This window comes from Rhinoderma darwinii, chromosome 1, assembly GCF_050947455.1.
Source record: "Rhinoderma darwinii isolate aRhiDar2 chromosome 1, aRhiDar2.hap1, whole genome shotgun sequence".
In the NCBI taxonomy this organism is placed as follows: domain Eukaryota; kingdom Metazoa; phylum Chordata; class Amphibia; order Anura; family Rhinodermatidae; genus Rhinoderma; species Rhinoderma darwinii.
This window is the reverse complement of record NC_134687.1, coordinates 224,912,329-225,489,044: the sequence shown is the minus strand read 5'-3', so window position 1 is coordinate 225,489,044 and position 576,716 is coordinate 224,912,329. Positions and strand designations below refer to the sequence as shown.

General features: G+C 40.9%; 1 protein-coding gene across 3 annotated transcripts; it reads left to right on the top strand.

Moving 5' to 3' along the window:
* The first annotated feature begins 136,206 nt into the window (after positions 1-136,206).
* EPHA5 (EPH receptor A5) lies at positions 136,207-486,625 on the top strand. 3 transcript variants are annotated; one of them, XM_075861931.1, is made up of 17 exons: positions 136,207-137,056; positions 166,791-166,855; positions 241,587-242,250; positions 368,120-368,275; positions 376,246-376,581; positions 422,246-422,370; positions 425,664-425,823; positions 427,196-427,301; positions 439,800-439,867; positions 440,375-440,500; positions 446,795-446,980; positions 452,931-452,992; positions 454,384-454,593; positions 463,863-464,012; positions 470,180-470,373; positions 474,734-474,889; positions 477,502-486,625. In XM_075861931.1, the coding sequence occupies exons 1-17, from the start codon at positions 136,903-136,905 to the stop codon at positions 477,605-477,607; spliced, it is 3,024 nt and encodes a 1,007-aa protein (XP_075718046.1). In that variant the 5' UTR covers positions 136,207-136,902; the 3' UTR covers positions 477,608-486,625. The 3 variants fall into 3 exon arrangements, with proteins under 3 accessions (XP_075718046.1, XP_075718036.1, XP_075718054.1); XM_075861921.1 differs by having other exon boundaries at positions 440,357-440,500; XM_075861939.1 differs by lacking the exon at positions 474,734-474,889 and having other exon boundaries at positions 440,357-440,500.
* Positions 486,626-576,716: the final 90,091 nt, after the last annotated feature.

Genomic DNA, 576,716 nt, shown 5'->3' with positions numbered 1-576,716 from the left:
ATTTAAGATGCGAAAATTTCAGGTTTTTTCTACCCCCCCAAAAAAAGTTAATAAAAGTGAATCAATAAATAATATGTCCCCCAAAATGGTGTTATTAAAAAATACAACTTGTCCCGCAAAAAACAAGACCTTATACAGCTATGTCGACACAAAAATAAAAAGGTTATAGCTCTTGGAATGCGACGATGGAAAAACGTAAAAAATGGCTTGGTCATTAAGGTTTAAAATAGGCTGGTCATTAAGGGGTTAAAGGGAATCTGTCAGCAGATTTGAGGCCTCAAAGCTGCTGACAAACCGATACAGGGGAGGGGGAGAGCACTGTAAACATACCCTTTGTCTCAGTCATGCTAGATGCATGACCGAGAAAACATTGCAAGTGCCACTACGGCGGGCACTTCAAGTGCAAGTGCTCAGGCACTGCATATTGCCAGCCCCGCCCCTCTGCTATAAGTGATGGCTTTATCGATCCCCGGACTGACTGCTAGAGCCATCACTCAGAGCAGAGAGTAGCACTTGCGACCGCCGGGCTAGTGGAATCAAACGTCGGTTTTCAACTAGCATGACCAAGACAAGAGGTATGTTTTCAATGCCCTTCTCCTCACCTGTATCGCTATGTCGGCAGTTTTGAGGCCTTAAAAGATAATAATTGGGGGGGAGACTAAGAAATAAGAAAAATCACCTTAAGGCTGGGTTCACACACCCTATTTACGGACGTAATGAGGGTGTTTTAACTTTGAATTACGTCCGAAAATACGGCTCCAAAGCATCAGCACACATCTGCCCATTCATTTGTTGATGTTCTGTGCCGATGTAAAAAAGACGCTCGCGTCAAAGAAGTGCCTGTCACTTCTTGAGATGTAAATGGAGCCGTTTTCCATTGACACCATGGAAAAACAGCTCCAATTACGTCCATAATGGAGGCTGAGAAAAGCGCCTGCACTTGCCATTACGTCTGAAATGCCGGAGCTGTTTTCTCCTGAAAACAGCTCCGTAATTTCAGCCGTAACGGACGCTGCCGTGTGAACATACCCTTAGAATGTAGCATTCCAAAAGGTAACATGTCTATATATATATGTGGTTAATTTTTTTTTGCTTGTGGAGGGCAGCAATAGAGAATCCCACACAGGGCGCCATCTAACCTAAGGCCGGCCCTGTATATATATTTATATATATATATATAAACCCATGGGAGACGCAGACAGTTTTCGGGATTTCATTTTAGTTTTTTCCTCCCCGCCTTCCAAAAGTCAAATTGTTTTCAAATTTTCCAGTGAAATAGCCATATTAGGGCTTGTTTTTTGCAGGACAGGTTGTAGTTTTTCACGGCATTATTTGTTGTACCACTTTGTGGGGTGAAAGGGCCAAAAAACAGCTATTCCATCTTTCTAGGGGACTAGTCTTTCTAGGGGACTAGAACTAGCATTATATTGCAGTATATTGTGACCCCCACGTGCTTCGGTAGGGCTTAATAGTAGTAGAAGGATGGCAGACCTGGGGGCCTTCATTAGGCCTCCAGGCTGCCATGACAACCATCGGTATCCTGCAATCGCGTCACGGGAGGATTCATGGGCAGTCGGAGTGTACCGTCTCCTTATCCTAATGGTTTAGATGCATCAGTCGCTTTTGACCGCAGGATCTAAGTGGATAAACGGGCGGAATCAAAGATCACTTGTGCATTGGGGTGTTGACCGTAACATACAGCCGACACCCGCTCAGTATTGCTCAACCCATGAGTGTGATGGTTAGAAGACTGGGTCAGAGCATCCCCAAAACACTAACCATTTTAGTGAAGGGGCCTCTGTGCTCTGAAAGCTTGCATATAGAACTTTTATGGTTAGCCAATAAAGGTATCATACCTATTATACTTTTGTCTTTTTTGACACAAAAGTATTTAACATTTCATAGTTTCTAAGATACTAATTCAATATTTCGAACCAATATGGCTGTGTTTACTGCTGTTATTTTTTAAAATATAAATTAAATATAAATTATCTCTGTATATAAAAGAAACATAATTACACAACTTTGGCTATTGCTCCAATTTCTGACTTCCTAATAATTGAACCATTTTATATTTCCAATGAAAATTCTCTATCTGTTTTTATCTGTATTTGAGTCATTTCGAGTGTTATTTATTTAGCATTGATACAGCTGAAAGTATTATTAACATTGCTAGTAAACTCTTTTATATGAAGTGCCTTACAATATTCACAATCTCCAATATCTGCCTCCTTTAGTTTTCTTCAAAATCATGTATTACAGACTCTAACATGATGGGCTACAGGAATTATGGAAGTTAAAGAATACAAAGACAATTACAATAGTAAAACATAGTTAAAAGATATTTAATCAAAGGTAATTTGCCAGCCTATTTGAACTATAAACACCACTAAATAGGTGCTGGTAAAATAAGTCCAAATATTCCTGTTTGCTATCACAAACCAAGTATACTGGAGAAAATGATCTTTTATTCACTCAAGCACCGTATGCTAATAAATCATTACGTGTCCGCTGGGCGTTTTTTTATCTGCGAAGTGTCCTGCATTAATCGGCGACAACTCCTCCCAACCACTCTTGATTGACATCTCCTGGAAAGGACATCAGATGAGCCAGGGGATGTAAATCACCAGGGGGAATGGTTTTAATGAAAGGTCTTTTGTTTGGGTGCAGAGGATTGTACCTTCGGCACCTTTGCTGTCTGCTCCTTGACTGATGGCTTCACCTTGGTATGTAGCTAGGGGTTATTGTGCCCTGATGAATTACCTACAGTTCACCATTTCCTCACTTCGTGCCTAAGGGAAGTTTGGACATCTAAAGAGAAGACTTTCACTTAATACTGGTACTCACAACTAAGGATACAACCCATTGAAGGGAAGATAGACCGGATTAGTTTCCCCATCTCGTAGCACTAAAAATATACTACCCTGTCCGCATGCCACTATCCTTCCTGTGACAATCTTTTTAGTCTCCTCACTGGCTACAGGTCTGATTTTCGCCTTGCTACCTTGTTCCAGAACAATTTGGTCAGTGACCCAATCTCTCACTACCTTAGATACATAAAAAATTGGATTCCTTAATCAAATTCAAGCAAAGCTAAGAGTGAAAAGATTTGTATCTCCAAACTGACATCTGTGGGACTCTAAAATTCAGTTATAAAACCTAGTACTTAGTTTCCCTGGTATTGGTAAATTTACTTGATTGTCTGGGTCCATACCATTTCCATATATCCTGGGACTTAATGAGACCTTCTTCATGTTTTTAAATCCGACAGGTTTTTAATATATTTTTAGGAGAAAGAGCACTACAACCCATTGCTGATCCCAACATTCTCTCCAATGGTGTGGTATGTTATCTGACCTGTGTATTTAACACCTTTAATGTCTCAGTGAGAACTTTGTCCCATCCCCCCAGTGTATGTGTAGGTGTAAGTATGTGGATTTTCTCTTTCAACAACCCATTCATGTGCTCAGTCCAACAACTTGAGGATGGTGAGGAAATCTTAATTTGTTCCCTGTGTATTGCTACAGAGAACCAGAATTTTGTCTCATAATGTGAGACCAGCTGAGATTAAGCCTGCATACACACCCATCCCACACATGTAGCTACGTTCTATTCTACTGGCAAAATGTACAAAAGGTCAAAATGTTGTTGATCCCTGTAGGGATCAACAAGATGCTTTCCTGTCACATACTTATTACATTCCAGTGCTATACGGGTCCAGGGTCCGGAATTAGACACCCACCCAGAGAGTGTCCGGGACTCATTTTGACTTTCTCCCGCCTTACTGAACCATCTTCTCAGGATACCCATGCTTCCTTACTGTCTATTTAACTACTGTAATCGTACTTCTGATAGCAAGTCTAACGCAACGGGCTACTGGAATTGCAGAAGTTAAAGGACATACACACACACACATTTATAATAGTAAAATTTATTTAAAAATATTAACATTTATTTTATTAAAGTAAACATATGGTACTTAGCCTGGAACGCTTCAGGTCAATACATAAACATCAGTGGAGTTCTGCATTGGAATTATTAATGCCCGCTTTGGTTGAGAGTCTGTGGCAATCTGAGTACCTTTGCTGGAGCTCTGTCAGATATGGTTCTAAGAACAATATATACAGTTGTATGCTGGTGTAACAATGGTATAGAGGTATATGGATCAATCAACACTATACATGTATCCTAGATCTATGACTTACATTATGCTGTGTCTACAGGAGACAACCTTGGACTACAACGGTAAAATCGTAAAAATAAACAAACATGTTGTAGCAAAAGTTGAAGAAGAAACAAATCAACAAAGCAAGTGAAACATTACTTACAGATTTGGAAAGGCTGCTCACTTCTATTTAGGCTTTTTTGGCGCCCAGGCACTAGGATCCCAACCAACTTTTGTATTGCAATCATAACACTAAGAGAAACAGATGGGAATACAAGGAAGAAGCCAAGGCGTCATGACAGTGTGTCATATATGTGGGTGATTCTTTATATTTTATGCCAAAACTGTATCAACTTTGAGGCTGAATCACTTTCTATCAAATAATACAGGTTTTAAAGCTAGATTCTTTTTTTAAGGGTTTAACCCTTTACCTGCCGATTATGCATCACAACACTACTCTTATATTAAAGTCATCTAGCATTATTCTCCAAATACAGCGAAACCTTTATGAAACCTCTTTGAAATTGCACAAAAATGGTCTTTAATGAGGGTGGGCCTCTCAAAAGAAAATAAGAATAAGGGGGGATTCACACGAACGTGTATTGGGTCCGTGCGGGCCGCGTGGTTTTCACGCGCCACGCACAGACCAATACAAGTCTATGGGGCAGTACAGACAGTCCGTGCTTTTTGCGCAGCAAATGTCCGCTGCGCAAAAAGCACGACATGCTCAATATCTCCGCGTATTTCGCGCATCACGCACCCATTGAAGTCAATGGGTGCGTGAAAACCACGCAGGTCGCATGGAAGCACTTCCGTGCGAACCGACTGAAACAGCGCACCAGTTGTTAAAAGGATGAATGTAAACAGAAAAGCACCAAACATCCAAACGGAGTGTCTTTGAGATGAGCGAACCCGGACAACCGAACCGAACTTCACCGGGTTCGGCCGAACTCGTTTTGGCCGAACCCGGCAAAAAAAATTCCGGTACGCGACGTCAGGAGATAGTCACTGTCCAGGGTGCTGAAAGAGTTAAACTGTTTCAGCACCCTGGACAGTGACTTCCAATATACATGAACGTGTAAAAAAAAAAAGTTCTGACTTACCGATAACTCCCGGCTTCCTTCTCCAGTCTGACCTCCCGGGATGACAATTCAGTCCAAGTGACAGCTCCAGCCAATCACAGGCCAAGCACAGGCTGCAGCGGTCACATGGACTGCGGCGTCATCCAGGGAGGTGGGGCCCGATGTCAAGAGAGGCGCGTCACCAAGGACGCGTCACCAAGGCAACGGCCGGGAGGGAAGTTCTTGGTAAGTACCAACTTTTTCTTTTTTTTTAACAGGTTTCTCGATATTGTGATCGGCATTCACTGTCGAGGGTGCTGAAAGAGTTACTGCCGATCAGTTAACTCTTTCAGCACCCTGGACAGTGACTGACGTCGACTAGACTCATCTCTATGATGGCGGCTGCGCGAAAATCAAGCAGCCGCGCATCATACACGGATGACACACGCAGCTGTCAAGTGGTTTTTGCGCGCGCAAAACGCCGCGTTTTTTGCGCGCGCAAAAACGCAACGTTCATCTGAATCAGCCCTAAGTATGCTTTTTAAAATGTTTACTCCAGTCAACAATAATGTACATTACATGAATAAACAAACAAAATAATAAAACATCTAAAAATCATCTCATTAATGATGCAGTTTATATACAACATCCAGTACTGTATTATGACAAGTCCCTATACCTGGGAAGTTTTGTCCTGCCCTGTACCTAGTCATGTGTAACATGTAAACTCAATATCTAAACAGTATACTGCAGTGGTCTTCTACCTGTGGCTTCCCAGTTTACTCTACCAGAGACTTGTAGCGCATAATGGGAGTTTTATTTTCACAGCTAACAAGCCACAGGTCATAGAGCACTGTAATACAGCAATATTAATTTGCTCCAGGACAACCATTATAACTTGAAATGACTGTAACTTAAGACCATAACTCTATGGAAAACTGGTAATTGGTTTCAAACACCTAAAAAAGAAGCCTAAAATAAGAAAATATGAAGATACTGATAAAGCAAGTCCCTACTTATAAAAGTCAGAAAGAGCTGCTGGAAGCTAATGAATTAATTCTATCTTAAAGACAGGAGCTTCTTCAGAGTCCTGTCTACAGTAAAAGGTGTAGCTCACCCTGACATATGTAGAGAACAGTCCATATAGCACTTTACTGTACTGCAGAGAGGCGCAACTAGACAACCAATCAGCATGGCCGGCCTTAGCTACGTGCGACAAGTGCAGTCGCACAGGGCTCCGGCCGCCATGCTGTAAGTGGGGCGCCAGCGGGTGAATTTCTCCCGCTCTGCGGCTACCGCTCGAGGCGCCAGCGGGTCAGGTGTCACTCACTGACCTCACTCCTGGCTTCCCCGCGCCGCGACTACTGCTCCCCCTCCTCGTTTTACATCCTGAGTGATGATCAGGCGTGATGACATCACTCAGGACGCAAGACAGGGAGGAGACTATCTTACCATGCGACCCTGCTCTGGCTATTTACCCAGGGCTCCGTTCCAGCAGCATCAGCGGACGCAGTGCACTAAGAAACCCAGCAGGTCAGTCAGACTGTGGGCTTTGGTTGTATAGGGGCACTGATGAGGGTCTAAAAATGGCAAATGGGCAGAGGATTCAGTGCCACCTTGGTGCCCATTTGCCACCTATTGCCCCTTTAGTGTCCTGTTCAGTGCCCCTTCGATGCCAATTTGCCATATATTGCCCATTTATTGTTCTGTGACAGAGGGTGCTAAAGGGGCAGTAAATGGCAAATATGCATGAAGGAGGCACTGAACATAAGGACACTAAAGGGTCAATAAGTGGAAAATGGGCACCAAGGTGTCACTGAACGAAACTGTTAATAAATGGCAGATGGGCACTTTGTTCAGTTGCTCCATAGTGCACATTTACCACTTGTTGCCTTTTTAGGCCCTGTACACATTACATTATAGACGTTGAAAATAAATTCGGTTGAAGAAGTATAGGAGAAGTTAAAATAAAAAATAACTTATACTTACTTCTCTCCTCCCAAATGTTCCTGCGCTGGGGGCTCCCGTCACCTCTGTTCACTGTTTGTATACAGAGCAGCTGCAGCGGTGATGTACTGTCGACGTGATGTCACCTCTGCAGCCGCTCTCTATACAAACCGAGAACAGAGGTGACGGGAGCCCCCAAAGCAGGAACGTCTGGGAAGAGAGAGGTAAGCATGGGCTGTTTTTCACTACCTGCCTTCCTACAGCCATAACTTTTTTTTTATTTTTCCGTCAATAGGATGGTGGTTATTTTTTTGCGGCATGAGTTGTAGTTTCTATTGGTAGCATTTAAAGTACCATATAGTGTACTGGGTAAATTAAAAAAAAATCTTTGTGGGCTGAAATTAGAAAAAAACTGTGATTCCTAGTTTTTTGGGTTTCGATTTTACGTCTTTCATCGTGCGGTAAAAACGACAACTTAACTTTATTCTGCGGCCCAATACGATTATGGTGATACCAAATTTATATCGTTTTTTTATATATTTGACTACTTTTACAAAAATGATTTTATGATTTTTTTTTAGAGCTAATGTGAACAAAAAACAGCGACTTTGGCTATTTACTTTTATTTTTTACGGCCTTTACAGTGAGTTAAATTAGAAGTAATAAAAAGTACCAACATTGCCCACGTGGACAGCCGTTTTAATATTTTTTTCTGTTATAGAAAAGATAGCCTTTGAGTAAATGGAGTAAGGGCCAGTTCACACGTTGCGTAAATACTGTGGATTTTCCGTAACGGAATTTGTTGCAGAAAATCTGCAGCAAATACAGTAGCAGCAAAGTGGATGAGATAAAACAAATCTCATCCACACGCTGCGTAAATACTGAGCGGAAAAAACTGACCTGTGGTGCAGAGTTTTATTCTGCAGCATGTCAATTGTATTTGCGTAAACGCGCCTTATTTCTTGCGGGTTTTCCCCATTGTATTCAATAGGGAGGTAAATTCCGCAACAAATAGCAGTTGTTGTGTTTTTGCTGCGGGTTCGCAGCGATCCCGCCGCAAAAAACACCACTCAGAAAGCAAACAATATATTATACTTACCTAGGAATCTGTGTTTTATCCTCCTGGGATGACGCTTCATCTCATGTGACCTCCGCTGCAGCCAATCACAGGCTGTAGCGGCGGTCACATGGATGAAACGTCATATCAGGAGGCCGGCCTGGATGATGTCAGAGGGCCGGCCTCCTGGGATGACGCTTCATCCCATGTGACCGCTGCTGCAGCGGTCTCCTGGGATGAGAGGTCGTCCCAGGAGGTCGGCCTGCAAGCAGGCTGGCTAAGTGCTGCAGTTTTTTGCAGCAGACATTCCAGGCGAGAAACTGCCCCACAGTTTGGTGCGGTTTTATGCCACAAATTCCCTGCGGGTGGGACTGTGCTATTTTATGCAGTGGCGTCCAGTAAAAAAAAAATGATACTGCATGTTTTTTGTGTCCATTTAATGTATGCACCAGGAGCTTTTCCGCCGCATATGATAAATGGACAGGCAGGACGTAATGTGAAAACAGCCTTACCAAAACATAGGCCTTGTTCCCACTGTGCTAAAAACGGCTGAAAAATAGGAAGCAGAACGCCTCCAAACATCTGCCGATTGGGAAAACGGCATCATGTTCCGACGAGGCGTTTTTTACACGGCCGTTTTAAAAAATGTCAGCGGAAAAATACGGCCACGAAAAAGAAAAGCATGTCAAATCTTCAGCCGTTTTTGGGGCCGTTTTTCATAGACTCATAGAAAAACAGCTCTAAAAACGCAGCGAAAAACGCGACTTTGAATAAAAAACGGCTGAAAATCAGGAGCTGTTTTCCCTTGAAAACAGCTCCGTATTTTGAGACGTTTTTTACTTTGTGCGTGCACATACCCTTAAAAATACTAGTGTTTTTGTAAAGTTCTTTTTAAACTACAGGCGCTTTTGACGCGTGGTGTTTTTTGCCGCTCAATCAGAACTCCCATTGACTATAGAAATTAGGTGCGATTTTGGCGCATTTTCGGCACGTTTCACATGCCAAAGTATTGACCTGACACTACTTTTTTTACGCGACACATTTTTAAACAAAACGTGTCGTATGCACTAACGGCGCGCTATACCATTGATGTCAATGGGACGCTTAAACCAAGCATTTTTTACGCGTTTTTCGGCGTGACAAAAGCACAAACAAAAGCACCAAATGCCGACAATACATAACAATGATAAATGGAGTGGGGGGCACCAAAGGGAAATTCCGCACAGGGCACCCTGTAGCTTAAGGCTGGCCCTGCCAATCAGGGCATGGACATAAGTAATACAGCTTCCATTGATTGACTTTACTTTCCCCCAATTTGATGCTCTAATTCACTGGCATTTTACCAGTGAAATGCCCACACATATTATGTTTTCCAGCCTATTTCATGCACCGCAGATTAGCACCGTATGAAGCATCGTTTGTTGAATGTGATTTCAAGTTATGAAAGACTATTTTCTGTTAAAAATGTTGTAACCTGAGGTCATGCCGCAGCATGAGTCCCTCTCCTCAATCACTAGCATAGTCTCCCCTTTTAATACTCATTGTACCCTAACTTGTTTTCCTCTAAACGATAGCTCCTTCCTCAACAGGTAGTAGCAGACTGTGCTGCCGCTTATTCCATGGTCTGAGCTCTACTCGCGTACAGCATGACGTCAGCTTAATATAAAGCCTGGCAACTCCCCTTCTGTGCTTACTTCCTATCCTCCAGTAAGCAGTGCTTTCAATTAGAAACATTAATGCTGGGAAGAAGAAAGTAGCTGAAGAGCTTGAAAGCTTGGCAGCTCGCTTACCTCCTCCCACCTTCCTCCTCCTGTATGTAAACACTGTGCTCTCTCCTCCTGTATGTATGACCAGATTTGTGTAACACAATGTCTAGTCTTGAGCCCAAAAGGAACAAAGCATATCTATCTGGACAGGTGAAATGCACCTAACTGTTCTCTTTTCATTTTAACATGTGTATCACACAATCAGGGCCGATTTTAGCTTTTCTGCTGTCTGAGGCGAAAATTGAAGTGGCACCCCCCAGATCTTAGTTGACATTCTCCTCTCTGTTCTACGGATGTAGGCATCTTTATCTTCACTCTGATAACTTGCTGCAGCGTGATATCACACAACAAAAGCTATTGAAAAGTCATTGAAAAAGTCAAGATAAAGGATCTTGCAACTGTGTATTTAATGCGTTAAAAGTCAAGCTAAAGAGGGCTACATCTGTACATCACTACCAGCCTCCTCTAACCCTTGTAGATGCGCCGTTTCCTTGTACTCCCCTGACATGATCAGTGCAGCGATGAAGTCGGGCAGAGTACACCTCGCTGCACAATGTATACCCATGGTGTACAATGCAATGGCACTGTTAAGGATCTGCAAGGCACAGTTTCTGTATCCACGCCCATAGGTAATCAGTCTGCACCTGCTTCCATGTCTGTGAGACTGACTCCATCTTCCACCACTCAGGATGGCAGGCTTAGGAGTGGGAGAGCCTATCACAGCCTGGCCAGACGGAGCTAGCTCCAGCCCTCTGTCTATTTATACCTGCCTTTCCTGTTCCTCCTTGCTTGTGATTCTTCTCTGTTGGTTTCCTGGCCCTGCTGCAGCTTCTTGAACTACTTGTCCCTGCTTCATATTGACCCTGGCTTACTGACTACTCTTCTGCTCTGCGTTTGGTACCTCGTACACTCCTGGTTTGACTCGGCTTGTTCACTACTCTCCTGCTCTGCGTTTGGCACCTCGTACTCTCCTGGTTTGACTCGGCTCGTTTACTACTCTTGTTGCTCACGGTGTTGCCGTGGGCAACTGCCCCGTTTCCCTTTGTTCTGTGTTTCCTTGTCTGGTTGTCTGTCGTGCACTTATTGAGTGTAGGGACCGTCGCCCAGTTGTACCCCGTCGCCTAGGGCGGGTCGTTGCAAGTTGTCAGGGACTGAGTGGCGGGTAGTTTAGGGCGCACTTGTCTGTTTCCCTATCCCTGTCATTACAGGCACATCCGAGAAAGTTGGAGGAGACTGGTAGTGATATAGAACAGCCAGGGGGATGTCAATCAAGCATGGAAAGGTGGGTTTGGAGCCAGGACTGTGTGACTCTTCAGGACAGCGGAACATTCCCATGACCCATTAAAGAGTAATTAGCATATAGTGTGCACCATTTTAAAAGTTGATTTTATAGACTTTGCTGCATCTGAAAAAAACATACAGGGTAATGATTGGAAATATTGTGAGGTTATGTATTACCGCATGGTGGCGGTTCAAGGGGCTACATGGTGGTGGTACAATGAATTGCAAAAATTCCATTTGTCCTGCAATTTTGTTATTGTAAATATATCCTATTTAATTACAGTACCAGAACAAAGCTTAGTACATAAATACAGCACCAGAACAAAGTTCAATACATATGTACAACACTAAAACCAAGCTCAGTCCATAAATACAGCACCAGAACAAAGCTCATACATATATACAGCACCAGAACCAATCTCAATACATATATACAGCACCAGAACAAAGCTCAGTACATATATATGCAACACCAGAACCAAGCTCAGTACATAAAAACAGTGCCAGCACAAATACAGCTCAGTACAGAGACCATTTGCAAATTCAGTATAACCCCCGCCATATAGTTTGTACAGCGTAAAACTACAACTCCCAGCATGGCCCGAATAATGGTAAGGATATGCTGAGAGTTGCTGTTTCCCAAAAAAAATCATACCACCCATCAAGTCGCTGCAGAGCATACAGTGACTACAGTACTGATTAGAGGCAGAATAAACATTTACATTGAGTGACTCACAGGTGACATCTTACAGATCTTACATAGTCATACTTTTTCTCTTTTTTTCTCCATCCGGTCCATACCTCTATGATAATTTCTTCTGGCCACGGCCCATTTCTGCAGTTTGCTGCTCAGATGTCTGGAGATAAAATTATCATGGTGCAACACACTACGCCCCTAAATATAATAGCGCCATACACTGCACCTCTAATTATAATAGCACCATACACTGTGTCCCTGATTATAATGCACCATACACTGTGTCCCACACACACACATTGCCCCCTGTAGATAGTGCCCCCATAGAGCTCCCTGTAGATAGTGCCCCTCATAGAGCTCCCTGTAGACAGTGCCCCCCATAGAGCCCCCTGTAGATAGTGCCCCCCATAATTAGTGCCCTCTATAGAGCCTCCTGTAGATAGTGTCCCCCATGGAGCTTCCTGTAGATACTGCTTCCATAGAAACCCATGTAGATAGTCCCCCATAGAGCCCCCAGTAAATAGTGCATCCCATAGATCCTCCCTGGAGATAGTGCCCCTGTAGATAGTGCCCCACAAACATTTGCCTGTAGATAGTGTCCCTTGTAGATAGTGGCCCCCATAGATCGCCCCGTAGATTGTCCCCTCTGTAGATAGTTTCCCTGTAGATAGTGCCCCACAAACAGCCTCCTGTGAATAGTGCCCCCATAGAGCCTTCTGGAGATCCTGCCCCGAGTCCCCTGTAGATACAGCCCCCATGGCCCCCTGCAGATAGTGCCACCCATAGAGCGCCCTGTAGATAGTGCTCCCTTGTAGATAGAGCCCCCTGTGGATAATGGCACTCACACTGTTAACTGAAAAGAAACTTGACATACTTACTTGATCCAGTTTACGTGCCGTCCTATAGCAACGCAGGCCTGGTCTCTTCTGACCAGGTCTTCTAGAGCTGAACGACGCAAGTGGCGCAATTACATCATCGCACCACTTGAGTGTTTGATAAGCGCTGAATGGCATGGCCTTGCCCTGCCAGCGCTAGTGATACAATTATAATGCAGTAGGGGGTTGACACCGGTTGGTTTCAGTGGTGCCGCCGCGCCCTCAGAGAGGAAGCAGGCTGCCATCTGAAGCAATAGGCTCACTTCACCTCATGGACTGTGTGGCCCTGCAAACAATATGCAGTCCGTCCTCTGGAGCCAGCAGCGCAATATCTTTTACTCACAGTGGTGCTACTTCTATAGTTGTAGTTTATGTCCCTACCACTGTCACTTCTCTGACTGATTGGTCCTTCCGTCTATTTCGCAGCTCTCTCCTGCATTCTGGATAGTCAGATGGACAAATGAGACAATCAAAGAGATGAGGCAGCTTAAAAGTCTTGTGTTCATTCTCAACTGCCTTTGCCCATAACAACCAATCACAGTGCAATCTTTAATTTTACACAGCAGTTTAAGAAAAGAAAGCCGAGCTTTGATTGGTTACTATGGGCAACAATGTAAGGTTTTCACTTAACCGCAGTTTTGATAAATTAGGCCAATTTTTTTTAATAATACAATTTAAAGTTAAGAATAGAGAGAAAATAAATTGTTTTAATAAAATGCTGGTTCTTGGTTTATTGGTTAGTGGTTTTAATAAATTGTTATTGTTATTGTTAGGGAATGTGCACACGATAACGACAATTGCGGCTGAAATTACGGAGCTGTTTTCAGGAGAAAACAGCTCCTGCATTTCAGACGTAATTGCTCGTACTCGCGTTTTGCGAGGCGTCAATTACGGCCGTAATTTGGAGCTGTTCTTCATTGAAGTCAATGAAAAACGGCTCAAATTACGTCCCAAGAAGTGTCCTGCACTTCTTTGACGACGCTGTTATTTTATGCGCCGTCTTTTGACAGTGACGCGTAAAATTACAGGTCGTCGGCACAGTACGTCGGCAAACCCATTGAAATGAATGGGCAGATGTTTGCCGACATATTTGAGCCGTGTTTTCAGGCGTAATTCAAGGCGTAAAACGCCTCGTTTACGCCTGAAAATAGGTCGTGTGTACCCAGCCTAATACTGGTTATTGGTTTTAATAAATTACTGGTTGACCTAGGCAGGTCAGTGATTATCAGGCAAGCAAGGCCGCCATCAGGGCAGTACTGCTGTTACTCCCGCCAGGGTCTCACACACCCGCCTGCATGTACTGCCACCGCTGCCGCCACTACCCGAAGTTAGTTTGGAGAAAGGAACGGGCCCTATTATTTTGCAGTAACTAACACTGGGCTCTTCGTCACAAGACTGACGATAGGTAGCATCGTTATGTAAGATTGTGCATATAATGTCCTGACACTGGTGTCATGACGTATGAGCCGCCACACACAACATCCTGACGTTAGCATAAGTTTTGCAAAGAAAAGCCGAGCTCAATACTTTGAAGAAGGGAACCGTCCCGCAATATAATAGGGACCGTTCCTTTCTGTAAAGTACATTTTGGCAGCATTGGCGGCGGTGGACAGTGCCGACAGGCGTGCACCTGTACTTCCTTTTTTTGTCCGGGCTTGTGTAGCAGAGCCCCAGTACCCGAGGAGAAGAGGTGCCCGGGAAAAAGAGGCTCAAGAATAGAAGAGGAGCCCAGATGAAAGTGGAGGAAAGATAACTCGGGAGCGGTGATTACATAGGAGTCTGAATTCTTTGGGGGGTTTGGGGTGTAAATTAATTTAGGGCTCTGATTGGGGGTGTAAATTAAACTAAGGAGTCTAGTTGGGATTTTGAATTAATTCAGAGGTCTCGTCTGGGGCTTGATTTAATGTAGGGGTCTGATTGGGGGTGTAAATTAGGGGTCTGGTCTGGGGTCTAAATTAAGATAGTAGTTTGGTCTGGGGTCTAAATTTATTTAGTGGTCTGGTCTGGGTTGTAAATTAATTTAGGGGTCAGGTAGGGGGTCTGAAATAATTTAGGGATCGGAATCAGTTTAGGAATCTGGCTGGGTCTGAATTCATTTAAGGGTCTGGTCAGGGGTATGAATTAATTTTGTATCTGGTGTCTAATTAGGTGTGTGGCATGTGAGGACGAGGTGAAGACTTCATCCAAGCGTGTCGCGGCGGTGGAAGATCTTAGAATATGCAGAAGCGAGGCGCAGCAGCCCGCACTGCAAATTGGTGAGTGATTCTGCTGTGTAAAAGCAACAGCTTCAGTGCAATGATTTTATTTATGTCGCCGCCCTGCACACCTACTGTCTCCCCCTTAGCCTCCCATAGAGCCCCTGTCCACCTATCTCTCCACTGCCCCTCCATAGATCCCCTGTCATGGTGCATATCCCCAGGCCCCTCTCCAGCCCCTGTCACTTTTTGCTCTCTTAGCCATCTCCCCCCACGTTGCCCCTGCCACCTAGCCTCTCCTCCTTGTTCCCTGACAGAGCCCCGGCCTACCTACTGTCACCGCCCTGCCCCTTCACAGAGCCACTGCCAGTTCGCATCTCACCCCAGTCCCCCTCCCGCCAATATCCGTTGACACCCTCCCAATTGGTAATTGTGGGGGGCCCGATGCTTTGACTGTATGGGAGAACTACTGTGGTACGGGCACCATCAAATATCAATCACAAGCTGGGGTGCTACAAATTTGCCAAAAAAGCCCAGGCTGCATTGGATTTTGAGAAACACATCATGAACAAGAGCACACCCAAAATTAAATACAATATTTATTTATTAATATGGTACAAAAAAGAAGAAAAAAGTATATCTAAAAATTAAATCAATTAAAACCAAACAAGGGTCTGGTCTGTGTGCAATATAACACAGGGCCTATTGCAGCAAAAAAAAAAAAAAACCTCATAATAAGGTATACAATATAAGTACAAGTAAACGGGTCAGGTATATAGTGTACTTTGCACTAGTATTTAAGTAGCACTATAAACGTATAGCCCAATAATGGCAATGAAGAGTAAATACCAGTGCAAAACACCATATAATATACTAACAATAAGCTGGAAATCTCACAGTAGTACTAGAGTTTGTATGTCCTAACCAGTGCTAGCGGTGTAAAAATACCAAAAATATAAGTGTACATAAAATAAAAAGTGTACATGCAATATAAACCCATTATAATGGGAATGGAGTGTATTTATACATACAATGTGACTTCAAAGTGTCATGAAATGTGAAAGAACCAGCAAAAGGTAAATAGTATGCATGACCCAGTAGAGGCTGCAGTATATGGATCCTCCTGACTGTATGGGTCCCAGAAATTTCTGATGGCGGCCCTGTAGGTATGTATTTATTATTATATTTATTATTATTATTATTATTATTATTATTATTAATAATAATAATAATAATAATAATATAATACACATGCTACTACACTTAGCTCAATGGCAAAACGTTAATTTGTGTCTTCCAGTAGGTCTTCTGCCGCTGCAATAAAACCTCACAATGCATGCAGTTTAATTAATTGTTCATTGATGACATATGATAAACAAGTTATTCCATTGATATGATGGTAATGTCAGTCTTCAGGTCTGAGTGATATTTTTAAAGTTTGTGGTTTTAGTAATTTGTGTGGCTCAGATATAATAAAAAGAAAGGAATGAATTATTTTTACCTAATGCCTTTTCAGAAGGAATTAATCATTTCACATAAGAAAACATGGAGAAAGTCAGAAGCATAGAAATGCTTATGATTGTGTAATAGCTAGGTGTACCCCGTGAGAGACACCTTGAGCTCGTGCTCGTGCTAGGTCCCGTGCCGGTAAAAACACAGCTGAGAAAGATTTTAAAGAATTGAAACTGACATTTAATGCAGCCTACAAGATTGCATGTGAAGAGTTACCGTTTACATAATGTGCCTCTCAAATCTTGATTATGAAGAAAGAATGGGTGATCCAAGACATATGACAACAACACTGCATGTGCTGACATCAATGTGAACGTCTGCTACAGGTATATTTCGTCTGGTGTATTAGCAAACAATCTAGTTGGATTGGATGAGCTTCAGAATTGTCATACTCAGAGAATACTGTACTTCAAGCAATCAAATGTATATTTACAGGGTGCAGACCAGAATAATCCGAATTAGCGGCATGATAAGATCAGTGCATTTGGTGCAGATGGAGCTCGTGTCAATATGGGAGTATCAAGTGGTGTATGGATATAGCCATCTTTTTCTGGTCTGTTTTTTTTTTTTTTTTTATCACATTTGTTTTTATTGAGTTTTTCAAATCGAACATACAAGTAAGCAGGAACTAAGCTTACTTACAAAACTTAACATAGTAAAAATAGAAATAAATTTACATAACTTAACATAACAAAGGTATCAGTACAATATCATAGCTTTGTGTACAATAAATCATTATGAACAATAAAACAATATGTAAGGGAATACATCAGGGAGTCTCAATGGTATTTTTGCACAATAATATATGGTTTGTATGTGTGAATATCCATAAATCTAGTGTATCGCATTACAATACTGGCTGGAGGTCCAAACATCCCACATGTTATCAAATGAGCTTTTTTTATTTAAGGAAGAGGCGATCATAGATTCAAACCAGCAGTTGTTGTTTATTCCCTGAATAATTTCTGACAAGGATGGGATTTTATTGGTTTTCCAGTATTTTGCTATTTTGAATCTAGTCACTATAATAGTGTGTAGGATAACTGCTCTGTGAGTGCGATCATACTTGTCGGCACCAATTGCCAACAAGCATAATGGGGCATCTAGGATAATTGGGTAACCACATATATTTGACAGAAAACGACCCATTTTTCTCCACACTTCCAGGATATGTGGACACTTCCACCAGATGTGCAACATAGTGCCTGTATTACTACATCTCCAACACTCTTTTGATTCTTCGTAAAATTTATGAAGTTTCTCCGGGGTGAGGTACCATCTATACAAGAGTTTTCTGGCTGTTTCAATATGATTAGTACATCTGGAGATCGATGAGACAGCATAGAAGGCCGAGTTCCATTGATCTTCAGATATAGTGACCTCAAGATCATGTTCCCACTTTTGTTTGTATATATGCAAGTCATTTGGGAAGGAGTTTAGTAAAAATTTATAACATTGGGAGATATTACCTCTGGAGGATGAGTTATTTGCTAACCATTTGCTTAATTTGGATTCTGATGTTGGGAGAGGTTTGGGTATGGATGTCAGTGCATGCCTAATTTGTAGATATTTATAAAAGTCATGTTTCTGAATATTGTACATTTGGGCCAGAGTTTGGAAGGGTATCAGGATGTCATTTTCCCATAAATCAGACATGAGGAGTAATCCATTAGCCATCCAAGTAGAGATGTCAAGATCTGGAATGAGAGCCATCAGTAGTGCAATACTAGATTTCTCATAATCCGTAGAATACAGGCTATGTTTAATAACTAGGTGGTGCCATAACTCCGTGATTGCCCTTATTGTAGGATGTGTGGACCTCATATGGTTCCCAAATAAAGAGGAAGCAGATAGGGATATTGCTAATGAGTGCCTTCCCAATACAGATGATTCAATGGAAACCCAATGTTTAGAGGCATCCTGTGACCATAACGATTTAAATTGGTCGAATATAGCGGCTCTATAGTATTGTAATAGAGTGGGGCATCCCAATCCCCCCTCACGCATGGGTCTGTAAAGAATATCTGCTTTAACTCTTGATTTGGTTTTCCCCCATACGAATCTCATTAAGATGGATTGCAGTTTATTTATGAAAGCGTTTGTCACAAATATGGGAACATTCCTAAAAGTGTATAGAATCTTAGGAAGAGTTAACATTTTGATGGCAGCTATTCTACCTAACCAAGAAACACCGTGGTGTTTATAGTTATGTAGGTCCTCAATGATTTTCTTGTGGAGAGGAATATAATTTTGGTCAAACAATTTTGAGACTGGAAATGTTAGATTAACCCCTAGATAAGGCAGGGCGTCTTCCACCCATTTGAAGGGGAATGATGCTTTAAGTTGTGCTACCATTTTCTGGGAAAGCCCCATATTCAGAATTTGTGACTTAGAAGTGTTTATTTTGTAGTAAGACGCATTACTAAATTCTGATAAAACTTTACTTATTTCTGGAAGGGACGTGGTTGGGGAAGAGCATATTATTATTACATCATCCGCGAACAGACCTATACGGTGTTCCTTTTTCCCTATTGTGATTCCAGAAATTGAACTAGAAGACCTTATTTTCTCAGCCAGAGGTTCCATTAAAAGCGCAAAAATTAAAGGGGACATGGGACATCCCTGTCTAGTTCCATTTGTAATGTCAAAGCGTGAGGATAAAAATCCGGCTGAGTATACGGAGGCGGAAGGACCGGAGTATAGAGCTAAAATGGCTTTCCCAAACGGGCCCACTATTCCTATTTTATCCAGAACCGACTCTAGATAACCCCAATGGATCCTATCAAAGGCCTTCTCTGCATCTAATGATAGGAGCAGAGAAGGGGTGTTATGCGTTTCTGCATAGTGAAGGATGTTGATTAGTCTTCTAGTTCCATCTACCGTTTGTCTATTTTTAATAAATCCTACTTGATCAATATTGATTAGAGAAGGAAGGATATCGACCAGCCTGTTGGCCAACACTTTTGAATATATTTTCAAATCGCAATTTAGCAAAGAAATTGGTCTAAAATTTTCGGGTCTGTCAGGAGATTTACCTGGTTTCGGGAGGGTAATTATTAGTGCTTGTAGCATTTCTTTAGGAAAACGACCTGAAATAGTGGCCTGATTGAACATTGATACTAGGTGAGGGGCTATAATCTGAGAGAACTGTTTATAATATTCGTTTGTTAGACCGTCTGGTCCGGGAGATTTATTAATCTTGAGTTGTTTAATGACATTTTGTACCTCTGATAATGTGAATTGTGCATTAAGGAGTGTCATTTGATCACTCGGGATCGACGGTAAATTGACCGAATCTAGAAAGCCATCTATAAGTTGCTGCGTAGGTTGTTTGGTGAGAGGATCTTTGTTTAAATTGTATAAATGACCATAATATTCAGCAAAGGCTTCAGCTATCCCCTGTGGGTTTAAGATTTTATCCCCAGATGGTTTAAAAATATAGGGTATTTTAGCCTTCAATGTTTTGTTTTTAAATTTGTTAGCTAACATCTTCCCAGCCTTATTACCCTGCCAGTAATAGATCATTCTGCTCCTTCTCAGGGCGTATTCACACTTGTGATATAACAATTGGTGAAGTTGTGTTCTTAATTGTTTTAATTCGATTGTTAGACCTCTCGTGGTTCTCTTTTTATTAAGATCTTCTAATTTCTTAATTTTAAGCAACAATTCTTCTGTTTTAGCTAATCTTATTTTCTTTGCTGTTGCCGCAATTTTGATAAGGTGACCTCTGATTACTGCTTTGTGTGCACACCAGTTGTTAAAGGTGGACGTGTCTCTGGTCTGTTTTAATTGCTGCAGCGTGATATCACACAAAAAAAGCCATTGAAATGTCATTTAAAAACTCAAGATAAAGGATCTTGCCACTGTGTATTTAATACATTAAAAGTCAAGGTAAAGACGGCTACATCTGTACTGTAGGTGCACTGACAAAAGAAGAGATAGGAGAGCATATACTCTAATTTCACTGCTTCGCACACAAGCTTGAATTGGCCCTGTTTTGTGTGCAAATGTGTCTTCCTATACTCCAAAAAAATATATGACCTTCTGGACCTTGTTTTGAAGATTTACAACTTTAAGGCCCTTTTAAACAAGCCACTGATCGAGTAAACAAGTGCTCATATGAACGCTCGTTCCCGATCATTGCCCTGTGTAAACATAGCAGTGATCAGCCGACGAATGAGCAAACGCACGTTTGTCGGCTGATGACATCTTATTTGCTACTATAAAAGAGTGCCGATTTACATGTTTTTTTTTTCATTGATTGCTGCTCGTTACCGAGCAGGTGCAAAACCACCCTTAGGCCTTATTCACACGACAGTGAAAAACGGCCATGTGATGGCCGTCCTTTTAACGGCTTTCACATGGCCGTTTTCAGAACAATGATGTTCTATGGGTGCATTCACACGGCCGTTTTTTTAACGGCCCGTGAATAATGGCCGTCAAAAAATAGGACATGTCCTATTTTTGGCCGTTTTAACGGCCTGACGGCCCCCATAGAAGTCAATGGATCCGTTTTTAACGGCTGTCAATACATGTAACAACCGTTAAAAACGGATCTGTTACATGGGGACTGGCAAGGGAACTACTAGTTCCCTTGCTGGCTATCGTTGGCATACTCACGTTTGCGGCGCTTCTTCACGTGTGGTCACTCGTCTTCATGGGTTTGAAGGCGCCTCGATGACGTCATCGCCCCGTCGCGCTGCCTTGCCAGATCCCGTGCAGACGAGTGACCACAAGTGAAGAAGAGGAGAGACGGCGCTGCTCTCGTGAGTATGTGGCACAATCTACAGGGAGGCTGGTGTGGCATCTACAGGGAGGCTGGTGTGGCATCTACAGGCAGGCTGGTGTGGCATCTACAGGGAGGCTGGTGTGGCATCTACAGGGAGGCTGGTGTGGCATCTACAGGGAGGCTGGTGTGGCATCTACAGGCAGGCTGGTGTGGCATCTACAGGGAGGCTGGTGTGGCATCTACAGGGAGGCTGGTGTGGCATCTACAGGGAGGCTGGTATGGCATCTACAGGGAGGCTGGTGTGGCATCATCTACAGGGAGGCTGGTGTGGCATCATCTACAGGGAGGCAGGTGTGGCATCATCTACAGGGAGGCAGGTGTAGCATCATCTACAGGGAGGCAGGTGTGGCATCATATACAGGGAGGCGTGTGGCATATACAAGAAGGCTGTGTGGCATCATGTACAGGCAGGCTGGTGTGGCATCATGTACAGGGAGGCTGGTGTGGCATCATGTACAGGGAGGCTGGTGTGGCATCATCTACAGGGAGGCAGGTGTAGCATCATCTACAGGGAGGCAGGTGTGGCATCATATACAGGGAGGCGTGTGGCATATACAAGAAGGCTGTGTGGCATCATATACAGGGAGGTGTGTGGCATCATATACAGGGAGGTGTGTGGCATCATATACAGGGAGGTGTGTGGCATCATATACAGGGAGGTGTGTGGCATCATATACAGGGAGGTGTGTGGCATCATATACAGGGAGGTGTGCGGCATCATATACAGGGAGGTGTGCGGCATCATATACAGGGAGGTGTGCGGCATCATATACAGGGAGGTGTGCGGCATCATATACAGGGAGGTGTGCGGCATCATATACAGGGAGGTGTGTGGCATCATATACAGGGAGGTGTGTGGCTTCATATACATGGAGGTGTGTGGCATCATATACAGGGAGGTGTGCGGCATCATATACAGGGAGGTGTGTGGCATCACATACAGGGAGGTGTGTGGCATCATATACAGGGAGGTGTGTGGCATCATATACAGGGAGGTGTGTGGCATCATATACAGGGAGGTGTGTGGCATCATATACAGGGAGGTGTGTGGCATCATATACAGGGAGGTGTGTGGCATCATATACAGGGAGGTGTGTGGCATCATATACAGGGAGGTGTGTGGCATGATATACAGGAGGTGTGTGGCATCATCTACAGGGAGGATGTAAATATTGTCTAGGTGAACATGTGACCTTCCTTTGGTTGTTTTCAGGGGGCTGGGACAAAAAAAAGCCTGACCAATGAAATTCATCAGTTTTTTTAACGGCCATGAAAAACTGATGCAAAATGGATGTCAAACGGCCATTAAAAACGGACAGATGGACTTGAAACGGATGAAAATTTAGAGACACACTGATGCAAAATGCCCATGAAAAACTGACAGTTGATCAGTTTTAAATGGACATTTTTTTTCACTGTCGTGTGAATAAGGCCTTAGTCCCATAAGTAAATGGGAGCAATTAGTGCAGAGCATGGCTACATTCCCACAACAGTAAAATCAACTGTCAGTTTTTAATGGCCATTTGTCATCCGTTTGCCATCCGTTTTTCATGGCAGTGTAATAACTGATGGATTTCATTTGTCAGGATTTTTTTTGTCCAAACCCCCTAAAAACACCACTGTGACCATGTAGATAGTACCGCAATGCCCCTGTAGATAGTGCCAGTGCCCACATAGTGCTACAGCACCCACATAGTGCCACAATGCCCACTGTAGATAGTGCCACAGTGCCCACATATAAAGTGCCATAATGCCCACATATAAAAAAACAGTGCTCACAAAGATAGTGCCACAGTGCCCATGAAGATAGTGCCACACACAGTACCCATGTTGATAGCGCCAGTGCTTGCCGACAGACGCCATTTTGCCTCGATTCGTGCGCAATGAACCCCAAAAGTTTCAGATTTTGTGGAATCCGAAGCTTTCAGAAAGAATCAGCTTTAATATACAGCTGACACCCCGCTCTATATGGAGCATGCTTAGCTTGTGAGCCCGCTCCATACTCCTCCTTCTCCCGACTATGATGCAATGTACATGTATGTCAAATGTCCTGAGGGTGTAAGCAAAAAGGCAGGAATCAGAGAGAAACATGGGGCACAGCACACAGTAAGTCTATCTTTATTACAATATTAATTATATACTGTATGTAATTAGATATGGTGACTAAAAATATTATTTGATGATTAAATTGTTCAATTTAGAAGCCAAAAGGTGCCAAAGTATTTTTTTTAGTCTGGAGCACTGGGTAGGATATTTTTAATCAAGACTATTTGTACATATAATTTTTAACTCTATATGCTTTGGATATAATAAACATTTTGCGAAGATGTACATACCTTTAAAGGCTATGTACACCTTTGAACTCATTTTTTAATATAAAACAATGTCAGATCAGCTGGACTGGCGGTTGATCTGAAAGCTGGTCCTGCATTTTTATGATACGTAGAATCCAGTTGATAACGTTGACATCTAAATTCATGTACATACCCTTTAAGTTTGCATAGCATGCCCTAAGTCCACATAGATTTAATTTATAGCGTAGGAATGAGTCTTTAAAAAAAACTCTATTCACTTGTATTGTAAAGAAATTGTTAGTGAAAGCATCTGTGCACAAGTGTCGCAATTTATATTTAGTCTAAATCTTAATGTCACCATGCATAGTACAAGTCATCATCTCTTAATTTTGAGAAGATGTCACTGGATACCGTCAGTCTCCTGGGATTCTTATAAATCTATATTCTTAAAAGAATAGCTTGTTGTGTTAAAAATAATCCCTGTAGTTAATGTGGTTGTGTGCCCTACTTACATTAACTACAGTTCAAATTGGATTATCTCAATCTAATGATCTATAGCACTTGAGGAGGATTAAAACAGGATGCTTTTAATTCTTTGTAGCTTGTACAGAGTTCATGACTTATGGATGAATTATAGAACACAGGCAAATATTACTAAAATATATGCAAAGTTATATTGAGATAGGGCTTTGATGCAGTGTTAATATTCATCAACAGTATTGGTTGATAAAGAAAAGTTCAACTCTGCTCTGCAGAACTTTATCTGTTGTTTTTTTGTTTTTGTTTTTTAAAATTGTATCATTTTTAGAGAAAAAAAAAAAATATAACATGCAGTTTTATAAATTCCAACAAAATATAAGCAGACCTATCCCCCCCCCCCCCCCCACCAATAGGCTGCAAGATGGGGAAAAAAAAGAAAAGAAAAAAAAGGAAAATAACATCAATCAATCTGCTTAACTTGGGCAGTTTATAATGTCTATCCCCTTCGAGGTGCCCATGCCCATCTCTGTTTTATTTAACCGGATACATGAGCGGAAATCGATTTATCCCATATTTGATTAAATTTGACCAGTTGGTTCCTCGATTGATAAATATTCTTTCCAATCCCTATATTACCAGATGCCCGATTCTCCCAACAAGGAATGAGAGGGATTTGCGGAGACATCCAATATTGCATTAATACCACTCTAGCTATCATTAGCAAATTAGGAGCTGCTAATTAGCTATCCCTCTTCTGACTCCCTAGACCAGGTTATGGCTTTAGCGGTACGACTTGACCGACGTCTCAGGGAACGACAACGTGAACGTTTATGTGTTTTCTCCTCCGACTCCCCCATGATGCCTCCCGAAGTTCCGTTGCTTCGTTCCTCCCCAAAAGACTCAGAGATACCTATGCAACTCGGGGCCTCCGTGTCCCCCCAACAACGTAGAGAATTCCGCAGGAAGAATGGTCTCTGCTTCTACTGTGGGGATGACAAGCATCAAGTGAACATGTAATGGCAGGAAGGAGGTGAAGGGAAAGTGAGCCCTAATCTACCCACCGCCCTGTCCCTGCCTACTTGCAACGACCCGCCCTAGGCGACGAGGTACAACTGGGCGGCGGTCCCTATGCTGTCTAAGTGCACAGGAAAACAAACAGGGAACACGCAAGGGAAGGTGCAGTAGCCACGGAACGCCACGAGGAAACGGAGCGGCGAACGAACAGTCAGGACCAGGACGAAGTGAGTACACCCAAGCGGGCACGGAGACAGAAGCAAGCCAGGGGCAAAGCAAAGCAGGTCAAGCAGAACTGCAGCAAGGCAGAAGCACGGCAGAAGCAGGCTGGAGCAAGCAGCAGTGGGGCCAGGAATCCAAAAGAATTACAAGCGCTGAGGGAGAGAACAGGGCAGGTAATAAAGGACAGGGGGCGGAGCTAACTCCGACAGACCAGGCCGCGATAGGCTCTCCCACTCCTGAGCCTGCCACCCTGGTTGGTGGGAGATGGTGTCAGTCGAACAGGTCTGGCCTCAGGTGTGGATTGATTAATCCCAGGAGTATACCTAGATGAAGTACCTGGCAGATCCCTAACAGTACTCCCCCTTTTATGAGGGGCCACCGGACCCTTACTAAGGGGACCCGGTTTAGTGGGGAAGAGAAGGTGGAACCTCCTGATCAATACCCCAGCGTGAACATCACGGGCAGGTACCCAAGTCCTCTCCTCCGGCCCGTATCCTCTCCAATGGACCAGGTACTGGAGGGAGCCCTGGACCATCCTACTGTCCATAATCTTGGCCACCTCGAATTCCACCCCCTCAGGGGTGAGAACGGGAACAGGAGGTATCCTCGAGGGGGACCAGGACGGGGAGCAGCGTTTAAGGAGGGAGGCATGGAAGACGTCATGTATGCGAAAGGATGGGGGGAGCTCCAGACGGAAGGATACAGGGTTGAGGACTTCAATGATCTTATAAGGTCCAATAAATCGGGGAGCAAACTTCCTGGACGGGACCTTAAGGCGCAAGTTCCTGGACGACAACCAGACCAAATCCCCGACGACAAACCGGGGGTTAGCAGAACGTCTACTATCCGCCTGAATCTTTTGTGCGCTCTGGGACGCCTCTAGGTTCTTCTGAACCTGGGCCCAGACAGTGCACAGTTCCCGATGAACATCCTCTACCTCAGGATTATTGGAACAACCAGGGGAGACGGAGGAGAACCTTGGGTTAAACCCGAAATTACAGAAGAACGGGGAGACCCCTGACGAGTTACTGACCCGGTTATTCAGGGAAAATTCAGCAAGGGGAAGGAATGAGACCCAATCGAATTGACAGTCAGAGATGAAACACCTTAAATATTGTTCCAGGGATTGGTTGGTCCTTTCCGTTTGGCCATTAGTTTCGGGATGGAAGGCGGAGGAGAAGGACAGATCAATCTCCAACTTTTTACAAAAAGCTCTCCAAAATAAGGAAACAAATTGTACCCCTCTGTCAGAAACGATATTGACTGGGGCCCCATGGAGACGCAGGATGTGTTTCACAAACAAAGAAGCTAACGTCTTGGCGTTAGGTAGCTTCTTAAGGGGCACAAAGTGGCACATCTTGCTGAAGCGGTCGACTACCACCCACACCACCGACTTGCCCTGAGATGGAGGCAAATCGGTGATAAAATCCATGGAGATATGGGTCCAAGGTCTCTGGGGAATGGGCAAGGAACGTAGTAGGCCCGCAGGTCGGGACCTAGGGGTTTTGGACCTAGCGCAAACCTCACAAGCGGCGACGTAAGCCCTAACGTCTTTAGGCAACCCAGGCCACCAATAGTTTCTGGTAATGAGGTGTTTGGTGCCCAAGATGCCAGGATGACCAGATAGAGCGGAGTCATGGTTTTCCCTGAGTACCCTCAGCCGCTATTGCAGGGGAACAAACAGTTTGTCCCCAGGGACGTTCCCGGGAGCTGAACCCTGATCAGCCGCGATATCAGAAGCTAAATCAGAATCCGTGGCAGAGACGATTATACCAGGGGGTAAAATACAAGCAGGATCCTTCTCGGAAGGAGGATTGGCCATGAAACTACGTGACAGAGCATCAGCCTTAATATTCTTGGACCCAGCCCTATAGGTAACCAAGAAATTAAATCTGGTAAAGAATAGTGCCCACCGAGCTTGTCTAGGATTAAGCCTCCGGGCCGATTCTAGGAAAACCAGATTCTTGTGATCCGTAAGGACCGTTACCTGGTGTCTGGCCCCCTCCAGGAAGTGCCGCCACTCCTCAAAAGCCCATTTAATGGCTAGAAGTTCGCGGTTGCCAATATCATAGTTACTCTCCGTGGGCGAAAACTTCCTAGAGAAGTAAGCACAGGGGCGGAGATGGGTGAGGGAGCTGGTACCCTGGGACAAGACGGCCCCCACTCCCACCTCGGAAGCGTCAACCTCCACAATAAATGGCTCCACTTGGTTGGGCTGAATCAGCACGGGGGCCGAGATAAAGCACTTCTTGAGAGTCTCAAAGGCCTGGACGGCCTCAGGGGGCCAAAGGAGGACATCAGCACCCTTGCGGGTAAGGTCCGTAAGAGGCTTAGCGACCGACAGACCAGGCCGCGATAGGCTCTCCCACTCCTGAGCCTGCCACCCTGGTTGGTGGGAGATGGTGTCAGTCGAACAGGTCTGGCCTCAGGTGTGGATTGATTAATCCCAGGAGTATACCTAGATGAAGTACCTGGCAGATCCCTAACAGAACAACTGTCCTAAGCGTAAGAATGCAGCCAGAGAACTTCCGCGCCTAAGTGATCATCGGGGAGGTCACTTGGGCGCACAGGTATTTCCCGTAAATAGGAAACGTACTAAGATCTTGCTTCCCTTTCAGGTCTCTTTTGGTGGTAGGTCTGCTACCGGCAGTGCCTTCGTGGATTCAGGGTCCTCTACTAATATCATGTCTGTGGAATTTGCTATGTCTCTTGCTATGCCTCTGATTGATTTGCCTAAACCTGTCCCGGTAGTGGGTATCGACTCCACTCCTCTTGCTAATGGTTATTTTACACAGCATACCCCTGTTTTTGAACTCCTTGTTGGCTCCATGCATTTGGAGCAGTGCTCTGTACTGTTGATGCAGTGATTATCGTACGATTTGGTTCTAGGCCTTCCCTGGTTGCAGTTGCATAATCCAACGTTTGACTGGAATACTGGGGAGCTAACCAAATGGGGTAATGAATGTTTTACGTCACGTTTTTCTGTTAATTCTATTTCTCCCCCTGAGGAGGCGAACACGCTACCCGAGTTTGTTCAGGACTTCGCTGATGTTTTCTCTAAGGAGGCCTCCGAAGTGTTACCTCCTCATAGAGAATACGATTGCGCTATCGAATTGGTACCAGGAGCTAAGCTTCCTAAGGGTAGGATATTTAATCTTTCTTGTCCCGAACGTGAAGCCATGAGAGAGTATATCCAGGAATGCCTGGCCAAGGTTTACATTCGTCCCTCTACTTCTCCGGTAGGTGCTGGCTTCTTCTTCGTAGGGAAGAAGGATGGTGGTCTTAGGCCATGCATTGACTACCGTAGCCTGAATAAGGTCACGGTAAGGAACCAGTATCCCCTTCCTTTCATTCCTGATCTCTTCAATCAGGTTCATGGGGCCCAATGGTTCTCTAAGTTGGATCTACGGGGGGCGTATAACCTTATCCGCATCAAAGAGGGGGATGAGTGGAAGACTGCATTTAACACGCCCGAAGGCCATTTCGAAATACCTTCTCATGCCCTTTGGGTTGTGTAATGCCCCTGCGGTCTTCCAGAATTTCATAAATGAGATTTTGAGAAATTACCTGGGGATATTTCTTGTAGTGTACCTTGATGACATACTGGTGTTTTCCAAGGACTGGTCCTCCCACATTGAGCATGTCAGGAAGGTGCTCCAGGTCCTTCGGGAAAACAAATTGTTTGCCAAAACCGAAAAATGTGTGTTTGGGGTACAGGAAATACCATTTTTGGGTCAAATCCTCACTCCTCATGAATTCCGCATGGACCCCGCCAAGGTTTAGGCTGTGGCGGAATGGGTCCAACCTGCCTCCCTGAAGGCGTTACAGTGTTTTTTGGGGTTAGCTAATTATTACAGGAGATTTATTGCTAACTACTCGGTCATCGCTAAGCCTCTTACGGACCTCAATCGCAAAGGAGCTGATCTCCTCCACTGGCCTCCTGAGGCTGTCCAGGCTTTTGAGGTCCTTAAGAGGTGCTTTATCTCGGCCCCGGTGCTGGTTCAGCCCAACCAAATGGAGCCATTTATCGTGGAAGTTGACGCATCTGAGGTGGGAGTGGGGGCTGTCTTGTCCCAGGGTACCAGGTCCCTCACCCATCTCCGCCCCTGTGCCTACTTCTCCAGGAAGTTTTCGCCAACTGAGAGTAACTATGATATTGGCAACCGCGAACTCTTAGCCATTAAATTGGCATTTGAAGAGTGGCGCCACTTCCTGGAGGGGGCTAGGCACCAGGTAACGGTCCTTACCGACCACAAGAATCTGGTTTTCCTAGAATCTGCCCGGAGGCTAAACCCGAGACAAGCTCGATGGGCGTTATTTTTTACCAGATTCAATTTTTTGGTTACCTATAGGGCTGGGTCTAAAAATATTAAGGCTGATGCACTGTCGCGTAGCTTCATGGCCAGCCCTCCTTCGGAGGAAGATCCTGCTTGTATTTTGCCTCCAGGTATAATCATTTCCTCGATCGATTCTGATTTAGTCTCTGAAATTGCTGCTGATCAATGTTCAGCTCCCGGGAACCTTCCTGAGAACAAGCTGTTTGTTCCCCTGCAATTCCGGCTAAGGGTACTTAGGGAAAATCATGACTCCGCACTATCTGGTCATCCAGGCATCCTGGGTACCAAACACCTCATTACTAGAAACTATTGGTGGCCTGGGTTGCCTAAAGACGTTAAGGCCTACGTCGCCGCTTGTGAGGTTTGTGCTAGGTCCAAGACTCCCAGGTCCCGACCAGCGGGCTTACTGCGTTTGTTACCCATTCCCCAGAGACCTTGGACACATATCTCCATGGATTTTATCACCGATTTGCCTCCATCCCAAGGCAAGTCGGTGGTGTGGGTGGTAGTAGACCGCTTCTGTAAGATGTGCCACTTTGTGCCCCTCAAGAAACTACCCAACGCCAAGACGTTGGCTACCTTGTTTGTCAAACACATCCTGCGTCTCCATGGGGTCCCTGTCAATATTGTTTCGGACAGAGGGGTACAATTTGTTTCATTGTTTTGGAGAGCCTTCTGTATGAAGTTGGAGATTGATCTGTCCTTCTCCTCTGCCTTTCATCCTGAAACCAATGGCCAAACTGAGAGGACTAATCTATCTCTAGAACAATATTTAAGGTGTTTTGTCTCTGACTGTCAATATGATTGGGTCTCATTCATTCCCCTCGCCGAATTTTCCCTTAATAACCGGGTCAGTAACTCGTCAGGGGTCTCCCCATTTTTCTGTAATTTTGGGTTTAATCCACGGTTCTCCTCCGTTTCACCTGGTAGTTCCAACAATCCCGAGGTAGAGGTCATTCATCGGGAACTGTGCACAGTCTGGGCCCAGGTTCAGAAGAACCTAGAGGCTTCCCAGAGCGTACAAAAAACTCAGGCTGATAGAAAACGTTCTGCTAACCCCCTGTTTATGGTCGGGGATCTGGTGTGGTTGTCGTCTAGGAACTTGCGTCTCAAGGTTCCGTCCAAGAAGTTTGCTCCCCGGTTTATTGGGCCGTATAAGGTCATTGAGGTCCTCAATCCTGTCTCCTTCCGGCTGGAGTTACCCCCGTCTTTTCGTATACACGACGTGTTTCATGCCTCCCTCCTTAAACGCTGCTCCCCGTCTTTGGCTCCCTCGAGGAGACCTCCTGTTTCCGTCCTCACCCCTGAGGGGGTGGAATTCAAGGTGGCCAAGATTGTGGACAGCAAGATGGTCCAAGGCTCCCTCCAGTACCTGGTCCATTGGAGAGGATACGGGCCCGAGGAGAGGACTTGGGTACCCGCCCGGGATGTTCACGCTGGGGTATTGGTCAGGAGGTTCCACCTGCGTTTCCCCAGTAAGCCAGTTAGAAAGGGTCCGTTGGCCCCTCATAAAAGGGGGGGTACTGTAAAGGATCTGCCAGGCACAGCTTCGGGGTTAACTCCCATAATTAATCAGTCAGCACCTGAATCTACATCCCTGAGACTGACTCCAGCTTCCACCACTCAGGCTGGCAGGCTTAGGAGTGGGAGAGCCTATCGCAACCTGGCCATACTCAGCTAGCTCCCGCCCTCGGTCTATTTAAGCCTGCCCTTCCTGTCCCTCGGTGCTTGTGATTCTTTTCGTGTGGTTTCCTGGCCCAGCTACAGCTCCTTCTATTTTGATCCTGCTCCATACAGACCCTGGCTTACTGACTACTCTTCTGCTCTTCGTTTGGTACCTCGCACACTCCTGGCTTGACTCGGCTCGTTCACCACTCTGGTTGCTCACGGTGTTGCTGTGGGCAACTGCCCCTTTCCCTTGCTTGTATTCCCTTGTATGTTTGTCGTGTTTGTCGTGCACTTACTGAGCGCAGGGACCGCCGCCCAGTTGTACCCCGTCGCCTAGGGCGGGTCGCTGCAAGTAGGCAGGGACAGAGTGGCGGGTAGACTAGGGCTCACTTGTCCGTTCCCTACCCCCCGTCATTACACCTATAGTCCTTAATTTACCCATTAGATGTCTATGAGGGACATCAAATGCCTTTGCAAAGTCCAAAAACACCATATCCACAGTGGCCCCTCTGTCTAGGCTTTTGCTCACCTCTTTATAAAAACAAATCAGGTTGGTTTGACAGCTTCTGTCCTTAGTGAAACCGTGCTGGTTGTCACTTGTAATACTATTTTTTTTGTCACATAATCCTGTATATAGTCCCTCAATAGCCCCTCAAACATTTTCCCCATGATGGATGTTAAGCTTACTGGTCTATAATTACCCGGGGAAGACCTAGAGCCCTTTTTGAAAATAGGCACCATATTTGCCCTGCGCCAGTCCCTTGGCACTATACCAGTCACTAGAGAATCTCTAAATATTATGAAGAGGGGGACAGAAATAACTGAACTAAGCTCTTTAAGAACTCTAGGGTGTAACCCATCTGGTCCCGGGGCCTTGTGTACATTTATTTTATTTAACTTAGCTTGGACCATATCTACATTCAGCCAATTCAGTATATCAACTGATATATTAACAGCAGTGGCGCTGGCTACATCTGCTGCTCTTTCTTCTGTTGTATATACAGAGCTAAAGAACCCATTTAGTAACTCTGCCTTCTCTTGATCCCCTGTGACCAACACCCCATTACCACTATTTAGGGGTCCTACATGTTCAGACCTTGGCTTTTTTGCATTTACATACTTGAAGAATTTTTTGGGATATGTTTTACTATCCTTAGCCACCTGCCTTTCGTTTTTGTATTTTTGCTGATTTTATTACCTTTTTACAGATTTTATTACCCCTTCCCGACCACCCCACGAAGATTAACGGGCTGCAGCACTGGTCTTTGTGCCTGCAACCCGCTAATCTACGTGTGCTCCTAACAGAGCACACAGGAGTTCCCCGCAGCCCGGCATTTCCCAGTACAGGCTGCTACTAGCAGTCTTAGTACTGGGGGAAAATATTGTGTCGGATCACAGCCCTTAAATGCGGTGATCAATAGCGCCCGCCGCATTTAAGTTGTTATAACAACATCGGCACGACGCGGCATGAATGCTGGGGATTGATTGTTGCTATGGCAGCAGGAAGCCTAACAAATGCTTCCGGTCTGCCATCTATCGAAGGCGATTAGATCCTGCTAGAGGCAGGACCTAATATGCCTCCTATCAGTGTGAAACTGACAGGTATAATACCCTGCAATACATAAGTACTGCAGGGTATTATAAAAACGATCCAACAGTTTGATCTTCAAGTCCCGAGTGGGACTAAAACAAATTTTTTTTTAAAAAGTGACAAAAAAATGTACAAAAGTAAAAAAGTAAAATTTAAAAATAATCAAATTTAAAAAACACCCTTTTACCCTTATAAAGTCCTTTATTATTATAAAAATAAAAATAAACTATGCATAATTGGTATCGCCACGTCTGTTACGGCCTGAACTATAAAAATATAATGTCATTTATTCTGCACAGTGACCGCCATAAAAACAAATAATAAAAAAACTATACCGGAATCGCTATTTTTAGTCACTTCAGCTCCCAAAAAATTGCATAAATAGGGATCAAGAAGTCGCATGTACCCAAAAAGGGTACCAATAAAAACTACAGTTTGTTCCGCTAAAAACAAGTCCTCACATAGCTTTCTTGATGGAAAAATTAAAAAGTTTTGGCTTTTAGAATATGGCGACACAAAAACGAAATAATTTTTTTAAAACCGTTATTTTATCGTGCAAACACTGTAAAACATAGAAAACCTATATCCATATGGTATCGCCTTAATCGCATCAACCCACATAATAAATTAAATATGTCATTTATAGCGCACGGTGAACACCGTAAAAAAAAAAGAATAAAAACAATAGAAGTTTTGACGGCCTAATTACACTAAATTTAGAAGAAAACCTATGGGATCAAAATGCTCACTATACCCCTAAATTATTTTTAGGGCTGTAATTTCCCAAATGGGGTCACTTCTGGGGGGTGTGATCAACTTGTTTGAGACTGAGTGTTTGTTTTACATCCCTGTCATCACAATCATCTTCATCATTTTCTACTTCGGACCATAAATTTCCAACCATGCCTGTTTTTAAATTTTTTCCCAATGCATCATTGAGTTGAGATACCACAGATGGTTTATCATTTTAGACAGTGCCTTGTCTGCATCCTCTTTATCAATTTTCCTGTATTTAACTAAAGATTTCAATAATTGTAGGTCTTAGTTGGGGGCCAAAGTGGGTTTGGGGTGTTGAACCACGCTTTTACATAAATATTGATTATAAATAAACAAATATCTTCAATACCTTTTTTCTCTAAATCAGTTAATGAAAATTGATCCCTTAAAATATATATTTTGAGAGAATAAATGGCCTTTGCAATCCATCTGGCGTGATGAATTGCGCCACATACTCTAAAAGAAATGTCTTTTGGAGGAAGACATCCTAAAAGAATTACGCAAAGTTGAATGAATTCTTTATAATCATCCCCGGGATGTTGGTTTTTTAATTGTTCAAAAAGATACATTTAAATTTGGTCCTGATTTTGTCTTGTCTAGCTTAGACCACCCAGTCTTGAATTTTCCAAAAAATATCTGGCTGAGGACCAGTAGATGTGCCCATTGTGCAATGAAAAACTGCTTTTAGAATAACTTCAAAAAAATGGTGGCGACATGCTAAATACAGCAGAACGCAGATTCCCCTAAGACGAACAGTATTTACTGCCATGGTATCAAAACACATTGCCTGGATTTTCCCAACTGCCCCCAATGTTCAACTGCTGATAATACAGCTTTTTGCCTGTGTGATCCCCATACTATTTTCAAGCTGAGGAACACCTATCAACTGTCATTCATCCCCACAACTAATCAAAATCGCTACCCTCTCTACAATTTCTTTACTGAACATATCTGGAAGCAGTTTCCCATCCCATTGTACAACAGCTCCCTCTAAATCGTAATTCCTGAATCTATTTTTGATGAGGTCCGTTCTTTGTTGTCGGAATTGCTGTCTGCGGAGTCGTATGACACTTCTACTTAAAATAAAATTCTGTGGGTCATGACCTAACGCCTCTGCTGTAGCTGCTATTATTCGCAATGCGTCTCTATCAGAAATACTACACCTATCTAACAATAAAGAAAATTTTTCAGTTATCATCTCTTCGGTACCTCAACACTACCTCCTCTTCTTTATTTCTGGTCCTGCTTCCTCTGGGTGTGGAAAATTATACTTTATAAAATTGTATCTTCTTGCATCGGCTCCTCTACCTCTGATGTGCTGCTAGTGCTTGGTACAGATTCCAGTTCTACATCTTCTTCACCTTCTAAAAATAAAATATAAGTTTTAGTTAATGTGAATTGTCAAACTATCTGCCTAAGTAGTACTAAATTTCATGAAAAAAATGAGTGTAAAACTCAAACTCAACTACATTTTTTCTTGATTTTTCTAATCTTGCCATCTCAGTTGCTCGCCTCTTTTCTCTTCGTTCTTCTGCTTTCACAAATTTCATGTCAACGCCTCCCATGCAGCCTGGACGTCCTTTTTCTCTCTGGAGTAACAAAAACTGCCTGTCTTCTTCAGTGGTGTTTGTAAGTGCATCCTGAAGAGCAACGTAAAATAGGTCGCAAAGGGTTGACTTAAAAGCTTCTACTCTTCGATTTTGAGCGGCGCTTGCAGATCCGGATGTCAGACATGCATCGATCATATAGTGATGACCTATCTGGTGGATATGTCATCAGTTTTCAGAAAGTGGACAACCCATTTAAACTGAATTTGCAAATGATCTCATTAGAGCTCTGTATTTCTACTGGTGCTGTATATATACTAAGCTTTGTTCTGGTGCTGTATTTATGCACTGAGATTATTGACTGATATTGCCCTCCCGGAGGAATGCTACTCGGGGCCTTAATTTTTGTCTTAAAGGGGTTGGCCCGAAAAAAAATATTTTCAAAAAAGTGTCCCCCAGCCTTGGTTTGTCTTCCCTAAAACCCCCTACATACTTTCTAACCAGTTTCTGTTTGATCACAATCATCACTGCTGCTCTTTCAGTTTGTTTACATCCCTTGCTTCTGTTCCTGGCTGTTTCCTGTCTTGTAACACACCATAGCCATGATCCCTTGCTGCATCTGAGGAGACAGCTTACATTTCCCCCCTTCCTCCACAGCATCTCAGCTATTTGCATACTGCCACGTCACTCTATGGGGTCAGGCTCCATGCACACGACTGTAAAAATTGTCCTTAATTGCGGACCGTAATACGGTCCACAATTACGGAAACATTCAGTTCTATTGGCTGCAGTTACCTTTCCGCATTGCTACGGATGGGTGTCCATGCCGTAGAAATGTTCAGAAAATTATGTAACGTCCGTTCTTTTGCATTTTACGGGCCGTGCTTCCATACTTTGTATGGGAGCACGGCCTGAAAATGCAGGCAGCCGTTCACATATATACAGCACCAGAGCAAAGCTCATTACATATATAAAGCACCAGAATCAAGCTAATATATATATATACAGCACCAGAACAAAGCTTAGTACATAAATACAGCACCAGAACAAAGCTCAGTACATATATACAGCCCCAGAACAAAGCTCAATAAAAATGTACAGCCCCAGAACCAAGCTCAATACATATATATAGCACCAGAACCAAGCTCAGTACATATATATAGCATCAGAAATAAGCTCAGTACAAATATACAGCCCCAGAACCAAGCTTAGTGAACGAAGCTCAGTACATATATACAGCACCAGAACAAAGCTCATCACATATATACAGCACCAGAAACAAGCCCATTACAATTATACAGACCCAGAACACAGCTCATTACATATATACAACACCAGAACAAAGCTCATTACATATATACAGCACCAGAACAAAGCTCATTACATATAAACAGCACCATAACTAAGCTCAGTACATATATACAGCACCAGAACGAAGCTCAGTACATATATGCAGCCCCAGAACCAAGCTCAGTACATAAATACAGCACCAGAACAAACCTATTACATATATACAGCACCAGAACCAAGCTCATTACATATATACAACACCAGAACAAAGCTCATTACATGTATACAGCACCAGAACAAAGCTCATCACATACATGCAACACCAGAACCAAGCCCATTACATATATACAGCCCAAGAACAAAGCACATTACATATATACAACACCCTAACCAAGATGAGTACATATATACAGTGCCAGAACTAAGCTCAGTACATATATATACCGTGCCAGAACAAAGCTCAGTGCAAATATACAGTGCCAGAACCAAGATCAGTACGTATATACAGCTCCAGAACCAAGCTCAATACATATATGCAGTACCAAAACAAAGCTCAGTACATAAATATAGCACCAGAACCTAGCTCAATACTTATGTACAGTGCCAGAACCAAGCTCAGTACATATATACAGCACCAGAATCAAGCTCAGTACATAAATACAACACCAGCACAAATACAGCTCAATTTAGTGCAACCCCTGCCATATAGGTTTGCATTAAATTGTATACAGCTCCCAGCATGGCCCAAATAATGGTAAGGAGTTGCTGTTTCAAAAAAAAAAAAATCATACCACCCATCATCTCGCTGCAGATCATACAGTGACTACATTACCCAATTAGAGGCAGAATAAACATTTACATTAAGTGACTCACAGGTGATGTCAGATTCTAGTTGTCTCTTTTCTTCTCCATCCGGTCGAGACCTCTATGACGACTTCTCCTGGCCACAGCCCATTTCTGCAGTTTGCAACTCAGATGTCTTCAGCTTCTCACTTTTAAAACATTTCTGCACCTATAAACAAAGGTAAAGTTCTCATGGTGCCGGACACTGTGCCCCTAAATATAATAGCACCATACACTGCACCTCTAATTATAATGGCAACATACACTGTGTCCTACACAAACACACCGTGCCCCCTGTAGATAGTGCCCCCCATAGAGTCCCCTGCAGATAGTGCCCTACATAGATCCCCCTGTAGATAGTTACCCCCATAGAGCCCCTGTAGATAGTGCCCCACATACAGCCCCCATGTAGATAGTGTCCCACATATAGCCACCCCTTTAGATAATGCCCACATATAGCCTCCCCTGTAGATAGTATCCTATATATAGCCCCCTGTATATAGTGCTCCACATATAGCCCACCCCTGTATATAGTGCATCGCGTATAGCTCCCCCTATAGTGCTCCACATATAGCCCACCCCTGTATATAGCCCACCCCCTGCAGATAGAGCCGACCCCTGTAGAAAGAGCCACCCTGTACATAATGTCACTCATTTTTATTAGGATAAAAAAAATATATAACTTTACATACTCACCTCAATCCCGTTCCTGCGCTGTCGGGTGGCAATGCAGAACTGCCCTCTTCTGAGCAGGTCTGCTGGGATTGAACGACGAAAGCGGGTCGATGACGTCATCGCGCCGCTTGCATCGTTGAAAGGTGCTGATTGACAGGGCAAGTCATTCTGCCCTGCCAATCAACACCTTTCATAGACACAAGTGGCGCAATGACGTAATCGCGCCGCTTGCATCGTTGAAAGGCGCTGATTGACATGGCAAGTCATTCTGCCCTGCTAATCAGCGACTTTCATAGACGCAAGCGGTGCAATGACGTCATCGCGCTGCTTGCGTCTATGAAAGGCGCTGATTGGCAGGACACTATGACTTGCCCTGTCAATCAGCGCCTTTCAACGGTGCAAAGAAGTGATTGTGCTGCTAGCGTCGTTGAAAGTCGCTGAATGGCCGGGCATGGAACGTACCCAGCCATTCATCTCTTATCCCTAGGAGGGGGTGAAGGCGGCTGGTGTCAGTGGCGCCCCCTCCCCCTCAGAGAGGCAGTGGCACTGGCGCCCCCCCACCTTCCATCTTAGTTGCGCCCAGGGAACATGCCCCGCCTGCCCCGCCCTTGCTACGCCCCTGTATAACCCCCATCATCCTTGTGTATAACCGCCATTATTCCTGTATATAAACGCCATCATCCCTGTGTATAACCCCCATCATCCACGTGTATAGCCGCCATCATTCCTGTATATAACCGCAATCATCCCTGTGTATAATCGCCATCATCCCTGTATATAACCCCCATCATCCCCATATATAACCCTGATCATCCCTGTGTATAACCCCCATCATCCCTGTATATAACCCCGATCATCTCTGTGTATAACCTCCATCATCCCTGTATATAACCCCGATCATCCCTATATATAACCCTGATCATCCCTGTGTATAGCCGCCATCATTCCTGTGTATAACTGCCATCATCCCTGTATATAACCACCATAACCCCTGCATATAACCCCCATCATCCGTGTATATATCCCCCCATCTTCTTTGTATATAACCCACATCATCCCTGTGTATAACCACCATCATTACTGTATATAACCGCCATTATCCCTGTGTATAATCGCCATCATCCCTGTATGTAACCGCCACTATCCCTGTATATAACCCCCATCATCCATGTATATAACGTCGATCATCCCTGTGTATAACGCCCATCATCCCTGCGTATTGCCCCCAACATCCCTGTGTATTGATTATGGGGGTTATATACAGTGATGATGACTCTCATCATTCCTGTTTATAACCCCATCATCCCTGTGTTTATATGACCCCATTACCTATGTATTTATATAACCCCAATCTGCCCTGTATTTATGTAACTCGCGTAATCACTTTATATAGGTAACCATCAGGGCGTATGGGGATTGAGGCATAACTTGAACAAACCCCCCTCCTCCTTCTACACCAGAGAGTAGAAGGAGTAGGGGACGTGTACTATGAGAGACGATGTTCCGTGTCTTTTCTCAGCCAGAACTTCCAGCTTGTAAAGGCACGGCGCGTCATCAACTACATTTACAGGCATTGAGACCAGAGGAGCCCTGAAGAGTTCAAGAAACATCCGCCTATAAACCTACTTTATGACACGCCGTGCCGCTGCTCAGCCGAAAGTGCTGGCTGAGCAAAGACATGGAACGTCAGAGGAAGTGAAAAGTTTACTCTGGGTCCGGTCACGTGACTGCAAGTCAAAACATAGTAATGCTGCCACATATAAACATACATTATAATAGAAAGTTAATTATATATGTCACATTAAGTCAAAATATAAATAAAATGTATTCCTGGACAACCCCTTTAAGGACGACTTTAAGTTTAGTGAGTTTGAGATTGACCTATATAGAGCTGTTACAAAAATTTATTTACACAGGATATTTTCAGATAGTAATAGAAAAATCACACAGAAGTGCATTGGAGAAAAACAGCTAAATATAGGCTGTGGCAAGTTCATGATTAATGCAAATTTGTCTGAAGAGGATGGTAAATGTTTAACTACACTCCTTGATGTTCCGGAGGGAACATGTGATACACTAGAAACGTCCATTTCAGATGAGAGATTCATGGGTGGTGTGCCGACCACTTGGTCCCCTCCCTTGCCTGCTGGTTCACCCTTGGATATTTTCTCTACACAAGTTTTGAGGGATGTCCGGGCTTTGATTTTCATGAAATCAAATTCTAACCTCACACAATGTGAATCCAGGGCTCTTAAATGGTTGAGTAACCAAAGGGATATTGTGGTGAAGCCACCAGACAAGGGAGGGAATATTGTTCTATTGTCTAAAGAATACTATATTACTGAATCCATGTGTCAACTGGAGGATAGGGATGTATATGAGACATTATTTAAAGATCCTACTTTGCCAAATCAAAACGTACTGAAATTTTTACTAAGACAGGGGGTGGATAACGGTATCATTACCGACAAATTTGCTGAAATGTTATGTTTTAAATTCCCCAAAAAAACGTACTGGTTTTTCCTGCCAAAGATCCATAAGTCTATGTCTAACCCTCCAGGTCGCCCTATTATAGCTGGGATTGGCTCAGTTACTGAACCGCTTTCGAGCTATCTTGATTGGCTTTTGAGACCTATTTTGAAAACGGTCCCCTCATTAATAGGTGACAATACTCACTTTTTAATTATATTGTATGATTTTGGATAGCAAGAAAGCTTCAGTTTGGCCTTAGTTGATGTCAAGAGCTTATACATCCGCATCCCTCAGGATGCGGGTGTACAGGTTATAAGATATCAGCTGTCGCAATTTCGGAAAGATGTTAGTTTTGTCAATTTCATTTGCAAAGCACTTAAATTTTTGCTTAATCACAATTCTTTCCAGTACGATGCGGTTTGGCTTCGGAAGAGGTCGGGTACGGTCATGGGTACCCCTGTCACCCCAACCTTTGCCAATGTCTTCCTTGCGGAATTCGAACAAAATAAAATCTATAACGTTTGTAAACCCTATCTTAAATTTCTACAACTATATCTGCGCTATATTGATGACATTTTCATCATTTGATCTGATGCCTCGCAGAAATACATGGGCTTTGTAGAGTATATTAATGGCAATCAGGTGAACTTGAAATTTACCAGTAAATTTGGTGGCCACTCCTTGGAATTTCTGGACATTTTAGTCACAGCAATAGGGAGCAAACTCATAACTAATTGTTATCATAAATCTACTGCCACTAACTCCATACATCATTCATTTCATGTCAAAAGAGATTTGCGCCAAGGACATTTTTTGAGACTTAGGAGAATTAATAGTGATGAACTCCAATCTGAAGAACTTTTTGAGAAACTTAAAGTTAGAGGATACCCGGATTCTATTCTTTACACTGCCTGGGATTAAGCAAGAAATAAAAACAGGGAGGAACTATTGGCAATAAATAAAGATACTAGAAATAAAAATAGGAGTAGGAACAATAAGAGACAGAAAAGTTTTGTCTTTTTCATTCGGACATGGCCCCACGGGAAACATTATAAATGCAGCCATTAGAAAAAAAAATTGGTATATGATCCAAAGGCATCCCCTACTTTCTGAAGTCGCTGCCAGAGAACCCATCATTTCTTTTCGAAGATGTACTAATTTGAGGGACATTTTGGTGAAGGGCGGTTTTGTCAATAATCACATAGCTTTGTGAAGAAGAAAAGAAGAAATGATCCGTCTTGGGACTGCGTCTCCCTTCAATTTTATTTCAATACCCCAATAAAGGTGGGAATACTGCTTCCTTTTTAAATCCAAAGTACGACTCAGCGCTGGATCATTTCTTCTTTTCTTCTATTTGCATACCGCAAGCCGTAGCGGGGATCCGAGAGTCTGGAGACGCATCAAACTGGTGAGCTGGAGGTTTCCTCCCTTTTTTATAGCTTAGTGAAGCTCGAAAGGGAATTATAGATGTGGGCACTGTAGGTTTTAAAGTCAGATCATACGATCGAGGTGTCACGGTCTGTGGGTATGTGGACCCACTAGGCCGCATCGCTGTAGTGGGGAGGCAGCTGGCCAAACAACAGTGCGCCCAAGCAATACAAAGTCCCGCACTAGGGTACCTGAATAGTCCAGACAGTGGCCGGGGCTTTAGCACAGATGGAGGTTGGTGCAGCAGGATAAACCAGACGTGGTGGATGACAGCAGGGGCAGCAGGTTGCGCCAGACGTGGCGGATAACACTGGACGTGGCAGATAACGCTGGACAAGGCAGAAGACACTGGACATGGCAGATGACACTGGACGTGGCAGATGACAGCAGGTGCAGTAGGACACGTCTCCAACACTAACAGGCTCAGGAACAAGAACACAGAGGGATACAGGATAGAGGTAACAGGGCATGGGTAACAACAGGAACAGGATAACACTAAGGGACCATTTGCAAGACTGACCTGGGAATACTAACAATGCTTAGGCAATGAGCAAAGGGGCAGGGCCCTTCTTATAGTCCAGGGGAATCATGAGCTAATTGATGATGATGATTCTCATATGCGCGCGCTGGCCCATACGGTGTGCGCGCACGCTCGTGCCCGACCTTAAAGGGCCAGCGCGCGCACACCCTATGTAACACAGCGGATCGGAGCGGAAGTGAGCGTTGGCGTCTCCTGGGAAGGAGATGCGAGCCAGCGTGTTTACAGATCCATGGCTGCGGCCGCCGGGGGATAAGTAATCTCGAAGGTCCGCGACCATGAGGTACCTAAAATTGGGGGGCTTGACCGCGTCGGTCCACAGTGTTATCACAAGCAGAACTAATGTCGTTAAGTGCCCCTGTGGTCTCTTCTATGTCAGGAAGACTATCCGCCCGGTGTTCAAGAGAATCGGGGAGCACATGCAATCTATTATTACGGGGGAGGGCTCTCCACGCCTGAATAATCATATTTTGAATTATGGTAACGGAAATTCTGAAATTATGTCCTTAGCAGGCCTTAAAGAGGCTCTGTCACCAGATTTTCAAACCTCTATCTCTTATTGCAGTAGATCGGCGCTGCAATGTAGATTGCAGTAACGTTTTTTTTTTTCAAAAACGAGCATTTTTGGCCAAGTTATGAGCATTTTTATATTTATGCAAATTAGCCTTTTTTAAGTACAACTGGGCGTGTTTAAAGTTAAGTACAAGTGGGCGAGTATTGTGTGTGTACATCTGGGCGTTTTTACTTGTTTTACTAGCTGGGCGTTGTGAATAGAAGTGTATGATGCTGACGAATCAGCATCATCCACTTCTCTTCGTTAACACCCAGCTTCTGGCAGTGCACAGACACACAGCGTGTTCTCGAGAGATCACGCTGTGACGTCACTTCCTGCCCCAGGTCCTGCATCGTGTCGGACGAGCGAGGACACATCGGCACCAGGCGACAGAGGCTACAGTTGATTCTGCAGCAGCATCAGCGTTTGCAGGTAAGTCGATGTCGCCTGGTGCCGATGTGTCCTCGCTCGTCCGACACGATGCAGGACCTGGGGCAGGAAGTGACGTCACAGCGTGATCTCTCGAGAACACGCTGTGTGTCTGTGCACTGCCAGAAGCTGGGTGTTAACGAAGAGAAGTGGATGATGCTGATTCGTCAGCATCATACACTTCTATTCACAACGCCCAGCTAGTAAAAGAAGTAAAAACGCCCAGATGTACACACACAATACACGCCCACTTGTACTTAACTTTAAACACGCCCAGTTGTACTTAAGAAAGGCTCATTTGCATAAATATAAAAATGGTCATAACTTGGCCAAAAATGCTCGTTTTTGAAAAAAAAAAATGTTACTGTTATCTACATTGCAGCGCCGATCTGCTGCAATACGAGATAGGGGTTTGAAAATCTGGGTAAAAAGCACTCGCTCTAGTGAGCTCTGAGAATCCCCCCTCCTTTATCCTGGCTAGTGCCGGGATAAACGAGGGGATTGAACGGTCTAACCTCCTACACTGTGTGTCGCCATTTTTTGAGCTAACACACAGTGTATTAGGTTTACATACAGTAGTAAACACACACAAACACGAACATACATAGAAATCTCTTACCTGCTCCTGCCGCCGCGGCTCCCTCCGGCCCGTCCGCTCCGTCTGCTGCCGCTGGTCCAAGTGCACAAGTCCGGAAGCCGCGACCGGAAGTAGTAATCTTACTGTCCGGCCGCGACTTCCGGTCCACAGGAAAATGGCGCCGGACGGCGCGCATTTCAAATTGGACTGTGTGGGAGCGGCGAATGCGCAGTTCCCACACAGACGGCGTACACAGAAGTGGATGGGACGGGACCCGTTCGCAGTCCCTATGGGACTGTGGCTGCCGTATTCCATGTCTGTATGTGTCGTTACAGAAATGGAAAAAAAAATGGCAGCCCCCATAGGGAAGAAAAAGTGTAAAAATAAGAAAAAGTAACACACAAACACACAAATTAATCCAAACGTTTTTAATAAAGCACTAACATCTTTAACATATTAAAAAAAAATTTGTGGTAACACTGTTCCTTTAAACAAAGCTCTTGTGGAGGGAACCAACACAATATGTTGCTCCAGACAGAAGCTGAATTGATTTTACAAACAGAGGCTCTTGGTCCACTTGGTCTTACTGACCGTAATGATTTAAGCTCTTTTCTTATTTAAAAGAATTAATAATAATAATATATGTCCTTATAAATATGGAATGTAAAAGTTCAGCTAAATTGCTATCATATCTGTTTCTCGTAGACCATAACTTGAAACAATGTACGTAATGCATCAGTCTGCCCTGAATGAACATATTGTTTTCTCTCATTCAGCAAGTGTAAGACCGATAGAGGACTTTAGAACCACTTGGCCCGATTTGACTGCTATGTTTGTTTTGCACATAGTATCCATGTACTATTATGTTGCGATTATTACAACATTGTCACTCTACTGTACTGGATACAGACCAGATATAGTCATTTTAATCCTGTTTTTACTATTGTTTAAAATTTTGTATGTAACACTAAAGTTTCCTTATGTGTATATAAAGGGGTGTGGTCTGTGATAATGCCGAGGCCTTGACAAAGTGTGGGGATACGTGAAACAGCCATAGGCTTGAGCTCCAAACTATTCAACTGAATGGTGAGTGCCGTGGTTTTTCTCTACCAATATTGTTGTACCACTGAGCACCACCTGATGTGGATTTAATTGAATCTGTTTAGACACATGCTTCTGTCTATTACTGGGATTCATAGTTCTTCAAGAGCCAAAGCAGTGCAGTTCTTTTTCCGATCTTCTGGACAATTTATGTACCGAGCTTTGTTCTGGTGCAGTATATATGTACTGAGCTTGGTTGTGGTGCTGTATATATGTACTGAGCTTGGGTATGGTGGTGTATATATGTACTGAGCTTGGTTCTGATGCTGTATATATGTACTGTGCTTGGTTCTGGTGCTGTATTTATGTACTGAGCTTTGTTATGGTGCTGTAATTATGTACTGAGCTTTGCTCTGGTGCTGTATTTATGTACTGAGATTGTTTCTGGTGCTGTATTTATGTACTGAGCTTGGTTCTGAATATAGGTACTGTGCTTGGTTATCGTGCTGTGTATATATATATATATATATATATATATATATATATATATTTATATATATATATATACACACACACACACACACACATATATATATATATATATGTACTGTGCTTTGTTCTGGTGCTGTATATGGATGTAGCCATCTTTAACTTGATTCTGATAACTTGCTGCAGCGCGATATCACACAACAAAAGCCATTGAAAAGTCATTAAAAAAGTCAAGATAAGGGATCTAGCCATTGTTTATTTAATGCGCTAAAAGTCAAGGTAAAGACGGCTACATCTGTATATGTACTGTTCTTTGTTCTGGCACTATATTTATGTACTGAGCTTGGTTCTGGCACTGTATTTATGTACTGGGATTGTTCTGGCACTGCATTAATGTACCGAGCTTGGTCCCAGTGCTGTGTATATGTACTGAGCTTGGTTCTGGTACTATGTGTATTACTGTGCTTCTTCTAGTGCACATAGAGAATATTCATGCCTATGATGATGAATGTGCACAAATAGTACTATAATTAATAAGAGTAATATAGTGAGTGCAGGTAGATAGGTATGTCATTTATCTGCATGTATACACTGCAGATATTATGCAGCATGCGATCAGGATTTTTATATATCCTATATACTTGTATTAAATAGATTTTCATAACATGTGAACATAAAAATGATGTTGTTGTTTTTTCTTTGCTATCCGTCGGTGCCGGTGCACGGATCAGATATACAATGCAAACATCAGTGACCTGCCACGGTAATGCTGCTGCCTTTGTCCTGTCCTCTCTTCCCTTCTGCCTTTTGGACAGAAGGCGGAGGCAGAGCCAACGGTGGTAGAGGAGACTGTGAGGAGAGGACTTTTGCCTCCTACTTATGCTGGACCCATCTACACTGGAGCCTCAGCCCACTACTAAACTGGACTACAATTGCACAGTAAGAAGAAATATTTCTTAGTTACATTTCTTAGTTACATTTACTTTTTTAAAGAAACACATTAAAATGATTGTCTAGGATTAGAAACACCACCACTCTTGCCTTTGAGCTATGTATATGTTTTCATTCTATCTTTTATACACAGGTGCTTGCTCTGCTCTTACTATTAATGACTTGCATATATACAGTGAAGGAAATAAGTATTTGATCCCTTGCTGATTTTGTAAGTTTGCCCACTGTCAAAGACATGAACAGTCTAGAATTTTTAGGCTAGGTTAATTTTACCAGTGAGAGATAGATTATATATAAAAAAAAAATAAAAAAAATCACATTGTCAAAATTATATATATTTATTTTTATTGTGCACAGAGAAATAAGTATTTTATCCCTTTGGCAAAAAAAACTTAATACTTGGTGGCAAAACCCTTGTTGGCAAGCACAACAGTCAGACAGTTTTTGTAGTTGATGATGAGGTTTGCACACATGTTAGATGGAATTTTGGACCACTCCTCTTTGCAGATCATCTGTAAATCATTAAGATTTCGAGGCTGTCGCTTGGCAACTCGGTTCTTCAGCTCCCTCCATAAATTTTCGATGGGATTAAGGTCTGGAGACTGGCTAGGCCTCTCCATGACCTTAATGTGCTTCTTTTTGAGCCACTCCTTTGTTGCCTTGGCTGTATGTTTCGGGTCATTGTCGTGCTGGAAGACCCAGCCACGAGCCATTTTTAATGTCCTGGTGGAGGGAAGGAGGTTGTCACTCAGGATTTGACGGTACATGGCTCCATCCATTCTCCCATTGATGCGGTGAAGTAGTCCTGTGCCCTTAGCAGAGAAACACCCCCAAAACATAATGTTTCCACCTCCATGCTTGACAGTGGGGACGGTGTTCTTTGGGTCATAGGCAGCATTTCTCTTCCTCCAAACACGGCGAGTTTAGTTAATGCGAAAGAGCTCAATTTTAGTCTCATCTGACCACAGCACCTTCTCCCAATCACTCTCAGAATCATCCAGATGTTCATTTGCAAACTTTAGACGGGCCTGTACATGTGCCTTCTTGAGCAGGGGGACCTTGCGGGCACTGCAGGATTTTAATACATTACGGCGTAATGTGTTACCAATGGTTTTCTTGGTGACTGTGGTCCCAGCTGCCTTGAGATGATTAACAAGTTCCCCCCCGTGTAGTTTTCGGCTGAGCTCTCACCTTCCTCAGGATAAAGGATACCCCACGAGGTGAGATTTTGCAGGGAGCCCCAGATCGATGTCGATTGACAGTCATTTTGTATGTCTTCCATTTTCTTGCTATTGCACCAACAGTTGTCTCCTTCTCACCCAGCGTCTTACTTATGGGTTTGTAGCCCATTCCAGCCTTGTGCAGGTCTATGATCTTGTCCCTGACATCCTTAGAAAGCTCTTTGGTCTTGCCCATGTTGTAGAGGTTAGAGTCAGACTGATTAATTGAGTCTGTGGACAGGAGTCTTTTATACAGGTGACCATTTAAGACAGCTGTCTTTAATGCAGGCACCAAGTTGATTTGGAGCGTGTAACTGGTCTGGAGGAGGCTGAACTCTTAGTGGTTGGTAGGGGATCAAATACTTATTTCTCTGTGCACAATGCAAATAAATATATATAATTTTGACTATGTGATTTTTTTATTTTTTTTTAATATAATCTATCTCTCACTGGTAAAATTAAACTAGCCTAAAAATTCTAGACTGTTCATGACTTTGACAGTGGGCAAACTTACAAAATCAGCAAGGGATCAAATACTTATTTCCTTCACTGTATATAAAATTTAACTGATACCTTTTTTCTAATCTCAGACAACAGCTAAAGAACATTGAATATTTGTTTGCGCTACAATATACAAATTTAGTTGGACTACCTACTTTATCGACCAATTACATATGATTTGACTCTATTCATTATTTGCTAGCCCAACTATATATCTTGTCTTTATGGTTCCTTTTCTATACATAGTTAAAGGCATTTTCCATGTTAAAAAAAAAGTTACAGTGCCGACGGTACTGTGATCCTCCATTGGTGTCAGTTTACCACTGCAACCAATCACTGGCTACAATGGTGATGCCAGTATGTACAGCTTGTGACAGTTGTGGCCAGTAATTGGCTGCAGTCACATACTGGCATGACATCATCACTGCAGAAATGAAGACAGGCAGGGGACCACAGAACCTTTAGCGCTGGAGTGGGGGGTATTTAAAAGATGAGTATGGTATTATTTGTTGTTTTAGACCATATGTTACTGCCTTGTAAAGTCTGCTGGACAATCATTTTAGTTTTTAGGAGTTGTCTGTGAGAATACTTATTTAATTAGTCATATTATTAGTGTGGTCGAGTTCCTGTGTGTCAGTATGTGACACAGCCGCAGCTTGTTGTTTCGTACATTGCACAGGCTGTTTACATGCAGTGGCATTCAGGTCTGTGAAAACTATTTTTTCAAAAGACATTAAATTTAAATGCCATTTTATACTTAATAAATTAAAGGTTAACTAAATGCATTATTCCAGAAAAGGCAACTTGAGCTAATATTCTTTTACTGGCACTATACACTGTAATATGACTATTTCTTCACCCATTAGTAATTGCATTAAGAGTAATGGCAGTCTCATCATAACACATCTATAAAAAGCTTCATGTCAATACACTTCACCAGAGGTACTAATTTTGTCACATGTATGATTTCACAGTTTACCTTGATGTGCAAATTAATTGTGAGTCGGCTTTAACAAAGGAGAATTTTCTTACACCTACTGTGACTCAGTGGGCTGTGTCAAATGAATGTACAATATGGAAATTAAATGATGACTCTCTCTCGCACCCTCTCTTAAATATAAACACATAAACATATACCACTTTCTTAATCCAAAGTTTCAAAGTTTCCAAGTTGGTAGACTTTTTACATTTAAACTTTATTAGACTTTGTGCATTGGAGGCTCCGATTACTCGGAACGGCTCATGATTCAAAGCACACCACATCCTCTGTAAAACATGGTGGAGGCATTGTGATGGCATGGGCATACATGGCTGCAAAAGGCACTGGGTCACTAGTGTTTATTGATAATGTGACTGAAGACAGAAAGCAGCCGGATGAATTCTGAAGTGTTCAGGGATATACTTTCTGCTCATATTCAACCAAATGCAGCAAGGTTGATTCAACATCGCTTCACAGTACAAATGGACAATGACCCAAAACATATGGTAAAAGCAACCCAGGAGTTTTTTAAGGTAAAGAAGTGGAATATTCTGCAATGGCCAAGTCAATCACCAGATCTCAACCCGATCGAGCATACATTTCACTTGCTTGAGACAAAACTTAAGTCAGAAAGATCCATAAACAAGCAACAACTGAAGAAGCCTAGCAAAGCATCACAAAGGAGGAAACCCATTGTTTGGTGATGTCCATGGGTTCCAGACTTCAGGCAATTGGTTGCAATTCCTAAACGTTTCACAGGATATTTTTGTTCAACCCTTTTAATTAAACCTGAAAGTCTACACTTCAATTGCATCTCAATTGTTTTATTTCAAATCCAATGTGGTGACATGCAGAGCCCAAATCATGAAGATTGTGTCACTGTCCAAATAATCCTGGACCTAACTGTGTGTACTTGGGACGAGGAAACAAATTTTACAATTATGCATTAAATGGTAAAACACTGGGTAAAACTGCTACAGATAAAGATTTGGGGATATTGGTGGACAGTACATTTACCTATAGCAACCAGTGCCAGGCAGCTGCTGCTAAGGCAAATAAAATCATGGGATGCATCAAAAGAGGCATAGATGCTCATGACAAAAACATAGTTTTGCCTTTATACAAATCACTAGTCAGACCACACATGGAAAATTGTGTACAATTTTGGGCACCTTTGTATAAGAAGGTCATGGCTGAATTAGAATGGGTGCAAAGAAGGGCAACCAAGGTAATTAAGGGGATGGGTGGATTGCAGAACCGAGAAAGGTTATCAAACTTGGGGCTATTAGTTTAGAAAAAAGAAGGCTTAGAGGCGATCCAATTACAATATACAAATATATAATTGGACAGTACAGAGATCTTTCTAATGATCTTTTTACACCTAGGCCTGTAACAAGGACAAAGGACCATTCTCTACGTCTAGAGGAAACAAAATTTCACCATCATCAAAGACGGGTATTACTTACATTGAGAGCAGTGAGATTATGGTACTCTCTGCCACAGGATATTGTGATTGTTGATTCTTGGATCAAGTTTAAGAAGGGCCTTGATGCTTTTCTTGAAAAATACAATATTACAAGTTATTGGCATCAACCTCATGGGGGTTTTGCCTTCCTCTGGATTAACACTATAGGACTATAGGTTGGACTTGATAGACCTGTGCCTTTTTTCAACCTTATCAACTATGTAACTACGTAACTTCATTACAATATCACAACGGTATGAAGTGGCGGATTGAGTAGACCATGGGCCCTTGGCTGTTACCCAAACTTGGGCCCCTCTTCCGCCCCGCTGCCCTGCCGCACCGTAACTATTTTTAACACTATCTTTTTGGGCAAGCATTAACAAATGGGTGTTATGATTCCCCTTGTCACAGGGCTGTGTCTCTACATACTGACAGTATCACACTGTGCAGGGACACGTCCTCCTGACAAGGGGAATTGTCTATCAGTCCTGGACTGCAGAAAGACTTTTTGTGAAATACAAGGATTTCCTATAATAAACATGTCAGGAGAGGTGACAGATTCTCTATAAATCTAGTGACTCACAGGTGACGACGTCTCAGATTCTAGTAGTTTTTTTCCTCTTTTCTTCTCCATCCGGTCCAGAGCTCATGATGACTTCTCCCGGTCATGACTCATTTCTGCAGAATTTGCCACTCAGATGTCTTCGGCCCCTCACTTTTCCAACATTTCCACACCTATAAACGAAAATAAAGTTATCATGGTGCCACATACTGTGCCCCTAAATATAATAGCACCAAACACTGCGCGCCTGAATATAATAATACCACACACTGTAAAACACCACATACACACAGCCCCCTGTACATAGTGCCACACACAGCCCCCTGTACATAGTGCCACACACAGCCCTGTAGATATTACACACTCCCATAGATAGCGCCACACACAGCCCCCTGTAGATATCACACATCCCCTCCGTAGTGAGCGTTACACACAGCCCCCTGTACATAGTGCCACACACAGCCCCTGTAGATATTACACACCCCCATAGATAGCGCCACACACAGCCCCCTGTAGATATCACACATCCCCTCCGTAGTGAGCGTTACACACAGCCCCCTGTACATAGTGCCACACACAGCCCCTGTAGATATTACACACCCCCATAGATAGCGCCACACACAGCCCCTGCAGATATCACACATCCCCCCCGTAGAGAGCGTTACACACAGCTCCCTATAGATAGTGCCATACAGCCCCCTGAAGAGAGCGCCACACAGCCCTCCCCCTCTTGTAAATAGCACCAAAAAGCCCACCCTATAAAGAGCGCCACACACATACCGCTGTGGATAGCACTACACAGACCCCCCTTGTATATAGTGCTAAACAGCCCTCCCCTTTGTACATAGTGTCACACAGCACTCCCCTCCCTGTAAATAGTGTCACACAGCGCTCCCTCTTTGTATATGGTGTCACACAGCGCTCCTGCTTTGTATATAGAGCCACACAGCGCTCCCCCTTGCATATAAGGCCACATAGCAGCCCCCCTTGTATATAGTGACACAGAGCACTCCCCCCCTTTGTATACAGGCCCACACATCGCTACCCTCCCCCTTGTATATAGGCCACCCAGCACTCCCCCTTGTTTATAGTTTAACGGAGCAATCCCCCTCCTTGAATATATACACAGCGATAGTCCCCACCTAAAAAAATATATACAGTTTACTTACCTTACCCCGTGGCGGCCGCTCCAGCTGGATGCGTGTGAATCCTCCAGACTAGACGCATGCGCAGACCGGTGTGATGCAGTACCTCATCACGCCGGCCTGCGCAGGGAGTCTTCCCAGCGCCTTATAGGCTGCAAGCCGAGCTTGACCGGCTGCAGCCTATAGTATTCATTTGTATCTAAGTGCTGAGCATTCACTGTTTTCTGTGATATTGAAATTGTGCTCCCACAAAATATCAAAAGGTTAGAATTCACTGAAGTAATTAATGAGTTAAATTTTTAATTTTTATTAGATAACTCTCTAAAAACAGGGGTACAGTCACCACTGTGAATAAAGCCCCACCGTGTTTGTTTAAAATTGTATTAAATTGTAAATAACAATCTCCAGTTCATTTGTGAACCCTCCTCTGATTGTACTTGAAAGATTTAGATTGGATCAGCGTTTAACATTGGTGTGTCAGTGTATGGGAACCTGCAAAAGCACTGGAGCCTGCTGTTACCGCTCCTAAATCCCCCAGTGCTGGGGTTACCCAATGATACCACTGTCACCTACACTATAATCCCTTCTCCACTGACCCTACGCGTTTCTGTATACTAATTCATCAGGGGTCTATATTTATCAAAGTCTGGCCAAAGCGCCAGTGATGTAGAACTGTAACAGATATTCTGTTACACACACGGAAGCGTGCTCGCATGGATATCAGCGGCACGCTTCACTACGGACTCGGAGTTTATATAATTAATACTCCTCCCCTTTAGCAGAGACAAAGCCTCGAAAACGGCCAATCACTGTCATCCACGTCAGCCGCAATGTGCGGTCATGTGACTCCCGGCACGTCAGCTGACATACCCGGAAGCCCAGCACCAAACATCGCGTCCGACGCGCAAGCGCAGAGAGAGGCAGAGGAGTGCATCTCATTAATGCCTAGGAGACGGAGCTAACGATACTTGCATGGGAATGAAGATTACTGTCCAACTCACAAACAGCAACCTGGCAGCCATACGTCTAATAGACACTCTGTTAACACATTAGTGTAGATGAACAGACATAGTATTTTAGTATATGAGCGGTATTTCAAATATAATACATGAATAAACGAACAGATATATCAAACATCTAAGAATAGGCTAAGATGATTTTGAACATGATGGAAGCAAAGATTATTTTACTGCTTCTAATGGCACTCTCAGATAATGCAGGTATAGTTTGTCTGCTCATTTAGACCCATCGGCTGTGTACATGCCAGTCTGTAGATCCACTGTGCCTCCTTCCTAAGGATAAGATTGTCCCAATCTCCTCCACGTTTTGGAGGTCGCACCAGTTCAATCGCCTGAAATCTCAAGCATTATGCTCTACCATGGTGTTTAGCATGTACATGCTTGGATACAGGGGTGTCTCTCATATTTGTCACATCTCCTACATGTTCCCTAATTTGACGCCGAAATTGTCGAATCGTTTTACCCACATAGTTTAGTGGGCATGGACATGTGATGAGGTATACCACTCCTGCTGTTTTGCAATTCACAAAATCTCGTATATCATACTCGATTCCGGTGGTAACACATTTAAATTTTCTCCCATTCTGGATAAAATTACATGCTCTGCAACTACCGCATTTATATGTGCCTGGAACCTTCCTATCCAGTCATGTTCCTTCGTGTGGTATAGGAACAAAGCAACTTTGCATTACCCTGTCCCTGATGTTTTTACCCCTACGAAACGTAACTGATGGCTGGTGAGTGATCTGATCCACCAGGTCCATATCTGCACTGAGGATACACCAGTACCTTTTCAGGTCATGTGCGGTCACGTGGACGACAATGATTGGCTGTTTTCGAGGCTTTGCCTCTGCCCAAGGGGAGGAGTATTAATTATATAAACTCTGAGTCCGTAGTGAAGTGTGCCGCTGATATCCATGCGAGCACACTTCCGTGTGTGTAACAGAATATCTGTTACAGTTCTACATCACTGGCGCTTTGGCCAGACTTTGACAAATATAGACCCCTGATGAATTAGTATACAGAAACGCGTAGGGTCAGTGGAGAAGGGATTATAACGTAGGTGACAGTGGTATCGTTGGGTAACCCCAGCACTGGGGGATTTAGGAGCGGTAACAGCAGGCTCCAGTGCTTTTGCAGGTTCCCATACACTGACACACCAATGTTAAACGCTGATCCAATCTAAATCTTTCAAGTACAATCAGAGGAGGGTTCACAAATGAACTGGAGATTGTTATTTACAATTTAATACAATTTTAAATAAACACGGTGGGGCTTTATTCACAGTGGTGACTGTACCCCTGTTTTTAGAGAGTTATCTAATAAAAATTAAACATTTTACTCTCTAATTAATTCAGTGAATTCTATCTAAGTCCTGAGGACTCAGATACAAATGAATGTGGCTGCCACTTGCACCAGGGCCCCCTCCGGTGCTAGCGACGCAACCGGGCATGAGGTGGCCCATGCGTTCATGTGCGGTTCGGCCAGCCATGGGCCCCCCTGGGAGCTTTGGGCCCCGGGCGGCCGCCCGAGCCGCCCTAATGATAATCCGCCACTGACGGTATGCACACATATTGTGGGGTACATGTATGACAAGCTGTAGCATACACGGGGTAGATTGAAGGGTCAACACAGCTCCAGTGATACATTATACAGTATGTCCTCAATTCAGTGGGATAGTTCAAAATAGCAACTGTGCCACTATTTAGTGACACCATGCTTTGTCCTGGCTTAAGTAATCATTTTGATTCTGTTTCTTTTGAACCGATCTCTTCTTCTGCATCCTCTGTGTCCGGCTTTGATACCATTACGCGATCAGGTGAGTCTTGAATGTTAGCCACTGTAATGGGCCTCTGAAATGGACAGAAAAGTAGACACATCTACTGATCCAAGAATAAAGGGGAACTGGCAGGACCTTACCTCCCATACGACTTATTTAATAATGTGGCAACTTCATCCATGACCACTTATATTAAATGGATAACCTGGCCAAAAATCACGGACATGCAAAATTCTTTTGGACAAACTGTAAAACAAAAAATTAATGGCAAAGATTCTAAGTAATATCTGTGTAGGTCAGAAACTATTATGAACATTTAAAGAATTTACTGTGAGCTGTAAAATAATCACATTTCCAATAACATGGATAAGCTCCTCCAGACATAGGCCAAAATTCTACTATTTTTACAGACTGTCCATGAATTTATGGATAATTGGTGACTTTGCTTAAATATTAAAATGTTTTTATTCTGAGTGGCCAAACTAATAAATCCACTGAAATGGAATATCTATATTGTTCCAATAAATAGAACAAGATGTCATATTTAAAATCACACCTATGATTTTCTCTCAAATCTAGACACCTAGATCTGCAAATACCCAACATGAAAAATTGTTTGTAACTGGCATTGTGACCTAGCACAATTTTAACAACCATTACAAAACTTGTTAAAGAGGATAAAGTAAACTTTCAATGTCCAGGGAACCATGAAAACCTTAAAAGTTACTTACACTTGAAGATGATTTTGCTGGCTATGCCCTCAGAAGCTGAATATTTCACTGTACATTAAATGCAAGGTACACAAACACAAATAATGGTATAGGAAGACTTTCCAAAAAGCATTTTTGCAAGGGCGCAAAATATATTTTTCTTACAGTCCAATTAAAGAAATTGCAGAGTTGGATCCGAAGGAAAGCCATGACCTCTCACTTAAGCCTGTGTCAGTTACCTACAGAAGATGTATAGCTGTGGACATAAGTCAAAGTACTAAGGGAAATAAAGCAAAAAGCAATCTGCAAATTTTAATGAAACAAATAAGTGTAGGTGCATAGAAAGTCCTGAGTGTATACTTGGAAATGATGGTGAAAGCCTGAAGCAAAACAAGAGACTTAATCAAAAGATGCATTCTAAAGTTACTTCCAAAACAACTGAACAAGCAGAAGACAAGTTTTGGACCAGGGAATAATTTGATGTTGTTTGAAATGTTAATACATGGTAAATTAGCCGGGCTGGAATTGACTGTACAGTTTCCTCCCTTTAAGAGAACAATCGTTTTCTGCCGAGATGTAAGCCGCTACTTGGAAATGTTGTCTGCAAATTAGCAAATATAAATAACTAATAGTCATTGCTTCTGTAATTCATGATGCTAATTGGATGTGTATAGTTCCAATCTATTTAGATTTTCTGGTAAACTCATTACAGAAAACATTCAGTTTATCTACAATTACAAAATATTATGTAAAAGGATCATAAATAAATAAATAAGGTTAATCTATGGCTATAAATATTTTTTTTTTTCCAGAAGCCCCTCTGCCACAGAAGACACTAGTATTATAAATGGCACATGGTAGGTGGGGGGCCCTGTTACAGATTTGACATTAGGACCTAGGAGCTTCATATTACGCCTCTGCGGTCATTCATATAGCACACAACCACCAGCTCACGTGGTACTAGTTCCCAGTACTGGACATATGCAAATAGCACGAAAGCTACTAGTTAACATGGTGCTAGTACCAGGTGCTAGAGATGAGAATTTGAGAACTTTTTAGCTATTTATCAAAACTGGGGCAAAGGTAAAGTGGAGGAGATGCCCATAGCAACCAATCAGATTGCTTATTTTCTTTTCAAAAGGACCTCTGAAAAATTAGAGCTGAAGTTCTGATTGGTTGCTATGGACAAGTGCTTTTCTTCTCCTTTGCCCCAGTTTTGATATATCTCCCGAATGTGTCCCTGAATTTTGTTTTTGCTTTGACCACTTACTGATGCTAGCTAGGCTATAAATCTATTGCCCTCTTTAATAAGTATAGGTCAATTCTTCAAAAAGTATGGTTATTTTTTAAAAAGTTCAGATGCATTGTTAGACCAAATGAATACTTTTCCATTCAACAGAATATAATTTTTTGGTCGCCGTAAACATACAGAGCATTGCAAGCTCTCATTATTGTCACGATCAGGTCTCAGGATAGGAGCATAGACCCATTGTGTCACTATAACATTTGGCTAGTGCTAAATTGGGGAGTAAGAGTCTAAGCGATTTTTAAATCTGCAACAAAAAATGCCCCTCACGGGGGTATGGGTGTTGTGCAGAGAATCACAATGTCACATCCTGGAGTAGTTTCAATAGCAACCGCTGACAGCTTACAGATGGTATTTTCAAAGAAAGGTACCAGAATTGATAAACAGAAGTGTAGTCAGCTCATGAAACATAATAATAAAGATGCAGGACAGGGCAAGCAGTGATCCAAAGGCAACAAATACCTTCACAAATGGACAGGATACCAAAAAACTTATTGCAGCAGTTTTGAGTGGGTTTAAAGGCTCAGAGCTGACATGGACAGGGCGGCGGAGGCGGCTACAGTGAAACAAGAAGAGGGATGTCAGCTGCACAGGTAGGCGCAGTGGATAGCATCCCTTTTATAATCACTTTGGCCAAATTATAGTGCACTTATAGCCACCTCAATCAAATTCATGATACAGTGGCTTTGCACATTATATGCCATCTTTTCTTGTGTAATTGTATGTATACGTTGTATTTTAAGAAATGTTATGAGAAATTTCAGAACATATAAACGTCAAAGATGGTTCCCAATTGAGCACCCCACTCCAAAAAGAAATATTCGGCAGACTTGGCACTATAGTGTATTACATGATCTATTACTTATTTGAAAGGATGCCATGTAAAACTACATTTCTCATAGGAGAAGGGGTTGTCCAGTTGAGACAACCCTTTAACCCCTTAGTGACCAGCCCATTTTAGGCCCTGATGACCAAGCTATTTTATTCGTTTTTCTATAGTCGCATTCAAAGAGCTATAACTTTTTTATTTTTTCGTCTACATAGCTGTATGAGGACTTGTTTTTTTGTGGGATTAGTTGTACTTTTTAATAGCTCCATTTTAGGGTACATATAATTTTTTTATTCACTTTTATTCACTTTTTTTGGGGGGATTATAAAAAAAACCTGAAATTCCACCATTGTTCTATGCGTTTTCAAATTGACGCCGTTCACTGTGCGGCATAAATAACATGTTACCTTTATTCTCTGGGTCGGTACGATTACGGCGATACCACATATGTAGAGGTTTTTTATGTTTTACGACTTTTGCACAATAAAAACACTTTTGAACTAAGATTATTTGTTTTTGCATCGTCGCTTTCCAAGAGCCGTAAGTTTTTTATTTTTCCATCAATGTAGTGATTTTTTGGGCTTGTTTTCTGTGGGACAAGACGTAGTTTTGATTGGTACTGTTTTTAGTGTGCATGGGACTTATTGATTCATTTTTATTATGACTTTTTTGGGGGGCAATGGAAAGAAAATGCAATTTCGCCATTGTTTTTTGCGTTTTTTTTTTACGGTGTTCACCTTGCGATTTAAATTACATATTAACTTTATTAATTGAGTCATTACAGTCGCGGCAATACCATATATGTGTACTTTTATTTCTTTTTAACCCTTTTACTAAATAAAACCACTTTTTATGGAAAAAAATGGTTTTATTTATTTTTTTACTGTAATTTTTATTATTAATCTTTATTTCACATTTATTACTTATTTCATTAGTCCCACTAGGGGACTTTACAGTGCGATCTTCAGATCGCTGCTATAATGCTTTGGTATACTTCCTATACCAGAGCATTATTGCCTGTCAGTGTAAATCCGGCGCGTCCTAACAGGCATATGTCCAGGGCAGACCTGGGTGCTTTTATCAAGCCCCCGGCTGCCATGACACCCCATCGGAGACCCACGATTGCATTTGTGGGCCGCCGGTGGGTGACAGAGGGAGCTCACTCCCTCTGTAAACAAGTTAAATGCCGCGGTCGCTATTGACGGCGGCATTTAACAGGTTAAACGGCCGCGATCTAAGTAAACTTCGATCGCGGGTGGTGGAGCAGGAGCCCAGCTGTCATCAGATAGCAGAGCCCCGGCTCCAGCCTCCACGGGACACCCATGCAGGACTTAGACTAGGCTAACGTGAAAAGGCGTCAGCCTAGCCTAAGGCCCCTTAGTGACCAACGTGAAAAGGCGTATTGGTGGTCACTAAGGGGTTAATCAGTCAGGGGGTATAGCTATAGGGGGTGCAAAGGCAGCAGTTGCAAAGGCATCTTTTCCACATATGAAGATACCAGTATTATGAATGGCACACGGTTAAGTGGGGGTCTTGCTATAGATTTTGCATTGGGGCCCAAAAATTTCAAGTTACTCCTTTCAATACCTACAAGGATTCTCATTGACAGGAGAGTGAAAGAAAGACATACACTTTTTACTCATGGTACTATGAGAAGGACATATGTTTCTTTTAGTTTTTTCTTCCTTCTCTGGATCCATTCTCACTTTTACTTTATTTAAAAATTGCAGGTGCAAATTTCAGCTAACAACACCACTTCTTTCAGATCCCTAAATGTATTCGATTTTCACAGTGATTTTCTGGTGGCTCTGATTTATGCATTGAATGGACTGATGTTCTTTAATATACAAGTACATTTAAAATAGTCTTACGAGACTATAAAGTTATGATTTTAATAAGGCAGTTTATGTGATACTGTCATTACACTCATTAGATGCACTGACTACGGTAATGAGTCTATGAGCCTAAAATGGTGAAGTAAACACAGTGGTAATCTGCTCATAGAATGAAAAGTAATTACAAAATACATTCTAAAACTACCCTCATACATATAACTTAAGCGAACATGTCACTAGACCAAGTTGCTGTAGCTCAGGGCATCTTTGAGATGCCTTTTAAGTCCTAATGAACACAAAAGTGTATTTGCGTCCGCAATTCATCCGCAAACATAGAGATAAATTGCGAACCCATTCATTTCTATGGGCCCATGCACATTACCGTCGTTTACGCGGACCAAAACTTGGCGAAGTGTGAGTCCAAATGGATCTGGACTCTGGGAACAATGCGCCCCATGGGACTCAATGAAAACCTAAATTTCGCTCCGTTTCTCTGACCGTTGACCTCCAGCGGGTCATTTTAAGTATGTTTTACTTACTCTTTCTATTTTGTATGTTTATCTAATTATTTCCCCCTTTTTCTGATCATAGAATTAATCGACTAGTTTATAGTTGGAGAAAATTGAGACATGAGAATTATTATGAAAAAACTGAAGAAAACTGTTTTTTCGAGAAATGCTATATATTACTGTATAATCTTTTATCTTTTGTATATTTTTTATACTTTACTATACCTATATATATTTAAAAATTTCTATATATTTCTTATATTTATATATTTTATCACTTTCACTACATTTGAGTGTTTATTTGATGCATTATTTCACATTAGGTATGTAAATGCACATTGTATAGCATCACATTTTATATTCTATTGATTGCTGAATATATCTGCTCATTTAATATATATATATATAAATCAACTTCCCAAATTTTAGCACTTTACACACATTTATTCTCACACCATATATGTATATATATATATATATATATATACTTTTTCTCATTTGCACTTGTACCTATATTATGAATTCTTAATATTATTAATGTCTATGTATTTGATATTATTTGTAAATATGTATCACTTTCACTTTTATCTAATTAAATTATTACATTTTAGTCACTTTTTTCTTTGTGTTTTGCACTGTATACATTGATGCGTTTTCTACATCAAAGCAATATATATAGGAATATGATTATTTTATTTTGTTGTTTATTGTTTTTTTATTTAAAGATCGATGTTTATTGTATAATTTATATAATATTTATCGCAAATAGCTTCTTTATATGACCATGTTTACATATACATCGGCTTAGATCTCCCTTTGGGAATGTAACAAACTAATAGTGTTTCAGCACACAATGTGTTAATGTTGTCTCAATATCCCCCGATAACCTGTCCACTCGTGTACTTTACTTACACATTCATTTTCTTCATACTGGAGTCTGTTCTGTGCGCTTACGTCAGGGGGAGGGGCTTTGCTTCCTTCCGATTGGTGCGTCTGCATCGGAGTGGGCGCTGCTCTCCGGCGTCAGACGCCGTCGACCCGCTCCCGCTCTGATGACGCATTATCGGAAGTACACTAGCGGCCATCTCCACACCTGGCGCATGACGCCGATTTCAAAATTCCATTGATTCATATGACTTGTCTTCTAAATGCACATGATTGGACGGAGGATCTTTTAAAAGGGTGACCTCAGCTGGAGAGACGCCACCCCCGGACGAAGGCATCCCGCCGAAACGCGCGTCGGGTCTGACGGTCTCTCTTTGCAGAGATATCATTATGGGTATGTTACTGATTTCATTCCTCCTATGCTGCTCTTTTCAATAATACTCATTTAGAGTGATACCTACCTGCATTTTTCTGCTCTTAAAGCGGCATTCATAGGATGATGGTCGGCAACAGACTGCCGGTGTCTGTATTATTATAGACTTCTTTTACCAATCTAGTACTATTATACATATTGCTATATAGTACTATTATACATATTGCTATATCTTACATGTCATCATTTGTACCACTACTTTGATTATACAACTAATCAGTCTGTTTGCCCTAGTACATTAACTATACACTGTTCCCATTTTTTGTACATGTATCTCTTGCAATTGTTGAACGTTTTTATTCATGCTTTGCATGACTCATCTTTTAATATTTGTGAAATATGTCAATAAAGTTTGTGATTTTTTCTGCCATACATGTTGTGTTAATTGTACCCTACACTTTATAGGCTTTACATTAGATGTTGAGGGTCAATGCACCAAGGAATACTTGGTTTTATTAAAGATCTTGTCCTTAATTTAGCACACGATATGCTTCTTCGTTACATTTACTAGCAAGATCGCTTCCTGTCTGTACCAATAGGTTTTCGTTTTTTACGCGGACCATGTAGGGGCCGCAATTGAGGACCGCAAAAACACAGGACAAGTCATTTTACGGTCCAATGAAATAAATGCACATCTTCTGTGTGCTTGGCCCGTGATTGCGTATGGGCCGCAGAAGAGATGCCTCCGGCGTCCATGCCGTAATCACGGAGCGTGCACACGGCTACGGCCGTGTGCATGAGGACTAAGATTATCACAATTGATGATCAAAGAGCCACAACACAATGCATCTGCCAATGTGTATACATAGAGTCCTACTAAAGGCCCTATTACACTGGCCGATTTTGGCCGGTGCAGAGAACGACGATCAACGAGACAGCTCGTTGATAATCGCTCGGTTGCTCCTGTCACAAGGAGCTATGGATGGGGACGAGCGGTCGTTACTTCGATCGCTCATCCTTATACATTATTATCATGTTGGAAGCGCGTCGGCAGGGAGATGTGCTGCCGACAACGATAATATTTTACTTTTACTAAAACGATACGATCAGCAGATGAACGAGCTGTTGCTTGTTCATTTGCTAATCGCTGCCCAGTTTACACAGGCCAGTTATAGGCAACGAGCGTTTTATGAACGCTTGTCTGCCCGATAACCATTAGCACTCTCTCTATTACTCTTACAAGAGATAACCTAAACCAGACCACACGTTTAATTTCTGGTATGGTTTTTAAATTCTAAATTTATTTTATTTAAAGGATGGAGGTGCTGTTACAGTAATGTCTGCAGCAAATATACAACCAATTGAATTTGTAATTTTACTATTTATTTTTGGTGCACTGTGATAACTACTGATTTTAAGGTAATGTATTACGTTTATTTTCGTTTTTTTACCCAAGCAATTGTTTCATTATACATAGTTGACTATGCTTTTCAATGCAGTTAAAAAAATATGCAGGCTAAACAGACATGCTTTTGAGATATGTTTAGATATACAGTTAGGTCCAGAATTATTTAGACAGTGACACAAGCTTTGGCATTTTAGCTGTTTACTAAAACATATTGAATATACAGTTATATAATCAATATGGGCTTAAAGTGCAGAATCTCAGCTTTAATTTGAGGGTATTCAAATCCTAATTTGAGGAAGGGTTTAGGAATTACAGCTCTTTAATATGTATCTGCTTGTTTCTCAAGGGACCAAGTGTAATTGGACAAGTATCTCAAAAGCTATTTAATTGGCTGCATGGGCTATTCCATCATCAATTAAGCAGGTAAAAGGTCTGGAGTTGATTCCAGGTGTAGCATTTGCATTTGGAAGCTGTTGCTGTGAACCCACAACATGAGGTCAAAGGGGCTCCCCATGGAAGTGAAACAGACCATCGTTAGGGAGAAAAAAAATGAAGAAACCCATCAGAGAGATAGCAGAAATGTTAGGAGTGGCCAAATCAACAGTTTGGTTCATTCTTGAAAAAAAAGAGCGCACAGGTGATCTCGTGAACTCCAAAAGGCCTGGACGTCCACGGAAGACAGGAGTGGTAAATGTTTGCAGAATCCTTTCCATGGTGAAGAAAAACCCCTTCACAACATCTACCCAAGTGAAGAACACTCTCCTGGAAGTAGGTGTATCAGTGTCACGACGCGGGGGTGGACCCACTGGGCCATACCGTGTAGCGGGATAGCAGCTGGCCAAACAGGTATAGTACAAAATCTATAGTCCAGAAAGGGTACCTGAGGTAATGCAGACAGTAGCCGTGATTCAGCTGAAGATAAGGCTCCGGCAGTAGACGGACACCTGGCGGGATGTGACGCAGTAGATGCAGCGGAAGACTCCGACTCTAGACGGCACAGAGGCACGGTAGCACGGTAGCACAGGATACAGGGTACAGGCAGCAGGAACGGGCAACACTGGGAACTGGAAAACACTAGGAGACCATTTGCAAGACAAACTTTAGGTACACAACAACTCTCAGGCACAGAGCCCTTTTTATAGTCCAGCAACATTCTGGACTGATTGCAGACCTCCTGCAATTGTGCACGCACTGGCCCTTTAAGGCCATGCACGCGCGGGCGCATGCGCCCTGTAGGAGACAGTCTCAGATCCAGGAAGTGAGTGCCGGCGTCTCACAGGAGGAGGACGCTGCAGGGAACTCACGTGTCCATGGCCGCGGTCGTCAGATGGTAAGTCAGAACGACGCACGGCCATAGACGTTATAATCAGTATCCAAGTATACCATAAAGAGAAGACTTCTTAAAAGCAAATACAGAGGGTAATCAGCCTCAAAAATAGAAAGGCCAGATTAGACTTTTGACAAACATTATCTAAAGAAGCCAGCCCAGTTCTGGAACAGAATTCTTTGGACAGATGAAACTAAGATCAACCTGTACCAGAATGATAGGAGGAAGAAAGTATTGAGAAGGCTTGGAACGGCTCATTATCCAAAGCACACCACATCCTTTGTAAAACATGGTGGAGGCAGTGTGATGGCACGGGCATGCATGGCTGCCAAAGGCACTTAGTCACTAGCAGGGGCGCAACTAGGAAAGACTGGGCCCCATAGCAAACTTTTGACTGGGGCCCCCCTCTGCTGGGTATCACACAACCCCCCCTTGTAGATAGTGCCTCCCTATAGATTTCACCACACAGCGCCCCCTATAGATAGCACCATACAAAGCCCCCTGTAGATAGTGCCATAGACAGCCCCCTGTAGATAACGCCTTACAGCCCCCTGTAGATAATGTCTTACAGCCCCATATCCCCCTGTAGATAACGCCATACAGCCCCGCTGTAGATAACGCCATACAGCCCCCCCTTTAGATAACGCCATACAGCCCCCTGTAGATAATGCCATACAGCCCCCTGTAGATAACATCTTACAGCCCCAAATCCCCCCTGTAGATAACGCCATACAGCCCCCTATAGATAACGCCATACAGCCCCCCCTGTAGATAACGCCATACAGACCCCCCTGTAGATAATGCCATACAGAGTCCCCCCTGTAGATAACGCCATACAGAGTCCCCCTGTATATAACGCCATACAGACCCCCCTGTAGATAACGCCATACAGACCCCCCTGTAGATAATGCCATACAGAGTCCCCCTGTAGATAACGCCATACAGAGTCCCCCTGTATATAACGCCATACAGACCCCCCTGTAGATAACGCCATACAGAGTCCCCCCTGTAGATAACGCCATACAGAGTCCCCCCTGTATATAACGCCATACAGACCCCCCTGTAGATAATGCCATACAGATTTTGGACATTTGGTCTGGGATCTGAGGAACTTAGAGTTTTTTCTGGGGTCTGTGGAATTCGGGGATCTGGTATGAGGAATTAAGGTGGTCTGATCTGCTTATTAGGGCATTTAGGGGTCTGGTCTGGAGTCTAAGGAATTTTTGGGTCTGAGGAATTTAGGGGTCTGGTCTGGGGTCTGAGGAATTGAGGGGTCTGGTCTGGGGACTTATGAGCTTAGGGGTTTGGTCTGGGGTCTGCGGAACTTAGGGGTCTGGTCTGGGGTCTGTGGAATTTAGTGGTCTGGGGTTTGAATTAATTTAAGTGTCTTCAGTATAGTAAGGGTCTGAAGTCTAAAATCATTATGGGTAAAGGTCTGGGGTCTAAATAAATTTTGGAGATCTGGTCAGGGGTCTAAAATTAACTTAATGGTTTAGTTTTGGGTCTGAATTAATTTAGGGGTCTGGAGTCGTAATTAATTAAGAAGTCTTGTCTGGGGTCTTAATTCATTTGGGGTCTGGTCTATAAATTGTATTTAATTAGGGGTTTGGTTATATGGATATTGGAGCGGAGCTGAGCATCACTCACCGGTCGGGGACAGCAGCAGCTGACATCTAACTGTCGACACCTACCACTGGTGTTGTACCTAGACTGTACAACCTAACAAGTGTTGTACCTGACTGTACAACCATACAACTAATGCTCCCGCACGTCTAATTCTAATTGTATTTACTGCGCAACGTGGCTCACTATGTCTCTTTTTCGTCCTAAATATCACTTTGGGATGATTTTATGTTCCTGTCTGATTGGCGTCTACAACAGGAGATTTTTCCTGGTAGATACACCGTGTAACAATACATGGTGTGAATTGAGCCTTAATGTTGTGTTTGTGCCATGTTGGAACTGTATATCTCTAATGTACTATTAGTACTGTAGTACTCAGACCTTGTTCTCTCATTAGAAAACAGGAAAAACTGCAGGTCTATAACCACTGCTATTAGCTGGGAAACAAACCAATTATAAAGAAATCAAAGCAGATTTCTAAATCCTCATTATTCTCATGAATTTACCGAAGAGAGCCAACATTAAGAGGAAGTGTTTTTTCCCATCTCCATTACTTGTCATCAAGCCAAATGCTTTAATCCAAGTCTCAATTAATACGCTATTCCAGGTATTAGGGGTTGTTTTGAGTCATCACTGCAGCCATAATGGTGACCTTTGGCCTTATTACAAAGTTATGACAGGCATTCTTCTTGCAATTAGGTTTCTATAGCTAATAGTAGGACATGTAATTAGAGCAAGTGTAGGCTATGGCGCTAAGTGATGACTACTGGGGGTCTATATGTGGGTGAAACAGAGTAGAAACCTAGAATGTGAATGAACTCTTATTGTCACAAAATAAAAGAAAAAAAAGGGACAGATTTACCTGAGGAAAAACATTTTTGTAGCCCTGGTCACAATATCTCAAATATGAAGATACAAACTCATGACAATATTTAACACCCACAGAACAGGAATGAATGTGTTGCATGGATTTATAACAAATGAGATAAAAAACGCTCCGAAGTGTCATATGTATAAACAATAACAATAATCCTCAGCAAAGAGGGAGCCGCACTCTCCAGACCGAGTTGTGCAACGAAGAGGCACAGCTCTGGGACACACGTAAGATATTGGGCCGGTCCTCCAAATTGGCATGGTTGCTGCTCCACCTACAGACCTCATTTATGAGACCACGAGCGATCATCTAACGAAAAACAGAGAAAAAAGGCACAAACTGATGGGTCCCACCAGTGGGATAGAAGAAGCAGAGAGATCATAAGATCATAAAAAACATTGATTTAGGCAAGGTACAATGTGTTTAAAAGTCGTTCTGACCTCTTCATCGGGTACATATAGGTGTTCTTACAATACCAGAATTTAAACACTAATCCAACCCACTTTCCTGTTGGAACAACGGAAGTGACGTGACGTCGTCATGTAAAAAATAAAAAGGAAAACTTGAAACATCATGTAACTGAAAACACAAAAAAAATCCCATGTTTATCAGGACTCTAAAAATACCTTTTATACAGAGCCTTTCTTATAAGGTAGTAGCTCAATTTTGCATTAAAAAAACGATATATATCATATTTAAATATCTGAATCGTTCATTATCCCCCCCACCACACAGTGTGGGATATGTATAAATTCAAATGTATAAATTCAAATTTCCTATATTATTAAATAATATAGGTGAAAAAACATAAATTAAAGTGTATATCAATTTGCTAGTTTTGGCCTTGTATGTCAGTATTTACTTTGAGATCATCATGGTGTGTCCATGTGCTTGTGTGCCTATACAGGCGCTTTTCCACATCTCTGGCATGGGTACATGCATGTACATTTTCCTTACCTGCTTGACATGTGCCACTTTTGCATGTTGTACATGTACATAGCTACATTATTTTTCACTATTATATATTTTCTTAGCATTATTTTTGGGATTTACCTGTATAAAAAACAATAAAAATCTAGTTATTAAATGTTCTCTTTTTTTTAATTAATTCTTTGATCATCACTTGTATGCGTACAAGCTATTTCTGCATGTTCTGAATATGCAGGTCCATCATTTTTCTATTTGCTTTCTTTATACATTTTTAATTGTAATTTTTTTTTATCAATTCACTTCTATAAAATATAGTCACTATACTTTTTCTTTCAACTAACCATTCGATCATTATTTACAATTTTATCAGCCATTTATTTATGACATTGAGCAGAAATATCTGAATTACCGTATTTTTTGGACTATAAGACGCAGTTTTATTCTTAGAATCTGAGCGGTAATCTCCTGTTGCGTCTTATCTCCTGAAGGCAAACAGCTGCAGACACCCAGACTGAGCTCCGAGCTTCAAAGGTCCTTGCAGTGCAGTGTAATGGCAGCAGCATATCCTGTGCTATGTGTAAAAGATCTCTGTGTTATCTGCTCACTCAATAGTCACAGCTTACACACAGAATTCTGTCAAATCTGACTGTTCAGTGAGCAAATATCAGACATTTGTACACACAGCACAGTAAATCTGAGCAGGTACTGATCTGCAAGGTCCTTCTAGCCACGCCCCCTCCTATGTACAGAGCACTCCACACCTCTTTTGTCCGGTGAGTTCAGGGGAGGGTGAGAGCACTATAGCTGCCAATAACTTGTATTTCTGTGTCTGACATTGTTATCAGACACTGTGGCTGGCATTGTTATGGCGCAATGGCTGACATTGTTATGGGGCACTGACTGGCATTGTTATGGGGCACTGGCTGGCATTATGGGTCACTGGCTGGCATTATGGGGCACTGGCTGGCATTGTTATGGGACACTGTGGTTGGCATTATGTGGCACTGTGGCTGGCATTGTTATGGGGCACTGTGGCTGGCATTGAATTGGGGTACTGTGGTAACCTATTGTTTCAATATTACCCAGGAAATGTACAGTTAAAGACGAAACCTTTTTTTTTTCTCCTCTTTTATGCTACAATTTATGGGTGTATCCTATGGTCCAGTGTGTCCTATAGTCCAAAAAATACGGTAGCTATGTATTGTATCTGGATAATTATCATTGTTTATATACCTATGAGGGGATAATAAGCGATTCAGGTGTTTCAATTATTATCATATATATATAATTTTTTTTTAATTTAGAACTGACTGAGCCAACAGGAAAATTAGTTGGATTACATTTTGGTATTGTAAGAACACCTATATGTACAACTTGAAATGTGTTGTACGTTGTCTAAATAAATGTTTTATATGAACTAATGATCCCCCTGCTCTGTCTAACCCAGTGGTGGCACCCTTCGGATCCTGCCTTTTTTGTTGAATGATCGCATGGATATATGTCTTTCTACATCACTAGAGAAATTTGCCCCTCAGACTTTATCAGGGTGTCACAACTGTTTAGTCCCCAATCCAATTATTGGTTCTGCTTTACATAACTTGTCTTTTACCGCACTAGTTTTATGTCCCTTTGAGTGTAAATATGTGACTCTTTCATTTACACAAGTGATAGATAGATTGAGCATCTGTGGGACCACCTTGATCATCTTGTTCGCTCTATGAATCCTCTCCCCCACACCCTCCAGCATATGTGGGACCACCTCGATCATCTTGTTTTCTCTATGGATCCTCCCACACATACCCCCAGCAAATGTGGGATGCACTACAGTCAGCATGGTTCCAGATACCTGAGATAACCTACCAGCCAGCACCTTACTGAGTCACTCCTAGCCAGTCTAGCTGCTGTCCATGCTGCACACAGCAGTTACTCTGGATATTAGCCAGTGGTCATAATAATGTGACTCGACTGTGTATATATACTAGTATATATATATATATATATATATATATATATATATAGTAAAAATGTATACAAAGACTATATATATACATATATATATATATATATATATATATATATATATATATATATATATATTCACAGTATATATACTGTATAAATTAGTTTTCAGGTTTAGTTTTAAAAAGGGGTTGTCTCTATGAGACAACCACCTTTTTAAAATGGAGCGAACATGATGATCAGGTTTAGTTTCTGTAACCCGTGTTATTCGCGGAGCAAGGCATGTCTTTCTGCGTATTTCCCTTGCAGAGTTACATATCTGCCATTCAGATGAGCAGGCCAGGTCATGGCAAAGCATGGGTCAGGTCCCCAGGAGTGGGAGCCTCTCTCATCAAGAGTGACTTTCCATTTTGGCTCAATTTCTTGGCTTCCTGTATAAGCCTGACCTTTGTACTTTCTCCTTGCCAGACTATTTAGCTTCCTGCTTCTGCCTTCCTGCCTCTAGTCTAGTTCATTGCTGCTCTACGAACTGTTGCTGCTTATCCTTATCTGTGTACCAAACATGGATTGTTTCCTGACCATGTCTCTCCCTTACACTACAAACTTTTGCCGATGATCTGTGTACCAAACCTGTTACTTTGCTACTCTTGCTTTACCCTGTTACTTGGCTACTCTTGCTTTACCCTGTTACTTGGCTACTCTTGCTTTACCTTCTGCCCAGTTCGTTTCAGCCCCTAGATCATTCTGCTTCCAGACCTTGATACCTCTTTCACATACACAGACTCTATTAGGAGTTAAATGTGCCAAAGTACAAACTATTAAAAAAAACTTATAGTTAGATTTCTTTAAAGGGGTGGACCAGGATTAAAAACACATAGCTGCTTTCTTCTAAAAACAGCACCACACCTGTCCATAGGTTGTGAGTGATATTGCAGCTCAGCCCTATTCACTTCAATGAAGCTGTACTGCAATACCAGACACAACCCATAGACAGGTGTGGAGCAGCTTTTGGAACAAAGCAGCTATGTTTTTTCAATCCTGCATTCACACTAAAATTAAATATTTAAATGGGTTTTCAATTTGTAATCAGGGTGGACTAAGGCTGGGTTCACACGACCTATTTTCAGACGTAAACGAGGCGTATTATGCCTCATTTTACGTCTGAAAATAGGGCTACAATACGTCGGCAAACATCTGCCCATTCATTTGAATGGGTTTGCCGACGTACTGTGCAGACGACCTGTAATTTGCGCATGGTCGTTTGACAGCTGTCAAACGACGACGCGTAAATTGACTGCCTCGGCAAAGAAGTGCAGGGCACTTCTTTGCCACGTAATTTGAGCTGTTCTTCATTGAACTCAATGAAGCACAGCTCAAGATTTACGAGCGTCTCAGAGCGTCTCAGACGCCTCGTAAATTACGAGGAGGAGCATTTACGTGTGAAACGAGGCAGCTGTTAACAGTCTGTCTTTTCACACATAAATGCCTCTCATCGTGTGAACATACCCTAAGTCCATTAACTGTGTGTGGTTTTTCACTTTCTTGACATTGATGTTTATATGTTTCTCCATAATATGACTCCAGGATACCAATAAACTTGAAACATTTTGATAGCACTTATCAAGTCACTTTTCTGCATGTAAATAGAACCTTTAGATATGATTGTGGCCAACCTGCTCTTATCAAGCCCTCCAACTTAGCTCTAAGCTTACTATTCCATGAAACCTTTCTCTAAATAGTAGAAACTAAGGAATCAAAGGTTGAGGTTATGGCAAAGGGCCTCCAGATGTCCTCTTGTGGCTACCTGTTGTGCTTTGATGGCAAATTAACTGTCTCTAAACAAAATTTCTTTATCTTTAGAAAGAACAGGAAAAAACGACAGTTTAACAACTATTTTCCTAATTAAAAGGTTTGCTTTCTAGCTTTTGCAACAAGTCAACAGATCCTAGAAGTACTGTAAAATGACTTTAATTGTCATCAACAAAACACCAATATCATTATTACTGTAAAATGAATTGTTAATAATTAGCAGTGCCAGAATTCATACAGTAAAAGCTAAACAGCCATTTAGTTTAATAGCAAATATCATTAGGGCTATTTAATGCTCTAATATTCTATCTGCTTGTAAAATGGATTCAAAGTGATAGCCGGGAAGCAAGCCCTTAAGGTTGAGATAGAGTTAAGGGCACCTTGAATGATAGCTTGCTCTCTTGCCCCAAGGCATTTAGCTTCACCACGACATGAACATTAGTTTAGGTTAATTATCATATCTTTATTTTACATTCACACTGTGAAGGCAAAAATTATGAAAATTCAGGCTTAGCTCTTGGTATTTGTAAATGTGCACATAAATCTACACATACCTTCCACACTAACATCTTATATTTATGTTTATGAACACAACAAGCTTGTGCATCCAGATCCTGAAATGAATATAAATGCTTTGAAAAAGTGTGGAGATCACAGATACCAGGCAAGACGTATAGATCTATGAGCTTCTATGGAAGATGCCCTTTAAATCACATGCAGACTTATGAAGATGTATACTTTCAGGAACTGTACACTTTATAGCATCTTGTTTAGGGTTTGGTATCTTTATCACTGGTGGTGACTGAACAGCGGTGTTTTTTTTTGTAAATCCTAAATGTCAGGTGCTTTTTATACATCTGTTATAAAAAAGCTACGGGAACATCATCTTATTTAATATGTATTAACATGTTTACACAGACAGGTATGAGAACAAACATTGCGGAACACAAAGTGTGTCTTTGATATTTTTGCTATAAATAGTTATAAGTTTTGTTAGTGATCTCTATGTGTCCCCCGAGGTGACCTATACATCAAAGAAAAACATAATAAATGAAATTCTTTCATGAGAAGGGGAGCTTACATTAAAGTCATGTAATTGCACACAGATTATTATAAATATATTCCACGTTCCTAGCATCCAAAATCCCAGTCGATCTGTCAGACTTTAGAAGCTGTATAAAATAAGTCCTTAGGCCTCATGCCCACTTCAGTTTTTTTCTTCAGGGTTCTATCCTTTTTATTTAACTGATAGCACCCTGACCCACTTATTTCAATGGGGCCTTGCACACTTCCATTGTTTTAAAGGAACCGTGTGGCCGTTCCGTGAAAAATAGGACAGGTCATACTCCCGTCCGTTTTTGATGGAAAAGTCTCAGCCTTTTCATTGATTTGGTCCGTGAAACAACGGACTGCACACGGAAGCCATCCATGTGCGGTCCATGTTTCACGGATCGGTCATTAACGGCTGTACGACGGAAGTGTGCATGAGGCCTTACTGTTCTATAAAACCCAAATTAAGCACACAAAATTCCAATAAGAGGGTTAAAGAGGTATATCGATTTTGGCAAATCATTTTTATTCTTTGTATAATGAAAAGTTATAAAATCTTTCAATATACTTTTTGCATCAATTTCTCTAGTTTTTAAAATCTCTGCTGTCATTCAGTAGGAACATTCATTGTTTACTCCTAGGGGATAGTAAAAAATTGTGTAGTACCGTGTTAGCCAGAAACAATATGCAATGTTAAATACTTTTGTGACAAAAGTATCGTAGGTAGTTAACAAATTATCCACAGCACTCACTGGATCGGAAAATCTCCACTCAATTTCAAACGGATGAAATTTCCATGTCCAGAGATCCCTTCCGGACAGGCGATTAGCATAAAAAACTTGAGGACAGCATCCGTATGGCAAAGATGTAAAAGTGTTTTATTAACACATCCCAAATATAAAGAGCTATGTTTCGACTCCGCAGGAGTCTTTATCAAGACTTATTGGGATGTGTTAATGAAACAAAAGTATAGTAGGTCTGATACCTTTATTGGCTAACCATAAAAGTTCTATATGCAAGCTTTCAGAGCACACAGGCTCCTTCTTCAGGCGGTTTACAAATGAATGACTTAGAAAAAAGCACAACATTTAGATGTTACACAAAGACAATTAGTACATGAGGTGATATATCATTAAGATAAGCAATAATACTGAGGTTATAGGGGTGATGACTTAGGAGTTAAGGCATCTGGAGTCAGTCTGATGGAGGATGTGATGTGTGTCCATGTAGTGGCTGATATGAGGTGGGTGGGGGACATGCACTAATTGTCTTTATGTAGCTTCTAGGGGATAGATATATGTCCATGGTCATGTGATGGACACACGGTTGCTGGACTGATTAGAGTTACAGTTACAGAATGTGTATCAGAATTCTGTCTTCTAACGAGCTGTGCACCTGTGTAATCATCACATGACCATGGACAGATCTTTATTCCTTGGGAGTGAACATTGAAGATTCTGTTTAGATGATAGCAAGCAGGGATCTTGAAAACAATTGGGATTTGATACAGTCAGTATATTGGAAAACTGTATAACTTTTCAGTATACAAATAAATAACATTAATTTTATTAAACTGGAATACTCCTTCAGCCCCTTCCTGACATCCACCGTATATATATACACGTCGGAGGTCGGGTGGGGGATATATCCACAGGGGAGAAAAGAATACCCGGACCGAACATCCACTTGCTATACTTGATCTATTGTGGCTCAGCAAAACAAAATGTACAAACATGAGGTCCTTAGTAAGCATTTTGATCAAACTGTATAAGCTCACTTGTCACCTCATGGCGATCTCTTTAAAGTTTCAGGGCAATGAGCGGGATCCCACATATTTAACCCCTTAGATGCCGCAGTCAAAAGCGACAGTGATATGTAAGCCGTTAAAAACAGGGGGGCACCCCCCACAGTTGTGCCATTGCCCCACCCTCCTCTATGTGATTGCAGGGTGCTGATGGCTGGCATGGCAGCCCAGAGGCCTAATAAAGGCCCCCAGGTCTGCTATCTTTGTACTCCTACGAAGCCCTGGCTTCATAGGAGACTGTCAGTATAGTGATATACTGCAATATATTAGTATTGCAGTATATAGTGTGAGCGATCCAATGATTGATTGTTCAAGTCCCCTAGGGGGACTAGTAAAATACAGTTAAAGTTTTAATAAAGTTATTTTAATATACTGTATATAAAAAAATATATTAATATTTTAAATTTTCTGAAACTGGAATTTAAATTATAAACTTTACAGCATGCAGTTGCCTTCCTCCTAGCAGTATATTCACGTGCAGCATTTCCCCACTTTTTTCGGTATTCTTTGGTAAAAATGGAAGCCAAATATATTAATATAAGCAATGTTCACAAAAAAAAAACCACACAAAAAATGTGTGTGTCAAAAACCATGAAGATTATTCCGCGTGGGTACATTAGTGGCACTGGCAGCAATATTGGTGTATAGTAAACTAGGGGAATGAAAGAAGTTGAAGCATAAGGGGGCCCACTGTGACTCATAAACTTGAAGCCATACCTTCTACAATCTAGGCACCACAGAATATGACTACTTCCCGTACCTCGCTAGACTTTAGGAACTATAATTTCTCTCCCTTACTTTACCTCTTGCCAGGGAATATAGGCTACCCCTCACCAAATGCCCGGCGATATAATGTAAATTCTACTACTGATGGAATCCAGGGAACATATCCCTTCCCAATCCACACTAAATACAATGGAATTTTTCCCTACTAGACACTAAGGAATATAAATTCCCTCTCCCGCAAAATATATAATATTACCTACCTTTTTCCTAGTAGGTTTTCTCTGCTCAATCTCCTGACTTTGGTTTTTAAGAGTATCATGCAGTTCTGGCTGTAAATTGAATTAGAATTTCTGCATTATTGGTTACTAGATTAAATTAATTTAATAAATAACATAAATAAACGCTAAATTGAACTTAATAAAAAATATAATTAATGTATACTTATCTAAATAAATCAACGAATCTACAAATTGCTACATATTTTGGATGGAATCTTCACTTTAACTGGATATACAGCTAACAAATCTAAACTCTTTAATTAGAAAATCCTGAAAGAATTCTTGAGTTATTTATTACATTTTGCAATGTTAATTTTGGTAGTATATCCTTGTCAATGAGTAATAACAAACAAAATAATTAATATTCAACTGAGCAGAATGAAATTGGAAATGTGCAATTGTAAATCACGGACAAACACAGAAGACATACAGTGATAAACATTCAGGAACAAATAGCAGCCCAAGAAAATCATGTCACATTTTCAAACAGCAAGGAAAAATATGATACATATTACATGACAGTAGCTAAATTTAATTTCATTGAGGAAATTGACCAACTAGAAGTGACTATGTTAGTCTCATAGGCTGTATAAGGTCCCAACCTTCTGTGAAAGGTGCAATGACCTGGCTACTAAAACTATCATGATGCCATGACCTTTTAGGGCTGGGTCCATATATCAGACTGTTATTAAAATGCAACATCTGAACCCAGCCTACGGTCTAGGGTTTCATAATGCATTAAGTTTACATATAATATGATTACTATGTTATAGATAATATTTCTACTTAGAAAGTGACAGGTCCAACCTGGCATTATTTTAAGTCTACTCCATGTTCATCAAGAGAACGTACGTCTTGTTGATTAATCTGGCACAGGATGCTTTGGTAGAGATACTGGTGCACTGCTCACATGGTGCACCAGTATTAATATATTTCTCTCATTGGATCTCCTTCCATCTAGTTTAATTTATTTTCCAGCACTGTTGATCCAGGGAAGGCAAAAACCCCCCACGAGTCAGAAGCCAATTTTATTTATGTTAGAAGAAAAATTCCTTCCATACTCCAAACGTTAGAATAAATCCCTTAAAGAGGCTCTGTCACCAGATTATCAAATCGCTATCTCCTATTGCATGTGATCGGCGCTGCAATGTAGATAACAGTAAAAAAAATGTTTTAAACGATCATTTTTGGCCAAGTTATGAGCAATTTTATATTTATGCAAATGAGTCTTTCTAATGGACAACTGGGCATGTTTTCTCTTATTTACAACTGGGCGTGTATTGTGTTTTTAGCAACTGGGCGTATTTACTTCTTTCACTGCACAATCACACTGTGGATCATGCTGGGCTGGAACAATGAGAAGTGCAGGACACTGATTAGTCACTGATTGGTCAGCGTCATACACTCCTCTGTATAACACCCAGTTGGTAAAAAGTAAAAACACGCCCAGTTGTCCATTGAGAAACTCATTAGCATAAATCTAAACTAGCTCATAACTTGCTCAAAAATGATAGTTTTTCAAAATAAAAACCACTGCTGTTATCTACATTACAGCGCCAATCAGATTATGTAGGAGATAGAGCACTTATAATCTGGTGACTGAGCCTCTTTAATCAATGACTCATCTCAGTACCTAGTAATCTAGTACATATAAATGTTTTGAGAAAAAAAAATTGCAACAACACTCTGCAAACGCTAAGACTACCTAATAAACTACATATATATATATATATATATATATATATATATATATATATATTTTTTTTTTTTGCATTACTGCTACATTTACCTACGAACGTGAGGTTCTTAGCGCACATTTTGATCAAATTGTGTGAGCCCACCTGCCACGATAAGGCAACTTCTTTTAAGTGGGTCCCTAACCTAAAAATACACCTCTGTTCTGGGTCTAAGTTTGCAGAATATACTTTGGGTAGGTAGGAACCAGCTTTACTCTAATTAAAATCACCATTGGGAAGAATGAGAGGAATGCACGACCAAAAATGGAGACCACCCCCATATGTACAACATGAAATAGAGTAAAGGTTGGTCAGCACATCCTAGCAAAATTAAAAATGTACAAGTGCAAGTACGCTGTGACTGCAAACAATACATTTAAAGAAAAAAACATTGCAACAGCACTCTGCAAATGCTAAGACTACCTAAAACACTATGTATAGATAAATTTGCACACAAAATGTGATCAAAATGTGCGCTAGGAACCTCACTTTTGTAGGTAATCGTAGGGGTATGCAATTTTTTTAATATACAGTGTATTAGGTAGTCTTAGCGTTTACAGTGTGCTGTTCCAATGTTTTTTTTATTTACATGTATTGTTTGCAGTCACAGCGTACTTGCACCCGTACATTTTTCATTTTGCTAGGGTGTGCTGACTAACCTTTTTTTTTTGTGTGTTTGTTTCATATTACTGTTGAGAAAAACAGCCTGGCCCCTTTTAAACTCTTTCAATGAAATTACCATGAAAACTTCCTCAAGCAGAACGTTTCATAGTCTCATCGCTCTAACAGTAAAAAAAAATCCCAGCCATGTAGATGAATGAATCTTCTTTCCTCTAGATGTAGTGGATGCCTCCTTGTTATAGTCACAGTCCTGGGTAAATCACAAGACAGATCTCTGTTTTGGCCTAAACAGTTATTAGGTCACCCCTTTTTTTTTTCCATAAACTAAATAACCCCAATTTTGGTAAGCCTAAGTTGCACCATTGTTTTGGCGCAAATTGTTTAAGACAAAGTCATTAATAAAATTTGCCAAAAAGAACAAATGTTTATGACTCACTCGACAAGGGGGTATGGCTTAGCGGAAAAGGGGGCATGTCTCAAGATGCACCCAATTGCGCCAAAATGTTAGCGCTAAAAAAGTGGACTAAATAAGCAAACCAAGAGGTGGTATAAAGTTAGACGAAAGTGTTTAACGGTGAGCCAAATTTATCATCCAGCATGAAGCACTGTGAAAAATTTGCTGCATCTAGTCTAATTCTAAGCTGTCTGAATTTAAAAAAAGGATTAGTAAATAGTCTATGTGTGGTGTGACTAGTGCTATATGATGGGGTTTCAGAGTTGGCCCGGGTTCATGTGATCCAATATCCTGGTATATGCTGGTTTTGCATTATGCACTTATTGCTAAATGTCCTCCATTGTCTCAGGACTCTTACTTGGCCATTCACAAATCTTCTTTTTCAACCATTCTTTAGTTGATTTACTTGTGTGCCTTGGATATTTGTCTTGTTGCATCACCACCCAACATCTCTTCAGCATGAGGTCATGGACTGTGGTCCTTACATGCTCCTGTAAAATGTTTTGATACACCTTTGAATTTTTTTTTTTCCCTCAATGATCACAAAGTATCAAGGCCCTAAGGCAGTAAAGCAGCCCCAAACCATGTTGCTCCCACCACCATGCTTTACAGTTGGGATGAGGTTTTGATGTTGGTGTGCAGTGCTCTTTTTCCTCCAAACAAAATATTGTCCATTTGTGCTAAAACATTTCACTTTCGTCTAATTTGTCCATAGAGAATTTTCCCAGAAGCATTGTGGAAAATCCAGGTGGTCTTGGGAAAACTTGAGACGGGCCGCAATGTTTTTGTTTTTTTTACAGCAGGGGCTTCTATCGTGGTATCCTTCTTTGCACATCATTCTTGTTAAGTGTTTTTCTAATAGTGGACATATGAATAGAGGTTTTTGCAGTTTGTAGAGCCTTCAGTAGGTCTTTTGCTGTTGCCCTAGGGTTCTTTCTCACTACTTTCAGTATAGGCCGTTGTGCTCTTGTAGTAGTCTTAACAGGATGCCCACTCTTAGGGAGAGTAGAATCAGTCATGAATTTTCTCGATCTGTAGACAATTTATCTAACCCTGGATTGATATACATCCAGGTCTTTAGCAATGCTTTAGTCCCCTTTTCAAGCTTCATGCATCTCTATAACATGTCCTCTGAGGACTTCTGAAAGTTGCTTGGTGCTAGGCATTGTTTCACACTAACCAATCTTTCTTGAGAAGAACAAATTTTTCAGTAATCAGACTAAGCACCTGTGAAACCCACACTTCCATCTCATCTCCTCAATTGAAACATATTTTCCCAATTATCTCTTGGAGATGTTATTAACACAGAGGTTTGCTTACATTTTCTCCTTGCACTGGGGGTATTTGCTCAATAAAAAACAAGAACTGTACAACTGTTTGTGTTTTTTAGTTTAGTTAGATTGTGGCTGTCTATAATTTTTACTTAGATAACAATGAGAACATATTTTATTGGTAATCAATGCAGAAATCCAAGTAACTCAAAAGGGGTTACTTACTTTTTCTTGCAACTGTATACCCCTTTTGATGCATCATCTTATTTGCCTTGGCAGCAGCTGTCTGACACTGGTTACTACAGTTAAGTTTACTCTCCCTAAGTCTATTTCTAATAAAAAAAAAAAAAGTGTTCTGAAGTATTCAAAGTGTTAACATGGTTTTCAGAATAACAAAGCAAAAAGGGAATCGAAAAAGGAACATATTTAAAGTTGTCTCATATTTTTTCAAGATGAAATCACAAAGGTGTTTTCTGTAATTCTGCACTTTGTAACATCTACACAAATGAGTTTCGCTTGAACTGTTGAGAGGTGTCATAGCCATTCCAGTAAGAAAACCCTGTCAAATTATATGTTAGTAGAATACTTTAAAAAAGTATGGAAAAAGTTAGGAAAGTAGCTTAGAAATTTGGTTCATGTCACATAATTAGAATATTCTGAATATTGGCATGATCTATTCAGATTAGCTTAAACTATCAGGAATGGTAACACCAAGCATGTTGAATACTAGTTTATTTTTAAGCTAGACCTAACTTTTCTGTAATTGTACTTTAACACTTGTACTATAAAATTATACTTTACTTTCATTTTACTCTAATATAGGTCAAGTTTACCTTTATATAGTCTAATTACACCTCAGTATCAACAGTTGACTTCTACATAGATTTGCCATGCCTTCACATAGAACACTTGTAGCCACATACAGTATAAAGTCTGTCACTGGCATTACGTGTACGATTCTCAGCAATAGTCTGGTAATTGTGTCGCGGCGCGGAATGTGGACCCACTGGGCCGTACTGCGTGGCGGGATAGTAGCTGGCCAAACAGGTACAGTACAAAGTCTATAGTCCAAAAAGGGTACCTGAGGCAATGTAGACAGTAGCGGTGATTCAGGCTGAAGATAAGGCTCCGGCAGTAGACAGACACCCGGCGGGGTGTGACACAGTATATTCAGCGGAAGACACAACTCGACTTCAACTCTAGACGGCACAGAGGCACGGTAGCATTGGATACAGGGTACAGGCAGCAGGAACGGTAACACTGGGTACTGGAAAACACTAGGAGACCATTTGCTAGACAAACTTTAAGTGCACAACAATGCTCAGGCAATGATCAAGAGGACAGAGCCCCTTTTATAGTCCAGCAGTATTCTGGACTGATTGCAGATCTCCTGCAATTGTGCTCGCACTGGCCCTTTAAGGCCGTGCACGCGCGGGCGCGTTCGTCCTGTGGGAGACAGTCTTAGATCCAGGAAGTGAGTGCTGGCATCTCACAGGAGGGAGACGCCGCAGAGAACACACGTGTCCATGGCCGCAGCCGTCAGAGGGTAAGTCAGAAGGACGGGCCGCAGCCATAGATGTAACATTAAGAAGACGTTACTTTATGTCATTGTTGGCTAAGGCCATCATTAGAAATTAAAAAAAGTAAAACAAACAAAGACACTAACAAGGATACACAATGTAACATAGAAATGGGACTATCATTTGGCATTTAACAATGAAAATTGTTGAGTGATATTCTGTGTCTCATAACAAGGTTTTTGATGGACTTGTATATGTAGGATGAGTCGAAAGCTAATTATATCACTTTTTTCTTAGCAGAAGGAAAATACAGTGAAGGAAATAAGTATTTGATCCCTTGCTGATTTTGTACGTTTGCCCACTGTCAAAGACATGAACAGTCTAGAATTTTTAGGCTAGGTTAATTTTACCAGTGAGAGATGGATTATATAAAAAAAATTAAAAAAAATAATATTGTCAAAATTATATATATTTATTTGCATTGTGCACAGAGAAATAAGTATTTGATCCCTTTGGCAAACAAGACTTAATACTTGGTGGCAAAACCCTTGTTGGCAAGTACAGCAGTCAGACGTTTTTTGTAGTTGATGATGAGGTTTGCACACATGTTAGATGGCATATTGGCCCACTCCTCTTTGCAGATCATCTGTAAATCATTAAGATTTCGAGGCTGTCGCTTGGCAACTCGGATCTTCAGCTCCCTCCATAAGTTTTCGATGGGATTAAGGTCTGGAGACTGGCTAGGCCACTCCATGACCTTAATGTGCTTCTTTTTGAGCCACTCCTTTGTTGCCTTGGCTGTATGTTTCGGGTCATTGTCGTGCTGGAAGACCCAGCCACGAGCCATTTTTAATGTCCTGGTGGAGGGAAGGAGGTTGTCACTCAGGATTTGACGGTACATGGCTCCATCCATTCTCCCATTGATGCGGTGAAGTAGTCCTGTGTCCTTAGCAGAGAAACACCCCCAAAAACATAATGTTTCCACCTCCATGCTTGACAGTGGGGACGGTGTTCTTTGGGTCATAGGCAGCATTTCTCTTCCTCCAAAAACGGTGAGTTGAGTTAATGCCAAAGAGCTCAATTTTAGTCTCATCTGACCACAGCACCTTCTCCCAATCACTCTCAGAATCATCCAGATGTTCATTTGCAAACTTCAGACGGGCCTGTACATGTGCCTTCTTGAGCAGGGGGACCTTGCGGGCACTGCAGGATTTTAATCCATTACGGCGTAATGTGTTACCAATGGTTTTCTTGGTGACTGTGGTCCCAGCTGCCTTGAGATCATTAACAAGTTCCCCCCGTGTAGTTTTCGGCTGAGCTCTCACCTTCCTCAGTATCAAGGATACCCCACGAGGTGAGATTTTGCATGGAGCCCCAGATCGATGTCGATTGACAGTCATTTTATATGTCTTCCATTTTCTTACTATTGCACCAACAGTTGTCTCCTTCTCACCCAGCGTCTTACTTATGGTTTTGTAGCCCATTCCAGCCTTGTGCAGGTCTATGATCTTGTCCCTGACATCCTTAGAAAGCTCTTTGGTCTTGCCCATGTTGTAGAGGTTAGAGTCAGACTGATTAATTGAGTCTGTGGACAGGAGTCTTTTATACAGGTGACCATGTAAGACAGCTGTCTTTAATGCAGACACCAAGTTGATTTGGAGCGTGTAACTGGTCTGGAGGAGGCTGAACTCTTAATGGTTGGTAGGGGATCAAATACTTATTTCTCTGTGCACAATGCAAATAAATATATATAATTTTGACAAGGTGATTTTCTTTTTTTTTATATATATATAATGTATCTCTCACTGGTAAAATTAACCTAGCCTAAAAATTCTAGACTGTTCATGACTTTGACAGTGGGCAAACTTACAAAATCAGCAAGGGATTAAATACTTATTTCCTCCACTGTATATAAGTTCCAATCTTGCCTTTTCTCAAAAATGTTAGTTTGTCACACTAATAAATTCAAAAATGGTGATCTTTTTAACATTGGAAATACTTATTGTGTGTTACTTGTTTGCTTTAAACTTCAATGTTTTTAAACTAGATCATCCCTTCAAAGAATATTGTTGCATTAAGTATAAAGGTCTATGTATTCAGTAAGTGTTATGGAACTTAAGCATAAATAGGAACTTGCCAGAACCAAGGACAGAACCAGCAGCTTGCTGAGGTTGGCCCCTATGCCTTTCCCCATGGGTGGTATGAACCTTTCTAGGGTAGAGCAATCTCTGCAAAAAATGGAGGTGAGAGCATCTAAATGGTTATGCCACCATGAGAAGGTGGAGGTGAACAAGCACAAGGCACATCTATCCCGCGGAACGGTGGTGGTAAATTCCAGCACCAAGAAGTGGGCCTCATTTGGACTTTTTCTGTGAGGTCTTCGGTCTACCATGCACTCTCCTGGTTAGAACTAAGTTCCTGAGTGTTGAATGTGGTAAAAATTGTATTATACATTACAGAATAGGAATACAAGTTTTTTCACTGTATGTTGTGCTTCTATTACTTTGTACTAGTGGTACAATATTCATGAAGAATAGTTTTTAAGAGCCACATTATAATTTTCACATTGCAGTGACTAGTCAAAATGGATAAAAATGGTTTCCAAAGACTCTTGTCACTTTAATATATTTTTATAATGCATTCTAATCAATAAACACATTTTCAGCTAATGTTTACTACTGAAGATGACTATATTTATAAGCTAGAGCAATGTGCCTTTCTCTTAATTTCCCCTATTATGTGCTCTGTTCCAGATAAACATCAATGCTTTTTAGTTCTGAATACAGCAATTTAATTACTGCCATTAAAAGATAAGCATATGTTTGAAAGTGTATTTCATGCCACCGCTTAACAACCGGGATTTCTGTTCACCTTCACTGGAAGCCTTCAATGTTATTGGGTTTAATGTCACTAGCCACTATAATCAGATGGACATCTGGAACCTAATACATATTACATAATATAATACGCAATTGTTTAGATACTGGATATAAAGATATTGAGACATTCGGCACTAGTATGCTGGTGTATGACACTTTTGTGAGAGTTTGTGCTTCTAAATAAAGTGATAACTGTGAGTGAGTACCCCTGTCCCAGGTCCGCAGGTGAAGTGATACACAGCAAGAAATACCAAGTGTGAGAAGCATGCTAAAAAAATTTACATTTTGTAAAAAATGTGTGAGAAAAGGGAGGGGGGTGTAGAGGACGAGAGAGAAGAGGGAGAGAGGGATATATGGAGATTTCGTTTGCTCAACAAAATATATATATATATATATATATATATGTGTGTGTGTGTGTGTGTGTGTGTGTGTGTGTGTGTGTGTATACAGATGTAGCCATCTTTATCTTGACTTTCAACGCATTAAATACACAGTAGCAAGAAACTTTACCCTCCCTTTTTCAATGACTTTTCCATGGCTTTTGTTGTGTGACATCACGCTGCAGTAAATTATCAGAGTCAAGATAAACTTGGCTACATCTGTACATCACCTTTATATTTATATAGGGTTTGAATATCAAATGTTGATATGTGTATATACGGTATGTTAACAAGAACCTTTACATGAAATGTCTTTTGATGCGATTTTTTCATATGACTGTAGTAGAATGGCTAGAAACTAGTTTTAAATACCTTAGCAGCACAATCACAGGCTGGAATGAGTTATTTACCAGTCATCTATGGTACTTGGCAAGCAAGGTATGCTACTGTTTTAAGAAATTGAAGAAGTAAATGCAACTATAAGCAGCATTGAAAAAAAAAAAAATCTATTCATCCAACCATGACCAACAGTATCACCAAACCATTGAGGCATTGAGCAAGATCAATACTTGCACTTACTCTGTAATATGTTATTTTCTGTGTTGAGGATTTGTAATTCTAGGCTTTGGTGTGGTTAGACTTCTATCAAGTTGCTCTTGTCGTGTGATGTTAAGTAATATCTTAAGTCTGAGTATTATTTACAGCTGATCTGAACAGTCCAGTAAAGTACAATGGAAAAGTCCTTCTTTAGCTACGGTATTGTAAAATGACAGGGACAATGTCCACTAGTCCCATTTATACTTAATCTGACTATTACAAATAAATACACCACATACATTAATAGGTGCAAAGAAAGGACACAAAAATTTGACAAATACAAACATATAAAACCATAAACGAAGGACATAGTTACATCTTGTTTTAGGTACCTGTATTTTTGTTAGGTGGCCATTTTTATAGAAGCGGTTCAGGAAATGTGTGTACAATGTTTGTTTTTACAGGCAGGCTTTTTGAAATTTCCCCACAAAACTCCATGGGGTTAAAAGGGTTTAGCTAAAATTAGTGTGAATGTTTGATAACTAGAAGCTGTGAAAACTTAGACCCTCTGATGCCTAGAACAAAGGGGTTTGTGTCACTGGTTAAAGCACAGTGGCACTTTTGACTTTTTTTCCCCCAAAATTTACATTGGCCTTATGACAAAATCCACAGGAATCACCTGCTTCAGCGCTGACACCCTGTTCGCTACTGCTCCGGTTCTGGAAGATTTTGCAGCGTTCACGTGCCGTTCAAACCGTGCCGGTCGCGTGCTGCTGCAGCCAATCATTGGCGTCAGCGGTCATAAGCCATTTATAGCAGCTTTACCACTGAGGCCAGTCATTGGCTGCAGCGGCACATGACCAATAAACAGCATGTGAACGCTGCAGGATCTTCCAGAACCGGAGCGGCAGCAGCTGTAGTAGGGGTCATTTTATTGGGTGTGAATCTGTTAGTTTATTATTTTATGCACTGCCCTACCCTCCTGCAAATTGTAAAGCTCTCAGATAATCTCTTTAATGTGTCTGTTAACAGGAATAAAGTAATTTTAATTCACTAGAATGTAAAATATGGCCACTGCAATAACAAATACAGTGAACAGCTGTACTCAAAATGTAAACAGGTTGTATGTTTTTTTGGGGGGTTATCGTCATTCTCCATGAGTGGGGTGAGCCTAAAAAAAAAAAACATTCTGTAAATGAAATTTAACCTGATGCAAACACCAAAACTAACTATATTCAAAATTAAGTAGGAAATGGATGGAAGCTTCACCATTCCACTGAAGAAGGTTCTTTCAATAGAAATGTGCCAACCTTTTCCTTGCACTAGTCCCAAAGGGCATCCCTTCATATTCCTGGACCTATCAAGCCCATTGACTCAACATGGCTTGGCTTTGGGGTTTAAATTACTATTTACACGTGCATAGTCCGCTCTACCATTCAGAATGTAACCTTTTCCTGCCTTATTCTTCTCCTGCTCTGCTTAAACTTAATGGAACATGCTCATTATCATGATTTAACAGGATATTCCCTCTGTGTCTACACAAATGAATGAGGTACAAATGATCATTTAATATCTGTAGTATATGTAGACATGCAGTGGATTTCATCCTGCATAAATGTGCTAAATTGTATGTTGAGATCTAGTTTAATGCCCCTCTTGAGACTGGCACAATTATTCCACTACTGGTAGTACACATGTCACTATTATTAATTGCCACAGACTTGGCACAATGGCATTCTTACACTTGGCATAATACACTACAGCTAAATCTATTTTACCTAGATGTTAACAAATATGAATCGAAATGGTATAGTGGAATTTCTATCACTTATGGGTTTATTTTTTATTTTATCTTATAGCTCTATTTGCTAATTGTTCTTTTGCTACTATTTACCTTATTTCTTGATATTGTACTGAGCACATCACAAATAAATAAATGATGGCTAAAAAGCGATTTTATAATAATATGTACATATACATAATAACAATTATTACTACTTCACTGTCATTCGGCTGTTGCCACATTCACACATAATTTATGTTCCACCAGCATCCTGATGATCTTTAAAGGGGTTATCCGGGGAGAAAAAAAAAAAAAAACACCAACTTTCTCAACCAAGTGTATATCTTTATTCAACTACTCTCAATTAAAGAAAAATACACTTACTGATTCCCGTTGTAACGCTGCAGCCGAGGTCACACTTCCGGGTATTAGTAGGGACTTTTGGTTTCGGTGCGCTTATTAAACTACAAGTCCCATCATGCACTGCTTCCCTCCTCTTGCCATGTGTCCCTGCTTCCACCCAAGCACACCCCACTAATTGCATAGGTCTGCTAGCGTGACTCAATCTGCTACCACTCAGGCTGGTAGGCTGAGGAGTGGGAGAGCCTATCGCAGCCTGGCCAGACGGTGCTAGCTCCCGCCCTTGGTCCACTTATACCTTCATTTGCTGCTTGTCCTTTGCCTGTGATTCTCCTGTTTCCTGGCTTTGGTGTTCCTGCTGGTACCATTGACCTCTGCTTCATATTGACCCTGGCTTGACTGACTATTCTCCTGCTCTGCATTTGTTACCACGTACACTCCTGGTTTTACTCAGCTTGTCCACTACTCTGTTGCTCACGATCTTGCCGTGGGCATCTGCCCCACATTCCTTTGCTTTTGTGTTCCCTTGTCTTGTTTGTCTGTCGTGCACATATTGAGCGTAGGGACTGTCGCCCAGTTGTACGCCGTCACCTAGCACGGGCTGTGCAAGTAGGCAGGGACTGAGTGGCGGGTAGATTAGGGCTCACCTGTCTGTCTCTCTATCCTGACATTACAGTAATCCCTGTGCTCTCCCGCAGTGTCTCCAGTCCACAATCCCCTTTCAGCTCTTGTACACCACACATCGTTATGGAAATGTGCATGCCCCGGGATTGGATGCTGTGGAAAAGGACTAGCTTACTACTGCCGGAACGTCATAGCGCCAGCCCCCTAGGGGGTCACATGACGCGCTGACGACATGGAGAGAGAGCTCAAGTAACCCAATGACACCATGACTCTGCTACAGTTAGCGTTCATGTGACTTCATGATGCTCCGACATCATTGAAGGAGGAGAATGCTATCAATTACGTGGTCATGTGTTGGAGCGTCATCATTATGAAACAAACTACAGAACTTCCGGCGTCAGTGGTGGCTTATGAAAATTAGTGAAACGGAGCCAGACTGGCTACATAAGTATATAGGCAAGTAGGGTCAATTTCTAGTTTTAATCAAATAGGCAATGATTTTTTTGTGCCCGGATAACCCCTTTAATGGTCAGAATAGTGTAGCATGTTGCTTTATTCTATTCCATAAAAATAAAAAATAAATATATATATATATATATATATATATATATATATATAATAGATCCAAAGATAGGAGCAGCACTGTGTCGATAGCCAGAAACGGTTGGTGCTAGCTTCAATTATCAAGGAGTGACGTGCTCCTCATGCATATATCCAAGAAAAGAGACTGGAAGCAGCACTCGGCAAAAAAATGTGAATTTATTCACCCAACACAGCAACGTTTCACTTCCTCCATGGAAGCTTGAAAATGCTTCCATGGAGGAAGTGAAACGTTGCTGTGTTGGGTGAATAAATTCACATTTTTTTGCCGAGTGCTGCTTCCAGTCTCTTTTCTTGGATATATATATATATATATATATATATATATATATATATATATATTGTTTAGACATTCTTATCTGCTGGTTCTGAGATTTGTGTTATGAAGTATGCAGCATCTGAGACAATTGGGCACATTTATTAGGAATGTTTTTTTATATGTCTTAAAGGGTTTATGTGGGGATCAAAAAGTATCAGCAGTGTACTCAGTGCAGTTTGTATGTGCACTCACCAATATACATTCCAATCCCCCGTCGCGCTGATTATGAGATTTTAATAGATTTTTATAGCGATGGTGGGGCCAGTCACATGACGAAGAGTCGTGTCATCATGAAGGAAGACTGTGCCACTAGACTTCCAGTCCCCCACCATCGCTATAAAAATCTATTAAAATCTGATAATCAGCCCGACGGTGGACTGGGATGTATATTTGCAAGTGTACTCACATACTGCACTGAGTACACTGCAGATACTTTTCAATCCCCACATAACCCCTTTAATTTAAAGGGCACTGGAGGAAAATGCGCCTAATTTATGAAGAGGCACTTATCTCTTAATAAATTAGGCGTATCTCTGGTGGTCTGTGAGCCAGAAAAGGAAATCTACATCAGCTATAACCTGGAGTAGATTTTCGCTCTATTTCATGCCAGTTTCTGACGTAAATTATAATAAATTTGTCGGGCCGCGGGTAGTCTTGTCCCTACAACTAAGCCCCACCTACTCTTTTAAAAAATTATTGAGGTGGCGTAAAAATGTTAAAGTCGCAACATTTTTGCACACAAACTGTATTTTTGCGCAAAAACTAATTGCAATTTTTTTTTTTTAACAATAAAGTCCCCTTATTGTGCCTATAATGCACAACCAAGTTGGACTATTTTGAGAAAAGAATGGAAATCTTCGTGTTAATTGAAGGGGTATTACAGTGTCACCAAATACATGTTACTTTTTGTATAATGGAAAGCTCTACAATTTTCCATAATGCTTTATGTATCAGTTCTTTAGAGTTTTCAAGATCTCTGCTTGTTGTTATTCAGTAGGAATATTCATTCTTTCCTTCCAGTGGATAACAATCTGTCATGGTCATGTGATGTACACACAGGTGATTGGCTCGTTACAAGGCACATCTCTGATAACTGTAATGTAACTGTAATCAGTCCTGCTTTATTCAGTGCTGCCCGCCCAGTGAGTATTCTACATGGCAAGAAAGTACCTGTGGTTATCACTTATGGGGGTCTGTGGTTACATTGCATATAGCAGCATTTGTCAGGCACTGCATATGGGGTTGTGGAAGGCTCTGTATATGGGGCCTGAGACAAGCATTTTGTATGGTGAGGCATTCGGCTTGCACTTTGTATGGTGGGGCATGAAACTGGAACTTTGTATGGTGGGAAATGTGATTGCACTGTATATGAGGGGCATGTGGATTCATTGTATATGGTATTTGGTTGGCATATATGGAGGCGTGAGGCAGGCACCTTGTATGGTGAGGCATGTGGCTTGAACTTTAAAGAGTAGAACATGTATCTGGCACTATATTTGGGAGTCCTGTGACTATCACTGCATAAGGGAGCTTTTGGGATCCACTGTATGAGGAATGTGGCTATCACTTTATGTTCACCCTGTAGCTGACATACTTAAAGCGTAACTAAACTTTTAAAAAACTTTTAACATGTCATAGTGACATGTCAGAAGTTTTTGATTGGCGGGGGTCCGAGCACTGATATTCCCATGGATGGCTAAAACGAAGGGATCGAGTGAGCGCTGGGAATGAATGGCGAGGTAGCTGGGCATGTGCGTGGGAGTTACGGAAACAACTAAGCAATTGGTTCATAATGATAAGACCACTGTTTTAAGATATTGAAATGCATCTACAATACAAATTTTTCTTACTCTACCTAAACATGTAATATCCATTTTTTTATAGGCAATGGAAAAGCATTTAAAAGATGTAACCATGTACTCATAGCTAGCTGTATTTATTTGTAACCAGGTGCACTGGCAAGCATTAAAGCATGTTCAGTATTGGACCATGCCTATAAGTGACATATTTTGTAGTCATATTTATTAGCATACATTTTTATGGTATAGCGTATAGCGGGAATAAGAAAGTAAACATAAAGTGTGATAATATGTTAAATAATTGAATGTTTCATATGAGACTAGACAGAACCAGTTCTTCACAAATTAGAGGAGCTCTGCCCTAGCAATCTTTTCTGTGGAACCAAACACCTGCATTTATAATATGCAGATTTAGCATCAGCCATTTCCTTTGGTAATTATCTTAACTAATATTTGCCATTAATGTATGCTGGATAATCAGAACCATCTGTAGTGTCCTCTGTTTCTTGTTTTCTTTTAGTATTGCAGACTAGTAGCCTTCTTTTTTGTTCCTAGTGAATCTTATGCAGAATATGTTAAATATTGTCATGGTTTGGCTGAATATTTCTTGCTAGACATTTCACTTGGTGGATATGTGTGCAGTATTGCATTTGGAAGTATATAGAGAAAAATATATGCAGTCACTCACTAGTTACAATAGCACAAATTCTCCCTTTAGCCATAAGAGCTGTGGCCCACATTTATTAATGTATATGCTCCTTTTTTTTGGTGCATTTTGCTTCAATATTATGTCTTAACAGCTTTGCAACATATTTATTAACTATTTTCTCCAGAATTTAGTGTCATTTGAGCCATGTATGTCAGTTTGTAAAAGTGGAGTGTGAAGTGTGCGTAGTTTACCACTTCGCTAGGATTTAGACACATTTATGATAAAGAAAACTCTACTCCAGACCCTGGTGTAGAAGAAAAGCTGTAATTTTGGCCAGTGTGAAAGTCAAAGTTAGTTATCAAAGATTATGGAACATACAGAAAAGTACCTATTATCCTGCCCAACTCTGTGCAATACTGTTCATTTTGATGCTGGCAGGGCTTTCTGTGGGCGGGATCACCATGTAAAGGACTACAGTTATGTATGTGAAACTGCCTTACAGAGGCATTTCAGCTACAGACAGTATATTAGCAAATTACTAATCTTACTGCAGTTAAAAAATCTGTACCCAATTTTTTAAAGCTGGATACCACACACAGTCATAAATTTGTTGTAACATGTCAATAAATGAGTATAGCTTTAACTTGGATATTGGCTAAAATGACACTACTTTGATAAATGTGGGCCTATATGTTACTAAAATGCCTTTCAAAATTACCTGCTTGCAAAGACTGCAGATGATTATTGCAAGTTTGTATATTACAAATAACCACGCTCTGCAGATATAATGCTCATAAACATTATAACAATTAAAATAATAATAATAAGCTTAGAAAGCTTCATGTGCTATTCCTGGCACCGTGGGCCACTTTGGGAGCATGGGAGTGGTATGGGGCTCTTTACATCTACATTAGAGGCTCCATTAGGGGCTTCCACCACAGATTCCATTGTTTTCACTGGACAAAATAGTGCAGCATGAAGGAGACCCAATGAAACCCATTAAGGACAATAGATTCAGTTAGGCGCCGTTGGTTTTCATCATGCAACAGATCCCAAGCTTTCTGTATTCTTATTGTTCTGCTCCTATGACGGAGCGGAACAATGCAACCTGGAACATAGATGTGAACAAGCTCTGAGTTTTCTACATACAGGGCAAAGATATAGTTCACTTCCATAGCCCTGTATGTATATACCATAGCCAAGGCAGAAAGACTTGTTAGCAACACCCCATGCACCCAGAATGCCTGACATCTACATCTACAAGCTTCCTCTACTGCTACAGTGGATATAAAAAGTCTACACACCACTGTTAAAATGCCAGGTTTTTGTCATGTTACAAAATCAATCCGAGGTGAATCATTTTAGAACTTTTTCCACCTATGATCTGTACAATTATATTAAAAAACAAACTGAAATCATTTAGAGGGGAACAATTAAAATAACAAGACTACAATAATTTGGTTGCATACATGTGAACACCCTCTTATAATTGGGGAAGTGGTTGTGTTCAGAATTAGCCCAAAACATTTAAACTTATGTTAAATAGTAGTCAGTACACAGCTGCCATTATTTAAAGTGATTCTGAGTAACCCCGTATAAAGTTCAGCTAATCTATTAGGATTTTCCTGACATTTTCTTTGTTGCATGTGACATCAAAAGCCATGGTCTGTAAAGAGCTTACAACACATCAAAGGGATCTGATTGTTGAAAGGCATCAGTCAGGAGAAGGGTACCAAAGAATTAGGCATTAGATATACCATGGAACACAGTGAAGACGGTCATCAAGAAGTGGGTTCACATTTGGCACAAGAGTGACATCACCAAGAACTGGACCTCCCTAAAAACTAGATGAAAAGACAAGACAAAAATTGGAGGCTACCAAGAGGCCTACAACAACATTAAAGGAGTTGCAGGACTTTCTGACAGATACTGGTTGTGTAGTGCATGTGACAACAATCTCCCATATTCTTCATATGTCTGGGCTGTGGGGTAGGATGGCAAGAGGGAAGCCTTTCTAACAAAGAAAGACATCCAAGGCTATGTTTTGCAAATACCTACATCAAGTCTGCCAAAAGCATGTGGGAAAACGTGTTAAGGTGTATTGGTTGAACTTTTTGGCCATAATTCCAAAAGGTATGTTTGGCGCAAAGCCAACACTGCACATCACCAAAAGAACACCATACCCACAGTGAAGCATGGTGGAGGCAGCATTATACTTTGGCTCTATTTCTGCAGCTGTAACTGGGGCTTTAGTCAAGGTGGAGGGAACAGTTCCAAATATCAGTTAATATTGGCACAAAACCTGCAGGCCTCTGATAAAAAGCTGAAGATGAAGAAGAATTTCACATTTCAGCACGACAACGACCCAAAGCATACCACCAAATCAACAAAAGAATGGCTTCACCAGAAGAAGATCAAAGTTTTGGAATGGCCCAGCCAGAGCCCAGACCTGAATCCCATAGAACATTGGTGGGGTGACCTGAAGAGGGCTGTACACAGGAGATGCCCTTGCAATCTGACAGATTTGGAGCACTTTTGCAAGGAAGAGTGGGCAACAATTGGCAAGTGAAGAAGTGCCATGCTGATAGACTTCTACCCAAAAAGACTGAATGCTGTCATAAATTCAAATGGTAATTCAACAAAGTATTAGTTTAAGGGTGTGCATATTTATGCAACCACATTATTTGTGTTCTTTATTTTTATTTTTCCACCCTAAAAGATTTCAGTTTGTTTTTCAATATAATTGTACAAATTATAGGTGACATTAAAGGTGGAAAATTTTCTGAAATTATTCATCTTGGACTGATTTTGTAACATGACAAAAACCTGGTATTTTAGAAGGGGTGTGTAAATTTTTATATCCACTGTATGCTACTGTTGTGGTGAAACTTAAAGGGATGATGTAGTTACCACTTGTGGAGCACTGTGGCTGGTACTATGGCTGGCTTTGGCTGTTTCTGTTATATTAACACTGTGGTTGGCTCTGTTATTGAGCACTATGGCTTGCTACCTTGGGTGGGTTTGTACCTATTTCTTCTTTCATTCTCCAACATTCTATTCTAACTATAAAGATGGGGGTAGGGAAACGGACAAGTGAGCCCTAATCTACCCGCCACTCTGTCCCTGCCTACTTGCAACGACCCGCCCTAGGCGACGGGGTACAACTGGGCGGCGGTCCCTACGCTCAGTAAGTGCACGAGACAAACAGACAAGGGTACACAAAGCTAAGGGAAAAGGGGCAGTTGACCACGGCAACACCGTGAGCAACAAGAGTGGTGAACGAGCCGAGTCAAACCAGGAGAGAACGAGGTACCAAACGCAGAGCAGGAGAGTAGTCAGTAAGCCAGGGTCAGTACGGAGCAGGATCAAATAGTTAGACCCTGTAGCTGGGCCAGGAAACCACACGAGAAGAATCACAAGCAAAGGAGGAATAGGAAAGGCAGGTATAAATAGACAGAGTGCGGGAGCTAGCTCCGTCTGGCCAGGCTGCGATAGGCTCTCCCACTCCTAAGCCTGCCATCCTGAGTGGAGGAAGATGGAGTCAGTCTCAGAGACATAGACTCAGGTGCAGACTGATTACCTATGGGCGTATACACAGAAGTTGTGCCTCGCAGATCCTTTACAGTACCCCCCCTTTTATAAGGGGCCACCGGACCCTTTCTAAGTGGACCTCGTTTATTGGGGAAACGAAGGTGGAACCTTCTGACCAATACCCCAACGTGAACATCCCGGGCGGGTACCCAAGTCCTCTCCTCAGGCCCGTATCCTCTCCAATGGACCAGGTACTGGAGGGAGCCTTGGACCATCTTGCTGTCCACAATCTTGGCCACATCGAATTCCACCCCCTCAGGGGTGAGAACGGGAACAGGAGGTTTCCTCGAGGGAGCCAAGGACGGGGAGCAGCGTTTAAGGAGGGAGGCATGAAACACGTCGTGTATTCGAAAAGATGGGGGCAACTCCAGTCGGAAGGAGACAGGATTGAGGACTTCAATGACCTTATACGGCCCAATAAACCGGGGAGCAAACTTCTTGGACGGGACCTTAAGGCGCAAGTTCCTAGACGATAACCACACCAGATCCCCGACCATAAACAAGGGGTTAGCAGAACGTCTTCTATCAGCCTGAGTTTTTTGTACGCTCTGGGACGCCTCTAGGTTCTTCTGAACCTGGGCCCAGACTGTGCACAGTTCCCGATGAACGACCTCTACCTCGGGATTGTTGGAACTACCAGGTGAAGCGGAGGAGAACCGTGGATTAAACCAAAAATTACAGAAAAAGGGGGAGACCCCTGACAAATTACTGACCCGGTTATTAAGGGAAAATTTGGCGAGGGGAATGAATGAGACCCAATCATATTGACAGTCAGAGATAAAACACCTTAAATATTGTTCTAGAGATTGATTAGTCCTCTCCGTTTGGCCATTAGTTTCAGGATGGAAGGCAGAGGAGAAGGACAGATCAATCTCCAACTTGTTACAGAAGGCTCTCCAAAACAATGAAACAAATTGTACCCCTCTGTCCGAAACAATATTGACAGGGACCCCACGGAGACGCAGGATGTGTTTGACGAACAAGGTAGCTAACGTCTTGGCATTGGGTAGTTTCTTGAGGTGGACAAAGTGGCACATCTTACTGAAGCGGTCTACTACAACCCACACCACCGACTTGCCTTGAGATGGAGGCAAATCGGTGATAAAATCCATGGAGATATGGGTCCAAGGTCTCTGGGGAATGGGCAAAGAACGTAGTAAGCCCGCTGGTCGGGACCTGGGAGTCTTGGACCTAGCACAAACCTCACAAGCGGCGACGTAGGCCTTAACGTCTTTAGGCAACCCAGGCCACCAATAGTTTCTGGCAATGAGGTGTTTGGTACCCAGGACGCCTGGATGACCAGATAGTGCGGAGTCATGACTTTGCCTAAGTACCCTTAGCCGGAATTGCAGGGGAACAAACAGCTTGTCCTCAGGAAGGTTCCCGGGAGCTGAACCTTGATCAGCCGCAATTTCAGAGACTAAATCAGAATCAATAGAAGAAATGATTATACCAGGAGGCAAAATACAAGCAGGATCTTCCTCCGAAGGAGGGCTGGCCATGAAGCTACGCGACAGTGCATCGGCCTTAATATTTTTAGACCCAGCCCTATAGGTAACCAAAAAGTTGAATCTGGTAAAAAATAGCGCCCATCGAGCTTGTCTCGGGTTTAGCCTCCGGGCAGATTCTAGGAAAACCAGATTCTTGTGGTCGGTAAGGACCGTTACCTGGTGCCTAGTCCCCTCCAGGAAGTGGCGCCACTCTTCAAATGCGCATTTAATGGCTAAGAGTTCGCGGTTGCCAATATCATAGTTACTCTCAGTGGGCGAAAACTTCCTGGAGTAGTAGGCACAGGGGCGGAGATGGGTGAGGGACCTGGTACCCTGGGATAAGACAGCCCCCACTCCCACCTCGGATGCATCAACTTCCACGATAAATGGCTCCATTTGGTTGGTGTTGAACCAGCACCGGGGCCGAGATAAAACACTTCTTAAGGACCTCAAAAGCCTGGACAGCCTCAGGAGGCCAGTGGAGGAGATCAGCACCTTTGCGAGTGAGGTCTGTAAGAGGCTTAGCGATGACCGAGAAGTTAGCAATAAATCTCCTGTAATAATTAGCGAACCCCAAGAAACACTGTAACGCCTTCAGGGAGGCAGGTTGGACCCATTCCGCCACAGCCTGGACCTTGGCGGGGTCCATGCGGAATTCATGAGGAGTGAGGATTTGACCCAAAAATTGTATCTCCTGTACCCCAAACACACATTTTTCGGTTTTAGCAAACAGTTTGTTTTCCCGAAGGACCTGGAGCACCTTCCTGACATGCTCAATGTGGGAGGACCAGTCCTTGGAAAACACCAGTATGTCTTTAAGGTACACTACAAGAAATACCCCCAGGTAATCTCTTAAAATCTCATTTATGAAATTCTGGAAGACCGCAGGAGCATTACACAACCCAAATGGCATGACGAGGTATTTGAAGTGACCTTCGGGCGTGTTAAACGCAGTCTACCACTCATCCCCCTCTTTGATGCGGATAAGGTTATACGCCCCCCGTAGATCGAACTTAGAGAACCATTGGGCCCCCTGAACCTGATTAAAGAGATCAGGAATCAAAGAAAGGGGATACTGGTTCCTTACAGTGACCTTATTCAAGTTACGGTAGTCAATGCATGGCCTAAGACCACCATCCTTCTTCCCTACGATGAAGAAGCCAGCACCTACCTGAGAAGTAGAGGGGCGAATGTAACCCTTGGCCAGGCATTCCTGGATATACTCTCTCATGGCTTCACGTTCAGGACAAGAAAGATTAAACATCCTACCCTTAGGGAGCTTAGCTCCTGGTACCAATTCGATAGCGCAATCGTATTCTCTATGAAGAGGTAACACTTCGGAGGCCTCCTTAGAGAAAACATCAGCGAAGTCCTGAACAAACTCAGGTAGCGTGTTCACCTCCTCAGGGGGAGAAATAGAATTAACAGAAAAACATGACGTCAAGCATTCATTACCCCATTTGGTAAGCTCCCCAGTATTCCAGTCAAACGTGGGATTATGCAACTGCAACCAGGGAAGGCCTAAAACCAAATCGGACGATAATTCCTGCATCAAGAGTACAGAGCACTGCTCCAAATGCATGGAGCCAACAAGGAGTTCAAAAACAGGGGTATGCTGTGTAAAATAACCATTAGCAAGAGGAGTGGAGTCGATACCCACTACCGGGACAGGTTTAGGCAAATCAATCAAAGGCATGGCTAGAGACATAGCAAATTCCACAGACATGATATTAGCAGAAGACCCTGAATCCACGAAGGCACTGCCGGTAGCAGACCTACCACCAAAAGAGACCTGAAAAGGAAGCAAGATTTTATTACGTTTCATATTTACGGGAAATACCTGTGCGCCCAAGTGACCTCCCCGATGATCACTTAGGCGCGGAAGTTTTCCGGCTGCTTATTCTTACGCCTAGGACAGGTGTTCATTTGATGTTTGTCATCCCCACAATAGAAGCAGAGACCATTCTTCCTGCGGAACTCTCTACGTTGTCGGGGGACACGGAGGCCCCGAGTTGCATAGGTACCTCCGAGTCTTCCGTGGAATAGCGAAGCAACGGGACCTTGGGAGGCATCATGGGGGAGTCAGAGGGGAAAACACAAAACCGTTCAAGTTGTCATTCTCTGAGACGTCGGTCAAGTCGTACCGCTAAAGCCATAACCTGGTCTAAGGAGTCAGAACAGGGATAGCTAACTAGCAGGTCTTTCAGGGTGTTCGACAGACCCAACCTAAACTGGCACCTTAAGGCAGGGTCATTCCACCGAGAAGCTACACACCACTTCCTAAAGTCAGAGCAATACTCCTCCACAGGTCTCTTACCCTGACGTAAGGTCATCAGCTGACTCTCGGCAAAGGCAGTCCTGTCAGTCTCGTCATAAATGAGTCCGAGAGCAGAAAAGAAACGGTCAACGGAGGAAAGTTCAGGGGCGTCAGGAGCCAGGGAGAAGGCCCATTCTTGGCTCTCAGAACCTGAAGAGTGGGGCTTTAAGCGAAAGTAGAGCTTACAACTCTCCCGAAAGGAGAGAAAAGTCCTCCGGTCCCCTGAGAACTGGTCAGGCAACTTGAGGTGGGGTTCAAGAGGTGAGGTGAGGGGTACTACCATGGCAGCGTCAGGCTGGTTGACCCTCTGAGCCAGGGCCTGGACCTGTAGGGAGAGACCCTGCATTTGCTGGGCCAGGGTCTCAAGGGGGTCCATAGTAGTGTCAGGGACAAGGGTAGACTAGGTATATGGGCTTGTGATTATGTAAAGATGGGGGTAGGGAAACGGACAAGTGAGCCCTAATCTACCCGCCACTCTGTCCCTGCCTACTTGCAACGACCCGCCCTAGGCGACGGGGTACAACTGGGCGGCGGTCCCTATGCTCAGTAAGTGCACGAGACAAACAGACAAGAGTACACAAAGCTAAGGGAAAAGGGGCAGTTGCCCACGGCAACACCGTGAGCAACAAGAGTGGTGAACGAGCCGAGTCAAACCAGGAGAGAACGAGGTACCAAACGCAGAGCAGGAGAGTAGTCAGTAAGCCAGGGTCAGTACGGAGCAGGATCAAATAGTTAGACGCTGTAGCTGGGCCAGGAAACCACACGAGAAGAATCACAAGCAAAGGAGGAACAGGAAAGGCAGGTATAAATAGACAGAGGGCGGGAGCTAGCTCCGTCTGGCCAGGCTGTGATAGGCTCTCCCACTCCTAAGCCTGCCATCCTGAGTGGAGGAAGATGGAGTCAGTCTCAGAGACATAGACTCAGGTGCAGACTGATTACCTATGGGCGTATACACAGAAGTTGTGCCTGGCAGATCCTTTACAACAACATTATATTCCACCATGTAGAAGTTTGGAGAATAAGGTATGGTATGTTACTAAGCTTGGTTTAAAGGCTTGCTTTACATTAATTACAAGAGACTATACTAGTACTCTCAACAACAGTTTCCTAGGGCCTTTATTCAGATGAAATGTGGGAGCCTTTTTCTTTCTGATATAAAGGTACATATAAAGGATGGTCTGCCATGGTCTGATGATGTGGGAATAACTCTGATTCAGTGACCTTATTATCTAAGTGGACCACAATTAGCAGGTACTGTAATATGTTTTGCGTCCTTGAATATTTAAAGAGGACCTGTTATCTCTCCTGACAAGTCTGTTTTAGTGAATACTTGTATTCCGCATAAAATCACAATTCTGGATCATCTTTCCTTAGAATTCTGTGTTGTGCTGCTCCTCTGTTATTCCTCCTAGAAATGTACTGTATGAATGAATTGACAACTGGACAATACCATTCTGTTATAAGCGCATACAGGCCCTGTAGGGTGGCACATGAAGTCCCTGAGGGTCTGAACTACGGACCTGAATGCACTTAGTATGCCACTGTATGGTGCCTCTGTGAGGCACTATATTCTCCCCAGAAAGCAAGGCTTCTAATACAGACTACATCAATAATATGGCAAACTATGGAGCATGCCACATTTTTTAATAACACTGTGATAGTCGATTCTTTGAGCAAGTCAAAGAAGAGCCTTGGTGCTGTTCTTGAAAAATATAATATTACAGGTTATAAATACTAGATTCTGGAGATAGAATGTTAATCTAGGAATTTATTCTGCTTTCCATATTTGGAGTCGGGGAAGAATTTTCCCCTAATGAGGCAACTGGCATCCAGCTCATGGGGATTTTTGCCTTCCTCAGGATCAACACAGTAGAATTATAGGTTGGACTTGATGAACCTGGCTCTTATTTGAACCTTATGAACTATGTAACTATGTAACTATGTAACACTTATTCACTATTTCCATTAGAAAAGATCTCCATGTGCCTCTATACAGTATGGGACCATTGCAACCTATGGGTACTGTATTACATATCCATGCAATAAGGATATATTATATTGTCATGTACAGGAGCCCTAAGTGTAATTGATTTTTCTAATTACATATTTTCCATTTTTTCCAAAAAAATAAACAAAACTACCCATTGGTGTGATAGCGTGCATTGGATCTCTCATCACCTATAGGTGAGCCCTAAGTGTCATTGATTTCTTAATTTTTCAAATTAAATCTTTTAAATTTTTAATAAAGACTTGAAAAGACTCTGAAAACCCCCCTAAACTACAATAATCAGTGTATTGCCTAAAAGACGTTGATTCCGAATCTGTAATTTTTAATGTTACTACTCACTTGCATTCCCCCACTATAAGCCCATAAACGGGCTATGTACTACATGCTGATGCATAGAGAGAACTTCTAAGCTCGGAGATATAATGGAGAGGACTCCTAAAAATCGTCATCAGAATTCAGCACATGGCCCATTTGCAGGCTTTATAGCAGGGGAATGCAAGTGAGTATAATGACAAAACTTATAGATTTGGAATCAGAGTCTTTTAAAGAGGCTCTGTCACCAGATTTTGCAACCCCTATCTCCTATTGCAACAGATAGGCGCTGCAATGTAGATTACAGTAACGTTTTTATTTTTAAAAAACGAGCATTTTTGGCCAAGTTATCACCATTTTCGTATTTATGCAAATGAGGCTTGCAAAAGTACAACTGGGCGTGTTGAATAGTAAAAGTACAACTGGGCGTGTATTATGTGTGTACACCGGGGCGTGTTTACTACTTTTACTAGCTGGGCGCTCTGATGAGAAGTATAATCGACTTCTCTTCAGAACGCCCAGCTTCTGGCAGTGCAGATCTGTGACGTCACTCACAGGTCCTGCATCGTGTCGGCACCAGAGGCTACAGTTGATTCTGCAGCAGCATCAGCATTTGCAGGTAAGTAGCTACATCGACTTACCTGCAAACGCTGATGCTGCTGCAGAATCATCTGTAGCCTCTGGTGCTGGTGTCCTCGCTCGTCTGACACGATGCAGGACCTGTGAGTGACGACACAGCGTGATCTCTGGAGAACACGGCTGTGTCTGCACTGCCAGAAGCTGGGCGTTCTGAAGAGAAGTGGATGATACTTCTATACACAACGCCCAGCTAGTAAAAGTAGTAAACACGCCGCGATGTACGCACATAATACACGCCCAGTTGTACTTTTACTTTTCAACACGCCCAGTTGTACTTTTGCAAGCCTCATTTGCATAAATACGAAAATGGTCATAACTTGGCCAAAAATGCTCGTTTTTTAAAAATAAAAACATTACTGTAATCTACATTGCAGCGCCTATCTGCTGCAATAGCAGATAGGGGTTGCAAAATCTGGTGACATAGCCTCTTTAAGCTATTAACTAATTATTACAGTTTACGTTGGTTTTCGGAGTTGACAGAGTCCCTTTAATTCCATGCCTGTACCTAATGTGCCTGTAGGTACAGGCTGGTTTTTAGCGGTGATGCTGCCATGAACAGCACATGACCATTGAGGCCCGCGGTAGGCTCTACCAGCATATAACCGTTAAATGGCACGTGACCGCAGCTGGAGCTTCTGGGACCAGAGCGGCTGTGATTCGATTTTTGGGCTAATTCTTCACGTATTTTTGCCTTGGTCCATTGGTGTTACCAAATTCAAAGCGAATTTGCAAAGAATTTGGGCTCTCAAACCTTATTAGAGAATAACTACAGTCGAATTTCAGGGAGAAAAAGCTAAATTTTAAAAGAAAAGCATGATGTGGCTATAGCAACAAATCACATACTACCATCTTCCTTGTGCAGGTACACAACAACAATGCCACTATTTTTCATTCATGATTTATACATATGTACCCTAAATTCCTCAGTTCATACATAATGGTAATGATTCTATAGAGAATGATTTGATTCTAGCAGTCATCACTTAGCACAAAACTCACATTTTTTTGCATTACCATTTTGATTAGCCCCCAACATTCATGAGAGTAAGCCCCATCAGTACCTAAGCTTCAGATGGGTTTAGACTTTATATATAAAGCTATACTGAAATAGCTGATATATAGCTAAATTGAAGTAGAAAACAAAAAACCCTAAGGCCCTGTTCACACAGAGTTTTTTTTTGACAAATTTTTGGATGCGGAAACCGCGCCGCAAAACTCCTCAAAAACCGCCCGAAAATGCCTCCCATTAATTCCGCCCAGTGATTTTTACCGCGAGTAAAAAAAACGCGTCGCAGTAAAAAGAAGCGTCATGAAAAATCTTGAGGTGGTTTCCGCCTCCAAAACCCCATTTCAATCAGTCAGAAAGAGGAAAAAACCGCCTCGACTAGTGTTTTGACGATTTTTTGTCAAACCACTGTGCAAAAACCGTCTGGAGCAGTTTTTGCAGGAGGAATTTTCCGCCTGCAAAAAACTCTGTATGAACATAGCCTTAAAGACAAGGATTAAAGTGGGCGTTTGTGAGCTTTTTTTAATGTAAAAAAACATCAGGGGCTAAATATTAGCTGCAGGGAACCATGCAGCAATAGATAGTGAAACATTTATTTTAGATATCCTTATTGGCACCTCTAAATAATTGGTCCCCATCATAGGCACTTGGATCTACTGATTAGAAGTTGAATTTATTTATTTTACCTAGTAAAATAATACCACCATACAGTGAAAAATAATGCCACTATACTATGACTGAATAATACCAACAAACTGTGTTGACAAAAAAAAATATTTCACCATATAGTAACCAAATGCAATATGTTGAACAAATAATACTGCTATACAGTGATAAAAACAGCACCATACGGTGATAAGTTATCAATGGTAAGATAACTATTGTGAAGGCATCTTCTAGCTATAGTGAATTCTGCATGGATATCATTGCATTCTCTCTTCTGCAGCACATTTCTTCATCTCTCTGGCAACTCAAAACTCTACTGTAAATAATTAATTAAATACATAAAATCCATGCTGCCTTCATATAAAAGCCTTTCTGCTGCCACCAATAGCAGCTGCGCTAAAAACCTTAAAGACCAAGCCAATTTTCTCGTTAAGGAAAGCAGAATTGTTTTCTTTTTTCCTTTCCTGCATCCTCTCCGCCATAACTTGTTTATTTTAATACACACTACATTGTTCCTCCCTCTACCTGAGAGTGAGCCCTATGTAAAGCAATCAGCGGTCTCGCATATCCACCAGCGTTTATCCCTTCCATATCCTCCGATACCTTGAGCGTGGTTAGTGTCTGGCTGAAGCAGCTGTGATGTTTGCGGCCTACTCTGCCTCTGAAGCTGTGACCTGGATTCCAGGCCGGGTGTCCTCGTGACATGTCACTCTTCTCAGGTACAGCTAGGGAACACTTAACATTGGTTTCCATACCATAGATACCTGTGGAAAACTATTTTGAATTGGGCATTGCTCTTTTGGCTTTTTTTTACCTTACTACTGATGGGGAGCATTGCTCCAATTTTTCTTGGATCACAAACATTGCTGCTTTCTACAACTCTCAAATAATTAGATTTTTGGCCATACTCTGACCACAGAAATAACAACCTGTGTCCACTGTACAGTGTGTGCATATATTCGGGGTAAATTTTTGTTGGACTAATTGCTCAATGTTCCTACCCTGAACACCTGGAAGAAGATTCTACTTAGCCTACTTAACACCTGACAAGTGCATTACTACTGTGCTCTATTGGAACTCTTCTAATATTATTGGTCAGATATGCTGTAATATCTATCATGGGGAACCCCCAAACAACAGAAAATAATCACAATCTGTCATAGATAAATATCTCAGACATAGACCCCCCCCCCTCTAAACGGGACTGTAATAAAAGTGCGACCACTCCTACTCAGTTGCCTGAAGCTATGAAATCTTCTGGCAAGAATTCTGCTGAAGACGACACGAAAGGTGCCACCTCTTCTATTCACCTGTCACAAAAATAAATGCAAAAGATCATTGAAAATGCTCTTAAGCCTGTCATGAAGGAGTTAATTAATATCACACAATAACTGCGGCAGGTCAGTGGCAGGGTCGAACAACTTGAAGAAAATCAAGCCTTACTGCTGAACTTTGGAGAATCTGCAACAACAGCTTTTGATACTTGTCAACTTCATCTGAATATCCTGTTGACGTATATTGAAGATCAGGACAACCGAGGGAGGAGAAACAATCACCGTCTGCGACAGTGTCCCAGAGACAGTGACTACTCCAAAAGTTCTGGAGACAACGTATGCTATCCTAAAGCCGCTTCAGAACTCTGACCATGCAACCTCTTTGACAGCGGAAAGAGCCCATCAGGCACCGAGGCCAAAAGAGAGGGATCCACCCCATGACATCATCTGTCGACTTCTGAATTCCACACACCGTGATACGGCGCATAAAAAAAAAAAAAAGATATTCGAGATCAAACCTTTGATGACTATCGTGTCTCTATCTATTAGGACATATCGCCCTTTACCCTGAACAAATGCAGGAAACTTAAACCTTTACCTGATGTGCCAAGGGCTATTACATACCGCTGGTTATTTCTGTTTACTACCCCCTGGTGGCCACCGCGCCAATGTTGCCATATACCGTTAAAATATTCACAAAGCAAAACAAAGACAAATGGGTATGTACAGGGCAAAAAACTATAAAGTCGCTGTGTTCTACACAAAAATATATTTTATTAGAATTAAATTCACTACATATACAAACATTTAAAATAGCACAAACATGCTAGACACAGTCTCTTGAGGGTTGCCACCCTGATAAGTGGTCACAAAATAGCCCCCACAAAACCCCCAAATCCTCTCAACATGCGTTGCTAATGCACGAGCATAAATTAAATGAATCGAAAATGTTGTATCAAATCGTTTGTATGTCTATAGCGTAGTTGTCAAGGAGAGGAAAAGGGGACTGGATGCCCAACGTTTATCACCACATTGTGCTAGGAGTCCCTGCCTCGCTGCCGGACAACTGTCCCGTACTATAATCATGTTTTCAGTACGGGACAGTAGTTCCACGGAGATGCAGGGACTCCTAGCATCGTACATAAGTATGATGCTAGGAGCCCAGCTCCCTGCAGTGTGTTCGGTCCGGGACTTGTGGCCGAAATACGTTCCGTCCATTACGGACGTAATGTGCTCGTGTGAATCCAGCCAAATACTGAATGTGTGACGTCCGTTGTTTTAATGCGCGTAACACGGACGTATTCATAGGTTGAAAAAAGCAAAGGTCCATCAAGTCCAAACTACAATCCTACCGTGTTAATCCAGCGGAAGGCAAAGCCCCCATAAAGGTCGATGCCAACCTTTGTTGCACATTTTGAAAAGTTTTATAACCTTTCCCCTTGTTCCTTTCTTTTATCAGGAATAGTTTTGATATTGACTTACAAAACTTTGAATCTATTTGATCTATTGTATCTTATTTTGTGCACTTGATACGGGTTACACTTGTTATCTATGTCTACTGTGCACATCACCACGTGGAATGTAAAAGGGATTAATTCACCTAGAAAAACTGTCTAGACTCTTCCAAATCCTGAGGTTTCAACATGCTGAAATAACCATCCTACAGGAGACACAATTTGTTTCTAGGAAATCTTCTACACTACCCACCTCATATTTTTTAAGTGGTACCATTCACAACAATATCATTCAGGGAGTTACCATTGCTATTAAAAAATCTGTTCCTTTCACTTTTATATCCCAATTAGGAGATTCAGGGGACATGCTTTTCTTTGTAAAAGGATTAATCACAAACACGCCAGTTAATATGACAAGTATATGTGCCCCCAATACTCAATAGACTCCTTGGTTGGTTGATACTCTGAAACAACTGAAAATATTCCAATCAGGCATTTCTGTTATAGGGGGGAGATTTTAACGTCACTTTAGAGCCCACCTTAGATTCTTCTAATGGCTTTTTTAAGGTCTTGCGTAGAACTCTCTCAGATATGTATTTTCGAGATGTGTGGAGAACTTTCTCTCCAACTAGTAGAGATTACACATACTATTCTATTCCCCAAGGTTCTTGCCAGGGGCTTCACTATTTTCATGTCTTCATACCTGCCTTTGGTTACTAATGTAAACATAGGTCAGATTGCGATCTCTGATCACGCACCAGTCTCCATGAAAATAAACATTTCATCCCTCTCTAAAGGGCCATATACCTGGATATAAACACTGAATCTCAACTACCGAATTTTAATGGTTATATTCCAATGTCGGTTATTTGGTAAACACATAAGAGAGTGGTGAGGGGGTGAATTCGCCTCTTTAGGCTCCCACGTTAAGAAATTACAGAGAAAGGAAATTGGTGACATCTTAGCCAAGATTTACAGCTTGAAGGGAACAGCAGCAATCATTGGCAATTAGAGTGCAACATGAATTAGTTGCGCAAGGGAACAATTGTTACAATTGAAACAATTGTTAAATTGTGGAGCTTCTAAAGCATACTCATACAACCAACACAACATGTATGTTCATGGCAAGATGAGATCTTAATCGCTCTGATGGCTAAAAAGAAACAAGAACAGTCGTATATTAAATCTATCCTGTCAGATACGGGCTCAGTCTTTAAAGACACAGCCAGGGGCGTAACTAGGAAAGACTGGGCCCCATAGCAAACTTTTGACTGGGGCCCCCCCTCCCCTGGGTGTCACACAACCCCCCCCCCCTTGTAGATAGTGCCATTTTTACAGCCCCCGCTGTAGATGACGCCATACAGCCCCCCTGTAGGGAACACCATACAGCCCCCCCTGCAGGGAACGCCATACAGCCACCCCCCCCTGTAGGGAACGCCATACAGCCACCCCCCCTGTAGGGAACGCCATACAGCCACCCCCCCTGTAGGGAACGCCATACAGCCACCCCCCCCCCCCCCCCGTAGGGAACGCCATACAGCGTCCCCCCTCCCAACAAAAATGTGACCTACAGTGTGTCCTACAAAATACATGTATCCCCTCTCCACAGGATCTCCACAGGACAGGGGATACATGAGTGATCGCTGTCAGCGATAGGGAGAACGGGGGACTGAAAGTCCCCTGAACTTCTCCATGACTAACCTCTGACTTCCGGCGTCTGCGCAGCTCAATAAAAATGAAAGGAGCGCTGGTCACGCATGCGCACAAGCACGACCGGCGCTCCATTCATTTCTACGGAGCTGCCGACACAGACCCCGGAAGTCCGAGGTTTGTGATGGAGAACTTCAGGGGACTTTCAGTCCCCCGTTCTCCCTATCCCTGCCAGCGATCCCACATGTATCCCCTGTCCTGTGGATGTCCTGTGGAGAGGGGATACATGTCCTGTGGAGATCCTGTGGAGAGGGGATACATGTCCTGTGGAGAGGGGATACATGTCCTGTGGAGATCCTGTGGAGAGGGGATACATGTCCTGTGGAGAGGGGGGGGGGGATACATGTCCTGTGGAGAGGGGGGGGGATACATGTCTTTTGCTCTATTTTGCGCCTTCAGGACCAAACACCGTTTAGCCATTTTTAGCACGTTAGTTAAATGGCTATAACGTTTTTATTTGTTGGGCTAACGACGTGATTTTTACGACGTTTTTTTCCGTAGACAATGCAGGTTTCTTTTTTTATCGTTTTTATACACACCTTTTTTGCTATTTTAGAATTTTTATTCATAAAGTTTCAAAATAATAGTAAAAAAATAAGCTTTTTTACGTTTGAGCTATTTGTTTTTGGTAATAACATAGTTTTACCCTAAAATAGACCTTTTATTTGTGATCGTCATTGTCTACCGTAAATTTTTATATATTACATGTCTATATTAGCGTAATTGGGTCAGTGCTAGCGTTACAACAATGATTGGCGGGGGGAAAGTTTTTTTTGGGGTGGGTATTTTATGTGTATTTATTATTTACATTTTTTTTGCACTTTATTATTTTTTTATTACTATGGTCTGTTCCTCAAAGGTCAAAAAAGACCTTTGGGGAACTTTATATATTTTTTTTTCTTTCTTTTACACCATGTTTTTCCACTGTAACTGGAGCTGCACAGCAGCCCCAGTTACAGGTGAAATCAGCCCTCTCATAGTGACGATTGTCACTAATAGGGCTGTGCTGGGTCTAGTAAGACCCAGCAGCAGTCTGCCACTAACGGTACCCGGTTCATGTGACCAGTCACATGATCACCGGGAGGAATAGAGACAGCGCCGCTGCTGCTGTCTCTATTCCTGTACACAGCGCGCATTCAGCGCTGTGTACAAGTCATCAGAGAAGACAGAAGCAGCGAAAGCTGCTTCTATCCTCTCCTCAGGGTCCCCGGCAGTCACTGACAGCCGGAGACCCGACATTCAGCTGCCCGATCGCGCGGGCAGCAAGTTAAAACCCGAGCCGTAGAAAGTCTATGGCTCGGGTTTTAAGGACCCGTCCCTGACCGCTGGCCGTAAAAATACAGCCAGCGGTCGGGAACCAGTTAGTGGCAGAGCGGGGAGATACCTCCCCGCTCTGCCGTAGTGATCAGTGGCGTCCCGCTGTAGCAGCCATAGCGGCTGCTAGCGGAGCCTCCGGCCATGGTGGGGGCCCGTGCTGGCGGGCGACACGGGCCCCCTCATGCCGCGGGCCCCGTAGCAGCCGCTACTGCTGCTACGGCGGTAGTTACGCCACTGGACACAGCCGATATTGCAAACCAATTTAAAAATTACTATGAAACCCTTTATAATCTTAGGAACCAAGAGTCTGATGAGGCCTCTGCTCACAGGAAATTACGAATTGATCATTTTTGACGAGATCTCTATTTTCCTTCTCTTACGTTCCCCCAACAGGAGTCTCTCTCCCAACCATTTACATTGACAGAATTAGATACAGCTCTGAAAGAGACACACCTGAGGAAAAGCCCTGGTCCAAGTGGCCTACCGCTATCTATTATAGAACTTTTAAAGATGGTCTCCTGCCTCATATGCTTCATACGTTTAATTCACTTCCTCACTCTGCAGGATTCCCTCGGCAAACCCTAGAGGCACAAGTTTCTATCTTCCCTAAAGAGGGTAAAGATACTACACTCTCAGTGTTGTCCCATTTCTGGAAAGAAGTGTGGAGAATAACCTCCTCTTTTTCTGACCACATCATATCTTTTACTCCAGCCCTTTTCCTGCTCCATCTCACTGACATTCCTTTGCCATCGTACAAAAGGTCGCTTCTTCGACACAGTGCACGAGCTTGTATACCTATTTTATGGAAAAGCACGGAACCCCCTCTCTCCGACTCTGGTTTCTTAAGATAGAGGAAATTAAACGCATGGAGGACCTCACTTCTCAGTTGACTGATCGACATGATATTTTCTCCAAAACATGGCACCACTGGATTGTCTATCAAGACACACCAGACTATAGGACCATCATGTGAACAGAGATTTAAGACATTCTGAGTTGTGATGTAGATCATCTGCCTACAATAACCCCACCCTCCTTCCCCTCCATAATTTATTTATTTATTTATTTTTTCGTTTTGTTTTTCTATTTTCTCTTCTTTTCTTTCCCCTCCTTTCTGTTTCTTTGATGCTGATTGCGATTATGTCCGTTGTTTGATGTAATATCTTGGACCTGCGTGTCCTTTACTTGGCATATGTTATTATTATTTTTATCCCCACCCCCCCCCCCCCGTTTTTCTTTTTGTACCCCTGATTAACCCCTTTCCAACATTTGCTGTATGGGTATGCCATGGAAAGCCATGACTTCCAGCAAATTGGCGTATCCATACGCCAAATGTTTGGCACCGGCTCAGAAGCTGAGCCAGTGCCATCATCGCCGGATTTCAGCGGTATCTTACAGCTGACATCCGGCTGTAATGGCGGGGACCAAAATTAGCTTTGATCCCCGCCATTAACCCCTTAAGTGCAGCGACCAAACACAATCGCTGCACCTACGGTGTTTGCAGCTCATCGGAACCCCAGCAATTAATTTGCCGAGGTTCTGATGGCTGCAATGGCAACCGGAGGCCTAATACTGGCCTCCTGGTCTGCCTAGCATGGAAGGCGTTCAGGACCCGCCCGGCGGCGGAGCCTGATCGGCTTCCGTAGCCGCCGGCAAGATGGCACCGGCTCAGGAGCTGATCCGGCGTCATCAGCGGTGGAAGTCAGCTGTATGTTACAGCTGACACCCACCTGTAACGGCAGGAACCAGAGCTAGCTCCGATCCCTGCCATTAACCCCTTCGATGCAGCATTCGAAAGCGATTGCTGCATCTTAGCGGTTGCTAGCAGATCGCCAGCCCTGACAGGCAATCAGGACTGGCGACAGCTGCTATGGCAATAGGAGACATAATGGCCTCCTGCTCTGCCATTACGGAAGCCGATTAGGCTCCGCCAGGAGGCGAAGCCTAATCGGCTTACTGTCAGTGAATAACTGACAGATCTAATACATTGCACTACGTAGGTAGTGCAATGTATTAGAAAAAAAACATCAGACAGTTGGACCTTCAAGTCCCCTAGTGGGACTTGAAAAAAATTGTAAAAAAAGTATAAAAAAAGTGAAAAAAATAAAAGTTGGAAAACATAATAAAAGTTTCAAGTAATAAAATAAAACACAATCGCCCTTTTTCCCTTATCAAGTCCTTTATTATTGAAAAAATAATAATAAACCATACGTATTTGGTATCACCGCGACCGTAACAACCTGAGGTATAAAAATATTATATTATTTATTGCACGCGGTGAACAGCGTAAAAAAAACCCTGTAAAAAACTATACCAGAGTTTCTGTTTTTTGGTCACTTTGCCCTACAAATATTGAAATAAAAAGTGATCAAAAAGTCGCACATATCCAAAAATGGTACCTATAAAAACTATAGCGCGTCTCGCAAAAAACAAGCCCTCATACAGCTCCGTCGACAAAAAAGTTAAACAGTTATGGTTCTCACAACTTGGCGACAGAAAAAATACATTCTTTTTTGAAAATGTAATTTTATTGTGCAAAACGTTGTAAAACATAAAAAAGTTACATAAATTAGGTATCGCCGGAATCGTACTGACCCGCAGAATAAAGTTAACAAGTAATCTATAACGCGTGGTGAACGCTGTATAAAAAAACCTTAAAAAACTGTGCCAGAATTGCGTTTTTTTTGGTTACCTGGCCTCCCAAAAAATAGAATAAAAAGTGATCAAAAAGTCGCATGTACCCCAAAACGGTACCAATAATAACTACAGCTCATCCTGCAAAAAAAAAACAGCCCTCATACCACTACGTCTATGAAAAAATAAAATTAGTTAAGGCTCCAATAAGTCAGGAAATAAAAAATTTGCAGTTGTGCAGCCCGAGGGGAACATTTCTTCTGTTTCACGAGGCGATTTATCAAGGCCCTAAAATTAGGGAACCAGGAAGGGGAGGGCCCAAACATATCTGCTGGAAGCGAGGGCGCCCATATTATACCAGGACAACACTTCCAAGCAAAATTCCCCAAACTGCAAAGGTACGGAGTGTGGACCAAAAGGGGCATAAGAAAGGACTCCATATATCAGTGCGACACTGGCCTGTGCAGAAAAGATTGCTTCACAGCGTAACACACATCTATGGATAATTTTTTTTTTTTTTACCCCATTATTATACCACCTGACTATGCCCCTGATATACTCCGCCCGGCTTACTTGTACCCCCACATTATAAATGGAAACACCAGCAATACTCAAACAAATCTACTACCAAGCAAAATCCGCTCTCCAAAAGCCAAATGGCGCTCCCTCCGCTCTGAACCCTATAGTTTGCCCAAACAGCAGTTTACTTCCACATATATGGCATCACCATACCCGGGAGAACCCTTTTAACAATTTTTGGGGTGTGTGTCCCCAGTGGCATTAGCTGGGAACAACATATTTGCCACTGAAATGGCATATCTAGGGAAATATATTAATTTTTAATTTGCACCATCCGCAGCGCATTCATTTATGGAAAAGACCTGTGGGGTGAAAATGCTCACTAGACCCCTTAATAAATGCCTTGAGGGGTGTAGTTTCCAAAATGGGGTCACTTTCTTTTTACTATTTCACATCTGGGCCTCTGCAATTGTGAACCAATACTTTGTAAATCGCCAAATTAGGCCTCAATTTACATGTTACTCTTTCACTCCTGAGCCTGGTCGAATGTCCAGGCAAAAGATTAGGGCCACATGTAGGGTGTTTCTAAAACCGGGAAACCCCGCAAAATAATTAGAGAGCTTGTCTTGTTATGGTGGCACAAGCTGGGTACCACATATTGGCATATCTATGGAAAAAGTCCCATTTTTACTCTGCAACATGGAGTGCACACTAATTTCTACAAAACACCTGCAGAGTTAACAGGCTCACTACACCCCTAGGTGAGTGAATTGAGTGGTGTAGTTTCCAAAATGTGGTCACTTCTGGGTGGTTTCCACTGTTTTGGTCCCACAAGCGCCCAGAAACCAATCCAGCAAAATCTGCACTCCAAATGGCGCTCCTTCCCTTCTGAGCCCTGCCGTGTGCCCAAACAGCCGTTTATGACCACAAATGGGGTATTGCCGTACTCGGGAGAAATAGCTTTACAAATGTTGGGTTCTTTTTTTCTTTTATTTGTTGAGAAAATTAAAATTTTTGAGCTAAAGCTACATCTTATTGAAGAAAAGGGATTGTTTTTATCTTCACTGCCCAATTGTAATAAACTCTATGAAACATGTGTGGGGTCAAAACGCTCACTATACCCCTAGATAATTTCCTCAATGGGTGTAGTTTCCAAAATAGAGTCACTTGTGGGGGGTTTCCGCTGTTTTGTCCCCTCAGGGGCTTTGTAAATGTGACATGGCCTCCGCCATCCATTCCTGCTAAATGTGAACTCCAAAAGCCAAATGGCGCTCCATCACTTCTAAGCCCTGCCGTATGTCCAAACAGCCATTTATGACCACATGTGGGGTATTGTTTTACTCAGGAGAAAGAGCTTTACAAATTTGACGGTGCTTTTTCTCCTTCAGTCCTTGTAGAAATTAGAAAAAATTAGCTAAACCTACATTTTCTTTGAAAAAATTTAGATTGTCCTTTTCAGGGCCTACTTCCAATAATTTCTGCAGAAACCCTGTGGGGTCAAAACGCTCACTATACCCCTACATAATTTCCTCAATGGGTGTAGTTTCCAAAATAGGGTCACTTGTGGGGGGTTTCCACTGTTTTGTCCCCTCATGGGCTTTGTAAATGTGACATGGCCTCCGCAAACCATTCCTGCTAAATGTGAACTCCAAAAGCCAAATGGCGCTCCATCACTTCTAAGCCCTGCCGTATGTTCAAACAGCTATTTATGACCACATGTGGGGTATTGTTTTACTCAGGAGAAAGAGCTTTACAAATTTGACGGTGCTTTTTCTCCTTCAGTCCTTGTAGAAATTAGAAAAAATTAGCTAAACCTACATTTTCTTTGAAAAAATTTAGATTGTCCTTTTCAGGGCCTACTTCCAATAATTTCTGCAGAAACCCTGTGGGGTCAAAACGCTCACTATACCCCTAGATAATTTCCTCAATGGGTGTAGTTTCCAAAATAGGGTCACTTGTGGGGGGTTTCCACTGTTTTGTCCCCTCATGGGCTTTGTAAATGTGACATGGCCTCCGCAAACCATTCCTGCTAAATGTGAACTCCAAAAGCCAAATGGCGCTCCATCACTTCTAAGCCCTGCCGTATGTTCAAACAGCTATTTATGACCACATGTGGGGTATTGTTTTACTCAGGAGAAAGAGCTTTACAAATTTGACGGTGCTTTTTCTCCTTCAGTCCTTATAGAAATTAGAAAAAATTAGCTAAACCTACATTTTCTTTGAAAAAATTTAGATTGTCCTTTTCAGGGCCTACTTCCAATAATTTCTGCAAAAAACCTGTGGGGTCAAAACGCTCATTATACCCCTAGATAATTTCCTCAATGGGTGTAGTTTCCAAAATAGTGTCACTTATGGGGGGTTTCCACTGTTTTGTCCCCTCATGGGCTTTGCAAATGTGACATGGCCTCCGCAAACCATTCCTGCTAAATGTGAACTCCAAAAGCCAAATGGCGCTCAATCCCTTCTAAGCCCTGCCGTGTGTTCAAACAGCCATTTATGACCACATGTGGGGTATTGTTTTACTCAGGAGAAAGAGCTTTACAAATTTGACGGTGCTTTTTCTCCTTCAGTCCTTGTAGAAATTAGAAAAAATTAGCTAAACCTACATTTTCTTTGGAAAACTTTAGATTGTCTTTTTCAGGGACTACTTCCAATAATTTCTGCAAATAACCTGTGGGGTCAAAACGCTCACTATTTCCCTAGAAAATTTCCTCAATGGGTGTAGTTTCCAAAATGGGGTCACTTGTGGGGGGTTTCCACTGTTTTGTCCCCTCATGGGCTTTGTAAATGTGACATGGCCTAAGCAAACCATTCCTGCTAAATTTGAGCTCCAAAAGCCAAATAGCGCTCTTTCACTTCTAAGCCCTGCCGTGTGTCTAAACAGTCGTTTATGATCACATGTGGGGTAGTGTTTTACTCGGGAGAAATTGCTTTACATATTTTGCAGTGCTTTTCTCCTTTAGTCTTTGTGGAAATGAGAAAAAAAATCACTAAACCTACATTTTCTTTGAAAAAATGTATATATTAATTTTCACGGCCTACATCCAATAATTTTTGTAAAAAACCTGTGCGGTCAAAATGCTCACTACACCCTTAGATCATTTCTTTGAGGTGTGTAGTTTCCCAAATGGGGACACTTTTGGGGGATTTCCACTGATTTGGTACCGCAAGAGCCCTTCAAACCTGACATGGTGCCTAAAATATATTCTAATAAAAATAAGGCCCCAAAATCCACTAGGTGCTCTTTTGGTTGTGAGGCATGTGCTTCAGTCCAGTAGCACACTAGGGTCACATGTGGGATATTTCTAAAACCTGCAGAACCTGGGCAATAAATATTGAGTTGTATTTTTCTGGTAAAACTTTCTGTGTTACAAAAAAAATAGATTAAAAATGAATTTCTGCAAAAAAAACGAAATTTGTAAATTTCACCTCTACATTGCTTTAATTCCTGTGAAACGTCTAAATGGTTAAGAAACTTTCTGAATGCTGTTTTCAATACTTTGAGTGGTGAAGTTTTTAAAATGGGGTGACTTATTCGGGGTTTCTAATATATAAGGCCCTCAAAGCCACTTCACAAATGAACTGGCCCCTGCAAAATAGCCTTTTGAAATTTTCTTCAAAATGTGAGAATGGGTGTAGTTTCCAAAATAGGGTCACTTGTGGGGGGTTTCCACTGTTTTGTCCCCTCATGGGCTTTGTAAATGTGACATGGCCTCCGCAAACCATTCCTGCTAAATGTGAACTCCAAAAGCCAAATGGCGCTCCATCACTTCTAAGCCCTGCCGTATGTTCAAACAGCTATTTATGACCACATGTGGGGTATTGTTTTACTCAGGAGAAAGAGCTTTACAAATTTGACGGTGCTTTTTCTCCTTCAGTCCTTGTAGAAATTAGAAAAAATTAGCTAAACCTACATTTTCTTTGAAAAAATTTAGATTGTCCTTTTCAGGGCCTACTTCCAATAATTTCTGCAAAAAACCTGTGGGGTCAAAACGCTCACTATTCCCCTAGAAAATTTCCTCAATGGGTGTAGTTTCCAAAATGGGGTCACTTGTGGGGGGTTTCCACTGTTTTGTCCCCTCATGGGCTTTGTAAATGTGACATTGCCTAAGCAAACCATTCCTGCTAAATTTGAGCTCCAAAAGCCAAATAGCGCTCTTTCACTTCTAAGCCCTGCCGTGTGTCTAAACAGTCGTTTATGATCACATGTGGGGTAGTGTTTTACTCGGGAGAAATTGCTTTACATATTTTGCAGTGCTTTTCTCCTTTAGTCTTTGTGGAAATGAGAAAAAAAATCACTAAACCTACATTTTCTTTGAAAAAATGTATATATTAATTTTCACGGCCTACATCCAATAATTTTTGTAAAAAACCTGTGCGGTCAAAATGCTCACTACACCCTTAGATCATTTCTTTGAGGTGTGTAGTTTCCCAAATGGGGACACTTTTGGGGGATTTCCACTGATTTGGTACCGCAAGAGCCCTTCAAACCTGACATGGTGCCTAAAATATATTCTAATAAAAATAAGGCCCCAAAATCCACTAGGTGCTCTTTTGGTTGTGAGGCATGTGCTTCAGTCCAGTAGCACACTAGGGTCACATGTGGGATATTTCTAAAACCTGCAGAACCTGGGCAATAAATATTGAGTTGTATTTTTCTGGTAAAACTTTCTGTGTTACAAAAAAAATTGATTAAAAATGAATTTCTGCAAAAAAAACGAAATTTGTAAATTTCACCTCTACATTGCTTTAATTCCTGTGAAACGTCTAAAGGGTTAAGAAACTTTCTGAATGCTGTTTTCAATACTTTGAGTGGTGAAGTTTTTAAAATGGGGTGACTTATTCTGGGTTTCTAATATATAAGGCCCTCAAAGCCACTTCACAAATGAACTGGCCCCTGCAAAATAGCCTTTTGAAATTTTCTTCAAAATGTGAGAAAGTGCTGCTAAAGTTCTAAGCCTTGTAACGGCCTAGAAAAATAAGAGGATGTTCAAAAAACGATGCCAAACTAAAGTAAACATATGGGGGATGTTAATTAGCAACAATTTTGTGTGGTATAACTGCCTGTCTTACAAGCAGATACATTTAAATTGAGAAAAATACACATTTTTGCATTATTTCTATAAAATGTGGTGTTTTTCACAATTAAATACTGAACATATCGAGCATATTTTGCCAGTAACATAAAGTCCAATGTGTCACGAGAAAACAATCTCAGAATCGCTTGGATAGGTGAAAGCATTCCGACGTTATTACCACATAAAGTGAAACATGTCAGATTTTAAAAATGAGACTCTGTCAGGAAGGTCAAAAGTGGCTAAAGAGGGAAGGGGTTAATATGTTCCTTGTTTGAATATAGTAAATAAAGAATTTACACACAAAAAAAAGATACTACACTCTGTAGTAGTTACCATCCAATACCACTATTGAATGTGGATGTGAATCTTTAATGCTAAATTGCTAGCCAATAGACGGAAGCTCCTTCTTCTTGACCTAATCCAGAACAAGTGGCATGTGTCGCCCGGCAGGAGGGTAGAGATAATTCCTTAAGAGTTCTTCATTTGATCCCATTTGTCCGATTGAGAAAAGTACCGTTAGCATTTTTATTCACTGACTGTAATGATGTGGTAGGGAGACAGACAGGTGAGCCCTAATCTACCCGCCACTCAGTCCCTGCCTACTTGCAACGACCCGCCCTAGGCGACGGGGTACAACTGGGCGACGGTCCCTACACTCAATAGGTGCACGACAGACAAGGGTACAAAGAAGCCGGGGAAATGGGGAAGTTGCCCACGGGAACACCATGAGCAACAAGTGAGGTGAACGAGCCGAGTCAAACCAGGAGATGAGCGAGGTACAAAACCCAGAGCAGAAGAGTGGTCAGTAAAGCCAAGGTCAATAACAAGCAGAGGGTCAGTAGTTCAAGAAGCTGCAGCAGGTCCAGGAAACCAGCAGAGAAGAATCACAAGCAAAGGAGGAACAGGAAAGGCAGGTATAAATAGACAGAGGGCGGGAGCTAGCTCCGTCTGGCCAGGCTGTGATAGGCTCTCCCACTCCTAATCCTGCCATCCTGAGTGGTGGAAGATGGAGTCAGTCTCACAGACATAGAAGCAAGTGCAGACTGATTACCAATGGGCGTTGAATCAGAAGCTGTGTCTGGCAGATCCTTTACAGTACCCCCCCTTTTATGAGGGGCCACTGGACCCTTTCTAGGTGGACCTGGCTTATTGGGGAAACGAAGGTGGAACCTCCTGACCAATACCCCAGCGTGAACATACCGGGCGGGTACCCAAGTCCTCTCCTCAGGCCCGTATCCTCTCCAATGGACCAGGTACTGGAGGGAGCCTTGGACCATCCTGCTGTCCACAATCTTGGCCACCTCGAATTCTACCCCCTCAGGGGTGAGAATAGGGACCGGAGGTTTCGTCGAGGGAGCCAAGGACGGGGAGCAGCGTTTAAGGAGGGAGGCATGAAACACGTCGTGTACTCGAAAAGACGGGGGCAACTCCAGTCGGAAGGAGACAGGGTTGAGGACTTCAATGACCTTGTACGGCCCTATAAACCGGGGCGCAAACTTCTTGGACGGGACTTTAAGGCGCAAATTTTTGGACGATAGCCACACTAGATCCCCGACCACAAACAAGGGGTTAGCAGAACGTCTTCTATCTGCCTGAGTCTTTTGTATGCTCTGGGATGCCTCTAGGTTCTTCTGAACCTGGGCCCAGACTGTGCACAGTTCCCGATGAACGACCTCTACCTCGGGATTGTTGGAACTACCAGGTGAAACGGAGGAGAACCGTGGATTAAACCCAAAATGACAGAAAAAGGGGGAGACCCCTGACGATTTACTGACCCGGTTATTAAGGGAAAATTTGGCGAGGGGAATGAATGAGACCCAATCATATTGACAGTCAGAGATAAAACACCTTAAATATCGTTCTAGAGACTGATTAGTCCTCTCAGTTTGGCCATTAGTTTCAGGATGGAAGGCAGAGGAGAAGGACAGATCAATCTCCAACTTTTTACAGAAGGCTCTCCAAAACAATGAAACAAATTGTACCCCTCTGTCAGAAACAATATTGACAGGGACCCCATGGAGACGCAGGATGTGTTTGACAAACAAGGTAGCTAACGTCTTAGCATTGGGTAGTTTCTTGAGGGGCACAAAGTGGCACATGTTACTGAAGCGGTCTACTACAACCCACACCACCGACTTGCCTTGAGATGGAGGCAAATCGGTGATAAAATCCATGGAGATATGGGTCCAAGGTCTCTGGGGAATGGGCAAAGAACATAGTAAGCCCGCTGGTCGGGACCTGGGAGTCTTGGACCTAGCACAAACTTCACAAGCGGCGACGTAGGCCTTAACGTCTTTAGGCAACCCAGGCCACCAATAGTTTCTGGCAATGAGGTGCTTCGTACCAAGGGTGCCTGGATGACCAGATAATGCGGAGTCATGATTTTCCCTAAGTACCCTTAGCCGGAATTGCAGGGGAACAAACAACTTGTTCTCAGGAAGGTTCCCGGGAGCTGAACCTTGATCAGCCGCAATTTCAGAGACTAAATCAGAATCAATAGAGGAAATGATTATACCTGGAGGCAAAACACAAGCAGGATCTACCTCCAAAGGAGGGCTGGCCATGAAGCTACGCGACAGTGCATCAGCCTTAATATTTTTAGACCCAGCCCTACCCTTAGGGAGCTTAGCTCCTGGTACCAAATCAATTGCGCAATCGTATTCTCTCTGAGGAGGTAACACTTCGGAGGCCTCTTTAGAGAAAACATTAGCGAAGTCCTGAACAAACTCAGGTAGAGTGTTCACCTCCTCAGGGGGAGAAATAGAATTAACAGAAAAACATGACATCATGCATTCATTACCCCATTTGGTAAGATCCCCAGTATTCCAGTCAAACGTTGGATTATGCAACTGCAACCAGAGAAGGCCTAAAACCAAATCGGACGATAATCCCTGCCTCACCAGTACAGAGCACTGCTCCAAATGCATGGAGCCAACAAGGAGTTCAAAAGCAGGGGTATGCTGAGTAAAATAACCATTAGCAAGAGGAGTGGAGTCGATACCCACTACCGGGACAGGTTTAGGCAAATTAATCAATGGCATAGCTAGAGACATAGCAAATTCCACAGACATAATATAGCAGAAGACCCTGAATCCACGAAGGCACTGCCGGTAGCAGAACTACCACCAAAAGAGACCTGAAAGGGAAGCAAGATTTTATTACATTTCATATTTACGGGAAATACCTGTGCGCCCAAGTGACCTCCCCGATGGTCACTTAGGCACGGAAGTTCCTCCGACTGGTTATTCTTACTCCTAGGACATTTGTTCACTTGATGCTTGTCATCCCCACAGTAGAAGCAGAGACCATTCTTCCTGCGGAACTCTCTACGTTGTTGGGGGGACACGGAGGCCCCAAGTTGCATAGGTACCTCCGAGTCTTCCGTGGAAGAACGAAGCAACGGAACCTCGGGAGGCATCATGGGGGAGTCAGAGGAGAAAACACAAAAATGTTCAAGTCGTCGTTCCCTGAGACGTCGGTCAAGTCGTACCGCTAAAGCCATAACCTGATCTAGGGAGTCAGAAGAGGGATAGCTATCTAGCAGGTCTTTCAGGGAGTTCGACAGACCCAATCTAAACTGGCACCTTAAGGCAGGGACATTCCACGAGAAGCTACACACCACTTCCTAAAGTCAGAACAATACTCCTCAACAGGTCTCTCACCCTGACGTAAGGTCACCAGCTGAAGGCAGTCAAAGGCAGTCTTGTCAGTCTCGTCATAAATGAGCCCGAGAGCAGAAAAGAAAAGATCAACGGAGGAAAGTTCAGGGGCGTCAGAAGCCAAGGAGAAGGCCCATTCTTGGGGCCCGTCCTGGAGCCGGGACATAATTATACCCACCCGCTGGCTCTCAGAACCAAAGTAGTGGGGCTTTAAGCGAAAATAGAGCCTACAACTCTCCCGAAAGGAGAAAAAAGTCTTCCGGTCCCCTGAGAACCGGTCAGGCAACTTGAGGTGGGTTTCAAGAGGGGAGGTGAGGGGCACTATCAGGGTAACATCAGGCTGGTTGTCCCTCTGAGCCAGGGTCCTGGACCTGTAGGGAGAGGCCCTGCATTTGCTGAGCCAGGGACTCAAGGGGGTCCATAGAGTGTCAGGGACCAGGGTAGACTAGGTATATGGGCTTGTGATTATGTAATGATGTGGTAGGGAGACAGACAGGTGAGCCCTAATCTATCCGCCACTCAGTCCCTGCCTTCTTGCAACGACCCGCCCTAGGCGACGGGGTACAACTGGGCTACGGTCCCTACACTCAATAGGTGCAGGACAGACAAGGGTACAAAGAAGCCGGGGAAATGGGGAAGTTGCCCACGGGAACACCGTGAGCAACAAGCGAGGTGAACGAGCCGAGTCAAACCAGGAGATGAGCGAGGTACAAAACGCAGAGCAGAAGAGTGGTCAGTAAAGCCAAGGTCAATAACAAGCAGAGGGTCAGTAGTTCAAGAAGCTGCAGCAGGGCCAGGAAACCAGCAGAGAAGAATCACAAGCAAAGGAGGAACAGGAAAGGCAGGTATAAATAGACAGAGGGCGGGAGCTAGCTCCGTCTGGCAAGGCTGTGATAGGCTCTCCCACTCCTAAGCCTGCCATCCTGAGTGGTGGCAGATGGAGTCAGTCTCACAGACATAGAAGCAGGTGCAGACTGATTACCTATGGGCGTTGACACAGAAGCTGTGTCTGGCAGATCCTTTACACTGACGCTGAAAAAAAACATTTGATTGGATGTACATGAAGGGGGTTCTGTAGAAGTTTGGAATTGTAGAGACCACCATAGCACAGATTATGGCTTTGTATACCTTCCACCGGCTCGGGTCCGAGTTAATGGAACTTTATCTCCCCACTTTCATATCTCAAATGGGACTAGGCAGAGTTGTTCCTTATCCCCCCCCCTCTTTGTTCTCATCATTGAGACATTGATGCAATGCATTCGACAACATCCCAAAATAGACGGTATTCAGATAAACGATCACATACATCAAAGAGCTGCTTTTGCAGATGATCTACTTATAATAACTCTGAATCCTGATAAATCTTTCCCAATCCTTTCAAATATCTCTGACCAATTCCGAGGTGATTTAAACTTTAAAATCAACCCATCTAAAGCTAAAGCACTTAACATAACATGCCCTAGGAAAATTATTTTAGCAGCTCAAGCTGCATCTCAGTTTCCTTGCTCTTCTGGTTATATAATCTGTGATTGTGGATATCCCACTCGCCAGACTCTTGGTTCTCCCTCAATTATACCCCTTTGGTCTCTATTATTGAAACAACCATGAAATCTTGGAAAATTCCTTATATTTCTTGGATAGGGAGAAATCATTTACTTAAGATGTTACTAATACCTAAATTGACATATCTGTTGCAAACCATGGCCATTTACCTTCCTCAATTTTTTTTCCAAAGTTACGTAGCAAGTTGCTAAATAATGTTTGGAAAAATTATTTGCACTGTCTTGCTTTCAACACTTTAATCCGCCCTAAGCATTTGGGGGGGGGGGCGGGGGGATCAACTTCACAGATACTAGAGCCTATTACCAGGCCATTCACTTGGGAAGAATCATAGACTGGCATAAACATTCGCAATCTAAATTATATTTACCTATTGAAGTGGATATGTGTGAGTTATCTTTAACACAAACTCTGTTACAGCCTAATACTTTTTGTTCCTATAAATCATTTACATTACAGACAAATATACTCCAATTGGAAAAGTTTGCTGGAACAAGGTCCCATTGATAGACCTGTAATGTGGTTTGAGAGCCTGTTGTTTACCTCACAACCTCGCAACTCGTCACACCATGTTTTTATGGACCCAGCTTTGTGCACAGGGGCACAGTCATGTTGGAACAGAAAAGTACCTTCCCCAAACTCTTGCCACAGGGTTGAAAGCATACAATTGTTTACAATTTCTGTATGCTGTAACATTTACATTTCCCTTTACTGAAAATAACCCTGTTCAAACCCTGAAAACAGCCATAGACTATAAGGCTGGGTTCACACGACCTATTTTCAGACGTAAACGAGGCGTATTATGCCTCGTTTTACGTCTGAAAATAAGGCTACAATACGTCGGCAAAAACATCTGCCCATTCATTTGAATGGGTTTGCCGACGTACTGTGCAGACAACCTGTCATTTACGCATCGTCGTTTGACAGCTGTCAAACGACGACGCGTAAAAATACAGCCTCGTCAAAACGTAATTTGAGCCGTTCTTCATTGAACTCAATGAAGCACAGCTCAAAATTTACGGCTGTCAGAGAAGCCTCGCAAAATGCGAGGAGGAGCATTTACGTCTGAAACGAGGCAGCTGTTTTCTCCTGAAAACAGTCTGTCTTTTCAGACGTAAAAGCCTGCTACCGTGTGCACATACCCTTATGCCTCCTCCACCAAATTTTACAATAAGCACTTTGCATTCTAGTAGGTAGCGTTCTCCTGGTATCTGCCAAACTCAGATTCCTCTATCAGATTGCCAGATAGTAAAATGTGATTCATCACTCCAGGGAACACGTTTCCACTGTTCTAGAGTCATGCTTTACATCACTCCAGCTGACGTTTGGCATTGTGCATGGTGATCTTAGACTTGTATGCAGTTGCTCTACCATGAAAATCCATTTCATGAAGCTCCCAATGTACAGTTCTAGTCCAGGGGCATAACAATTTAGAGTTGGGCACCGTTTTGGCCCCCATGCTGGGCCCAATTCCCACCTAATCAGACTCCCTTCCAGATCGAACATAAAAAAAATATAATCAGCAATCCTTTGCTCCTCAGGGGGCCCACCTACATCAGGCCCCGGCAAAGGTCTGAGTAGTGGCGCATAGAAGGTCTTTATATGCCACACAGCCCGCAACGTCCTGGTGCTGGACATTGTGTGCTGCGTAGCGTACAACGTCCTGAATCTTTTCAGCTACAGGACCTTGTATGCGCCGCAGTGTAGACCTTTGTCAGGGCCTGGTGTGGCAACCTGAGGGCCCTCCTTCCTCTCCAGTGGTGGCACCCCTTGCGACCACGATCATTATGCCACTGTTCTTGTCCTGAAATGCCTTCCAGAGGCAGTTTGGAACTCTGCACTGAGTGATGGAATAGAAGAATGGCAAATGTTATGTGCAGCGTGCTCCTGCACTCTGAGTTTGCATGGTCTACTGCTTCGTGGCTCAGCTGTAATTACTCCTAGACACTTCCACTTCACTATATCAGCACTTACAGCAGATTTAGAAAATCAGAAATTTCATAAACTGATTTGTGGCAAAGGTGGAATCATATAACAGTACCATGTTTAAAATCACTAAGCTCTACAGTGCGTCCCATACTACTAGGCACTTTCAATGCCTTTTGTTGTATGATATCACACTGCAGCAAGTTATCAGAGTCAAGATAAACTGTGCTACGTCTGTATTAATAGTGCCTTCTAGACTGCACGCATATAGAGTGCCTACTAGAGAGTGCCCCTTTATACAATGCCTGTGGGAGAATTGACCTACCAGAGATTGTTTCCATTAATTGTACCTGCCATGGAATACCCCCTTTAAAAGTACAAAACAGAGAGTGCCCCATATAATTGTATGCGCCCCATATAATTGTACCTGCCATAGAGTACCCCTTTTAACAGTACCAAACAGAGAGTGCCCCATAAACAGTGCCAACTAGGAAGTGCCCCCTAAACAGTGTCTGCTAGAGATTTCTCCCAACAGAGTGCCAGCCATAGAGTGCCGTATAGACAGTACCTTCCAGAGAGTGCACCCTATATACTGTAGTGCCTTTCATAGAGTGCCCTATATATAGTGCATTCCAATGAGTGTCCATCATATACACTGTCTGTCAGAGACTGGTCCCCTTTACAGTTCCTGCCATAGAGTATCCCCTTTAACAGTGCCAGCCAGAATATGCCCACATACTTAGGGGGGAATTTATCAATAGATTTGCACCAGCACTTTGGCAAAGAAAAGTCGCAAATTATGGTGCATAATATGGAATATTTGCACTATAAATTGCAACTTTTCTCTCCCACATTTGAAAATTGCTCAAAAAGTAGTGTAAGGCTGGGTTCACACGACCTATTTTCAGACGTAATGGAGGCATTTTACGCCTCGAATTACGTCTGAAAAAACGCCTCCAATACGTTGGCAAACATCTGCCCATTACTTTCAATGGGCTTTACGATGTACTGTGCCGACGAACTGTCATTTTACGCGTTGCTGTCAAAAGACGGCTCGTAAAATTACAGCCTCGTCAAAAGAAGTGCAGGAGACTTTTTGGGACGTTTTTGGAGCCGTTTTCTCATAGACTCCAATGAAAACAGCTCCAAAAACGACCATAAAAAACGCTGCGAAAACGCCACGAAAAACACCGTAAAAAACGCGAGTTACTCAAAAAACGTCTGAAAATCAGAGGCTGTTTTCCCTTGAAAATAGCTCTGTATTTTCAGACATTTTTTGTTAAGCGTGTGAACATACCCTTGATCTACGTCTGCACATAGTAGGTATAGGTTTTATTTTCTAGCTTTAGCAGATCCGAAGATGTGCCAAATTTATTAAGAGGTGTGCGCCATACTCACTTCAGATTAATATTGAGACCGGCGTATGAACACCAGTTTTAATAAATATCCCGCTTAGGGTATGTGCACACGACCTCTTTTCAGACGTAATGGAGGCGTTTTACGCCTCGAATGACGCCTGAAAAAACGCCCCTAATACGCCTACAAACATCTGCCCATTGCTTTCAATGGAAATTACGATGTTCTGTTCTCACATTCCTTTATTTTACGCTTCGCTGTCAAAAGACGCTCCGTAAAAAGAAGTAGCATGTCACTTCTTGAGGCGTTTTTTGGAGCTGATTTTCCATTGAACACTATGAAAAACGCCTCAAAAAACGCCTCGGCAAACATCTTCCCATTACTTTCAATGGGTCTTACGATGTACTGTGCCGACGACCTGTCATTTTACGCGTCACTGTCAAAAGACGGCACGTAAAATAACAGCGTCGTCAAAGAAGTGCAGGACACTTCTTGGGACGTAATTGGAGCCGTTTTTCATTGACTTCAATGAAGAACAGCTCCAAATTCCGTCCGTAAAAGACGCGGCGAAAAACGCTCCACGCTAGACCTGCGTGGGGCTTACAACCTAATCCGAATTCGCCGGAGTACCGAATGAAAGACGGCATTTAACACCCGTGACGGACACTATGAATATCTAGTAATGCCCTTCGGTCTGTGTAATGCTCCCGCGGTCTTTCAAGAGTTTGTTAATGACATCTTCCATGACCTCCTCTGTTTGTGTTGTGGTCTATCTTGATGACATCTTGATTTTTTCTCCAGATCCAATGACTCATCGGAGACATGTCCATCAAGTTGTTCTACGGTTAAGGGAGAATCGTCTGTACGCCAAGTTGGAGAAGTGCGTGTTTGAGAAAGATGCTCTACCTTTCCTTTGCTACATCATCTCGAATCAAGGTCTCAAGATGGATCCTGAAATGGTAAAGGCCGTCCTGGAATGGCCACGCCCTCAAGGCTTGAGGGCCGTACAGCGCTTCATGGGGTTCGGCAATTTCTACAGACAGTTCATTCCAAACTTTTCCTCACTGACATCTCCTATCTCTAACCTCACAAAGAAAGGCATGAACGCCAAGGTGTGGACTCCAGAAGCGGAAGCCGCATTTAATAGCCTGAAGACTGCATTCACGTTAGCCTCTATCCTCCATCATATAGATGTTTCTCGACAGTTCTCGTTGGAGGTGGACGCCTCCTCTGTCGGTGCTGGTGCACTCCTGTTCCAGAGAGGTTCCAAGGGCAAGTCAATGGTATGTGGCTATTACTCCAAGCTCTTCTCTTCCGCAGAACGCAACTACTTGATTGGGGATCGGGAGTTACTGGCCATCAAATTGGCTCTGGAGAAGGGGAGATATCTATTAGAGGGCGCAGTTCATTCTATCTTGATATTCACGGACCACAAGAACCTCACTTATCTCCAGACGGCCCAACGACTGAATCCCCTTCACGCCAGGTGGTCGCTGTTCTTTACCCGGTTCCAGTTTGAGCTCCACTACCGTCCGGCCGACAAGAATATGAGGGCCGATGCCTTGTCCATGTCGTTCGAGACAGAGGACACTATGGAGTCTCCACAGAGTATCATTAATCAGTCCTGCATCATCCCTGTCAATCCTCTGCAAGTTAGAGACATTCCCCCTGAGAGGACTTTTGTGCGTCTGGCAGACAGAAGAAGAATCCTCCTCTGGGGACACAGTTCAAAACTGGCAGGTCACGCTGGTGTCCATAAGACCCGAGACTTGATTGCTCGTCAGTTCTGGAGCCCCATGCTGCCCAAAGACATCACGGACTTCGTCTACTCCTGCACGGTGTGCGCAGCAAATAAAGTTGCCCACTCCAAGCCGGCGGGCCTGCTCCAGCCGCTGCCTTTGCCTGATGCCCCCTGGCAACATATTGCTATGGACTTTGTCACGTACCTGCCTCTCTAGGCTGACTGCAGTACGGTCTGAGTGGTGGTGGACCGATTTTCCGAGATGGCGAATTTCGTTCCACTGACCAGTCTACCGCCCGCTTCCCGACTGGCCAATCTCTTCGTCCAACACATCTTCCGTCTGCACGGCTTGCCTCTGCATATTGTGTTAGATCGGGGGGTTCAGTTCACCTCAAAGTTCTGGAGAGCCCTCTGCGTACTCCTCGGTGTGAAGTTGGACTTTTCCTCTGCCTACCATCCCCAGTCAAATGGTCAAGTCGAGAGAATAAATCAGATTATGGAGAACTATCTATGACACTTTATCTCCAGGCAGCATTATGACTGGGTGTAACTGCTTCCTTGGGCTGAGTTTTCCAACAACAACCACACTAGTGAGTCCACCGCTAAGAGTCAATTCTTCATTGTCTATGGCCAGCAGCTTCGAATACCTCTCCCTGCTTCCACTACGTCCCAGATGCCTGCAGTTGACTCTGCATTCAGGAACATTCTACAAATCCGGCAGCATACCCGATCTTCTATTCTGCTGGCGGTCAAAGGCATGAAAAGAAAGGCAGACACAAGAAGATGAGTATCTTCCAGATACTAAGGTCTGGCTGTCCTTTAGGAATATCCGGCTGAGGGTGCCATCGTACAAGTTTGCTCCTAGGTTTCTTCGACCCTTTGAGATTTTGCAATGAATTAACCCTGTCTCCTAGCTTCAGCTGCCTCCTACCCTCAAGATCCCCAACTCCTTCCATGTCTCCCTGCTGAAGCCGGTGATCTTGAACTGCTATTTCAAGACTTCCACTCCTGCAGTGGCTCCCAGCGGTTCATCAGAGACTTTTGAGGCTAAGGAGAACCTGGACACCAAGAGAGTGGGTGGAAGAACCTTTTATTTTGTGGATTGAAGGGGGTTTGGTCCTGAAGAGAGGTCCAGAAGAGAACCTCAATACCCCTACCCTCCTGAAGAAATTTCTCTCTCGTTCTGGCCCCAAGAGGAGGGGGAGTAAGAGGGGGATATTGTCATGCCAATGTCCGCGGGCCGCCAGGCTCACTCACCTCCTGACGCCCGCAGCCATGGATCTGTGAGCGCTGGTTCCCGTCTCCTCCTCAGGAGACGCCAGCGCTCACTTCCGCTTCTCCCAGCCCTTAAAGGGCCAGCGCGCACCTGAATTCAAGTACTAAATTAGCCCATGAGCACCCTGGACTATAAGAGGGGCCCAACCCCTTCCTGCCTTGCCTGAGCCTTGCTGTCGTTATCCTAGTATGTATATGCAAATGGTCTCCTAAGTGTTTTCCAGTTCCCAATGTTCCCCGTTCAAGGCGGTACGGCCCAGGGCAGGGCCGGCGTCAGCACCCGGCGAACCCATTACCCTTGGAGGGGCCACTTGGCTGCCGGGTGCTGACGCTGCAGTCATGGCTCCTCCAGGAGTGGAATCCCTGGCCAGAGCGTTGCCGACTGTCCCCAGTGGCATAGCTGAAACCGGCGCAGTAGCACTACAATAAATGAATCCAATACATTGCTGGGCAGGCCCGCCCACTGTGCCGTCCAGCCAATCAGCCCGCGTCTAGCTGTTTCCCTCTTCCTCGTAACCTAGAGGGAAAGGAATGGCTACAGCGAGAAGTCACCATGTGCATGTCTGCTCCTCCCCGGCAGTACGAGCAGCAGTGTCCCGCGGTTGCTGAGTTCAGGAATTCTACTCCTTCTGCTCCCTGACCCCTACACCAGCTGTATGTAAGTAGCTACCAGTAATGCAGCTATTAACCCCTTCATTGTGTATGTCTGTCATGCTGAGAAGTCACCCCAGAGATGTCTGTTTAGCAAAACAGAAAAAGTCTAAATAAATATCTATCTATATCTCTCATATCTATCTATCTATCTATCTATCTGTCTATCTATCTATCTATCTATCTATCTATCTATCTATCTATCTATCTATCTATCTATCTATCTATCTATCTATCTATCTATCTATCTATCTATCTAGAAATATACCAAGTCCAGCAGCACCGGCAGCGTGTGGGTGCAGGCTCTGAGGGACAGACCAAGTCCCAGATACACAGAAGTCAAAAAATGAGCAGCAACTCCAATAGTAAGGGTGAAAAAAGTGGGTACTTTTATTGCCCGTGCAACGTTTAAGCTCCGTTCACTGGAGCCTTTCTCAAGCAAATGACACAGTGTAGGATCACACAATATAACAGGAGGCTAATCAAGCAGTGTTACAACATAATCAGTGAAACAGTGAATCAGTCATACAGAGAAATCGATATATGACATCGCATATAACATTGGTGTGTGGTAGAGAAACACAACAGTATATAAAATAACTGTATTAATAAATACTGACAAGTGTATGTACAGAAATACATAAATAGTGTATGTGCAAACAGGTGTGGCGTGGGTTAAAATGATTACATCACCTCTCATTATCTCACAAGTGTTGATCGCCGAAAACGGCGTCCGGGCAGCGCAACTGCATGTCCGGAAGTAAGTCTAGTTGGGAGTAACAGGATATAGACGGCGCATGTACTGTAAATTCATTCACAAGGGATCTCACTTGACACACCCTACTACTAACAAAACATACTACATACGACATACGACATTTCCTTACCTGTGACAGTGACCACGTCATTTACGCTCTCCAATGCCCTTGTAAATTGCTCTATGTGGGTGAGACAACACTTGATCTCAAGACTAGACTTAACCAACACAGATACACCATTAGAAAAAAAGAGGTTGGACCTACCCGTATCTAAACATTTCACTGACATGGGACACCAAGAAAACCATTTGAGGTTTTGGATCCTGGACCATATCCCTCCTCTAAGAAGAGGGGGTAATAGGTCAAAAGCACTTAAGATCCGTGAACTCCAATGGATCAGTAGACTTAATTCTCTCAAACCTCATGGGCTCAATCTAGACTTTGCTCTAGGTGGTTTGGTCTGAGTCCACTTCCCCTGTGATGCCTTCTGGACCCTGCTTTTGACATTTGCCTTCAGTTTTATGATTTTATGACTTCCTTTTTTCCCATTTTCTCCCCTTGTTATAATATGTTACAATGTTGACATTTATTAACACTTGTTTCTTTATTTTCAGATGAACCACATCTGTACTTTCGTCACCTCTACGATGTCTCATCGGTGTTCTTTTATTATCCTCCTTGTATCTACTTTAGAGTAACTTGATGTATTTACTGTTATGTATACCTCTCTGATAAACTGGTCTCCCGATTGGAAACTCTACTGGATGCCCATCTATCTATCTATCTATCTATCTATCTATCTATCTATCTATCTATCTATCTATCTATCTATCTATCTATCTATCTATCTATCTATCTATCTATCTATCTATCTATCTATCTATCTATCTATCTATCTATCTATCTCACATATCTATCTATCTATCTATCTATCTATCTATCTATCTATCTATCTATCTATCTATCTATCTATCTATCTATCTATCTATCTATCTATCTATCTATCTATCTAAGGGTTTTCTCTCTAGCCATATTATTATTTGTTTATAGTACGTTCTAAAAGCCAGTATTAATTGAATGGTGTTTATTATGCATGTACACAAACCTCTGCAAAAACATCCATAGTCAACTATCATCAATAAAATCATATACTATATGCAGTCATTTGATATATGGTTCTACAAGTAATATTGGCAAATAGTTATGATTTAATTGTCAATTTCAAGCATCTATACAGAAAATATATGATATTATTGTTATTAGCATTATTATTATTATTATTATTATTATTATTATTATTATTGTACACATATACTCTATATATACTAAAAAATAATATTTTTTTTTCGTAATGAACAAACAAGTATTTCCTGAAGAGTTTTAACAAGCCACCTTCACATGCTAAGAATTTGTAGGTCACTTCTAATCTTACAAAAGGATAATAATGGCTTTTCACCCAGTGTAAGAGTTCCTATTGTTATGTGGTCTGATACAGAGGTAAACTTATCCCATTCTGCTATTGTTACTTGTCAGTCGTCTTCCTGTTCTAAAAAACATTCAAGACCGGACATGAATGAAAACTTCCAGCACCTGAACACGGTTCATTTCAGTGTAGAAATGGGAAGCAGCCTGTGTCCCAGAAGAAGGAATTCCTCACCTTGAATCTATAGATTGTAAATCAGATATTGCGTTGTATTTTACATCGTGTGGAGTAGATCTGTGTTTTATACTTTTGGAATTAAGATCTGCTAAAGATTGCAAATGAATATCTTGTCTAGGCCTAAAGCCTTCACAAATAGAGTACAGATTTATGTAATTTATGTAATGTAACAACAACCCATGCAAATGCTAAGGACGACTATTTATGATGCTAAGTGCGCTATGGATATCTATCTCATATCTATCTATCTATCTATCTATCTATCTATCTATCTATCTATCTATCTATCTATCTATCTATCTATCTATCTATCTATCTATCTATCTATCTATCTATCTATCTATCTATCTATCTATCATCTATCTACATATCTATCTATCTATCTATCTATCTATCTATCTATCTATCTATCTATCTATCTATCTATCTATCTATCTATCTATCTATCTATCTATCTATCTATCTATCTATCTATCTCATATCTATCTATCTATCTATCTATCTATCTATCTATCTATCTATCTATCTATCTATCTATCTATCTATCTATCTATCTATCTATCTATCTATCTATCTATCTCATATCTATCTATCTAAGGTCGCCTTGTTGTGGCAGGTGGGGAAACACTTTTTGATCAACCTCCCTTTTGTAAGTAGATTTAGCATGTAATGAAACTTTTGTTGTGTTTATGTGATCCATATATGTGGGGTTAGTGACTTTCTCTATTTTTGTTCTTGCACGCCTCCCTTTCTGCCCTGGGTGATTTTAATTAGTTTAATGCTGGATCCTACCATCCCCAGATATATATGTAGGCTTAGTCCCAGTTCTGGGTGTATGTGCAGAGTAGGTCCCCACATTATAGAGGTCGCCTTGTCGTGGCAGGTGGGCAAACACTTTTTGCTCAAAATGTGCACCAAGAACCTCCCTTTTGTAAGTAGATTCCGCAAGTAATGCATATTTATTTATATTTAGCGGTTTAGGTTACATTAGTGTTCACAGTGTGCTGTCTGTGGACAACTGTATAGAAAAACCACAACAAACTATGCATTCCTATATAGTGAAGTCAGTGGTACCTCCTGGCGCTGAATTCCCAGCCAGAGCTTTGCCGACGCTCTGGCGGGGGATTCTGCTCCTTAAGAAGCCCCTGACATCACTACGCATACATGGACAGCGATGTCGGGCTCCTCCTGGAGAGGAATCCCCAGCCAGAGCATCGGCAAAGCTTTGGCTGGGAATTCAGCGCCAGGAGGTGCCACTGACTTCACTATATAGGAATGCATAGTTTGTTGTGGCATTCCACTCCTAGAGAGAGCTCAAATGGAGCTATCTACAAGTAGGACGGGGTTGGTGTAGTACCTACAGGGAGGGGGCTGTGTGGCACTACAAGTGAGGGGGGCTGTGTAGCATTATCTGGGAGGGGTGCTTTGTGGCACTAGGGGGGATGTGTGGTACTACCTGGGAGGGGGACTGTGTGGCACTACCTAGGTGGGGGGCTGTGTGGCACAATCTACAGGGGGCACTGTGGCACTATCTAAATGGGCGTGCAGAATGGGGGCCTAACTTCTATATGGGGGCATAAAAAGGGCCTAACTTCTATATGGGGGCACAATGTTTTCTGCCATTGTACTGTTGCCGCAAGTTCCCCTGCAATGGGGCCCACTAAGTCTGTGTCGCCCAAGGGCCCACATAAACCTGGAGCCGGCCCTGACCCAGTGGGTCCATATACCCAATGTGACATAGACCAAGATGCCTCTGTCCGCACAGTGCACCTTACCATAGTTTCTCTGCATAATCTGTATTGATATGTAATTCAATATAGTTGTACAGAGCTGTAAAATGGAAGTAATGTTATCCAATGGAGGTTCCTGCCTCCATAGAGTGTACGTACCGCTGTATAAAAGAAGTGCCATGAACCATGCACAGGTGCCGAAGTCACTGAAAAATCGCAATAATGCGTACGGAACCGTAAAAAGCCTTTCGCATACAATAGGTATCATGTGAAAACTGATTGTCTCCCCAAAACTGCTTGCAAGAATTACTGCTTTTGAAGCAGACAATACATTGGAAATGATTTAACACGGAACACCATATGGAACTTGTACAGAAGTGTGAATTTAGCAGGCCGACTGAAGCAGTTCAGGGTACTGTACTACAGTCAATCACAATTCCTGCTAGTTTAACTCTTTAGGGGCATCATGTAGATGTCGCTATTTAAACAGAACCGGTCTCATAAGAGGTGGAACTTTAAACAAAATCTCGGGTTTCCTGGGCAACAAAATCTATTTTACACATACCATTATCTTAAGCAGAAAAACAGAACAATCTCGAAATGTCATCCAAAAAGGAAATATTTAATTAGACTTTTCTTTCTTCCCAATACTACATTTTTATTAATGCATCATTCATGTCTGCGGCTAATGGTGTTGATGGCAACTTACCCTGTTGTATTTCTACAAGTATTCAGAAGCACAGTAAATATAAGGAAGAGAAAAGGAAAATGATCAAACATGTTTTTCCAGTAGCTCAAAGGACAAGAGACGTTATTCTTTGGAGTACAAGTGGATCCATTTCTGCTTTTTACCAAGATATCTGTTACAAATGAAAGACATCTCTCCCTGGGGTGTGATAAGGGACATGATTTATTTTATAAATTGTACTGGCCACTTCTATTAGTTCTGCTAACATTTCGCTGCCTATGAATGCATAACCTATATTATCCCTATGCTATGGAGAACACATTATACAATGATATGTTATGACAATGCTGGAGAACCATTGCTATATACAGATACTGTATGAGAGGAGACAGGATACACAGAATAATAGGAATGGGAATACAATATGTTGTTCTGACATTACTATGATGATCTCTACGCACGTTGGTGAAATAATAGATTTTGTTCCAAATTAGGAGTCAATCTGGTATCTTGGAGAATTTATGGGGAAGAAAACTAATGAGAGTACCTATTTTTAGTTTTTTATTAAATGAATGGATTTCAGTTCACAATAAATGATTTGTTAAAGTGTAGGACAACTCCTTTCCATATGCCTTAATAGGGAATACGGTTGTGATAGAGGGGAGTCCCTTCCATTAGCCAACATGGAGGGCCACTAACAAAGAGCCAGTCTTAGGCCCCATGCACACGAACGTGTTTTTGCGTGCGCAATTCCCCCGCAAATCCACGGGAGAATTGCGGACCCATTCATTTCTATGGGCCCATACACACTATCCGTGTTTTCACGGGTCTCCGCATGTCCGCAAATCCGTGCCGCAGAAACTCAGGACATGTCTTATTACGGCCCACAAATTCGATGCGGACATGCCCATAGAAGTCAATGGGCCCGTGGAAAATGCGGGTACACCTCCGTGTGTCAACCGCAGTTTGCGGATTTGCGGAAGTGTTGCTAGGCGACGACCGGGAATGAGTTCTGTCGTCATCCTGTTTTACCTAGGCTTTTTTTTTTTATCCGCATTTTGCGGATTACATACGGATGAGCTGCGGATTACATACGGATGAACTGCGGAGGACATTTCACGGAACACGGTCCTGGAATTTGCGGACCAGAAATACACTACGGTCGTGTGCATGAGGCCTTACTCTGGTGGACCTGGCACATCTATGTATTACATGGATGGCCATTCAGTTGAAATATATCGCTGGCTGCATTTTTCCCTGACGGTAACAGCTGATCGCCGTGGGTTTCTGAAGCCAGACCTATGACGATCACACGATCACCTATATAAGCAGAAAAACAGTTGTCTTCATGAGACAAGCCCTTCAATACATTGTTATACGGGTCGGAGTTCAGTCTCCCTAATATAGCGCTCTCAATCCCGTGATTCAATTTTCAATTGATAAAATAGAACCCAAATGTTAGCAGTGAGTATATAAGAAACGACAAATTTTGTAAAGTGTGTGTTTTAGGCGATTTTATAGTATTTTGGCTTGAGTACCCCTATTGTGGATAGAGAAGCCACTCTTTTATTTATTTATTTTACTTTACATAAATGAGTTTCTTTATTTTAGATAGAAGATTACCCTTATTTTTAATATAAGAGAATCCCTATTTTAGATGGTTAAGTATTCCTCTTTTAATATGGGAGTAGCCTTATTTTGCATAGTGTGGAATCCTTATTTTTTTTACATAGGGATAAAGCAGTGCCCCTAAATCTAGAAGTACCCCTACTATAAATACACAGGACTATTACTGTTAATACAGCAGTATCCCCATTTTCAATATAGCAGTTTTCCTTTATAAGGAGAATCCTGACATGATGCTCCTACTAGTTAATATTGCACCAGTGCATTTGCTGGGATGATACACTGCAGAGTGCTAAGGATCAGATATCACCAGCTGAAAGGGAAATCTTATATTTCATTTAGCCTGACAACCAAGATTTATAATGCAGATCCTGGTAGTGTCAGGCTGTGCATACATTGTAGTGAATATTGTATTTCCTTTAGGCAATAGTAGACTTGTGTGTGTCTAGCAGAGAATCCAGCTGTAGTGCTCAGCAGTAGGAGCTGTGTGTGCCCTGCTGGCAGCAGACACTCGGGCATCAGAGGCAGGATGGCATTCCCATCCATCGTGTGATTGTGCTGTGGACAGATCTTCCTCCTGAACTTCACACTGACTCCATGCCTTTCTCCCCTACTGAGCAGGATGTCTACACAGTGTCCTTGGCAGCAGAACTGAGGGAAGTGTGGAGGTCCTGGCACTGAGCTATCTGCTGGATGTTTACTTCTTGTCATCCATTCCTCTCCTGTGCTCCATCTCCCTCCACATCTAGCTCTACAAGTCTGCCCTCACTCACTATCTCCCATTCTGACAGCCTTAATGTGGACATCATTGCTATTTGCAACTCCCCAGCCCTGTAAGATCTGCTTCTCCCTCCCATTCATCTCAACCCCTCTTCCCATTCCTGCCCATCCTAATACCGTCTGACTTTTGGTGGGGAGAAGAAAAGTGTGTGGGGGCTGCTCTTGTCACATCCCTCATCCACCACCCCCATCATCCGGCTCCTGTGAGCCCTCATCATCATCATCACACACGCGTCCACATCAAAGTGGAGAAGAGGAGGAGAGAAGAAGGAGGCACATCAGGGTTATTTGTAGGAGAGGAGGAGAAAGGAGAGAAAGCCTTACACCTGATCACATCCCAGGAAGAGACCAGCACTAAGGGGAAGGGACCAGCACTAAGGGGAAGGGTCCAGCACTAAGGGGAAGGGACAAGTTCTTCATCAGCTCCTGGATTGTGTGACTGGACATCTAGGGAAGAGGTCCTCTGCTGTGGGAGAAGATGCTGCGTGCCAGGTCTGCTGCTGGACTGCCCTGCTCTAACGCTGGATGCTCTCGGGCTTTTAATACTGGATTTGGCTCACATTTAACCCTTTGGATCTGGTTTATTACCTGCTGCTGCATCTCGGGGACCTTCGCTAGCCCAAGTAATGAAGGTAAATAAAGCATCATCTTCATTTTACTTACAACGTCACAGTACAAGCTTTATCTCATTATATTAACGCCACAGACAAGCAAAGCGTGCGACATCCCTGACATTTGTCGCATCCATCACTCAGTTACAGGGATGCTAGGGCATAGGCAGGTATGACGATAGTGCTGTTTAGAACTAATAAAATATAATGTACTCAATTTATATGGCAAGGATCAGTGAATATTTGTTAGTATTTGGATGTTTATGATGTGTAGAAGAAGACATGCGATGGGACTATACATCACCTGCAAGGAACTTACTTTTTTATGTGATGTGCTAGTACTTGATGCTGAGTAGAGAGAGCTGTACCTGAATGTTATATATATATATATATATATATATATATATATATATATATATATATATATATATATATGTGTGTGTGTGTGGTGTGTGTGTGTGTGTGTGTGTATATATATATATTTATATATAACACTGAATTACTAATGCTGAAAATTATGTTTCCATTTTGTTGTACAAACTTGGTAGATATTTCTTATATGCATCTCCTTCAAAGAAGTGAAATAAATGTCTGAGACTTTGGAAGGACATGTTTAGTAGTCTACCTTATTGAGTATGGTGTGTATCCATCCAGACTTCACATATATTTATGATTTCTTCTCTTGCTTAATCTAATACAGAAGTTAGAAACTTTTCATAATTTCCTTGTTTTGTTTTCACAATACCGCATTTGTTATGGTTATTATTGTTGCTTTTTTGAACATCATAATGTTCACCTACTTGTGACATTCAGCTCAAACTGGGCATCTGCAGATATAATGCAACATGTTAATTCAAGATCTTTGTAAGTCGAAATATCTATCTATCTATCTATCTATCTATCTATCTATCTATCTATCTATCTATCTATCTATCTATCTATCTATCTATCTATCTATCTATCTATCATCTATCTATCTATCTATCTATCTATCTATCTATCATCTATCTATCTATCTATCTATCTATCTATCTATCTATCTATCTATCTATCTATCTATCTATCTATCTATCTATCTATCTCATATAATCTATCTATCTATCTATCTATCTATCTATCTATCTATCTATCTATCTATCTATCTATCTATCTATCTATCTATCTATCTATCTATCTATCTATCTATCTATCTCTCTCTATCTATCTCATATAATCTATCTATCTATCTATCTATCTATCTATCTATCTATCTATCTATCTATCTATCTATCTATCTATCTATCTATCCCATATCTATCTATCTATCTATCTATCTATCTATCTATCTATCTATCTATCTATCTATCTATCTATCTATCTATCTATCCCATATCTATCTATCTATCTATCTATCTATCTATCTATCTATCTATCTATCTATCTATCTATCTATCTATCTATCTATCTATCTATCTATCTATCTATCTATCTCACCGATCTGGTCCACTCTTCACCCATTATCACTCACTTCACACATCATTCACTTATTATATATACATATATATATATATATATATATATATATATATATATATATACGTATACATATATTTTTATTTTTTTTCTTAAAGAAACCCACTATATCCAGTCTTGCTGGTACAGTCACTGTCAGTAGTCATGAAGACCAAAGCAATATCATGCTGTGCAGTCCTGATAATATTGTGGAGGAGATGAGAATAGAGTTGACTCTTGGGTCACAGCAGTGCTGCAGGGTTTATGCTGATGTCTTGTTAGGAAGTTGTTCCTTGAACATTGAAAATGAGTCAAGAGCTATGGAAGTCCATGACATTATTAGATTACTATTGCTAGGGTACAGGATACTACATTCATTTGATTTTGACATCGCACATAGCAGTGTTTTGGTCATTTAAACGTGATCACAATAGTATTTTGGTCATGGACTACTGAATAAGGAATTCATGTACTAAATTTTGCAATGTACATTAGTACTCATATAATGTACATATGAAAATTACTGAACGGTTCTGTGCATATCTTTATACAGTATTCAACACCCCTAGGCCTAGAGCATGTCTAAAATATGGTTAAAATAGTCATAATGGTTACCAGGAACGCTAGTTATACTAAGAGACTTCTCTTCTCAAAATGATGAAATACTGATATATACAGTAGTTCCCTGCCATTTAAACTTCTGGTGAACTCACATAGAAAAAAGTAAGAGGGAAGCTATAGCGGCTAATGTGGTATAACCAATGTAGATGGAGTTCCAGGGTATAATATAGTATATTATAGTACTGTTATACTGTAGTATTTGCTACATTGGTACTGTTTATTATACATACTGTTTCTTTTGTCATTGTTACATTTGCTTCTAGCCTGACAACATGAGTTCCCTTTAGTTTATTCCCGGCTGATACCGAATTCCATATATGTGACCTTTACTATTCTCCGTAATAAAAAATACAACTTCATGTCAATATCTGATTCAAAACTTTTTTAAATTTTTATAAAAAACATGCTCGCAAAGTTAAAAATAAGTGTTTTTTCTTTGTATATAGGCCATACAAGTGTCCATGCCTGACATAAAAATTCATAAAATATTTCATTTTTATACATTTTGTAAACACTATTTATAATACTACCATTCTATTTAAGACATATTTTGAGAAGAAGATTCATCTTGATCGGGAGTGTCATAGTTCATTGGAAACCAATAGATATCACAATGCTTCACTGTGTGTATTAATTGACAACGTCCTATAAGTATTTTTATACTGACTAATGGCTTTTCAGAACTGTTTACTACTTTAAGTCTTAGTATTAGTAGTAGGAGCAGTAGTAGTAATAATGCCAAAATACAAGATCTTTGTAACACACTGGGAAAGATGATAGATAGATAGATAGATAGATAGATAGATAGATAGATAGATAGATAGATAGATAGATAGATAGATAGATAGATAGATAGATAGATAGATAGATAGATATGAGATAGATAGATAGTTATGAGATAGATAGATAGATAGATAGATAGATAGATAGATAGATAGATAGATAGATAGATAGATAGATAGATAGATAGATAGATAGATAGATAGATAGATATGAGATAGATAGATAGATAGATAGATAGATAGATAGATAGATAGATAGATAGTTATGAGATAGATAGATAGTTATGAGATAGATAGATAGATAGATAGATAGATAGATAGATAGATAGATAGATAGATAGATAGATAGATAGATAGATAGATAGATAGATAGGAAGAGTTACTATATTAATATATAAATTCAGTGGTTTCTAGAATTTTTATTTAAGTAGGATTGATAGTTTAGTACTTTGTGAACATATTTAATATTGCAATTTGTAACCATTTGAATAAAAAATTGGATTCTAAAAAAAAAATCTGATCATTATTCCGTTTAATATTATAATATTGCGTTTGTGGCTTGAGATAAATTCCCACTATATATATATATATATATATATATATACACACACACACACACACACACATATATATATACATGCAGGCAGGATTGCTGTGGTGTGACTTGTACTGAGAGATCATTTGCCACCCTAGACTAGTGAAATTACTGTCTTCTGTTCAGTTCAGAAAAAAGTAATTGTTTTGATAGAAAAGTTTCCTTGCTTATATAACTATGGTATAGACTAGCCTTAGTAGCAATGTCCTCAGGTTAGTGAAGGATATATTAATATATATATATATATATATATATATATATATATATATATATATATTATTTTTTTTTTGCTATATTTAGCTATTGTGAAGAGTCATAGTATTGGAGAATACCCTTGACTTATCCATCATATATGAAAAAGCATTTTAGTTACTGTATATTTTAAGCACCAAAAAGGGAACTGTAATAGGTAAGTGTACAGTCAATGACTCTGGGAAGAAGATAGATACTACTAGTAGCTTAGAGAACAAGAGACATATGTCGGTGGAATTATCTACCAAATCAGAAATACATATATATATATATATATATATATATATATATATATATATATATATATATATACACTACCGTTCAAACGTTTAGGGTCACTTAGAAATTTCCTTATTTTTTAAAAAAAATCACAGTTTTTTTCAATGAAGATAACATTAAATTAATCAGAAATACACTCTATACATTGTTAATGTGCTAAATGACTATTCTAGCTGCAAACGTCTGGTTTTTAATGCAATATCTACATAGGTGTATAGAGGCCCATTTCCAGCAACCATCACTCCAGTGTTCTAATGGTACATTGTGTTTGCTAACTGTGTTAGAAGGCTAATGGATGATTAGAAAACACTTGAAAACCCTTGTGCACCTTGTGCAATTATGTTAGCACCGCTGTAAACAGTTTTGCTGTTTAGAGGAGCTATAAAACTGACCTTCCTTTGAGCTAGTTGAGAATCTGGAGCATTACATTTGTGGGTTCGATTAAATTCTCAAAATGGCTAGAAAAAGAGAGCTTTCATGTGAAACTCGACAGTCTATTCTTGTTCTTAGAAATGAAGGCTATTCCATGCGAGGAATTGCCAAGAAACTAAAGATTTCCTACAACAGTGTGTACTACTCCCTTCAGAGGACAGCACACACAGGCTCTATCCAGAGTAGAAAGAGAAGTGGGAGGCCCCGCTGCACAACTGAGCAACAAGACAAGTACATTAGAGTCTCTAGTTTGAGAAATAGACGCCTCACATGTCCTCAACTGGCAGCTTCATTAAATAGTACCCGCAAAACGCCAGTGTCAACGTCTACAGTGAAGAGGCAACTCCGGGATGCTGGCCTTCAGGGCAGAGTGGCAAAGAAAAAGCCATATCTGAGACTGGCTAATAAAAGGAAAAGATTAATATGGGCAAAAGCACACAGACATTGGACAGAGGAAGATTGTAAAAAAGTGTTATGGACAGACGAATCGAAGTTTGAGGTGTTTGGATCACACAGAACAACATTTGTGAGACGCAGAACAACTGAAAAGATGCTGGAAGAGTGCCTGACACCATCTGTCAAGCATGGTGGAGGTAATGTGATGGTCTGGGGTTGCTTTGGTGCTGGTAAAGTGGGAGATTTGTACAAGGTAAAAGGGATTTTGAATAAGGAAGGTTATCACTCAATTTTGCAACGCCATGCCATACCCTGTGGACAGCGCTTGATTGGAGCCAATTTCATCCTACAACAGGACAATGACCCAAAGCACACCTCCAAATTATGCAAGAACTATTTAGGGAAGAAGCAGGCAGCTGTTATTCTATCTGTAATGGAGTGGCCAGCGCAGTCACCAGATCTCAACCCCATAGAGCTGTTGTGGGAGCAGCTTGACCGTATGGTACGCAAGAAGTGCCCATCAAGCCAATCCAACTTGTGGGAGGGCCTTCTGGAAGCATGGGGTGAAATTTCTCCCGATTACCTTAGCAAATTAACAGCTAGAATGCCAAAGGCCTGCAATGCTGTAATTGCTGCAAATGGAGCATTCTTTGACGAAAGCAAAGTTTGAAGGAGAAAATTATTATTTCAAATAAAAATCATTATTTCTAACCTTGTCAATGTCTTGACTATATTTTCTAGTCAATTTGCAACTCATTTGATAAATATAAGTGTGAGTTTTCATGGAAAACACAAAATTGTCTGGGTGACCCCAAACTTTTGAACGGTAGTGTATATATATATATATAGTGTTATCACTTAGCATCATAAATAGTCGTCCTTAGCATTTGCATGGGTTGTTGTGGTTCATTACATAAATCTGTACTCTATTTGTAAAGGCTTTAGGCCTAGACAAGATATTCATTTGCAATCTTTAGCAGATCTTAATTCCAAAGGTATAAAACACAGATCTACTCCACACGATGTAAAATACAACGCAATATCTGATTTACAATCTATAGATACAAGGTGAGGAATTCCTTCTTCTGGGACACAGGCTGCTTCCCATTTCTACACTGAAATGAACCGTGTTCAGGTGCTGGAAGTTTTCATTCATGTCCGGTCTTGAATGTTTTTTAGAACAGGAAGACGACTGACAAGTAACAATAGCAGAATGGGATAAGTTTACCTCTGTATCAGACCACATAACAATAGGAACTCTTACACTGGGTGAAAAGCCATTATTATCCTTTTGTAAGATTAGAAGTGACCTACAAATTCTTAGCACGTGAAGGTGGCTTGTTAAAACTCTTCAGGAAATACTTGTTTGTTCATTACGAGAAAAATTGCAATTTTTTTAGTGTATATAGAGTATATGTGTACAATAATAATAATAATAATAATAATAATAATAATAATAATAATAAAATTAACTCATAACTATATATCAAATGACTGCATATAGTATATGATTGTATTGATGATAGTTGACTATGGATGTTTTTGTAGAGGTTTGTGTACATGCATAATAAACACCATTCAACTAATAATGGCTTTTAGAACGTACTATAAACAAATAATAATATGGCTAGAGAGAAAACTCTTACATAGATAGATAGATAAATAGATAGATAGATAGATAGATAGATAGATAGATATGAGATAGATAGATAGATAGATAGATAGATAGATAGATAGATAGATAGATAGATAGATAGATAGATAGAGATAGATATGTGATAGATAGATAGATATAGATAGATAGATAGATAGATAGATAGATAGATAGATAGATAGATAGATAGATAGATAGATAGATAGATAGATAGATAGAGATAGATATGTGATAGATAGATAGATAGATAGAGATAGATATGTGATAGATAGATAGATAGATAGATAGATAGATATAGATAGATAGATAGATAGAGATAGATATGTGATAGATAGATAGATAGATAGATAGATAGATAGATAGATAGATAGATAGATAGATAGATAGATAGATAGATAGATAGATAGATAGATAGATAGATGGATGGATGGATGGATGGATGGATGGATGGATGGATAGATAGATAGATAGATAGATAGATAGATAGATAGATAGATAGATAGATAGATAGATAGATAGATAGATAGATATGAGATAGATAGATAGATAGATAGATATGAGATAGATAGATAGATAGATAGATAGATAGATAGATAGATAGATAGATAGATAGATATGAGATAGATAGATAGATAGATATGAGATAGATAGATAGATAGATATAAGATAGATAGATAGATAGATAGATAGATAGATAGATAGATAGATAGATAGATAGATAGATAGATAGATAGATAGATAGATAGATAGATAGATAGATAGATAGATAGATATGAGATAGATAGATAGATAGATATGAGATAGATAGATAGATAGATAGATAGATAGATAGATAGATAGATAGATAGATAGATAGATAGATAGATAGATAGATAGATAGATATGAGATAGATAGATAGATAGATATGAGATAGATAGATAGATATAAGATAGATAGATAGATAGATAGATAGATAGATAGATAGATAGATAGATAGATAGATAGATAGATAGATAGATAGATAGATAGATAGATAGATAGATAGATAGATAGATAGATAGATGATAGATATTTAAGAAGAAGTATTTATTTGCATGGTGATAGTTATGTTCTAGAGTAATAGTATATACGGTCTAGTAAACTTTTAAGTACTCTGTTAGCTTTTTATCTGGCTATTATAAAAAAGAAAACATTTTTGACACATGAAAGTTTTTTTTGAGAACAGATTAAGCATGAAAACAATAATGAAAGTCATATGGTGAATATAGACATGCAATACTCCCTACAGATAATGTCACTTGTGATCTTTTTTTTCACGGGCAGATGGCAAAGGTAAATCCTGTAGGCTACATGCAGGTATTAATGCTGCAAACTAAACCAGGCCTTGTTTTTATCGGCATCACTTTGATGAGCTACCTTAGAAGGCTGTTTGACAAGATTCAGACAAACAATGGGATGATAGACTAGAAGTAACAACATATGTGTGAATTGGAGGAAGAGGAGCAGTATAGAATTACTGGGTGGAACTGCATTTCAGGTTTCTTCGTCAGTAAATGTGCTGCTAGAGTGCACATAAAGAAACATCCCGAGATGGTCTTCTGATATGTAGCCAGTTATTTTGTAATATTAGCCAGTATTTACTATAGAAAGAACTGTCACTGTATTGCGGCCCATCTGGAACTAATGAGGTTAAGTAAAATCCCTATGTTACAAAACTCCCCTCTAAGCCTATTCTTTCTTCCCTAAACCACAGAACACAAAGGCTGTCCTTTTTACTGCCAACGTCTCTGCCCTCTCTGACCTTTTCCTGCTAAAATCAGGGGAACATCACAAAGAGAAGAGGGTGGGCACATGAGGCCAGAAATTTCAGATATTGTTTGAGGTTTTCCAGCTGTTTTTAAGAATGAGTATGTGAACGCTTTGTGATGGTAAATAGATCATACATACTAATAAAAGAAATAGGCCTGCTATCATTTGACAACTTCCTCTGCAATAGAGTCAGTAATAATAAAATAAATGGATTTCCTTCTCTATGTGAGTTGTATTGTCAGTGTTGTATTAAACCTACCAAATAAGCGTGTGTGTGTGTGTGTGTTTATATATGTGTGTGTGTATGTGTGTTTATATATGTGTGTGTTTATATATATGTGTGTGTGTGTTTATATATGTGTGTGTTTATATATATGTGTGTGTGTCTGTGTGTTTATATATGTGTCTGTATATATATATATATATATATATATATATATGTGTGTGTGTGTGTTTATATATGTGTGTGTGTATGTATGTTTATATATGTGTCTGTATATATATATATATATATATATATATATATGTGTGTGTGTGTGTTTATATATGTGTGTGTGTGTTTATATATATATGTGTGTGTGTGTGTGTGTGTGCGTGTGTGTATGTTTATATAATGTGTGTGTTTATATATCTATAGGTGTGCGTATGTGTTTATATATATATATATATATATATGTGTGTGTGTGTGTGTGTGTGTGTGTGTGTATATATGTGTGTGTGTGTGTGTTTGTGTTTATATATGTGTGTGTGTATGTGTGTTTATATATGTGTGTCTGTATATATACACATGTGTGTGTGTGTGTTTATATATGTGTGTGTGTTTATATATATGTGTGGTGTGTGTGTATGTTTATATAATGTGTGTGTTTATATATCTATAGGTGTGCGTATGTGTTTTTATATATATATATATATATATATATATATTCATATGTGTGTGTGTGTATATATGTGTGTGTGTGTTTATATATATATATATATATGTGTGAGTGTGTGTATGTGTTTATATATGTGTGTGTATGTGTGTATGTGTGTGTATGTGTGTGCTTATATATATGTGTGTGTGTGTGTGTGTGTGTGTGTGTGTGTGTCTGTGTGTATGTGTGTGTATATGTGTGTATGTGTGTATATATGTATTTGTGTGTGTGTTTATGTGTGTGTTTATGTGTGTATGTGTGCATGTGTGTTTATGTGTGTGTGTGTGTGTGTGTGTGTGTGTGTATGTGTGTGTGTGTGTGTGTGTGTGTGTGTGTGAGTGCGTGAGTATGTGTGTGTGAGTGCGTGAGTATGTGTGTGTGTGTGTGTGTGTGAGTGCGTGAGTATGTGTGTGTGTGTGTGTGTGTGTATGTGTGTGTGAGTATGTGTGAGTATGTGTGTGTGTGAGTCTGTGTGTGTGTGAGTATGTGTGTTGCCAAACCTCCATATATGGAACTATATAAACAGAGGTATGTGATTGTAAGAGCTGCTTTGGTAGTTGGAAAGTGTCTATTTGAACATTTTTTTTTAGCATCATATTTTATATTATTAAAAATAACGGAGAACAAGAACCCTTAAAAACGGGATTACACTCTAGGAAAATATAAATAAATATATTTTTATTTATTTACTCTTTATCGTGAGGTAATTGAGTGCTGGAGAGTAGTATTCAACTTGTTTTGGGCACATTTGTAAGTGAATAAATGATACAATTTATGCGAATCAGATATATATAGATATATAGATATATATTAACACTGAAATAAAAATATCCACTATAGGAGCACATTTTTCATATTTTATGAAGAATATACCGATTTTGCAGTACTGTCATTTTCCTGACAATGGAGTTTCTCTGTGGAGAATACCTATATTCCTTTGGAATTGTATTATCACAGCAGATAACACCAATTAAACAGTATGGCATGTCTAGTAGATGAGATACTGCATGTGTGTCCTCTGTTGCATCATATATCAAAAAAGTTTTGGAGGAACTGCTGTCTGTAGATCATCACGTAAAGATCGTCATTAAAATACTTGTTTTTTGGTTTGCGTTTAGTATACAGTATATTTTTTTCACATTACAACATCTCATGAAGCTGCAATATAGCTGCATATGTGTTTTTTGTTGTTATCTATTGATTTGTTACTAGTATGTGATTTTTCCACCAACACTATAAAAGCTCCTTATACTAAAAATGATAATTGTCGCAAATGCCGCAATTTGCATTAAAAATTCCGACTTTTGCCCATTTTATGCCACCCTCGCCACTGTAAATAAGGGGTGTGACTTAAACACAGAGGTGGTGCCACTGCGGTTCGACAAATTAATTATAATTTACGCCGGAAAACTGGTGTAAATGATAGAGTAAAGCTAAGCTAGCTCCCAGGTGGCGTAGATTTCTATCTGTGGAGCATATTAAGGTAGAGGCCCGTGCCGGGCCTTGTGCTTTGCCCTTCCTGATCAGACTACCCACCCCCTCTCCCCCTTCCCATCAGCCACATAAATATGTATGCTCACCTCACCGGTCCTCTTTGCTTCTCCCTTCCGAGTCCCCTCAGGCTCCTTCAGCATGCAGCAGCTCATACAAGGTCCTGACGTCGCCAGCGTCAGGTCGTTGTATGTGATGCAGCACTCAGGACGTTGAGTGCCGCGTCGCATATAAGGCCCTGACTCTGCTCGGCTTTCATGCTGATGAAGCCTAAGGTGACCTGGAGGGGATAAACGAAAAGGAGCAGTGAATTTCGTATACATTTATTTATTTTAGGTCCAATTGTGCGAATGGGGGGCGCATGGATGCGGTCGTTACGCCACAATTGTGGCACAGAGCCAGGGGAAATTTTCAACACATTTATTAAGAGGTATGCGTCTCTTAATAAATCTGTCAAATCTTATTCCAGCAGATCAGAAAACTAAGACTAGCGTATGAATCACCAGGCTTAGTAAATCTGCCCCATAGTATATTATTGTTATCATTATTATTACTACTACTATAGCATAATACTATGCTAAAACATATATAGTAAAATTCCTATACTTCTGCATCAATGTGACCTGAGAGGTGTCGTATTATCAGACGGGTAAGAAAAACTCTCTTGTAGAGAACATTCATTGAAATCAAATGTTAATATAAAATATGCTACTATACCTTTGTTTTTTGAAGGCATCTTATACAGTAGTTGGTTCTCTCTGCTCAGACTTCTACTTTTAGGTTTGTGGGATTTCACATTATCAATAAATACATCAATACTGCTCCTATGTACTTGAAATGTATATGGTTTATTACATATATTTATAAAATAATTAACATTTAACACATTTTAGAGGTGGGTTATAGGGAAGACTTAAGTGTTAACTGTGACGGAAGAGAGGAGCAATTACATCAAAGAGATTTCCAGGGTTTAAACTCCGTAGATTTTCACCCTGGACACTCTGGGCCTATATCGTGGGGTTGAACTTTTTGGGTCCCAATAACAAGAGGTGAATAGAGCTGATATGAGGGGATAGGTCGAGAGTGGGGCCTTGTTTCTGGCACCTAAAGCTATCCCCTCTCTTTCTTCTATACCCCTTCTATACTTCTAGTGTATCCCTATAATAGCCTACAACTCTGTAACAATGTTTTTTGGTATGTATTATCTATAAATAAGAATACATATGTACTGGTACTATTATCCCTAGCGGGAAAAAGAGTTATACTTTGTGAAAAGAAAGAGAAATAAAAATAATAAAAGTAAAATAGAAAAATAACCCTACATAAAGAAATGAATGTAATCGGTAATAAAGACTAAACAGATAAAATCTGTTTTAAGCACAAGCATGTATAACAGCCATATGCATGTTCCCTTAGAGTGCATTCTCACTTGCCCCATTGAGCCAATTTTTTTGTGATGAACATGTTCATAACTGTTTTTACATCAGTTGTCCAACCTGTACTCCATTGACCTCAATTTGAAAAAAGTAGGGAAAAGCATGTTTTTTCCTTCCGTTGTCCATGATATTAAAACACATGAAGTCACAATATTTCTTAGCAAGAAATTGTAGTAGTTCTGAAAAATTGTTTTTGCAGAAATTTCTGTTATTTTATGCAATTTTCCCCATTCCTATACGAAGCTTCTTTCAAAACTCTGTTGGTTGCCCACGGAAACAGACAGCTGTTTACCTTCACTATACTGTCAGTCATGTGACCTAACGGCTTAGTTCTTACGATGTAGCTGTCCTTCCACAATGTCGATGACAACCTGCCTTTATGTTTGTTAGCAAACTCAATGAAGCTGCTGCTGACTTAACAGACGCTGCATTGGAAAAGGTCTGAAGATCCAATTCTCTAGACCAAGTCTTTTACCCCAGCAGGTCACAGTAAGACATCTCAAATCATAACTGGTATACCTGTACTTCTTTAATAAATGTGTTCCACCATCTCAGATTCCCTACAAATCCTTTGTATAATTGGTGGAGTGATTCTAAACCCGTGAGTTTCTGCAACCCTGACTTTGTGTGCATCACGTCCCATGAGGACACTAGTGTGAAGGGTAACACTTTTAATAGGACTGCAGAAAAAATTTCAGTTCAAAATTAACCTATTTATTTTATTTCCAAAGTTCATATGTGGAAATGTCATTGTGATTGGTTAGTGGTCCCTGCTGCCTGCTTTGAACTAGCTCCTAAATGCTGTGTGGGCAAGCAGTATATGTGGGAAGGGAATAGTTTTGTTACGCAGGTTTAGAAATAAAATGTATCTTACCTCCCATGTTGCAGAAAATAGTCCAGGCTGCGAAGTGGCAATTTATATAATCCTTAACTATAACCCATTATATATATTTTGCTTTACCTGTATATACTGTAGGATATATATATATCTTGTGTGGCAGCTTATTCACTGGGTACTGATATATGCATGCGACGTATGGCTTAAATTGGGGCGCTTTGTGAGTTTATGTTTTATGAAATTTCACTCTATTCACCTATATTTTATTACTGTTATTCCAAGATCTGTAACACTTTTCCACGTTGAATCTTTTCTATGACTTATGCCGCAGAATTGTGACACCTTCTGCAGTTGCCGACCCTTTTGCCCCCTAAAAAATGATTGCCTTTGTATCCGTTAGAGGTGAAAAATAAAACCTGTCAACTCTGTGCCATGACATATGCAGATGGTGATCCATTTCTGTTTTTACTAATTCTGTCTATGAATCATTGCTTCTGGGAAATAAAACTTCAGAGCAGCTGAGAGTATATTGAGATACTGAATGTGTAACACCAATACTGTTGGGAATGCATTGACATTCATGTTCTGTGAGATCTCATATTGGCTGCAGGTAAAAGATAAGTTTGATACAATGAATGGGGAGCGAGTTTCCTTGGTTACATACCATATCTTGGTAATAAGGAACATTTGTTAAGCATTTGGAAGAGTCTGATTGACTTGACTGTAAAACAATTAGAATAACCTGCAGGGCAAGTGCAAACTTTGTTAATTTCTATGACAACAAAAACAAGTAATAAAGGCTTCCAAAGCACTAGTACAGATGTAGCCATCTTTAACTTGATTCTGATAACTTGCTGCAGCGTGATATCACACAACAAAAGCCATTAAAAAGTCATTGAAAAAGTCAAGATAAGAGATCTAGCCATTGTTTATTTAAAGCGTTAAAAGTCAAGGTAAAGACGGCTACATCTGTAAGTCGCTGATTTGGAATATTAAGGCTAGTTGCCTAGATGTGCCACTCGGGCCGTTTTTAACGGCATCCGATAGTGGCACCTGATAATTTTCACGGATCCATTCACTTTAGCGGCTGAATAGGGTCCAATTATCCGATCCGTGGAAAGATAGGACATGTCCTATCTTTCTGCGGATCACCGACGGGACCCGGCCGCCGCACACTGTCATGTGCATGAGGCATAATAAAGATAAGGCAGAATGTACCCCAAGTGACACATTGTGCATTTGTTAATTACTTCTTCACTGACTTTTTATAGTTACACTCAGTCAGTAATCACCCCAACCCATTAAACTGTCATTTCTTTTCCACACCTAGGTATACAAAAGTCTATATCATGACCCTGTCTTTATAGGCGGATGTTCTCCTGAGCACCATAGAGTATTTTTAAAGGGTGTCTCAGTCATGGATTTACATGGCAATAATATGACCACATATTAGGGTTCTATTTGAGCTTAGTTCAAAAGAGCTGTAAAACTGACCTTGGTTGAACTTTTATAACCTTGTATATTTCGTTAGCATTTTTTACATGAGTAGTCCAATCTGTACTGTATTGACCTCAATATGAAAATCCTTGACAACGCGCATTGCTAACAGAATAGTGCAGCATGATATGCTTTTCTGTCCATCTATATCCACTCCTACAAAAGTAGGTTTTTACGTTCACTTTTCGTTTACATTGAGGTATTCGACATTATGATTTGACGACTGATGTAAGCATCTCAGCTTTCTGTACATAAAAACTTGCAGGGTCATACATCTAAAGAAAAATTCTAATGAGAATGCAGTCTTTTATCTAAGGCAGTGGCATACACAGAAGTGGGAGGAACATATAGAACATATCAAACTGGGCCCCCTATTAAGGTGCCAGGCTTTTGCCACTAAGGACACAAAGGCCTGTGATTGCTTCCCTCCTGCACCCAATTTGCATGACTCTTGAGGCAATTCCTCTTTGTTTGCTAACAATACAATTGCTCTGAAGAGGGGAGTCCTGCACCGGATCTTGCCACCTAACAGCAAAAGGGCTTGGGTCCAAACCGGATTGGGCTGCCTTTCTTTACAGGCCCCATAGGAGCTGCATGCACTGTGCCTCTATGGTAGGTACAGTATGCTCTTGTACATCATTAATTGTAGATGTGATGTTCAGCAGTGTGTATAGAATCAGTGGGGTAATGCGAAGCTCCTGAGCCCAAATGTAAAAACAGTGACCGGGCCCCCACCTGCCTTGTTCTAAATTGATACTGTGGGGTAGATTTACTAAGCTAGCTAGGATTAAGACCAGGCAGACTGAAGATGGGCCAAATTTATCACAGTGGTGCATGCTGTACAGTATAATAAATGTGGCTCAACTTGCTAGACATGCGTAGCACATTTCCTTACATCAACTCTTACACTACCCCTTACTGATCCTACTGGATCTCTCGCAGGGTTTGACAATGTAGACCACCAACTCCTACTCAATATACTCCATTCTATTGGCCTTAAGAATACTGCTCTCTTGGTTTTCTTCCTATCTCTCTGACCGCACATTCAGTGTATTCTTTACTGGTTCTCCTTCTTCTCCTCTTCCCCTTGCTGTTGGGGTTCCTCAGGGATCAGTCCAGACATAGCCCTTGTTGGACAACTATCAGCAGATTTTGCTTCCGGAACCATATTTATGCTAATATATATATGCCAATTATATACCTATTCCTGTGACATTACTCCCACTCTAATAAAAAACATCTATTATCTGTCGGCCTCTCTCTATCTGAAACTGAATCTTTCAAAAACTGAGCTCCTTGTGTTTCCACCATCTACTAACCTAACTAATACTGATGTCTTCATCCCAGTAAGTGGTACTACCATAAAGCAGGCGGTGTCAGATAGCTGGAAGAAGGCTGCGTTGGATAGCTAGAAGCTGGGTGTGGTACACCAGTTGTAGTATGCCGGATACTAGACTTAGGATACTAGACTCAGGATACTGGACCTCTGCAGAAGATACTTTACTTGGAAGTACAACATTGCTCGGCCACTGAAACACTGGGCAGACTTCCTATTATAGTCCTGTAAGTGCAGGGATAGGCTGGCGAAACTACTGGTGTGTGCGCTGGCCTTTTATGAGAGCGGTCAGCGTTCGCATGTGCACATTATGAGCAGAGCCTGTCTTGATAGCATGACTGAGAGCTTGCCGGCGTCCCAGAGGAGGCAGTTAAGAGCACAGTTAAGCTGGCGGCCACGATCGCCAGCAGGGAGAGAACGTCGGTGGTCAGCGGCTGCCGGTGCTACGCTGCCCTGAAAACACATCTTTTTAGACGGGCTTATCACATTCCCTCATATGACTCCTTTCCTTTATCCCTCCCCCATTACATTAGTCTTCAGAACTAGATACCTTAATTCAACCTTATCTGCTCTACACTCCTTTCACCCTAATGCACTTTATATATCTCTGTATACACAGATACTGGCTGGTGACCGGCTCATGCAGCTTTATTTGTACTACCCTATTTTTACAAAAGACGACTGGACCATTGAACAAAAAACTTTTTGTATTTTGCATCAACCCTTTTTCCTCATAGATTGTAAGCTCTTGTGAGCAGGGTCCTCGCTCCTCTTGTTTGGATTGTTAATTAGTTTTGTCAATATGTAATGTCTGATATTGTCTGTACATGTTCCCTCTGAATTGAAAAGTGCTGCTGAATATGTTTGTTCTGTATAAATTAATATTATTAATTTTAGTTTGGCATAATTTTTGTTTCGGGCACCTATTAAGCCATGCCCTTTCCTCACTAAGCCACACGACTTTTTAAGAAGTGTATAGTGAGGCGCAAACATCTGTTCTTAAATTAGTCTTTGCACATTTTTCGACACATTATAGACGCACAGTAGTGAATCTGTGCCAGTGTGTCTTATTTTTGAAGTCAAGTGTAATTTAATAGAGGGCAGTATCATTCTAATATATGGTAGTTTATTACCCATAATATAATATATGCCACCTAATGATCATTGGAAATATTCACCATTTATTTGTGGTTTTATATTATTGGACACGGCACACACAGTTATATGCATGGTTAAACAACTCTCTTTTTAGTTAATAAGACCCACTAGATGAAGATGTAGCAATACAATGCTACATTAGCCCTAGGCAGCCTTCTGGGGCAGTAGTCAAGAATAGAAAGAAAGAGTTAGTATACAGTGCATTATGCCCTTTGTACTACTGCTGTAACAAGTCTATTAAAACCAGTAGACTTACAGCTCTCTGCTTAGGATCGCTGCCCCTCTTTGTTAGAAGAACTCATACAGACAGAATCTCAAAAAATACATCTTTGTGGAAGATTCTAAACTTTATTAAAAATATGACATTGCAGGCTAATAGTCTAATACATTTAACATTATCAGATATATTAATAACCATGTAGAGCAGTGTACTCCATTGATGACATATATATATATATATATATATATATATATATAGATATATATATATATATAGATATATATATATATATATATATATATATATATATATATATATATATATATATAGATATAGATATATATATTTATAGTTTAAAGTTACTGTTTCAAATTTTAGTTTGCTTTATTACATAGTCACATAGTTGGTACGGCTAAAAAATACAATGTTTTACCCTAAGAAAGAAAAAAAAAACATAAAGCATGAGCCAATTTGCCCTAAAAGCATGCCTACCTCAATACAATCCCGGAATGAAAAGAGATAACACACAGCTCATTGTTACATGTATGTTGATCTGAAAATAAAATATTTTAGTTGTTGTATAACAATTTTGCTCAAATTTTTCACAGTTGCTTTTTCTCTAAAGGATCGGATACATAGTAATTGACTTTTTGTGGATCATTGCGTTTATTCATTTGCTTAATAGAAATGTGTTGTAGCTGGATTAAAAAAACCATAGTGGTTGAGGATATTAAAAAGGTTTGTTGATTTGTTCCACTATTGTAATTAAAGCCATTCGTTATACTATTGCCTATATTTTCACATCTAAATGGTATTCATTATATCTAGTTAATTGACAATGCAGCTAAATGGACCTTCCTGGCTGAAACGATATAGAATATGCAAATATAAGAGCAGTCAACAAATAATCCAGTTGTGGATCAGTTAACACTTATCATTCCAATCTCTTTTTTTTTTATAGAGGGCTGTCCCTTCGATCAAAAAAGTGTCTAGAATTCGTCACTAGAGCATATTGGTGGGATCCAACTCCAGGAAACCCTGCTAATTTTTACTAATGAAGCAAGTCCCTGCAGTCGTTGAAGTGTCAGGACCCCTTTGCCACCGCTTAGATTGCTGTGACACTTATTAACTGCACTCATTAACTGATGGAAGTACACTCTAGTTCAGGCAACATAAAAGCATAAAGCTTATGTTAACATTTGAACACCATTTTATAGCTCACAAATACAATTAAAGAGGTTCTCCACCTTAAATTATTTTTAATTAAATATGGCTTAAGAGATATGGCTTAAGAGATATGGCTTAAGTCTTGACAAGCTGCCTCTACCCTCAGTCCAGTGCCCACGTTATCTTCTCCTGAAGACCAAATTGATTGCCAGGCATGTCCTGCTTGACAAACCAATTAAAAAGGCTTTGGTTGATAGGCAGTGTTTCCTAATAGAAAAACAAAAAAGAAAACGCAACTCCAGAAACATCTCAGGCACTCTTTGGGGAAAAAGAGTTTTTAATTCATTATATATCAAATTTATTACAATTTAGTTTATGAAAAACTACTTAGAAAAGGAGAAAATACTTTTCCAAACCTAGTAAACACCTAATAAACACCAGAACACACCACCTGGCCAGGTTAAATGGATTTAACATGAATTCAAATCCCCTTAGAGTACATTTCCCTTATGCATGATGCAGAATTTCTTAACAATTAGCGCCTCTAGTAAGTTTTAAAGGGTTACATAGAGGGAAAGAAAACGGCAGATTAAGTAATTTCGACATAAGTCCTCTTTTTTCAAGAAACGCTTGGCAGTACACATTTGCTGCAATATGAAGTATGGTGCAAAAGTTCCCTAAATAATTGGCCCCTCAAATACATTTTCACCGGTTATGTAGAGGGAAAAAGAGCAAGTTAGGCAATATTAACCAAAGTCCTCTTTTTCTAGGAAAATGCTTTAACCTGGCCAGGTGGTGTTTTCTGTTGTTTATTAGGGTTTTACCAGGTTTGGAAAAGCATTTTCTCCTTTTCTAAATAGTTTTTCATAAAATAAATTGTAATAAATTTGATATATAATTAATTAAAACTCTTTTCCCAAAGAGTGCCTGAGATGTTTCTGGAGTTGCTTTTTTGTTTTTCTATGGAATTTTTCCTGAAACGACACCGTGCAGTATTTTTCCTGCACTTTTTGGAGGATTTCTATTAGATGATTAAATCTCTTTTAATCTATAAGTGTTTCTTAATATCCTGCCACATCCCTCCTAACCATCACGTTTTTTACACAACTATCACACAAAACGGACCTCAAAGAGAGCAGTTATGCAAATGTAACCCAAAGTGGGCATTTTTGAAGAGTTGTGTGGGTGTTGCTAGTTGGACCAGGGCAGGGCTTCAAAATGTCCCACAGAGGGGGATTTAAAGGTTAGGAGGTATGCTGTTAAACATGTCTGGCACTGTGCAAACAGCAGAGATAGAGGAAAGCAGTTGGCAGCAGTCATGCAGTGTCAATGCCTATCTCAGGCTGCAGTATAATTAGATTTTTCTAAAAAAAATACATTTGGTCAGAAAACTCTTTATACTCTACATAGGAAGAAGAGAAACTTGTAAATGAATTGCATTGCACTATTACTGTTCCTGAGTTTCAGCCTGTTTTAGATCTCAGTGCTACATTTATAATTCTGGAGGATTCAGATCTGAAATAACCTTCATCTCTGTCTCCATGGAATGTGGTTAGTCGCATTTTGGAATGTGGTCTCTGTACAAAAGTAACTGTACATTCATATGATATAGTCCCACTGCATAGTATTAGCTAACCTGTTAGGGTTGTGTCTGTGAACAAGCTTATCAACTGGTTCTAATAGCAACTAGCAGAATTGTGAATGAAGCTGTGGACTATAATAGTGGCCAAAACTGGAAAATTATGAGCACCACAGTATCCTTTCTACACCAGTCACTGTGCAGTAATTTAATCTAGACTATACTACATTCCCCTCCTCCTGCATTTTAGGGGTGTGTCTGTCACCAGACTTGTTGACTGTTTCTATAAGCAACCAACTGATCTGCATAGCAGCTCTTGGGTATAGTACAGGCTGTAACTCAGGACCCGTGCTAGATAAATAATTCAATGTATTGACAAAGTTATTCAACCTTCTATGAAGATTATATTTACATATTAACGTGAATATAATGCTCAAAGGCTGATAAGCCCTTATAGAATTATATATTGTAAATGTAAGCAATTAACATTATACTCCATTATAAATATAATATCCATTGATATATCTTCTGCACTTTGTATTTTCATGACTGGTCCTACAGGGCAACAGCAGGGAATTTCAAATGCCTTGCAGGCCTGCATGTTATTATTAGAATTCACCCCCGGCTGAAGGAAGCAATTCCAATAATAACGTTATATTAGGATACTGGTATTCTTAAGCAGTAAACTGTATTACACCATTTATATCTTTTATCCATTTCATAAAAACGCAATAAAATATCTTGAGTGTAATGAATTTTGTTATTCTTCGAGTCATATAGAATATATTCATAACTTTAAAAATAAATATTAGTGACCTACTCAGTGCATTGTAATGTGAAAGGACATTGTTAATAAAATAGCAAAGGATTGACAATAATGATAAAGATAAAACATATTTCCTCTGATTAGATTCACTTGAGGTGGCAAAAAGATATGTTTTTATTTTCAATGATGGGTTGCAATGCAGAGCATAATACATTGCTCATCCATTATAACTAAACTTACAAGAAAAATAAACTGTTCTGAAGCACTTAATAACAGTAATTGCCACTCTGAGAATTCTGGGTGCGAATGCCACCTCCTTGCCAAGAATGTCTATATTGCAACTTGCTATCAATGAAATGTGACAAATTCTTAAAGGGAATGTGTCATGTACTTAATATTAGTTTTATTAATTAGATTTGGGTATATAGATGGTAAATAATGTGTTTTGTCTTTTTTTTTAAAAATGATACAGCTATTTATATTTTAGTTATAAAACCTACCCGGGGCGGCCATATTGGAGACGGACGCATGATCGCTGGGATGCGCGTAGTAGGAGTCTGCTGCTGGGTCCAGACCTAGCGCAGTCCTAACAGTGACAATAGTCACTATAGTCACTATAACAGGCTTCCACTGCTGTGCAAGTGGAAGAGAATCATGTAGAAAAAATACAATTACATAATAAAGTCCTCTAATGGTCTTTTTTGAGCTATGAAGAACAGGCCATAATAATATAAAAATAAAATTAAAGAAAAGACTAAAATAAATTAAATAAAAATTACACATAAAATATCCCCCCAGAAAAACGCTCCCCCTACCAATCATTGTTGTAACGCTAGCCCTGACCCAATTACCCTACAATAGGCATGTAATATATCAAAATTTATGGTAGAAAATGATGATCACAAATAAAAAATCTATTGTAGGTAACACTACATTATAACCGGAAAAAAATTTTTGAAACTATAAGGCTGGGTACCCGCAAGCTGCAAAATTTCTGCAATGGAATTCTGTGTGGAAATTCCACAGCATTTGCAGTATCAGCAAAGTGAATAAGATTTGAACAAATCTTATACACACTCTGCAGAAAAAAATCTGCAGTGGAAACGTTCATAAATTGACCTGCGGTGCGGATTTTAAATCTGCATCATGTCAATTTATGCTGCGGAATCGCTGTTCTTCTGTTGTGGGTTTTAATTTAATGGGGCTGTAAAACCCGCAACAAATAGCTAAGTGTTGCGACTTTTGGTTTTGTTCTGTTCTCCGTCCAGGCCGGCCTCCCATTATGCTGTTTCATCCCATGTGACTGCTGCAGCCAATCACAGGCTGCAGCGGCCACATGGGCTGCAGCATCAGCCCAGGAGAGTGGACTGCACGAAGACCACAGGGATGTGGCGCCATGATAACGGCCAGCATAAGTTAAAAAAATTTTTATTTTTTTTCAAGCACTGGTTTCTGCAGCAGAGATTTCACTAAAAAAAACTGCACCACAATTTGGTGAGGCTTTTTGGGCGGTATTCCCTGCAGGTTCTAGGTCGGATATGCTGTGTACTTTTACACAGCATATCTGACCCGCGGGAACATATCCTTACCCTAAAAATCCTAAAAACAGGCTAAAATTATATAAAAATAATAAGGAAAGAAACCTGAATTAATCAGACAAAAAAAAACATTGCAAAAATCAGGTTGCTAGCCCAACAAATGTTATAGCCGTTTAATTAACACATAGTAAAAATGGCTAAACGGTTTATAATCCTTTAGGGCACGTTCAGACGTGGCGGAATTGCTGTTGAATTCCGCTGTGGACAGTCCGCAGTGGAATTCTGCAGCAGCCGTTTTTTACATTTCTTTCTATACATTCTTAGGAAACTTAGTTCAGACGTTGCAGAAAATAACTGTGAAGAAAATCAGGCTGTAGTGCAGAATTTTCTCTCCGCAGCATGCTCATTACATTGCGGAGAAGAAGCGGAATTTCACTGCGGATTTCAGCCTTTGCAATGCAAGAACTGACATCTGTGGCAAGTCCGCTGTGATATCTGCAACGTCTGAATTACCTGTCAAATATGATTCATTGCGTAATTGCCCCAAATCTGCACCAACATTTGCAGCGGAAAAATTCCGCCACGTCTGAACATGGCCTAATTGTCCCAGGTTATATAGCAAAAAATCAACAATGATCAATAAAAATATCTCACACCGTTGAGGAAATTGATCAGTCATACTTACAAATTTGAACCATCTTCTAGCAACGCATGAGAATTTCATCTTCCACTATATTGGTATTAAATGAAGTGGAACAGTATTGCTGCCTGGTCAGACCTTATGGTGATCATACGTTGTAAATGGGCCCTTGCTGTTAGCAACAATTTCAGCTCCTCTTACCGCATAACTAGTTTAAGAGCAGGACGCTCATTGAGACCGTTTGCTAGGCAGCATGACAGCATGAGTGACAGCTAATAGTTGCACTTGTGTTATATCATGGCTGATTTCACAGAAGTACTTCTCACCAGATAGAAAACAAATAGTGTCTACAATCGTTGCTTTTTCATAATGTTAGTAAGAGATACAGGCATGGTTGCGCTTTGCGTTTCCTAAAACGTCAGTGCTTTCTTAAAATAAAATGTAAATGTTACTATATGCCCAGGCAAATGCATAAAAAGAAGCCATAAATGCCACTTTTAAAAAAATACGTATGAAATGGCCTATATATAGACCTTAAAGTGAATGTCCTCCCTTGAAAACCATTTTGTTTTTTATTTCACCTCAATAGGTATAAATACATTTCCTAACATATCTTTATAGGAATTGGAGCGAGACGTAGATTTAAAAGATGACATACTTGCTTCCTGCGGTCACAACTAGAGGGAGTTTAGGAGATTACTGCGTAATTTAGGTCAATAATAAAACAGTATACAGTAAACTCAAAAGCTCCCTCTAGTGGCAGCTGCAGAGAGACAGCATGTAATCTTTTAAATCTATGTCTACGCAGGGAATTTGGAGTTCTGCAAAATAGTGCACTGACCACAATAAAGATATATTACGAGATTAATTAGCACATAATTTTGGATCTAAAGATGATATGATGATAATTGGAGATTCAGTTTAATTAAAATGTGCCCCCTCTATTGGAAGAACTGATGTTTTTCATTCTAAAGTTGTGTTTCAAATAATGTTTTAAAAACAGCGCTGTGTTAGTGAAAAGAAATGGCAAAATAATCTTCTGTAGTAATCTATGCTGCATTCATTGACCCCTTCATCTCCCTCCGAGGCTACTTAATAGACGGGGGTCAAGAAACATCAAGACTTTTCTCCATTTCTGATTAATTCCTCATCTCTCATCTTTCTGTGAACTTGAAATAAAGGTCTGTAATCAATTAAAAGATTTATGTTCTGACATATAAAATCCAGGGTTTAATACTAAACACAATGTTCTTACCATATCTCCTAAAGCTACAGTATGGGACTTTTGTAAAATCAGCTGCTATTTTTTTCGGTCTGTAATGTTTTTCTCTAATGTTGGTGAAATGATTGTGTAATGCATTGTGTTTTTCATATTATTATGTCTTTCCCCAAAGATAAATGGACCCCAAATAACAACGTTAGGGTCCCTTATTATTGCTATTCATGATAAGGAATGGGCAGCACTGTGACTCAGAGCTTAGCACTGTTGCCTTGCAGCACTAGGGGAGTTTAGATTGTGACTACGGGGGACAGGGACCAATGTGTTTGGTGACAAATTCTGTAAAGCGTTGCGTTATATATTGGCGTTATATAAATGAATAAAATAAAAAGAATACAGTTAACCAAATCATGATAATATAATGGGATTATGGTGCCAATGTTTACACGGGTGAAAAATACAGAACATTAACCCCTTAACGCAGCTTGACGTGCACGTCATGGCGCGAGGGTGAATTTATGGGGTGCGCTCTCTACCCTGCGGGTGTCAGCTGTGTATTACAGCTGAAACCCGGCAATAATCGCCAGGAACAGCATTCGCGCTAATGCAACTGCAGCATCTGAGTCGTTGAAAAGAGGGGGGCGGCCACCACGACAGTTCATCACCCCACCTGCAGCGAGATCGGGGGGTACCGATGGTTGTCAAGGACTGGCTCTGCCTCTGGCAGGGCTTAACAGAAGCCGGTAAAAATGACAATATACTGCAATATGTATTGTACCAATGATCGCTGGTTCAAGTCCCATAGGGGGACTAATAGATTGTGTAAAAAAGTTAAAGAGGCTCTGTCACCACATTATAAATGCCCCATTTTGTACATGATGTGATTGACGCTGCAATGTAGATTACAGCTGTGTTTTTTATTTAGAAAAACTATCATTTTTGACGGAGTTATGACCTATATTAGCTTTATGCTAATGAGTTTCTCAATGGACAACTGGGCGTGTTTTACTATGTGGCCAAGTGGGCGTTGTGGAGAGAAGTGTATGACGCTGACCAATCAGTGACCAATCAGAGTCATGCACATCTCTCCATTCATTAACACTGCAGATAGCGATATAGCTATATCGCTATGTGCAGCCACATAAACACACTATAACGTTACTGCAGTGTCATGACAATGAATATACATTACCTACAGCCAGGATGGGATGTGTATTCAGAATCCTGACCACTTCTCTGCATGCACTTCTCTGTGATTTACAGAACAGCACAGTGAGATCCCGCTGTAAATGACAGCTTACAGCGTAATCTCCCATAAAGCTAATATAGGTGAAAAAATGATCGTTTTTCGAAATAAAAAACACTGCTGTAATCTACATCACAGCGCCGATCACATAATGTACAATATGGGCCACTTATAAAGTGGTGACAGAGCCTCTTTAAATAAAGTTTTTAGTAGTGAAAAAAATTTGGACAAAAATTAAATGTTTAAAAAATCCCCCCTTTCCCATTTTTCCTTTTAAGTAATGTAAAAAATAAACAAAATTGGTATCGCTGAGTCCGTAAAAGTCGGAACTATTACAATATAGCTTTATTTAATGCGCACGGTGAACGCCGGAAAAATCAAAAAATATAAAACACCAGAATCGCAGTTTTTTTAGTGGTGAAAATTTTTTATAAAAAGTGATCAAGAAGTCATATGTTGCAAAAAAGGGTACCGATAAAAAGCACAGCTTGTGCTGCAAAAAAAAAAAAGCCCTCAGACTGCTCAATCGACGAAAAAATAAAACAGTTATGGATATCAGAATATAGAAAAAAAACATTAAAAAACCTGTATAAATTTAATATCGCTATCATCGTATTTACCAGCAGAATAAAGTTAAGTTGACGTTTTTACTGCATGGTGAAAGACGTAAAAATGAAACACCAAAGAAAATGGGGGAATCACAATTTTTTCCAATTCCACCCCACTTTTTTTCAGTTTCCCAGTACATCATATCGTACTTTAAATGGTGCCAATAGAAACTACAACTCATCCAGCCTTCACAGCACTTAAAGGGAATGTGTTGCCAGCAAAAACATGTTTTTTTTTTTTTAGTTAAACAATTAGTGTATAGGTGATTAAACATTGTTCTAATTTTTTTTTTTTTTTTTCACGAGTCAGGAAATATTATAAATTGGATTCAATTGGATTCTAATTTATAATATTTCCCATTGCTGGTCACTAGATGGAGCCATTCCCAAAATTGCAGCATTGCATGTGGTAAAGCAACCACATTGCTTTATGCTGCAAAATTGGGTAAAAAGCCCTCGCTCTAGTGAGCTCTTAGCATCCCCCCCTCCTTTATCCTGGCTAGTGCCGGGAGAAACGAGGGGTTTGACGGTCTAACCTCCTACACTGAGCTAACACACAGTGTAGAAGGTTTACATACAGTAGTAAACACACACTGAACACAAACATACATAGAAATCCCTTACCTGCTCCAGTCGCCGTCGCTCCCTCCGGTCCATCCGCTCCGTCTGCTGCCGCTGCTCCATGTGCACAAGTCCGGAAGCCGCGACCGGAAGTAGTAATCTTACTGTCCGGCCGCGACTTCCGGTCCACAGGAAAATGGCGCCGGACGGCGCGCATTTCAAATTGAACTGTGTGGGAGCGGCGCATGCGCCGTTCCCACACAGCGGCGTATATGTTAGTGGATGGAACGGGCCCCGTTCGCAGTCCCTATGGGACTGGAGCTGCCGTATTCCATGTCTGTATGTGTCGTTAATCGACACATACAGAAATGGAAAAAAAAATGGCAGCCCCCATAGGGAAGAAAAAGTGTAAAAATAAAAAAAAGTAACACACAAACACACAAATTAATCCAAACGTTTTTAATAAAGCACTAACATCTTTAACATATTAAAAAAAAAATTGTGGTAACACTGTTCCTTTAATTGACGGAAAAATAAAAAGAGTAATGGCTCATAGAAGGAGGGGAGTGTAAAACGAAAATGAAAAAAAAAAAAGGGGTTAAATAATTTATTATTGTTTTCAAAAGTTTGTCTCTAGATACCCTATAAATGTTATCTACTGGTGTAATCTGCATTCATCAGTTGGGGGTTAAGCTGTTAACTACTAAGGACCCTTTAACACGAAGAGACTTTGTGCTCGGTAAATGACTGCCGATCGACATCACACAGGTATTACCGATCCTTCATCCACACACATTTGCATCTTGTTAGAAGCACATTACCTGTTTACACGGTGAGCTGTGCTGCCAACTAACGACTATTTTTCTGGCCACATAAAAGATTTGATCTGTCGACATACGAGTATTTGCTTGTTTGTCGGCAGATCGCCCGATCATTGGCTCATGTAAAAGGTTTTTAACACAGATTGCAACTTACACCCCATATTAGACCTATTGGACCCGGAGAACTATAGTTAATGGTCTAAAAATAGCATATTTAGACTGATTTGCACATAGGCAAATTATATTGTCATTCGTGAAATCAACAAACTGTACTGACATTCAAGTTTGTATGAATGAAAAGATGAAAAACAAGTTAGATGATAATCTGGTAATGGAAACAAACTTCTATCAGCTACTGGTTGTCAATCATTATCTAGACAAGTGATGATCAGACCACCATATACAGATGTGTCCTTCCTAAACTTTCCTCTTATCTCAACATATCCTGAGATGCGTAGAGCGAGATGACCCGTTTTAAAAAAAAGGATTTTGCGATACTCTGTCACGAGATGTCTATGCTATATGTGTCTATGTGTGGCCACTCAGTGGTTGCGTTGGGAATTGCAGCCTGTCCAGGGTTTTGCTTTTATGTTGCGATATTGTATTAAATTGGTTTACTTAACCAAATTCAAGCAAAGGTAAAGGTGGACCTGGCCCTTGTTTCCATCTGAGAGCCATATATTACATTTCATGATATTTTTCCCTTGTTTACGTTGGAGAGGTGGTCACACATGCACAGTCGTTCACTTTATTACGGAAATACAGAAACAGAAAAGAAAGCACACAATGCTTTCTACTTGTATCCTGTGCTCAGTATAATGAAGGGTGTCACGAGCGGTGGTCCCCCACTTTGAAGTCCATATGCCCTAATAGGGCATATCACCAGGCATTGTCCTGATGGGACAACCCCCTTTAAATCATTTTGTCTATATTAAATCTTAGCAATGCATTTTAATTTCCAGCTCACATTGCCTTGGAACTTTGTGTATATATACATTTAACATCACTCTATTCTTGGAATGACAGATATAAAAATATTATCCTGACAATTGAGGTAATGAATAATGAGACAAGATTAAGGTCAGATAACTTTTGGGTATCGCTTTCTCCAATTTCCTGAGCATTGTAGCAGCATATTGGGATTATAAAGATTGTAAATGAGGGGTAAATGTATATCCTCCATTGTCAATGCTCAAACTATTTGTGACATTACCATGTCATGGTTGGGGCTTCTGGTTTTACATCGTACAAGGCACTATTTACATTTTTTTTTCTCAGATATGAACAAAGTAACCATTTTTATTGTCCCAGTGACATATAAGTGGAAGTCTTATCTTCAAATATATCTTTCAAATATAATACAATACATGCCATATGTCAAGTGTTACAAAAAACAAGTTTTCCCTTATCACAGCAATTGAGCAATTTACAACTCCTACACACATTCCAATTCCATGTATTTTACAAGTCATGGGATAAGACCATGGAAAGCAATTGTAGTGAGTCAGTGAGGGAAACCGCTAGAAATATGACCAGAAGGGCTAAATTATGATGTGACCCTTGAGCATCACATCCATCATTGTGCATAATTGGACAGGCATCTGAGACAATGGGTTGTAAACAGGCTTTTCATGGATATTTATGAAGGTGGGGTATGACTATTTTAGCACCTTAACTGCTCATAGTCATTTTAAAATATGAGTTTACTAAAATTGAACATTCGGGCTAATCTTATATGCAAAATTAAAAATAAAGTGTTTCCCACATTGCACTTTAGATTATGTTAGGCTTTGAGGGACAATCGACACACTACAGATAGGTGGAAGTGGTGTTTCTTCCAAGTCGAATTATTCTAACATCTTCTCATTAAGAATTTGGAAGGTAACCGCAGGCCTTGGAGCCGATGGAGGTCAATCATATCTCAGAAAGGTCTTTCGCCCAGAAGATCTGAAGCTTTACAGATTAGACTTTGGACAGAAATCTAATGTCTAGGGACCAGTCTAGTTAGTAGGGGTGTCAGGCAGTGATAACTGTCGATCGGGTTCCCCTAACCAATTTCCCCAAAGGACAGTTTCCTAGTAATGTCTGATATTGCCCACAGAGATGTAGACAATCACCCCAGGCATGTAAACAAGAAGAAGCCAATGCAATGAAACTAAGCTGTGTGTACAGCTATGATATAATACTGAATACCATTGTGCATGAAACAGTTTTGGTTATGATCCTAAGAAATGGGTTTTGAGCTTGTGAAGATGCTAGTGGCCAAGCTGCCTTACGAAACCTGATATCTGGTGCCATTCGTTTTAATTATTCCAATTGTTATAACTGAACAGCCTTTGAATAACTGAATAATAAACAATGACAGCCAAATATAAAAATTAGTTTATAACAAACAAAATAATGTTTATTTATTTAATTTTTTTCAGTGAACTTACTGGATTCTCGGTCTGTCATGGGTGACCTTGGATGGATAGCATACCCAAAAAATGGGGTAAGGCATATTGTAATGCAAGAATATAACTGTGTGCTCATGAAAAGGCATTTCAAATAAGTTCATTTGTGTTGGCTATAACCTGGAATGTATTAGATGTATTTCCTATGGTGTGAGTCGCATAATTTGCTGCATTTATGCTGTACATGAAGTATCTGTCACAAGTGTCAGATTCTTTTTCTTCACTTTTTTTTATGTTCTGAGATAAATTACTGGTTTGTATCCTTTTAGGAAACATCATTTTATGCTGCATTTGCTCCATGATGGAATTTACTTCTTGCTGTGAGATAGAAAACAGTATTAGACAAAGAGAGCACATTGCATTTATAGAATACAGGAAATGTGGCATAGTGTTAGGCCCACAGTAGATGTTGATTATAATACTAACCTTAAAGGGTAACTAAACTTTCAGAAAACTTCTGACATGTCATAGTAATATGTCAGAAGTTTTGATCGGTGGGGGTCTGAGCACTGAGACCCGCACCGATCGATAAAACGAAGCTGCAGAAGCGCTCGAGTGAGCGCTGTGATGTTTTGTTTCTGATCGGCTTTTCTCGGAAAGCTGATGTAACGTGTACGGCCCATAGACTTTCTATTGAGTCTGTACACCAATTGCTCGGCTTTCCGAGAAAAGACGGTCAGAAACCATTGCCGTTTCATTTTAGCGATCGGTGGGGTCTCAGTGTTAAGACCCCCACTGATCAAAACTTATGAAATATCACTATGACTACGTTTTCAGAAAGTTTAGTTACCATTTAAAACACCATTGAAATGTACCATATCTATAATGTGTATAAACTGGGAAAGGAGGAAAAAAGTAATCTCTTGTGAAGATGCATAGCAAGGGCTCAGGGGCCTACATGCAGCCTATCATGCTATTCTGTAGAGCCCCTAACATGGGGGACTATCACAATGAACATTGTGTTTGTCCTGTATGATTTCTTAAAGAGGTATTCCCACCTTAGACATTTATGCATATCCACAGGATATGCCATAAATGTCTGATAGAGGCAGGTCCCAACTCTAGGATCAACACCTTTCTCGAGAATATGGTCCCTTGACCCTGTGCTACCTGGTATGAGACGGAAACTCAATAGAAAGGTGGCTGGGATTACGGAAAAAATCAAGTTCGCTGAGCAAAGCTTTTTCTGTAACTTCCATAGAAGGGAATTGGAGTTACAGAAATAGTGCAATATATCGAGCTACACTCAGAGGCAGATCTATAGAATCCTAAGGGGGGGCCGAAAAAGTAGTGGGTCAATTCGTACAGTGACAAATTCTGCTTTCTTTGGTCACTCCCCTTAAATATATAAACCCCACCATCAACACAAATTCATGATTTACTCTTTTTTGGCTATCCACTTTTAAGCCTAATTCCGCGACAAAAACTCTCCGTGATCAAATTAACAAGATCTCTAGCTCTAGGGCCGCCTTATTTTACTACTGTCTGCATCTATCTCCTAGTTTAAGCACATAGTCTCTCAATTTTGCTGTGGACAGAGCTATCAATACTGCAAAACTGTCTGCATGGATTGAGCCTCCATGTTCTCTCCCAGGCACATATCTGAATTGTTGTCTGTAAATTATTATTATTATTATTATTATTATTATTATTATTATTATTATTATATTATTATATTATTATTATTATCATCATTATTAGGTCAGTTAAGAGACTTGACTCTCTTATCACTGAGGCAGGAATTGATGTGATTTGATTCACAGATACAGACAGGAGGACATAAATTGGAGCAGAAGAAGACATTACACAAGAAAATAACTGCAATCATGATACATGGCGCGTTGTTTTTGTTACATGAGTCACATGTTGCTTTGTCACAGAACTTAGGCTTTAAGCAGAATACTTTGAGACAGGCTGGAACAACAGCAGCCTTGCATCTCTAGCAACCAGTCTGTCTCAAACTACTCTAGTTTTCATCTCCAGGCTGAATTGGCATTGCGCTGGGGTGTAAGAAGGGTCAAAGATTCTTGACTGTATTGAATCCACAATTTTCTCAATCACCTAATGCCATAGTCATAAAATTTCTTTACATTTTTTTTTTAGATGGGGAAATACAGTAACAATATGCACTTTGGTTCCATTTGTCTAATAATTGGATTTTGTTTAAAGATCAGAAATCATTAATTGTGACAAATATCTGTTCAGAGACAAGTACTTTTTCATAGCAGTTTAGATAAACGATGATGAACAACAAATATATATGAGATTAATAGAGATTAAATCTATCTGTCTGTCTGTCTGTCTGTCTGTCTGTCTGTCTATCTAGATAGATAGATAGATAGATAGATAGATAGATAGATAGATAGGTAGATAGATAGATAGATAGATAGATAGATAGATAGATAGATAGATAGATAGATAGATAGATAGATAGATAGATAGATAGATAGATAGATAGATAGATAATAGATAGATAGATAGATAGATAGATAGATAGATGATAGATAGATAGATAGATAGATAGATAGATAGAAGGTATAGACCCAGGTTTCCAAGGAGTAAGGCCTCATGCACACGACCGTAAAAACACCCGTTATTACGGGTCGTAATTACGACCCGTAATAACGGGCTCATAGACTTCTATTGGCCACGAGTACCTTCCCGTTTTCTTACGGGAAGGTGCCCGTGCCGTTGAAAAAGATAGAACATGTCCTATTTCAGGCCGTAATAACGGCACGGACAGCCCATAGAAGTCTATGGGGCTCCCGTAATTACAGGTGACTACGTGTGTGCACCCGTCATTACGGGAGCTTTGCTAGGCGACGTCGGTAAATAGTCACTGTCCAGAGTGCTGAAAGAGTTAACTGATCGGCAGTAACTCTTTCAGCACCCTGGACAGTGAATTCCGATCAGAATATAGAGCAACCTGTAAAAAAAAAGACGTTCATACTTACCGAGAACTTCCTGCTTCCTCCAGTCCGGTCTCCCGGCCGTTGCCTTGGTGACGAGTCCCTCTCGACATCCGGCCCGACTTCCCTGGATGACGTTTCAGCCTATGTGACCGCTGCAGCCAATCACAGGCCAATCACAGGCTGCAGCGGTCACATGGACTGCCGCGTCATCCAGGGATGTCGGGCTGGATGTGAAGAGAGGGATGCGTCACCAAGACAACGGCCGGGTAAGTATGAATTTCTTTAACTTTTATTACAGAAAGGGCTGTCCCTTCTCTCTATCCTGCACTGATAGAGAGAAGGGGCTGCCGATTACTGCAGTGTAATTTTGCAGCCAAAAACGTGCCCGTAAATACGGGTGGAATACGGGTGACACCGGGCCCGTATGTACAGGCACGAGCCCGTAAATACTGGTGCAAAAAGGGTCGAATACGTGTGACACCGGACCCGTATTTACGCCAGTATTTACGGGTGGGAAAAAATACAGTCGTGTCCATGAGGCCTTAGCAGCACTGAACATGAGCTCCTGAGTATACATCAATATATGCGTTGTAATGAGAAAATGTAAAGCATTACCTGGAAAATACAGACTCCATGGAAGACAGGTGGAAGCAGAACTAAAAGTTCTTCATGAAAAATAAGAAAATAAAAGAATTGAAAGAAAAATTAAGAATTTTGCTTAAAGGACAGACTGCAAACAACAGGGAGCATCAAGTCTGACAGGTTCCAGAGAACTGAGCATTTAAAAGATAAGAACGTCCTGCTACACAACCAACACTAACACAGTCCTACTAGAAATCAAACCTCATAGAAAAAAGGATTTCTCTAAAAAATAGAAAATCACAATTTAGAACAAGAAAAGCAGAATAAAGTAAATGTCCATAAGACGGAGTTTGGGATACGAGATTTAGACAACAGGGGGTCAGGCACCTTGGAGATCACATACTCCGAAGGGCAGAGGAGCATTCAAGTGAAGAAAGCAATAAAAATTTTCACATTTAGACAAAATCCAGACACTTTTTGCTGACTTTACCTTTAAAGAAGAAGACAAGAGGAAAACAAATGTATTATTCTACACTGACCACCCCTCCGCCTGGCACACAGCCTTGTGCCAGCACTGTAAGGATATATCAAAGTGTGGCATCAATCAGGGCCGACAGAGCAGAATAAAAGATGCAGAATATTACAGAAGTATCACAGTTACCATAAATCTATATAATAACGGCACCATTGTGATGCAAGGCAATGAGGACAACCTAGAAGAATTTGAATAAATATTTCCTCATATTAAAGACCAGGCCCAAACTTACAAAGAACAACAAACTCCAGCAACTAAGACCAGGAATGGACATTACTCTACAGAGACAATCTCCAGAGACACCCCTGCTGCCTCATGTCCCAATGTCTCACACCCCTCACCCGGGACTCTGAGATGTTTTATCTCAATTAGAAAGAGACTTTGTACAATTCAAGGAAGAGCTTCAAAGAAATATTGGTGACAAAAACATAAATGACCAAGTAATTAAAGAGATAAATAAACTTAAATATGAACATCAATCAGCTCTGCAGGAAATACGGTGTACACTACGAGAGCTGCAACAAGAAAATGCAAAGCTCAGACAAGAGATAAAAAAATCTAAGAACACAAAGTCTGAACCAGGAGGGGGGTCCAGGAACAAGGGAGAACGCTGACGGAGCGATAGCCAATGACCTGGGCGCTAGTACATCAAATCACCCGAACCCAATAAATGTACCTGAAATTAATGAAAGCAAACCAGGAAAAAACAGACCAATACATGTGGGAACAAAGCCGACCACCAACCAATACTCCAGCACAGAACCACAGCAGCATCCGATAACACCACCAAGCAGGATCCAGGACACAAAGATCAGCCAAGAGACCCGCAAGTCACAATGTTCTGATACTGTCCTAATAATAGACTCAAATGGGAAATACCTTAATATACGGCGACTCTTCACAGGAAAAAGAGTCAGTAAAATTCACGGTGCAACTATTCAACAAGTAACATCGGTCATCAGTAACCCACATTTTACCAATCCAAACCATATTATTGTACATACGGGTAAAAACAACCTCCAGGACCAGCAACAGCAGATTTCAGAACAATTGACCTGAGCAAAGAACGCACAACAAAAGTTCCCCGGTAGAAAAATAATCATATCATCCATGCTCCCAAGAAAATATATACCCAACAAGATCACCCAGGCCATCTACACAGAGCTGGCAGCTAAAATCAGCTCAATGTCAAACACCAGCTTGGCACAACACTCCACCATAGAACATCACAACCTGCACGATGACAAACATCTCAACAAACGAGGGGTCAGCCTTCTGGCCAAAGAACTAAAAGACATTGTGCTGAACAGACTCCCCCAGAGCTGGATCCCACACCAGCCAAAGACAAAAGAACATGGAAACATCACTAACAATGAAAAGACCTGAAACTCCACACACCTCTCTACACTCAGGAGAAAAACCTCTTTACCCAAGGTCAGACCACCAGAAGCAAAAGCCATGGAGGAAATCCCCTGCCATACACAAAGACACACAGAGGAGAGAGATGGAGGATATAAAGACCCTGCTCAGCACTTTATGTAGAAAACTTATGTGACGGTACAACACGAGAACATCCACAACACATCCAGCAGTCACATCTCCAGCCTGTCCTACACAGCGCCGCTCATTACAAGGTATATGGACACACAATGACGTCCTTTATAATCAGCAGCTGGAATATTCAAGGCCTCAACGATCCAGACTTCATGCAAAGACTGAAAAATATTGATATACAAATCATCCTGGAAACATGGACTAGGACAGAGAATGAATCCCTGGTGCCCACTGGATACAGGGAAGTCCCTGCCCTGAAAAATAAGAACATCAAGCAGGGCCAGTGTTCAGGAGGAATATTAGTCTGGTACAAAGAGGAGCTCCATGAGCATATCAAAGCAGTGAAGCTAGGAGACAGCCACATCTGGATAAGAATAGGCTGCTCCATCCTCACCTCTTAGTCTGACATTTACCTCTGCGCAACGTACATCGCACTGCCAGAGTCCCCGTACTCCAACCCAGACAGCGCTGACATTATACAAAGTTCTCATCTACGGAGACCTCAATGCAAGAACGGGGAGAGAAAAAGACTATCTGACCAATGATGGAAACATCTTCATCTTTGGAACAGAAAGAGAGAAACAGCTATGACAGCACCGTCAACAAAAGTGGGAAAAAACTATTAAATTTATGTTGAAGCTTAGGACTACACATATTCAATGGCTGCACCAAGGGAGACTCTTGAGGAAGGTATACACTAAACTCCCATGTAGGCAGCAGTGTAGTAGACTATGCCATCACGGACATGGACCCTGCAAACATTGGCACACTCAGTCACTCCACAAACGCACCTGATGGATCACAACCAATTACTTTACATTAAAACCACAAATAAACCATCTGCACAAAAACCACATAAGACCGGCCTCTTCAACCTTCCCCCATCTTTTAAATGGTCCAAGATGTCAACTATAAAATATAAAGAGACTATCAACAGATTAGAAATTCAGGAGATGCTTCACAACTTCTACATCAAGGTGTATGAGACAAACCCAGGAGGGGTAAATCAAGCCGTAAAAGACCTAAATAATATATTTTATATCACAGCAGAGGCTTCTGACCTGAAAAGATGTAACTACAAGAGGCCACAAGAAATACATTCCAACGGTGCAAAGAGGTACGGAAGACCCTAAAATCTAGATCCTAGACCCTAAATCTAAAACCTATCAGCCTAGTGTAATGGCAGGGGGTAGGGAGACGGACAAGTGAGCCCTAATCTACCCGCCACTCTGTCCCTGCCTACTTGCAACGACCCGCCCTAGGCGACGGGGTACAACTGGGCGGCGGTCCCTGCGCTCAGTAAGTGCACGACAAACACGACAAACATACAAAGGAACACAAGCAAGGAAAAGGGGCCGTTGCCCACGGCAACACCGTGAGCAACCAGAGTGGTGAACGAGCCGAGTCAAGCCAGGAGTGTGCGAGGTACAAAACGAAAAGCAGAAGAGTAGTCGGTAAGCCAGGGTCTGTATGGAGCAGGATCAAAAATAGCAGGAGCTGTAGCTGGGCCAGGAAACCACAAGGAAAGAATCACAAGCACCGAGGGACAGGAAGTGCAGGCTTAAATAGACCGAGGGCGGGAGCTAGCTGAGTCTGGCCAGGTTACGATAGGCTCTCCCACTCCTAAGCCTGCCAGCCTGAATGGTGGAAGCAGGAGTCAGTCTCAGGGATGTATTCTCAGGTGCTGACTGATTAGTTCTGGGAGTTAACCCCGAAGCTGTGCCTGGCAGATCCTTTACAGTACCCCCCCTTTTATGAGGGGCCACCGGACCCTTTCTAAGTGGACCTGGCTTACTGGGGAAATGCAGGTGGAACCTCCTGACCAATACCCCAGCGTGAACATCCCGGGCAGGTACCCAAGTCCTCTCCTCGGGCCCGTATCCTCTCCAATGGACCAGGTACTGGAGGGAGCCTTGGACCATCTTGCTGTCCACAATCCTGGCCACCTCGAATTCCACCCCCTCAGGGGTGAGGATGGGAACAGGAGGTCTCCTCGAGGGAGCCAATGATGGGCAGCAGCGTTTGAGGAGGGAGGCATGAAACACGTCGTGTATCCGAAAAGACGGGGGTAACTCCAGCCGGAAGGAGACAGGATTGAGGACCTCAATGACCTTATACGGCCCAATAAACTGGGGAGCAAACTTCTTGGACGGAACCTTGAGACGCAAGTTCCTAGACGACAACCACACCAGATCCCCGACCATAAACAGGGGGTTATCAGAACGTTTTTTATCAGCCTGAGTTTTTTGTACGCTCTGGGACACCTCTAGGTTTTTCTGAACCTGGGCCCAGACTGTGCACAGTTCCCGATGAACGACCTCTACCTCGGGATTGTTGGAACTACCAGGTGAAACGGAGGAGAACCGTGGATTAAACCCAAAATTACAAAAAAAAGGAGAGACCCCTGACGAGTTACTGACCCGGTTATTAAGGGAAAATTCGGCGAGGGGAATGAAAGAGACCCAATCAAATTGACAGTCAGAGACAAAACACCTTAAGTATTGTTCTAGAGATTGATTAGTCCTCTCCGTTTGGCCATTGGTTTCAGGATGGAAGGCAGAGGAGAAGGACAGATCAATCCCCAACTTCATACAGAAGGCTCTCCAAAACAATGAAACAAATTGTACCCCTCTGTCCGAAACAATATTGACAGGGACCCCATGGAGACGCAGGATGTGTTTGACAAACAAGGTAGCCAACGTTTTGGCGTTGGGTAGTTTCTTGAGGGGCACAAAGTGGCACATCTTACTGAAGCGGTCCACCACCACCCACACCACCGACTTGCCTTGGGATGGAGGCAAATCGGTGATAAAATCCATGGAGATGTGTGTCCAAGGTCTCTGGGGAATGGGCAACGAACGCAGTAAGCCCGCTGGTCGGGACCTGGGAGTCTTGGACCTAGCACAAACCTCACAAGCGGCGACGTAGGCCTTAACGTCTTTAGGCAACCCAGGCCACCAATAATTTCTGGAAATGAGGTGTTTGGTACCCAGGATGCCTGGATGGCCAGATAGTGCGGAGTCATGATTTTCCCTAAGTACCCTTAGCCGGAATTGCAGGGGAACAAACAGCTTGTTCTCAGGAAGGTTCCCGGGAGCTGCAACTTGATCAGCAGCAATATCAGAGACTAAGTCAGAATCGATCGAGGAAATGATTATACCTGGAGGCAAAATACAAGCAGGATCTTCCTCCGAAGGAGGGCTGGCCATGAAGCTACGCGACAGTGCATCAGCCTTAATATTTTTAGACCCAGCCCTATAGGTAACCAAAAAATTGAATCTGGTAAAAAATAACGCTCATCGAGCTTGTCTCGGGTTTAGCCTCCGGGCAGATTCTAGGAAAACCAGATTCTTGTGGTCGGTAAGGACCGTTACCTGGTGCCTAGCCCCCTCCAGGAAGTGGCGCCACTCTTCAAATGCCCATTTAATTGCTAAGAGTTCGCGGTTGCCAATATCATAGTTACTTTCAGTTGGCGAAAACTTCCTGGAGAAGTAGGCACAGGGGCGGAGATGGGTGAGGGAGCTGGTACCCTGGGACAAGACAGCCCCCACTCCCACCTCAGATGCGTCAACTTCCACGATAAATGGCTCCATTTGGTTGGACTGAACCAGCACCGGGGCCGAGACAAAGCACTTCTTAAGGACCTCAAAATCCTGGACAGCCTCAGGAGGCCAGTGGAGGAGATCAGCACCTTTGCGAGTGAGGTCCGTAAGGGGCTTAGCGATGACCGAGAAGTTAGCAATAAATCTCCTGTAATAATTAGCGAACCCCAAGAAGCCACCGAGGGACAGGAAGTGCAGGCTTAAATAGACCGAGGGCGGGAGCTAGCTGAGTCTGGCCAGGTTACGATAGGCTCTCCCACTCCTAAGCCTGCCAGCCTGAATGGTGGAAGCAGGAGTCAGTCTCAGGGATGTATTCTCAGGTGCTGACTGATTAGTTATGGGAGTTAACCCCGAAGCTGTGCCTGGCAGATCCTTTACACCTAGACAGAATCTCACCAGAAATGATAAAATACAGCCCGCCAAAAATACAGACCCCAATAGAAAAACGATTCAATATTGTGCTGAGTGTTGGCTACTTCCCTCAAATCTCGAACCAAGGCCTTATATCACCTATACACAAGAGTGGGGACAGGTACGACCCAGCCAACTACCAAGGGATATGGGTCAGCAGCAACCTGGGGAAACTGTTCAACATCATCATGGAAAAGAGAATCCTCAGCTTCCTCAGCCAGCACAATGTCCTCAACCAAAGCCAAGCTGGGTTCTTGCCAAACCACCGCACCACTTACCATATCTACACCCTGCACAGCCTCTTCAATTTCATGGACTACAAAAAGGTCACCGGGCCTATTCCTTAAATTACAAAAGGGTGGAATAGGAGATAAAACCTATGATGTCATCAGAAGTTCCTATACTGAGAATAGATGCAGCGTGAAGGTGAATGGGAGAAGAACGACTTATTTCCAGCAGAGCCGAGGAGCTAGATAAGGCTGCAGCCTCAGTCCAACTCTCTTCAACATCTACATCAATGAACTGGCCACAGCTCAGGAATCCTCTGCAGCACCAGGTCTCACCCTCCATTACACCCAGGTGAAGTTTCTGTTGTATACAGATGACCTTCTGCTACTGTAACCAACCGAGAAAGGCCTTCAAGACAACCTGCAAATTCTGGAAAAATTCAGCTCCACATGGGCACTACCCGTCAATGCAAAGAAAACCAACATCATGGTGTTCCAGAGGAAAACTCAAAATCCTCCAGGCATCCTTCCTTCACGCTAAATAACTGCCCACTTACAGCGACCAACATGTACACCTACCTGGGCCTATTAATTCACCAATCAGGAAGCTTTATACAAGCCATAGAGATGCTGAAAGGCAAGGCGTGCAAAACCTCCTATGCCATTAGAAGAAAACTGTATCATCTCAAACCACCAGTGACGGTCTGGCTTAAAATCTTTGACTGCATCATCAACCCAATCCTTCTGTATGGCAGTGAAGCCTGGGGTCCAGACACATACCCAGATTGGTCAAGGTGGGATTCCTGTCCAACAGAAATATTCCACCAGGAATTCTGCAAACACCTTCTCCAAGTTCATCGGAGTACCTTAAATAGCGCCTGTCGAGCCGAACTGGGCAGATTCACACTACACCTCACAATCCAGAAGAGGGCGCTATCATTCTGAGCCCACCTACATAACAGCAGACAAAGCTCCTATCACTTTAAAGCCTTTCTACACCAAGGGGTCCCAGGTAAACCAGGCACCCCGCAACATTTCACCCTGACCCAGCCTCACAAAAGCCGAAATCAGGAAAATAATAAACAATGGCCAAGAGGAGTATATCAGTGACTGGAGAAATGACATAAAAACATCACAGAAACTGACAATATACCGGAGTCTACAGAGAAAATATAAACTGGCTGTAATGGTGGGGGGGGTAGGGAAACGGACAAGTGAGCCCTAATCTACCCGCCACTCTGTCCCTGCCTACTTGCAACGACCCGCCCTAGGCGACGGGGTACAACTGGGCGGCGGTCCCTGCGCTCAGTAAGTGCATGACAAACACGACAAACAAACAAGGGAATACAAGCAAGGGAAATGGGCAGTTGCTCGCGGAAACACCGTGAGCAACAGAGTAGTGAACGAGCCGAGTCAAGCCAGGAGAGTGCGAGGTACAAAGCGAAAAGCAGAAGAGTAGTCGGTAAGCCGGGGTCTGTATGGAGCAGGATCAAAAGGTAGCAGGAGCTGTAGCTGGGCCAGGAAACCTCAAGGAAAGAATTCACAAGCACAGATGGACAGGAAGAGCAGGCTTAAATAGACCGAGGGCGGGAGCTAGCTGAGTCTGGCCAGGTTGCGATAGGCTCTCCCACTCCTAAGCCTGCCAGCCTGAGTGGAGGAAGCTGGTGTCTGTCTCAGGGATGTACACTCAGGTGTTGACTGATTAATTCTGGGAATTAACCCCGAAGCAGTGCCTGGCAGATCCTTTACAGTACCCCCCCTTTTATGAGGGGCCACCGGACCCTTTCTAAGTGGACCTGGCTTACTGGGGAAACGCAGGTGGAACCTCCTGACCAATACCCCAGCGTGAACATCCCGGGCGGGTACCCAAGTCCTCTCCTCGGGCCCGTATCCTCTCCAATGGACCAGGTACTGGAGGGAGCCTTGGACCATCTTGCTGTCCACGATCCTGGCCACCTCAAATTCCACCCCCTCAGGGGTGAGGACGGGAACAGGAGGTTTCCTCGAGGGGGCCAAGGACGGGGAGCAGCGTTTCAGGAGGGAGGCATGAAACACGTTGTGTATACGAAAAGACGGGGGTAACTCCAGCCGGAAAGAGACAGGACTGAGGACCTCAATGACCTTATACGGCCCAATAAACCGGGGAGCAAACTTTTTGGACGGAACCTTGAGACGCAAGTTCCTGGATGACAACCACACCAGATCCCCGACCACAAACAGGGGGTTAGCAGAACGTCTTCTATCGGCCTGAGCCTTCTGTATGCTCTGGGACGCCTCTAGGTTCTTCTGAACCTGGGCCCAGACTGTGCACAGATCCCGATGAACGACCTCCACCTCGGGATTGTTGGAACAACCAGGTGAAACGGAGGAGAACCGTGGATTAAACCCAAAATTACAGAAAAAGGGAGAGACCCCTGACGAGTTACTGACCCGGTTATTAAGGGAAAATTCGGCGAGGGGAATGAAAGAAACCCAATCAAATTGACAGTCAGAGACAAAACATCTTAAGTATTGTTCTAGAGACTGATTAGTCCTCTCCGTTTGGCCATTGGTTTCAGGATGGAAAGCAGAGGAGAAGGACAGATCAATCCCCAACTTATTACAGAAGGCTCTCCAAAACAATGAAACAAATTGTACCCCTCTGTCAGAAACAATATTGACGGGGACCCCATGGAGACGCAGGATGTGTTTGATAAACAAGGTAGCCAACGTCTTGGCGTTGGGTAGTTTCTTGAGGGGCACAAAGTGGCACATTTTACTGAAGCGGTCTACCACCACCCACACCACCGACTTGCCTTGGGATGGAGGCAAATCGGTGATAAAATCCATGGAGATATGTGTCCAAGGTCTCTGGGGAATGGGCAACGAACGCAGTAAGCCCGCTGGTCGGGACCTGGGAGTCTTGGACCTGGCACAAACCTCACAGGCGGCGACGTAGGCCTTAACGTCTTTAGGCAAACCAGGCCACCAATAATTTCTGGTAATGAGGTGTTTGGTACCCAGGATGCCTGGATGGCCAGATAGTGCGGAGTCGTGATTTTCCCTAAGTACCCTTAGCCGGAATTGCAGGGGAACAAACAGCTTGTTCTCAGGAAGGTTCCCAGGAGCTGAACCTTGATCAGCAGCAATTTCAGAGACTAAATCGGACTCGATAGAGGAAATGACTATACCTGGAGGCAAAATACAAACAGGATCTTCCTCCGAAGGAGGGCTGGCCATGAAGCTACGCGACAGTGCATCCGCCTTAATATTTTTAGACCCGGCCCTATAGGTAACCAAAAAATTGAATCTGGTAAAAAACAACGCCCATCGAGCTTGTCTCGGGTTTAGCCTCCGGGCAGATTCTAGGAAAACCAGATTCTTGTGGTCGGTAAGGACCGTTACCTGGTGCCTAGCCCCCTCCAGGAAGTGGCGCCACTCTTCAAATGCCCATTTAATGGCTAAAAGTTCGCGGTTGCCAATATCATAGTTACACTCCGTGGGCGAAAACTTCCTAGAAAAGTAAGCACAGGGGCGGAGATGGGTGAGGGAGCTGGTACCCTGGGACAAGACGGCCCCCACTCCCACCTCGGACGCGTCAACCTCCACAATAAATGGCTCCCTTTGGTTGGGCTGAACCAGCACGGGGGCCGAGATAAAGCACTTCTTGAGGGTCTCAAAAGCCTGGACGGCCTCAGGGGGCCAATGGAGGACATCAGCACCCTTGCGAGTGAGGTCCGTAAGAGGCTTAGCGACGACCGAGAAGTTAGCAATAAATCTCCTGTAATAGTTAGCGAACCCCAAAAAACACTGTAGCGCTTTCAGGGAGGCAGGTTGGACCCATTCAGCCACAGCCTGAACCTTGGCAGGGTCCATGCGGAATTCATGAGGAGTGAGGATTTGACCTAAAAATGGTATCTCCTGTACCCCAAATACACATTTTTCGATTTTGGCAAACAGTTTGTTTTCTCGAAGGACCTGGAGCACTTTCCTGACATGCTCTATGTGGGAGGACCAGTCCCTGGAAAACACCAATATGTCATCAAGGTACACTACAAGAAATATCCCCAGGTAATTTCTCAAAATCTCATTTATGAAGTTCTGGAAGACCGCAGGGGCATTGCACAACCCAAAGGGCATGACGAGGTATTCGAAATGGCCTTCGGGCGTGTTAAACGCAGTCTTCCACTCATCCCCCTCTTTGATGCGAATAAGGTTATACGCCCCCCGTAGATCCAATTTAGAGAACCATTGGGCCCCCTGAACCTGATTAAAGAGATCAGGAATCAAAGGAAGGGGATACTGGTTCCTTACCGTGACCTTATTCAGGCCACGGTAGTCAATGCATGGCCTAAGACCCCCATCCTTCTTCCCTACGAAGAAGAAGCCAGCACCTACCGGAGAAGAAGAGGGACGAATGTAACCCTTGGCCAGGGATTCCTGGATATACTCCCTCATGGCTTCACGTTCGGGACAAGAAAGGTTAAATATCCTACCCTTAGGAAGCTTAGCTCCTGGTACCAATTCGATAGCGCAATCGTATTCTCTATGAGGCGGTAATACTTCGGAGGCCTCTTTAGAGAAAACATCAGCGAAGTCCTGAACAAACTCGGGTAGCGTATTCACCTCCTTAGGGGGAGAAATAGAATTAACAGAAAAACATGACGTACAACATTCATTACCCCATTTGGTTAGCTCCCCAGTATTCCAGTCAAACGTAGGATTATGCAACTGCAACCAGGGAAGACCTAGAACCAAATCGTACGATAATCCCTGCATCAATAGTACAGAGCATTGCTCCAAATGCATGGAGCCAACAAGGAGTTCAAAAACAGGGGTATGCTGTGTAAAATAACCATTAGCAAGAGGAGTGGAGTCGATACCCACTACCGGAACAGGTTTAGGCAAATCAATCAGAGGCATAGCGAGAGACATAGCAAATTCCACAGACATGATATTAGTAGAGGACCCTGAATCCACGAAGGCACTGCCGGTAGCAGACCTACCACCAAAAGAGACCTGAAAGGGAAGCAATATCTTAGTACGTTTCATATTTACGGGAAATACCTGTGCGCCCAAGTGACCTCCCCGATGATCACTTAGACGCGGGAGCTCTCTGACAGCATTCTTACGCTTGGGACAGTTGTTTACTTGATGCTTGACATCCCCACAGTAGAAGCAGAGACCATTCTTCCTGCGGAATTCTCTACGTTGTTGAGGGGACACGGAGGCCCCGAGTTGCATAGGTATTTCTGAGTCTTTAGGGGAGAAACGAAGCAACGGGACTTCGGGAGGCATCATGGGGGAGTCGGAGGAAAAAACACATAAACGTTCACGTTGTCGTTCCCTGAGACGTCGGTCAAGTCGTACCACTAAAGCCATAACCTGGTCTAAGGAGTCAGAAGAGGGATAACTAACTAGCAGGTCTTTCAGGGCATTCGACAGACCCAACCTAAACTGGCACCTTAAGGCAGGGTCATTCCACCGAGAAGCTACGCACCACTTCCTAAAGTCAGAGCAATACTCCTCAACAGGTCTCTTACCCTGACGTAAGATCACCAGCTGACTCTCGGCAAAGGCAGTTCTGTCAGTCTCGTCATAAATAAGTCCGAGGGCAGAAAAGAAACAATCAACGGAGGAAAGTTCAGGGGCGCCAGGAGCCAAGGAGAAGGCCCACTCTTGGGGCCCTTCCTGGAGCCGGGACATAATTATACCCACCCGCTGGCTCTCAGAACCTGAGGAGTGAGGCTTTAAGCGAAAGTAAAGCCTACAACTCTCCCGAAAGGAGAGAAAAGCCCTCCGGTCACCTGAGAACCGGTCGGGCAACTTGAGGTGGGGTTCAAGGGGTGCGGTGAGGGGAACTACCAAGGTAGCATCAGGCTGGTTGACCCTCTGAGCCAGGGCCTGGACCTGTAGGGAGAGACCCTGCATTTGCTGAGCCAGGGTTTCACGGGGTTCCATAATGGTGTCAGGGACCAGGGTAGACTAGGTATAGGGCTTGTGAATTTGTAATGGTGGGGGGGGTAGGGAAACGGACAAGTGAGCCCTAATCTACCCGCCACTCTGTCCCTGCCTACTTGCAACGACCCGCCCTAGGCGACGGGGTACAACTGGGCGGCGGTCCCTGCGCTCAGTAAGTGCATGACAAACACGACAAACAAACAAGGGAATACAAGCAAGGGAAATGGGCAGTTGCTCGCGGAAACACCGTGAGCAACAGAGTAGTGAACGAGCCGAGTCAAGCCAGGAGAGTGCGAGGTACAAAGCGAAAAGCAGAAGAGTAGTCGGTAAGCCGGGGTCTGTATGGAGCAGGATCAAAAGGTAGCAGGAGCTGTAGCTGGGCCAGGAAACCTCAAGGAAAGAATTCACAAGCACAGATGGACAGGAAGAGCAGGCTTAAATAGACCGAGGGCGGGAGCTAGCTGAGTCTGGCCAGGTTGCGATAGGCTCTCCCACTCCTAAGCCTGCCAGCCTGAGTGGAGGAAGCTGGTGTCTGTCTCAGGGATGTACACTCAGGTGTTGACTGATTAATTCTGGGAATTAACCCCGAAGCAGTGCCTGGCAGATCCTTTACACTGGCGCCATATCTGGAGAAACTGCCAAACGTGAGAGACAGACAGATCCTGAGTCAGTATAGACTGAGTGCCCACAATCTAGTCATCGAATCAGGTTGGCACATACAGACCTACAAGCCCCGGGAGAGTAGACTGTGCTAACAGTGCGACCAGGAGGTCGTGGAGGATGAGGCCCACTTCCTGCTACACTGCTCCAAATACTCAGCAGTGAGGGACACTCACTTCAGGAGACTCTCTGATCTCTTACCGGACTTCAGCTCCATGGAAGAGGAATAGAAACTATACATCCTGCTGGGTGAAGAGGAAAACACAGTGGGAATAGCGGCACAATGTGTTACTGCATGCCATAGACTGAAAGAGACATGATATGCCATGGACTTGTATACCCCTACCCTAGATGTGTCCCTATCCTCCAATCCCTCAGTCCCTATCCCTCATTCCCTTACTTCTTACTTGCTTTGGCAACGCTAATATGTATTTGGTCCTGCCAATAAAGCTTCTTTGAATTGATAGATAGATTAGATAGATAGATAGATAGATAGATAGATAGATAGATAGATAGATAGATAGATAGATAGATAGATAGATAGATAGATAGATAGATAGATAGATATGAGATAGATATATAGATAGATAGATAGATAGATAGATAGATAGATAGATAGATAGATAGATAGATAGATAGATAGATAGATACAGGGGCGTAACTAGGAAAGACTGGGCCCCATAGCAAACTTTTGACTGGGGCCCCCCTCCCCTGGGTGTCACACAACCCCCACCCCTTGTTGATAGTGCCTTTTTTACAGCCCCCCCCTGTAGATATCTACAAAGGGGGCTGTATGGCGTTATCTAAAGAGGGGGCTGTATGGCATTCTCTACAGGGGGAGGCGTATGGCGTTCTCTACAGGGGGGGCTGTATGGCGTTCCCTGCAGGGGGGCTGTATGGCGTTCCCTACAGGGGGGGCTGTATGGCGTTCCCTACAGGAGGGGCTGTATGACGTCCTCTACAGGGGGGGCTGTATGGCGTTCTCTACAGGGGGCGCCGTATGGCGTTCTTTACAGGGGGGCCGTATGGCGTTGTCTACAGGGGGGGCCATATGGCGTTATCTACAGGGGGGGCTGTATGGCGTTCTCTACAGAGGGGGCTGTATGGCGCTAACGCCATACAGCCCCCCTGTAGAGAACGCCATACAGCCCCCCCTGTAGGGAACGCCATACAGCCCCCCCTGTAGGGAACACCATACAGCCCCCCCTGTAGGGAATGCCATACAGCCCCCCCTGTAGGGAACGCCATACAGCCCCCCCCCCTGTAGGGAACGCCATACAGCCCCCCCCTGTAGGGAAGGCCATACAGCCCCCCCTGTAGAGAAGGCCATACAGCCCCCCCTGTAGGGAGTGCCATACAGCCCCCCCCTGTAGGGAACGCCATACAGCGTCCCCCCTCCCTAAAAAGTCTGACCTACAGTGTGTTCTACTAAAAGACATGTATCCCCTATCCACAGGACAGGGGATACATGTGTGATCGCTGGCAGCGATAGGGAGAACGGGGGACTGAAAGTCCCCCAAGTTCTCCATGACTAACCTCTGACTTCCGGCGTCTGTGCAGCTCACTAAAAATGAAAGGAGCGCTGGTCACGCATGCGCACAAGCAGGACCGGCACTCCATTCATTTCTACGGAGCTGCCGACACAGACCCCGGAAGTCCGAGGTTTGTGATGGAGAACTTCAGGGGACTTTCGGTCCCCCGTTCTCCCTATCGCTTCCAGCGATCACACATGTATTCCCTATCCAGAGGGGGCTGTATGGCATTCTCTACAGGGGGAGGCGTATGGCGTTCTCTACAGGGGGGGGCTGTATGGCATTCCCTACAGGGGGGGCTGTATGGCGTTCCCTACAGGGGGGGCTGTATGGCGTTCCCTACAGGAGGGGCTGTATGGCGTCCTCTACAGGGGGGGCTGTATGGCGTTCTCTACAGGGGGCGCCGTATGGCGTTCTTTACAGGGTGGGCCGTATGGCGTTCTCTACAGGGGGCGCCGTATGGCGTTCTTTACAGGGTGGGCCGTATGGCGTTATCTACAGGGGGGGCCGTATGGCGTTATCTACAGGGGGGGCTGTATGGCGTTCTCTACAGAGGGGGCTGTATGGCACTAAAGCCATACAGCCCCCCTGTAGAGAACGCGATACAGCCACCCCCTGTAGGAAACGCCATACAGCCCCCCCTGTAGGGAACGCCATACAGCCCCCCCCTGTAGGGAACGCTATACAGCTGCCCCCCTGTAGGGAACGCCATACAGCCCCCCCTGTAGGGAACGCCATACAGCCCCCCCCCTGTAGGGAAGGCCATACAGCCCCCCCCCCTGTAGAGAACGCCATACAGCCCCCCCCCTCCCAAAAAAGTCTGACCTACAGTGCGTCCTACTAAAAGACATGTATCCCCTATCCACAGGACAGGGGATACATGTGTGATCGCTGGCAGCGATAGGGAGAACGGGGGACTGAAAGTCCCCCAAGTTCTCCATGACTAACCTCTGACTTCCGGCATCTGCACAGCTCACTAAAAATTAAAGGAGCGCTGGTCACGCATGCGCACAAGCGGGACCGGCGCTCCATTCATTTCTACAGAGCTGCCGACACAGACCCCGGAAGTCCGAGGTTTGTGATGGAGAACTTCAGGGGACTTTCGGTCCCCCGTTCTCCCTATCGCTGCCAGCGATCACATATGTATCCCCTATCCTGTGGATAGGGGATACATGTATTTTGTTTAATGGCAGAGCGGGGAGATACCTCCCTGCTCTGCCGTAGTGTTCAGTGGCGTCCCGCTGTAGCAGCCATTGCGGCTGCTAGCGGAGCCTCCGGCCATGGTGGGCCCCGTAGCAGGCGCTACGGCTGCTATAGTGGTAGTTACGCCACTAGATAGATAGATAGATAGATAGATAGATAGATAGATAGATAGATAGATAGATAGATAGATAGATAGATAGATAGATAGATAGATAGATAGATAGATATGAGATAGATAGATATGAAATAGATAGATAGATATGAGATAGATAGATAGATAGATAGATAGATAGATAGATAGATAGATAGATAGATAGATAGATAGATAGATAGATAGATAGATAGATAGATAGATAGATTAGATAGATAGATAGATATTTTATATTTATCTATCTATCTATCTATCTATCTATCTATCTATCTATCTATCTATCTATCTATCTATCTATCTATCTATCTATCTATCTATCTATCTATCTATCTATCTATCTATCCATCTATCTTATCTATCTATCTATCTATTTATCTATCTATCAAAGGGTAATAGCAAGGCTGTATTAGGTAGTAAAATATTAGATCTTAATGACAAAAATTCATGTAAAAATTAATTATTCATTTCTTTGCTTTGCACAAACCCGGACTTCAGTGGTATCGCAGTCTCCGATGCATCATTTTCTTTCTGAACTGCCAATAGCTGTTGTGTGGTACAACTTTTAATGAAGTCATGTGGAATAATGGAGCTATCAAGCAGTTTCCTTCTTTCTAAATCTCTTTGACGCTACAGAGGGCGCATAACGTTACACCCATGTGTATAGACTGATTTAATCCTTCTACAGCGAGCTCCCACCCTTATGACCCATTTACTGTGCTTATCATGCTGATTTTATTTTCCACTATTTACATTTTCTGGAGTACAATTGCTTTCTTAAGGAAAATACACATCTGCTTACTGTAGGCAATGAGATTCCTTTGAAGGATTCTGTGAGTTTTCTGCACAGTAGGGAAGATAACCCTCTTTAGTCCGCTGAGAATATTGAGTATGTGGTGTGGCTGGCTGCACAACATGTTCCCTTTCTGTCTCTACTCAAACAGCATTATAAGCATTCCTTTCAACAGCGGTGCAATGGGACGTCTATGCTGTCAGGGCCATATCTAACTGGATAAATTAAGCTACATGATATAAAAGATAGTGGAGAACGCTGAATACTCTGTTATTGGCATAATGTCAACAAGAGGAGACCGCGAGAGGCTCAACAAATGGCCATATAATCTTGACTGTATTACGTTACGTTATTCAGTTCTTTTGTATCCATATGATACAATGGATACCATAAATGCTATATGTATAATATAAAATGGCACGGCTGAAAATGTCAGTGATCGTAGAAAAAGCTTCCGCACCCTTTCATCCTTCTTAACCACTTCAGGACCAGCAATATATCGCACCATATTATCAATTTATCCATTTTCGGAATAGATTCCTTCTTCTCTGATTTTCATTCTGGTGGCTGGACGGAGCAGAACTCTTCTATCCAGAGTCTGAGAATCAGTTCTGAGTCTTCCACGCTGTTCATGGAATATTCTTTTGCGTTATCTTATCTGTGTATATTTCTTCAGAGGTTAAAAATGTGTACAATTTAGATTAGTCAGCGTGCTTCATGAGCACATTAGCGTTCCTGCGCCGGCCTGACTGTAGCTAGCGATTGAGGAGAGTTGGCATAACCGCTCAGCCAATGCATTGTGGGCTTTATGGAGCATGGGACCCTAGGGAGACAGAAACAAATTAAAAGAAAAAGAGGATTTTTTTGGTACCCTGAAGTCATGTCACATTGCTGTCTTAGTAATTGGCATATCCAGGGCACTAGTGGTAAGAATAGGTGCCATCCAGCTCATATCGTTTACATGGGAAGTATAAAACTTGCATTTTTCTGCATGGCAACCTGCATATATTATGTACCAAATGTCAGGGGAACAAAAATATACTGCAGAAGGGCAAATAAGAAATGATTATTTTTAAAGGGAGAGCTGCAGCTTTTATGACACGCGTACATATACGATATATCATTGTCTAATGTCATGTACACTATATTGCACGTCTTTTTAAGAGCCAATGTAAGAGCTAAATAAAAAAAAAATATATATTTGGAGAAATATATTTAGATATAATATCTACTAGTTCAACACTTTGTGTTCCTTACCTGCACATCTTTTCTAGTCCTGTCTTTAATAACAGGGAGTGCACTAAAGAAAAAGCTGCGATAGATCTTCTGTTAATTTATTTTTCAGTAATGGAACACACTGCGAAACCAAAAGACTATATTACGGAAACAAGTGAATATTAATATTGAATTAATATAAAATGATATGCAAGTTGAACAAAATTCAACTCAATACCCATTTTGCCTTTTTTCAAAGGCCTGAGCCGATCCCTTGTTTTAGACCTGGCTTTGCATAATCATTATAAAATGTCATTTAAAAAATCATGTTCACATAAAATGCGCAAACATATACGATGATGCTTAATATTGGTGTGAAATCGTGCAGAAAAAATTGCCTTGCGTCAATATTGTACATATACTATAATGACACGTGTGAAGGCGTCAATATTGTTTTTGGGTTCATCAGGCTTTGAAGAGATATTTGGTGCATATATATATATATATATATATATATATATATATATATATATATATATATTCAGCACTTCTAACCCTACTAAAAATGAATGATCAGATATGCATTAGCCATCTACTGATGCTACCCATGTCGACTTTATTACATTAGACCTGGCTACAGCTGTAGCTCTTTATAAAATGCATGGAAAACACGGTACAGTATGAAGAAAAGGATGAGAGAGTCAAGTAGTGGCTGCTGTCCAGTGACTTAAAAGTAATTGTACAATTCTCTGCGGTCTGCACTGTGCTATGATATATTTGGAAGTGATTGTTCAGCTTGCTTATTCCCTTCTGTGAGAAAAATGGCAGTGCTGGATAAGTGTCCTTTGATAAAAGATTTCTCAAGTGTTTTCTGTCAAAACAACTGACAACGAATGAACTCTGTACAGAATTTGGGATTTGTTTTATGTGTGTTGAGTGTTCATGGGAATCTTTAGAGTATACATGTATATAGGTATTTAAAAAAATATTGCAGGCTCGGCTAGGTGTAGCCACAAACAATATACACGCAGTTGTTCCATCCATATACTGGTCACTTGCCAGCTCTGCATTTTGCCGGTCATACACATCAGATATCTGTGGGCCGAACATCTATTTGGTCTATAGCTGTCCATCCTGACTCACTTTTAAAAATCCATGCTCATTCAAATGGGAAGAGAGGAATAAGCAGCTGCTAGACACCTTTGGCAGCTACTGATCTCCTCGGGAACAAAGGATCGGACATGTTTAAATCATACACATTAGATCGGTGTCCAATCGCATAAAAATTAGTGGGTTTGGTTGACATTAATTTTAACCTGTGTTGCCAGTTTATATTTCACCCCTTTAAGACTGGGTTTACATGCATGGTCTTCTAGAAATCCCCATTTAAACTTTTTATTGAGAACTGGCTGTTCCTTTTTTGCCGTATGTACTATCCCTGGAATTCTTCTATTTTCCTTACCTATTGACTTCAGTCAATCCATGTAAAAATCAGTGCCACAGTTCCATTATTCTTTATATAAGAAGTCTTAGAAACGTTTACTTTTTTATTAGGAACCTGCTATACCACTTCTGGAACATGTCAACCGGTCCGATATCTCTTAAGTGTTCTAATATAGGCAAGATAGGGTATTTTGAGCACGGACTAAAGTGTTTCTGAAAATGCCATGGGGAAGGGGGGGGGGGTCTAGCATGCACTTTATACAAACTTTAATTTTGTCTCCAATAAACCATACAGATGTTGACTTGCTTTGGAGATTTTAATTACTGCATTAACCAATTAAGCTTATAGACAAATGACCAGACGACCACACCTTTATTGTAGATGTCCAATTCAAACAATCTCCTTTTTTTAAGAGTCCCTCAACAACAGCTTTTCCACCTAACCTCCCCATATACGGCCAAGTATGCATGTGTTCTCAATGGCGAGAGGTGAATAAGCCGCCTCCAGACAGTTCTGGTGGCGGCTTATCTCCCTTTAGAACAAAGGATTGGGCATGTAGAAATTGATCATGGTTATCCCTTTGCTCCCTGACATCTGCCGAGTGATGACAGCCAAACATTTAATACACATTAGATGGTTGGCCAGTCTTACCGAAATCAGCAGGTTTGGAAAACATTGGTCTATTGTACATAATTTTGTAGAAACGTTGGGATAACTGTGTCGTTCTCATGATAAGGTTTGATATAAGTTTAGATTCAAGATGATTAGCTACAATTTAATATGACTGTTCATTTGCTTATCTCTAAAGAATATTTTGCTGATTTATGAATAAATGTAAATTATGATGCTTCATTGAATCACCTTGAGCAAATCCCATAACTGTTTATGGGTTGACACGCTTGGTTCTTTTTACCTATTACATTATTGATTGAGATATTGACCTTTGGATACTGTATTTTATGCATTATTGTAATACTGCTGCATCAGTGTTGTAAGAATAATAGAATAAATATAAATCATGCTCACTACTTAGTTCAAACTAAACCAAATTATACTTGTAATTGCACAGTATGTGTGTATTTTTCATATTACTACTATAACTAAGTTAAATACTGTACATATCATATTGTGAATACATGTTTTCCCGAATCTACCATATTTTATTGGATAAGTGAATTTTTCACATTCTTGCCTTATCTTTTATTTTTTTGGGACCTGAGCTATAAAGTCAAGATGACTTTCCAAGATATTATGGTAATTTATACCCACTTGCTCAGCTTATTTGAAGTAAGCTTTAATAAGTTTACTATAGTTGGGTGAAAATTGAATTGGTAAAAGAATTAAAATACTTCTAAGAAATGTTAACTAGGAATTCTGGGTCAGATCCACAGAACCTTACAAGGAAATGGTTAAGGAGGGGAAGTCATGCAATAATGATCGCTCTCTGCTGAAATATATATGAAATATCCTAGAAGTATTTTTGATTCAACCCCTTTAATAAAGACGTAGACGCAAATTGGGTGATCTGAATTATGGCCCAGAGGAGTCAGTACTGCTGGGACTGGTCATCTTTCCAGTTTTTCACAAGGGTTGAAATAGTAGAACAGTAGAAGTAGAACAGCTGAGAAGATAATAATGAAGTTCTCTACCTTGATGTCAGTGGCCAGTTGAATGATTCATGCTGAGAGTAATGGGTCATGTTCATGTACCATGTAAATAAATTTTGCTAGCTACTGAACACAAGATACCAATAATTGCAGTATATGTACTATAATCAATATTTGCAAATGTAACCAGGATCACATCTGTCAGAAGGATTTACAAGAACTTAGTTCATAAATATGTAATGGCTTGTCAACTGACAACCAACTGGTATCCATAATAATGCTAAACAAGTGGCTGCGTTCGCTAAACCTCTTCCTTCCCCCCCACATACTGGCCATTGGGGTTTGAAGTGGGAGGAGGGGGTAATAAAGCGTGATCTCCATAGTGTGGCTCTCAATGTCTCAATCAGCCAGTAAGAGGTCTTGCTTTTCTCAAAGCAGGAAGAAATCTTTGGCCCCCCACTACTATGGCCCTTTCTGTACTGGCACCCACTATACTAATATGGGGAACATTACTCCTTATTAATCAAGATATGGATTGACGACAAGTATTTAGAAAATGTTTGACAATGGAAACTGCATATGGATGCAATTACAACAAAATATATAGAAATAACAGCTAAAAAATTCTATAACCTAAATATTAAACCCTGGAAGAAAATTATGATGTGAGCAATACCTTTCCGATCCTATAATGTATAAGCTGTAAGCAATTATCAAAAAGTGGCAGATCAATTAAAATAATGATAACGACCCAATAATGATGGTTCCTTATATGTTATAAATTCCCTTTAAGAATATCCGTACTTGAGCACAGGTGGCTCAATCAACAGCCCATTCATCTTCAGTGGCATACATGCTCAATCAGGGATATCCTGAACACCTGGCCTATTAGGGCATATGACTGGCACTGATGTAGCATAGAACAGAAACGATTGGCATGAATAGTAATCCGTACTTCTAGAATGAAGAGCATAACAGTATATGCTTATAATCGGGCCTGGAACTCCTAATGAGTTTTATGGTTATATAATGTATTACTGCGAGTACATTTCCTTTTTTACTGCGAATCATCATAATAATAGGATATTAACATGTTGTGTCCCAAATCCTCCTAGATGACACAATTAAAGTCATAACCACACAAATAATCCTCTAAATCGGAATCAGTTCATTGTACAGTGAAAGCTCCTTCTGGTGTGCTATCAGCTTTATGCCGATGCCAAGCTGAACAACTGGCACTCCTTGTGTGATTAACTTCATTGGTGTTGTGTCTGCTCTGTGCCTCCTGGCTGATTTGAGAGTACATTTTATTCACTCAAAACATAACATTTGGGAAGAAGCTTCCCAAACAGAAGCCAATCAAATTACCATTAAAGTCATGTAGTCAGATTGGGGATTTTCTCTGCCAAGTTACATTTTATATCCAAATTATGGTATATTAGTTCTGTCAGTTAGATGAATTTACCTGAATGGCATGTAATCAAAACACACAATTCAGAGATGAAAGTTAAATCTGGGGAATTACACGGCATAATTCTCACACAGGGGCTTTTAATGTGTCATTAGCATTATGGAGAGCGAGAGGAATAATAATGGATGAAATATATTGAATAGATAACAGGGGATGTAAATGTCTGCATTCTGAGGATTATAGCAATCCTGGACTTAGTGTTACAGTAAAAAAGGTTTAAAGAGGCTCTGTCACCACATTATAAGTGCCCTGTCTTCTACATAATGTGATCGGCGCTGTAATGTAGATTACAGCAGTTTTTTTATTTAGAAAGACGATCTATTTTCAAGTTATGACCTATTTTAGATTTATGCTAATGACTTTCTTAATAGAAACCAGGACAACCAGGACAGGATGTCTATTCGCAATCCCAACACTTCGGTAACGTTTGTGTGTGACTTACTCACACAGCACATGGAGATTACGCTTTGCTGTCATTTACAGCGAGATCTCGCGAGATTACGCTTGCTGTGCTGTGTCACACACAACAGTTACCGAAGTGTCGGGATTGTGAATAGACAGCCCGTCCTGGCTGGAAGCGATGTCTGTTTACTGTCAAGACACTCCAGTAACGTTAATGTGTGAGTATGTGACTGCACATCGTGATCTAGCAAGATCATGATGTGCAGAGTAAATGAATGGAGAGAAGTATATGATGCTCATTGGTCACTGATTGGTCAGCGTCATACACTCCTCTGTACAACGCCCACTTGGTCAAAAGTAAAAACACGCCCATTTGTCTATTAAGAAAGTCATTAGCATAAATCAAAAATGGGTCATAACTCCGTCAAAATTTATCGTTTTTCTAAATAAAAAACACTGCTGTAATCTACATTACAGCGCCGATCACATCATGTACAAGATAGGCACTTATAATGTGGTGACAGAGCCTCTTTAAATAAAGCTAGTCTGTTTTGATTATTTGAAATAAAATATAAATACTACAAATGTATCAGTTAAAAAGAAAAGCACTAGAGTGCATGAGGCCGAATACTTTTTTTAATTGAAAATAATAAATAAATATTAGGTGTTTTTTTTTGCTCTTAAATGGGTTGTCCAGGCCTGGAGCGGTTTTTCATACTGATGACCTATCCCCAGGATAGGTCATCAGTATATGATCGGTGGGGGTCCGACACCCGGACCCTGCGCCGATCAGCTATTCCGGCTGTCTCTGGCATTGGAAGTTATGCAGTGTTCGCTGCCGGAAGCAGATGGCTTCGGTCACAGTATAGGGGTTAAAGGGGTTGTCTGGTCACAGTATGAAAAACTGCCTCATGACCAGACAACCCCTTTGAAGCCAAAGGATAACAGATGGGACAGCGCTTGGAAAAATCATTGCCTCCCAATGAATTTAGCAATAAAAAAAAAGGCTAAAAAAAGTACAATGAAATTCCAAAATGGATAAATGAAAAGTTTACATCCATGCCCCTAAAAAACATGTGCGAACTTAGAGAAAAATAAGAAAAATCCCATTTATAATTTGTTATAATATTATTACAAACTGCAGAATTTCATTCTGATCTAGAAGAAAACATTCTGACACGGATTATGTTTTTTAGTAGCTAGTAATTGTGAATATATGGAGATGGAGCAGAGCTCAATTTATCACATCACTATGTCTTTTGGGCACAATAAGTCAAAAAGTTATGGTAAGTCACTAAGTTTACAGTACTGTCGAAGACTAAGGAGAGCAATGACATCAAATAAGTTTAACCAAATGAGAAACCTATCTGCTAAACACAGCTCCACTCCATCTGTACATAAGATTGAATAAAGTTGGTAAATCTTGTTGCATAGCAAAATACTTTGCTAATGTAATGGTCAACGTGCGGCTCAGTTGGAATTTTCTCTCTTGATATGGGCCACAGGCAAACTTGACAGACCAAAAAACTAAGGGCTCATACACATGGCCATTTGGAACTTTAATATGGCACTCATAGAATTCTATAGTTCCATAAAATACCACTGTGTGCCTCTGATTTCATACAGATTCAATTGCGGCATGTTCTATTACATGCCGTATTACAGAGGTATTGTTTTTAGGGGAAAATACGTTACCCCAGAGTCACTATAGGGTAGCTTGCGGAGTGCGATAGGGACTTTGCATGTAACCATACAGGATCCGTGCATGTGGCATTGCCATGTACATAACACAGAAATAAAAAACAGTGTATTTTTTTTTTTAGAGAACAGGAGCATTGCTATGAAGTTGCTAAATTGCGATATATATATATATATATATATATATATATATATATATATATATATATATATATGTATATATATATATATATATATATATATATATATATATACCATATCAAGAAATTGCACCAGTTATTTATGCGACAAATTACAAATATAGCAGTCTAGACCGATAATAAGGCTGTGACAAATGTATGTAGTGTTGTATAACATTTAAATAACATGCCATAGATAATGCCATAGTCAGCGGCATCACAGTGAGAACAAACCCGGGCAGAAAATAACACTTTTTATACAGGACACCAATATCTTTATTCCTTTACCTTTACCATTTAGTAACATTATGAAAACAGGTCATCATGACATAACTTGAGACAAGACTTAAAAATATAAATAAATCCCCGTCACTAAATGGTTTACAGTCAGAGGTGGCAGTCCCTGTCAGAAGAATAAATCCATCTGTGACCTGAAATGTGGAAATAAAGTCACATCGGAGACTGTTAGCTGTTTCGCTCAGGTTTGCTAACTGACTCCAGTAAGTCATCCTTAACCCTTTTACCCTCAGGCCAAATTAGATTGCATAAAAAGGACCAGGAAAGAATATGCCATGTGGCCAATGGCAATATTTAATGCACAAAAAAACACTGATCATAACCGCCAACGTGAATTCTCAACACATTCTACCCCTTCTGCACTTTCCGAACCAAAAGATTCCAGACAATAATCATGCCTATCAAGGCATAGCTTGCCAGATGTGATAACAGAATTTTCCATTCTGCTGCTTTCTCTGTGGCAGCTCATTGTTATATTTAGTGTGACATTTCTTCCGCAGCTTAGCACTTTTAGTTCTTTTTGTGCTTAATAATTTAGGGATGAGTGCACACATTATTAGACAGCGTAACGCATTGTACGCCATGCCGGCAATTATTCATTCTTTGAGTGACATTTCTCCATGCGTCCAATCCTTCATCTTTTAAGAATGCAAATTAATTAAAATGAATTATTATGAATAGAAAGCAGTTTACACTGATGATGTATTTTTCTCTTGAATAATTATCGTATATTGTTTAGAAATATCTCTAAATATATGTTATTGTTTAAATTATATATTCACGCATTCCATATAAAATATCTGTGAACTGTATTTTGTAGCATGTAATAAAGGTTTCTACTTCTGTTATTTTACGCAATGCAACAATAATCAATTTATAGTTAATGATCGATTGTAACCGGTGGTTTAGAGCCACTGTAAGGTTTTATTCACACTGGCGTTCTGAGGTTTCCATAACGGGTTCCAATATTTTTTCAAAATAGATATAGTAACATTCATAACTAAAATAACGATATAAATAATTTCAAGTCACAATTCTCCCAAAATTCCACTAACTATATTTCTTGTCCATTTGTTTCTCCCTCTGTCCCGATAATTTAAGGCAGGGTTTCAGTCCTCAAACAGGAACAGAAAAACAAACTCCTGTCCTCAAATCCGTCAAAGAAACAGAAAAACGAAAATAACGACAGTGCCAGATCTGTCAAATGAAGAAGACCAATGGTGCCCGACGGATCCTGTTGACTTTAATGGGTTCCGTCGACTTTCCGTCATGGTGTTCATTATTTAACTGGAAAAAATAGCACGAATGCTGAACTATTTTCTCTGGCGTTTTGGCGGAATCTGTGACAGATGCTCCTTAGGGCAAAGCCCCACGTGGCAGAATTGCTCTTGAATTCCGCTGCGGACACTCCGCAGCGTTAATCCGCAGCGGAGCCGTTTCTCCATTGCCTTACACTTCTTTTTAGTAGGCTTCGTTTAGACGAGGCTGAAAATTCCGCTGCGGAGCATAGGCTGCGGTGCGGAATTTGGTGTCCGCAGCATACAATGGATGTTGCGGACCAGTGGCGGACTGGTTGCGGACTCATTGCGGAAGTTCTCCATTGACTTCAATGGAGATTCTAAATTCCGCAATGAAGTCCGCAGATGTCATGCACATGTTATGTGTGCTGCGGATGCGTCTTGCTTTTTTGCCATGACATTTCTTCATTCTGGCTGGACCTATGTATTTCTAGGTCTACAGCCAGACTGAGGAAGTCAATGGGGCTCCCGTAATTACGGGAGCGTTGCTAGGAGACGTCAGTAAATAGTCACTGTCCAGGGTGCTGAAAGAGTTAAGCGATCGGCAGTAACTGTTTCTGCACCCTGGACAGTGACTTCCGATCCCAATATACATCAACCTGTAAAAAAAATAGAAGTTCATACTTACCGAGAACTCCCTGCTTCTGTCTCCAGTCCGGCTTCCCAGGATGACGTTTCAGTCTAAGTGACGGCTGCAGCCAATCACATGCTGCAGCGGTCACATGGACTGCCGCGTCATCCAGGGAGGTCGGGCTGGATGCCGAAAGAGGGACGCGTCACCAAGACAACGGCCGGTAAGTATGAAATTCTTTTACTTTCACTAGGGAAAGTGCTGTCCCTTCTCTCTATCCTGCACTGATAGAGAGAAGGGAAGCACTTTTACCGCAGTCCGCAGCAGCTAGTCCGCATCAATTTACTGCACATTTTGGGCAGATCCGCCGCAGAATCTGCAACGCAGATTCTGTGCGGCATTGATGCGGACAGCTGCGGAGGAAAACCGCCACGTGGGGCCATGCCCTAACAGATCCTTCAACGCAGATGTAAACAAAGTCCTAAGGGCATGTTCACACGTGGCAGAGTTTTTCCGCTGCAAATGTTGGTGCAGATTTGTGGCAATTACGCAACGAATCTGCACCAACATTTGCATATTTGACAAGTAATTCAGACGTTGCAGATATCACAGCGGACTTTCCACAGATTTCAGTTATTGCGTTGCAAAGGCTGAAATCCGGAGTGAAATTCCGTTTCTTCTCCGCAACAGACAGTGCATGCTGCGGATGGAAAATTCCGCACCGAAGCCTATGATCCGCAGCTGAGTTTTCCGCAATGTCTGAACTAACTTGCCTAAAAATTTATAGAAACAAATGTAAAAAACGGCCGCTGGAGAATTCCACTGCGGACTGTCTGCAACGGAATTCCACAGCAATTCCGCCACGTGTGAACATGCCCTAAATGCTTCTGTTTAACCATAAGACACAGAGTTTTTTTGGCGCTGATTTTAAAGTGGAAACCGCATCAGAATCAGCGCAAAAAAAGTCCCAAATTTCCTCCCATTGACTTCAATGGGAGTCAGAGGCGTTTTTTTTCCCCAAGCGGTTCTTGTCCGCTTGAGGTAAAAAAAGCGACATGACATTTCTTGAGGTGTTTTCCACCTCAAAAACCCCATTAAAATCATTGGGAGACGGAAAAAAACGCTGCAAAAATTTTTGGACGTGGTTTTTTACGTGCTTTTTAGCAAAAAACGCTTGCGTTTTTTTCCTTTGCCTGTTGAAGAAAGTGGTAAAAAAAACACCTAAAAAAACACCCTGTTCACACAGGGTTTTTTTTTAAACATTTTTTGCCGCAGCAAAAACTGCAGCACAAAATGGACGAAATTGCCTCCCATTGTTTTCAATGGGAGATGGAGGCGTTTTTTTCCCAAAAACGATCGCGGGAAAACGAAGCGACATGCCCTATCTTGAGGCGTTTTCTGCCTCAAAAACCCCATTGAAATCAATGGGAGATGGAAAAAAAAACGCCGCCAACAGCCGACACATTTTTTGACGTGTTTTATGTCAAAAACCGTCCACGGTTTTTCCCTTTGCCTGTTGAAGAAATAGGTTAAAAATCGCAGCAAAAAAAACGCTGTGGTTCAAAACCACTTTAAAAAAAACGGAAGCTGATTTTTCCAGGCAGATTTCTCTGCCTGTAAAAAACTCTGTGTGAACTGACTCTAAGGCCCTGTTCACACAGAGTTTTTTTGCTGGCAGAAAATTCTACCTGGGAAAATCAGCTCCATGTTTTTTGAAGTGGTTTTGCACCACAGGCGTTTTTCGATGCTTTTTTGACACCTTTTTTTGCAGCTAAATTTGCTGCATTTTTATTTCCTCTTTCTTATTCAACAGGCTAAGGAAAAAACCGTGAGTGTTTTTTGCCATAAAATGCGTAAAAAAAGCGTAAAAAAATGCCACGGCCATTCGTGCCATTTTTTTCTGTCTCCCATTTCAATGGGATTTTTCAGGTGGAAAACGCATCAAGATAGGGCATGTCACTTCTTCTTCCCACGCCTCCACCTCCCATTGAAATCAATGGGAGGCAATTTCGGCCGTTTTTTGCCTCAGTTTCCGCGCCAAAGAACTCTGTATGAACTGACTCTAATTGTTATTACAATCAATCCAACATCAGATTGATAGCATAAAGCAGCACTATACATGCTGTGAAGAGCATTCACAAATACTGTATGGATTTGAATATTTCTGGTGGTTCAGAACTACAGATAAAGTTTGGATTACAGAGACAGATCTTTTCTGAATATCTGTTATCCCAATGAGGAGCACTTCAGGTGGCCTTCCCCACTGTAAGGAGTTTTACAGCAAATATAATATTGGTTTATTATGGTTTATTAATATTTCTAAATTTTAAAGAACATTCTAGGCGATACACTTTGTTATGTCTAGTCCAGGGCATGGATAGACGGTTCATGACACAGGAGTACAAAGAACACCAAAGAGGGAATCCCTGTGTCATGCCCCGCCCCCTCAGGCTCTGCATTGGGCCTAATACAGTTACTTACTTTTTTACCTGAAGTGTTCCTTTAAGTTTAAAGCGGAATATTGATTATTCATAGCTGTGAATAAATCTTTATGAATTCTCGTCTCCATTCATTCTCCCAAATTAGAATAACTCTTCTATAGTTGTAAGGATCCGTTCGTTGGAACCCTCACCATTGTCTTAATTTTGTTAGCATTTTCCTAAAGTTGGAAAATCTGAATAAGCATCTGTTTAAAAGATGTTTGGTCATCCCCTTTTTAAAGAAAATTTCCTGATGTAGACTTGATTGAAATATACAGTGCCCACCAAAAGTTCCGGAACACCCTCATAACTTTTGAACAGCTCGAGGTAGAGGGTTGAAATTTGGTAGGATTTAATGGGGTCATAAAATCTACCAGTTATCGCCAAAAAAAAACACCCCCACCCTCTTGGAGGCGGATGGGGGCAGCAAAATCTTAAATGGTATGGGGGGTCCAGTGGGGCTCATTTGAAAGCTCATTTCAATACGAAAACAGTGCCGCAGTCGATTTTTGAGATGGGATTTTTTTTCGCCAAGATATTTAACGTTAAAGTTATCATCTTCATTATCGGCTACCGCCGGTGTTAGCATTATCCAAAATGTACCACGCGGGTAAAATCCTAAATGTGTGTGGGCGCATGTCTGTGTGTGAGCTTGGGACTGTCACATCAAGGTGACTTTAAATTACGTATTATTACAATCGGCCTCGGTGATACAAAATGGACCTTGTCTACGATTGTAACATGATTTCATGTGTACACATTTCGGTAGCCGCTTGTGAATTTCAGAGAGCGCTAATTCGGAGAGTAATTTTCCTTTTTGTACATTTCTATTGTCATATCACAAAATGCATTTGACCGAAACGGAAAGGATCACTTTATTGATGATGAGAGGGTATGGCGAAGAAAAAATAAGATCCTATCAAGAAGTAGCGGCTTTATTCAATGCCACTTATCCTATCCGTGATCCAATTTCATTGTCAACTGTTAAAAGAACTGTTCATCGTTTCGAAATAACCGGTTCAATTAAAGACGCACCAAGATCCGGAAGACCCAAACATGCGAGTAATGATGAAAAAGCTTTAGATGTTCTGCTCACTGTACATGATAATCCTCATACATCTGTCTCGAGTGGAGCACAACAAAATGATATCAGCGCCACATCAGTCCATCGAATTTTGAAGAGGCATCATTATCATCCTTATAAAATACGTCTAGTTCAGGAGCTATCCGAAGATGATTATGACAGAAGAGTGGAATTTTGCGATACAATGATGACACGATTTGATGATAATCATCAGATTTTCAACTGGACCTGTTTTTCGGATGAAGCTACGTTTGAACTAAACGGTTCTGTAAATCGACAGAACATGAGGTATTGGGCAGACCAAAATCCACATTGGATGAGAGACAGTCATACCCAGTATCCTCAGAAGGTTAACGTTTGGGCCGGAATATTGCTCAGTCATATTGTAGGACCGATTTTCATTGAAGGAAACATAAATGCAGAAAATTACTGCAATTTGCTAAGAAACCAAGTGATACCGGCTATTCAAAATATTGCTGGAGAAGCTTTCCGCAATGTTTGGTATCAGCAGGATGAAGCTCCGGCTCATTTTTCTCTGCGAGCTCGAAATCTTCTGAAGATTAATTTTCCTGATCAATGGATTGGTAGAAGAGGCCCGATAGAATGGCCACCGATATCACCAGATCTGACCCCGTTAGATTTTTTCTACTGGGGGTATTTAAAAAGTAAAGTCTATGAGACTAGGATCGCAAACTTAGACGAGCTGCGGGAAAGAATAGTGAACATTTCGAATTCAATCACACCAGATGTTATAAATAACGTTATCAACACGTTTTACGTTCGCTTGGGACACTGTCAAGTTGTTGAAGGACATCAGTTCGAACATTTGATTTAATACTGTAATTGTTATTTTTGTACTAATACACATAATACATGTCCTCGGTCTTGCTTTGGTTGGCCGGACAACACACACACGCAGAGCAGAGAGGGTTTGGAGTCATTAAATACCGGGGGAATTAAGACGAACCCCGGGGTCCTTATCTCTGGCTGTGTGCACACACACGCACGCGCGCGCGCACACACACACACACACACACACACACACACACACATACACACACACACAAACAAAAGTGAGAGGCAAGGGGACTCACATTAATCTAGCACCCCGATGAGATGTAAATCCGACTGTGCGACCCCCGCGCGGTACATTTTGGGTAATGCTAACACCGGCGGAGGCCGATAATGAAGATGGTAACTTTAACGTTAAAAATCTCAGCGAAAACAAATCCTATCTGAAAATCGTTTGCAGCATCGTTTTTGTATTAAAAAGAGCTTTCAAATGAGCTCCCATTCGACCACCCGTGTCATTTAAGATTTTCCTAACCCCACCCACCCCACCGTCCCCAAGGGGGTGGGGGTGTTTTTTTGGCGTTAACTGGCAGATTTTATGACCCCTCTAAATCCCACCAAATTTCAAACCTCTACCTCGAGCCGTTTAAAAGTTATGAGGGTGTTCCGGAACTTTTGGTGGGCACTGTATGTATTTTATACAGGAAAATGGATACGTTTATGTATACAATTCTGCATGGGTGGTCATTAAACTTGATGCGAGCTGAACTGGTTATTACAGGAACAGTTTATAAATAATGTAATATTTTGTCTAAATTAAATGTCCTATAAACAAACACCATAGTTCATTAACATAAGATGGTGTTTCATACCACAATATCTTCCCCTATCCTCTATTTGCTTAGTTGCCAAATACTGAAAGTGTAACAGGTTTTAAAAGCTTTCTTCTTGTTTTATTTATTTTTTTAATCCCTGGAATTATCATTCAGTACTGGATTTAATTCTCACAATCAATTTTTGTTTCCAAGCTTTAAATCCTCCCCCATATAAAAAATAAATAAAATAGGTATTCTGAGCATAGCAAGTGACAGCTTATCTCTAGGATATACTTTCACTTACTGATCATTGGGGGTCTGACCAACAGCCATAGGCTGTCAAATGCAAAGGCTGGAATACCCCTTTAATAATAAAAATAAATACATAAAAGGGTATGAAAGTGGTTTTATATAAGTCTTAAAGGGAATGTGTTGCCAGCAAAACAAGTTTTTTTTTTTTTAATTAAACATTTAGTGTGTAGGTGTTTAAACATTGTTCAAATTTTTTTTATTTTTTTCACGAGTCAGGAAATATTATAATTTAGATTCTAATTTATAATATTTCCCATTGCTGGTCACTAGATGGAGCTATTCCCAAAATTGCAGCATTGCATGTGGTAAAGCAACCACATTGCTTTTTGCTGCAAAATTGGGAAAAAAGCACTCGCTCTAGTGAGCTCTGAGAATCCCCCCCTCCTTTATCCTGGCTAGTGCCGGGATAAACGAGGGGATTGAACGGTCTAACCTCCTACACTGTGTGTCACCATTTTTTGAGCTAACACACAGTGTAGTAGGTTTACATACAGTAGTAAACACACACAAACACGAACATACATAGAAATCTCTTACCTGCTCCTGCCGCCGCGGCTCCCTCCGGCCCGTCCGCTCCGTCTGCTGCCGCTGGTCCAAGTGCACAAGTCCGGAAGCCGCGGCCGGAAGTAGTAATCTTACTGTCCGGCCGCGACTTCCGGTCCACAGGAAAATGGCGCCGGACGGCGCGCATTTCAAATTGGACTGTGTGGGAGCGGCGCATGCGCAGTTCCCACACAGACGGCGTACACAGAAGTGGATGGGACGGGACCCGTTCGCAGTCCCTATGGGACTGGCTGCCGTATTCCATGTCTGTATGTGTCGTTAATCGACACATACAGAAATGGAAAAAAAAATGGCAGCCCCCATAGGGAAGAAAAAGTGAAAAAATAGGAAAAAGTAACACACAAACACACAAATAAATAAAAACGTTTTTAATAAAACACTAACATTAAACTGACATGAAAATTTTTTTTGTGGTGACACTGTTCCTTTAAATAAGTATTCCAACCATATATATTTATGGCATATTTATAAGATATGTCATAATTCTTTGATACAGAAGGTGAGGGTTCCACCACACCTGCTTGGCTGTTTCCAAAAATCCCGTAGACAATAATGGAGAGTGCAATGGACATTGCCTCCCAGCTTCCAATTAAAAAAAACAGGGGTCATGGGTCGCTCTTTCTCCCCATCAGACCATTTTGGCATATCCCACATAAATGTCTATGGTCAGGATACCAATTTACTTGTTGAACACTATGTGTTATTGCTGGCTATATGACTTTGTGTATATTATATTCACACAATTCTACCTACTAAATTCCATATATATATATATATATATATATATATATATATATATAACAGCAGCACTCACAGCGAATAGTTATATGGGTGCCACGCAAGTAGTCCCGATCCATGGACTAAGTAATATAATCCAGTTGAAAAAATCTTGCAGCTCTCCAATAGACGAAAAAATTGTCGTTTTATTCAGTCAACATAACAGCGACGTTTCAGTCCAACAATAGGACTTTTCTCGATGATTGAGAAAGGTCCTATTGTTGGACTGAAACGTCACTGTTATGTTGACTGAATAAAACTACTATTTTTTCGTCTATTGGAGAGCTGCAAGATTTTTTCAACTGGCTTATATATATATATATATATATATATATATATGTATATATATATATATATATATATATATATATATATATATATATATATATATCACTGTGCAAAAGTTTTAGGCAGTTGTGGAAAAATGCTGCAAAGTGAGAATGCTATCAAAAATATAACTTCCAGGGTCCCTTGTTCTTCTTTACGCTGAAGATAGTTCTTAATGACATCGGCTGTATGTTTGTGGTCGTTGTCCTACTGCAGATTAAATTTGGAGCTACTCAGACGCCTCCCTGATGGTATTGCATGATGGATAAGTATCTGCCTGTATTTCTCAGCATTAAGGACACCATTAATCCTCACCAAATCCCCAACTTTATTTGCTGAAATGCAGCCCCAAACATGCAAGAAACCTCCACCATGCTTCACTGTTGCCTGCAGTGCAGACACTCCTTATTATACACACTCCAGCCCTTCGCCAAACAAACTGCCTTCTGTCACAGCCAAATATTACAAATTTTAACTCATCAATCCAGAGCACCTGCTGCCATTTTTCTGCACCCTAGTTCCTATGTTTTTGTGCATAGTTGAGTCGCCTGGCCTTGTTTACATTTCAAAGGAGTGGCTTTTTGGCCGCAATTCTTCCATGAAGACCACTTCTAGCTAGACTTCTCCGACCAGTAGTTGGATGTACCTGGGTACTTCTGAGCTGATGGCACTGCTGGACATCTTCCGATTTTGAGGGAAATAAGCATGATGTGTCTTTGATCTAGTGCACTAAGTTTCCTTGGCCCAGCATTTTGTCTTTGGTCCTCAATGTTGCCCGTTTCTTTGTGCTTCTTCAAAAGAGCTTGAACAGCACATCTTGAAACCCCAGTCTGCTTTGAAATCTTAGCCTGGGAGAGACCTTGCTGGTGCAGTGAAACTAGCTAATGTCTTGTTGCTGTGCTCAGTCTTGCCACGGTAGACCTGTGACATGAAACTGTTTTCTACAACCTCACCTTTGTAGCAGAGTTTGACTGTTCCTAACCCAGTTTTAAGCCTCCTACACAGCTGTTTCTGTTACAGTTAATGACTGTGTTTCAACTTACATATGAAAATGATGATCACTATCACCTGTTTCTTATAACTGGCTACAGTTGACTATTATCCTGCAAAATCCATGGCCTTGTGCAAGTGTACCTAGAAGAATTCATGATGTTTTGAAAGCAAAGGGTGATCACACCAAATATTGATTTGATTTAGATTTACATTGCAGCATTTTTTCACAACCTTTTTGCCTAAAACTTTTGCACAGTATGATATATATATATATATATATATATATATATATATATATAGTTTCAAAACAATACATAAATATTGTTTAATTTTAATTTACAACAGTGTAATGCTCCACAATATCCACATGGTTTAAATGTACTCCTGCACATATAAACAGGCTGCAAATTTTATGATCACATTTCCACTCATCCAGCAATGGATAAACCATACTGTATCTGGCATATCCCAAGCATTCATTGAAGAGAGCAGATGACATCTGTTATATAGTGAGAACAAGGCTGGTCTGTAAGTAAAGTAACCTGGCTGCATCCTTCTGTACCAGCTGCAGACAGCATGGCATTATCTCTGGACATCTTGGCTGCTGAACATTGTTTGGCATTTGTGCAACAGTATGTGTAGTGCTAATGAATACACAAATGCAGTTTCCATTTTCAGATGAATATTGTAATGAATTTTCTTGACAGGTTTGAAAAACGAAAAGTTACATATCACATTATTAAAACCTCGAGTCTAAAAATTAATAATGTTGCAAAATGTAAATTTTCATATCTTTAGCAGAACTATAGCAGGACTTAGTAAAATATACTGTGCTATCATAGTGTCTGGGGATCAGCAGTGAATAAGGTGCAATGATATAGTTCAGTAGAGCGAAAGGTTGTTCTACTTGAGAACACAACAAATAATGCTGCCGTGTGTCTGGTCCTGGGGCATGAGCAGTCTCTAAACTCAGAATGAAGCCCTTGATTTTTCTAAGATCATTATTTTGGATATCCACTTAATAAAAGAAATGCCGACAGTTCTTATTTCTAGTGGATAATATGTTGCCATGTAAAAGCCGCAAGCATAGTGTTCCTCCACTTATTTCTAGGATGGAAAATAAAAGCAATCAGTGAGAGGGTTGAACAATCCTTAATTTATGAAAGCAAAAGGAATCTGGGCATATTCAAGATACATCTTGGCACATAAAGCCTGACACGCAGTGGGGAGGTCCACGTTAATATTTTAAATTATTTCAAGGTAAAGGATAAAGAGAAGCTGGCGATATATTGTGTGATATTTTAGCCAATGCAATGACTAAAATAAGAATCGGACAGGGTCTGGGCAAATGCTTGGGTCAACTTGTCCATTAACGTCAGTGTGCACTAAAAATAATCTAGTGGGCATTGCCAGGCTTGGCCACAACAGAAAAAGCAGTCGCCAGAGGATGCAGTGTCAAAACTAGACTTTAGCAACAGAGGGGTCAAAACTAGTGTTGTGACTGACTCCACAATGAGTCAAATGTTTCCACCGCTGGCTCCTGAGTCCATGCCAATTAAAAGGCACAGTGCACCGAGCACTGAGACATAGTTCAACAACATCAATTAAAGTATAGTGTAGCCGCTTGTTAGATGGTCAATCTAGAATGTTGGAATAGACAAGTGGCCCACTGTAACTCTGCGTTCCAAGGACCCACTTAGACCTGGAGAAGGCTCCATAAACACCTCTTTAAGGATGATTTAGCACTTCTGATGTTAAGAACTATTAAATATTAAACAATACGTTTTTACAACGTCTTGGAAAATCTTCTCACAGATATGCCACTGACATAGCTGAAGATTTAAGAATATGAGCCTACTGACCAACTAGGGGCTGGTGAAATATTTTTGCTTAAATAAGATGGATTGGACATCTAGTCTATGAGAACCCTTTTGATTAAAGCAAGACTGGGCTTATGATTATTAATGCGTAGTAAATATGACCATATCCTATCCGCCTCTCTTCTCCACTACTGTCCTTCTCATTTACCTACCATGCCTTATAATGATATGCCTTAGTAAAGCTCATTATAACACGGGGACATAAAAATAGCCCACACTTGCTTCAAAAATATTGTTTATGGTGAAATTCTAAGCTTTTCAAACATAAATATGTACTACCTTGCTTTAAAGCAGATTCCTCTTAAAGGATTATTCTCATCTCAGACATTTATGGCATATCCACAGGATATGCCATAAATGTCTGATAGATGCGGGTCACACCTCTGGGAGCTAACCAGGGATATGCCATAAATGTCTGATAGATGCGGGTCACACCTCTGGGAGCTAACCAGGGATATGCCATAAATGTCTGATAGATGCGGGTCACACCTCTGGGAGCTAACCAGGGATATGTCATAAATGTCTGTGGTTATATCATAAATGTCTGAGATGGGAACCCGGGTAACATATATTAGGCGGGTTATGCGCTCTCATTTTGCAAATACCCGATTTGCAATCCGGTTAGGCTCTGTAAATATACAGACTTATAAGGGTATGTTCACACGCTTAGCAAAATACGGCTGAAAATACGGAGCTGTTTTCAAGCGAAAACAGCTCCTGATTTTCAGACGTTTTTGTAACAACTCGCGTAAAATTAAGCCTCGTGAGAACAGAACACCGTAACTCCCATTGCAAGCAATGGGCAGATGTTTGGAGGCGTAATGGTTCCTTTTTTTCAGGCGTAATTCGAGACGTAAACAGCCCGAATTACGTCTGAAACCACTGCGTGTGAACATACCCTTATGGTTTTGTGCAGAAGCCATATATTTTGTGCCAATAAAGAAATCGGATTCCGTCCTTAAATAAATTAACCTATACTGCTTCTGCACAAAAATGTAATACGGCCATGTGCAGAAGCCTATATATTGATAATGGGAAAAATGGTAGAAAGAGTGTTTATATACAGCAAGTTATTAATAGGATAAAAAATTATTCCTTTATAATACTGCTTGCAGTCTGATATTGGAAAGCGAGTCATTAGTCTGCTGTCTGCTGAATAGAACCACTGTTAATACAGTAATAACCACATTTTAGCTTTTCTGATGCTAAATTTCAGTAGAGGTAGTGATTACTTTAGGTCATTGACATGCTGTGAATATTGGCAATTGCTAGATGTAGTCGTGACATATAGAATCATTGTAGGGCAAATGAACATCATAGATGGGTGTCCCCACTTGGGACCCTCATTTATGAGCCAGAGGCGATAGCAGCTGCAAACTGTGGCTCTCAATCTGGTAAACCGAGCCCTTTCATGTATTACATGGATGAACATTCCTATAAATGACCATCATGTTATATTACATTTTCTGGGGTGGTCTTTGCAGGGGACATGTATGGTTAGCTGGAGCTATAAGAACCAATAACAGCTTATGTTAGACTATTCCAAAGCCATACCCATGGTGATCGGTATAAAAGCAGTTTTTATGATGAGACAACGTACAGCGTTTTGCTGCGTTTTTGATGGTGTTTTTAATGACGTTTTTCTACACGTGTTGTGGTACTTTGTTTTTAGTGCTGCCAGATGTAACATTAAAGTCTATAGTAAAATATCAAATATGCTACACACAACTGCATTTTGATTTGTGGCATTTTTGAGACAATTTTGCGGTCAGTGGCATTTTTTCCAAACACAGCATGCTCTGGGTGTGGCGTTTTTTTTTCAGGCGTTTTTCTCATAGGCTTCTTTATAGGACAGAAAAAAAGCATATACAAAGCGCCACCAAAAATACCACTAAAAATGCCTTAAAAAACACGTCACGTTTTAATAACGCTAGCGTTTTTAGAAACGTTTTTTTTTAATGCAATTTAAAACGGCAGAAATTTTCTTTGTGAAGGAAGGTTTTTTTTTTACATCAAACTCAAAAAACCTTTTTAATGAATAAGAAAAAGAACATTCGTTTCTTATGTTGTCTCTCTCATAAGATCTGAAAATTTGTATTTTTAATTTTTTTTCTAAGGTTAGTGCATAATCATTAGCTTAAACTAGTTTCATTTTGCTCAATAAATAATAAATATTCATCCTGAACTTTGCTTTATTGTAAACTAACCTTTTCACACCTGTTAGTTTAGGACTGAGGATTTCAGCCAATAGCAGTAAATGTTAGTGCCTACAAGTTTAGAATGTCTGATATTGTCAGGGGCGAACACGGCACGGGCGGATCAGTAAAGCAGAGCTTCCTGAAGGTCACTCTGAGTGGAGTTCTGCTGTTCTCTTCATGTATTGTATTTACGCTTTGCGCTTCATGAACTTGCAATTCCCGGCCTTATTTGTGCTAATTAACACCTATCACAATGCTCAATAAGCGTCAGGATAAGCAATGACCTGAAGGGGCCAGCAGTCGTGCCACATCTTGACAAAGATATCTCATTACTGAATTAATAGTTTCCAGTTGTATTGCTCATTTGCTGACCAGGAATAGAAGTGTTGAAATGTACCGTATGCTCATGAAAGCTCCTAATGTTTACCATGGACAAACATATAATCACACGGTAATAGCACACTTTGGATTGGTATACACATGAAGATTGCAAATACACACGCGCGCGCACACACACACACACACACACACACACACACACACACACACACACATAAATAAACAATGCATATACAAGCATACACATACATACCAAACACATGTACATACTGTATTCACATGCGCACACATAGACAGAGACACATGCACATGAACACTTAAAATGGAGATAAGGGAAAAAAAGTGTTTAAATAGATCTTAAAGCGGTTTGTACTGTACATGAACTAAGAATTCTGGGACTGGGGAAAATATGTGTGATTGAGTTAAAAACTGTCTCTAGGGCAGAAAACAGAGGGTGGTTATTAATAAAACATACCCAGACTGGGTCACAGCTACCAGTGGATACCACAGCTGGTCAGTATTGAGCCCTAATCTTTTGAGGCTTCCTTCTCACACACACACACACACACACACACGTTTTTCGGCTTTTTAAAAAAAAAAATATATATAATAAAGTACATAAAAACAACATCTTTTTTAATGGTACATTAATTTTTTTATGGATTTCTTGTGTTTTATTTTGTCAAAATAGTGTGTTTTACTACCTGCGTTATTACGTTAGTTTTTTTGTGGGGTTTTTTCACAGTGCAAATTATGTGATTCAAAGATCATGTAAATCATCAAATATTCCACTTTGCAACAAAATTTGTTCTGAAAAAAAGACACAAAAACACCATAATAAAAAACAACCCATATTGACACGTTTTTTGGGTCAGGCAAAAAACCGATGCAGGTCTATAGGAGAAAAATGCCCCTATCTGGCTGAAACCAACCCATTGCTGCGATTTAAAAAAAAAAAAAACGTCACTGCCCCAAAAAACCTAAGACAAAACAAAACAGTTTGTAGTGCGTATAATATATCTATATTGACTTTCAGCTAAATTTGGCTATTTGCCAAAAAAATACGTAAAAAAAAAAAAAACAGCTAGACAAAAGTGGCTGTGTGTGAAGTCACCCTGAATATAGTTACATAGTTAGTACGGTTCAAAAAAGACACATATCCATCATGTTCAACCAAGGGATGGGATAATGGAAGGTAAAAATTTCTACACATTGACATAGGAGATGATGTTAATATGTATATTAATAACCTTGCAGAAGGCTAAGACTTCCTTTACATTAACTTTATGGCCCCCTGCACACGGGTTGGATTTGCTACAGAAAACTCCATGGCAAACCCGACCCAGATACTGCAAGGAATTCCGTCCAAAAGTCTGCACCAAATCGATTGTTTGATTAGTAGTGTGTACAATCGCATGGATTTGTTGCTGCGAACACCAGAAGAGGGGAGAAAAAGAAAGTCAATACTTACCTCCCCCTGGTCTCCAATTTCAGGGTTTCACTCCTCCCAGGATGGGTGTCGGTGCTCCTCCTGTAATGATATTTTCCCCCGAAGCGATCATAGCAGTATGTGATCGGCTGCAGCGGTCTGAGACCAGACAGGGAAGGAGTGAAGCATAGTTATGGGAATGCCAGGAGTTTTGAGTAATGACTTTATTCTATTTTGAAATGAAAAGTCTTAGGCCTCATGCACACGACCATAGCCATGTGCACGGCCGTGATTTCCGGGTCGGCCGGCCACGGAGTGATAGCCACCGGCAAATTGCGGGCTGTGCACATGGCCGCGGCCATTATTTTTAATGAGCTCGGATCGCAGAACATGGCTGTAATAAGGCTTGCCCATTCTTTCTGCAGTCTGGGCTCCGGGGCCATGCACGGATCGTGAAAACCACGGTCGTGTGCATGGCCCCATAGGAAGGAATGGGGCCGCAATTCTCCTTTCGATTTTCGGGGGAATTGCGGCAGCAAAAGCATGTTCGTGTGCATGGGGCCTAAGTTGCGATTTTTGCTGCAAATTTGCGTGTTTTTCACAGCAAAAATCGTAAAACTTGTTATTTGTTAGGAAATGTCACCTCCCCTTAATCCGCAACAAATAAGCAACCATTCCGCAGCATAATTTTTTCGCAGAAGTTTTCTGCAACATGTGAATGAGTTTTTTTTAAATCTTATCCACTTTGCTGCTACTGTAATATACTGTGGATTTTCCGTCTGGATCCGCAGCAATTACATTAGGTGTGCATGGGACATGTGTCGCGTTTTTTTATGGCAAAAAAAAACCGCTTCTTGAAAAACTCAAATTATTTAGTAAAATAGGACACGTGTATATATGGCGTTTTGTGCAAATAGTGTGTTTTACTACCTGCTTTTTTTATGTGCAGTTTTTCACATTGCATATCATGTGATTAAAGAACATGTGATGCAAAGATTCCTCTTTGCAACCCATAATTTATTCTGAAATAATGCCACAAAAAAGCCGTAAAAAAATGTAACAGACATTGGCATGCTTTTTTTTTTTAACAGAAAAAAAACCTTTGAAGGTCTATGGGAGAAAAATGCCACTAACTGCTAGAAAAAATGCCAAATCAGCCCTTGCTGCGATTTTGAAAAAACACAAGACAAATGAAAACAAAAATACACCTAAAAAAAAACCGCAATGTTTGTAGTGCGCTCTGTATTTCATAATTTATTTTCAGTTAACAGCTAAAAGAACGCAGCAAAACATGCCAGGAAAAATACCACAATAAACGTTTTTCCTAAAAATGCTGCATGTGTAGCTACCCTAACAAAGTCAAATTTCAATATTCACAGAAAATACTAAGCTCTGCAAAGTAATTTACACAGAAGAGGATAATATAATATTGCAGAGGGATTTCGGGAAGCTGAAAACGTGGTTGGGGAAATGGCAAATTAAGTTTTATATGGAGAAATGTAAGGTTATGCACTTGGGCCAAGGAATTTGTTTTACAATTATGTATTAAATGGGTATTCCCATTCTAAAAATATATGGTAAATAAACCTCTGGGACCCGCAACTATCTCTAGAATGGGGCACCACCTGATGCTTGCTTTCTTCAATCGGCTGCTTCCCCGTACAGAATTCTCACACAATTAAAGTCTATTCCTGTGTGACAGGCACCGATCCCTCATAAATCCATAAAGAGTAGCGCTCACCGTGCCACCAGTACTTCCCTCAGGGCCGCCTATAGTATATCTCTGCACAACTAGAGGGATTGGAGGATTCACTCACTGTGATTGACTACCAAGCAGACATGGGTAAAAGTGGAGGTCTCTCTACCTAACCAGATGACAAAAAAAAGACGCTAATATGACAATAATAGCCGTCAGGTACTGTAGTTCCTTACTATCCCAGAAACTGATGACAGGAGGTCTGGAGAACAGCCCGCCTAGCTCATAAGAGGAAGACTGCACACAGTCACAATGTAACGAGCACATTCAATATCTCATTTTTGGTTGGAGATATACTTTTTGCATCTAAGATTTTTCATGGCACATATTTCATGGGAAGACAAGTTACTATGTCATATTTCGGCCTCGTTGGGTAGCTCTGGGAGACTGTGCTTTGGGGAGAAAATTAGATTGTTTACAGTGCTGTGTTCTTGCCCATGGCAGAGAAGCTTACATAGAAATCAATGTGCACAGCTCCGTCCTTATCCAAGTAAGGATTATTGACTCCCATCATCCGCATAACCCTCAGAGTGGCCCCCAGCCGACAAATAATGACGTGGTGTATATTACATGAGCTAACTTTATTTTTTACTTTTAATATTAGTGTAACACCCTTTTGATAATCTACAGCCTTACAATCTCACAAGTTTTCAGAATGTCAGACAGGTCTTTGCTGGAAACAATGACAAGGCTATCAGATGCCAGATTAAAGGATTTTACTGCATTTATAGTATTTTTATATAGCATTTCACAATATTGGTTTGTAAAACTTGTAAAGCTTCACTGCTTTGCCAACCAATACTGGCTCTCAAGCAGGGAAATTTCCAACAAGAGTTACAATGTAATTGGAGCCAGTCACAAGAATGATAATTGAGACAAAACTTTAAAGGGTTTTCTTTACAAAATCCTCTGACCCTTCTGCTTTGTGACTGGTGAACACCAGTAATGGCTGAAGCTGGCATTGAAAAAGCAGAACAGTTCTCCCATTCACCGTCCCTGCCACCAACAGCAAACAATGCTGACTTTGCTCGGCCCCTGTTCCCGAATCCCATTAATTCAGCTCACGACATCCAGACTGAAAAGGCTTCAGTGTTTATTAGGGGAATATAATCGTTTAAGCCTGAATAAGCTTCAGAGGCCTAATGTGGCAGTTTGGTCAACAGAAATGAGATGTAAATTTGCGGTGAATAGCCCCTGATTACAGAAAAATGATTAATGCAAGATTCTAAATTGATTTATGGATGCAGTTGTCAAGGAATTATTCAGGATGGTAATGCTATATTCAGGAAATGCTGTGGACAGATTACAGGCTGCAGGAATGATGGCCGACTCTGCAGTGCCGCATCTAGTTACCATGTTGACCAGACTATAGGTTGATCAGTTTGGTCCTTAGTGCTGAATTTTCAGAAAGTATTTGCGAGGTTCCTTTATAAAAAAAAATTATTTTTTATTTTTTACTAATATATACACAAACTCTAAATAATATTACTGTCTGAAAATAACATGATATAATGATAAGTCTAAAGCCTAAGATTGGCAAATCTCATTCACAAGCATTTTCCATAAGGGTTATTCTTCAATTGTTTTTCCTCATTAATAGTAGGTGACCCCACAAAAATTGCATTTGAATTATTCATTGAAACTCATTGCAAATAATGTAAAAATAAAATAAGAAAGCTTGATGTTTCTGGGTTCTGTCAATCCCCAGGACCAGGCGTGGGATTTGGCCGGCTCGCACCCTTTCACTCGAACCGGTTGTTAAAATTAAAGCTGGTTCGCAGAATAGGGGTGAAGCAGGAAACCGGAACCGATCCCTTGCACTCAATTGTATTCGCGTCCTTAGCACGCGGATACAATTGAGTTCACTAGCGCTGCCCTAGACATGATGCCTCGCCATTCAGCGATTTAGTGATGATGCAATGGTTACGCTGGAGGAGTAACTGCGTCGCTGGAGGATTGGCACGGCAATGGGACAGGTAAGCATATAATGTATTTTTACTTTTATTGTGGGCAGTGTTGGGGGCCTTAACTATAGGGGACAATAACTACAATGGAGGACTATATAGGGGGCAATAACTACAGGGGAGCACTATATAGGGGGCACTAACTACAGGGGAGCACTATATAGGGGGCACTAACTACAGGGGAGCACTATATAGGGGCACTAACTACAGGGGAGGGCAACATAGGGGGCACTAACTACAGGGGACACCACAGGGTGCCCTGTCTACAGGCAACGCCACAGGGGGTACTATCTATAGGGAGCAATAATAATAACAACGTCACAGGGGACCCTATCTAGCGGGAACGCTACTATCTACAAAGGGCACCACGGGGAGCACTATCTACGGGGGGCCCTATGAGAGTCACTATAGGGAGTTTTACACTGGGCAACTATCCGGCAGACCAGCGTTCTTAGAACGCTCTTTTCTGATAATTGCCCTGTGTAAACAGGGCAGCGATTAGCAGATGAACGATCATCTGCTGGTCGTATCGTCTTAAAAAGGTTAAATATTATTGATGTGGGCAGCACATCTCCCTGTGTAAACAGGGAGACGAGCTGACAACATGATGGTAATGGATGGGGAAGAGCGATCAAAGTAACAACCGCTCATCCCCATCCATAGCTCCATGTGACAGGATCAAACACGAGCGCCGATCAACGATGTATTGTTGATCGGTGCTCACTGCATCGGTCGAATATCGGCAGGTGTAAAAGGCCCTTATCTACAGGGGGCTCTATGAGGGGCACTATCTACAAGGGGCACTGTGTGTGGTGCATTATTTACAGTGTTTGACACAATTTTATTCATGGACACAATGTATAGTACTATTATATTCAGGAGCGCAGTGTATGGTACTATTGTATTCAGCACAGTGTGTAGCACTATTATGTTCGGGGGCACAGTGTATGGTACTATTATATTCAGGGGCACAGTGTATGATACTATTATATTTAGGAGCACAGTGTATGATACTATTATATTTATAGAGTGAGAATTTTATCTTTGTTGATAGGTGCGGAAATGTTGGAAAAGTGAGAAGCTGAAGACATCTGAGCAGCAAACTCTGCAGAAATGGATCATGGCCGAGAGAAGTCATCATAGATAACCAGAGAAAAAGAACGACTCCAATCTGAGAAGTCGTCAACTTTGAGTCGCTAAATGTAAATGTTTATTCTCCCTGTGACTGATCAGTACTATCGTTCTTTTTTTGTGAAACAACAACTCACAGCATATCCTTACCATCATTCTGGCTATACTGGGAGCTGTAGTTTTATGCCGTACAAACTTATATGACAGGGGTTAAACTGAATTTGCTAATGATCTCTGTATTGAGCTGCATTTGTGCTGGTGCTGTGTTTATGTACTGAGCTTAGTTCTGGTGTTGTATTTATGTACTGAGCTTAGTTCTGATGCTGTATATATGTACTGAGCTTGGTTCTGGAGTGATATACATCATAACAACCAAGCTCCATACATATAAACACCTCCAAAGTGAAGCTCATTACATATATACAACTCCAGAACCAAGCTCAGTACATATATTCAACACCAGAACCAAGCTCAGCACATATATACAGCACCAGAACAAAGCTCAGTACATTTATACACCAGAACCAAGCTCCGTACATATATACCCACCAGAACAAAGCTCAGTACATATATACAGCACCAGAACCAAGCTCAGTACATAAATACAATACAAAAACCAAGCTCAGTACATAAATGCAGTACTGAGCTTGGTTTTGGTGCTGTATTTATGTACTGAGCTTGGTTCTGGTGAGTATATATGTACAGAGCTTGGTTCTGATGCTGTATATATGTACTGAGTGTCACGGCCACAGGGTATGCGGACCCACTAGGCCGCTCCGCCGTAGCAGAGCGGCAGCTATACAAAAGTCTATAGCAGTTCATAACATTCGGGTACCTAAACTAGTCCAGACAGTAGCTGTGTCTTCAGCACGGATGGAGGTCGGTGTAGCAGGTTGCGCCAGATGTGGCGGACAGTACTAGACGTGGCAGGTGACACTGGACGTGGCAGAAGACACTGGACGTGGCAAACAACAGCAGGTGCAGTAGGGCACGACTCCAACACTAAGAGGCTTCAGAAACTAGAACACAGCACAGGATATGGGTAACAGGGTACGGGTAACAACTGGAATGGGAAAATACTAAGGGACCATTTGCAAGACAGACTTGGGATACACTAACAACACTCAGGCAAGGATCAGAAGTGCAGGGACCTTCTTATAGTCCAGGAAATCATGTGAGTTGATGATGATGATGATTGTTTTCATGTGCGCGCGCTGGCCCTTTAAAACCGGGCACGAGCGTGCACGCGCACCCTATGGGATACAGCGGACCGGAGCGGAAGTGAGCGCTGGCGTCTCTTAGGAAGGAGATGCGAGCCAGAGCTCACTGGTCCATGGCTGCGGGTGTCAGGAGGTGAGTGAACCCGACGGCCCGTGGCCATGGACACTACACTGAGGTTGGTTCTGGTGTTGTATATATGTACTGAGCTTGGTTCTGGTGCTATATTTATATTCTGAGCTTGGTTCTTGTACTGTATGTATGCACTGAGCTTGGATCTGATGCTGTATATATGTACTGAGCTTGGTTCTGGTGCTGTATTTATATGCTGAGCTTGGTTCTGGTGCACTTTATATGTACTGAGCTTGGTTCTGGTGTTGTATATATGTACTGAGCTTGGTTCTGGGGCTGTATATATGTAATGAGCTTGATTCTGGTGAGTATATATGTACTGAGCTTGGTTCTAGTGAGTATATATGTACTGAGCTTGCTCCTGGCACCGTATCTGTGCATTAGCCGGGAGAGTTGTCGCGACTTACTGCGCACGCCGCACTGTCCTCCACCATTCTCACAATGCACACCCTAAGGCCTCATGCACACGACCGTAAAAACTCGCGTTATTACGGGTCGTAATTACGACCCGTAATAACGGGCTCATAGACTTCTATTGGCCACGGGTACCTTCCCGTTTTCTTACGGGAAGGTGCCCGTGCCGTTAAAAAGATAGAACATATCCTATTTCAGGCCGTAATAACGGCACGGACAGTCCATAGAAGTCTATGGAGCTCCCGTAATGACGGGTGGCTACATGTGTGCACCCGTCATTACGGCAGCGTTGCTAAGCGACGTCAGTAAATAGTCACTGTCCAGGGAGCTGAAAGAGTTAACTGATCGGCAGTAACTCCTTCAGCACCCTGGACAGTGACTACCGATCAGAATAAAGAGCAACCTGTAAAAAATAAAAATAAAAGACGTTCATACTTACAGAGAACTTCCTGCTTCCTCCAGTCCGGTCTCCCGGCCGTTGCCTTGGTGACGCGTCCCTCTCGACATCCGGCCCGACGTCCTGGCCGTCCCTGGATGACGTTTCAGCCCATGTGACCGCTGCAGCCAATCACAGGTCAATCACAGGCTGCAGCGGTCACATGGACTGCCGCGTCATCCAGGGATGTCAGGCTGGATGTGAAGAGAGGGACGCGTCACCAAGACAACGGCCGGGTAAGTATGAATTTCTTTAACTTTTATTACAGAAAGGGCTGTCCCTTCTCTCTATCCTGCACTGATAGAGAGAAGGGGCTGCCGATTAGTGCAGTGCTATTTTGCCGCCAAAAACGTGCCCGTAAATACGAGTGGAATACGGATGACACCGGACCCATATTTACGGGCACGGGTCCATAAATACTGGTGCAAAACGGGTCGAATACGTGTGACACCGCACCCGTATTTACGCCAGTATTTACGGGTGGGAAAAAATACGGTCGTGTGCATGAGGCCTAACTAAATGGGCTGAGCACGCTTAGGATATTGAATGTACACATATAGGTCTATACGTAATGGGTGAGTTTAACCTCTTAAGGACATGGCCAATTTTGGCCTTGAGGACAGAACAATTTTTTTATATTTTCCTCTTTGCATCCTGATGCCCATATAGTTTTTATTTTTTGTACGGCGTAGTTTTATGAGACTTTGTTTTTTGCGGGACAAGTTGTACTTTATGTAGGTACCATTATCGTTTAATTTATATAAATTTTTATTTTTGCGAAAATGCAGAAAAAAAGCAGTTATGCTACAGTTTTAATATTTATTTATTTTTACACCATACACCGACCATCATAAATAATGTTATATATTTGTTGTTCAGGTTGTTACGGTTGTGGCGATACCAAATATGTCTATATTATTTCAAATGTTTTGGGACTTATATTTTTAGAATTTTATTTCTTGTAAACAATTTGTATTTCTGTGTATTTTTGAACTTTTTTTTTTAAATTAACATAAAAAATTTTTTTTACATTAATTTACTTTAATCCCATAAAGGGATTTTTCATTTTCATTTTTTAACTGTAATGTACTGGCATATATCTATATGCCAAAACATTAGCCTGTGTACTCGTTGTACACAGGCAGTTATTAGGGCATACCTCAGTATTCCCTAACAGCAGGAAATATGTTCAGACAGCCCTGGGGTCCTTCAATGGACCCTGGTCTGTCTGGCCATACAAGTTATGGGCTTTGATCGCGTCACAGGAATTTTCTGTGATGCGATCAAAGGGCAGTTCCCCCCTCCTTGAAAGCCGTGATCAGCTTTTATCGCGGCATTCAAGGGGTTAATGGCGGAGAGATGTTCCTCTTCTCTCCGCCGTTAGAGCGGAGCCGTGGCTGTATATTACAGCCGTTGCCCCGCTCCTGATCACCCGCGGATACGGCTGTCACACAGGACGAGAATGCTTCTCCTAATGCGCGAAGTACCCGCCGCTCAGGACGAGCATTCTCATCCTGTGTCGGCAACCAGTTAATATAATGAGCGTCGGTAGGTAGGTAGGTAGGTACGTAGGTATGTTCGCGAACGTAATTATATACATAGTGTGGAAATCCACAGTAAAACATTCTGGACAGGGAATTTCTTTATTTAGAATCCCTTTAATATAGGGTGTATTTGGAATATCGTAATTGTTTTATTTTATTATTAGAATAATTTTCCATAGCTCGATACACCGCAAAACACAGCGACCCCCGCCAACGCGTATTTCTTTGTCCGCAATACAGGGAACCGCTTGTTAAAAATTTGAATCCCACCCCTTCCCAGGACCAGAGCTGCAATCTCTGTATACCATTTAGCTGCACTACTGAAGCCATCCATACATCATACAATTTTCTTAAGGTTTGGTTAAGGCTAGATTAACACCATGTTTGGCCATACAGTTATCAGTATAGATCTGTATGAAAAAAGACAAGTATACTGTAAAAATTTACCATATGCCTATACAGTTGTATACTACATCTACCACTTTTTTGTGAGTATTTTCCTTTTAATACTCATTGTGATTCAATACCACCCATTGTATATTAAAGTAGCTTACAACCCACAAAATATTGGGGACCTCTGCTGTACAGTGTCCATCTGGATATGTTTGTTTGTTTGTTTGTTTGTTTGTTTGTTTGTTTGTTTGTTTGTTTGTTTGTTTGTTTGTTTGTTTGTTTGTTTGTTTTTTCAGACATTAACTGTCAACTGTATAGTAAAACATCCTACCCTTAATTTAGTTTATCTATGCATTCCTATGAGGCGCTCAATGTGATAGCATAGGGATACTTAGAGAAACTGACTTCCAGTCCACACAAAAGAGACTGTAGAATACTGAGAGGCTAAATGTGGTCAAGTGGGTCAATTAAAAACCCGGAACTCTTTGCTTCATTTACATTATTAATCGGAGGAAACACATTTTCATGCATATTGAATAACTCTGTCGTGCAGTCAAGTTATTTCTCCCAAGTCCCCCATAAACCTGTACGCTTGGCATGTTTATTTCAATGGGAAGAGGGGAATAAAGATCATTTTACAAGGCAGATTTCCTGCACATAACCAACGCCGATCGATGATAGAACTGCCTTATGTGCCTGTCTGTGACACTGTGATCACCGTAAAGAATATCGCCAATGAATTAAATTGAAGTGAGTTCACTACTTGGTCCATAATTGAAGAAAATCCCTATTTTTTGTTCATTATTTGTTTTTTTTTATACAAGCAGATATTTGCTTATAACTTCTTTTAATTTATAATTTTTTTTTTTAGAAAGAAAAGTTTCCAGTGGTCATAAAACACAGATTAATTACAGTCCAGTAAGCACAGCTCATAGCTAGTTGTCATTGACTTTGGACCTAGGGCCTTTATTCTTTTGGCTCATTGGAAACACAGTATCTTTATTCTGCTCACCTCTCTGCTAAATACCTCACATACACCAGCCCCCTGAGTATCACTAGATAATATTGACTTAGGTTTGTATTTGCTGCACACAAAATACTAAGTTAGTGAACAATAATAGGATTAACCCCTTAAGGACGCAGCCTAGTTTGGGCCTTAAAGGGAATGTGTTGCCAGCAAAATATGTTGTTTTTTTTTAGTTAAACAGTTAGTGTATAGGTGATTAAACATTGTTCTAATTTTTTTTTTTTTCACGTGTCAGGAAATATTATAAATTGGATTCAATTTATAATATTTCCCAGCACTGGTCACTAGATGGAGCCATTCCCAAAATTGCAGCATTGCATGTGGTAAAGCAACCACATTGCTTTATGCTGCAAAATTGGGTAAAAATCCCTCGCACTAGTGAGCTCTCAGAATCCCCCCCTCCTTTATCCTGGCTAGTGCCGGGATAAACGAGGGGATTGAACGGTCAAACCTCCTACACTGTGTGTCGCCATTTTTTGAGCTAACACACAGTGTAGTAGGTTTACATACAGTAGTAAACACACACTGAAACACGAACATACATAGAAATAACTTACCTGCTCCAGTCGCCGCCGCTCCCTCCAGTCCATCCGCTCCGTCTGCTGCCGCTGCTCCATGTGCACAAGTCCGGAAGCCGCGACCGGAAGTAGTAATCTTACTGTCCGGCCGCGACTTCCGGTCCACAGGAAAATGTCGCCGGACGGCGCGCATTTCAAATTGAACTGTGTGGGAGCGGCGCATGCGCCGTTCCCACACAGCGGCGTACACGATAGTGGATGGAACGGGCCCCATTCGCAGTCCCTATGGGACTGGAGCTGCCGTATTCCATGTCTGTATGTGTCGTTAATCGACACATACAGAAATGGAAAAAAAAATGGCAGCCCCCATAGGGAAGAAAAAGTGTAAAAATAAAAAAAAGTAACACACAAACACACAAATTAATCCAAACGTTTTTAATAAAGCACTAACATCTTTAACATATTAAAAAAAAATTTGGGGTGACACTGTTCCTTTAAGGCTCAGAGCCCATTTTTCAAATCTGACATATTTCACTTTATGTGGTAATAACGTCGGAATGCTTAAACCTATCCAAGCGATTCTGAGATTGTTTTCTCGTGACACTTTGGGCTTCATGTTCGTGGTAAAATTTGGTCGATATATTCAGTCTTTATTTGTGAAAAATTGCAAAATTTAGAGAAAATTTACAAAAAATAGCATTTTTCAGAATTTAAATGCATCTGCTTGAAAAACAGACGGTTATACCACCCAAAATAGTTACTAGTTCACATTTCCCATATGTCTACTTAAGATTGGCATAGTTTTTTGAACATTATTTTATTTTTCTTGGACGTTGCAAGGCTTAGAACTTAAACAGCAATTTCTCATATTCTTAAGAAAATTTCAAAAGCCTTTTTTTGAAGGTACCAGTTCAGTTCTGAAGTGGATTTGAGGGGCCTATGTATTAGAAACCCCAATAAAACACCCCATTTTAAAAACTAGACCCCTCAAAGTATTCAAAACAGCATATAGAAAGTTTTTTAACCCTTCAGGCATTTCACAGGAATTAAAGCAAAGTGGAAATTAAATTTGCAAATTTAATTTTTTCTGCTGAATTTCAAATTTATTACATTTTTTTCTGTAACAGAGAAGGTTTTACCAGAGAAATACTACTAAATATGTATTGTCCAGATTCTGCAGTTTTTAGAAATGTCCCACATGTGGCTCTAGTGCGCTCGTGGACTAAAACACAAGCCCTAGAAGCAAAGAAGCACCTAGTGCATTTTGAGGCCTCTTTTTTATTAGAATATATTTTAGGCAGCATGCCAGGTTTGAAGAGGTGTTGAGGTATCAAAACAATGGAAACCCACCAGAAGTGACCCCATTTTGGAAATTACATCCCTCAAGGAATTAATTTATGGTTTTTGTTATCATTTTGACCGCACAGTTTTTTCACAGCACCTATTTGAATTGGGCTGTGAAATGAAAAAAATGATATTTTTTCCAATAAGATGTCATTTTTGATCAAAATTTCTTATTTTCACAAGGAACAACATACCCCATTTTGTTGCCCAATTTGTCCTTAGTGCGGCAATACCCCATTTGTGGTGATAAACTGCCGTTTGGGCCCATGGGAGGGCTCAGACGGAACGGAGCGCTATGTGTTTGTTGGAGTCCAGATTTTGCTGGATTGGTTTTCGGCTGCCATGTCGCATTTGCAGAGCCCCAGAGGTATCAGAGCAATGGAAACCCACCAGAAGTGACCCCATTTTGAAAACTACACCCCTCAAGGAATTCATTTATGGTTTTTCTTATCATTTTGACCGCACAGTTTTTTCACAGCACCTATTTGAATTGGGCTGTGAAATGAAAAAAAATGATATTTTTTCCAATAAGATGTCATTTTTTATCAAAATTTCTTATTTTCACAAGGAACAACATACCCCATTTTGTTGCCCAATTTGTCCTTAGTGCGGCAATACCCCATTTGTGGTGATAAACTGCCGTTTGGGCCCATGGGAGGGCTCAGACGGAAATGTGCGCTATGTGTTTGTTGGAGTCCAGATTTTGCTGGATTGGTTTTCGGCTGCCATGTCGCATTTGCAGAGCCCCAGAGGTATCAAAGCAATGGAAACCCACCAGAAGTGACCCCATTTTGAAAACTACACCCCTCAAGGAATTCATTTATGGTTTTTCTTATCATTTTGACCGCACAGTTTTTTCACAGCACCTATTTGAATTGGGCTGTGAAATGAAAAAAATTATATTTTTTTCCAATAAGATGTCATTTTTGATCAAAATTTCTTATTTTCACAAGGAACAACATACCCCATTTTGTTGCCCAATTTGTCCTTAGTGCGGCAATACCCCATTTGTGGTGATAAACGGCCGTTTGGGCCCATGGGAGGGCTCAGAAGGAAAGGACCACCATTTGGCCTACTGGAGCTTTTCTGGTGCTAAGTCATGTATGCAGAAGCCCCTGAGGTACCAGTAAAGTTGAAACCCCCGAGAAGTGACCCCATTTTAAAAACGACACCCCTTAAGACATTCATCTAGAGGTGTAGTGAGCATTTTGACCCCACAGGTACTGTGTAAAAGATAATGCGCATCAGATGGTGCAGTGTGAGATTTGCAATTTTATATATATATATATATATATGCCATTTCAGTGTCCAAAATATTGTGCCCAGCATGCGCCACCGGAGATATACACCCCTTAAATTGTAATGTGGGTTCTCCTGGGTACGGCAATACCCTACATGTGGCTGTTATCAGCTGCCTGGGCATACGGCAGGGCTCAGAAGGGAAAGATGAGGGGGGTAAGCTGTGCGGAGTGCATCAGGGTAAATTAAAAATCAAGGGATGTATGATACATTTTAAAACAATATTTTATACAGAGCCCTGGTTTTTCGGGACATGTGTCACATTGGTATATTGTGTTCTTCCTTATCCCCCTCTTATAGCAGATCTGCACCTCTTTTGACTCTTTCCCTTTCCACCGGTTTGGGGAACTTCTCTTGGAAAGTGTTGCCCTGGTACGATGCGTGTGGCCTCGCTTACAGAAGTACTGGGTGCCCCCCCTTCCTGGTCCCTAAAGATTAGATCTTGAAATTCCAGGAAAGTTCCCCTCTGGCCTGCACATCGACGTATTGTACAAAGCCATCTGTATGATGTGCCCGGCCAGCTTCTTATGCCACATCGCATGGCGCTGTAGAGCTTCAGGACTTGATTTGACAAGTCCATCCCTCCCATGTACCTATTGTAGTCCAGGATGCAGTCTGGTTTGGGGGTGGCCTTTCCTTCATATATCCTAAATCTGTAGTTATACCCTGATGCACTCTCGCACAGCTTATACATCTTCACGCAATACCTTGCCCTCTTACCCGGCAGGTACTGGCGGAATTGAACCCTCCCTTTAAAATGTACCAGGGACTCATCAATAGAAATACACTTCTCGGGGGTGTATGCTTGGGAAAACCGGGCACTGAAACGGTCTAATAGGGGTCTCCGTTTATACAAACGGTCAAAACTGGGGTCATCTCGGGGTGGGCACGGCTCATTATCAGTATAATGTAAGAAGCGAAGTATTGCCTCATTTATTTATTTTTTTAGGTTCCAGTTCAGTTCTGAAGTTGCTTTGAGGGGCCCATATATTAGAAACCCCTATCAAACACCCCATTTTAGAAACTAGACCCCTCAAAGTATTCACAACAGCATTTAGAAAGTTTATGAACCCTTTAGGTGTTTCACAGAAATTTAGAGCAAAGTAGAGGTGAAATTTACTTTTTTTTTTGTCAGAAAATCCTCTTTATACCATTTTTTTTATAACACAAAAGGATTTATCACAGAAACGCAACTTAATACGTATTGCCCAGATTCTGCAGTTTAGAGAAATATCCCACATGTGGCCCTCGGGCAGTAATGGACTGAAGCACCGGCCTCCGAAGCAAAGGAGCACCTAGTGGATTTTGAGCCCTCTTTTTTATTAGGCACCATGTCCGGTTTGAAGAGGTCTTGTGGTGCCAAAACATTGGAAACCCCCCAAAAGTGACCCCAATTTGGAAACTAGACCCCTTGAGGAATCCATTGCAGTTTTCATGTCATGCATGCGGCTTTTTGATCAGTTTTTATTCTATTTTTATGTGGCGCGGTGACTAAAAAACCGCAATTCTACTATTGTTTTTTTGTTCTATTTTTTTTACAGCGTTCACCGTGCGCTATAAATGACACATTCACTTCATTCTGCGGGGCGATACGATTATGGCGGTACCAGATGTTTATAGTTTTTTTATGTCTTATGGCGTTTGCACAATAAAATACTTGTTGTAATAAATCATTTACTTTTTGTGTTACCTTATTCTAAGAGCCATAACGTTTTTATTTTTTCTTCAAAAAAGCCGTGCAAGGACTTATTTTTTGCGTAACGAACTGTAGTTTTGATCAGTACCATTTTTAGGTACATGCGACTTTTTGATCTCTTTTTATTCCATTTTTTAGGCGGTGAAGTGACCAAACAATTGTGATTCTGGTACGGTTTATTATTTTATTTTTTTACGGCGTTCACCGCGCCGGATTAATAACGAAATAATTTTGTAGTTCAGGCCGTTACGGACGCGGCGATACCAATTATGTATAGTTTATTTGTTTATTTATTTATTTATTTTAATAATAACGACTGATAAGGGAAAAAGGGGGATTTTTACTTTTATTACTTTTAAAACTTTTATTTTCTTATTTTTACACAACTTTTTTTTACTTTTTTTTTACTTTTTTACTTTGTCCCACTAGGGGACTTGAGGGCAGGAGGCCCTGATCGCTATTCTAATACACTGCACTACATGTGTAGTGCAGTGTATTAGAACTGTCAGCTACTCACTGACAGCAAGCATAGTGGGTCCTGACTCTGTCAGGACCCACTAGGCTTCCGTCTATGGCATAGCCGGACGCCATTTTTTGGTGTCCGGTTGCCATAGTCACCATCGCCGGCCGCTATCGTGTAGCAGGCCGGCGATGGCGGATTAACCCCTAAGAAGCCGCGATCGCTATTGAACGCGGCTTCTGAGGGGTTAAATCTGCGGGGACCACCGCGATCGGTCCCTGCACATTGAGCTGTGATAGCCTGCTGTCGGAAACAGCAGCTATCACAGCTCATGAACGCGCCCCGCGCGAACGGCGCCGTGTTTACTCCATGACATACTATTATGTCATGGAGCGCGAACGATGCACTTACCATGACATAATAGTATGTCCTGGAGCGTTAAGGGGTTAAGGTACTGGATGCAAACATCTCATGAGATATGACTCAACCAAAGTGATTCATACTTCATTGAAAAAATACAAGAAAATATTTTCTCATTAGTTCCCAATTGTACATTTGTGAGCAAAATGAATTTTTTTTATAAATAAATTAAATATATATATATATGTATATATATACAGTGAAGGAAATAAGTATTTGATCCCTTGCTGATTTTGTAAGTTTGCCCACTGTCAAAGACATGAACAGTCTAGAATTTTTAGGCTAGGTTAATTTTACCAGTGAGAGATAGATTATATAAAAAAAAAAAAAGAAAATCACATTGTCAAAATTATATATATTTATTTGCATTGTGCACAGAGAAATAAGTATTTGATCCCTTTGGCAAACAAGACTTAATACTTGGTGGCAAAACCCTTGTTGGCAAGCACAGCAGTCAGACATTTTTAGTAGTTGATGATGAGGTTTGCACACATGTTAGATGGAATTTTGGCCCACTCCTCTTTGCAGATCATCTGTAAATCATTAAGATTTCGAGGCTGTCGCTTGGCAACTCGGATCTTCAGCTACCTCCATAAGTTTTCGATGGGATTAAGGTCTGGAGACTGGCTAGGCCACTCCATGACCTAAATGTGCTTCTTTTTGAGCCACTCCTTTGTTGCCTTGGCTGTATGTTTCGGGTAATTGTCGTGCTGGAAGACCCAGCCACGAGCCATTTTTAATATCCTGGTGGAGGGAAGGAGGTTGTCACTCAGGATTTGAAGGTACATGGCTCCATCCTTTCTCCCATTGATGCGGTGAAGTAGTCCTGTGCCCTTAGCAGAGAAACACCCCCAAAACATAATGTTTCTACCTCCATGCTTGACAGTGGGGATGGTGTTCTTTGGGTCATAGGCAGCATTTCTCTTCCTCCAAACACGGCGAGTTGAGTTAATGCCAAAGAGCTCAATTTTAGTCTCATCTGACCACAGCACCTTCTCCCAATCACTCTCAGAATCATCCAGATGTTCATTTGCAAACTTCAGACGGGCCTGTACATGTGCCTTCTTGAGCAGGGGGACCTTGCGGGCACTGCAGGATTTTAATCCATTACGGCATACTGTGTTACCAATGGTTTTCTTGGTGACTGTGGTCCCAGCTGCCTTGAGATCATTAACAAGTTCCCCCCATGTAGTTTTCGGCTGAGCTCTCACCTTCCTCAGGATCAAGGATACCCCACGAGGTGAGATTTTGCATGGAGCCCCAGATCGATGTCGATTGACAGTCATTTTGTATGTCTTCCACTTTCTTACTATTGCACCAACAGTTGTCTCCTTCTCACCCAGCGTCTTACTTATGGTTTTGTAGCCCATTCCAGCCTTGTGCAGGTCTATGATCTTGTCCCTGACATCCTTAGAAAGCTCTTTGGTCTTGCCCATGTTGTAGAGGTTAGAGTCAGACTGATTAATTGAGTCTGTGGACAGGAGTCTTTTATACAGGTGACCATGTAAGACAGCTGTCTTTAATGCAGGCACCAAGTTGATTTGGAGCGTGTAACTGGTCTGGAGGAGGCTGAACTCTTAATGGTTGGTAGGGGATCAAATACTTATTTCTCTGTGCACAATGCAAATAAATATATATAATTTTGACAATGTGATTTTCTTTTTTTTTTTTTATATAATCTATCTCTCACTGGTAAAATTAACCTAGCCTAAAAATTCTAGACTGTTCATGTCTTTGACAGTGGGCAAACTTACAAAATCAGCAAGGGATCAAATACTTATTTCCTCCACTGTATATATGTATATATATATATATATATATATATATATATATATATATATATATATATATATATATATATATCTAGTACATATTGATTAACAAAATACAAAGTGAATGAACAGAAGAGAAATCTAGATCAATCAATATTTGGTGTGACCAACCTTTGCCTTCAAAACAGCATAAATCCTTCCATATACACTTGTACAAAGTCATGGATTTTGTAGGATTTTGTTCAGGTGTATAATTAACCAATTATAGCAAACAGGTGATATTGATCATCATTTTCATATGTAGGTTGAAACACAGTCATTAACTTCTGTGTAGGAGACTTAAAACTAGGTGAAGAACAGCCAAACTCTACTACAAATGTGAGGTTGTGGAAGACAGTTTCATTTTACAGGTCCACCATGGCAAAACTGAGCACAACAACAAGACAGAAGGTAGTTATACTGCATCAGCAAGGTTTCTCCCAGGCAAAGATTTCAAAGCAGACTGGTCTTTTAAGATGTGCTTTTTCAAGCTCTTTTGAAAAAGCACAAATAAACAGGTAACGTTCAGGACCATAGATGCAGTGGTTTGCCAATCAACCTTGTAGCTGATCAAAGACACATCATGCTCATTTCCCTTCGAAATTGGAAGATGTCCAGCAGTGCCATCAGCTCAAAACTGGCAGAAACGAGTGCTACTCGGGTACACCCATCTACTGTTAGGAGAAGTCCAGCCTTATTTCCACCTTTGACGTGGAAATAAGGCCAAGTGACTCAACTATGCATGAAAACATAGGAACTGGGGTGCAGAAAAATGGCAGCAGGTGTTCTGGACTGATGAGTCAAAATTTTAAATAGTTGGCTGTAACAGAAGGCAGTTTGTTGGAGGAAGGGGTGGAGAGCGGTGCAATAATGAGTGTCTGCAGGCAACAGTGAAGCATGGTGGAGGTTCCTTGCAAGTTTGGGGCTGCATTTCAGCAAATCGTGTTGGGGATTTGGTCAGGATTAATGGTGCCCTCAATGCTGAGAAATACAGGCACTTACTTATCCATCATGCAATACCATTAGGGAGGTGCCTGATTTATTCTGCAGCTGAACAACGACCCCAAACATACAGCCAATGAAATTGAGAACTATCTTCAGCGTAAAGAAGAACAAGTGATGATATAGCCCCTCTGAGCTCAACATCATCGAGTCTGACTGGGATTAAATGAAGAGACAGAAGGGTTTAAGGAAGCCGTTATATACATATCTATATCCACAGAAGATTTGTGGTTAGTTCTCCAAGATGTTCTGAACAACCTCTCTGCCGAGTTCCTTCAAAAACAGTTTGCAAGTATACCTAGAAGAATTGATGCTGTTTTGAAGTCAAAGGGTGGTCACACCAAATATTGATTTGATTTAGATTTCTCTTTTGTTCATTCACTTTTTTATTTTGTTAATTGATAAAAAAAAACAACTATTAACACTTCTATTTTTGGAAGCATTCTTAGGCCGGATTTACACGAGCGTGTGCGTTTTGCGCGCGCAAAAGTTACTTAACAGCTTCGTGTGTCAGCAGCGTATGATGCGTGGCTGCGTGATTTTCGTGCAGCCGCCATCATTATGACACTCTGTTTGTATGTTTGTAAACAGAAAAGCACGTGGTGCTTTTCTGTTTTCATTCATACTTTTTACTGCTGTTGCGCGAATCACGCGCGTCACACGGAAGTGCTTCCGTGTGCTGCGCGTGATTTTCACGCACCCATTGACTTCAATGGGTGCGTGATGCGCAAACAACGCACACATAACGGACATGTCGTGATTTTTACGCAGCGGACACACGCTGCGTGAAACTCACGGACAGTCTGCACGGCCCCATAGACTAACATAGGTCCGTGCGAGGCGCGTGAAAATCACGTGCGTTGCACGGACGTATTACTCATTCGTCTAAATAAATTCCCCTACTTTGGAGCATTTTTCCAAAACTGCCTTTTACACTGTACTGTATATACTGTATATTGTAATATTATATATATATATATATATATATATGTGTATATATACATATATATATATACAGTATATATACTATAATTATAATATAATATAATATACATTTCAACGTTACTTCCTACTATAGGGGGAAATACTATTTAAGAGAGTAGTAGCCTGTACGGTAGCTCTACAGTTCCACACTATAGAGTCACAGGCATTCCACATGCTTCCGTATGACATAAATGTAAGTCCTATAAAATTAATAGGATCCATCCCGGGGCATAATAGAATTCATAGGGCCCCATAAAAAATGAGATGGGCCCCCACCACCTAATGACTGGAAACTGAAACAGCAGGATAAGTAGCAATAATTAAAAGGTGTGGATAATAGCGCCATATATCAGAGAACCCACATAATAGTGCTAGATAGCAGAACGCCACCAACTTGTTATTCCCTACAAAATGGATCCTGCACCTGAGTGAGCCGCATTTGGGCCGCATAGCACCTGGTATGGCTGCTACAACTATAGTTACGCCCACGGATCCGTCAACAAATCCTTCATAATTAGTTTCTTAAACAAAAAGCGCAAGTGTGAACCCTTCCTATTCATGCTCAGTCTTCTGCATCTTCTAAGTCCAGAAATTTAAGGTATTTCCATTTCGAATTTTCATACAAAACTTTTTGTTAAAAAATGTATATATGTTAATGAGAACCTTTGATTAAGAGGAAGAAATTAATTATTAGCCCGTTCTAGTTTATACTATGTATCAAAAAGACTATTGGAAATGCCAGACAATGCAACAACGTATGCCATGTTACATAATGCTGTTTTATTGCTTGCAGCTTCGTAATTGATGGATATCATTAAAATATACCATACATAAATCATTAGATCTAAAGTGACAGGGCTGCTTTCTACCCCTCAAGCATGTTTGTGTATTTATCATCAAATAAAATCATTAAAAAAACACAAATGCACAATGACACATTTAATCCCCAAATCACCATGAAGGACAAGCAGGTGCTGACTCAGGAGATAACTGAAAAAGAAATTACCTCAGCTTTTTGAACAGATTCTTAATGTAACACACACACATATATGTAAAAGTGACAAAAACTGCTATATGCGTTGCCTGACATAATAATTGATAATGTAGCAGAGCTGAATTTGTCATTAAACCGTGCGGGCCACATCTTTGTGCATTGTTAGAATTCTTTGGGCTCAGAAAATGCAGTAGGTTCTAATGAAGTCGTATGTAAAACTACAGATAACACTTCAAATTTCACGTTGCTGCATGTGAAAACTATGATAACTGTAAAAAGTTCTTTATATCTTTCATTGTTCTGAAAAATGTGAGACATATAATGTGGTGATCTGCCTTAGGTAATAGTCACAATTGTCATTTTACCAACATGGTGATGTGTTTTATTAATAAGCCCTGTGCAGTTGTGTGCTGTACTAGAATGAATTTAGAATGAACAGTACTAGAATGAACAGTACTAGAATGAACAGTAAAATTGCAACTTCCTAAATACATTTACTAAAAATAATTTTTTCTTTTTGATATACAGATGTAGCCATCTTTATCTTGACTTTTAACACAGTGGAAAGAAACTTTAACGGGACTTTTTCAATGACTTTTCAATGGCTTTTGTTGTGCGATATCATGCTGCAGCAAATTATCAGAGTCAAGATAAACTTGGCTACATCCGTATGGCTGCTTTGTATTTGACATACAGAGCAGCTGTATCGTTCTCTAAGACCTGAATTTGTCTGCTCTGCAGGACAGGTCTGACACGCAGGATCCACCAGCAATCGATCACATCTAAGTTATGAACTTAGATGTGATCGTTAACAGCTCGAACACGCAGGACTCGCTAACACTGAACCTGTCAGTCCCTCGGACCTGACGAATACAGGATTCAGTGTAAGATACAGCTGCTCTGTATACAGAATACAAAGCGGATGTATCTCAAAAAGTAAAAATAATTTTAATAAAATGTATTTAGGAAGTTGCACCAATTAGGGTATGTTCACACGTAGTAGCAAATTACGTCTGAAATTACGGAGCTGTTTTCAGGCGAAAAAAGCTCCTAAATATCTGACGTTTTTGCAAGTACTCGCGTTTTTCCCGGCGTCCATAACGGACGTAATTGGAGCTGGTTTTCAATGGAGTCAATGAAAAACGGCTCCAAAAACATCCCAAGAAGTGTCCTGCACTTCTTTGACGCTGGCGTATTTTTACGCGCCGTCTTTTGACAGCGACGCGTAAAATTACACCTCGTCTGCACAGAACATCGTAAAACCCATTGCAAGCAATGGGCAGATGTTTGCAGACGTAATGGAGCCGTCTTTTCAGGTGTAATTCGAGGCGTAAACCGCCCGAATTACGTCTGAAAATAGGCCGTGTGAACATACCCTAAGTACTTAAGTACTTAAGAACTTAAGTACTCCAATTTCCCATAAAACCAATACAATACGATATTTTGATTTGCTAGCGAAACCCTTGGCCACATCACAACCACAGGCTGGCCACAAATAGACTCTTAGGGCACATTCACACGTGGCGGAATTGCTGTGTAATTCCGCTGCGGACAGTCCGCAGTGGAATTCTCCAGCGGCTGTTTTTTACATTTGTTTCAATACATTTTGAGGCAAGTTAGTTCAGACATTGCGGAAAACTCCGCTGCGGAAAATAGGCTGCGGTGCATAATTTTCCCTCCGCAGCATGCACTGTCTGTTGCAGAGAAGAAGCAAAATTTCACTGCGGATTTCAGCCTTTGCAATGCAAAAACTGAAATCTGTGGCAAGTCCGCTGTGTTTTCTGCAATGTCTGAATTACCTGTCAAATATGAAAATGTTGGTTCAGATTCATTGCGTAATTGCCCCAAATCTGCACCAATATTTGCAGCGGAAAAACTCCGCCACGTGTGAATGTGCCCTTAGGGTATGTTCACATGGCCTATTTTTGGCCGTTTTTTTGGGCCGTAAATGCCTGAAAAACGGCCGAAAAATCAGAAGCAGAACGCCTCCAAACATCTGCCCATTGATTTCAATGGGAAAAACAGCGTTCTGTTCCGACGGCCGTTTTTTGATGCGGCCGTTTTCGTAAAAGAACGGCCACGAAAAAGATGTGCAGCTCACTTCTTGGGACGTTTTTGGAGCCGTTTTTCATAGACTCTATTGAAAACAGCTCCAAAAACGGCCGTAAAAAACGCAGGAAAAACACAGCGAAAATCGCGAGTGGCTTAAACAACGTCTGAAAATCAGGAGCTGTTTTCCTTTGAAAACAGCTCCGTATTTTCAGACGTTTTTGAAGTTTGTATGTGCACATACCCTTATAACGTAGACAGTTTTTTTTTTCAAAACTGGTCATCTTGCACCACACATCTCAGGATATGTTGAGAAATAAGGAAAGGTAAGGAAAGACACGTGTTTAATAACATATATGAAAAGTGCAGTTGAGTTTGGAACAACATTAATATTATGTTTGTAAATCTTATAAATGCCAATTCCCTAATAAAATGGTATTATTAGAAATTGTCGCTTTATAAGTTGGAATCATCTCATAATAACCTGCAGGGGTGCTGGGAACTTCTGATTCCCTGTGCTTATTCTACAGGAATCATTTACAGTACCTCATGTTCTCTCCAACTTAAACTAATGGATATACGTACTGCCTTAGTGGCCCTGAGAGGAGGAGAAGGCCACAACATTACTGCCAGTAATATGTACGAAGCAAATCTTGATGTCACTTAAAGGAATTGTGCAGGATTAGAAAAAAGTGCCTGCTTTTTTTCGAAACAGTGCCACTTGAATCCATGGGCTCTGTCTGGTATTGCAGCATAGACCTATTCACTTTGATGGGGCTTAGCTGCAATAAAAAACATAGCCCATGTACAAGAGCCGTATTGTATCTGGGAAAATAGAAGACTATTTATTCTAATTCTGGACAACCCCTTTCAGGTTTCTCTAATGTACGATAGTGGAGAACCTTTGTCATCCCCTTACCGATAGCAGTCATTGAAAGGTTGGCTGCAATACAATAATTCAGGGATGCAGCTGGGGGCTGGTGGGGCATGTGCCCTGGGTGCTGAGGGCCAGGGGTGGCACCAACAAGCCTTGACCAGGGTATTTAGACACAGGACTAAGGCAGCAGACTAAATCTTTGTCCCCTGGTGAAGGAAAGCCCAGCTACTACTCTCATACTATAATGCATGATAAGCTAGCCTTAGAGACAGTGCTGCTTATCATTTTAATCTGCTGGCAACTGTGGTCTATGAGTTTTTCTTGGGGGAATGGAGATTGTTTGGGCATGACCACACATGGCGGAATTCCTCCGCAACTGTCCGCATCAATGCCGCACCTAATCCGGGTTGCGGATTACGGCTGCGGATCTGCACAAAATGTGCAGAAAATTGATGCGGACTAGCTGCTGCGGACTGCGGGAAAAGTGCTTCCCTTCTCCCTATCAGTGCAGGATAGAGAGAAGGGACAGCACTTTCCCTAGTGAAAGTAAAAGAAATTCATACTTACCGCCCGTTGTCTTTATGACGCGTCCCTCCTTCGGCATCCAGCCCGACCTCCCTGGATGACGCGCCAGTCCATGTGACCGCTGCAGCCTGTGCTTGGCCTGTGATTGGCTGCAGCCGTCACTTACACTGAAACGTCATCCTGGGAGGCCGGACTGGAGACAGACGCAGGGAGTTCTCGGTAAGTACGAACTTCATTTTTTTTTACAGATACATGTATATTGAGATCGGTAGTCACTGTCCCGGGTGCAGAAACAGTTACTGCCGATCGCTTAACTCTTTCAGCACCCTGGACAGTGACTATTTACTGACGTCTCCTAGCAACGCTCCCGTCATTACGGGAGCCCCATTGACTTCCTCAGTCTGGCTGTAGACCTAGAAATACATAGGTCCAGCCAGAATGAAGAAATGTCAAGTTAAAAAAGCAAGACGCATCCGCAGCACACATGACATGTGCATGACAGCTGCGGACTTCATTGCGGAACTTTGAATCTCCATTGAAGTCAATGGAGAAATTCCGCCATGAGTCCGCCACTGCTCCGCAACAGACAGAGCATGCTGCGGACACCAAATTCCGCTCCGCAGCCTATGCTCCGCAGCGGAATTGTACGCATCGTGTAAACGAACACTGCTAAACTAAAGTGAAAGTCAATGGAGAAACGGCTCCGCTGCGGATTAACGCTGCGGAGTGTCCGCAGCGGAATTTAAGTGAAATTCCGCCATGTGTGAACCCGCCCTTAAATACAAAAGCTTATTCTTCTCACAGAACACAAGGGTAACACAACTATTATTAATATCTTCATTCGACTTCAACATTGCATTACACTTTTGCTTTAGTGGAAACTGGCTTAAAAATAACGCTTTCATAAATGATTGAGTACCACAAAGTCGAATCACATTTGTGTTTTGCTTGGTGTGGCTAACAGAAGCTCAGAGGAATTTTTAGCTCACACGGTAAATGCAGAACAGCAAATTCCAGCGTCGCATTAGACTTGAATTATAATCCAAATTTTCATCTGAGGCCCTGCAAAATGAAACAATATATAGCTATGAAGGATTGTTTTCAGTAGATACTATATTACTCGAATTGTTTTAGATTTGTCATGCTAGAAATTTTTTATTTTCCATGTAGTAGTATGTTTTATTTGTTATTACTTGCTTATTAGCTTGGTAAAACGATTTTTTATTTTTTTTTCAATTTTTTTTATCCCTTTTTTAAATTGATGTGAATTATTAACTGGGGCCTTAGTTTAATTTCAGCAATATATATAGTCCTGTGAACTGTTTGTGTGTGACGGGTTTATTTATTGTTAGATGAACAAATGAGTCTTGGCCTGAAGTTTACAGGACCCCTGAGAATTAAAATAACCTCCAGGGCCTTCCAAGTCGGGTTGTGTTAATCACAAAATAAATAAGAGGTTGTTCCACAATTTCTGATACAGATCACAAAGATAAGATTAGGAGGCAGGACAGAGGTTTGCATAGAAAGCATTAAGCATGTGCCAAGATATGATTGTCCTGTCCTTCCCTAGCGACTTTCTAGAGATAAGCAGCCTTAGCAAATTACTATTTAGCACATCTTTTGCTCCTGCTCTTTCAGCGCCTGCATTCATTTTAATGAAAGTCTATATCATGATTTGTATGGGATTAGCTGGCTACTTTTCTCCTTCTTTTGTTTGCTTCTTCCATTGTGAGGAACGGTTGAAGCGTGATGGCATAATTCTTTTTTATATCAAATAAGTATTGATACACAGAGTCTATTACATCAGAAATAAAAATGAAGCATGTACAAAAGCAGATAACAGCTAGGTCGCATTCAATGCAATACATAAAGAAGTACAATATTTTTTCATTCCTTGTTGGCATAAGCTTTGCCTTTTATTACTGGGGTTTTATTGTTTATCAGAAATATGCACTGGTTGGCAGAAAAAAGTCAAACTGTCAAGTGGTACTTCTAAATACCCTAGATCATTTCCAGATGTTTGGGTGGATGGTATGACTTTGCATGCAATTATAATTAAGATTAACCTGAAATGTTAAAGAGGTTCCAAAAGCCGGGCCTCACGTTGATCGCGGCTGATCAGTAGCTTTTATTATTATTATTAATTTTTGTATTTTTGTTTTTGTTTTTTACTGTGCGGTGTACAAGACAAATCTGTTGCTACCTAGAAACTATCAACAAGCAGGCTAATATTTTTTTATTGCTTTTAGCAGACATCAGGGCAGGTATTCAATGGATGTTATATATCAGTAATATTGTAGCCCATAACAAAAATGGAAATACTTAAGGCAACCATCGTTTTCCTTAATTTTACTTTAAAAATGACAACGCAGTATCATTTGGACTACTATCAAGACTAATATTTATTCATGATCCCCAACGTGTTTTTTTTAACTTCATTTTACTTTACATTTAGTAAGCCTCATTATTATGAGATTCTATATCCCCTCGCTGAGGTGGTTGGGATTTTTTTACTTTATTTTCACAAGCATACTAATATGATATATTTTGCTTTCTACTTACATTTAGCCTTAAAGGGAATGTGTTGCCAGCAAAAAATGTATTTTTATTTTTAGTTAAACAATTAGTGTGTAGGTGATTAAACATTGTTCTAATTTTTTTTATTTTTTTCACGAGTCAGGAAATATTATAAATTAGATTCTAATTTATAATATTTCCCAGCACTGGTCACTAGATGGAGCAATTCCCAAAATTGCAGCATTGCATGTGGTAAAGCAACCACATTGCTTTATGCTGCAAAATTGGAAAAAAAACCCTCGCTCTAGTGAGCTCTCAGCATCCCCCCCTCCCTTATCCTGGCTAGTGCTGGGAGAAACGAGGGGATTGAACTATCAAACCTCCTACACTGTGTGTCGCCATTTTTTGAGCTAACACACAGTGTAGTAGGTTTACATACAGTAGTAAACACACACTGAAACACGAACATACATAGAAATCACTTACCTGCTCCTGTCGCCGCCGCTCCCTCCGGTCCGTCTGCTGCCACTGCTCCAAGTGCACAAGTCCGAAAGCCGCGACCGGAAGTAGTAATCTTACTGTCCGGCCGTGACTTCCGGTCTACAGGAAAATGGTGCCGGACGGCGCTCAGTTCAACTTGGACTGTGTAGGAGCGGCGCATGCACACAGACGGCGTACACCATAGTGGATGGAACGGGCCCCGTTCGCATTCACTATGGGACTGTATGTGCCGTATTCCGTGTCTGTATGTGTCGTTAATCGACACATACAGAAATGGAAAAAAAAATGGCAGCCCCCATAGGGAAGAAAAAGTAAAAAAATTAAAAAAAGTAAGACACAAACACACAAATAAATATAAAAGTTTTTAATAAAACACTAACATCAAACTGATATAAAAAAAAATAATTTTTGGGTGACACTGTTCCTTTAAGAATTTTGGAAAACTATAGGATGTGATCATTCATATGTTTTTGTATTTTATGGTGAGTAATGGATGTCACTAAATGGAACCTCACCTGCTGATTATAGACTAAAATAAGTAAATAAATGTATGTTTTTGATAACAAATGGATACATTTGAACACTGGAATTCCCTGTGAACTAATTGTTTTTCTTTTCTTATGGGGAGATTCACACGAACGTTGCGTTTTTGCGCGCGCAAACAACGCAGCGTTTTGCGAGCGCAAAAACCATTTGACAGCTGCGTGTGTCATGCGTGTCTGATGCGCGGCTGCGTGATTTTCGCGCAGCCGGCATCATAGAGATGAGGCTTGTCAACGCCCGTCACTGTCCAAGGTGCTGAAAGAGCTAAATCTTTCAGCACCCTCGACAGTGAATGCCGAACACAACAGCGAAAAACCTGTACAAAAAAAAGATAAAGTTCCTACTTACCGAGAACTTCCCGGCCGTTGCCTTGGTGACGCGTCCTTGGTGACGCGTCCTTGGTGACGCGCCTCTCTTGACATCGGGCCCCACCTCCCTGGATGACGCAGCAGTCCAAGTGACCGCTGCAGCCTGTGATTGGCTGCAGCCTGTGCTTGGCCTGTGATTGGCTGGAGCTGTCACTTGAACTGAAGTGTCATCCCGGGAGGTCGGACTGCAGGAAGGAGACAGGAGTAATCGGTAAGTTAGAACTTCGGGTTTTTTTTACAGGTTAATGTATTTTGGGATCGCAAGTCACTGTCCATGGTGCTGAAACAGTTTAACTCTTTCAGCACCATGGACAGTGACTATCTCCTGACGTCGCGTACCGATAATTTTTTTGCCGGGATCGGCCAAAACGAGTTTGGCCGAACCCGGTGAAGTTCGGTACGCAAAGACACTCCGTTTGGATGTTCGGAAACAGAAAAGCACGTGGTGCTTTTCGGTTTTCATTCATCCTTTTCACTGCTGTTGCGCGAATCACGCTCGTCCCACGGAAGTGCTTCCGTGTGGTGCGCGTGATTTTCACGCACCCATTGACTTCAATGGGTGCGTGATGCGCGAAATACGCAGAGTTATTGAACCTGTCGCGCTTTTTGCGCAGCAGACAAACGCTGCGCAAAAAGCACGGACTGTCTGTACTGCCCCATAGACTTGTATTGGTCCATGCGTGCCGCGTGAAAACCACGCGGCCCGCACGGACCGAATACACGCTCGTGTGAATCCCCCCTATCTCAAAGACTTTCCTACTGTTTTAATGTCCCCCAGTACAGCACTTTTCTCTCCATCGGAAAGTAGAATTTAATGAGTGCAAATAAAAAACACTACAATTACCTTTACCCATAAAAGGTATATTGTTGGTTTAGAAATTATAATTGGCTTATTGTAATGGGACGAATGGGGATTGATAAGTCATATTAGATATGAGTGATGGCATCCGCTCCATTAAACATCATTTTCCTACTTTTACATTCCCAAGTGAAGCGAAGTCGTTTCTATTTTCTGTGGCATCTTTTCAAGAATTTTTGGGTCCTGGTGTGAAGATTAATTGCTCTATAAACAGACTATAGAGTCCACCTGTCCTGTACTATTATGGCGCTTTAAAATATGACATACGAGTTTGCTTTTCACCTAAACTTAAAGGGCCATTCATGCATCACTGGAACCACAAAATTACCATTTCATATTTATTTTACTTACAAGGTTTTCTTCAAAATTTTTGAGAATGTTTTTTATGATCTTTTTTATGAAATGACACATCATTCTTTATACATAACGAAAATTGTGTGTCAGAATTAACATTGCCATTGTTGTGACCTTATATCTCTCCAAGCTACTAACCAATCATTAATCCTGATCAGCTACTATAACCCTCTATAATAACTGTATAAGACCCATTATTCAAAAAGTCAGCTGAATACAAAATCATTCAAGACTTAGTAAACCTAATCGGAAATGTGGTTTGTAACCCTACCATGACTAATTACAATTGCTATTATAAAATAATATCTTAGACTTCAGCTCTCTCTCAATTTCAGTGGGATTATGCAACGATCTTATGTGTTTGGGGGCCTCCGGACATTCCCAAGACAGCAGATGTCAGGGAAAAGAGGAATCAGGAGAATTGCATGTCAACATTCCCGATTCTTTGATGCTGCATGAGATTAAGATGTGACAAGAGTAAAGTAGTGGATTATTCCGCTCTCCCCATGCAAACTCGGCCAAGCGTGCATGTTTATGGTGAAGTCGCGAGAAAGAGCCAAACAAGTTATCTCATGTGTGTGGCTGGCTCAAGGCCACTTTCATTCAACCATAATAGAGACACATTTTAGTTTGCATATAAATGCTGCAACATTAGGATACTTCTAATTCGACAAATCTGGGTGCTGCAGCTGTAATACAGAACCCCTTCTACAATGAAAAAAAGTGAAATCTGCCGTGAACATCCAGAATTAGTTTTTTAAAAAAAAGAAAAATCATATACACTTGCCTTCAACAGTCTTCTGTTGCAGATTTTCCGCCCTAAAATATGGGCAGAAAATCTGCAACAATCCACTACGAGTACAGGATGCTGTTTCATCACATGTGACCACTGCAGCCAATCACAAAGAGGCCGGCTTTACAAAAGACAGCCAGGGGAGCAGGGACGCTTTGCTATGGCAGCACCAGGAGAGGTGAGTATAGGCCTTTTTTTCAGTCGTCCGCTTTTCAAAGCTTTCAATAGCTGCACCAAATAAAACTAGCATTTGGTGTGAATATTCGGACAGATTTCCGTGCAGGTTCTGAGTCGGATACGCTGAAGACTTTTCCACAGCAAATCTGACCCCTGTGACCATACTGTAATTTTTGCTTTAACTATGTCAAATATGTAAAGATGTATGTATGTTCCTTAGGTAAATTGTTACCACATCACAATTTTGAGAACGACATAACAATAATATTCAGATAGACCTTATGATGGTTTACTAGGAATGTCCTTTTCATGAAAATGAATTAAAGTAGATGATGATAACTTTATGTTTTAATGTGTGAAATAATTTCTGTTGTGTATTTTTTTTCCTGCAGTGGGAAGAAATTGGTGAGGTTGATGAAAACTATGCTCCAATACATACATATCAAGTATGCAAAGTGATGGAACAGAATCAGAACAACTGGCTCTTGACAAGTTGGATCTCAAATGAAGGGGCATCAAGAATCTTCATTGAGCTCAAATTTACATTACGGGATTGCAATAGTCTTCCAGGAGGACTTGGAACTTGTAAAGAAACTTTTAATGTATATTATTTTGAATCAAATGAAGAAGATGGCAGGAATATTAGGGAAAATCAGTATAATAAGATTGATACTATCGCAGCAGATGAGAGCTTCACGGAGTTGGATTTGGGGGACAGAGTAATGAAGTTAAACACAGAGGTGAGAGATGTTGGACCATTGACCAAAAAAGGTTTCTACCTTGCCTTCCAAGATGTAGGAGCGTGTATTGCCCTGGTCTCTGTTCGTGTCTACTACAAGAAATGCCCCTCAGTGGTACGTAACTTAGCACTTTTTGAAGATACTATAACTGGAGCGGATTCATCGCAGCTTTTGGAAGTATCCGGAGTGTGTGTCAACAATTCAATGACAGAAGAGGCTCCCAAAATGCATTGCAGTGCTGAAGGGGAATGGCTTGTTCCAATTGGAAAATGCATGTGTAAAGAAGGCAATGAGGAAAAGAACAATACCTGTCAAGGTAAGAGAGTAATCCTAAACTAGCTAGGATCAAACGATATAAAATGCAGTCAACTCTCTTTGAGACAATGACTAAGAAATTGCCGTTTTCTCGATGAATGGTCCATTCAAAGAAGAGGGCAGATGTACGTGAGATATTAGGGCATTGAAAATTTGTCATCTGAAATCTGGATCTGAAATCTAGGTCAGGGGTGGTTATCTAAGCGCACGTTTCGACATGGTGGAGAATTTCATAACAAATCTGCAGGTTTTAACCTATGCATTGCAAAGGCTGAAATCCGCAGTGAAAATGCACAATGAGCATGCTGCGGATTTCAAAATCTGCAGCATGCTCTGTTTTCATTGCAGATTTTTTCTGCTACATGTGAATGGGGTTTTAAAAACCCCATCCACTTGTACTGTAAATTCCTGCCGATTTTCAATGTGGAATCCGCACAGCAAATCTGCAAGAAACCGGGAAATCTAAACGTGCCCCAATACCTATTATAAATGTAAGTGCCCCTTTAGAAATATATAGGGGTATGGTATAGATTAGACACAATGCTTGAGACAGTATTTTTACATCTTGAGACTAAATCAGTATTGGACAAATCATACTAAATCACATTCTAGTACAAAGTTGATATAAAATAGATAAACATAAATCTGTTAAATAATAATAATAATAAGAAAAAACGTTACAAGTATATACCAATTTGTATATGAGTATATCAATATATTTATACATTTTGCTGTAACATCTCATTTTTCTACTACACTATAACAAAACATGATGGAATTAAAAAGCTTATTACATTTGCTTCCAGATCAGTGATTCCCGCCTTCACTCTTCATTGTTTGTATACAGGTCAGATTTTAATTATATTTGCTCCAGCAGAAGTCACTTAATCAGAATGACTTTAGATTTAGCTATTCACTTGTTGATTTTGAATTCATTTTGATTCATTACTGCTAATAAAATAAATCCAGTTTGCTAAAGCAGTGTAACCGGATTGAGTGCAATAATCTAGCATATTTAACCTCTTCCCTATTGACGTTATCATGGATGAAACTGGTAATGAATATTCATTTTTGGATTTTCTCACTATCAAAACTCAGTAGACACATAAAATAATGGTCTGTCCACAGCAACATGCTTTGCCTTTTAGGACTCACTGGTGTCATTCGTTGCTGCTATAATATACAGTATATATAAAATGTTCACCTGTCTGGGCACCAGGGTTATAAAGAAAGTTGTTGCACCCTGGACACAGTAACATGGCTATGTAATAGGTTATAACACTGTCCACTTACAAAATCGGCCATACCAAATTTTTTGCAAAAAATACATATTTTTTTACTTTTTCATAGTATGTTCTTCTCACAATGATCAGTAATGTCAGTAAGACCTTGGGAAAAAAAACACTTTCAATATAATGGTATGGATGTATTCATTTTTTTACTGCCTTTTTTTTGTCTATGAATTCTCTCTTAATTTGTATTTTCGTCTGTGTCTCATTGTCCTCTGTATTACTTTATGGTTGACATAGTTAGTTAATAAAGCCAACTACAAGAAATGAACACTACAAATATAACAGATTGAAGTGTGGTTCTTCTTCATGAACCATGTTTTTTGTACCTAAAATTTCCCTAACTAGCATTTCTTGTATATGCATTTAAGGGAAGGCTCCACGGAGCGGCTGTCAAGTTACTACTTAATGGCCGCACGTGCTTACAGGTAAACAGCAACATGCGGTCATTAATAAGCAATTTGATACCCACGCCGAACATGGTGCCGGCACGGCTGTCAGCCGCATCGCAGCCACGTCAATGCTGCTTCATGGGGCTTTGCCAATAAAACCATGGGTTCTAGCCAATTATTAACTCTTGGATAATATTAAAGAGATATAATTCTTTTGACAATGCCCCTCCATGTGCTCTATTAGGGCATGTTTAAATGTGGCGGATTTGCTGTGGAATTCCTCTGAGGACAAGTCACAGAAGAAATCCACAGCAGACATTTCTATTTTTTATATCAAATTAGTGCAAGCGTAGCAGAAAAAAATCAATGCGGAAAATAGCTGTGCTGAATTTACATACTGCAGAATGTTCTGTCTGTTTTGGAGGAACAGCGGATTTTCACTGCAGATTTCAGCCTTTTCAATGTAGCAAGCAGTGGCAAATTCAAAATTTGCAGCCAAATTCACAGCAGAAATTGTTAAACTTGGATACAGTTCAAGAAGACGTTACAGATTCAAACAAGGCAATTGAGGCACCGGTGATTCCACTCCTAAAATAAAGAAATGACCATAATTACCTCCCCTGGTCTTTCATAGCGACGCGTCTCTGCCAGACTCCTGAGATACATAATTTTGTCCCATGTGACCGCATCTGCGATGTGTCCCTGGAAGCAGCCTGAGATTACGTTGTTTCGTCCCATGTCACTGCTGCAGCCATTCAAAGGCTGCCGCGATCACATGGGACAAAACAACATCATCTCAGGAGGCGAGCAAGGAACGCGTCACTACGGAAGAGCAGGGGAGGTGAGTATGGTATCTCTAGTGCCCTGTTTGACTTTATGATGTCTTCTAGGATTGTATCCAACTTGTATCCAATGTTTTTTACACTGTATTGAACAGCCGAGTTGATAGAATCTCGGTAAATTCGCTCATCTTTAGTCAAAATGAAAAATAACAGCGAGTTTAAAAAAGAAACAACAAAAAACTACCTTTGAATGCCCTTCTGTTTTATTCATTTAAAGTATAGTAATAACCCTTAAAATAGAGGTCTGTGTTTTATTAACTAATTGTATCAGAGGATAATAGATGTAAAGAATTGAGAGTCTAGAATAGTTTAAAAGTAGAACAGGCACAATAGGGCCGATCTATTATTCAGTTCTGTCTAGTCTTGTGCCTGTTTTTGTAGGAGACTTGCATGTGACTTATAATATCTGGAGTGCGCCAGAAAAAAAAGGCGTGATTCTGGCTTGTGCTAGTCATTAACACATTTTGTCCATTTTTAAGACATATTCTGGTGCAAATATTTGTTGCTAACTAAACCAGCTCCAAGATGGTTTAAACTTAGTCAGAAGTGTCTAAAGATGAGACAAATGTATCCTATAGCATGAGTCACTGTGATAAGTTTGGCCCACATAGTCCAATTCTAAGCTGTCTACATTTCAGACAGTATTAGTAAATCTGTGCCAATGTTATTTTTTTTTTATATGACTCTGGTTTTGGTTTGTGCAAGGCTACACCAACAATTTTTTTTTCATTTTTAAACATATTCCTTTTGTTAAAAAAAAAATTAAATAAATACAAAAAAATGTGCCACTGTATGCTAACTATACCCTATATATATATGTATATATATGTATAAAAATATATAATGCAAAAATCTATAAATAAATAATATATATCTTATTTATATATATCTTTATTTATATATTTATTTATAGATTATTGCCAGGAAATATACAGATGAAAAACAGACAAAAAATACTGGTGTGTGAATTTGTGGTTAAAAGGAAAATACATTTTTAAAGGATAACTTCACCTTAAGGGCACGGCCAGACGTGGCAGAATTTTTCCGCTGCAAATGTTTGTGCAGATTTCGGGCAATTACGCAACGAATCTGCAGCAACATTTGCATAGTTGACTGGTAATTCAGACGTTGCAGATATCACAGCGGACTTGCCACAGATTTCAGTTTTTGCATTGCAAAGGCTGAAATCCGCCGTGAAATTCTGCTTCTTCTCCGCAACAGACAGTGCATGCTGCGGAGGGAAAATTCCGCACCGCAGCCTAGGGTCCGCAGCGGAGTTTTCCGCAATGTCTGAACTAACTTGCCTAAAAATGTATTGAAACAAATGTAAAAAAACGTCCGCTGGAGAATTCCACTGCGGACTGTCCGCAGCGGAATTCCACAGCAATTCCCCCACGTCTGGCCGTGCCCTTAGAGAATGTTCACACATTCAGAATTCTTATTGGAATTGTTAGGATAGGTGCCATATGAGAGTATGGGAGATGGGCACAGAGGAGTATGCAGTATATGATTGCAAGGAACTGGCCATGCCGCAGTGTTACAAGGTGGGAAATATATGAAAATTCAATAAATGTGGAGTTACTTACAAAAAGTTACCCTACTAATGTGTCACTGTTAACCATGGTTACACAAAACAATTAGTGCAATGTACCCAGTTTTGACCTACATTTTTACATCATTTGCTTTATTTGAGATATTATTCATTAGGAAAAAATGAATATTAGGTTTCTATATTTTAATTATCGTGATAGAGGAAGGTAAACAAGTCATAGGTTTCTAATAACATAAGGATTTTAATAAGCATTTTCCTTCTAAAATAATTCAATATCCCCTTATTTTCGTATTATAATTCTGATTGCTAGTGAAAAATAAGAATGGAAAAAGGTTTACTTATGACGTTACCCATTTTGCATCTTAGCAGAGGCAGTCAGACATCTATTAGGCTAGCACGAATGTTCAGAATATAATCCCAACTTAAATTATGAGTTGCATTTATATGGAAAGTTTATGCATCAGTATTGTATTTTAAAATTAATCAAGTACATTGATAAATTAATAGTTCAATGAAATGTGTCCATATTACTCAAAAATCTGGTTAGGTGAAGGCATCTATAGCCGGTACAACCTCTAATTCCTAATCCCAATTACTAATAATAGATTATTAATGTTTTACAAGAAATATATTTTCGGCAACATTTGGCTTGTTAAAACTAGTGTAATATTGTGCAAAGGTTCTGGATGGAACCAATATGATATCTGAATATTGATCTAGGATAAGGATTCATGCTCTTTTATGTATCAGATAGATCAAAAATTCTCCATATTATCTCTGGTGTATGAGAAGGGGCCACACATCGCTGTTACAAGAAGGAATACAATTTCAAGATTTTACTAATGTCCTATCTTAAGGAAATTCCTATGCCAGTGTAGACCTGTGAAATGGGACACAATACTATACAGTACGTCATATATAATATCATCATTTCCAACCATGAATCATTTTAAGGAGTTTAGGGTATAAGGCATTGAGAAGTATTCTGCAGTTTTTTCACCATTAATAATACATGTGCTCCAAAATGTATCCACCAATGTCCTAATCATCGAATGTCTCCTTAAAAATGATATTCTCCGCAGCAGTTCAGAGTAACCAGTTTTTCTGTATCATAGAATGTGATTGTCTGAGACAGCACTATATTCCTCAGCTTGGATTTCCCAGTTCACTTACCAGCTCATAAAGTTGAATTGCTCCATTAGAGTTAAATTTACCAGTGAGGTCTATTATATAGGACACTCGCGAGCCTGTGCAGTTTTGTCATGGCAATGTTCAGTCCTGGAAGGTCTTACAATGAATTACCCCTATTATGTGTCAATAAGGACCTTATTCAAATTGAAGGATGCACTATATTTCATGCCCTAGGTATTATGCTTTACCTGAATCTTGCCCTTGCCTTCATAGATAGGTTGTGTATTATTTACAAAATAAGACAGATATCTAAAACGGGAGAATATTAATTATAATTATTTTTTTTCTCCATTGGAAAAAAAATTCTAGAAGTGAAGCAAACTGTAAACTCTTTACAAAAAATCAATGAAAAATTACAAAGTTTAAAAAATAAATGTATATATTTATTTACCTTTTTAAAGTATATTGCCTTACTTTGAAAAAGCTTTCATTTAAAATTTCATGCTGATTCAATTACTGCTCTTTTCACATGAGGGTACAAGCTCTGAGTTTAGGTCGCTTTATGGTGTCCGTACCTTTCCTTGGGAACCTAGACTTTGACAAGTTTCTCAAAAACCATCAAGTAATAATAACGCTTTCTTCCCCGAGCTGAAGTATATTTAGAGAAATGATTAAAAGGTCAGTTACTATTTCTAAGTCGCTCTATTCAGCCCACATAGACCAGTGTAGTAACTCAGGGGCCTGAGAATTTTATATTTCCCTTTATATTCTGATTTACTGATTTGTTTTACCCTTTCAACCTGCTGTGTTCACAGTCAAAATATCCTACCCATATGCTTTTCATAAAAAGATCAGAGATCACAGAAATTAACTTGATGAGTCCTACAAAGCAGGGTTATTCTAATCGAATGTGGGAACACTTTCTATGGTAATCAGATGGAAATGTGCAATTAGTGGTGTATAATTATGGTTTCGCTTCCGACGAACGATTCCATTTTTGGCTAGGTCACAAAAAGTCAGATAGATTTTAATAATAGCAATCAAGGCGTGTGACACAATACGTAACTTTTGTTTGTGCATAGTTATTGAATATATGGAAAAAATTGAGCAAAGATTATTGAATATATATATATATTCTTGTTGTTTTTATAGCACCAACATATTCCGCTGCGCTATACAGAGGTCATCACTATACACTTTAGTTCCGGTCCCCAATGGTTCAGAATAAATTCTCTATATCTCAGACATATGCTAGGGCTTTTTTCATAGGAATGCATTTAACCTGTCACCTCCCAACTGTGTGTTCTAGGACACCTTTGAGAACTTGCGGCATCATGACAACGTCAGGCATAGGCCCATGTTTGGCACCATTTAAAATAAACCTTTCTATTAAAAATAGTCTAAAGTATTGCATTTTACAAAGCACAAATTCATTTCTAAACCTCTGCAACCAGACCAAGTGATGATTGTTTCATTATAAGAGCCAATTTTGCTTACAATTTAGAATACATTCAAGAAGCCAAATTTCATTAGTTATTATCAGTTTAGTCGTGATCACTTTTTTTCTATCATTGCATTAAAAATATTCTGCAATCAGATGTTAATTTGTTCTGCTCTGTTCACAGTGGTGTTCAGTGCCTTGAAAGGGGGTTCTGTCACTAAAGCCAAGAATATTGCAACATGTGGCGCTATGGTTGAATAAAAAAAAAAAAGCAGAATCCTTGATAGAGCCCTGATGGACCCCATTATTAGTCAAAGGGGTCAGTTGTGCGCTGTTTGGAATCCATTATAAGATAGATCGGTTACAGCATCTGGGTATCTGTTCTACACAGAAGCCATGACACCAGTGTGAACATAGCTTTAGCCATTAGTTACATAAACGAGTTTCTCGTCAGTGTGCTGACCGTTTTTAGAACGAATAGCGTGTCCAATGCGAGAAACTCACAGCTTATCCTGTTCTGATCATTTTTGCTCACTTATTTGAGTATATGGGTGCATGAAAATAAAACATACAGCACCTGGATGACATCTGTGTGCTGTCCATTTTTCACGGATCAGTTGCTAAAGAAATGCAGAAAGAGAAAAGTGAAACCTGGAAGTGCTTGCAGAGGAGAAAACAGACGAGAAAAATGGATGACACGGAATCCACACTGACCCAACACTGACATTCATATGCATATAAAATGTCTATATTTTGCAGACGCAAGTAGTACACGTTGGTGTAAATGGCTTTACCAGTTTTTTAATCAGTTTCAGTTGCAGAGCAAAACAAATAAACACACGTGAAGGTGCGTTTATATAGCAAGACAACAGTTAACTGCATTTCAGCGGAATGAAGTATAGATTGACAGAAGGGTAGACCACCAGGATGCCTGATTAGTGGAAATTCGGACTTTTTAAATAACTATATACACATTCATATACAAAGGCCTACATTACTACTGTTTGCAGTGGATATTGGCAACAGCGTCCAGACATTGGTAATAACTCAGGAGGCCCACAATATTAGAGTAAGCCCCTACATGGGGCTTACAGCATAGTAAACGCCATTGGAGGAGTATATGGAGCTTTAGCTACTGAGAATCTGCTGTACCAAAGGACTCCCAACCAGTTCCAGTTTTGAGGTTATTTACTTACTAATCAGGCATGGAAAATAATAGATAGAAAAAAAAAAAGAAGATAGATAGATAGATTAATAGATAGATTGATTGATAGATAGATAGATAGATAGATAGATAGATAGATAGATAGATATGGAGACCATAATATGTTAATAGATTAAAATATTTGGATCACACCCTATCTTCTTGATTAGTTAGGATCTGTGAGCCCAAACATTTTCCATAGAATAAGTCAGAGTCCTTTCTCCTCGGATTCCTACATACATATTTAAAGAGAGCACATGAGTATTCATTGTTAGTTGTACATTTCTGATTTTCTTTGTGTGTAGGGCCTCCAGATGCATTCTTGCTGACTTGAATGAGAGTTTCAATACCTATGACACCTAATCACTGCAGGTGGAAGCACATTGTTATCTATGTCCCATCGGGCTCCCTTTAGTTATCACTTTAGAGCTACATCGAGCAGAGATGAATTTGTCATTTAACCCTCTGTAGGCCATATCATTTGTTCCTTGTGATAACAGTAGTCCTGTGGATAACACAGACGAAGGAGTCATTGTGTTATTTAGGACTCTTCTATTCATTCAATGCTCAATAGATTAGGTTGATGTAAATCACTAATCCCAAATAATAATATAAATTAAACTTTCTAATAACACATAGTAAATAACATTGTATGTTATAGCATTATAGTAAAATTTGTATAACAATAATTTTATGTAGAAAAACTAAAGCAAACACACAGTAACCCATAGTAAATATAAAAAACTAAATACATAACATATAGTATATGTTAAAACATAAAATAAACACCATTTTACCGTGACTTACTATAAAAAATAAACACAGTAAATGGTAAACACTTTGCTATCACATAGTAAATAACATGTGGAAAACATACTACTGTATAAATAGAAAAAAAACATGATAAACTCTATTGAACTATAACATAAAGAAAACATTATACAACACATTAATAATGACTGAAATATGGACAGAAATATAATTATATCTATGCAGTTAAAACAAACATATAAACAACAATATAAGATAATACATTAGCTATTCTGAAGCATCTACATTTTAATTAATTTCCCATGCAATTTTTTTATTTTAATAAAAATATGAATATTATATCACATCATTAATATTCTATGACACCATAAGTACAACCTACAAGTGCATTATATGTTTCTGAAACAAAGCTTTCGCTATCCGCCATAAGCAGGTTTCTATAGAGCACATTATTTATTTATTTTCCTGGTCTTTCAGAGTTGTTTCTACATTATTTTTGCTCTTAGAGTTCAAGCATGATTTAATATGTCACAACTCGTTTGCCTAACTGGGTTTGATTGTCTGACATACTTCCACTAAAACAGGGCAGCCGTCCTTTCAAGCATGCTGCTGCCCAGACAAATGAAGTGTCACAACAGTTAGAACTTGTTCTTGTATTGTGACAGCAGTAGCTTCCTCTGACAAAGGCAGCAGCAGGGAATTTAGACAGTAGTAATACCAACAGACATATTGTGGGTCATTGTAGACTAAGGCCACACACACGGCCTTTCTGACAACCCCAAGCTTGAAAGAACTCATTGATCATTCATGTGAAAATTATCGGGGGTTCGGGAAAGGGTATTAGTCAAATGAAAAAAAAAAAACGGCTCCCGTAAAATGTTTGCAAATTAGAAGACATCTGACAATTCTACAACCAACATAGCATGGGCGGGGGGGACGGGGGGGGGGGGGACGGGACAGGGACTCGGGAGGTGAGTCATAACCCAGAACAGTTATATGTGAAGATAGATGCTAGGTGTGTGACAACGGCATCTTAATATTTGTTTACTAGATTACTTCAAGAATTGAGCTAAGAACTAGTCACATACTGTATATGACTCAAAAGCTAAGGGCTCGAGCTATCCATAAACTATAGAGAGCTGACAGTCAGAAGATATTTTGGCTTGAAATAATCACCTCTACTTATGTGCATGTTAGACTTGAACTAGTCTGTCTATAAATCATACAGAAATTCAGCATCTTTAATACCACCATTGTACCCGCCAGTACTATGTCATACACCCTGTGCAATTGCCATTTACTAAATACGGGCTGGTAAAAACTGTGGCTGTATTATGCTGATGGCAGGAAAAAATCCTTTATTCTTGAACTTAGCAGTCTAGAAATTGTGTGAAGTGCGGCACTTATTTCCTGCACAGAACTGCAAGATCATCTTGAACATGACAAGACAATAAGCAGAAGACTAAAATAGAGATAGATAGAGAGAGAGCTAGATAGATAGATAGATAGACAGACAGACAGACAGACAGACAGATAGATAGATAGATAGATAGATAGATAGATAGATAGATAGATAGATAGATAGATAGATAGATAGATAGATAGATAGATAGATAGATAGATAGATAGATAGATAGATGATAGATAGATAGATAGATAGATAGATAGATAGATAGATAGATAGATAGATAGATAGATAGATAGATATGAAATAGATAGATAGATATGAGATAGATAGATAGATATGAGATAGATAGATAGATAGATAGATAGATAGATAGATAGATAGATAGATAGATAGATAGATAGATAGATAGATAGATAGATAGATAGATAGATAGATAGATAGATAGATAGATAGATAGATAGATAGATAGATAGATAGATGATAGATAGATATATGAGATAGGTAGATAGATAGATAGATAGATAGATAGATAGATAGATAGATAGATAGATAGATAGATAGATAGATAGATAGATAGATAGATAGATAGATAGATAGATAGATAGATAGATAGATAGATAGATAGATAGATAGATATGAAATAGATAGATAGATATGAGATAGATAGATAGATAGATAGATAGATAGATAGATAGATAGATAGATAGATAGATAGATAGATAGATAGATAGATAGATAGATAGATAGATAGATAGATAGATAGATAGATAGATAGATAGATAGATAGATAGATAGATAGATATGTGAGATAGATAGATAGATAGACAGACAGAGAGATAGATAGATAGATAGATAGATAGATAGATAGATAGATAGATAGATAGATAGATAGATAGATAGATAGATAGATAGATAGATAGATAGATAGATACATAGATATCTTACATATTTGTCTAGTTCTACAAAAATGGATTCTTCATTTTCCCTCGTATATGCATATATATGGTGAATAAGGAATCCATTTTTGTAGTAGATCTAGACAAATATATTAGACTAATATATATATATATATATATATACACATACATACATATGTGAAAGAAGAATCCATTCTCTGACTGATATAGTGCTGCTTTTTTTTCTAATATATATATATATATATATATATATATATATATATATATATATATATATATACAGTCCAAACAAAGATGAACACAGCACTCCAACAAAACTGAATATTAGTCCATGTGCACGTTACCAGAGGATGTCTCAATTCCCCAACTTGAATGTAGAAGAAACCATAGGAAAAGGAACAGCACCAGGACTTCACCACAGGCTTGAGAAACGTTCCGTGGTGAACCGAAACGTCGCTCAATTGAGGTGAATGAATGAACCGTGTTTCATCCTTATTGAAGTGCTGGTGCTGTTCCTATATATATATATATATATATATATATATATATATATATATATATATATATATATATATATATAAAAGTGAAAGCTCTCCAAAAGACCACCTCTTTGAGAAGACCGCCCCCTTATCCAGACCAGATTTTTTGTTTCACCATATACTATGCACACTGCCCATCTCCTTTGGGAAGACCACCCTACTAGAAGACCACATTTCATTGCAATTTTGATTGGTCATCTCAAAAAGGCTTCACTGCATATGGAAATACAGTCTTGTCATCAATCTTGTATCATTTTTTTAAACTAAATATTTTGTCATAAACTTTCCCAAATTCTTCACATTTTCAGTAGACGGTTGTCAAGATGTGAGGACAAGCACTTAGAATCTTCATAGAAAACTGTCAGTTTAGTGTCAAACAGCTTTTATTTCCTTAGCAGTCAGAAGATTAGATGAGTGAATGGCAGAATGGCAGAACCTGTACCGCTCTATACATATGACTCACACCGTTTGAAATGTTTATAGAAAATAGTAGAAAGTCTTTATACTTTGAGATTTGACAAAGCCAGTTACAAAGCCATTTTTTCATGTTCTTTATTTTCATACTTTGTATGATGTGGCACTTTCAAAAGGGGGAAATGATGTGAAATACCTGCAAGGCTAATGAAAAACCCATAGTAATAACAAGGATTATATATGAGAACTAGTGCAAAGGAAAAACTGTAGCATTGTAATTGGTAACCAATCATATACCAGTATTTATTTGCTCGTCTGCACTTGGCAAAATGGCAGAGCTTAGTAAAAAGAGCAGTGATGTGGATGTCTCCCTGTACTTAGGAAGTACTTGTGTAAGACATATCCTAAGGACATCCACAATGGTATAAAACATCTTTACGTTTTTTTCACACTTTGGGCACGGCCAGACGTGGCGGAATTGCTGTGGAGTTCCGCTGCGGACAGTCCGCAGTGGAATTCTCCAGCGGACGTATTTTACAGTTGTTTCAATACATTTTTAGGCAAGTTAGTTCAGACGTTGCGGAAAACTCTGCTGCGGACCATAGGCTGTGGTGCGGAATTTTCCCCCCGCCGCATGCACTGACTGTTGCGGAGAAGAAGCGTCATTTCACTGCGGATTACAGCCAAAAACGGAAATCTGTGGCAAGTCCGCTGTCTTTTCTGCAATGTCTGAATTACCTGTCAAATATGCAAATGTTGGGGCAGATTCATTGCGTAAATGCCCCAAATCTGCACCAACATTTGCAGCGGAAAAACGCAGCCACGTCTGGCCCTTAGCGTCTCTATTATGGTATCTGATAGCCATAGAAACAGTAACAATAGCCCCCACTTTTAACCGGATTCAACCAATTCCTGTTCCTAGGCCTGACCCAGCACCTCCACTTTTAACTAAAGTTTCTTGAATGTTTGATCTATATGACACACCACTATTCTAATACACAAGTCATTTCTATATTTCTGCCAAGAGATGGCTCCCTGTTCTCCAATATCTTATTTATTTTGAGGCTCTTCCCACCTATGTATACTATACTGTCTCTTCTATACAACATTGTCAGTGGTAGGAGTAGCTGCTCCAGGTAAGTTAGAGTCCAGCAGAAAAGGTAAGTTAGAGTCCAGCAGATATAAACTGCTAGCACCTTGCCATTAAAAACATTCTAGGAGAAAATGTCTAAAATAATTATTATCACTGGGCAGCCTGCCTACTAGAATTGGCAATTTTCCTTATATAAATGCTTCATTCAATCATCTGACAGCTGAGGGCAGTATCAAAAGAATCTGGCTTTAATAGTATCTAATAGGCTGTTAGCCAGAATAGTGCACTGTAAATCTTCGACACGCACTTAGCGGCGATTCACAGGTATTGTAGCGTTCTACCATTGAAGTGAATGAGAGAAAAGTCTACAATACCTGTGAATCGCCGCTAAATGTGTGTCGAAGATTCAGTGAGCAAGTAGAAATGAAGGGGAAGCAGCGCTCGTACGACCACTGCACACCCTTCAAAACAGCTGGTCGGCAGGGGAACCGGGAGTCGGACCCCAACCCATCAGCTATAGATGGCCTATCCAGAGGATAGGCCATACATTTTTACTGGATGGAAAACCCCTTTAAGGTCCATTTACATGGGTCAATAATCGGGAACAAGCATTCCTAAGAACCCTCATTTGGCCGATTATACCTGTGAATCGCCGCTAAATGCGTGTCCAAGATTCAGTGAGCAAGTAGAAATGAAGGGGAAGCAGCGTTCGTACGACCGCTGCACCCCCTTCAAAACAGCTGGTCGGCAGGGGAACCGGGAGTTGGACCCCAACCCATCAGCTATAGATGGCCTATCCAGAGGATATTTTTATTGGATGGAAAACCCCTTTAAGGCCCATTTACATGGGTCAATAATCGGTAACAAGCATTCCTAAGAACCCTCGTTTGGCCTATTATTGGCCCGCTTAAACACGGCAGCGATCAGCCAACAATCGAGCAAACGCTCATTTGTCGGCTGATCACATCTTTTATGCAGGCTATAAAATCATCTTGTATGGCAGTATATCTATCAGATGTGCTGCCGACAATAATGCATACTGATGGGGACCAATAAGCGTATTAACTATCATTCATCCTCATACAGAAAGCAAAAATCTGTCTAAATAAAACTCACCTTAAGTATGGCCTTTATTGGTGATATCCCATCCCTTGGTTGAACTTGATGGACATGTGTCTTTTTCCAACCGTACAAACTATGTAACTATGTAACTATGTAACTATGTAATATAGCCCTGTTCATGTATGCGTTTAGGGGTTTTGTCAAGGTTTCCGTCAAGCTCTCGGGCATATTAAAATAGTGCAGTCTGCACCAGAACACAGACAGAACACAAATGGACCCCAATAAAGCCAATGCGGTCGGTCAGGGTCTGCTTGAATTTGTAGATATATCTGGCATAGCATCATGGCTTCTATTATAAATGGAAGCCATGTCGCTAATGTGAACATACTCTAAGCTTAAGGATATGTTCACATTAGCAACATGGTTTCCATTTATAATAGAAGCCATGATGCTATGTCAGATATATATTATTGAAAGTTCTCACTTTATGAGCATAAAGCCCTGTTCCTGTGTGTATTCAGGGGTTTTGTTGAGGATTCCGTCCAGCTTTCGGAAAGTAATGTTTGATCTGTTATTTTCTAACATTTCCTGTAGCTACTATCTTTTCTCATACTCTTGTACAACATGAGCTATCCCAATAATAGAACTATAATATAGAATTGCTGTGTAGGTGATAATCCTATCTATGTGTAGGTTTAACAAATGTGAACTTAGCATTTTGGCCTTGTTCACACAGTGCCGTTTTTTTATGAGGATTGAATCCAAGATGGATCTTTCCTTCATGCTTCTCCTCTCTTTAGGAGCCAATTCTGGTTTTGATTAAAAAAAAACTAAAAATCAAAAAATGTCCCTGTGTGAACCTAGTCGTAAGCCGTGGTCAGTTATTCAGTGTTCGTACACCCAATTTCATAATTGAAGGTGTTTCCTTTAAACATGCTGTTTTTTGTCAAGAGCTCATATTAATTTCCCTGGCTTCTGGCAGTAACCGTCCTTGAATGTAATAGCAATTTAACAGTGGGAATTAGCTGATGATCCACATCGGAGCTTGATGAATAGATCTGTTAGTTTTGTTCTGGATGGTTAAGGAATTCTGGGCTATACTATATTATTTGTATACTGGTGACTTCATGCCTCACTAAGGTCATTAACGGGATATTTTTCAAGCTGAAACATGACAGACCTTGATTTATTTCTATGCTCTTCTTCTTCATAGGGCCCGTAATCTTATCTTCCTTGCATATGTTGCCAATTTGTCTGTGAGTGGTCCAGCAATGTAAAGAATAAGAGCATTTGTATAGCAATATGTAATACTAGCAGCACCTGTTACAAAAACACTTAGCTATGTTTTATTAGATTAATATTCTGGAAACCAGATGCCAAAAAAGATATATATGTGTTTCCAACTATAATATACTTTTATTTCAAAAGATTCCAAACCTTTATGAGTTTTGGTGCCGTGCACAGATGCTTATCGGGCTGCGGAACATGCTGGCAAAAGATTACACCAGTATTGTTTTAATCTCCATTTGCAGGCACATAGAGCCACGGGAGATGGAGTCTAGAAGCTAAGAACTTGAACAAACAGATGATCCTGACATTTGTTGATAAATTGAACTCTCAGTTATTATGGAGATAATGCTTTCAACATCCAATTCTTTATAAAATGCTCATTTAATAATTCTCCACCCTGGGACATCTTTTCATTATAAGTGGCCACCACCCCACATGACAATCTGTGGCTCCCACTGTTATGTTTAATAGACACTTTCCTTATAAATTTAAAACTTTGTTTTTACAATGTTTTTTGTTTATGGAAACATACAAAGGACAATGCGGGAGAGTTATCTAAACTTATACAAGCAAAAAGTGGAGTAGAGTCCCACAGTGAAGTAAAACAGCACCAAAGTGCTGCATCCAAGACTTCTAGGCATCTGTCATTTGCATGGAAAAGTCAAAATCGAAAGGCTTTAAAGACCAAAAACTTTTGCCATTGTAAATGCTGTGATTTACTGAATAGTATTCTAGAACTCATAACGCATGTGATAAAACAAAATATGTCATTGTCTTCCAGCCCTGTAACCTCTATAATGTAATTTTCCCTCATTGCTGTCTATACTGTCTGATAGCAGTGTATAATGTGTTTAACACAATGAATAATCTGCGTTGTTCCTGCTGGGAGAGTGTCAACACTATATAATGCACTCTCTGAACCCGTCTACGAACACGCTTTACAATAATTAAATGTTAAAAGACTCATGACAGATCTGAAGGGGAAATAACTGATATATGTATATACTAGTATAGAAAACCCGTTATATGGGTTTGCTGGCAAAAGTAATGCAGTGGTCTGTTAATATATATAAATGCTCCCCAATGCTGCCCCCACACCGTATAATGCCCCCCATAGCTGTCCCCACACAGTATAATGCTCCCCATAGCTGCCCCCACACAGTATAGTGCCCCCATATCAGCTCCTCCCACAGTATAATGCCCCTCATAGCTGCCCCCACAGTATAATGCCCCTCATAGCTGCCCCCACAGTATAATTCCCCCCATAGCTGCCCCCACACAGTATAATGCTCTCCATAGCTGCCCCCACACAGTATAATGCTCCCCATAGCTGCCCCCACACCGTATAATGCCCCCCTATAGCTGACCACACACTGTATAATGCCCCCATATCTGCTCCACACAGTATAATGCACCCCATAGATGCCCCCACACAGTATAATGCCCCCATAGATGCCCCCACACAGACCCCATAGCTGCCCCCACACAGTATAATGCCCCCCATATCAGCTCCTCCCACAGTATAATGCCCCTCATAGCTGCCCCCACAGTATAATGCACCTCATAGCTGCCCCACACAGTATAATGCCCCCCATAGCTGCCCCCAAAGTATAATGCCCCCCATAGCTGCCACCACACAGTATAATGCCCTCTATAGCTTCCCCCACACAGTATAATGCCCCACATAGCTGCCCCCACACCGCATAATTCTTCCCATAGCTGCCCCCACACAGCATAATGCTCCCCATAGCTGTCCCCACAGTATAATGCCCCCCTCCCTCCCATACACAGTATAATGCCCCTCTCCCTCCCATACACAGTATAATGCCCCACTCCTTCCCATACACAGTATAATGCCCCCCTCCCATACACAGTATAATGCTCCCCTCCCTCCCATACACAGTATAATGCCCCTAATGCACGGACCAAATAGAAAAATAATAACATACATACTTACCTATCCCCGTTCCCACGACGGATGGAGGATCCTTTGCCTCCTCTGCACTGTGCTCAGTGTGCTGTGAGCGGCTCGGTGAAGGCAGGCGCGATGTAGTGACGTCATCGCGCCTGTCTGCACCGAGTCACTCACATCGTACTGACTGGAGGAGGAGAAGGATCCTCCACCCGGCGGGGGCACGGGGATAGGTATATATGTATGCTATTATTTTTCTATTAGGTCCATACATATGGGGGCATTATACTGTGTATGGGAGGGAGACAGGGGCATTATACTTTGTATGGGAGAGGGGCATTATAGCTACGCCACTAATGACTCACATCTCCTTCCTCAGTCTTCCGGCTGTGGGCGGAGCTAACTGGTGGTTGGGCTGTTTTGCGGAGCTCTATGTGGGCGGAGCTCTATGTGAACTTCGGACACCACGTCCTTCTCGGTTACATAATAGATACGCAATATGAATGGCACTGAAAATATGATGCTACACTATGGATTTCCATCAAAGCAATTATGAATGGTCAAGTAGAACAGTAGCTGTTGCATGATGGCCTAAATGACTGGCATTCATGTTATTCTTCAGTTAGATTTTTTAGTCAAAATAGTTTTGTTTTTTTTATAGATCTTTATACTTTATTTTTAGTTGGACTAAACTATTTTCTTAAAACATTGTCCATTTGGTAATCAATTAATTCAAAGCCTATCACAGCCTGGCCAGACGGAGCTAGCTCCCGCCCCCTGTCTATTTATACCTGCCTTTCCTGTTCCTCCTTGCTTGTGATTCTTCTCGTTTGGTTTCCTGGCCCTGCTGCAGCTTCTGAACTATTTGACCCTGCTTCATATTGACCCTGGCTTACTGAATACTCTCCTGCTCTGCGTTTGGTACCTCGTACACTCCTGGTTTGACTCGGCTCGTTCACCACTCTTGTTGCTCACGGTGTTGCCGTGGGCAGCTGCCCCATTTCCCTTAACTTCTGTGTACCCTTGTCTGTTTGTCTGTCGTGCACTTATTGAGCGTAGGGACCGTCGCCCAGTTGTACCCCGTCGCCTAGGGCGGGTCGTTGCAAGTAGGCAGGGACTGAGTGGCGGGTAGATTAGGGCTCACTTGTCTGTTTCCCTACCCCCATCATTACACATAGGTTTTAGTTTCCATCACCATTGATTTCAATGGTGACGGGACGGTGCAAATGGTTTCCGTTTGTCTCCGTTGTGCAAGGGTTCAGTCGTTTTGACAGAATCAATACCGTAGTCGACTGCGCTATTCATTCAGTCAAAATGACGTAACCCTTGCACAACTGAGACAAACAGAAACCACTGGCACCGGATCTGTCACCATTGAAATCAATGGTGATGTAAAAGGAAGCCTATGGTTTCCATTTGTGTCTGTCAGGGCTCCGTTCCGACGGAAAGCTCAGATGGAACTTCGGGACGGAGCCCTTGCGCAGATGTGAACGAAGCCTTAGAAAGATCATCTAATTAACCCATAACAGTCACATTTTCAGTATGATTTTCTGGGTAAACTTATTATTTGAAAAGAAAATGAAAATTATGATAACCGAAGGAGCACAAGTGCTAGAATAGAACCAATAAAAAATAGATATGAAGACTAAATGTTTTCAGTTCTTATATAATATTCATACATTATGAAGTCTAAAGTGAAGGTAGACAAGAGGGTCCAGATGTCAAGTTGGTGAAAAGGACAATCAAATATTTTGTTCATCTTTGGAGCAATTACATGGTAATCGCTCTCTCTAGGTGTTGCCTTCTTCTCCCAACTGAAGCCATCAGTGAAGTGTTTGTCAATTTACAACGTCTGGGTTTCGGTTTTCAAGCTGAAAAGGAATACAAATATCTGTGGAGTATCTCCTCATGCCTAATAATTAGCGCTCTGTCACAGTGACTGCCTCCTGTTGAATGCGTCTTTCATGTGCAGTACTGAGAGTCCAATGTTCGCACAACTGACAGGACTTGGCATTACTAACTGGCAGATGTTTCCAGCCACTGAAGTGCTGCAGGGTTACGGACACCCAGCTTTACCGCTGTGAATTAAATTGGTGTAGTGCTGAGCCGTCTCAAGGGATTTCACTCAAAGACAATTTTTAACACTGAGTGAATAATACTTCAGCAATAGCCGACTCATCCAGTCATTCTGTATCTTTGTAATGTCTTTTTAATTGTTTCCGAAATAACTCCCAGAACAGATTACTCTAAACACTAAGTATTTGCGTGTACATCTAGCTATAAACATTTGAAACATATATGTGAGATCTCAACTTCTAGTTAATATCAAAGTAGATTAAAAGTATTATTATTGAAAATAAGTAGTAAGATGACCTCCAAAAAGTACATATATATTTCAACCTTGAAGGGGTTCTCAGGTTCTTACAAATTAGACCCATTTAAATCGGCACCAAAACTATTGACATTCTGTAATATACAAATGCTACCTATTTGGATTTGGGGGCCAGCAGTGTTTAGGACATGTTGTGGACACACTTGTATAAGCAAATCTTCAAAAACTCAACTTTCCACTAATATATATATACACATACACACACATTTACAAATCAGATATATAGAAATATGTTTCGATTTTCTTTGGTTGCTGTTTTATAAATATTTTTTATTATATTATTACAGTATATAGTATAGGTATAAATATGAGATTTTATTATAGTATAATATATGTATAATTATTGTTTGTTATATTCAAGTATAATTATAAATATTGTTTATTATAGTATTTTTTTTATTATTATAATATAGTATGTTACATTTTTAAATAGAAATATAGAATGTTCTAGACTGTACCCGATTTTTCTGCCCTTTTCTAGAATTATCTCAGTTTCATCCATTTTGGAAGGCTGCATTTATTATACATCCTGAAAATGCTAGTTGTTGAAAGAACTAACTATTTCGCTCGCAGTAATTTGAGTAGAATAACTATCTTTTTTTTCCTAAGTAAATTATATTGAATTTGATTGCTCAGACAAACCTGTGACACAATTATAATGCATACAGTAAGTACAACGGACCTGAGCACTTTAGAAAAAATATCTACAATCTGATGAAATGTGTTCCACACTCCTAAGATTGAAGTGTAGTATTTTATATTGTTAGAAGGTGCAAACACGGTGGTCCTATAGAGGACATTTTTTTTTTTTCCCCAGATTTACCAATATATCCAGCAAAGACATTTTACACTATGGTAAGATCCTTATGAAACAGGAAAATCATTTAGGAGCCTAGCCTACTAAGAAACTGGGCCTGTTGCCTGATACATCAATGATGTTGCAATGAGTGTGGCCAGCAGAAGACAATGAAGACAATGGTGTAATTAGTTTCCCTACGGCTGTAGTCAGAACTCATAAAAAGAAACACATTATTTTATTTTGTTAATCTATCTTTGTAATTATTATTGAAATAATGGCAACAATTTTATGCAATTAGGGAAACATATCTCAAACTGTTACCTCCCCTTGTTAAAATAAAGTAACAAATTGCTATGTAATTTTGATAATTGACTACAGATTCATGAAAGCTGTATGCAAATTATACAATGCCTGGTCCATCGTGTCTTCACATAGCACCTTATAGGTAGGTAATGAATATCAGGGAATAGCAATTTAAATGTACCATAGGATCTGAATACCTAGACAATATATATATATATATATATATATATATATATATATATTGAACGGAACTCAATTATCACGTGTAGTGTAATTACATAACAATTATATAGTAGCATAGTAACTATGTGTGTCCTTATAAAGAGAGTTTTGTGTGTTTATTGAAAATACCTAAAATGATTGTGACTTGTTTTTTAACACAATATCTATACATTATTTAATATACAGAACACTTTAAGACTTTGGCAGACCCATAATATCCTTCTACCCCCAAAACAATTTCACATTATATCAATATTCTATTTTTCCCATTGACACTTTTAACTTGCTTTAAGGCCGATAATAAACCAGCTTCTGTCCCAATCTTGATTGTAACAGTCATTGTCTGCCGGAAGTAGTTCTGGTAATTACAATCGCGTGTATCCGACGCTATAGTTATTTAGATCATTCAAAATTATGAGCAGGATGCTGGAGAACCACATATGCTTGACTAAGGCAAAGGAGACACTACCACTGTCCTGTGCAGCAGCATGCAGCATGTCACATGCAGTGTGCAAACCCCAACAAGGTTGAGCAGAGATGAATGGCTCTCAATAGCCTTCCATTATCTTCATTAAACAGGATGCACCCTGGAGGAGTTGCTGTTTCCATTAAATCATAAATTAGAGCAGTGATCAATGTCTAATTGTGTTTTCGTTAGATGTTGGCTAACATTGTGCTATTTTGGAGAATTACCTGTTCCCAGCATGCCTTATAATTTCATTGACCATTATGTAATGCTTCATTTCTCTTACGGTGGTGCTTCAGGAGAATAAAACACTTGTTACGAGATTCCCCCACAGATTACAACTATTGAAAAGATTTCTAACAAAAGGGGGTTGTCCAAAGTGGATATCCCCTGTTAAAGCCCACAAAAAATGGCGACAGCACACTGTGAACACCAATGTAACCTAAACCGCTAAATATAAATAAATATGCATTACATGCTAAATCTACTTACAATAGCGAGGTTCCTAGTGCACATTTTGATCAAAAAGTGTTTGCCCACCTGCCACGACAAGGCGACCTCTGTAAGGTGGGGACCTACTTTGCACATACACCCAGAACTGGAACTAAGCCTGCATATATATCTCGGGATGGTAGGGACCAGCATTAAACTAAATAAAATCACCCAGGGCAGAATGGGAGGAGTGCAAGAACAAAAGTGTGTGAACCTGTTAAAGTCAGGTTCACACAGGTTAGTTTGGGGAGATTTTTATGCACTTTTAAGGGGAGGCATATGGCTTTTCTTTTTTGTTCCAACAAACATTAAAAACTACACTGTGAATCTGGCCTTAAACTGTCTGAAGATAGCCTGAGGAGAACTTCCAAGGAGACAATTGTGATTTTAAGCTGATGCAGATGGCAGATTTAGTGAATTTTACTGGCTCTATATATAAGTGCCACAAATATGGAATCAGCAAGTGTCTTTTTATTGAATAGACAAACCAATGCATGCGTTATCGAGCGCAAAATGTCTGTCTACTTGATTCAGGGCCTGCAAATTAAAAACAACAGCAATCAGCAGGTGACTGCCAGGCCCTTTGCTAAATGTCCGTCCCCTTTACCCCCCCCCCCCCCGGGAGTTGATATGCAGTGTTCTAGAGCAAAGTTTTGTGCCTACACATTTTGGAAAAAAAATCCTTATTTGAAAAATTGTGTCAGTTCGGAATCTATGATAAAAGTAAATTGTGGCATTAAAGCTTGCGTTTCCATTCACATTTCCAACAGCTGCCTAAGGCAACCAGTTTCAAGGTTAGATGTGTTCTAGCTGTGATTCAACTTCTAGGGTCTCAAATTGAGAAGGGAAATTGTCAGCAGTTAGAAAATTGGTTCATAATTAGTATTTCGTAGCTGCAAGGTCTGAATAAATTGAGTCTAGAGTCAGCTAAATCTACTCGGTCTTAGGTATTTTGTATACACGAAGGTACACCATTTCTTTCTCCTATGCGCACAAGCATATACAGTAAGGAGAATAAATACAGCAATGGGCATAGGGGATAGGTTTTATTGTCAATAATTAACAGTCTAAATCACTTTGCTATAAATTATACTGACTGTGCGTGCTGTGAAACCTCTCAGGCATATTGCACCATTAACAATTATTTATTAGGGTATTTATCTAACGTAAGCATTATTGTACCAACAGAGACAGTATAGTTTATTATGAATGCATTTAATAACCTAGGTTTATGCTACAAAGTTTTCCCTACCCATAGAAAATATATCAGTAAAAAGTTCACATCATAATCCAAGTACACAGGAAACATTCCAAAGCAATTTACTTGAAAATATAAAACAAACGAAAGAAAGATATAGATATAAAAGAAATAACTAATCCTCATGTTTCAGTGGGGTCGTGGAATAAAGGGCAATTTCATAATTTTTGTTGGGCTGGAAGATGAAGGATTGGTGAAGAATATCCTTACATACCACTCTTATATTCTCGATTATCAATATAATTAGTGACATCATTGCATCTCTCTAGGTACGTGGAGATCTCGCCATGTTGCCTATTGTGTGAGGTCTGTTGCCAGCAGAAATTTGAGCATATTTGTGTTACTGCAATCCTAACAAATTATTAATGAGAGAAGGAATCCTACATATATAGGTATACTGGAAATTATAATATTTTTTTTTGTGAACTAAATAGGTGCTAATTTTCTATAATATCTTTATAAGGGTTGGAGCTTCGTATCGCTGATACAGAACTACAAATTCTCCAATCGTAACACTTTAATTTTCCAAAGTACACTAAAAACCTTAAATGTTCACTTATGTTTCCCTCTACATAGTTTTGCCATAATATTTTGCAGCAGTAAATAGACCAGTAAGTCACTATAGAATTTTGATATAAGAGACAAATGTTATTATATGATTAAGAAGCAATTAAAACAAAATGTGGAACTATATAATTAGAATTGTAGAAAAACTATAATGCCATTTAATGTATCCTCTGTCCAGAATATTGAAAATAAATGTTAGCAGTGTCACAGAAGGCAGATGGTCTCAGTCACCAGACAGTCTCCCATCTTTCTGGCACATCACACAATAGATGTAGATTAACAAGGACTTTCTTGCATATTAATCGTATTTCAAGCAATCATCTTCTATTCAGAAATAAGCTAAAACCCATCATTATATGAATGACAACTTAAGTGAAATGTTCAATTTATTAAACATCATCTTATCGGCTCGTACCAGTAGCCAGCAATGCGTTTTACTCAAGAAAGCTGCGACTGGAATTTCCTACTACAAAAGTACATGGTACTTGACCAGTTTTTGTTTATGTGAGCAATCAGAAGATATAATAGTGAAAGCGAACATGAGGTTTAGACCAGTCTTGAGCACATATATTGTACAAGATGACACATATAATGAAGATCATATCATCTAGCTGGATGTGGGTTTCGTGGTGGAGAAAACCCTATGTGAGAAGTATTTACGAATAATGAGCAATACAGGACTATGGGGCTCAAAAATATGTGAGTCTAGAATTTTAATACAATTTCAATTGGCTGTCCTTGTAACACAGGGAAATTCTGGGTCTAAGTGAGCGCGAGATGCTCTTTGTAGCCATTCTCGATTCTGGCTAATAGATGAGGGCCCTAAATGAGGTGTCCGCCTTAACTATCCTAGAATTACCTACTAAGGTATTTAAAAATGTATTATGTTATCACTCCTCTATGGGACAATAGGAATATTGGTGAGTTTGACGGCCTCCCTAACTCTTTGTTTTGGAAAAAGCATCACATCACAAGGATATCACATTTATTTAAGAGTGCACAACTAAAAACTTTTACGGAACTTCAGAGACTGTACAAGGTCCCTGATTACAGTCTGTTTAGATATTATCAAATTAAACACGCCTTTGTGTTTAAAATATAAATCACGGTATGTTCTTACAACTTTTCAATCATTAGAATGTTTAGAAAATAAGAAAGGACTTTTGTCCTCACTACATATGTAAAAAATTCCTTTTAGGGGATGAAGGAAATATTAAATCACAAAGAAAATGGGATAAGGATCTTGGGATTAGGATCGATTGGTGGTTAGTTTATAAACATATCGGAGAAGCATCACTGAATCACGATCACCGATTTATTTGTTTTATGATCAATCATAGACTTTATTATACACCGAAATTCTTAAAGGTTATTGGGTTAAGGAATAACGATAATAGTCTCATCCACTTGTTGTGGTGTTGTCCCATGCTACATAGATACTGATTTCGAGTAGCAGCATCTATTTGTGAATTAATTTGGAAGGAGGTTCCAATCGAATTTATTTTTTGCATCTCCGGTCTTTTGAAAAACTGTGGTTGTAGCAAACTAATTAGAAAGATTTTGTTTCTGGCAAGGTTGGTTATCATTTATAAATGGATCTCAAAAGATTTCCCACGGGAAGTAGAATGGCACAATAAGGTGAATAGAGTGATGCTCTTAGAAAGATCATATTACTTAACGTTAAGTAAAGAGAAAGGGGACATTTTTTTTAATAAGATCGGATACAGATGGATAATGGAACTATCCACCGAACAGAAAAATACCTTAGGGCTGGTTTAAAATGTGTTAGTAGTTGTTTGAGGAGTAATGTTTTGTTTTTTTTCTTGTTTTTTTTTTCTCTATCCTCTCCCCACGCAATATTTTCCAGGGTTTTAGGGGGTGACTGTTAATTTTCCAGCATTGACTTTTGGGATAGTGTCTGTACTGCATAATATTTTGTTTGATGTAAATTTAACTCTGAACATTTTCTTAGTTTTTTTTTTGTTATGTAGTATGGAATATTTTGATGTATAAGTCAACAGCAATTAAAATTGATATTATAAAAAAAAATTGTATTATGTAAACCAGACAAGCCTTTAAATAACAAGAGTTCACAAGATGATCACTCAGCTGCGGAGAGATAGTGAATTGGCATTGTTCAATCTGTACCAGTAAACGACTGATATGGGAACTGAAAGTTATATATTAAAAAAAGTGAGAGATTTTTCTATTTGTACACCTTCATCTGTTTGGATAATTCCCTCACAGAAGTTAATTGTGTTGATCAGTGGTCGGCTGCAGAGTAACGAAAATGTTTATATTCCCCTCAAATACCACTGAATGATAAGCAAAATGTTACAAGGTACCCATTTTAAAAGGCTTACCCGGGGGCCAAAAATTGCTTGGGATTTATATTATGTGAAAATAAGTCACTAAGGCTTTGTTCACATCTGCGTCAGAGGCTCCGTTGGGGGCCTCGGTCGAAGATCCGGCAGGGATTACCGGAGATTACCGGTTTCCAGTAAAATCACGGACTCCCCAACGGAAACCGACGGAACCTATTAAAGCCAACGGGTTCCATCGACAACTGGCATTGTCCGTTGTGCAAAGAAACCGTTGGTTGCATTATTTCCTTGTTCTGCTCCTCTGACGGAGCAGAACAACGGAATGACACAACACAGATGTGAACATAGCCTTACTAATATACCTTCATTTTTAACTCTGTCCTGAATCGTGAAGTTAAAACCCGGTGGTGCAGTCCTGTTGTTTTCATAATATTGGGGGCTTCCTTCCTCATGTCAGCATGTTATCAGGCACATGACCGCAAAGGCATGTCACATTTCCTATGGCTGGAGTCCCCGAGCAGAGCATTAGCTGGCTCTTATTAACCAAAAATCCAAACTATGCAGTGAAGTAAAAATATCTTGTAATGGTAAAGGTATGTAAAGGTTTATTTATAAAGGTAGGAAGACAACTCCTGTCCATATGTCCTCAATGTTACAGAGAGGGATCCCCTGAAAAGGACCCCTATCTATGAACCAGAATGTCACAGCCACTCAAGTGAATGGCTGCAATGTAATGCTGGTCCTCACGAACTCGTAGACTTTAATGGTCCGGTTTAGTCCACAAGTAGAGTTTAATTGTTGCTTATCATATTGAGAATTCAGTCTAAAAAATGTTAAGTTTTGAGATAGATTATTATTTAAAACATTTGAAATCTTAAATTAAACTTTAGGCCCTTTTACACGGTCTGATTATTGGGCAAACGAGCATTCATACAAATACGATCATACAGTCATATAATCATTGCCCTGACAAACAGGGTAGTCAATGTGCTGTATCGAAGATCGGCGCTCATTTTCCCGGCTAGTATTGGGCCGTGTAAAAGCACCTATACTAGTATGTTTTTTTTACTGTGGAGTATCCTCATTTAGTTGGTTGGACTCAAGCATTAGATTGTTCAGGCCAAAGCAATGATTAAGAAAAAACAAAGACAAAGGGTAACGAATCTTATATTTTATGCAATGTGGCATTTTGAAGGGAGAAGTCAAATTTTTATGGTAAATATCGGTGCTATTATGCACTCTCTTAGGTAGTATCGGTTTTCACAAAGTGGTGATTTATTTTACAGAATCAAAATTGAGTTAGACATAGAGCGCTGTGCCAGATCCTGTATCATTTAGCCGTGAATATAAATAAAATGCTAAAATCCAGGTCAAAGGGTCAAAAGGTAATTCAGAATTACTACATTTTCTTATTTTTAATAATAATGTAATTGATTTCTTTGTAATATATATGCTTCACTAATACTTTATTAATATCCTGTGGATTTACATTAAATTTAATAAGAAGATTTTCACCATGCACCAACAGTCTACAAATTTCTTATTAAGACTTACTGTAGCAAATCATTTGACAAATGCTCCTTGGAAAAAAGGAAAACTATAGCTATTCTTAAAATCATAGTTTTTTTTAAAATGAAGTACATAGAGGTCTTGAGTTATCGGTCATTTGACATTATAGGATGAAAAGCAAAATCCTGAACTATATCTATTGCATTCTTAACTATATCCAGTCCACAGTATAATATTTATCATGTAACCATAGTACTAGGCAGCAGCCATATCTACCCAACAGGGCAAGAAATGGGTTAATCTAATAGTTTCTTATCCTTCCATGGAAGACATGTTTAGTCTTCACCACCATTGGTTCTATGGGTCACTACACTTCACATCATTATCAGTCCTCTATTACAGGTTTATAGATTCAGTCCATCTGTTTCCACAGTTGAAAATTCTTCATTAAGGAGTCCTGCTGGAGTATCACTGAGCTTTTTCTAATCCTATCACACAGAGTGATAAAGTACTTGGTAACATTTTTATGTTTCTTATAAAGACATAGGACTGCATAGGAACAATGAACCCCCATTATTGTAGTATTTTTTATGAATTTTTTAGAGGTTCGAATTTAAAAGGTTTACATGTTGATCACCCCTTCGTAAGCAAGTCCGGCTGCTCTAACCCATGGTGATAACCGCTTATAAAGTCCTGTGTGACATCTGAATGGGTGACCATAAAATTATATGGACGTATAAAGTCTGCCAGAGGAGGAGCCTTTACGTACAACAGCTCTTTACTGTGGATCATAAAGGGGGTCGGAATCACAAACCGAGCATTGATATGAATGCTCATTCCCGATCATTGTCCTGCGTAATAAGCTCATTCATCGGCTGATCTGCTCTTTTATGCAGAATTTAAAATTACTGTCGGCAGCACATGTATGGGGACAATTGATCGGAGTAACGAGTGCTCATCCCAATACATAAGCAATCATTACTCCGTGTGAAATGAGCAAACGAGCGCCGATCAACGAGCTGTCTCGTTGATCGGCACTCGCTTACACCGCCCACATCAGGCCATGTAATAGGAACCTAAAAAGAGCATTTTTTTAAAGGGATTGTTTCAATGAGACAACCTCTTTAACTTTAAAAGGTTATTTGTATTAACCATGAAAATTCTGAAAATATCCAGTCACACTACTGACATGATAATATATATATATATATATATATATATATATATATATATATATATATATATATATATATATTTCGATTACCATTTGATTAATATGTTGTAATATATCTTCGCTTAAAGAGGCTCTGTCACCACATTATAAGTGGCCTATATTGTACAGGATGTGATCGGCGCTGTAATGTAGATTACAGAAGTGTTTTTTATTTAGAAAAACAATCATTTTTGATGGAGTTATGACCTATATTAGCTTTATGCTAATGAGTTTCTCAATGGACAACTGGGCATGTTTTACTATATGACCAAGTGGGCGTTGTGGAGAGAAGTGTAGGATTGGTAGAATCTCCTGTTACTATTCTACCGTTATATGTTTGCATGCAAATACAAATCTCACATAATCTGGCCTTTCCCTGACAGGGGAGGAGTGATTGGTCCATGTACACCCTATAATTTAAAGTGCTAGATGAAGCAAAACGATTAATAAATATTAGGTCACGTAGGTTGATCCAAACATAGTTGACCGAAAGTCTTAACATTTTTTTTATTATGTTTTATTATAACGTATTTGATGACCAGACCATCATACATGATTGAATTACAGTGTTGGTTATGGCCCCAGTTCTTCTTTATCAGTTGTGACACAAATTGCTAAATTTCAAAAACCTACCCAACCATTGCATCCCTTGATCTGATGAGTAAACTAAAAATAGCTGGCTTTTGGTAAAGAATTCCAGAGTGAACTATATGTCATTGTTTCCCATGTCATGCTTGACATTAGTATAATGAGCATGTGGATCAGATAAAGCTGTGTTTGCAAGTGCAGATTCCCTTTAGTCAAGCATAAAATTAGATCTGGCTATTGGCTTCTGGGTAACTGCATGATGCAGTGTAGTACTGGATTAGATGGACATTTCTGACTATAGTTTATTCATCTCCATTGCCCTTTCCCAATGACCTGTCAAGGTCAACTTTATAATCACTAACTAAGCAGATGGGTTTGTTGTTAGAAAAAGAACAAAGAAGTTTGAAAGACAATTATATTTGAAACTCAAACATTTTGCTAAATAAATCTATAAATCTATATGTATTTCATATATAAAATATGATATTACAGTTATGCTAAAAAAAAACCTCTCTATTAAACATATATTTCAGTGTGATATTTCGAATTAAGGCTATGTTCACACGGAGTATTTTGGGGGAGGAATATCTGCCTCAAAATTCCGTTTGGAACTTTGAGGAAGATTTTCCTCTCCCTGCACGCCGATTTTCGTTTCGATTTTCGTCCCGTTTTTCGCCCGCGGTCATTGAGCACCGCGGGCATAAAATAGCACAAAATACGCTTTCTCTGCCTCCCATTGAAGTCAATGGGAGGTCAGAGGCGGAAGCGCCCGAAGATAGGGCATGTCGCTTCTTTTTCCCGCAAGGCAGTTTTACTGCTCACGGGAAAAAGACGCCGACGCCTCCCTTTGAAATCAATGGGAGGCGTTCTCGGGCCGTTTTTGCCGAGTTTTGGCAAAATTACTATTGTCACGATGCGGGGTGTGGACCCACTGGGCCGTACCGTGTAGCGGGATGGCAGCTGGCCAAACAGGTAAGTATAGAGTTCAATTAGTTCAGCGAGGGTACCTGAGGCAATCGTAGGCAGTAGCGAGGTAGGCACGTCCAGGACTAGGCGGCGGACAGTCGTCAGGGGAGGCGTAGCAGATCAAGTGTAGACTGTAGCACAGCACGGCAATAGCACAGCACGGCAATAGCACTAGGTAGCACGGAAACAGGATACGGGATACAGGATACAGGAGCAAGGTACACTGGGAAACTGGAAGACACTGAGAGACCATAAGCACGACAAACAATGGGTAACGAACAACGCTCTGGCAAAAAGCAAGGAGGCAGAGCCTTTTTTATAGCCCAGGGCATCCTGGGCTAGATTGCAGAGTTCCTGCAAAAATGCGCCCACCGGCCCTTTAAGGCCGTGCACGTGCGGGCGTGCGCGCCCGCCGGAGTCACTCTGAGTCCGGAAGTGAGTGCCGGCGCCTGACAGGAGGACGACGCTGCAACGAGGTAAGCTGTCCATGGCCACGGCCGTCGAGGTTAACGACCAAACGACGGGCCGTGGCCATAGACGTTACAGTATCCCCCTTCTTATGCCCCCTCTTCTTGGGACCAGAGCGGGAGAGAAACTTCCTCACGAGGACAGGAGCATCGATGTTCTCCTCTGGCTCCCAAGACCTCTCTTCTGGACCGAACCCCCTCCAATCCACTAAATAAAATGTCCTTCCTCCCACCTTCTTGGTAGCCAGAATCTCCTTTACTTCGAAACTCCCCGATGAGCCGCCAGGGGCCACTGTGGAGCTAGGAGTCCTGGAGTAGTAGTTCAGGACCACGGGTTTCAGCAGGGAGACGTGAAAGGAGTTAGGAATGCTGAGGGTAGGGGGGAGCCACAGCTTGTAGGATACCGGGTTGATCTGTAGCAGGATTTCGAAGGGACCAAGGAACCTAGGAGCAAATTTGCACGACAGCACCTTCAGCCGGATATTCCTAGAAGACAGACAGACTTTAGTCCCTGGAAGGAACTGCGGAGGTGCCCGTATTTTTGTATCTGCCTTTCTCTTCATGCGGTCCACCGCCAACAGGATAGAAGATCAGGTCTGTTGTCATATCTGTAGAAAGTCCCTGAAAGTTGAATCGGCTTCAGGCACCTGGGACATCGTAGAAACAGGAAGAGGTATACGAGGATGTTGGCCGTAGACGATGAAGAATGGACTGGAACTGGTCGACTCACTGGTGTGGTTGTTATAAGATAACTCTGCCCACGGGAGCAATTGCACCCAATCATCATGGCGCCTGGAAACAAAGTGACGTAGGTAGTTCTCCATAATCTGGTTAACTCTCTCGACTTGCCCATTGGACTGGGGATGATAGGCCGAAGAGTAGTCCAATTTTACACAGAGGAGGCCGCAGAGTGCTCTCCAAAACTATGAGGAGAACTGGACCCCTCGGTCCGAGACAATATGCAGGGGCAAGTCGTGCAGACGGAAGATGTGCTGTATGAAGAGGTCAGCCAATCACGTTACAGACGGCAGGGCGGTCAAGGGAATGAAGTGACCCATTTTGGAAAATCGATCCACCACCACCCAGATCACACTGCAACTCGCAGAAGAAGGAAGATCCGTGACAAAGTCCATAGCGACATGTTGCCACGGGGCAACGGGCACAGGCAGTGGTTGGAGCAGGCCAGCAGGTCTGGAGTGAGCATTTTTATTTGCTGCACATACTGTGTAAAAGATACCCCCTTGGGGTTTTCTCCATACCTGGGAGTCACTGCATCTGTGGAGCTACATGGGTTAGTAATAAACACAGGTTTTGCTACAACTAAACGATTTGTTATGCTATTTATACTCTGAGAAACGTTGTGTCCTCACTTGAGGCTTAGATAGGCTGAGCTCATTGCCTAATGTTTCCCAAATACAACTAGTGTGGGAGAAAATGATTACTAATATTTACTGTTTACGTCATCTTCCACTCTATATTACATGATTCACTGTAATGGTGATATGACATAGTATGGGATATGAATATGTGCACACTCTGCTTTATGCCCTATATCTTTACTTGATTTACCTTAGAATAATTAGCATAACCTCTCTTTGAGAAACTTCCTTTTTCCTGTGTATACACTTACAGCTATTGTGGTTCTACTTTTCCTCCTACATATTTGGAGATATACAGTTGTTTGATTTGTAGTCTGTATTTTAACCATGTATTTTGTATTGTTCAATAAAATATGTATTTTTCTATGCCTTTGGCAATTTATACTCTTATAGTATTTGACTCCTTTTTCTTTTGTGCTTTATCTAAATGTAAGTTGGAGTTTCTATTCTGACATTGGGGAGATTGAAACCCGCACTTGCTGGTGACTCAGCCCTTATACTATATAGTCCCATGAGATATATGTTTATACATACTGTGCAAGAGGAGACAAAGTCCATAACATCTTTGGGTAGTGTGGGCCACCAGAACTGACAGGTGATTAGATCTTGGGTCTTACGAGCACCCGCGTGACCTGCCAGCTTAGAACTGTGACCCCAGCGAAGAATTCTTCCTCGGTCAGCCAGACGTACAAAAGTCCTACCCGGAAGAATGTCCCTAACGTGCAGGGGATTCACAGAGAAGATGCAGGATGGGTCAATAATATTCTGTGGAGATTCCATGGCGTCTTCGGTTTCAAAAGATCTAGACAAGGCATCGGCCCTCACATTCTTGTCGGCGGGGCGATAGTGGAGTTCGAACAGGAACCGAGCAAAGAACAACGACCACCTGGCTTGACGAGGATTCAACCGCTGGGCCGTCTGTAGGTAGGTCAAATTCTTGTGATCCGTGAAGATCAGGATAGGATGACGCGCGCCTTCCAGTAGATGTCTCCACTCCTGCAGAGCCAGCTTGATGGCCAGTAACTCCCGATCCCCAATCGAGTTGTTGCGCTCTGCGGAAGAAAACAGCTTGGAATAATAGCCACATACCACAGCCTTGCCTTTCGATCTTTTCTGGAACAACAGTGCACCAGCACCCACCGAGGAAGCGTCCACCTCTAACGAAAACTGTAGGGATACATCCGGATGGTGCAGAATGGAGGCAGACGTGAAGGCTTTCTTTAAGGATTCAAATGCGGCTTCAGCCTCCGTAGTCCACATCTTGGCATTCATACCCTTCTTAGTGAGGGTGGAGATTGGAGCTGTCAAAGATGAGAAGTTGGGGATGAACAGTCGGTAGAAGTTGGGGAATCCTAGGAAGCGTTGTATGGCCCTTAAGCTTGGGGGCGTGGCCACTCCAGGACAGCCTTTACCTTCTGGGTGTCCATCTTGAGGCCCTGATCTGAGATAATGTAGCCCAGGAAGGATAGAGACTTCTTCTCAAACACACACTTCTCCAACTTGGCTTAAAGGCGATTCTCTCTTAGACGGAGCAACACCTGGCGGACATGACTTTGATGAGTTACTGGATCTGGGGAAAAAAATCAAAATGTCATCGAGATACACCACAACACAAACATTAAGGAGATCACAAAAAATGTCATTGACAAATTCTTGAAATACTGCGGGGGCGTTACACAGGCCGAAGGGCATAACTAAGTATTCATAGTGCCCATCATGAGTATTAAAGGCAGTCTTCCATTCGTCACCTCGGCGAATCCGAATCAGATTATAGGCCCCCCGCAGGTCTAGTTTAGAAAAAAATATTGCCCCCCGTATGCGATTAAACAGTTCAGAAATCAAAGGCAGAGGGTATCTGTTCTTCACCTTGATGTGGTTTAGGCCACGGTAGTCAATGCAAGGTCGTAACAATCCATCTTTCTTTTTAACAAAGAAGAACACCGCTCCGGCCGGGGATGAGGATTTACGATTGAAACCCCTCTCCACGTTCTCCTTAATGTAGGCCGACATGGACTGGGTCTCTGGCAGGGAGAGAGGGTACACTCTACCATGAAGAGGAGATGATTCAGGAAGCAGGTCGATCGGACAGTCATATGCCCCGTGTGGCGGCAAGGTCTCAGCCTCCTTTTTATCGAAGACATCGCAGAACATGGAGAAACAGGAAGGCAACCCTGTCAAAGACTGAAGAGGAGCAGGTTGTGGTGACTGGATATGACCCAGACAGCGGTCAAGACACTTCGGGCCCCACTGGAGGATCTCTCCAGAGTTCCAATCCAGGACGGGGTCGTGCAGATGAAGCCAAGGCAAACCCAGCAGCATGGGGTTGATGGCCTTGGACAGGATGAACAGGGAGATGAGTTCAGCATGAAGGGCTCCCACTTGGAGTCTCAATGGCTTGGTTACGGACACAACTTGGTCCGGCAATGGCAGTCCATCCACCGAGGCAACGATCAGCGGCCTTTCAAGCGGAATAGTAGGCAACTGTAGGAGATCCACAAGATCCTGGCAGACGAAGTTGGCTGCAGATGCAGAGTACAGATATGCGGAGACCTGATGGGACCTCTCGCCAGCAATGATGGTTACGGGAATGAATAGTTTGGAAGAGAGATCTTGATTCAATGTGTTGACGCCCAGGGTTGTCTCTCCAACCAAACCTAGGCGCTGGGGTTTTTTGGCTTGTGAGGGCACAGACGCACGACATGGCTAGCGAGGCCGCAATATAAGCAAAGTCCAGAGGTGCGCCTGTGCTGTTTCTCCTGGACCGATAATTTTAGTCGGTCTACTTGCATCGGGACCTCAGGCAATGCAATAGAAGCAGGCAAGAGGGGTTGCTGAAAGTTTGGCGCCAGTCTAGGGCACCGACGCTCCTGACGAACCTCGTGAGATCTTTCCCTCAGCCTTATGTCTACCCAAGTGGCAAGCAGAATCAAGTCGTCCAAGGCGGAAGGCAGGTCTCGAGCAGCCAGTTCATCCTTGTTCTCGGACGACAGGCCATGCCAATAGGATGCCACGAAGGCCTCATTGTTCCAGGATAGCTCTCCTGCCAGAGTCCGGAACTGGATCGTATACTCGTCCACGGAGGTGTCCTCTTGGCGAAGGTTGAAGATGGCAGTGGCTGCCGATGAGACTCGCCCAGGCTCCTCAAAAACAGTTTGGAATGTTCGCACGAACTCCTGGAAATCTCGGGTCTCGGATCCCTGACGTTCCCAGATAGGATTAGCCCATGCCAGGGCCTTGCCAGTCAGGAGGGAGATGATGAATGCGATCTTGGCTCAATCTGGCGGAAATGCTCGAGAGTGCAGGGTAAAATGAATGTGGCATTGGTTCAGAAACCCCCGACAAGAACTGGCGTTTCCATTGAACCGAGAGGGCAATGGTAGAGAGAACCGAGGGTCCGTACAAGAACTGCCAGGAGGAGTAACAGGAGGATCAGCTTGAAGGGCTTGCATAGAGGCAGGAAGAGAAGCAACTAGCGTCCCTAGCTGCTGCGCCATAGAGTCCACTGCCACGAGGAGCTGATCCTGCCTAGCTCGGAGATCGAGCAGATCCGCCTGCATGACTTGGGAGGGTGCCAAGCCCTTGAATTGACCAGCGGAATCCATGGCCAGAGCCTACTGTCACGATTCGGGGTGTGGACCCACTGGGCCGTTCCGCGTAGCGGGATGGCAGCTGGCCAAACAGGTAAGTATAGAGTTCAATTAGTTCAGCGAGGGTACCTGAGGTAATCGTAGGCAGTAGCGAGGCAGGCACGTCCAGGACCAGGCGGCGGACAGTCGTCAGGTGAGGCGTAGCAGATCAAGTGTAGACTGTAGCACGGCAATAGCACAGCACGGCAAAAGCACTAGGTAGAACGGAAACAGGATACGGGATACAGGATACAGGAGCAAGGTACACTGGGAAACTGGAAGACACTGGGAGACCATATGCACGACAAACAACGAACAACGCTCTTGCAAAGAGCAAGGAGGCAGAGCCCTTTTTATAGCCCAGGGCATCCTGGGCTAGATTGCAGAGTTCCCACCGGAGTCACTCTGAGTCCGGAAGTGAGTGCCGGCGCCTGACAGGAGGACAAAGCTGCAACGAGGTAAGCTGTCCATGGCCACGGCCGTCGAGGTTAACGACCGAACGACGGACCGTGGCCATAGACGTTACAACTATGGAGCCAAAGTGCCTTCATACAGATTCCATGCCCATGGCTCTGCAGTGTGAATGAGGCTTTAAATATCAGTGAGTTTCAGTAAAGAGATGGTTAATAAAAGACGTGTAGGCAAATCTCGAAAACTCTATAGATCTATTTTTTTTGTTGTAAATTCTTTACTTATAATTTTACCGAAACCTTGATATCATTGCTACTCCTAAAATGTTTTTTTTACCCTATGTCATATTTGGTAGTGTGTTTCTTCAATTTAATCTTGGGCATGTTACCAGCGATATTATTTATGCAGATAGCAGGAGGGAGGGGACATATTCAACATTTATTCCCTTAATTAAAACCAAATTATCGCTTCTACTGTTGTGTGGGAAAAAGTATAAAGTAATAAAGTAAACAAAAAAAAATCCCTGGTTTATATGATATGAAATCAAGATAACTATTTAAAAAATTCTTCCTTTATCCATAACTATTGAAAGCGAGCATTAGAAGGATGACTTGAATACAGGATGATCTAAGTCACACCTATTGCTCTAAAACATAATTACAATGATGAGACCTAGCAAATGAAGCTTTTCATTTGATTAATATTGGCTTTATAGACAGTAAATGTAAAATCTTTTATCTTTAGAATATTATATCTTCATTTCATGTCTTTATAGTTTCCACTTATTTTTTATTTTGCTTTTATTCTGAAAATTATATTTTTGCTTCACGGAAACGGCTTAAAAGCAGGGTTGCAACTGCTAACAGATCTTAATATGGCTCCCTAACACATAAACATCTGTGCTTAAAGGGATTGGTCCAATTTTACAGAATGAAGCCGTCCTGTCAGGTCAAACCACTTGGCAATGAGCTATGTGCAGTCACTCATTTAGCTAATTTTCATAATAGAGACTATACAAGTCTGTTGCGAATGCATTCACCCCTTGGTTTGGCATTCACCCCGGTGTTTTTAATGTTTTGTTGCATTACAGACGTGAATTAAAATGGGGGATTTTTGGGGGATTTGTACCATTTGATTTACACAACATGCCTACCACTTTTAAGGTGCAAAATATTTTTTTAATGTGACATGAATAATAATCAATACAAAAAAAACTTAGAACTTTAAAGTGCATAGGTATTCACCCCCTGAAAGTCAATACTTTGTGGTTCCACCTTTTGCTGCAATTACAGTTGTAAGTCTCTTGGGGTATGTCTGTATTAGCTTAGCACATCGAGACACTGGGATTTTCGCACATTCTTCCAGGCAAAACTGCTCCCACCCTTTCAAGTTAAATGGTTGTGTTGGTGTACAGCAGTCTTCAAGTTATATAACACAAATTCTCAATTGGATTGAGGTCTGAGCTTTGACTAGGCCATTCCAAGACATTTAAATGTTTCTCCTTAAAGAGGCTCTGTCACCAGATTATAAGATTATCTCATACATAATCTGATCGGCGCTGTAATGTAGATAACAACAGTGTTTTTTATTTTGAAAAACGATCAATTTTGAGGAAGTTCTGAACAATTTTAGATTTATGCTAATTAGTTTCTTAATAGACAACTGGGCGTTTTTTAACTTTTTACCAAGTGGGCGTTGTAAAGAGAAGTGTATGACACTGACCAATCAGTGAGCAATCAGCGTCATACACTTCTCATTGTTCCAGCCCAGCTTCTTTCACTGCACACACAGCGTGATCTCGCAACATTACACTGTGCTGTCATTCACAACGAGATCACTCTGTGCTGTGTGAGTAAGTCCCACAGAAACTTTACCGAAGTGTCGGGAGTGTGAATAGATATCGCCTAAATAGGCGTTGTCTATTTACTCTTAAGACACTTCGGTAAAGTTAATGTGTGATTAAGTGCCATCACAGCGTGATCTCGCGAGATCACTCTGTGTGTGCAGTGAAAGAAGCTGGGCTGGAACGATGAGAAGTGTATGATGCTGATTGGTCAGCGTCATACATTTCTCTTTACAACGCCCAGTTGTCTAGTAAGAAACGAATTAGCATAAATCTAAAATTGTTTATAGCTTGGTCAAAAATGATCGCTTTTCAATATAAAAACCACTTTTGTTATCTACATTACAGCGCCGATCAGATTATGTAGGAGATAGGGCACTTATAATCTGGTGACAGTTTAAAGAGGCTCTGTCACCAGATTATAAATGCCCTATCTCCCACATAATCTGATTGGCGCTGTAATGTAGATAACAAAAGCTAAGTGATCCTTCTAAGTGGTCCTTCTATCCAGTCCTTCTTTCCAGTCCATGCTGATGAACAGCATTCCCACTGCATGATGCTGCCACCACCATGCTTCATTGTGAGAATGGTGTTCTTGGGGTGGTGGGAAGTGTTGGGTTTGTGCCACACATAGTGCCTCCTATGATGGACAAAAAGTTACATTTTTTTCTCATCTGACCAGAGAACCTTCTTCCATGTGTTTGGGGAGTCTACTACATGCTGTTTGGTGAACTCAAAACGTGTTTTCTTTTGTTTTTTTAACAATTACCTTTTTACGGCCACTTTTTCATAAAGTACTACTCTGTGGAGTGAACAGTTTATAGTGATCCTATGGACAGATACTTGCACCTCAGCTGTGAATCTTTGGAGCTCCTTCAGTGTGATCTTTGGTGTCTTTGTTGAATCTCTGAATAATGCCTTCCATGCCGGGTCTGTGAGTTTTGATGGGTGGTTTACTTTTGTCAGGTGTAAAGTTGTGCCATATTCTTTTCATTTTGTTATAATGGATCAAAGGTGCTCCACGGGATTTTCAATGTTTAGGATATTTTTTTATAGCCCAACCCGGATATGTACTTCTCCACAACTTTGTCTCTGACCTGTTTGGAGAGCTCCTTGGTCTTCACGTTGCTTGTTAGTGGTGTTGCAGATTGTTACAGGTGTATTTATACTGACATCATGTGACAGATCATGTGACACTTTGAATGCACACAGGGGTCCTTATTTAACTAATTACTTGACTAATTTGTTTAGCCAGGGATTTAGGGTTTTCACAGCAAAAAGGGTCAATTTCTTTTTTTTTAACAACGTATATATTTTTCTTCATTTCACTCTAACAATTTAGATTATTTTATCAGGTCCATTGAATAAAACAGGGGTGTAGCTAGGGGGGGCAGGCAGGGCATGTGCCCCGGGCGCAACTTAGAGGTGGATACCAATGATCACTGTCGGCGGCCTGCCTTCTAGGTGAGCTTCTGGCCTCAGGCGCAGGGCACAGCAGCTAAGAACTGCTGCCCAACTGTAACAGCAGCTGTAGTCTGTGCTGCTAACAAATCTCCCCCTCCAGCCCCCTCCCTACTCTTTACACCTCTCCTCGGGCTGCTTCTGTTATCATTCGGGACTTGAGGGAGGGGGAGGGGAGACTGTCTGCGGCACTGTGTCGGGCAATCAAGCTATAGAACGACCTTCACAATTATCCTACATAAAAGGTAAGTGCATGTGTGTTTTCAATGTGTACTTTATATGTGTATAATGTGTGCATGTAATGTGTGTATATATATATAGTGTATGTGGTGTGTACATGTGTATATATAGTGTGTGATGTGTTCATGTCTGTATATGTAGTAATGTGTTCATGTCTGTATATATAGTGTATGTGATGTGTACATATGTGTATATATAGTGTGTGATGTATACATGTGTGTGTATATATAGTGTGTGATGTGTGCATGTCTGTATATATAGTGTATGTGATGTGTAGATGTGTATATATAGTATGTGATGTGTACATGTGTATATATAGTGTGTGATGTGTTCCTGTGTGTATATATAGTGTGTGATGTGTTCATGTGTGTGTATATATAATGTGTGATGTGTACGTGTTCATGTGTGTTCATGTGTGCCTATGGCTTTCAATTTTCTGCAGCAATTCTGTTGTGTGTGTGGACAAATCCTAAATACGCAGTATAATGGCTTCTCCACACGTATTGGAATTGCTACAGAAAATTTCTGCAGGAACTAGCTGAAATTCTGCTGTGGAAAAACAGCACAATTTCTTGCATTTTTTGCTGCACAAAATGGTGCCATCTCTGAAAAACGCAGCAATTCAGTCCACTTTCCGCAGCAGGAATTGACATGCTGCGGTACGAAAAATACCTACCACAGGTCAATTTCTGGTCAGAAATTTTACGCTCCGTGTGGATGGGGTTTGATAAGTGTCACCAACTTTGCTGTCACTGTATTTTGCTGCGTATTTAAATACGCAGCAATTCCGTTACGTGTGGACAAGCCCAAATGCAGTAGCAACATTTGAACAAATCTCACCCACACAATCAGTGGGAAAAAGGCTCAATAATTGACCTGCGGTCCGTTTTTTTAATCCGCAGCATGTTAATTGTATTTGCGTAAATGCTGCTTATTTGTTTCGGGTTTTCCCCATTTAATTCAATGGGGAAGTAAAACTCGCAACAAATAGCAGAGGTGTTTTTTTGCGGCGGAAATGCAGCGATTCCGCTGCAAAAATGCAACTCAGGAAAAATTAGAATCTTATACTTACCTAGAATTCTGTTTCTTTTTCTGGGCCGGCCTCCAGGGACGATGTTTCATCCCATGTGACCGCTACAGTCAATCGCAGGCTGCAGCAGTCACATGGAATGAAACATCATCCCAGGGCTGCAGGATGTAGGAGGGAAGCGTCGCCATGGTAAGTATCCATTTTTTTTTTCCTGCTCATTTTTCCGCAAAGGCCATTCCTGGCCGAAAAAACTGCACCACAGGGCAGTGCTTTTACACAGCGTATCTGCCCTGTGTGAACATACCCGTACAGTATATACATATAGTAGCTGCTGTCTTACAACGATACAGCTGCAAACCACGTCAACATGCTGCATTCCCACGAGTCAGCGCAGTTTTCAAATGATTGTTAATGTCCATGGAGTTTTTTGCAGACATTAGCAATCATTTAAAAACTGCACTGACTTTTGGTAAAACTGCATGTGCTACTTGTTTTACTGGACAATGGTTGTTACAATCTGATTGTTTGCATTAAAGGTTATGTACACCTTTTGAAAGGGATTTTTTTTAAATGTCATTCAGTGTGTTTTGTGCAACTTTATAATTAGTTTTTATTAAAAAATCTTTTTACTTTTTGAGATACAGCTGCTCTGTATCCTGTATACAGAGCAGCTGTATCTTACGCTAAATCCTGAACTTCTCAGGTCTGTAGTACTGATGGGTTCATTGTCAGCGGGTCCTGTGTGTCTCTGACACGCTGGATACACCTGTAATACATCACTTCTACGTTAGATGTGATAGATTACAGGTGGATACAGTCGACTACTTTATTGATACCGCCAATAAAACGGAAACCTTGTGAAATGGAGACAAACAGAAACCATTAGCAACGGAAGCGTTACCATTGAAATGGTAACGGAAAGCTATGGTTTCCGTTTGGTTTCTGTTCGTGGATTCCCCTGACGGAAAGGTCTGACGGAACCCATGAACGGAACCACGACGCAGGTGAGAACGAAGCCTAATTATTACTGTATGATCTTTACAGATGGTGGAGGGTACTATTTTTTTGGGGTATAAGCAACTCCCAGTATATGATAACCATTATTCAGGTTATACTGGAAGCTGCTAACCTGACTTTGCAAATGATCTCTGTACTGAAATGTATTTGTACTGAGCTTTGTTCTGGTGTTGTATTCATGTACTGAGCTTATTTCTGGTGCTGTATATATATAAAATGAGCTTTGTTCTGGCACTGTATATATGTAATGAGCTTTGTTCTGGTGTTGTATATATGTACTGAGCTTGGTTTTGGTGCTGTATATGTGTACTGAGCTTTGTTCTGATGCTGTATATATGTAATGAGCTTTGTTCTGGTGCTGCATGTATGTAATGAGCTTGGTTCTGGTATTGTGTATAGAACTATATTGCTTGTAAAATGTACAAATGTTTTTATGCTCGAGTTATATAAAAAAATGTGGAAAAGAAATGACACGTCATTGATTGGTAGAGAAAACAAACATGGCGAGGAGGAAGGAGCTGTCGGGAAAGAGGTTGGGGGGGGGGGGGTGACAATGCCCCGGGTGCTGGGGAACCTAGTTACGCCTCTGCATAAAATCAAATTAAAAAGCCATTTTAATTCCAGGTTGTAATGCAACAAAACACCAAAGAAGTTAATACTTTAGCAAGGCACTGTAAGTGTTGTAGTATCACATTTATATTCCCACCATGCTTTATTACGCTTGCGTCTTTTTTTTCTATAGTTAGAAACATTTAACAGACATGCAAATTAGTCTTCTAGCATATGCAGTTCCCAACAACAAAAAACTCCTCTTTTCATATGTTGCAATCCCCTGAAATTCCCAGGCTACACATAGGTGATCACCAGTTGACTAAATATGGTACTTGTAAAACTCATATGTTTTATTTACCCCTTCCCGCACCTTGGCGTAAATGCACGTCCAGGTGAGCAGTAACTTCGCACACCTGGGCGTGCAGTTACATCCGCGCTTTAACAGTTAACTGTGCAGGGTGTCAGCCCTGCTCTCCCCGTTGCCGATCAGCGGCCTGTCGCCGCTGAAATCGGCAATTAACCCCTTCGATGAGGTTAAGGGTATGTGCACACGGTGAGAGGCTTTTACGGCTGAAATGACAGACTGTCTTCATGAGAAAACAGCTGCCTCGTTTCAGCCGTAAAAGCTCCTCCTCGTATTATGCGAGGCGTCTGTGACGCTCGTAAATCTTGAGCTGCTCTTCATTGAGTTCAATGAAGAACGGATCGGCAGCCCCCACATGCATTTGCGGGGGCTGGCGATCCTTAACATGGCAACCAGAGGCCAGACAATGACTTCTGGGTTGCCATGTACGGAAGCCTCGGAGGAGCAGCCTCTGGCCGGTCCTCCGATGCTTCCTGTCAGTGTGACAGTTACGTCACAATGACAGTTAGAACACATTACACTACGTGTGTAGTGTAATGTGTTCCAGCAGCGATCAGAGCTGCAAGTCTAAGTGTCCCCTAGTGGGACAAGTAAAAAAAGTAAAAAAAAAGATAATAAAAATGTTTTTAAAAAGTGTAAAAATAAAAGTTAGAAGTGACATAAACAAACAATGCTTTTTTCCCTATAATAAGTCTTTTATTATAGGAAAAAAATTAACACCTTAAAAAAAGTACACATATTTGGTATCACCGCGTTCGTAATTCCCGCACGGTGAACACCGGGAAAAAAATAAACGAAAAACTGTGCCCGAATCACAATTTTTTGGTTACCAACCCTCTCAAAATATACAATAAAAAGTGATCAAAAAGTCGCATGTATGTCAAAATGGTACCAATACAAACTACAACCCGTCCCGCAAAAAACAAGCCCTTACACCGCTTTTTTGACTGAAAAATAAAAAAGTTATCGCTCTCAGAATATGGTGACACAGAAAATAATTTATTTTATAAATAAGTGATTTTACTGCACAAACGCTGCAAAGCATAAAAAAATTATATACATATGGTATCGCCGTAATCATATCGACCCGCAGAATAAAGTAAAATGGTAATTTATAGCCTAGGGTGAAGGCCATAAAAAAAGAATAAAAAACATTGTCAGAATTGTTGGTTTTTGGTCACCTTGCTTGCCAAAAAATGGAATAAAACATGATCAAAAAAATTTCTGGTACCCCAAAATGGTACCAATGAAAACTACAGATTGTCCCGCAACGAATAAACCCTCACACAGCTCCGGTGGAGAAAAAATAAAAAAAGTTCTGGCTCTCAGAATATGGCGATGCAAAATTTGCAGAGTGTTCCAAAAGCAGATAAGATTGGGCGCCATTTATCAGTGCGACACCGGCCACATATCTGCGGATTATTATTTATTTACTCCATTTTTATACCCTCTTATTATACCCTGATGTACCCCGCATAGATTACATATGCCCCACATTATAAACTGAAACACCAGTAAAACCCCAAACAGAACAACTACCAAGCTACATCGGCGCCCCAAAAGCCAAATGGCACTCCCTCCCTTCTGAGCCCTGCAGCGTACCCAAACACCAGTTTACGTCCACAGATATGGCATCGCCATACCCGTGAGAACCCGGTTAATATTTTATGAGGTATTTGTCTTCAGTGGCACAAACTGGGCATAACATGTAGTGCACTAAAATGGCATATGAGTGGAAAATTTTAATTTTCACGCTGCACATTAACCCCTTCGTGCACCACGACATAGCATGTCTTAGTGTGGGGGGTGATGTATGGAGCGTCTCACGTGAAAAATAAAGAATTTAAAACGGCAAAATCGCTGTTTTTTGGTCACCTTCGCTCTACCTAAAAATGTAATAAAAAGTGCTCAAAAAGTTGTATGTACCAAAATAATGGTACCAATAAAAACGACCGCTCGTCCCTCAATAAATAAGCCCTCATACCGCTCTATTGACTGAAAAATAAAAACGTTATGGCTCTTGGAACTCGGGGAGAAAAAAAACTAAAAAGGAAAAGAAAAAAATGGATTAGTCCAGAAAGGGTTAATAACTTTCTAATGAAAAACCATTTATGACCACACGTGGGGTATTGCCGTACTCGGGAGAAATTGCTTTACAAATTTTGGGCAGCTTTTTCCCCCTTTATCCTTTGTGAAATTGAAAAAATGTAACATTTTAGTGGAAGAAATGTTGATATTCATTTTCACGGCCTAATTCTAATAAGTCCTGCAAAAGACTTGTGGGGTCTAAATGCTCACTATATCCCTAGATAGATTCTTTAAGTGGTGTAATTTCCACTTTTGGGGGATTTCCACTGTTTTGGCCTCTCAGGGGCTTTGCAAATGCGACATGGCACCCAAAAACCATTTCAGCTAAATTTGAGCTCCAAAAGCCAAATAGCGCTCCTTCCCTTCTGAGCCTTGCTGTGGGTCCAAACAGCAGTTTATTACCACATATGGCATATTTCCGTAATCGGGAGAAATTGTTTTACAAATGTTGGGGTGCTTTTTCTCCTTTATTCCTTGTAAAAATTAAAAATGGCTACCTTTTTTCAGAAAAAAAGTAGATTTTTACCTTTACAGAATAATTCCAATGAATTCAGCAAAACAACTGTGGGGTCAAAATGCTAACTTTACCCCTAGAAAATTTCCTTGATGAGTGTAGTTTCCAAAATGGGGTCACTTTCCGGGGGTTTCCACTATTTTGTTCCCTCCAGTGCATTTCAAACGCGACACGGCACTGAAAACTATTCCAGCAAAATCAGAATTTCAATATCCAAATGGTGCTCCTTCCCTTCTGAGTCCTGCTGTGGGTCCAAACAGCAGTTTATTACCACATATGGGGTATTGCTATAATCGGGAGAAATTGCTTTACATATGTTGGGGTGTTTTTTCTCTTTTATTCCTTGAAAAAATTAACAATTTCTACGTTTTTTCAGAAAAAAAGTAGATTTTCATCTTCACATACTAATTCAAATAAATTTAGCAAAAAAAACTGTAAGTTCAAAATGCTAACTATACCCCTAGATAAATTCCCTGAGGGGTGTAGTTTCCAAAATGAGGTCACTTTTGGGGGTCTTTATTGTTTTGGCCCCACAAGACCTCTTCAAACCTGACATGGTACCTAAAATATATGCTAAAAAAAAAGGAGGCCCCAAAATCCACTAGATTCTCCTTTGATTCTGAGGCCGGTGTTTCAGTAAATCAGCGCACTAGGGCCACATGTGGGATATTTCTAAGAACTGCAGAATCTGGGCAATAAATAATAAGTTACATTTCTCGGGTAAAACATTCTGTGGTATAGAATTTTTTTTATTACAAATGAATTTTTTAAAAATTAACTTTCACCTCTACTTGGCTTTAATTCCTGTGAAACGCCTAATGGGTTAAAACACTTTCTGAATGCTGTTTTGAATACCTTTCAGTTTTCAAAATGGGGTGATTTATGGGGACTTTCTAATATACCTTTTGAAATTTTCTTGAAAATATGAGAAATCGCTGCTAAAGTTCTAAGTCTTGTAACGTCCCAGAAAAATTAAAGAATGTTCAAAAAACTATGCCAAACTAAAGTAGACATATGGGAAATGTTAACTAGTAACTATTTTGTGTGGTATTACTATCTGTTTTACAAGCAGATACATTTAAATTTAGAAAAATTTTTGCAAATTTTTGCACATTTTCTCCAAATCTTGGTGTTTTTTACAAATAAATATTGAATTTATCAACCAAGTTTTTTCACTAACATAAAGTACAATATGTCACGAGAAAACAATCTCAGAATCGCTTGGATAGGTAAAAGCATTCCAGAGTTATTACCACATAAATTAACACATGTCAGATTTGAAAAATCGGCTTCGTCCTGAAGGCCAAAACAGGCTCAGTCCTGAAGGGGTTAAAAGGCTTGACTAAGATAAAAAAAAGGTTATTTTTGTTTTCTGGAAACAGTGCCTCTCTTGTCCATAGTCTGTGACTGGTATTGCAGCTCAGCCTTATTTACTTAAATAGGGCTTAGCTGCAATATAAGGCAAAGCCCATGGACAAGAGTGGTGTTGTTTCTTGGAGAAAAAATAATGTAAGAACCTTTTTATTGATTTATATGTGTCATAATAGCAGAGGGTGAATATTTATGCAGATTATATTTTTAACAGTTGCAATGTAGATAACAGCAAAGTGTTTTGTTTTTTTAAAAACGATAATTTTTGCCCAAGTTATCAGCAATTTTATATTTATGCAAATGAGCTTTTCAATGGACAACTGGGCATGTTTTCTCGTTTTACCAACTTGGCTTGTATTGTGTTTTTACCAACTGGGTGTGTATTGTGTTTTTACCAACTGAGCGTTGTGAATAGAAGTGTATGATGCTGACAAATCAGCGTCATACACTTCTCATCATTCCCACCCAGCTTCTTTCACTGCAGATACACAGCGTGACGTAACCCACAGGTCCTTCAACCTTGGCGTCGGAAAAGAGAAGACACATCGGCTCCAGGCGTCCGAGAGAGTACAGTTGAATCTGCAGCAGCATCACCGTGTGCAGGTAAGCATAGTAAACTCCCTAGAGATGAGCATATTACCTTCTCGTATGGCTGGAGCCCATGTATCTTCTCTGTCCGACGCCAAGGTTGAAGGACCTGTGGGTGACGTCACGCTATGTGTCTGCAGTGAAATAAGCTTGGTGGGAACGATGAGAAGTGTATGATGCTGATTTGTCAGCGTCATACACTTCTATTCACAGCGCCCAGTTGGTAAAAACACAATACACGCCCAGTTGGTAAAAACACAATACACGCCCAGTTGGTAAAAACACAATACACGCCCAGTTGGTAAAAACACAATACACGCCCAGTTGGTAAAAACACAATACACGCCCAGTTGGTAAAACGAGAAAACATGCCCAGTTGTCCATTGAAAAGCTCATTTGCATAAATATAAAATTGCTCATAACTTGGGCAAAAATGATCGATTTTCATAAAAAAACAACACTTTGCTGTTATCTACATTGCAGCGCCGATCACATTCAATAGGAGATAGGGATTTGATAATCTGGTGACAGAGCCTCTTTAACCCCTTAACGCACCATGACGTAACTGTACGTCATGGTGAGCAGTAAGTTCGCGCACCTTGACGTACAGTTACGTCAGTGCTTTGACAGTTAACCGCCGCGCGGCGCTACACCGCAGCGGCGGTTAACTGTGCAGGGTGTCAGCCCTGCTCTCCCCGTTGCCGCTGATATCGGCAGTTAACCCCTTAATTGCGGCGCTCAATTTTGAACGCCACAATTAAGGTCTTTAGCGCCGATCGGCAGCCCCCATGTGAAATCACGGGGGCTGGCGATGGTACCCATGGCAACCGGACGCCAGACAATGGCTTCCGGGTTGCCATGTACAGAAGCCTATGAGGACCACCCCTGTCAGTGTGACTGTCACGTCACAATGACAGTTGAAATGCATTACACTACGTGTGTAGTGTAATGTATTCCAGCAGCGATCAGAGCTGCAAGTCTAAGTGTCCCCTAGTGGGACAAGTGAAAAAAGTAAAAAAAAGAATAAAAATGTTTTTAAAAAAGTGTAAAAATAAAAGTTATAAGTGATATAAACATGAACTGCTTTTTTTCCATAATGAGTCTTTCATTATAGGAAAAAAAATGAACACGTAAAAAAAAATTACACATATTTGGTATCACCGCGTTCGTAACGACCCCAACTATAAAACTATAATATTATTTTTCCCGCACAGTGAACGCCGCAAAAAAAATAAACGAAAAACAATGCCAGAATCACTATTTTTTGGTCACCACCCCTCACAAAATATGTAATAAAAAGTGATCAAAAAGTCGCATGTACGCCAAAATAGTACCGATACAAACTACAACCCGTCCCGCAAAAAACAAGCCCTTACACAGCTTTTTTGACTGAAAAATAAAAAAGTTATGGCTCTCAGAATACGGTGACACAGAAAATACATTATTTTCTAAATAAGTTATTTTATTGCTCAAACGCTGCAAAACATAAAAAAACGTATATACAAATGGTATAGCCGTAATCGTACCGACCCGCAGAATAAAGTATAATAGTCATTTATAGCCCAGGGTAAACGCCGTCAAAAATAAATAAAAATCATTGTCAGAATTGAGGGTTTTTGGTCACCTGGCTTGCCGAAAAATTGAATAAAAAGTGATCAACAAAATCGCATGTACCCCAAAATGGTACCAATGAAAATTACAGATTGTCCCGCAACAAATAAGCCCTCACACGGCTCCGGTTGTGAAAAAATAAAAAAAGTTCCGGCTCCCAGATTATGGCGATGCAAAATGTGCAGAGTGTTCCAAAAGCGGATAAGATCGGGCACCATTTATCAGTGCGACACCGGCCACATATCTGTGGATTATTATTTATTTAACCCATTATTATACCCTCTTATTATGCCCCTGATGTACTCTGTCCAGCCTACATGTGCCCCAACATTATAAACTGAAATACCAGCAAAACGCCAGAGCTACTACCAAGCAAAATATGCGCTCCAAAAGCCAAATGGCGTCCCTCCCTTCTGAGCCCTACAGCGTGCCCAAACAGCCGTTTATGTCCACCGATATGGCATCGTACCAAAAAATGGTACCAATAAAAACGACAGCTCGTCCCGCTAAAAATAAGCCCCCACACCGCTCTATTGACAGAAAAATAAAAAAGTAGTGGCTCTTGGAAAGCGGGGAGGAAAAACGAAAAAGCAAAACATGAATCAGTTCGTAAAGGGTTAATTACTTTCTAATGAAAAAACATTTATGACCACATGTGGGGTATTGCCGTACTCGGGAGAAATTGCTTTACAAACGTTGGGGTGCATTTTCTCGTTTATCCTTTGTGAAATTGAAAAAATTCAACATTTTAGTGGAAATAATGTTGATATTAATTTTCACGGCCTAATTCTAATAAATTCTTCAAAAGACGTGTGGGGCCTAAATGCTCACTATACCCCTAGATAGATTCCTTAAGTGGTGTAGTTTCCCCAATGGGGTTACTTTTGGGGGGCTTCCACTGTTTCGGTCTCTCAGGGGCTTTGCAAATTCGACATGACACCCAAAAACATTCCAGCTAAATTTGAGCTCCAAAAGCCAAATAGCGCTCCTTCCCTTCTAAGCCCCGGTGTGGGTCCAAACAGTAGTTTATTACCACATATGGGGTATTTAAGTAATCAGGAGAAATTGTTTTACATATGTTGGGGCGCTTTTTCTCCTTTATTTCTTGTAAAAATTAAAAATGGCTACCTTTTTTCAGAAAAAAAGTAGATTTTCATCTTCACATACTAATTCAAATAAATTTAGCAAAAAAAGTGTGGGTTCAAAATGCTAACTATACCCATAGATAAATTCCTTGAGGGGTATAGTTTCCAAAATGGGGTCACTTTTGGGGTGTTTCCACTGTTTTGGCAGCACAAGGCCTCCTCACACCTGACATGGTACCTAAAATATATTCTAATAAAATAGAGGCCCAAAATCCACTAGGTGCTTCTTTGCTTCTGAGGCCTGTGTTTCAGTCCATGACCGCGCTAGGGCCACATGTGGGGTATTTCTAAAAACTGCAGAATCTGGGCAATAAATATTGAGTTGCATTTCTTGGGTAAAACCTTCTGTGGTACAGAAAAAATGTATTACAAATGAATTTTTGAAGAAAAAAAATGAAATTTGTAAATTTCACCTCTACTTTGCTTTAATTCCTGTGAAACGCCTAAAGGGCTAAAATACTTTGTGAATGCTGTTTTGAATACTTTGATGGGTGCAGTTTTCAAAATGGGGTGATTTATGGTGACTTTCTAATATATAAGGCCCTCAAAGCCACTTCAGAACTGAACTGGTCCCTGAAAAAATAGCCTTTTGAAATTTTCTTGAAAATATGAGAAATTGCTGCTAAAGTTCTAAGCCTTGTAACGTCCTAGAAAAATAAAAGAATGTTCAAAAAATGACGCAAACATAAAGTAGACATATGGGAAATATAAACTAGTATGTATTTTGTGTGGTATTACTATCTGTTTTACAAGTAAATACATTAAAATTTAGAAAAATTCTAATTTTTGCTAATTTTCTCTAAATCTTGGCGTTTCTTACAAATAAATATTGAATTTAATGACAAAATTTTTTCAGTATCATAAAGTACAACATGTCACGAGAAAACAATCTCAGAATCGCTTGGATAGGTAAAAGCATTCTGGAGTTATTACCACATAAAGTGACACATGTCAGATTTGCAAAAATGGGGCTGGTCCTGAAGGCCAAAACAGGCTTAGACACTAAGGGGTTAATAATAATAATAACAACAACAATAATAACAATGATCAAAGATGAAAAATTCTGAGGGGCAAAGGATGAGGGTAAATATTTTTATAGACATGGTAAAATTTGCTTCGCTCTTACAACATCTACACTATTCAGTTAAATTAGAAGGCTGGAGTTTCCTTTAAATGTCTTAGATAAAGCCTGGCAATATGGATACCACAAGCTGTGAAACCTGCAATGGTTGTTTTCAGCAAATAATAAAATTGAGATGTGGCAAAATCCAGCGCGTATGTCAACATTTATATATGAGGCATTAAACTTTGAATAGTTTCCTGTGGCCTGGAGCTTGACCTTTGGAAATGTACTTCATCTGTAAATAAAAGGCCAGTGGAAAAAAGGTTTCTTTGCTCGACACCTACTTGAGGTGGATGTATTGTTGGATATCCTATTGTCTATTCTAGTGGTTGGTTGTCAGCGTGATAGTTACACTGTCTGTTAAAGCTTGGAGAAAAGGAAAGACGAGTGAATGAAGCAAAGAACAATACTCCAGTTTCCTAGCATGGGGAATTCTCGTCTGTAGTGTTTCTCTTTTTCTATGATATAAAGAGATTAAGAACTCCGTTTTTTTTATAAGATTGTCATTTGAAATCTTTCAACCATTATTTTTTTATGCAACAGAAATTGTAAAATGATAGCAACAATTTTTCTCTGTCACGGCAAAACCATCTTAGTAATCTGAGATTCTGGCTGAGCGGCACTGTAAATTTAATGATGAAAAAATCTTGTGATGGTTGGAGAATTATATAGATATATATGTATATATATATATATATATATATATATATGTATACATATATATATATATTAATATCCTGTATTGAATAGAACTCTGGTTGAATAACTTTCTGTTTTTCATTTCCTTGCATCTATAATCTCCAAGATTTCTTTTTATTAGTTGTGATACACTTTCTATCTCTTTCATTATGATTGTTCTGTTATACAAATGGTTCATAAAACAATAATAGGAAAGGATTCATATGTCATCGCCTGTAAACAAGTCATGGCAATAATGCCAGAATTGAATGAAGATTACATATCATCATACTATTACAATAACATGTCATCAGCTGATATTATGCCAGAAGATAGTTCCAGTAAATAAACATTTAGTAATTTTAGCCTATCTTCACACTAGCATCATGGCTTCCCTTTAAAATAAGCAATGCAACTGTAACAGATCCATCATATGAAACATCCATATGGTTACCGACATAACACAAAGGTTGTTGCGACCGCAGCACGACAGTTGCAAGAAATCCTTCAAGTTTGGATTTATTGCAACTATCGTGTAACCTGTGGGTCACAACACGGCCACATTCACTTTCATTAGTGCAATGCAACCAGCACGACGCTGCCATCACACAGTGATCCTTGGCTATGTGACCTGTGTCACAGCCAAAGTCGCCATGTAGCCTTATTGATGTTGTTGAAAAATAATAAGTCTGTAAAAATGGCATAAATGTTTACCACGTTTTTAAGATATCGCCCTGAACTTGAAATGATTGCAATAATTCTTGGCCAATATGGATGCAGAAGAACAGGGCAACCATAGACGAGAAAACTATGATTTATCATTGGTGTTGGTCAATTGTGCCACCGTAAACATTATGATTGATGGTGCCACTTAAAAATAAAAACGTTACTGTAATCTACATTGCAGCGCCGATCTGCTGCAATAGCAGATAGGGGTTGCAAAATCTGGTGACAGAGCCTCTTTAAGTATAGAAGGATCACTTGAAAGTGCTGTGGAATTGGAAAAAATTGTCTATCTATCTATCTATCTATCTATCTATCTATCTATCTATCTATCTATCTATCATCTATCTCATATCTATCTATCTATTTCATATCTATCTATCTCATATCTATCTATCTCATATCTATCTATCTCATATCTATCTATCTCATATCTATCTATCTCATATCTATCTATCTATCTATCTATCTATCTATCTATCTATCTATCTATCTATCTATCTATCTATCTATCTATCTATCTATCTATCTATCTATCTATCTATCTATCTATCATCTATCTATCTATCTATCTATCTATCTATCTATCTATCTATCTATCTATCTATCTATCTATCTATCTATCTATCTATCTATCTATCTATCTATCTATCTATCTATCTATCGTGGTCTGCTTATAGAGAGGCAGCTTCCATAGAGTATAATAGTTGGGAAAATTGGCAGAAAAATTTGGTCTGGATGGAGGTCTTCTCAAAGGGGTGGTGTTCTTGGGAGGTTTTACTGTCTCATAGCTATCTATCATCTATCTATCTATCTATCTATCTATCTATCTATCTATCTATCTATCTATCTATCTATCTATCTATCTATCTATCTATCTATCTATCTATCTATCTATCATCTATCTATCTATCTATCTATCTATCTATCTATCTATCTATCTATCTATCTATCTATCTATCTATCTATCTATCTATCTATCTATCTATCTATCTATCTATCTATCTATCTATAATATATACTATATTATACTTACTATTGTCCTTGACATAGATGTTGCATTTACAATTGGTGTCCCTGAATTCATGCAGTAGGTCCTAACTAGTCAGTTATCTTGATGTGTGAGCACAGAAAAAGTTGCTTTTTCGGCACAAATGAAGGGCCTTGTCTATTAGATATCGCAAGTGCTAAAAGCTTCTAATATTTAAATACTAAAACATACAAAGTTGGTCACTGAGATCAGATCTCAAGGATTGCAGCTGAGGATGTGGGAGTGTTTGTGTCTACTTCTGCAACTGTTTATCTCCAAGGACATGTTGCATAAATTGGTCTTTCTGGAAGGAAGTTATAGTACTGATCACCCCAGTATTCAGGCAATTCAATAGGAGAGAGAGAGAGAACAGAGCAGAATTAGATGAGGGGTCTCTTAAGAAAAACTTAAAGTGGGACCTATTTCTGGTTCATGTCACCATACCACTTCATCCCAGGACAGGATGACCTAGTGCTTGTAGCGCTACGACTTCCAAATCCTTTGTTAAAAAGAAAGGAGGTGACAACATGTGGCTTTTTCTCCTGCAACCTTGTTTGCTAACTTTGCTGTTCCCATAGAGAAGATGAGGAACACGTGATCCCCTCTGGCTAGGCCCCATAGCAGCCAAAAGAGCTGCCTCTATGTCAGTGATGATCTACCCGACATATTGTGGGGGCCTCAATTGTGACCCTTAAATCCATCGAATTGATTCATCACATTCAACCAGGGCCTGTGGAGGGCCTTTGTTCCACTATTATTGTTGTGGCTGGTGTTTTCTCCATATATTTTATTTAGCAGATATAGGTTTTGAAAAAAAAACCTTTCCAAAGCAGATCTTCTGAGATCTGTTCTTATTTTTAGCAACATACATACAGCAGTATAGAGGGAAATGCCCCATACTGTACATATATAGTTATACACGTAAACATATCCAACTTTTAGAGAAGGGAAAGATACCACAGTGCTTCAATAAAAGAGGAGAAAACAGAATAGCTGTTCTGTTATGTAGGTAATAGATACAGAAGCACTAATGCATGATCATTGTCCTGGAGAAGGTAGCTGCACAGCTAGTGCTGTGTGATCTCTCTCGCGAGATCACACAGTCGTGTCGTCCTGCAGAGAGCATTCGTGCGCACATCTCAGACGTCGCCGCTCCCGACGATTCACCCGCCGCCACGGAACAAAAGACGAGGAGAAGAAGATCTATACAAACTTGGATGTGAGTAGATTTTCTCCTCCTTCTGTTCCGTGTATCCCAAGTATTGTTTGAAGCAGCGACGTCGGAGATGTGTGCGCAAATGGGCGTGCGTGAGGGCACGCGCACACACTCTCTGCAAAACGACAAGACTGTGTGATCTGGAGAGAGAGATCACACAGCACAAGCCGCTCTCACACTGTCTGTAGCTGATTGGACAGTTTCAGAGCGATAAGTAAGACGCCCCTATGGCATTTAGAAATAAAGAAACGCCCCATTGACAGTTCAGGAGGTTATTTACATATCGGGCGCCAAATATAACGGCACCGATATCTACATAACGGAGGAGGATAGAATTTTTTTTTAAAGTGACACAAGGTTTGTGCAGCACTGCCTATTACATGGTGTACTTAGCTGCACATGTATGGGCAGGTGAAAGGTTCTCTTTAACAGGGCATGCGTGATACAAATAAAGGTTTATTGAACCACGCATGTGCTAGTTTGCTGCACCGTCGATAGGAACTGTCCACTACAGAAACATCACTGATGACGCTTTGTTCATGGAGCAGACAAGGAGAGAAGTTCGTCCAGAAGTAAAGAAGATAGAAGACCGGTTGGTATGTCATTGGAAGTGCTAACACTATTCGCAATTAGAAGATATGAAGATCCTTGAATAGTTAAGTATTTTAGAAAATTAATTTGATATATATTTAAAATGTGTTCGTAAATAGTTTGTTCAAATTGGAAAACCCCTTTAACCTGGGAGCTGCACATCAAGGACATGCGTATTGCTAGTTGGGCATCACTGCTCTGTGGTATGTACACCCTTTGGTGGCATGCAAGTCTATAGAACAAATCAGATTTACAGTATACACAGTTGTCTGTAACACTTATGGGCTTTCCAATGGTGGTCATTAGTGGTTGTCACCCTGAATTTGTTACTCACATCAGATATCTATGTAACCCACAAACAACTATGTAGAATAGACCAAGAGTGCAAACAATATGATAACGCTGGCACTTGTATTTCCAGGTATTTTTTTTAGGGGAAAATGCATTACATTAACGAAATCTTACAATAAATATGAAAGCTTCTGTGGATAATGGGATTGGTAGCAATGTCAGTATATGTAGAGTATATAATATTAATGTATTATTGCAATATTTTTAGTTGTTGCGATAGTATAATTGTTTGTTCTACAGAAAAGCGTAATTATTGCTAATAATTTATGCAAAAAAAAGCTTAAATCTTAAATTAGGAAAATTAATATATTCTCAATAAAGATATGCATTTAGGCTCTTAATATTTCTTCTCTTTTATTAAAAAAAATGACATACTGTGCAATGCAAATCAGTGAATCTCTAAAGAACACTGCAAATCACAAGATGAATATTTTAACAAACTTTACAAAAAAATATATATAATTTATCAATTTTGGGCCAGTAAAACGTACATCCATTAAGATATAACAAAAGCTGTGCAAGTGAAGCCAGTAAATGGCGTTATAGGGCATCTATAACATCTATCTTTTTATCTATTGCATTTTGAAATAGTAACAAAAAATGTGTTTATCATTTGGGCACAAAGGAAGTGTGTGAGGCGTATGGCTAGAAGGGACTAAGCCCCTCGCTCAGATGATGCACTAGTTATATTTTAATTGCAGGGTCTAGTTAAAAAAAAATAATCAAGAGATAAAAATAAATATTCTGCTGAAATGCAATGCTCTGTCTCAAACTCGGCCGGGTAAGTGGGCCACATGTAGAAAAAATCTGAAGTTGACGGGCCGCATTACTTTCAAATTTGATACATTACAAAATTATTGTTAATTAATTCGTTATTTGAACTACTATAACAATACTACATTGCTACATTACTATAATAATCACGCTAGGTTTAAACTTACCGAAAATTTGCGAGAGATCTCCACGTGCTTATTTCAACAATCCAGTTTTACAGTTTGTGTCGCTAAATGCAGTCCGGCAGCTCAGTTGGCAGCGTTTGGCAGACACACAAATGTCAAAATTAGGCAGCCCCTTTTTAGATCGTGCCTCAGATCCCTCTATAGATACTGCCACAGTGCACTCTGTAGATACTGCCACAGTGCCCTCTGTAGATAATGCCACAGTGCCCTCTGTAGATACTGCCACAGTGCCCTCTGTAGATAATGCCACAGTGCACTCTGTAGATAATGCCACAGTGCCCTCTGTAGATAATGCCACAGTGCCCTCTGTAGATAATGCTACAGTGCCCTCTGTAGATAATGCCACAGTGCCATCTGTAGATGCTGCCACAGTGCCCTCTGTAGATGCTGCCACAGTGCCCTCTGTAGATGCTGCCACAGTGCCCTCTGTAGATTATGCCACAGTGCCCTCTGTAGATGCTGCCACAGTGCCTTCTGTAGATAATGCCACACACACCCCTTGTGTATAGTGCCACAGACACCCCCAGTAGATAGCTCCATTGGGGCTCCCTCTAGGAGTGGAATCCCCAGTCAGAGCGTTGCCGATGCTTTGGCCAGGGATTCCTCTGCTGGAGAAGCCCCTAATGTCACTGTTCATACACAGTGACGTCAGGGGATCCTCCTCAACCAGAATGTGATGTCAGGGGCAACCCCAGAGCTAGTGTCCCAGAGCGGAGCACTAGTATAGGCTCTGCTCCGGAACTCTGGGGAAGCAACTGAAATCAGTGTCCATATATGGACAGTGATGTCAGGGGCTTGCACAGAGCTGGAGTCCCGGAGCGGAGCCTCTTCTAGCACCCTGCCTGGGATTCCAGCTCTGCTCCTGACATCACTGTTCATATATGGACAGAGATGTCAGGGGCAACCCCAAAGCTGGAGTCCCGGGCAGAGTGCTACTAGCGCTCCTACTGGGACACCAGCTGTGCTCCTGACATCACTGTCCAGTTCTGGGGAAGCCCTAGACGTGGCTGTCCATATGTGGTCAGCAATGTCAGGGGATTCCACAGAGTACCGGAGAAGAGCCTATGCTAGTGCTCTGCCCGAGACTCTGCTCTAGGGAAGACCCTGACAAAACTGTCCATATATGGAAAGCGATGTCAGGGATTTCACAGAGTACCGGAGCAGAGCCGATACTAGCGGCTCTGTGTTCCGCGGGCCGCAGATGACAGCCTCAGGGGCCGCGTGCTTGAGACCCCTGCCTTAACCCAACAAGTGTATCATAACTATGGTAATTGGGAATGAGCTTATATAACTATTAATTCCCAAAGGTCTAGACTACGCTCAGTCCATATATGGACAGCGATGTCAGGGATTTCCACAGAGTCCCGGAGCAGAGCCTATGCTAGCGCTCTGCCCGGGACTTAGGCTCTGGGGCAGCCCCAGACATTGCGTGTCCATTCATGGACAGCGATGCCAGGGGATTGCACAGAGTCCCGGAGCAGAGCCTATACTAGCGCTCTGCCCGGGACTCCGCTCTGGGGAAGACCCTGACAAAACTGTCCATATATGGAAAGCGATGTCAGGGATTTCACAGAGTACCAGAGCAGAGCCGATACTAGCGGCTCTGTGTTCCGCGGGCTGCAGATGACAGCCTCAGGGGCCGCATGCTTGAGACCCCTGCCTTAACCCAACAAGTGTATCATAACTATGGTAATTGGGAATGAGCTTATATAACTATTAATTCCCAAAGGTCTAGACTACGCTCAGTCCACCCCAGATTGTGACTTGCATTTAACATTTAGTCAAACTTTTTATTACATTTGGCAGGCAGTAATGTCGCTTGTTTCTCATAATTTCTCTTATCTATATTTCTGATTTACTTTTGCAATTGAACCGGGTCATGAAGGTGGTCTTGTTTGAAGCCACTGTAATAGAATTAAAGGTATCGCTGCCGAAATGAGATTTGAAACTAAATTATATTTTAAAGGCTTGTATCTAATTTTTTATATAGATTTTTTTTGTTATATGGCGTGTGGGTCCTCAATGCAGAATCCTGGAAAATGCATTAAGCTCCATGTACTGCCATCCAATGCACAGAGACCATGCCAGCTGGTCCCCTTGGCATTCCTTGTATCTAGTGAGAGTGTGATCATAGCGCTTGTGAGTGTGCAACCCTATAAATCTAACGGCGTGTATATACACGGCTCATCAGCGATAACATTAAAACCACCTTCCCAATATTGTATAGGTACCCCTCGTGCAATCAAAATAACTCTGACCAGTTGAGGCATAAACTCCACATGAGCTTTGAAGACTTCCTATGTTATCTGGCACCAAGACGTTAGCAGCAGATCTTTTAAGTCTTGGGAGTTGCGAGGTGGAGTCATGGATCGAACCATGCACATCTTATAGATGCTCGGTCAGATTGTAATCTAGGGAATTTGGTGGCCAAGTCAACACCTTAAATACTTTGTCATGTTCCTCAAGTCATTCCTGTGCAGTATCATAGGGCGGTAGCCTCTTTCAATTATCCTGTTGAGAGAGGCCACTGCCATTTGGAAATACCTTTGCCACGAAGGGGCGTACTTGTAGTGTTACAATATTTAGGTTGGTGGTATGTGTCAAACTAACATCCACATGAATATCAATATTCAAGGTTTCCCAGCAGAATATTGCTCAAAGCATCACACTGCCTCTGCCCTCTTGCCTTCTTTTCATACAGCATCCTGGTGCCATCTCTTCTCCAGGTAAGGATTGCACCCAGTTGTCCACATCATGTAACAGAAAAGTTGATTCATCAGAACAAGCCACCTTTTACATTGCTCTATAGTCCAGTTCTGATGTTCACATGCCTATTTGTAGGCGATGAGTAAAATAAAGAGTATCCGGCACACCAATTTGAAACAAAAGGTAATTTTTATTTTGTTTTTGATGCCAGTTATGGCGCCATCATTAAGCGGCCAGCCGCTATTACCTTAACCCAGCGCTCATATATGCAGTATTACCAGCACGGCTCAGTGCCTGAAGAAGGTCGCCCTGACCGAAACGTCGCACTCTGCCACTGGCATCAAAAACAAAATAAAAATTACCTTTTTTTTTCAAATTGGTGTGCCGGATACTCTTTATTTTACTCATCGTCGGGTTGGGCCCCTATCTGTGCAAAACCCTATGACCCTCCTATCTGATGCTATCTGAACTTCTATACAATACTATTTGTAGGCGATGTCAGTGGTGGCCAGATGTCAGCATGGGCACTCTGACCAGTCTTCGGCTACGCATCCCCAAGCACTGTGTGTACTGACACCATTCTATCATAGCCAGTATTAACTTTTTAAGCAATTTGTTCAACAGTGGCTCTTCTTTGGGATTGAACCTTAAAGGCTAACCTTCATTACCAACGCACATCAATGGGCCTTGAGTGCCCATGACCCTATCGCTGGTTCACCAGTTGTCCTTTCTTGGAGCACTTTTGATAGGTACTAACCACTGCATATCGGGAACAACTCACAAGATTTTTAATTTTGGAGACGCTCTGTCGTTTAGCCATCACAATTTGGCCCTTGTCAAAGTCGCTCAGATACCTACGCTTGCCGATTTTTCTTGCTTTCAATACATCAATTTAAAGTACTGACTGTTCACTTGCGGTCTGGGATATCCAACCCCTTGACAGGCGCCACTGTGGCGAGATAATCAATGTTATTAACTTCCCCTGTCAGTGGTCTTAGCCTGTGTTCACACTGAGTTTTTTTGCAGGAGGAAAATTCCTCCTGCAAAAACTGCTCCAGACGGTTTTTGCACAGTGGTTTGACAAAAACTAGTCAAAACACTAGTCGAGGCATTTTTTTCCTCTTTCTGACTGATTGAAATGGGATTTTGGAGGCGGAAACCGCCTCAAGATGGGTCATGACGCTTCTTTCTACCGCGACACGGTGTTTTTACTCGCGGTAAAAAAACTCGTCCAACTTCCATTGAAATCAATGGGAGGCATTTTCGGGCGGTTTTTGAGGAGTTTTGCGGCGCGGTTTCCGTGTTAAAAACCTTGTAAAAAAACTCTGTGTGAACAGGGCCTTAATGTTACGGCTGAACGGTGTATATGGCATGGAATGTATTCTGCACACCTTTATTGTATTCAACAAAGATTTTATTTCTTTAGGTAAATGCCAGTGGCTATAAGTGCCTTATAGCCACTGGCATTTACCTAAAGAAATAAAATCATTGTTGAATACAATCAAGGTGTGCAGAATACATTTCTTGACCTATAACTGGGTTGGGACCCTATCTCGAGCACCCGAAGAAACTGGTGCTGTCTGAACACAACCATAGGTGTATATGACATGTTAGACTTATAGGTGGAATAATGTGACATAAAGCTTTGCAGTGGTCTACATGTGGTCAATCATTTTCAATAATCTATAGTTACCATCCTTGATGGGTATCCAGAGGTGTATAATTTTTTTACAGTACCATCCTCTCTTCCAGCCCAAAACTTTGTTTCCAATATGTAAGAAAGTGTATATGTTTACAATAACCTTATGTATATTTGTATGTGCTCTATTTGGATGTTTCCGATCGAATGAGTGTGTGACTGCATTTTAGTCTTACAATTATTGTAGTAACTTGAACAGAAAACAGAAATAGCTTTGCCCTGTAGTTCAGCAACAGAATAAATATTGAATTTCTTTCTTAACCCTATCTTGACTTTTCTATGACAAGTTACTCACTGACATATGTACAAAAAAATAAATTTACGAAACCAAATTTGTCCTAAACACTATACCAGCTGCTGCATTGTTCACCAGATGTTAATTCCAGTCAATGACTTTTGGCTTTCTTAATAGTAAAGCTATTTATACAAATCAGACCCCCACAACAGCTCTGTTCATGGCACTGTTGTTATCATTGTAATGATATCCACTAAGACAGAATTTCCACTGACTAAAATAATTCTACATTGTCCGTGAAAACTGAAATAAGAGATTTCTGATTCAATATGTTTTTTTTAATCAAATCTAAACAATGTGAAAGAAAGTTTAAAGGGTTTTTATAGGTCAGTGTAAATATATCGTATATACAGTATGGCACATTATATAATAAGGTGGTACAATCCTAATACAAGACATCTACAAAGTGTTAAGATTCAACACGCCCGACCCTTGTTTTCTCCAACAGTAGATGTCAGGGAACAGTGGAGGTACGCCCATACACATTAGATTGTAGTTATCTCAGTGGTAAAGGTTGGTGGCTTCAATGGGTTTGGGCAGTGTTTCGACAGTCAAGTATCCTCAACAGATCATGTTTTGGGGATTTTCCTAATATTGCACATATAATATAATTATTGGCAGATCAGGAATTGCCGCAGGTGTTCTCTCTATGGTATAATCTGTTTGGACTGCTTGAGGACTATAGTTGGGAAGCTTGAGTTTGCTAGGGCTAGGAAGAGAGTTTCAGAAAATCAGGGCAGCTTAAGAGATGTCTTGTAGTAGTCATGCAGATCAAGCATATGTCAAAAAAAAAAGCATGGTAGACGGCTAGGGCAGTTTGTAAGACTAGGGTCTGGTAAGTAGGGGAGAGGTATATAGCATGAATTGATGTATTTTATTTGGAAACCAGAGAAGAAACTAACAGAAAGGAGCAGTAGACAAGGAGTGGTAGGGTTAAATGAGTTCTTGATGGATGTAGAGGTTAGAGTCTAGTTATTAAAAGGTCAGCAATCTGTGATAGCCAAAACAAGGAACAATACAGTCATGTGGGCTGGAAATATACGTATATCTTCTTTAGTTAGGTATGACTGCGCATTTGAAATGTTGCACAACTGGGAACGGCAAATTTGAAGATGTTTTGGATATAGTGAATAAATGTATCACATGCTTGCGCTGCCAGTACACTGACTCTCGCTCCCCTGCCCTTTGTCCTGTCATGAATAAACTGCTGAGAGCACTAATTTATGGAACATGTAATCCACTGGTCACTGTTTCATACAGAGAAACATTACCGTACAATAGCGTCCTCTTCTCCCAACAGGTAATAGTAGCACAGACACTAGAGAATGGAAGCTTTGCATGGAAACCAGTGTAAAGAAAGAGAGAAATGATTTCTTTCTAATTCTGAGAATCCATTTAAATACTGTATTTCTAATTTTTCCTAAATTAAGTTGTACATTTACTGTGATAAGATTTAGTGCATTTCTTTATTTAGTTTACTATATTTATTTTACTTTCTTAACTAGCCTGTCTTTTGATCGAATGTTTTACGTATGTTTTACTTTCCATCTCCTGACCCTTAGCTTTCTGGTCATTCATATTTTGAAGGAAATATCTATTAATGATTATGGGACAAAAACCTGTTTTACTATTATTATTCCTTCTATGGAATATTGTTTAGAATATTACTTCTCTCAGAATTTGTTCCTAATAACTTGTTTTTTTTGTAGCAGACAGTTCATTGAAATATTATATTCTGTTAGGTGATTTGCAGAATTGTATTTACACTGCAGACAGATATCTGAGTTTTATTTGAGTGCAACTGGATAACGCATCTCAGCATCCTTGGGCACAATGAGCGCAAATTTTTATTAGAAATGTTTGTTTTAATTTTTGACACATAACTCAAATACATTCAGAAATAACTCGGAAGTGCGCTTTAATCATTTTCAATCCTTTTACTGGTTTCTATTAAGCTATTAATACTAATAATAATAATAATACTAATAATAATACTAATAATAATAATACTTATATGCACCATGTAGATATTATATTTTTTCTAGTTTGTGTAAAGTAAAATCCTTTTTACCTTTCATTAGACAGCTGCTGTAAGTCTGGGTTCACATTGTGCGTTTTTGTTGCGTTTATGAAATGCTGGAAAGAAAAAAGCATCTTGAAAATGCTTGAGTTATTTAATTACCAATACATTTTACAAACAGGTTCATCTGTAAACCTATGACTAGTAAATTAAAAATCTGATTATAGCTGAAACGCTTTGTAAAACGCATGGGTACTTAAAAAACACATTAGTTTTTCAGATGTGTTTTTCTTTCCAGCATTTCAAAAATGCAACAAAAATACAACAACAACAACAACAACAACACACAGTTTGAACCTCTTCCTAAATTATCCACCACTAAAACATTTAAAAAATGCAAAAATACTTTTAATAGTTTTTAAAATAACTAAGACAATAGTAATGAGCTGTATCATTAAACTACCGCGTGAAGTTACTTCTGACCATAACATAATTTCATACCAAAATATACATTTTTGTATGATATATATTTCTGTAGTTTACTGATCTTAACTAGTAGTAGTTGTTTTTCCACTCTGTGTTTCAATCATCCAATGATGACTATGTTAGGGAAATGCATATACCAGCTTGTGGACCACCTAAATAGGGTCTGCTTTCTTTGTCTTTCTTTTTTTTAGAAATGGCACCACGTCTGTCCATGGGCTTATATGGTATTGGACCTCCTTGCCATTTAAATGAATGGGACTGAACTGAAATACCATACACAGCCCAAAGACAGAAGTAGAGCTATTTCTGTATAAAATGCAAACAATTTTTTCTAATCCTCGACAACCCCTTTAAAACAGATTTAATCTTCTTATATAGACCATAATGCAATTATATAGCAAGTTAAAGTACAGATTTCAGTAGTAAGTTCCTTAAGATCATCCATCAGCGTCTATTCATTCAAGACCCGGAAGTGTGAGTTACACTTGATATCTTATGACGCTGCAGCCTTGGTCTCCCGGTCTTCTCCTCTCAGTCATTGGGAGTGCCCCCCCATTGTCATAACCCATCTGATTCAGATTGGATGAAGCAAGACAAGTAGAGTTTGTATATGTAGATAGGGAGATAGCGAGATATTGGAATAGCCCATGCCTCCACACCAAAGAAACATGCAACATCTCCTCAAGGCAGTAAGGAGTTACTGGACCCGTACATGTATCACATGGTTTCTTAATTGTCAAACAAACAATGTTAATATAATCCCTTTATATTTTTAGAATTTTTATTACTTTCCCAGTCATACTTTATATCACAATATGTTGAAAGGTCAGTATAATGTCTCTTAGTAGAATCCAAAATGAGTTGTGTCTCTCAAGCATTGCAAAATCTAATCTCATCAACTAACAAAAGGAGAGAACACAGCAGAAAATGATCAGATTTTCCGATTTCATGGTCAGAGGTACCTTGGGAAGTTACAAAAGAAGCGTTTAGGCTCTGTAACTAAGGTGGTGTGCCAAAGAAAACACTAATAACAGTGCAACTGCATGGAAATAAATCGTTTTTACAATTTTACAGCTGCAAAGTGTGAAAATTGCAGTTGAGCCGGATTCTTGAGAATACACAGTGATCAGATACAAGGAGTTTACCATTTATTTTTATTAGATGTGGGCAAATTGTTTTGTTTTCTCTTATTCCCTTGTTAGCTCCGCAATGTCACACTAATTTATCTAATCTTTAGACAGCATTTTATTTCAGATAGATTTTTTCTTTCAAACAGCCCAATGTATCTGATAAACAGGCTTCAAACGCTGGTGGAAAATAAAACCTTTTTTTTTTTATGACTAATGATCTTATTTTCTAAATTCTATACACACCAAGGGATTTTTTTTTTAATGTATGACTAGATTAATTTTATCATGGATATTCTTTCCAACCATTGCATTACCTGATTATGAAGTTAACTGCCCAATTGCATGGTACAAGCTTATAATAAGACCATGGAAAGAAGACACATTTAGACATGACTGGTAAAAATACCACAGATGAACAGATTACAGATTACATTTCTGAATGTTGTTTTTTTTTTTGTTGTTGCACTAGCTGTATTAAAGAGGCTCTGTCACCAGATTTTGCAACCCCTATCTGCTATTGCAGCAGATCGGCGCTGCAATGTAGATTACAGTAACGTTTTTACTTACCTGCAAACGCTGATACTGCTGCAGAATCAACTGTAGCGTCTGGTGCCGATGTGTCCTCGCTCGTCTGACACGATGCAGGACCTGGGGAAGTGATGTCACAGCGTGATCTGGCAGAAGCTGGGCGTTCTGAAGAGAAGTGGATGATACTTCTCGTCAGAACGCCCAGCTAGTAAAAGTAGTAAAAACGCCCCGATGTACGCACATAATACACGCCCAGTTGTACTTTTACTTTTCAACACGCCCAGTTGTACTTTTGCAAGCCTCATTTGCATAAATACAAAAATGGTCATAACTTGGCCAAAAATGCTCGTTTTTTAAAAATAAAAACGTTACTGTAATCTACATTGCAGCGCCTATCTGTTGCAATAGCAGATAGGGGTTGCAAAATCTGGTGACAGAGCCTCTTTAACTAGAGTTTGGCCAGTTTCACGATTGTGTAATAGTGGTCAGGTTTCTGCCGTAAATCTCAGGCCTAACAACGGGATTGATGGCCGGAGATCACAGCTCAGTTCATTAGACCTGCAGACAGGCCATGCAATGTGCCCATATTAAGCTTGTCTGAAAAGGCCTTGTACTCAATCTACTAACCAGGCAACTGCATTATTTAAAAATTTCCATACCATTCCTACTGCAGTTTGCATGTATGGAGGCGGTACGGCCCCATTAAATTGTAACCTAAGTGAATTTTTATGTCTCACCTTGTGTGTGGTGAGAGAGAGAGTGTCTTTTGAGGTCTCCATTCCCCCTTTGTCCTGGTTTGGTCTGTCTGCATCTGTATATTCACCCATCTTTGCTTTAGGCTGTCCTCCCCTCCCTCTTGTGCCCACGCTCCTCGTTGTCATTGGTGGAACTGCTGTCACAGGACAAGTAACACAGGACATGTAATAGGACATCGGAATAGTAGCTAGGGAGAGTAGAGCAGGAAGGTGAGGCTGATGGGGAGGCCGGGGACAGTGGACAGTTGGTGCAGTGCCATTACAGAAGAGAAGTTAGAGACTGTGGGAGCGATTTTGCCATGTGATTAAGACTGGAAGTGGCTGTTCCCGGAGCCGGGCTTAATCAAGAGATTAATCGTAAAGGCCCTATTACACCGGCTGATGCAGCTAATGCCAATCAACGAGACATCGTTGATCGGCGCTCATTTGCTCCTGTCACACGGAGCTATGTATGGGTACGAGCGGACGTTACTCTGATCGCTCGTCCCCATACATTATTATCATGTCGGCAGCTCATCTCCCTGTTTACACAGAGAGATGTGCCGCCAACTATAATATTTTACCATTTTACTTTTTTTAAATGATACGACCAGCAGATGATCGAGCATCTGCTGATCGCTGCCCTGTTTACACAGGGCAATTATTGGCAACGAGTGTTATATGAATGCTCGTCTGCACGATAATCGCCCAGTGTAAAACCCCCTCAAGAGACCAGGTTGGGTTCATCAGACTGGGGTGTAATTAAGCTCCAGATAATCCTTTTCACAGGGAAGAGGTCATCATAAAGCTGACATAATCAGAAGACCTAAGAAAGAATCTTCTGAAGCGCACCGTCTATATCTTGTGAGTTGTAAACTGAAAATTTTTATCTGTTGTTTCACTTTGCCTACGTGTGAAAGTTGTATCTGCGAGCACGTCTTAAAGGGCCAGTAGCGTACAGGCCTGAGTGAAGTTTTGCAGAGGCTGTGTAAAGATCTGTTGTGCTTGAGCTACCGTACTAAATTGTAGCTGTAAAGGATCTGCCAGGCACAGCTTCGGGGTTAACGCCCATAGATAATCAGTCTGCACCTGCTTCTATGTCTGTGAGACTGACTCCATCTTCCACCACTCAGGGTGGCAGGCTTAGGAGTGGGAAGAAACTATCACAGCCTGGCCAGACGGAGCTAGCTCCCGCCCACTGTCTATTTATACCTGCCTTTCCTGTTCCTCCTTGCTTGTAATTTCTTCTCGTTTGGTTTCCTGGCCCAGCTGCAGCTTCTTGTACTATTGTCCTTGCTTCATATTGATCCCGGCTTGCTGACTACTCTCCTGCTCTGCGTTTGGTACCTCGTACACTCCTGGTTTGACTCGGCTCGTTCACTTCTCTTGTTGCTCACGGTGTTGCCGTGGGCAACTGCCCCTTTCTCCCCCTAGCTCTGTGTACCCTTGTCTGTTTGTCTGTCGTGCACTTATTGAGCATAGGGACCGTCGCCCAGTTGTACCCCGTCGCCTAGGGCGGGTCGTTGCAAGTAGGCAGGGACTGAGTGGTGGGTAGATTAGGGCTCACTTGTCTGTCTCCCCACCCCTGTCACTACAGTAGCGCTCTCAGTTGTGCCTACAACTGTGTTGTACATGTTTGTGCAAGTTGCAAGAAGTCAGTAAAGTCTCTATTAACAAGATCTGTGGTGTGCCATCTGTTAAATGATACCCACCCTTACATGCAGGCAGCATTTTACACCATTTGGTAATCTGCTGGCCTCTGTAGCTGGTGTGGAGAAGTCAGCCACTGGAGTTATTTAAACCCTGCAGCTACCTGGGCAGTTCACTGTTGTACTAAAGAAAAAGCAATTTTTCCTTTCACATCATCAAGTGACCACCATAAAGTATAATTTTGTAATTAATTATTGTATTACTAGTCAGGTTCCTAACACAGCTATTGTCTAAACTATTGGTCAACCTCATTTTAGTTTAGAATTCAGTGCGACAGAATTAGTTATTCAAACATTTCACACAAATTAACTTTTTATAAGCAGATACCGCTGCTTCCTGGGGAGAATGGCTTTATTTTCAAAGCCATGGTAAATAAAGAGGTTGTATGTCTTTAGAAAATAGGTCTGTTTTCCCCCCACAAATAACGCCAATCTTGAGGCTGTGTCTGGTATTGCAACTAAACTACATTCACTTGAATGGGGCTGAACAACAATACCAAGCAAAGTCAAAATATAAGAGGGGTGCTGTTTCTTGAAAACAAAGCAGATCCTTTTTTCTAAATTTTAACAGCCTGTTTATAGGGATTTTTCCCAAACGAGTTCACTAGGCTATCCCATAGACCAATTTAGAGTTGGCGGTCCAGCCAGTGTGGCCCCAAGAACAAGGTTGAACTTAATTTAAGGCAGTTATGGAAACTAACAAGAAGTTTTACTCTACAATTTTCAATTTATTTCAATAAACAGGAAGTTAATATCACCAACCATTCCCATTTTATTTAGGTGTATCCATATAAATGGCCCACCCTGTATATTGTGTCAGATACAGATGTAGCAGAGTTCCGTTTTTATTTATATCATAATGTGGTAAGCCAATAAATAAATGTCCTGATCCAATGTAGGTCAGTTCTGGGCTATATAAAAAAGATGTGGAATCGTAGAACTGCATTGTCTTTACACATCTTGGTGCAATGTTACAATGAAAAGAGCTGATGCCCCGAAAAGATAAAGTTGATGTACGTATCTGTAATGTAAGTTGAGTAAAATCAAAAGTTGCTCAAAAGAGGAAAATTACTTTTGTTTGACATTAAATGAATAGTTTGACCGTCTAAATGTTCATACTTTAAAAATCCTTAAAGTTCTGCTTAAGGAGGGCTGCAGTTGATGTTATACGTAACTTTTTTTATATCCTCTATTCTAGAATTTCTGTCTTAACATAAGCACACTTGAAAGAAGATCTTGGCTTGGTGGTTATAAATTCCAGGGTCCCTATGAAAACACAGCTGGCAGAGTACCAGTGCAGAAAGTGTTGTCTTGGGCCAGCACGATGACTTATCGGTTAGCACTGTTGCCTTGCAGCACTGGTTTCCTGAGTTAGAATTTGACCAAGGACAACATCTGCATGGGGTTTTTGTATGTTCTACCTGTGTTTCTGTGGGTTTTCTCCAGGTACTCCGGTTTTCTCCCACACTCCAAAAACATACCAATTGGCTTCCTATGAAATCGGCCCCAGTGTGTCTGTATCTTAGATAGGGAATCTGAGATAGCGGAATTAGATTGTGAACCTCATTGGGAACAGCAACAAATATTCGAAGAGACATAACTTATTTTTTTTTACCATCGACGGGCCACAAGAGGGCCTATTTTTACGGGGAGTGTAGTACACTGAACTTATTGATTAACTTTATTCCTTTGTGAGGGGATGAACAAAACACTGCAATTTTGCCATTGTGTTTTTTTTAATGGCCTTCACCGTGCAGGATAAATAATACATTCATTTTATAGTATGGTTTATTATACGTAGGTGCGGCATTAACAGGCATACACACATGGCAGACATTCTTTGGGCCCCACTTTCCATGGCAACCCATCTGCACCTTGCAATCATTGTGTGGCACCGATGGGGTGACAGAGGTAACCCCCCCTCCCTTTGTTTAATAATTTAGATTCTGCGGTCATAACTGCCCAAGGCATCTGGGGGCTAATCATTCTGGTTCTGAGTCATCCAATTCCGGCCATTGTAGCAGAGTGTCAGCTGTTATAAATAACTAACGCCAACTGTGGGGTAGTGTGTGCTGCTTTTTAACTACATAGCGTTAGTGCTCTACAAGTATAGTGTTTTGTTGAAGGGGTTAAACAGGGGCACACAGTATATTTTCTCACAGATTCCATGCAAATCTATAAGAAAAGAAATGGCATGTAGCATTGATAGGAACATTATGGTAATTTTCTCCACTAGAAGCATTGCCAAGAAACAATTCATACACACTCTAGGTCTGTCATTTGGAAGCATAGGGAATCCATGTGCTGCCATACAGAGTCCATGCTCAAGGCGTTATCATGTGCATGAGCCCTAACAATCCAGTTTTGATCTATATTTGTGAGTCATTTGAGAAAGACTAGTTTCTAGGGATACACTGCCTAACAGCAAATTCATATGGGGTTGTCCCTAGTAAACAGTCGGTCTCTAATTGCTAAATGCCCAATAACTTGAGGGCAGATGGGACAAGTTGGCTTGACAGTTCTCCCTGTCCAGACTTTATTTATAACGTACTACCAATAAAATTTGTGTAAAAATATGTTTAGGTAAAGAGAATAATTAATTTAAGATATGTTGCTGATCAATCTTAGATCTTAGTTTATGACTTAGTTTATGTATTTGTCACCTCTCCTGACATGTCTGTTATAGTAACTACTGGTATTCCCATCAAATACAATTTTGGTTCCATATTTTCTCTTAAAAAATGTATGAATAAATTGACATCTGGGCAATACCGTTCCCCTTGTCAAAGGGACGTGTCCATATACAGTCTCACTCTGTCAGCACTAATTAAACAGTGTCAGTCTGTGTAAGGACTGGTAACAATCGGTTGTCAATTTCTTCATACATTTTTAGGAGGAATAACAGAGGAACGGCACAATAGAAAAGATGCTCCAGAATAGTTTTTTCATGGGAAATACAAGTATTTACCAAAACAGACATGTCAGGAGAGGTGACAGGTCCTCTTTAAGTAAAATACATACCCTATTTCATGATAACTTAACTGTTTAACTGCCATTGATGATCGTTCTTATACATAGATATTTGTTCATTGTTTATAATAAGAAAAACTGTAATTTTTGCAGATGTCTTGCTGCTTACACTCAGAGTTTAAAATATGTCATGATATGTGAAGATGATAGATGTATTAAAAATAGGTATGGGTGTTGTAATTATTTTATGCTGTTATACATTTTTCAGATATTAATTATACTGAGACATGATTATAAGTGTGATTCACCAATTAACAGAATTTTCTTGTTATATGTAATAGGAAGCAATCCTGCCTTATTGCTTAAAGTGCATCTGTCACTAGTTTATTAATTCCCTATCTCCTAACTAATCTAATAGGTGCTATGATGCTGATAACTACAGTGTAAATTGTGTTTCAGAACGTTCATTATTTGCAAAGTTATGAGCATTTTTCTAAATATGCTAATTCGGCTATACTTGTCAAATGGGAGGTTAATCTGTCTTTTCACTCTGGGCGATCTAATGTTTTCTGTATGACGCTGTCCAATCAGCGTCATACAGTTCTCCTCTTCCCAGCCCAACAACACCGCATGATTTCACGATTGAAGCTGAGATCACACTGGGCTGGGAAGAGGAGAACTGTATGATGCTGATTGTACAGCGTCCAATCAACGTCATACAGTTACCTCCCATTAGGCAAGTATGATCAAATTAGCATATTTAAAAAAAAAGCACATAACTTAATAATAAACTTTTTGAAACCAAATTTACACTGTAGTTATCAGCATCATAGTGCATAATATTAGATTAGTTAGGAGATAGGGCATTAATAAACTAGTGACAGATACTCTTTAAGCCCATAGATGTTTTTAAGTTTCATATGACATGTTAAATATTTGGCATGTTGTACAACACATCTAAAAATAAAACAATTACAATTTCCATTCAGTTTCATCTGCTGCATTGCATTTCAATTTCTGTGAAATCTTCCTTACTCTCAGACCATGGGAAAATTGCACTGATAGATTGTATATCTACCAAAATGCTGCCCCCTACTGTCAAGGAAAGGTGCTGTTTTAGGCACCGTTCTCACTGCATGTCATAGTTTGTGCCCTTTTCTCTTAACATGTCATGTATGCTTATACTAGACTGGGAATGGTCCAGACTACATAGCCAGTCTTCTGCTATTGTGGTGGTCCAGACTACACTTTGTGGATCATTTTGAAGAATACATAGTACAAAATACGTTTATGGGAGAGGAGGACACGGAGAGATTAACTGTGATATGTCATTGGTACAGAGCACACATTGAAATGGTTACTAGTAATAAAGCAATGAGATTTAAGAAAAAAAACGGAACTCTATATCCTACAATATGGTGTCAGTAATTACTGAAATTAATAGTATGATAGTACTAAACAAAAAACACGGAAAAAGTAGATATCTCTAAATTGGTCCACACAGTGTACTCCAACTGGCATAGTATTAACAGTGTGTCAATAATATTGTCAAGGAGTATAGAGAGTATTCCAAAGTTATGTATAACTACAACAAGCATCCCCTTTAGCAAGTCAAGATTTACTAGTGCATACAATCTGTAACTATATGTGGTGATAGTGCAATGTAGTCAGTATAGTCTGAGCTGGCCCCAAAAGTGGGTAATAACCAGTCATAGTCAGGTCCTAGATGTAAATTCTGCTTACCGGATTACGTCCGTGGATAAGGATGTGCGGCGCTTGCGACCTTGGTCATATGACCGCTAGCCACTAGATGTCCATTGCGTCAATCCAGGTGTGACTCGTCATACGTTTTGAGCAGGATGAGATTGCAGCATATCCTCTGATAGGATAAAGGTTCTGTCCATCAGAGTTTGGGCAGGATGTAACTGCAGCGTGTCCTCTGATAGGACAAAGATCATGTCCATCAAAGTTGTAGGACAGAACAACCCAATCTAGCTTTGTTAACCCCTCCATTCCCAGAGCGAAAAATGGTGATGGGACCAATAGCCTATAAGTCCAAAGTGGAAGCATAGCTAGGCATATTAGGATATGGTAATTACATTTTAAGCTTATACTAGATGTAGGATACACAGTTCATGTTGTATTAATACATATACCTCTAGTGCTATGATCAGTATATAAGACTCGGAGGTAATTTTTTTCCTTTTCTTACGCAGCTAGGTCCATGTGGACTCTCAAAATAGGTGTAAAACCAGTATTCGCGCATCTGGAAAGATAAAGTTGTATGTTAGTTCGAAGTTCATGCTAAAGAAATATAATGCTAAATATCCAAAATCTATATTTATCTATACCCTCCCATAAGCACAAGGAATGTGATACGATATATGGTCCACAATATGAAATACAATTTCAAGCATATTTTACATGAAGCTCGAGATTTCATATTCTCTGTTTAATCCTAGGGGTTCTAATGATTATAGTCGATGGATCCAAAAGGCCTCCCTAGTTTTAAGTCTTTTGATCCTATCTCCACCCCTGCGTGATGCTTGGACGTGTTCTAGGACTTGAAAGAAAAGCTGCGCTAGTGTGTGTCTCTGTCGATGGAAATGAGCTGGTAATGGTAACAGGAGTTTTTTTTACAATGGATAGTGGACTTATGCTGTGAGATCCTGTCCTTTACGTGTTGGGTGGTTTCACCCACATTCACTAGGCCACAAGGGCATTTAATCAAATATACGACGTAGTTGCTGTCACAGGAGAAAAACTTGTGAATCTGGAAACATTGGCCCGTCTGAGGATGTCTGACCTTATCTCCTTTTAGAACACGTGAGCACTGCATGCAGTGTCGACATAGAAAAGTGCCCTTTTTAGGGATGCGCAGAAACATCTGTCTTGGTACAGATATACCAGACCCCTCATCAGCTTTGATTAGCTTGTCTTGTAGTTTTTTTGGGTGTCTGTTACATGGGAGTATGAGATTCCCAAACTCCTCGAATGTAGGATAAGCTTTCCCAAGGAGATCCCAATGTCCCCTGATAATGTTGAGGATTTTACCTGTAAATGAATGATAGGTGTGTACGAAAGGTATTTGCTCCATGTGAACAATTTTCTGGCCTGTCGTATACACAATTCTATTCACCCTGTTGTATTGTGAGCTGGGTAGTGATTTTATGGTAGTGGCAGGGTGAAAGCTATAGTATAGCAGTAAACTGTTACAATCTGTATCTTTAGTATAAAGGTCAGTGCTCAAGTGACCTTGTGCATCCTTAACCCCTTAAGGACGCAGCCTAGTTTGGGCCTTAAGGCTCAGAGCCCATTTTTCAAATCTGACATATTTCACTTTATGTGGTAATAACGTCGGAATGCTTAAACCTATCCAAGCGATTCTGAGATTGTTTTCTCGTGACACTTTGGGCTTCATGTTCGTGGTAAAATTTGGTCGATATATTCAGTCTTTATTTGTGAAAAATTGCAAAATTTAGATAAAATTTACAAAAAATAGCATTTTTCTGAATTTAAATGCATCTGCTTGAAAAACAGACGGTTATACCACCCAAAATAGTTACTAGTTCACATTTCCCATATGTCTACTTTAGATTGGCATCGTTTTTTGAACATTATTTTATTTTTCTTGGACGTTACAAGGCTTAGAACATAAACAGCAATTTCTCATATTCTTATGAAAATTTCAAAAGCCTTTTTTTGAAGGTGCCAGTTCAGTTCTGAAGTGGATTTGAGGGGCCTATGTATTAGAAACCCCCATAAAACACCCCATTTTAAAAACTAGACCCCTCAAAGTATTCAAAACAGCATATAGAAAGTTTTTTAACCCTTCAGGCATTTCACAGGAATTAAAGCAAAGTGGAAATGAAATTTGCAAATTTCATTTTTTCTGCGGAATTTCAATTTTATTCAATTTTTTTTTAGTAACAGAGAAGGTTTTACCAGAGAAATACTACTAAATATGTATTGTCCAGATTCTGCAGTTTTTAGAAATGTCCCACATGTGCCTCTAGTGCGCTCGTGGACTAAAACACAAGCCCCAGAAGCAAAGAAGCACCTAGTGCATTTTGAGGCCTCTTTTTTATTAGAATATATTTTAGGCAGCATGCCAGGTTTGAAGAGGTGTTGAGGTATCAAAACAATGGAAACCCACCAGAAGTGACCCCATTTTGGAAATTACACCCCTCAAGGAATTCATTTATGGTTTTTGTTATCATTTTGACCGCACAGTTTTTTCACAGCACCTATTTGAATTGGGCTGTGAAATGAAAAAAATGATATTTTTTCCAATAAGATGTCATTTTTGATCAAAATTTCTTATTTTCACAGGGAACAACATACCCCATTTTGTTGCCCAATTTGTCCTTAGTGCGGCAATACCCCATTTGTGGTGATAAACTGCCGTTTGGGCCCATGGGAGGGCTCAGAAGGAAAGGAGCGCTATGTGTTTGTTGGAGTCCAGATTTTGCTGGATTGGTTTTCGGGTGCCATGTCGCATTTGCAGAGCCCCAGAGGTATCAAAGCAATGGAAACCCACCAGAAGTGACCCCATTTTGGAAACTACACCCCTCAAGGAATTCATTTATGGTTTTTGTTATCATTTTGACCGCACAGTTTTTTCACAGCACCTATTTGAATTGGGCTGTGAAATGAAAAAAATTATATTTTTTCCAATAAGATGTAATTTTTGATCAAAATTTCTTATTTTCACAAGGAACAACATACCCCATTTTGTTGCCCAATTTGTCCTTAGTGCGGCAATACCCCATTTGTGGTGATAAACTGCCGTTTGGGCCCATGGGAGGGCTCAGAAGAAAAGGACCACCATTTGGCCTACTGGAGCTTTTCTGGTGCTAAGTCATGTATGCAGAAGCCCCTGAGGTACCAGTACAGTTGAAACCCCCGAGAAGTGACCCCATTTTAAAAACTACACCCCTTAAGACATTCATCTAGAGGTGTAGTGAGCATTTTGACCCCACAGGTACTGTGTAAAAGATAATGCGCAGCAGATGGTGCAGTGTGAGATTTGCAATTTAATATAGATATATGCCATTTCAGTGTCCAATATAGTGTGCCCAGCATGCGCCACCAGAGATATACACCCCTTAAATTGTAATGTGGGTTCTCCTGGGTACGGCAATACCCTACATGTGGCTGTTATCAGCAGCCTGGGCATACGGCAGGGCTCAGAAGGGAAAGATGAGGGGGGTAAGCTGTGCGGAGTGCATCAGGGTAAATTAAAAATCAAGGGATGTATGATACATTTTAAAACAATCTTTTATACAGAGCCCTGGTTTTTCGGGACACGTGTCACATTGGTATATTGTGTTCTTCCTTATCCCCCTCTTATAGCAGACTCTGCACCTCTTTTGACTTTTTCCCTTCTTGCCAGTTTGGGGAACTTCTCCTGGAAAGTGTTGCCCTGGTACGATGCGTGTGGCCTCGCTTCCAGAAGCTTCCTGGTCCCTAAAGATTAGATCTTGAAATTCCAGGAAAGTTCCCCTCTGGCCTGCGCATCGACGTAGCACGTACGCATTGTACAAAGCCATCTGTATGATGTGCCCGGCCAGCTTCTTATACCACACCGCATGGCGCTGTAGGGCTTCAGGACTTGATTTGACAAGTCCACCCCTCCCATGTACCTATTGTAGTCCAGGATGCAGTCTGGTTTGGGGGTGGCCTTTCCTTCATATATCCTAAATCTGTAGGTATACCCTGATGCACTCTCGCAGCTTATACATCTTCACGCCATACCTTGCCCTCTTACCTGGCAGGTACTGGCGGAATTGAACCCTCCCTTTAAAATGTACCAGGGACTCATCAATAGAAAAACACTTCTCGGGGGTGTATGCTTGGGAAAACCGGGCACTGAAACGGTCTAATAGGGGTCTCAATTTATACAAACGGTCAAAACTGGGGTAATCTCGGGGTGGGCACGGCTCATTATCAGTATAATGTAAGAAGCGAAGTATTGCCTCATTTATTTATTTTTTTAGGTTCCAGTTCATTTCTGAAGTTGCTTTGAGGGGCCCATATATTAGAAACCCGTATCAAACACCCCATTTTAGAAACTAGACCCCTCAAAGTATTCACAACAGCATGTAGAAAGTTTATGAACCCTTTAGGTGTTTCACAGAAATTTAGAGCAAAGTAGAGGTGAAATTTACTCTTTTTATACCATTTTTTTTACAACACAAAAGGATTTATCAGAGAAACGCAACTTAATACGTATTGCCCAGATTCTGCAGTTTTTAGAAATATCCCACATGTGGCCCTCGGGCGGTAATGGACTGAAGCAGCGGCCTCCGAAGCAAAGGAGCACCTAGCGGATTTTGAGCCCTTTTTTTTATTAGGCACCATGTCCGGTTTGAAGAGGTCTTGTGGTGCCAAAACATTGGAAACCCCCCAAAAGTGACCCCAATTTGGAAACTAGACCCCTTGAGGAATCCATTGTAGTTTTCTTGGGGTGCATGCGGCTTTTTGATCAGTTTTTATTCCATTTTTAGGTGGCGTGGTGACTAATAAACAGCAATTCTACTATTGTTTTTGTATACTTTTTTTTTTACAGCGTTCACTGTGCGCTATAATTGACATGTTCACTTTATTCTGCGGGGCGATACGATCACGTCGATACCAGATGTTTATAGTTTTTTTTTATGTCTTATGGCGTTTGCACAATAAAATACGTTTTGTAAACAATCATTCACTTTTGGTGTTACCTTATTCTAAGCGCCATAACGTTTTTATTTTTCAATCAATAAAGCCGTGCGAGGACTTATTTTTTGCGTAACGAACTGTAGTTTCAATCATTACCATTTTTCGGTACATGCGACTTTTTGATCTCTTTTTATTCCATTTTTTGGGAGGTGAAGTGACCAAACAATTGTGATTGTGGTTCGGTTTATTAATATATTTTTTTACGGCGTTCACCGTGCGGGATAAATAACAAAATAATTTTGTAGTTCAGGCCGTTATGGACGCGGCGATACCAATTATGTATAGTTTATTTGTTTGTTTATATATTTTTATTAATAATAAATGACTGATAAGGGAAAAAGTGGAACTTTTACTTTTATTACTTTTAAAACTTTTATTTTCTTATTTTTACACATCTTTTTTTAACTTTTTTTTTACTTTATTACTTTGTCCCACTAGGGGACATGAGGGCAGGAGGCTCTGATCGCTATTCTAATACACTGCACTACATGCGTAGTGCAGTGTATTAGAACTGTCAGCTACTCACTGACAGCAAGCATAGTGGGTCCTGACGTTGTCAGGACCCACTAGGCTTCCGTCTATGGCATAGCCGGACGCCATTGTTTGGTGTCCGGTTGCCATAGTCACCATCGCCGGCCGCTATCGTGTAGCAGGCCGGCGATGGCGGATTAACCCCTAAGAAGCCGCGATCGCTATTGAACGCGGCTTCTGAGGGGTTAATCGGCGGGGGAGCTCCGCGATCGGTCCCGGCACATTGAGCAGTGATAGTCTGCTGTCGGAAACAGCAGCTATCACAGCTCATGAACGCGCCCCGCGCGAACGGCGCCGTGTTTACTCCATGACCTACTATTAGGTCACTGAGCGCGAACGCTACAGTTAGCATGACCTAATAGTAGGTCATGGAGCGTTAAGGGGTTAATAACAAGTGTTTTCAAAAAGCTAACTTGACCAGGATCTATATGTGCAGTGAATTGAAGTTTAGGCCAGATGTTATTCAGGTAATGGCAGAAAGTCTCCAAAGTTTCTCTGCCACCCCAATGCAAAAAATATAATCTATGTAACGTTTCCATGTTGTGGCATGTTTTTTTGAATAGTTTGTTGCGGTATATGAATGTTTCTTCAAAACTCGACATATAACAATTTGCATATGGGTGGGCCACATTAGACCCCATCGCGGTGCCTTGAATCTGTAGGAAAAAGTCATCTTGGAAAAGAAAAAAATCTCTTTGAGAACCAGTTTTAGTAGGTCCATGTACAGGTCAACTACCTCTAGTCCCGCCTTAGTGAGTATAGTGTGTACTGCTGCCATACCTTTGCTGTGTTCTATCGAGGTATACAGACTGGTAACGTCTAGAGTCAACACAAAGTCTGTGGGCTTGATTGTTTTGGTTTCCCTGACTAAGTTTAAAAAACCTGTAGTGTCTAGTAGAAAATACTTAGTTTGCTTAACTAGAGGGGTGATGGCTTTCTCTAGTAGTATGGACAGTGGTGATAAGATAGAATCTGTGGATGCCACGATCGGTCGTCCGGAATTGTTTAACCTTTTATGGTCTTTGGGTAGCACATAGAAGACTGAAATAATGGGATGGTCATTTTTCAGATACTCAAAGGTTGAGCTTTTAAAAGTGTTTAAAATGATGTTCGAGAGTGCATCAGATTTGATCCCAGACCTATTGTGTGGAGTTATTGGGCAATCAGTGATATACATTATCGTCTCCTAATTGTCATTCAATTTCCAAAATATAATCATTCCTATCCATCACTATCAAGGCTTATTCGCTGGTTTTATTATGATATTTCTATCATCCGTAAATTGTTTTAGTGCTCTCCTGTCTAAGCTATTTAAATTGCTCTGACATCTAAGGTGACCTCTGTTGATGTCTCCAGTTTATCTCTCAACATCACGTGTCACTAAACGGATAAAAGTTTAAACCGCTGGAGAGTTCCTCGGGGGCATGTAAGTACTCCTTTTCTTGGGACCCAGTGATTTCAGGTCCACAAGTGAGAGGTTGGACGTTGAAGGGTGTGTCGTGGTCAGATATTTGGGGTCTGCGAAATAGACTTTTTAGTCTCAGGTTCCCATAGAACCTTTGTAGGTCCATGTCGAGTTGAAAACCATCAAACCGGTATGATGGACAGAACGACAGCCCTTTTTGTAATAAAGTAATTTGGGCAGGGCTAAGGGATTCTATTGGAACCTGAGACTTAAAGTTTATTTCACAGACCCCAAAAAGTCAAACTTCTTTATGTGGGGTGGCCCTAACTACACAGCCAGACTGCTGTTATAGGGGGTGTTCCAGACTACACAGCCAGACTGCTGATATAGTAGGCAGTCCAGATTACACAGCCAGTCTTATGCTATTAGGTGTGTTCCCGACCACACAGCCAGAATACTGTTATAGAGGGTGGTCCATATTACACTGCCAGACTGCTGTTATAGAGGGTGGTCCATACTACACAGCCAGAATGCTCTTATAGAGGGTGGTCCATACTACACAGCCAGACTGCTGTTATAGAGAGTGGTCCATACTACACAGCCAGAATGCTGTTATAGAGGGTGGTACTGACTACACAGCTAGACTGTTGTTGTATGGGGCAGTCTAGACTACAAAACCAGACTACTGTTATAGTGGACAATCCAATAATTTTTAAAGTAAACCTACTTATTTAGGATATTTTACATTTCTTACCCTATTTTTCTGCTTATTACCTTATTATTAACAAAATGCTGCTGCTATACTCTTTTACTGCATACAGTTTTGAAAGTAGAATAAGAACATTGCAGTCAAACTTTAAATATGTGCAGTTCACTGAGTTGTCAAGTTTGCATACCAAACTAGATTCTATAGAATGAGCACAACGTGTCAGCCGAAATAAATACACCATCTTCTATCTAATTTTCTTGAATTGATCTCAATGTACTTGCATACAGATGTGATTGCTAATCTTTACCATTATGAAAGATAAATCAATGTTTTATCCATCTATATGCTGCTGTGCCAGATAATCAGCTGTACGATGAGCTTTATATGTAATGTCTAAGTTCATTTAGTTATATCAGTATAACAACATGAACTAAGAAATCAGGGATTTTTTTTTAACTCGTTTGACTGAACAAAGTACTACAGTGCATTTGACATCTCTCAAAATAGGACTATTTTCCATAGACTATACATAGGTTTTAATAGGGAAATACTAGAAATTGTACAATAATATTTGAGACATATCCATTTATTAAACTACAGTGACTATAGCAGTCACAATATTGTTAACTGACCATCATCTGGTACGGTTTACAAATGAAAAATAAAAAGTTGTATCTAATGCAATGATATTCTTTTTCTTTTTTTTTGTTTCATGATTTCATTTTCAAAACACATGAGCAGAAAAGTATTATTTTAACCCCCCAATTTTAGATTTTTCCTTTTCGTTTTTCCATTGTTGTATTCCAAGAGCCATAACTTTTTTATTTTACTGTCAACATAGCTTATGATGGCTTATTTTCTGCGGGTCAGGTTGTAGTTTGTAATGGTACTATTTAATGTGCGTACCATGTAATGTACTGAGAAACTGAAAAAAAAAATTCTTTGTGGGGTGAAATGAAAAAAAAAACCCAGCAATTACTGCATTATTTCTCTGGTTTTCGTTTTTACGGCGTTCACTGCTCGGTAAAAACGGCATGTTAACTTTATTCTGCGGGTCAATAAGAATTTGATGATACTACATTTTTATACAGTTTTGTTTTTACAAAGAAAGAACTATTCGTTTAAAAAAAAAATAGTTTTGTGTTATTCTGAGAGCCGTCATTTTTTTACTTTTTCGTCGATGGAGAGGCATGAGGGCTTGGATTTTGCAGTGCGAGCTGTAGTTTTTATTTGTGCCATTTTGGGGTGCAATATAGCTTACTTTTTATTTCACTTTTTTGAGGGAAGCAAGGTGACCAAAAAACAGCAATGGTTTTTTATTGTCCCAGGACGTTCACCCGGTGGGTTAAATAATGTGATGTTTTACTAGTTAAGACTTTTACAGTGATAACAATTATGTGTACTTTTTTATTGCTTTCATAATTTTCATAGGTTTTGAACTTTTAGTTATTTTTTTAATCTTTTTAAAAATCTTTTTTTTATACTTTTTTTTCGTTTCCCAAGGGGACTTTACCATGCGATCGTTAGATCACTCATGCAATACACTGCAATACTTATATATTGCAGTGCTATACTATTAAGTCTAGTCTCAATAGCAAAACCATTTCTGGTAAAATATAGATTTATTATTTCAGCATTGTTGAGTTGCTTCCTACTATGTGTTGGATGATAACATTTGCCACATTTTGCCTGTTTTTTCACATGGTATAAAGAACAAAAATTGAAAAACAAAACAATAAAACACTGTAAGCTATTAAAGCATATCCATTTAGATGGGGAATAATGTTCTTTAGTGTGCATGCACATCAGCAAGCAGAAGATATCTAGCTGCTCAGTTGACACTAGTCACACAATCATGAAGAACATATTCCAGCGTGAGATCATTGTGAGGTTTATGTTTCCCAAATAGTTCTGGAACAAATTAAAATGATAAATACGTTATAGACATACAGAACATGGAGCTCTCAAATGAACATAGCAATTTTCTTCTCCATTCCATCCGTGTTACATTTCACATTTACTTGGCAGTTAAAAAAGAGTTCATATCCTACTTGCCTAAAACTATATTACTTTACCAGAACCTGTCTCAAATTACTTTTTGTCATCTTACTTTATAATTACCACTGTAATATTTGACAAATGTTTCAAACATACAAAAACTGTGATGAGAAAATGTATGGAATCGTTAGGAAATGTCTCTTCAGTGGGTACTTTAAATAGACTGAGAACGGCTATTTTTAAGTTCTGACTTCCTTTCATAGCTTACTAAAAATGATGTACTGAGCAGTAACTGGTGATATTTTTTTTTTATTAAAAAAGAACCCATAACTCTTCTGTTAGAAGAATGTTATTTCTACAAAGGCTGGAAACAGTACTATAGGAAGATTTCTGTGTGTTCTTAAAGTTCATGCTTAACTTTACCTGGGTGCCCAAAAAAATTGTCTCCAGAAGACGGACCATCAGTGTTCCCTAGCCCTCAAAACTCTAAAGACCCTGCAATAGCCAAGGACCAACACTAGCCTCTCTTTGCAGAGGTTAGTGTTATCTCTTGGTCTCGGTCTGGCTGACTCTAGAGCATCTCCTAGGGTTCTGGACTAGGTGGCTTCTCTAGAAGTGGAAGTCAATGGGTTGTGTAAGGTATGAAGAGCTTGATGGCCAAAAACACCCAATTAGAGGTTACAATGAGTCTGATTGCTCCATGGCTCTTCTCTTTAGACCTCTTGTTATGGTCAACGGTACAAATTTAAGTAGTATAAGGAAAATAACGTTGTCCTTTTTTTGTGTAAGTAGTCACTTGTAATGTTCATTATCGCATCTCTATAATTTTTTAGGTAAAAAACAAAAAATATCTTAGTGCCCAAGTAATGTTCTCTGAGGTAACTGTAAATTGTGTATGCAACCAGTTCTCGCATCCCTCTGTAGCCGAATTCTTGGGTGTCAGGGCTGTTGGACCCACTGGGCCACTCCGCCGTAACGGAGTAGCAGCTGGTTAAACAAAATGTCAATAACAGTCACTATCAAAAGCTGGCTTGTGCCGGACTATCAGAAGCTGGCTAGTGCTAGACTATCGGAACTTGGCTTGTGCTGGATAATTTGGACTTGTCTCAGATACAGGACACAGGAACTGTAGTCGTCAGGGACACTGGACCTGGCACGGACACCGGACACGGATACTGAAGTCGTCTCAGACACTGGACTTGGCACAGAAACTGGCGCGCACCCTACAGGCATCAGCAGGAGGAGAGAGCAGTGTGCATCTCTGGGGAAGGAAACGCTGGCCAGGTTTCAGAGTCCTACCGTCACAGTGCCAGTAAGTGAAAAATTCTGGAGGTCAGCGACCGCAGGCATTAACATATTAAAAGTGCCAGTTAATGTTATGCCAACTTAGCATTACTTTATAGAAAACAGAATCTGCTGGCATTACTTATACAATATATTATGTAATATGTCGTTTGCATGCTATTGAATATTGGGTCAGTAGAACAAATATTCGCACAATTCTTGAATCTATATATGTATAAGAATTTGCATCATATAAAATAAACAAGACTTTCTCCAGAAGGTATCGTCACACAGGGCGGATACGCTGCGTAAAAGTACACAACATTTTCGTCATGGACCCGGAAGGGATTTCTGGCTGAAAAACCACACTAAAATGTGGTGCACTGCGGAACACTGCACGTAAACACAAAAAGAAAATCTATACTTACCCGTAGCCGTGGCGACACGTCCTTCTGACATCCTGCAGGGATGACGTTTCATCCCATGTGACTGCTGCAGCCTGTGATTGGCTGCATCAGTCATATTGGATGAAACTTCATCCCTGGAGGCTGGGCTGGATGCCGGAGCAAAGAATTCTAGGTAAGTTTAATATATATTTTTTTCTGAGTTTCAATTTTTGCGCCGGAATTGCGGCTCTTCCGCCTCAAAAAGCGCAACATTTGCTATTTGTTGTGGGTTTTACCTTCCCATTGAATGTAATGGGGAAAACAAGCAACAGAAAACCAGCGATTCCGCAGAATAAATTTACATGCTGTGGATTAAAACATTTACATGCTGCGTTTCTTTACGCAGCATGTGGATGACATTTGTTCAAATTTCATCCACTGCTGTTACGGTAATATGCTGTGGATTGTCCGCAATTAAATATGTTGCAGAAAATCTGCAGTATTTACGCTGCATGTGAACCTGGTCTTCGTTAAAAACATTTATTTTTTAAAACAATTGTAAGAAAATGGGCTATAAAAAAAAGAAAAATTTGTGTTGAATGGGAATATCCACGTCTTGTCTGTATTTCGTGCATATAGAGGTTTGCTCAACAAGTGCTTAGGGAATGTAGAGGTCATATTTTATATACTGCAAATAATGACAGATAATTAATTGGCTGCTATTAGTGAGCAAGTGTGGGACGCACAGCTTGATGGGGGATATTTTGTCCTATTTTTAGCGCTGTAAGACCTTGGCAGAGCAATCATATTGCCACAAAATAGTCTCACAATCAAACCACCATGAATCAATTGTTGACAGCTTTAAATCTGAGTAGCACAGAGGGTGGTCAGAACAGCTGCTGCTAAACCTGCTCTAGGCCTGTACTTTGAGACATGTACAAGTCAAGTTCTGTGAAAACAATGTCAGGATGCAAACAGTAGTCAGGTTACCTGAGTCGGTAAAAGACAGAACTATGCTTTGTGATATTTTTTTTATTTTAAAGTTCAAGGACCTGCACCTGTTACATGTAAAGCACAGGACTTCATCTTTGTCATCTAAGAAAATACCTTAAATGGGTTCATAAAAAGGCTTAGGCTTCGTTCACATGTGCATCAGGGCTCCATTCAGGGGTTCTGTCTGAGCTTTCCGTCAGGGGAACCCATGAACGGAGCCCTGACTGAAACAAACGGAAACCAAATGTTTTTGTTTGCATCACCATTGATTCCAATGGTGACGGATTCGTTGCAAATGGTTTCCCTTTGTCTTTGTTGTGCAAGGGTTCCATCGTTTTGAAAACTCAGACAGAACCCCTGAACGGATGCGCTGACGCAAATGTGAACTAAGCCTTAGATAGCACTAAGCATATTCTGCAGCACTGATGTAGGTTGTATTCACTTTTCTCCCTGTCACACACTAGAGACAATTTCCAGTTCCAATATCGATATGTATGGGGGAAAAAAAACTGTACCCTGAGGAAACATAGAAACGCAATGAGGTCTTAACCCTGGTGGGATTCCTACTCATTACCCTAGTACCGCAAGTTAACAGCCCTAACCACTAAGCTACTGTGCTGTCCAATTGCCCTTCTAAGCCACTGTCCTTAGAGAGTTGAAAAGTAAGGGACCTGGACACTTCCTCTAAGCCAGGCGATCCAAAATAGCCTCAATTAAAAATTGTTATACAGAGCCCGTACAGCAGCCAAATACAGAGTACCAAATAGCATCTAGATAAATAGTTTTAGTCTATGCCAACATCCCAGGTGGTCTAGAGCAGTGAATTGGCAAAATTACCACATCACTTCTATCTAGGGTAGTGAATGAGTTTATGCTAATTGTAGAAAGTATTACGCCCACCAATAGGGGTAAATTTGCAGATAAAATTTGTTTTAATTTCTCATACCAGGGTGCAACGTTTCGGTCCTAACACAGACCTTTCTCAAGCACTAGAAATTCATGATAAATAGACATGTGTTATTACCATATAATTGCAGAGTATGTGAAAGATCAAATAACATTACAAGACATAAAGTACATATATATATATATATATATATATATATATATATATATATATATATATATATATATATATATATATACAGAAATCTACAAGGTGGACATAGTCATACAATGCAGGAAGAAACGGATCAATGCGTCACAAGTCTCCGTCAATGCTGTCCTGTATGGTGCATATGTGAGTGAAATGAGGAAAGGGAAGCTGCCATTGCTGCACATGCTGTGCAATCTCCAACATAGGTATCTGGAATGATGCAAAGTCTCCCCATACATGAGTACAGTAAATTTTCGGATGTTTTTTGGCGCGTTTTCTGATGCAAATTCCGCGTCAAGAAACGTGTCAAAAAACTCGGTTAGAACTTACCCTAAGGTGTTCAGTGCTCAGAGACATGACAAAGGTCAGGAAGCCTGAAACCCGACTACCACTGAACAAGACACATAAGTTGAAACGTCAAGACTGGGCCAAGAAATATCTAAAAACTGGTTTTATGGGCTAATGAGATGAGAGTGGCTCTTGACGGACCGGATGGATGGGCCTGTGGCTGGATCACTATCATGCACAGAGCTTCACTTCGACTCAGACGCCAGCAAGGTGAGGTACTGCTATGGGCTGGTATTATTAAAGATGAGCTAGTTGGACCTTTTTGTGTTGAAGATACACTAAATATCAACTCCCAAACCTACTGCCAGTTTTTTTAAGGGCATGTTCACACGTGGCAGACTTTTTCCACTGCAAATGTTGGTGCAGATTTGGGGCAATAAGGGTATGTGCACACGAGGGAATTACGTCCGTAATTGACGGACGTATTTCGGCCGCAAGAGCCGGACCGAACACAGTGCAGGGAGCCGGGCTCCTAGCATCATAGTTATGTACGATGCTAGGAGTCCCTGCCTCGCTGCAGGACAACTGTCCCGTACTGTAATCATGTTTTCAGTACGGGACATTAGTTCCACGGAGAGGCAGGGACTCCTAGCGTCGTACATAACTATGATGCTAGGAGCCCGGCTCCCTGCACTGAGTTCGGTCCGGGACTTCTGGCCGAAACACGTCCGTCCATTACGGACGTTAATGTGCTCGTGTGAACCCAGCCTTACGCAACGAATCTGCACCAACATTTGCATAGTTGACAGGTAATTCAGATGTTGCAGAAAAGACAGCGGACTTGCCACAGATTTCAGTTTTTGCATTGCAAAGGCTGAAATACGCAGTGAAATTCTGCTTCTCCGCAACAGACACTGCATGCTGCGGAGGGAAAATTCTGCACCGCAGCCTATGGTCCGCAGCGGAGTTTTCCGCAATGTCTGAACTAACTTGCCTAAAAATGTATTGAAACAAATGTAAAAAACTGCCGCTGGAGAATTCCACTGCGGACTGCGTATTTCAGCCTTTGCAATGCAAAAACTGAAATCTGTGGCAAGTCCGCTGTGATTTCTGCAACATTTGAATTGCCTGTCAAATGTGCAAATGTTGGTGCAGATTCGTTGCGTAATTGCCCCAAATCTGCACCAACATTTTCAGCAGAAAAATTCCGCCACGTCTGAACATGGCCTATTGGTCACTGATTTTTTTATTTTTTTTGGAAATATCAGAAGTGTTTATTTCTAAATTTTGAGTTGTTTGTTTATTATTCTCACTTTTGTTCACACAGAGTTTTTTGCAGGCAGAAAATTCTGCCTGGAAAAATCAGCTCCGATTTTTTTGAAGTGGTTTTGCACCACACTCGTTTTTGACGCGTTCTTTGGCGCATTTTTATTAGGCTTTTTTTTTTAGCTATCTCTTCAAAGATATAACCGCAAGCTTTTTTTGCCGAAAAACATGTCAAAAAACGTCTTTATTTCCGTCTCCCATTGATTTCAATGGGGTTTTTGAGGCGGAAAACACCTCACGGCAAAAAAACGGCTCCACCTCCGATTGAAATAAATGGTAGTCAATTTCGGTCATTTTTTGCCGCGGTTTCCACGGCAAAAACCGCGGCGAAAAGCTAACAGATGAAAATAAACAAGTGAGATGTGAAAGTTTTCCTTTGTCATTTAGTTACATAATATTTCTGCTCACTAATAGTTGCCCAAGAATTCTGCACACATAGATATTCTCCTAAGAAAGCCAAAATCTCACTTTTACGTTCTCAGATATTCAGGTTTGAGGTTTATTAACATTTTGAAATGACGGGCAGTCCTGTAGTTGTTCAATAATAAGAGTAATCCCCAAAAATACAACTTGCCTAATAATTGTGCACACAGTGTATAGGGTAATGAAGTAGTTTATGCTAAGATTCCTGGTGGTCTAGAGATGTGAATGGGTCAATGCCTTCATCCCTGTGGTCTAAGGGTATGTTCACACGCAGTGGTTTCAGACGTAATTCGGACATTTTACGCCTCGAATTACGCCTGAAAAAAACGCCCCTAATACGCCTACAAACATCTGCCCATTGCTTTCAATGGGAATTACGCTATTCTGTTCCCACCAGCCTTTATTTTATGCGTTGCTGTCAAAATACGGCGCGTAAAATGACGGCTCGTTAAAAGAAATGCAGGACACTTCTTGGGATGTTTTTGGAGGCGTTTTTCATTGACTCCATTGAAAAACAGCTCCAAAAATGGCTGTAAAAAAAGCAGCGAAAAACGCGAGTTGTTAAAAAAAGTCTGAAAATTAGGAGCTGTTTTAGCCTGAAAACAGCTCCGTATTTTCAGACGTTTTTGGTCACTACATGTGAACATACCCTGAGGCTGATAAAGCGTTAATGTCTGCATTTTAGGTGAACTACAACCATTAAGGGTTTAACATCTGTATCCCTTGTGGTTTAGGGAGGAAAAAAGGTAAATGTCTGTATCCTTTATGTCTAAGGCAGAAAAATAGGTCACTGTATTCTACCTGTAATCTAGCGTCTTACTCAGCCATCCAGGCTTCAGCATTGTCTCTATAACAGGAAGCTGAAAACATATCATTTAGCAGATGTTCCCTGAGCGGGGGATTTTTTAAGCTCCGCAGAAGGTGCTGCCCCATGTTTTCTGTCAATACTGGTTCGACCAGCACTGGGAGTATTTATGATGTATATTATTTCTGGAATACTGAATACAAGTACCAAATGTGACTGATATACATTCTTTTGTTGTTGGGTTTTTCTGCTTTTCTTAACTAGTGTACAAATTTTCCTTTTTATGATGTGTAGCTATATATCAAAATCATCTCAACATGTTATTTGTTTCCTAGGTTGTTCCCTTTACTAAAAAGTTTTCCTGTATCCAGATACAGGTTATGAGGACACAGAATATATTTAACTCTAGAATTGACTTAAAAAGTTGTTGACCTTACAGAAAATAATGCTAGTGTATTAACTGGAAGGGTGTCTTAACTTTTGCACATGACAACGTTGTTGCTTTATTTCTTTAGGCAGTTAAAGGGGTTAGTCCGTTAGAAAAACAAACCTTACCATTAAGATATTAAAATCGTACAAGCCACATACTGTCCCCATGTTGGTGTGACGAGTGCTTTATGATACCCGTGCAAAACCAATGTTTGCCGCGTTTAAACCTTGTGATATATCATACATACTACGTCACCTAACCACATTATCTATAGACCGCGGCAAACCCGTTTTCCTACAACTGTGGAGAGCAGAAAGCCGTGAAGGGAGAGCTGAAGGGCACAGTTGGCTGCCAACATCGGGACAGACATTATATTAGTAAGTCACTTGTAGGGTTGTTATGTGCTAAGAAACTGTCCCTTTAAATGAAGTAAATTAGCAATTGCAATAATATTTTATGTTCTCTGTAAATGCTAACTGCATTTAACTTAATATATAACTTAATAATATAAATAAATCGTGATAGTCACAGGTTTGCTCACACTGGTGCATACAAATCATGAAAGTTCTGAGAGATAAGACAATAATGAGCACCTAAATTATATGACCCTACTGGAGAAATGGGGAAAACAAAGTATATGCCCATTGGCGTAATGACGTAATCCAAGTGTCGATAAATTCCATAATGCTTATATTATTTCTTCATTTATATATTTAAGATGGAATCATCACAAGAATTATGAGCTGCATCTGATATTCATTATAACTAGACTTTCTCATGTATATTTTATGTTAGATCTCAGCTGGAGGTAACCTAGTTTGCAATTGCATTAAGTCAGAGTTTTAGATTAGTAAGCATTGCAAATATGTTTAATGTGGAACATACCTCTATATTTAGCAAATACAACACAGATATACAATACGCTTCTATTAGTCAACCAGGATCCACCGAAATGCTATTCTTAAAAGAGAATATTCTCTACTTCCCAATCCCATATGTTTACTTCATGTCTGGCATTGTGTTGATGCCAAAATATATTTAAAAGGAATATCCACGTAATATTTGCTATTTTAAAATTCTATCAGCAGAGATTGTCATTTATTAATAGCATGATGCTATAATCTGTAACTGTACCGTACCTGGTTACAAATGACAGTTTCAGGAAATAAAGCTTATTCATTGTGTAATGAAAACTTATACAGTACATGGCCCATATACATTCTTAACTGTCTTTTAAATAAACCTGCAAAGATAAGGGTGGCTAGTAAAGACTTGTTGTCCTTTCATACATTATCTTATATCACGGACATTAAAACTGAATTTTATTGTTACTTACCTTCTCAGTACAGTAGACAACATGAGTGGAGCTTTGCATCTACCCTCAATGATTTCCAAAACATTGGGCTTGGTAAAGCACCCAAAACCTTTTGGTGCTGGTTGATTCATTTTTTTGGATTCTTTAGAATAGCTATTACTTTTCCTTGGTGTCTTTCCATAAATGTGCTACATAGTAGTATTGATTTTAATGATAGCTCTGACAATCCTCTGTTATTGCATATTTAGAAATCATGTCCAGAGTCTAAAGGATTTGGGCACTTTACTAATTAATAAGATGCCTTTATTCTGGTCCATAAAAAGGTTTTCCAACCTCTACAAATCACAAAAATATTGTGATATACAGATGTGTCTTTCCTTACCTATCCATTTATCTCAACATATCCTGAGATGTATCACATGAGATGACCAGAAACATTATTTTGCGATACTCTGTCACGAGATGTCTATATCTGTATGTGTCTATGTGTGGCCACCCAGTGGTTGTGGTGGGAGTTGCAGCCTTTCAAGGATTCTGCTAGCATGTCGCGATATTGTATTGAATTTGTTTTATGATACATTTTTCCCACTGCGTTTGCAGTGTACATTGGAGTTATATGTTGGAAATATTTCTCGACATATACATACGACTGATGCCATTGACAGATGCCACTGTATAGGCCCTGGTGCAAAAGCTATATCTGGCCTATTTCTTAACCATTAGTGATGTCTAACACAACTATATAAGATGACGTAAAATATCCACTCAGTAGTCATCTAGATAGCTCTGCCCAGTATGATTGTAACATTGTAACCTTGTATAATTACCATGGTTTTGTCATTGTGTCACTGTACCACACATTTATAGCTTTGCTGTTTTCTAAAGGTGCAGAGGAATTTTTTGCCCACTTGCATAAAGAGGGTCTGTCACCACATTATAAGTGCCCTATCTCCTACATAAGGAGATGGGCGCTATAATGTAGATAACAGCAGTGTTTTATATTTAGAAAAACTATCTATTTTTACCACGTTAGGAGCGATTTTAGCTTTATGCTAATTACTTTCTTAATGCCCAACTGGGTGTGTTTTTACATTAGACCAAGTGGGCGTTGTACAGAGGAGTGTATGACACTGACCAATCAGTGACCAATCAGCGTCATACACTTCTCTCCATTCATTTAGTCAGCGCATAGTGACACTGCGTTGTTCAATATGTGCTGTCTTATACTGACACATTAACGTTACTGAAGTGTTTAGATAGTGAATAGACATATTTTCCAGCCAGGATGGGATGTCTCTTCACAATCCCGATACTTCGGTAACGTTTCTGTGGGACTTACAGCAGAGCAAGCGTAATCTCGCTGTAACCTGTGATTTACAGTGTGATCTCGCGGGATTACGCTTGCTCTGCTGTAAGTACCACAGAAACGTTAGCGTAGTGTCGGGATTGTGAATAGACATCCCATCCTGGCTGGAAGGAATGTCTATTCACTGTCTAAACACTTCAGTAATGTTAATGTGTCAGTATAAGGCAGCACATACTTTCAAGATCTCTATGTGCTGAATAAATGAATGGAGAGAAGTGTATGATGCTGATTGGTCAGCGTCATATACTCCTTTGTACAACGCCCACTTGGTCAAAAGTAAAAACACGCCCAGTTGGGCATTAAGAAAGTAATTAGCATAAAGCTAAAATCGCTATTAAATTGGTAAAAATAGGATTGTTTTTCTAAATAAAAATCACTGCTGTCATCTACATTATAGCGCCGATCTCCTTATCTAGGAGATAGGGTACTTATAATGTGGTGACAGAGTCTCTTTAAAGCGTATTTCTCACCAGTTTATGAATTTGCTTCTCCTAACGAATCTAATAGGTGCTATGATGCTGGTGACTATACACCATGTTCCAAATTATTATGCAAATGTTATTTTTCTCTGATTTTCCTAAATAGTCGATGCAAATGACAGTCAGTATAATCTTCAAGCCATCAACCATTGGAGTATAATGCAAATTTTATTGAACAAATCTCCTAATGATAACAGGTTTTTTTTAGAAGTAAAAAACCCAAAATGCACTGTTTCAAATTATTATGCACAACAGAGATCAAAACATTTTAAAGGTTGTAAAGAGAACTAAAATAGTAATTTGTTGAATTTGCAGCATCAGGAGGTCATATTTACAGAAATCAAAAGCTCTTTCAATAAAAAAAAACTTAACAGGCCAAGTTACATGTTAACATAGGACCCCTTCTTTGATATCACCTTCACAATTCTTGCATCCATTGAATTTGTGAGTGTTTGGACAGTTTCTGCTTGAATATCTTTGCAGGATGTCAGAATAGCCTCCCAGAGCTTCTGTTTTGATGTGAACTGCCTCCCACCCGCATAGATATTTTGCTTGAGGATGCTCCAAAGGTACATGTGCTAATTTGGCTCTAATAGCCAAATAGGAGGTTACATTTTATTTTCACTCAGGGCGGTGTAATGTTTTCTGTATGACGCTGTCCAATCAGCGTCATACAGGGCTTCTCTTCACAACCCAGCGTGATCCGAGCTTCAATCGCGACATCACGCTGGATTGTCACTTCCAGCTGCAGGTCCTTCACCACAGCGACCCAGCGGTACTCCAAGAAGACGGTCCCTACATCGCCTCCAGCCGTGACGGACGACTCTCATCCACAGCAGTCATATATTAGTATGTTAATTGTGGAAGCAAACTACAGATGTAGCCGTCTTCATCTTGACTTTTAATGCATTAAATACACAGTGGCAAGATCTTGGCTTTTGTTGTGTGATTAATGCTGCAGCAAGTTATCAGTCAAGATAAAGATGGCTACATCCATATTAGTATAGTATTCCATTAGGCAACAAAAAATGCAGTAAAGTCAAGAGTGTTATTATGATAAAATCAATACTTTGTACTTAAAATTAAAGAATGTAAATAATGGAATTAGAGAGCGATAAGTGAAAGGTGGAAGAAAGAAGATATACGTAAGTGATGAAATGGATGATGCATGTCAGGCCACAGATTGATTTTGAGAAGTAAATCTTGATTGTCGTTGGTATGATCGGAGAGAATAGAGAGTGGTTGAGCCTGTTTAGACCTTGTTTAGTCTTTTTAACAGTCTTAATGTCATTGGGGTAGTATTTTCTTTGTTGCCTATCTGAGAAAAGCTCACTTTTGACTTTAATAGAGTATTGTACCTTAAAGCGGTGAAATGAATTAGTGGTGAGTAGTTTGGATTACGGAGTAAAGTGAGGGGTTTGTAAGGATATGCTGTTGACCACAGGACCAGACAAAATATGTTAGTGTAGCAGGGTGAGGACGTCGTCAAACAACTTCCCACATCTAAGCTTCCTTAAGGCCTGTGACATATCAGTTAACTGTAGTTACACGAATCAACATCTATACAACATCCAATGGAGTATTGCACACATTTTTTTCATACAACGGTATACAGAATGCATACAAAAATACCCCTTTAGAAAAAACATATGGTGGCACATGAAGGTATAGAAACCTTTATAGCAGGGCAGATATACCATATATGCAACCTATACAACTGTCCAAGGGTCCAGCAGGTAGGGTGGCCCATGGTCGCCATAATAGCAACTTCCTACTATCCATTAGATTGCATGTAAGGGAGCGGGCTACTGAATTTCAATTAGTGCTGAATTGTTAGGCCTCATGCACACGACCGTGCCTGTAATCACGGGCGTGGACAGTCACCCGCATTTGCGGGCCGTGCTTCCATTATAAAGTATGGGAGCATTGTCCGTAATATAAAAAAAAAAGGACATGTCTTAGGACAAGGACAATAGGACAAAAGGACAAGCTTTCTACGGCCTGGACACCTTCCCGTAAATATACAGGAAGGTGTCCATTGGCCATAGAAATTAATGGGTCCGTAATTACGGACCGTAATTACAGATAAAATCTACTGTCTTGTGCATGGGGCCTCAGAGAGGCATATGGGAGACGTTCTATTGGACAGCAAGGATATACTACTTGTACACCCCTTTTCCATAGGATTACATTACCACTATATTATGGCTTAGTACCACCTACAGCTTGTATGGAGCGATAATTCAGTCGTGTGCATTAGCCCTTAGACTTTACATTTTCCGGATAGATTTTTATTCACACATGCTGATCAAAAGAAAATGAGAATATATTACATTTATTAATGTTATCTTATGCTTTTGGGGATACTTTCTACTTTCGGTATATATGGGAAACCTTAAGAGTATGCACACAAAAAAATACAACTAAAGTAGATCTCCCCCATCACCTTAAAATAAAAAAATATATCTATTATGTACATGATCTTTCAGGATAGAATAAAAATATATATTTTTGGTCAATTATGAGATTCAGTCTTCAATAGCTAGCTTTCTTTCAGATATACATGATGCAGTGAATATCACAGGATCCATATAATGATATTTTCAAATTGTACGAGGCTTTGATAGTTCTTGTCTGATGTTTCAATGTAAAGATTTTCTCTTTCTAGTCATCATACAGTTTTGAGCATATCAAATATAGTCATGTTCTTTTTTTTCTTCCGCTAATGGAATATCAGTGTGTTCACAAAATAATTCAATACCCTAAATAGGCAACCTGACTAACAGAAGCTTATCACTGGATGCACTTTTTGACATGTTAATGAATTCCCCTCAGAAATGTAACTGCGTTCTTAAAGTCATGCTGTATGTTAAAGTACGGTCAATTCCTCTTACACAATCCCATGAGGAGATAGAATGTTTGCCGTGTCAGCATAACACAGATTTATTTTCACATGACAATCCAAAGAGCCAAATGGAATTGTCATGGTCTTTCCTATTTAATTTGCTTTCTTTTCAAAAAATCGTTAACCATTAAATTGAACATTACACTATAGGATATAATACAAGAAATAATTAGCAATTTGTATGATAACAGTAAAAATTGATTAATAAAATATTAACAATGCACATTTAATAGGAAAATGCACTTTGACGTCTTGACAAAAAACAACTATTATAAAACAATTTACTTAAAGAAGCCAACTGCTTGTTACAGTCTTCTGACTGATCAGAGGAAGTCCTGTTACTGAAACCTCCAGCGATCAAATCTGCGAGAAACTTGGTAGCAAGTGCTCAATTTCCCTGCAGCGCCACCACTGGGGAAATGAAGCATTACATGGTGCCTGTTGAAATGAGAGACCTGTCTGTGAAATGCTTGGACGTGCTAGGTCCTCCAGGTAGAGAGAGATGCTCTTTGCAGTCGCAATCTGATATGCTAATTGATGGAGGTCCTAAATAAATAAAACACTGTATTAACTCAAAATTTCCTAATAGGATAATTCAAATATTAGGTTTTGTTAAGTGGAAAAACCTTTGTGCTTTAGTATTATGCAGACAACACTGAAGACAGGCCTATGATATAAATAAAATGTCAGGAAATGTAGTATGAGCATAAAAAAATTAATTCCAATAATATTATTTGCTTAAATTAAAAAAATGAATGTCTCCTATCCTGACTGATCAATTATTCCTACTACTTGTGCTTTTTCATGCACAGTATATACTGGTTCATAAACACTTTACAGCTAAACAAGTAGGAATCTCCCTAAGGCACATGGCCTCTCAATGCATAAATGACAGAAAAAAATAATAAGAAAAATGTGTTTAGAAAATATTTTTCAAAATTTGCTACTAAAATATTTACTCTAAACTTTAGATTGGTTATATAAAGCATTTCATTTTCTTGAACGTACATAATATATTTATATATATTGTTAATGAATTCCATAATATCTTTTTAAAGTTGGGCTGCAAAAATAAAATTAGCACCAATAAATATGCAGTCGTTTTGTAGCTGGTGCCCTTTTTGACCGCATTTTCCCATTTGAAGCTAAGATGTCATCAGGAAACATCTGCTGCTCTTGAGCTTTACCCAGCAGAGTAGTAAGTGATACAGAACAATAAAGAATGCCATTTACACACCAGTAAAACATAAAACCTGTGCATAACGTAATTTCAGGCCTTGTATCTCCTTTTAATATGATGCATTACAAAGTGTATTGATTATGTGCTGGGTCCAGACAAGTAATTTTTTTATTGATGCCTGCATTTTCCATGAAGATGATAGTTCTCTCAGCCAATATACATTACCATACATTACTCTCAATAGCCAATATGACAGTTAAAGGTGTCCTGTAAACTCGGGGGAAAGTTCATGGATTGTTGAGTTTATATATACTAGGATATCCTTGCTCTTCAAGTCTTTGTGTACGGCTGAGTAATCATAGGCTCTTACCAATGACATTCTTTCTTAAAGTCTTTCCGTAATAAAATGATTTCCCAGTGGAAACAAAAGAACATTCCATCTGCAAGATGATTACATAGAACATGGAGGGATTTAGTGACTATATTGGTCTATAAAGTGACTTTTATAAGGTGTTAAACCTTCCCCACGTTATTAGATAGAGAAAAAGCAAATGTCCATTGCATCACTATAGTCCACAGTTCCTGAGACTAAATCTCCGTTACCGGAGACTCACTTATAAAGTATTTCTGAGCATCTGTTATTTTCTGCTCTTCCTCCGATGACCTGTGAAGAAAACACGAGACGAGACAATTAGCAGCTGTTAAATGCATTAGCCAACTAAAATCACATGAGAGTTTTATTTAGAGGTAAATGAAAACATCAAAAACATTTATCAGCAGCGACCGAATTGACCTAAGGACTTATGATATATAGTAAATATACGTATCTGATTATGTATCGGAGAGGAGTTTGCAGCAGAGAAAATAATGAACAGATACACCTGACCTCCATATTGTGCATACATTACAAGAATACGTTTTTATATTGTATTGATGGAAGACGGGAGTCTGGTGGGAGAGGCACGCCTTTTATCTCTTACATTTAGTGATGATGATAAGCCTCATATTTCAAGTGAGTTATGAAGATAAATGTTTCAGTCTTAAAGAGGCTCTGTCACCACATTATAAGTGCTTTATCTCCTATATAAGAAGATCGGCGCTATAATGTAGGTGACAGCAGTGCTTTTTATTTAGAAAAATGATCTGTTTTCACCACTTTATTAGCGATTTTAGATTTATGCTAATGAGTTGCTTAATGCCCAAGTGGGCGTGTTTTTACTTTAGACCAAGTGGGCGTTGTACAGAGGAGTGTATGACGCTGACCAATCAGCGTCATGCACTTCTCTCCATTCATTTAGTCAGCGCATAGGGATCCTGCCAGATCAGGTTGTGCTGTCTGAGGCCTCGTTTACACGAACGTATTATACGCGCGTGCGACGCGCGTGCTTTGCACGCATGTCGTACGCACCTATATTAGTCAATGGGGCTGTTTAGACGATGCGTGAATTGCGCTCAGCGCGTGTGCGCAGAAAAAAACTCACGACATGTTCTATAATCGTGCGTTTTTCGCGCACTCACGCACCCATTGAAGTCAATGGGTGCGTGAAAACCACGCATGCCGCACGGAAGCACTTCCGTGCGAACTGCGTGATTCGCGCAAGAGCTGTCAAACTCCTGAATGTAAACAGAAAAGCACCACGTGCTTTTCTGTTTACAAACATCCAAACGGAGTGTCAAATTCGAGATGAGCGCACCGAACTTCACCGGGTTCGGCCAAACTCGTTTTGACCGAAACCGGTAAAAAATGTTCGGGTACGCGACGTCAGGAGACAGTCACTGTCCACGGTGCTGAAAGCGTTAAACTGGTTCAGCACCATGGACAGTGACTTCCGCTCCGAAAATCCATGAACCTGTAAAAAAAAAAAGACGTTCTGACTTACCGATAACTCCGGTCCGACCTCCCGGGATGACAGTTCAGTCCAAATGACAGCTGCAGCCAATCACAGGCCAAGCACAGGCTGCAGCCAATCACAGGCCAAGCACAGGCTGCAGCCAATCACAGGCTGCAGCGGTCTCATGGACTGCGGCGTCATCCTGGGAGGTGGGGCCGGATGGCAAGAGAGGGACGCGTCACCAAGGCAACGGCCGGGAGCCCGGACTGGGGGAAGCAGGAAGTTCTTGGTAAGTATGAAAGTCTTTTTATATTCACAGGTTGGTGTATATTGTGATCGGCATTCACTGTCGAGGGTGCTGAAAGAGTTACTGCCGATCAGTTAGCTCTTTCAGCACCTTGGACAGTGACGGGCCTCGACTACCTCATCTCTATGATGGCGGCTGCGTGAAAATCACGCAGCCGCGCATCATGACACACGGAGCTGTCAAATGCCTTTTGCGCGTTTAAAACGCAACAAGGCTGCGTATACGCAGTGCATACGCCATACAAACGCGCGCAAAACGCAGCGTTTTTTGCGCGCGCAAAACGCACACGCTCGTGTAAATGAGGCCTTATACTAACACATTAACGATACTGGTGTTTAAACAGTGAATAGACATTCCACGGGATGTCTATTCACAATCTGTGCACTTCGTTACTGTTTCTATGGTAGTTACAGCAGAGGAAGCGTAATCTCGCGCATTCCATCCATAACCACAATCATGTGCTTATCACTTATTATTCACTTTTATTTTATTATACATTTATTGTTCACATTACCATTGGGCTAATATGTAGCACTTTATCACTTTATTGATTATATATCATTATATTTTCACACATCACGTTTTTTTAATTTTTTCATTAATTTTTTATCACACATATTTTTCATTTTTTATGTTTTGAATATATATTTTTTCACTATTCATATATTTATGATTATATATGTCTTCCCCTTTTTTTGACATTTTGGAAAAATGTATTTACACATGGTTTCTAGTGATGATTATTTCATGGATCTCTTGTTCCACTATTAGATTTTTTCATGTTCATACATTGAAACTTTCACATAGTCTAGTTTTGGCTATTCCCTTTGTGATGCATTTATTACTTGTATGAGGGTGGATGCATGATATTGTTATTGTATGGGATACATCAATTAAGTGCACTGATGCATGTGTATTTGCATCCATCTAAGGGTATGTTCACACACACACTAATTACGGACGTAATTCGGGCGTTTTTGCCCCGAACTACGTCTGAAAAATGCGCCTCAATAGCGTTGACAAACATCTGCCCATTGAAAGCAATGGGCTGACGTTTGTCTGTTCACACGAGGCGTATATTTACGCGCCGCTGTCAAATGACGGCGCGTAAATAGACGCCCGCGTCAAAGAAGTGACCTGTCACTTCTTGGGGCGTAATTGGAGCTGTTATTCATTGACTCCAATGAAAAGCAGCGCCAATTACGTCCGTAATGGACGCGGCGTTCAAGCGCCTGCACATGCCGTTACGGCTGAAATTATTGGGATGTTTCCTACTGAAAACATCCCCGTAATTTCAGCCGTTACGGACGCTGTCGTGTGAACATACCCTAATTGGCATTTCTGATTTTTTAAGCTTACCTACGTCCTGGTGTATCCTGCCTCACTGTGTCGCTCTGCCATTGGTGCGTGATGACCGGCCTCTGCTTTCGTCACTCGTGACGTGTTTGGCTCTGTATCCACGTGACCGGGTCTTCTGACGCGGTGACGTGTTTCCGGTTCTGGCACCTCGCGACTGATGCTCTCGAAGGCGCGGCCACTTCACTATCCAGGACACAACGACCAGTAAGTATGCAGTGAGGTTATTAGTCACTCTATGGAACACTTTGCAGGTGACGCAGGCTTCTTCCATTGGCCCTGACCCTTTTAAATAGTATCCGATCATGGTCTAATGCCACCCCCAGACGAAGGCATTTGCGCCCGCGCGTTGGGGTGGACTCTGGCTGTATCTCTCCTGGCATTTTTGACTATGGGTATGGTATATCCCGTCTAAACATGCTATCTTCATTCTTTATATGATTGCGTCCTCTTTCAGTGCATACTTGACCACCTGTATGTTCATTGCATTTGTGATATATATCATTATATTTATTAATATTAGATATTGACCATATATATGGTTTATTTATATTGCTCTGTGCTTATGTGGTTTACTAGCACTTTGCATAAATGGGTTGTTCGTATGCAGCCTAATGCTACATTTATATGTGGTCATCAGACAAATCTTTCACTTTGTTATGAGCTATATTTGAATGCAAATTTATATGACCCATATATGACCTACCAGTACCTTTCATATACATCTTTTTGGGGTTTACGTAACATACTGATATATTCATATATGATTTCTATTTATACTTTTTCTGAAGGCTAATCATGGATACAAATCTGTAATTTATAATTATTCGGTTGATACACAGCGTAGTGTTCCTTTTTAACTGCTGGTCTGTGTATTTTTCCGCTTTTATGCATTGTCTATTGTCTTGTATCATGTATGGTAATAAAGTATTTTTCTATTTTTCATTAATCTCCTATTTCTTAGCATCTTTTTTCTAGGTTATATATATTCAATTTGGATGCTTTTTGGGTGAACACCCTAGGATCAGCCCATGTAATTTGCATAGATTTTTTGTCGTTACATTTCTTACATCAGGTGGGCCATATTGATCCATGCTGCATTTTTTGGTTTGGTTAAAAAAAATTTTAATGTACAAAAAAAAAATATTAAATGGTAAAAAAAAAACATTTTTCCCTAAAGCAATGAAAAAAAAAAAAAATGAACATATCTGCTTTTGCCGCATAAGTAAAAGACTGAACTATTCAAAATATAATGTTATTTAACCTGCATGGTGAACGCTGTAAAAAAAAAAATTTAATAAAAAAACAAAAGAATTGCTGTCAATAGTCACCTTAGTTCCCCAAAAAATGGAATAAAAAGTGATCAAAAAGTTACATGTACCCGAAAATGGAACATTTAGGGCACGGCCAGACGTGGCAGAGTTTTTCCGCGGCAAATGTTTGTGCAGATTTGAGGCAATTACGCAACGAATCTGCACCAACATTTGCATATTTGACTGGTAATTCAGACGTTGCAGAAAAGACAGCGGACTTGCCCCAGATTTCAGTTTTTGCATAATCCGCAGTGAAATTCTGCTTCTTCTCCACAACAGACAGTGCATGCTGCGGAGGGAAAATTCTGCACCACAGCCTATGGTCCGCAGCGGAGTTTTCCACAATGTCTGAACTAACTTGCCTTAGGCCTCATTTACACGAGCGTGTGCGTTTTGCGCGCGCAATAAACGCTGCGTTTTGCGCGCGCAAAAGGCACTTGGCAGCTCCGTGTGTCATCCGTGTATGATGCGTGATTTTCGCGCAGCCGCCATCATAGAGATGAGGCTAGTCGACGTCCGTCACTGTCCAAGGTGCTGAAAGAGTTAACTGATCGGCAGTAACTCTTTCAGCACCCTCGACAGTGAATGCCGAACACAATATACACCAACCTGTGAATAAAAAAAGACTTTCATACTTACCAAGAACTTCCTGCTTCCCCCAGTCCGGGCTCCCGGCCGTTGCCTTGGTGACGCGTCCCTCTCTTGTCATCCGGCCCCACCTCCCAGGATGACGCCGCAGTCCATGAGACCGCTGCAGCCTGTGATTGGCTGCAGCCTGTGCTTGGCCTGTGATTGGCTGCAGCTGTCACTTGGACTTAACTGTCATCCCGGGAGGTCGGACCGGAGTTATCGGTAAGTCAGAACGTCTTTTTTTTTTTACAGGTTCATGGATTTTCGGAGCGGAAGTCACTGTCCATGGTGCTGAACCAGTTTAACGCTTTCAGCACCGTGGACAGTGACTGTCTCCTGACGTCGCGTACCCGAACATTTTTTACCGGTTTCGGTCAAAACGAGTTTGGCCGAACCCGGTGAAGTTCGGTGCGCTCATCACGAATTTGACACTCCGTTTGGATGTTTGTAAACAGAAAAGCACGTGGTGCTTTTCGGTTTACATTCAGGAGTTTGACAGCTCTTGCGCGAATCACGCAGTTCGCACGGAAGTGCTTCCGTGCGGCATGCGTGGTTTTCACGCACCCATTGACTTCACACGATTATAGAACATGTCGTGAGTTTTTTTCTGCGCACACGCGCTGAGCGCAATTCACGCATCGTCTAAACTGCCCCATTGACTAATATAGGTGCGTACGACATGCGTGCAAAGCACGCGCGTCGCACGCGCGTATATTACGTTCGTGTAAATGAGGCCTAAAAATGTATTGAAACAAATGTAATAAACGGCCGCTGGAGAATTCCACTGCAATTCCACCACGTCTGGCCATGCCCTTAAATGTTACAGCCCTCTCCCTCAAAAAATAAGCCCTCACACCACTCAATAGATGGGAAAATAAAAAAGTTATAGTTCTCAGAATATGGCGATACAAATTTTTTTTTAACAGATAGTTTTTCTTTGTAATAGTGGAAAAACATAAAAAAAATATATCAATTTGTTTTTTTCATAATCGTTTCAACCCGTGGAAATTTGTTTTTCAGTTTTCCAGTACATTATATGGTACATTAAATGGTGCCATTAAAAACATCAACTTAATCCCACAAAAAAACAAACCCACATATGGCTATGTTGACAGAAAAATAAAAAAGTTATAGTGCTTAGATGGTGTGGAGAAAAAACTGAAAATGAAATAGCGAAAATTGGCTGTGTCTTTTACATTCCATTCTATTGCATTACAATGGTATTACTGTATGTGATGCACTGTAATCAAATATAACTTAATATGAAGCTTAAACATGGTGAATAATTGACTACGCTCATATATTTGTCAAAAGACAGACTTATATTTGTTCATCGTAGTTGTTATTTCATTATTATCAATCAGAAATGTTTAGCTTGTATGGACTATCTTTTATAATTGTATACCTAGAAAAGATAATTTCCTCTTGTAACCTGTTCTCATAAAATCTAATCGAAGAAATATAAAAAGAAAAAAAGAAAACTAAAATAAAAGTACACTGTAGAATTAGGGCTCATTCAGACTAGGTTCTTCCGCGTCCGTGTGCTGCATGTTGAAATAACGTACAGCACACGGACCCATGCAAGTCAATGGGGCTGTTCACACATGTGTGATTTTTCACTCAGCGAGTGTCCATTGCGTGGAACTCACTGCATGTCCTATATTGGTGCATTTTTGCGCACCTTGTTGCCCATTGAAGCCTATGGGGGCCTGAAAACCACGGACTGCACACGGACGACATCCGTGTGCTGTCTGTGTTTCACACATCAGTTGTTAAAGAAATGCAGCAAAATAAAAAAGGAAGTGCTTGCAAAGGGTAACCACAGACGTGAAAAACGGATGCCACACGCAAAGCACACTGATGCGGAATAGAAAGCACACTGATGGCACATGGACATGAAATATGGTCCGTTTTTGCGCACGCAAATCGGACACGCTCGTGTGAATGAAGCCTAAATGAAGATGTGGAGCTCTATAAGTCAGTGCCAGTCAGTACCACACCTCTGCTCTTCTAACAAGTACTTTCCCTTTTATAAATGCTGGATTAACAAACTTTTATCTAAAAATCTTTCTACGAACTAGCATAAATTGATAGGGTCCACTAGATAGATAGTCCATTGTATCACTATAGTCCACAAAAAGTCGGTTACCACACACCCACGTATTATCTGTTAGTTTCCGCTATGACTAGGAAGAAAACCGAAAAAACACTTCTATTAGGGGGGATTCACACGAACGTGATTTGGCAGCGTGTAGGCCGCGTGGTTTTCGCGCGGCACGCAATGCCCTATAGAAGTCTATGGGGCAGTACACACAGTCCGTGTATTTTGCGCAGCGTTTGTTCGCTGCGCAAAATACGCGACAGGTTCAATAACTCTGCGTATTTCACGCATCACGCACCCATTGAAGTCAATGGGTGCGTGAAAACCACGCAGGTTGCACGGAAGCACTTCCGTGCGAACAGACTGAAACAGCGCACGAGCTGTCAAAAGGATGAATGGAAACAGAAAAGCACCACGTGCTTTTCTGTTTCCAAGCATCCAAACGGAGTGTCTTTGCGAGGAGCGAACCCCGACAACCGAAGCTAACTTCACCGGGTTCGGCCAAACTCGTTTTGGCCGAACCCGGCAAAAAAATTTCCGGTCCGCAACGTCGGGAGACATTCACTGTGCATGGTGCTGAAAGAGTTAAACTGTTTCAGCACCAAGGACAGTGACTTGCGATCCCAAAATACATGAACCTGTAAAAAAAAACGAAGTTCTAACTTACCGATTACTCCTGTCTCCTTCCTGCAGTCCGACCTCCCGGGATGACACTTCAGTTCAAGTGACAGCTCCAGCCAATCACAGGCCAAGCACAGGCTGCAGCCAATCACAGGCTGCAGCGGTCACTTGGACTGCCGCGTCATCCAGGGAGGTGGGGCCCGATGTCAAGAGAGGCGCGTCACCAAGGACGCGTCACCAAGGACGCGTCACCAAGGCAACGGCCGGGAAGTTCTCGGTAAGTAGGAACTTTATCTTTTTTTTTTACAGGTTTTTCGCTGTTGTGTTCGGCATTCACTGTCGAGGGTGATGAAAGATTTAGCTCTTTCAGCACCTTGGACAGTGACGGGCGTCGAAAAGCCTCATCTCTATGATGCCGGCTGCGTGAAAATCACGCAGCCGCGCATCAGACACGCATGACACACGCAGCTGTCAAATGGTTTTTGCGCTCGCAAAACGCCGCGTTGTTTGCGCGCGCAAAAACGCAACGTTCGTGTGAATCTGCCCTTATGCTGTAAGGAATATTTTAGGTGCAGAACCTAAGCAGCCATAGCATCACACAAGTACATATTCATAGAACCCTAAACACCGCCCTTTCAGGCCCTGCACTATATAAAACTACTATAAATATATCAGTTTTGCTGTAGTACTCCTTCAACCTTTGCATCAAAGTCCACAAAAGAGCTACATGTCAAACTCAGCTCTGCTACACATGTATTATTTTTATTTTAAATCAGTCTCAAATTGTGTATAGCTTGTCCTAGCTGTGTATAAGTTCTATGTTCACACAGAGTTTTTTATGAGATTTTTTTACGCGGAAACCGCGCCGCAAAACTCGTCAAAAATGGCCTGAAAATGCCTCCCATTGATTTCAATGGGAGGCGGAGGCGTCTTTTTCCCGCCTCGCGAGAGAAAGAAGGGGCGTGCCCTATCTTCAGGCGTTTACACCTCTGACCTCCCATTGACACCAATGGGAGGCAGAGAAAGCGTAGTTTGTGGCGTTTTATGCCCGCGGCGCTCAAAACGCCGTGAAAATCGGCCTGCAGGGAGAAGAAAATCTGCCTCAAACTTCGAAACTGAATTTTGAGGCAGAATTTCCGCCTGCAAAAAACTCTGTGTGAACATAGTGGAGCATTGACCTTTTTTTTTTATATACTTTAACAAAAGATAAATAAACAAACTTTGGAAAAAATATAAATGCCTAAAAGATAATGGAAGAGAGGCAACGGTGGAACCAACATAAACATGAAAAATAAAATGAATTTGTTCACAAGACTAGAAGTAATATCAACCAAGACAAGAATATGCAAACAAAATACAGACGCCAGAATTAATTTGTGGATAACATTGTACTCTCAATTGAGCTTGCTAAACTGCAGCTTTCAGCAACAATTTATAGGTAATAGTTTACCTGCAGCTTGGAGAGAATGCAGATGGTTCTGGCAAGAGCCTCAAGACTGAAGAACCTATGGCCCCAGCAATCTTTTTATTAATACCGGTGTACCTAAAGCAGTACTAACTACTAGACATAGTATTTTATTACTTCTGGTCTTGAACCTCCGTATTGCATCTGGATTAGATAGCAATTAGTTATAATTTATATATATATATATATATATATATATATATATATATATATATATATATATATATATATATATATAATAAACTTCTGAACTTCTGTAAGTAAACAGACTTCTATATCCCAATGCACGTATTGGCCTTTTACTTGTCAATCTTGGTATTCCCTTTACCTCTTATAGAGGGAGGAAGAAGGCACTGCAACCTCTAGCAACATTGTTCCGCTCCACAAAATAGTCTCTTACATGTAAAACTGGTCTACATGGATTTAAAGTCTATCTGAGAAACATTTTATTTTAAGAAAGTTCAAGTGTTTTTCCTTTTTTTTTTTTTTCATTGTTTTTCTACCTCTCGGACTAAATGCTTGCTTCAAGTGACCAATACACTTGTAGTTATATCTTGCAAAGTTATACTGAGTCATACTGGCCCACCAGATTACCAGAGGAACCTGTGGGCCCAGACTATGAAGCAATAATGGGGCTCAAAAGATCCAGCAAAAGACAACCTTACTTCAGACCTTAGTGATGATACAGATTTGTCCACCCTTACCTTTGCTTAAATTTGCTTAAGGATTCCAATTTCTCATGAAAAAAATTCAATACAATATCGCAACATGCTAGCAAAACCCTGGAGAGGCTGCAATTCACAATCCAACCAATGGATGGCCACATGTAGACACATGGAGCATAGACATCTCATGACAGAGTATCGCAAAATCATTAAAGCTGGTCATCTCGCTCTGCACATTTCAGGATATGTTGCGATAAGAGGAAAGGTAAGGAAGGACACATCTGTATGTTCTGCCCGTGAAATGGTAACATCCTTGTTATGCTTCTTCTGGATCAACATAACGTAAAAGGCTGAGCATGAGGACCTCATGTGGTGATAGTTACTAAAATGTGAGATTTTCCAAAATGTCTTATTGCAGTTTAGCCTCGCTTCTGCTGCATTTGCATGAACAGCAGATATTCGGGAATTGCTGCTTATACTATGATGTGGTAACACGATTAATGACAATATAGAGTACATTTGTAATAACAATTATATAATATTGATATTACGTCTATTTGGTTTTGTAAGTGTTTAAACCCTGGAATCGTGACTTATAAATAAACACAGGTTTCTAAAATAAACAAAGACCCTTGTTAAAAGGAGAATCAGGAACTTGAGCCTTAATATTAGGATCTAGGCTCATTTCCTAAGATTCTGTATTCTTGGCACCTATACCACTTTAATTCTGTTGTTCAAGGACAGTAGGGAGGAAATACAGAATGAGTTTAACAATCTGCTCTAAACATTGTACAGAAACACTACATTTCCTCTGGAGTAGTATCTTCCTGTAAACATGGATGGACTTGCACGTGTTCACTTATACTGTCACTAAACCCAGTTGGATACTAGAAGTAGTTTGACACAAAAATACAACTTGTCCCGCAAAAAACAAGCCCTCATACGGCTATGTCGATGCAAAAATAAAAAAGTTATGTCTCTTAGAAATGCAACCGTGAAAAAACAAAAAATATGCTTGGTCATTAAAGATCAAACAGGCCTGGTTATTAAGGGGTTAAAGGGCAAATTAGCTCATTGACCAGCCTGAATGGCAGATGTGAATACAGCCTAGGGCCTGATTCAGACGAACGTGTCCCGTTTTGCGTCCGCAAGAAGCGGACTGTATTTCATTCGTTTCAGTTGGTGGTATTAGTGTGCTTTCCATGTGGCATCAGTTTTCCTGTTATTTTTAAAAAAAAATTCTCAGAGTTTCTTTAGAAACCGGTGCATGAAAAACACGGACAGTACACGGATGTCGTGAGTGTGCTGTCAGCGTTTTTCATGCACCCATTGACTTTAATGGGTGACAGGGTCTGCAAAAATGGACTGAAATAGGACATGCAGCGAGTTTCACGCAACAGACACGCTGCGTGAAAAACCATGGACGTGTGAATAGCCCCATTGAATTGCATAGGTCTGTGTGCTGTCCGTTTTTTCTAAGTTTGGTTGAGTAGAATCATTGGAGGTCCGGGCAATGCAGCCGTAATACAGACACTGAAATGCATCTTCATTTATGGCCTTCTGAAAGTGGCCTTAGGGTATGTGCACACGACCTCTTTCAGATGTAATGGAGGCGTTTTACGCCTCGAATTACGCCTGAAAAAAATCCCCATCATGTAACTCTGCTACCTGTCAATTGAAAAATCATCCATCACAGGGTCTCCCTCTTGACTTTCATTGTTCTCAGCCTTTTGGTTTGTCCTGCAGCTGCTGCCGCCGTGATGAACAAATGTTGTACCCAAGTTAGGAAAAGTAACATAAAGACGACATAACCAGATCCATAATATCTGTGATATCCAGAGAGTCTAGCGATCCGCAGTGAAAATGCGCGCGTGTTATTTGCAGAAGGATCTGGCCGTGATTTGAGGTGTTTATGCCGTATATTGGGCGTGGTTAGGGGCATGGCTTAAAATGACCCTCTTTTCCAAATTCAAAAGTTGGGAGGTATGACATATGTTTGCACATTTAAAAAAAATGTACTGTAGATAGAGAAACTGAAAAGCATACAAAAAAAGGAGCAAATTCGGATAGGTTCACATCACGTTCAATGAATACTGAGTGTTCAGTTGGACTATTCTAGACATATGCAACTATTGCAAAGTATACGTCTGCCCTTGATTCCCATTAAATTTAGGTGACTTTAGGGAATTATGTTCATGCAACATGTTTGTTCTGATTTCCAGGATACAGATGTAGCAGAGCTGTCATTTAGTAGAATGTGCTGTGATATCATAGCGTGCTATCTGTGGTTTTGTATAGAACCTCACTGAGTTATTATTGAGGACAAAAGTTACACGTACTGTATATGACAAATTCAGCACTGCTACATCTCTATGTTGATGGAATGTATGATGTTTTTGGGATAAACTGGAACCTGGGAGACAGGCTTTTGCATGTTATATTATGATTGCATTCATTGTAGTTTCTCTGTGTGCATTTGATTTCCATTTTGCTGCAGCTGCCAACAATGTATTATATTATTACATGCAATTTGCAATGCAACAGATGAGATCCAATTTATTGAAGCCGACCTAGTTCACATGAAAAGCAAACCTAAAACTGAAAACACTGAGTTTTGCCAAATTATGATTCAATTTAATGTAATAGAAATACATTATATATCATATCAGCTTATATAGTATTATATACAGTGAAAACTAGAATAATGTAGAGTTTAAAATTGAATATAGAAAATCACTGTTTGTAACTGTAATATCAGTGTATTATTATAGTTTTCTGAAAATGTGTTCAAACAAGGATAATTACCAGATGAAAAAAGATTTCAGAATTAAAGTCTTCACTTTTTGGTTCATCTCACTTAGTTTTCTTTAACATATATGCCTCTTATGGCTACCATCTGCATGAAAATATAAAATATGCAATAAAAAAAATTAGTCCATATTTTAAACTCTGTTACTTTTTATAAATATATCTTTCTAGAGGATAGAGCTCTATTTCTCTGATACAGAGCTCCAAATACTGTTAAAAATTAACGTTATGGCTGCAGGCAGCCACCACTAGGGGGAGCTTAGGAGTTTACTGTATACTGTGTTATTACTGTGCTCAATGTATAACAGCATACATGCTGTATGTATGCAGGAAGCTCCTACCTCCCTCTAGTGGTGGCGGCAGGCCTTTAAGAAATCTGTATTAGCAAAATGTTCTGACCATCATACACATGGGCCATTGTGATATACAGTTAGGTCCAGAATTATTTGGACAGTGACCCGAATTTTGGCATTTTAGCTGTCTACCAAAACAGTTATACAGTTATATAATCAATATGGGCTTAAAGTGCAGACTCAGCTTTAATTTGAGGGTATTTACATCACAATTTGAGGAAGATTTAGGAATTACAGCTCTTTAATATGTAGCTGCCTCTTTTACAAGGGACTAAAAGGTAATTGCACAATTATCTTAAAAGCTATTTAATGGGCTGCATGGGCTATTCCCTCGTTAATCCATAATCAATTATACAGGTAAAAGGTCTGAGTTGATTCCAGGTGTTGCATTTGCATTTTTAAGCTGTTGCTGTGAACCCACAACATGATGTCAAAGGAGCTCTCAATGCAAGTGAAACAGTCCATCGTTAGGCTGAAAAAAATGAAGAAATCCATCAGAGAGATAGCACAAATGTTAGGAGTGGCCAAATCAACAGTTTGGTACATTCTTGAAAAAAAAAAAAGAGCGCGCTGGTTATCTCGTGAACTCCAAAAGGCCTGGACGTCCACAGAAGACAACAGTGGTGGATGACCGCAGAATCCTTTCACAACCCCTTCACAACATCTACCCAAGTCAAGAACACTCTCCTGGAAGTAGGTGTATCAGTATTTAGGTCTACCATAAAAGAGAAGACTTCATGAGAGCAAATACAAAGGGTTCACCACAAGGTGGAAACAATTCATCAGCCTCAAAAATAGAAAGGCCAGCCAACATCTAAAGAAGCCAGCCCAGTTCTGGAATAGCATTCTTTGGACAGATGAAACTAAGATCAACCTGTGCCAGATTGTTGAGAGGAAGAATGTATGGAGTAGGCTTGGAACGGCTCATGATCCAAAGCACACCACATCCTCTGTAAAACATGGTGGAGGCAGTGTGATGGCATGGGCATGCATGGCTGCCAAAGGCACTGGGTCATTAATGTTTATTGATGATGTGACTGAAGACAGAAGCAGCCGGATGAATTCTGAAGTGTTTAGGGATATACTTTCTGCTTAGATTCAACCAAATGCAGCAAGGTTGATTGGACATCGCTTCACAGTACAGATGGACAATGACACAAAACATACTGTGAAAGCAACCCAGGATTTTTTTAAGGCAAAGAAGTGGAATATTCTGCAATGGCCAAGTCAATCACCAGATCTCAACCCGATCGAGCTGCATTTCACTTGCTTAACCCCTTAAGGACACGGCCAATTTTAGCCTTGAGGACAGAGCAATTTTTTTTAAATTTCCCTCTTTGCATCCCGACGCTCATAGCGCTTTTATTTTTTGTACGACGTAGTTGTATGAGACTTTGTTTTTTGCGGGACGAGTTGTACTTTATGTACGTACCACTTTTTGGTACAAATACATTATCGTTTAATTTCTATAAATTTTTAATTAGATTAAAATGCAGAAAAAAAGCAGTTGTGCAGCAGTTTTAATATTTTTTTTTTTTACACCTTACACTGATCATCATAAATAATGTTATACATTTGTTGTACAGGGTGTTACGGTCGTGGCGATACCAAATATGTCTATATTATTTCATGTTTTGGGACTTATATTTTAAAAAGTTTATTTATTATAAAAAATGTGTGTTTCTGTGTATTTTATTTACTTTTTATTTATTTATTTACCATTATTTTTTTTTTACATTCATTTAACTTTTTTTTTTAATCCCATAAAGGGATTTATCATTTTGATTTTGATTTTGTAACTGTAATGTACTGGCATAGATCTATATGCCAGTACATTAGCCTGTTACTGATCGTACACAGGCAGTTGTTAGGGCATACCTCAGTATGCCCTAACAACAGGAAATATGTTCAGACAGCCCTAGGGTCCTTCACTGGACCCTGGGCTGTCTGGCCATACGAGTTGTTGGCTTTGATCGCGTCACAGTTATTTTCTGTGACGCGATCAATGTGCAGTCCCCTCTCCTTGAACGCCGCGATCAGCTGTCATCGCGGCGTTCAAAGGGTTAACAGCGGAGAGAAGATGTTTCTCTCCTCTCCGCTGTCAGAGCGGGGCCGTGGCTGTGTATTACAGCCGTTGCCCCGCTCTCGATCGCACACACAGAGACGGCACAGACGGCTGTCACACAGGACGAGTATGCTCGTCCTAATGCGCGAAGTGCTCGCTGCTCAGGACGAGCATACTCGTCCTGTGTCGGCAACCAGTTAAGACAAAACTTAAGGCAGAAAGACCCACAAACAAGCAACAACTGAAGACAGCTGCAGTAAAGGCCTGGCAAAGCATCACAAAGGAGGAAACCCAGCGTTTGGTGATGTCCATGGGTTCCAGACTTCAGGCAGTCATTGCCTGCAAAGAATTCTCTACAAAGTATTAAAAAAACAACATTTTATTTAATTTGTCCAATTACTTTTGAGCTCCTGAAATAAGGAGGCTGTGTAGAAAAATGGTTGCAATTCCTAAACATTTCACAGGATATTTTTGTTCAACCCCTTGAATTAAACCTGAAAGTCTACACTTCAATTGCATCTCAGTTGTTTCATTCCAAATCCAATGTGGTGGCATGCAGAGCCCAAATCATGAAGATTGTGTCACTGTCCAAATAATTCTGGACCTAACTGTATACCTCTATCTAAATGGTCAATGTAAAACTGAGCCCGACTTACTAAGGTTCAATTCTCAAAACACCTGTGGTGTTTGGTTGGTGTATATGCTGAGAAAATATCCCATTGTATATGCCAACATGCCCTTAAATTTGAATAGCTTCATGTATGGCAAAAGTGAACACAACTCACTATTATTAGACCAATATTACCAATAATAACCCAATATAAGGTCCAAATAATTCCACCACACCATAACCACATAGTGACTGAATAATGCCCCCATACTGTTACTGAATAATACTTCCACACCATAACCACATAGTGACTGACTAATACCCCCATACTGTTACTGAATAAAAACCACTACACAAAGGCCAATATTACCACCATATAGTGGTAGATACCAGTTATACACAGGAGCTCTGCAGACCATATAAGTGATTACAGCACATCCAGTAACCCACAGGTGATGTTTTCTCTGATAAGAGTCATGACTCGTCTGTGCGGAATTTGACACACATACATGTTAGTTTGTCATTTTTCCAGAACCCTCCCCACCTATACCCCATCCTCTAAAAAAAACTCGTAATCGACAGTGCCCCAGATGGTAATAATAATCCCTTAGTGCCCGACACAATAAATGTGCCCCATCAGTAACTGTTCCCCCTTTGTGCCCTCACACAGTATTAAAGCCCCCTTTGTACCCCCTGTAGATAGTGCCAATATAGATAGCACCACAGCGTCCTCTGTAGATAGTGCCACACACAGCCCACTGTAGCTATGGCTGCTATAGGTCCGCCACTGGGGGCACTGAGAGGATGGGGCCCTGGACAATTGCCCAGTTTGCACCCTCTAACTCCGGCTCTGAAGGTTATCATGTTTTCAGTACAGGACAGTATTCCTGCGGGGAGGCAGGATCTCCTAGCATCGTAGATAACTATGATGATAGGAGCCCAGCTACCTAAACTGTGGTCGATTCGAGAAATACTTCTGACTAAGGCCTTAGTGTCAAGCATTGATTATAGAAAACTTTATGTACACTTGCGGATTTTCTGAATGTTAACCACAAATATTTTGCAATGACTGCATGGTGTTATGAATGGCATTACAACATATGATCTTTACAGTACGTTATAAATAGAGTATCTGTCACTCAGCTCTTTTTTCTCTTTTTTTTAATCAATTAGACATTTTTCTGCTATATCTATGACAGACCACAACAGACTTTAGGTAGATAAGGAGGGGTTCAGGTGCACATTGCAAAAAGCAATCTGTTCCTTCCAGCACAAAGAACGGCTTTCTGCTCATGCTTACTGTGAAAAATTTACTGCATGTTTGCACAGCTCTATTCCATTGTGAATATGTAATAAATTCTTCATGGCAGAGAGTATATATATGAAACATTGAAGTTCGGCCATTCCCTAGCAGAAATGTGTATTTTTCAATTGAAGGGTGATATTTATGGGAGGTGATTTGATCCACCTTAAGAATTATTTAAAGAAAAATTGGCACATTACTTCTTTTGAGTACATTCAGAGGAAATGCCATTTTAGGCTCATGCACTCTACCATAGTATGGCTTTGTGCCACCTCTGAATTGCATAGTGCCATAATATAACTATATGACCAATATAAGTCTATGGGATCCTACTGTATCTTCCCATTTCATATGGAGGCATATGGTATGATGGTTTTTCTCTCGGATTCTGAATAAATCTAAAAGAAAAAACATTGTACCACGCTCTATCACAATACTTTTAGGCAATAATATCACTGTTATACAGATCTGTAGTCCATGTGCCTCTATACAGGCCTAAGTCATCAGCTGCTGGGAAAAAACTACAAAAAAAGTTTAATCAAATTTTAATTTGGAAATAATCTTAATTAAGAAATATGCGTTTTGTGTATACAGATCCTATGTAGAACCATGATTCCCCTTGTTTACAGACAAACCCTGTGTAGTCTGATTCAACAGACATGTGTCAGCCTATTTCCTCTGCCCCCTTCTTGCTACTCCTACTTTTAAGGTTAAATTATATTAATAACAATATGTTCGGGAATTTCTGATATTGCGATTCCCAAATTATTATTTAAACTAAATGTAATGTGTTTTTTATGGCGTTTTTAGTGGCGTTTTTGGTGGTGTTTTTAATTTAGTGTTATTTTGTACCTGCTTTTTTTCCGGTGTTTTTCTATAGAGAAGCCTATGAGAAAAATGCCTGAAAAAAACGCATTGCCCAGAGAATGCAATTGCTACAAAATTGCCTAAAAAACGCAACAAACCAAATTTCAGTTGTAGAATTATAATACCATATATATTTCACTATAGACTTTAATGTAACATCTGGCCACACTAAAAAAAAAACACATAAAAAAGTGGTTAAAAACGCCCCAAAAACGCTGTGTGTGATTCCAGCCTTAGAGAGATTAAAAGGTGACAGTGACCTTGATAGGCTCGGAAATGTCATCAAATGGAGTTTATGTCTATTGTTTTCATAAACAATTTATCCTACCGAGTTACTTTTCCTGTATCAACATATATTTAGGAAATCCTCCTTTTCTCTTTTGCTACACATCAATGGCTATAATACAGCCTGAGCTGTAAAGAATAGCATGACAATTTATTGTATATGTAAAGTATACTCTTCTTTTCGACAGTCCTGGTACTGTACTGTAAGTGAACTTTCTGATGTACAGTAGGTTCTTCAAGTCCCTTATTTCTTTGTAAAACCCTTTAACCTACACAGTCCATGTTCTAGTAGTGTGATGAACTCTTCTCTAATCCGGGGTGCGAGTGATTATAGCATACAGCGACCATGAATTAGTCCTCATGCACTTAATTAGTCCAATTAAATCTACCGATACAGCGTGCATTGGAGAGGCCATCTGGATTAAAGTAAAAATCGTAATTGGGAGATGAGCGAGGATCCTATTCAGATCACAGAAAGAGCTTTGTCTGGTCCAGAACAAAAGAATTCACAAGGTAGAGGTCTTTGCTGAAATCTGTCAAAGCTATCATACATATAAATTACAGCTGGAGGAAACGTATTGAATAGAGGGCATGTCTGGTTCACAATGTACATTGAGAGAGCTGTCAGCTATCTCATACCCTCCACAGGTTTTTCTACAAAAGGCCGATGGGAAATAATAGTCACTAGTATAACTGCGGAAATTCCCATTATTAATATTCTAATTTGATGTTATATGGAGGACACATTTGAGACTATAGCATTCTTTACCAGTTCATGTGTATACAGGATGTATATAATGTTTATTTTGTGGTATGTAAGACGAGGCTGCTTGTTAGCTGCGGTATTGATATACTTTATCTTGAGCTGAAGATGCACATTCTGCGCACCATCAATATTCTTTCCATGGTTCCTGCCCTCCAGTACTTTATTAAACTCTTAGAATTGTCTCTGCAAGAAGTCTCTTCTGTGCGCTTGTTTCAACTCATAAAGCTGCTGATTGCTTTCTTGCAGTAATCTTTAGCGCCACTGCCTTCATAATCCGGATTTAAGGTGAACTGTCAGTAAAGCACAGGACTGTTAAACATGTTTTGCATCTACCCCACGGCTAAGAAACACACAAAGCCAAAGAAAAACATTGAACAGCGGTTCATAGTAGGAGACAAATGTTTTCATTAAACAGGGGATCGTGGCACCGTCATAGTAAATAAACAGCAGCTCTCGTGTAATGCCGTATGTCTGTGTGTGAATTGGATCTAAAAAAAGAATTAAGTGATTTGTATTCATCAAATATACATGGTGTAACGTCTATGGCCGCGGTCTGTCGTTCTAGCTTACCCCTCGATGACCGTGGCCATGGACGTCCTGCTGCTGTGCTGCGTCATCCCCCTGTGAGGCGCCGGCACTCACATCCAGGTATTGAACCTGTCTCCTGGAGGGTGCACGCGCGCGCTCGTGCCCGCTCTTAAAGGGGCAGCGCGCGCACCTGAAAATCATTATCAACTCATGAATTCCTGGACTATAAGAGGGTCACCGCCCTACTTATCCTCGCCTGAGTGTTGTTGTTGTTTCCCTTATTCTGTCTTGAAAATGGTCTCCGAAGTGTCTTCCAGCTTCCCAGTGTTCCCCGTACCTGTATCCTGTTTCCCGTGCTATCAGTACCATCCTGGTCCACTGCCGTGCTGAGCTGTTGTCGTGTTTTACTGCATCTCCACGTCTGTTCTACTTCACCATGCCTGACGTCTACCTGCTTCCTGGTCCCAGCCGAGCCTGCCTTGATACTATCTACATTGCCTCAGGTACCCTTTTCTGGACTATAGAATCTGTACCATACCTGTTTGGCCAGCTGCCATCCCGCTATGCGGTATGGCCCAGTAGGTCCACACCCCGCCTCGTGACAGAACGCTCAGGCCATGGACTCTGCTGGTCAATTTAAGGGTATGTCACCCTCCCAAGCCATGCAGGCGGACCTGCAGGATCTCCGAACAAGACAGGATAAACTTCTTGTGGCAGTGGACTCCATGGCGCAGCAGCTAGGGGCGCTAGCTGCTTCCATTCCTGCCACTATACAAGCTCCTCCGACCGACCCTTCTGCTACATCCCCTGGCGGTTCCAGTTCGGATTCCCGATTCTCGCTGCCATTACCTTCTCGGTTCCATGGAGAAGCAAGTACGTGCAGGGGATTTCTGAACCAATGCTATATCCATTTTTCCCTGCACGACCGAGCATTTCCATCGGACGGAACCAAGATCGCCTTCATCATGTCTCTACTTGCTGGCCAGGCCCTGGCGTGGGCGAACCCAATCTGGGAACGTCAGGGACCTGAGACTTCCAGGGGTTCATGCGGTTGTTCCGTACTGTTTTTGAGGAGCCAGGACGTGTCTCATCGGCAGCCACGGCTATCTTTAACCTTCGCCAAGAGGACACCTCCGTGGGCGAATACACCATCCAGTTCTGGACCCTGGCAGGAGAGCTGTCCTGGAACATTGAGGCCTTGGTGGCATCCTTCTGGCATGGCCTGTTGCCCAGGATCTAGGACGAACTTGCTGCCCGAGACCTACCACCTGCCTTGGATGACCTGATTCTGCTGGCTACTCGGGTAGATATAAGGCTCAGGGAGAGGTCTCATGAAGTGCAACAGGAGAGACGGCTTCCTAGATTGGCGCCCAACTTCCAAAAACCACTCTTGCCTTCATCTACTGCTACGCCCGAGGTGCCGATGCAGGTGGATCACCTAAAATTGTCTGTACAAGAGAAACAGTGCAGGCGCACCTCTGGACTCTGTCTGTATTGTGGCCTCGCTGGCCATGTCGTGTGTCTGTGCCCACAGAAACCAGAAAACCCCAACGCCTAGGTTTGGTTGGAGAGACAACAATGGGCGCTACTGCATTTAATCGTGAACTCTCTTCCAAACTGTTTATTGCCGTGACCATTGTCGCTGGCAAGAGGCTCCATCCGGTTTCTGCCTACCTGGACTCTGGCTCTGTAGCTAATTTCATCTGTCACGGCCTTGTGGATCTTCTCCAGTTTCCTCATCTGGAAAGGCCGTTGATCGTTGCCTCGGTAGATGGACTGTCTTTGCCTGACCCAGTTTTTTCCGTGACCAAGCCATTGAGACTTCAGGTAGGAGCTCTCACTGAACTCATCTCCCTGTTTATTCTGCCCAAGGCCATCAAACCCATGCTGCTGGGTTTGCCTTGGCTTCGCTTGCACGCCCCAGTCCTGGATTGGAACTTCGGAAAGGTTCTCCAGTGGGGTGCCAAGTGTCTCGACCGCTGTCTGGGTCATATTGATCCACTGCAGCCTTCTCCGCGTCAGTCATTGGCAGGGTTGCCTCCTTGTTTCCCTCAGTTCGCCGATGTCTTCGACACGAAGGAAGCAGAGAGCTTGCCGCCTCATCATGCATATGATTGTCCGAACGACTTGGTTCCTGATTCGTCCCCTCCTCACGGAAGAGTGTACCCTCTCTCCCTGCCAGAGACTCAGTCTATGTCGACCTACATTAAGGAGAATCTGGAGAGGGGCTTCATTCGTAAATCCTCATCCCCGGCCGGAGCCGGGTTCTTCTTTGTCAAGAAGAAGGATGGATCCCTCCGTCCCTGCATTGACTACCGAGGCCTCAATCGGATCACGGTGAAGAACAGGTACCCTTTGCCTTTCATTTCGGAACTGTTCGATCGCATATGGGGGCAAATTTTTTTTCTAAACTGGACTTGCGGGGGGCCTACAACCTGATTCAGATTTGTCAGGGTGACGAGTGTAAAGTCGCATTTAATACTCGTGATGGGCACTATGAATACCTAGTGATGCCCTTCGGCCTGTGTAACGCCCCCGCGGTGTTTCGAGAATCTGTCAATGACATTTTTCATGATCTCCTCTATATCTGTGTTGTAGTGTATCTCGATGATATTTAGATTTTTTTCCCCAGATCCAGTAACTCATCAGAGTCATGTCCGCCAGGTGTTGCTTCGTTTAAGGGAGTATCATCTTTACGCCAAGCTGGAGAAGTGCATGTTTGAAAAAAGATCTCTTCCCTTCCTGTGTTACATCATCTCTGATCAGGGCCTCAAGATGGACCCTGAGAAGGTAAAGGCTGTCCTGGAGTGGCCACGCCCCCAAGGCTTAAGGGCCATACAACGCTTCCTGGGATTCGCCAACTTCTACCGGCTGTTAATCCCCAACTTCTCGTCATTGACATCCCCCATCTCTTCCCTCACAAAAAAGGGTATGAATGCCAAAGTGTGGACTCCGGAGGCTGAAGCCGCATATGAGACATTGAAAAAAGCCTTCACGTCAGCCTCTATTCTTCACTACCCTGATGTGTCCCTACAGTTTTCTTTAGGGGTGGACGCTTCCCCTGTTGGTGCTGGCACACTTTTGTTCCAGAGAGGTTCTAAAGGCAAGACTGTGGTATGTGGCTTCTATTCCAAACTGTTTTCTTCCGCAGAGCGCAACTACTCGATTGGGGATCGGGAGTTACTGGCCATCAAGCTGGCCCTGCAGGAGTGGAGAAACCTACTGGAAGGCACAGTCCACCCTATCCTAGTCTTCACGGATCACAAGAATCTGACCTATTTACAGACGGCTCAACGGTTGAATCCTCGTCATGCCAGGTGGTCGTTATTCTTTGCTTGATTCCGGTTCAAATTCCACTACCGACCTGCCGACAAGAATGTGAGGGCCGATGCCTTATCTAGGTCATTCGAAACAGAGGACACTGTGGAGTCCCCACAGAATATTATTGATCCTTCCTGCATCTTCTCTGTGAACCCCCTGCAAGTTAGTGACATTCCTCCAGGAAGAAGTTTTGTACGTCTGGCAGACAGAGGAAGAATCCTTCGCTGGGGTCACAGCTCCAAGCTGGCAGGTCACGCGGGTACTCGTAAGAGCCAAGACCTAATCGCCCGTCAGTTCTGGTGGCCCACGCTGCCCAAAGATGTCATGGACTTCGTCTCCTCATGTACGGTATGCGCAGCAAATAATGTTGCCCACTCCAGACCAGCTGGTCTGCTCCAACCACTGCCTGTGCCCGATGCCTCCTGGCAGCATGTTGCAATGGACTTCATCACGGACCTTCCTCTCTCTGTGGGTTGCAGTGTGATCTGGGTGGTGGTGAATCGATTCTCTAAAATGGCTCATTTTGTTCCCCTGACTGGCCTGCATTCTGCTGCTCGACTGGCTGACCTCTTCATAGAATACATCTTCCGTCTGCACGGCTTGCCCCTGCATATTGTTTCGGATCGAGGGGTCCAGTTCACTTAGAAGTTTTGGAGAGCACTCTGCGATCTACTTGGTGTAAAGTTGGACTTCTCTTTGGCCTATCATCCCCAGTGCAATGGACAAGTCCAGAGGATTAACCAAATTATGGAGAACTAACTGCGGCACTTTGTTTCTAGACGACATGATGACTGGGTGCAGCTGCTCCCGTGGGCAGAATTCTCCTATAATAACCATTCTAGTGAGTCCACCACCTCCAGCCCGTTCTTCATAGTCTACGGCACACATCCTCGAATACCTCTTCCGATCTTCTATTCTTCTGGCGGTGGATCGCATGAAGAAAAAAGCAGATACTAGAAGACGGGATCCTCATCAGGTTCTTCCAGGTACGAGGGTCTTTTTGTCCTCAAAGAATATCCGGCTGAGGGTGCCGCCCTGCAAATTTGCTCCCAGGTTCCTCAGACCCTTTGAGATCCTGCTACAAATTAACCCGGTGTCTTACAAGCTGCAGCTGCCTCCTACACTCAAGATCCCTAACTCCTTCCATGTATCCTTGCTGAAGCCTGTGGTCCTGAACCACTATTCTAGGACTCCTAGTTCCACAGTGACTCCTGGCAGTTCGTCTGGGACTTTCGAGGTAAGGGAGATTCTAGACACCAAGAAGGTGGGAGGAAGGACATTTTATTTGGTGGATTGGAGGGAATTCGGCCCAGAAGAGAGGTCTTGGGAGTCAGAGGAGAACATTGATGCCCCTGTCCTCATAAGGAAGTTTATCTCCAGTTCTTGTCCAAAGAAGAGGGGGCGTAAGAGGAGGGATACTGTAACGTCTATGTCTGCAGTCTGTCGTTCTAACTTACCCCTCGACGACCGCGGCAATAAACGTCCTGCTGCTGTTCTGCGTCATCCCCCTGTTAGGTGCCGGCACTCACTTCCAGGTATCGAGCTTGTCTCCCGGAGTGTGTGCACGCGCACTCGTGCCCACTCTTAAAGGGCCAGCGTGCTCACCTGAAAATCATCATCATCAACTCATGAATTTCTGGACTATAAGAGGGTCACCACCCTTCTTATCTTTGCCTGAGCGTTGTTGTTGTTTCCCTTAGTCTGTCTTGCAAATGGTCCCCTAAGTGTCTTCCAGCTTCCCAGTGTTCTTTGTACCTGTATCCCGTATCCTGTTTCCCGGGCTATCAGTACCATCCTGGTCTACTGCCATGCTGAGCTGTTGTCGTGTTTTGCTGCATCTCCACTCCTGTTCTACTGCACCACGCCTGACATCTACCTGCTGCCTGGTCCCAGCCGAGCCTGCCTTGCTACTGTCTACATTGCCTCAGGTACCCTTTTCTGGACTATAGACTCTGTACCATACATGTTTGGCCAGCTGTCATCCCGCTACGCGGTACGGCCCAGTGGGTCCACACCCTGCCTCGTGACACATGAAAATGTACCAATCCATCCTCTTTCCACATGAACATTGTGCATTCTTTTCTACCTTGGCGTAAAAACATCGAAAAATATAGCGCTTGGTCCAAACGCTATATTTGTGGAGACCCTGCACCACTTTTTCAGATGCACAAATATGTTAGGGAATTGGGTTAGAATTTATAGTAACATGGAGCATGATTAATTTGTCAACTTTTTCTGCCACTAAGTAGAAACGGCAGGAAACAACACCATTACCGACCTGGCATTGTTTTAAGCCTGCGGTAGATTCATCAGTAGGGCGTAAACACATTGACGAATCGTGCGCATTCTGAACCTGGGAGAGACACATGCCAGTAGTTGTACCAGTACTAATAAATCTCCGTTATTGTATCTTTAAGATCTATAATATCATACAGAATACAGAAACCAAATATCATGACCCCAGAGCAACCAGAGACGCTAGATTATTTTGCAGGGAGAACAAGGTGTGTGTTTTTCATTCAATGACAATCTTTAGTACAGGTTTTGATAAATCAGTTTCTATATAGTTATCCTTTAACAATTATTAGAATTGCTCCATTTTTGAGTGGAAGATAATACAACAGGCCAGACATCATTGCCCTATAAGGCCCCATGCACACGACCGTAAAAAATCGTCCGTAATTGCGGACTACAATTACTGTCCACAATTACGGACCCATTCACTTCTATTATCCACGGACACCTTCCCGTTTATTTACAGGAAGATGTCAGGGCCGTAGAAGTGTACCGCGAAAGATAGGACACGTCCTATCTTTTGCTTTTTACGGTCCATGCTATTATACTTTGTAAGTGAGCACGGGCCGAAAATGCAGGCAATCTCGGCCCGTGATTACGGGCCCGGCCGTGTGCATGAGGCCTTAGTCTTTCAGCAGAATTCAGGCTGCCAATTTTAGCAGAGTAAAGGCTGTAATGAAACACTATGTATCTGCTGAGGGAAGTTGCAGGAAATTTAATTAAAGTAGCTTGCTGCCACTCATTAGCTTGCAATTCCAAAAATATAAGTAGAATTAAATATACATAATAAAGTATATGCTATTCCCTAACATAATAGCAATAACTGAATATTCCTTGTTTTTGTGAATTTCTTCCCAAACCATATTATTGTCCGTATATTAATGTGTACATAGGCTTTAACTATATATTACAGGGGTGCACCAGTTTCTAACCCTCTTGGGCAAAGATTAGTAATGATGTTTACAGCAGCGCAAGAGGTCACGTAAAAGAAGGGACAGTCATCTAGCTATCAAAAGCTTTCATTGGGCAAATAAATAAAAGGCACTTTTTAAAAAACGGTTTCACACACAGTGTTTAGCAGGTTTAAGCAGGTTTTTTTTTAAAAAAATGTCTTTGCTAGAATGCTACGGCCAGATGTAGTAAAAAGTTTAATATTAGAATGTCTACATATACAACGTTTTTGATTGGTTGCATTTTTGTCGGGTTTTTTGGGGTCAGTGGGGTTTTTATTCGAATGCAGCATGCTTTAGATTTGGTGTTTCTTCAGGCGATTTCCTCCCAAGGCTTCACAACTTCAAAAACGCGTGGAAAAACTTAGGTACTTGCATGAAAAATCTGCACTCAAAATGCATGTAAAAAAATTCCATAAAGAGGTCTTTTTTTTTTTACATGCGTTTAAAATACAGGGAAAAAACGGAGGCTTTGCAGCTTCAGATTTGATTCCATCTTTGAGCCCTATAGTGTTTGTGGGAAAGGTAGGTGTGCGTCTGAACCAGTGTATATTGTTTACAGGCAGGAGCAGCAAGCAGGAGAGGATATACCGATATAGCAATGCCACACACTAGATTCCAAAACGATTGTGGTCATAGAGTAAGTAGTGTCGCAATACTGTAACTGCACAGTAATACCCACATAGAGCTCCTAAAATGTATGCTCACACAGTAGAGCCAGCATAGTGATACACATGAATGCTTAAAACATTGCACAGTATTGCTTACATCGTAAGTGCCCATATACTAATGTAGCAAAATTATTAGCTGCATTAAGGATTCATCTTATCTCTATTTACTCTTGATCTCTACCTCTGGGTAAAGGTACAGCCAAACAATAAATGAAAATTGGGATCCAACGCTGGCTCATGCCCTCCTCCATTGTAAATTTCGACTGATCTTCATGGGTAACAGTTGAATGTGTCAAGGGCCCTACCAGTCCTGAGATACCCCTGCCTCAAAGCAGCTGCATTCAATACTGGACCACTGTCCTCAGGATAGGCCATCAATAGCTGATGGGTCGGGGTCCAACTCCCAGGACCCCCGCCGGTCAGCTGTTTTGAAGTGGGTGCAATGCTCATACGAGCACTGCTTCCTCTTTATTTCTTCTTGCTCACTCTTCGACACGTATTTATCGGTGATTCACAATATTGCAGCCTTCTCCTATTCACTTCAGTGGTAGAAAAGGCTGCAATACCTTCGAATCGCCACTAAATGTGAGCAAGAAGAAATGAAAGGGAAGAAGTGCTCGTACGTGCGTTGCGTCCACTTCAAAACAGCTGATCGGTGGGAATCCTGGGAGTCGGACCCCGACCCATCAGCTATTGATAGCCTATCACTAGGATAGGCCATCAATTTTTATCGGCTGGAAAACCCCTTTAATATAGACCTGTTTACCATAGAGATAAGGATTCAGCATGAACTCACAATTCATTTAGCTCTGTAAATGATTACTAGCTATCATTAAAGGTCTAAATAGATTTTTCAGTTCATAAATAAGACCGAATACACTATGAGACTGTGGGCTTCTGTGTGTTCTGTATAGAATGGAGTGATTAGAGCTGCTGTAGCAGTTCTGCAAATTCTAAGATGGTCTAAAGGGGTTAATATAAATCCGTGTTATGACTATAAAGTTGCGCGGTGCTTGTAACATGCAGCACAGCAATCTGATCTATGGAACAATACTCTTATATAGTTTAATGTACAGATTTTTGGCAAAGACCCTCAGCTCTCCAGTTTCAGTCCTGCAGCATAATGTGTTATTGATGTATTTCCTATAGTTAATATTTTCCTTCTCATATACAGAGTCAGTTACGAATATATTTCATGTTCATATGTAGAAGTCTCACCATAATATGCTTTCAGCATATAAGAAACGATACGTTTCAAAAAGTAAAAACGATAGATGTATATACCGTAGTTTGCATATTCCTTCCGGTACTCCGGTTTCCTACCACAGTCAAAAACCTACAGATAGGTTATTTGGCTTCCTATGAAATTGATGATTTGTATATTTAACATCATTGGATACGTGAATACCAATGGACAACTCCAATAACCTTGCATGCATGGGCCGGATTATCAGATTTGTCGGACCATTGGACGTGTATATATAATACATATAAATTTCATGTCCAGTGTAACTCCACTCTGGCTTTACCCCTGGAAACCATATTTTCAGATTCAGATGGAACAGTTTTTGTTTTTTTTAACCAAAGCTACAAAGTCATTTTAAAACTATCCTGTGAAACTGGCCAAAAGGATGCTCCTGATAGTGGCCTATGACCTAATATACATTAAAAAATTCACCAAAACTGCACTATGTAAGCAACACACATTTAAATCCATTGAGAGTCATTTCAAATATTTCAAATTGTCATTATTACCCAAACACGCCGGAGAGCATTGGGCATATGACAATATTTAGAATTAGTCTTCTATCCATTGCCGGTTCACACCCCTTCTTGAAATACGAGGGGGTCATGACCATTCTCACTTCTTTGCTGAAGTGTCTATGGAGAGTCAAATCTTTGCACAAATTTACATCACTCTTGCGGAAGAGGGACCGGGTCAATTGGAACTGCCCCCTCTGCAGGTGCTATAATATTTACAAGGGGTTGCCTATATGGTATATATGTCCTTAATTTTACGCTATTATTCTATTACAGCCAATAACATAAGATCTGGTAAAATCAAATATGTATTAAAGTAATGTTTTATGTTATGTTTTGTTTTATAGCGTGTCGTCCAGGATTTTTCAAGTCTTCCCCTCAGAGTCAGACTTGCAGCAAGTGCCCACCTCACAGCTATGCCCATGAGGAAGGATCGACGTCTTGTGTCTGTGAAGAGCGCTATTATAGGCGAGACTCTGACCCACATACAATGGCATGTACAAGTAAGCATGTTCTAAGCACTGTTCTATTATTCTAGTAAATGGACTGTCTGTGAAAATAACATATTGAATTGCTAAATTTTATAAATCTATAACCGCAATTTCACAACATGTTAGATAATTATCACCACTAGGGGGAGATAAGGATAAGGTGCTTACTGCATCTGTTATCTATTGTACTCAATAACAATTTAGTACGCAGCTACTTCCTCTAGTGGCTGCTGAAGGTAGCCAGCATGTTATCTTTTAAATCCATGCCTATGCAGAGGACTATAAAAACAAAACTCAGACCGCTATAGAGATATATTAAGAAATTAATCAGCACAGCATTTTTTACCTAAAAACAATGTGATTATAAATGGTGGACATTAACTGGAGATTTAAGTGCATGTTCACCTTTGGAAACCAGACTTAATCTACAGTACATCAAATATTGAGTAACCACATTATAGCATTTATATTGTACTGATCCTGATTTAGTATCCTTTTATATAGTCCAGAGCTGCATTCACAATTCTGCAAACTTCAGATGTGAAATCTCCCAGCATTTCTTTCTGATACAAAATCTGCATTGAGCTTTCTCTGGTGATTTGACTTCTTGGAAGTGTAGTCTTTACACCAGGCACTGTACAGGAATCTAATGTAGGAAAAGCAACTGTCGCACTGCATGATACGTGCTCAGCTAAGCTGTTAGTGGTACATCTGAAGACAAGGCTGTTGACAAAGACAAGGTTGTTTTAAATGACAATCACAGAACTCTGACTGCATCTCTGGACTATAAAGCCCTGTTCACACAGAGTTTGAACGCCAACAAACGTCTGAAATCAATGGGAGGCAGAGGCGTTAGTGGGAAAAAAAGCGGCATGTGCTTTCTTGCCACGGTTTCCACTTCTGACCTCCCATTAAAATCAATGGGACTCAGAAAAATCTGCGGCGCAAGTTTCCGAGAGTGTTTCGTGATGTTTTTTGCCTGAGGTCCTTGCATTAGCTTCAATGGCCACAAGCGAAATACGCAGTAAAAAAAACACAGCGAAGGCCGTAGAAAATAAGCGCACTCAATTCAAAATCTGCCTCAAGGAATTCTGAGGTAAATTTTTTCTGGCTGCAAAATATTGTACTGCAATACATAAGTGATGTAATGATCTAATAATTGCATGTTCGAGTCCTGTAGTGGGACTGAATTTTTTTTTAAAAATAATGTGTTAAATATATTCTAAATATATTTTCATCGCAAAAATTACGTTATCTTTATTCTGCGGGTCAATACTATACGGCAAAACCACATTTAAATGTTTACTTTTGCTAAGAAAAAAACAGTTTATATATTGTAATTCAAGCTTTTACATATGCAACAAATCCAGTTATATATTTTTTTTATATATTTTCTTTTTGTTTTTACATTAATTTAGGGAAAACATTGGAAAGGGTTATTAGTAACTTATTTTATACATTAATAAAAAATTTATTTAACTGTTTACTTTTTTTTTTTTGGTCCCTCTAGGGGTCTTGAACAATCATTTGATCACTGGTGCAATACACTGCAATACTGATATTGACCACAGCATTAAAGTGCCGGGATCAGAGCTATCTCTAATTCCCAACCGTATCAGTGACTTGTTAGCTGCATGTTACAGCCCACTTAAACTGTGAGCCCGCTCCATACACCTTGTTCCTTGATATGATGTGCAGTTGCGTAAAATGTCGTAAAGGCGTTAAAAACTACAACTCGTCTTGCAAAAACAAAACCGTCATACGGCTATGTCGATGGAAAAATAAAAAAATTATGGCTTTTGGAAGCCAGGCAGGGAAAAAACAAAAATGAAAAAAGCAAAAATTGTTTGCGGCAGCAAGAAGTTAAACAATGGATTCCTTGACAAAAAAAGATTAGCTTGATTTAGAGGTGCTGTAGACATACCAAGGAAATGATGGATGATAAAAATAGTTAAAACTTTAATTTCTCTAATCTAGACCCGATGACTAAACCAAGCAGTAACCTATCATGGTACCACAAATATCTGTGAACTAATTAGTACTGAATTGTAGTCTGTGATTCCTCTTTTAATTTAACTATAAAGAACTTTATTGCCCAATATACATTTATTACCCTCATTCATTAGTTTTAATTTCTTCTCAGCAAGGCAATTCTAACACAAATTCACTAAAGGATAATAAGAAACCACAACCTTTGCTTTATGGAAGATTCTATCATAATTTCAAGCACAACAGACTGTACAGATAATGTTAATAAATACACAAACAGGACAATTTTTACAAAAAATGTATATATAAACTTCAGCTTAACCCCTTCCCGACCGCCCCACGTAGATTAACGGGCTTCAGCGCTGGTTCTGGCACTCCACGTAGCCCGGCATCTCTCAGTACTGGCTTCTGCCAGCAGCCTTAGTACTAAGGGAATACATCGGGTGGGATCACAGTCGTGATCCCTGCCAATTAACCCCTTAAATGCTGCGGTCAATTGCGACCGCCGCATTTATGGAGTTCCAACAACATCGGCACCCCGTAACAAGATAGTGGGGTGCCGATGGTTGCTATGGCAACCTGGTCTGCTATCTACGGAAGGCGATTAGGTCCTGCCTATTACACTGCCTGTCAGTGTGAAACTGACAGGTGTAATACCCTGCAATACATAAGTATTGCAGGGTATTATAACAACGATCCAACAGTTGGATCTTCGAGTCCCTAGAGGGGTTAAAAAAAAATTACAAAAACCAAAAAGTTAAAGTACCATGTAATAGAATTAAAAATCACCCTTTTTCTCTTATAAAGGCCTTTATTATTAGAAAAAAAGAAATAAACTATGCATATTTGGAATCGCCGCATCCGTAACGGCCTGAACTATAAAAATATAATGATATTTATCCCACTGGGTGAACTCCGTTATGGAAAAACTATACCAGAATCGCTATTTTTAGTCATTTCAGCTCCTAAAAAATTAAATAAATAGAGATCAAAAAGTCGCATGTACCCAAAAATGGTACCAATAAAAACTTTTTCCGCAAAAAACAAGCCCTCACACAGATTTGTTGATGGAAAATAGAAAAGTTATGGCTCTTAGAATATGGCAACACAAAAACGAAATTATTTTTTTAAAACCGTGATTTTATCGTGCAAACACAGTAAAACATAAAAAAACGATACACATATGGTATCGCCGTAATCGCATCGACCCGCAGAATAACATAAATATGTTTTTTATAGCCCACGGCAAATGCCGTAAAAAAAAAGAATAGAGAACAATAGAAGCTTTCACGGCCTAACTCCACTAATTTCAGCAAAAAACCTGTGGGACCAAAATGCTCACTACACCCCTATATAAATTATTTTAGGGCTGTAGTTTCCTAAATGGGGTCACGTTTGGCAGGTTTCCACTGTTTTGGTCCAACAGGGGCTTTGCAAATGCGACATGGCACCCGAAAACCAATCCAGCAAACTTGAGATCCAAAAGCCAAATTATGCTCCTTTCATACTGAGCCCTCCCGTGGGTAGAAACAGTCATTTATTATCACATGTGGGGTACTGCTGTAATCGGGAGAAATAGCTTTTCAAATGCTGTGGTGCTTTTTTTTATTTATGCCTTGCAAAAATTTATAATTTCTACATTTTATTGGAAAACATGTAGATTTTAATTTTCACGGTCTAATTCTAAAAGTTCAGCAAAAAACCTGTGGGGTCAGAATGGGAAATGTTAATAAGTAAGCATGTTTTTGTGATATTACTATCTGTTTTACAATCAGATACATTTAAATTTAGAACATTGCTAATATTTGCAAATATTTACTAAACTTTGGTGTTTTTCACAAATAAATACTGAATTTATCATCCAAATTTTTCCACTAACATAAAGTACAATATGTCACAAGAAAACAGTCTCAGAATCACTTGTATAGTTAAAAGCATTCCCAAGTTATTACCACATAAAGTGACACATGTCAGATTTAGGGCATGCCCACACGTGGCGGATTTCCTCCGCAACTGTCCGCATCAATGCCGCACAGAATCTGCGTTGCAGATTCTGCGGCGGATCTGCCCAAAATGTGCAGTAAATTGATGCGGACTAGCTGCTGCGGACTGCGGTAAAAGTGATTCCCTTCTCTCTATCAGTGCAGGATAGAGAGAAGGGACAGCACTTTCCCTAGTGAAAGTAAACAAATTTCATACTTACCGGCCGTTGTCTTGGTGACGCGTCCCTCTTTCGGCATCCAGCCCGACCTCCCTGGATGACGCGGCAGTCCATGTGACCGCTGCAGCCTGTGATTGGCTGCAGCCGTCCCTTAGACTGAAACGTCATCCTGGGAAGCCGGACTGGAGACAGAAGCAGGGAGTTCTCGGTAAGTATGAACTTCTATTTTTTTTACAGGTTGCTGTATATTGTGATCGGAAGTCACTGTCCAGGGTGCAGAAACAGTTACTGCCGATCGCTTAACTCTTTCAGCACCCTGGACAGTGACTATTTACGGACATCTCCTAGCAACACTCCCGTAATTACGGGAGCCCCATTGACTTCCTCAGTCTGGCTGTAGACCTAGAAATACATAGGTCCAGCCAGAATGAAGAAATGTCATGTCAAAAAAGCAAGACGCATTCGCAGCACACATAACATGTGCATGACAGCTGCGGACTTCATTGCGGAATTTAGAATCTCCATTGAAGTCAATGGAGAAATTCCGCCATGAGTCCGCAACCAGTCTGCCACAACTCCGCAACAGCCATTGCATGCTGCGGACACCAAATTCCGCACTGCAGCCTATGCTCCGCATCGGAATTTTCAGCCTCGTCTAAACGAAGCCTACTAAAAAGAAGTGGAAGGCAATGGAGAAACGGCTCCGCTGCGGATTAACGCTGCGGAGTGTCCGCAGCGGAATTCAAGAGCAATTCCGCCACGTGTGGCTTTGCCCTTAAAAAATCGGCTGCGTCCACAAGGCCAAAACAGGCTTAAAAAAAAACAGGGTTAAAGGGAAAATCCACCCAAAATTCCTAAGCTAACATTTCCTAATGTGAGACAATCCAATAGGTGGAGTCTGTGAGTGCAGAACACCAATTTTCAAAACTATAAACTGTCCAAACCTCTTCAGCACCACACAGAAACTCTGGAAGTCTGGGACACAACATTCTTAACACAAAGAACCATTCAAATGAATGGTGATATGCTTAGAATATTATATGAAAGAATTCTAGTAGCTAAAATCCCTCAGCAGAACTAAAGAGGTTTGTGGGTTTATTGCACAAGGGCCCACACAGTAATTTCACTTGGGGGTCCCTGAGCTACCTGCTGTGGCCTTCCTCCAACGCTAGAACCTCCCAATTCAGCAGGCACTGCCATGAGCTTAGGTCCATCCACCTCTACTTCTAATAAGATGTGGAGACAGAGAAGGAGAGACTTTTTGTACTGTTGTCCTTGCTGGTGTGCTCTTCTACTCTTCAGGCTCTGCTGACTGGGTGGGAAAAACACAAACAATGGTACCACAGCCACATAACTAGCAAACTTAAGATGGGTAGAGGAGGAATCAAAACAAAGGATCAGACCCCAAAATTAATTTAGAACTTAGCCCACATCCTTAATGCATTCACGGCTCAGATCAGACCCCTAAACTCATACAGACCCCAGACCCAACCTCAACATTTATTTAGATTAGACCCCAAAATTAATTCAAACCTCAGATTACACCACAAAATAAAATATGATATTTTAGACCCACTAAATAAATCAAACCCCAGACAAGACCCACTAAACTAATCATAGCCTAGATCCCCTATATAAATTAGACCTAAGACCAGACCCCCTTAATAAATCAGACCTCAGACTAGACCACCTAAATAATTCAGACCCCACACAAGGCCAATCTAAGTAAATCAGACCTCAGACCAGTTCCCCTAAACAAAGCAAACTCCAGACGAAACCCCAAAATACATTAGACCCCTAAATAAATCAGAACTTAGACCAGACCCGGCATTTACTTACTGCTCCGTGCTCCCAGGTTCTTTCTTCTCCAGGTGCCACCATAGCACAAAATTCTGATGCTGGTCAGCATCGGGAAGTTCGGTGCGTTGATGAACACTACGTCTTGGTGCTGTCGAGCACCTAAATGAGAAAAGACCTGGGATGGGGAGGGGTGAGAATTCCGACGGCATTCTGGCTACATGGAAAAGCAAGGCTGAAGGGAAGGATTACAGCAGTGTATGTGTATTTGTTGGTATTGTGCTCCATACAACCAAAATGTGTCTCCCATATGGGATTTTCTGAAAGGGCAGCTTTAAAGGAAGTCTCAAGTCTGAAGTAGTGAAACATTTCTATCAATTTATCCATACTGTTTCAAGAAATCTTGCGAGAAACAACTCATAAAAAATTACTTTATCATTTTTATTATTTTCCCTCCTAAATTGTGAATGAATTATTTTGTCCAATGTTTTAGTCAGTCCACCCGAGTGCTACAATAAGGGCTTATGCACATGGTTGTATTATGACTCTCTACTAGCTGTATGGAATTGTAATACACCTCCTATAGAAATAAATAGGACCTTGCTGTACCTCCTTATGCTCCGATTTCATATGATGGCAGACAAAGGCTCTTTCTGTTTGGATTTATATGGAATACAGCAGACAGAAAATTGAGGCGTGCTCCATTGAATGCTTTATTGGCCGGATTAGCGTTACGCATCTCGGACGTAAAAAACTGACGTTTTTCACGTTCGAGGTGCATCCGTGCTCAGCGCTGCGGTACACGTTATCACACATCCCCCATAGACTAGAGTCTATGGAGGAATGCGTGAAGCGTGAAAAAATAGGACATGTCCAATTTTCTCACGGACCCTTCACACGGTCCGTTGAAACAACGGCCATGTGAACGGCCCCATTGAATTACATAGGTCAGTGTGACGGCCGTTAAAACACGGTCACACGGACATACATATATCACACTCGTGTGAATGAGCCCTTACAGAATTATTCCCCCCTAGAAACATTTAAGCAATAATATTTCTGTAATACGGTGCTGAATGGAGGAAGCATACGGTGACATGTAGAGTTGTCTGGATTGCAATGAGCATGACAATTTAGATTCAGTGGCCAGTTTATTAGATTAACTATTCTAGCACTGGCAAGGAACCCCCCTTTTTTTTTGCTTCCATCATGACATAAATTTAAAAAGACGATGGAATCATTTCTGCTGAGAATCCCCACCACATTCCATAGATGTTCTAGTGAATTGAGATCTGTTAACCATTGGAGTACACAAAATCCATTGTCATGTTTGTAGAACCAGCTAAGGATCACATGCTTTGTGACATGGTGTGCTGTGGCAAGCCGTGGCATGTAAACCATGCTCAGTACTAGGTGTCTAATGTGTGCCAAGAAAACATTCTTCATACCGTTACACCACCACCATCGGACTGAATCACAGCATGTTCCCAATATTCAAATGTCCAGTTTTGGGGATCCTGTGCCCACTGGATTGTAAAGTGGAACGCACTACATTCAATCCATTTCTTCTTCTTAGTAATTTGTTTGATAGCTGGAACCAGTCTGACTAACCACATTTGTTCCTCATTTTAGTGTTTGGTGTGAACAACAACTGTACTTGTTGTCTATGTCTGCATTCTTTTATGCATTAAGTTGCTGCCACGTGATTGGTCAATTAGATATTTGCATTAGCGAGCAAGTATACAGAAGTAGCTGTTAAAGTGTCGACTTTATAGATATTGTATCCAATATCTACGTACAATTTGGATCTACGTACGTACGTATTGTATCTACGTACTATTTAACTAAGCTCAAACTAGATGTAGTTATATCCTTTAATTTTTGCCTGTATATTCTGCATTTCTGCATTTCTACAGCCTGTATATTGTGGATTCATTTTTTTTATTTCTATTTGTGCTATTAACGTGAAATATAATTCCCCATTTTATTATTATGTTTCACTATCAATAATGTATATTTCTTTCTCCATTCTAAGGGCCGCCATCAGCACCACGCAATGCAATTTCCAACATCAATGAAACTAGTGTCATCTTGGAATGGATGTTTCCAACAGACACTGGAGGAAGAAAAGATGTCTACTATAATATTGTATGCAAGAAATGTAACTCCATTACCAGAGTGTGCGAGGAGTGTGGAATTCACGTTCGTTACATACCTCAGCAAAGCGGCTTTAGAAACACATCTGTAATGGTAATAGATCTGCAGGCCCATACAAATTACACCTTTGAGATTGAGGCTGAAAATGGCGTGTCTGAACTGAGCCCGGGATCTCGGCAGTATGTCTCGGTGAATGTCACCACCAACCAGGCTGGTAAGTTGGATTTTAAAGACTGTACAAGGAAAATATGGTACATTTTTTTCCTTATATATTAATTGATTTTTGAAATTATTTCCACTATAATATTACTGACAGCTGTGGAGCGGCAGTGAGCGCCCTTGATTGGTGATCTAACTCCTCCTCACCACAGTCATACTAGTTGAAAGGGGATGGGATCTTGGAAATATAAATAAATTATAAATATCTAGGGGAATACCAAAATGCAAGAGCATTTGTACTTAATAGCATTATTGAAATGTGATTTGCTTCTGTAGCAGTCTTTTTTTTCCTCAATAACTGGCCCCAAAAAGCTTTATTCTACTACTACATTCGTATATTATCATTGGTTTATTTCTGCTTTATAAGGTTTCTTAAGATCCACATTCTTTATAGTACAGAAACAGTGATGATAACCTCTTTTTCATGGTAATGATTGACAGGTAGTCACAGCTCCACCCCTGCTGCTAACATCACCAGCTATGTAATGTCAACATCTTGTTTACAATTCTGACCAGAAGCAATATATGTATAAGGAAACAATAACGCCATTATAATCATCAAATAAGAGGACCGAACAGATGATAATACTAATACTTTGCGAATATTGTTATATCTTTTTATACTTTATAATTTTGGGTAGAGAGATCTTCTAAAATATATATTTGAACGGGTTTTCAAGTTTAGAAACCAAATTTTCATATAACTTATAAGGGAATTCTAAATGAAGAGTGGGGGTCCTCTGTCCAGGGGTCTCATTTCTTGACCAGAGTGGAGAACCGCTACAAAGACGGTCTCTTAACCTGTCCTGTCCTGCATTACTAAGACAACCCATTGATATGAATGGGCACTGTGTAATGCTTAGTTTCCCCTGTGGAGGTGCTGCACTAAAACTGATCAACTACTGCCAGGTTTCCCCACAGATTACAGCTGATCGCTTGGAGTCCAAGCAGGGGAACACTATCATTTTCTGGCCCATTGATACTTCTGAGAAGTAGGGACTGTCCAAAGCGAAAAAGCCCTTTTGCCTTTTGTATATCATGGGTGAACACAGTAGCAGTGTATCAAGCAGCTATGTCTAAGCGAGCCCAAATAGCTCCCTACAGCACAGATTGAAAATAGTGATTGTGAAGGTAAGGGCATCTTATGTTCATTGTATAATAAAATTATGATAGAAAGAACACTTTTTACTAATGTATACCATGCAATTATTATATTCAGCAATACTGCACCTGTCAGGACATACTGTGAATTGTAGTTCTGCAATAGCCAGAGCGTTGCAGACCACAAGTATACAGCAACATAAAGGGTAAGATTGATGTTAGATTAGTGCTAGAGGATTCTCTGGTGGGCCCAGGCTAAGACATCATAATAGGCCTCAAAGATCCAGCAGAAGACAATCACATTTGGAGCTGACTTTGGAGTCTACCACTTGCCACTAGGGTCTTCTTATGGATTCCTATTTCTTATGGGATGATTCGCAAATAACATATTAGACCTTATTAATGATATACCCTTTGTAGACAATGATAACAACAAAATTTCCAATGAAATTAAAAGCGGACATTCACATTCTCTGTATAGATGAAGGATGGGCCCTGAGAATTATTTCCTCTATTGGGACCAAGTCCGACACTTATAACATGTGACAATGATAACATTTAGGCCAAATGTTTTGCACAGGGGAGCGATCTATTCCTGCCATGCCTCGGCTTCCCCTTACATCTGCTACTGCCTATAAAATATACAGATGTAAGGATTTGTTCACATCTGTGTTGGGTGCTACGTTGAATGGGGTCCGTCAGGCGCAATTGGTGTCACCCGTGTCATGGATACGTTACTCAGTCAATTTAGTTGTTCTGCTCCTATGAAGAACTGCGTAATTGCTGAACACAGATGTAAACAGAGCCCAACTAAGTTTCTCAGTATGTGAAATGATCATGTCTTGCCTGTGGTTTCACATATATACAAGTCATAGTATTGTAATTTTTTTAAATGCATTGTCATAGTGCACAAACAATGAAGAGTTCAACGTCAAATTCAGCCCTGCTGCATTTGTATGTAACCCTAATATATGGGATTTATGTATGTGATGTTTATTGATACAGATAATAATTATTTACACATTAATGCATATCAGTTTTAATAGATTTTACGTCCCAAAACCTTTTAGTATTCAAATATAGAGCTAAGCCAAGTTCTGGTTTGACTTCGTGTTGCTACAACATATTCCAAATGTGAGTACTATGAAGTACATTGCCAGCACAATCCTTTGCCAGCTTTCCTGTTTTGGATATCAACGTTTTTGGCTTAGGTAGATACATTTGGACATCGGTTTTGTTCTCAAGTACATTTTCCCATAATAAATGAATTTCATTTTCTTAGAATTTACTTTCTTTGGGCCATAAACTGCATAAAAACGGAGTACTGGTTAGTCTTGTTTTCTGACCACAAGGTCCTTTATATTCTTACTTAGCTTTATTACTGAAATGAACCGAAATCTGGAACATGAACAGCTAAATGTACTTTCTTCATATTATTCATGTTGAGTAAAAACCTGTAGAAAACTCTTCTGTAACATAACAGGCCTCTCCTTAAATGCCTACCTCATTCCTATGAATTCTCCTCAGTTGTATTTCTCATACTAAATGTTTCTAGAACTGTTTCTTATTAAACAAATATGTTCATAGCCTGAGAAAGACACTGCCACATTTAAAAACACTTAAAGGGGTTATCCGCGTTATTAAAATGAATGGCCTATCCTTAGGATAGACCATCAATATTAGATCGGTGAGGGTTCGAAAGTCGGCACCCCGTCGATCAGCTGTTTGAAGTGGCCGCAGCGTTTGTATGAGCACCGCCGCCTCTTCATTGTTTACATGGTTCTCCTCCATTCGTACTTGCATGCGCCGATACATTTGTAGCGGCTGTGCAAGGTAAAAAGAAATCTCTGACACATGAGTGGGAAGTAGAAATTGGCTTCAAAAATACATATTATATATGTGAACCACCAATACAAAAGAATAAAATTATATTTTGATTGAATGCTATAAAAATATACACACAGAATAAAACATTATGCAAAACTGAATCCAGCATGATAGTCTCCTCCACTTGTCCACAATGACAGCCTTCCAGCACATTTAATGTATGGCACATGGAGTCATGGTGGTAATGGACAATGTCTTTTGCAAGAGATACTATCAGTAGAAGTCGGTTGAGGAACATATTTGCAATTTGTTGATAAGTATGGCTTCAAATTTTCTAATGTTTTTCTACTAAAGACAGGCACCTGAGCCCCTTTGTTGAGACCCTAAATTGAATGAAGCGCCAAGACATAATAGGACAAAAGTTAGAATAACGTTGATAATAGTAGTTATTTGAACTGTATATAACCTATAAAAGGATTACATCGGGCTCACTTTATTTAGAACTAGGATTAGAACTTGTCCTCAGTTTTAAAAGACCTTCTACTGTAGTGGACAGCGACATCGCAACATATGGCCAGGTTTCTGTTGCTAGATGAGAAATGAATTAGTTGAATATTTTATAGCTTTATTTATAACTCCCTAGTTAGTAATTGCACTTAGCCGCAGTTTATTGGCCCTTGGAAAATGGTTAGATTAATGAAAGGATGTAATCTATTGTGAAAACATCCTGAGAATTTTCTCAATGGCTATTTAGTCTGTTGCTTTGATCACACAGGCCTGTTTTACATTTCTTTATCTATGGAGGCAAAAGCACAATAAATCAACAACATAAAAGAGATGTACATTTCAAAAAGAGTTTATTGTGCTGCAATGAAAGGTGAAATACAATATATTTCATAATCTATCAGATGTATACCAGTGTTAAACTGTAACAAAATAGCTTGTAAGATGCTCTAAATAATGCACAACCTGAATAGCTCCAGCGCTTCCTAGATTTATTGAAAGGATGTAAAGACACAAAGAGAGAATAAAGTGAATAAAATTATAATAAATTCAGTGCTTTAAAATACTCTGATAAACCACAAATATTCCATTGGTAAATGTTGAATCATTAAGTAACATAAATCAGTGTAGTGAAAGTGTACACAGGTGACTTATGATAAATATATTATAGATATTTGTATTCAGTAGAGAAAATCCATATGTATGGTTATTGAACTTGGTCATATTTAACTAAAACAATCATACTACTACTTCATGATAAGAAAACAGAAATTTAGCATAGTTTCCTTAATTTTCTAAAGGAACCCTTCAGCCAAAATTGTAAACTTTCATGAACTCCTAGGTTGAGTAATTGCAGTCTGTTTCAATTGGGTTTAGCAATTTGTGTTCCAGACGTTTCTTGCCTTTATTTCCTCAGGCATAAAATAATAGCTACCATTGTCAGTCATATTATTTCTCATGCAGCTAACTTCTATGTCACTTGGTCACCGTGGGAGATTTTGCTTCTCTCGTGTCTCCATGACTGTTAATAACAGTGGGAGAATCTTCCCTATCAAATACCTCTCACTACACAGAGACATATTTGATTAAGGCCTCATGCACACGACCGTAGCAATGTGCACGGCTGTGTTTTTTGGGTCGGCCGGGGGCGGAGTGTCACCCGCGAGCCGCCAGCAAATCGCGGGCCGTGCACATGGCCGCAGCAATTATTTGCTATGAGCCTGGACCGCAGAACACGGCCGTAATAAGACATGCCCGTTCTTTCTGCTGTCTGGGCTCCTGGGCCATGCACGGACTGTGGAAACCACGGTCGTGTGCATGGCCCCATAGGAATGAATGGGGCTGCAATTCTCCCGTGGCTTTTCAGGGGAGTTGCGCCCGCAAAAGCACGTTCGTGTGCATGGGGCCTAAATCTTTAACTGTGGAGCTTACATATACAAGTGTAGTTCAACTGTAATATCAGGAAAGAAGGAAGTAACTAACTCTTCTCTTACATGGGCTTCAATAAAGATCAATACAGCTCAGTCTGGGACATAACTGTGGGAAGAGAAACGTAACTCATGGGATATTTTGCAAATGTATCAGAATTATTTGTTATACTGGGACATACCCTGGGCAGTTTTTTGTTTAAATCTCTGTAAATACTCTGTATGTAAGGTGCAATTAGTACATGTTCAGAATTAAAAAAAACAAATAAAAAAAAAACAATTAAGCTAATTATTACACAAATAAAACCTATACATGGTCAAAAGAAACCTCTGCAGTGAACTCAGTGATGTATACGTTACAAACTACAAAGGAAATGAGCTGAAGCTTTTTTTCTTTGACAATCACAACCCTTTACTTTTCAATAGACAATATGGAAAAGTTATTTGTTTCATCTTATATGTGTTCCAAATGGTTACACTAGCTTCACTGCGTTCTTCATGTAATGCACACTAGTACTCACTTCCATTTTCTCATTTTGCACTGTCAAATTGATGATTCTCAAAGTTGAAATACAAGGATCAGTGTATCAGAGACTGTCGAGATCTTATTTGTTTCCTATTTTAATGCCATCTTGTTTTTTTTATATACTGTATAAAGCTATACTTCTTCAAAAGATTTATCCAAAAAAGAATGAATTTGGAGCATTCTGAGCGTAATTTGATTTTAATATATATAAGGGCCTGTTTACATCAGCGTTGGGTTTCCGTTTGGCTTTCCGTTTATCTGTTCCGTCATCGTTTTCGTTTGCATTATCATTGATTTCAACAGTATTTTTTTGTTTCAGTTTGCTTCAGTTTATATTAAGGCCCCAAATATTTTTTATTCTAATATCCAGCTCTTGTCTGATTAAATTCCGGGATCATTATATATCCTTTATATTTCTGTGGGAAAAGTCTTGTGGTGTACAATGAAAAACAGAAAGTGCTAAATGTAATATATCAGGTAAACTCACCTGCACATGGCCTGATGACCACTTTCCACCCATTTATTTGCTCACTGTAGGTATTTTCACCACATCGAGTGAACAAGACAAGTTTTTTTCGATGTAGGCAAAATTGGCAGGTTCCCACCCCTTCATGCGAACATTACTATTTATCATATTTTGTCCCTACTATCCGTTTGAACTGGAGTCCAGCACTCTATGGTTATCAATAAAGATGAGCGAATTTGGGAAAAAAAAATTCGGGTCTGATTCTGTTCGGTCCTATTTAATTTGCCAGGAAGCAAAGTGCCCCAATTGCCCTGAAAACTCGTGTCTGACTCTCTGATGTATTCTAGGAAAGTATCCAACCCCTTTATAGATAATGTTTTTTTAAACATTGTATAAGGGGGATATATGGATATATAAAGAAAAGGGGGGTGATATTGTGATTAATGCTTTCCACAAACACACAGTTTCACACTGGCCACCTGTGTCTGCTGCCCAACTTGTTCCAACTTAGTCTTAACCCCTTCCCGACATCCGCCGTATATATACGGCGCTGCCGGGAAGGTGTTCCCGCAAAGCGCAGTACAGTTACGTTGCAGTGATGGTGCGGGCTCAGGAGCAGAGCCGGCACCATCACCGTGGGGTGACAGCTGTATTATACAGCTGCCACCCTCCTGCAACTGCCAGGACCAGAGCTATTCTCCAATCCGGCTGATTAACCCCTCAGATGCTGCGCTCAATATTGCGCAGCATCTGATAGGTTTTAACCCGATCGGCAACCCAGTGATGCAATCGCTGAGTTTCTGTGGCAATCGGATGCCAGAAAATGGCGTCCGAGTCTGCCTTGTACGGGAGCCGATGAGGACCCGCCTACGGCGAGTCCTCATAGGCTTGCTGTCAGTGAATAACTGACAGCGCTAATACACTGCACTACGTATGTAGTGCAGTGTATTAGAGTAGCGATTGGGGCATCAGGGCCTCAAGTCCCCTAGTGGGACAAGTAAAAAAAGTAAATAAAAATGTGGTAAAACAATAAAAACACACACGTTTCAAATAAAAATAAAACTAAACTGACTTTTTTCCCATAGTAAGTCTTTTATTATGGGAAAAACCGTAAAAATTAATAAAAACTATACATAATTGGTATCGCCGCATCCGTAACGACCCAAACGACAAAACTATTATGTAATTTATCCCGCACGGTGAACGCGGTAAAAAAAAAACATGAAAAACAGCGCCAGAATCTTTGTTTTTAGGTCACATCTCCTTCCAAAAAATGCTATAAAAAGTGATCAAAAAGTCACATTTACTCCAAAATAGTACTAATAAAAACGGCAATCCGTCCCGCATAAAATAATCCCTGACACCGCTTTGTGCACACAAGAATAAAAAAGTTATGGGTCTTAGGGTATGTTCACACGAGGTCATTACGTCCGTAATTGACGGACGTATTTCGGCCGCAAGTACCGGACCGAACACAGTGCAGGGAGCCTGGCTCCTAGCATCATAGTTATGTACGATGCTAGGAGTCCCTGCCTCGCTGCCGGACAACTGTCTCGTACTGAAAACATGATTACAGTACGGGACAGTTGTCCGGCAGCGAGGCAGGGACTCCTAGCGTCGTACATAACTATGATGCTAGGAGCCCAGCTTTCTGCACTGTGTTCGGTCCGGTACTTGCGGCCGAAATACGTCCGTCAATTACGGATGTAATGACCTAGTGTGAACATACCCTTAGAATACAGCGACACAGAAAACAGATGATTTTATAAAAAAAGTGATTTTATTGTGCAAAAGCTGCAATACATTAAAAAAAACTGTATAAATTTGGTATCGCCGTAATCGTATCGACCTGCAGAATAAAGCTAACATGTAATTTAGGGCATACTGTGGATGGCGAAAAAAACCCAATAAAAAACTATTCCAGAATTGCTTGTTTTTGGTAATTTCCTTTATCAAAAAATGAAATAAAAAGTGATCAAAAAGTCGTATGTGTTCTAAAATGGTACCAATAAAATCTACAGCCTGTCACGCAAAAAACAAGCCCGCACACCGCTCATTCAACTGAAAAATAAAAAAGTTATGGCCCTAGTAATGCGGTGATGAAAAACATCTCAATGCGCAGGCCGGAGGGGAACATTCCTTCAGTTTCAGGGCCCTAGTATTTAGGAACTAGAAAAGGGAAGGGACATAGCACATCCGCTGGAAGCGAGGGTGCCCGTATTATACCAGCGCAAAACTTTCCCAGCAATATTTCCCAACCTACGAAGGAGAAAAATTCCCCAAAAGGTGCAGAGCGTTACAAAAGGGGGATAAGAAAGAAAACCGTTTATCAGTGTGACACCAGCCTGTGCATAACGGATCGCTTCACAGCGTAACACACATCTATGGATAAATGTATTATTTACCCCATTATTATACCCTCTTATTATGCCCTGATGTACTCCGCACAGATTACATATGCCACCACATTATAAACTGAAGTACCAGCAAAACTCCAAACAGAAAAACTACCAAGCAAAATCCTTGCTCAAAATGGCGGTCTTTCCCTTCTTAGCCCTACAGTGTGCCCAAACAGCAATTTATGTCCACAAGTAAGGCATTACCATACCTGGGAGAACCCGCTTAACAATTTATGGGCATATCAGTGGAAAAATTTCAATTTTCACTTTGCACCATCCACTGCGTATTCATTTCTGAAAAACACCTGTGGAGTCTAAATTGTCACTACATCCCTTGATAAATGCCTTTAGGGGTGTAGTTTCTAAAACGGGGTCACTTTTGTTTGGTACATCAGTGGTTTTGCAAATGCAACATGATGTCCGCAAACCATTCCAGCAAAATCTACGCTCCAAAAGATAAATACCGCTCCTTTTCTTCTGAATGCTCCCATATATGTAAACAGCTGATTATAACCACATATGGGGTGTTACCGTACTCGGGAGAAATTTCTTTACAAATGTTGGCGTGCTTTTTCTACTCTATTCCTTGTAAAAATGAAAAATGTTGATCTAAAACTACATCTTGTTGGAAAAAAATATATTTTTCATTTTCTTGGCTTAATTCTAATTAATTCAGCAAAAAAACCTTTGGGATCAAAATTTTCACTATACCCCTAGATGATTCCTCAGGGGGTGCAGTTTCCCAAATGGAGTCACTTTTGGGGTGTTTCCACTGTACTAGTACTACAGGGGCTCAGCAAATGTGACATGGCGCCCAGAAACCATTCCAAAATCCAAATGGTGCTCCTTCCATTCTGAGCCATACCGTGTGTCCAAACAGATGTTTATGACCACATGTGAGGTATTGTTTTACTCGGGAGAAATTGCTTTACAAATGTTGCGGTGCTTTTTCTCCTTCAGTCCTTGTGGAAATGAAAAAAAAAATACCTAAACCTACATTTTCTTTGAAAAAATTTAGATTTTCATTTTTATGGCCTAATTCCAATAAGTTCTGTAAAACACCTGTGGGGTAAAACTGCTCACTGTACCCCTAGATAATTTCCTCATGGGGTGTAGTTTCCAAAATGGGGTCACTTGTTGGGGGTTTCCACTGTTTTGTCCCCTCAGGGGCTTTGCAAATGCGACATGGCCACCGCAAACCATTCCTGCTAAATTTGAGTTCCAAAAGCCAAATGGCGCTCTTTCCCTTCTCAGCCTCGCCGTGTGTCCAAACAGCCGTTTATTACCACATGTGGGGTACTGTTTCACTCGGGAGAAATTTCTTTACAAATTTTATACTGCTTTTTCTCCTTTAGTCCTTGTAGAAATGAAAAAAAAAATTCGCTAATCCTACATTTTATTTGAAAAAATGTAGATTTTCATTTTCACAGCCTACTTCCAAACATTTCTGCAAAAAACCTGTGGAGTCAAAATGCTTACTATACACCTAGATAATTTCCTCAAGGGGTATAGTTTCCAAAATGGGGTCACTTGTTGGGGGTATCCACTGTTTTGTCCCCTCAGGGGCTTTGCAAATGTGACATGGCCTCCGCACACCATTCCTGCTAAATTTGAGCTCCAAGAGCCAAATGGTGCTCTTTCCCTTCTAAGCCCTGCCGTGTGTCCAAACAACCATTTATTACCACATGTTGGGTATTGTTTTACTCGGGAGAAATTGCTCTACAAATGTTGTAGTGCTTTTCTACTTTAGTTCTTTTTTAAATGAAAAAAAATTAGCTAAACCTACATTTTATTTGAAAAAATTTAGATTTTCTTTTTCATGGCCTAGTTCCAAAAATTTTTGCAAAAAAACTGGCGAGTCAAAATGCTTCCTACACCCCTAAATAATTTCCTCGAGGGGTGTAGTTTCCCAAATGGGGTCACTTTTGGGGGGTTTCCACTGTTTTAGTTACACAAGACCTCTTCAAATCTGACATGGTGCCTAAAATATATTCTAATAAAAAGGAGGCCCAAAATCCACTAGGTGCTACTTTTGCTTCGGAGGCCGGTGCTTCAGTCCAGTAGCACACTAGGGCCACATGTGGGATATTTCCTAAAACTGCAGAACCTGGGCAATAAATATTGAGTTTCATTTCTCTGGTAAAACCTTCTGTGGTACAAAAAAAATTGATTCAAAATGAACTTCTGGAAAAAAATAATGAACTTTGCCTTAATTCCTGCGCAATGTCTAAAGGGTTAAGAAACTTTCTAAATGCTGTTTTGAATACTTTGAGGGGTGCAGTTTTTAAAACGGTTGACTTATTGGGGGTTTCTAATATCTAAAGACCTCAAAGCCACTTCACAACTGAACTGGCCCCTGTAAAAATAGCATTTTGAAATTTTATTGAAAATGTGAGAAATTGCTGCTAAAATTCTAAGCCTTGTAACGTCCTAGAAAAATAAAATGATGTTCAAAAAATGATGCTAAACTAAAGTATACATATGGGTGATGTTAATTAGCAACATTTATGTGTGGTATAACTGCCTGTCTTACAAGCAGATACATTTAAATTGAGAAAAATGCAAATTTTTGCAATTTTTCACTACATTTTGGTGTTTTTCACAATTAAATACTGAATATATCGGGCAAATTTTGGCAGTAACATAAAGCCCAATGTGTCACGAGAAAACAATCTCAGAAACGCTTGGATAGGTAAAAGCATTCCGGAGGTATTACCACATAAAGTGAAACATGTCAGATTTGAAAAATTAGCTCTGTCAGGAAAGTCAAAAGTGGCCAAAGAGGGAAGGGGTTAAAGAGGCTCTGTCACCAGTTTTTAAGGGCCTATCCTAACTAATCTGAAAGTTGCTGTAATGAATATAACGACAGTTTTTTTTTATTTTTTAAAACATTTATTTTTGACCGAGTTATGATGATTTTTCGTTTTATGCTAATTTGTTCTAAATGACCAAGTGGGCATTGTATAGAGAAGTGTATGACGCTGACCAATCAGCGTCATACACCTGGCTGGAGGCGATATCTATTCATTCTCCCGACACTCCGGTAAAGTAACTGTTGGAGTATGTGACAGAACAGTGTAATCTCGCGAGATCACGCTGTGCTGTGAGTTCAGCTGGACATAAATTAAGTCAAAAGTAAAAAAACGCCCAGTTGGGCATTTAGAACACTTTAGCATAAAACGAAAAATCATCATAACTCGGTCAAAAATAAAAGTTTAAAAAAAACAAACAAACTGTTATCTACATTACAGCAACTTTCAGATTAGGTAGGAGATACGGCACTTATAAACTAGTGACAGAGACTCTTTAAAGCAAATATTTAGTGCTTTAATTTCTGTTGATATAATTTGCACTTGGTGACATATTTCTTCCTTAATGAGTCATTGTTCATTTATCTTTTATTATAAATCTATGTTCTGGATTCTAGAAATGTTTTTTATCTAATGTCTATATGCAATGGAATAATAATACCAGCTTGTACTCCTACATGATGGCATGTGTTAATTATAATTACTATAATGTATGCAGTCACTCTCTGTAAGGAAAGGGTTAATGTGGAATAACAATATTAATGTTTAAACAAAGTTGAGTTGACCAGATAATGAGTATGTATTAATATGGAAATACTAGTACCCGACTACTTTATAGTGTCTGTAGATAAACTTTGGAATAGAGGTAAGCATGGCGACAAAAATATATGGGGAAAAAAGGATTAGTCCCTTATATTATATGAAGAGATCCTGGAGTCAGGAAGTACCATAATTGTTTTTCTTCATGGGGCAAAATAGGCCACATTTGCTCAGAAGGGGTGTTTTCCTCTCTTTGGATCAAATAATTAGGTCTGAGACATATTGACTTTGATTTTAATATTTTTTTAACATATATAACTGGTTTTGTGTAATAAGTGGTCTAAAAGGGTGTATGCACCGTGAGAGCTCCTCCTATGGCTACTGTTAGACCCATGGAGAAGAGGGGCTTCTGCTTTCTGTGGCACCATCCACCTTTTCATGTGCATGGTGTGGATTCCCATTTATCAAATTATACTGGTCAAAGTACGTTTTATGGGAAATCAATAATTATTTTTGATGTTGAAAAATTTTAAAATATTAAATTACCAGTAAGGGTATGGATAGATAGATAGATAGATAGATAGATAGATAGATAGATAGATAGATAGATAGATAGATAGATAGATAGATAGATAGATAGATAGATAGATAGATAGATAGATAGATAGATATGAGACATGATAGATAGATAGATAGATAGATAGATAGATAGATAGATAGATAGATAGATAGATAGATAGATAGATAGATAGATAGATAGATAGATAGATAGATAGATAGATAGATAGATAGATAGATAGATAGATAGATAGATATGAGACATGATAGATAGAGAGATAGATATGAGACATGATAGATAGATAGATAGATAGATAGATAGATAGATAGATAGATAGATAGATAGATAGATAGATAGATAGATAGATAGCCGTTTCTAACTACAAAAAATTGGCATAAATCTAGTCTTTTCCCTTGGTGATGACCATGGAGATAGTGAGCAGGAACAAACTTGTACAGCAAGATCAAAAGCAGCAGTTTTTTTCTGGGAACTCATATTGATGGCCCATCCTTACCATAGAATACGACTGTGTGATCAGAGGGTTAATTCTAATGGGGCTCTGATGCTGGGCTGACTCCCATTGAAAAAGAATAAACCTTAAACATTTATTCTTCTGATCACATATTGATGGCCTATTTGATGACCTATACTAAGCATAGTCCATCAGTGTGTTTTTTTGGTTAACCCTTTAATATTCTGCTAGTCCTTACATATGTCAATTGTCAGAATTATTATAAATTGTGTGGATTGGATTGCCGATTGCTGTCTTCCATTATCAAGTCTCAGCACCAGAGACGTAGCTAGGTTCTCCTGCACCCGGGGCAAAGATTCAGATTGGCGCCCCCCCCCCCCCAACTTATTTCCCGACATCTCCTTCCCCCTCGCCATGTGTTCTTTCCCTACCAATCAATGAGATGTAATTTTTTGTTTACAATTTTTATATGTAACTTGAGTATAAAAGCATTTCTACATTTTACAAGCGATATAGTTCTATAATGTAATTAACATAAAAATAAATTAAAATAAAATAAATGAAAGAGGCCACACACAGCCCCCTGTAGATAGTGCCACACACAGCCCCTCTCTTGTAGATAGTGCCACACACAGCCCCCTGTAGATAGTGCCACACACAGCCCCCAGTAGATAGTGCCACACACAGCCCCCCTTGTAAATAGTGCCACACACAGCACCCCTTTAAAAAAGCGCCACACTCCCACCCCTTTTAAATAGCGCCACACTGTGAACAGACCGGTGAGCAGTAGCCTACCGCTACCACTCTCCGCTCTGCCTGGTGTGACTTACCAGAGGAGCCGAGGAGGTCATTCGGCGCAGGCAGCGGCGGAGTTCCTTCTGACTGGGGTTGGTGACAGCCAGGGCCGGCCTTAGGTTGGATGGCGCCCTGTGCGGGACTCTCTATTGCCGCCCCCTACACAAACCAAACATTAACCACATATATAGACACGCTGGAACATATATACTGTACATACATAAAGACAGATATTTAGACATACAGGCAAATATACATACACACATCTGGAATATATACATACAGGTAAATATATAGACGTACAGACACATATACACACACACACACCGACAGATAAATACACCTACCGGAACATATGCAAATACATAAAAGGCACAAATATACAAGCACAAAGACACATTCACAAACAGACCCATATATACGCACACAGGCACATATGTACACAGCACAGATAATGTAGTAGATGTTACCTGCAGTCCTATGTAACAACACAGATAACACAGTGATAACTCTCTAAATACAGATAGTAGTGTTACCTGCAGTCCTATGTAACACCACAGATAACACAGTGATAACTCTCTGAGTACAGATAATGTAGTAGCTGTTGCCTGCAGTCCTATGTAACACCACAGATAACACATTGTAGCAGAGCTGAGATTGTAATTTTGCACAATGTGTTATCTGTGGTGTTGCATAGGACTGCAGGCAACAGCTACTACATTATCTGTAATCAGAGTTATCACTGTGTTATCTGTGGTGTTACATAGGACTGCAGGTAACACTACTATCTGTATTTAGAGAGTTATCACTGTGTTATCTGTGGTGTTACATAGGACTGCAGGTAACACTACTACATTATCTGTACTCAGAGAGATATCACTGTGTTATCTGTCGTGTTACATAGGACTGCAGATAACATCTACTACATTATCTGTACTCAGAGAGATATCACTGTGTTATCTGTGGTGTTACATAGGACTGCAGGTAACATCTACTACATTATCTGTACTGTGTAGCAGGGCTGAGATTGTAATTTAGCACACAGTACAGATAATGTAGTAGATGTTCCCTGCAGTCCTATGTAACACCACAGATAACACAGAGATAACTCTCTGAGTACAGATAATGTAGTAGATGTTACCTGCAGTCCTATGTAACAACACAGATAACACAGTGATAACTCTCTAAATACAGATAGTAGTGTTACCTGCAGTCCTATGTAACACCACAGATAACACAGTGATAACTCTCTGAGTACAGATAATGTAGTACCTGTTGCCTGCAGTCCTATGTAACACCACAGATAACACATTGTATCAGAGCTGATATTGTAATTTTGCACAATGTGTTATCTGTGGTGTTACATAGGACTGCAGGCAACAGCTACTACATTATCTGTAATCAGAGTTATCACTGTGTTATCTGTGGTGTTACATAGGACTGCAGGTAACACTACTATCTGTATTTAGAGAGTTTTCACTGTGTTATCTGTGGTGTTACATAGGACTGCAGGTAACACTACTACATCATCTGTACTCAGAGAGATATCACTGTGTTATCTGTCGTGTTACATAGGACTGCAGGTAACACTACTACATTATCTGTACTCAGAGAGATATCACTGTGTTATCTGTGGTGTTACATAGGACTGCAGGTAACATCTACTACATTATCTGTACTGTGTAGCAGGCTGAGATTGTAATTTAGCACACAGTACAGATAATGTAGTAGATTTTCCCTGCAGTCCTATGTAACACCACAGATAACACAGAGATAACTCTCTGAGTACAGATAATGTAGTAGATGTAAGAGACAAACACATGCAGAGAGACACACACACACACACACACACACAAACACAAACACATATACACACAGACACTCACCATGTCTCCTTGCTGACAGGTCAGGATGGGCTGTGTGTGGGCGGAGCTTCCTCTCTGCTTCTCGGCGTGTGTGTAGAGCACAGAGTAGAGGCAGATGCAGGGAGGCTGCAGCACGGGAGTGGACCTGTCCCCTGACCTGAGTCATCTGACCTCATGTCACTGACGTGAGGTCAGGTGACTGGACTGGTCCACTCCTTGGCCGTCACAGACCCCAGTCAGAACGCCGTAATGTCCTGGCTCTTCCTAAGCTGCTGCAGGTGTCCCACATACGGGGCGCCTGTCAGCAGCGATCAGCTGGTCTTCGGCGCCCCCCTATCCGTATCCTCCAGGTTGCGCCCGGGGCACATGCCCCGCCTGCCCCCCCCCTAGCTACGCCCCTGCTCAGCACCACAATAAAGTTGACTGTAAACGTCTGGATAACTATTGTTGCAGAGAGAGCTATATTTGATAAAAGTTACTGTCCGCATACGTACAAAAGTTGCTGACTAGAGATGGTACAATTGTTATGTTCGAGAGTCACATTAACATTAAGTGATTGACATTTTGGAAAACTAATGGATAATAGAATTTCTAAAGATTCTGTCATATTGACCTTGCAATTTAGTGTATTACCATGCTACTGCTTCTATCACTGTTCCATTCTGTGAGTTGCTGGTTTATTTAATGGTTTTCAGAGCATTTCAAATAAGTCTTATGTTCACATACAACAGTGGGACAGATTTCCTACTGTTTCTGAAACTAGAATGTTTTGAAAATGCACCAAATTTTGGTGCAATTTGGTGCATTTTGCCACATTTCATTTTAGACTTATAAGAACAGATATTTGCGCCTCACTAGACACTTCTAAAACGGCTTAGCTGAAAGGGGAGCTTTAAAATACACCAAATTGCAACAAAGTGCGCCAAACAAAAGCTAAGCCGAGAATGGTATAAGGGAGAGAAAACGGTCTAGCATGTCTATCAATATATGCCAAATTTATCACATACGTACACCACTGTGATAAATTTGGCACATCTTTAGACTGACTGCCTGGTCAAAGTTTATGCTGTTTAAATATTAGATAGCTTAGTAAATCTACACCAACGAAAACAGAACCTCAAGGTGGAACATGCAAATATGGAATCTTTAAAACAAAAAGTTAGGGAAATGCTTAAATAGCAATTTTTTTATATAATACTCTTATTAGAAATGTTCCCTTTAGCTAAGATGAAGTTCTCAAAAAATATGCAGGGTAATAGCAATTTCAAATTTTCCCTACAGACACAGGCTGTAGTCTGAGTGGTTGCCTTTAGGGCTACCATAAGGAGAATTTGAATTTCATTGCAGCCTTTTAGGTTGTTATTTGAAGTCTCCCACAACTAATAGGAGCATTACTGATGACAACATATTATTAATGAATGAACTAGTAATTCCCTAAACCCCTATTAAACTCCCTGTATTTTTTTTTTTTTACATGAAATATTAAACATATTGCTGTTCCGCCTAAACAAGATGACATATTTTGGTTTTGAGTTTAGAGAATTTGATATAAATATACAAGAATAAAAAATAAACATTACACACAACATGTTTACTGCATTGTATCACAATGTGTGAAATCAGAGGATAAAAGATTTTTTTCTCGTGTAGAAATTTTGCGCCTGTATAAATTAACAATTTAATAAAAAATGAGAAAATAAGAGTAAGGACAAGGAAAGGAGATGAGAAAACAGATGGAAGAAAAACATGCGGCGCAAACACTTCCTAGCAACTATAGCAAGTGGTCATTTTGATCCACTAAAAATTTTTTATATATATCCCACTAAGGTCCTTATACACAAGATAATTAAGAATGTGGGCATCTGGTATGGTTCAGATTCTTTTTACAAACACTTTAATTTATAAGACAGAATTTTCTTACCTCTGCTGACAAGTGTCTCTAAATAAGACATACTGATCCCTTTCAAAAAGGAACACACATTTTCCTTCCATAGGAAATGTTTATATTTTTTTTATATTTCTATCAAATCCAATCAACACATTTCCCTTTATTATGGCTTTCTACTACACCAGGTGGAACTTAACAAACCCATTCCAGTTTTACTTCAATAGGGCTGAGCTGCAATACCAGGGAAATCCCATGGGCAAGAGTGTCACTGTTTTTGGACAAGAAAGCTGACCCTTTTTCTAATCTCATACAAACGCTTTAAAGTGGAAAACAGATTTTTTTTTCCCCATGCTTGGTTTGTCAGTAATGGAAAAAAAGCTTTTTAAGGATTGAGAGAATATTCAAGATTATTTTCTATTGTGAAATGTTACAAAAAACTGCCACTTCAATGGTATTTTACACTTAAAATCAAAAATCATCTCTAGCTCTGATGATTCCCCCTCTAGGGTTAGCTAGAATATTGTACTTCATTATACACATTAGTATAATATACATTCTATTCCCCCAAAACTATAGACTTTGTGTTAAAACGTAATAATGTAGGAAAATGTGCTTAATGTTAATGATTATCTTTCTAGAATTATCTTAATGTAGGAAACACAAATTGACAAATGTAAGAAGACAAAGTGTGCTACATCTTATCTGCATTTATAACATTCATTGAGTTTCGAAAAAGGAGCTCATTCTTGAAATATTCTTCTGAATGTTAGCGATATTCGAGTTAACTGCAGCTATGTTATGTGTAGCTAGACTTAGTGGGATCGGATTTTAAAGGGTGTTTCCACAAGCTTTATTATCTTACATGACTAATGCTCTACTACACGGCATCTGAGGTTCTGTCTCAGATTTCATCAGATTTGATGCATGGAGCTCTACTCTTTGAGTCAAAATGATAGACACCATGACGGAAATTGATGAACCCCCATTATAAGTCAAAAGCGTCGGTCGGGTGCGGTGGAATCTGTCGTATGATGGATTTAGCATTGTGGTTTCCACTATACACGGACACCATGACGCAGATATTATCGTAGCCTAATACTTTTGTGTACCATTTATATTCATATTAGTTTAAGTACTTAGTATGCTTTGGTGCTGAGTAAAATAAATTATGTATAAATAATCTTGATACAGACATTTGCGCTGCAATTTCTAAAATCCATATTGCATGTGTGAGTAGTTAAGGTGACACCATGATTGCACAGGCAGACGTCTCCTGAAGATTCCTAGTCAACATAAAGGTGGGTTAGATGAAAATGAATTCTATTAGTTTGATTTTCAGAATGTGTCAGGCATGTTTCTTGTTCTACAAATCTGTGTTTTGTACATATAAGTAATTATTTATGTTAAGTGGTTAAAAATTTAGTAACACGAATCTGAAATTATCTCTCCATCAAGACTGAAAAGGTGTTCTTAACAGATTTATTGGTTAATTTGGGATGGCATGCAGGTGGTTGCAATATTTATGAGACCTGTAATTACATTTTGTAAAATGAGTTCCATAGAGAAATCAGCTCACAGTGATGAAATGTGATGAGGTTCTTCCGCATATCCAAAGTCTCACAGTCACACAAACTGAATGTCATAAATGCAATATCCGGAGCTCTACTTACCCAGCAAATACTTTTATTAGCTGAAAACACCATCTATTTACCATCGGAGCCATTCTTAGCCTTAGGCACTCGGAATGAATACTCTCTAAATTTGTAATTATACACCTTGGAGGTTTATGTCTTATGCAACAACAACCCCTTCCTCATTATTTTAGTGTTATGAGTAGGTACTCGATAAAACCCTAGCAGCAAAAAGTATTTCTTGGAACTAAAATACTTAAAAATAATGAGTGACTACCTAGGTTGAATTTATTTATATTGTACATATTCTGCATTTTGTGTGACTTTTACCAAAGTCTCATGGAAAAAGGGATATTGCATTCTCCCTTCTGCTTCCAGTTAATCCCTGCTTCAAGAATTCCTTTTTTAACGTCTTTTTATTCACAAGGATATTAATGTCCCATATATATTTCAGATCCAGGGAATCATAGACCCACAGTGATTCCCTTTATCAATAAATAAAAAAATATGGAACAAACATCTCTCAAACCTCTCTTTCTCACATGTTCATTGTTTTGCATATGTGTCAAAGCAGATGTTATTAACTATTAATTTCTTACAAGGTATGGTCCAGTCATTCATCCCTAACTAGATACTGTATGTTCTGGCCATTCATCCCTAACTAAAAATTGTCTAGCCATTCATCCCTTACAAGATATGGTTATGCTATTCTTTGTTTGTACTCAACCAACCATACTTACCCTCCAGATATCCAGTTATTCTTCTCTAACTAGATATGATTTTGCCATTTTGACCTCACCTAAATATGATCCAGCCGTTCTTACCTCACCTAGAGAGGATCCTTTTTTCTGACCAATGATTCCAACCATTCTGCCCTCAAGTATTTATGATCCAGATATTCTTAAATTCTTCTAAAAAAGCTTCAACTAATTTTTCCTCAACTAAATATGATTCTTCCATTCTTACCAAACTGGAAATGTTTCAGCCATTCTTACTCTACTAGATACCATCCAGCCATTCTTCCCCCAACTAGATTTAACCCATTTTTTCTTGAACAAGATATGATCAAGACATTATTTCCATAACTCGATATCTATCCTTCCATTCTTACTAAACTAGGTACATATGAGTCTGCCATACTTACCTCAACTACATATGATACTTCTATTCTTACCCAACTAGATATGATCTAGCCATCTATCTTTCTGATAAGTGGGGATCTGACCTCTAAGACCCCCACTGATCCTGAGATTGAAGGACCCGAACGATTAGAAAATGATGGCATATCCTGGCGATATGCCTTGACTTTCTGTGATATGAATAGACCCTCTAAGTTTTTGCTGTAGCCAATAGTGGAACAAAGTTTAAATCTGTATTGTTAATGGAATACCAGACTAAATTTGACATTTGAGAAGCATTTATATTATCAAACAAATTCTATGAGTTATATGGATATGTTGAAGTTAATGTTCAAGATCCTGAATAGATCTAATTCTAACACAAAAGTTTTTTGTGAGTGAAACAGTTGAACAAACTGTAGGGAGTCCATCGGAGCACGTTGTGAAATAATATAGTATTGGGTATATTGTACTCGCCAAAAATATAACAAGATTACTGTACTTCTAATGCTAATTTTGCAAGCCACTCTGGAAATGCATGGTGTACACCATTTATTATCTTGTGATTTACAAAGAATATTTTAATCCACAATCAACCTTTGACTCTATTTACTTTCTGTAATGTTTAGTGAAAAAAAACAAGATTAATCTGCGATTTGTTAAGCAATATTGTAGCAACTATGCCATTTATCACAGTGGTATGCAACCTCTAAGTGTTATTGACTTGAATGGTATTACATTTGGTATCATCATGGTGTTTTAATCCCTGTAATAGACTTATGAATCAGTTCTACAGTGATAGTTTAGAATCTTCAAGGTGCATTGTACTTGTATCTCTTTTCGTAAACTCTTGACATAAACAGTACAATTTTGGGGGAAGACCCATGGAGTTATCATGGTATTTGAATTTAGATGTTGACATGTCTTGAGTCAAACATTTATTTTATGAAAACAATATTAAAGATTTAGAATAATTATTTGACAAATCCCCATTCTAGTTTCTATTTTTTTTCTTTAAGTTGGTAAAGGTGAAAAGTATTGTGAAGAAGCTGTGATATTCCTTTATTTCAGAATATTATAATCCAGACAATCTAATACTTTAGCACTTGTTTCCTGCTCAGAACTGCAATATGTGGCATGTTAGTAGACTAAAAGAAGTAGATTGAGCAGAAAGAACCAATCAGGAAATTTCTCATATTAAAAACAAAGTAATAGTAGTAGATTTTGTGTTAGCATTTAATTTTTGGGTTTTATTAAATTTTTCTATGCATGTTCAAAATATCCGGAACATTTGATAATTCAGCATCTCTCAGATATGTTCTTAGACATCTTCTAATTTTGATTTATGTGTATTAACACCTTCGCACACCACAACATGCTACTATGTCTTGGTGCGGGGTGAGAAGTATGCAGCGCGCTCACGGGCTTTGCACGCTCCATACTCAGCGGGTGTCAGCTGTATATTACAGCTGACACCCAGGACTAATTGATGAAGAATAAAAAACGGGATACTGAGGCGCTGCTTGATAAAGAGTTAATACATTTAATTAAGGTAGTATAAATAATAGACAATTGCTACGCGTTTCAACGCCGGACTGGCGTCTTCCTTGCCTGAGGAAGACGCCAGTCCGGCGTTGAAACGCGTAGCAATTGTCTATTATTTATACTACCTTAATTAAATGTATTAACTCTTTATCAAGCAGCGCCTCAGTATCCCGTTTTTTATTCTTCATCAATTAATTTTGGCATCTCTTTGGAGTTTTGCGTTGGGATCGGCAGCAGCTTTGTACTCGCAGATTACTTTCAACTTTACAGGTGAGCAGTTACGATCTTTTGCCCATCAAATTAACAATTGATACACACATGTGGCGCCGTGTTTTTTCACTCTACTTTTAGTACCCAGGACTAATGGCCAGGAACAGCAATCGCGCTGTTCCTGGCCATTTAACCCCTCAAATGCTGTGGTCAATCGCGAACACAGCATCTGAAGCGTTAAATAGAGAGGGCGGCCTCTTCTGACAGCTTATCGGTGCCAAAATCTCAGTTTTTTTGGTCAGCAGTGCAAACATATTTTTTAAAAGTGATCAAAAAGTTATATATACCCAAAAAATTGTATCAATAAAAACACAGCTCGTCCCTGCAAAAAATAAATTATCACACCGCTCAATCCACGGAAAAATAAAAAAAGTTATGGCAGAATGTGGTGGAACAAAAAAATAATTTCTTTAACAAAAAGTTTTTTCTTTGTAAAAGTAGTCAAATATTAAAAAAACCTATATAAATTTGGTATCGTATTGAGTTGCAGAATAAAGTTAAGTTGTTGTTTTTACCGCACGGTGAAAGACGTAAAAATGAAAGGCAAAAAACAATGGAGGAATCTCAGTTTTTTCCAATTTCAGCCCGCAAATATTTTTTTTTTAGTACATTATATGGTACTTTGAATGATACAATTAGAAAGTACAACTCCTCCCACAAAAAAAAATAAACCCTCACACCATTCTATTGATGGAAAAATAAAAAAGTTATGGCTCTTGGAAGGAGGGAAGTGAAAAGCGAAAATCAAAAGTCAAAAAATGGCTTCGTACAGTTACACCTGACTAAGATTATGACACAACCAGGGTAAGGTCCAGATGTATGCAGACCCCTAGTTGGAAGTCACTGTGGGTTTGTCTACCTCACCCTTAGCTTGCCTAAAGTGTGTCTACCCAGATCACCATGAGCCCCTCAAATTTGGTGGGCCCAGATTTGACTGCTGCTGACACAGACCCTGTTCGCAAATATACAATCTATCTGGAAATAATACGTTTGCATGTAACTATATAGCAAACAGATAACATTGTATATATTGTAATAACCATGTTTATTATATGTATGCTATCAGTCTGCGACTTCCCGGTGGGTATAACGTCCTTGGTTCAGAAATTTGCTTTGTTGTAAACATTTTTCTCTTATAACTATGGAATGTGGAGCACATTTTAATTGATGTTTTTAATTTCTGGTACTAATGATTGCAAATTTAAAACCAGCTTCATGCATTATCTAGATGGAATGGCATTGTTTAAAACAGAACTTTGGAATTCTGTAGTATCATTCATATTATATGAAAAAATGCTCTTCCAGCAGAATTTTATTGAATTTACAGAAATATTTCAATCTAACATTTTGAAGAATACATAAATAAGACTGAAATACATGATTACAACAAAAAGAGCGTCCCAGTATAATACTAGTGGCCTATGGCATTTACACGAGCGTGATTATTGCCTTAGTGTGATTGGGTGTGGTTGCATTGCGATATCTCACATTAAGGCCGGATTCACACGAGCGTGTTCGGTCCATGATATACGGTCCGTATGTCGGCCGCATTACCCTGACCGAACACAGTGCAGGGAGCCGGGCTCCTAGCATCATAGTTATGTATGACGCTAGGTGTCACTGCCTCGCTTTGGGAAAACTGTCCCGTACTGTAATCATGTTTTCAGTACAGGACAGTAGTTCCGCGAAGAGGCAGTGACACCCAGCGCCATAGATAACTATAATGCTAGGAGCCCGGCTCCCTGAATTCTGTTCGGTCCGGGAAATGCGGCCGACATACGGACCTTATATCACGGACCGAACACGCTCGTGTGAATCCGGCCTAATATATAATGCTATAGTGTTGCATGAAATCACTACTACACAGTGAAAGGTCTAGGATACACAGCTATATATTTGTTATAGAACTAATCTTTCAGACTACTGTACCCCACTAAACCATCAACTAATATCTGTTTTAGGGGACCATCCAGACTACACTGCTATTTAAAAGTGGATTTGTTAAAGGGGATGGTCCAGACTACACAGACGGCAGACTGCTGTTATAGGAGACAGTCCAGAGTACATAGCGAGAGTGATGTCCAGAATGAACAACCAGACTGATGTTATAGTGGCAGGTCAGACTCCACATCCAGACTGCTGTTAAAGGGGCGGTTCAGGCTACATATTCAGATGACTGTCATAGGGTGAGGTCTAGACTACACAGCCAGAATGTTGGTAAAGTTGGAGTTCCGGACTACAAAGGCAGACTGCTGTTATAGGGGGCAGTCCAACTACATAGCCAGACTGATGTCCATAATAAGCAGCCAAACTGATGTTATAGTTGGAAATCAGACTGCACATCTAGACTGCTGTTAAAGGGATAGTCCAGACTCCATAGCCAGACTGCTGTTATAGGGGGAGGTTTAAACTACACAGCCAGACTGCTTTTATATGGCAAGATCCAGACTGTTTAGTCAGACTGTTGTTAAAGGGGGCAGTACCTCTCTTAACCATTATTTAATAGCTGTTTTAGGGGACCATCCAGACTACCAGGCCAAACTGCTGTTATAGGGGGCATTTGAAATACACTGCCAGACTGCTGTTATAGGGGGAAGTCCAGACTAAATAGCAAGACTGATGTTATAGGGGTAGTCCAGAATATACAGCCAGACTGATGTTATAGTGAGAGGTCAGACTGCACAGCCAGACTGCTGTTATTTGGTTAGTTTAGAATGCATAGCCAGACAGCAGTCATAGGGGAGGTTTAGGCTACACAACCAGACTGCAATTATAAGGGAAGTTCCAGACTACGCAGTCAGACTGCACTTATAGTAGGCAGTCCACACGATTATTCATACTGCTGTTATAGGGGGGGTCCAGACTACATGGTCAGAATGCTTTTATAGGAGGAGGTCCAGACTTCATAGCCAGACTGCTGTTAAAGTAGCGGTCCAGAATACAAAGCGTGACCACTGTTAAAGGAGCGGTCCAGACTATACAGCTTGACTACTGTTACAGGAGTAGATCCAGACTGCACAGCCCAACTGCTGTTAAAAGTGTCAGGCCAGACTACACAGTCAGAGTGCTGTTATAGTTAGAAGTCCAGACTATGCAGCTAGACTGCTTTTATAAGGTGTGGATTTGACTACACAGACTGATGTTATAGGGGTAATAGAGACTACACAACCAGATTACTGTTACAGGGGGTGATTCAGACTACACAATCAGAATGCAGTTATACGTGGTGGTCCAAAATACTAATATTGGGGATGGTCCCGAGTCACACAGTCTGACTGCTGTTGCAAGGGGTGTGTAATTATACATATATATATATATATATATATATACATATATATAAAAATAGTATGCAGAAATACGTCTTTGATTGCTTAACGGAGTTGTAGTTCCTTAGCTATCTGAATTATCACAATTTGCTTAACCATTTTAATTTTTTCCTCCTCACCTTCCAAAAGCCATAACTTTTTTATTTTTTCGTCGATAAAGCCATATGAGGGCTTTTTTTTGTGGGACAAGTTGTAGTTTTTCACGGCTCCATTTATTGTACCATATAATGTATTGGGAAACTAGAAAAAAATTGTTTGTAGGGTGGAATAGTAAAAAAAACCCTGATTCCTCAATCTTTTGAAGGGTTTTAGTTTTTACGGCTTTCACCGTACGGTAAAAATGTCATGTTAACTTTATTCTACCGGTCAATATGATTACGGCGATACCAAATTTATATAGTTTTTTTTATGTTTTACTACTTTAACCCCTTAAGGACGGAGCCTAGTTTTGGCCTTAAGGCTCAGAGCCGATTTTTCAGATCTGACATATTTCACTTTATGTGGTAATAACGTCGGAATGCTTAAACCTATCCAAGCGATTCTGAGATTGTTTTCTCGTAACACATTGGGCTTCATGTTCGTGGTAAAATTTGGTTGATATTTTCAGTGTTTATTGGTGAAAAATGGCAAAATTTAGAGAAAATTTGGAAAAAATAGAATTTTTCTGAATTTAAATGCATCTGCTTGTAAAACAGACGGTTGTACCACCCAAAATAGTTACTAGTTCACATTTCCCATATGTCTACTTTAGATTAGCATTGTTTTTTGAACATTCTTTTATTTTTCTTGGACGTTAGAAGGCTTAGAACATAAACAGCAATTTCTCATATTTTGAAGAAAATTTCAAATGTTAAATACTTTTGTGTCAAAAAAGACAAAAGTATAATAGGTATGATACCTTTGTTGGCTAACCATTAAAGTTCTATATGCAAGCTTTCAGAGCACAGAGGCCCCTTCTTCAGGCAGTTTACAAATGAATGACTTAGAAAAAAGCACAACATTAAGATGTTACACAAAGACAATTAGTACATAAAGTGATATATCATTAAGATAAGCCGGGGCAATAACACGGAGGTTATAGGGGTGATGACTTAGGAGTTTAGGCATCTGGAGTCAGTCTGATGGGGGACGTGACGTGTGTCCATGTAGTGGCTCATAAATCCAGGCGTTAGATTGAGGCCTTGTGTCAATGACTGGAATTTTATCATCATCTTGAATTCCAAAATTTTTCTTTCTCCGTTGTTTTTAAAATGACCCTTTAGAATTAGTACCTTTAAATCTGCCAAACTGTGATCAGGTCCAGGCTCTGAACATGAACTGCTTTCTTTCCATAAAAACTTCAACAAGTTCCATCCTACCATCAAACTCACTCTCAACTACTCTACTTCTCAAATACATTTCCTAGACATGACCATATACATGAGCGAGAATACCATACAAACAACACTCTACCATAAACCTACAGGCCGTCCAGCATACCTGAGATGGAACAGCTTTCATCCGAGACACATAAAGAAATCCATCATCTACAGCCAGGCTCTGCGATACATACGGATGTGTTCAGACAGTGAAGACATAAAACAACACCTGCTATCACTGAGGTATACATTCTTACAACAGGGATACCATCCAAGGATTATAGATGATCAGATCTACGGAGCAACAAGAACTCCAAGGAGCAATCTTCTGGAGTACAAAAAGAAAGAAGACAACAGCAGGGTGCCCCTAGTGGTCATATACAACCCCCAAATGAACATCTTGAGGAAAATTGCTGCTGATCTCCAACCTATATTTAACAAAGACAATAAACTGAAGGAAATATTCCCAGATTTACCACTCCTTGCCTACAAACAGCCACCAAACCTAAGGAATCTCCTGGTCAGAAGTGCCATCTCACCACCATCAGAGACTGGCACTTTTCCTTGCAACAGTAGAAAATGCAAGACCTGTACCAACATCTTGTCATCAAACACCATCCACATCGCAGACACGCAGCAGGACTATAAAATCACTGGCACGTTCTCCTGTACATCCTCCAATGTAGTTTACATGATCCTGTGTACAAGGTGCATCAATAAAGGAATCTACATTGGAGAAACAATACAAAAACTACAAACCAGGATGAATCTTCACAGACATACAATAAAACAGGAGGTGGATACACCCGTGGGAAAACACTTCTCTGAACCTGATCACAGTTTGGCAGATTTAAAGGTACTAATTCTGAAGGGTCATTTTAAAAACAACAGAGAAAGAAAAATTTGGGAATTCAAGATGAGGATAAAATTCCAGTCATTGACACAAGGCCTCAATCTAACGCCTGGATTTATGAGCCACTACATGGACACACATCACGTCCCCCAACAGACTGACTCCAGATGCATTAACTCCTAAGTCATCACCCCTATAACCTCAGTTTTATTGCCCCGGCTTATCTTAATGATATATCACTTCATGTACTAATTGTCTTTGTGTAACATCTTAATGTTGTGCTTTTTTCTAAGTCATTCATTTGTAAACTGCCTGAAGAAGGAGCCTCTGTGCTCTGAAAGCTTGCATATAGAACTTTTATGGTTAGCCAATAAAGGTATCATACCTATTATACTTTTGTCTTTTTTGACACAAAAGTATTTAACATTTCATATTGTCTCTGGCTAACACGGTACTACACTATTTTTTACTGTACTTGAAGAAAATTTCAAAAGCCTTTTTTTTAAGGTACCTCTTCAGTTCTGAAGTGGCTTTGAGGGGCCTATGTATTAGAAACCCTGATAAAACACCCCATTTTAAAAACTAGACCCCTCAAAGTATTCAAAATAGCATTTAGAAAGTTTTTTTTAACCCTTCAGGCATTTCAGAGGAATGAAAGCAAAGTGGAGGTGAAATTTGCATATTTCATTTTTCTTGCTGAATTTCAATTTTATTAAATTTTTTTTCTGTAACACAGAAGGTTTTACCAGAGAAACACTACTAAATATGTATTGTCCAGATTCTGCAGTTTTTAGAAATGTCCCACATGTGGCTCTACTGTGCTCGTGGACTAAAACACAAGCCCTAGAAGCAAAGAATGCATTTTGAGGCCTCTTTTTTATTAGAATACATTTTAGGCAGCATGCCAGGTTTGAAGAGGTGTTGAGGTGCCAAAACAGTAGGAATCCCCCAATATTGACCCCACTTTGGAAACTTAAACCCTCAAGGAATTCATTTATGGTTGTTGTTACCATTTTGACCACATAGTTTTTTCACAGCACCTATTTGAATTGGGCTGTGAAATAAAAAAAAATGACACTTTTCCAATAAAAGGTCATTTGTGATCAAAATTTCTTATTTTCACAGGGAACAAAATACCCAATTTTGTTGCCCAATTTGTCCTTAGTGCGGCAATACCCCATTTGTGGTGAGAAACTGCCGTTTGGGCCCATGGGAGGGCTCAGAAGGAAAGGAGTCCAGATTTTGCTGGATTGGTTTTCGGGTGCCATGTCGCATTTGCAGAGCCCCAGAGGTATTAAAGCAATGGAAACCCACCAGAAAAGACCCCATTTTGGAAACTACACCCCTCAAGGAATTCAAATATGGTTGTTGTTACAATTTTGACCTCACAGTTTTTTTACAGCACCTATTTGAATTGGGCTGTGAAATGAAAAAAATGTCATTTTTTCCAATAAGATGTAATTTTTTAGCAAAATGTCTTATTTTCACAGGGAACAATATACCCCATTTTGTTGCCCAATTTCTCCTGAGTGCAGCAATACCCCATTTGTGGCGATAAACTGCCGTTTGGGCACATGGGAGGCCTCAGACGGGAAGGAGCGCTGTGTGTTCTTTAGAATGCAGATTTTGCTGGTTTGGTTTTCGGGTGCCATGTCGCATTTGCAGAGCCCCAGAGGTATCAAAGCAATGGAAACCCACCAGAAGTGACCCCATTTTGGAAACTACACCCCTCAAGGAATTCATTTATGGGTAATGTGACCATTTTGACTACATAGTTTCTTCACAGAACTTATTTGAATTGGACTGGGAATTTAAAAAAAAATATTTTTTCCAATAATATGTCGTTTTAGCTCAAAAATTCTTATTTTCACAAGAAATAAAATACGCAGTTTTGTTGCCCAATTTGTCCTGAGTGTGGCAATACCCCATTTGTGGTGATAAACTGCCGTTTGGGCCCATGGGAGGGTTCAGAAGGAAAGGAGCGCTATTTGTGGGTTTTACACTACTAAAAACTATATTTAACTTTTTTTTTTACACATCTAATTAGTCCCCCTAGGGGGATTGAACCAGTTAAATTGCTGGGACAATACAATGCAATACTAATGTATTGCAGAATATTATCATTTTTACAGGCTCCTGTTAAGCCCTACCAGAAGTAGGGCTTAACAGGAGATGAAGAAAGACAGTTTTGGGGGCCTTCATTAGGCCCCTGGGCTGCCATGGCAACCATTGGCACCCCTAGATCTTGTCACCGTGGGGTCGCTGAGCTGTCAGATGGGGGCGCCCCATCTTTCAAACGTCTAAGATGCTGCGATCGTGATTGATTGGAGCATCGAAGGGGTTAAACGGTGATCACTGTTCCTAGCCATTAGTCCTGGGTGTCAGCTGTAATACACAGCTGACACCCGCTGCGTACGGAGCAGGCTCAGCAGGTGAGCCTGCTCCAAACATCACCCACCGCACCACAACGTAATATTACGTCATGGTGCGTGTAGGGGTTAAGGCCCTTTTACACGGGGCAATTAATGGTCTTTGCCTTGTGTAAACAGGGCAACGATCTGACGATGCACAAAAAGACACTTATTCATCGGCTGATTGTATAGTTTATGCAGCCAAAAGTATTATTACACATCGCCCTGTGTAAACAGAGATGTGCTGCCGACATGATAGAAATGTATGGGTCCGAACTATCGGAGTAACGAATGCTCATCCCCATACATAGCTCCGTGAGAAAGGAGTAAACTAGCACCGATCATCGAGCTGTTTCGTTGAACGCCACTCATTTACACGGCCCATGTCGCGCAGCGTTAGAAGATCCTAAGTCAAAATATACACTGTCATTCATGTTGTTAGGCTAATGTGAAGTGTGTGCATGTTTGGAGAAGCACAGGTTATTGTTAGCAGAAAATCGAACAATGCTATACTGTCAGCTGTGCACAGAGATTAATGTGCCTCACAAAGCTCACAGACCGGCCTGGATGATTAGGTAATTCAAGCAATAGCATGATCACCTGATAGGAGAGGAATACAAAGGCCATAAATGTCTCTCCACTTCCTGGTGATTAATGCTGGAATCAAGAATGTTAGTAGCCACGGATCACCAGCTTGCAATGTGCTTCTGTCATTACCCTGAGATTGTCTTCAATGCATGGCACAATAATTACGGCTGGCAATGCTTGAAAGAGAGCTGATCTAGCTCATCTCTACACTTGCTTTGCTTGCTCATATTTTCGCAATTTCTGAACAGTTCTTTTTATTATTATCATCATTATTATTATTATTATTATTATTATTATTATTATTATTACTAGTATCAGAGTAGTATTTGGGATGTGTGTTAGTCCAGTGACACATAAAGGCATTTGTGATATAGTGCGGCACACTTGGCCTTTATGTTATTTGAAAACCAAGATGGAAACCAACAGAGAGGATTTGATCCCAGTTTGGACGGTTTTAGGAGAGGCGTTTAGAGGCCCATTTAGGCTACCACTGGCTTTTGGGCTAGGGCTCCAAGGAATCATGACATCACCCATAAATCACGGTATAAGTGTGGGATTACTTGAACCACAACACAATCTCAATATTTTCCAATGAGATAAAAGCCTTTTATGAGCTAGAGCAGAGAGTCGCTGTCAAACTGCTGCTCTCACTCTTGTAAACCCAAGCTGTCTATGCACGGTATTACATGGTTGGCCTCTCGGTAACCTTACCTGCAGCTATCAGTTGATTGTCGCAGTGGCTCTCATATTAGAAGGGGTTAAAAATTAGTTAACATTTTTGTTTTTACAGATTTTATAAGGGGTGCTATTCCATGAAGTTACGAAGTCCCTTATTTTAGCTAGAAAATATGACCTTAGAACTCTGTTGTTCATACATTACATATTTTTACATTCCACCTGTCATATTGGAAGGAATAGCAAAAACATTACTTTTATTTTACAATTTTGTTGGTTGTAACAATAGTGGCCCATATTTTTCCAGTGCCTTTATGAATAGCATCATTTTTAGTAACTGTATTGTGTATTTTTGTTCTTCAGAACAAGCTGTTGGCTCAGATGTTACATTTGTCCAAGCATATTAGACTGGTAGATTGGATAATGTCCCACAAGCTGTATGTGCTATGACTGTATGTGCTGAACAGAAAGGACCAATATTTTTGAAAAATCTCTGATCTATACATATTTTATACCAGTATAAAGATGTAATAACTATATAAAGCCCTTTACTGCTCCATCCACAATTATCCAACAATTTACCCAGGCACAGCGCCATCCATACAGTTGATGCTGTTTCCAGTACTGCAGCTCAGTCTTATTCAAGTAAATGCCACTGAGCTGCAATACCAGGCACAGTCACAACTGTATGAATGGCGCTGTGCCTGCTTAAACAATGAACGTCTCCTTTATTCAGCTAATGGGTGGGGGTGCCAGGAGCCGAACCTCTACCGATCACATTATGACGGCCTTTCGTTGGATGTGGCTTCAGAGTCACACTTCGTGCAACTAACATATCATGCTATTCTATTTCTAATAAGAAAAGTGGCAGAAAACAATGTCATTAATTTATCTACCTCAATATACTTAGATTTAAAAATGTAATTTTAAAATTTTGATTTGTTTTTATGAAGAGGTAAGCAGAAGCCTAGACAGAGGGGCCGCTGTGGATATAGTGTTTTTGGACTTTGCAAAGGCATTTGACACTGTCCCCCATAGACGTCTAATGGGTAAATTAAGGACTATAGGTTTAGAAAGTATAGTTTGTAATTGGATTGAGAATTGGCTCAAGGACCGTATCCAGAGAGTTGTGGTCAATGATTCCTACTCTGAATGGTCCCCAGTTATAAGTGGTGTACCCCAGGGTTCAGTGCTGGGACCACTATTATTCAACTTATTTATTAATGATATAGAGGATGGGATTAATAGCACTATTTCTATTTTTGCAGATGACACCAAGCTATGCAATATAGTTCAGACTATGGAAGATGTTTGTGAATTGCAGGCAGATTTAAACAAACTAAGTGTTTGGGCATCCACTTGGCAAATGAAGTTTAATGTAGATAAATGTAAAGTTATGCACCTGGGTACGAACAACCTGCATGCATCATATGTCCTAGGGGGAGCTACACTGGCGGATTCACTTGTTGAGAAGGATCTGGGTGTACTTGTAAATCATAAACTAAATAACAGCATGCAGTGTCAATCAGCTGCTTCAAAGGCCAGCAGGATATTGTCATGTATCAAAAGAGGCATGGACTCGCGTGACAGGGATGTAATATTACCACTTTACAAAGCATTAGTGAGGCCTCATCTAGAATATGCAGTCCAGTTCTGGGCTCCAGTTCATAGAAAGGATGCCCTGGAGTTGGAAAAAATACAAAGAAGAGCAACGAAGCTAATAATGGGCATGGAGAATCTAAGTTATGAGGAAAGATTAAAAGAACTAAACCTATTTAGCCTTGAGAAAAGACGACTAAGGGGGGACATGATTAACTTATATAAATATATGAATGGCACATACAAAAAATATGGTGAAATCCTGTTCCATGTAAAACCCCCTCAAAAAACAAGGGGGCACTCCCTCCGTCTGGAAAAAGAAAGGTTCAACCTGCAGAGGCGACAAGCCTTCTTTACTGTGAGAACGGTGAATTTATGGAATAGCCTACTGCAGGAGGTGGTCACAGCAGGGACAGTAGATGGCTTTAAAAAAGGCTTAGATAATTTCCTAGAACACAGAAATATTAGCTCTTATGTGTAGAATTTTTTTTACTTCCCCTTTCCCATCCCACTTCCCCTTTCCCACCCCTTGGTTGAACTTGATGGACATGTGTCTTTTTTCAACTGTACAAACTATGTAACTATGTAACTATGTAACTATGTAATGTTATCTTATCATGAAATAATTAAAACTATAAAAAAATATATAAAAATATCAATAGATCTTCATTACAAAGCATAGTATACAGAGCAGGGTATTTAGATTCACATCCACAAGCCGAGAATGTGTAGATTCCTTGACAAGGACAGTTATCCATCAAGTACTGGTTTAGAGTGCTAGAGTAACAAAAAAAAAACGTTGGGAACATGTCTGATTGGTTGCTATGACTTTCTGCAAAATTTGCACGTAAAATCAATTCCATAATGGTTAATCTGTGATATTGCAATACCAGATGTCTTATGCCATGAAATTTTTGTATTGCTCCAATAATTCTAAAATAAAAAAAATAAATTAAGGAACTTCGAATTAGTCTATCATTAAAAAAATTATGTTTTTATTATGCTCCTATTCAGACGATGTGTCTCCATGGTAGGAAAATACAAACAAAGCCTGCATGTAGTCTTATCCTAGAGTCAAGTGTTTCTTGTTTCTTTCTGACCCTTTTCTCCTGTCTGTAAAATAGCAAGAAGAAGGGGTATACGAAGTGAAATAACACATGACAACATTATCAGACTACACACAGGTTTGTAGTCTGTAACCATGGAGATATATAGGTCTGCATTGGAGTTGTACACACAAAACGGTCTTTAATTTTATTATTGTAGCTCAAGTAAACATGAAAACCCATTACAGCAAAATTATTTATCTATCTTCTATTATTACATTCAATTTTGGGCTTTGCAGTAATGGTACAGGAATGAAAAATGACTTATTTGTTGTACAGTCCAATTACACTGTTATCTGCTTCAACAGGCTTGAAACAGAACCTATAAGAGGAAATAATGTTTATTTCTTTATCTGTCAGACGTAGTAAGAATGACTTACACACATTCTGTATCAGATAACCCAGTATGTGTAGACGTATTGTGCGACTCGCCCTTTGTACCCACCTAAACTGTCTGCTAGCAGCACCACATTCAGTTTGCTTTACAACCAGGAACATCTAAGGCGTTGTTAGAGAAATAAATCATATCAAGCAATTGGGTTTTGAACACAGAAATATGTGTTTTCACTGTTCGCGCATTATTTGCTTCCTTAAGGTCCCCAGTGTGTATTCGGGTAAAATTCTATTACCTATTAATTTTAAACACTGAGCCAATCTAAAAAGTAATGATTCATACTGCAGAGGTTGGAATTTTAGCTGTCGTTTAAAACCACCATAGAGTTATGAATTACATTTTTTGCAGTATTTGGTTTATAAAAAGGTGGTTTGTTCAAAAAGGAGCTTAAATAAATCCCTACTAACATTTCAGAGGTTTTGTTTTTGAATTTGGGATAGTTCCATAGTACCATAGGCATTGGGAATCTTTAATCTGATGTTTTAAAGAACATATACAAAACAATCAAAATATATTTAGCTGTTGTGTAACAACGGTACATACTAATTTAGTAACAATAACATTTAGTGTCAGTCCAACTTGCTTTGTCGTTAAATTGGCAAATTTTATCCTGAAAATAAATGATACAGTATGTTAGAATTTGTTCTATTACCATGATCACACACATTATGGCAGTATTATACCTTTTGTGTGTCTCTTCCATACTGCATCTTCCATCCAACCAAGCTCAATGTACAGATACATTGATTTCTCCACATATGTATCTTCTGGGTTCACTACTATGCAAGCAGAATAACATTTGCTCCATAGACGATGTTGGTTTCTTATACAGGATGGGCCATTTATATGGATACACCTAAATAAAATGGGAATGGTTGGTGATATTAACTTCCTGTTTGTGGCACATTAGTATATGGGAGGGGGGAAACTTTTCAAGCTGGGTGTTGACCATATCGGCCATTTTGAAGTCGGCCATTTTGTATCCAACTTTAGTTTTTTCAATGGGAAAAGGGTCATGTGACACATCAACTTTATCGAGAATTTCACAAGAAAAACAATGGTGTGCTTGGTTTTAACGTTACTTTATTCTTTCATGAGTTATTTACAAGTTTCTGACCACTTATAAAATGTGTTCAAAGTGCTGCCCATTGTGTTGGATTGTCAATGCAACCCTCTTCTCCCACTCTTCACACACTGATAGCAACACCGCAGAAGAAATGCTAGCACAGGCTTCCAGTATCCGTAGTTTCAGTTGCTGCACATCTCGTATCTTCACATCATAGACAATTGCCTTCAGATGACCCCAAAGATAAAAGTCTAAGGGGGTCAGATCGGGAGGCATTTCTTCTGCGGTGTTGCTATCAGTGTGTGAAGAGTGGGAGAAGAGGGTTGCATTGACAATCCAACACAATGGGCAGCACTTTGAACACATTTTATAAGTGGTCAGAAACTTGTAAATAACTCATGAAAGAATAAAGTAACGTTAAAACCAAGCACACCATTGTTTTTCTTGTGAAATTCTCGATAAGTTTGATGTGTCACATGACCCTCTTCCCATTGAAAAAACTAAAGTTGGATACAAAATGGCCGACTTCAAAATGGCCGCCATGGTCAACACCCAGCTTGAAAAGTTTCCCCCCTCCCATATACTAATGTGGCACAAACAGGAAGTTAATATCGCCAACCATTCCCATTTTATTTAGGTGTATCCATATAAATGGCCCACCCTGTAGTATTCCCCCCTTTTCTCAAGTATGTCCGAGGGCAGTGAAGTGTGCCAACATGAGATTGCCGCAGGGTATCTCAGAAATTTATATAATAAAGTTACTTCTATATATGCTAGAAAAATAATTATTTGTATTTAAAAGCTTTGATTGAAGAAATAAAAGTCAATAAGTTGAAAATTAGCTAATAAGTTGAAAACTGTAAATCATGTAGACTTATTATTACTAAATTATAAAATAAAAAATATATTTGGAACTCTTAGAAATATTGCATTTTTAGTCACATCATATAAAAATCCCTTCTTGAAATAACTGTGATTTCTTTAGTTTCTAAGAATATTGTTGTATTAATATTGAAATCTATTTTGTGAGCTATTTTCTCTTCAAGAAAGCTAGAACCATTTTTTCAGTGGGCCATGATTTAGCTACTATGTTAAAAATTGGCTGCGGTATTAGGGCATTCATCAAGAAGAGTGATTGCTGTATCATGTAGACTGGCAGGCTTGGCACCAAAGGACATTTCCCACACAGTCCAAACAGGTCTGGGTGATTGGTGTACTTATTTTTCTTTGAATTTAATAGCAGCCTAGGGAAGGGTGCAATGGTTCCTGTTGAAGGAAATTACTGAATTGGAGTTTAGAAAAGAAATTGGGTGGGCTAAGTTTCCTTTGACACTCATGTACATATTTAAGAAATAAAGATCTATTTTTTTAACCTATATGATTGGTTGAAAATATTTATCAAAACAGATTGGTGTCCCAATCAAACTAATAAGATACATTTTTACACAGAGTTAGGTTACTTTCAGACAGCCATAGTAAGGGGACATTTAAAAGTTCGTATTATAGCCACAACACCCCTTCCTCCCGCGGTTCTACTGAACCAGACTTAGATCACCATAGAATCATAATGCAAACTCTAAGATGTACCCATATTCTGGCCATGTGAAAATTGCCTTACATTGACATCTGTATGTTGGTCATGCAACTAATTTCATATAGATTTGGCAACAAGGGTTTGGTAGTGTTACTCACAGCAGACCAGTAGTGAGGTGAGAATGTATGCATATGGATGAAAAAAAAGAACCAAAGAAAAACGATAGTTGTAAATGGACTAAAGTTATTAGACGTTTATTACCAGTCTTCTTTACTGGTTATAGTTCTTGTTAATTAATATTTTTTATTAATAACTTATAGACAGAATAGAAAGTATTGTCATATATGTCTATAAATTAAATGGAATACTATTCAGTAATGTACATCAAGAGAAAGACTTGGCGGTGCTGGATATCATTAAATTGAGCACTCAATGCCAAGCAGTAGCTGCAAAAGCAAATTTAAATTTAGATTGTATAAAAGAGGTATTACAAGCCATGTATCCATCATTTCCACAGTAAGATTGGTAACATGTTGAATAGTTGAACATCTACTAGTCATCTAGAAAAGGCTTCGTAGAACCAGCAAGGCTTTATTCAGACGAGCATGTCAGTTTTGCATCCGCAAAAAAACGGACTATATTTCATGCATTTTTCATTACGTGTGGTATCTGTGTGCTTTCCGTGTGGCATCAGTGTTCCTGTTTGCGTTTTGTTTTTTTTCTCATCATTTCTTTCAGCAACTGGTGCGTGAAAAGCACGGCAGCACACAGATCTCGTCCGTGTGCTGTCTGTGTTTTTCACGCACCCAATGACTTCAATGGGCAATGTGGTTCGCTAATACGGACCAAAATAGGACATGCAATGAGTTTCACGCAACAGACACATGCTGCATGAAAAACCACGGATGTGTGAGTAGCCCCATTGAATTGCATAGGTCCATGTTCTGTCCTTGTTTTTTTAACGGACAACACACGGACGTATAATACGCTAATGATACCTTTATTATTTAATAGCAACTTGAAAATGTTTTAATATTCCATAGTACCACAAATTTTAAAAGGTTATTTTATTTTTATTGTTTATTAATCACCAGAAAACCTATACTGTAGATGCATGGTGAAAAACGCAGAGGGGAGATTGCCTTAGTGTTATCTCTGAAATATATGTAACACAGTTACTTTTATGTCTGCTAGATCAAGAAACATTTGTATCTAAATACTTTGATTGAAGAAATACAAAGTTTTACTACTTATTTAATGGACTGAAGTATATGGCGGTGCATGTCTAACTACAACACGAGCCATAAATGATAAAGAAGGTCGAGTTACATTGAATAATATTAACATAAAGAGAAGTCTAACATAATGTAGGATCTTCTGACATTACTGTATATGGTGGTTGCAGAATGTGCCAGCGGCTGCAGTGTATATAGACATTCGCTTGAAGGCATGCATTCGGTCGCTTAGTGGTTAGCACTATGGGGTAGCAGCACTGGCATCCTGGGTCCAAATACAAGCAAGAAAAGTATTTTCTGAAGTTGGTACGGGCTTCATCTGAGAGCTTTGGTTTCTACCCACACTCCAATGACATTTAGAGAGGATATTTGGCTTCCTTTTAAATTAACCCTAATGAGTGGGATGGGGGAATTAAGAAAACTTCATGTAGTTGGACACAACAACAATTCATTTATTTCTTTATGTATGAAAAATATTTCATAGCACACAGAATGTAATTATATACCAACGGTTTATGGTCATACTGGCTTACATTATTCATACCATAAGTCCTTAGTCCATACAGAAACGTTGCAGGAGAGAAATGTGCACAGGTATTCACTGATGTGACGTTCCGGTGGAACTCCCCCTTTTTCAGGCATGAGAAAGGGAACAAGATCTTAGAAGTACCTACATGGTTCTGAATTATCACAGGCAGCCATGCACGTGTCCGGTAGCATTCATCCAGAGATGGCTGTGTGCACTATAAGTGTATATACTGTAGTGTTGGTTAGTGTGTTTCATTTGTTACCAATTGGATGTCTAAATTATTTAAGTTCTTGTCAATTTCAATCTAATCCAAATACCACAGGATGCTGCACTTCATTGTGCAGTAAAAAAAAAATATCAAAACATTTTTGTGCTGCAGTTCTTAACCCTTATTGCACCAAAGAGATTGCAGCAAAATATCAAACATAGGCCAGGGTCACACATGCAGTTTTTGATGTAGTTTTTTTTAGCTGTAGCCAGAAGTGGATCCAAAGAAAATAAAAAGTATAAAGTAAAGACATACGGTATGTCTACTCTCTTTTGTATCCACTCCTGTATTTGGCTCCAAAAACTGCATCCAAAACTGCCACAAAAACTGCATGTGTGTTTCCAGCCTATACATTTTTGCTGCAATTTTATGAAACAATTTCATAAAAAATATTTCTAGAATTGTTATTTTAAAAAGCATATGTTTTACACACGTGTTTTCCCATTCGAATCAATGGAGAAAAAAGTTGAAAAAATTTGGAAAATTAAAAACTCACTAACAATTAAAAGGCTATTCCCAACTTATCCATTTATGGCATATCTGGGACCCGCACCTATATCGAGAACGGGGGCCTCCCGACCCCCATTTCGCCTGGTGTGGCGGCTGATGGCCGCAGAATCCAAGCGGGGACCAGTAGAGAGAGGGTTACTGCTCTCTCCATTCTGTTCAATGGGAGTTACGGAAACAGCCACGCACCGCTTGCTCGGCTGTTTTCGTGACTCCCATTGAACAACACAGTTGTTACAGAAATAGCTGAGCAGCGCTTTCTCATCTGTTTCTGGAACTCCCATTGAACAGAATAGAGAGAGACGCTCACACTCGCGACCCTCTCTCCTCTAAGTCCCCGTCTGGATTCTGCAGCCAGCGGCCGCCGCACCAGTGAAACGGGGTCGGGAGACCCCCGTTCTCAATATAGGTGTGGGTCTCAGAAATGGGACCTGTATCTATCAAACATTTATGGCAAATCCTATGGATATGCCATAAATGTCTAAGTTGGAAATACCCCTTTAACATCTGGACACTGTTTTCTTTTTTTCTTTTTTTACAAGCAGAAATATCACGTTTCAACTGACCTGATAGACAGAGGAACAACAGAATAACCAATATCATCTTTAGGATTAGTCTTTTCACCTATGACATTACTAGAAAATATGTTAGGGCGCTCTAATTGGCTACATTTGACTTATAAGAACTGGTTGAAAAACAAATGCATCAATTTTATGTTATCTCCAATCTGTCTTAGACTGGATTCACACACAGTGTTTTGCTGCATTTTTGTGCATTTTGTGTATTTTTGGTGGCGTTTTTAATGGCCTCTGCGTTTTTTTAGCGTAACTAGATGTTACTTTAAAGTCTATAGGAAAATATTAAATGCGCAACATACACAGCAGGTTTTTTGTGGCGTTTTATGGTCAGTGGCATTTTTCTCCAAATTACGGGTTTTTTCAGGCATACTTCATATAGGCTTCTCTATGGGACTTTAAAAATGGCAGAAAAAAAGCATGTACAAAATGACACTAAATGGAAAATGTCACCAAAACGGCACTAATAACGCCATAAAAAAATGCACGTTCAATTTTATTAATGCTAGCCTTTTTAGGGCAAAGCCACACGTGGCGGAATTGCTCTTAAATTCCGCTGCGGACACTCCGCAGCGTTAATCCGCAGTGGAGCCGTTTCTCCATTGACTTCCACTTCTATTTAGTAGGGTTCGTTTAGACGATGCGGAAAATTCCGCTGCGGAGCATAGGCTGCGGTGCGGAATTTGGTGTCCGCAGCATGCAATGGCTGTTGCGGAGTTGTGGCGGACTGATTGCGGACTCATGGCGGAATTTCTCCATTGACTTCAATGGAGATTCTAAATTCCGCAATGAAGTCTGCAGCTGTCATGCACATGTTATGTGTGCTGCGGATGTGTCTTGCTTTTTTGACATGACATTTCTTCATTCTGGCTGGACCTATGTATTTCTAGGTCTACAGCCAGACTGAGGAAGTCAATGGGGCTCCCGTAATTACGGGAGCGTTGCTAGGCGACGTCAGTAAATAGTCACTGTCCAGGGTGCTGAAAGAGTTAAGCGATCGGCAGTAACTGTTTCTGCACCCTGGACAGTGACTACCGATCCCAATATACAGCAACCTGTAAAAAAAATAGAAGTTCATACTTACCGAGAACTCCCTGCTTCTGTCTCCAGTCCGGCTTCCCAGGATGACGTTTGAGTCTAAGTGACGGCTGCAGCCAATCACAGGCTGCAGCGGTCACATGAACTGCCGCGTCATCCAGGGAGGTCGGGCTGGATGCCGAAAGAGGGACGCATCACCAAGACAACGGCCGGTAAGTATGAAATTCGTTTACTTTCACTAGGGAAAGTGCTGTCCCTTCTCTCTATCCTGCACTGATAGAGAGAAGGGAAGCACTTTTACCGCAGTCCGCAGCAGCTAGTCCGCATCAATTTACTGCACATTTTGGGCAGATCCGCCGCAGAATCTGCAACGCAGATTCTGTGCGGCATTGATGCGGACAGTTGGGGAGGAAATCCGCCACGTGTGGGCATGCCCTTAGAGGCATTTGGATGCAGCTTAAAGAAGCTCTGTCACCAGTTTCATACTTCCCTATCTCCTACCTAATCTAATAGGCGCTGTATTGTAGATAACTACTGTGTTGTTTATTTAAAAAAAACATTTATTAGTGACAGAGTTATGAGCATTATAACATTTATAAAAAAAAAATTGTAAAAGCCCAACTGGGCGTTTTTTTTACTTTAACCAAGTGGGAGTTGTAAAGAGAAGTGTATTACGCTGACCAATCAGCATCATACACTTCTCTTCATTCATGTCCAGCTTACGCCACAGCCGCTTCCTGGATGGAGGCGATGTCTGGTCATTCTCCCGACGCTCTGGTGAAGGAACAGCGGGAGTAAATGACGGCACAGATCTCGTAAGATCACGCTGGGCTTTGACTAAAGCTGGACATGAATGAAAAGAAGTGTATGACGCTGATTGGTCAGCATCATACTCTTTTCCTTGCTACGCCCACTTGGTTAAAGTAAAAAAAAAACGCCCAGTTGGGCTTTTACAAAAAAATTGCATAAATGTTAAAATCTCATAACTTTGTACCTAATAAACGTTTTTTTTTTGTTTGTTTTTTAAAAACAACACAGTAGTTATCTACAACACAGCGTCTATTAGATTAGGTGGGAGATAGGGAAGTAGGAAACTGGTGACAGAGCTTCTTTAAATTGCCTAAAAAATTCTGTGTGTGAGGGAGGCCGAAAAGAAGATCTGTCACATATTTCTGCTGCCCTGTCTGAGTGCAGCATAAAGAAGTGACAGACATGCTTGAGTCCAAGTATATTCATGCTTCCCCCGCCTCCCTTCGCCTCCGGCTGTCCTCCGGTCGTCCTCCAGCCGCTGATTGACACTTTACTCACAATGCACAGCAATAGGCAGAAAAGTGTCCATCTGTGGCTGCAGTTTGTGGGGGGAGGCAGTTGCAGTGTGAATATATGAATATACTTGGGCTTGAGCTTGCAGAGCCAGATGCGCGCCACAAGTATAACTACTAAATACTCCTAAACTATGTCAGATTACCTAATAAGTGACAGACCGCTGAAATCACTGTGTCTGTCACTACTTCATGCTGCTCCCAGACAGGACTGCATAAATATATGATACGCTTTAATCCTTTTAAAAATTGAAAAATACTGTCTCTCGCTTTCTACGGTATCTATTTATCTTTCTCATGTCTATCTATCTATCTATCTATCTATCTATCTATCTATCTATCTATCTATCTATCTATCTATCTATCTATCTATCTATCTATCTATCTATCTATCATCTATTTATCTATCTATCTATCTATCTATCTATCTATCTATCTATCTATCTATCTATCTATCTATCTATCTATCTATCTATCTATCTATCTATCTATCTATCTATCTATCTATCATCTATTTATCTATCATCTACATTTTTTACAATAGTTATACGCCTGTCCCATGCCTTATAGAATGTTTTAACTGTATGTTTACCCACAACAGCTGATGGAAGGCTGTTCTATTAATCTATCACCATTTCTGAAAATACGTTTTTCCTGTTTTTTTTATTTAATCTTCCTCCCTCTAATTTCAATGTATGCCTCCTTGTTCTAGAAACCCTCTCATTCTTGAACATCTTGCCTTCCTAAACCTTACTAATGATTTTTTCCTTAAATGTTTCTATCATATCACCTCTGTCCCTTCTCTCCTCTAACCTTTACATGTTTACTTCTTTAAGTCTTTACTGTTATTTGTTATGCAGCCCATGAACCATTTTAGTTGCCACCTTCTGAATTTTCTATATTTTATTGATGTCTTTCTTGAGAATAGGTCTCCAGAACATGTGAGCAGTCAGAGAATGGAGCTCCTGTAACGATGCCACTCTGTACTCTGCATAAGTATATTGTGGCTGTCTTTTGACAGCCATGCCTCACTGAACTACATGCTTGTCTGTGTCTTGATGGCTAGGGGTCAATCATAATGGCATCGGAGGCCGCATGTGCTTACCGGACTGCAGGTTGTGCACCCCTGATCTATGCTCACCTCCAGCCTCACTTAAACATTAATGTGAAACTATCCTGTAGCCTATATCTGCAGAAAGAACATAGTATGATTTCAGTTTCATACTAATAACATGGCTCTCAGACAGAAAGGGACAGTTTATGTTGTTTTGTTTTCAGAAATGTATTTTGTGTGAATGCGGCACGACCCTCTGATATTCCGGGAAAGCTGCCCTTGCAGAATTAGTGACATTTAAAAACAGGTTCCTGCGCCACTGCACTTTCCCTTTTCACTCATACGGTGCAGTATCCAGTTGCAGACTTTTAAGATGGCATGATTGTATTCTTTGTGTGGATGCTGAGATTAAATTACGTTTTGTTTGAGAAAGAAAACTCCAAAATACTTCTACCTTTCTACCCAAGTGCAGCGCATTGTAACGCAGATGTGCTCCGGATACAAAGACACTATCATCTTAATACCTTGGGGATCGATTTGATAGACTTAATTGGTCTTTATCGCACAGTTACACTTTAACACTTCTATTAAAGAAAGCTCAAAGGGGTAAAATTACCAGCATTATCATCTACTCTCCGTATAGTGTTTCTACCTTTTATCTCAGTTTTATTCATTGTCTGCAGGAACATCGGGAAGAGGTGAATGGTCTTAATGGATACATAGCCATATGGTCATTCCTTGATCAGGTTTATTAGAACCATTTACGGGATGTGTCCATGCAGGGTGTTTTTTTTATGCAGTTTTAAGTTAAATAAAGCCATAGACAGCTGTCAAAGTTTGATTTCAGCTTTTTTCTACTGTTTTTACTGTACCCGCTTCATTTTCAGAGTATACTGCTGTTGTTTTTTGCAATCACAACATGATGGAGGGGTAGTGTTTATAGGCTATTGGTCTCCATTGCATTTAGTTGAGGAAAGAAAGGAATGTAAAATGCTTATACATGATCTATGTAAAGCTATGTTCACACCTGCGTCAGTGCTCCGTTCCGACGTTCCGTTGGAGCTTTCCATCGGAACGAAGCCCTGACTGACACAAACTGAAACCAAAGGTTTCCGTTTCCATCACCAATGATTTCAATGGTGACGGATCCGGTGCCAATGGTTTGAATAGCGCAGCATAGTCGACTACGGTATTCACCCTGTCAAAACGACGGAACACTTGCACAACGGAGACAAACTGAAAACACTGGCACCGGATCCGTCACCATTGAAATCAATGGTGATTGAAACGGAGACCTTTGGTTTCAGTTTGTGTCAGTCAGGGCTCCGTTCCGACAAAAAGCTCCGACAGGACGTCAGAACGGAGCCCTGACGCAGATGTAAACAAAGCCTAAGTTAATGTTTATGCAAGCCTAAATATTATCTCAGTCAACAACCATATGCCCTATTAGAGGGGGTCCCCCCTCTCAGACGCAGAGCAACGATTAACTAACAATGGGCATATCTCGCTTTTTTGAACCCTGTCGTCCTAGTATTACTTGGTATTAATTTAAATGGCCATCATGCAGTACTGTAAATGTATGGCCAGTGGTAGTTTTCTTCGGCAGTAACACTCGATCACTCAGGTTTCTAAAGCTGGACTGACAGCAATCAGCTAATCGCCAGGCCCACCGCAATTCCAAAATGGGTTATCGAGATTAAATAATAATATTTCATAATAAAGATTTGCAAACCACCTATTGAAGTTTATAGGCTTATAGTCCTCCTGAGAAGACGGCTGTGCTTGACAGAGGTCTTTCTTCTGGCGAATAGAGGCATGAGAAGGGTTTACCAATTAAAGAAGCCCATCAACTATAGTACCTCAACATGATCTATTAAAGGGGTTTTCCAGCCAGTAAAAATGTATGGCCCATCCTCAGGATAGGTTATCAATAAGCTGATTGCTTGGGGTTCAAAACCTCAACTTACTTAAGAGCAACCATTACAGTGCACCTATGAAAAGACAGTTTTTCAGAAGGCCATGTTTCCTATGTTAGTGTAAAATAGACTAGATCAATGGATAGTCAGACAGATAGATGGATAATTAATGTCTATGTGTTTATCAAGCACTGAGCTGATGTGCCCTTGGAGGAAATATTGTTGCAACTACGACCACTGTCTCACTTTGAAGCTTTTATACTGCTTGTTATTTTGCTACAACTAAAAGCAAGAAAAGAAAACACATTCAGCTCTTAATGATTTTTTTTCTTTGTCTCTGCAGCCCCGTCTCCAGTCACTCATGTGAGGAAAGGAAAAATTTCCAGAAATAGCATTTCCTTGTCTTGGCAGGAACCAGAGCGGCCCAACGGTATCATCCTGGAATATGAGATCAAATACTTTGAAAAGGTCTGACCTTCTGTAATGTACAATTATATCTTTGTGTTATTTGCTCTCACTAACGCTTCTTGGTTGGGGAGCCGTCAACTACATAGGGAAATTGATTACTAATTGATTGTGGCTGCAGTAAATTACCAGGGTGACTTCCAGTGTGTGTTTTTCATTAGTGTGGCACGTCGGTTTGGGAAAACACATTAAAAGTTCAGGTCGGAGATATTGGAAGACTTTTTTCATATGAATAAAGGTCACCGATGAATAAATATAATAGATATGATACTGCTAACTAATATCTATTACGATTTCTTTTATAGCACATTGTTATTCTGTACTGGAATATGGATCTGACATACAGACAGTGCCGGAAATAATTTTGCATGTAAATAATTTACTTAAAATGATGGCTGTAAGTCATTGATTATTTTGATAAAGTTGGTAACAAAACACAGGAAATTAAATCATATTTGAAATATTCAACTTGCTAACAGCGCGTGCGTCTCTCATTTTTCTTTCCTAGTCCTGTACTGTGCCAGAGGCAAAAGCAATTATGGGATGTGATAAGAGAGACTTACTAAAAATGAAGTGATATAAACTGTTACGTTGGAAGTGAGCATAGAAAAAAACCTAAATGGAAATAAGTGGTTTATTACATTTAGAAAGAATACTTGAAAAATATACAGGGCTTTATGGTGAGTGTCTTAGTACACAGTGTTAAACCATTTATGCAAAAAGGCATGTGCACTATTCAAATAATAGAATAAGCAAGAGAATAAAAATCCATTGAAGCTCATGTTCACAGTAAAACTGTATTACGGACGCACTTGAACACTGTGTCACTGTATGGTGCCTCTTCGTACAATACTTCTAGAGGGAGAATAGTTCAGTAACATGGCATCCGATGCCACAGTGCCTCTGTATAAAATTGAAGGCACACTATAGAACACTATGGCTTTTAGCAGGCTATAGGCGGAATATTACAAATCTGTACAATATGGTTCTGTAAGGCTGAGTTTCTTTACTAGTTTTTTGGCACTGAAACCGCTCCGCAAAACTCGACAAAAAACGGCCGAAAATGCCTACCATTGATTTCAATGGTAGGCGGGGATGGTTTTCTCCTGTGAGCCCTATCTTCGCGCGATTACGCCTCTGACCTCCCATTGACATCCATGGGAGGAAGAGAAAGCGCATTTCGCTGCATTTTATGCCAGCGGCGCTCAATGGGCGTGCAGGCAGAGGAAAATCTGCCTCAAACTTCCAAACGGAATTTTGAGGCAGATTTTCCGCCTGCAAAAAACTCTGTGTGAACCCAGCCTAATATGGCCGTGTGCATGAGCCCAATGATGTGCAATTTATAGAGGTCACTATTTGGAGAGATACTGCTTAAAAAAATCAGCAAGTGCCATACATAAAAGGTCACTTTCTATTTATCAGAATAAATCAGACAGAATTGTCTTATACATTGCGTAAACACTTTATTATGGCCTTTTATGATTGCAGCTTCACTGTATGGAAATTAGACACCTGACCCCGGAGTGCAGTATAAAATAAAGTGAGCAAGTTTCCCGTGGATCGCTGTCAGTGTGAAACCCTCATTAGAATGGGAAAATCTAACGATCTGAGCGACTACAAACACGGCATGGTCATCAGTGCCAGACTAGCCGGGGCGAGTATTTAGAAAACTGCCAACCTTGTGGGGTTTTCTTGCGCAACAGTGTTAAGAGTATACCGAGAATGGTGTGATAGAGAAAAAACATCCAGGGGAAAAAAGATTTTGGTCACATCAACAACTCGTTGACTGAAGGGTTCAGAGGAGGATGTTATGAATGGTTTTGATAAACAGGCGGCACACAGTCAAGCAAATTGCAGCCAAAAAACATTGCTGCTCCAGCTAAAGTGTCCAAATGCACAAGTCGTTGTTCCTTAGCACGAATGGTGCACTAAACACTATAATTACATTGTTTTAGTAAAAAAAAGTCTTCAAAGTTTTCCATAGCCTTTAAGTCCATAGAAGGTCCAAAGCGCTACTAGATGGGTGTCTCTAATAAGGTGGCCATTCAGTGTATGTTTTGCTGTCTGGATTCTTGCTGTCTGCATTCTTTTTTTGTTATAAGAGTAATTCAACCAGATTGAAAATTAATGTTGATTAACTGATGCATTTTGTGCAATATTTATCCATTCCATCATCTGTTGAACATAACATAAAAAAATTGGATCTGTTAGGCCCTGTTCACACAGAGTTTTTTTTGCAGGCAGAAAAAATCTGCCTCAGAATACTTCAGGAATTTTGAGGCCGATTTTGAACTGCCTGCACGTATTTTTGAGGCGTTTTTCGCCTGCCACCATTGAAGCTAATGCAAAAAGGTTTTTTCTGCCTCCCATTAATTCAATGGGAGGTCAGAGGCGGAAACTGCGGCAATAAAGGACATGACACTTTTTTGTTTACCACAAGTTGCCGAAAGCCGCCCGGGAAAAAAAATGCCTTTCCACCCATTGAAATCAATGAGGGGCAAATTCGCCCATTTTTTGGTGCTGATTCCGACTCAGTTTCCACCAAAAAACTCTGCGTGAACTGACCCTAACTGGATTCTTTATTTACAGCACAGCATGGTGCAGTTTTCGTTCTGGCAAAATAAGGAATTCTAACGGCTGTACACTAGATTCTTTAGATCTTGTTGAGATGTGGCCGATTTGGTGCAAATTTTCAATGATGATTTGACATTGAAAATCCACAACAATGTACAGTACAATACATGTGATTTAGTACAGAAGATTTTTCTGCAGATTGAAGCAGATTTTCATGCGGATTCATTGTGGATTTGTCAAGGATTTTTTAAAATCCTATTTGAAAAGTGTATTATTTGATATTTTATTTTTTGGGTAATTCAAATGTGCATGTAAAAAATGGTAAATGAATGATAAAGAAGTAATAAACATCATATACAATAAAAAAGCGAGGCATAAAACAAATTTATTATTTTCGTTAGATAATACATAATTGTAAAGTATAGCAAAATATAAATCAAAGTAGTAGATATTGCTATGCCCAAAACAATGGCTTATAAAAGGCAAACAAGAGCAAAGGACAATAGCAAAGGACAATTAAACCCTAAACCTATGCATGGAGGATGACAGTAGTAGTATAGAAGTAATATATTAGATAAATAATTTTATATTTAATAGAAAAAGTATATTAGCTGTATGTCTTTTCTGAATGGGTAGGGAAGCAGCTCTATTACACTTTCTCTATTACCTTCTATCATTGTGGAGATGATATAGTTCTGTTTTCTTTCTGCATATAAATCAAGGACCAGGAAACTAGCTACACAATTATCAAGTCCAAGGAAACAGAAATCACAGCAGAAGGACTGAAGCCTGCATCGTCCTACATATTCCAGATTCGAGCACGCACGGCCGCAGGGTACGGTGCCTTCAGTCGCAGATTTGAGTTTGAAACCAGCCCAGTGTGTAAGTCATTTTAATTACTGTCAGCTCATGTCCATGTAATAGTTAGCGGAAAGAGTCAGCAGATCAATACCATAACAGGGAACTGTCATTCTTACACTGCTCCAGATTTCCTCTCCCAGGCCCATTGCATTAAGTGAAGAATCCTCATTCGTGTCACTTAGTTGGATAAGTTAGCATGTAGGATCTTAGATTCTCATCTCATTTAATCGGGGGGTAGAAATTTCAGTCTGTACTTAAAAGTGAAATATATAGAAAACAATAATATACAGTAGGTTAGTATATCATGAAAGCGTATTGTTTTGCAGTTAAAATACATAATAGAAACAATTTAACCCAAACTAATGCAGGGAAGTCACAATTGTCTTCCTAGCCTAATTTGTATTAAAATATAAAGTGACACCTCATCTCTAGTGGAGACAATTTTGATATTTTAATATAAAAACATATGCAGGGAGTGTTTTTGCTTTCCCTACTTTTGCATATGAACATTTGTCATCAGACCAACAAAGTCTGCAATGGCGATGACTGAGATGTTGATTCTCTAATAGCAAAGTCAGTTATTCCATGGAAATTACACAGCCAAATTGACTGATTTTTTTAGGTGGAAGCAGCTCGATTTAGAAGGATTTTATTGGGCACTTTTAACACCTACTGTACCTAATTGTTTTCAGGTTTCAAAGTGTGTTTCCAGAAATAAGAAAAAAAAATGTTTAGGATATGTAATTTGCTTTATTTGCTTGTTGAATATCCCATATCTTATCTCATTTTTAAAACCTGAGAAACCACAGAAGCTATTTATGTCCTTCCACATTCTTGTCATTATTGAAATACATTAACTTGTTAATAAAAAAAAATAATTGCCTTGTAACATTATAGGCTATATATTAAGGGGAATGTGTTTGACTGACACATGATATTTTCACAACCACATTTACAACATCCTATAAACTAAACTGACATAGATTCAATTAAGCATGTCTCTCTGCAGTGGGAGTAATATGAGGGTGAGGATTCTATGATTAATTGTCAGGAAGACCAGAGAAAAAGATGTGAGTGGCCAGGTGACAGAAAACCCCCTTAAGAGATAATATGGCTGACAATGCTAGCTATCAGACAGCTACTTACTGATTGAGATAGTGAAAGCAGTAAAATCTGGAGTACAATCAGAAAAGTTTACAAGAGAAGCAATCCTCGCCATTATCACAATTATTTAATTCATTTTTAGATGGAGGATTGCTTTTATTTACATAAAGCGGAAAGAAAAGATAATTCCATGCAGATTTTAATTTGACCAGCGTTGTGAATGTTTCATGCCCCCTCTATGTTGGATATAAATGAAGCCATAATCCCTGTTTTCTGTCTATCTACTCAGCATTTGCAGCAACTGGGGATCAGAGTCAGATTCCTATTATAGCTGTGTCGGTCACTGTGGGAATTATTCTTCTAGCCGGAATGGTTGGTTTTCTTCTCAGTGGAAGGTAAGTGGGATTACATTTTATATACACACAGTTCAGTTCTTCTAAGTATACTACACATCCATTCTTATCTCAAAAATTGAGATTTTGCTTGTTCAGGTTTATCTTCTACAAAGTAAAGACATGTTATACACTTTAAACTCGGTTATAACAGTAGCATTCCTTGCATTTAATATAAATAAGTGGAACAGAAACGGAAACGGTGTCAGGCTATGTTCACACTTGCATTATAGCTTCTCCTAAATGAAGCTATGACGCATTGCCCGATCCATTGTATGACAGATAGTAACTGTAGCCGGTGGACAGTATTGATTTACAATGGGGTTCGTTGGGTTACGCCGTGGTATCTTTTGCTTAGAAAAATTGCACTGCATTCAATGCTATGCTTCCAATCAAATATGACAGAACTGCCGATGGAGGCTTTGAATGGAGCCTCTGGGGGCAGTGTGGATTTAGCCTTAGTTAAATGAAAATTATACACAAATGGACAAATTTAGGAATGTCTATAGAACAATTTATCATGCACTGGCAATGTACATAATAACAATAAGGTTTCTTTTTTCACACTGTTGGCTTAGTTATTTGAAGTCCATAATCATGCTGTCTTTATTGTAATGTAAATCAGATCCCATTAACTGGGCTTGTGACATACACAGCTGCCAATATGAAGGGCAGACCTGCAATATAAGGGTATGTTCACACGCACTGTTTTCAGATGGAATTCGGGCCTTTTACGCCTCGAATTACGCCTGAAAAAACGGCTCCATTACGCCTACAAATATCTGCCCTTTGCTTTCAATGGGTTTTATGGTGTTCTGTTCCCACGAGGTGTAACTTTACGCGTCGCTGTCTAAATACGGCGCGTAAATAGACGCCAGAGAAAAAGAAGTGCATGTCACTTCTTGGGACGTTTTTGGAGCCGTTTTTCATTGACTCCATTGAAAAACAGCTCCAATAACGTCCGTAAAATATACAGCGAAAAAAGCGAGTTGCTACAAAAACGTCTGGAAATCAGGAGCTGTTTTCGCCTGAAAACAGCTCTGTATTTTAAGAGGTATTTTGCTTAGCCGTGTGGACATAGCCTAAAGCTTAAGTTAGGTATACTGGCAAGCAGCCTGAGGCTTTGACAACAATCATTAGGCTGGGTTCACACGACCATGTTACGTCCGTAATGTACGGAACGTATTTCGGCCAGAAGACCCGGACCGAACACACTGCAGGGGGCCGGGCTCCTAACATCATAGTGATGTACGACGCTAGGAGTCCCTGCCTCTGCGTGGAACTACTGTCCCGTACTGTAATCATGATTACACTACGGGCCAGTTGTCCTGCAGCGAGGCAGGGACTCCTAGCATCATACATCACTATGATGCTAGGAGCCCGGCTTCCTGCACTGTGTTCGGTCCGGGTCTTCCGGCCGAAATACGTTCCGTACATTACGGACGTAACATGGTTGTGTGAACCCAGCCTCACTATCCAGTAGATAGTGTGGTTGAGATGGAGAGTCTGATTATATCTCTGCCCTAATGCAATCAAGCAGCCAAAACTGTAGTTAAAGGGGTTATACAGGATTAAAAAAACACACAACCTGTGGACAGGTGTGGTACTATTTTTGGAAGAAAGCAGCCATGTTTTTCAATCCTCGACAACCCCTTTAAGCAATACTCAAAGTAACTAAAGGTAAATTTTAAGACCATAACTGCTTTAAAGGGGCATTTTAGGAATTTATGGAGTATCCCCTGGAAATGCTTTAATTGTCTATTAGATGCAGGTCCAACCTATCGGAAGAATGGGAGTCTGGTTTCCCCCATTTTCTGATTCTTGGTTGCTGCATTCCCTATACATTTTAATGAAGAGGTTGCCATGCTTCACCGGAAACCCTTTCTCCCAGAGATGGGACCCACACCTATCAGTCATTTATGACTGTGCCATAAATGCTTATTATGGTAATACCCCTTTTAATCCATTCAATTAGGCATGAACAATGTCATATAGAGAATCCTACAGTCAGCCCTGGTCCTGAGGCAATAATGACGCTGAGCACTGCAAGTGAGTCTATATATCAGAACGCCCCATGAATCATTTACTGCAGAGCTTATACTTTTTGGGGGTTATTTTAAAAGTAGCATATTAGTTTTACTGGTTTTGTCAGAGTGTGTGTCTGTGTGTGTGTATGTGTGTGTGTGTGTGTGTGTGTGTGCGCGCGCGCGCGCGCGCTATAATAATGGCATAATTTACAATGAAATTACAAGTATATATGCACTTATTATGTATGGCTCAAATTAATTTCATGTGGTGGGCCAAATGTACCCAGTCCAGCACTGATCATACATGGTAGACAATGCATATGTGTTTGTGTTCCAAACAACGTAATGCCTAAGACCGCAGATCTCTATTCAGAATAGACAATGTTCTTCAGTCAATGAAACTTGCCTTGACTGACACCATTCAGTTGGTCAGGGTCGGTGTATGCCCCATTCCAACTGTGGAATTTCGACCACACCTGAACTCCCCTAGGGGAGTTGGCCGCACATGGCCCTCTCCACTGAAATGTGTAGACAGCCTAGCCAGCAACTCAGACTTAAAAACAGGGAGCCACATGCATGTGTGCCCCTTCTACACCTCATCTCGTCTGCTAAACAGCAATCAGTATCCCATTTACCGAAGAGGTGGTTGCGCAGAGTTGAGCATTGGTATATATTACACATATAAATGGGACTAGAAAATGTTTGGGGGAGCAGAATAACTGGCCTGGGCAGGGAGGTTTCGTATCCAAGGCCCACAAGATTCTCAAGGTGGTGGAGTCCGAAGCTCATGTGCCCTTCCTATAATCCGGTCCTGCAATTGAAGAAGTTGTTGTGAAAAAGTGGGTTCCCCAAAATGCTGGTCAGGAAGACAAAATCTAGCACCTTATGCAGACTGGGTGCACCGTTGTCACTCTCTGTCTCATATATATATATATATATATATATATATATATATGTTATATATATATATTATATATCATCACAATCTAGGGGTATGTGGACCTACTAGGACGTTCCGCTGTAGCGGAGAGGCAGCTGGCCAAGTCACACTCAATCTCTATACAAGAAGTATGTAGCACGAAAGTACCTGAGATAGTCCAGACAATTGGCAGGGGCTTTAGCAAGAATGGAAGTTGATGTGGCAGGTTGTGCCAGATGTGGCGGATGTCAGCAGGTGCAGCAGGTTGCGCCAGACAAGGCAGATGACAGCAGGTGCAGCAGGTTGAACCAGACGTGGTGGACGACAGCAGGAGCAGCAGGACACCACTCCAATCACTAAACAGGCTCAGGAACAATAACACAGAACAGGATACAGGATACAGGTAGCAGGGCACAGGAACACTGGGAACAGGGTAACACTAAGGGACCGTTTTCAAGACTAGTACATACTAGTGCTGAATTAGAATATCATCTATAAGTTAATTTATTTCAGTAATTCAATTCAAAAAGTGAAACTCATATATTATATAGATTCATTACACACAGAGTGATCTATTTCCAGCATTTTTTTTTTTTTAATGTTGATGATTATGGTAACACTTAATAAAAACCCAAAGTTTAGTATCTCAGAAAATTTGAATATTATATAAGCCCAATATCAAAAATGATTTTTAATACAGAAATGTTGGCCTACTGAAAAGTATGTACAGTATATGCAGTCAATACTTGGTCGGGGCTCCTTGTTTACGAATTACTGCATCAATGCGGCGTGACATGGAGGCGATCAGCCTGTGGCACTGCTGAGGTGTTATCAATGCGGCGTGGCATGGAGACGATCAGCCTGTGGCACTGCTGAGGTGTTATCAATGCTGCGTGGCATGGAGGCGATCAGCCTGTGGCACTGCTGAGGTGTTATCAATGCGGCGTGGCATGGAGGCGATCAGCCTGTGGCATTGCTGAGGTGTTATGGAAGCCCAGGTTGCTTTGATATCGGCCTTCAGCTCGTCTGCATTGTTGGGTCTGGTGTCTCATCTTCCTCTTGACAATACCCCTTAGATTCTCTATGGGATTTAGGTGAGGCAAGTTTGTTGGCCAATCAAGCGCTACTGTGGTTATTAAACCAGGTATTGGTACTTTTGGCAGGTGCCAAGTCCTGCTGGAAAATGAAATCAGCATCTCCATAAAGCTTGTCAGCAGAGGGAAGCATGAAGTGCTCGAAAATTTATTGGTAGACGCTGCGCTGACTCTGGACTTGATTGAATAAACCACAATTTTTTTTTGCCATACTGGAGTGCTGCAGAATGTTTTTTTGATATATATATATATATATATATATATATATATATATATATATATATATATATATATATATATATATATATATATATATATATATGCGTTTTGAATGTATTGACAGCTATATATTTCTCACTAAACTGTAAAATTACATATAGCCATCAGTAAGCTGAATTGGAATGAGTTGTGCATATATTGGCATAATAGTACATAGCCCAGGCATCTCTAATTAAATGCACATTATATTTAACAAATAACGGTGTACACAATATCTTTTTTCAGCTATCGTGTTTGAGAAAATTTGCAAATAAAAACATATATTACAATAATTATTTCTTGTCTATCTCATATTTTAGACAGAAAATAATTCCACATCGTATCTGGATTGCATTGTAAGATTTGAAGCTTTCAGTAAGCTAAATTTCATCAACACAACACAAATATCCATTATTATGCTATTTTATTTCCTAAATAATTTGTATTTTCCAATCAACTCTATAATAAGTTTAGTTTCCCTATCAAATTGCAGCCACATAGTTTTTCTACCAAAATAATAGGATTATTTATTAACCTTGTCCTAGCCAGTTTTGCCTTTTCAAGGGTCAAGCCGGCTGTATTGTCATGCACAGCAGATGGTTAATTTCTCTTTCCAGAAAGTCTCCAGTAATTATCTGGATAATTGGGGCCAGAAAAAGACAAAATAGAAATGTATTTGCATAAATTGCAACTATTAGGTCTTGACTTTCAGGAAATTACAGACATTAATGATTGAAATCTAATTGCATATGCACAATTAGAAAATGAATTTGTACTGTATATCTCTGGAGTTCACTTCCTTCACCAACATTGATTGTTTAGTTTAGGTTTTGTTTAGGGATACTGTCTGCAATTGATGAAAATAATTTTCCAGTAATGAGAAGTTTAGTAATCGAGGTCCTTACTGGTAAACATAGCAGGGTGAAAGTGCTATATATCTAAATAGAAGTACTTCTAAAAGAGAAACCCTTGTCATTATCAATTAGATAGTCCTTCAGACTTGCTGATCAATCACCTATGCAAGTTACAGGCTTGCTAGGCAGTGCCAGAACTATGATACAGCTCAGGACTGTCATATTTGGTTGATCTATCCATAAAGGCAGTCCATGCAGCTGCTATGGGGCCCCTGGAGAGAGAGGGCCCAGTCAGTGTTGACCCTATCACTTTTCTATTGGGTATTGAAAACTTTTTAAGGACTCTACAGGAACTTTAGTACTAGGGAGGCGGGAAAGTGTTAAGGAAAGTTGATGTGAAAGGCAAGCATGGCTTTGTTAACATTAACCAGCACCACATGTGAAGGTCCTATTATTAAATCTGCTATGTGACTGCTAATATAATTCATATTGAAGATGTTAAAGGAGTATTTCCAACTTAGACATTTATCTCAAATCCACAGGATATGCCATAAATGTCTATTGTCTATTAGATGTGGGTCCCCGCTCTCGTCACCCGACCCCCATTTCGCCTGGTGTGGCAGCCACAAGCTGCTGATTTCAGGTGGGGACCAGTATAGAAGGGGCCCATAAGCGTGCATGGTCTCTCCATATGTTGCATTTGAGTCACGGAAACAGCCGAGCTGCGCTTTCTTGGATGTTTCGATAATTCCATTAAACAGAAAGGTTTCCACTAGTCCCTGTATGGAAATCTGCAGCCATTGGTCAGCGGACCAGATGAAGCTGGGGTCGGCTGACCCCCATTCATAGGTGCGGGTTCCAGAGCTGGGACCCACATGTATCAGACATTTATGGCATATTCCGTAGATGCTTGGACGTTTCGATAATTCCATTAAACAGAAAGGTTTCCACTAGTCCCTGTATGGAAATCTGCAGCCATTGGTCAGCGGACCAGATGAAGCTGGGGTCGGCTGACCCCCATTCATAGGTGCGGGTTCCAGAGCTGGGACCCACATATATCAGACATTTATGGCATATTCCGTAAATATGCCATAAATGTCTAAGTTGGGAATACCCCTTTAAAGGGGTTGTCCGCTTTCAGCAAATTAATGTTTTTTTGTATAATTAAAAGCTATATAAATTTCCAATATATATTTTTTATGTACTGATTCCTCATGGTTTTTAAAATCTCTGCTTCTTGTCATTTAGTAGGAACATTCATTTTTTAACTCCAGTGGATAAAATTCTGTCCATGGTCATGTGACGTACACACAGGTGCTGGATACAGCTCTGAAGAAATACTGTAACGAGCCGTGCACCTGTTTGTCCATTACATGACATGGATAGAATTTTATCCACTGGAAATAAACAATGAATATTCCTACTGAATAACAGTAAGCAGAGCTCTTGATTGTATATTGGAAAATTTTATAACTTTTAATTATCAAAAAAACAACACCATACATTTGCTAAAACCGGACAACCGCTTTAATGGCAGCAGGGAAAATGATTGAATGTGGAAAAATCTTACAGAACCACTGACCAGTCCAAACTCTGACAGCACCATTGACACCAGTTTCTCTTGTAATAACTTATTACATATTTATTACATGAAACCCTATCTCGGTATGAAAAATAAGGTCTCACCTAATCCTACTACTTAGTACACAGATAACACATGACCAATAATATTTAATTACTCTTTTTTTTAAATTGATTTACATTCTGAAGCCATATTATGTATTGTGCTTTCTTCTTATGAAGGACCACAGGAAAGCCTATGTAGAATGGAGAGGTATTCTGTACAGCAGTTACAACTTGTGACTTTATCATTTAGCTGCATATAACTTAAAGGTGGACACCCAGACAGGATCTCAAGAGGTTGCTGAGCAACCTGAATATAGTAAAATGCAGAACACACTGCTGAAGGAAAGTAAACTTTGTAAATGTATTTATGAGAAAAAAACAACTACAGTAAGTCATGGACTGGCTCTCTGATTCCCTTGATATCCTACTCCTGCTTGCAATGTTTGATATTCAGTTCAACTTAATGAATAATTTCTCAGTTGAATACGTTCATGCTGCTGCTTAGTAACATAAGAGGGGACTGGCAGATGACTATGTATTCACTTGCTGGAGCTTTCCATTAAAGCAAATGTCCATTTTTGAACACCATGTCATTTTTAGGAGCAACATTCTTTGTTGATTAATTTCACATATGAGTCAGGGCTTCCACTTTTTAACACAGAGCTCAAATTCACCTGCATATACATTAAATAATATTACATAAATGGTGTGCAGTACACTTCTTGGCTCCCTCTAGTGGTGGCTGCTAGCAGCCAGAACTTTATCACTTAAATGGACATTAACTTTTTAAACTACTTATGCTAATCTAATAGTATACCTGATATATATCAACTTTGTTGTTTACTTACTGTTAGAATTTAGCTGTTTTATCCATGCAAATTCTATGTGAAGTTACTGCTACTTTGTGTCTCCCTTCCTGTAATCCGCTGTCCACCCCCTGTTGTCAAGCAAAATCTGTCCCTAGTTAGAGAGCAGAATTGAGGGATTGTAGGAAGTGGGGGTGTCTTTTCACACTGCCTATAGAAGTTATGGAGAGGGGAGGGGGCAGGAGGAAGGAGCAGGGAAAGTGAGAGAGGAGAAACTGGCTGCTGGTAAGAGTTATATCTTGCCCCAGTGCTGGATACACAGCTACACTGCTCATTACTGCTGTATAATCTCTCCCATGCGGCCGCAGCTTCTATATGTACATATATATATATATATATATATATATATATATATATATATATATATATATATGTATGTATGTATATATATATATATATACATATTAGTATATATATGTGATAGATAGTGATCGGAGAGCAGGATTCACCTCTGCTCTATGTGTGTAATGTATGGCAGACATGATAGCTGAGAATTAGAGAAAGAGCCTGCATGGCGGAAGACTGCTAAATACAGATGCCATATACGAGTCATATAATGTCCAGCAAAAGTGTTATTCCTCATATACATATGTAAAACAGCTTATTCTTATAAAGTTAGGCATGCTTTGACCCTATAGCTATGCAGGGGATTAGGAATTCTACATCAGAAAAACAGAACTCCGACTGCTTTAAAGATGTATAATGAAATTAATCAACACCTAGCTATGGGCTTTTATAGATCAAAAATTATTTGGGTAATTTGTGGATTTACTGAATTAGGCACTTAAGGCTTACTTTTACGTGTGTTAATTTTGTGGCTAAGGCCTCGTTCACATCAGCGTTGTGTTCCGTTCATGGGTTCCATTAGACCTTTTAGTCTGTAAGGTTTTATTTTTTTTTAGCGGAAACAATAGCGTAGTCGTCTGCGCTATTGTTTCCGCTAAAAAAATGGAAACCTTACGGAACGGAGACAAACTGAAATTATTGACATTGACATCAATGGTAATGCAAACAGAAACTATGGTTTCCGTCTTGTCTTTCCATAGAAAAAAAGGGAATGTTGCTCTGAATCTGTGCTAAAAATATGAAACACTATAGAATTATCACTAAGAAAAACCCTCCATATCATTTATATTTCATAGAAAACAATTTGCAATGTTAATTACTTTTGTGTCAAAGCACAACATTTAAGATGTTACACAAAGACAATTAGTACATGAGGTGATACATCATTAGGATAAGCCGGGCTTATTAAAAACAATTATATCAGTAGGTAAACTTTTAGTTTCAATTTACAATGAATAATAATAATGTCAGGTTTAAGAGGCGATTAGAACAAAAACCTAGTTTTAAATGGTCCATGGGTATTTTGCAAGACTTGAATATGCCAGGCAGAGATATTATTTTACCCATCCCATTAGTGAAGGCTGGATTTTGGGACTATAGCCACTGACTGTAACTCAAGCCACAGCACATCTGTTTTCCAGCAATCCAGCATTTACATGCCAGACGTTAGAGGGCATAATTTGTTCACTAAGTGACAAATTTATAGCCTGTTTATCTGATCAGTAAATTTAGTACATCTGGAAGCTCTATGGTAGATAATGTTTCATGGACAGGTTTCCTGCAATGCATTATTAGTGAAGCTGAACTATTGCTGTGATGCCAACATAAACCAGCAATAGCCTTATAGTATTATGCAGTGCATCATGTTGAGACATGTTTTTATGACACATTGGGGGTTTTTACGACTTAATTTTGTATGTTAATATGACATGCTGCTGAATATATTTATAGACCTCCTGAGAAATTCACAATGAAAAATAAGCTGCCTTTATCTCCTTTTTAATCTCACTTTAGATGATATACTGTAAACCATTAAGCAGTGACAAAGCCCTTTTTACTCTCTTGGCAATAACTAGCTTATATAGGAATTCTCTAGACTTCCTTCTGTAAAACTTACTGCATTTTACTGCATTACTGTTATTTTTATACATATATTTATATATATATATATATATATATATATATATATATATATATATATATATATATATATATATACATATATATATATATATATATATATATATATAAAAAAATAGAAACTTGCAGCACTCCAAGTGTGAAAAAATAGTGGTTTTATTCAGCCAACAAACAGCGACGTTTCTGTCCAACATTAGGACCTTTATCAAGCATAGTGACAGACTAAGTGATAACAGTTTATATAGAGCAAAAAAGCATTTGCAGAATTAATCTCATTAAAATACAAATAAAGAGCATAGTGCAAGAAATACATTGTTTATACGGTATCAAATACAATCGAAAAATTTATACATAAAGTGCAAGTGCATATACATATATAACAAACAACAATACAACATAGCAAAAGTACAAAATTCTATGATGATAGCATAATCATATATGTGCCAGTTGTGTCAGAACTAATCATGATATTTCCACTCACCAATCAGAGCTTCATGACCTTCTTGCTGAAAATCACCATCAGGTTGTATGTGTCACGATTATCATTCCACACCACGTTGTATTCGAAGTGTGAGTAAATTGCTGACCAAGAAGGTCCTGATTGTACACAGTTTTTGAAGGAACTCGGCAGGGAGGCTGTTCCAAACATTTTGGAAAACTAACCACACATCTTCTGTCTCTTCATTTAAGCCCAGACAGACTCGATGATGTTAAGATCAGGGCTGTATGTTTGGGGTAGTTGTCCTGCTGCAGAATAAATTTGGAGCCAAATGCCTCCCTGAGGGTATTGCATGATGGATAAGTAAGTGCCTGTATTTCTCAGCATGGAGGACACTATTAATCCTGAGCAAAGGCCCAACTCCATTTGCTGAAGTGCAGCTCCAAACTTGCAAGGAACATTCAGAATGCCTTACTATTGCCTGTAGACATTTATTGTACCACTCTCCAGCCCTTCAGCAAACAAATTGCCTTCTGTTACAGCCAAATATTTTAAAATTTGACTCATCAGTCCAGAGCACCTGCTGCCATTTTTCTGCACCCCTATGTATTCGTGCATAGTTGAGTCGCTTGGCCTAGTTTTGAGCTGATGGCACTCCTGGATATCTTCCGGTTTAGAAGAGAAGTAAGCATGATATGTCTTTGATCTGCTGCACTAAGTTTCCTTGGCCGACCACTGCGTCTATGGTCCTCAACATTGCCCCTTTCTTTGTAATTCTTCAAAAGGGCTTGAACAGCACATCTTGAAACCCAGTCTGCTTTGAAATCTTTGCCTGGGAGAAACCTTGCAGATGCAGTATAACTACCTTGTGTCTTGTTTCTGTGTAAAGTCTTGCTGTGGTGGACCTGTAAAATAAGACTATCTTCCACAATCTCACCTTTGTAGCAGAGTTTGGCTGTTACTCTCCCAGTTTTAAGTCTACTACACAGCTGTTTCTGTTACAGTTAATGACTGTGTTTCAACCTATAAACCATATAAAAATTATGATCATTATCCCCTGTTTGGTATAATTGGTTAATCATACACCTGACTATAATCCTATAAAATCCATGACTTTGTGCAAGTGTACATAGAAGAATTGATGCTGTTTTGAAGGCAAAAGGTCATCACACCAAATATTGATTTGATTTAGATTTCTCTTCTGTTCATTCACTTTATTTTGTTAACCCCTATCCGCACCATGACGTACTATTGCGTGGTGGTGGGGGGATGATGTTTGGAGCGGGCTCACCCGATGAGCCCGCTTCGTACAAAGTGGGTGTCAGTTGTGTATTACAGCTGACTAAAGGCCAGGAATGGAGATCGCGCTGTTCTTGGAAATTTAACCCCTTAGATGCTGCGATCAATCATGATCACAGCATCTAAGACGTTAAAAAGGGGGAGTGCCCCCCTCTGACAGCTCCTCACCCCCCTCCGCCTGCAACGCGATCTGGCAGGGCTTAGTGGGAGCCTGTAAAATTGACAATATACTGCAATAGTCTAGTATTGTAGTGAATTGTACCAGCAATTGAAAGGATCGTTGGTTCAAGACCGCTAGGGGGACTAGTAAAATGTGTAAAAAAAAAGTTTAATAAAGATTTTAGTAGTGTAAAAATATATATATATATATATATATATATATATATATATATATATATTAAAAGTAAAAAAATAATAATTTCCCATTTTTCCTCTAAAGTAATGTAAAAAAAATATAAAAAAAATATACTGGGCTACTAGGAGGCAATTTATACATAAAAAATAAAAAAAATATACTGCTTTTAAATTATTTATCTATATGAGGAATTAAGCTAGGGCAGGAGATAGCAGACTCTACTAAAGCTAATTGTCAAGGTAGTCAGCTGGCCCTGCATTGAGACCGCATGCTGAACTTCAGGGGCCAAGGGTGGTGGTAGATAGTGGTAGGGGGGTGGCACATTCTGAAACCCATGCCTTGGGTACCAAGAGAGTTTATCCCATCTCAGTTTTTTATTTGTGATGTTGACAATGCCACAGACGTATCTTATTTATAAAGCCAATACAGTTCTTTCTTCTTTTGTGAAATAAAATTACAAAAAATGAATAGTGTTAAGGGGATCTGGGCTGTTCATATAATTTAAGTTTTACTTTGAATTATACTTGTCTATTAGGAATTTGCATAAAGAGTAGTAATAAGATCAGTTATTCTATTCAAGGCAGTGGTTAAAAAAATTCTGCAAAATTGGCATGAAACACCTCCAGTAGCACATGCTGCAAAAAAGACAAGCCAATAAAAAAATGATTGCTTCCTTCCACCATAATGATCTTCAAAAGGCTAAAAATAATTTTCAGTTATTAAATGAGACATAATAATAATAATAATAACAATAGTAATGAGATTATCTCTGTTGAAGGCGATGTGGCTACAGCAAAGCTAAACAAGATCCAGAAGAGGAGAAGATGCATTTTCACAATGGACACAGTAAGTATCATAGGATTACTGGTTTATGCTTTAAAATGTAGATTCATCATTGTTTTCGTAATAGTCACCCTTAACCTCATACTCTAGATTTACAATAGTTTTACAAAATAAGAAAATGTATTTACAATCTTGCATTTATGATATTCATATTCAGCGGTATACACGCAATGTTTTTCAGGGGTGGGGGGCATCACAGATACGTGTGCACAAGGCCATCTACAGAAACCCCCTAATAGGGCTAGCCTTAGAACCCACAGCCATACCACGCTCCCTCTCTGCTTTCCACTGCTCAGGCCACTTACATATAACTTTCTCTTTGGTACTATGTGGACAGAAGCATGGTATCCTAGCACAGCAAAACTACAGAATCTGAAGAACTTTAAAATGTCCCTTGACACTTATTATTATTAGTATTTTTGTTTTTTATTTCATTATACATAATATGATAAAAGTGCCTTTGTATCACTGTGACGACTAATAAGAAGCTAGTTTTCTGTTCCACGACAGTTAAGCTTCCAGGAATAAAGACATACATTGACCCTCATACCTACGAAGACCCAAGCCAAGCAGTACATGAATTTGCCAAAGAAATTGATGCTTCCTGTATAACTATTGAACGAGTTATTGGAGCAGGTATGTCAATTCTGCATCTCCAGACAATGAATTGTAATCGATTTTAATTTTTACTGTCTTTAAATAGATAAGTATTAGTGTTTTTTTACTTTTTTAACATTTAAAAATAACTAGCATTGTATGCGGATGGAATGACTCTATTTGGGAAGCATTCTGCTTTTATTTTAACTTTTTTGACTCATGATAGCTTGCAGGGAAGGGAAACTGTGATGTTGAATGTCAGTACTAAGTATACAATAATATACAGGATGACTCTTAAGAGGAGTCTTGGTGTTGGCCCGCAGTGTGCGCTCTCCCTTGTGCAGATGTTATATTAGACTTTTTAGACAAACAAACAAAAAATTCATAAGTCCCTTCTATTTGCTGGTGTTTTTTAAAGTTAAAGATTACCTTTTTGACTTGAAGGAACTTTAAAGAGACTCTGTCACCACATTATAGCAATTTTGGATTTATGCTAATTAGTTTCTTAATAGATAACTGGGCGTTCTTTACCTTTTTACCAAGTGGGCGATGTAAAGAGAAGTGTATGACGCTGACCAATCAGTGACCAATCAGCATCATACACTTCTTTCCATTCATGTCCATTTTTACTTAGCACAGCGTGATCTCAAGAGATCACGCTGTGCTGTCACATACACCCACATTAACTTTACTGAAGTGTCTTGAGAGTGAATAGACATTGCCTCCAGCCAGGACGCGATGTCTATTCACACTACCGGTAAAGTTTCTGTGGGACTTACTCGCACAGCACGTTCATTTTTGGCCAAGTTATGAGCTATTTTATATATATGCAAATGAGCTTTGAAATGGACAACTGGGCGTTTTTTTTCGTTATGTCCAACTGGGCGTGTATTGTGTTTTTAACTGGGTGTGTTTATGTGTATGACGCTGACCAATCCGTGACCAGTCAGCGTCATACACTCCTCTACATTCATTTACAAGCAGCACAGCGTTCTTACTAGAACGATGTGGAGCCACATACACAAGTGTCCTGATGATGAATACACATGAAATCCAGCCTGGACGTCATGTGTACTCAGAATCCTGACACTTCTGAATCTTTTCTGTGAGATTGCAGCAAGCCACTCGTAATCTCGTGAGATTACGAGGTAAACGAGATTTCGTTTCTCTTGCTGGAAATCTCAGAGAAAAGAGTCAGAAGTGTCAGGATTCTCAATACACATGACGTCCAGGCTGGATGGTCATGTGTATTCATTATCAGGACACTTGATTAACGTTAATCTAGTGTCCTGATAATGAATACACATGACCATCCAGCCTGGACGTCATGTGTATTGAGAATCCTGACACTTCTGACTCGCAATAGAAACGAAATCTCGTTTACCTCGTAATCTCGCGAGATTACGAGTGGCTTGCTGCAATCTCAAAGAAAAGAGTCAGAAGTGTCAGGATTCTGAGTACACATGACGTCCAGGCTGGATTTCATGTGTATTCATTATCAGGACACTTGTGTATCTGGCTGCACATCGTTCTAGTAAGAACGCTATGCTGCTTGTAAATGAATGGAGAGGAGTGCATGACACTGACTGGTCACGGATTGGTCAGCGTCATACACATAAACACGCCCAGTTAAAAACACAATACACGCCCAGTTGGACATAACGAAAAAAAAACGCCCAGTTGTCCATTTCAAAGCTCATTTGCATATATATAAAATAGCTCATAACTTGGCCAAAAATGAACGTTTTAAAAAAAACAAAAACGTTACTGTTATCTACATTGCAGCGCCCATCACATGCAATAGGAGATAGGGATTTGAGAATCTGGTGACAGAGCCTCTTTAAGTCCCACACAAACTTTACCAAAGTGTCAGGAGTGTGAATAGACATTGTGTCCTGGCTGGAGGCAATGTCTATTCACTCTCAAGACCATTCAGTAAAGTTAATGTGGGTGTATGTGACAGCACAGCAATCTCGCGGGTTCACGCTGTGCAGTGAATACAGATGGAAATGAATGGAAAGAAGTGTATGACGCTGATTGGTCAGCGTCATACACTTCTTGTTACAATGCCTGCTTGATAAAAAGGTAAAAAACGCCCAGTTGTCTATTAAGAAACTAATTAGCATAAATCTAAAATTGCTTATAACTTGCTAAAAAATGATAATTTTTCAAAATAAAAACTACTGTTGTTATCTACATTACAGCGCCGATCAGATTATGTAGGAGATAGGGCACTTATAATGTGGTGACATAGCCTCTTTAAAGACTATGTACACCTTTGAAATCATCAGTGTGTTTGGTGCAGTTTTCTAAATACATTTTATAAAAAATGATTTTAACTTTTTGAGATACAGCTGCTTTGTATCCTGTATACAGAACAGCTGTATCGCGCACTAAGACATAAATCCGTCATGTCCGCGGGACTGACACGCAGGATCCACCTGTAATCGATCACATCTAAGTCATGAACTTAGATGTGATCGATAGCAGATGATCACTGACCTGACAGATACAGGTTTCAGTGCTAGATACAGCTGCTCCTTATACAGTATACAAAGCAGCTGTTTCTCAAAATGTCAAAATTGTTTTAAATGAAATATATTTTACAAGTTGCACCAATCATACTGCCTAATATGTTATAATCTCAAATTTTAAGTGGGGAAGAGGGGGGGGAGGAGGACCTCCAGCTCACCATTCGTTGTGTCTGGGGACAGACAGCGCCCGGATTCCTGCACGGCCAGCGGCAAACAACAGGAGAAAAAAGTGGACAAAATCCAGCGCTCGGTGAAAGTAAAAAGGAACTCCTGTTCCAATTTTATTGGTATAACAATAAAAATAACTAAATAGGATAGTTCTGCAATGTGAAGTGTACAGGGATGAGTGATGGGTAAAGGATTATTTTTATTGCTATACCAATAAAATTGGAACAGGAGTTCCTTTTTACTTTCACCCAGCGCTGGATTTTGGTCCACTTTTTTCTCATGTTATAATCTCACTATCTAATTATCCAACAATACTTTCTTTTCACTCTGGGTGGTGTAATGTTTTCTGTATGACGCTGTCCAATGAGCTGATGCTACAGTTCTCTTCTTCCAAAGTGCAGCAACACAGTGTGATCATATAGTATACAGATTCCATTCCTGACTGTGTTTTCAACTGGCCATTTTTTTTCACAGATAGGTCCTGGTGCCATATGAAAGATTAGAATATCCTCTTTCATATGCCACTGTTCTAGGTGGTCCACAGCCGGAGATATGGCTATTTGAAGTGATCCCCCTTACCTCCAGGCTCAGTCTCTCACACTGTGTGAAGCAGCTTCATGCTGATAGGACAGAGTCAGAGGCTGTGAAGTAGCTCCACCTCAGGAGAATTGCTGGTGTTGACACCCACTTGCTTAGTATAGCCTCATTTGCATATTTAGAAAAAAGCTCATAACTTTTAAACTTGTTGGAACACAATTTTCACTAGCATTATCAGTGTGACAGCGTCTATTAGATTAGCTAGGAGATTGGGCATTACTAAACTAGTGACAGATCATCTTTAAAGGCAATGTCTTCTGTATAGCCCAGTAACATGCAGCAGTTTTGTTATTGCCAGTGGTGTTAAATAAGTATTCTCATCTTATAAGGTGATGGAATATCGCTAGGATATGCCTTCGCTTTATGATTCATCAGGGTCTGACCCTTCACTTGAATGGGGCTGTGCTGCAGTGGGTGGCACTTTCATTTCCAGGATTGGTGGGAGTCCCAGAGGTCGAACACACATCAGTCATACAGTAATGGAATATCCTAGTAATATGTTATCATTTGATATATTGGGAATACCAGTTTAACCCCACAGGCAATATCAAAACTGCTGAAATTTACTGAGCTGTACAGAAGAAGTTACTAAAAGGATGCCACCTTCTCTTACCTCACTTCCTGCTCTGCAGCTATTGGCTGAAGGTGTAACTGTCAGACTTCCTGCTTTCCCCGCCCCCTACTTACTGTGCACATAATACCAATAATTCTGAGAGCTCTTTGCTCCATTTTAGCTGCTTCCTCCTACATGTGGACCAAAAAGCCTTGGATACTTGAAAACTTGCATTTGAGGGACCAGGATGAAAGGATTAAGGGCCCTGATATGTTACATACCTAGCTACATTTTACTAAATATGTAACTTTACCTAGAATAATGTCATAATTTTATCTCAAAATTGGTTACATATCAAAGCTTCTTTTTAAGAACAGGTAATGCTCTCCCACATATTTAAGACAAAGATCTAATAAGATGTACTGTAATGCAAATAAAAAAGTTCCAAACTTCCAATCAACTAAAGGTTTATCCACACCACGTTTGGCCAAACAGTTGGCAGTATACATCTGGGAAAAATATCCATAGAATTCTTTGAGGTAGATGTTTGCCAAGAGTGTCTATTTGGCATAAATCTTGCAGTTTTACGTCTGGATGCTCTTCTTTTGTAGGCAGAATTCAAATGTGGCAGCTAAAATAGAAAGCATTGCGCAAACTGGTCTCCTGTTTGCTTGTAGCCCTCAAACCTGATCAACAATGGCTTCACATACCACTAGATCCAATTATGTTATGCTATATACAATTTATATACATTATAAAGTGTATTTATTGGTATAGCAAGATATTTTCAATCTAAAAGGCTCTGTTTACACTGGGGATTTTGCCAGTTCATCAGTGTTTCCACGCTACTTTCATGCTATTCTTGCCATTACAAATTTTAGAACACTGACTGAAACCTAACGGACCCCATTATAAGTCAATATGGTTCGTCAGGATTCGTTGTTATATATTTGCAAACAGATTTGCATAACTATCATGGCTCAAATATAAATGGATATTTCAGTATTATTGAATGAAATCATATTCCTGTTTTTTTATACCCAGGGTGGGCCCCGATTGTAGTTGCTACCTTTGCAACCCCTATAGAGTTGCCCTTGCAGTGCACTACAATGTCAGCACATGCAGCTATTTTGTAGTTCATTATATTACATATCTGAATTCTCCCTGAACATTATAAAGAATCTCACTTTGAGGATCTTATTTTCATGTAACATCACCCTAAACAGTAGTGTGCTGAATAGATGATATTATGTACTGGATTCCATGATGACTCTTGTATCTTCATCTATATATTCCTAAAGAAGTTCTTGTCTTTATTTTCAGTGCAGCTAAAAGTCACAGCAAGGAGAATGTTATGTTAAGTTTAGTGGAGAATTGGGAACACTGAACCGTTCTACATCAGTTCCTAGTAATGATTTAGCCAAATGAATTTCTACGCCGCCAATAATTGTTTTGTCCAAGGCGAAATATTACTTTGCTCTAGGAAGGCATTTGGTAGTGGTTTTAAAGTGTAACATTATGTTTATTACGCTGTAGGCTTAGAGCACAGCGTATTATTGTCTTTGAGGGATCTCGCTTTATGCTTAATTATATCTTATTTCTGTTTATTTTTCCGTGTGGCATAAGAAACATCTAATTTGCACTGTGTATATATATATATATATATATATATTTAATTTTATTTTTTAATATTGTACACATGATACTATTGTTTAAATAAGCTTATGATACTAACATCATAGAACGCTCGTTGCCGATAATTTCCCTGTGTAAACAGGGCAGCGATCAGCAGATGCCCGATCATCTGCTGGTCGTATCGTTTAAAAAAACTAGAATATTATAGTTGTTGGCAGCACATGTCTCTGTGTAAACAAGGAGACGCCGACATGATACAAATGCATGGGGACGAGCGATCTGAGTAACGACCGCTCGTCCCCATCCATAGCTCTGTGTGACAGGAGCAAACGAGTGCCAATCAACGAGGCCTTTTTCACACAGTGCAGTTTTTTGTGTGTTTTTTTGAGGGGGTATATATAAAACTGGAAATAGATCCAAATTTGAAGACTTGTATTTTCTTCCCTTCTTTTTCTTCCCTTCTTTTTCTTCTCCTCCTTATCGGATCAACTCCTGGCATTGGCAAAATAACAACAACTTATTGATCTAAGACCCTTTTCAGACAACCATAATAGAGCTCCATGCGGGAGATGTATATTTTGGATCTCATCAGAACAAAGCGGAGAAACTTTTTCCAAAGGCTATGTTTCTTCTTTGTTATGATGGGATCTGAATCCGTTCTTGGCACAAAATTCAGTATATAGCTTGTTGTATCATGGTCATCTGAACGTGGACATTAAAACTGCACTGTGCGAATAAGGCATTGAAGTGTTTGTAAAGTTTTCAATAAATGATAGCCAAACAACAGATTAATAAACTTCTGTTTCCTAATTTTTGCATTTAATTTTATCCTTTTTACTTGTCTAGGGGAATTTGGAGAAGTTTGTAGCGGCCGCATTAAACTTCCAGGAAAAAGGGAGTTTCCTGTTGCTATCAAGACTCTTAAAGTTGGATACACTGACAAGCAGAGGAGAGACTTCTTGGGTGAAGCAAGTATAATGGGACAGTTTGATCATCCAAACATCATCCACTTAGAGGGAGTTGTCACAAAAAGTAGGTACTGGTAATGAAAAACCAATGAATAAATGACTTCCCAATCATGAAAATTTATGGAAAATGCCCACACTCATGAATGGTTGTGGGCATTTTCCATGCACGTTGACCGTAAGGTACATACTTGATAAATAAACTCTTGACTGAAAGATGAAAGGCTTCCCGTCAAACTTTTCTACCACATATAGCTGTTCTTAGCAGGATTGATCTACACACAGAGAAAAACATCCATGGATCATTCAAATGCCCCACAAGTTTTGTTTACTCTACTATCACGGTTTCCGTTATTAAAGTAGTTATGACTGGTATGACAAGATCCTTTTTCAAATGGATCTACTAAATTCTGACGGAATCCCATGACTTACAATGGGGTCGATCAGGTTTCCGTTGTTTTGTAAAGTAGAATTATGAATTCTTTCAATAAGGCTCTGTTTACACTAGTGTCGTGTTGGAGCCATTTATGCCAATCAGTTTTCACATAGACCCTAACGAATCCTGATGGACCCCACTAACTTATAATAGATCTTTCAGCTTTCTGTGAGAGCTTGTCAACGAACTATAGATCCCCATTTACTTTATTGTGTACCTTATATTTGATATATGACTGCAGGGAATTTAATATCCTGATAGATCTCTTTCACTATGTATGGATCTCTTCAATTTAATTGTGAAAGGATATCAGTGAGTTGCATAGATTAGACTTTGTAGCTTAACCACAATTGCTGTTGAACATTGTCACTAAAGGTAAAAAAAAAAATTTAAAAGCTGAAAACAGGGAAAAAACAACAATCTAGCAAAATGTAAATATATGCAAGAAATCCTCTAGCATAAAATATACTTTATTAAGATATTTACACGATTCTTTCCATGATTTTAAATTCAATTATTCCTTATATTATTTCATTTTACAATGTTATTTTCTTTGTGATCTTGCGGTACTCGTTTTCTAATATGAGTTCTAATTTGCCATGTTATTTGTGTCTTTAATTTCATGCTTCCTGATCCAGTGCTAATGTGCTCAACAATTACTTTTATACTATATGAAGCAAATGAGGAATAAAACATATCTAAAAATATACATATAGTACATTAAGAAATAAATATATATGGCTAAACTCATAAATTTAGAATTGAATTCAGGTGAATAAAGCAGACAGTTTAATGTGAACCAAGGGAGCATTAGCATTTATATTTATATTAAACTCAATTTCCTACATCTGCTCTTTTAAAATGGGACATTTAAATTGACTATATATTTCCGTCCAGTTGTGCTGCCACATGAGAAGCATAAATACAACCATTGATATTGCTGGGGCCTTCGCATCGAAAATATAATTTTCATTACTTATAAAATAAGAACAGCACTAGTTTATTAGTAGAGTATGTGATGCATTTTACAGGTTTAGTAGACCCTAACATTGCCATCAGTTTGTGAGAGCAGAAGGTATCCATCTGAAATTATTAAATGAGTTCAGCTTAATTTGTATATCTGTACACTAGTTGTTATAGCTTAAAGGGGTTTTCGGGCACAAAAAATGTATTTCCAAATGCCAGTACATCCAATGTTACATACCTTTCTAAAATAACTACCGCAAACTTCTGTGGGTTCTAGTCCTAACGCTGGAAGTGCTGTAGTTCCTGTATTCCTAACTGCGTGTCGACACAGGATCCTGCACGTAGCTAACTCTCCACCTCCCTTCTGTGTGAATATGTCAGAACTCTCGTCATCCAAGGGGGTTTGACTTTCATTCCTCCTGGTGATGCAAGCATGCCACTCTTGCTGCCTCTTCTCACCCACTGCTGCTCCTCTTACTCCTCTCCCCATGCTGTCCCGGAATCCCCCTGCTGGCCTCACTTGAAGTTGTAGCCCTGCCATCCCCACCCTGGTTTCCGAAAATTAGGTTTTTTATTACTTTTTCCTGGTAGTTCAGGTAAGGTCCGTTGTTGCCTGCCTTCCGAAAAATAATAAAATAATTATAAAGTGCCATTTGCACCAGATGTATTGCCAATTTCTTGTACCAGACCCTTGACTTCCTTACTGCACTATAGGGCTGCAGCATTTGGTCGGCAAGGTCCACCCCTCCCATGTGCTTATTATATTGCTGTATGCAGAGGGGTTTAGAAATGGTGGCATCTCTCCCACGTACAGGCACAGGGCTGCTTTCATCTGCATGAATTGATGTCAAGATAAAGACATCTATTTTGTCTCGGTATTTAACCACCATTACCTTTTCCTTACAAAGGGTTTTCTTTTCACCACATTTTAATTTTAAATTTATCACGGTCTTTGGAAGGCCTTTTTGGGTCCGTCTAATTGTGCCACAAGCTACGGTTTTTCTGGCCAATAGACATTGGAACAAGGGCACACTCATATAAAAATTATCTACATACAAGTGATGACCCTTGTCCAACAGCGGGTGAATTAGGACCCAAACAATTCTGCCACTTACATTGAGCATGGCTGGGCATTCTGGGGGGTTGATCTAGGTGTCCTTTCCCTCGTATACCCTGGGTAAAACCAGTGCTGCTCTCACAAATTTTATATACCTTCATGCCATATTTGGCCCTCTTGGTGGGTATATACTGCCGAAATTTTAGCCTCCCTTTAAATGAAACCAGGGATTCATCCACAGCAACATTTTTATCAGGCGTATATGCCTCTGCAAATTTTAAATTGAAATGCTCTATAAGAGGCCTAATTTTAAATAGCCGATCATGGTTGGGGGTCACTTGCTGGGGGGCATTGTGCATTGTCGTTGTAATGGATAAATCTCATTACGGCCTCAAAACGATTGCGCGTCATCACTGCACGATATAGGGGCGTATCGTACAGGACATCCGTCGACCAGTACGATCTTATGGTCGGTTTTTTTACAAGGCCCATGTTCAACAGTAGTCCCCAATATTTAAGCATTTCGGCTTTGTCAACTGGTTTCCAGCTGTTTTCCCTGGCATAAAATGAATCGGGGTGAGTTAACATAAAATTGTTGGCATATAAATTTGTTTGAGTAATTATTAGATTAATTAAATCTTCTGAAAAGAAGATTTAAAAAAAATCTCCCTCGCTAAATCCTGTGGTGTTGAAGTTAATTCCTGCGGCAGGTATGAAATCAGGAATTTGGGGAATAAATGTGGCGGCGGACTGCCAATCAGGGTCACTAACACTCGGCTGACTTTCACTAGGCCTGCTCCGCTGTGCTTGGGGCTCATCACTGTCGCTACCAGATGATGAGGATGATAATAAAAACTGTTCCTCATTTTCGCTTGCAGTGTCTGTATCAGAGCACATCATTGCATACACCTCCTCTGCTGTAAACATCCGCTAAGCCATTATTTTAGATCAAAATCTTATATATATATATATTTTTTTTTTTTTAACACGCACTAGATAATGTGTAACGACTAACTATGTACCTTACTAACCCTACACCTATCTAACGCTAATTAACGCCCAATCCCTAACACTACCTATAACACTAAACAATTATTTTTTATACAAGACCCTAAAACGCACCTAATTAGCCCTACACCTAACGCGAATTAACGTCAAAACCTATAACACTAAACAAATCCCCCCAAAATTATTATTTTTTTTTTAGTTTTTTCTTTATAACAAAAATAAAATAAAAAGTACGCTAACTAACGTCCTACACCTGCCGCTACCTAACGCTACCCGAACGATAAATTATATATTTTTTTATTTTTTTTACAATTTTTTTTTAATGAAAGCAAAAATGTAACAGTGATAAGGGGAATGGTCACAGGGACATTGGGGAGGCAGTGTAAGGGTTAATTTTCTCTGTTTTTTAACTTTTTGACGCTGACAGGAGGATCAAGCAGCACAGCTCTGATCTCCTCAACACAACTGACAGGACTGAGGAGATCAGAGCCGAACACCGGCTTTTCCACCTACCCCGATACGTCACGTACTATGATTGGTCAGTAACTGACCAATGATAGCGATCGTGGTGCCAGGACGTCGTGATTGGTCTCTCGACCACTCACAGAACTGATCAGCTGTCTAGGACAGCTGTCAGAACGGGCTTGTCACTCTGTGTTTACACAGAGTGACAGTTTGAAATTCAGACGAAAATGAACGTCCTGGTGCGGGAACTAGCAGCCGACCAGGACGTTCATTTTCGTCCTTGGTCGTGAAAGGGTTAACATTATTCAAGCCCCATCATTAGTAGTGTCCTATTAGTATGCTTCAGGTGGTAGTTATCATTGTAATATGTGATTCTATTAATATGTTAATGTATAGGTAAGGAGCACACATAAACACATCGTGATGGCAGATTTTTCATTTTTTACTGGAATATTCCTAAATAAACTATCACTATGTTTTGTTTTCTAAAACTACATATCAAGTACATGTTAGGCCAAATTTATTCTCTAAATTCAAATATAGTTAAAAAAGTGAAGTTTCACTTCAAAATAAATAAGCATAATTCTACTTTTTATGTACCCTATTACCGGTCAATGAGTGGCCACTTAGTTGAGTACACTTGAACTCTTGCTTGTTAATAGAAATATCTTCATTCATAAAACAGCACCTCAATACATGAAGGCATGCAGACATGGTCAAGAGGTTCAGGTATTCACACAAAACACTACAATGGGAAAGAAATTGAATCTAAGGAACCTTGACTATGGAGTGATAGTTGGTGCCAGACACAGCAAGTTAAATCTTGAAGTGGATAAGCTACAGCAACAATAGATCTTAATGGGGTCTCCACCTCTCAGAGAAAAACAGATAACGTAAGAAGTGGAGGATTGCTTTGTCTGAAGAATCCTGATTTCTCCGGCATTATGTTGATGACACGGTCACAACTTAGCGTAAGCTACATGAATACATCTTACCTTGTGCCTATAAACAAACTAGTGGTGGCATAATGGCATGGGTAATGTTTGTTTTGGTATACATTATGCTCCTAAATACCATTTGGTTTTGTAAGCCACAGTCTGCCTGAGTATTGTTGGTGACTACGTGTATCTTATATTAAGTAAAAAAAATACACCACCTTAAGCTGGATCCACAAACGTGATAATGAATTCAATGTACGCTAATAACCTGTATGGTCAAAAGCCTTCAGCCTAGTAGTGAAACTGGAGATTTGCAGCATGAATGTGCAGACAGCAGCATCAACACTACTGTGTTTCTGCATCTTATTTAAAGTTTAACTAAACTTTCAAAAAACTTTTGACATGTCAGAAGTCTTGATCGGTGGGGGTCCGAGCACTGTGAGCGATGTGCCGCTGCGTTTCTTATTGACTTTCCTCGAAAAGCCGAGCGAGCGGTGTATGGACTCATAGACTTTCTATTGAGCCTGTACACCGTTCGCTCGGCTTTTCAAGGGAAAGCCTATCAGAAACTAAGCAGCACAACGCTCACCCAAGTGCTTCTACCACTTCGTTTTAGCAATTGGTGGGGGTTTCAGTTCTCGGACCCCCGCCAATCAAAACTTCTGACACATTACTATGACACGTCAAAAGTTTTTTAAAAAGTTTAGTTATCCTTTAATTAAAGTTGTTGTCTCATAAAGACATCCCCTGTCCATATACCCTATTAGGGCATATAGACATCATAGAGGGGTTCTTCATTCAGGACCCCCCTTTATGAAATATCATAGACACCCGACTCATCCATGCAATACATGGGCGGAAATTTATGTATATGGCCGCCAATGTAATTACATTTTCCCAGCAGTGGCCACTGCTCTAGAGATGAGTGGGCAGACATGGCTTCTGGCTAGCTGACACAACGCATTTCATTCCAGAGAAAACTTAGGCTGATTTGTGGACACATTGCGTTCCTACCATGTACTTAAAATGTGCACCTAATAAAGTGACCACCTTGTGTATTTATCTGTATTGATTATCCCATTTTTTAACAGTATACTTTTGTATATAATGAATCAGGTATACTAAAATATATGATTGTTTATTGCAGGCAAACCTGTAATGATTGTAACAGAATACATGGAAAATGGCTCTTTGGATACCTTCCTAAAGGTATGTCTATAAAGTGTCAATGAATAATATGAGGCTGCACAAAAATGTTTTATCCAATGTTGCTTGTAGTTTTATCTATTTCATTTGTTGATTAAATAATCTTTCCTGGTCAAGTGATGATCACACAAGTGCACGGCTCTTTATAAGACATAGTTCTGATACACATACTGTAAAAAACAGATTACCAAGACAGATTACTATCCACTGGAAGTAAGCAGTGAAGGTTCCTACTGAATGACAGCAAGCAGAGATCTTGAAAACTGTGAGGAATTAATATAGAAAGTACTTTAAAGAATTGTACAACATTTTATTATACAAAAAATAACATTTGCTGAAATCGGAACACCTCTTTAATTTACAATATACAGGGAAACAACTTTGAGATGATCACCCAAAAATAATCTTCTAGAAGGATAGTCCTGTAGAAGGGCCATTATGGATAGGAAAAGAGGGAATTGAAAATACATTAAAATCTGGTCTACATATTTCAAAGAGGGGGCCTTTTGGAGAAGTTTTACTATATTTTAAGGCACCCGTGACTTATTATTTCATTATAGGAACTTTTTATTTTGTATGGATGATACAGAAAGACATAAGTTCCTATTAAACATTTGTGCAGGCAAAAAGTGGAGCAGTTATTGGAAAATAAATAGTGGAGCAAGTGCTCAGAGCAGCCAATCAGATTCCAACTTTCATTTCTCTAGTGCAGGAAATTATAGCATTCATGTTATTGGGCATTTATAGGGCAACTCCTTCATACATAGGGCCTTTGAAGTATTTGATTGTAGCAAAATATTATTTTTATCTATATTTATATGCAGGGAAAAAAATCAGCTTGCTTTATTTCCAAGGCAATTTTGTAACATTTGATTGCAATGTACAAATTTCATGCACAAAAACAATGTCTGGGGCTCTCTTCCAGTACGTAGCTGGCAAGCATTGCTTGTGCTAGATTTATTGCTCTAGACATTGTCCCAGATTAACCTCTTTTTAAAATCCTTAAGAGTCTCATGAAGGAAAACATGTTTTATTTAATATTCTTCTCCTTAGCAGCTAGCAACAGTATGGTCTCGCTCAGTGGGAGACCATGAATTCTCCAGGTAATTGAGTTTATGCTTTTATTTCAATTAGACTTCAATGCAGTTTTAGTATAACATAATAACATCATTTTGTAGCGCTTTTATTCCACCAATGGTTTTCTTACACTTTGCACTGTAATTGTTACAATGTGACATGAATTCTGTGATGTGTCTCCCAGGAAACCTTCATACTATGGTATAGCTAAAGTTGACTGTAAACATTGTATTATTGTACATAACTTAATGACTCCCATTGTATAGCAAAATATTTAATATGAACATTGTTTCCTTATCTGTGGCTTTTCCCTGCAGAAAAACGATGGGCAATTCACTGTGATTCAGCTAGTGGGTATGCTGAGGGGCATTGCGTCCGGAATGAAGTACCTTTCAGACATGGGCTATGTACACAGAGACTTGGCAGCAAGGAACATACTCATAAACAGCAATCTGGTCTGCAAGGTTTCAGACTTTGGTCTATCCCGGGTCCTTGAAGATGATCCTGAAGCCGCGTATACTACAAGGGTAAGCTAATCTATGCAATTAAAATGTCTATACAGCTCATTGTAAAACTATGAGTAGTTTATACTCATTATTTATATTGCCATATTGCCCAAAGAGGTTTCCCTATAAACCAATATGCACTTAATTAAATGCTATATATATATATATATATATATATATATATATATATATATATATATATATATATATATATATATATAAAAACCAGAGCCACTCTCTAATATACTTTAATTAAAGAACTGTGCTATTTCTAAGTTGCAAATTTACCTCTGCCCCATGTGCCTATTCAAGGAAGTGGCTTATCAATCAAACTTTCGTCCTGTCACCGATGTCCCTAACTTGGCCGATTCTGCGCTGTTCAGTTCTCTTCTTGTCTGAGCAGCGCTTTCATGTAATGTACAAATGCTTAGGCTCCTTTCACACTACCGTTATCGTACGTTTAGGACTCTTCCGTCAGAGGAAGAGGTGAACGAGAGTCCAAATGGAAATCATCGCTTCCGTTAGAATTACCATTGATTTCAATGGTAATTCTTTTGTTTCAGATGCTGTCCGTTTTTTTTTCACTGAAGCAAAAGTGCTGCAGACTGCTCTTTTGCTTCCGTCAAAAAAATGGAAACCTCGCAAACGGAAAGAATCTGAAACAAAAGAATTACCATTGAAATCAAAGGGAATTCTGACGGAAGCGATGCATTCTCGTTCATCTCTTCCTCCAACGGTAGTGTGAATTTAGCCTGACTGCAGTTCTATTACTGTTCTCCTGGGATGAGCTCTCTGTTACTGCACATTCTTGGCTGGGTCCAAAGACTTCTATCGGCTTTGTTAACTTTATAGAAAGTAATAGATAGCCGAGATTGCGCAGTCATCAGGGTATGTTCACATGCTTAGCAAAAAGCGTGTGAAAATACGGAGCTGTTTTCAAGTGAAAACAGCTCCTGATTTTCACACGTTTTTTTTAATTAAATTTCGTGTTTTTCGAGGCGTTTTTTACTGTAGTTTTTGGAGCTGTATTTCTATAGTCAATGAAAAACGGCTCCAAAAACGGCTCAAGAAGTGACATGCACTTCTTTTTCATGGGCGTTTTTTTACGCGGCTGTTTTTCAAAATGGTCGGAACAGAACACCGTTTTTCCTATTAAAATGAATGGGCAGATGTTTGTAGGCATTCTGCTTCTGATATTAAGGCCGCTTTTTGGCCGTTTATGGACTGAAAAACGGCCGAAAATAAGCCGTGTGAACATGCCCTAAGAGAAAAGTAAAGGTAACAATTCCAATCTAATAGCAATAAAAAAAAGCCTTCTAAGTGCCAACAGAGAAGGCATTTGAAGCATTTATTTAACATCATACTGGCATTGACCACTCAACAACTAACAGTCTGTCTTTCTCTGCACATGAATGGAGCACAGACCGTGCTGTCTGCATTACAGGTACAGAGCCTTATGTGGTGAGTACCTGCCTGGGCTGATGCTGTTATTCACTAGTTGGCACTGAACACTGACCAACTAGCAGGCACTCACCACCTGTGCTGTATTTCCCTGCACATGAACGGAGCACAGACCATGTTCTCTGCATTACATGTGCAGAGCCTTGAGTGGTGAGTTCCTGCCTGGAAACACTCCCTTGCAAGCATCAGCCCTCCACACCAACACACTATGTGCACATTAGTAGTGCACATGTTAAATCCCCACTCATCTAACAAAATAACCACATAGCAACAAAATTGGGGCAAATAAATTTGTGGAGCTAGCCACTCTTCCAAATACCATATAGCTCAGTTGGGTGAACCCAACCAATTGCAGCCTTTCACCCATTGGGCCGAGAGAAAACATCTGCCCACCACCCTCGCATTGACTAGGAGCCAGCGGTGCAAGAACATAGAACCCAGGTTGCATTAACAGAATACAGTGTTAGACAGGAGGTGCAATGCAGACAATATCAGAACGGAAACCAGACAGACAGAGGGTAAAGAGCAAACAGTGAAACACAAGCAGGAGAAACTGTAAGTCCAAATCAGAAAGAAGAATACCAGGAGTTGCAGAGGTCAAAACCAGCCGATAGCAGAATATCCAAATTCGAGGTCCAGTTCCAATAATCCAAATAGTCAGGTGATACAGGGAGTAGCCAGTAGCTTGATCAGATACTTGCATACACAAAGAAAATCACAAGCAACAATGAAAGAAATGTCCAGACTTAAATACTCCACCCTAGAATCTGATAGAAGGAAGTCAGAGAAATTAGATGGCTCTGCAACTCAAACCAGAATCACCCAGAAGCTAGGCTAGTAGTCATGACAATCTTAACCCCTTCCCGCTGTGACCACTTTTGACCTTCCTGACAGAGCCTCATTTTTCAAATCTGACATAATGTGGTAATAACTTTGGAATGCTTTTAGCTATCTAAGCGATTCTGAGATTGTTTTCTTGTGACACATTGGACTTTATGTTACTGGCAAAATTTGCTCGATACATTCAGTATTTAATTGTGAAAAACACCAAAATTTAGCCAAAAATGGCAAAACTTAGCATTTTCTAAATGTAAATGTATCTGCTTGTAAGACAGGCACTTATACCACACCAAATTTTTGCTAATTAACATCCCCCATATGTCTACTTTAGATTGGCATCGTTTTTTGAACATCCTTTTATTTTTCTAAGATGTTATAAGGCTTAGAACTTTAGCAGCAATTTCTCACATTTTCAAGAAAATGTCAAAAGGCTATTTTTTCACGGACCAGTTCAGTTGTGAAGTGGCTTTTAGGGCCTTATATATTATAAACCCCCAATAAGTCACCCCATTTTAAAAATGTTACCCCTCAAAGTATTCAAAACAGCATTTAGAAAGTTTCTTAACCCTTCAGACGCTTCACAGGAATTAAAGCAAAGTAGAGGTGAAATTTACAAATTAAATTTTTTTTTGTTGCAGAAATTGATTTTTCATCCATTTTTTTTGTAACACAGAAGGTTTTACCAGAAAAATGCAACGTAATATTTTTTTGCCCATTTTCCAGCAGTTTTTAGAAATATCCCACTTGTGGTCCTAGTGTGCTAATGGACTGAAGCACAGACCTCAGAAGCAAATATATTTTAGGCACTATGTCAGGATTGATGGGCTCTTGCGTTGCCAAAACAGTGGAAATATCCCAAAATTGAGCTCATTTGGGAAACTAGACCCCTCAAGGAAATTATCTTTTGTAAAGCAATTTCTCCCTAGTAAGACAATACCCCACATGTGGTCCTAAACGGCTGTTGGACACACAGCAGGGCTTAGAAGGAAAAGAGCGCCATTTGGCTTTTGGTGCTCAAATTTAGCACGAATGGATTGCGGAGGCTATGTCGCATTTGCAAAGCCCCTGAGGGGACAAAACAGAGAAAATGCCCAAAAAGTGATTCCATTTAGGAAACTACACCCCTTGAGGAATTCATCTGCGGGTGTAGTGAGTATTTTGACCCCACAGGTGTTACATAGAATTTATTAGAATTGGGCGGGAAAAAAACCCAATCCTTTTTCTTCAATAAGACGTTGATTTAGCTCAAAATGTTTCATTTTCTCAACAAATAAAGGAAAAAAATAAACCCAACATTTGTAAAGCAACTTCTCTGGAGTACGGAAATACTCCATATGTGGTCATAAACTACTGTTTGGGCACACAGCAAGAATTACAAGAATTAGAAGAGAAGTAGCTCCATTTATCTTTTGGAGTACAGATTTTGCTGGATTGATTTCTTGGCACCATGTCGCTTTTGCTAAGCCCCTAAGGTACCAGTACAGTGGAAACCATTAACAAAACTACTCCCCTTGAAGAATTTTAGCATTTTGACCCCACAGGTGTTTCATAGATTTTATTAGAATTGGCCAGTGAAAATAAAAAAAAATCCTTTTTCTTTAATAAGATGTAACTTTAGCTCAAAATTTTTCATTTTCTCCACAAATAAAGGAAAAAAAGAACCACAACATTTGTAAAACAATTGCTCCCGAATACGGCAATACCCCATTTGTGGTCATAAACTGCTGTTCGGGCACATGGCAGGTCTCAGAAGAGAAGGAGCGGCATTTGGCTTTTTGAGTACAGATTTTGCTGGATTGGTTTCTTGTCACTATGTCGCATTTGCAAAGCCCCTGTGGGACCAAAACACTGGAAACCCCCCAGAAGTGACCCCATTTTGGAAACTATACCCCTCAAGGTATTCACCTATAGGTGTAGTGAGCATGTTAACATCGCAGGTGTTTTTCAGAAATTAATGTGCACTCGATGTTGCATAATGAAAATTGGATTTTTTTCCATAGATTTGCCAATATGTGGTGCCCAGCTTGTACCACCATAACAAGACAGCTCTCTAATTATTAGGCTGTGTTTCCTAGTTTTAGAAACACCCTACTTGTGGCCCTAATCTTTAGCCTGGACATTCGACCAGGCTCAGAATTGAAAGAGTACCATGCGAAGTTGAGACCTATTTTGGCGACTTACACAGTATTTGTTCACAATTGCAGAGGCTCTGATGTGAAATATTAAAATAAACCCCTGAGAAGTGACTCGATTTTGGAAAGTACTGCCCTCAAGGCATTTATTAAAGGGTGTAGTGAGCATTTTCACCCCCAAATCTTTTCCATAAATGATTGCGCTGCAGATGGTTCAAAGTAAAAATTTACATTTTTCCCAAGATATGCCATTTCAGTGGCAAATATGTTGTGCCCAGCTTGTGCCACTGGAGACACACACCCCAAAAATTGTTAAAAAGGTTCTCCCAGGTATGGCAATGCCATATATGTGGAAGTAAACTGCTGCCTGGGCACACTGCAGGGTTCAGAAGGGAGGGAGCGCCATTTGGCTTTTGGAGCGTGGATTTTGCTTGGCAGTAGTTTTGTTTACTGTTTTTCTGGTATTTCAGTTTATAATGTGGCGGCACATGTAAGCCGGGCAGAGTACATCAGGGGCATAGTCAGGTGGTATAATAATGGGGTTAAAATAATAAAATAATCCATAAATGTGTATTACGCTGTGAAGCAATCCTTTCTGCACAGGCCGGTGTCGCACTGATAAATGGTGTCCTTTTTTATCCCCTTTTGTTACACACTTTGCACCTTTGCAGCTTGGGGAATTTTACTGGGAAAGTGTTGTCCTGGTATTATACGGGCGCCCTTGCTTCCAGCAGATGTGTTTGGGCCCTACCCTTCCTGCTTCCCTAATTTTAGTGCCTTGATAAATCGCCTCTTGAAACAGAAGAAATGTTCCCCTTGAGCCTGCACAACTGCATTAACTAATTTTATTTTTTCATAGAGCTGTAGATATTATTGGTACCATTTTGGGGTACTAGCAACTTTTTGATCACTTTTTATCCTATTTTTTGAGAGGCAAGGTGACCAAAAACCAGCAACTGGCATATTTATTTAGTTTTTTTTATACAGCGTTCATCATGCGTTATAAATTACATGTTAACTTTACTCTGCGGGTCAGTATGATTCCGGGGATGCCAAATGTATGTTTTACAACTTTTTGCACAATAAAATTACTTTTGTAAAAAGAATGTATTATTTCTGTTGCCATGTTGTGAGAACCATAACGTTTACATTTTTTCATCGAAGGAGCTGTATGAGGGCTTGTTTTTTGCGAGACAAGCTATAGTTTTTATAGGTACCATTTTTGGATACATGCGACTTTTAGATCACTTTAATTAAAATTTTTGTGGGGGCAAAGTGACGAAAAAACTGAAATTCTGGCATTGTTTTTTACGCTTTATTTTACGCCGTTCACCGCGTGGAATAAATAACATAATATTTTTATAGTTCAGGCTGTTACGGGCATGGCGATGCCAAATATGTATGGTTTATTTATTTTTTCAATAATAAAAGGACTTAAGGGAAAAAGGGCGATTGTGCTTTATTTTATTACTTGAAACTTATATTATAGTTTTTACAACTTTTTTCACTTTTTTTTACACTTTTTTTTACACTTTTCTTTAGTCCCACTACGTATATAGTGCAATGTACTAGATCTGTCAGTCATTCACTGACAGAAAGCCGATTAGGCTTCGCCTCTGGGCGGGGCCTAATTGGCTTCCGTAATGGGAGAGCAGGAGGCCATTTTTAGGCCTCCTGTTGCCCTAGCAGCAGTCGGCAGCTCTGAGATTGCAGGGCAGAGCTACCAGTCTGCTGCTAACCACTAAGATGCATCAATCACTTTCGATCGCTACATCTAAGGGGTTAATGGCCGGGATCGGAGCTAGCCCCGGTTCCTGCCGTTACAGGTGAATGTCAGCTGTAACATACAGCTGACATCCCCCGCTGAGGACGCCGGCTCATCTTGCCGACAGCTACGGAATCCTTTTAGGCCCAGCCTCCGGGCGGGGGCCCAGAAGGTTTACCTACTAGGCAGACTGGGAGGCCACTATTAGGCCTCCGGTTGCCTTTGCAGCCACCGGCACCCCGGTGATTTCATTGCTGGTGTGCCGATGAGCTGCAAACTCTTTAAATGCAGTGTTTGCTTTTGACCGCTGCATTTAAGGGGTTAATGGTGGGGATCGAAGCTTACTACGGTCCCCGTCTTTACAGCAGGGTGTCAGCTGTAAGATACAGCTGACATCCGAGGATGATGGCACCAACTCAGCTTCTGAGTCAAGATCCTTCTGCCCAAACCAAAAAACTCAGTTCCCAACTAACAACCTCCTAACCGCCCTATCATACTCTGCCTAACTGGTCCCCACATAAACTGAATTTGTATCTACCAACAAATCCATATATTTCAACATATTCAGGCATTGCTCTGGTTTCTTTTCCGCTACCACACTACTGAACACCAAAAACCCTTTACCCAATCCAAAATAGATAGCCTCTGCTTCCTTTTACTCCACCTTCGTCCTTTGCTGCTATAGCTTCCCTTGACAAGTCAAAAACATTCACATATTTTCCCTCTTCATTACTACTTTCTGCTGCAGTTTGGAATATATTGGCAACAATGCACATACATATGTATGCGGCCCTCCCACCACCAATACTTTTCCCACTAATTCTCCTCTATGCGTAATGCTTGCACCAAACTCAGCCCCCAATACCCTATTCCTAGGATTCTTTTTTATCTATTTCAGATATTTTTTAAACATTTCACCCTCTGAGCCCCCTAACTCTACATCAGGTATGTCATCATCAAACAAACCAGAATTAGAATCAAACCAGCTTCTGCTGCGTTGCCACCACCGCCATTGTCTCTTTACCTGGACTATTCCCTCCTGGCTTGTTGATGCTCTGTTTGTGCCTGACTCCTGTACTCTTCCAGTGCTTCCAGCCTGATTCCTAGAATCACAAACATTTGGCCAGTATCAGTTGTCAAGCTTATTTGATTTCCCCTACCTCGTCCTGGCTCATGCTCAAAATACCAGTGTAGATTGTGCTCATCCTGCCACCAAAAAAGTACCCCACAACACCTTGGCTGAAATACCCTTACTTATCAAGGCTATTCCCACATGACGGAGGGGTGAAATTATCTTCCCAGTGCGACATTCACCCATATAAATCTGTTGATTTGGGCCCCGCCATGGCCCAGCGGGGCAAATTATAGTAGACCCTGTCCAAAAATAATTACCTTGCTGCATCCATTGGTGGTGTACAGTGCCTGAGAGTAATGAAAACATGCCCAGACATTGTGATCCCACGAATTCTATTACTAATGTGAAAAATCTTTATTCTGGCTGAAATAATTGTGATATCTGACTGGCTCCCACACCAGGGCTCGCAAGGTTGCAATCTTGTAAGAGTTGTGTTCTCTGTGCATATAGGCTAAGACAAATTCCATAATAAATTTCCCATTCAAAGTATAAAATTAATCCTTCGTGCTACTTTACAACTATTGACTATTTTATGAAACAGTGCTTTAAACATTCCCTGCAATGAAAACAGTCATTTTGATATCGTATTGGCTGCAAAGCTATGTATTAACTAGAACATCTAATGTACATATTCATTACAGAAAACATGAAAGAAGAGGACCTCATAGCTCTAACATGATACAAGTGGTACATTAAATAGGGTGGTGTTTGCTATGCACCTGTGGAATTGTATTTTCAAAATTAGATCGCTTAAATCAAGATTAGCTTTAGGCGTAGGTTTAGTTTAATAAGTGCATTTTTTAAGATATATTCCTTTACTTACTGATCCCCTTTTACAGCCTTTCTAATTCAGAGCTGCATTCATGATTCTGCTAGTTGATATTTGACGTAGGTAACAAGCTTGTCATTGGGCAACACCTTTAAGAGTTTAGCAGCACTCCTAAAAGGAATTGTTTTGTACTGCATAGCATTATGGGAGAGTTGTTTTTTTCCAGATTACTGTAAAGACTGCAATTTCCAATATGTGGATTACCAAAGTAAACTCTGTGCAGATATTAAGCCAGCAGAGATATTTCATTTTAGCAGCTCACAGAATTGTTAGTACAGCTGTGGAGGAGAACTGGCTTTGGGCAAATCAGTTTAAGCATCTTTAATTCATTTGTGGAGTTTTATCAATATTGTTATAAAATACATCATTTTATGGGGCACAAAAATTTAGCAAATTGTGCCAAATGGATCAAAATGGTGCACGCAGAATTATACATTTGGCACAATCCAAAAAGCATGTTAGACACTTTTCATATTCTTTTCCCAATGTGCTTCAATCCATATGCATAATCCTATAATTATAATATGAACTATGTTGTTTCAGAAATTCTCTTATGTGGTCACAGTTCTTTTAACCTGTGGGTCAAGGTTGACTACTTTTCAATGCAACAAAGGAAATTTCGATACACCAGACCTTGTGTATTTTATTATTTGGCCTAGAATTGAGCCAGTACACTTGACACATTGCACATTTGCAGCCAGTATCAGGATTCCAGAGGTCAGATTTGATCTTCACATTCAGGATATGTATTGCACTTGACATTCAAGACCACACGCTCTTTCTTCCCTGGTACTATTGTACTGTTTATTACTTTCATGCAGGACTGTAATAACTGTTCAGGAAGGAAGATTACAACACTGCTCTTGAATTATCTGTAAATGGAGTTCAATTCATTGTTTTGAAATATATCATGTGACTCATGACTTTTATTTTTCTCCAGAGACAAAATCATTACCAGTTGTTGGAAGTGAACATTTTATTTTCGGTATTACACTGTCTGAGCATCGGTGATATGTGTGTTCGTGGTTGTGAGGCTTGTTCCACCTTATTTGCTTCATCACATTTATCACGTCTTGAACAGAAAGGGCATTCACATTAGCACTTAACCATATGATATGATGTTCACAGGGAGGAAAAATACCAATTCGATGGACTGCCCCCGAAGCCATTGCTTTCCGTAAGTTCACCTCTGCAAGTGATGTGTGGAGCTATGGAATTGTCATGTGGGAAGTCATGTCTTATGGAGAGAGACCCTACTGGGAAATGACAAACCAAGATGTAAGTACTAACACAAGTAATCTTTAGTTTCTTTGTTTTTGGTTTAATATGTCACTTCACTTTACCGTGATGAAAAGCCGCTTAACAATAAAAAGAAAGTGGTTGCTGGTCCAAAAGGTTGCCATAGACATGCAGGTTATTCAGCAGATCTGATCCATGATGAGCAGAGTGAGTCACAACTGATATGTCTATGTTGACCACAGGATTGTATCTAACTTCTGGAACTCTATGCTGTTGGTCATTATTCTTGGTTGCTAGTATACAGCGTTCAGTTGAGTAGTCAAAACTTTGTGGGTGAATTTCCTAACTTTTGTACGCCAGTTTTCTGTAGAAAAGTCGCAAACCGCACAAAAGTCGCAATTTGCTGGAAAAAAAAATCTACTTTTGTGGCGCTTCCCCTACGTACGCCACTTAAAAAGTAGACAAAGCTTAGTGTAAGAGTGCAAGGCCACCCTCGTCCCAAAAAATTGACTATATTTAACGCCAAAAAGTGGTGGAAATTATAGCGCAGATCTATGCCAGCTCATAGCTGGAATATATTTGACTCTCTGGTGCACAAACAGCCAGAGATGCACCTAATTTATTAATAAATTAAGTGTATCTTACTCCAGCGATCTGTATATTAATATTGGAATATGAAACGCCAGTCTTAACAAATCTTTCTCAACTTAAACATGCACTCTATGTAAAAATTCATGTGATTGAAGCTAACCAGAAATATATTTATGACAAACAATAGTGACATTGGCCTTTAAATTAGTCATTGTTTCAATGAGGCCACTAACAAAGACATTGTGATCATGTGTGTGTGGTTATATAAATGTAATTTTATGAAGCCATAAATTACTCGAAACATTTTCATGTCGCAAAGATATACAATACCGAGCATTGTTCTCACCGTCATGTCAACGTGACACCTTACAGTTATATATATACGAATGTTACATGTTGACATGTTTTACATATAAGTATTAGACTTTGTTCACACTTGCATCATGGCATCTATGACAGCTATGTCATATGTCGCATTCATTTTCGTATGTATACCAACGCAAATCCTGACGGAAAGTTGTAACTAGACCATTCCGTCCTCCATAAAACAATTAAAGATTGGTACCTATATATGTTATAAAACAAACACAACACACAACACATACACACACATTTGTTGTAATGACTAAACATATGATTATGAACAATAGCTGGGTTAAGAGCTGGTGCAGAACATCCCATAATCTTATTTTATTGCAGGCTATTACATGGCACATCAATCAGGACAACACTTTATTATATGCCTTGTGATCTCAGAATGAAAAATCAAACTGCAATTAAAAATGCCGAAACGTGTTCCTAACTATAATTAGCTTATCTGGAGAAGGAATATACCTTTATGCTTCAATGGTAGCCAAAGTGATCACCTAATCAGAAGCTGAAACTGATTGCAAATGCATTTCGGAATCAACTGAGAAAACTGCTCATGCAATGCACAATTCCCAGAAACCGCAGTGATAATGCTTTATGTTTTCCTCTCATTCTCCATGGAATGGAGTAAAATCACTATTCGTGATGTTTGGCAACTGTACAATATAAGATTTAGTTGCTGTATTGATTGCTAAAAGAATTGCTATATTCACTACCCTGTAGCAATAGGATTATTCATGCTGACTTCTCAATGATCACCCGGACTTTTTGGTTTTTTACAATGATTAGTGTATACATGGAGGTTACACATGTCAAAACAGCAACGTATCTTGCGCTAGTTAACATATGCTCTTGATTTTCATTTATATAGCCTACATGTACTTTCCTGTGAAACACAGAATCCTGTTGCTGCTCTTTCATTTATTATCATGAGTTCATAGTACCTTTCGGAAAATAAAAGGGGCTGTATAAGATAAGGAAAAAAGGGTTTGCTTTTTATGTTGAAACAGCGCCTCTCTTGTCCATGGATTGTGTCTGGTATTGCAGCTATGCTCCATTTTCTCTACTACATCCCTGAAATTATTTCAGATGAGATATCTGTAAAAAACAAAGATCATTACTGTTAGGCTCTGTTCACATATCATTTTTGCCATAAGTTGGAGGAGGTATACGGCAGGAATATTTCCCGATGTGAAGCTCTACCGGAAGATACTGACGTATGCCACTATATAGGTATATACTTGTTAGTAGAGGAAGGATTAGTATCTAAAACTTAGCTTTCAATATAACCCATATAAAATGGAATATCAATATAGTATTGTTTATACTGTTGTATTATTGAACATACACATCAATATCTATCCACAGAGATGAATACAGGGTTATAGTTCCTTGAATTTACAGCAGGGTAGGCTTGGATCATATGAACTTGCACAATGGCATTCTGTCTGTCCCTTAAGCCTCACTCTCAAACCTCAAAGTTGACAACACACCGGGCACTCGTTCTGAAAAGATAGACCCTGTGGTCTCTGGAACCTATCCCCTAATATTGTAATTGTTTTCCTAACTGAAGTTCCAGCTCCAAGGGGGTAACTGGGACAGGGACCTGTTACAGGTTGAAAGTCGATTGATTCATAGAATGAGATCAGTGGCCCCAGAAGGCTTGAATGAAAATGTAAACTATGCCTGCTTCCTCTGATATGCAAACCATTCCCATGAATACAACCATTATAGTAATGATTCACGATGGCTCAAGAGAGGGATATGGTGTGAGGATGGAGATATATATATGTCTTTTTGATGGTGCAATCATACTCCCATAGTGGAATATGTACCTTGCCATCTCTATATTTACTATGGGGAATTGTTCACCCAGAATATGCAAAAACAATAATAATTTGAAAACCATGTTTTAATAATGGATCTAGTGTCCTATTTTGGCAATTTAGGACATTACAGCAATGTATGGCTAGAACAATGGAACCCTTCGAATATGCCCTAATGAGCACAATGATTAATGTGTACGCACACTATGAAATAAGGAAGCATTTAGCCAATAGGGATAAAGCTGAAGAAATACCTGTATAAACACCGATAATCCGGCCCACTGTGGAGCGAGTGAGGAGGCGATGTCAATGTGAGACTGATGACGTATCTGTGCTCGCGACTGATTGGATGTCCGACGACCGAGCACCCGGAAGAGGCGGAGTTACATATAAAAGGAGCGTGTTTAGAAGCACTCGCTGCCACTGCCATATGATCTGCTACACTGCTATGCTCAATATCTCCCTGACGAACCAGTATGTAACTGGGCAAACGTGTAGGAGCTGGAGCTTCAGTTAGGGAAACTATCACAATATTAGGGATAGGTTCCAGAGACAACAGGGTCGTTCTTTTCAGAACGAGTGCCCGGTGTGTTGTCAACAGAGAGGGCTGAGAGTGAGGCTTCAGGGACAGACAGAATGCCATTGTGCAAGCTCATATGATCCAAGCCTACCCTGCTGTACATTCAAGGAACTATAACCCTGTATTCATCACTGTGAATATATATTGATGTGTATGTCCAATAATACAACAGTATAATTAATACTATATTGATATTCCATTTTATATGGGTTATATTAAAGAGGCTCTGTCACCAGATTTTGCAACCCCTATCTGCTATTGCAGCAGATAGGCGCTGCAATGTAGATTACAGTAACGTTTTTATTTTTAAAAAACGAGCATTTTTGGCCAAGTTATGACCATTTTTGTATTTATGCAAATGAGGCTTGCAAAAGTACAACTGGGCGTGTTTAAAAGTAAAAGTACAACTGGGCGTGTATTATGTGCGTACATCGGGCGTTTTTACTTCTTTTACTAGCTTCTGGCAGTGCACAGACACACAGCCTGCTCTCGAGAGATCATGCTGTGACGTCACTCACAGGTCCTGCATCGTGTCGGAAGAGCGAGGACACATCGGCACCAGAGGCTTCAGTTGATTCTGCAGCAGCATCGGCGTTAGCAGGTAAGTCGATGTAGCTACTTACCTGCAAACGCTGACGCTGCTGCAGAATCAACTGTAGCCTCTGGTGCCGATGTGTCCTCGCTCGTCTGACACGATGCAGGACCTGTGAGTGACGTCACAGCATGATCTGCCAGAACCTGGGCGTTCTGAAGAGAAGTGGATGATACTTCTCGTCAGAACGCCCAGCTAGTAAAAGAAGTAAAAACGCCCCGATGTACGCACATAATACACGCCCAGTTGTACTTTTACTTTTAAACACGCCCAGTTGTACTTTTGCAAGCCTCATTTGCATAAATACAAAAATGGTCATAACTTGGCCAAAAATGCTCGTTTTTTAAAAATAAAAACGTTACTGTAATCTACATTGCAGCGCCGATCTGCTGCAATAGCAGATAGGGGTTGCAAAATCTGGTGACAGAGCCTCTTTAAAAGCTAAGTTTTAGATACTAATCCTTCCTCTACTAACAAGTTTCAAATTTGGAAGGTCTAACAGGAACCAGCCCGTCGGTCATTAACTGGGAACTATCAATACTATATAGGTTTATAGTGGCAAACATAGGGTCACATTGTGAAAAAATTTATATAAAGCACTGTATGCTTTTTTACTGTATACTGTATATATAGGAAAGCACAGCAGACTAAGTTTTTATATATATATAGTGGGGAAGAAAGATGTATGCCAATGCCTGGTAGATGCATAAAGGACACTGTATTGGCATCCATCCTGTAAGTGCAGCCCTATGGATACGTTTGGCGTATGCGTGGTGAGCTTTCACAATGCATACGTGAATGTGGTGCAAAAACAATATGTGAACACAGCCTAATTTAAAGCTGTGTGAAAAATGCGATGAAAAAAATATTTCTAACGCTTTATAAAAGCTCATTGATACGAAACATTAGCACAGTGTCTCAGTGGTTACTATGGTTGCCTGGCAGCAGCGGTATTCTAAGATTGAAGCTGTTCAGGGGTAAAATCTAAATGGAAATTATATATCCAAATATTAGCATGTGTTTCCTTTACCACATGTACAGACAAGGTTTATCGATGATATAAGGAATTAAATTTGTAAATGATATCTGTGGCAGATGCTAATTCGCATGTTTTTGAGCCAAATATGTTTTTTTCGCGGATTATAGAGGCTCCATTTAAGTCACGGGAGAAAATCCACGGCATCCGGAAAGTAAAATAAGCATGCTGTGGATATTGTTTTCAATCAGGCGGACAAAGCTCTGTGCAGATTTTTTTCTTGAGCATGCGAGTGGGATTTCAAAAACCCTATTTACTTGCATTGAAATTGGATTGTGTGCGGATTTCATGCAGATTTAGGCGCGGAATCCACGACTAAATCCTCATAAATTTCTCAATGTGTAAACATGGCCTAATAACTGTCTTATCCTCACATAGAAAATTACAGCTTACTGCTGGATGTAAAGCTGACTTCAGCTTAAGTAGATTCAGGTCTTAAAGGGCCAGAAATTTTATCACTAAATTAAAGAGGAGTTTTTTTTTCATTTTCATAATTATATATATTTGAAAAAGTCTTTATATTTTGGTCTCTTATTACTTCATAAGGTTTCCCAGAAGGTGTTACATCCTCTTTAAGCTTTGAAACGTGTCCATTAGGTTATTTCATGTCTTGACAATAAGACAGATTTTAGCTAACCTTGGCTGTGTAGTTTTGCAAAAGCTTTGTTGCCCCTTTCTTAAGAAAAGTGACCAAGCAACAAAACAAAAATTCCAATATCCCTAAGTAAATAAAACATAAATATGAAAATGTGGCTATTCCTGTAACTTCTGATTTACTAGTATATGGCCTACCAAAGAATTCACGGTGGCTACCCTCTAGGTGTTATCAACTATACTTACATTCATAGCAGCATCTTATCTGCTCTCTCCATTCACAAAATACAGGCCCCATTAACGGCGACTATATTCTACTGAATGCCCTGGCAGGGCACATGGGCGAAATGTATAATCCCTAATGAAGTAATTCCTGTAAAAAAATATGTACTTGAGAATTGCTGTTAATGCGGTTGCCTAATAAAAATCATTAAAGTGGCTCCAAACTGATGCCTCCCCTTAAGCAAGGACTCAAAAAAGAAGCAAATATTTAAACAATGCATTTGAGCTCATTTACAGAAGCTGTAAATAAACAATAGTAATCCCAAATTTGGCTGAAATAGTTCATATGTTCTTTGAAATGTGAACAACTACAACAAATCAATTTGTCTTTGTTAGGTAATTAAAGCTGTTGAGGAAGGTTACCGGTTGCCAAGTCCCATGGATTGCCCGGCTGCTCTTTATCAGCTCATGTTGGATTGCTGGCAGAAAGACCGGAACAGCAGGCCCAAGTTTGAAGAGATTGTCAGTATGTTGGACAAGTTGATCCGTAACCCAAGCAGCTTGAAGACACTTGTTAATTCATCCAACAGGTAAAGATATATTCTCAGAACTCACTTGATGGAATAAATTGCCAATATATATATATATATATATATATTTATATATATATATATATGCACACACACGCACGCACGCACGCACGCACACACACACACACACACACACACACACCTTATGGGCAAAAGTATTGGGACACATACAGAAGCTCTTATGACATCCCATTCTAAATCCATAGACATTAATATGGAGTTGGTCTCCCCTTTGCAGCTAAAAAAACAAAACTCCACTCTTCTGGGGACGCTCTATACAAGATTTTGTAGTGTGTTTGTAGCATGCTGCTGCTCAGCTATGGAAACCCATCCACATAGTTTATGTGCTGATGTTAATGCCAGATAAGGTTTGGATCTCTGCAGTTATTTAGTCAACAGAGCGTTGGCAACTTTTATGCACTATGCGCCCCAGCACTCGGCAACCCGCTCTGTATTTTTACGTGGTCTGCCACTTTGTCTATGTTTCCTAAACGCTTCCACTATGCAATAATACCACTCACAATTGATTGTGAAATATCTAGACGATAAGAAAAGTAACGATCTGACCTGATGCAACATTGGCATCCTATTACAGTACCACACTAGAATTTAGTCAGCTCTTTAGAATGGTCCATTCTCTCACAAATCTCTGTAAGGGCAAGCTGCATGGCTAGGAGCTTGATCTTATACACCTGTGGCAATGGGACTTACTGAAACACCTGAATTCAATGATTAAGAGGTGTGTCCCAATACTTTTGTCTATATCGTGTGTATATATATATACACACACACACACACAAGTATTTTAGTAGTTGTATTATTATAAGAATTTGTAAATAAATAGTTAATAGTAGTATTGTGTAACCATGAAAAGTTTATTCATCCCACTTCCTGTCACAATGAAGCTTACGATCTAAATTGTTTTCTATCTATCTATCTATCTATCTATCTATCTATCTATCTATCTATCTATCTATCTATCTATCTATCTATCTATCTATCTATCTATCTATCTATCTATCTATCTATCTATGCATTTCTGTCTATCTATCTATCTATCTATCTATCTATCTATCTATCTATCTATCTATCTATCTATCTATCTATCTATCTATCTATCTATCTATCTATCTATCTATCTATCTATCTATCTATCTATCTATCTATCTATCTATCTATCTATCTATCTATCTATCTGTCTATCTCATATCTATCTATTTCGTATTGTAACGTCTATGGCTGAGGGCCGTCGTTCAGACTTACCCTCTGACGGCCCTGGCCATGGACATCTGTGTTCTCAGCGACATCTTCCTCCGGGTTCTAAGACTGTTTCCCGCAGGGCGCCCGTGCCCGCGTGTGCACGGCCTTAACCCCTTAATGACCAGCCTACTTTAAACCTTAATGACCAAGCCATTTTTTACGTTTTTCCATCGTCGCATTCCAAGAGCTATAACCTTTTTATTTTTGTGTTGACATAGCTGTATAAGGTCTTGTTTTTTGCAGGACAAGTTGTATTTTTTGATAGCACCATTTTGAGGCACATATTATTTATTGATTAACTTTTATTAACTTTTTTTTGGGGGGGAATAGAAAAAAACCTGAAATTTCGCCACTTTTTTTTGCATCTTAAATCTATGCCATTTACCGTGTTATATAAATAACACAATAACTTTATTCAGTGGGTTGTTACGATTGCAACGATAGCAAATTTGTATAGTTTTTGTATGTTTTACTACTTTTACACAGTAAAAACGCTTTTCTTTCAAAATTATTTGTTTTTGTGTCTCCATATTTGAAAAGCCATAAGTTTTTTATTGTTCCGCCGATGCAGTTGTATGAGGGCTTTTTTTTTGCGGGAAGACTTGCCGTTTTTATTTGTACCATTTTGGAGTAGATGCGACTTTTTGATCACTTTTTATCACACTTTTTTCAAGTCAGGATTCACAGAAAACAGCAATTTTTCCATAGTTTTTTATTTAATTTTTTACAGCGTTCACCATGCGGGTTAAATAATGTAATAGATTTATAGTCGGGGTCATTACTGATGCGGCGATACCAAATATTCGTAACTTTTTTACTTTATTTTGGTTTATTAATAGTAAAGCATTTTGTATGGGGAAAAAGTGGGTTTTTCATTTTTTTCACATTTTTTTTTAATTAACTTTATTAAACTTTTTTTCAACTTTTTTACTAGTCCCATTAGGGGACTTTAATATGTGATTCTCCGATCGCTATTATAATACACTGCAATACTTTTGTATTGCAGTGTATTACTGCTTGTCCGCTTAAAATGGACAGGCATCTGCTATGTCATGCCTCCGGCAGGCATTCGCTCCAGGCAGACCTGGGGGCCTTTATTAGGCCCCCGGCTGCCATTGGAGACACAGACACTCGGCGATCTTATCGCTGGGTGTCGGTGGGAGAGAGAGGAATCTCCCTCCCTCTCTCCAAAACCACTCAGATGCGGTGCACGCTATTCAGCACTGCATCTGAGGGGTTAAACGGGTGAGATCGATACTTATATCGGTCTCACACAGCAGAGCAGGGACGCCCACAGCTACCTCTGGCAGCTGAGAGCAGGGAGATTTGACGGCTCCCTGCTCTGTTTACTTTATCCTGATGCAGTGCCGTAAAAAGGCATATGCATCAGAATAAAGCCTGTTAGTGGCCGCCGTTAAAAGGCGTATTGGCGGTCACTAACGGGTTAAAGGTCCAGTACGCGTCCAACTGTCATTAGTTAATAATTAGCCCAGAATACTGCTGGACTATAAAAAGCACTCTGCCCACTTGATCCTTGCCTGAGCGTTGTTGTATGCCTAAAGTTTGTCTTGTAAATGGTCTCCTAGTGTTTTCCAGTTCCCAGTGTTAGCCGTTCCTGCTGCCTGTACCCTGTATCCCGTGCTACCGTGCGTCTGTGCCATCTACAGTGAAACTCAAGTCGTGTCTTCCGCTGCATCTACTGTTTCATCTACAGTGAAAGTCAAGTTGTGTCACCTCTACTGTCTACATTGCCTCTGATACCCTTTCTGGACTATAGACATTGTTTTGTACCTAGTTGGCCAGCTAATATCCCGCTACGCGGTACGGCCCAGTGGGTCCACGCCCCGCGTTGTGACACATTATCTATCTATCTATCTATCTATCTATCTATCTATCTATCTATCTTTCTATATCTCTATTATCTATCTATCTCATATCTATCTATCTCATACCTATGTATTTGTTCACCCATCTTGATTTTAACTATTAAGAAGGTAATTAAGGTGATTTTAACACTATAGATATTTGTAACATATTGACTACATACATGAGGGACCAACTTTGGAACTCTCACAAATCCTGAGAACAGGGTGCCTTGCTCTATTTACGTGGCAAAGAAGTGGCTTGCTGGAGAGTGACTACGTGTTCTCAGCCAACTGGTACTGGGCAGCGTATTCTCAAGATCTGTGTGGGTTCTATTAGTTGGACATCCAACTATAAGACATCCATTGCTATCCAATTGATATGCCATAGCTGTCTATAGTTGAAAAACCTCTTTAACCCACCGTATGTTTCTGAATTGTGGGAGGAAGGTAGTACGCCTAGAGGAAACCTTGGTAATAGGGGACCACATGTTATTTTATAAAAACAATAGCTGGCCTTCATTCTAAAAAAATATGGCATGAAATTTTAATTTTCTTTGGAGCAATGCTATTCTCCAAAGGTAATTACAAAGTAATATATCAATTATAGGTATATGGTCAATTTAATAATATCCTCAATAATATATTAACCCCTACACTACAGTCCATAGGTTAGATATGGCCATAAAAGAACTTAGGTGGAAGTTGCCCCATTTGCACAAACCAGGAGATATCATTGCTTTCTGAAACAAGTCATAAATAAACACATAACTCATTTGCAACTTACAGCAGCACTGCTCAGCAATATAAATAGGAGGACTTGATGAGACGGGACCAGTAATAAGATAATAATGATAGCTTTGGCTGACACTCAAGGTCACATCTAGAAATTGAATTACATTAATTATGAAAAATTGCGCTGCTACCTGTAAATTACTAGGAAGATACAAATATCTGCTGACTGAAACCTCATTTATTTCATGCAAATTACAGGTACAGCTTCTTTAAAATAGATTAAATAGCTACTTATTTTAAGCTACTCGGCTTTAAAGCAAACTATAGTGAGTAAAGTGATAAAACTTCCTAAACCATCTTCTCATGCCTTATAAATGATGACTCATGGAAGACATTTAGCATGAAGTTTGCGTTGGATACATACAACTTTTAAACTACAGTTTATGGAGGGTTAGTATAGTTTTATTGTATGTTTTTCTACTTATTATATATATGCATTGCAGGGTATCAAATTTACTGGTTGAACAAAATACAGTTGGAAGTGCTGCATACAGATCAGTAAATGAGTGGCTAGAGGCCATAAAGATGGGAAGGTATGCTGATACGTTTGTGGAGAATGGATACACTTCAATGGATGCAGTAACCCAAATGACTTTGGAGTAAGTAACAAGGTGTTCCAATGTGGACATTTTTTTATTCCTGGCATTAGCTTGCCTAAGTCCACTTAAAACTTCATGCTGAATATTTTTCATCTAGAAGGGTAAGAACTACCATGGGCACTGATCTGTGTTAGGTCTGTTCCCAGACGCCATTCCACACTATTCTAGGACCCATCCCTGAAGCTGTCAGTGGAAGATTACTTTCTCCTTCACTAGTAATTTTTAATTTCCAACTAGTCAATTGGGTGAGCATCTCACATTTGGTGATACCACCGCAAAAAAATGCCAACTCTAACTCAAACTAGTAAAGCAACAACATCACAAATCAATAGTCAATATGGAATTTCAAACTTCTCATTTCCCCTTAAATATATAAATGACACTACATTTAGGCACCATGGGGGGGGGGTTAAGAATTACGCAGTGAATGAGTAGTGTGGCGTTACAAAGCTTAAAATTATGGAGCACACCATATGTATGGAATCATTTGCAAGTTCTTGCCATTATTTTATGTCGCCACTTTAAAAAGTGGGTGGGGCCACTGCCAGATCAATTTACTGTGATTTACGCAAGAGCCTAGCGTAAATTATAGCGGAAATCTAAGCCGGTTCAAAGCTGGCATAGATTTCCCTTCTGGCGCATGGATAGCAGAAGATGTGACAAATTTATTAAGAGGCGTTCATTTCTTAATGAACGAGTCACATCTTACTCCCGCGGGTTTCATACAACGACTGTCATATAAACACCAGTCTTAGTAAATCTGCCCCCATGTTTTCACCAAACTACAGCAACTAGCCATTCACTTGTATTGAAAATGTCAGACTGTAAACAAGAAAAGACTGCTCATTGGTTAGTATGGTTCATTGCAAATATTATCTCAATACAGATTGATACAATTCCTTCCCCAGTCCATTGGTCAACTTGATAAAGTCCTTTATTTTTAGTACCTGAAATATTTACTGTCATTTCTTCTCAAATCAGTTTATAGGCTTTCTATCAACATCATTGCTTTTTATTTGTACTCATAAATTAACTTTATGGCTTAGCTAATCAGATAAAATGTAATGAGACTGTTAACTTAGTTATATTTGCAGAATGCAATTCAGATTAACATAATAATTAGATTGACAATTTCAATTTCAGAAATCACATACAATATTCAGGATATCGCTAATACCTGGGTTTAGTTGTGGATTTTCACACAGATTTACGGCATATTGCTTGGATATGTGCAGTTGGTTCTGATTACTGGGACCCCATGTTCTTGGGAATGGTACCGCCAGGCACCATTTTTGTCAGAATCATGTGTGACTGGACCGCCACCACCTCATATATTTAAAGCATACCTAATAAATATCTCCAGTTATATAAAAAATTTATAGAGACATGTCAAAAGTTTCCATCGGGGAGTGACCTGGCTCTGAAGCTCCCACTGTTCACTAGAACAAAGCTCCTATAGTGGTTGTCAAAGTACATAGGATCTTCAGCATCCATCAGATTCTCTGTGCTTTACTTAGTATATAAAAAATTGCAGGGATTTGCATAATAGTTTATGGGTCATATTTTTAAGGGTAGTGAATTTGTCAGAAATATAATCACACTAGCCGGCTCCTAACTGAATAAACTATGAGTCATTTCACTTAAATTTCTAAAATATATTATAAATGTCCAAAATTAAATTAAATATAGTAAAAGTAAAGTAAAAAAAAATAAAAAGACTTATGGTTTTATTTCCAATTTTTTTTATTTCGTAGAAGGGATGGTAGAAAGGATTCATCAGGTTTGAGATCCACAGCGAATTATACTAATTCACATGTTAGAGAATGATTGAGAATTATTAACTATCTGCTCGTCTATATAACATGCACAAATTGATTTGCTAAGTTTAAAATTCAAAGCGAAATGAGCAGATTTGCCTCGTAAAAGATCAATGAAGAAAAGAATTGTTAAATTGAATCTGTAATCTCTTTCTAGAGTATTTATAAAATGCTCTTTATAAAGTAAGTCACGTTCTGAATGACGCCCCAAATGAAAGTTCGGGATGCTGTCCAAAAGCATGTGCCGTATACTGATTATGGCACCTCCAAACTTGATTGACTGAGAGGCATCATGTGGTTGAAAATAGTCACAGCTGCAACCATGTGCTGCCCCATAGCCAAGCAAGAGGTGCCATGATTCGCATACAGTGCGCACTATTAAACGTCACCTTGAACGGGACTTTGGAGTTCTGTAGCACCCATTGAATCACATTATAAATAGTATCTCATAGATTTAGAAGTAGTATGTTGACAGATTGCTTTTGAATAAAATTAATTTATATTTACTTGTTCAAATAGCCCCTTTTACTCATCTTTTATGATATATATATATATATATATATATATATATATGTGTGTATATATATATATATATATATATATATATATCTTTCCTAAAACTTTTACGTTTTTTTATTTAATATTTTATGTGATTGGAAAATACAGATCACAATTGTGAAATAATAGGTAAAACTGAGACTGCACAATATTAACTTGTGTAGATTGTGTCACTGGTGGAGAATTTCTCGTATTTTTCCCAGCTAGTAAATAGCTTCTGTGTCTTTTCCTCTTCAGAGATCTGAGGAGGTACGGAGTGACTCTGGCTGGGCATCAGAAGAAGATAATGAATAGCATCCAAGAAATGAGAGCCCAGTTATTGAACGGGATGGTGCCGTTGTAATTGTGCCATTCCGCAACCAAGCAATTCTGCACTTTGTAACCTGCCCAGAGATTTATAGACATAGGAAAACCTGAAATGAAAAAGGGAAGTATACTGCTATAGAAAACTGAAAACGACACAATGAACACACAACAGATAACTCAAAAATAAGTATTTGACTCAAACTTCCATTTATTTTTTATTCTATTTGTGTCATCGTTCGTCATGAGTAATTGCAACATGCATGGGACCAGGAGCTGGACTTAGAGGTATAAAGTAAGGTTAGCCTGTTCTTTGGCTTCTGTAACAAAGGACTTCCCATGATGCTTTGTACATGAATTGTATATAGCATCTTGATAGTGCTTTCATTGTAGCAGCACGCTAAATACTTCCAAGGACTTACTTGAATGGATCATTTAAAACGTTTTTGTAGCCTTATATGGCCTAGAAACAAAAAAAAAGCTGCAGTTTACTGACGTTTACTAAGTCTCAATTGTCTACAAAGGTGTATTGAAGAGCAATATGTCTACATTTTCTTGATAGTTATCTTTTCTTTTTTTTTGTAAATGTAAAAATGCTGTTACACAGTATTAAGATATGGAAGCGTATGTACAAACAAATTGCTTGATCATTTGCAAATACAATATATTTATTTTTCGTGTTATGAGTTTTCCTATTAGTTTGCTCTTTCTGATAAGGTTAATGCATTAAATATAATGAAAATGTAAATATTGTACAGTTTGCTACACTCCAAGGTACATTTTTTGTGCTGCCACTTATGTCTATGTGTTTGTCGTTCTTTTCTTATGACGCTCATGATGAGATTCAAGATACTTTAAACAAATGAATTAAAAAGATATTAAAATATCTTTTTTTGCAACCATCAGCTAAATACTGTCATGTCTAAGGCCACTGTGCTTTATTAAAAAAATATATATATAACAAAAACAGGGTATATGTATAAAGAAAAAACAAAAATAACACTCCTAAATATTCATTTTGTGGTTTTATACTTAAAGTGTTTTAGTTTTTAAGGAGTTAAACATTACATATAGATACAATTGGTCTCATGTAGCAAAACTGTCTCTGGGAAAAATTAAGTGGTTACCAATACCGACCAATCAGAATCCATGTAGAATTTTCCAGCACAACTTAGAAAAAATAGGGGATATCTAATTCGTTATTGTGGGTAACATGAATGGATACTTTTCCCCTCAGTTTTGATACAGTATATGAGGCCCAAAGGAACTTACAGTTTTGTAACCAATTAAAGCTTTAGAAGGTATTAAAATATGTCTTATTGTTTGCATATATTACATATCTAATAGTGATCAGGTAATAGTTGCTGATAGATGTAATGATCACCATCACGTATGCCTGGAATCTTGAAGAGCAATGCGCCTATGCCTCAATCATCTCTACAGATTTAATGTCAGTCTTCATTCAGTTGTATGATACAGTATGTGGCTTTACCCTTCTGTTCTTTTTTGCTGACTTTTTGATTGTAAAATAGCACTTTCACCAATGATCTTCAAAAGGATCATATTTGCAGTATTACGATTATTTCATGCATAAGAATTAAGACAAAGAAAAACTGGTGCTTCCATAGCAACCCAAAAATGATAACTACAAAGCAGGGCTGGACAAAGACAGCATGAATTTGATTGCCTTTTTCAAATTGACTTTTACCTATCCCTCAGTAGTTGTATTGGAGGACTCAACCACAGCACTGGATACTTTAAACTGGGTGGTTCAATTAGGTTGTAGCTTAAGGCCTCAAGCACATTACTTCTATCTGAAAATATCTCTGAAATAGGGAGCTGCATGGAGCACTATAAAGCGGCACAATGATTCCCTGTCTGTAAAGACTCACAAGGACCCTGTGTGCCGCCATACAATCTCCTGCACATACCTCTGCTTTGTGCATGAGCCCTAACTTGCATAAATTGCATTAACTTCAACACTAGTGCTAATACTATCACAAAGCTAATTGACAGAAATACTCTCAGTAACCCTAGTTTACAGTATACAGATTGATATAACAAAAAAAACCTTGGTCAAAACTTCTAATAATCATTGTAGATACAGAAACCTCCATGAAACAATTATCTTTACAATGCCCCTCAGCCCTACCCTACAAGGTCCTTCTTGTAAGAACTCCTATCTCAACAGTTAAAATTGTGGTAAGAAGAGCAAGCTCTGTTCAATCTGCTCTATCTGCTTTTTCTATTTGAAACCACTTGAGGTGGCTAGTTAGCTTGTCTGAACCAGTAGAATCATAGGTATTTTCGCATTAAAGACATTTATGTCATGTCGATAGGCTTGGCTATTTCACAGCTCACATAGACTTCAATGGAGCATGCCCACACAATATCCAAATTAGCAAATTGGAGTTTGTTTTAAAGGGAAAAGGCACAAGATTTTTGGTTTGTTTGAGAAGAAGACTTTTTACTCACAAAACAATTATGCTAATGCTTATGTCTATTAGGTCAAATGACACAGTGGACTTTTTTCTTAGGTTACCTTTCTAGAGAAGTTTCTCTATCCAGTCCTGCAGAGAAAAGGATGCAGCAAACCTCAAACCAAACTTACTGATTGTCACGATTAGCGGGATGGCAGCTGGCCAAACTACTGTTTACCAAGTTAACATATATAGTCCAAGCACAAGGGTACCTGTGATAATCCAGACAGTTGCAACGGCTAGGCACACATGGGATCTTGACGACAGGTGATGCAGACGAGACAGATGACACCAGACGTGGTGTAACACAGCAGATGTGGCAGATGGCAGAACTCGACTCCAACACTATAGCGGGCACAGGAACAACTACAACACGGGATACAGGATACAGGTAGCAGGGCACGGGAACAACGGGAACAGGATAAAAATAAGGGACCATTTGCAAGACTAACAGAGGAATATGAACAACGCTCAGGCAATAAGCAAAAGGGCAGGGTCCTACTTCAGTCTAGGGTGATCATGGGCTAATTAGTGATGTTAAACATGTGCGCACACTGGCCCTTTAAGGCCGGGTGTGAGCATGTGCGCGCATCCTACGGGACACAGCAGAGGGGAGAGGAAGTGAGTGCTGGTGTCTCCTGGGGAGGAGATGCGGACCAGCGCTCACAAGTCCCGGACGTCGGGAGGTGAGTAGTCCCGACGGTCTGTGGCCGTGGATGTTACAGTATCCCCCCTCTTACGCCTCCTCTTCTTGGGGCCAGAGCAAGAGAGGAACTTCTTCATGAGGGTAGGGGCATTGGGGTTCTCTTCTGGCTCCCAGGACCTCTCGTCTAGACCAAACCCCTTCCAATCCACCAAATAAAAATTTCTTCCTCCAACTTTCTTGAAGTCCAGGATCTCCTTTACCTCAAACACATCGGACGAACCGCTGGGAACAACTGCAGGGCTAGGGGTCTTAGTGAAGCGGTACAGGACCACAGGCTTCAGGGGAACACATGAAAGTAGTTGGGGATTCTGAGGGTAGGAGGCAGCCGAAGCTTGTTGGAGACAGGGGACAGGGTTTATCTGTTGCAGGATCTTAAAAGGTCCGAGGAACCTATGAGCAAATTTGTATGAAGGCACCTTCAGATGGATATTCCTGGAGGACAGCCAGACTTCCAGACTTTGGTACCCGGAAGATACTGGGGCATCTTTCTTCTTTTTCTATCCACCTTTCTCTTCATGCGATCAACTGCCAGCAGAATAGAGGATCGGGTCTGTTGCGAGATTTGCAGAAAGTCCCCAAATGCAGACTCAGCTGCGGGTACCTGAGATGTAGCCAAAACAGGAAGAGGGATTCTAGGATGTTGACCGTACACAATGTAGAATGTTGTGGAAGTGATGGACTCACTTATTTGGTTGTAATACGAGAAATCAGCCCATGGAAGAAGCTGTACCCAATTATCATGCTGCATGGAGATTAAGTGGCGGAGAGAATTCTCCATGATCTGGTTAATCCTCTCGACTGGGGGTGATAGGCTGAGGAAAAGTCCAATCTCACATCCAGGAGTTTACAAAGGGCTCTCCAGAATTTTGAGATAAATTGAACCCCCCGATCAGACAAGATGTGAAGGGGCAAGCCATACAAGCGGAAGATCTGCTGAATAAAGAGACTTGCCAGTCGGGGAGCAGAAGGTAGGCCGGTCAGTGGGAAAAAATGTGCCATCTTCGAAAACCGGTCCACCACCACCCAGACAGTATTGCATCCAGCTGAGGAAGGGAGGTCAGAGACAAAGTCCATTGCAATGTGCTGCCAAGGGGCATTGGGTACAGGCAGAGGTTGAAGCAGACCAACAGGCTTGGAGTGAGCAACCTTGTTTGAAGCACACACAGGAAGAGACAAAGTCCATAACCTCTTTGGGCAGCGTGGGCCACCAGAAATTACGAGTTATCAGGTCTCGAGTCTTACGAATACCCGCGTGTCCAGCCAGTTTGGAGCTGTGTCCCCAGCGAAGGATTCTTCTCCTGTCTGTCAACCACACAAAAGTCCTCCCCGGAGGGATGTCTCCAACTTGCAGAGGATTAGCCGTAATAATACAGGACGGGTCTATGATACATTGGGGGGACTCCACAATGTCCTCTGTCTCAATCAACCTGGATAGGGCATCGACCCTCAAATATATGTCAGCAGGACGGTAGTGGAGCACAAATTGGAAACGGGTGAAGAACAGCGACCAACTGGCTTGACGAGGGTTTAGCCATTGAGCCGACTGGAGATAAATGAGGTTCTTGTGGTGGGTGTATATCAGGATGGGATGAGCTGCGCCCTCTTGCAGATGTCTCCACTCCTCCAGCGCCAATTTGATGGCCAATAACTTGCGATCCCCAATAGAGTAATTGCGCTCAGAGGAGGAAAAAATTCTAGAGTAATAGCCACACACCACTGCCTTTCCTTTGAAGCTTCTCCGGAACAGAATTGGCCCTGTACCAACAGAGGAAGTGTCAATCTCCGCCGAGAACTGTCGAGAGACGGCAGGATAATGGAGGGTCGAGGCTGAGGTAAAGGCATTCTTGAGGCTATTAAATGCAGATTCTGCCTATGGGGTCTACACCTTGGCGTTCACACCCTTCTTGGTAAGGGTAGAGATGGGAGCTATCAGTGATGAGAAGTTTGGGATAAACTGCCGATAGAAGTTGGCGAATCCCAAAAAACGCTGTATGGACCGCAGGCCCTGAGAACGTGGCCATTCCAGGACGGACCTTACTTTCTCAGGATCCATCTGGAGACTTTGATCCGAGATGATGTAGCCCAGGAAGGGCAGGGGATTTTTTTCAAAGACGCACTTCTCCAGCTTGGCATACAGGCAATTCTCCCGTAAACGCAGCAGAATTTGACGAACATGCCTTCGATGAGTCGTCGGATCTGGAGAGAAAATCTAAATATTATTGAGATAGACCACAACACAGACATAGAGGTGATCTTGGAAGATATCATTGACGAATTCCTGGAAGACCATGGGAGCATTACACAGACTGAAGGACATCACCAGGTATTTGTAGTGCCCGTCTTGAGTGTTGATTGCCGTCTTCCACTCGTCACCTTGATGGATGCGGATCAAATTATAAGCCCCACGCAAGTCTAGTTTAGAGAAAATCCTGGCTCCTCGTATGCGGGCAAACAGTTCGGATATTAGTGGCAATGGGTATTTGTTCTTGACCATGATCTCGTTGAGACCACGGTTCTCAATGCAGGGTCGAAGAGATCAGTCTTCTTAACAAAGAAGAACCCGGCCCCGGTCGGGGAGGAAGACTTTCTTATGAAACCCCTCTCCAGATTATCCTTGATATAGGCTGACATGGACTGAGTCTCTGGCAAGGAGAGAGGATACACCCGTCCACAGGTAGGAGAAGCGTTAGGAACCAGTCATAAGACCGGTGTGGAGTAAGCATCTCAGCCTCCTTTTTGCTGAATAGGTCTGCAAACTGGGAAAAATGAGTGGGTAATCCCGCTAATGACTAAGGCAGCAGAGGCTGGATGGGATGGATCTATAATAGTTAGCGGTGGGGACATTTGGGGCCCCATTGGAGAACTTCTCCTGAACTCCAATCCAGGACTGGAGCATGCAACTGGAGCATATCCAGCAAAACCGGATTGACGGATTTAGGCAAGACAAGGAATGTAATCAGTTCCGTATGAAGAGCTCCAACTTGAAGCTTCAGTGGCTTGGTCTCAGACATGATCGGATCGGGCAGAGGAAGACCATTCACAGAGACAACAACCAAAGACGTCTCCAGAGGAACAGTGGGCAACTGGACATGATTCACTAGATTCTGCTGGATGAAGTTTGCCGCGGATCCTGAGTCCAGATAGGCAGAGACCCGGTGCGTCTTTTCACCAGACACTATGGTACGGGGATGGACAATATGGCAGAGAGTCTTTTATTTAGCACCCTTACGCCTAGGGTTGTCTCTCCAACCAAACCTAGACACTGTAGTTTTTGTTTCTTTGGGGGCACAGATGCACAAAATGGCCTCCGAAGCCGCAGTACAGACATAGTCCCGAAGTACGTCTGCGTTGTTTTTCTTGGACAGACAATTTAAGGCGGTCTACTTGCATAGGCTCCTCAGGTGGAGTAGCTAATGAGGGCAACAGGGGTTGCTGAAATGTAGGAGCCAGCCTAGGAAGTCTTCTGAACCGGTGTACCTCTTGAGACCGTTCCTGAATCCGCATGTCAATCCGGGTGGCTAGAAGAATGAGGTAATCTAGGGTAGAGGGCAGGTCTCGAGCGGCAAGCTCGTCTTTGATTTCAGAGGATAGACCCTGCCAGAATGTGGCCACTAATGCATCGTTGTTCCAGGTCTGCTCGGCCTCCAGGGTTCGGAACAGAATTGAGTACTCGCCCACAGAGGTGTCTCGTCCGTACAGGGTTAGCAGGGATGCAGCTGCAGTAGAGACTCGTCCAGGTTCCTCAAATACTGTGCGGAATGTTTGTAGGAAGCACTGTAAGTCACAGGTCTCTGGTCCGTGACATTCCCAGATGGGATTCGCCCATGTCAGGGTTTTGCCAGCCAGGAGAGAGACTAAGAATGCGATCCTAGCACCATCAGAAGGAAATGCTCTGGCATGTAGGCTGAAGTGGATCTGGCACTGGTTTAGAAATCCCCTGCAGGACCTCGCATCTCCGTCATAGCGAGGAGGTAGTGGCAGCGAGAATCGGAAGTCGGCACTGACACTGACAGGTGGTGTAGCAGGAGGAACAGCTGGAGTAACAGGACCGGGTGTTGTGGCGGTTGAAGCTTGCGCATCCAGCCGATGTGCAATGGAATTCACCGCCAGGAAGAGTTGGTCCTGTCGTGACCGAAGGTCTCGTATGTCTGCCTGCATGACTTGTGACGTCGTCATGGTCTTGGGTTGACCAGCGGGGTCCATGGCCTGAGTGTACTATCACGATCTGTGGGTTTGTGGATCCACTGGGCCGCACTGCCATAGCAGTATGGCAGCTGGCCAAACTACAGTGTACCAAGTTAATATATATAGTCCCAGCACAAGTGTACCTGTGATAGTCCAGACAGTAGCAACGGCTAGGCACAGATGGGATCTTGACGGTAGGTGATGCAGACGAGACAGATGACACCAGACGTGGTGTAACACAGCAGACGTGGCAGATGGCAGAACTCGACTCCAACACTATAGCGGGCACAAGAACAACTAAAACACGGGATACATGATACAGGTAGCAGGGTACGGGAACAACGGGAACAGGATAACACTAAGGGACCATTTGCAAGACTAACAGAGGAACACGAACAACACTCAGGCAATGAGCAAAAGGGCAGGGCCCTACTTAAGTCCAGGGTAATCATGGGCTAATTAGTGATGTTAAACATGTGCACCCTATACGACACAGCAGAGTGGAGAGGAAGTGAGCGCTGGCATCTCCTGGGGAGGAGATGCGGACCAGCGCCAACAAGACCATGGCTGCGGCCGTCGGGGGGTGAGTAGTCCGCGGCCGTGGATGTTACACTGATATTGTCCCGAAACAGGGATCAAGGTCAAGTGCACATAACCCTTGAAACCGCCCAAGGTTTCCCACAAGCCAAAGTCAATCAATTTCAGAAGAAGAGACAACACTCCCATTGGTGTTCAAAGTCAAAGTGTTTATTTAGCGAGCATGCGACAATTCGACCATAGTAGTCTTTATCAAGGAGAATAAAGACTATTATGGTCAAAACATCACACACTAGGTGAACAAACATTTTGGTGCTGTCACCTCTTCTGAAATTGTTTGATTGATTAATAGTCCTGTCATCATAAGACTGGCATTGTTATGAATAAAGTCTCCAGTTTATCTCAAGCCTAGTGGACCCTTTGATAATAAATGGATAAAATAGATAATTTTGCTTTATTTTTTATAGCAAAAAAAGACACATGTTAGATAGCATAATAGAAAATATACTAACCTAATACTTCCCACTCCAACGCTGTAGAACAGAGGCCGTCATTCCTGGAAAATGCAAGAGGCAGAAGTTCTCCTAGAGCATCAGAAATACTTGCCACCAGCACGTCTGTGACATTGCTGGTCTCTAGCTGGGATCCAGAATAGTCACCTCTGACTTCAAGCGCCTCGGAAGCTCAGTGCTTAACCAATTCATTTAAAATCCAAATTTGCATAACTCACACATCAATGGTTGTGATGGACAAGTAGCTAATACTATTCCCAAGATCCAAATGTGGTTAACCGATAACTATATACATTGACATACTTGATCATTGGAATTTTTCTGATTAAAGTTGCATGAAGATGTTTAGTATTTATTTTTTACTACTTAGAAAAGGATTTTTGCGCAATTTAATAAACATTTATCCAACTTACTTCATAGTAACCTATTAAAAGGAATAAATAAAAAGATGTATATAACAATTGAATTTGATTATTAAAACTGCAGTGTTCCCTTAGATATAATATTATTTCATGATGGCCCTTTATATAAAAAACAATGCACAATGGATGAATGTACAATGAAAAGCAAGTAAAATACTCCCTACTGCCAATACAGTGAAGGAAATAAGTATTTGATCCCTTGCTGATTTTGTAAGTTTGCCCACTGCCAAAGTCATGAACAGTCTAGAATTTTTAGGCTAGGTTAATTTTACCAGTGAGAGATAGATTATATATACATATATATATATATATATATATATATATATATATATATATATATATATATATATATATATATATAAAAAAGAAAATCACATGGTCAAAATTCTATATATTTATTTGCATTGTGCACAGAGAAATAAATATTTGATCCCCTACCAACCATTAAGAGTTCAGCCTCCTCCAGACCAGTTACACGCTCCAAATCAACTTGGTGCCTGCATTAAAGACAGCTGTCTTAAATGGTCACCTGTAAAATAGACTCCTGTCCGCAGACTCAATTAATCAATTAACCTCTACAACATGGGCAAAACCAAAGAGCTTTCTAAGGATGTCAGGGACAAGATCATAGACCTGCACAAGTCTGGAATGGGCTACAAAACCATAAGTAAGACGCTGGGTGAGAAGGAGACAACTGTTGGTGCAATAGTAAGAAAATGGAAGACATACAAAATGACTGTCAATCGACAAATCTCACCTCGTGGGGTATCCTTGATCCTGAGGAAGGTGAGAGCTCAGCCGAAAACTACACAGGGGGAACTTGTTAATGATCTCAAGGCAGCTGGGACCACAGTCACCAAGAAAACCATTGGTAACACATTACGCCGTAATGGATTAAAATCCTGCAGTGCCCGCAAGGTCCCCCTGCTCAAGAAGGCACATGTACAGGCCCGTCTGAAGTTTGCAAATGAACATCTGGATGATTCTGAGAGTGATTGGGAGAAGGTGCTGTGGTCAGATGAGACTAAAATTGAGCTCTTTGGCATTAACTCAACTCGCCGTGTTTGGAGGAAGAGAAATGCTGCCTATGACCCAAAGAACACCGTCCCCACTGTCAAGCATGGAGGTGGAAACATTATGTTTTGGGGGTGTTTCTCTGCTAAGGGCACAGGACTACTTCACCGCATCAATGGGAGAATGGATGGAGCCATGAACCGTCAAATCCTGAGTGACAACCTCCTTCCCTCCACCAGGACATTAAAAATGGCTCGTGGCTGGGTCTTCCAGCACGATAATGACCCGAAACATACAGCCAAGGCAACAAAGGAGTGGCTCAAAAAGAAGTACATTAAGGTCATGGAGTGGCCTGGCCAGTCTCCAGACCTTAATCCCATTGAAAATTCATGGAGGGAGCTGAAGATCCGAGTTGCCAAGCGACAGCCTCAAAATCTTAATGATTTACAGATGATCTGCAAAGAGGAGTGGGCCAAAATTCCATCTAACATGTGTGCAAACCTCATCATCAACTACAAAAAACGTCTGACTGCTGGGCTTGCCAACAAGGGTTATGCCACCAAGTATTAAGTCTTGTTTGCCAAAGGGATCAAATACTTATTTCTCTGTGCACAATGCAAATAAATATATATAATTTTGACAATATGATTTTCTGTTTTTTTTTTATATATAATCTATCTCTCACTGGTAAAATTAACCTACCCTAAAAATTCTAGACTGTTCATGTCTTTGACAGTGGGCAAACGTACAAAATCAGCAAGGGATCAAATACTTATTTCCTTCACTGTATGTACAGATAACTTTAGTCTTTATCTGAATATATGATTATCATTGCATTAGTAATAGCTTTCATGACCTATGATACATGTTTTTATTATAAGACACTCCTCTCATATTTATTTTTTTACAGATTTATATTCTCAATTAGGGTGGATTCACACATGGCAGATTTTGTTGCAGAAATTTCTGCGACTGAAAATCAGTTACATTCAGTTGTTTCTGCAGCATGTGCACAGGTTTAGGCTGGCTTCACACGTGGCGGAATTTCACTTGAATTCCGCTGCGGACACTCCGCAGCGTTAATCCGCAGCGGAGCCGTTTCTGCATTGACTTCCACTTCTATTTAGAAGTGTTCGTTTAGACGATGCGTAAAATTCCGCTGCGGAGCATAGGCTGCGGAGCGGAATTTGGTGTCCGCAGCATGCTCTGTCTGTTGCGGAGCAGTGGCGGACTGGTTGCGGACTCATGGCGGAATTTATCCATTGACTTCAATGGAGATTCTAAGTTCCGCAATGAAGTCCGCAGCTGTCATGCACATGTTATATGTGCTGCGGATGCGTCTTGCTTTTTTGCCATGACATTTCTTCATTCTGGCTGGACCTATGTATTTCTAGGTCTACAGCCAGACTGAGGAAGTCAATGGGGCTCCCGGAATTACGGGAGCGTTGCTAGGTGACGTCAGTAAATAGTCACTGTCCAAGGTGCTGAAAGAGTTAAGCGATCGGCAGTAACTGTTTCTGCCCCCTGGACAGTGACTACCGATCCCAATATACAGCTACCTGTAAAAAAATAGAAGTTCATACTTACCGAGAACTCCCTGCTTCTGTCTCCAGTCCGGCTTCCCAGGATGACGTTTCTGTCTAAGTGACGGCTGCAGCCAATCACAGGCTGCAGCGGTCACATGGACTGCCGCGTCATCCAGGGAGGTCGGGCTGGATGCCGAAAGAGGGACGCGTCACCAAGACAACGGCCGGTAAGTATGAAATTCGTTTATTTTCACTAGGGAAAGTGCTGTCCCTTCTCTCTATCCTGCACTGATAGAGAGAAGGGAAGCACTTTTCCCGCAGTCCGCAGCAGCTAGTCCGCATCAATTTACTGCACATTTTGGGCAGATCCGCAGCCGTAATCCGCAACCCGGATTAGGTGCGGCATTGATGCGGACATTTGCGGAGGAAATCCGCCACGTGTGGGCATGCCCTTATGCAAGTGCTATTCAGATGAATGGAACTGATTTTCAGTCGCAGAAATTTCTGCAACAAAATCTGCCACATGTGACTACACCCTTAGGGTAGGAACACACACAGCGTAAACACTGCAGATTTTCCACAACGGATTAGTTGCGGAATATTCGCAGCATATTACAGTAGCAGCAGTGTGGGTGAGATTTCAACAAATCTCGTCCCCACACTGTGGTAAATTTCCGACGAAAAAAACGCACATAAATTGACCTGCGGTGCGGTTACTTCAACCGCAACATGCCAATTAATTCTGCGGATACGCAAATCTTCTGTTGCAGTTTACCCATTGAATTCAATGGGGTGCTTAAACCCGCAACAAAGCAGTGTGTTGCGATATTTGCGACGGAATCACAGTGATGCGCCTCAAAAAGAAAAAATAAGTAAGAAAAAATAAATATAAAGTTAGACTTACCCAGAGTTCCCTGCTTCTTCTCCAGTCCGGCCTCCCTGGATATCGTTACAGGCCATGTGACCACTGCAGCCAATCACAGGTTGCAGCGTCACATGGACCTGCAACGTCAACCAGGGAGGCCGGAGCAGACGTCAGAGGAGGGAGTTAGTATGTGCGATCATTTAGGCAGCGGAATATACACCCGAAATAACGCACAACAGCATGGTACGGGATTTCGGAAGGCATTCCCTGCGGTGTTCAGGAAGGATACGCTGCACAGCTTAACGCAGTGTATCCGCACTGAAAATGCTGTGTGTGTTCCTACCCTTAGGGTAAGTTCACACGGTGGATACACTGCGTAAAAGTACACAGCGTATCCGCCCTGCTACCTGCAGGGAATTCGGGACGAAAAACCGCACTAATTTGGCCGGAATGTCTTCTGCGGAAATCCTGCAATGAAAAAAAAATAAAATGGATATACAGTACTTACCATGGCGACGTGTCCCTCGGGCTGACATTTCATCCCATGTGACCGCTGCAGCATGTGATTGGGATGAAACATCATTGTGGGAGGCCGGCCTGGGCGAAGAAGCACAGCTTTTGCACCGCAGAAATCGGAACATCTGCTATTTGTTGCAGGTTTTACTTCCCATTGAATTCAATGGAAAAACCCGAAACAAAAACGCAGCAAATACACAAATACAATTGACGTTCTGCGGATTAAAAAACTGCACCGCAGGTCAATTTCTGAGCTTTTTTCCGCTCATCATTTACGCAGGTTGTGGATGAAATTTCTTCAAATCTCATCCACTCTGCCCCTACTGTATTACGCTGTGGATTTTCCACAACAAAGTCCGTTGCGGGAAATTCACAGTATTTACGCTACGTGTGAACTTACCCTAAGGATGAATGTACACGTTGCATGATTTAATGTGGAAAATCCACATCAAAACCGTAGGTATACGCACGTAATTCCGCAGCTAAAACCGCACCTAATGGTGCGTTTTTTTAATGCATTTTTAGGTGCAGTTTTTACATTATGATGCGAAAATAGGTGAATTTTTATGCTGCGTATTTTGGTGCGTTTTTCTTTAAAATTACTCAGATACAATTCGCAAGCGGAAACGCAAGAAGAATTTACATGCTGCAGATTTTAAAATACGCAACACAGGTCATTTTATGTGCAGGAGAAATCTGCACCATGTAGATGAGATTTCTTGAAATCTCATTTACTTTGCTGGTACTGTATTACGCTGCGGATTTGCCACATGAAAATCCGCGTGGAAAATCCGCACATAATATGCAACGTGTGCATTCAGCCTAAAAGTAAAAATGGCAAATAATATATAAAAGTAAATATTTTCTTTTTTATATAACAAAAGCTGAAATAAATCTGCACCTAATAACATACTATACACTATACACACACACACACACACACACACACACACACACACACACACACACACACACACACACACACACACACACACACACTACCCTCTACTGTCATATGTGTTTGTTTTTGAATATCCATTTTTTTAGTCTAGCTTCTTTATAATATAAATCTTATTGTCTTTTCTATGCTTTGCTCATCTATTTTAGAGTGAGTTTCTAATCTGTCCAGTGTAGAGAAACAAATAAATTCCTCTGGTCACGTGGAAACAATGAACAATGTGCTGTTGATGGATCTGTTACTCTCATTAAGTGTCTATCTATAGTACTTTGAGGGTATCCTGCACCTCTGCTCATTAACAGATGCAGTTTCTAATATGTATATCAGACTGCTTAGATACTCTAAACTGTAGGGTATATTATGGTTAGCAAGCTATAATTAGAGTAAAAGTAAAGCCACAATATCGGTAATTCATTAAAAGTAAAACTGTAATGTTGGAAGGGCATATTAAAAAAAACTAAATAGCACAATTCTAAGTTGAAAAGTCCCACAGCGCTTCTGTTATCTTACAGATAACAACCGTTTTTTTTCTATACAGCACTGAATAAAAATTTGAATAACCACAGAAAAAAAGTAAGAAAGATATATATTATACAGTCATTGTTACTTATGGAAGCTTTACTTTGAGAAAGTTGTGGTCAGAAATTACAGTAGAGGAGGAAAAAAAGCAAAAAAGCCCATTTACACAGACCTATGTCTGATATATTTAAGCACTTGACATCTCTTACACCTCTATGCACCCATGTAGTGGTAGGATAACTTAATCTATGAATAAAATCGACAATTATCACCATTCCACAGATTGTCTCATTGTTAGGGGCCCCACCGCTAAACCTCCTGCCAATCACAAGAAAGGGGTTCTGAACCTCCCGTTCCTCCGCACTGCTTGACCTTGAATGGAGCTGCAATCTTGCATGCATGCTGACCCTCTTTTCAAAATCTAAGGGACTGATGGAAACAGCCGAGCACAGTTCTTGGCTGTTTCTGTCAGTCCCATAGACATTGAATAAAGTGTCCGGGCGCATGCTAACTGCTGCTCTATTTAGGCTCCTCCACACTGTGAGATTTTACCTGGATTCCTGTCTTCCCCTTGATCCCAGCACCGTTTTTTTTAAATCTCTCTACGTGCTTCCATTCCCCTGCAATCAGCCCATTTGTTTCGGCCACCTATATGCTAATTCATGAATAAATTGACAACTGGGCGGTCTCTACCACTGGGCATTAATGGAGCGGCCTAGGTTCACGCCCCATTGGTGCAGAAATCCAGGCGGCAATTTATCTTTTTTGGGGACATGCCAGGTCCTCTTTATAGCTTAGAAATAAGGTCTGCTTTCTCCAGAAATAGCTTCACATTTAATTCTAGGTGTCTTTCCAGTATCGCAGCCCTAGGGTAGGGTATGTGCACACGTAGTGTTTTCAGGCGTATTTCGGGGCGTTTACGCCTCCAAAAACGCCTGAAAACACCGAAGCAGAACACCTACAAACATCTGACGTTCCGACGGGGCATTTTTTTACATCTCATTTTCAAAAAACGGTGCGTTAAAAGACGCCTGTAAAAAAAGAAATGCATGTCACTTCTTGAGCCATTTTTCATTGACTCTATAGAAAAACAGCTCCAAAAACGGCCGTAAAAAACACCGCAAAAACGCGAGTGGCTTAAAAAATTTCTGGAAATCAGGAGCTGTTTTCCCTTGAAAACAGCTCCGTATTTTCAGACGTTTTTGATTTTGCTTGTGCACATACCCTTAGTGGTGAGCAGGAGAAGAGCAGTGTAGTATCTAGAAAAAAAACTAAGCACAATAATTGCTTTAATCTTATACAGCCCCTTTAATTGTTTAAAAGATTAACTGCTCATTAAGGTAATCGCATTGACAGATATGATCCAATGCAGCCATTGCCAACCAGGGACCTAAAAAGTAATAACTCATGCACTCATGCCTAACTTGCACAGCTGGGGTACATACACACACACACACACACACACACACACACGTGTGTGTGTGTGTGTGTGTGTGTGTGTGTGTGTGTGTGTGTGTGTGTGTGTGTGTGTGTGTGTGTGTGTGTGTAAAAAATGTCCTGAAAATCGCAGCAAAATGCCACAATGTTGCGTACTACTTGTTGTTAGCGTTTTTTTGTCTTTTGTAAAATAATTAATTGGTAGGGGTTCACTGAGATAAAAAAAAAATTGTTATGGGGTTCCCCAAGGCTGAAATGGTTGGGAAACACTGATCTAATGTATCAATTGCAGTGAGGAGTTCACCTGGAGTCCAGGTCAAGAGAGATGCTTATGCCTTGCTTAGCTCATAGAGGATTGCTCAGACTTGTTCGTACCAGGCTAAATATATATAATTCTTAAATGCATACATTCTATTCACTGACAGCAGGCAGACATCTTGAGAATGGTAAGGACTTGAAAAACAAAATATATTAGAAAGTTGCATTACAGTATCATAACATTCAGAGGCGTAACTTGAAGCTCCTGGGCCCCAATTCAAAATCTTTAGGCGAACCCTGATTTATATTACTGGTCAGTTTATTTGTGGCAGAAGGGCCTTTGGAACCCGCTAATAAAAAGCAAAAAAACAGGGCGACTGCTATCTCTGCATCCTGCATCCCCTATAGCTGCAACCCTCATAACATTGTTCCTAAAAATAAGAGGGATTTTACATAACTACTACTAAACAAAGTTCATTTGTATTGAACACTACATATACTTACTACCCATTTTGTGGGTTTTTTTGTACTCCATTAAAAAAACAAAAACAAACATGCAGTGTAAATGATATTACATTTAGTGAACACTTATGGGCTGTTTAGATACTGTAGGTTGCCATGTAAAATGAGCGTATGACAGCGATACGTTCTTGGTATCTTTGACTGTTTCACTGTCATCCGGAATTGCTACAGGGTGTGTAGACTAAGTTAAGTTAAACAATTTTATTTTTCTCATTCCATCTCATTTTCTGCTCCACTTTGTCACAATACATATAGAAACAGTGAGCTGCAGCTCTTTGATTGTACTGAGTATCATGGTTAATACAGTTCAGAAATGCTTGGCATGTCAAAAATCACTTTTACCATTCACACCATGTTACAGCTGTGATATACATTAATGTCAATTGAATTCTAATGTCATGGAGCTCAAGAATAAACAGGTTATTAATAATTGCTTTCCATGTACTGTGCTTTGTTAAATTATTGACACGTGGAAGACAAATATAAATACAAATAAACACGAATGGGTTAAAAAACAAACACATATGAGGTTCATTCACTCCATACTACAGTGTACAGTATATGGTATTTGAGGTTAATTTAATCTATACTACTATATGTTTGGCATTGTGATGTTCATTGCCTCAATGCTACAATGTATATGGTATTATGAGGTTCATTGCCTCCATGCTACAATGTTTATGGTATTATGAGGTTCATTGGCTCCATGCTAAAATGTATATGAAATTATGAGGTTCATTGGCTCCATGCTACAATGTATATGGTATTATGAGGTTCATTGGCTCCATGCTACAATGTATATGGTATTATGAGGTTCATTGGCTCCATGCTACAATGTATATGGTATTATGTGGTTCATTGGCTCCATGCTACAATGTATATGGTATTATGAGGTTCATTGGCTCCATGCTACAATGTATATGGTATTATGAGGTTCATTGGCTCCATGCTACAATGTATATGGTAATATGAGGTTCATTGCCTCCATGCTACAATGTATATGAAATTATGAGGTTCATTGGCTCCATGCTACAATGTATATGGTATTATGAGGTTCATTGGCTCCATGCTACAATGTATATGGTATTATGAGGTTACATAGTTATATAGTTAGTACGGTTGGAAAAAGAAACATATCCATCAAGTTCAACCAAGGGATGGGAAAAGGGAAGGTAAAAATTTCTACACATAGAACAAAAAAATATTAGTTCCTAAGAAATAATCTAACCCTTTTTTAAAGCCATCTACTGTCCCTCCTGTGACCAGCTGCTGCGGTAGGCTATTCCATAGATTCACAGTTCTCACTGTAAAGAAGGCTTGTCGCCTCTGCAGGTGAACCTTTTTTTCTCCAGAAGGATGGAGTGCGCCCTTGTTTTTTTACGGGTTTTACATGGAACAGGATTTCACCATATTTTTTGTATGTGTCATTAATATATTTATATAGGTTAATCATGTCCCCCCTTAGTTGTCTTTTTTCAAGGCTAAATTGGTTTAATTCTTTTAATCTTTCCTCATAACTTAGATTCACCATGCCCCTTATTAACTTTGTTGCTCTTTTTTGTATTTTTTCCAACTCCAGGGCATCCTTTCTATGAACTGGAGCCCAGAACTGAACTGCATATTCTAGATGAGGCCTCACAAATGCTTTGTAAAGTGGTAATATTACATCCCTGTCCCGCGAGTCCATGCCTCTTTTAATATATGACAATATCTTGCTGGCCTTTGAAGCAGCTGATTGACATTGCATGCTGTTATTTAGTTTATGATTTACAAGTACACCCAGATCCTACTCAACAAGTGACTCCCCCAGTGTAGCTCCCCGTAGGACATATGATGCATGCAGGTTGTTCGTACCCAGATGCATAACTTTACATGTATCTACATTAAACTTCATTTGCCAATTGGATGCCCAAACACTTAGTTTGTTTAAATCTGCTTGCAATTTACGAACATCTTCCATAGACTGAACTATATTACATAGCTTGGTGTCATCTGCAAAAATAGGTTCATTGGCTCCATGCTACAATGTATTTGGTATTATGAGGTTCATTGGCTACATTCTTCAATTTATATGGTATTATCAGGTTCATTGGCTCCATGCTACAATGTATATGGTATTATGATGCTCATTGGCTCCATGCTACAATGTATATGGTATTATGAGGTTCATTGTCTCCATGCTACAATGTATATGGTATTATGAGGTTCATTGCCTCCATGCTACAATGTATATGGTATTATGAGGTTCATTGCCTCCATGCTACATTGTATATGGTATTATGAGTTTAATTGGCTCCATGCTACAATGTATTTGGAATTTTGAGGTTCATTGGCTCAATGCTACAATGTATATGGTATTATGAGGTTCATTGGCTCCATGCTACAATGTATATGGTATTATGTAATTAACCAACAGTATTTTGGCAGTTCTCTTGAAGTCCTCAATAATGCATCAGGTTGGTACTTTTCATACTTATTTAGTGGTATGACAATGTAATACCACCATTGTTTTTGTAACAATTGCCCAGCTTCATAATGGATATGTTTGCATATAACCATTATTTAAGCATCTGTCCCTACTGCTGCCAAGTCACTATCCATTGGTACTGTACTTGGTGTCTACATTGTTTAATATTACTTGTATGCATTGATTTACAAATAAGGTATTGAACTGTATTGATATCTTTATTTAGGAGCCAAATTTCGCTAAACACATTTTACAGTCAAAATTTAATTAAAAAAAAATGTTCAAATGGCCATGCTTGGCCCCATGACGTTTTGTGTGTTACTACATAACCACCATTAAACTATTTTTGGAGTATAGCAAAACCAACATTTCCTCATTTGTGAACAAAACTGAGTCTCTTTAATAAGCTGCCACTGGATGAAGTGTTGATGTCATCAACCAGCATATGTAGATTAGAAATGCTGTGATTATCCCTTCCATTTCTCCCTGCTGACGCTATATGTGCATTTTGGTTGTGAAAATGTTTTTTTTTTTGTAGTGTAAGATACAAAATTTTATATTTTTACAAAAAATAAAACTTTCAATAACAGACTATGTTGATGTGTTATTATTATTTATACAAGACTATATAGTGCTGTATGTCAATTAAATCTTTCAAATTACATGGAAGGAAACTAGGTTCATAAGGGATTGGGATTTATTTTTTTCTATCTATACAATAGGTCATGGTTTCTCCACTGGAAAATATCAACCCAACTTCCACTATTGTGGTCCTCTCTGGCAATCAATGTTATTCCATATATTCAACAAAGCTATTTTGGGATATGTTGTATGCGAATCTCCTGGACAACATATAAGATGTGATGCCATTATGATGGGCAGAACTACCAGGGTAGCATGTATAGTACCTTTTATGTATATATAAATTTATTTCTGTTGTGTGATGTCTGTTCTTTATGCACAGCCAAACTACTGGACCAATCTGCACCAAATTTGGCACATAAGTAAATCACGTGCTTCCGAAGGTTTTATGACACCTCTGGCTTCCACATCAAGGACCTTCATATCAACTCAGATGACCTGTGTTAGCCAATAGAAGCTCGCAGGTCCTTCATTCTTAGCCTCACTCACATACACACAGTTTTAGACCAGGTTTCCGTAATAACCAAGCCATTTTACTTTACTCGACCTGTTACTCGCTGTAAACTAACTATACCTATACTGGATTTGAGCATTCTCATAAATTGAAATATACCAGTCATGCCTCCAAAAAGGAACTTGCACTTAGACGAAAGACTCTTGTGGCAAAGTGAATGGCTGCTGCCCAAGCTGCTGAAATCTCTCAACAGAACCAACCCTGTGGATTTCAGCATTCCCATAAATTTAACCCCTTTCAGACCAGTCATGCCTCCAAAAAGGAACTCTGCACTTGGACTTTATTGGGTATGTTGGCTTCATATCAGCAGGAAATGAAGTTTTTAACCACACACACAAACATCAAACAAATGCACCAGTGTGAAGCCGGGTAACTCTGCTATTCTATGTTATAAAAGTGAATGTCTGTTTGTCTGTCCTCTGTAGGCATCCAAATGCCTGAACAATTTGACCCCAAATTTGGCAAATAGGTACATCAGGTGTGTAGGAAGGTTTTCGTAAATGTCCCAACCTTGCCGTTGTTCTCTGTTATCAGCCATTATAGTGAAAGTCTGTTTGTCGTCCTCTAAAGGCATCCAAACGCCTGAAATATTTTACCCCAAATTTGGCACATAGGTACATCGGGTGTTCAGGAAGGTTTTTGTAAAGGTCCCAACCGTGCTGTTGTTCTCTGTTATCAGCCATTATCACATGATCACGATCTAATACTATAAAAGCGAATACAGACATTCACTTGTATGGTAAAGATGATTTTATCTGGCAGTAGCAGGTAGTGCACTTTACAAGATAATCCTAGATGGGAAGGTACAGGGGAGCGGTTACCCATAGCAACCAATCAGATTACTGATGGCCAGGAGGAAAGCTGCATTACTAGCTGCAGATACTACTCTTCCAAGCTGATCGAATGCATCATTCTGCTGCTCGAGCTGCTGAAACTCCTCAGCAAACTCGGGCTCTCAGCAACAGATGAGACAGTGGCTCTCAGAAACGCAAAGACTCCTGTCCGAACCTGGGCCAGTTAGCAAGCTGATAGAGCACATCATCATGTTCACCGTGCTAATGAGTGGGCTTTCATGCATGATGCGGTTTTCAATTATGATCCAACCATAGTCTATGGCCAACTGGTAATAAAACTGCCAATGCTGTTAATCAACAGGCTCTGTCACAGTCTTATGACTCCATTTACTACCAGTTTAGCTGTTAGGTATTTAGGAAGTTACAATTTAAATAAACAGTGTGTTACTGCCGGGGTACATAGAGCTACTAGCGATTTCCCTATAAACTAAGAAAATACGAGGGCATGGATTAGACTTCCGGGCACTCTTGGAACAAATCCAATGAACACACAAATAGACAGACCAACAGACCAACACGTTAAACCCGGGCAGCGCCGGGTACTTTTTCTAGCATCTATCTGTCTATGTGTGTGTGTATATATATATATATATATATATATATATATATATATATATATATATATATATATATATATATATATATAAATATACAGGGTGGGCCATTTATATGGATACACCTAAATAAAATGGGAATGGTTGGTGATATTAACTTCCTGTTTTGTGGCACATTAGTATATGGGAGGGGGGAAACTTTTCAAGCTGGGTGTTGACCATGGCGGCCATTTTGAAGTCAGCCATTTTGTATCCAACTTTAGTTTTTTCAATGGGAAGAGGGTCATGTGACACATCAAACTTATCGAGAATTTCACAAGAAAAACAATGGTGTGCTTGGTTTTAACGTTACTTTATTCTTTCATGAGTTATTTACAAGTTTCTGATCACTTATAAAATATGTTCAAAGTGCTGCCCATTGTGTTGGATTGTCAATGCAACCCTCTTCTCCCACTCTTCACACACTGATAGCAACACTGCAGAAGAAATGCCTCCCGATCTGACCCCCTTAGACTTTTATCTTTGGGGTAATTTGAAGGCAATTGTCTATGCTGTGAAGATACGAGATGTGCAGCAACTGAAACTACGGATACTGGAAGCCTCTGCTAGCATTTCTTCTGCGGTGTTGCTATCAGTGTGTATATATACACTACCGTTCAAAAGTTTAGGGTCACTTAGAAATTTCCTTATTTTTACAAGAAAAGCACAGTTTTTTTTCAATGAAGATCACATTCAATTAATCCTAAATACACTCTATACATTGTTAATGTGCTAAATGACTATTCTAGCTGCAACTGTCCAATATCTACATAGAGTAGGTGTATAGAGGCCCATTTCCAGCAACCATCACTCCAGTGTTCTAATGGTACATTGTGTTCGCTAACTGTGTTAGAAGGCTAATGGATGATTAGAAAACACTTGAAAACCCTTGTGCAATTATGTTAGCACCGCTGTAAACAGTTTTGCTGTTTAGAGGAGCTATAAATCTGACCTTCCTTTGAGCCAGTTGAGAATCTGGAGCATTACATTTGTGGGTTCGATTACACTCTCAAAATGGCTAGAAAAAGAGAGCTTTCATGTGAAACGCGACAGTCTATTCTTGTTCTTAGAAATTAAGGCTATTCCATGCGAGAAATTGCCAAGAAACTGAAGATTTCCTACAACGGTGTGTACTACTCCCTTCAGAGGACAGCACACACAGGTTCTAACCAGAATAGAAAGAAAAGTGGGAGGCCCCGCTGCACAACTGAGCAACAAGACAAGTACATTAGAGTCTCTAGTCTGAGAAATAGACGCCTCACGGGTCCTCAACTGGTAGCTTCATTAAATAGTACCCGCAAAAGTGTCAACATCTACAGTGAAGAGGCGACTCCGAGATGCTGGCCTTCAGGGCAGAGTGGCAAAGAAAAAGCCATATCTGAGACTGGCTAATAAAAGGGAAAGATTAATATGGGCAAAAACACACAGACATTGGACAGAGGAAGATTGGAAAAAAGTGTTATGGACAGAAGAATCGAAGTTTGAGGTGTTTGGATCACACAGAATAACAATTGTGAGACGCAGAACAACTGAAAAGATGCTGGAAGAGTGCCTGACGCCATCTGTCAAGCATGGTGGAGGTAATGTGATGGTCTGGGGTTACTTTGGTACTGGTAAAGTGGGAGATTTGTACAAGGTAAAAGGGATTTTGAATAAGGAAGGCTATCACTCCATTTTGCAACGCCATGCCATACCCTGTGGACAGCGCTTGATTGGAGCTAATTTCATCCTACAACAGGACAATGAACCTAAGCACACCTCCAAATTATGCAAGAACTATTTAGGGAAGAAGCAGGCAGCTGGTATTCTATCTGTAATGGAGTGGCCAGCGCAGTCACCAGATCTCAACCCCATAGAGCTGTTGTGGGAGCAGCTTGACTGTATGGTACGCAAGAAGGGCCCATCAAGCCAATCCAACTTGTGGGAGGGCCTTCTGGAAGCATGGGGTAAAATGTCTCCCGATTACCTCAGCAAATTAACAGCTAGAATGCCAAAGGTCTTCAATGCTGTAATTGCTGCAAATGGAGCACTGTTTGACGAAAGCAAAGTTTGAAGGAGAAAATTATTATTTCAAATAAAAATCATTATCTCTAACCTTGTCAATGTCTTGACTATATTTCCTAGTCATTTTGCAACTCATTTGATAAATATAAGTGTGAGTTTTCATGGAAAAACAAAATTGTCTGGGTGACCTTCAAACTTTTGAACGGTAGTGTATATATATATATATATATATATATATATATATATATATATATATATGTGTGTTAGAATACTTCTAAATAATACAGCTATACAGTTGACTAAATAATACCACTATACAAGGACCAAATAATAATTCAGTGAATGAATAACACCGCCACTTAATGTCTGCTTACACCATGCCAGTGTCACATATTACCACCACATAGTAGCTGAATAATGTCCCAATATTGGGACTAAATAATATCACCATATACAGTGTGCTCATAGCTCAAATACCTGCTATGGTGTGTTTACATCAGCGTTAGGGTTCCGTTTTTTTAAATAAAAATGAGTATTAGTGTGTTTGGTGCAACTTTCTAAATGCTTTTTTATTAACCCCTTCCCTCCGCAGCCATTTTTCGGATTTTCACTTTTGTTTTTTCCTCCCCACATTCCAAAAGCCATAACTCTTTTATTTTTCCATCAATATCGCCATATGAGGGCTTGTTTTTTGCGGGATGAGTTGTAGATCTTCACATTTTTGTACCATATAATGTAGTGTAAAACGAGAAAAAAATATATGTGCGGTGGAATAGGAAAAAAACAGCGATTCCTCAACCGCTTTAGGTGGTTTTGTTTTTACGGCGTTCACCATACGGTAAAAACAGCATGTTAACTTTATTCTGCGGGTCAATACGATTACTGCGATACCAAATTTATATAGTTTTCTTTATGTTTTACTGCTTTTACAAGGAAAAAACTGATTGTTAAAAATAAAATTTGAGTTATGTTGCCACATTCTGAGAGCCATAAAGCTCCATATCCCCCCCCCCCCCCAGCGTGCGCCGTATATATACGGCAGATGTCGGGAAGGGTTTAAAACGTATTTTTACTTTTTCAGATACAGCTGCTTTGTACCCTGTATACAGAGCAGCTTTGTCACGTTGGGTGCATGGACCCACTGGGCCTACTGCCTTGACGGTATAGCAGCTAGCCAACAGGATACCAAGTCAAAGTCTATAGTTCGGATAGGTGTACCTGTGGTAACTTCAGACAGTAGCGAAGATAGGCTCGGATGGGACCTTGGTAGCGGGTAGACACCAGGCGTGGTGTAACCAGGAAGGCGTAGTACACAGCACAACACGACTCCAACTCTAAACGGCACTTGGACCAAGATAGCACGGGATATAGGATACAGGTAGCAGGAACGGGAATACTGGGAACTGGAAAAAACTTAAGGGACCATTGGCAGAGACGAACATAGGTAAACGACGACAACGCTCAGGCAATGCAGGAAGGGGCAGGGCCCCTCTTATAGTCCAAGGTGAGTAGGGCTAATTCGGTATCAAATTCAGGTGCGCTCGCTGGCACTTCAAGACCGGGCACGAGCGTGCGCGCGCATCCTACGGGACACAGCAGAGCGAAGCAGAAGTGAGCGCTGGCGTCTCCTTGGGAGGAGATGCGGGCCAGCGCTAACTGATCCATGACTGTGGCCGTTAGGAGGTGAGTAATCCTGACGGTCCATGGCCATGGGTGTTACAAGCTATATCTTGCACTGAGACCTGAATCTGTTAGGTCAGCGGCACTGATGGTTTCAGTGACAGCGGGTCGTGTGTGTCTATGACATGCAGGATTTACCTGTAATTGATCATATCTAAGTTACCAACTTAGATGTGATCGGTAACAGCTCGATCATGTATGTCTGACTCGCTGTCACTGAACTTTCAATATGAACCTCCAGCAAAATCTGCGCTTCAAAATCCAAATAGCGCTCCTTTCCTTCTGAGCTCTGCCGTGGGTACAAACAGCAGTTTAGTACCACTTATGGGGTATTGCCGTAATTGGGAGAAGTAGCTTTAAAAGTTTGGGGGTGCTTTTTATTCTTTATTCCTTGAAAATATTATTATTTTTTTATATTTTTTCAGAAAAAAAAGTAGATTTTCACTTTCACAGACTAACTCCAATAAATATAGCAAAAGACCTGTGGGGTCAAGATGCTAACTGTGCCCCTAGATAAATTCCTTGAGGTGTGTAGTTTCCAAAACCGTGTCACTTTTGGGGGATTTTTACTGTTTTGGCACCACAAGACCTCTTCAAACCTGACATGGTGCCTAAAATATATTCTAAAAAAAGTAGGCCCCAAAATCCACTAGGTGCTCCTTTGCTTCTGAGGCCTGTGTTTCAGTCCATTATCACACTAGAGCCCCATGTGGGATATTTCTAAAAACTGCAGAATCTGGCCAATAAATATTGAGTTGCATTTCTCTGGTAAAACCTTCTGTGTTACAGAAATGTTTTTATTACATATGAATTTCAGCAAAAAAAATAAAATGTGTCAATTTCCTCTCTACTTTGCTTTAATTCCTGTGAAGCGCCTAAAGGGTTACGAAACTTTCTGAATGCTGTTTTGGATACTTTGAGGGGTGCAGTTTTTAATATGGGGTGATTTATGGGGTCTATCTAGTACATAAGGCCCTCAAAGCCACCTCAGAACTGAACTGGTCCCTGTAAAAATAGCCTTTTGAAATTTTGTTGAAAATGCGCTAAAGTTCTAAGTCTTGTAACGTCCTAGAAAAATAAAATAATGTTCAAAAAACGATGCAAATATAAAGTAGACATATGGAATATGTGAAATAGTAACTATTTTGTGTGGTATTACTATCTGTTTTACAAGCAGATACATTTAAAATGAGAAAAATCATAATTTTTGCACATTTACTCTAAATTTTGGTGTTTATCACAAATAAGCAATGAATTTATTGACCAAATTTTTCCACTAACATAAAGTACAACATGTCACGAGAAAACAATCTCAGGATCGCTTGGATAGACAAAAGCATTCCAGAGTTATTACCACATAAATTGACACGTCAGATTTGAAAAAATGGGGCTGGTCCTGAAAGCCAAAATCAACTCGGTCCAGAAAGGGTTAAAGTAGTAATATTTAAAAAAAAAATCAATATAAATTTGATATCATCGTAATCGTATTGAGCTACAGAATAAAATTAAGTTATCGTTTTTACCACGTGGTGAAAGACGTAAAAAGGAACCCAAAAAATAATGGAGGAATCGCAGTTTTTTCCAATTTCAGCCCGCAAATAATTTATTTTCAGCTTTCCAGTACATTATATGGTACTTTAAATGCTACCAATAGAACCTACAACTCCTCCCGCAAAATATAAGCCCTCACACCACTCTATTGATGGAAAAATTAAAACGTTATGGCTCTTGGAATGCGGGGAAAAAAAAGTGAAAAACGAAAATAAAAAAATGTCCTTAAAGAGGCTCTGTCACCAGATTTTGCAACCCCTATCTGCTATTGCAGCAGATAGGCGCTGCAATGTAGATTATAGTAACATTTTTATTTTAAAAAAACGAGCATTTTTGGCCAAATTATTACCATTTTTGTATTTATGCAAATGAGGCTGGCAAAAGTACAACTGGGCGTGTTTACAGTAAAAGTACAACTGGGCGTGTATTATGTGTGTACATCGGGGCGTTTTTACTTCTTTTACTAGCTGGGCGTTAGGAATGGGAGTGTATGATGCTGACGAATCAGCATCATCCACTTCTGTTCGTTAAAACCCAGCTTCTGGCAGTGCAGACACACAGCGTGTTCTCGAGAGATCATGCTGTGACGTCACTCACTTCCTGCCCCAGGTCCTGCATCGTGTCGGCCACATCGGCACCAGAGGCTACAGTTGATTCTGCAGCAGCATCAGCGTTTGCAGGTAAGTAGCTACATCGACTTACCTGCAAACGCCGATGCTGCTGCAGAATCAACTGTAGCCTCTGGTGCCGATGCGTCCTCGCTCGTCCGACACGATGCAGGACCTGGGGCAGGAAGTGAGTGACGACACAGCGTGATCTCTCGAGAACACGCTGTGTCTGCACTGCCAGAAGCTGGGCGTTCTGAAGAGAAGTGGATGATACTTCTCGTCAGAACGCCCAGTTAGTAAAAGTAGTAAACACGCCCAGATGTAACACACATAATACACGCCCAGTTGGACTTTTACTTTGAACACGCCCAGTTGGACTTTAGCAAGCCTCATTTGCATAAATACAAAAATGGTCATAACTTGGCCAAAAATGCTCGTTTTTAAAAAATAAAAACGTTACTCTTATCTACATTGCAGCGCCGATCTGCTGCAATAGCAGATAGGGGTTGCAAAATCTGGTGACAGAGCCTCTTTAACCCCTTCCCGCAATTTCACGTACAGTTACGTGATGGGAGATGGTGTTTTCCCGCAATTCCACGTAACTGTACGTGAAACAGATGGAGCTGGTTCAGGAACTGAGCCAGCGACATCACTGCCGGGTGACAGCTGTATGTTACAGCTGGCACCCTGAGGTATCGGCCAGGACCGGAGCTAGCCTCCGATCCGACCGATTAACCCCTCACATGCTGCGTTCAATAGAGATCGCAGCATGTGAGGAGTTTATACCCACCGGCACCCCAGCAACGTGATTGCTGGGTTGCCGGTGGCTGCAAAGGCGATCGGAGGGCTAATACTTACCTCCCGGTCTGCCAGTAACGGAATCCTCCTATGCCCCGTCATCGGCGGGGCCCAGGAGGCTTCCGGTACCATCGGCAAGATGGCGCTGTCTCAGCTTCCGGCTCAGAAGCTGAGCCGGCGTCATCAGCAGTGGGTATCCACTGTATGTTACAGCGGACACCCCGATCTATCGGCAGGAACTGGAGCTAGCTCCGATTCCTGCCATTACCCATTCAATGCAGCGATTCAATGCAATCGCTGCATCAAAGTGGTTTGTATGAAATCGGCAACCCTGCCATGCCATGGCAAGGCCGGTGACTGTTACTATGGCAACAGGATGCCTAACAATGGCTTCCTATCTGCCATTACGGAAGCCGATTAGGCCCCGCCCAGAGGCGGAGCCTGATTGGCTTGCTGTCAGTGAACAACTGACAGTTCTAATACATTGCACTACATAGGAAGTGCAATGTATTAGAACATCAAACAAACAGTTGGACAAGTCCCCTAGTGGGACTAAAGAAAAGTGTAAAAAAAAAAAGTGTAAATACAGTAAAAATAAACGTTGTAAAAAATACAATAAAAGTTTCAAATAATAACACAAAACACAATCGCCCTTTTTCCATTTATCAAGTCATTTATTATTGAAAAAAATAATAAAGCCATACATATTTGGTATCGCTGCGACCGTAATGACCTTAACTATAAGAATATGATGTTATTTATTCCGCACAGTAAACGCCGTAAAAAAAAAACTAAAAAATACTGACATAATTGCTATTTTTTGGTCACTTTGTCTTAAAAAAATTGAAATAAAAAGTGATCAAAAAGTCGCATGTACCCAAAAATGGTACCTATAAAAACTATAACTCATCTCGCTAAAAACAAGCACTCATACAGCTCCGTCGATGGAAAAATTAAAACCGTTATGGCTCTCACAACTTGGCGACAGAAAAAATCCATTCTCTTTACAAAAGTTATTTTATTGTGCAAAAAGTTGTAAAACATAAAAATTGCTATAAATTAGGTATCACCGGAATCGGACTGACCTGCAGAATAAAGGTAACATGTAATTTATAATGCGTGGTGAACGCTGTATAAAAAGAATTAAAAAGATATGCCAGAATTGCTGTTTTTTGGTCACCTTGCCTCCCAAAAAAAAGGATAACAAGTGATCAAAAAGTCACATGTACCCCAAAATGGTACCAATAAAAACTACAGCTCGTCCCGCAAAAAAACAACAGCCATCATACCACTATGTCTATGAAAAAATAAAATTAGTTAAGGCTCCAATAAGCCAGGAAATAAAAATATGCAGTTGTGCCAGCCCGAGGGGAACGTTTTTTCTGTTTCAAGTGGCGAATTATCAAGGCCCCTAAAATTAGAGAACCAGGAAGGGGAGGGCCCAAACATATCTGCTGGAAGGGTGCCTGTATTATACCAGGACAAAAAATTCCTCAAACTGCAAAGATCCCGAGTGTGGACCAAAAGGGGAATAAGTAAAGACCATTTATTAGTGCGACACTGGCCTGTGCAGAAAGGATTGTGTCACAGCGTAACACACATCTATGGATTATTTTATTGTTTTTTCTTACCCCTTTATTATACCATCTGACTATGCCCCTGATGTACTCTGACCAGTTTACATGTACCCCCACATTATAAACGGAAACACAAGTAAGACTCCAAACAAAACTACTACAAGCAAAATCCACGCTCCAAAAAGCCAAATGGCGCTACCTCCCTTCTGAACCCTACAGTATGCCCAAACAGCAGTTTACTTCCACATATATGGCATCGCCATACCCGGGAGAACCCTTTTAACAATTTTTGGGGTGTGTGTCTACAGTGGCACAAGCTGGGCGCCACATATTGGCATATCTATCGAAAAAATCAAATTTTCACTCTGCAACATCGAGTGCACACCGATTTCTGCCAATCACCTGTGGGGTGAAAATGCTCACTACACCCCTAGATGAATTTCTCAAGGGGTGTCGTTTTGTGAATCAAGTCACATTTGGGGAGTTTCCACTGTACTGGTACCTTAGGAGCTTTGCAAAAGTGACATGGTGTCAAGAAACCAATCCAGCAAAATCTGTGCTCCTAAAGCCAAATTGCGCTCCTTCTCTTCTGATCCTTGCCGTGTGCCCAAACAGCAGTTTATGACCACAAATGGGGTATTGCTGTACTCCAGGGAAGTTGCTTTACAAATGTTGGGGTTCTTTTATTCCATTATTTGTTGAGAAAATGAAAAATTTTGAGCTAAAGCTACGTCTTATTGGAAAAAAAGGATTTTTTTTTTTATCTTCACTGCCCAATTCTAATAAAATCTATGAAACCCCTGTGGGTTCAAAATGCTCACTACACCCCTAGATGGATTCTTCAAGGGGTGTAGTTTTCTAAATGGAGTCACTTTTTTGGTGTTTTCACTGTTTTGGTCCCTTAGGGGCTTTGCAAATGCGACGTGGTCTCGGCAAACCATTCCTGCTAAATTTGAACTCTAAAAGCCAAATGGCGCTCTTTCCCTTCTAAGCCCTGCCGTGTGTTCAAACAGTCTTTTATGACCACATGCGGGTAATGTTTTACTCGGGAGAAATTGCTTTACAAAAGTAGTGGTGCATTTTCTCCTTTAAGTCCTTGTGGAAATTAGAAAAAATTAGCTAAACCTACATTTTCTTTGAAAGAATGTAGATTTTCATTTTCACGGCCTACTTCCAATAATTTCTGCAAAAAACCTGTGGGGTCAAAATGCTCACTATACCACTAGATAATTTCCTTAAGGGGTATAGTTTCCAAAATGGGGTCACTTTTGGGGGATTTCCACTGTTTTGGCGCCGCAAGAGCCTTTCAGACCCGACATGGTGCCTAAAATATTTTCTAATAAAAAGGAAGCCCCAAAATCCTCTAGGTGTTCCTTTGTTTCTGAGGCCTGTGCTTCAGTCAAAAAGTGCACTAGGGCCACATGTGGGGAATTTCTAAAAACTGCAGAATCTGGGCAATAGATATTGAGTTGCGTTTCTCTGGTAAAACTTTCTGTGTTACAAAAAAAATAGATGAAAAATGAATTTCTGTCAAATAGAAATTTTAACATTTCACATCTACTTTGCCTTAATTCCTGTGAAACATGTAAAGGGTTAAGAAACTTTCTAAATGCTGTTTTGAATACTTTGAGGGCTGAAGTTTTTATAATGGGGTGGCTTATCGAGGGTTTCTAATATATAAGGCCCTAAAATCCACTTCACAACTGAACTGGTCCCTGTAAAAATAGCCTTTTGACATTTTCTTGAAAATGTGAGAAATTGCTGCTAAAGTTCTAAGCCTTGTGATGTCATAGAAAAATAAAAGGATGTTCTAAAAACAATGCCAATCTAAAGTAGACATATGGGTGATGTTAATTAGCAACAATTTTGTGTGGTTTTACTATCTGTCTTACAAGCAGATACATATAAATTTAGAAAAATGCTAATTTTTGCACTTTTTTTGCTAAATTTTGGTGTTTTTCACAATTAAATACTTAATGTATCGAGCAAATTTTGCCAGTAACATAAAGTCCAATGTGTCACGAGAAAACAATCTCAGAATAGCTTGGATAGGTAAAAGCATTCCGAAGTTATTACCACATAAATTGAAACATGCCAGATTTGAAAAAAATTGGCTGTGTCCTGAAGGCCAAAACAGGCTGTGTCCTTAAAGGGAATGTGTCGGTAGAATTTTTTTTTTTTTTAGTTAAACAGTTAGTATATACATGATTACACATTGTTCTAATTATTTACATTTTTTCACAAGTCAGGAAATATTATAAATTAGATTCTAATTTAGAACATTTCCATGTGCTGGTCACTAGAGGGAGCAATTCCCAAAATTGCAGCATTGGCATGTGGTAAAGCAACCTCATTGCTTTATGCTGCAAAATTGGAGAAGACACACTCACTCTAGTGTGCTCAAACAATCCCCCTCCTTTTTCCTGGCTAGTGCCAGGAGAAAGGAGGGGGTTGAATGTTCAAACCTCCTACACCGTGTGCCGCCATTTTATCAGCAAATGCTCAGTGTAGTAGGCTTAGATATAGTGGTAATCACACAGTAAAACACGAACATACACAAACATAACTTACCTGCTCCTGCCGCAGCCGCTGCCGCCGCTCGCTCCGCTCCTAGTCCTTGCTTCTGAACACATGGACGGAAGCCGCGACCGGAAGTAGTCATCTTACTGTCCGGCCGCGGCTTCCGGTCCACATGAAAATGGCGCCGGATGTCGCTCGGTCGAAGACCTTCCTTTTGGACTGTGTGGGAGCAGCGCATGTGCCGTTCTCACACAGACGGCGTACGCTATAGTGAATGGAACGGCTCCCGTTCGCATTCACTATGGGGATGTATCTGCCATATTGCATATCTGTATGTGTCATTAATCGACACATACAGGGATGAAAAAAAAAAATGGCAGCCCCCATAGAGAAGTAAAAGATATAAAAAAAAAAAAAGTAAAACACAAAAACACAAATAAATAAAATTTATTTTAATAACATACTAAAAGCAAAAACATATACATTTTTTTTTTTCGTGACACCTTCCCTTTAAGGGGTTAATGGTTAAAATACTCTAGAGAGGCACACAATGTTGGCGGTTACAGTTCAAACAAATTGGCAAAGTTTGCGAACGTTGCAGTATAATATCCAATGGCGACATTTTACACTCAGGAATCCCTCTTCTGCAGGTCTCTGTTCAGCTCACAGAGGCCACTCCCAGAGTATGTTACCTCACACAGTCTCTCTCAAACTCTCTGCACCACTTGGTAACAGCAGATGGCAATCAATGGCGAATTATCATAAGGCGTTTTGGTTGGCCGCCCGGAGCCCGAGGCTCCCGGGGGCCCATGGCTACCCAAAGTACATTGTAGTTTTGTCACGGTTTTGTCGCGCTTTTGCCTCGAATCGCTGCAAAAACTGTGATGAAACTGCATTGTGTATGTCCTGCAAAAGAACCTTTAGACATAAGGTCACATGACCTCATCTCTGAAGTTCTCACTACTGCTTAGAGACATGCTTGTCACATGACCGCAGGACCTTGAGCAGCAGCAGCAGCAAAATTCCACAGAGAAGACTGAGGAGAGCTGCTATGTAAGTATAAGGGGATGGATTTGTGTAAGGGGTCTGTATTTAGGAGGACTGTATTTAGGGGGTCTGGTGTGTGGTCTATATTTGGGAGGTCTGGGTACAGTATTTAGGAGGTTTGGTGTCTGTATTTAGGGGGTCTGGTCTGTGGTCTGTATCAATTTAAAGGGTTTAGAGTCTGTATATTTAGGGGTCTGTGTTAGTTTAAGGGGTTTGGGGTCGGGATTTAGGGGGTCTGTATTAGTTTGAGGTCTGGAGTCTGTATTTAGGGGTTCTGGTCTGGAGTCTGTATTAGTTTATAGGGTCTATTTAAGTGGCCTGTTCTAGGGTCTGTATTAGTTTAGGGGTCTTTATTGAGGGGTCTGTATTTAGTGGTCTGGTCTGGGGCCTGTATTACTTTAGGGAGTCAGGTCTGGGGTCATTATTAGTGTAGGGGTCAGGTCTGGGGTCTGTATTAGTTTGAGGTCTGTTGTCTGTATTTAGGGGGTCTGGGCTGGAGTCTGTATTTAGGGGGTCTGTATTAGTTTGAGGTCTGTTTGTATTTTGGGGGTCTGGGCTGGAGTCTGTATTTGGGGGGTCTGGTCTGGGGTCTGTATTTAGGGGTCTGGTCTGGGGTCTGTATTAGTTTATGGGGTCTGTATTTAGGGGTCTGTATTAATTTAGGGGTCTTTATTTAGGGGTCTGTATTAGTTTAGGCGGTCTGGGGTCTGTATTAAGGGAGTCAGGTCTGGGGTCATTATTAGTTTAGGGGGTCAGGTCTGGGGTCTATTTAGGGGTCTGGTCTGAGGTCTGTATTTATTTAGGGTGCTTGTTCTGGGGTCTGTATTTGTGTTGGGGGGTCTAGTTTGGGGACTGCAATAGTTTAGAACGTCTGGGGTCTGTATGTATTCTATGATCTATTCTGGGGCCCAAATTTATTAAATGGGTTTAGTAAAATGGGTTGTCCAGGCACATCGATAGGTCATCAGTATAAAAAACGGTCCGTGCCCGGACAACTCCTTTAACCCCTTCCCTCTGCAGCCATTTTTCGGATTTTCACTTTTGTTTTTTCCTCCCCACTTTCCAAAAGCCATAACTCTTTTATTTTTCCATCAATATTGCCGTATGAGGGCTTGTTTTTTGCGGGACGAGTTGTAGATTTCCACAGCATTTGTACCATATAATGTAGAGCGAAACGAGAAAAAATATATATGTGGGGTGGAATAGGAAAAAAACAGCGATTCTTCAACTTTTTCGGTGGTTTTGTTTTTACGGCATTCACCTTACGAAAAAACGGCATGTTAACTTTATTCTGCGGGTCAATACGATTACAGCGATACCAAATTTATATAGTTTTCTTTATGTTTTACTGCTTTTACAAGGAAAAAACTGATTGTTAAAAATAAAATTTGAGTTTTGTCGCCACATTCTGAGAGCCATAACGTTTTTATTTTTCTGTCGATTTAGCCGTGTGAAGGCTTATTTTTGCGGGGCGAGCTGCAGTTTATATTGGTACCATTTTGGGGTACGTGAGACTTTTTGATTACTTTATTAGGCATTATTTGTGGGAGAAGAAGGGACCAAAAAACAGCAATTCTGATGTTTTTAACTTTTAATTTTTTACGGCGTTCACCGTGCGGATTAAATAATAATATATTGTAATAGTTCAGACTTTTACGGACGCGTCAATACCAGTTATGTTAGCTTTTTATTTTTTTACATTGTGCTTGAGGGAAAATGGGAAAAGGTTTTTTTTTTGAGTTTTTAATTTTTTTATTTTTTTTATTTGTTAAAAACACGTCATTTTACTGTTTTTTGCTTTTTTTTTACTTGTCCCCCCAGGGGACTTTAACCAGCGATCGTTAGGTCGCTTGCACAATACACTGCAATACTAATGTATTGCAGTTTATCGCGATTCTGACAGTCTCCTATGAAGCCCTGCAAGAGGAAGGGCTTCATAGGAGTACAAAGATGGCGGACCTGGGGGACTTCGTCAGGCCCCCAGGCAGCTGTGCCAACCAACGGCTCCCCCGATCTCGCCACGGGTGGGCCGTTGGGACGTTACAGGGGGTCGCCCCCCTGTTTTTAGTAATTTAAATGTCACGATCGCTATTGAAAGCGGCATTTAACTGGTTAAACAAGCGGGATCGCGCTCGAACGGGATCCCGCTTGTTACTCGGAAGTGTCGGCTGTAACACACAGCCAACATACTCGCTCTATGGAGCGGTCTCAGCCCGTGAGCCCGCTCCATATTCCCCCACCCGGCGTGCGCCGTATATATACGGCAGATATCGGGAAGGTGTTAATGTATGGGCCTGGGTCTTGGTGTCTAAATCTGTTTGTTTCTATAGAGGCTTGAAATGGCTGCAGAAGTGATGGGCAAAGATGTCTCATCAGGCGAAGTCGCCATAATGGTCTGCGTCAGATGGAGAAGAAAAGAAAACGGCTCCCATCAGAGAAGACTTCACTTGTGAGTCACTGGATCTATATGGGATCTGTCCCCTCTCCTAACATGTCTGTTGCAGGTAATCCTTGTATTCTACATATCTCTGTGTACCCAGGACTAATAGACAAATGTGTGTTACCATTCCTATTGTCAAGAGGAAGTGTCCCTACACAGTGATACTATCAGCGATGGTTGGAGACTGTCAGTATGTAGGGACACAGCCCTTTGACAAGGGGAATAGTAACAACCATTTGTCAATGCTCGCACAGAAATGTGGTGTTCACTATAGACACGGCAGAGCAGCGGTGGGGAAGGGGGGCCCAAGTTTGTGGAACAGCCCAGGGCCTATGGTCTACTTAATCCGCCACTGATGGTAATATATCTCCCTCCTCCAGCCCTCCTCCCTCAGTTTAGGCAGCAGTTCCCGGACTCTCAGGGGTTCTACACTTGGCCATAATTCACTGCATCTCAAGAGTTCTGTATTACTTGTCCTATAGGCAAACTCACTATGGAACAACAGAAGACATCCAGGTCCAAATTCTATACACTCACAATGGGATGAAGGCAGCCTTCTCTCTAGAGTCCTGACTCTAAAAGGTTCCTACCATGCTACCCCTACCACTGAACATTTAATCCAGGACTGCACTAACTAGACCAACATTCAGGCCTACTGTATAGGCCAACCAGTCCTCACTATTGCAACCAAAATGGCCCCCTAGTACACGGATCATTCTAAATCCCTACCAGGCCCTACCTACAGCCTCCCCTGGGTTTCAGCACAACACCGCTCACCCTCTCACTGGTTCCCACACCCAGGCTGACTACTTTTCCAGCCCCAACAGATCACCGAGAGCTAGCCCCTCAGGCTAACGATACACTGCGGCCTTCCCCAATTTAGCAGTGGCCTGCACAGAACACTAGCAAACAATCCTCATCCACAGCCTGCCTGTATCACCCCCCCAGACCACAAATGGTCACTTTGCTAGCTCACCATCCACTAAGTGACACACGCTCCAGACACTAATTGTCAAAGCCGTCGTACTGTTTTCCTCTAAAGGACATACACGCTTCCCTTCTCAGCTCCTCTAAGGGCTAATGTCCGGTTCACCAAACCTGCAGCCTTCAGTTTCACCCACCTCAATGCAAACAAGCTCACTCACATAGGCAATCAGGTCCCAGTCTAACTCTTATTGTGACCAACAGCACTTAAGTTTAGCACCTCAAGTGGTTGACCTCCTACTAGTGCCAGATCTCGTCCATGGGCTCACTTTGGCTTCTCCTGGCAGCATGGTGGCCCTCTGTCCCCTACCAGCACTTCCTGGACCTAGCCAGTCCTCCATACCTCCCCTGTAATAGTGCAGTCACACATGGCATACTCACTTTGTATTTCCACTGCATATACATACACTGCGCAAAACGTTACAATATATGCCTATGAGAAAAATTTCCCGCAACTCAAGGACTATGGGAATCTGTCTGAGTTGTGGAATATTTAAACTATAGGCATACATTACAGATTTATGCGGCATATATTTATGCTGCGGAAATATGAGGCACATATACTACGTGCGAGTGCACCCTAACTGTCACCTAGAAAGCTCTTATTCCTTGTCCAGTTTCATGGCATAAACAGATAAACACCTGACCACTCTCTTAGTACAACTTTGTCTTCTTAAAGTGAAAGGCAACTATTTACAATAAGATAGCTAAACAGTCCATAGGCTATGAATGGGGGTACTCAGTTCACCCTCCTTAGTGTGGAATTAATACAGTCTGACCAGGGTCAAGTTATCTTCACCTAAATGGTAAATTTAAAAAAAACGCTTCTTCAAGACTACATTAAACATGTTTAATATCTCTGCCCTGGATTTCATATCACGCATTTTGGCATTTATGTGCAAAACTAGGCTCTTGATCTCTTCTCTTCCTAAAAGATAGTCACAGATCACCACAGATTATTGTATCTCCATTTCTAAATGGAACTCAAAGTAAAAAAAAATAAATAAAAAAAAAAAAAATAAATTAAAAAAAATAAAATATATATATATATATATATATATATATATATATAAAAGTCCAAATACAATGTCAGCAGCACAGCCTTGTGAATCATGGCTGGGTGACGACCTGCCCAGGTCAGGGCTAACAGACCTGCTGTAGTAGAATCCAAAAATCAGGCAGCACTGCAAGGTATAAGCAAAGTAGAAAAAGGTGCTTTATTGGTCCATATACACACAACGTTTCAGCTCAACACAGGAGCCTTTCTCACTTGAGAAAGGCTCCTGTGTTGAGCTGAAACGTCATGTGTGTATATGGACCAATAGAGCACCTTTTTCTACTTTGCTCATACCTTGGAGTGCTGCCTGATTTTTGTATTTTATATATATATATATATATATATATATATATATATATATATATATGTATATATATATATACACTACCGTTCAAAAGTTTGGGGTCACTTAGAAATGTCCTTATTTTTGAAAGAAAGCACAGTTTTTTTCAATGAAGATAACATAAAATTAATCAGAGATACACTCTCTACATTGTTAATGTGCTAAATGACTATTCTAGCTGCAAACGTCTGGTTTTTAATGCAATATCTACATAGTTGTATAGAGGCCCATTTCCAGCAAACATCACTCCAGTGTTCTAAAGGTACATTGTGTTTGCTAACTGTGTTAGAAGGCTAATGGATGATTAGAAAACATGTGAAAACCCTTGTGCAATTATGTTAGCACCGCTGTAAACAGTTTTGCTGTTTAGAGGAGCTATAAAACTGACCTTCCTTTGAGCTAGTTGAGAATGTGGAGCATTACATTTGTGGGTTCGATTAAACTCTCAAAATCGCTAGAAAAAGAGAGCTTTCATGTGAAACTCGACAGTCTATTCTTGTTCTTAGAAATGAAGGCTATTCCATGCGAGAAATTGCCAAGAAACTGAAGATTTCCTACAACGGTGTGTACTACTCCTTTCAGAGGACAGCACACACAGGCTCTAACCAGAGTAGAAAGAGAAGTGGGAGGCCCCGCTGCACAACTGAGCAACAAGACAAGTACATTAGAGTCTCTAGTTTGAGAAATAGACGCCTCACGGGTCCTCAACTGGCAGCTTCATTAAATAGTACCTGCAAAACGCCAGTGGCAATGTCTACAGTGAAGAGGCGACTCCGGGATACTGGCCTTCAGGGCAGAGTGGCAAAGAAAAAGCCATATCTGAGACTGTCTAATAAAAGGAAAAGATTAATATGGGCAAAAGCACACAGACATTGGACAGAGGAAGATTGGAAAAAAGTGTTATGGACAGACGAATCGAAGTTTGAGGTGTTTGGATCACACAGAAGAACATTTGTGAGATGTAGAACAACTGAAAAGATGCTGGAAGAGTGCCTGATGCCATCTGTCAAGCATGGTAGAGGTAATGTGATGGTCTGGGGTTGCTTTGGTGCTGGTAAAGTGGGAGATTTGTACAAGGTAAAAGGGATTTTGAATAAGGAAGGCAATCACTCCATTTTGCAATGCCATGCCATACCCTGTGGACAGCGCTTGATTGGAGCCAATTTCATCCTACAACAGGACAATGACCCAAAGCACACCTCCAAATTATGCAAGAACTATTTAGGGAAGAAGCAGGCAGCTGGTATTCTATCTGTAATGGAGTACCCAGCGCTGTCACCAGATCTCAACCCCATAGAGCTGTTGTGGGAGCAGCTTGACCGTATGGTACGCAAGAAGTGCCCATCAAGCCAATCCAACTTGTGGGAGGGGCTTCTGGAAGCATGGGGTGAAATCTCTCCCGATTACCTCAGCAAATTAACAGCTAGAATGCCAAAGGTCTGCAATGCTGTAGTTGCTGCAAATGGAGCATTCTTTGACGAAAGCAAAGTTTGAAGGAGAAAATTGTTATTTGAAATAAAAATCATTATTTCTAACTTTGTCAATGTTTTGACTATATTTTCTAGTCATTTTGCAACTCATTTGATAAATATAAGTGTGAGTTTTCATGGAAAACACAAAATTGTCTGGGTGACCCCAAACTTTTGAACGCTAGTGTATGTGTGTGTATATATATATATATATATATATATATATATATATATATATATATATATATATATATATGTTGTGCATTAAAGGCTTGAAATAGCATAAGTTCCACTACAAATGTAAAGATTCCTAAAATTGCATGCATTCTCTAAAGGTGTTAGACCGCTGTTTGTCTTATTTTTAATGGAAAAAAATTGAACATGGCAAAAATATTTTACACATTCTACCTGGGTTGAAAACCTTTTCTTATTGTTTTATGGTTTTTGAAGTATTTCTGCTATGCAATATATACAGTATATTTTTTGTAAGTGCTTTTTTAATTTCTATATGTTTGAAAAAAAGTCCCATTCACACTTTGTAGAAAATAATCTAACAACTTTATGAACTTAATGTCCACCCTGTTGCTGTGTATTTACTTATTAGATTTCCCTTCTGCATGTTCTGATGCCTCCTTCTACTGAGCCCTCAATGACTCCCTGTATCAGTGACCACACTGTCCATACTTTAAAAAAAAGTGGTAGAGTATTTTTGATACAGACTCCTTAGGCCCTGTTCACACAGAGTTTTTTTTTTTGGCTCTGCGAAAACAGCGGCAAAATAGAGCAGGCAGGTAAAAAGCTGCCTCAAAATTCCTGAAGGGCCTTAGTAGCTCATGACAGCACTGCTCAGTTATCATGTTGTCACTGTGTAATGTAGTAAACAGTGGCAGTCTTTCCTAGGCTGACTCCCAAGTGACTAGTGACAGAAGTTCTTCATTATCATGGCCAGCTCAGGCTTCAGCTGTGACCTAGTAGAGGTCAGCAGGGGGATCTCAAGAAAGACCCAATTCAGGTAAGTGAGACTTTGAATCAAGTAGATTTCCCTAACTCTGGCCAAAGATGGAATATTACGTCTTTGTCACTTTTTGTAAGGTTTTAACATTGGTAAAATAAAATCTCATCCCTGTTTATCAGGTGCATTATATATTCCAATCTATACATTATTCCACTGCTCAAATTCTGATTCAAAGAAATGTATAGATTGCTATTCCATTAAAATCTTAAAGGCTGTTGCCGGTCTCATCTCAATAACTACACAACAACAAAACGATATGAGATGAATTATAGATGCTATGACATTAACTTGACATTAAAAAAGTCAAACTCATTCTGCACCTTTACCTTTGATAGATGAAAGTAGTTTGTAACACTGACTGTTTTGCACTGTGATGTGCTCTGTTGTAAGTTACACATTTCCATATTAGCTGTTGAATACAATATGGCTATTAGAAGCAGTTAGGAGTTTCCACTTGGATTAGCCTGCAAACAAAAATTCTATCTACTGGCAACCACGGAGGAGAAACCGGCATCTGAGATCCTTTTGTTATTTTTCATGTTCTATTCTTCCAAATGCATCATGCTGGTTATTATGTCTGGTTGCTCTCCATGCCCTACTACATAAAGTCAAGATCTCCATATCTTGCACTGATGAGAGCTAATAAGATTGAAACAGCTGTAGAGTGAATTAAAAGCTTATAATGTCATGCTTTATCTGTGCCTAACATCGGCAGCTATAAATACAGACTTACAGGCCACTTTCATACAGCAGTATTGCTCGAACTGTGTTGAGAAGTCAACACAATTTCAATGTATTAAAAATAATGTATACTTTTTTGTTTTTTTTATTGTGGTAAATGGCAGACGTATACAACCGTATTTGAAAATATTCAGTGATGATCCACTGGCAGTAAATCACACAATAGTGTATACATGGGAGATGTATGGCTGCTACGAGTACCCTGCTGTCTGCCTTTGCACGTAGTAGTGATAAAATAAAAAAGGAAAAACGGCCCTTGCAATGTATGCAAGAAAATAAGTATATCTACTATAGATATAAAAGAACTGCCCTATCATACAGTATATATCATATAATGATATCACTATCTGCCCCGCAGATAAAAGGGGTGGGATTGTGATGAAGGATCAATTATCTACCATAGAGAACATTTAAAATATTGTCACAGGATCCTAGCAATTTTTTTTTTTAAAAAAGAGCTAGAGGAACTAGTAAAAAGGGGTAAATAACAGGAGATACTATAAAGAAAACCCCAATTTATTAATAACTAGACCCCTAGATTAGAGGCTTTTTATCAAATACCACAAATTTATGTCTACCGTGGAGTCCAATGGTTTGGGGTATCGATTGCTTTACCTCCAATCTCTCAGAATATGTTGATCATAAATTGCAAGGATGTATCCAAATGTTACTGCCATATTTGAGAGATACCAAGCATATTCTTAAAATTTTAAACACCATAACTTGGCAACCATATTATATTATGGGTACATTAGACGTAACATTTCTATACACAGTTATAGAGAATAAAAAAGGGTGCAATGCTGCTACATTTTTCCTTCATTCCTTTTCAAACCCAAGTTTACCTACAAAACAAATTAAGTACCGTATTTTTCGGACGATAAGACACAGTTTTTAGCAAGAATAAATCTTGCTAAAAAGTCACTGCGTCTTATAGTCCGCAGTCAAGGGACCCGGCATCGCCGGGCCCCATGACCGCTTCATTACTTATCCCCTTCCCGACCCATCACGTGTCGGCACATCATGGAGCAGGGGGGTGATGTATGGAGCGGGCTTACGCGCTGAGCCCGCTCCATACACTGCAGGTGTCAGCTTCTGACATGCTGCTCTACCGGCCAGGAACAGCAATTTCGCTGTTCCCGGCTGTTTAAAGGGGTTTGCCATAAAACACATGTATCCCCTATCCACAGGATAGGGGATACATGTGTGATCGATAAGGAGAACGGGGACCGAAAGTTACCAAGAGCGCTGCATGAGAAGATGTGACTTCCGCGTTCTGTACATACAACAGCTTCATAGATATCAATGGGATTCTTCTGCGCATGCGCGAGCAGCTCTCCATTGATCCCTATGGAGCTGCGGAACAGAACCCGGAAGTCCAGGCTTCTCATCCCCCAGCGATCTCACATGTAGTCCCTATCCTGGGGATAGGGGATACATGTGTTTTATGGCAAACCCCTTTAACTAGTTAAATGCCGCTGTCAATAGCGTTTTTTCTATGAAGGACATATCCACAGGATATGTCATAAATGTCAGATAGATGCAGGTCCCAACTCTGGGACCCGCACCTATCTCTAGAACAGGGCCCCCTAAACCCTGTTCTACCTCTCTGTGCTCTCCCAGCCACTTGATTGCATGTGGAGTTACTGAAACAGCGTAACTCGCGGAACTGCGCTGTTTCCGTAACTCCCATAGAACTGAACAGTAGTTACAGAAGCACCGTAGCTCGCATGCTACACTGATTCCGTAACTGCCATTCACTACTATGGGAGCTAGGGAAACAACGTAGCTCAGCGAGTTACGCTGTTTCAGTGACTCCACATGTAACCAAGTGGCCGCTGGTTCAAGTCCCCTAGGGGAACTAATAAAATGTGTAAAAAAAATATATATATTTTAATAGTTTAAAAAAAAATAAAAAATTTCCCCAAGCAAAAGGTAAAAAATAAAATAATTTGGTATTGCTGCGTCCGTAAAAGTCTGATCTATTACAATATACCATTATTTAACCCACAGGGTGAGTTTAAAAATTGAAAACAGCAAAATAGTTTTTGGGTCACCATAGCGCTTAAAAAATGAAATAAAAAAAAAAAGTGATAAAAAAAAATCGTATGTGCCACAAAATGGTGCTAATAAAACTACAGCTCGTCCCGCAAAATATAAGCCCTTGCACCGCTCAATCGATGAAAAAAATATAAAAAAATGTTTTGGCTCTCAGAATGTGGTGAAACAGAATAAATAATTTTTTAACAAATATTTTTTTTCCTATTTTCTGTTGTCTAAAACCTGGATGCGTCTTATGGTCAGGTACGTCTTATAGTCTAAAAAATATGGTAAATAAAGAGAGCATGTCTTTAATTTGAACTCATAATTATTTTTTATATGAGAATGATTTATAACTTCAAATACTGCTATGAGGACCAGATTCGCACCGAGTTATGCTAATCTATATGTAGGTAAATGGGAGAAATCTACGATCTTTACCAATGGTCGACGCCATGCATACCTGGTACTATGGAAAGGTTTTACAGACTATATTGATTTTATATGGGCAGAGTCCCTGAAAAATTTTTCTATTGATAAAAATGTATTCTACTTACAATTTACACTCAATTTTCATAGGGAATCTGTGCATTTTTTAGCTTTAACTATTTTATGTGGAAGGATTGACTAGGAGCTATAACAAACCAACAGATAGCAATAGTTTTATTTTAAGCCCCTGCTGTCACTTACCTATTTGGTTAAATAATATCCCTAAAGGGCAACTTATTAAATGCAATTGGAGGACTACAATAGAGAAGCTAATGCACTCATACATAAATGCAGGGGCGTAGCTAAAGGCTCATGGGCCCGGGTGCAAGAATTCAGCTTGGGCCCCCCTACCCCTCCCCAACACCACCATCATCAGACCCCTGCGCGCGCCTATGCCCAGATGTCTTGCCCAACAGCCCCCATAGTATAATGCCCCCACACAGTATAATGCTCCCATGGCTGCCCCCACACAGTATAATGCCCCATAATGTATAATGACCCCACATAACAGCCCCATACCGTGTAATGCTCACCATATCAGCCCCCACAGTTTAATGCCCCACATACGTGCCCCCATACATTATAGTGCCCCCATATCAGCCCCCCATACAGTAAAATGCCCCCCATATGAGCTTCCCATACAGTATAATGCTCCCCATACAGTATAATGCCGCCCATATGAGCTCCCCATACAGTATAATGACTCCATATGAGCTTTCCATACAGTATAATGCCCCCCATATGAGCTCCCCATACAGTATAATGCCCCTCCATATCAGCTCACCATACAGTATAATGCCCCCCATATGAGCTCCCCATACAGTATAATGCCCCTCCATATCAGCTCACCATACAGTATAATGCCCCTCCATATCAGCTCCCCATACAGTATAATGCCCCTCCATATCAGCTCCCATACAGTATAATGCCTCCATATGAGCTTCCCATACAGTAAAATGCCCCCCATATGAGCTCCCCATACATTATAATGCTACCCATACAGTATAATCCCCCCCATATCAGCCCCTTATATAGTATAATTCCCCCATATCAGCCTCCATGCAGTCTAATGCCCCCCATATCAGCCCCCCACACAGTATAATTCTCCCATATCAGCCCTCATGCAGTATAATACCCCCCACAATTTTAACCCCCCCCCCCCATACAGTATAATGCCCCCATATGTGCATAATAGAAAAATAGCATAATTACATACCTATCCCCGTTCCCACGCCGGGTGGAGGATCCTTCGCCTCCTCCGGTGTGTACTATGAGTGACTCGGCGCAGACAGGCGCGATGATGTCGTTACATCCCGCCGGCCTGCGTCGAGCCGCTCAGGGCACAGTGAATGCTGGATCAAGGAGACGTCAGCTCCTTGCTCCAGCATTGAATGGAACCGGGACCTCAGTGAGTGACTCACGACCCCCCGGAGGTCTTCACACAAATCCCCAGGGGGACGAGACCCACAGTGTGTAATGTATTGTGTTGTATTGTGCAGTTTGCGGTGGAGAAAGGAGGGGGGCTGTAATTTAACGGTCCCCCTTCTCCACCGCAAACAGCACAATACATTACAAGGCAACACAATACATTACAATACATTACAAGCCAATACAATACAACACAACACAATATATTACAATACAGACTCTGCAGCTCACCTGGAGTCCTCTGCACCGGCTCTTCCACTGCACTGGCTGGAAGACGTGTCACGTGACAACACGGTCCCATGGTACACTAAGTGTACCATGTGACCGTAACCAGGAAGTGCCGGCTTCACGGCACAGAAAATTTATTTAACAAGCATGTGGTATGGCAACGGGGGCCCGTGGGCCCCCCAGGCTTAGGGGCCTGGTCGCAACTGCGACCACTGCGACCCCTATAGCTACGCCACTGCATAAATGTGAGGAAAAGGGATATTATACTGTCATGCTGAAAAGCACGAAGGAAGAAATAAATGATATTCCTATGGATAAATTAGTGATAAATAATTACATCAGCAGAATTAATACCGAAGATTGGGGAGACAAATCAAAATTCAAGCAAATTAAGATGCCTATCGTTACCCAGTATGAGGGATGGGGGAATATTCAAGCGCATTAAAGAAAATATTGGAACATTCTCCAACAAGATAAAATAATGGGAAAATTATTACCAGACTATCCAAGCTTTATTTTTTGGAGAGCCAAAAATCTTGGAAATTTAGTGGCCCAAATAGTTCAGCAATAGAAAAAGGGGGAAAAAACAAGAGGGTTTGAAGTGAAAAAACATTTAGCAGGTCCCAGGTTTTTTCACCTGTAGAAAATATTGTGCATGTCGCGCAGCAAAAATAGCAAAAAGCTCTATTATCCATGTAGAAAATCCAGATGGGTGTCCACAATATCTTATTAAGGACCATATTAATTGCCACACTAAAGGTGTAATGTATTATACCAAGTGCTCCTGCAACAGATTATATGTGAGCTGCACCAAATGAGCATTACGAAAAAGAACAAACAAACATACATACAATGTGGCATGGCAATATGAAGGCCATCCATTGTCGCAACACTATAAAGAGAATCAGCAGGGACAATTTCTGGGATTAACTATCTGCGGCATTGAAAAAAATCAAGCACAACTCTAGAGGCGGGGAATATATTAAACCGATATCGCGAGCCGAAAGCTGCTGGATATTTGATATAAACACACTAATCCCAAACTGCCTTAACAGCGAAATAGAACTTCTGAATATATGCCTAGTTACTGACTGATAAGTTTGTTATATAATGAGTAACTCTGGCGAACTACTGAACCTAGAGGTTCTGATGGCAAGGGCCTATATAAATAATGTATGTAGACATGGCCTCTATCACTACAAAAAGGAAAGCGATACTTCCGAAACGCATTGGAAAGAGTAGTCTACACCGACTATCTGTACCCTAGTGACGTGACATGAAGCCAGCAGCACCGATTCATTTGTATAACCTCAGAGCTATGCCACCGGCTTGGGCATCTTCGTTCTAGACAATTGCCGTTTACGATCTATCTGTTAATACATTGAACGGTTATCCAGAGAGATTTACATCAACCAGAAATAGCAAGTGACCATATGGTACTCCTATACCTGGATGTGATCATTGCTGGAAATTACAGGTTGGCATGAAGCTTACAGATGTAGCCATCTTTATATTTACCCCTAACGCATTAAATACACAGTAGCAAGAAACTTTAACTTGACTTTTTCTTACATGTCCTATCTTTTGCTTTTTACGGTCTGTGCTCCCATACTTTGCATGGGAGCATGGGCCGAAAATGCGGGCAGCTGTCCTCGTCCGTGCCCACAATCTCGGGCCGTAATTTCAGGCATGGCCCTGTGCATGGGGCCTTAAAAAAAAATAAACTATCGACAATAAAAGCACTTTTAATAGAAAAAAAATGGTGTCACCACATTCCGACAGCCATAACTGTTTTTATTTATGCATCAACATAGCTGTGTTTTTGGCTTGTTTTTTGCAAGACAAGTTTTATTTTTCAATAGCATCATTTTGGGGTACATATAACTTATTGATTAAATTTTATAATTTTTTTGAGGGGGCAAATGGAAAAAAACTGTAATTTCATCATTGTGTTTTTTATTTTTATTTTATTTGCTTCCATTCATATCAGTATAAATAGCATGTTAACTATTTTATGGGCCGTTATAATTATGCCAATACCACTTATGTATATTTTTTTTTTAAAGTTTTGTCTCACTAGAGGACTTGCGATCCTGAGATTGCTTCTAAAAAAACATTGCAATGCTCAATGTATTGCAATGTACTATGCCTGTCAATGCCATGGCAACCCATTGGCACCCTGTGGTAGAGTGACAATTAAAGTCCTCTACTTCTGTCAAATCACTTAAATGCCAAGGTTGCTATTAACTGTTGCATCTACTGGAGTTATCTCTGATCTTGGCTGTTACAACTGGCACCTATTGGTGATGGCATGGGCACAGCTTCTGGAATAACCCACTTACCATTATGTACTAATATGTCCAGGTGCAGGAAGACAGCCAATAAGCTAAAATTAGGTACAGTATAAACCCTTTATTTTAGGAATTTGTGATAGCCAATTGAAAATACCGTACCTTCTTTTTTAAGAAGTAAGTTCTGTAAAAACATTTTTTTTAAAGTCTTCTATATGCTGAATAAATTGCTTTAAAAATATTGCTTCTGTTGCATGCAACAAAAGAGCACTTCCTAGAATAAGGTAGGATAATAATATGTAATAACATGCACTGTGTCTCTGAATATCCTTTTTACAATCCAAAAACTTTAATTATTACAATAGGTTTTATGTTTGCTGTCAAGTTGCCAGATATTTCACTGAAAATCTTCTGGATGTTCTATCTAAGGGGAGTGTGTCTTTGTGTTCACTAACAAGAGTGATATTTGCATATAGATTATAGTGGAGAAATCGTAGAGATTTCACTATAGAAGGATATGAAAAGTCAATCTTCTATTATATGAAAAATAAAACTTTTCTTGGGATTGATGGGATTTCATTTTCTTTTTACAATGACCACCTGCACTATTTCAAGGAATAGATGTATTTCAGACAAGAAAGCAGATGAAAAAAATAATGGATATCCCAGAAGGCAGGGGGTGAAAAAGTGGTTATTTGTAAATGTTCTTTTGGATCAGTTTACTGATCAGATGGGAAGCCATCTTAATTTAAATGATAAAAGATTTTTTTCTCTATACAGTTCAATATTTATTCTGTAGAAAACCTAGATTTCCCAAAAGAAAAATATTGCTTTTCATACACTACGAGACTTTTAGTACCAATAATTTTAAGGAAGAAATCATATTTCAAATGTGAAATCTAGCAGTAAAAGTCATTAGTAGAAGATATGGCAAGGTTTGAAATCAAGTACAATTTATAGCAAAAGGGAAAGGTAAATGTTTTAACTCTATGATGTTCTTATATCTGGTCAAATTTTTAGAATGGGTATTTTACAATGATGAGGGATTAGACATATATAAAATTTGCTCTGTTTTTGTAATATTGCTTCCCTAGTTACAATATAACCATTACTCCTCCATATGGGATTGTATTTAAAGAAGAGGCTGGACGCAGCACGGAGGGCTTAAGGGGAAGCCTCCATGACTGACATAAGAGGGAAAGAGTTAATTAGTTAGGTAAGCGATGGAGGACAAGGAGGAGTTGGGGAAGGGAGGAGTTAGGGGACGGTATCTGTTCTTCCCGCTGTTTTCGGCATTTAGCCGGAAGCAGCGGGAGGAAGAACAATCAGAAATACAAGCTCCCACCCTCTCGCCCTTAATTGGGTTGTGTCCCTTGCGTTTTGTTTTTGTTTAAGTGTGTGTTTGTCTATGCTCATTCGTACTTATGGTGTATTCTCATGTAACTTGTTGTTTTTCAATTTTAGGAGCAGGTCCAGGTGTCATAGCTGCTGGCAGGGGGAGTCCTTGAGGTTGGTCAGTACGAAATGGTGGGGGGGGGGTCGCATCGGGGGTATGCGTCCCCCAAAAAGGTATATTATTTGAAGACTTCATAGGGTGTTATCCCTTTGAAGTGGTCTTCTGGTGGTTGGAGCCATCTGCAGAGGTGAGCGGTGCCTCCGAGCTGGTTTACGGCTGGAAGTAAATAGTTGGTGGTGGTTGCAGATGGCTAACTCAAGGTAAAAAATATCAGAAAAATGGCTTCAAGGACTTCCCCTGCTCTGATTTAGTGTTAATGTTGATTGTTATTACTGATTCTGACCCATGTTGGGTCATGTGAATTATAGGAGGAATTCTCTGGTTGAATTTCTAAGTAGTTATCCGAATGTTTCGGATTAAATTGCATTTTATAAACAATGTAAATTAATAAACGGCTGCTGTGGCCATTTCACATCCAACCTCGGTTGTCACGTGTCTTTTTTCTTGGGTGAATGGGTGGGAAAAGGGGATATAAAATGTTCAATAACACATGACTCTACTTAGGCAAGTCAAGAGTAACTGAACTTTAGGAAAACATTTGATGTCATAGAGACATGTTAGAAGTTTTGATTGGTGAGGGTCCGGGAGGTAAGACCCCTGCCATAGCTGAAACTAAGGGGCAAAAGCGATTAGCTGAGCACTCTGCACCTTCAGCTATGATTGTCTCTTTTCTTTAGCCTGAAGACAGGCTAAAATAGAATATATAAGAGCCAGTCTTCAGGCTGATAAGGAGAGACTATCATAGTAGAAGGTGCAGAGCACTTGGCTAAGGGCCTATGCCCCTTTGTTTCATCGATAGAGGAGGTCCAGATCCCCACCAATGGAAACTTCTGATATGTCACTATGACATTTCAAAAGTTCTCTGAAAGTACAGTTACTCTTTAAGTAAAGTAGCTCACCACTTCCCACGCTCTTTACTATCAGTGATTCTTTTTATAAACACTAACAAGGTTTTCCCAACTTGGCCTTTTGTAAGATGAAGCTATCCTGATGCAGGTGAGTATACAGCCTGATCCCATGTGACCGCAGAGCAGAGCTTGCAGGATTGTACAAAATACGTTTTTTTTTTATAGGTCAATTAATCAGTTGGTTAGTTCCAAGCAGGTCCATTAGCCTGGAAGCCGTCCTGTTCATCTGTATTGAAAAACATATTACTGCAACCAGAGGCGTTGCTAGGGTCTTAAAAAATCAGGGGCACAAGCCCCGAGACATATATTTACCACCGCCCCCCCCCCCACAAAAAAAAAACAAAAAAACTGTCTACATACATATCGGAGATAGCATATCTACAAGACTAAGGCTCCTATATCTACACCGTTGGATAGAATAGGATGCATTGTCTTAGCAGTCAGTATCACACATGATAGGCTTAGATACATGGCCCCAGCGGACAGTATCACACATTATAGACATAGGGATCATTCAGACGAGCGTGATTCTCGTCCATGTGCTGTGCCATTGATTTCAATGGGGCTATTCACACATGCGTGAGTTTTCACGCAGCGAGTGTCCGTTGCGTAAAACTCACTGCATGTCCTATATTGGTGTATTTCACGCACCCAGCCGCCCATTGAAGTTAATGGGGGCGTGAAAACCACGGACAGCACACGGACGACATCCATGTGCTGTCCGTGTTTCACGCATCAATTACACTGAAAAAAAAAGTGCTTGCGAGTGCGTCCACGACCAGATTTACGCACATTCTTTACGCACGTAAATCTGTCACGCTCGTTTGAATTTAGCCCTAGATACAGGGCTCCAGCAGTCAGTATCCTTGTACTAACCCTCAGAGGCAAATTTGGCATTTCTGGGGCCCCAAGCAAAGTTATGTCTCTGGGCTCTAATCAAAGATACCTGTAGAACGCTCCCCACACAATGCCCCTTGTATATAGTGTCACAACCCCCTGTATGGTTCCACACAGAGTCCCCCTGCCATACATCCCCTTGTAGGCAGTGCCATGCAATCCCCAGTAGGTAGTCCCACATACCCTCCTTGTCTCAGCAGACAGTATCATACATGATAGTCTTAGATACATGGCCCAGTAGACAGTATTACACATGATAGACAGATACAGTGCCCCAGCAGTCAGTATCACACATGATAGACTTAGATATAGGGCCCAGCTTACTGACATTGCGGCTCCAGCGCTGGACCCAGGCAAGGTGAGTATAATAATTGTTTTGTTTTTTTATGTGCTACTAATTTTTTGGGTGTATTTGTGGTTTTTTACAGGTTCGGTCGTTGGATTACGTCGGATTCGAGGACTACTTAGATTACTGCTTTTTTATTCTCAATAAAATGGTTAATGAGGGTTGTGTGTTTTTTTTTTATTTCAATAAAATATTGTTTCTATGTCCTTGTATTTTTTTAATCTTTATTACTACCGCCTTAGTAATGTCTGCTGGCTGATTGGCAAAGCTTAGTGTTAGCCGGTGCAGAGGCTAACACTAACCCCCATTTTTAGCGGTACATACTGCCACCAGGGGTGCCGGAAAGAGCTGGGTACGATCCAGTACCCGACCATCTGTAGAGTAGGTCGGGCACTGGGGCGGCCGCAGGCTGGTATTATTAGCCTGGGAAAGGCCAAAAGCAGTGGCCCTTTCCACCCTGGTAATGCTAGCCTGCTGCTGCTATGTTGTATCTGGCTAGTTATGAAAAATGGGGGGGACCGCACAACGTTTATTCCATTTAAAAAAAAAAATGACATGGGGTCCCCCTCATTTTTGATAACCAGCCAGATACAACACAGCAGCAGCAGGCTAGCATTACCAGGGTGGGAAGGACCACTGTTTTTGGTCTTTCCCAGCCTAATAATACCAGCCTGGTGCCACCCCAGTGCCCGTCCATCCCTACAGATGCTGTATATAAGATTACGGTCTGCTGGGGCCCTGTATCTAATCCTGCCTTGTGGTAAGCTTAGATACATGGTCCAACAGACAGCCTCACACATGAGCTTAGATACAGGGCCCATGTGTGATACGGTCTGTTGGACCCTGTATCTAAGCCCATGTGTGATACTGTCTGTTGGACCATGTATCTAAGCCTACCACATGTTAGGCTTAGATACAGTACCCCAGCATACAGTAATCTTATATACAGTATAAGATTACTGCCTACTGGGGTCCTGGATCTAAGCCTGCCTTGTGGTAAGGTTAGATACATGGTCCAACAGACCGTATCACACATGGGCCCTTTATCTAAGCCCATGTGTAATGCTGTCTGTTGGACCATGTATCTAAGCTTACCACAAGGCAGGCTTAGACACAGGACCCCAGCAGGCAGTAATGATGTTACACTTACCCAGCTTCTTCGGTGCAGCGGATGACCCGACACAATCCAGCGTCGGGACGTCATGCGCGGCGCACAGCGTCATGACGCGAGAAAATGTAAGGACTTCTGCTGCGCTCGGGAAGGAGGGTAAGTATTTGTGTCGTTACTATAGTTACAGGGGCCCGTGTATTTTATGACATAGGCCCCAGTTACTATAGTGTTTCTATAGACACGGTTCGGGGCCACGGCCCGGTCGCAATCGCGACCGCTTTGACCCCTGTAGCGACAGTCGCCCGTGGGATTCGGGGCACTGGGCCAAAGATCCAGAGCTTGGGCCCCGGAGGTCTGGTGCTAGCGATGCCCCTGGCTGTAACTTTCAGAGTTGAGAAGAGCCAGGCTGCTAACACGATTAAATCTGTGCAGGGAGCTACTGCACATGTGCAAGCTATGAATGAGAAGTCCGGCCAGGAAAAGAGGAGATAGGAACAAAGCAGTGCAGATGCACAACCACCACAATTTTTCCTACTGGTGGACGTGTTTAATAAAGAAAAAAAAAATAACAAAGGGACTACAATAAAGACTAGGTAGTAGGATTTCTGGAGATGGCCGCATTTTCAAAAATAGGTTGTAACGGATGAAGTGCATAACTTTTGAGGCTGAATCAAAATAGAGGTAATCATGATGTTCAGAATAACCCTGTAAATACGATATTTATGTCATTTCCACATGATATGTGGCATATCCACAGCGAGCTATGCTGTTTCGAGAACTCATATTAACTTCTATTATGGAAACTTACGGACATAGAGTAGCACAGCGAGCTCGGCTGCTTCCGTAATCCCGGCTACCTCTCCACTGACTCCTTTCCTGGATAAAGTGGCTGGACCTGGGACCCGCATCTATCAAACATCTATTGCATATTTTGTAGATATGACATAAATGTCTAAGATGGGATGTAATTGTAATAGTATAAGGAGTATCTACAGATCATGAGTTTAGTATATGACATGTTTTAGATATAAATTAGCTTTCAGAAAAGATATCTTGCTTAAAAGGGGTTGGCCAGGAAATTATTCTAAAAAGTGTCCCCCAGCCTTGGTTTGTTTTCCCTAAAACCCCCTACTAACCTTCTAACCAGTTTCTGTGTGATCTCAATCATCACTGCTGCTCTTTCTGTTTGTTTACATCCCTTGCTTCTGGTCCTGGCTATTTCCTGTCTTGTAACCCACCATACCCATGATCCCTTGCTGAATCTGAGAAAACAGCTTACACCCCCCTTCCTCCACAGCATCTCAGCTATTTGCATACTGCCACACCCCTCTATGTTCACAGGGTCATTCCCTGCTCTAATTATAGTCACCCAGCTCCCTGCACTGTCACACACACCCAGTAATAATCACACAGGCATGATGGAGGTTATATACAGGATGATGGGGGTTATATACAGGGATGATGGGAGTTATATACAGGGAGGATGGTTATATACAGGGATGTTGAGAGTAATACACAGGGATGTTAGGGCTATACACACGGATGATGGGGTTATAAACAGGGATGATGATGTAATACACAGGGATTATGGGGGTTATACACAGGGATTATATATCTCCATCATACCTGTATACAATTTGTAGGAAACCCCCATCATCCCTGTGTATTACCTCATCATCCCTGTGTATAACCCCCATCATCCCTGTGCATAACCCCCATCATCCCTGTGTATTACCTCATCATCTCTGTGTATAACCTCATCATCCCTGTATTTATATAACCCCCATCCCCCCTGTATGTATATAACCCCTGTAGGAACTGTATATACCATCAGGGAGGGGGTGCGCCGCGAGTGTGGGTGATGAGAGGAGAGGGGCAGGCAGTGCAGGAACTATGAGAGAGAGGAGATGGAGGCGTGTACTAGCAGAGACGACATTCCCTGTCTTTGCTCAGGCAGCACTTCCGGGAGAGCAGAGGCACGGCGCGTCATCAACTACATTTACAGGCAGTGGGTCAGGCGGATGTTTCACGAGCTCTTCAGAGCTCCACCTCTGGTTCCACTGCCTGTAAACTTAGTGGATCAAGCGCCGTACTTCATCTCTGCCGGAAGTGCTGGCTGAGCAAAGACAATGAACGTCAGAGGAAGTGAAAAATTTACTCTGGGTGAGGTCACATGACCGCACATTAGAAGTAAGTAACGCCACAAGAATTAAAGGGACATAATATTAGGAAGCTAATTGTACATGTCAAATTAAGTTAAAATAGAAATAAAATGTATTCCTGGACAACCCCTTTAAAGAATATGCTGAAATATGGACCTCGATGAGGTTTGCCAATGCAAAATAGGTGGCAATTGATAGTATTTGGTTAACACTAAAAAGATTCTACGGAAAGAACTATGTACAGGATTTTTTGTATAAACAGGTGTGTAGTAATAGGATTATATTGAAGACAGCACCAGGAAAAGGGCCATAACGGCAGCCATATTGACTGTCATCCAGCTTCCTCGGAACATAAGCAACAAAGAAACAGCTCAACAGATTTTAGAAGAAAATGCTTTTTACGGCTGTACTGAAATGCTGGATGATGTGTTTCAATAATTTGCAGTATCTGAAAAGCATTCGAGTTTAAATTCTATAAATAAATATTTCTATATAGCTCAAAATATTGTCAAGCCTTACTCTTATTTGTTTGTGTTGTCCTATTTTAATCTGACAGCAATGAGCTGAAAAGAGAGATGTCGAGGAGCAAAAATAATTACCACCTCCCACAACTGTCATAAAATCTTCCATAATTACATCCACGAGGGCAAGGCTAGGTAAAACAAATGTGAAATCTGTCTAATTTTGATAGGACTTCAATATAGAACTTGCAGTGTATGATGTACAACTATTTACTAAGTAACTCTCAGGTGAAAGCTTTGCATCGAGACAAAACTATAATAGTTTACAGAAATATAAAAGTTTATCGAAAATAGGATCAGTTGTTAACTCTCCAGCAATAATATAACCTAGTGTATTTGAATGAGGAGACTTTGTGGTCTGAAACTTGTATCTTGTGCAGTTTGATCACATAGGGCAAAGTAATATCCTGTTACTGATATCACTTCATTAAGTGTTATATTACAATTTTTGTTGTTCATTTATTAACTTCATGTAAGTTCATGGGGTTATTTATTTGTGTACTGTAAATTTGTTTAGGAATATTTTCAATATTTAGCTAATTTTATACTCAATATTAGTATTCAGCATGTGATATCATTATATATGTCCTTAAAAGTGGAGATAGTAGACACAGATTTCAATAAACTTGAACAGATTTGACCAATTCTTTACAAGTCAGTTGTTAAGATGTCCTTGGATTCATTTTAAAACAATCTAACACAGATCCAGGGCCAATCATGGTATTTTCCAGCTATTATGTTGAATATTGTTACAGAGGCAGTAAGTGGGACCTCTATACCCCGATGCTGGGGTGCTGAGTCTTAGGGAGATCTTGTCTTCACCCATAACCCCCTCACGAAGGTAAATGCAGTAGGATCCGGTCTCTGATCAGTGGCAACTTTCTACAGGAACAAACAGGCGAAGGAAAAGTCCATGTGTAGCCAGAGGTCGGTCAGAAGGCAGTAGTACAAAATAGGTGACGTAGTTACAAATTTAGCAAATGGGTAGGAATCAGAACGTAGCAACTGTAACATCACAATTAGGGAGAAGCAAAGAAACAGGAAAGGGGCAAAGGGTCAGAACAAGGAGAATCCAGGAATCAGGGCTAGAGGCTGGCACTAGGCACAAAGGTGCTTAGGCCATATCTGGAAATGCAGGATTTAAATTCCCCATCTTGGTAACTTCATTAATGAGCGCTGCTTGCCACGGTAATGCAACATGGCTAGTCAACCCAGACAAAACAGCGGGGAGAAAGAGAAGATTCAGAACAGATGTGGGTAGGGAGTGGAATGCAATCTATTACATAAAATATATATATATTATATATAGGCTGAAGCAGCATGAAGAAAATTATACAGCAGTAATGAGCAGTGTAGCTGGGTATCCAGCACTGGAGTGACATAGAAAGCTTACCATAACGTCTGTGTGTTTCTCTCTGGTCCTGCTCCCTCCTCCTGCACCCCTCTCCATAGACTTGTATAACCAGGCAGTGAAGAGACACACCCCCACCTTCTGCAGCAAGTCTGTAACCAGGGATGGCAAATGCTTGACAACAGGGGGTGGACAGCAGATTACAGGAAGGAAGACACCTAGAGGCAGTAACGTCACACAGAATTTGCATGGATAAAACAACTAAATTTTAACAGTAAATTGATTCAGGTATACTATTAGATTAGAATACGCTGTTTGAAAAGTAGTGTCCATTTAAGGGAGATTCATAGTGGTTAGCAGAAAATAGAAGGAAGGAAAAAGTATTTTTTTGCCAGGTGACTACTATAGAGGACATGTTTCTTATCTGTCAGAACAGTTGATTAGCAGATAGCAGATTATTAACAACTTTATATCTATCTTTGGTAACATAGCGATATGGTGTTGACATTTTTATATGGATTCCTCAGAGCCACTGTCCCACTGCTTGCTTCCTCCTCTACATGATTACATGTGGCCCATACTGATGACATGTCACCTGACCAAAGTAGGCAATTACAGCCCACCGCAATGATGCGTTGTCCATATAGTGATATTACCATAGTGAGCTATGTTTGGCCAGCCTAATTAGGCGATGTGTTGTCATTATGGAAATGTCTTCTCTTCATAAATGCAGTTTGGTCAAGATATCTTTCTTAACCAAAGATTAAATAATCATATTTATAGAGTTGTATGAGTAGATATTTATGCTTGGCTAAAAGAAAGACAATTTAGTAAATGGAATTGGCTGCACTAAGGGAGTGTTTTTTCCCCAGCAATTTAAGAACTCAGTTTGCAATAATAGGTTATTGCAGTAGCAGTTTTTTTTTCACAGACCGTTATCCAAACAAGCTCTTCAGGAATTAGAATCTTTTTCATTACATAAAACTTGGAGAGAGGTTAAGTCATCCAAACAACATCCTACTATATATTGTTGGCGGGTACTACAAGATCCAGTAGAGCCCACAGAACTGGAGTAACAAACATGAAGATATATGGGTGCATGTCCCCACCAGAGGAACCAAATTGGACTTCTAAGGCTGGGTTCACACTGAGTTTTTTTGCAGGAGGAAAATCTGCCTCAAAATTCCGTTTGGAATTTTGTGGCAGATTTTACTCTACATGCATGCCGATTTTCGCTGCGTTGTTCGCCCGCGGCCATTGAGCGCCGCGGGCATAAAACGCAGCGAAATACGCTTTCTCTGCCTCTCATTGATGTCATTGGGAGGTCAGAGGTGTAAACGACCGAAGATATGGCATGTCCCTTCTTTTTCCCGCGAGCCGGTTTTTCTGCTTGCGGGAAAAAAACGCCTCCGCCTCCCATTGAAATCAATGGGAGGCATTTTTGGCAGTTTTTTGGCGCGCTTTCCGACGCGGTTCCCGTTTCAAAAAACTCTGTTTGAACTCCCCCTTACTGTTGCTGCATATCATTGCACTTTACCTGTATGATGAGTCGGAGACCAGATATGGACCTCGTGCAATGCATTTACTATATTTAATTATTTATTCTATATCAAATAATATGTTTTAACTGAGCAAACACTATTTGAAAATACAGGCACTAAAGATGATCAGAGAATCATCATAAGTTGTTGCGGTGGCTTTTTTCTCTCTATACACCGAGTAAATAAAAATCTCTTAAAAATATAATAAAAGATAATAGAATGGAAGGGAGGCCTTTGTGGAATCTTCTGCTAGATTACTCAACAGTTAAACCATATTAATTAGAAAATTCATACAAACCACAAAATCATTTGGGTGCTTTCCACTGCTTTTCAATGGTGTACTATTTAGCGCCTACAGTTCTAAATCCTCTGTATCATCGCAAAAGGGATATGCTGTGTTAATCTTCTCCTTCCTTAGCAGACATGAGCTATCAGATGGTTTCTTTGTTACATGCAGAGGTGAAATATGGTGAATATAATTAATATTCAGGTGCTGTGCTTACCATAATTAGAGGGCCAAAAGGCTGACAATGATAGCTGCAAAGCCAGGTCCTAGGTCGTAAATGTAATGGAGAAATAAATTAAGGGACCAGAACACATTGAAATCCAGAATTCAGTCACAGCTGGTATTAGCAATAGAGTCCTTTCTTCTGCTATTTTATCATTCACACTTCACTGATCTTTATGGAAATGACCAATACAGCGGGTAAGGCTACAAATAGGCCCACTGAGGTAATGTTAATACCTATTCTTATCAAATAGAATCACCATGGAGCTAATCTTCTGCAAATTATTTCAGGGAATTGACATTTCATGTGCATATTAACGTCTCCTTGAGAAAAGGTCCATCAATCAGGATGGGGGTACAGCTGATCTCTGGCCAAGATCGACTTGGCGTTTATTAAGCTAAAACAATGTACATCCTTTTGGAACAAAATGAGCATAGATGTCCTAGAAATGAGACGCACTAAGAGCAAGAGAATAGAACGGAGGCTAATTAAAATATGGAAAAATCACAATAACAAACAAGGAATCGTTTAATCCTGGATGAAAGGTCACATCAAAGTTGTAAATTCAATTTGTTTTCCTCTGTCAATCTGTCTTGAAGGCCAGCAATTTCCTCAGCAATGGCCCTTATATGTATGGCGTAATTATAAACTTGTCAATATTACAGCTAGTTATTAGGAATATGATGAGTTTACATATAACAGAGGAGTCGGGTCTACAAACAGCTTTTAATTGACTAGTAATAAAGAAGCAAGACATTTGGGATATTTTAAAGTGGTCGCACACATAATTTTTTTTTTTTAAATTAGCTTTATTCCAGAAAGTTTCATAGCAAAGAATATAAGGGTTCCTTCACACGAGTGTAGCCCACCTTAGACGTGAAAAACTGCAGTTTTCCACGTCCGAGATGGACCCATGCCGGACGCGTTGTCACGGATCCCCCACAGATTACAGTCTATGGAGGGATGCGTGACAAGCAGTAAAATAGGACATGTCCTATTTTTCAACGGAGCGTTCACGCGCTCCGTTGAAACAGCGGTCGTGTGAACGTCTCCATTGAAATGCATGAGTTTGTGTGACGGCAGTTGATTCACGAGTAACATAAATCAGGGCAAACACACCCGATTACATTAATGTATATACGGATTTAGCCATCTTTATCTTGACTCTGATAACTTGCTGCAGTGGGATATCACACAACAAAAGCCATTGAAAAGTCGTTGAATAAGTCAAGATAAGGGATCTAGCCACTGTTTATTTAATGCGTTAAAAGTCAAGGTAAAGACGGCTACATCTGTAACATGTACATAACGAATAGCAGGAATATACATGAAAAGTATAATGGTAGACATCAGTGAAGCAATCCAGTAAAAGTACACTAGGCAGCATTCAATAACAGAAAAAAACGGGATACAAGCTTAGTCACAAATATTATCTTTGGAACCAACCATCCCTCCCATTAAAGGCCTTCAGTTAATGTGTCAGAAGAAGCACACCATACCCCCCAAATTTTGTGGAACTTATTAGAGCAACCTCTATTATGATAAATAACTTTCTCAAACGGTAACAGCATTAATCAGTGCCACCCATTGGGAAATCTCGGGGGGCGACAGGAGTCATCCACCACAGGGCAATGGCTTTACGCACCATAAATAAGGATTTCTTTAGGAATGTCTGTTGAGGAAATGACCATGCAACTTCGGTCTCATAGATCCCCAGCGAATACATCTTAGGGTCTAGCATTATGGAGCTTCTAAGAGGGAGTTAATGAAAGGTATATCACCTCAGTCCAAATTCTATATACCTGAGGACATTCCCACATAAACTGCCATAATCCAGCTTGGTCGGCCGCATATCTATGACAATGACAGGAGGGAAGACAACCAACTCTGAGCAGGCATATCGGTGTCATATATGCCTGGCGGGTAATGTACAAGCGATTAGTGGCAGCAGGGGATGGGAGCCTAGTGCTTCCTCCCACTCCTCTTCCGAAAGGGATGGAATATCCTGTAACCATCGCAATTTTGCTGGAGGGGGGCGACAATCATGGAATTTAGAAAGTAAGTCCCTATATATTTGAGAGGTGCTGACGATCAGTGTTTGTGAGGTAAAATTTGAGATGAACGAGTAATTGTGGAATTGAGCCTGAGGCATGCCTTACGTTGGAAACACTTGAAAAAGGCAGAGTTTGGAATCCCATATTTGGTCTGTAATTGGGCAAATGTCATCCAAGCACCATCATCAATTAAGTGTTCCCAGACAACTAACACCACTCCCACTCCAAATCCCCCTGCACTGAACCAACTGCAACTCCTGTATTAATGGATTGTCCCACAGCAGCCACGTAAACAAAGGACCGGAAGCATATAAGCCTTTCACCTGCCTGGCAAGGGAATAGAATGGGGTGATATCCCCCTGGGATCTCAGACAATTAACTCCTTCAATATACGCTTGTAACCACCCCTACCTGAGTGGGATTGCAGTAAAGTCTCTATCCCCATATCCAAGAAGGGAAATAGCCATGGGCGAAGATACCGAAGCTGGGCAGCCAGGTAATATAAATGAAAATGCGGTAGAGCTAGACCTCCTTGTTCCTTAGTGCATCTCAATGTAACCATTCTTAGTTTAATCCTGGAGGCATGCCATATAAATGAAAGTAGGATACTATCTAAGGTCTGTGTGACATGACAACAAACATGTTGCAGGGTGTAGAGAAGTTTAGGAAGGATAATTATTTTGATTAGATTAATCCTACCTACCACAGAAATAGGAAGGGGGCGCCACAATGCAACCTTATCCCTCACCCATCCTAACAAGGGGGTAATGTTCCTATGATAAAATTCTGACGCTGAAGGTGTCATGTCAATTCCAGGTATCTTAAACTAGTTGAAGGAAACAGAGGGAGGCATTGAGAAACAACTACTGTCGAGTCTGCATCTATAGGGTATAAAGTCGACTCATCCCAGTTGATGAGGAGGCCTGATTAAGAGGCAAAATCATCAACCAGACGGGTTGCGACACCTAATGTATGGTCTGTGTCACCAAGAAACAGAATTAAATCATCAGCATATAATGCCAGACGGGACTCCACTGCATTCCTCACCAGGCCCCTAATATCAGGAGCAGCACGGAGTCGGATGGCCAGAGATTCCATGTAGGGGAAAGGGGACACCCCTGCCTCGTACCCCTTCCTAGGTGAAAATAAGAAAGTGGCCATTGGTGAGAATCCTAGCTTCCGGGTGAACATATAACAATATAACCCACCGTATAAAGTTTGGTCCGTAGCCGAACGCTTCTAGACAAAAACCTCCAATCCAGGAAGTCAAAAGCCTTGGCCGCGTCAAGCGACATCAAAGCTCTATCCCCCGTCACATCATGCATCACAAAATTATGTATAAGGACCTTCTGCAAATTAATGGAGGTGGATTTCCCTGGCATAAATCCAGTTTAGTCTGAGTGTATGAGGGATTGTATAACTTGTTTAAGCCTTAAAGCCAAGACCTTGGCCAGTATTTTACAGTCACAGTTTAACAGTGGGATCGGCCCATACGATGCACATTCTAATGGGTCCTTACCTGATTTGGGGAGAACTATAATAGAGGCCTCATAAAGGGACGACGGGAGGACACATGTCTCAAAACTAGTTTGGAACATGGTCAAAATATAAGTAGTTAAGTCCTTTGCGTATCTTTTATATATATATATATATATATATATATATATATATATATCAGGTGGGAGCCCGTCCGGGCCTGGGGCCTTACCAGATGGGAGGGAGGCAATAGCCTCCAAGATCACTTTTTCAGAGATCAGGGCTTCCATAAGTGCTAATTGTGTCTCATCCAACTGAGGGGATCTCTGTAATGTCCGTGGCTGCGGGCTGTCAGCTCCAACCTCCCCCTGACAGCCGCAGCCACGAGTGCTGGCCCCAGCCTCCTCCTCAGGAGACGCCAGCGCTTGCGTCCACTCACCTCTTCCGGATCCCGTAGGGCAGCGTGCGCACCGGACCTCATGGATAAACTTTGACCCGTGAGTACCCTGGACTATAAGAGGGGTCCAGCCCCCTAGTTCTATGCCTGGGCGTTGTTGTGTTCCCTATAGTTTGTCTATGTGATGGCCTCCTAGTGTGTATCCTGTTCCAGTCCCTGTTATGGTCCCTGTACCTATACCTGTTTCCAGTTCCTGTTCCTAGCAATCCATACCTTCCTGGTCTAGCACTGAGCTGTGCCAAAGTCGTGCTGCGCTGCATCCACGTCTGACCTGCTTCACCTCGCCTGACGTCCGCCTGCTACCTAAGTCCCAGCCGAGCCTGCCCTGCTGCTGTCTGAGCTGCCATAGGTACCTATAGACGATAGACATTCACCTGCTCCCTTTTGGCCAGCTGCCTTACCGCCAAGGCGGTACGGTCCAGTGGGGACACAGACCATTCGTGACAATCTCATTTAAATAGTGTCTTATTTCAGAGTCAGATTTGTGTAGCCTGGAGGTATATAGGGAGGAGTAAAATTCTTGCAAACATTGTGCAATAGATAGCACCGATCTTTTTTAATTCCCCCTGTGAGTTCCGTACAGATAGGATGGCCGGAGGACACGAGTGATCCCTAGCTAGAAACGCAAGCAATTTAGCTGACTGATTCCCCAATTCAAATCCCCTTTGCTTCCAAAAAAAACCCTCTGCTTTTCCTTAACTGCCAACAACTGTGTATAAGTCCTCTGCAGAGAATGCCAAGATGCCAAATTACATGCCGACGGATATGAAATATAACGTGCCTCAGCTCTACCCACCGCTTCACATAGATCCTCTTCAGCAGCACCAGTATGTTTTATTTAATGAAAGAAACAGAGGATTTGAGACATCCTCTCAGATATGCTTTAGCCACTTCCCATTGCCTAGGGGAGGAAGCCTCATCTTGGTAAGACGAGAAAAAAGTAGACAATTGGTCTTGAATCCTATCAGGTTCAGGAAACTGTCAGTCAGAAAGGATGTATGCGCCACGGCGGGGGTGAAATGGGAGAAGCCGCCTGTAAAATCAACAGTTGGGGAGAGAAATGCCCCTAGGGAGCAATTGGACATCAGACAGACACAACATTGCATGGGGGGGGGGGAGCGTTATCAATTCTGGACAGTGAAGCATGGGAATGTCAGTAACATGTGTAACATCTAGTACCCGCATTTAAACAACGCCAAGCATCAACCCAGCTGGTCTACTCGAACCACCAGCTCAGGAGGATAACACCTCCCTAGAAGGAGGAGCCAGAGGGCGAGAGAGGCGGTCAAGAGAAGGGTTCATGACTAAATTAAAGTCCCCAGCACACACCACCATATAATCAGGGTGATCTAAAGAAAAGAGGAAGACCTGTTTCAAGATCCCAATGTCCGCTGGAGCCTGATTATAAATAATTAAAAGTAAAACTTTGCAATTATCAATCGTACACGCTAGAACTATAAAGCGCCCCTCTGGGTCCGCTCCCACATCCTCCACCCCATACCTCAAACCCCTGCGTACTAGAATAAACACACCCCTGCAGTATCTGGAGTGTGATGCATGGTGCACCCTACCCACCTGTGCTTGAGGGCAATGTGTTGCTGAGGCATGAGATGCATCCTCAAGGCAGACTATATCAGGGTTGTAGCTTTGAATGAAGGAAAATACCAGATTTCTTTTTAGCGGATCATTCATACACCTAACGTTTCACACGAGACATTTGAGCATTACATTAGCCATATTCAGTGCACAGTGCAATAATTAAACAGAGGGACCTACCAAAGCTGGTATTACACTTCACACACATAAATGATGAATGTACAAGAACAGAGACTAAAAGGTAATGCAGGTAAAAAATAGAACATTGTACCCCATATATAAGCCTGAGATATGAGCCCGTAGGACAGACAACAGTAGCTTTTCGTGAAAAGGGAGTCAGATAACAAGGCCTTAGGTCAACAAGTCCTATACCCATTTCCCTCTCCCGCAACACCCTTACCCACCCCACCTACACTATACCCCAACATGGTAGGTTTGGATCCCAAACAAGAAAATAGGGTTACACTAACTAGCAGCCACGGAGCATTAGGCCGGTCGTACGGCTGTAATCTGCATATAATGGTCCTCCACAGAGAACTGGAAGCATGTCGACAAGTACGCCAGGTATGTATTAGGAGACTGTTGGCGAGAGTCCTCGACAGGATTGAAGAAGTAGCACATTAATCAGCATCACAACCTCAATGTCTTTGAGGCCTTTGAGGGCATTGGAGTCCGTCCAGCCAATTTGAAGCATCAAAAGGAGACTCAAAAAAGCGTACTTGATTCCCCCAAACTATTCGAATCCGTGCTGGAAAGCCATGGAGTAGGAAATTTCTCTCTCACGAAGACGTTTCTTTAAAGGTATGAATGTAGCCCTTTTCTTTTGCAGATCGAATGAAAAGTTGGGAAAGTAGGAGACTTAGGTTCCATCAACCGTATTGGGGCCTTTCTGTCTTGCCAGAGAGAGAATCTGGTCGAAGGGCCGCGGTGGCGCTCCAGGAGGAAGGGGTCTCGTGGGGACCCGGTGAGCCCGCTCAACCACAAAGGCAGATGACAATGGCGCTTCACCAAATACCTCCCTGAGCCAGTATTCTGCAAATTTCTTCGAGCGCTGGCCCTCCACCTTTTCGGGTAGCCCGATTATTTTGACACAGTCTGACTCAGTCTTTTCTCCAAATCATCTGCCTTGGACTGCCAGGCCTCTGCCACTCAGCCAGGGAATCCACTTTGGCAGCAATAGGAGGTATGTGGTCCTCCCCCTCCGAGATGTGCTCCTCCGCATCCGACACGCAGTCTCTGAGGGCCTGAAAATCATGTCGGAGGAGACCTAGGTCAACTCTCACCTCTTCAATTTTCCCTTTCAGGGCAGCTTCACAACTAGTTATGGCCTGTAGAAGCTGGGCAGAGACTTGTTGGAGAGTCAGCTCAGGTTCAGTTTCGGTCTCCGGAAGACGATGCAGTAAGCGATATGCCGACGCCATTTTTGGCGAGTTGGCGCGCAAAGCGCTCCAGGGCTAATGTCGACTGTGATGGGCCGATTTTCACCATTTTGATGTGCGGAGATAAGGACCAGGACTGTTAAGTACTTCAGGTGTAGTGAGAAAAGCGAAATCAGGAGTAGAGAAGATAGCAGGATAGCGGTAAGGAGTCTGGACAGCCGGAGCTCAGCCGAGGTGCATGTGCTCACATTGCTGGTCAGGCCAAGCCCCTCGCACATCATTTTTTTTAAATGTAGATTAATACCACAGTTTGAGATTTGGCAAGATATGTCATGAAGGCTGCCATGCTGCATTTCAAATTCTCTGCTGTCAATCCAGGTTTTCGTTGAGTATGTGAGACAGATTGGTTGCTAGAAATAAACTGCATAACAATTGCAGCCTTTTTGGGTTTAAGAGAATTTTAAAGGCTGCAATTTTTTACATTTGTAAATGTTTTTTTCTGGCTTTTTTTAAATGCAGACACAGCAGCAACAGCAGAGAGTGTCTAGGATATTACACTGAAAATTCGGCCAAACAAGCTCTGGGGTGAGATATTAAACGTCCGAAAAACGTCCGAAAGATTGGAAGCAGAACGCCTCCAAACATCTGTCCATTGATTTCAATCGGAAAACGGCATTCTGTTCCGGAGCGTTTTTCGCGAAGTTTTTTACGCGTAAAAAAAAAAGGCTGTGAAAAAGAAGTGCAGGTCACTTCTTGGGACGTTTTTGGAGGCGTTTTTCATTGACTATCGAAAAAAGCTTCAAAAACGGTCGTAAAAAACGCAGCAAAATACGCAGCGAAAATCTCGAGTGGCTTAAAAAACTTCTGAAAATCAGGAGTTGTTTTCCCTTGAAAGCAGCTCGGTATTTTGAGATGTTTTCGAGTTTGTGTGTGAACATACCCTAATAGTCAGGGATGATAAGGGGCATGTGCCCTGGAGCCTTCACAACCTTGTGGACCTACGGGATGAACAGATGATCAGGCGTATTAAAATCCAGTATGCTACTCCTTGTTTCCCAAAACACAACTGTCCTCATATAAACTAGTTTGTTATTAGATTCTGTTAAAATAAGCACATGTCCAAGTTTTAATACTGCTACTGGCAAGGGCCTACCACTAAATCTTTTGCTCAGGGGTCTACTCCAACCTTGATTCGGCTCTAATAACACTTGATCAGGGGACTGTGGAGTACGTTCAGTCTACTAGAGGATGATATTAATATTAAGACTACGCTCCCAGTGGCCATACCACCTACTCAACCACTTCCCTATAAAAAAAAACTCGGTGACCTTGGGTTGGATAAATTTGGTCACAGCAGCCATTTTATTAACAAACAAACATAATGAAAACAACACTTTACATATAAGAATAACAATGGAAGGGGAGTCCTTGGAGCTACAAAAGTCTGTCAACATAAAACAGCCCACCTGCATAGTATTTTTACTCCCAGCTGTCTCCCTACAGGCTCAGGGGCACCGTCATACCTGCAGTTGGCTGACCTAGAATGCAACCACTCCCCGGGACACCACCCAGCAGGAGCCCAAATTGACCAGACCACTAAACAATAATACATTCGGGAGGGACCATACCCCCAATGAATCCCCTCCTGAAGTTGCAGAGTCCAAATGTCAATCCCCACAGCCGTGAGGTGAACACCATCACCCAACCAGTAATTTCCTTGGCCATCTTCAAAGTCATAATGACACACGAAGATGCCCCCATTCCTCACCACAAAGCCAGAGACTGCCCCATTAACCTTCACCTGCGCCTTGTTAAGGCGTGCCACCGACCTAGCATGCCGCCAGGACTTATGAGGGACAATTTCAGACCACACAACTATCAACCTGGGAAAACTGGACCACAATCTAAGGAGATCATACTTGATATCCCTAATCAATTCCCTAAAGGGGCAAAGACCCAAATCATTGCCCCGCATGTGCAAAACCAGTACATTGAGGGCTCTATCGTACTGCGTGAACACGACTCCAGACCATACCTCTCCTGCCCGGCCAGCGAACCAAGACTTCAGCCCACCGAAAACCCAACTCTCGCCTGTTGGGATGTACATCGGCCCTCTCCGCCCCCCAATGCACATAGGAATGCCCAAGTATCCACACCAAGCGGTAAGAGGGATCTAGGATGAGAAAAAGAGAAGGTAATAAAACAAACATTGGGGATGGGAAGGAAATGAGGGGAAATAGCAAGCAAATACATAACCACATCACAGACAGGCAAATAAGCATTGCAAAAACTGAGGGCGCACATAAGACTGAAACCTACGGGAGTCCCAGCGGCCTATCCATTTAAACACGTCAGACCCCAACCCCCAGGATGCCGCCTCCGTTGCGGCCCCAATGAGAAAAGAATAGGGGGGAAATACTGACCCATCCATGTTCCCCAAACAACGACAAAATACCCAAGTAAACTGATAACGAGACAAAAAGGAACCGTCTGCATGACACAACAGCTGCCCACTAGCAACAGGACGAACATCCCTGTAACCCGCAGAACATGCAACCGGACACATCCTCGCCCCCGCCGCCATTCCCAACACAACCCGCTTACCGCGCCCGCCCTAATCCGTCTTAGAGCGCCAAATCCAGAATTCCACACTCCCGTCTGACAACAAAACATCCTCCATCCGTAACCCTCCAGCCTTCTTAGTGCTAGGCGCCACCAGTTCACCTACCCGCAGGGCCCCAAAAAACGCCCACGAGAATGCCAACCGGTACAAAGTCACCTCGAAGACCGAAAAGCAAACATTCACCAACACCTCCCACAATTGTTCCAACAATGCAAAAGATAAAGGGTGGCGACTATCGGGTAAAATCCTCCCCTTTCTATAACCCTTCAGGGCCTGGCCAACACAAAAACTTTTTGTGATATCCCTGCAACCCCGGAGTTTAAAACCAAAGGTCTGGGCTACCACAAAGCAATTGACCCTGGATACTGACCAGCCCGCAACAGAAACCTGAACCCAGAAAAGCCAGAAATGCTACCACGCGATCGTCATCCATCCTTACCCCATCTAAGCCAGCCATACTTCCCAATCCCTCCACGCAGAGTCATAAGCCGACCAAGTGCCGGCGCCAGGGAAGACCGAATCAATCCTCCTGCGGCTCGCAGGCTAGCTCCCAAAGCTACTTGGGGAAGGCAATCCCTTCCGAATCTGCCTCCGGTGCCAACAAGCGAAACCGATCCCACTGCAATCGAGAAAGAGAATCCGCTATGTCATTTTGGACCCCAGGCACATGTACCGCAATTATCTATGTGTTAAGGGACAGGCACCGTAACACTAAATGTCTCAAACGTTGGACAACCGGGGGTGAAGAAGCTGACACGTTGTTAATGACCACTACCACCCCCAGATTGTCACAATGAAAACGAACCTTGCTGTCCCGGAACCTATCACTCCAAATCTCCACCGCAACCAGGATAGGAAAAAGTTCCAGGAGAGCAAGGTTCCTCACCAATCCCAGTTCGACCCACTCCAGCAGCCACCGAGATGCGCACAACTGCCCCTTGCAATAAGCGCCGAAACCCACTCCCCCTGACGCGTCTGTAAAGAGCTCCCAATCTAAACTGTCAACCACCGTGGACATAATAAGGGACTTTCCATTATACACGTGTAAAAACTCGAACCAAACAGCCAAATCAGCCCTGTGTTCTTTATTCATCCAAATAAAATGATGGGGGGGCCTTTACACCGGCTGTCGCGTCCGACAGACGCCTGCCAAAAATCAAACCCATGGGCATAATTTGACAAGCAAAATTTAATTTGCCTAATAGAGACTGCAACTCTCGTAGTGAAATTTTACGCAAATGCCTGGTTCGAATCACCTCTGCCCGTAATGCTTCAAGTTTATCCCTAGGAAGACGATATTCCAAATTAACGGAGTCAATTGTGATTCCTAGGAAGACAATGCACGAGCTAGGCCCCTCAGTTTTGTCACGGGCCAAAGGAACGCCAAATTTTTTTGCCACCCACACAATCATGTGTTGCAGATTAGCGCAGACCAAGGAACCCGCCGGACCCACACACAAAACATTGTCTAAGTAGTGTATTACCAATGAGACGCCCACTACATGACATATCACCCACTCCAGGAAGGAACTAAAAGCCTCAAAATACGCGCAGGAAATCGAGCAGCCAATCGGGAGGCATCGATCCACGAAATAAGCCCTGTCCCAATAACACCCCAACAGCCGTGGGCTATCAGGATGCACTGGGAGGAGGCGAAAAGCAGGCTCAATATCTGTTTTCGCCATCAACGCCCCCGCGCCATACTGATGCACCCATTCCACCGCCGCATCAAAAGATGTATATACCATGGAGCAAAGTTCAGGAGAGATCCTATCGTTAACCGACCGCCGGATAAGATAAGTGATGTATCAGCCGAAATTTATTCGGTTCCTTCTTGGGCACTACCCCAAGCGGAGATACCATGAGATCTGGCAAAGGGATATCTATAAACAGGCCTGCATCCGCCCTAACTACACCTCCCTTCTCAACTTGTCCCTAACCACCTCCACATACTGCAATGCTGAACGCAGATTACGCATTGAAAATGGAGCCTCAACAGCAAAACCGCCCTCGGTATAATCGGGAAATCTATTTAAGAAGGGCTCCATTTCTACCCACTTCACTGGAGTCAGGCCCCTGGTTAGCACCCCCAGCCCCCCGGCCCTTACCTTTTTTGAAACACTTGGCGGACCCGTGTGAAGTCCCGCCGCAGGAGGAGCATCTATGCTTAAATTTACAACCTGGTCCAAACTTGCACTGGCCCTCATTAAACTGCCAGCAGAACCCGGATTTCCCACCTGAACTCCATGTCCCTGTACTGGTAGGTGTTAAGGGGCCGGCGGATCCAGCTCCCCCAGGAAAGGACTGGCCATAACGCACTGGAGCCACTGGAGCCATGACCCGCAACCACAACCCTATGTCCTTATTGTCCCATCTGATGTACGGCAGCACCGCCTTCCGCTGCCGGGACTGCTCATCATAGCGCAGCCACGTCTGCCCTCCATAAACCTGATGAGCATCGCCTATCGCATCCATGTAACAGAAGAGCACGGAGCAATCTTCCGGCGCCTTATCACGCTCGCCAAAATCGCAAATGTCGGGGGCAGTCCCATCTGCAATGGAGTCTGCCCCACCACCTCCGCTGAGCCAGGCTGGCTATCAGGATTCCTCTCAGACCGGGCCGTCTGGCTCCTGGCAGTGGAGGGGGGAGCCCGGCCTGGAGGGTCCCTTGAGGGGCTCCTTACCCTGCGCATGACTCAAGGTAGCGCTTCAGGGCTCAGGCATTCCGGAGGTCGCGTGCGATGCGACTGCCACCAAGGAGGGGATGACGTCACCGCCTAAGCCCTGAATGATCCGGCAGACACTCTGCATCCTGCTGCCGGAGCAGAAGACCCCACCAGCTCACCGCTAAATCCGCTCACTGCCGAGCTCGGATCCGATGGAAGGGGGCCGAATAGCCCCAGCCCCTCCGCCAGCCACGCCATCCCCCGCTCTGCCACTGCAGCCCGGAGCTAAACAAGTAAGGCCTCCATGACAGAAAAGCAGCAGACAGCGGGACAAGTTGAAACGTTGTCTGCTCCCATAATGGCGACCCTCTGCCCTATCCCACCCTTAAAGAGGCTCTGTCACCAGATTTTCAAACCCCTATCTCCTATTGCAGCAGATCGGCGCTGCAATGTAGATTACAGTAACATTATTTTTTTTCAAAAACGAGCATTTTTGGCCGTTATGACCATTTTTATATTTATGCAAATGAGCCTTTCTTATGTACAACTGGGTGTGTTTAAAGTTATGTCCAAGTGGGCGTGTAGTGTGTGTGTACATCTGGGCGTTTTTACTTGTTTTACTAGCTGGGCGTTGTGAACAGAAGTGTATGATGCTGACGAATCAGCATCATCCACTTCTCTTCGTTAACACCCAGCTTCTGGCAGTGCACAGACACACAGCGTGTTCTCGAGAGATCACGCTGTGACGTCACTTCCTGCCCCAGGTCCTGCATCGTGTCGGACGAGCGAGGACACATCGGCACCAGGCGACAGAGGCTACAGTTGATTCTGCAGCAGCATCAGCGTTTGCAGGTAAGTAGCTACATCGAAAAAAAAAAAACGTTACTGTTATCTACATTGCAGCGCCGATCTTCTGCAATACGAGATAGGGGTTTGAAAATCTGGTGACAGAGCCTCTTTAAATATCCTCTAGCCTCGCCCTATTAAGCTCTGCCCCCCACTGACTCCTGACCACCCCTCCTAACTACCTTAACTCTTTCACTACCTACATCCCTGGTCATGGTGGCCTACCCCTATGGCCTTTTGCCTGGTCTGTCCTGTACTTACTAGAAGAGGATTTGTATAGCAGCCAAAGAGACCTTAGGTATGTGTTTATAGGCAACCTTCCTCTCCCTCCCCCTATTCACAAGTCTCTCTGCATCTCTGCTCTGTGTAATATGATCTCTGGGAGACTCAAATGCTCATGCCTAAGGCCAGGTTCCCACGTAGCGTAAATGCTGCAGAATTTCCACAGCTGACTTCTGTGCGACAATTCCGCAGCATTTACAGTAGCAGCAAAGTGGATGAGATGTAGAAAATCTCATGCCCACGCTGCAGAAAACAACACAGCGTAAACGTTAATAAATTGACCTGTGTTGCGGAATTTAAATCAGCAGCATTTCAATTTATGATGCGTTTCTGTGGTTTTTCAGTTGTGGGTTTTCCCCATTGAATTCAATGGGGATGCAAAACCCTCAACAGAAAACCATGTTTTGCAACTTTTGCGGTAGAATCAAAGCAATTCCGTCGAAAAAAATTCCAACTCAGAAAAAAAGAATCAGACTTACCCAGAACTCTCGGTTTCTTCCTGCAGTCCGGCCTCCTGGGATGACTTTTCATCCCATGGGACTGCTGCAGCCAATCACAGGCTGCAGCGTCACATGGCCTGCAACGTTATCTTAGGAGGCCAGACTGCTGGCAGAAGAGAGGGAGGGGGTAAGTATGAACGTTTGGTTTTTTTCCCAGCGTTGCTTTCTGCAGCAGAAATTTCGGCCAAAACTGCGGGTTACAGGTCGGATATGCTGCGTGATTTTTACACAGTGTATCCGACCCGCGGGAACCTGGCCTAATAAATTGGTGTTTATTTTACAGCGAGTGCAGCGTTTCTGGACAGTGCAACCTCATTCACACATTGCAAAGTCTCATTCACACATTGCAGATTAGGTCAGTATTTAGCGTCAGTATTTTGAAGCCAAAATTAGCAATAATATTTATGCCTACATATAAATATTATTTTTTTTTCCCCTCTGTGTTTAGGATTTAGTCCTGGTTTTGGCTTCAAAATACTGATGCAAAATACTAACCAAATCTGCAATATGTGGCTGAGGCCTCATGCACACGACCGTATTTTTTCCCACCCGTAAATACTGGCGTAAATACGGGTCCGGTGTCACACGTATTCCACCCGTTTTGCACCAGTATTTACGAACCCGTGCTCGTAAATATGGGTCCGGTGTCACACGTATTCCACCCGTATTTACGAGCACGTTTTTGGCAGCAAAATAGCACTGCACTAATCGGCAGCCCCTTCTCTCTATCAGTGCAGGATAGAGAGAAGGGACAGCCTTTTCTGTAATAAAAGTTAAAGAAATTCATACTTACCCGGCCGTTGTCTTGGTGACGCGTCCCTCTCTTCACATCCAGCCCGACATCCCTGGATGACGCGGCAGTCCATGTGACCGCTGCAGCCTGTGATTGACCTGTGATTGGCTGCAGCGGTCACATGGCCTGAAACGTCATCCAGGACGTCGGCCCGGATGTCGAGAGGGACGCGTCACCAAGGCAACGGGCGGGAGACCGGACTGGAGAAGCAGGAAGTTGTCGGTAAGTATGAACGTCTTTTATTTTTATTTTTTACAGGATAGGGGATACATGTCTTTTGTTTATGGCAGAGCGGGGAGATACCTCCCCGCTCTGCCATAGTTTTCATTGTAGTCCCGGCGGTAGTTACGCCACTGGGCTGTGGCCTGCAGACCGGGTAGTCCCCTGACCTCGCCTCACCTCGCAACGCTCCCGTAATCACGGGTGAACACACGGAGCCACCCATGATTACGGGAGCCCCATAGACTTCTATGGGATGCCCGTGCCGTTATTACGGCATGAAATAGGGCATGTTCTATCTTTTTTAACGGCACGGGTACCTTCCCGTGAGCAAACGGGAAGGTACCCGTGGCTAACAGAAGCCTATGAGCCCGTTATTGCGGGTCGTAATAACGACCCGCAATAACGGGTGTTTTTACGGTCGTGTGCATGAGGCCTGAGGCCTATATAGACAGTGAAATAGCAAGATATAAGAGCTACAAAGTAGTAATAAGTATAACTAAAATTCAACACAGATCACACAGGCAGTTATATTTGTTTGTGAAAAGTTTGTTAAAATGTAGGTCTATAGGTGAAAAATGTCCTCAAAATTACCACATCAAGACAATGCTATGTTTTAGAAAAAATGCCACAGGTTTCAAAATGGTGCCACATACAAAAATGCAATATATGTTAAATATTTATTTTTATAAGGCACAGATCTAAGAAAAAAAAAATCACTAAAAATGGCAGAGATTGACAAAAATAATAGAGAAGCAGCAAATATTCTAAAATAACAAAATCAGTACTTACCTCTTCATTCCTCCATCATTCCAGCACAGATGCTCCGTCAACCACCGGTCTTTGTTTACAGGCTGCCAAAGATGACCTGCTAAACCGGCATGTGACCGCTGCAACCAATCACATGTGCCGTACATACTAGCATCCCCTCTGAGCGTCTGCACTAGATCAGCAGGGGATTGACAGACATAAATGATTGTTTTGATATCTTAGAACATTTCCTGCTTCTCTTTTTGTTTTTTGAAGGCTACAGTGAAGGAAATAAGTATTTGATCCCTTGCTGATTTTGTAAGTTTGCCTACTGTCAAAGACATGAACAGTCTAGAATTTTTAGGATAGGTTAATTTTACCAGTGAGAGATAGATTATATTTAAAAAAAAACAGAAAATCACGTTGTCAAAATTATATATATTTATTTGCATTGTGCACAGAGAAATAAGTATTTGATCCCTTTGGCAAACAAGACTTAATACTTGGTGGAAAAACCCTTGTTGGCAAGCACAGCAGTCAGACGTTTTTTGTAGTTGATGATGGGGTTTGCACACATGTTAGATGGAATTTTGGCCCACTCCTCTTTGCAGATCATCTGTAAATCATTAAGATTTGGAGGCTGTCGCTTGGCAACTCAGATCTTCAGCTCCCTCCATAAGTTTTCGATGGGATTAAGGTCTGGAGACTGGCTAGGCCACTCCATGACCTTAATGTGCTTCTTTTTGAGCCACTCCTTTGTTGCCTTGGCTGTATGTTTCGGGTCATTGTCGTGCTGTAGACCCAGCCACGAGCCATTTTTAATGTCCTGGTGGAGGGAAGGAGGTTGTCACTCAGGATTTGACGGTACATGGCTCCATCCATTCTCCCATTGATGCGGTGAAGTAGTCCTGTGCCCTTAGCAGAGAAACACCCCCAAAACATAATGTTTCCACCTCCATGCTTGACAGTGGGGACGGTGTTCTTTGGGTCATAGGCAGCATTTCTCTTCCTCCAAACACGGCGAGTTGAGTTAATGCCAAAGAGCTAAATTTTAGTCTCATCTGACCACAGCACCTTCTCCCAATCACTCTCAGAATCATCCCGATGTTCATTTGCAAACTTCAGATGGGCCTGTACATGTGCCTTCTTGAGCAGGGGGACCTTGCGGGCACTGCAGTATTTTAATCCATTACGGCGTAATGTGTTACCAATGGTTTTCTTGGTGGCTGTGGTCCCAGCTGCCTTGAGATCATTAACAAGTTCCCCCCGTGTAGTTTTCGGCTGAGCTCTCACCTTCCTCAGGATCAAGGATACCCCACGAGGTGAGATTTTGCATGGAGCCTCAGATCGATGTCGATTGACAGTCATTGTGTATGTCTTCCATTTTCTTACTATTGCACCAACAGTTGTCTCCTTCTCACCCAGCGTCTTACTTATGGTTTTGTAGCCCATTTCAGCCTTGTGCAGGTCTATGATCTTGTCCCTGACATCCTTAGAAAGCTCTTTGGTCTTGCCCATGTTGTAGAGGTTAGAGTAAGGGTATGTGCACACACACTAATTACGTCCGTAATTGACGGACGTATTTCGGCCGCAAGTACCGGACCGAACACAGTGCAGGGAGCCGGGCTCCTAGCATCATACTTATGTACGATGCTAGGAGTCCCTGCCTCTCCGTGGAACTACTGTCCCGTACTGAAAACATGATTACAGTACGGGACAGTTGTCCTGCAGAGAGGCAGGGACTCCTAGCATCGTACATAACTATGATGCTAGGAGCCCGGCTTCCTGCACTGTGTTCGGTCCGGTACTTGCGGCCGAAATACGTCCGTCAATTACGGACGTAATTAGTGTGTGTGCACATACCCTAAGACTGATTAATTGAGTCTGTGGACAGGAGTCTTTTATACAGGTGACCATTTAAGACAGCTGTCTTTAATGCAGACACCAAGTTGATTTGGAGCGTGTAACTGGTCTGGAGGAGGCTGAACTCTTAATGGTTGGTAGGGGATCAAATACTTATTTCTCTGTGCACAATGCAAATAAATATATAGAATTTTGACAATGTGATTTTCAGTTTTTTTTTAATATAATCTATCTCTCACTGGTAAAATTAACCTAGCCTAAAAATTCTAGACTTTTCATGTCTTTGACAGTGGGCAAACTTACAAAATCAGCAAGGGATCAAATACTTATTTCCTTCACTGTATGTACATCTTTTTTTGTTTTGTTTTTTAATAAAAATGTCTATCAGTGTGTTTTGTGCAACTTTCTAAATACTTTTTATTAAAAATTATTTACTTTTTGGGATACAGCTGCTTTGTAGTCTGTATACAGAGCATCTGTATCTAGCGATGAGACATCTAGCGCTGAGACCTAAATCCTTTATGAACTTAGATGTGATCGGTAACAGCACAATCCTGCGTGTCAGAGACATGCAGGACCCGTTGTCACTGATCCCGTCAGTCCCGCTGAGCTGACAAATACAGGATTCAGTGCTAGATACAGTTACTCTGTATGTATACAGTATACAAAGTAGCTGTATCTCAAAAAGTAAAAATATTTTTTAATAAAAAGTTTTTAGAAAGTTGCACCAACACACTGATTCACATTTTTATAAAAAACAAACAAACAAACAAACAAACAAACAAACAAACAAAGAAAATGATTTCAAAGGTGTACTTTACATTAATGTCTTGGAAAAGTCCTTTAGATGCAGTGCCTGAATTCCTACTAACTAACTGCTAGTTTTTGGTTTTTCTTCATTCTTTTGTCAAAGTGTAGCTATAGGTATTATGAAAATGTCAGTATTCTGAGCCTACTTTTCCGTGTTGATGATGTCTTGGTGACATTGTTATCCATTCTCTCCACTGGTGGTGCTGGAATTCAGGGAAGATGTCTAAAAAATGGAAAAGGGAGAGGGATACTCCAGCTCACCAGTTCCAGTGTCCAGCTTTCAACTGCGCATGAATCCTCGTTGTACTCAATGTTTTTAGTACATAAAAAGAAATTCTTCCAACTTTATTACTAATCCACTTTAACTACTTGCCGACACAGGACGAGAATACTCATCCTGAGCAGCGGGTACTTCGCGCATTAGGACGAGCATTCTCGTCCTGTGTGACAGCCGTGTCCATGCGATACAGGAGCAGACAACAGCTGAACCTCTTCTCTCCGCCGTTAACTCTTTGAATGCCGCAATGAAAACTGATCGCGGTGTTCAAGGTAAATAAGAGATGGGGGGACTGCCCTTTGATCGCGTCACAGAAAATCCTTGTGATGCGATCAAAGCCCATAACTAGTATGGCCAGATAGCCCAGGGTCCATTGAAGGACCCCAGGGTTGTGTGACCATATTTCTTGTTGTTAGGGCATACCTCAGTATGCCCTAACAACTGCCTGTGTAGAATCAGTACACAGGCTAATGTACTGGCATATAGATATATGCCAGTACATTACAGTACTCTGTCTGTGGTAGTTACAGCAGAGGAAGCGTAATCTCGTTGTAACCTGTCATCTACAGCGTAATCTCGCGAGATTACGCTCCCTCTGCTGTAACTACCACAGACAGAGTAACGAAGTGCAGAGATTGTGAATAGACATCCCGTGGAATGTCTATTCACTGTCTAAACACTTCAGTATCGTTAATGTGTTAGTATAAGACAGCGCATAAGGATCTAGCAGGATCCCTATGCACTGAGTAAATGAATGGAGAGGAGTGCATGACGCTGATTGGTCAGCGTCATACACTCCTCTGTACAACGCCCACTTTGTCTAAAGTAAAAACACGCCCACTTGGGCATTAAGCAACTCATTAGCATAAATCTAAAATCGCTAATAAAGTGATGAAAACAGATCGTTTTTTTTAAATAAAAAACATTACTGTCACCTACATTATAGCGCCCATCTCCTTATGTAGGAGATAGGGCACTTATAATGTGGTGACAGAGCCTCTTTAACAACATATTAGACGTCATAACTTTCTGCAGTTTTGAAAAGCTACTATATATCAATAGATGCTTGACAGAACAAAGTATTTCAGGCTTGACCATGGAGTCTTAACAACAGCATCTTTTGGCAGTTTTTTTGGGGCAATTTAAATGAATGCTTTTTTTCCTGTATAAAATATCCCTCTCCCAAACAAGGCATTCAAGCTGAAAGCTGTGGAAAAAAAATGGGACTTTCAAATCCCCACACATATATGTAGTTTTCATATGGGATCTTTTCTAAGGACACTTTTATATTGGTGAATCTTGGAAAACCATTTTCCTATATTAACAATAGAGAAATAACATTATTATGAATCCAATGTCATATTGGGACATACAGAGTTTTATTCCACGGAATACCGATGTTGCATTTTATGAGGTATTCTGCTCTAGAAGGCAGACTAAATATTGTTCAATAGAGTAAAATAAAAACAAAGAACTGAAATGGAACTTTGTTGCCCTAGGCCTGGGCTATTGTGGTCCTTCCACACCTATAGACTGGTAAACACTAAGGCCTCATGCACACTTCTGTGTGCGGTTAAACGACCGCTAATGACGGTTCTGTGAATCATGGACCGCACACGGATGGCTTCTGTGTGCAGTCCGTTGTTTCACGGACCAAATCAATGCAAAGGCTGAGACTGTTCCGTCAAAAATGGGCAGGAGTAGGACCCGCCCTATTTTTGACGGAACGGCCGCACGGTTCCGTTAAAAGAATGGAAGTGTGCATGGCCCCATTGAAATGAATGTGTCAGGGTGCTATAAGTTAAAAAAACGGATAGCACCCTGACGAAAGAAACTGAAGTGGGCATGAGGCCTAATGAGTTTCTAGTGTATGTATGATGTCAACATCTATTTAGTGAAGACAATGCTTATTATCTTTACATGACTGTTTATGTTGTTTAGAACTGAAATGTTTTGTCAAACAGACAAAGACTGTGATGTTAGCTGTCAATAGCTTGTTTGCTTTTAGTGCAGAAACATTCTTTATATCCATATGCGTTGTTCAGCAAATCTTTAGCAATTTCAAGGCCAGGTATGGGGGTTATACAAATCATAACAGCATGCAGAGCTATTGGGATTCATCAAGATGATGTACTTCTGCAGTTACCTCTCACTCTCACAAAACAGTTCTAAAGTGTGATCGCTGACTCCAGAGCAGAGTTATGAAGGCTCAGCACTTGTGTATTGTACTTGGGCTGATCATTTCTATTCCCCAATAAAATGACATTTTCACTGAATAATACACTTTATTATAAATTAAAGAGTACCTGTACCAATTTTTCCCATAAATCAATAGCACAAGTGAACATAAGACACTTTATGATATATCTGAATACCGAAAAATGCCTCTCTCTCTATACATAAGACTCTTTGCCTCATATCCAGTCTTATGCACTGATCACTCACTCTGAATTTACTGATAAAATCACAAGAGCCTTACCCTGAGAGATCAGGTTGCTGCTCCCCATAGTCTGTAAAGAGGGGATGGAGGGGGAGGAAGCTGTTGCAGGAAGACAGAGGACAGAGATACAAAGGCTGCAGCAGCTTCCTAGTAAGCGTTTTCTATCACCCCAGTGATAGCTACACTGCTTATTACTGCTATATAATATCTTCCATGTTGCTGCTGCTGCTTCTATATGTGTGAAAGATAGAGATAGGGGAGCAGGGTTCTGCTACTCTCTCTAGCTGCGGTGATCTTACCCATACACAGCAGTCTGAAGCTGAGCTCAGAGAAAACTGATATTTAGAAATAGAGCCTACAAAGGAAGAAACTTGCTAAAAAAAAAATGCAGGATTCAAGTCATTTAATGGTCAGGTATAGTGTTATTCCTTATGTTTACACACATGACAGCTAATTCTGAAAAGTCATAGGCATGCTTTAAAGTGCTTCTTCATCTCCATTTATTTTCGCTAAAATAATAATTTGTACCTTTCCCATTTCCAGCCCTTAATTGTGTTGCAATTCTGTATTTTGCTGCAGATCTGAGTAATGTGAGACAGAACTTTTGGAAGGACTATGCCACTGGACAACCCCATGAAATAAACGGTGGTTGTTGGGGAAAGGAATCCCTAACAACCAGTCTGTCGTACATGACTCCAAGCCTAATCTTTGATTGGCACTGTAACGACAGGGAAAAGTAGATTGGCACTGTTCAAACCATTCCAACATTCGGCAACACAGACTGTTGTCTTAATCTGCTTTCTACAAAAATTTATTTATTTGGACATATTTATATTACTTGAAAGATTCAAATTTTTAAGCATGAGCTTATCTTTATAACTGTTAAAGGGGGCAAATGACTATCTGTATTATCTCCCTTTTCTCCGTTCCTAGTCCGTTACCTTTGTTTCTCATATAGTCCGCTTACTTTGTATTGTTCACAATGTGCACACACTCCAGTCCTTCACACACCACAGGAGTAACAAACAACCCTCGCAGATACTTAAATCTATAAAAATACTTTACTCATAACATAGACGTGACAAACCAATATACACTACATCAAGATACAATACATTACATAGACAACACAACCACACACAGCGGCCTCTCTTCCTACCTTCCCTGAACACTTTGCACATGTGACTAGTAATGTGTATGTATATATAATATAAATCCAGGTCCCAACCTTATACGGTCTCCTGGTACTACAACTATAACCAAAGCCACATACAGCGCCTGACCATTAGTACATGTACATATAGAGACTCATGCATAAAAAGCATATATATATCTACTCATCTATAATCCACATAAGATTCCTAGAATATCTCTATGTACACATATAAAGTCTGCTGTAATATAATTATACTTATATACATACACAGAAAGCACACATATAATAGAACTTAGCTTGCTCCTGATGTTAAGTGCTGAGCGTCCAGGGCTGGCAGGAAAGAGCCCGCACCAAGAGCTTCCCATGACCTATATGTTCCTATCCCTGGGTTGAACCATTCCATTGACTCCGCCTTATGACCACCCATACACCTTCCAATGTGCATCTGTACAGTATAGGTAAATCTATTCCCAGTATGCTCAGCTGTCTCTACATCCAGTTTACAATGGCTCCTTCCTGTACTGAGGTCCATTGTAATGCTAATAAGGCAGTAGATAAGAATCTATGACCAAATGGCTTCTGAGCATACTGCCACCTCAAAGGATGAACACCACTGAATAATATCAGTATATACTATATCTATTTACCAGGTATATTTTATGTGGTCATAAGACAGAGTGTCTGGATGGGAACAATATTCTCCTGTAACAATAACTTTTAGAAAGTATGGAGCCGGCACACAGCCTAAACCTGCTCCATAAATTGCTTTTGTCGGCTCTAACATACACTTCACTGCAACAAGCAGGATCCTGCTTGAGTGGGATGCTGCTCCTTTAACCCCTTCGAAGACGCTGTTAATAGCGACAGCAGCTTCAAAGCTGCTAGAAAGAGGGGGCCACCCCGCGAAGAGATCGCAGTGTGCCGATGATTGTCATGGCAGACTGGAGGCCTAATAAAGGCCCCACAGGTCTGCCATCTTTGTACTCCTATTAAGCCCTACTATAGTCAGGGCTTAATAGGAGACTGTAAAAATCCCAAAATGCTGCAATATATTGTCCCTAGTGGTACTAATAAAAAAGTTAAATAAAGTTTATATATATATATATATATATATATATATATATATATATATATATATATATGACATAGATAGAAAAAAGCAGAACTTAAAATGTACAGAGAAGATGGTGCTATGCGTACTTGACCGTCATCCACACGGTCCTTTAGATACAGCAACTAAGAAATGATCACAGCACTCCAGAAGTAGTTGAAAAAGAATGTGGTTTATTTAACCCATGCAAAAATTGCTACGTTTCAGTCCTCTCAGCAGGACCTTTCTCAAGCTCATATATGCAAAAACAGTATTAAAAGTTCAAAAAAACAGGCAATACATTTTAATGAAAGATGGTTGATTGAGGGCCTGCGTGATCCGATTTGTAATCTGGTTTGTTTTTTGTGTTTCTCTTTTTCTGTATTAACTATTGTCGGGATCCAAGGGTGCATGCGGGATCGGATAGCATGCAAAACAGTTCTAGGGTTAGGCACACTTTAGCTGTGACAGTTTATTTGCAAATAAAGTAAAACAACGTTTCACTCTTTACAGCAGAGATCAACATTTAGTCCTTACTCCAGGTATTAAACCGCAACAAAGAAATACGGGTTACTCTCACCCAGAGATGACCACGAAAGTGCAGTCTTTAGTTAGAGTTTCATAAAGGAGTCCTTTTTCCTTTCAGGAGCCTTTAGCACCCAGCAGCTCACACACATTAGTAGCCACACCTAATTAAATAGAGCAGCCTAGGTGGGATGTACCCAGGGCCGGCCTTAGGATAGATGGTGCCCTGTGCGAAATCTTTCGGCGCCCCACCCCATCATTAAAAAAAAATGCCCCATAAAAAAAACTATAATGCCCCTTTAGTGCCCCCATACAGTATAATAATAATAATATAATATATTACAACCCCTTCAAGGACCCAGTATTTGGTCCTCTAATTATGCCCACAGTATTATGCCACCTGTAGTACCCCTACACGGTATAATGTCCGCTTAGTGGCCCCCACACAGTATAGTGCTGCCCCGTAGATTTTGCCATACAGCCTCCCTTTAGACAGTGCCATAATCCCCCACCTCCTCCTTGTAGATCTTGCCAAACAGCCCCCCCCACCTCCCCCTTGTAGACAGTGCCCCCAAACAAAAACAAAAATTGTATTCACCTAGGCCCCGTTCCCATGACAAACTGAGCTGCTCCACGACGGGATTCTGTAGCCTGCTACAGAGTTTTCCAACCTTTTTGGACTAGAGGCAGCACTGGAAAAATAAAAATTTCCTCACGGCACCCCTACCAAAAATTGTTTCGAGAAAGACAGAAAACTGCTAAAAAAACAAAAAACAAAAAAAACAGCACTACACTCGTACGGTATGTTTACACAGCGTTTTTTTGTAAGGCAAAAAAAATCTGCCTCAAAATTCCTTCAGGAAGGGACAACATTGTTTGCCCTTTTTTTTTGTGTTTTTCTTAAGCCATTGAAACTAATGCAAAAGACGCAGGAAAAAAAAGCTCCAAACGAGCGCCGCAGGTATATTCTGCCTCCTATTAATTTCAATTGGAGGTCAGAGGCGGAAATCAATTGAAGACCATCAGCCCCCCACTAACAGTAAAATAACCATCAGCTCCTCACTCACAGTAAAATGACCATCAGCCCCCACTAACAGTAAAATAACCATCAGCCCCCCACTCAGAATAAAATGACCATCAGCCCCCTACTCACAGTAAAATGACCATCAGCCCACCACTCACAGATTCCCCCTGTAGGTAGCACCACACAGCCCCTTGTAGGTAGCGCCACACAGCCCCCTTGTAGATAGCGCCACACAGCCCCCTTGTAGATAGCGCCACACAGCCCCCTTGTAGATAGCGCCACACAGCCCCCTTGTAGGTAGCGCCACACAGCCCCCTTGTAGGTAGCGCCACACAGCCCCCTTGTAGGTAGGTAGCACCACACAGTCCCCTTGTAGGTAGCGCTTCACAGCCCCCTTGTAGGCAGCACCACACAGCCCCCTGTAGAGAGCGACACACAGCCCCCTGTAGGGAGAGCGACACACAGCCCCCTGTAGGGAGCGCGACACACAGCCCCCTGGTAGGGAGCGACACACAGCCCCCTGTAGGGAGCGCCACACAGCCCCCTGGTAGGGAGCGCCACACAGCCCCCTGGTAGGGAGCGCCACACAGCCCCCTGGTAGGGAGCACCACACAGCCCCCTGGTAGGGAGCGCCACACAGCCCCCTGGTAGGGAGCGCCACACAGCCCCCTGGTAGGGAGCGCCACACAGCCCACTGGTAGGGAGCGCCACACAGCCCCCTGGCAGGGAGCGCCACACAGCCCCCTGGTATTGAGCGGGACGGGGATTCAGCTGCAGGATTTTCCCCTGATGTCACTATCCATAAACAGAGACATCAAGGAGCGCTGCAGGAGCAGAATCCCCGGCCACACGATACCTCCCTGCTTTGCTATAGTGCTGTCATGGGGTCGCCGCTAGCAGCCGCTATGGCTGCTACAGCGGTAGCGACGGCACTAAGTGAAGGAGCGCCTGGGCGGAAAGGGGACTTCTGAGTTGCCGGGCCTGGCGCTTCTGAAACAAGCAGGGGAAAGGAGCCAGCGCAGTGCCCCCTCCCATCTGCTGGAGTGATGCGCCCTGTGCGAAGGCACAGCTCGCACACCCCTAAGGCCGGCCCTGGATGTGCTTTCAACAATTAACCCCTTCAGCTCTTGACATCCCCCCCCCTTGTTCCAGGCCCGGGGACTGGACACTTGAAGCCCAAGTACAGTACACTCTGGAAAGCGCATCTGCATTTTGGTGATCCGTACCAGGTCTATGTTCAACAGTAAATTTAAAGGGAATGTGTCGCTAGAAATGTTTTAAATTTTTTATAGTTAAACAATTAGCCATCGCAATCAGTTGGCTCTGCCTCTGTGGGGCAGTGGGCTGCTAAATGCCCAGATAGGTGACACCTCCAGCACAGACGATCCGTTGGTTTCCGCATTGGTGATCTATTAGACTTCGGCGCATCCTGTCCTTGTGGCCGGACACTGAGATATTGCCCAGAAAATTTACCTCCCTCATGTTCAGATTCATCTGGACTTCTCTTTATAGAAATAGGGGAAGCATGGGTGCGTCGCACAAACCGCTGCACTTTTGGTTCAGGGCCAAGAAAATCTTCAGTAGTAGTGTAACGCTCCACATGGGAAACAAGCTGGTCCAATGTTTTGGGTTCTCCCTGAGCAACCCACGGATGTATGTCCTGAGGAAGACCACTAACATAGCGGTCCAGTACTATCTTATCCACAATGAATCAAGAACAGCCTGGACTTTACTCAGATGACTTGCCCAGTTTGTACTGAAAATGACAATGTCATCTAGATATGCTGCATAAAATTCCCTATGGGGTTTCAGTATCCTATCCATGGCCCTCTGGAACATAGCTGGAGCTCCATCCAAACCAAAGGGCATTTTTTTATATTGGAACAAAACGTCAGGGGTATAAAAAGCAGTTTTCTCTTTGGCATCCTTAGATAGAGGTATCTGCCAACACCCTTTTGTTAAGTTAAGGGTTGTGGTATACCTTGCTGGACCCAACTTCTCGAACAATTCATCTACCCGAGCATTGGGTAAGCATCGAATTTGGAGACCCCATTCAATTTTCTGAAATCATTACAAAAACGCCAGGTACCATCGGGTTTGGGCACTAACACAATGGGACTACACACTTGTGGATTCCTTAATGACGCCAAGATCTAAAAAATTTTTAACTTTGGCAGCTATCACCTCTCTGTGGGCCTCAGGAATTCTGTAAGGCTTGAGATTGACCCGGACATGTGGTTATGTCAGAATCTCATGTTCAATTACATCACTAACCCCTGGCAACCCAGAAAAAACATCCCTGTTTCCGTGCAAAAACTCTTTTACTTCCTGTTTCTGATGGGGAGTGAAAGCATCCGCTACCTTAACCTTTTTAATTTGCTCATTAGGGTCCTTTTGGGGTATTTGGGTTGCAGCTAACGACTCCCTATTCTTCCAGGGTTTTAGAAGATTTACATGGTACACCTGATATTGCTTCCATTTAGAGGGTTGGTACACCTTATAGTTAACCACCCCCACTATCTCAAAAGGCCCTTGCCACTTGGTAAGAAACTTACTTTCCACTGTGAAAACTAACACCAACACTCTTTCTCCTGGGCTGAATTCTCTGACATCAGCATTCCTATTGTACAACCTACTTTGGTACTCCTGCGCTTTCTGCAGATGTTCCTTAACAATAGCCATTACATTTGACATTCGCTCTTGCATTTGGATGATATGTTCAACCACACTTTTAAATGGGGTGGTTTCTTGTTCCCAGGCCTCCTTAATAATATCCAGCAATCCCCGGGGAGTCTACCATAAACTAATTCAAAGGGCGAAAACCCAGTGGAGGCTTGAGGCACCTCTCTTATAGCAAATAACAGCAATGGTACCTCAATAATTGGGAGCAGCACCAGAGGGCTCCGAAAATGAGACATGGGAGCGGTTATTTGACAGGTGGGACATGATTCACAGATTTTTTTTTTTACTTCTCTGTAAACCCCAGGCCAGTAGAATCTTTGTAAAACCCGCTCCTGAGTCTTATCGGCCCCAAGGTGTCCCCCTAGTGCATGAGTATGGGCCAGGTCTAACACCTGCCGTCTGTATGACTGGGGCTCTGATGAGCTGCTCTACCACTTCATCATGTATTTTGGTTACTCTATATAACAGATCACAGATCACCATTGAACGAAAAATTAGTGAACTGGACATCAGCTTCCCGCTGTTGTGGAACACCATTCAAGACCATTATTTGATCTCTAGCATTCTTTAACGTAGGATCTTTCATCTGAGCCATACCAAAGTTATCATGTGACACCCCTAAATCAGAGAGGTTCTGCTCAGAGGAATTATCCTCAATTTCCTCCCCAGCAAACACGGCTAGTGGTGACTGACTCTGCTTGTCAGGGTATACAATTTCTACAGTTTCAGGTAGATTACTGGTAATGTTTGCAGGTTCACCAGTATTCACCAACACATCAACCACGTGGTTACTATTGACTCCCACAGACTCTAGAGAACTCGTGCCCTGTTCCCAAAGTGGCCAGAACAAGACACAGTCCCGACCTATAATCAGTTCATGCAACAGGTTTTCTACAACTAAACCCTACTTCTTGGTCCTGAATCCCACAGGGATTGCGGGGATCACAAACTTTGTGGGGAACATTTGCATTAAGTAAGGTAACTAGAATACCAGAATCCAGTAAGGCAACTACTTCCTGGCCATTTACGGCCACCAGACATTCTTGGGGACCCGCTAAGCCATATCGCAATCCATTGGCTCTGCCTCTGTGGGGCAGTGGGCTGCTAAATGTCCAGGTAGGTGACACCTCCAGCACAGACGATCCGTTGGTTCCCGCGTTGGTGGTCTATTAGACTTCGGCGCATCCTGTCCTTGTGGCCGGACACTGAGATATTGCCCAGAAAATTTACCTCCCTCATGTGCAGGTTCATCTGGACTTCTCTTTATAGAAATAGGGGAAGCATGGGTGTGTCGCACAAACCGCTGCGCTTTTGGTTCAGGGCCAAGAAAATCTTCAGTAGTAGTGTAACGTTCCACAAGGCAAACAAGCTGGTCCAATGTTTTGGGTTCTCCCTGAGCAACCCACCGATGTATGTCCTGAGGAAGACCACTAACATAGCGGTCCAGTACTATCTTATCCACAATGTCAGAGGGACACAAAGTTTCCGGTTGTAGCCACTTGCGCACTAGGTGCAAAAGATCAAACATCTGGGAACGTGGCAGCTTGCTTTTTTCAAACTGCCAGTCATGGACTCTGCGAGCACGCACAGCTGAGGTGACCCCCAGACGAGCCATTATCTCTGCTTTAAACAAGCCATAGTTCTTAGCTTGTTCTGAAGTTAGATCAAAATATGCCTTTTGTGGCTCACCAGTTAAATAAGGTGCCAGTACCTCTGCCCATTCACAGGGTGGGAGTTTTTCTCTTTCAGCAAGTCTCTCAAACACAATGAGGTAGGCCTGTACATCATCATCAGATGTCATCTTTTGTACAGCACGTTGCACAGCCTTCTTCCCCATTAGAGACACAGGAGGCCTTTCATCCCTTCTCTCTGGGTGAGATATAACCGTCTCTCTAAGTACAGCAACTTGTTCCAACAATAGGCGGTTGGTTTCTTGTTGTACCGCTGTTGCTTGCTGCTGCTGCTGCAAGTTCGCCTGTATGAGTTGCTTAACAAGGTCCTCCATCACGCTTGACTGGCTTTGTAGGGTAGTAGCAGCCTTCAGCCAGGACATAAGTAGCTTTCAGATTTCAAAACAGACAAGTTTTCATGCCGTTGCCCCTAGCAACTGTGCCCGCATTCTCCACCAATTGTCGGGATCTGAGGGTGCATGGGGGATCGGATAGCATGCAAAACATTTCTAGGGGTAGACACACTTTAGCTGTGACAGTTTATTTGCAAATAAAGTAGAACAACGTTTCACTCTTTACAGCAGAGATCAACATTTAGTCCTTATTTCAGGTATTAAACCGCAACAAAGAAATACGGCTTACTCTCACCAAGAGATGACCACGAAAGTTAAGTCTTTAGTTAGGGTATGTTCACACGGCGGGGGTCCGTAACGGCTGAAATTACGGGGATGTTTCAGCCTGAAAACATCCCCGTAATTTCAGCCGTACAGGCATGTGCAGGCGCTTGAACGCCGCGTCAATTACGGACGTATTTAGCGCTGCTATTCATTGGAGTCAATGAATAGCGGCTCCAATTACGGCCAAAGAAGTGACAGGTCACTTCTTTGACGCGGGCGTCTATTTGCGCGCCGTCATTTGACAGCGGCGCGTAAATATACGCCTCGTGTGAACAGACAAACGTCTGCCCATTGCTTTCAATGGGCAGATGTTTGTCAGCGCTATTGAGGCGCTATTTTCAGACGTAATTCGGGGCAAAAACGCCCGAATTACGTCCGTAAATAGGCCGTGTGAACATACCCTTAGAGTCTCATACAGGAGTCCTTTTTCCTTTCAGGAGCCCTAGCAAACACAGCTCTTCCCTCTCAGTGCAGAGTGAGAGTCAGCACCCAGCAGCTCACACACAGGAGTAACCACACCTAATTAAATAGAGCAGCCTAGGTGGGATGTACCGGCTTTCAACAATTAACCCTTTCGTCTCCTGACACTATGTACAAGTGTATCATGTATGGTTCCAAAAAAAAAATGATGAATACAGAATTAAAAAAAATAAAGTTTATTATCAACATAATCATACTGACACACAGAATAAAACACGCTATTTATACCACATGATAAATGGCGAAATATTTAAAAGGTAAAAATAAAAAATTCAGTTTTTATATATTCTTCCCTAGAAACAGTTCAAAAAGTTATACCCCAAATTAAAAATTACAATTAATCATACGGCTATTTAGATGGGAAAATTATGTTATGGCTTTTAGAATGCGACAATAAAAAAAAAATTTGCTTCAACCAAACAAGGCCACTTAAGAGGTAGTATATATAATTTCCTGCCAATGATAAATGTGGTCAAGGTCAATTTAAACAGAAACCTCTATTGTTATTTCACTTTTTGTGTGTTCCTGCTTTTGAGAGCCTGTCTACCTCGGGGGAAGATGGCTATCCCGATATAAATATATTCATAATTTTATGATGATATCTATATAAACTATATGGACAGAAGTATTAGGACACCTACACATTACACATACAGGAGCATTTATGACATCCCATTCTAAATCCATCGGCGTTAATATGAAGTTGGTTGTCCCCATTTGCCGCTAAGGCAGCTTCCACTCTTCTAGGAAGGCTTTTTATAAAATTTTGCAGTGTGTCTGTGGGAATTCTTGCCCATTCTTCTAGAAGAGCATTTGTGAGATGAAACACTGATGTTTAACGAGAGGGCCTGGCTCGCAATCTCCGTTCTAGCTAATTTCAAAGAGGTTTGTTGGGGTAAGGTCAGGTCTCTGTGCGGGAGAGGCAAGTTTTTCCACACCAAACTCACCAAGTTTGCGACGAGAACTTCATGGCATGGGTTTACATGGCCGAGCAGCTGCATGCAAGCCTTACATCACCAAGCACAATGCCAAGCGTCGGATGGCGTGGTGTAAAGCATGCCGCCACTGGTCTCTGGAGCAGTGAAAACCTATTCTGCTAATGCCAGTAGAATGTTACCTGCCTGACTTTATTGTGCCGACTCTAAAGTTTGGTGGAGGAGGGCTAATGCTATGGGGTTATTTTTCAGGGGTTGGCCTGGGCTCCTTAGTTTCATTTAAGGGAAATCTTAATGCTTCATCATTCCAAGACATTTAATGCTTCCAGCTTTATGGAAACAGCTTCGGAATGGTCCTTTTCTGTTTCAGCATGTTCATGCCCCAGGGCACAAAGCAAGGTCCTTAAATGCATGGTTGGGTGAGTTTGGTGTGGAAGAACTTTGCAGGACTGCACATAGCCCTGATGTCAACCCTATCAAATAACTTTGGGATCAACTAGAACGGAGCTTAAAAGTCAGGCCCTCTCATCCAACATCAGTGTGACAAACTCTGTTTTAGCTGCAAAGGAGGGACCAACCCCATAGTAAAGGGACACTCCGGCCAAAACAAAACTTTTCCATGTGCTTCATTATGGTATTCCATGTGTCAGTCTCTCACCTGTTATTTTTCTTGATGCTCCTCTCTCTATATATTAGACTGGGATGGTTGCTTAGCAGCAGTGTGAATCCGACTCGGTGACCCGCTTTCTCTATTTGAGTCTATGGAGATCTATGTGTCACCAATCACAGGCTTCAGTAGTTCCTGTACCACACTAGTTTAGAACAGGGGGAACAGAAACTTCTATCATCAGCTACCACTAATACTTAGACAGGTTCCTGTCGCACAGGTAAAATGTAGAAGAATATAGTGCAGCCTCACTGTTTGTATACTTATGGTTTCTCAGCTTATTTAGGAGACTATAGAGAGGATGATAATCACAGTGTCCCCCAGCATGCAGAAATGGTATGGTCTTTAGCTGGTCATGTGATGCTGTGCTGAAGCATCATGGGATTGATAGCAAAGCATAGAGAAGAGAAAGCTGTGGAAATCTAGAATCAAGACGGAGGCTTTTTTTTAAAGCACAGACTGGGCAGCAGTTCAATAAATAATTACAGTATATTTAAAAGAAGTGTAGAGTGTGTTATACAGTTAGGTGGGAAATGCAGATATGGAAAGTTGTGTTACAACTGGAGGTCTTCTTTAACCCCTTAAGGACGCAGCCTAGTTTTGGCCTTAAGGCTCAGAGCCCATTTTTCAAATCTGACATATTTCAATTTATGTGGTAATAACGTCAGAATGCTTAATCCTATCCAAGCGATTCTGAGATTCTTTTCTTGTGACACATTGGGCTTCATGATCGTGGTAAAATTTGGTCGATATATTCAGTGTTTATTGGTGAAAAATTGCAAAATGTAGAGAAAATTTTGAAAAAATAGCATTTTTCAGAATTTAAATGCATCTACTTGTAAAACAGACGGTTATACCACCAAAAATAGTTACTAGTTCACATTTCCCATATGTCTACTTTAGATTTGCATAGCTTTTTGAACATTCTTTTTTTTTTCTTGGACGTTACAAGGCTTAGAACATAAACAGCAATTTCTCATATTTTTAAGAAAATTTCAAAAGCCTTTTTTTTAAGGTACCTCTTCAGTTCTGAAGTGGCTTTGAGGGGCCTATGTATTAGAAACCATGATAAAACCCACCATAAGTGACCCCATTTTGGAAACTACACCCCTCAAGAAATTCAAATATGGTTGTTGTTACAATTTTGACCACACAGTTTTTTCACAGCACCTATTTAAATTGGGCTGTGAAATGAAAAAAAAATCAGTTTTTTCCAATAAGATGTAATTTTTTATCATAATTTCTTATTTTCACAGGGAACAAAATACCCCATTTTGTTTCCCAATTTCTCCTGAGTGCAGCAATACCCCATTTGTGATGATAAACTGCCGTTTGGGCCAATGGGAGGCCTCAGAAGGGAAGGAGCTCTGTGTGTTCTTTGGAGTGCAGATTTTGATGGTTTGGTTTTCAGATGCCATGTCGCATTTGCAGAGCCCTAGAGGTATCAAAGCAATGGAAACCCACCAGAAGTGACCCCATTTTGGAAACTACACCCCTCAAGAAATTCATTTATGGGTAATGTGACCATTTAGACTCCATAGTTTCTTCACAGAACTTATTTGAATTGGGCTGGGAATTTAAAAAAAAAATATTTTTCCCAATAATATGTCATTTTAGCTCAAAAATTCTCATTTTCACAATAAATAAAATACTCCATTTTGTTGCCCAATTTGTCCTGAGTGCGGCAATACCCCATTTGTGGTGATAAACTGCCGTTTGGGCCCATGGGAGGGCTCAGAAGGAAAGGAGCACTTTTTGTTCTTTGGAGTTCAGATTTTGCTGGATTGGTTTTCGGGTGCCATGTCGCATTTGTATCAAAGCAATGGAAACCAACCAGAAATGACCCCATTTTGGAAACTACGCCCCTCAAGGAATTCATTTATGGATGTTGTGACCATTTTGACCCTATAGTTTTTTCACAGAACTTATTTGAATCGGGCTGGGAATTAAAACAAAATTATTTTTTTCCAATAATATGTAGTTTTGGCTGATAATTTCTTATTTTCACAAGAAACAAAATACCCCATTCTGTTGCGCAATTTGTTCTGAGTGCCGCAATACCCCATTTGTGGTGATAAACTGCGGTTTGGGCCCATGGGAGGGCTCAGAAGGAAAGGACCACCATTTGGCCTACTGGGGATTTTCTGGTGCGAAGTCATGTATGCAGAAGCCCCTGAGGTACCAGTACAGTTGAAACCCGCAAGAAGTGAACCCGTTTTAAGAACTACACCCTTAAGGCATTCATCTAGAGGTGTAGTGAGCATTTTGACCGGAGACATACATCCCATAAACTGTAATATGGGTTCTCCTGGGTACGGCAATACCCTACATGTGGCTGTTATCAGCTGCCTGGGCACACAGCAGGGCCCAGAGGGGAAAGACGAGGGGGGATAAACTGTGCGGAGTGCAACAGGGTAAGTAAAATTGGGGTAAATTATAAACCAAGGGATGTATGATAAATTTTAAAACACTCTTTCATACAGAGCTCTGGTTTTTCGGGACACGTGTCACATTGATATAATGTGTCCTCTCTTATCCCCCTCTTATAGCAGACTTTGCACCTCTTTTGACTTTTTCCCTTCTTGCCAGTTTGGGGAACTACACCTGGAAAGTGTTACCCTGGTACGATGCGTGTGGCCTCGCTTCCAGAAGTACTGGGTGCCCCCCCCCTTCTTGGTCCCTAAAGATTAGGTTCTTGATAACCACCTCTTGAAATTCCAGGAAAGTTCCCCTCTGGCCTGCACATCGACGTAGCACGAATGCATTGTACAAAGCCATCGGTATGATGTGCACGGCCTTCTTCTTATACCGCACCCCATGGCGCTGTAGGGCTTCAGGACTTGATCTGACAAGTCCACCCCTCCCATGTACCTATTGTAGTCCAGGATGCAGTCTGGTTTGGGGGTCTCTGTACTGGTACCTCGTAAAGGTACATGGGTACTGGTGTGGCATCTCTCTTGTCCTTGTACTTGACACACAATATGTTGCTGCTAGAATGTGCCCTGCTCTCACCCCTTCTTGTTTGCCCAAGCAGAGTCTTAGGGAGGCCTCTCAGATTTCTTCTAGCAGTGCCGCATGCCGCAGGACTTCTGGAAGCGAGGCACTTGAAGAGTGGGACGTTGGTATAAAAATTATCCAGGTAGAGGTGGTGACCCTGGTCCAGCAGTGGGTGCACCAAATCCCACACAATTTTTGCATTAACTCCCAGTAAGGGGGGGCATTCTGGGGGCTGAATACTGCTGTCCTTCCCTTCATGTATGCTAAATCTGTAGGTATACCCTGATGCACTCTCGCACAGCTTATACATCTTCACGCCATACCTTGCCCTCTTACCCGACAGGTACTGGCGGAATTGAACCCTCCCTTTAAAATGTACCAAGGACTCATCAATTGAAATACACTTCTCGCAGGTGTATGCTTGGTAAAACCGGGCACTGAAACGGTCTAATAGGGGTCTCAGTTTATACAAACGTTCAAAACTGCGGTCATTTCGGGGTGGGCACGGCTCATTATCAGTATAATGTAAGAAGCGAAGTATTGCCTAATTTTTATTTTATTTTTTAGTTTCCAGCTCAGTTCTGAAGTTGCTTTGAGGGGCCCATATATTAGACACCCTTATCAAACACCCCATTTCAGAAACTAGACCCCTCAAAGTGTTCACAACAGCATTTAGAAAGTTTATGAACCCTTTAGGTGTTTGTGACGATCGCCGATCTCAGGTCACGTCACAGGGGTGAACTACACTACTGAGTTTATTAATTTACCTCATAAATCCACGCCCACCTACTCTAGATGACAGGATTATGCTAAATTACTCCCGTAGTTTCCAACACCCCAATAATTTATACCACAGTATGCTACCACCACCTATACTTATCTAGGCAATAGGGGCCTAAGTCTCTATGTTCCCTTAACACCAGTTCCTATAACACAGGTTATCTAAATTGAACATAAAATACAGGTAACGTTCCTCACCTTCGGAAGATTAAGTTCTGTAAGACTACAAGGAAGAGACTTATAAATATTTCAGATTTAATACACAATAGTGCAGTGCAATACATAAAATAGTTGTCAGAATAAAAGATTAAAAATATACATACAGTTACAATGCAATCAAACAGTTTATGAAAATAAAAGGGATAAAATAAAACAGAACAAAACCTTACTGATGTACAGCGGCGATATCCTGGCTGTGGGGACAGCTGAAAATATGGGCAGTCACTCCAACCGAGATATGGATCCCCAACGACTGACACTGACCCTCACTTCTCATAGCATTTTAAACCCAGTTTTTTCCCTCCAGTTCACTGGCTGGTGATGTCACTGAGAGGAGGCTGTTCATATGATAATGAAGGGTACTCCTCCCATTACACAGTTGTATTTCTATAGAGAAACATATAAGTGGTCATGTGTCCTTGCAGGAATCCCCTAGAAATATAATATTACCTGCATTCACCTGTGCAGACATTTACCAACCAGGGCATATCAAACACCACTATAATAGGCCCATGTTTTTAGCCAATAGCCAATCCCCGGTAGTTCCTCTGAGGGTAGGGATCTGAATTTGACATATATATGAGGGCTATTTTCCCTGATCATAACTAGCTATGTGGGTCATTACAAATATAAATTATGACGGGGTTTGCCTTGATGTATCATACTTTCTTTGAACACCATGCCATTCTCCCATGTTTCTCCTGGTCCACAGACAGACACACCACAGGCATCCATTTGCATAGCTTTAGATGTTTGGTCAGGATGTTTGGTCAGCCCTAGTGACAAATCCTTAATCAGCACATCTCGCACCTTGGTGAGGAAAGAGCCAATTAAACATTTGTCAGACAGTGGACATCCTTTGATGGCCAAAGATCTGCATTTCCTATGCAAATCAGATGTATCTTCTGTGTCAGAGGGAGTTATGAAATTACCTCCTAGTAACCTACTTTTGATTCTCTTACCTATAACACCACACCTCCCCCCTTAAGACATGGCATGGGATCATTGATATAGCCATCAATATCCCAAGCCGATCTCCGCAGCTTCCCCCTGGCGCGATAACAGCATCTGCGTTGCCATGCTCACTGCCCTTTTTGTGCTGGATAGTGAAATCATATTGTTGCAAGGCTAAACTCCATCTCAGCAGCTTCCCGTTATCACCTGCTACCCTGTGCAACCAACTAAGTGGGTTGTGGTCGGTCACTACGGTAAATCTGCGCCCATAGAGGTATGCCTGTAATTTCTGCAAGGCCCATACAATGGCCAAACATTCCTTCTCTACAGTGGCATACGCAACCTCCCTCGGTAGAAGCTTTCTGCTCAAATACATTATTGGATGTTCATGCCCTTCTGGATTGACCTGGCTGAGCACTGCGCCTAGCCCATAGGCGCTGGCGTCAGTCTGCACCACAAACTTACGAGTGAAATCCGGGCTTTGCAAGACTGGGGAGCTAGCAAGGGCAGCTTTTAAAGCTGACAGAGAACTCTCGCAGTCGGCAGTCCAATTAACTATTTGAGGCTGTTTCTTCTTTGTGAGGTCTGTCAAAGGTTTTGCTAGGGAACTATAGTTAGGAACAAACTTTCTATAGTATCCTGCGGTCCCCAAAAAGGACATAACCTGTTTTTTGGTCTTAGGAGTGGGCCAGGCAGAAATTGCATCAACCTTTCCTGGCTCTGGCTTTAGTGTCCCTCCACCCACCTTGTGCCCGAGGTACTGCACTTCGGTCATGCCGATTTGACACTTTCCAGGCTTGATGGTCAGTCCTGCATCCTGGATACGCCTGAGCACCTGTGACAGGTGGGTCAGGTGATCCTCCCAGGTCTGACTGAATACAGCAATGTCATCCAGGTAAGCGACAGCAAACCCTTCAAACTTCTCTAACAGCTTGTTCACCAAGCGCTGGAATGTGGCAGGAGCATTTTTCATACCAAAGGGCATTACCTTGGACTCATAGAGTCCAAAGGGGGTGATGAAAGCGGACCTCTCCTGCGCTTCCACGGACATAGGGATTTGCCAATACCCCCGACTTAAATCCATAATTGTTAGGTACCGGGCACCGGCTAGCTGATCCAAAAGCTCATCTATGCGGGGCATTGGATACGCATCAAACACAGTGATGGTATTCAACTTCCTGTAGTCCACGCAAAATCGTGTTGTCTTGTCCTTTTTGGGGACAAGCACTACAGGTGATGCCCAGGCACTTTGAGACTCCTGGATCACGCCCAGCCCTAACATTTCCTCTATTTCTTTCTTCATGTCAGCCCTCACTTCTAGGGAAACTCTATAAGCTGCTTGCCTAACAGGTTGGTGATGCCCCGTGTCTACATGGTGAATTGCTAGCGGAGTTCTCCCAGGTCTCCCTGTAAAAGTGGCAAGGAAGGGGTTAAGTACCTCCTGCAGCTGGAACTTCTGACCCTCAGACAGCTGTGAATTGACTACGGCATCCTCAATGGATCCTATCTCCTTTGCGGAAGCCACTAAATCCAGCAGTGTTTCACTTTCTCCCTCCTCTGGCAAACTGCAGACTGGCAGAGCGCACATATCCCGGTCATAATGCGCCTTGATCATATTCACATGAAAAACTTTGTGTTTCTTGCGAACATGATCGATCGTGACTACGTAGTCCACATCGTTGAGGCGTTGATGAATTGGATATGGGCCTTCCCATGCCGCATGGAGTTTGTTTTGGGTCATAGGGACCAGTACCCATACCTTCTGACCCACCGCATACACTCTCTCTCGGGCATTCCTATCATACCACCTCTTCTGACTTGCCTGTGCCTGCACCATGTTCTCATGTACTAGGCCTGTCAGTTCCTGCATCCTCTCTCTGAATTTCAAGACATAATCTATCACAGAGACCTCTGGTGTAACCAATTCTCCCTCCCATGCTTCTTTCATGAGATCTAGGGGTCCCCGTACCCTCCTTCCATACAGGAGCTCAAAGGGTGAGAAACCGGTTGATGCCTGCGGTACCTCTCTGTAAGCAAATAGCAGGTGCGGGAGATAACGCTCCCAGTCTCGCCCTTGGGACGCCACAAGCATTCGTAGCATCTGCTTGAGGGTCCCGTTAAACCTTTCACACAGACCATTAGTCTGAGGATGGTAAGGGCTGGCCACCAGGTGTAGCACCTGTATTTTCTTACAGAGGCACTGCATCAAATTTGACATAAACTGGGTCCCCTGATCTGTGAGCATCTCCCTGGGAAATCCTACACGGGAAAATATGGTCAGAAGGGCGTCTGCTACCTTATCAGCCCTGATGGAGGATAATGCTATGGCTTCTGGGTAACGTGTGGCATAATCCACTACCGTCAGGATAAAGCGCTTTCCAGAACTGCTGGGTATGGCCAAGGGCCCTACCAGATCCACAGCAATCCGTCGAAAAGGCTCATCAATTATGGGCAAAGGAATGAGGGGGGCCCGGTGCACAGGTCCCGACTTCCCCATCCTTTGGCACACAATACAGGAACGGCAGTAATCTGTCACATCATTCCCCAGGCCAGGCCAGTAAAAATTGTGTTTTAAACGACTCTTAGTCTTACTTATCCCTAGGTGACCAGCTAGTGGTATCTCATGAGCCACCCGCAGGAGTTGTTCCCTGAACTGACGTGGCACCACTAGTTGCCTGTCTTTTAATGCATCCTGCTGGGGGTCAGTGGAAATACTTTGTCTATACAGTCTCCCATGGTCCCAGGTTATTTTTTCAGTGTCCCCCTCCTCTGGGGTCCGATCAGCCAGCTGTCGCAGCTTCTGCAGACTATCGTCAGTGCGTAGGGCCGTCTGAAACAACTGACATTCTGCGTCTGTACTGGCTGATAGCAACACATTCTGACTAACTTCTGCCGCTGGCTGCGGGCTGTCAGCTGTCCCCACTTCCTCTGTAGCAGACACAGTAGGGGGCCCAGAACCCAGACACAGGTTTGTGTTACAGGCACCCTGACTGCGTGTCACAGGAGAAATGGACACAACATTCTCCCCGTCTTGGTGTACTGCTGTGTGTGTGGATGTGACAGGGATTTCATGCATGTTTATGACGTTTTCCGCTACTAAATCTACACACAAATCATTATCGGACGCTATACAATCCCCACATCCTACATCATTGCTAGTTATACAGTCTATATCCAATGCATTGTTAGATGAGTCTAGGTTATCACTAAGCACAGTAGCATTATGTAAGTCTATAACATTGCTGGACACAGGGTCATCACATTCCATATTATTGACAGTTTCATTATTATCATATACTACCTGCGGTGACACACATGGGGCAGCAAGTACGCTAGAGTCCTCCTCAAGGTCTGAAGAAATATATCTGGAGACTAAACGTCCCAGATCGGTTCCTAGTAACACATTAGTGGGGATTTTATCAGTCACTCCCACATCCATCATCCCTCTTCCCGCCCCCCAATCCAGGTAAACTCGTGCCATGGGTAAGGCCGGGATCAGACCACCAACTCCAGAAACAGTTAGAGTTTTTCCTGGGATAATGTCTTCTGAAGAAACAAGCTCT

What these genes read in the sequence shown, in the direction of transcription:
- EPHA5 (XM_075861921.1), top strand. Translation starts at nt 136,903, where the DNA reads ATGCTGCGTGCCAGGTCTGCTGCTGGACTGCCCTGCTCTAACGCTGGA. An exon ending in AAAGAACAATACCTGTCAAG is followed by an intron (nt 242,251 to 368,119) that starts GTAAGAGAGTAA and finishes TTTGTTTTATAG; the next exon opens with CGTGTCGTCCAGGATTTTTC. An exon ending in CTTTGGATACCTTCCTAAAG is followed by an intron (nt 452,993 to 454,383) that starts GTATGTCTATAA and finishes TTTTCCCTGCAG; the next exon opens with AAAAACGATGGGCAATTCAC.